The sequence below is a fragment of the Fringilla coelebs genome, assembly GCF_963513975.1.
Source record: "Fringilla coelebs genome assembly, chromosome: 6".
NCBI classification, from domain to species: Eukaryota; Metazoa; Chordata; class Aves; order Passeriformes; family Fringillidae; genus Fringilla; species Fringilla coelebs.
In genome coordinates, this window is record NC_140034.1 from 36,295,300 (window position 1) to 36,864,757 (window position 569,458).

The following is a 569,458-nucleotide window of genomic DNA, read 5'->3' on the forward strand; positions in this document are numbered from 1 at the left end:
AATTAAAAATAAGTGAATAGTATGAACAGAGACTCTGGATTCCTATGAATTTTTGTCAAGACCCATTTTCTGTGCAGACCTGATGTCTAAAAGTAAACTGGTCTGCTGTCCCTTCAGAACACTCCCAGTGTCTTTCCCTTCTACTTGTTGCCTGTATTTTTTAAAACAATTATAGTTATTTATTATTATTTGATTCCTGTGTTATGGTTAGGTTTGTGTTCAAAATTTGAATAAACAAGCATATGTACAGCCTTCTTTTTTTCTTTCCAGAAAACTTGCTTGTCTTGTTCCTAATTTGGGAACTCTCATTCGAGTGATTTTATATTGTAAAACTCTGTGTTATATAATTATACAGTAATTTAATTCCAGTAATACAATGGCATTTATAAACAGTAAAGTGTAATCCTATAAATCTGGGAAAATAGAGATGTATAAGCAGCATAATATTTTCTAAGTCAGTGGTTGCTATTACTGAATAAAACTTGTATCAGCTAAAACAGCATGAAAAACACCTGGAGACAGACAAGCTGTACAGAAGTAGGGCTGCACTGACCTGGTAAAGGATCCCCAGCTGCAGTGAAGCTTAGCATTGGGTAAAGAGATTGTTGCAGAGTGCAGTTTAAAAAGGTAATGGAATCCCAGTGTCTTAATGTGTTTACATCTGAAGGAATCAGTTCAGTTTGTACAGGCAAGGAATAGGGTGTGTGAGTCATTTTAGGATCTGGTTAAATATCTTCATACACTAACATTTTAAGGTCTGTGAGATCTCATTAATTCAAGTTGCATTTATTTACTCCTGCATTTACAGAGGAAACTAATTCCTTTCAAAGCTATTCAGTTCTGTCTATCTTTTGTACAATACAGAAAATAGTGCGCAAAATGCACAGTATTTTTCCTTACCAGTCTATTTCCAAAGGTATTGAGGCCAGCAGCTTTTTGAATTTAAAAAGAGGGTCCTAATTGTAATGATTGTTGATTATCGGTTATGATATTGATTGTGATCATATTGCGATAATCATATAAATGAATAGACACCTTAAAGAGATGTCCAGAGAACAGTAATTTATAAAATTACAACACTTCCTTCACACCATTCTTCTCCAGTATTGTTCAGACCTCATTTGAAGGAATCATGCTCTGGTGGTACAGAATTAAGCCTCCCTATGAATTCAGCTGACAGCCTGAATAAGCCTGCTAAGCCTGGAGACGGTATCTTTGATTGCTTCACCAGTTAAGCAGTTTGTGACTTGACCTTAAATAACTGTAAATGATGGCTGCTAATAGATTTATTTGCTCCTGATACTCAGGCCTCAGAGCTCACAACATCAAGAATCTGTTCTGAAATTTACTGATACACAGTTAATGTTCAATGGCCAGTGCACATGAATGCATCACTCACTGTTTGTTTCTGTGAAACACATGCACATATTTGAACAATGTTTAAAAATTGTTCGGCCCACATTTCGTTACAGTGTCACTGAAGACACTCTACTTGCCAGAAATATTTAGTTTTAACATTTGGACAAAAGTTGTAAATAGTTCTGCTCTACTTAAAATTAATCTACTCCAGAGGCATTGTTGATTTTGGAAGATAAAGATTTGAGACTTTGTCATATTCTAGCTGTAAAGAAATTTGAAGTTGAGTTCCATAAGCAGGGATACATTCCATCTCATGGAGCTATTCCATCCCCAATTTTCAGATGCCTGAAGTTTAAAAAAAGTAAAAAACTTCTGTGCAAGAAAAATTCTCCTAGTAATTCCTTGTCTCCAGAAATTCTCATGAGGTATTCTTAGCTTCTTGCAGCATAAGATTTCATGGAGTCCTAGTGCTAGAGAAAAGGGATGGAATGACTGGTTGTTGTAGTTCAAAGGCCACTTGTTGAGTGACCCTGGCTGTCATTGATATGCTTGGGATTGATCTTTGGGAGACACTGTACTTCTCATGAAACCTTGAGTGCATTGAGTCTGGGACAGAAGAGCAAGTTATCTATTCTGTTCCTTGTTCCTAGCCTTCTACGTGGATACTTAGGTTAAGATTTTCACCTCTGCTAACAGTTTACTGAATTTATTTCTGATAATAAGACTCTCTTCACATCAGGAAGAATTTTATAAATGCATCACAACATTATTCTTGTCCTGTTTAACAAAGTATTGAATACATTTATCAGTGTAAGATCTATTGTAACACATGCACAGCTGTGTAGTATAATTTTTTGAGCACCATGAAGAAAGTTTTTCCAGCTGAAAGAACTGAACTGCAATTATGAGCTAAAAATGTCAGTCTTGCTCTGCAATATGTGTCTGTTCTTCTCCAAGTGATATTTGGCAGTGGTTTACTGTAAAGCCACAAATGCTCCCAGCATTTCAGTGAAACTAAAGCCTTTGTCATAGTTCTTAGAAACCCTTGCATGTGAGAAACTCCAGAGTTATGAATCATATACACACAGACATACTTTCCCCAGCTATGGGACAGCAAACTGGATTTTATTCTATAAAGGGAGAAATACTTTCAACAAAAGAATACAAATAAATGTGGAAATCTCTCCCATACTATCAATACTGTTCTCAAGCTTTGTCTAATTAAAATTTATTTAACTTTAAACACAACTTCCATCACCATACAATTTGCCTCCAAGATGTCACCTAGCTATTCCTTTGCTATCAAATTCCCCTAACTATATTGAACAAGACATAGCACAGCTATTTTTTATAATATTTACTTATTAGATACAAATTGTTCAAAGAAATTTTGCAATTTTGTCATAAATAAGTCACATCTTCTCTTACTGATTTTGCTAAAATCTGCTAAACATAAATTGCCATTTGTAACATTATAAAAGAAACTACTAACCTGCTTCAGAGGACTGAACAGGATCTTGAAACTAGTAAATTGTTGAATTCAAGGGAGAAAATGCCTGAATTGGACATCCTGAGGATGACTGAAATACTGATTTCCTGATGTCTCTGTAGTTGCTCTGTCTTCACACTGACTCACTAATTGAGATGGAGAAAACCACTTCAACTCTCCTGCCTGTGCTAATCTCTCCTTTATCTCTAATCATAGCTAAGAGATTTATTTCAAGGTTCTTATGCCACCAGATTAAATCCTACAAAACAGGCCAATTAACTGAGTGTGAACTGAGATCTCACCAACAAAATGGTTTATACGACTTTCTTCTGCCTTTTGACCCTGCTGGAGATTTGGGCTAGTAAGCAACAGAAATATTTTTCAGTATCTGCCAATGTTTCAATAGCTCTTAACTTATTTTTAAAAATAAATATGCCTCCAAAGGAGGGAAGAATGAGAATAATGAAACTTTGTGATTCTGTGGGAAGGGAAAATCTATCTTAGGCAACTATAATTTATATCCACTATTATGTTCCTTACCCATCATTCCATATTTTGTTGCTTTGGGTGCAATTTTCTGTTCTCTGTGTATTGAATGTGATTGTCCTAGAAAATAATTCAGGTATCCAAGAGCAATTGGATCATCTGTATGAGTCATGGTAGGTTCTGGTTTGGGAAGTTTTCCAGGTTCAAGAACAGTCTAGTAGAAACCTTTGTCCTAATCTCTTGTCTAGCTCTATTCCAAGCCAGAAGCAAAAGCAGAAGTGTCACTGCAAGAGACCCTACACCAGGCATTGTAAATGTGTTGAAATATTCTCAGAAGCATAAGCTGTCATCTCCTGGCTTATGATAAGCAACAGACCAGTAGCCTGACATGGCTGTGATTCTGCCTCTGTGTTCTGACAGAACACTGGCTCTATCCTGCCTGTGTCCTAATGATTCAGAGCATATGTGGTACATGTGGGGCCTGTTGGACCTATTGCATATGGACCACACAAATACTTGCATACAATCAAATACACCCCAATGGCATTGAATTAATCCTGTGCACGAGTCACTCATGCTTTGGACTTGCAGCACTCATGCAGACCACAGGGAATATTTTAGATCTGTTCAAATGTCTGGGTTTGAGTACAGATTAACTCCACAGAAGCATATTCAAAAGGTATAATGTATTCATTTGGTACAGCACAAACACACAAATGTACACATTTTGAGCTAATTTCAGCTGGGATGTGATATATCAGAAATCCTGGACAAATGGCTGTAGTACTTTTCTATGCTAAAAAAAAAAGTTCACTCGTGAAAATTCTACCCATCTGCAGAACTACAAACGAGTTATCCCTGAGTGTTAGAACATGATACTGTCTCAGTTACCTCGTAGCAGAAAACTGCACCTTCACTGTGGCTGCTTTGCAACACAAACCTCATACTGGCATGCATGGAAGCAAGCGAGCAGGAGATGGCAGTGCTGCTGTATGAAGGCTTTTTCTACAATACAGAGCAAGAAGCTTTTTTTTTTTCAGTTTGCATTAGAGATTAGAGGTCATTCACACAGCTAATGGAAACTCAAGGATGCCCCGTTGTAAGAAATTATTTAAATCCAATTGTAATGCAATTAGAGGCCAGTGCTACCTGTATTTTTTTTTTTGTTCCATCTCATAGTTGGAAATGGCTTCAGCTGCAAATGTAATATGAAAAGTTGAATTATTCAGAAATTAGTTCTGTGTCATGGCAGTTTACAATTAACCATGATGCACTTCCTTGCAGACCTTTGGGATGTCTGGACATCATGACCACAGAATAGTATGTTGTAACTTGTAGGAGTGATTGTGCATGGGGGATTGCATCTATCACCCAGCGGTATAGAAAGAGATCACTCACTTTCCTGCTAACAGTGGAGATTGCTGTGGATCCAAAACAGGTAAATTTTAACAAATGGTTGCCCAATTACTTACCTATTTAGTACCATTTATATATAAGTCCCCAGGCAAGGACAGATGTGTTATGAATCAGTTTAATGAAATAACTAGTTGGGATGATGCAACATTTAATTTTACATCTAGTTTCCAAAAATTAATATTTTATTTTTTATTTTTGGATGGCTTTTCATTTCACCTTGTATTTAATGCAAATGACAACTAATGATACAAGATTTTGGAGTACTAGACTGAAACTGGAGGCACTTGGGGAGTCTGATGGAAGCAAGAGCTATACAGCCTTTCCTCCTGAGCTGGGGCAAGTCCATATTCAGGAAGAGATTCTCACTGATATATGATCGTGGAGGGAGGACATGAACAACAATTTGCTGTTTTTAGCTTTTGTAGACACTTAGAGAATTAAGTTATTAAACAAATAGAAGTAATTGAGTCTTTGATGAACATTAATTTCTCAATTACATTTTTGAACTTTTAGGAAGGAAGTATAGTGGTATTTAGATGATTATGGTTGTTGTAGTAGATAAAGATACCTAAGTTAAGTCACAACATCTGAAATTCATATGGAATTGCAGAGTTGGCAGAGGGAATGTCAACATTTAAAGGCAAGAAGTAATGGTAATAGTCAATAATTTAAAAGGACCTAGTTTGTACATTAAAATGACACAAAGCTTATTGAAAATTAAGTCAGTTATATTTTTTTACAACTACAGCTCTATGCTGTACTAGAGTTGTACCAGAAGATCCACTGTGCTACATTCCATGAAAAATGTGAATGCTATAACTGTAGCTCAACTAATTGCCTGAAGAACACCACAGATGAAACAAAACAGAAAAATAAGTACTGCATTTTTCAGATGTGTAAAGGTTATAACAATATGGATGTTAAATCAGTCTCAGGCAGAAAAGGAAATTACAGCAGACCTGCATGAACTGTACTGCATGTGTTCATCTTGTCATTCAGGGTCCTGTGCATTGCAGGAAAATCCATATCAGTACCTTTCAGGCTGGCTCTGATTTCAATCCATAGGAGCTGTAGTGTCCACATCTCTGAGTCATCCACTCATGACTCACAATGAGTCATTACAAATGAAAAACCAAGGCACAGAAATAGTGTATTCACCTTAAAATCAGACCAGCAGCCTATAGTGCAGTTGGAAGTGACCATGTATTTTATATTGCCTGGTAACCTAAAACTTCTGTCTTGGCTGTAACTTCTTTCTGAAGACTAGAATCCATTTTTACAAACTTAATAATGAGACATGCAGCAATCTTGCTTTTCACTTTTGTACCTTATTCACTATGGATCTTATCCTCACAAGCCAGGTATCAGGAAGCTTTTTGCAGAATGGAATTATACACATATTATGAGGCCTAGCAGCAGAATTCTCTTTACATAATGAGGTAGAATTTTCCTTTTTAGATTCCATATCTCATAGCATCAATACTTTGGTGCACTATACTACCAGCTGACCCTTCTTCTCCTAGCAAAGTAGGCAGACATACACTGTCACATTTCTCCTCAAAAGACCTCCTAAATTAATCAGTACCTATTCTCAGCTTACTATAAACCTGATGTTGATGCTATTTTTCACACTCCAGACATCATTTGAACTGAACAATATTACTCAGATTATATTGTAGGGAATTTGAGATTCTTTTGGAAAGAAAGGACAGTTACCAAGGGGAAAAAATAAAAGAAACTCATGGGAGTTTCTGAAGCTGTTAGATAGATAGAAGCCAGAACCCAGACACAGTGCTCTTAGAGCTTCTCCAAGATCCCTCTGTCCCTTGAGTAGTGACTTCATGCTTATTGACACTGTGTCAAGAAATCACAATTTGTGGAAAAAGACTGAAGTGTAGAGAAGACTGGTGGTGAGAGATGAAAATAGTGTTGAAATAATTTTATAGGTAGTTGCACAGAGGAAAGGAATAAATTCCTTTTAGGTGATAGGATATGAGGAGAATAATGGGTGAAATAATTCTTTTAGTGAGAATAGCAAAACAGCCCATAAGAAAATCCTTGACTTCCATCAAGAAAGTACTTTTACAACAGGTTGATGAACATTGGCCAGGAGTGTTGTAGGGACAGTTGGAAAAGGGGCTAAATGTCTCAAGGTCTGTGATTTGTCATTTGCTATTAACTAGATACCTGTTTAAACATCTACAAAACTTGGTAAGAGCTTTCTCATCTTTGGCTAATACTTCCTTTGCTCCTTGACTTTTGCCACAAATGTGAGCTTATGAAATGTTTTTACCTTTCTACTCAACTTACTGACTAACCAAACCTGTGAATTTTCCATCTCTAAGGTCTGGTCATCCTGCTATCCATATCCTCCTTTTTTTTTTTTCTTTCTTTCTCTCTTCTTTTTCCTGACATGTGACTCTCCAAAAATTTTTGTGGAGCTTTGTCTTCTGTAGTCAACTAAGCAGAAACATTATTCAGAACTTCTGACTCATACAGAAATAAATAAGTACCACCAAGACCCCAAAGTCCAGGCAAGGAAGTTCCAACAGAAGTGTTTGAATCCAATGAGTCTGGACTTTGCAAGATGAGTCATCTACTGCCATACATGTTGATTTGAAGAAAATAACAATAGAGTTCAGAAGTTCTTGCACATTGTTAATCATGTCACAGACCATCACTTCTCCATCACAGACCTATGTATATGTTTGTGTATAGGTGTAGATGTAAATATTTACAAGATTCCTTGAAGAAAATTTTGATCATTCATTTTAGACAAAAACTATTGATGAAAATTCTCACATCTCCCTTACTACACAAAAAAGAAGATTTCCAGGAAAGCAAACTTATTTTTCCATTGCTATACCTTATGAAGCCTAGAGAATCAGAAGCTGGAAGCATGAGAAAGTTTTGTTCCATCTATAGACATTCCTGGAAATTCTGATGTATTTCTTCAAACAAAAAAGCTATTAGAAGTGGGTACCCTGTTAGATATGTGACTATTTTCTCATCTCTGTTCTTTATTAAATAAAAAATAATGAAAGCCAAAGCTATGTCTTGTTGTGGCCAGAAATAGTTTGCTATTACCTTGGTCTTTACTGGCTTGTTTCTATCTTTTTTTAAATTCCGACCAATTCTATTTATTGCCTCATTACATGATTTAACATTTATTACATTTAATCTTAAATAATTATGTGTAATATTTTAATTATTAAATATTGAATATCCATATTAAGATGCAAGAATATCTTTACATGACTGGGGATTATTTTTCATATAGTAAAACTTATTAGGAAATCATATGCATTGCCATGCACATACCGGCACAATTAAAATTTTTTGTTCACATCTTTTCATAGCAACTATGTGGTTATAATAAAGTTTGGTCTGTCAAGCCTTTTGGGATTTGGAGTAATTTCTGTAATTAATCCTCCTGCTCTCTAACTTCAGCGTTTTGGTGTGCAGTGCTTTTCTTCTTGCAGTCCACAGCCAAGTGAGACATTCAGGATTGAATTAAGACAACACGCTGTGTTGTGGTTTAACCCCAGGTAGCAACTAAGTCCCAGCAGCTGCTCGTTCACTCCCCCACCCCTGCCTCAGTGAGGAAAAAAGTGGATAGAAAAGGCAAACCTCGTGGGCTGAGATACAAACAATTTAATAATTGAAACAAAATACAAAATACATTAACAATTAGACACTTACTACTACTAATTGTAATGGAGAGAGAAATAAAAGCCAAGAGAAACAAGAGACGCACAATACAATTGTTCACCACCCACTGCCTGATGCCCAGCCTGTCTCCCGGCAGCCATTGACACCTCATGGCCAACTCCTTCCCCATTAATATACTGGGCATGGTGTTCTGTGCATGAAATATCCCTTTGGACAGTCTGAGTCAGCTGTCCTGGCCATGATCCTCTCCATTCTTGTGCACCTCCTCCCTGGCAGAGCACAGGAAGCTAAAAAGTCCTTGATTTAGAGTAAGAACAACTCAAACCCAACTAAAACATCAGCCCATTGCCAACATTATTCCCATACTAAATCCAGCAATGTACCAGTTACTATAAAGAAAATTAACTCTATCCCATCTGAAACAGGACAATTTGCTTTACTGATTTATTTTGCACTACCTGGGATACTTAAACACCTCCAGAACAAACAGAGAGGTGCCCATTTGCTGTGGTTCATAGCTGCTGACTAACAGCTGCAAAAAGAGACATGTTTACATCGAGATAGCCAACTAGAACTAACAATGTAAGAGCTGAACAAAGGGCATAGGACAGGTTTTGGCTCAGGGTAACTTTTTCAAAGGGAAATCAACACAACACATCTGAGCTTAACTACATGAACTACCCAAAAAAAAAAAAAAAAGAAAGAAAAAAAAAGAAAGGAAAAAAAAAGAAACTAGAGTAGCTCAATTTCATATTCTTATTTACATAGAGATTTTAATGTGCTGGTGGTTTTTTGGGTTTGGTTGTTTGGGTTTTTTTGGTGTGTGGTAAAGATATTCTGCGAGTCTGCACTGACAGAGGAAACGCTGGTATCTGTTATACTTACCAACATCTCTGAACCTAAAATAGTAGAACAGAAAGCCTTGAAGAACTTCTTGGTCTATTTCTGGAGTAGTGACTTAAAAAAGATTAGATCTTTCCTTTAAGGACCTCCTTCACATAAGTGGAAACAGATTTTCCTTTTGAAAATATTCAGTTTTAGTTTATTTTTTCTCTGCTTGACTTTTATTTGAACCATCCAGGTTTTGTCTGCTTATGAAGAGCATGTGGTAATTTGGAAACTTACAGCTCACTGTACATCAAGTGATGATGAAGGAAAGGCTATTTGGTCTTTTAGAGCTTTCAGTGTGCAAAAAGACATGTACACCTGGTGTGATTCCCATGATAATGTGCATTTCAATTGTATTAGATAATGAATTAACTTGTGAAGTTCCAAAGTGATGCGAGAAACTATGCCCCCTGGATCTGAAACGATGAACAGGTAAACAGACAAACCAGATAAACAAGTTTGTTAAGGCCTTTCCATTCTCTTTCATTGAATCAGAAAATTCTCCTGAATAATTGTACACCGCAGGCAACATGTCAATTATTTGGGGAACAATAGAGTACTCTTCACAAATGGATTCATACTCATGAGCTCCTCATTACATCTAGCACGCAGCAAGCTTTGTTGGCAAAATGTATTACTTAAATTAAGAGGTGGTTAGGGTATTTGTCTGCCCTCAGTTATAATCTGGGAGGAAAAATAATGCCTACTTTAGAGTGAATGTGAAAAAATTATTTGTTTGGTGCATAAGAAGAACTGCTTATGCTAGAATAACTGTCACCTTTGCAATGCCTTTATGACAGATTTGAAGGAGTATGTAGTTCCAGTTGAATATTTTCCATTTGAGAAATTGTAAGTGCCTTTTAAAGCTAAGCAAAACCCATAACTCCTTTTTGTAACCCAGGAAAAGATGTACTATTGCATATAAAAAAAGCAACTCTCTCCACCTATTGCCATCAACATTGGTACATTTCCATTCACAAAAATGAACATTTCTTCACTCCATCAGCTTATCAGCTTTCTTATTGCCTGCTTCAATTGTTAGGACACATAATACACATATGTGTTGACTCCATATTAGAGAAATGTATGCTCATCACCAATGTTTATCCACACCACTATGACAGGTGGCCCGCTGGTTGAGGCAATTCCCTTTGTTAATGAAGAAGCATCTTTCTGAAACTGACACTGAGCAACTCGCAGTCACAAATCCAGTGTTTGTGTTCACTTCTAGGTTTGGTTCAAAGCTCCCACTCCTGGGTAACTCACTTGTAAACTACCAGAGCTAAAATCTTCCTTTTCATAAAACAGCAGAAAGAGATACTGTTTCCTAACCCTACTCTTTAACTATGATTTCCTTGTGATGAATGAAGAATGGGCTTAAATTATTCACACTATCTTCTTGTTCAGCTGGCAGTAGGGAAATAAAGGCACTTTTTTTTTCCCCATTTAAGGAAACCTCACATGAGAGAAACACTACGTTGTGTTTACTCATTTCATACAAGCTGCTGTGAGCACAGCAAATCTGTACTTCCTCCTTCCCGCAGCACGGGCCTCTCGTAGATGCCGGTCTGCCTGGCGGATGCAGCCTCCGGGCTGGCACAGTGGCCTACCAACGCGTCCTGTGGGCTGCTGTGCGATGACGGTACCCACCAAGGAGTGCCCGCTCCGCGGCCACAAAAGCCTCGAGAGTCTTGCCTGCAGCGAGGAGTCACCTGTGAGAGCGGGAAGCCTTCCTTTCGAACGCCGTACTCACCCAGGCACGGGACACATCACATCCACCGTTTCCTACTGTCACTGTGCGGAGCCCAGGGGCGACAGCCCTGCTGCGCCCCCGAAGGGGACAGAGGTCCTCGCGGAGACGCGCAGTCACCGCCTGCCCCGCCCCGGCCTCTCCTTCCTCAGCTCCACCCGCGGCCGGGCAGCGGCCTGCGCTCATCAGGCCCCGGGCAGCCCGCCCAGGTGCGGACAGCGCGGCCGAGCCCCGGCTGCTGAGGCGGAGGAGGCACCGCAACGAGGACCCAGCTGCCCGCCAGCAGCGGCCCTGCGGCTGCGAGCGCCCAGAGGCAGCGCCGACGCCCGCACGGGCGCTGCCCCTCGGAAGCTCGTCGGGAACGGGGACTCCGGTGCCCATCCCGCCGCTCAGCCCTGGCGCGGCGCGGGGGCGGCCGCGCTGTACCGGCGCTCGTCGGCTCAGCCAACCCGCACTGCAAAGCGCCGCGTCCAGGTGTGCCCGCCCCCGGCGCCCGGATTGACCGCGCTGAGAGCCAATCGCCCGTGAGGAATCTCGGCAGCTGCCCAATCACCGCTCCGGAAATAGGATGTGGGCGGTGCCCCGGGGGACAGCGGGCTCGGTGGCGCCGCGGCCGAGGAAGGGCGAGCGCGGGGGCGGCGGCGCGGGTGAGCGCGGCCGGGCTCCGGCCGGCACTGCCGCAGGGATGGCGGCGGCCGCGGCGAGGGGCTCAACCCCCGTGGGGACCGCTGCGAGCCGCCCCGTGACCCGCTGAGCGCCCTCCGCCTGCGCGCTGCCGTTACCCCTCCCCGCGGGCCGGCCCGGCTCTGCAGTCGCCATAGAGACCGCGCCGCACGCCATGGGGCGGAGGCTGGGCCGGGGGGCGCCGCTGTAGCCCCCGCCCCGCGCCGCGCACACCATCCCCTGTGGGGCCGGGGGCGCCGCCGGGACTCGCCGCGCCGCCCGGAGGAGCCGCCGCCTCGGCCCCGTTCCAGGTGAGGATTCGCGGTGCTGCGCCGCGGCCGCCGCCGTTACCCCGCGCCCCGTCCCCGCGGGCGCTCTGGCCGCCTCGGCGGGGCGCGGCCCGCGGGCTCCGGCGGCCGCTCGCCCGGCCCCAGCGGCTGCTGCGTGGGAGCCGCGCCGCGGTTTCTGTCCCCGCGGGAGAGGGAGTTTGCCGGGCGCGGGAGCTCCGGGGACCACGGCCCGCCCCGGGAAGGGCTTATTCCAGTGGGGCAGGACGGGGCGATCCCCTCCGTGGAGTTAAGGTCGGCAGGTCTGGCGGGCTCCAGCAGCAGTCACCGCTGCCCCGGCCTCTACGGAGAACTCAGATTTATAGGCACGAGATTTTTTTTTTTTTTTTTGTCCCTCCCACTTGCTGCAAGAAGGCAAATGGTACAGAAATTTACGTGTTCTGTCGGCGAAAGATCTCTGCTTTAAAATAGCTGCGTCTATATTTCCAGCTCTGGGTTGTGGCATGCGTGTGACGGCTGCTGTGTGGGCACGGCTGGATGGGAAGCGGGCTGTCTGTCGCCTGGCGCTCTAAGTGCTGGAGCCATTAGCGGCACTTGCATCGATCCGTGCATACAGATATGCCTGGCTAGGCCGCGGGTGCGCGCACCACGGCGCTCAGGGGAACACAAACTGCGTGTGGAACGGCGTTAAAAAGACGTTATTGCACGTACTTTTAGCTTGACAAAGAGGAAGTGGGAAAGCACCTGGTTCTCAAGTCTACAGATGATCCGTGGAGCTGCAGCAGCATCCTTAGGCTTCTGTTGTCACTCTAGAGCAAAAGCAATGAGAGGACAAAGCTTGCTACGAGGTTTGTAACCTCTGCTGTGAGCCAGAGCAGTTGGAAACAACTGCTAGTGTAAGTGGGGGTGGGAGTGCAAATAATGATAATATTGATGTATTGTCGTGGGGGCGGAGGGAGATGGACACAAAGGAATGACCCTGGAGCGTACCACAGCATTTTGAGAACCTTCTACTGTATTTATAATTAAGCTGGAAAGGCCTATAGAAAATGAGTTAGAAAATAGCCTGTAGTGACTTTCTTAGTTAGACTTTATGTGTAGAACCAGTGTAATTTCAGTTCAAATGTTCTGAATTAGTAAACTATATTGCAGGAATGTTGAGAGCATAAATCATACTCTATTTATTTAAGTATCTTGTTAGCCTTAAAGTGTATGGTTAGTTTCCGTGGTGTGGTTCTGGAAAAAATGAGTAGATTTTTAAAATGCATTCTGTGTAGTTAATGCCATGCCTCTGTTGAATACATGCTAGCTATGCTTTTAGGTATGTTAGATCATTTTAAAACCAGAAAGGTTGAGAAAACAAAAGGTTAGGATGTATTTTGCTGCTCTTGTTTGATTTTTGTAAGTCTTTTGGAAGTCTTTATTGTATGAATTCATGATAAAAAGATACCCAGCATTTTATTTTGTGTTAATATTATCCTGAATACTTTTTTGATGATGATTCATTTGCTTTACAGAGTTAATTATGTTTAACAAACTTTCTTAACTTGTTAAACCAGAGGTATACTTGTTAACATTTGTCTGGCCTGTCAATGAAATTATATATAGGAAAGTTTGACTGCAGTAGTATGATCATTTGTCAAAAGTTATTTTGAGAACAGTGCATCAAGATACAGTTAAAAAAACGTAAAGATGGAACCAATTATCCCTAAAAATACTTTGTTCTCTAATATAATCCTGATGCATCATTATTTACTTGAAGCTCAGCATCTTTTTAAACTTCCTGTTTGGGAAGGATGAGGTTAGAATGAGAAGAACAAATTGAGCGACTGGAATATTGTGACATTGCTTATGTTTAGTGTGGTCACTGTACTGCTGCTACATATTGCAGGCTCTGATACTTCTAACATCACAAGCTCCAGAGAGACTTTTCTTAATCTGGCTGATTATATGAAGAACATTTTTGAGTATGACAGATGAGATATGAGTGGGGTTTTCCTTGTTCAAAACTGGCGTCTAAACGATCAGTTTCTACCAGTGCTAGATATTTGTGTACAGAAGGTTAAGCATTTGTTTAGTGTGTGAAGTTGCAGTGTATGGTATGTTAATATACTACTGTGTTTTCTGTTTTAGTAAGGGCTTGTTTATCTAGTGGGAGTGAATTGGTCCTTTACAAAGGAGATTGACAGTTTCTGTGTATTCCTGTGTCTTGCCTTGTCTGTTTCTTTTTCTCTGGGGAAGCACTACACAAAGCCTTTGTGTTAGGCTGGAGGGGAGGAGAAACAGCTGCCTTTTCAGTAGGAGACCCCAGGATTCCGTCGTGGTCTCCCAGGGATGCGTTGTGGTACATGGACCAGCCACTGTCCTTCCTCCCTCCTGCAAAAACACTCTCACCTCAAGAAAGCTGAGCTTCCTTTGCCTGATCTCTCAGAGCAGCGAGTTGTGCCATGGATCTAGCAGATCAGTCTGAATTGTTAAAGCATTGGTGGGCAAGAATTAAAACGTGCAAAATTGCCAAAATGCAAGGTTTATCTTAAGGAATTCATGAGCTACAGGTCATGTGTGCTTAAAATTTTCTTCTTAAGAACTTGACTTCTTACTCAGGATTAGGGTGAAAGAAATTTTCTCAAATCTTTTACTTGGCTTTTTTTTCTGTTTAGGAGTATAGTATCTAGGGTACTTAAACATGTTAATTTTTAGAAGTGAAGATACAAGCTATTTCAGTTGGATAAGAGAGTACAGCTAAATGGAGCAGTTTAATTTTTCTGCTTTCCACACACAAATAGAGTGTTCTAATGCTTGTACTGTATTCTCTGTCATGCAGTGGCAGAATAAAAGAGGGAAGCTGGCTTCCCTCTTTTTGTTAGAAATACTGGGTACTATCTAATGTGGATTTTAGTAACTATGTCCTGTATGTTTTTTCATAATAACTTCTTTGAAAATATCATCCAGTCTTTACTTATGCTTTACAACTTTATTTATTTATTTAAATTTTAGAGTCAGAATACTCCCCTCTCCTTGCTTCAGTGCTAGGTGTTTAGTAGTGTTCTTTTGAAGGAATCTAGTAACTTGGATTTTTTTTTTTAAGCTGCTTGTGAAATTGAGATCCATTCTTAGCAATTTAAATTTTTAGTCTATCATTCTCTGTATGAGCTTATAGGTCACTAGTGTTGAAACCTAAGTAGCAGAAAATTCAAGCAATAAAATCTGGCCTTCTGACACTTCACGTCTTGATCTGGTTGAGAATTCTTTTTCCCATTTTTGAGATGTTGTACAAGTCATAACTTTTCAATTATTGGAGATGAATTCTGGAAAACTTGAGAAGGTTTTTTGGGGAGAAGGGAAAGATTTAATTTGAGAGGAGTCAGGAAAGGAGGACAAATTGAGAAAATGAAGTAGTCTTGGGTGTTTTTAACAAAATTATCTTTTAAAAAAATTAAAAATATTTTTATTGTTGTGTTCAGGCATGTGTTTCTGTAGTTCTTGTCCTGTGTGTTTGAGAACTTTTCATCACAGAATTGCATCACTCAAATGTTATTGCTTTTTGTCTGAAGAGATTAATCAATGATTGAGAATTGCACTGATGAGGAACTCTATCCACTAATTCTTCCTTTTGGAGAAATGTGTGTGTGTAGCTTAGTCTTGCATTTCAGTGCAAGTAGTAATTGGAAGAGTTGGAGGCCTCTTTCGTGGATGAAATTTGCCATATCAGTGGTGGTACTGATGAGGAGAATAATTTTTTTTCCAGTACAAAGCTGTCTGATGCATAAAGGAAGAGTAAAATAAGCTGAACTTGCTTTGAGAGCTTGTAGACGATGTCAAGTCTCTTTAATATGTAACCATATTCTTCTATCTGGATGTTGCAAAGGGACTTGTTACTTGTTGCAGAGACCGGTTACTAATGTGGAGCTCACATGCAGAAAAATGTAAAGAATCAGGTTTTGAGTCATCCTGGTCTGTTTATATAGAAAAAAAATTATTATGTTTTTGATACACTTCTCTCACAACTGAAGTTATACAAAATTTGTTCAACAAGACTCATCTTCAGTTAGGAGAGATCTTGCCTTTAAGAGCTTGTGTCTTTTTAGTAGTTGGGAATTGTCATCAGTCAACAGCTGCTTTTTGATTCTGAGAGGGGGTTTGTTCTGCTCTCTGTCACTTCCCAGATAATTCTTAGATATTATTTTTTGCTTCTGTCATGCTCTGTCTCAGAGTGCTAACGTTTTGTGAGGGTTTTAACAACACTTATTTGATACAATGTTGTTCAACATAGTAAGAATTAGATTGCACGGTTATGTGGTGTATCAGCAGGATGTGTCTTGTAGCTGTCAAATTTACTTGTTGCCATAGTAATGCTTCAAATGCCACTCGTGGCAAGCAGTGTGACTTTGAGCATATGAAGTATGACTCCAGCTTTGCAGTGTTGAAGAATTAAAAAAAAGGGAGGCAGTGATCTGTAAATAGAATATACTTTTCAGCATTAAACTGGTGACTTTTTAGAATGTATTTGTATTCTTGAGTTATAGGCTGCCTTAAAATAATTTTTTTCCTTGTCTTTCATTTATCAGCATCTTGAGCTTAATAGATCTAGAATGGGCATTATCAACTGATAGAAAATGTATCAGACGAAGAATGACTGTGCTATTCCTTAAGTTCGATTGAATTGAATGCCCTGTTCATATGTGATGCTTTGATTTTCCATCTGCAGTAGTCTATAAATAAAATCAAAGTATAATTCCCTGAGTCAAGTCAGCCTAGAACAAACTGTCATGTTGCACTCTGAGAGTTAAAGAGGAGGAATTGCCATTGGATCACTGTTCTTTTCCTGTGTGATGTTTTGTGCTTTTTCATTAAGATCTAGAGATTATTCTGATAATCATGGTGGTTATGGGTGAAATTACAGTTCTACAATTTTGAGCAAGACAGTGTATCCAGTGAGGAAGCTTGTTGAATAATTCATCTGGTTAGAGAAAAATCTTGAAAGAATCACAAGATAGATTAGTATGAAGAAAGGATTGACTGGTCTTGTGGAGCAACGTGCTAGCTAAGCCAGTCAGGTCTTGTCTTGACCAGCCAAGAACTGAGAAATTGATGCTGAAGCTGAGGAGCAAACCCCAGTAGAGGGTTACCCCTCCTACAGTAAAGGAGATTTTTGCACGAAAGAAGCTCTGTTATTGACTGTCTGGTGATACTTGTTATTTATTTAAGGATGTACATAGATATAAGAATATTTTTCACATGTTAGCTCCTGCAGATGAAAACGCACATCAGTCCATGCATCATCAGTCTAACAGTTGGCTACTGCTTTTAAATGGAAAATTATGTTCTCTGCCTGAGCCTTTTCTAGTGCCCATTGATCTTTCAGCTATACTGAGTTAACTCACTAACTTGGCAGAGAATGATTGTAAAAACAGAGTTGTTTCTATTGTTTTTTGGCTGATTACTGTTTTTAACTCTTGCTGGGTCCTGCTGTTATGTGCAACTTCACCCTGAATGCATAGCTGAGATAGTCATAACCAGATCCTTCATTTACTGAAGCCTGTGTGCTCAGCTGACCGGTTTTCCTGCCTATTGTCAGTTCAGGGAAGACACAAGAGAAAGAGGAACATTTTATGTGAAATGCTGCTTTGAGGTGATGGTGCACTTTCTTCTCTGTTAATTTGAAGGAGATATGGGCAGCATGCTAATTTCAGCTGGACATTTCTTCCTGTTGTTCTGATATATTTCATTAATTTTGAGCCCAGGATACCTCAGTCATGTGGTAGTGCTTCTGTATGTATCTTTCCTTGATCGGTCAATTTTCCTCTCGTAATCAGGGAGCAGCTGTACTTTGTCTGGCTTGTTGGAACTGGCAGTTAATACTTCAGTTCTATTGTTAGGCCCTGCTCACTGAAATATTTCTTTTTCCTGGAGTAAAGGTTTGGACAGATTTGATTTATGGTCTGAATCGGGACTGTGGCTGACTTATGAGTAGCCATGCAGTAGATATTGGTCATATTTGGTGTTGGCATATTATAAAGTGCTTTTATACTTCTTACTCTGAAACACATAAAAGCTGAATCTTGGTCTTAATAAATAAGAATGTACTTATTACAACTCTTAACTGTATTATTTCTATTCTAGCTTCTGGTATTACTAAAAAAAAACCCCAAAAACCCGACTGTACACAGATTTCACCCATACCATTGAATGTTTCCTCAGCAGAAATCTCATAACCCTGCTTGCCATATGACTGTGTATCTACATTATGCTCTTCTTGAGTTGAAATTAGTTGTTGTTTAAATAATAATTTTAAAATGCAGAAGTATCTCACCACAGTTTAAAACGGAATATGCTTCAAGCAAATGTAATGACTGTTGGTGTTTTAAAAAACCACCTTAGATAGAATTGTATTTCCTCTATGTAAATTCAAGAACTTAGAGAATACTGTTATCAATGTAGGGTTATTACACTTTGCCATAATGGTGTCATGTGTAACTGTTTCCATATCTACAAAGTTAAATCTCCTCTCAGTCAGTCTGAAGTAAAATTTCTAGTTTTAGACAAATTATTTGAATAGATCAAATGTTCAAACATTTAAAATATACAAATATGGCGGGTTATAGGTCAACAATACAATCAGGATTATTTTTGTAGCCCAGGCTTTAATTTGGAGAGATTTGGAATTTAATGTCTTTATTTACATACAGCCAATATTTCCTAAAACATGTAACACTGTTATTCAGTGCTTTTTATTATTTAAGTAAGGGATAAACTGAAAGCCTTTAAAGGTTTCTGAGAAAATTTGCTCTTTTTTTTTTAGGAATAATTGTACATTTGTTTGAAGATAGTTAAAATCTGATCTTGCACTCTTTTGATGTGTAGGAAATTCTTATAATTTTTGAGAGTCTCTTGAACCCCCATGTTTGTAATACATAAACTTACTGATTTTCATGCCTCATCATTCTGCCATGTTTTACTTTTTCAACTGATCCCTGGAATGTTTTTTCTGTACTTATGACAGTCCCAACAAATGAAATATGCCTAGGATAATTGTATTTTCATAATGAAATATGCTTGTACAATTAACTTTCAAAGACAAAAGCCTCATCACTTTACTCAATCTGACTGTGTGAAGAAAGACCAAAGGAATTGTTGTGGTTGAGGCTAACTTTATATGTAATACCAGCTTCCCTAGGACTTCTCTGAATTGTGTGCTAGCAGTAGTTGAATAAGAGAACATAGTGTAGAAAATCATTGTGCTGTCTTTTAAGAATTGTCAGTAATGAGGAATCCACTGAAAGAGTTAATGAGGTATTCTATTAGTAGAGTATCTTTATTAATGAAAACTAAAGATCTTGGAGATACTTTTATGTGTTTAACAAATCTAAAGATTTGACCTTTTACTTGTATGATTTGTGTGTCAGAATTAAGATATTTTGCAATTTCCTTGACTAAAGCAATTTCTATTAGATAATCTGAAGGAACTGAGCTTCATAATTTTGGACACCAGAACGGGATATAATATTGTAGCAGCAATCCTACAATGATGATGGAGAGGTATTATGATCTCTCTTAGTATTTATTTGCCTTTTAGTGCTCCAGCAAATACATATATCAGAAGTAATGGATTACTGCATTGTCTTAGGTGATGTTTCCATTTATTCTTTGGCCCTTGATGGATAATGTCTTCTTTTGTCTAAGTCAGCACGTGTGTAGTTTGATTGCCATCTGTGTAACCTGTTGATGCCATTTGTCCTTTGTCACTTCCTGATCTCAGTATCAACTACAGACTTCATAATTTTTTCTTGAGTAAAAAATGTTTTAGTATTAAGTAGGAAATTGATTCCTATGGGCATGATTAGAGAGATATTTGTTCAGTTCATTTATATTTTGGCACCTATTATTTAATGTATGATCTCTTGATTTTCTGGCAGAAAGAGACTGTACTGTGTGATATAAACTTAGATGTCTTACAGAAGTTCCATAATAACTATTGTCCTTATAGGCCAAACTTGTAATGCCATAGTAAAAAGTTAGTTTGATAGGAGGGGGAACTTAATTAAATGGCTGTAGCTATAGTGTCTTCCTTTAGTTCTTTATTAGTCAAGTCCCCTTATTTGTCTGGAATTGATGTTGAGCTGATGGCCCACGCTACCAAAGTAGTTTAATTTATCCAAACTTAAACATCAGTTATCTTCTGGAGTGTTCCATGTTTCAGGAACCTTTAAATCCGAGATCTCCTTGAAAATTCCTATTAAGATACAAGTTATTCAAATGTGTCCTTCTCAAGCTGTCTGACCTGGCAGCATGTCACTGATGCCTGCGGTGCGCCGGCAGGCGCCGCGGCGGGGCTCGGGGCGCCGTGCCGGCCCGGCCCCGCTCTCTGCCCGGCCGGAGCCGCCGGAGCTGGCCAGGGTGCTGAGCCGCCGGGCTGGGGTGCCCAGGCGGCCGGCAAGCCCCTAATGGCTTCGGTACTGAAAGGGGCTGCCGCTGCCAGGAGCGGCTCGTTTTCTCGTTTCACTCTATCCTGGGACTTGCACAGAAAACCTACATGCCTTTGCTGCATATATCAAAAAAACCCTCTACTGTGAAAGTTTTCCCTGAGCCACAGCTGCTGGCTTTTTAACATCTCCAGTCATGCTAAATTCATCATTGGGATCAGATTTTTGCTGTCCAAATTATACCAAATGCACCTGTACCACCCACAAGGAAGGCACTTCTGTAAGTGCATTGGCATTCGCTGTGCATTACGGTGAATTTTCAGACAGTGTATAAAAGGCAAAAAACATTATTCTGCCTGTAGTTAACAACTTTCACAAAGCACCTCAAGAGAATCCTATATAGAGCAGCCTCCAAAGATGAATCTGGAAAGTAACACTTAACATCTATAAACAACTTCCATCCATCTTATTGCAGATATTAGTTTAATTTTTTCCTCCATGACCCACAAAGTCCTGTGTTCCTGTCTTTTTGTCTGCACCACTTTAAAAAATTAAAAAAAAAAATTATAAAGATGATCAGTGATAGCACTGGTTTAAATTATTGTTGTTAAACATACCCCTCTCCCATTACTTTAGTAATTCACTTTTTAAAACATCATGCCAATTTGGTAAGTGTTAGGCCATATTAACTTGAATCTATATGTAGCTACATTGCCAAATTTGCTGCCATTTTTTGTAAGTAGTTATGGTTGAAGACATGAATCCTCATTGATACAAAGTTCTGTATTTCTGTAAGAAATAGATATAGTGTACATGGAATAAATATGTAAATAATGTAAGCATGTATGTGTATATAATAAAAACACATATATGTAATGTGTATATATAGATATGTATTAAAAAGTGTATTGTGTCATAGTCTTTATAAATATGTTAGCATAGCAGTATTATAAATAATACTATGTTTCTGATTCCCTGTACTAATTTTTGCTTTGATGCAGTTATACCTGAGAATCTTGAACAGAGAAGAAGCTCTTTGATGGCACCTCAGCAGTTATGAGGAAATATAAACAAGAAATGTGAGAGAAGCATGAAGGTGTTAGAACATGTAGCACCTTCCTCCTCCTCTCCCCTTTTCCCATTTAATTTCTTTTCCTCAGGCCCTTTCTGGTGAGAGGTTTGGATGCCCTTCTGTTGTGCTGCTTGGCTCTCAGGCAAGAACTGGGATTTCTTGACATGGCTGCTATTCTGTGTAATGTGGAGTCAAAAGGCTAGAGCAGAGTATTGGATCTGAAATGTAAGGGAACCTGAAGGAGGCAGCTGTAGATGTATTAAAGGCAAAACCAGAGGTTTTGTTTATTTATTTAGGCTTCATATGTGTGAATTGTATGTTACAGTCTAAACATGGTGATGGGAAGTAATTTCCGTGATTTTTTTTTTTAATCCATGGCATGTTTTGATAAATATGCTTTATTTCTTATGCATCACCATATGCATAGCAATTTTAGTTCACACATACAGAGGAAGAAATCTCTAGCTAGTTGATTGAACTATTTTAATATTTTGAGAATATGACTATTGCTCTAACCATGAGTGCTTTTTTCTCTTAGAAGTAAATGTAAGCCTCTCTCATACATTTTTTTTTAATTTTCAGCTTTAAAATTCTTACTGAGCAATTGTTAGTGGTTATTGAAATCTTTTTTACTAGCTGTCAGACTGAACAGACTGAAGCAAAGCTATTGGATGGAAGCAAATTAAAATCACTTTTTACAATTCAATACTGCAGCCATCAACACTTAAATAAAGCTTCTGAAAACACACCTGAAACCTGAATCTCTTCTCTTGTTCCCATCACCAGCTACCAGCTCAACAAAATTTCCAGGAACAGATTGTCCTTTTGTCAGCTTTGACAACTGATAGTGACCAACAAATGGATTAAAAAGCATAATTTTGCCCTGTTTTTTGCTGCATGATGTAGGGTCTTGTATGGTTTTAAATATTTAATGATGTGGTAAAAGCCTAATCTCCTTGGGGAAGGAAGTTCTATGTCACTAAAACTGTGTGATCACTTCTCTAGCAAACAATGTAGAAATCTTTGTGGACTTCTTTCTTGTATGCAAGTAGTGCCATGTCATAAATAGGTGTATATGCACTGAATGAAATGAGGGGAAAAGTGCCTTAATCCAAAACAAAGCAAGCTTCCATGGTATTTGATGTAGCCAGGATTTGCCTGTAATATGTTTTCTACCTTTCTATGGGAAAGGGAGAAAATATTAGAATTTAGTTAAAATTCAGAGATTCCTTAGGAAATTATGTTGAGGAATAGCGGACCAAAACCCTTCAGAAAAGTGAAACGAATATTAAGAGATGTGATTATTGTATCAGGTGACAGCAAAATTATGGAAATTCTTGTCCTTCTTTTCAACAATTTCACATAGTAACTTATTTGTGGAAAGAGAGTCATAAATCTTTCCAGTTCCTTTACAGCAATTGTTTATGGCTACTCATAAGAGATTTAATTTTTTTTTTTTTGTGAATTAAACAAAGTATTGAGAGTTCCCTGAAGTAACAAAGTAGATACAAAAATCACATTTGTTGTGGGTTTTTATATGTTTGTTTCTCTCAAAGCTCAGATATTTAGCAGTCTAAAATTTTTGTCCTTTTACCTATATAAAGATTGCTGTCATATGTTTTGCAGCTGCCAGAAGTCAACAGTTTTAGGGTGGTAGCTTCTTTCAAGTAACTGACAGAAAATTATGCACAATATTTTGAGTTGCATCTCATCAGTTCAAATAATTTGAATTTATGTTGTTTCAGGGAGCATAATTTCTCTGTCCTCTTTCCATCTTCCCAAACATAATGTATGAATGTAAAATTCTAGAGTAGAGTGAAGATCTGTATTCAGCAGTAGTCATATGTGGATGCCTAAGGAAAAGTACAAAACCACAGATAATATAGATTATACTTCCCTCTAGTTCTTTTCCATTTTTTTAGTAAGGGACTTCCTGCACTAAATATACCTAATACGTATTTTCAGTAGCCCACAGTAGTTTTCTCTTTCATGTAGTTGACTGTTGTTCACTCGAACCATTGTAAACTTTTAGTATTCACAGTATCCTTTTGCAAGAACTTGCACAGATTAGTTTTCTGAGTCTGGCTTCTGCTGACCTATTTTGATTTTTTTTTTTCTTCCTTTATTAAATGACAGCTGATTCCTAGCTAAACTCTGTATCTCCCTAATAATTTTGTAGACCTCTGTCAAGTACCTCTCTACTTCCCATCATCCCTTGAAAAAAATTGTAAGTCATTACTTCGTGTGGAAACTAGTCTGTATCCCTGGTTATCTTGTTCTATTTTCTTTTTATTTTTTCTATTTTTTTTTGAGAGATAGGAAGGGCTATTGTATACAATACTCAATATTTAGTGAACCATGGATATATACATGATTTTCATGTTGTTGTCTGCTTTGTCTGAATTCCTAAGATTTGATTTTTTTTTACTCCTATTTAGCGTTGAGTTGCCATCTTTTCTTACTGAATATTTACTTACAATATTTCATATAATAACAAGATCTTACTCTTGATTGCTAATGGTTTCTCATGTGTTTAGTGAACAGTTAGGATATGTTCATGTGTTTAATAAATAGCAGTTAGTTATTATTTTTCTAATATACATAATTTTATATATACACACATAGAACCTCATTTGCCTTTTTATCTCCTGATCATACATGAAGTACTTCAGTACTATGAAGTCACCCAGCAGTTTGTCTCAATTGTCCCTTTAATAGTTTGGATTGGAACATTAAAGATCATCTAGATCCAGCCCCTGCCAAGTTGTTCAAGGCCCCATCCTGTCTGTCTCCTTCTTTTGAGGGAGCACTGTGTTTAGGTGCCCAAGGAATCCATTCCAAATTTGAAAGCAGAGCTGTTAATGATCCAGATGGAAGATGATGAGTCAGGTTTTCTATATTGAACACCTTGTGCAAAAATATTTTTTAATGGAACCTGAGTGAAAATATTGATATTAGTAAATGATAACTCATCAGCATAAAAAGGGTAGCTCTCTGTGCTGTACTGTATATTTACAGATGATCTAGACAAGATGCAAATACTGAAATTACATCTTGTATCACTAAATGTGGTGATACAGGGGTATTAAAATTAGCAAAGAAGAAGACAAAGAACTGGACAAAGACCTTGCTACTCTGAGGTAATGATGAATGAAAATAATCATAAAGCAGTTGACATAGGATAAATAATTAAAAAATGTTCAGTGGTGAACTTCATTCTTTTGAATGTGGTTTTGCAGGTTCTGTGAAAATAACAGGTTAGTGCTTACTAACAATGCTGGTCTCCACATCTCCGAGGGGATGTAGTAGAACTGGAAAAAGCATGCAGGTGGTGATCAAAATCAGTTAAAGACCAGCTGAAGAGGCAAATGAGGGGGCGTATGGTAGGGGTGTATTCCCTGTGTAGGACTGAAAGGTGAACAGGGAGCACTGCCTTCCTGTACAAGGGTTCAAGAATCTCAAAATTAGCTAGCAGAAGACAAACTGGAAACAAAGGTGTGCTTCCCACAGCATGGAATTCAGTTACAATTTGCTATACGAGCGTTAAGGGTGGTAAAGTTTTCATGGTTCAGAAAAGTTCTGATGAACTTGGAGACAAAAAGAAATGTTAAATACCATCCTTGGAACTCTGTGTTTTGTGTCCCAACTTGCTATAACCCCAGAAAATATTCTGGCAAGGGTAATCACATGCTTTGTGTCTCTTTGTATTTTTCCCTAGACATCAGCTGCTGGCAATAGTCAGGGACAGAAGATTGGACTAGATGGATCTTTGCTCTGATGCAGCCTGTCTCCTCTTCTGATTAGCTGTCCATGCTATCTGTTTTTCTCCCGTCTGACCTAATTTTTTTCTGCTGCAAATTAAATTGATATTTTTGGATTTGTCCCAACTTTAAATACCTTTGCCAAAGTTCCACTTTGGTTCTTTAATACCTGTCTTCCATTTCAAACCTTGAAGGACCTTGGATTAGGAGCTCAAGTTTCAGTCACTGTTGCTTGAAGCCACCTTCAACTGCAGCTATAAAACAAGTGCGTACTCTGACCAAGCCACATTGTTGACTGAAGCTCCTGTACCTTTGTAATTTCCAGCACCAATATTTCTTTAGGGACAAACTGGTTAGGGAGTCTTAGATGAGATATAACCATCTCCTTTGTTGTGTGTTGTACTTGTAGATTTGATGTTGCCTGAGCTCATGTGATCATTGTGGAATATTCTGTTAACAAGAGAGACTTCCTGGCACTGTGCAGAACCTCTCTCTACAGCCATGCCAAACTGAAGATGAAATAGTAACTTGTGCTGCTCTGCTGGCAGTATATCATATGTTTATTCACCTGCCTTAGTGCCACCTTCCTTCACCAGAGCCAGGCACCAAGCCATTTCCCACCTCTCCTGTCATTTGTCAGTGCATAAAGACCCACTTATGTGGCTGTGTCCTACCCTCTGGTGCTAGGGGTGTTGACAGCAGTGTTGAATTGGTCTTGGCAAGAGTGCCACTGTGGTTTTTCATCTTCTCTTTGTGCCTGACTTTTCTGTGTTCTTGATCTGCTGCTAAAAAGTACAATGCTCCTTGAACAACTGAGGTGTTACTGCATAAACTGTAATGTGATGGTGTGTCTTTCCTCCTTAACTCTGTCAGGAATTGCTGTGTCGTGTGGCAGGATGGGTGTATGTTCCCCTCACTGGGGAGGCCTGTCAGAGTTTGGTAGATGTCCTGCACTGTGTGAACTCTCTCATGTTCCATCTTTCTGTCAGCTAGGCTCTTTTGGAGTCATCCTGCTTGGTGTAGTAGTTGCTGTCCTCATTTCACACTTTAGCAAAAAGCAGAGCTTTATTTAAGAGCTGTATTTAAGGAGATAGCACACCTATCTACTCACAGCCAGTGTCCTCTCTTTATCACAATACTGCAGCAGATTTAGTTACGTGCCCTAAAGATAAAGATGCTAAGAGATCAGACATTCCAGACTGAAAAAAGATCTTTTCCTCTCTTCTTTTTCCTGTTCTGCTTAGCAAGCAGTCAGGCTTCACTCACCATGTCTTTGTGATGTGCTTCATACACTGATATATCAAGAGAATACTCAGGTTTTGTTAGTGAGTCCGGGTCACTTCATGGCTGTTGCTGCAGGCTGAGCACAATGCTGTGAGAGCAGTCATGTGCCTGCCAGCTGGGCTGCTTCTGTGCCACTGGCAGCTCTGTTGGTCACTCGAATGCTGTCAGTGCAGACAACATTGTGCTATTCACATGCTGTCTATCGGAACGTCTCATCAAAGATTCTCTGCCAATTTTCTCGTATTTTCCAAAAAGTTAAGTGTTATTCCCATTTATAATTAGAGTTTGCCCTGAACTTTAGTTGTTTGGATTAGGCATTTAGCTATGTATATTCCCTTGCATCATTCTCACACAGTCCTTAGCAGCAGCTCTTTTCTGTAAATTGCTGTGTATCTACTCTGAAAAGTTTCATAGGCTTTGGAAGAAGTTCTTCAGAGCAGTGTATTGCTTGCCTTCTTGTGTCCTTCAGTTGTGTGTTGTATGCATGTGCTGGGAATTTATATTTTTCTTTTCTGACAAAATGGATTTATGAGATAATATATGGTACTAGTCAAAAGGTCAATAGTTTAGAGCATCTTAAAAAATCCATTTATGTTATTCCTTGGAATATAAATGGTGATCTATTAGTATTCTGAGTTTATCCTAAAAGGATGACTTACTATTCCAACATTTCAAAAAACTGGAAGCAAAGATTTTAATTTTGCTGATAAATCCAGACTATAATTTGTTTGATATTATAACACTGTGCCATGGTTTAAAATATCTTAATTGTTTGACTTCAAGCTGTCTTTGTTCAAAACCACACTTCACTACCACTTTTCTACAATGAAAATTTTCCTAGTATCTTAAAAAATTAATTTTGCAAAACCTTGTATAATTAGGGTAATTGCAGAACTGACTTTCTATTTTCAAGTTTCTTTGAAGAAGACTTGAGAAGTAAAACAAATTTTTATGGCAAAAGTCCATGGTTCTAGTTCTATTTAAGTTTGTTGTTAATACCACAACAATCTTTGAGAATCTAAGACACAGAAATACAGCTTTTTTTTTTTTTTAACAAATGACACTTTTAGGGTTTTAAAATTAATTTTTGAGTAAATAATAAGGTTTCACAATCCTCTTTTTGATTTGGAACTCACTTGGAGTGGTGGGAAAAAATTGAGAATGAGTTTCACTTCCCCAAGGGTTAGGTTTCCACAATAGTATTAAAGGCTTTGCACCTGAGATTGAAGTTCAACAACTGGTTTCAGTTGAAAGCAACACAGTTGTCCAGCCTTTTCCTGTTCCCTACAGCTAACTTCTATTCTGTCTCTTTTTCTGACATAAGCCTTTGTGCTCTAGGGGGACTGATCAAATTAGGAAATTAAATCAAGCATCTGAAAAATACCATGGTAATAATGTAATGGATTAAATAGAGTTTTTGATATATAACTCATTCTAATTCTCCCCTGACTGAATTTTTCTGTTTTTCTAAAGGTAATAACTTATCTTCTGTTTCTCTGATAGGTGTCACAACCATATAATTTCCCCCCGTCATGTGCATGCAGATGCTTTCCTTTCTCTATGGCAGGATATAGAGTACCCTTTATTTCAGTTGGTCTGAAGTTTACTTCAATGCAAATGCTTTTAAGTCCAATTTAATTTGCAAGTTGTAAATTCTATGTTGGACTTGAAGAGGGTTTTGTGTGCCTAAAACCTGTATGGTTTTGCTACATGAATTAGTTGGCTTAGTGAAAGATAATACACTCCTTTGATAAACATTGCCGTACTTGGGTTTTCATAATATTTTGGTACTGAATTCTCTTGCAAACTGAAAATAGCGTGGTAGCTTGAAATATATATATATATTTTAAAAATAAAACTTGAAACTAAATGTTATATTTTTAACTCTATCTTCCAACTGAGAAAATTTCACCGCCTTTGTAATAACAACTGCAGAAGTTGCCAGAAGGAAATACAGACTCTCTGGCAATTGCACACTAGGCAGTTGGGAGCTTTTCACACCTGGAATCTGCAAATGTTGACGAGTATTTTTGGCACCCAAGCACTTGAGAAAGGAAAACCTAAAATTACATTGGTTCTGTGTTGAATTTTTAAAAAGCTTTTCTTTACAACCAGTACAGTTGGAAATTTAAGTCAAGGTTTTAAATTCAGTTTTCTCATTGATGTGATGAAGGATGATTTTCAAAGCACCAGCTTTTAATGGATGTATTTAGAAAATATTCAGGTTTAAGTGTAGGATGTACATCTAGTTTGGATGTTCAAATAGACACATTTAAATAATTTCTATCCTTAGAATTAACAGTTTGAACATGTTCTTAGCCTTTCTAAGACAGTGGGCTTTACTGTAAATGTGGTGAAATTAGGACCTTTGAACATTTCCTGCCCTGATTTTCTCTTTATGCTGGCCTTTTAAAATGTTCTTTGTTCCTTAAGTTCTGCTTAAAAATAGAAAATACAGAAATGGAAATCATCTTAGGTAGATTCCAGGTTAATTTACTATCTTTTTGAATGAGCTGAAGGCAGGAAGGTAGAGCTCCTAGTATGCTCAGAGAGTTCCTAATAGCAAAAGGTTGATACTGTTTCACAGGGGAGGCAACAGGGCATGTATTTCTTTCTGTTGAACAGAAGTAATCTTCTGTGCTCCCTTGCTGTTCTGGAACTTACAGTACCTCCATTCAGCCAAAATTGTCTGTGCTACTTTCTCAGCCTTATGTCTGAATTTAAACATCTATAAAGGCTGGTAAGCAGAGGTTGGCTTCAGTTTAGGCTATCTCTAAGGGAATTATATACATGCACGCAAATTACATTAAAGGATTGCCTTTTTTTCTGGAAATTTTGCACTGTTATTTTCAAATACCATATAATCTCTTAGTGTACTTGGATGGGCTAAATTCATCTTTTGCAGGGCTAATGTGTAGTTAAAGTGAATAGAAGGGTTTTAAATAATGGATGTCTGTACAATATTCTGGACATTAACTCTAATGCTCCTTTACCTGTTCTTGTTTAATACTGTAATCAGTTCCCAGCAAAAGCTTATGTTATGGAACAGTCTATCCTCATTGTGTTGTCCTAGTTACTCCATGACCTCTCACCTGGAAATAAATTTGACAGTGGGCTAATTGTCTTTCATTGTAGTTGTGTTATCTTGAAAAGTGCCTCTGAAGTGACAAACTGATCTGGTAAGAAAACTGATGAGTTCATGAATACAGAATTTGATGATATATATCTCAATTAGAGTGGCTGTTATTTTTTTTGGAGAATTGTAAAGACATGTTTGTTTTGCTGAAAATAGCCTTACTGCCACCTAAAAAACTGCACTGCTAAAGGATTCATCTGCTGAATGAGTAAGGGAAAGCTTGCACCTTAACTGTGTGTCATTAATTATTCATCTGCTTCAGTAGAATACAGGACATGCTGGTGCTTTCTTAAATTGTTAACAATATTGTAGTCTGTTAAAGAGCTATGCTGAAAAAAATGTATTTCAGTAATACAAATGCAACTGTATTTACTTTTATGAGTCTTTAATTCATCTGTGAAATTTGGAATGGGCCAGTCAGTCTGAATTCAAATCCTTCCAAATTCAGAGAAGTTTCAGTTTCAATCTTGACCTGAGAACCACCTCCAAAGAATGCATATTTATATCTGTCCAAAAGTCCTTTAAATGTAGTCTTCTCTAGTAATGTCCTTTCCTTCTGTATAAATTTGGGCAAGGTGATTGTAATCTAAGTTGCACCTACTAGAATACATGTTATCTGTTACTAGGTGAGGAATATAAAGATATTTATCCACTGCAGTACATCAATAATTAACAGATTTGCAGATTATACAGTGTTAAGACCATTAGAGAACACATCAGAGCAATGAAACTCTGCCTAGATCAGATTGTGAATGTCTTTAAAAAACATATTCTTGTAGCAATGCCTGAGTGTAAGGATGGAGGTGAATAAACATCTGATAGTGATGTGGTTTAGCAAAAGTATAAAGCATTTTCAGACTTAAATTAGGGAAATAAGGCTTCCATCACAAAGCAGTAATAAGAAAAACTTTTCTCCATATTAGGAATTGGTATGATAGAGTCTAATTCAGTGTGGATGTCTAACTCAATGTTCCTGTCCATACCACAAGAAAAATGTAGAGCAAGGAGAGGGGTTTTGAAGGAGGACCATATAAAAGACCCACGGCTGTGAAGGAAGGTTTAAAGCTAAATGTATTAATTTAGTTAAAAAAAGTATGTTTAGATGTTTAAATGAAGTGAAATTACTGGAAATGGAATTTGGTTAATAAAGCGGTAACCAAGTTGTGTGGTAAAAAGTTAAAATTAAATGCATTAAACCTTGAAACAAAGCAAGTTATGTTTATTGTGAGGAAAGAAGCATACTGGAACATACTAGCGGTGAAGAACATTTGGAGTCTTACATTAGTGTGTGCTGAAAGGGGTTGAAGTTATGAAGTGGTCTGATCAGGTAAAGGTTTGGACCAATTTCAAGCCTTCTGGCCTTGAAATTTGTCACTGGATCCTCCTTCTGCTTTACTTGAAATCTTGAAGAAAAACAGGACTCTTCATTTTGACATCAACATGTTTGTAATGCTTGCAGGTAATTAGTAAGCTTCAGGAGGAGCTTAGCACCTTGTCTTCAGGGGCCCATGAGAGAACTTTTGCCTCCCATGCAGGACAGTTCAATGGGTCCTGGTGTTTTATAGCTTTGAATACCTGGTTTTGATGGTATAGAATAGATATGGTTGTTTGGTAATGATCTTTGATGACAAGAGATTTAACAAGGAATTAGTGTATTAGAATAGGACTGAGGAATTGTGTACAAATGAAGATTTTGTTACCCTGGCCATGCAGATATTACATACAGTAATAGAGTACTTCCACAACAATTCTTAAAATGCAGGGTGGTTCTTTGAATGTATGTGTTGAGCCTTTGCATTCTGGGCCAGTTGCTGATGCTCTATCAGTCTGCTCAAGAATCCACAAATGCATAGCTCTCAGAAGTACTTGTCAGAGTTGTGACTATAAATTGTAAATTTAAATGTATTAAAAAAAGAAAAAGTTAAGTATCAAATCAGGAATCAAGTCAATGCTGATAGCAGAAATAACAAAAAACTCTGAACTGTCATATCTTTGATTTAATAAAGCACTTTTCCTACAGGTGATTAATTTTGTTCATGTTTCAAAGCTTCAGCAAAAATCTTACTTGCAATTTTAGAATTTGCTCTGGTGAGATGAATAGTTTCACCATTACTTGTTTTAAGCAAATATCAGGAAAAAAACCCTTCTTGAAATTCCAGTGTAGAAGTGAACAATTTATTTGTCAAGACTAACCCATGCTTTGATGTAACCTGCAGATAGTAGAAAGAGAAGCAAACATTTGAGTTAAAATGGGGAAAAGGAGAAAAGCCACTGTATGTTCTTTAAGCATGCAATTTTGGAGATAGACCTTTTCCCCTTCATCAGTGGGTTTTTGTTTTGTCTTTGTTCCTGACTGTGTTATGATAATTCTGTTAGAAGGGACAGTGAGTGTGGTCAGTAGTTAGTAATGTTAAGTAGTTAGTAGTTAGTAATGTTAGTAATAAATGGCTCTAGTTCTTTTTAGAATTTTGACCTTATCTGCAGGGGAGAATTTACAATCACCAGTAGAATTTGAATTGGTTTAGTTCAACCTGCATAAATTGCAGGATGGATGCTGTTACTCACAATACACAATCTTAATTTGGTTTCCCTTCATTTGTTTGAATTAAACCAATTTGGGCTATGTATTCTGAATGAACACTCCTTTACAGGCACGTAATCCACTCTCATTGGGTCTAAATTTAGATCCTCAACTAATCCAGATTAATGGTTCTCCAGAGGGGTTTGTTTTATCTGGAGTTGGTTCAACTGTCATAATGTCCAATTGAAGCACAAAGGTGTAAATATAATGTGAGAAAAAAATATCAAAGAACATGAAAAAAGCCCACAGTTACTGTTGTGTCAAACAAATGTTTGTCTTAAAAAGCCAGGTTGTTCAAGCAGCGGAGTGTTTACTAAAAAAGCATAATTTAGTCCCAGTAGTAAGATTGGTAGTTAGCCACATGGAAGGCCATACTGCTGATTTAAATCAGAATGATTTTACCAATTTTGCATATCATTTGTGTGTTGATTCAGGGAGAGAAGCATTGTTCACTTGCAGTTATGCTATTCTGAAAGCCATAAATAACCTAAAGCAAATATACTTTTCAAAGAGTATAGTCTTTGGATAAGAGGGTTTATACAAAGAGTTACATTTGTATAATTACACCAGCGTAACAATAAGCAAAGTTCTAGAAAAGCTCAAAGAATTGAAATAAGCTTTTAATTGGTTGTAGTAGTTGCTGATGGTAGCCATTGCGGATATGATAATCTCCAAAGTACAATTTTTTATAATACTATCTATAATCTAAATCAGCAATGATTGCTAAAACCAGAAAATTAAAAAAAATAAACTGTCAAAATTACCAAAGACAGGGTTTTTTCCTTGCCAAAGACAGCTGTTTATAGCCTGACATAATTGTACTTTAGAAGTATTTAATCAGAAATAATCCTAGCTATGTGAAACACATTGTAAAATGTGAAGTAGACAGTATGCAGTGTAACTGAAATTTAAGTATCTATTTTTAACATTGTAGTTTTTGGTGAATATTATTTTAATGTTATATATTACTGTAAATTAATTAAACAATTATTTAATAAGTTATTAATTAGATTTTTAAGCGGATTATTAAAATTAAGTTTAAATGTAATTATACCTTGCAGCAATTTGAAACTGCTTGTGGAATATATCTCTGAAAATGTTTAAGTTCATTAGTTCTGTATTGAGATTGGTATTGGAGATTTGGGAGAGAGCAAGTTGGAAAATTAAGGAAAGCTATCCTTGAATTTCTTTTCTGTACTGGAAACTGACTAAAATTTCAATGTTAGTCACTGTGTGATACAAAAACTAGTTAAGGTGCTGGGTGAGAAACACAACTTTTGCTGTATTTCTCATTATTCTTTTAATCACTGAGTTCTGCTCTATTTCTGCAGTGACTGGTTAAATGGAAGCCATTCCTGGGATCTGGATGGTTTCTACTGACGCAGACTTTGCATAGCAGCTCCATCACCTCAAGGGGTTGCAATGAGTGGAGGAGGGGATCAGCCTGACATCCTCAGTGTGGGAATATTGGTCAAAGAAAGATGGAAGGTGGTGAGTATGCCTTCCTGCAATTCTGTATCTTCTTTGAAACATGTTTTTAGAAAGAAGTGGTTTGTGCTTTGAAATTGATTTGAAAATTCTTGTGAGATATATTTTGCTTAGTACTTCAATTAATTGTGAATGAGATTTAAAAGTACTTGTTTCTCTTACCCTACTTTAAAGAAAAGTGAGAGGATTTAAAGTGGGTTATTTTTTTTTTTCCTGATAAGAACCTAGGAGAGCTCTTAAATCCCAATGAAGTGCCTGATCCAAGCACAACTGGAAGAGTACTGCTAGTATATTGAACCCGATCAGCCAATGATTGTATCAGTCCATTTTGGAGATCAGTCAGATGCCCTCCCCTGAAGCTAGTAGGTTTGTGAGATAGATATGTTACTCCTTACAGGAAGATCTTTCAGGACCTTGCTGCTCTTCCTTTTGTTTGTGAACAAAGGATTTTATGGCATAGATTTATTCTCAGCTGATTTGTATTCATTTGATTGTGTGCCAGCATTGGCTTTGCCATTAATAGCTCTGTTCCCTTTTGCTGTTCATATCCTTGATTTGCATCTTGAGGGAAATAGTATCCAGTTGAAGCTATTTTTGCTGAGAAAAACAGGCTGAGTTCTTGTAGCTCCTTCTCCATTCCTCTGATCACTTTGGTTTTTTTTACTTAGAATTTAAAAAAAGGAAAAAAAAAAGCCAGTTCACAATAGAACATTTAGAGTATCTCTGTGTGTGTAGTAGGCTGTGAATGGATTCTGAATTGCTTATTTTATATTACTCCCCTATTTGAAGTTTTTTAGAACTGTAAGACTGAATGTAGAAGATACAAATTCATCATTAATTTTAATTCATAAGAGAGAATTATTTCAACTATCTTGTACTGTATCTTTCATTTAAATATACAGGGAGCTGATATTAACTTTGTGTAGGAAATCTTTGTATTTCCTTTTAGGTAAATAGAACCTGAATAGCTATCTCTGGAGTATAAGTATTTGTAAAATACCTTCTTATATTTAATCTCAATACAGCAGTGAAGTAAAAATAGAAAGCGTAGTTTTGAATCAGATCAAATAGTATAAAATACCATTTTTTATACAGTAATATACAAAATACAATAGATAATAACATACTAATATATCACTATCCACAAAACCACTTAGTTGTCTGATGTGTCTGAAGCAGCTATGCTTTCTTCAGATTTAATTTCTTTCCTGTGTAATGAAAACTGCTGATCATATGTGTCATCTGGAAAATTTTGAAAGTAGGCTGAAGTTCATTTAATGTAATTATACATTTTCACTTATGTTTTCCAGATCAAGTATTACAAGTAGATGAGTGCCAAGTATTTCCTGTGGGTAGCTCTTCAATTTCTTATCTTGTGTAGCAAACATTAAGGATTTCTTGATGGCATCTAAGGTGATAGACTTCCTGAATTTAGGATTTCATAGGATTGACTCCCAGCAGAAGAAACTGAAATGCAGTTTTTGGATTTTTTTGCTGTTGAGGACCTTGTTCATTGCAGTTGTGAAAACCATATGTAAAATTTTTAGACATGAACGCTTTAAAAAACCATGTTCAATTAAATTTAATTTTAACCTAGACGTTATTTAGGGTGATTCTATTTTGCAAAGTAAGCATTAAAAAATTATAAAATACTTTTTCCCCAGCGACACCCCCTGTCTCTAGCAGTGTCTGTTAGCATTTGCTTTTATCCTTTGTTGATGCCTTTCCTCATGCCTCTTTTTTGCCTTTGAAACATTCATTACAATCCCAACTTGGAGAGACTTGCTTGTAATGATAATTGATTTTAGATATGTTTAAAGATGCCATTCAATATGTAGTGTAAGCAAAGGTACCAAGTTAAAACTTGTTGGAAATTGTATGCTTTAGTCTGGAAGCATATAAAGGCACAGAAGTCAAAGAGAGAATGAAGAGAAAGAGTTTGGGTTGTGAGATGCTAAATGCAAAAAGAGAAGGCTGAAACTAATGAACAAAGTGGGATATTGTAATGCAGATGTAAACAAGGGCAATGTGGTCTTCATCAAGGTAAAAGATGTTGAGCAGCTGTGTCAGGAGGCCAGTATGGTTGAGTGGTCACTACCTGTGTGAACTGGAAAGCAAAATGCAAGTGAACAGAAGGTGGGAACAGGGATGGGCTGCCCAAGATTGCCGTGGAAATGTTTCCTCTGTGTGATGAATATATGGGAAAGCCAGAGCTCAGCTGGCAGTTGTGACTGATGAAGGATGTGGAAAGCAACAAGAAAAGCTTCTATAGGGATGTTGGCAGCAAAAAAGCAACCAAGGAAAACACGGACTCATTGTTGAATGTGTGTGACTTGGTGACAAAGGGTGTGGAAAGTATTTTTTTCTGCAATCAAAGAGAGATTAATTTGGGCCTGGAACTACTGAGTGGTGTAATTATTTGGTGTATGTTAATGATTCTGGTGTACTTTAGCTGAGGATATAAATTGATCTGTTTATTTGGTTACTGTAGTGGTAGTTTTGTTTGTTTTAAATTTCTTTTAAGCACGCATGCAGAGAAACAATGCTTTCAGAGGCAGTCTTTCATGGTCTGACCATTTCTCAAAGCTGGTAAATGAAGATAGATGATAAATGTATTTACATTTGTAAGGGGGCGAGGATGGCTGTGTCACCTCTTTTCCTCTCACCTTTTTCACCATGTACTTGTGCTATGTGTGCTTGTACTATGCTGAAAATTCATGTGTTTTCTGTTATCTTCTTCTGTATTCATAGACCCTAGGCTATTTTAAAAAATGTTTTTCCTGCTCAGTCAAATGTCTGATGGTGTTGATTAGGAGACATTAGATTACTTTTCAGAATCTGAAGATAGGTCAGCACAGCATATTGCTGCTCTCTAGAACCCTGGACAGTTTAGATGACATTTCATACAGTGTAGTCATATAATGTTAGCTACTGTATGTTTTCAGATGACATTTAGAAAACCATGTTACTCTTAAGGTAAGTTCTTTTTTGTCCCCTTTTCTCTTTTATCAGCTTTAGAATGTTAGCCAGGGTAGGCATTTTGTGAAACACCATTGACATTTTTAATATTGAAAACCAAACAAGTGCCTGTTCCCTGTGACCACTTAAAGCAGAGTGAAAAAAACACCTTTTAATATTTGCTCTGAAGGTAGTGCAACCTAATTAGTATGCCACGAGCATTCTTTTTACCTCTTTCTTGCACAGATGAAACTTCCAGTGCTGGAAATTTCTTGAGTCTGTCTGTTAATAAGAATGATATTGGTGAATTGGGAGTGAATTTGAGTAATATTTGAGAAGTATATTCAAAGATAATTTTAGCCATTTCTCATAATTTATGATTTAGCTGCTGTATGTAAGTCACTCCCTATAATAGAAAATACTATCTCTTTTCAGGAAGTCCAAAAACTTGTATGATTGTATACCATTATTATTCAGTGTGCATATTTCTGAAGAGAGAAAAAGATGGTATATTTAAAAAATGTCCCTGTGCATTTGTGTTTGGAGATCTCTGGGCTGTGTGTGACTATTTGAGGAAAGACTTCATTCAGCATGCTGACTTTGCCCAGATTCATGCTGGGAATACTACTGCACTCTTCTATTATGCTATATACAATGTGCAGATGGGGATCAGGTGTGTTCTCTTCCAAACTGTGGTTAGCCATACCTTGGTCAATTATTCAGTAGCTCTTTTATGTACTGAAGGATATAATTATTATTTTTAAATCTGTTTGTAATACAACAGGCAGAACAAAGAAGTATTGCTGGTTTATTTTCTTTCTTCTCCCCTCTTTAAAATATGTTTTTGTTCTTTCTTTTTCCCCAATACAGTTGAGGAAAATAGGAGGTGGAGGATTTGGAGAAATTTACGATGCACTGGACTTGCTTACTCGGGAAAATGTTGCACTGAAGGTCGAATCAGCTCAGCAGCCAAAGCAAGTGCTGAAAATGGAAGTAGCTGTGTTGAAGAAGCTGCAAGGTAGGGCAGCTTGAATATGTGAGAAGTACAATGTCAGTGTATCTTAAAAAATAATTGTAATTATAATAATATTTTTAGTAAATATTTCCTATATTCTGCACATTCTTGGTAAATGATTATTAAAAGTGGAATAGAAGTTCTTTCAGATTCTGAAAGTTTTGCTACAGTGAAGTTTTTGTTTGAAATGGGCTGAAATGAAAATAAAACGAACAATAAAAATAATTCAATTGCTGCAAAAATCTTGGTTCAGATTTACTTTATTCCGAATCCATATCTTCTCTTTGTTATTTGCTCTAGACTTTGTTATTCTTGTTTTTATTTTTTCTTCTAAGATTTTTTTTCTGTACTATGTAGCATTGAATATTTGAGGGTCCTTCACATAGCATATGCGTTAGGAATATTTGTTTTCTTTGCTTTGCAAAGAAACTGCTGAGGATTCTAATATTTGAATAGGAAACATACTTTAAAAAATCCCCATAAGCAAAAGCCCCAACTTTAAACTACTGTAATTTCTATGAGAAAACTACTGGCATGTAAAATCCTGAAATACTTCCAGGGTTCAATTCCTTGAACCAGAGTTTGGATAGTCACACTTTCTGTACCCTTAGATATTTAATGAAGCTATCAATAAAGAGAAATATGCAGTGACTTCTCTTCATTGCTTTTTACAACACAAGACAGTTTAAACAGTGAATTTTTCTTTTAAAAATATTGTTTCTAATCTGGAAGATTTTGAATAATACATGCATTTCTGTCAGCAGTCCAATTTTTCCAAACTCTTACTTTGAATAAAACAAAGTCTGCATGACATATGGTGCTGCCTAATGTGCTGTAAAGGTCACACTGCAGCAGGAATTGACAGCCTCTATAGATTTAAGAGGGCAAGCATGTCACATGTTATGATGGTAACAAACTGTTCTTACGCTTTTGTCTGTTTCAAGGATTTCACTAAAACATCTAATATTATATAACTGAGCAGGGAGATTTTCTTAGAATTTTAAAGTTTCTATTTCAGAGATGAATAGTAAATTTCAATATTGTCAGTTGAAAGTTTGGAAAACATTTGTCAGGTTTCTTGAGAGAAATTATTCTAAAGACAGTGAGTTCTGAAGAACAAAATACTCCATAACTCCTGGTATTTTTAAATGCTCAGAATTAATTTTTCCAAGAGTTTATGGGTCTTTTTCTCCACACATGAGCTTGATTCTATTTTACAAAACCCAGAGTCCTTAAAATGGTATAGATGAAACAACTAAATGATAAGGAAATTAGTAGACCTGAAAGAGAACACTGCAATTTGGTAGCACTACAATGCCAATGTATTTATGAAAACATGACCTTATATAGGACTTTGTAACTGGAGTGCATTTTAACTTTCCACTGTAAATTACAGTATAGTGGAGTTTCAGTTAAGATATTAGAAAAGGGATTTTTTTCTTAGTCAAAACTTTTTTGTCTTTTGAAATACTTGTGGAAAAAAATTGATGAAATAATAAAATATTTATGGGTGAAAAATTGCTATAGGGCCTTACAGAAGTTATACTCTCAGAGGAATAGTTAGGAAACTATTATTCCAAACAGCCCAAGTCTTCCTGCAGAAGAGTCTTTGGTTCTATTGAATCATGGGAAACATCTAGATAAAAAGAAAAGAAAAATGAAACATATGACCAACAGATCCACTGAGACAAATAATCCACAAAATATACAATCCAAATAAATATTTCTGTTATTTATTTTCTCAGTGTTATTTCTCTGAGCAAATAATAAATGGAAGCTTTTGTATAATTAAAAACCAGATTTTATACAAGATCTTTAGAAATTACACTTTTGACAATCTTTCTTATGAGAAAACAATCTAAATGTATTATTCCTTTTATATCTTGTTGCTCTCTTGCACCAAAAAAAAACCCCAAGAAGTTGGTGGTGATAGAAACACTAGAGGTGATTTCCAGTCATTGTTGTGGAAGTTTACACTTAACACTGTTACTGCTCTGTTTTTAGGCAGGGAATATTGTTGGTGATCAGTAAAGCAAACTTAGTGAAGAGATGGGTCAAATGAACCTTTTGCATATATTGTGATTTATAATTTGCACAGATACAGTACTTTAGTTTTACTTGCAGCTTTTTTTATCCATACTTGGAAGGTTTTTTTATTAAACAAGGTTATGGTAGAGACCATTTTATGTTTTACAGGAAATCTTTGCTCCTAGGAGCCATTTGCATTAATTTCTTTACCTTCACAAATTTCATTATGGAAGAGCTAAAAATTTGAAGCATAGGGAAAATGAAGAAAAGTGGATGAGAATGGGGAATAGAAAACAACTTTATAATTACTTCTTAAAGATTTTTATTTTTATTCCTAAATGAACAGAAACTAGAAATTAGTCTCATTTTTGACAATTTTTTTTTTTCTTTTAATGCAGATTCAGACTAGGTGAAATTGTAAACAGTTCTTTTAGGATATTTTGGTAACAGCTTTGTATTATCATATGTCCTCTGAGACCAACTTTTATCTTGTTCTTCTATCCCTTTTTGGTGTGTGTGTATGTATGTGTGTATGTGTATATATATTACTCTCCTTTTCTCAATGGGTTTAGGTTCTCTTCATGCAAGGTGTTCTAGTTACGCTGGACATAGAGAGGAAGGAATAGAATTGTCATGAAAATCCTTTTTATTTCAAATATTTGAAAAGTTTCCTCTATAATAAGAGACTTAATGAGCTTGCAGTGTTGGTGAAGATTTTCTTGATGTGTGGATCTGAATTTTAAAAAATATTGCAAAGTTTATGGGATATTATAAAGAAGCAGGCTTTTAGAAGAGAATAAATGAACAGGTGTGTTCTTCTAGTCTATAGTAGACCTAGGCACATTTTCAGGGTTATAAAGATGCATTTGAATGTATCTGTACTAGAAACTTACTTCACAGAAACTGTGAAACTGATATAAGAATAGATGTTGGCAGAAGTGTAGGGATGCACTATTTCTTACCATTCTTTACTTTCAGAAACTCTTGAAATTAAAACAGTGTGGTCATTATTGCGGGGGTAAAATGAGTAATAACTATGTGGTATAATGAAGCATATAAAAGTAGTAACTTTGTATATGGTACAGTGACTAATGAAAAACTTCAAAGAAGTTCTTTTTAAGACTCCAAGCTAGCAAAACATGCTGGAATATGTGAGTAATTGTATGACTTCTCTCTTAATTATGGAGGAGGACTAGGCTCACTGATACGGCCTTTTATTACAGCTTAGTCATCAATTACATCTTAATTTTTCTTCTCCCTGCTGTCTCCTAATTGTTGTTGCAGAATATTGTTTAACTCTTTAAGTTCTTTATTTTTGCTTTTTTTTAAAAAAAAGAAATCTGCTGCAACAGATGGTTGTTTTGTTTAACCATGTTGTGAGGCCATCTGTTCCCACAGTCAGATGGGAGAAGACAGATTTATCGCATCTCACTCAGTGAGAGTGAGACTCACTTGGTTTCTGTCTCACACAACCTTACAGACTTCTCCCTCACTCATTTACAGCTCTGGAGCATAATTTAGTGATGGGCTGCGTCTGGTGTGGGCTGTAAAGCTGCTGTAGTGCTACACTGCAGCAGCCTGAGGAATGGCACACAGGCTTTGCACCCTCCCCAGGAGATTTTTCAAGGGCAGAGTTATTCGCTGCAGCCTATTAACATCATCTTCTTGCCCTGTAGCTCAGCAGTGTAGCTCACAGGTGTAAGAAAATACTTTTTTCCTGCTGAGGAAAAGGCTGCACTAGGTGTGTATAGCCCCACTGGAGTGGTGGAGAATCATTCTATTTGAATAAGATATTTAAGTTCTTTCCTCAATTTTATATAAAGGTTTCTAGGAAATTTACCACACAAACTGAGTTGGTGCTCTAGTCAAAATGGGATTTCTCTGACTAAACTGAGTTTTAGACATTTACTGAATTTGTCAGATAAAATCTGACTAATATATGTTTCTCTGAAGGTGTGGCTCTAAAATTAACCATAAATATTTGAGATGAGATTTCATTAATGGAAACTACAGTAATGAATATACAAAATTTCATCTTGATAAATTTGCTACTAATCCTTTTTCTTCATAAAATTATACTGTCTGTAATATCGCCTGTCTTACTTGAACAAATGGGTGGAAGGAAAAAGTGGAAGAAAACCAGTGATGCCTAAAGTTTAGCAATTACAGTTTAGCACTTCCTTTTTTATGCAGAAATGTAGAGATATCTTTTAAAATAAATGATTTTGATGAATCATGTCAGATTTTCTTTGTTTAAAAGAGCCTACCAACCTGTTTTAATTTGATGTGGCAGGCAGCTTCCTGAGGAAGCAAGAAACGGGCAACCACTTTTCTGTCAAGAGAATTGAAAGCATTTAGAAGCTGTAGGGTCAAGTTTTAGGGTTTTGATGGAGCTACAAGTGCAGCAGTAGCAAAAAGTCTCCTCAGATCTGTAGTTAGGCATTATGGTGTTTTGAAAATAGTAATGAGTGGCGTGGGGGTTCCCTGATTATGGCATTCTCGTAATCCTAAGGGTAAAGAAATTCATGATACAAATATTTGGTGACAAATTTTACACATCTTTAGCAACCACTTGAGATCATCAGCTTTCTGTTGGCTGTAGCTTCCATTGGTGTGAGAAAGGAAGGTAAATGGCCTGATGAACTTTAATCCTACAGTTCCCTGTTCTGTCACAGAGTGGGGCAGAGTGGGATCATAAGGGGTCACAGCTTCTCTCCAAGTCAATGAACAGTGGTACCAAAATGACAAAAGGTTTGCATTCCCATTCTGTTTCCAGTTGAAGCCTTTTGCTTGCCTTTTTCTCTGTATTTGCCTGGAGAATCTTCTGCTTTGATTTACAACTGCAGGATAGCAAGGAGATTATTTTTGACCTGTCTTCTCTGCAGTTTGCTCCTAGGACAGGAGGAGGCTTTAAAGAAAATCGGCTTAAACAAAACTCTGATTTTTTTTTTTCCCTGTTTCAGTATACCTGAGCTGAATTTATCTTTTGTAGCTAAACAGCAAGGATTGTGTTATTGAGAAAGATATTAATAAATTGGATTAGTTGAATTACATTTTCTACAGTTTTTAAATATAAAACATAACTCACAAGTAGTACTACTGTTTTCCTCCATCATGGCATACGCAGCTTATAGAGAAGAGGAATATTGACTAGGAATATTGTCTATTACAAACCATTAGATTTGTTAAAAAATAACCTTTTCCAGTCCAAAATGCCTTCATTTGTGGACATTTAGGCATGTTGTCATGCATGTTTTCTAATGGAAGAGTGAGACCTGTGGTTATAGGAGAAAGCTTCTCTTTAATTGCAGGTAGAACTAACTTTGGTTTTATTGCTGTTGAACTGTGTGGGGCTTAATTTATTATTTTACATATTTTCCAGTAATTTCCTAGTTATTTACAGGAGTAAACCACAACATTTCATTATTATTGGCTAATTTCCTTCTTTTTCTCTTAGGAAAAGATCATGTCTGTAGATTCATAGGATGTGGACGGAATGACAGATTTAACTATGTGGTCATGCAGTTGCAGGTTAGTGTATCAAAGTGTTCAATATTTGCTTGTGTGTTTAGGTTTATTAGCCAAGTGTATATGAAAATACCAGTGAGATTTTAGGGGATGCCAAACAAGCAAACAAAGAACCCCCAAAGATCACAAATGTATTGTAGTAAGAGAATGTAAATTGAGCATATCCTTTTATCTTTTGCCTTTTATATCCTTTCCATAATTCTCTCAGAAAGGAGAAAGCTTCCATCCTGAAAAAGACCTGCCTTTTGGAAGAGTGAACTGTGATGTCTTCTGAGATATTTTACATTCCTTTTAAGTCTTCCCTTGAAGATAGTCTAAAATAGATTATATTTGTCTCTGTATTTTGTTGGCTTTTTTATAAAGATGAAAAATTATCCTATGCAAGAAAAAGAAAACACTTCATTTTACTAAAAGACTTGTTCATTTAAAAGGGATAAAATAGGTGCTTAGCACTTAGAGTTATGGGGTTAATGTCCTTTGTCATCCTGGTGAATATGAATACCGAACAAAGTGTGTTCTAGTTCCTACTGTTGTTCATCTGTTATTTTAGAAGAACAACAGTTCTATGATGTCATGAGGTTGCATTTCCTACATAATATATTTTTCATCTGTTTGATGTAATTTGTAATTAAATTATGTACTTTTCTTTAAAGAAGTGAGTGGGAAGAAGTCTTCATGAGCATTTTCTTAGTGGCCTTTTTTAGATGTGACAAAAATACCATTTTAAGTAATAGTGTTTGTACTGGTCTTCAAATAGGGATTAGTTTGTTCAAGGTTTTTAGGAATAGAAGGGTACTAAGTTCGTATTTTCAAAAACAAATTCCAAATTTAGTGTGGGAGATACAGTCATTACCTTTAGGTGAGATGTGTTACCTTTGAGTGTGAAAATAGGTATTGACAGTATTTCATGGTTAATCATGAGCAACTAAAGATGATGTAGGAAGCCTTTACAGCATCTGTGAATCCTGATATTAGTATTTTTTAATGAAAATGTCCTTTTAATTTTATCAGGGTCGGAACTTGGCAGACCTGCGTCGTAGCCAATCTCGAGGGACATTCACCATTAGTACCACTCTGCGGCTTGGGAAGCAGATTTTGGAATCTATTGAGAGCATTCATTCTGTGGGATTCCTGCACAGGGACATAAAACCAGTAAGTCTGTCCATTAAATCAAAACAGGCAAGTAAGATCTGGTCATTAGATGGCTGCATAAGTAAGAATAGCTTCTATACTAGATGCTAAAATGCAAAAATGAGAAGGGATGGAAAATTGAATGTTTAATCATCAGATAGGGCAGATTTTTTCCTATTAATTAATGTTGGATTGCAACAAGAGTAACTTAGGTATTTTTCAGTCTTTGTCTCCAGTTTAAGCCTCTATGCAATATGCTGTAGTTAAAACTTCCAACCCCTATCTTTAGCATCATGTAACCAAGAGTATTTTCCATGAGATATGACATAATGTGCTTGATTAATAGCAATTGATATTGTCATATAATAAATCTAAAAGGATATTAACTGTAGAGTGTATTTATAAGTCCTTCAATAGCAGTTTTCATGTATTTAATATATTTTCAACAAACAAGAAAATGAAAGACAAGACTGTATGAGAAAACTATTTTTTATTGTGGAATTCTTATTAGATCTACTGTTATTAGGTTAGTATGAGGGGAGTGCCTTTCTGATAGTATCACGCTTTTGTTCTTACTATTTTCTATTTTTCTTTGAATTTATTTCTGAAATTCAATCACCTATTTTTGATATTGCTCTATATGACAAATATCATTAGAACTCTGAACTTTCAGAATTTGTAAATGAGGAAAAAATAAGCAAATCTTTGTGTTTTCAATAGATGCAAATATGGTTTGTTATATCTGACATATATTGCTAAGTTTCCTGTCAGCTGAATGATGCTGACATAAAACTTCCAACAAGTGTCTGTATATTAAAAAAATTTCATTTGCATCACTTCTTCCTGGCAACTTTTAATAAAACTTGTATTGTCCCTGACCCATCCCCATTAAAGCCTTCATTTAGGAAAAGAGCATAGAGGCAGTGAATGTCAAGTGAAATTGGTGAGAAAAAATTAGCTGGAGCTAACTGTGCTTTGTGCTGAACTCAAATCTTGAAATCCTTGGTTGTTTGTTTTCCTTGTGACCAACTAGGCAATGCTGAAATTCTGTGAGTAGGTGACATGATTGGAAAATTCTTGCTAAAAATTAATATATTCTACATGATAAATTAAGAAGACAATCTCTTTGGACAATATAGGCCACTGTTCAGATATGCTAAGTTGGATGTCTGTTTTTCTTAACATTTTCTTCAAATTTATTGGGAGTTCAGTAGAAGTGAAAACTTGGAAGGAAAGATGGAGAAATAGAATATGAATTTTCTGGTTGTGTTATTGCATTAATATGTGAACATATTGACACTTGTCTGTATTCATCTATTATCTGTCTGTATTTCTTTTTCTTCCTAGTCAAACTTTGCAATGGGACGTTTTCCAAGCACCTGTAGGAAGTGTTTTATGCTGGATTTCGGCTTAGCACGGCAATTTACCAACTCATGTGGGGATGTCAGACCAGTAAGATTTTTTTCACAGTTGAAACCCAAATTCTTGAATGTGGTAGTATGCTGTCTTTTCTTCTGGAGGAGTGTGAGAGTTGCATTGAACTGGTAACTGTTGTAAGCTTGACAAACACCATCCCCAGTCAGGAATGCCATATGATTTATTAATTATGTTTTAAGATTGGCAGTAGGGAATGAGTCAAGTTTCTGGTTTTTGGTTTGAGACAGAGGTGTACATCTAAGATATTTTGGGATAATCTGTCATTTGGTTTGGAAAATCAAGTGATAAATAGGTCTTCATTAAATATCAGAGAAATATACCAGAGCTGAATTTCACTTGCTATATTATATTGGATTTTAAAAAATCCCAAAACCCAACAACAACAAAAAACTGAGGAGAAAATGTAAAATCAGACACTAAACTAAATACATGTAATCTGAAAGAGAAAGTCTGACTAACTAAAACTGTGAGAGGACACTATTTATATTATATAAAGGGACATAAATAAGTGTAGTTCTTTTATTTCCAATGCAATGCAATCTGAAGAAGCTTGTAGGTAAAAGCATACCAATGAAGAAATTACAATTTTAGGCAAGTAGAACCTCTCTAAGTCAAAGGTGGGCAGTTAGTTTTGTTAATTCCAAAGTTTGAAAATGAGCAAGTCAGTGCCATTGTACATGGTAATGTTTAAAAGAAACATTTTCTTTATTAAATTTACATTTTGATGGGAACACCAAATAATGTAGTAGTCAATACCGAGTAGCATATTTATAAATATGATGCAAATTGAGTGGTAGAAGCCATCTCGATTTCAGGATTTTCACTCTTATTTTGCCTAAGAAGTTGGAATGTGGCTGATTTTTGTGTGCAGATTATGAGGTGTGTAAATTAGTAAGGTAAATTAGTGGGGTTCTGCTGTACTCTATTCCTTCAGCTGTAATGCTGGACACTGCAATGAAATCAAAGAGCAGGGGAGACCAACAGAGTGCCTGCTGCTGTTGGAAAGGTGAGATAAACATTTTAAGTAGTTTTATTTATTTTTTTAATTTCTCTGCATTCTTGTCTTGTTCTGTATGTTTGGCTGCTTATAATGTTTTTTGAACTGACCTCTAATTTCAAAGAGAAAATAATTCCCAAGATTCTCTATATACACACCAAAGGTAATACTTCTAGAAAAAGTAAATGATAACAGAAAATTCACTATTTTTTATATTCTTTCTTTTGCAAAAACTACCTCACCTTTTGTTTTTCATTGCAGTGCCCTACAATGTAACTGAAGTAATTCTTCAATTGAAATTGTTTAGAAGTTTTTGACACTGTAATCAATATTTGTAGAGTGCAGTGATGGTAGGGAAAAAGATAGTGGTTTTGTTTGTATGCAAATGGTTAGTTAGTTAGAAATGGTTCTTGGATAGCGAGCAGCCAAAGTGCTGGCCTTGCTTACTAAGAGTATTTATTCATATTTTCACTAAATGTGCTATGTGCTTCTCCCTAAAGCTGTGCTTCTAAGCTTCATTAACTTTCTGCAGATACTGCATGTAACGCAGGACAATGTAAAAGCACGTTCTCCAAAAGCATAATACTCTCCTCATAAAAACATGTTCCATAGTTAAGGTTGGCTTGTTTGACTATTAGCTTTTTATAACCCTAGTTTTGTTTCCCTGTTTAATTGTCTTTATCTCAAACCAGGAGTTTCCTGGCTTTTACCCCCATCTTGCTGTTGGGGAGTGGGTGGCTGGCTGGGTGGGGCTTGGTTGCTAGCTGGGGTTAAACCATAACAGGCTGTTGTTGCCTGCTTGTTATAGACAGGTTTGGAGGGAGGATTTCTTGTTAGTCTGTTCTCTTCCTGAAGAGTTATGGATTCTCTTTAGACTTCTTAACTGAAAGAATGGTCAAGGCAGAGAACTTAGAACAAGAAATCCATTCTTGAAGATGACCCAAACTAATTCCATGCCATTTTTCTGTACTGAAGGATCCCCCAGAGCTGCCTGTAATTTCCTAGAACAGCTCAGTGTTGTCTTCAGAGATGTTGTTCATCTTTGTACCCATCTTAATGTCAGACTCTGTGGTGATTTAACAACATTAAAACCATTCTGCTAGGGAGTCCATTAGGCTGTACCTGCTTCTGTCTGACTACTGTTTTGAAAAATGCAGATTTAATGTAAAAAGCTTTCCGGAAAGTAATATTTAAAGAAAAAAAGATTTTCAACACTCATAGTGCTTACTGTGTTTTTCATTGCATTTTGGAGCAACACATATGGACTATTTGTATAAAGAACTGAAGGGCCAGCATTGTGAGCCCATTTCACTTTCTGTTCTTGGTGGGATTTGCATTAGCATAATTTTGCACCCTTGGATTAGGTTATCTACAATCACCTTTGGCTTGCAGCAGCCAGATGATGCTAAAACTGATTTTGAAAGGAAAAAAAAAGTCAAGGACATATATTGTAGTTTATCCACCAAGAATGAGATAGAATCTAAGTAATTGCTTCTCTAAGTGTTAAAGCTGCCTTTATTCTCACATTTTTCTATCCATCAGAGTCCCTTCTTCGTGAAAAGTTTAAGCTTTTGAAGCCAGTAAGCAGCAGCAGTCTTCATGTGAACTACTGCTGCAGGATGCACTGATTTTTACATAACTGACACAATTCAGAAGGGAAACAGATAGTTCTTGGGAATCAGCAGTTAGGTTTTCTTCATAGATTACCTTGGGAACCTAAACAATGATGTATTGTTTGGGTCATCCATTCTGTCTGACCCAAACTTTCAATACCAAGAATGGCATGGAATTAAAGAGTAAAGGAGTTCAATGAGCTTTTAAAAGTGGATATAAATTGCTGTAAAAATAGAAGCATGTTTTGTGTTTGTAAAACCTAGTATCAAATTTCTTCTTTATTCTTCCTGATTTCCCTGGTACTTCTGTCATTGCCTTTTTTGCTTTTTAACAGAATCTTTTCACACACCACAGCTGAAATAGCCTTTTATAGCCTCTCTCTAGAACTGCAGAATTTCCTCATCCAGTAATATCAGAACTCTTTTTCAGAAAAAAGTGAAATAATACATCTCCAGGATATTGTAGCTGTCTTTTTTCTCTTTTATCCTCTTCCCTACAAAGGGAATTCAGTGTTTTAAGCTTATTTTTACACAACCACTGTGTTGGTAGTAATCTGTTGTAAAGCTGGTGAAAAGGGATAAAATTGGTTATAAATGTAATACAACAACTGTTAGAAAACGACTAGTTCTTTTTGGTATTCTGTAATCATTATCGGGACTGTAATTTCAAATTTAACTTTTTCCTTACAGGAAAATATTGTCCCTCTTAATAAAGAGGGGTAAAAGGTCATTTCAGGAAATTACAGGAAGGAATATTTTGAGGGACAACTTTATGTAATGAAAATATGTTCAAGCTTTGTTAATCTGCCCCAGTGTCTGAGCATACTGTCAAAAGGAAATGCCTTTATTGCTCATCTGAAGGATCCAGGGGTTTTACATTCTCTTGGGTTTTTCAGTTAGCAGAGACAGTTTCCCACTTGTTCCAGATATTAGCCTTAAAATTAATTTGTCATAGCTGCAGTTTTCTTCTTGTAGTAGCATTTTACCATAGTGGTCTAGTGAATCTTCAAAACTGAAAGAAAAAAAAGCATAAAGCAAACACAAGGCTTTGCACACTTTTTCATGCTACAGACAGTTCTCTCTCAGAATTACTACTGTAAAATAAAACACTTTTAACTGCTAATTTTGACATTGATTCATTTTACTGAAGTTGCCTTGTCTTCCAGCTGTCTGAATGACTATGCTTGTGAGGAGCTGACTTCAAGGAGAGAGGGATATGTCTGTTGTATTCACTAATAAGATATTTGTAAAATGTATAAACATGCTGAAGAGAGTAGTGAAGAGTTGCAGTTAATTAAGTTGAATGATCTGACGCTATTACCTGGCTAAAACTTAAAAATCAGAAACAAACATTTATTGCATTTTGTATGTTTGTGAAAGATGAATGAAAGGTAACAGCTTCTGATACTAAATTCTACATGGTGGGAACAATACTAGGATGCAGGTATTTGGGGTACATGTAGAATTAAATTATAGAATGGAAGTTGATAAGGAACTACTGATTGGTAGGAGGAGCCTTCTCTGGGAATGGAAGGGATCAGAAGAGAGAAAATTGAGTGTGGGAGGAAGAAAAATTGCTGGGGATGATGTAGGCTGTTAAAAGAAGGAAGGATGAAGCACAGGCAAGCAAATAAATTGCTGGATAGAGGTAGCCAATAAATGAATTAATGGTGTAGATAAGAATTGATTACTGCAAAGCAGGGTAATTAAAATTTAATTGTAGGGATACTCTAATCATCAAGCAAATACATTTAGCAGGCTGCAAATTTAGTATATTTATGAGATTCATAGTCTGCTGTTTATTGCTTTTTGATGGTGTAGTACCTAACATTTTGTTTGCTATTGTCTTAGAGATAGCTGAATACTAGCATATTTTTGTTTTTTTAATGGAGGCAGAGAATAAATGATTCTTTTTGCATGTAAACCTAACTTCATACAGCCATCAATTTCCATGTCTCTGTTTACATGCTGAAAATGGAAAGTGAGGGTGTCAGCTGTGGTACAGAAATAGAAAACCTTGAGGGACAAAATGCGAAGGACATTTGCATTCTTAACATCATCAGTACTGCAGCCAGCTCTTAGGCAGTTGTCATCACTCCAGTTTTAAAGGGAACCTTAACCACAACTGTTTTCTGAGGTACTATTAAATTTAATGCAAAGAAAGCAAAATAAAATAAAATAATAAGCCGTTAGTCTTTGCTGTTAAAAAGATTAACCTTTAAAAAAGAATTTTAGGTCATAGTTCTTTAAAAATCCATAAATTCAACCATCATGTATTGTCACATGCCTGAGTTTTGTGGTCTTTTATTTATGTGGATTGCAAATTATAAATAAGTGAATTTTATTTGTTTTACAAAGAAGATAGTATAACATGTATGTAAGCTGAGGTGAAAAAGCTAGGGTTTAACAGAATTAAAACCCTATCCATAAGAAGGTGGCATTTAGATAAAACCTTTTCATCTGAAACATCAGTGGTTTTCTACTCAGTATACAGGTCTTACTGACTGGCAGCCTAAAGAATTGTTCAGATTAACAGCCAGTCTGCCGAATCTGATGATTTGGACTCAGCAAAGATAATTGAAGGAGAAAATTCCTTTTTGCTCAATTTGATGTTTAGTTTGGAATGTGAGATTCCTTTATTGAGAGTATCATGACTAGTGGGTTGAAATGTATTCAGAGGAGAATATATTGTTTGTGAAATTGTTGTATTTGTGATAAATAAGACTTTTTAGGTCAAGGGGAGAGCTACCCTATGACTGCATCCCCCCATCTCCCCACCTATCTCCTGCTCTTCCCAGTGACTATGTTTTAGATCATTCTTCAGTGGTTATTTAAATAAAATTAAGAGCTTCATCAGAGTTCTCATTGTCATAGGATATTTTAGCGTGACCTTAATTTCAAGTGTCTAAATTTGCCTATATTTATTTGAAAACAAGTAAAAAATCAAAATTACATTATTTAAAGTATTTTACAGTACTTACTCTCAACATTAACAGAAATATTCAAATCCAAAGGCAACAGAGCATCCACCAAAATTTTCTGAGGCACTACACGTGCTCTTTACTGGTGACCTGTCAGTGACAAAAATTGTCTTTGACTTCTGCTAAAGCAGGAGACACACCAGCTGCTGTACAGTCTGACCCTTAGAAAAATGCTGTGAAAGCAGTTGTGAATGCAAATGTCTAGATTTTTTATTGTCTAGGGAAGCAGTTACAAATCTGTTCACATCAAACAATGCACATGTTCTTCCATATCAGGTGGTTCAGTACAAATCAGCTAAGTGCTGCTTGCCTTTCATCAGTACCCTCAGGTTCTGAGGATTTTCCAGCAAATGAGGTTTTATCTTCAAGTTTCAGTTTAAGGTACGGGTGGTGTCCTAGAAATGTAGTATAAGAAGCTGAATACTTTAAAAAAACAAACAAACACAAAACCAACACAAAGAACCAATAAAATGATGGAACACACTCCCCCCAAGAAACAAATAAACAAGAAATAAGCAACCCAAAACAATCCTGCACAGAATACTTCACAAAAATGTATTGGTAGATAAAAAAGCATAGTGTTATATCCATTTTGAAAATTTGGAAGTGTGTTGTACTTCAGTTACATACAGGGACAGAAAGCATAAATTTCTTATATACTGGAATTTCCATTTGGCTTTTTACTTATGAAAATTTGGGAATGGTTATGCATTTGAATTGCATGGATGCTTCTTCTAGTAAGATTCTGGATTATCTAGATTGTTGAGGAAGTCTAGAGAATACTTCCATGTTATTCTGCCCTACCTCCTGTCATCTTGGCAGAAGAATTGCAGATTGTTAATTTCTGTATTTGGAAGAGAACATTGTTTTTATGATGCTGAAATAGTGGAAGCTATATCCATTAAATGCTTTTTATGATGAGGGAAAAGGAATGGGATAGTTTTGAGAACTAAAGGAGCAATGGTGAAACTACACTGTTGTAAACAAAACGGTCACTGCAAGTCTTTTGTCTTCTTTGAAGACCATTTGGACCCATGGATAGCTTTAAGTTCTCAATCTCCTTATCAAGTAAATGCTGTTATAGCAAACATTGATACAACTTTAAGAAATAGGACTCAGAAGTGGTCCACAGATAGTGTTGACTAAAACTGGTGCAGGTTTTTTTTCACCCTAGTGCTCTTCAGGATTCAGAATTTGTGCTGGTGACTACTGAATAATCCCTTGACTGTGTGAATTTATTATAAATAAGAATCTGTATACTGGAAGTTGTTCAAGAAGAGTTAGTGAACATGGCATGCCTAATAAAATTTGGAATAAAATGAGACCCACACATTAAATTTAAATGATTTGCAGCACCCCAATCATCTGCAGAAAAATGTGAAATTGATCTGGTTTTGGTTTTAGTTAAAGAGCACTATGATACTGTTTCTTCAGCAGTTCCTTGACACACCTCTGTTTTGAGTGACACAGGTTAAAGCAAAGTCTAAGGACAACTAGGATATGTTTATGAGTATTAAATGGCAGCAGATTTCATGGAAAATAATTAAATAGTACCTGAAAGTTCCAGGGAGCTGTTTGTTATTTTAGGGCACCGTATCATGAGTATAATAAATAATTGGCTGAAATATGTCCACTGTTCTAAACAGGCCTCTCTTCCATACCTGACTAAAATTGTTGAAAGCGCTGTGCTGCAGGGTAATGGTGCATGTCATTTTGTTAAATGCACTGTTCAGTCGCTCTTTCATCCTGTTGAGAAGCATTTTGTCGCTGGCATTTACCTTATGTTATCTCTTCTCAGTAATGGCCTCTCTCAGTGCTGAACAGTACATTACAGAGGAATATGATTAGCTGAGGATTACATGTGCACCCCTAAACAAGGAACAGAGTATTTATTTTTCCTCTTGAAATATTTTTCATTTTCCTCAGAGCTTTTTGAAATACATCTTTTAATAAGTTTCTGTGTAATAGTTCACTGAGGCTTTTACACATTGATATACTTCAAAGGTGACTTTTTATAAGTTGTCTCTTAAAGTGAATACACCGTTAGCTTGCAACATGATTGTTTGGAACAAGATAGTGACAAAAAGTTAGTTTTCCTCCTCAGCAATTGCATGGAAGCTATTCATGATGTATTGGACACCTCTGCACCAATGCTTACAAAGCAAAGACCTGAGTGTGCTGAAATTTGGCATTAGAAGTTCCCAGGATCAAATGTCTGGAACTGGGCCATCCTAAAATAATTTTTTTATTAGTTTCTTCATTTCTTGTCTAACAAAGGCATAAAGTAATGAGAAGAAGCACTGAACACATAGAATTGTTCAATGGTTTGGGTTGAAAGGGACCTTAAAACTCACACTGCTCCCATTTCCTTGCCTAGACCAGGTTGCTCAAGGCATATACAACCTGGGCTTGAGCACTTCCAGTGATGGGGCATCTACAGCCTCTCTGGACAACCAGTTGCTGTGCTTCACCACCCTCTGAGAAAAGAATTTCTTCCTAACAAAGCAAAATTATGTCCAGTTTTTCATTGTTACCAACTTTCTGCAGACATAGTTCAGGTATCTTAACCATGTATTTTGAGACCAGCCTTCTTAACAGCCTCTGCTTCTGCTCAGCACTTCATGTGAAGATGCAACAGTTGGGATTGTAAAGCATTAAAAATACGTAGTACATTTGTACTGAACTCTCTATAAATCAGCAGAAAGGTATAGAATGAAAAAGATTTCTAAACAAAAAAAATTTTTAAAAATTAACATGTACATCTTTGTATTTATTTAAATAATGTTGATTTATAAGCGGTATGCCTGAGTTGAAAGTTTTATGACAGTCATTTGAGGTTTCATTTCTGAATTAGGAATGCTTTTATAGGGAAGAGATAGGACTTAGTTTGGTGATGTTGGTGGAGACATTATTTTCAATCAAGAGATTAAAATAACTGTTAGACTGTTGGGTTTCAAAGGTTTTTTAAGTAATGCATAGCTGTAATAACACCTACCAGTGACAGGCCTGTGCAGCTGTAGTGATACAGCAGTGTTACACCTGCCAGTGTAACATTAGTTATTGTCTGCTAAAACCTCCTTCAAGGACACAGAGGGAGACTATTAAGGGCACAAGCTTATAGTGTATATATAGTAGCTATATATCTATATATAGTGTATTATAGTAGTGTATATAAGTAGCATTTTCAGCATCCCCTGAACCTGATCTTTGCAACTTTGGTTGTATTACTGACAAAGTAGTGAAGTAAATCAGTGTTAAGGAGACAGACAGCTGGTGTCTTGTGTGTGGTAGTGCAAGGTGAAAAATGCAAGTGGTGAATTAATGCAGAAGATGAAAAGAAGAGCATTTTCAATTGACTTGCTGCCAACAATAGAATGGATATATGAATTTCACGTTCGTGTGACGTTGTTTTGCATTGTTTTGTAACACCTCAGTGGAATAAACTTGGAATTAAAGAATTAAACCAAAAATGTAAGAAAATCATGTGTGGTTATATTTGAGAGGAAGATTCTTTATGACCTGGAGTCTGGGGTTTTGAGGTGAAAAATAAAACCAAATACATGATATCCTGCCTGAATAAACAGTTTGATTAATAGCTGAGATATGAAAAATTATGATAGTAGAATACTTGTTGGTATATTGGTTTTTTTTTCTCCTTTTCTGTTGTGTGCAGAACACTGGTATCATATTCAAACAGTCATTAAATAATTTAACTTAGAAATTTAAATTTGGCATTCTGAAGGTGCTTATAGCTGTTCTATATTCTGATTCTGCAGTTCCTTTATTTTCTGTAGAGCTAATTGATGCTCAGGGGAATGGGCTGTAGCAGCCATATTAAAAAAAAAATTTTTTTCTAGTGATATTTGACCTTTGATTTGAGTTTTGAAAGAAATTATTTTATGAATGGTGAAACTTACAGTTTTTCTATTGTTTTGTGTACTGCTTCCCTTATGCCCTCCAAATTTCGTAGTATTTTCAGCTTCATGCTACAACTTACTTTTTCTGATCAGTACCTAGTTGCACTTTTGGGATTAGGCTTGTATTTACATGCCATCTAAAACTTATGCTAGTTGACCAGTTGATTGGTGTCTCTTAAGATGGATGTGAGCCATTTTAATTGAGTTTTAACTATCTGTCCCTGTGTCAGTGTACTAATTTGGGTTCTGTCTTTAATCACCAATTTTCATTACATTTGTAGGATCTGAAAGTCTTTGGGAGGTGTCCTTTTTGTTTGAAATTAAAAGCTATTGTGGTGGAAAGACAGATGGTTTGGTCCAGTAAAATTTGTTTTCTGGTGAAGATAGAAGTAAATGAAAATCAAACCAGAAACTCTGGTTTCCAGTTCTTTCTGAGCTATAGGCTAAATTCTCTGCTGACTTATGAAAAAATACTTTTAATCATTTTAAAGAAGGAAAATGTGTTATTTCTTTGTGGTGGTTTAATCGCAGCTGGCAGCTAAGTACCACAGAGCCTCTTGCTCCTTTCCCCTACACCCCTCCTGCCTCTGTGGGATTGGGAAGAAAATTGGAAAGAAGGTACATGCATGTACATTATGTTCCTTGAGACTTTTTGCTTTCCATCCATAGTTGAAATAAGCCTACTACTGAAACAGTCTACTTCTGAAATTATGCAACTATTTAATACATTGTATTATCATTATAAATAATAAATTATGTACAAAACATAAAAAATAACTGCAAAACATAAAAAAATTAAGGTCTCCATTTTCCAGTCTGCTAAGGGCAGAACAACTGTAAAATTTTTATCTACAGAGATAAATAAAACAATATTCTGTTCCATGGGGAAATTATTTGCAACTGCATAGCTGGTTTATATAGATAGTCGTCTTACAGTAATCTCTGCTTCAGCTCCTGGAATAAGAGAAAGAAGAAAGATTGCAGGGAGCAGAGCAAACATGCACGTGGCAGACTTACCCTGTGTGATTTTTCACTGCAGTAAGTTTAGGTTTGTGACAGACATTAGTAGGTTGTTACCCTCTTCAGCCCACCAGACTTTTTGTCTGCTCATAAATGAGCTTTGGAACGACTATAGTCTTTAGCTCATGCACCATGTTGGCTGAGTACTCCAGACTGAAAGCTGAATAGCTCAGGAGACGTTTTGTGTATCAAATACTGCTGTCTTAGAGATGGTGTTGCTCTTTATAGCACATGAAGTGGGAGATAAATTTTCATTTGTCACATGTCTATTAGAACTCACAAAAGTGAAACTTAATTGTATTGTTAGCTGTTAACTTACCTTGATACTCAGCTTCTGCGGGAACTAGGTAGCATAGGTTCAGACAGCTGCAGTTTTTGGAAGTCACAACATTTGTTTAGGTATATCTGAGGCCAAGTAATGTGTTATACCAACAACTAGCAGGAGATGGGTTGACGAAAAGTTCTAAGTGCATGTACTCAGGTATTAGTGTCTGATGTGGATTTTATAGATAGAGCTGAAAGTGTGGGTTTGAAGAGCTTATATGCAGTGAAAATCAATTGAGAACTATAATATATTGTAATGGCAATTGTATTTCAACTGCTTGATTTTTCCTTACTCAAGTGATCCCTGAAATTTTCACTTGTTTTAAACTGGTTCTAACACGTGTTAGGCATTACATTAGACTGCAAAGTCTGTATGTTCAAAAAGGGGAGGATTGGAATATGAATTGTTGAAGCTATGAAAAAAAGTTTTCAAAGAATTGAAACTGTGTGTAGTTCCAATCATGGAAATAAATTTCTGGTGGAATTTGAACTAAGAAATTATCTTTTTCGAGGGAAAAGATAAAAAAGGAGAATTCTACCTTTAGCAAAGGAAGATAGGGGTAACGTAGGTGGCTGCTTCTCTACCCATCCCCTATGGCTTTTAAACCCTACTCTAGAGGCAGCACTGCTGGCTTCTTAGTGCAAAACATAGACACTTGGGCCTACTCAGTCATGGCCTGATTGATTGGGAGAAACATGGTGTGTCTCAAATATAATGTAAAGAACCAGTATTGATTTTTTTTCATGTTGATTTTTTAGTTTCTGCGACTGCAGTAATAAGTTAACTTTTTTGCTCTGTGTAACCTTTCCAATGTTGCTTTGAGCAGTAAACCCAGAGCATTTATCTAGAGACACTGAACTGAGCTAAGGAGAGTGAGTGATTTGCCTTCTCCACAGCCACTCCAAAAAAGCAACATTCATAGGTTTGTAAGCATAGTGTCTCCCAGGAGTCTGAAAGCTGTGTGCTTAGTGGAAATAGTTCACTTTGCTAGGAACTGCTAATTTCCTGCATGTAGATTATCTGAGACATTGCCAAGTGTTTCCAGGGCAGCGACATCTCCAAAGAAAATTGATATAACATTTAAAAAGTACCTTTATAAGTAGAAAAATTCATCATTATCTCTGGATCTGCTTAATTCATCTGCATGTATCTTCAAATTATTTTTTTTTTAACTTAAACTTGAAGGATTTAGTATTTTTCTTTGGCTGCATGAGATGTTGTGAGATGCATGAAAATTTCTGAAACAGTTTCAGAAGTTATGCAAATGCTCAGAAGTCTGTAAGTTCTGTTCTGAATTGGGCAAACTTGATTTGATCTACCGAACATCACTCATGTCCAGAGAGACATGGTAGATTATTTTATTATTGTTGTGTGGCGCTATAATACTGTTTTTGACCAGCTGCATTACTGAAGGTATTTAATTGCATTTTGAAATACAACAGAGCGACATATACTTTTACTTCCGATTATAGAAACTATACTTTAAGGCAAGAGACAGTGAAAGGCTTTAGATGTCCTTTCTGGAATAAAGAATTCAGAATTTACTTCATGATAAGCTCATAGATAGAAATAGTATTCATTCTTTTTTTTTTTTTTTTTTCCTTTCCCATCCAGGTGATTCTCAGATAATTGAAATCATGTTAGGGCAGATAAGGATGGCTGTGACTTTAACATTCAAAAACATTTGAATTGGTACACAATGAATTTCCTCATATGGACATTTCTTCCCCAGGACAGAAGTGGAATAGGTCAGATTTTTAGTTTTTGTAAACTGAGTGGGATAATTTAGTTATCTTATGAAATTTCTTAGTCTTTTTCTCTTGCTTTTTCCAGCAACTGAAGCATTTCTGTCTTAGTTATCAAATCGAAATTGACGTTGTGATGCTAGAAATGAAAGTGGCATTTCATCCTAGGTTTCGTATTTTCCATTATTCTCAGAACAGAAATATTTAACTAAGTAAAACTGAATATAGTCCTTCCTTTTTAACATTCATGCCAGAGGCAAAAGACAGCAAATATTTGGTTTCGTCTTCTGAAACTATATGCTCTTGAGATTTATGGAATTTGTATTTGCAACTATTTTAAAGTTAAGCTCTCAGTGCCCTCCTGAGAAAACACTATTTATTAAACTGCATATTTTAAAAAATTCATCTCTATTTTCATTGTCTTGGGAATGATGCTATATTACTCTTAGTTGGATGATTTACCAACCTGCAGAACTACTAAGGAGATTTAAGTACTTTTAAAAAAAATAGTTTCTCCTAAAATTTAGCAGTTCTAAAGCATTTTGAGCTATTTTTTTTCTAATTGCATGATACTGTGAAATTTCTGCAACTACAGTGTAATGTTTCATTTCAGGGTAATGTTCAGTGTGGAATATGATATAAAATTAAAGATAAGGCAGACAGTTGAGTCTGTCCTGCCTGAACATGAAATGTGTTCTGAGCACCATTTAAACTGTGTGATGATGTGCAAAGTCTAAGATCTGTGGAATATTGTCTGAGTTCCTCTTCACGTTAAGAACATCCTAGAAAATATTCTCTGACTTAACTAACGCTGGTTCAGCTCTCATTGTACTCCTCTAGCAGATACTGATTATCTGGGCTGTTGAATCCTTTTTTAAAGATGTTGCTGCATAATCCTGCTGGATTCAATAATTAGATTTATTGACAGTAATGGCAGCCCCTGATTTATTTAAATGATACCTCTGTATAGCATCTGTTGGTGGATAAGAAAAAATTATATGCATATATACATATACATATATAGGTAGAGAAAGGTGGAAGTGTTTTATCTTAATAAGGTATCAATTATGTATTGTGGTTATCTTTGTGTGTATATCAAACCAGACTTTTTAGTGTATTGTGCAAATTAAAAAAAAAAAATCTTAAGAATTGTCATGAGTGTTGGGAGAGCAGACAGATCACCAATACCTCTCTAAGTACAAGTCAGAGGTGAGCTAGATAATTAAAGCTTCTTATGTTCATTGTTAGAGGAAACAAAAAGAACTATTTATGGGGAAGATAAGACTGCATAAAAGAAAGTGAATTTAATAGTCCGGGCAGTTTTGTCTATATATAATGATTAATTAAGGGGGTAGCATGGATTGGATAGCTCTCTTAGGCAAAGTAATAATATCACCGTTTGATTAAAAAAAATTAAATATTACTAATTATGACTGTCATCAATTATATCATTCCTTCTGTAATACTTTTATTTGAATAAAAGAAGGATGGGAAAATTCATGCTCTGATTATGAAACATCAATTGACTTATGATCAGAAGATATCTAGAATATCAGGGAAGAAATGCTGGTTTTCAAAAACTGGAAGAGGAAGAAATATTTTAAATTAGTGTCTCCAGTGCAGCCTTTGCTATTTATTGGTCAGCGAGTTAGTGCCGACTTGAATTTCTGCTGAGAACTTGTAGCAGCACAGTAAACCGAATTAAAATCTCAAACGAGATATGTTGTGGCTCTGTACTCACTTTGTAGATGCCAAGTTCAGTAGTCAGAGGGATTATTTCTGACAATGAGTCTCTTTCCTGTTCTCTGACAGCCACGAGCTGTTGCTGGTTTCCGAGGAACGGTACGATACGCATCAATCAACGCGCATAGAAACAGAGTGAGTATCACAGTCTGGACCAAAACCATCTCATGCAGCTGGAAGCAGTCAGTATTCTGTTACTAATTACTGTTACAGTTACTATTCACTTCCTTTTTGTATTCTTATCTGTGCTTTTATTATGTAGAAGTTAGCAACTATAAATTTTGTGAAAGGATAATGTAATTTGCAGTAGTTGAGGATAAAAAAGTTATTGTACAAATAATAGTGATTCTAATACTTATCTTTGGTGTTCATTTGTATTGCAAGTTAATAAGTTAAAAAAATGAAGCTACTGAGTTTTATGAGGTACATAAGGCCCAGTATGTTATCTTAACATCATACTTTAAAGAAACCTGAATAAACAGAGATTTGCAATGTTATTTTAACACTCTTCAACTTTTATTGTATTTCTCTCTGTCTTCTGTGTAAATTTACTTATATCTTTCTCCTTAAAATAGCCACTGGATTTAATTAACTTGTTTTGCAGCATAGGTTATATTAAATTTTATATAATAATTTAAGTTTTGCGCAGTAAAGAACTTATTTTCTCATTTGTTTAGGTATTTGTAATATGCTTTAGAATAATATTTCCTTTTACAGGAAATGGGTCGGCATGATGACCTCTGGTCTCTCTTCTACATGTTGGTGGAATTTGTGGTTGGGCAGCTGCCTTGGAGAAAAATAAAGGATAAGGTAAAGCTAGAGGTGAAACCAGAGCATAAGGGAGGTTTACTTCTGGATTCCAGGGAAATGCTGTGATAAAAATTCCTCTTAGAATCATTAATTAATTTTAACATTACATTTTCCAGTGTTTTCTAGTGTTAGTTCTTGTGACTAGTGTCATGGTATAAAAAGCAATCAAATTTTACTAAATGGTCTAGGAAGAAAGGAGGTTGTACTTCTAGATTGAAATTATTGTAAAGGGCAGAAGTGTATATTTGCCACTTACTTCATTATTCCTGTTATCACTTGAGTACTTTATTTCAGCTATCACACTCTTAAAATATCTAATCTGTTTTGATTATTTGTGAAATAGATATTTCTTATTTGCTGGTGAACAAAAGTGAATTGGGCAATATGCAGTAGTGCATTTAGTCATATGTCATAGGTGATGTATGCAAAGAAACAATATCTAATCAGCCTGTTAATACTTCTTGCAACTTCTTTTGAAATCATACTGAAACCAGGTTACTCTCTGATGTGGTTTATTTATTGGTAGATAAGAGTGTGGTGTATTGGTAGCATCCCCTTTTTGGTTTTGATTTATGCATTTTACATGACTAAATATACACCAAAAAGTGACTGAACTTGACGTGATGCAACAAGACATTTAAATCTTTAAAATGTACTGTTAGAAAGGGTTGGAGCATTTTGTGACAGCTCTTTGTATCAGTCAGCATTCAAACACAAACAACACAAACACAGTAGAAAACTAAATGGCTTTTCATATTGAATTTGAAGTTTCTACATTATTTTTGCAAGTGTATTGAGGCCAAAACCAGAATCTTCTATGGTGCTATCTGGTGTAGAATGGCCTTTCTCACTACCATTCAGTGTAACGTAGTGACCTGTCTCTTTGGCTAGTAGTGTATTGAATGGCTGCAAGAGAGAACGTGAGTATGTTGTAACAGAGTATGTTGTAAAGATGTGCCAATGTTTGTTGTGTTACTTACTCCTAGGAGCAAGTGGGCTCCATTAAAGAAAGGTACGAACACAGACTTATGTTGAAACATCTTCCTCAAGAATTCAATGTCTTTCTGGATCACATTTCTAATTTGGATTACTTCACAAAGCCTGATTACCAGGTAAACACTTGTACTACTTTGTCTTTCTGTTTTATAAAGAAGAGAATTTTATGCTGTTTCATCTTCAATTAGCTTTGATTTCATTGTGTAATCTTTATTTTGGTTTGTGCCCCTACAAAGTTAATTTAATGACCATTTATTGCCATGGAAACTCTGTGGTTGAAACATGTTATTTTTTTCCATTTGGCAAGTGTAAGGCTTGCCTTAGTGTAAGTTAAGTTTCTAAAAACAATTGACACCTGTTTTTCAGTCAGTATTCTGTTAGGCTTGGGAGCTATCCTACTGTCACAACCTCCAGTACATGCTCCGTAAGTTAATTGATCAGATTGTTCTCTCAGAGATTGTCGTTCTGGCAGTTTTCCAAAGTCTGGAACTCAGCACCTACAGCTGGAGCACAATATACACTCATGGTGTGTTTTCAAAACTGAAGCGTTGTGTACAGAGATCACAGAAGTAATTTTTCTTTGTTTAAGAGAGTATTGCCTGCTGAAATGGGCAGCCTCTGCTCAGTGGTAAGGTGGTATGTGCTGAGAGGATATGCTGTAGAATGTGTCTTAACTCACTCAGTGTTGACCTATGATTAAACAATAAATAAATGTAGAACTTTTTGCCAGTTCGTGGAAAGCAGAAGAGGAGTCCTCAGGAAAAGCAGGGAGGGAGAGACTTGACAGTATTTTCAGCCTCACACACTGTGAGAAGTTGTATTGATCAAACTGCACACCATGACAAGCTGTCCCTGTGTGCCTTCTTTCTGGCTCCCAGAAACATGCATTCCTGCTTCCCACTTGCAGGACCTGTCTACCTCTGTACCTTTGTTCAACTCCCTAAATCAGTGAAATCAGAAGGAATGAGTTTCTGTTGGCATTCAAGTGTAATTGGTTCAACTGAATAAATAAATCTGACTAATTCTGGAATTGTTACTTTAATAAGAGCAACTCCTCTACTTTGCTTGGTAGAACAAAGAAATCAAGATGTATAAGAATTGAAATAAGAGCTGAAAACCTCAAGAAATAACTGATTTCCTGTTATAAGTGAATTTCTCTAAATATACTGGTATATGATTCTGCACATTTGCAGAACAAATCAATTTTTATGAAAAAATTTGAGTGTTATAAAAGACTTATTACAAATACAAAAAATGTTCAGTATTCCTGAAAACGAAATACTTTGATTTTTTTTCCTCTTCTCCATTACAAATTCCCATGAAATTTATCCTGTAGTTCACAATTAAATGAGGAAAAAGTTTTCAATGTTTTGCGTGCCTGGTTATGAAGATGTATCAGATTTTTTTTCCTATGGTAAAAAGTTTTATTGCAGAAATTTTGATGTTGCATAGAAAAACCTTGATTATAGACTGGTAAATAAATTTTGCATTACAGAATCTGAATGATAAAGCATATAGACATTCATATTTTTGCAAATCCTTTTCTGTGGTCTATTTGTATCTAACACAGCACATGCACTCAACAATTAACATGATACCAGGGCAGAATTTTTCCATGATAGACAAAGCCCAGTAATTTACAATCCTGTGGTTATTCATGGAACATTTAGAGTTGTGTAGCTCCAGCCTGAGCCTTACAACACAGCCTTGCTCATGTGCTTTAGACCAAAGCAAAGTGGTTTTATCTAGAGCAAAGAGAATGCTCTTTTAAAGTCTGGTCTCTCTGAACTTGTGTTTGCAGTGGTGTTATTCCTACCTGCTATATTCTTTGTATTTATGGGTGGGCACTGAACAAGAATGTATGTATATCCCTGCTTCGAAGAGTTTGTAGTCTAAAACGTTAATCACCTAGGCCAAGAAACCATGTTTGATTTGGCAATATCAGATTATTTTTTTTTTAGGTATTTGTGCATACATTGCCTCAGCCTCCTGGGATCAATAAGCATTTGAGTTTGCATTTGGCTTATAGCAGAAATTGTTGAAAAGATTTAAAAGAGAATGACTTTAAGAATTACTTCAGAGACACTGCTTAATATTTAGAGGAGGAGAAGAATTAAGCACAGTACATAAGGGACAGAATGAACTATGGCTTTGTGCACTTCAGTAGGATTACAGAAATGACTGGGACAGATGGCATGCAGAAAGTTCTTGGGAGTAAAAATTATATGGGTGAGACCACTCTATACAAGAGAAATTATCCAAACTTTCCATCTATTTCAAGTTGCCAAAGGGTATGCTGAAGGAGAGTGTGGAAAAATTTTCAGCATCGTGGATTGGAAAAAAACCCAGACTTTTAGCTTCTAGGGAGAAAAAACCTTAGAAATATTATAGAGTAAGAGAATGATATGGACACAGCCTTCCCATCAGCTACTAGAATGAGACAAAGTTTATTTCACAGAGAGACTAAAGTGATGCCATTTTTTTCTCTGTCATGGACACAAATTTACTAAAGGCTTTTTCATAGCATAAAATGGGGATTGAACACTTAGGCATTTGTATAGTATAAATGTCAGCATTATATGAAGTAAATGATACATGGTTCTTAATACAGAAAAGTCTGAATTAGAAGATCAGCATCCTTTCCTACATCTCATTCATTTCCTAGGTTTCATGGTGTTACCAAATGTATTATTTTCTCTTCCTCTGCTAGAGAGCCTTTTATAGTATTCTGCAGCAATGTAGTTATGCTTCTCTGTGGGTATTTCTGTCTTTTTGTTAAAGTCTATGGTGTATGTTTGCCTCATGCCTTATAAAAACACAGATGTGGGTGGATTTTTTTTCTGTTTTAATAAAATTTTGTATATTTTGGCCTCAAAATCTTGAAAAATTAGAATTGTTTCATATAATTATAAATAACATTTCTTTAATGTTGTTTTCAGTATTACAGGAGGATATTTCTTAATTACTTGGTCTCTTAGACAAAAGTCAAGCTTATTAACTTTTTTCTTCATTTTCAGCTTCTCATGTCTGTGTTTGACAACAGCATGAAAACGTTTGGGGTTGTTGAAAGCGACCCTTTTGACTGGGAGAAGAGTGGAACTGATGGCTCTCTGACAACAACAACAACTTCAACCACCCCTCAGTTGCACACTCGTCTTACGCCGGCTGCAATTGGGTATGCACGGTGTGGTCTCTTCAGTGGCAGCCACAGAGGGGCTTCCTACCAAAGGGAAATTATCTCCATAATTTAGGTGTTTTCTGCAGGAGTTTGAATGCATACAGGAGGGAGGTTTGGGAGCATTTGAAGTATTTCCCTTTTTAGGGTTCCAGTTTATACTATCCTGAAATATCAGCACTGCAGTCCTAAAATTACAGCAATAAAAATAGTACTCCAGGAAATTGCATGTAAATTTGTTCATCCATCCTTTGCTAAATTGTATTTTGTGGAACTAAATAATGTGTCCTGAGTTTAAGTGCCTGGAAATTTAACTGCCTGGAAATAAGCCCATTGTTTTCTGTAATCTTGAAATAAAATTCTAGCTTCAATTTCCTTTATAAGTTTGAAAAATGACTGGATCTTTATAAGAAATTTGGAAGTAGATTTTGATTGTGTTTGAAATAATATTTCCTTGTTGTATGAGACATTCTGTAATGAAGTAAATTGGACAAGATGTGATGTTCAATAATACCCATATTCATCTCAGAGGATTAAAGAATATAAAAGGTGTTTATGGATGAACATAAGAAGTGTTTATGGGTGCCATTAATTTTTTTGAATAGAAGAATACATAGAGAAGAATCAGGAAAGAAGCTGGGCCTGGACATGAACTCTAGCAAATTTTCTCAGAAGTGGCTTCAAAAACATTCAAAAAAACAACTTTTGTGTGATAGGGTTTTTTTATTTACATGTTTTGTTATGTACCTAAATTAAATAAATTGTGAAAGCCAGGAAGTAGGGGGTTTTATATTAAATCACATCCAAGATTTATTTTTCTGCAGAGATGTGATTTTCTTTGTAAGTTTTTGTTTGTTTCTTTCTTTTAAAATAGAAAATAATTTCTGTAAACACATGAAAGTATAATCATTTTTACTTCTCTGATTTTGTTTTTAAACTATTTTTGTAGAATTGCCAATGCCACTCCTATCCCAGGAGATTTGCTGCGGGAAAATACAGATGAAGTATTCCCTGATGAACAGCTCAGTGATGGAGAGAATGTTATTCCTGTTGGTGTGTCACCAGAGAAAATACCTGGATCCCCTGGACATCAGCGTCCTCAGGAAAAAGATGTTTGGGAAGAAATGGATGCAAACAGAAACAAAATAAAACTGGGGATCTGTAAGGTACTTTCAAATCTGCATTGTGAAGGCCATCTTTGAACAGCTTTGTGTTCTTGTTGTGCACATAAGATACAATTAATAAGGCAGTTGTACTGATACTGATTAGCCAGAATGATCTAAGAAAATTATTTATGGTAGAGATAACATATTTTATATACTGTAAAAAGCAGACAGGCTTTTGGGCCTTGTGTCACTTTATCAGGTCTTTATGATGAATAGCTTGCTGATAATTTGCAACTCTGTAGTTTACTCATATTCATTTTCTTCAGACATGATCTTCATTCTTGCTCACTGAGAGAAATCAAAGCAATTTTCCTGCATCTTGCATGCGTAGAAGCTAGATACTAAATGTGCAAAAGAAGATTTTAATGTTCTCCATTTGACAAATCATCAGTGTGAATGGCAGTATCCATTTAATTCACTTGGTGGTTTTGTCTCCATAAGATGTGATACCTTTGCACTGATTCAGAGGTTCGTTGGCTGGTCTTTACAAGAGAATGCAGCTTTATTTTCAAAAGTGGTTTCTGAAAATTGTCTCCTGTCTTCCTTACTCACAATCACAGTATTTCATACTTGGACAGATATTGCCTGTTTCTTAATAGAACAGTGTTTTTAACATGAAAACAGATTGGGTACTAAAATGTTCTTTATCTAGGAGATCTGTCTAGTTTTGAAGCTGTTACTCATTGTTTGCTAGGAAAAGAAATGTATTGTGGGAAAGACCAAGGCATGGTGCCTGCTTTCAAATGTGCTTATTTGTTTGTTTGTTTTTACCAAAGAGAGAGAAAGGAGATTGTTCTAGTTCAAACAAAGACACTTTCTGTTACACCTGTAGAAACCAAGGATGATCATTATTTCCCTGCTATAAATCATATTCAGTTATTATTCTAAACCATGTTCAGTCATTATTAAGCTAGAATGCAGTTGGGTTAAAACATTGGTTGAAATCACAGAAATATTTAGTAGATTTAGTGTATAACAGTGTTATATGCTCCAGAGAATCAAAAAGACAGCCTGGAAGCTAATTTCTCTTTTATAAGAGTCCTTGACTGTAAAGCAGACCAAAGATGCTACCAAATGCTAAGTTTCAGACTGTCATTAAAGAAAATTTCAGGGATGTGTGTGAAGTATCAGAGTAAATGTAACTGTATTACTGTGTCTTTGATACTGTTCTCAGACTTACCCAGAAACAATATATTGCCAATATTTTGTCTGCAGTAGGTGTGTGCTGAAGAGTGTATCTAAGCTACCTTAACTATGGCATGGACTTAAGGACCATTCCAAATACAAACTGGCTTTTCACATTCTAAAAACTTGGGGGGGGTCTTTACCATGTAGTACCTTGTTTTCCTCTTGTTTTGTCACTCCTAGTGAGTTACCTTTTTACTTTACATTTTGCACAGGCTGCGACAGAGGAAGAAAACAGCCATGGACCAGGGAATGGAATGCTAAATGCCCCGAGTCTTGGTTCTCCAATTCGAGTTCGCTCAGAGACCACCCAGTTAGACAGAGATGTTCCACTGGTGCGGAAGTTGCGTTCCATCCACAGCTTTGAACTGGAGAAGCGTATGACGTTGGAGTCTAAGCCTGACACTGATAAGTTTCTTGAGACCTGGTAAAGAAATTATGTTATCATTTTGCTAGGATCTTTTAAGGATATGGGATTAGGGTACTTTTATCTGTGCTGTGTGAAGAGCAGGAATGGAGCTGTTGAGTATGCTTATGCAAGCTACAGCAAAGTATTTTTCATAATATTGCTCAATTAATGGATTCCACAACTTGGCAGCTACTTTAGAAAATGATTACTGGTAGAATACTGTTGAAGTTGGACTCCACACTGGGGAATTTTGTATTTCAAGACATAGTGGTTGTAATCCTAGTATTTATTAAGTTTTTCTTCAGTGGCATACTCTTGACAGTCAGTACAACTCATCGTGAATAAGAAGGTTGACGTCAGGTGCTCAATAGGGGTTGCATGAGCTTAGGCTATATGACATGAGAAGGGAAGTGGAGTGAAGAAATCTACCTGCATGCAGCAGGCTTAGTTATGTCCAAAGGTTTTGCACCAACATAAAAATCTTGGTGGAAGACAGAGAACTTAAAATAGAATTTGAAGGTAGAGAAGAGACAGATGTATGGCAATGGATTCAGTTTGCCTGTGTCTAGAAAGAACAAGGGAGAGGCACACAGTGAAATCTGACTGAAAGGCAGAGGCTGAGTGGGGACAGTAGAAGAGAGCTGGGGTGATGACAGTGGCAAAATCCTTTTGAATACTTCATAGGAGAGCTAGGAATTTGAATTTGTTTGAAGCAAATTATACAAAGCATAAGTAAGGAATCAATCAAAGCAATAAATAACATTCTTCCTAAAAGCATATAATAACTGCTGCAGGAGACATCTGTTTCTTCTGTTCCTCTTTGAGTCTGTGTTTTGTAACAACTTAAGTACAATGGACATCTGTGGTAACCTCATAACTGAGGTTTTTTTCTCTCACAATTCTCCCTTCTGGTGATCATATTTCCAATACAATCTGATACATTACAACTAAAATTAAAAATGTGTACATTTCTAAGACCATCCGTATTTACTTGACATCTTACTTATTTGTCTCAAATTGTGGATCTTTGAACCGTTGTAGGCTGTTCTAGAATATGACAACAAATTTTTATATCAATCTAATTTTCTTCTGAAAATACTCAAATGTAACTTAAATGATTTAATTAATTATTAACTAATTCAGATATTAACTTCTTTTCTCTAAGTTTGGAGAAGAAGCAGAAAGACTTGAAAGTGGCAGAGACTCCTGTTGCTGCTGTTCCTCCTCTTTCGCAGAAAACCTCTCTTCCTGCTCCTGTGACTGCTCGCACAGACCATGTTTGGCACTATGATGAAGAGTATCTTCCAGATGCTTCAAAGCCTGTGTCAGCTAATTCTCCTGACCATGCTGATGGTGTTATGAGCAATGGATTTGTAGCTGTTAACCTAAGCTCCTGCAGGCAGGAGGTTGATTCTAAGGAATGGGTGATAATAGATAAGGAACGGGACTTGCAGGACTTCAGGACAAATGAGGCTTTAGGACACAAAATGACTGGAAGTCCCTCAGATGAAGAGCCAGAGGTACTACAAGTTCTAGAGGAGTCCCTTCCAGAAGAGCAGTCCAAAGAGGGCGGTTGGGCAGGAAACAATGTCCATGCCAAGAACCAAACTTCAGGTGTGGAGTTTGTTCTCGACATGGAATGTCATCCTGCTGCATCTGAACAGCTTACAGATAAATTGGAACTTCTGTCTGGAGCTGCAGGACAGCTTCTTGCAGCCACCCCTACAAGTCCTATGGAAGCTCAAGCAGAAGGAGCACTCACTCCGGTAAGAAAACCTCTTCTTCATTCAGAATTGTAAGAGGAAATGGTAAAGGTGGTGTAGCAGAAATTCCTAGTTTCACCAGGTATGGGACTTGATTCTTGAAGACTGATCTTCCATATTCTGTTACACAGCTTTTTACAGTCACCCATGGAAGTGCTAATTGTTCTGCAGGTGTGCTCCACAAAACTGGCCACATTTAACAAAGAGTTATCTATCTATAAATCTGTCTATCTAAAGAAGCTCCTTGTGCAGTGATTCCTAATCAGTGAGAGACACACATGGGAATACATTTTTATTATGTTTGCAGTACATAAACATAAAATTGCAATGAAATATGTAAAATACCGTGCTACAGTGTTTCATGTGCTCCATGAAAAATCCAAGTGGCTGAAATTAAAGAAACAGTTACTTGCTCTCACATCTCACTATGATTCCTGCAGTGTTTGCTTCTGGAATGAATTTTGTTTCTTCCTGTTACATCAGAAATTTCTAATGGTCCCTACACAAACAACTTGTTGCCTTTTATAAAGTGTTGATGCTTTTCACTTCTAAAATACTTTTGCAGCTCCTACTTTACTCCTATATTTTTTGCCAAAACAGATTGCTTTGCTTTCGTTGCATATCCTTGTTTTTCTTTTTCCATCTTTTATGAAGAATTCTCTGTTGCACAGTTTTTGAACATTTACTTTTTTTTCCTGTCACTATTTTTAAACAGAGACTTCTTTGCCTTTACTTAAGGAGTAAGTGAGATTAATGGTTAAGTGATTGGGAATCACCTCATGGTTTTATTTCTCCCCTTTCTAAAGTTGATATTGTGGTATCTATGATCTAAAAGTTAATTATTTTAAGTTCCCTTGAGCTAAGAAACCTGGTTATATTTTTTCTTCTTGTATCACCACTTTTTGTGAAAGTTACTGCCGGCTCATTAGAAAAAGAAACTTGTCACCAACTAGTCATTTATTATCAGGTGTGGGATATCCATTATAATGAAAATGAACTATAGCAGCGCAGTAAAATTTCAGCTATGCCTAGATTTTCAAGGAAAAGGCAAGATCATATCTTTCATATGACATTATATTTGGACATCATACTTTAAATTATGTAATTTATAGATTTGTTTTGTATAATAGAAAATACAGGACTGTGTTAAACAACAGATTTTTGAGATTTAGCTTGAAATATTAATTGCTTGAAAGAATTTTTGATGATTAGAAACCTTTAAAAGTGAAAAATTATTTTAAATTTTTAAGTTGTTCGGGTTTTGTATTTTAAGGTCAGTTTTAGTAAAACAAACAAGAAAGAGCAGCATTTGGTCCTGTAAAAAATACTAATTATCAAATGTCTTTATTTCAAAAGCCATTAAAAACAGCTTGTAATTTTCTATGCAAATGCACTATCCAAGTGTACACTTTATACAAATGTGGCTCTTTTGGGGGAAGTAGGTGTTTTACTTTAAACTAAAAGTAGAAGTGATACAAATATTACGTACCACAGTGCAAAAAATGGACAATATCATCGTCTGAAAAGGAAGAAGCTTCAGAACATAGGAGCAGAAATGGTTGCAAACAAAGTTAATTATTATAAATGCATTGGAAGAATTACTGGCTGAAGTAGAAACTCAAGGGAAATGATATTTTACTCTGGCTTTGCAGGGAGATAAGTAGCATTTGTCATTACCTCAAAAAAGGGGGAAATTAATATAGTTTGTTATGCTGGAAGGGCAAATAGTATTGTGAGTGCAAGATGAATGACAGGAAGGAACTTGGTGTTTCAAAGGTGAATGATGTACAGTAGAAAATATAAACTGACCTGGGAATAAAGCAAATAGAAATTACTTAGCCAGTTTAGTAGCTGGGAACAGAGTGTATCTATACAGTGTGTCTACTCCAGCTGTGATGGCAATTTGGGGTAATCTTCCATCTACTTCGTTAGCCCTTGAAAGCCACACAAAGCCTAAGAGGCTATTTCAGGGTAAGTTTTTCTTTTTGGCCTTCATTGATGTATTCCACTTTATAAAGTATACTTAAATACTCCCTATGATGGGTACTAGAACCTAGTTCTTATGGGTGAGTGTTCTTGTCATTTCACTGGGAGCAAGTGTGTGTATATGCCTCTTCTTCCTGCCATTCTCTCTGTTCAAAGGTCCTGGTGGCCTCAGGGAGCTGTTTGGTAGAGTCCTTTTCTTTCTTCCTCAGAGTACTTACCCTGAAACTGTTTTTTCAATGTGATCCTTGGTTGTGCATAAGATGTTCTTGTTCTTTAGTATTTTTTTTCTAGGTAGCATCTTCCTGGCAATACAAATAATAGGCAAAGGTCATACTTTACTTTTCTGCTGATTTAATTAGATTGTACCAGCTACTAAGAACAGGCTTGGATCCAAGAATGTTAATTTTAGGACTATCAATCAAATGTGTGTTACTAAAAGGGGTTAAAATAGATGTTGAAATTGTAGTAGTTTAGAAACTTATAATTACTGAAATAGTTCACTCATTTCAAAGAGCTCGAAACTCTAGGAGATGCCAGCATTCATGATCATCGTGCTTGTGAATATACCTCCTATATAGGTATATATATATTCTACTGACCTGCTTCACTGTCACTTAGTATGGTTTTGCTTTTTGGGCTTATTTTGATAGGTTTGTTAAATATGCAAGCAATTATTTCAGTGGTGAATGCATAAAATAGTTTTCCTATCATAAGTCAAGTTTTTTTTTTAATATTTCCTTTTTACTTTGGTGATTCTTCTTTGTTCATAATTTTGTTAAGAGCTTTATTGCTCACTATTTTAGTAACTACTAGCATGGATGTTTCTGTATGGAAAACTAATATTCCATACACTCACCCATAATTTTATTTTCTTCTGAAGATAAGAAATTTCTGGTCTACAGTCCTTCCATTTGTGGATAAATATTCTTCCTGCAACTGTTTGTGTATGTGGACTTCCTGTAATTGTTGATATCACTTCTCACCTGTTATACACAGCATCAGCATTCTATTAAAACTGTAAAGTTGCACCAGTTAAGAAAGGAAACTTGAACTCAAAAAATAAGAGAGAAAAATGTGTAAGTTATTGGTTTGGGGATGAGAAAGTCTCAGGCATAAAAAATTACATCAAATTATGCTATCTATTATGAAAAAAAGGCCTGCAGGTAAGAGAAGCATTTTTCATGTTATCAGACTTGGTTTTCCAGTTGCAATAGAGATTCTGTGTGCTACCAGCAAAGACCAGTTTAATCTGGCTTAGTTGTGGGCACATGATGACATTATCTGTTGAATACTCAGAGCATGCTAAGGGTATACGTGCTGACTTTATGCTTTAATGATAGCTGTATGGTGGCTTTGGCTGCAGGACAGACAGTGTGTGATCTGCTGTAATATCTACTGGTATGAAGCTAATTTGTCAAAAGAATTTGAGCTGATCTACACTAATAGTGAATTTATACTGGAGCAGCACTTTGCATCATACAGCTCTAGTTTTCTTTTCCTACACCTATCAGGCGTACTATCAGGCTAGAGCTGGACTTTGTATGTTATGGACCCACAGCCTCATTAATTTTCTGTGTTTGTACTGAATTGCAAAGAACTCCATGCAGTGCTTGCACAAATCCTTGCAACACATATTTATCAAGCAGAAATTTCAGTAAATAAGAAATAATGGATTTGAAGTAATTAAACATGCAACAGCTCTTTCCATCTTCATTTTCAGTTTAAATTAAATAACAGTTTGCTTTGATCCCACTTGGCTGAAAACACAAATTCGTGTAGATGTATATATGTGTGTGTGTTATAGAAGAGGGTTTACTGTGTGAATCTATTTTTTTTTTTATTTAGAAATATTGCTGAAACGGAAATTTTGTGTGTCAAGTTATGTTTTATCAAAAGCTTGCTCTTAAATATCTATTTATTTCTGAGTTTTAAGTAATTAAATTTTCATGTACCTTGTCTCCTCATTTGCTGCTTTTATGAGACACTGGAAATTCTTTTTTTTTCCAGTTGCAAGTCAGCTACCCGTTGTGGGAACTGAAGCTTTAGTATTGACACAATTAAAAGATACCTTTTCCTTAGAAACGGAAATGCTTGCTAGATGCTCTTGCTCTCCAAAGGATATAGGTTAGAATTGCAGTGGTATAAAACAAGAAGTCACCTTCATGAAGCATGAAGCTTGCAGAAAATTTCTTTATCTCTATTCTTCATGGTTTTCTCTAACTGCAATTGGAACAAAGAATTGCAAACTATGTATAGTAATCTCATTTACAGGTATTTAAGTGTGTCACCATCAGATATTTATTCAGTACTGGAAAAGGTCTTGAGAAAAAACAGTTGATTTTAGCTTTGTATATCAAAGCTATAGGTTTACTAGAATCATCAGTAAGCAATTTAAAAATGTACTTTGTCTAAAATTAATAGTTTGGAAGAGTATACAGTTCCTATTGTTTTTTCTTACCTCTTATCTAAATGCTTTAATTAATTTAGTTCAAGATGAAGCAATTGTTCCTTGATTCTCCAGGCCAGTGTATCCTCCTAGTTTGGTCCCATATTTGGGAAATTTCATCAGAATTGTTTAGTATTAACCTTACTGATTAATCCTGTCAGGGGCAGTTCTTAATGTATGCTGCTATTGGCACATCTGTAAAGCCTCCAAAGGGTGTATATGCTATAAATGTAGTAATCTCAGAAACACAGACACGATGTTGTGTGGATGTGCTGAGTGTTTGAAAGGATCAGTCAATGATCGACTAGCCAGTTATCAACTGATGTGCACAATGTCCTTGGAACAGACTTTGTTAGTTTATTAAATTTAAAGCCCTACAAGCCCTAGATTGTTACTGACCAGTTATTATGGTTGCAATGGTTGGACTTAAAGAATCTGATTTTATTTTCCAACCTAAATGATTCTGTGATTCTAAGACTGAGTGAATGAAGAGTCCAGCTAGAGAAATGATAGTTACTCTTGATTTTGATACTGAATTTTTGAAAATGGATGATGGAAAATGCAAAGGTTAGACTTAAGACACCTCTTAAATTATGAACTTTCAGCCTCTTAGGGAGTTGTGAATATGGTTTTTGAAGGAATGCATATAGGCCAGACATAAACAAGAATTATTAAAATATATTCAACCTTATTTTCTTCCCCGCCATGTTGTTCTCACAGCTCAACTCATGTCATATGCTGCATTTCTCCACTCCAAGAATTTCAAGTCCCATCCTCCGCACCATGAGCCCTGTAGCCTATCTATCCATCCACTCGGACCCTCTGAGGGAGGCTGCTTTACCAAGGAGTCAGTCAGCCGAGAGCCACTCCTCTTCCTCCCGCTCAACTGGCCGGAGGCAGCTTCCTGTCATTCCCTGTGGCAGCAAGTTCCCCCCTGTCATTCGCATCTCAAAAGCACAACTTGAGCAGGTGAATAAGCCTTGTCTTCATGGAAGTGACTGCATTGTAGCAGTCATCTGTAAAGTTGAACGTTTTCAGTTGCTCTGCACATTCTGGTGGTAGGCATATGCTAGTCATACTGCTATACACGGCATCCTAAAAATGTTTTGAAAGATCAAGCTGGGGAGTAAGAATGGGTCTTTTCCAGGAATAGAGTTGGGAATACTCGGTGAGGAAGATAATACTGTCCCACTTGGAAGAGGGGGATATTTAAGGAGCTGTAACGCAGGTTAAGATCTGGAGCACAAAGCATCTTTGGATGTTCTGGAAGACAGATTCACTTCCTCAGAGATTTTCTCTTGAAAAAGTATAGGATTATAAAATCTAGAAAAATATTTTTTTTTCTTATTTTGAAGCTAAGAATAATGGATACCTATAATTACAGTACCAGCTGAATTTCAAATTGGGAACACACATTAAAATTTTGACTAATCCTAAATGATTTTAATGTGACAAAAAGGGATCTAGAAATAGTCAGATGATTTCTTTGGAAATCAGCAAATAATAAAATTTTCCCTGCTTACAGTATATAAAATAAAGATGGCAGTTATCAGGGGTCACAGGTAATGAAAAATGCCACTAGAGAAAGGCGACTTTTTATAGTTTTGTATTTCCAGTTTCATTTCAATATGAAAGATGAAGGCTTGCAGTCATTATTGAAGTTAAGTGTAATTTTTGTATTACAAAAATTATTTTTGTTTCCCAAAAATATTGAGATCTGCTAAGTAGTGTGAGTTTGCGTTGTTGGGTAAAGCAGTATGACATAGCATTAATGCATAAGACTAACATATCATCATCATTTTACCATTAATATTTAATTTGGATTATATTTTGTGTTGCCTTTCATTTCCAATGTATTTTTCAGTATAAAAAGTTCTATATTACAAACAGTTTTTCTTTCCTCAGTGAAGAATGAACAGGAGTATTGATATTAAAAGTAATTCATTAAGCTTAGTTACTTTCAAAATCTGTAGGATCATTGGTATGTGATAACAAGGCAAAATCCTGACTGTTTTTTAGCTGAATAAAGAAAAAAAATTGTGTGCTTGATGTATAAAAACAAACAGTAGGTCCCCAGTGTTCAGGATTGTGAACTTGATGGGATACCAAAATACTACGTCTTCATGATGGCTGACATACTGAGTAGGGAAAGGGACCTGGGTGAAATTAACTCATTAGGAGTTAAGCTTCAGTATTTTTTGGCATTGGTTTGTATTCTGGGATGCAAGATGACCTTAATTTCTGGTTGTTGGATTTTTTGTTTTTTGGGGTTTTTTTTGGTCCCTATAGGTACGATTTAAGTTTTTCAATCAGAATCTATTGCAGGTGTAATTAGCAAACTTAGTAAAATGTGCACAATGCTCAGAAAATGCATTCTGGCTTCCTTAGTACCCCAAAAATAAGCACAGCTGCAATATTAATAAGGGTTGCAAAGTGATGTCCTTTGTCATGTGAAGAAGATCTGGCATTGTGCCAGGTGCTGCTGCTCAGTGGAGTGAACGTTAAGCTTCTTTTTTTTTACCTGGTAAGTGCTTGACTGCTGTGTTGCTTTTTGAGCTGTGATTTGAAAGTCATAACTGTGTTAAGAATTATCTGTTTGTCATTTTCTATGAAAACTACAAGCATGTGATTGTTTAGTTCATTCCAACAATGAAAGTCTAATATACTTTATGGCTCACTGAAGAATTTAAAAATTTTTGCAAGTCCTTCTCTTTTTGACATATTTAAAAGATTTTTAATGTCATTCATGTTAATCTCTACAATGATTTGATACTGAATATATTTTCATGTCTTTCCTGCTGTCTGCAGTTTGGTTCAGCATTCATAACTAATGAATTGCCGAGGTCAGGGATCTGTACTGTTGAATTTAGCTTCATGTATCAAAAAATAAGAAATGATACATTTGTTTCTGAAATCAAGCGAAGCAACTTTCTTTCCAGATTTTTGATCAATGAGGGTTCAGGAGCTCTAACCTATCTTCCAATACTTTGGTATCAGATAGAGTATCCTTCTCATCTGGAGCATGGTCAAATTGTACAGCAAATCCTCTTGAAACCTAACATTTTTCTTTCTTTCTGCAAATTTTCAAATCAGATGAGTTCTCTGCTCATTTAGAGAGCTGCATTGGGTGTTGTGTGAGGTCAATGGTAAAGGTGATTTGAGTGCAGCAACTACTGGCCAGGCTGTGTGTGAAGATGCTGCTTAAGTAGTTGTAGTGCTAAATGTGCAGCTGTGTCTTAAGAAACAATCAAAATTAGTGAGTGCAGATTTTTATCTCTGGTTTCTTAGCTCTAATTCTCCAATAAGATAGTGAACACCTCTTTTAGCTACGGCAGCAATCTAGAACACTTCTGAACTGGCTGCTCTCTAATATGATACAGCCCTTAACAAAGGTGGATTCCAGTTTTGTCTGTCATTCAGGTGTGTTTTCTTTTTTCAGTGTGCTTAATCAGGTATGTGCAGTGAGGCTAATTTAAGTTTAATTATTTTATGGTTATTCATTGTGTTAGGGAAAGCTAATCTGTGTCTCTCAGGTTAAGCAATTAGAATTAGTTGGCACTTATACAAATATTTTCTGTCTTAAAATTCTCAAATTTCTACCTTACTGTAACATTTAAAAAATATTTTGTAATTATATAGTGTATAATTGTAATTATATACTATATGATACTATATAATTAGTTACAAAATGCTCTGAAATCTTCCCACACAAGAAACTATAGAAATGCAAGCCATCACTTTCATATTCACATTCAAGATGAGAAATAATATACTGATCTGAGTTGAAAAGTTAAGTTTGTCTGTAGAAAAAAGGTTCCAATTTCAGATTTTACAGAATTGTTATGCCTCTTGTTACCTATCCTGATGGAAACTATATGGAGTCAGCATGACGTTTAAGTTAGGTTCTTCCCTGTTTCATTCAAGGCAGAAATTCAAGGAGTTAGTCCAGCTTGTAGCTATAAGAACTGTTTGATACACAGTAGATTTGATTTTGTTAAGTAGGGAAAATGTGCAGATGTTTACCATCTCATTCATGACAGGGTAATTGTTAATAATTGTTAATTTTTCAATAAATTTTACCCTGACTTACATTCTTTTAAGCAACTGGATTTTATATTAATAATGATGTTTCTAGAAGAATTTTCTTCTATACACTCTTTCTAATGCAAACCAGTAAAAAATTTTATTTTTTACTTTTGTCTAAGTGTCAGGAAATTGCTTGATACATAGAAATCTAAATGCTGCCTTTTCAGAGCAGTCTTTTGTTTGAAGGAAATTCTTCAGGCATACTTTTTTCTTATCTGACTTTGGTGTAAAGAAGAACTAAATAGTATAGCACCTTAAATTCTTCCAAGGAAACTTTCCAAGTTGTAAATTAAGTAATTAAGAGTCGAGGACAAGCAGTCAGCATGAACGACTTAATTTTTCCTGAATAGTGTGTTGCCGTAGAGAACATTTCCATTTGTAGTGACAGAACCATTTTGGCCATTCTGCTTCTGCAGGTTTCTCTACTAGAAGCAGCAGAAAAGTGATAAAGGTCTGGACCTAGCCGTGGTAATAGCATCCGCAGACTTTGAGTCAAAAAACCCAAACATACAAAAAGTTATTATTGTTTTACATGTTTGACTTCCTGGTATCAGCAGTGCTTTTATGATTCCCAAAATTTGTAATCACAACTTGCAGTTATTTTTGTCTGTCCTTGAAGTTATCTTTTTTTTTTTTAAATTATTCTTTTAAAATACCAACCCTATCCAAAGCTTGTGTGATTTACTACATCTTTCTAACAATATAATTTCATTAGCATAAAATTAGTAAAGATGTTTCAGGAAAGCTAAGCGGTCTGTGGGATTTCCCATGGAGAGCTGATTAACTCTGGGGTCAACAGTTGTATCCATGACAACGTTTCATACTATAATCATCTTGAAATAAATAGGTGGTTACAGTTCAGGACATAATGACTAATGATTGTTTCTCCTGTAATTGTGTTGTAATTGATGTAATTAATATAAGTAACATTGTGCCTGTAGATAAGTCTGCATACTGTCTACAGTACCATCCAGAAGATAATCTTTAATTTAGACTTATTTATTTCTTAAAATATTTGTCTTCTATTATTAAAATCACATATGATTCTAGTGCAACTGTAATTACAGGGAAAAAAAATCACACCTCTGAACTGTGCATTGAGGCAAATCAATGCTTTCTTTAAAAAGAATAATTTCTTTGGAACTCAAGAAAAACACAACAATACATACTGACCATTTTAATAGCAGTATCATAGGAGTATTATGTGAGTGTTATGAAATAATAGTCTGTAAGTGCTTCTGCTTTCAATTTCAGCAGTAAATTTCAAGAATATTCTTCAATTGGTTTATGCATTATATAGAAGTAGTTTCAAATTGAATGAGTACCTGTTTTAGTCATGTTAACAAATTATTTAGTCACTTATTAACAGTCACAGTCATTCTCTAAAAGGAATTGAAGATAGTATTTTTAGAGCAATCAGTATTTGCCCTCTATAGGATATAGCTTTATGTAAAAAAAAAAAAAATCTAATTTTGTCTGGTATAGTGGTGTAGGAATAACTGAAAAGGGAAGTTGTTTAAAGAATTCAAAAGTTAAGTCATGGCTAATAAGCCTTAGAGAAAGATTGTACACACAGATGTCTATGTTCTTTATCCTCAAAAGCTACCTATCACATTAGAGAATTTGGAAACACAGTTGTCCATTTATAGCTCTGCATCTTATTCCATCCTCTTCCCATTTCTCACATCCTCCATGTAAATCAATGCCAAAATTAACATTATAGAAGAAATTACATGCTTGCAGTAATATATATCTGGAGCTATTGATAAGGATTCAGTATCAAAATTTAGTCTAGTGTCCCATAACACTGAATTACAGCCATATGTTTCTCCTGTTTGTCCCCGTATTAGTCTATTTGTAGAAACAGCCAACATACTTTAGTAAACATATAGTTAATTATCTTTAACTTTCCTGCTATGAGCTTAATCTGGCATTGGAATGTAAGGGATACAAAGGATTACACTCTAGAAAGTCAGTAGGAGTGATAGTAGTAGGTAGGGAGGATTTTGGGAGGTGGGTCTTTTCTGAACAGGAAGCTGTGAGCTGTCTCCCAAAATGTGAGGTGTAGCAGTGGTTTACTTGAGTGAGAATGGCACTGGCAGTAAATTACAGGACATTATATAACCTTGGGTCTTTCATACAACCTGCAGTTGAAATTTCTTTGCAGAGGCATAATATTGTGCAAGGCAATAGAAAGTAAGTGATGTAAGTAAAGAAAAGCTCATGAAGTAGAGGAAGCTGGTGAACTGGAAAAATTTGGGAGATTTTTTTGGTCTTGCGAATCAGAGTTGCAGTTGCAGACTCATACTAACATTGGTTTTGTTCCTACTGGCTGTAGAGCTGACCATAGGTGAAAAAGAAGCAGGGAAAAGAGAAAAGATGTGGGGGGTTTATTCTCCTGGATACAAAAGCTTCAAGGTTTCCTAAGGTAGGAAAGATGTTCTGAAGAGTAAACTGATTAGGTGAAGAGTCTTCGGAATGTCCAGTAATATAATGATGATGTGTTAAAATGAAAAATTACAAATAATGAAAGAATTAGCAGAAGACAGATCTGCACACCATGTCTCTAAGAGGCCTGAAGTCTGGTAGCCCTTGACATGCAGAAGTATCAGACATCATGAGTGGAATGGAGAAGCTATTGCTGATATTGTAAAATAATCCATATTCACACCTTTATGTCTTTCAGATTTAGCAATTTTGCAGACTGAAAGTCAGTATTTCATTCCTCTGCAATTAGCTGTGTATTTACACAGAGGCATTCATGCAAGCATATCGCTTACTATTGCAGCCTGTCAAAGGTTTAAAAGGAGGAAAGTTTATCAGATGCCATAAAGGATGTCTGAGAGATATTTATGTTGTTGTTTTGTTCTTTCTCCTTCTTGACATCCCTCTCACTGTCTTGTAAAATTTCTTGAAGCAATGTAGGATAATTTCTTATCTTGGTTCAAGTGTGAATTTGAGCAAACAGAAAGGAATTAAGAAATTATTTAGGGAAGGCCAAAAGATTCAAGACTATGGTGAAAGTAATTTCATTCAAATATTTTGGAGTGAAAGAAGAACCTTGAAGTCATTGGTCCATATAGTGTCTCAGCCATTTTTAGTGATCTGTTGCATCACATAACTCCTGTTGAAATATGGGAATTGCAATAATCAGTGTTATAAACTAGCTATCATGTTGAGCTATAAGGTAGGATTTTAAGTTGTATTCCCCATATTTTACTTAGATGAATTGTAATCTTTGTTCCTCAGGTTCAGTGTTTTACATAATTGACATATTTAAACATAAAAATCTCATAGGATAAGAGTGTATTTAGTGGCACAAGAAATAAAAATATGAGGGTTATTTATGACTACCCATTTAAATTTATTGAACGTATAGGTGAAGTGTCAAGTCCAACAGGGATATAATCTAGTTCTTGTACTTTGAGAAGACAAATAAGAGGTTTATTGGCCATGTGAGAAAACAAATTTTTGTTAGTGAATAAAAATCAAGAAAGTGATATATGTGTCCAGAAAGCCTTTTCTGAAAGTTTGAGTTATTCAGTAGTACCAGTAATTGATACTTAGTCATCCAGTATCCTTTTCTCCATTTGTTCAATGTTTCTTTTTCACAAATAGCTCCTGTCTGTTTGATTGTAGGTGGTTCAACAAGCCTAGTCTCCTCTTTCTTGAATGTAAGGGTTAAATCTGTATGGCCAAGATGTGCTGGAAAGACTAGAAAATTCTCTCTCCAGATCTGGCAAAGGATATAAAGTCTATTGAAAAATGTAAATTAACTTCAAATCAGAGCTGCTTTCTTCTAGCAAAGAATTGACATATGAAAGAAGTGTTACAAGGAAAAGAGAGTTTTAATGTAAACATATTTGAGCAAAGGAGGGTTTAAATGCAGTTGCAGTTCTTCTGGAAATACAGCAAATAGATAAATACCCTTCTGAGAGCAAATGCCTAAGGTTGTCTCATCTCTGTAAGTTGAGAGGACGCCCTAATCATTCTATTCTGAGGGAAGTCATCCTTCAGGTATGTGGAAGATAACTCTGGTGTTTTAATCCTGAGTTATTTGGATTGGCAACTAGATTAGCTCATCCAGTGAAAAGTTTGAAAAAGGAAATATTTACACGTCCTTATTTTTGAGATGCGTCTGCAGCCCTGGAGAACAAGGTATTGAAACAAGCTTAAGACAGAGCTCAGTGGACATCAAATGCCCAAGTGATCACTCCAAAATTTGAACCTCCTCTTCCAAGGATAATATTGCATTAAAATTTCCTGAACCCACTTTTACTCAAACTATAGATCAGAATTTTTCAAGCAGCTGATGATTTTTGTCTGACAGGCCAAAATAAGTCCCTCTGTCTTATGAAAGCAAGTCCTTCAATGTAGGCTACCCTGAGCAGTGTTATTTTAGGGCAAATTCCTACGTATGTATGAAAATCTATGGGACAGCTCCCCTGTTTCATAGAACTTCTGTTGTTTTGGGGTTTTTTTTCCCTCCAGTTTTTTCTTTTTTCTTTTCTGTGCAGAGTTCTCTCTAAACTGTTTTTTAATACTCAAGATTTAGGCACTAAATGATCTCATCATGGAAGGGCGTTTTTAAAGACAATTCTATTTCCTATGTTCTTTCTGTAGCTGAACTGATGTTCTTGGATTCTCTCAGAAGAAGTCTTTTGCACTAAGAAACACTTCACTGACTCAGAAGGGATATAATGTTTCTTTCACATGAAAGAACCTGGACTGAGAGTAAGAGGAGATGAGGAGGACTGTTTTGCCCAAACTAAGTAACCTCAGATTTTTGCTCAATGTTCCATTTTTATTCAGCAAACATGGAGGACTGTATTGGCCCAAACTTGAAAACAAATTATAAAGGAGACAAAAAGTAGACTCTTACTGCAGGTCTCTGTGTGATTTTCTTTGGTTTGGTTTCTACTGCCACTAGTACCAATGTACTAGCTCTTGCACAAGCCTAGTAAGCTCAGCACTGTGTATAATTTCTCAAACAAAATCAAGTAAAATCTGTATTATGACATAGCAGAATCCTAGCAACGCTCCGGAGTTGTCTCTTCTACCAGTAGTGAATCAAGAAAGTGTTTTTAGCGAAACTCAGACTCCAGTTTCCACTTTCTGTTGAGTACAGATTGTGTCAGATTCATGCGGCTACAGAATAGAAAGAAACACAGAGCTGAACTCTCTGTCCATGTACAAAAAGATGTAATGGTATCCCCTTGATTTTTAAATTTTTTTTTTTTGGAGTTTAGACCAACTTACTCCAACCAAGTTCTATAAGCCAGAATGCTGGACTCCTCTTCATGTGAGAGTGCATTCCTCCCATGTCTCGAGACAAAACTTGTGTATGTGCTCTCTCTTGTATATGTATTCTGTCACCCTCTCACCTCATGATTCTTGCATTTGTGTCTGTATGGTTCCCTGTCTTCAATGGGGAAGGTGAGAAACAACTCCATTTGGGTTTTTTCCCTTTTTGATGGGAACTAGAGGAAGTGGGTTTATGCCCTTCAAGTAGGGAGAAATATGAATGCAGGTTTCTCATTTCCTGGACACGTACTCTAACAATTAAGCTGTGTGCCAAAGACAGCACTCATCATAACTAACTGTTTTTCAAAGGGTATCTGACTTAATGATATATACAGGTTTTAGGAGGGCTTTATGTGTATCTATTGGATCAGGCCTGTTAGGGGATTTAGATATGTAAGTATTTACTTTTTGAATGTCTTAATCACTGTAGGTAAGGAGATATCCTAACCAGGTTACTTAGTTAAAATGGGGCATAAGCTTCAGTAAGAAAAGTACAGGGTACACAGCAAAGTTCTTTTTTCAGACAAAAATATATTAAGACCATGGAATTTCTGAATCTAAATGTCACTGTGTTCTTTGTCTTCTGCATTTGTCTAAAAATATTGCTGAGTACTTGTTAAAAATGTTACATTTATATACAACTTATTCTAGGAGTATTCAAACTAAAGTAAAAAAAACAACCAAAAATTGCCCGTTAGGATCTCATTTCCGGGGAGTTTCTTGCTAACTGCAACATTTTTCACTGACATTGTGATTTTTTACCTGTTACGTATTTCTGTCTTGGGAGGATAGACTATTTTTTTTCTGATTATCTACGTGTACACTATGAAGTTAGGTATTATTTGAACATTGTGATTCATAGGAATCATTATATAATATATGTTGAAGACTTGGAACCAAAGCTGCTATTTCAAGGATGTTACTTGTATAACATTCCCAAGTTTCTCACCTTTTTCTTTAATTTTCCAATGCAGATGACAATACCCAGACCTTCAGTGGCATCCACACAGTCTGCTTCAGAGAGCTTTCACTATGGCCACCAGCTAGAGAGAAGAGAGCAGGATGGTCAGTCTGTGGAACACACCGTGGAACTTTCCTCTCCAAAGGAAGGTTTGCCAGGTTTGGTTGGGACAGAGGATGCACTTCCAGCTAGTGCCAGCAGACCAGATTTGATACTTAATATTAACCAAGAGGTGCTTGACAGGGGAGGACTTGTCAAAGAATCTGTCCTGGATTGTGACCAAAAGGACCTACCTGAACACAATGGGATACAGGAAGAGAAAGAGCTTGGAAATATTCCTGTAAAGGAGGCTGAGGAAGAAGGGCTCCCACTGGTTTCTGAGGATGCCATTGAAATGCAAAGCAAAGAACAGAATTCTTTGCCAGGAAACTCAAAATCTGCAGAGGAAGAACCTCTAACAAATACTGAAGCAGCTCAAGAATCAAAGTCAAGGCTTGTCTGTTTGGTGCCAAATCAAGATGAGGTTCTGAAGTCAATAGCACCTAAAACATCAGAATTGTCTCCCTCAAGACTTAATAACGCACATGTTAATAGACAGGCAAGCAAAATAGCAACCATTCAGGAAAATGGTTTTCATTCGGACAAGGAGGAAGTCCATAGCCAAGACCTGAAATGCCACCAAGTGGCCCTAACCACTATTTTGCAGCAGGAGAATAAAAAAGAGAAAAATGCTCCAAGAAATGGAGAGTTATTCCATTGCATTTCAGAAAATGAGAATTCTTATCGATCTAAGAAGGACTCTGTTAAATCTTCTTTTGTATTCAGGCAGAGTCGAATCCCAGTTTTAGCACAAGAGATAGACTCTATGTCAGATTCCTCTTCTGTTTCCGCAAAGGAAAAGCTTCTTCTAAAAAAGGCCCACCAGACAGACTTGGTCAAATTACTTATGGAAAAGAGACAGCTCAAATCTTTCCTTGGTGACCTCTCAAGTGCCTCTGATAAGTCACTGGAGGAAAAAATGGCTGCTGCTCCAGTACCATTTTCTGAGGATGATGTCTTAGCTTCGTTTTCTAGATTGACACTGGACTCTCATTTCAGCAAGCAGAATGAAGATAGCTCTTTATCTCCAAGCAGCCCTCAGTCCAGAAAAAGCAAGATTCCAAGACCAGTGTCTTGGGCAACCACTGATCAAGTTACCAGTTCAAGTTCAGCTCAGTTCTTTCCTCGGCCACCACCAGGAAAACCTCCTACTAGACCTGGGGTAGAAGCTAGGTAATGCAGAGAAAATAGAAATAGATTTTCAGATTGAAATAGACTTTCAGGAGCTAGAGTGCACTTACTGTGCAGGATGTAATGCTGTAGAAGTGTTACGCTCTAACTAATAAAAAAAAATGCTGGGCTTCAATTCTCTGAGAAACCTTACATTGCTGGAGAATGAATGAGGAGAAGCTGATACACAAAATGAGCCTGTTCACTGTTAAAACTAATACATCAATAGATTCGTATTCAATATTTTGAAACCTGACAATCTATAACTAAATTTTCACATATTTTGTTAAAGTGGGGTCACTTTTCCAGAACTGCTGGTTATTTACAAACCCACAGAAATTTTTAGGAGCTGTTGTATTCAGCTCCCTCAAAAATTAATTTGTTCTTAATGTAGACATTGTAAATATTTGGAGATTCCAGCCATCACCATTTAGTCAATTAGCTATGCTCAGATCATGCCTAAGTAAACCAACTAATTAAAGTAGGGCAGAGTGAATTTTAGAAGACCTCCTGTTTGCCACGTCTATATGCAGACAACACAATCTAGTTTTTCAGTGTCTACATTCCCAAGATAATGATTATTTTAATACAGTAGTGCAAAATCCTTTGAAGGAAGCTGCAGTGGGCCTTGTCATCCCTTAAAATTGTGTATGGGAGTGCACTGATGGGGTGCAGGAATGGATGTACCCCTCTGAAATGGCAATAAGGACTGCTCTTCTGTGTACTTCTTCCAACACCACCAGGAAATTCCCGTTATCCTGTAAACACTGAGGCTGCTTATGGGAGTGAGTTTATAGAAATATAAATACTGTGTTGAGCTGAACAACGCAGAAGCCAAAGCCTAGATCCAAACACCTCTACCTAATAGGAAAGTTGAGCTGCACGTATCTGTTCAGAAAGACAAGCTCCTCCTTAGTTTCTAGTGATACAGAGTTTCTATTTGAATTTTAGTGAATAGATGGAAATAAAAATAATCTTTCTTCATTTCTTCTTAAGGTTGCGCAGATACAGAGTCCTAGGCAGTAGCAGCTCGGACTCAGATCTTATCTCTCGCCTGGCTCAAATCCTGCAGAATGGATCTCAAAGACCAAGGAGTTCTACCCAGTGTAAGAGTCCGGGATCTCCTCACAGTCCAAAAACGCCACCCAAGAGCCCTGTCATCCCCCGCCGCAGTCCCAGTGCCTCCCCTCGGAGCTCTTCTTTACCCCGTACTGCCAGTTCTTCTCCGTCCCGGGCTGGGAGATCCCATCACGATCAGAGGAGCTCATCCCCACATTTCGGGAGGAGTAAATCACCTCCTAGCCATTCAGGCTCTTCATCTTCTAGGAGGTCCTGCCAACAAGAGCATTGCTGCAACAAAACGAGCAAAAATGGTCTGAAAGGATCTGGCAGTTCTTTCCACCATTCCCCAAACACTAAGACTTCCACAGGAAAGAGCAAATCAACTACTAAACTTAGCAGATAGGAACTGGGTCTTGACAGGTATAAAGTCTCCTCCTAAATCTGATGCATGTTGTGTCTGTGTACTGTGTATTTAAAAAAATAATCAAAAAAAAGTATATTAAAAAAAAGGTGTTGAATCTGCACATTTTAAAGAAAGTAGCCATTGTAAACTATTCATGAGAAAGCATTCTGTGTAAATAAGTGGCCAGGCTTTGCCTTAGAGCAGGCAGCAAGCAGATCCACAGGATGGGAAGTAGAGGCCAGGGTAAGAATGGCTGGGTAGTCAAAGAGGTGCAAGGTATTTAGAGTGAAAAAGTATCTGGAAGGTGAGTGTTTTAAAATGGTATTAATCTCGATGTGTTTAGTTTCCCTAGTTAGAAGATTTGGCCTAGTTATTTAAGGCCTTGCGTACTCAAGGAGTATGTAAGAAAGCCTGAAACAGTCATTCCCAAAATGATGTCACTACTTGGGAGATAAGTACTGCTCAAGCATTTCTTTGCAGTTTTAAAAAAGCACACACTTTAGAAGATGATATTTCTGCCTTATAAATTTCTTCAATTTTGAGCTGCACTCACCTCTGAGTCACTGAGTGCTTATTTTGTCCCCTATCATGGCACAGATTTCTTACCTAAGTATCATATACCTTACCCCTTCTTGACACTGATGAAATTTAAAAAATCAATATTTGACAAGATGTTTTTGTACCAATATTATTTAGAAGTTTGCTTAGCAGTAATTAGGATCCAAGAAGCTGATTCTCAGTTCTATATCACACAGTTTTCTGGGAGTCATAGTGGGGTTCCTCAAACCACATTTGGTAGGATTTGGAAAAGGATTCCCTCCTACGAAATAAGAGAAAGGAGTAGATGTATGCCCTTCACTGGATGTTGCAGATTTACAGTAAAATGCAATATAAGTTAGAAAATAAGAACCTTTCTTAACCCCCTTAATTCAACTGGAAAAAGAACCTTTGTTATTGCTGACTTTTGTTTTTCCATTAGTTGTGGATCACTTAAACCACAGATCTTACAATGCAGAGATGATTACCAATCAAGTTTTGGTTTTTTGGTCATTTGTTTTCTAAAATTATGAAGGATGAAACAGAGATGAGGAAATTGTCTACTTTATGAACTTGATAGGTTAGGGGTGACGGAAATATATTTAACACCCTTACAAAATCTGGGTCAAAATATTAATCATCAAATCAAAATATATGGAAAGAAATCTGAGAATTCTTGTAATTTGTGTTTTTGATAGTGAAGCTTTGTTGACTCTCAGTAAAGTCCATGGTGTTTAATTCCTCCAACTTTATTAGGTAACGTCTTGCACTCTGCAGGAACCCTGTAGGGAATGAAAGGTATGGCACCTTTTGCTGTGTTCAGAAAAGCACAGTGGGTCAGAATAGGGACGGACAAGAACACAAGCCTGAGAAAGATGCAGTCAGCTCTCCTCCCTAATGATTCCTGTTGTGGGGACTCTGGATGCATAAGAGATTAGATTGGTCAATTACTGATCTGCTTGCTGTAGTCATATGCCTCTCCAGCCAGCATCTGTGTTTTTTTATTTAACCTCTGCCAAATGAATACTTTTGGATTTAAAAGGGAATATTTTGTCTCTGAGCTAACACATTCTAATGCTGCATTAAAGCTGCCCTAGAGCTGCACTGAATTTCACTTGCTTTGTCAGACTATGTTGATTTTTTTCTTTTCTTACTATGTATATTGTTTCCCATATGTAATGTAGCACAGTGTGGAACCTTAATTTCATTCAGGTTTCAAGCACTACAGATGAATGCAATAGGTAGGGTATACCTGCTTTTTCTGAAGAAACTGTACCATTGCAAAGTCCTATTCCTTTGTATTATAATGTATAATAGGTGCTATACCGATAATTGCATGTCCTCATGGTAAATTATATAATATAAATATTTATATATACATATATGTATATGCTTATATAAACTCATTCTTTCTCATTTTTCATTTGTAATTTATGGACTACAAATAGTACAGTTCCTTTTCTGTTAGTTCCTGTATATTTACCTCTTCTATTCTTCCCTGCACCCCTGCCAAAAAAATCCGGAATGCACAAATTCTAATAGCCTTTATACCTTGGTACAAAATTGAAGGACTGCTGATTTCTCAACCAGCCAATGTTTTGTGTTGCAGCTTGTTTTTTTTTTTAATTTCTAATTTCATGTGCACATTTGCATATGGAACAAGAACAAAGACTAAAAAGGTATTTTTATTTTTAATTACAAATAGGTCTTGCTCATTTTTATTTCATTATATGAGTTCTAAATTGTGAATACTTGTCATATAGGAACAGTGACAGTCTATGAATACCTAATGGATGAATGTGACAACAACACATTCCATCTTTTCCTTCCTGTTTTCTACATGTTTCCTTATGGTATACCATAAAAAAGAATTTGGTCACATTGTGATGTTTTTGTCCTGGGCACTTGCTGAAATTATTTGTTAAGGTGGTGTGGCAGCCCATGATTATTTTTGCTTATTTCTGAGAAGCAGTTATTATCATCATGTTAGTTTATTCCTATGTTACACTGTCAGATTTCGTAAGTACTAACTTTATGTATCCTTGCCTGAAAATGCTGAAGTTGAGGTGTTTATATTTTCTCTCTAGTGTAACAGGATCCAGAAACGGTAACTGCTTTACAGGTGAGAAAGCATATAACACCTCAGTTAAGTTGTCTTCAAAGTGCAGGCTTGTCCATTGTTAGACATTACTATGTAAAATAAATCAATGCTGTAGAAATTCACTCGTACTTGAACTACTTGCCAATGTAAAAATAGTAAACTATGCCAAAAAGAAAAAGAGAAATCAGTCATGATTGGTGACACAGGCTTCTTTTGGTGACAAAAAGGTAGAAGGACTGTATACCCCCAGTTGCTTTTTTGCTGTAGATTTAACAGGATCTAAGGAGAAAATCATGAAGATGTGAATGGAGGAGCAATTGTGAATAACTTAGCTTGAACTACCTGCTCTTCTTGAATTTTTTGCTTCTTGAAACCTTTCTCCCAAAAGTTTACAGAAATGCTTACTGTAGTCTAACATAGCAATCTGTTAATGTTATTAAGTAATGGTCGATTGATCAACTCATACGTAAATATTAGCTTAATATTTCTAGAGGGCCTATATCATCATTAAGGACTCTGTAAGCCTCAGTATTTGAATGTGGAAATGACTCTGCAGAAAGCCACCGATCTACATGTGTGTGACCCTTGTGCAGAGTGTGTGTGAATAGTTTCTGGCAGGTTACCTGCAACACATTTTCAGGGACGGGGAAGATTTTTTCTCCATTGTACAAAATGGCTGCCATTACTCTGCATAGCACACAGCAGTTTATATAGGAATATTAGTGGGAAATAATAAAATTCAAGGAGCTGTTGCTTTGTCTTCTCCCTTTCTTTGGTGGGCAGTGCAATGGAGCCATGACATGTAGCAGGTGCAGATGCTGCACACTCATTTCCTCTTTATGGTGTATTCTGTGTTGTGGCCAGCACTTTGAAGCAATTTTTAGAGAAACTGAGGCATGAAGCCTTTAAACTAAAATAGAACTTGAAATCACCAAACATTTCACACAGACTTTTGTGTTACACTATTGCATGGTAAAAATCAATCTAAGTTACAATCTCAAAAATCAATATTAATTAACCTCTTTATTAATTACAAATGCCAATTACTACTTAGGTAAAACCCTGCTAGAATAATAAAAAGTGTGATACAGTAGAGCAACGTTGGCAAGTTGTATGATGCTAAGCACCTATCTACTGCTTGAGCAGGAATAATAAGCATAGAAAATTTCACTGCTCAAAGGCAGAAGCAAGATGAGGTCTTAACTGCTAGTTATATATAATCATACAGGAGGCAAAGCCCTGCAGAGTGACACAAGGCATTCATTACAGCCACCAGCCACATCCTGTCTTGGGAAATCTGGACATATTCTTACCTTGAAGTCTGCATGTTTGAGATCAAGCTTTCTTGCATACCTCATTAAACAGTCTTGATGTATAAGAAAGGATTTGGTCCTATAGATTTAAAAATAGCTTGAAATATTTTTCATCTGAAAAAGACTTGCTGGAGCTCTGTCATCTACGATTTGTAGTAATATGGTAATAACTATTGCTGGGAAAACACACAATTTTGATTTTATATATATATATATAAATACACATTTGTACCTAAGTGTATCTTCATATACACTTATATAGATACTGTATATTATATAGAAATATATATATACATACATGCATATGTGTGTATATACATATACATAGGAAGAGTCTCAGCTATTCCATCCTGTTCACTGGAATTCATTTGCCAGAGTGAACCAAGGCCTGTTTTGCTTTGATTTACTCTGGTCTCCTTTTCATCTGCTGCAATGTCCCTGTGCCCTAATTCTGATTTTGTGTCTTTTTCATATTACAAGGTTTCATCCTATAGTCCTACTTGGGCAAAACTCCTGTAAGTCCTTCTTATTGCAGTAATATTAATGCAATGGTTGACTGTAATGCTTCTAAAATGTTTTTTCTTTTTCTCTTTGATGAGAATGTAGATAAAGCCAGATTTACAGTACAGTCTTTTTCCTGTAAACAGAATTTTTCTGTAATGAATTGAACATTTTTATGGAACACTTAGAGGCATAAATTCTGGTAAGAAGAATGTAATTATTCAAATTTCTTTAAAAGGTCTAATGGAAAATGAATTATATGTGCCTCCAATTTTTATATATATCTTAAATGAGAGAGTAGTCTTCTGAAAAGGAATAGGAGAATAAAAGAGAGCTAAAAGCCAAACTCTTTCTCATGACAGGCCTAAAATACATGAATTTTTTCATGCAGGACTGATGCTGTGAGGTGACAAGAGCCATGTCTGTCTTGTCATTCTCAGTGAGTCAGGGTCTGCTTAGGTTAAAACCATGATTCCTCTGTATGCTTTTCCACTTTTAAGAATGGTCAGAGAACTGTTGACTGGATAAAGGCCTTGACTTTTATCCATGAGTACTCTCTTCAACTGGTGAAAGCTTTGGGTGCTCGTTGGATGGTGAACATGGCAGTGCTAGGTTAGCAGCTGAACTTGAATCTTGGGGGTGTTTTCCAACCTTGATGATTCTGTGATTCCTCTTTCTGAAATCTATAGAACAGGACATAATATTTTTATTCAACTTCTTTTAGCTAATCAAGTAGGCAGTGAACTGATTGGGTTTGTTTGCTGTTTTGCTTTTGGCTCAAATGTCTTTGGTTGTAATTAGTACCATTTTTGGTTACCAGGAATGCTGGTAAAAGGAAGTGAGGTACAATGTTTTGACTACATGCAATAGACAGGTGCAGGTCATACATTTCTTAGCTTATCAAATTGCATAAACATGCACATCACATAAGAATACCTCACCTGTCTGCTTAAAGCCAGTGTTCCTTTTCCCTACGCAACATTTGTGAAAGAGGAATTATATAAAATCAGCTTGGATTGTATAATAATTGTCTTATGATATTGTCAAATGCCAAAAAGCTTTTATCACTCATTTTCATATGGTTTAAATAATCAGGCTTTTAAACATATATCTGTAAGGAGGGGTTTTTGTTTGGTTGGGTTTTTAAAGGAAAAATGTACAGGAGTCCATTGTTTCAAAGACTGATGTATTAACTTTGCAATGACTCTTGCCATCCAGGTTTCAACAGGTGGGCTGATTTTACTCTCCCTTGATGATAACATATTCTCTCTCAGCAATGATAATGACAAACCCAAATGCTATGTTCCTGTTTTTCCTCTACATGAAGAGCTTGGACCCGTGGGAGTTCTTGCTGTTCTTGTGCAGGTGCAAATTCATTAAAATCGGTATAGGGTCCTGTTTTGTTAAGGCCCTTTCCCCTGATTAGGGACTGAAAAGATAAACTCACTCTATAAATATCAAATTTGCCCTTGCTGTGTTTTAAATTCGAAAATGCTGATTTCCTTATTGTTGTTATTATTATTACATGACATGCCTCTGGATCTCTCCTTTTCTGTCAGAATTACTGTTGAGAACCAGCTTTGGCCAGGAGTACAATGTGGTTTCTTTTAAAACAGTATCCCAAGTGGGCTACTCATGTGAGGCCCCCATCATCCACAAGTGTCTGTGGGAATTCAGCTGGAATTAATTTGATGTTTGTTTTGAGATCACTTGATCTTTGACCTTTTATGTTAAGGGCCTATGGTAACAGCAGAACAGCTTGCTCCAAAAGATGCAGTGTAATTAATTTGGCCTGCCTGGCTTCAGATCCTTTAAAACCAGTATCTGCTGCATGGCAGACATGGTCATAAAGCTTTGATGCAAAGTGAAGTAGGATTTTTTTGACAATTTCACATCTTTTTCTTCTGACTGGAGATCTGGATTTCTTGCCAAGCAGCCTTCTCTGCATCCTCTTTACTTTCATTGGCTAGAAAGCAAGATTGGAAATTCTTCCCCAGCTTTTAACTTTCTTTTCTATGGAGTCAGCCCAGACTCAGGTTGCAGTGCTTGTGTTAACAGATGCCAATTTTCAAATGCTTTCCTATGAACATCCAAACTAGTAAATTAAGGAAATCACCAGCAATGCCTTCAGACAAGTACTGACTTTTTGAAGTGGCCAACCAATGGCTGCTAATCTAAAATCTTTGGGCAATGCCACAAAGAATTAAATCTGTGTATTAATTAAAAATACAATGTTGTAAACCCCATAAGAAATCAAGTACTCAATAGTAAATTCTGCAGTGTGATTAAATTAAGTGGAAAGTAGTTCCGAGATTGTTTTTTACCATTGAGGAAGACAAATGTTGAGTCCTTCAAATCTCTTACTCAGTAATTGCAATTCTCTTCCCCTCCTTGGAAATCCTCTAAGCCATTCTTTTCATTTAAGTTTGCTCAGGCACCCAAGAGCATAAAGAGTTAATGCCCTTGTAATGGTCATTTGTACATAAAGTTGTAATTATTTATTTTCTCATTTGTACCATATCAAGGCTTTGTACAATGTTTAAGTTTTGTTTTCAAATTATTTTGTATTTTATTTTTATAAACTGGTTCTAAATAAAATATTCATTCAGCATGCAAAACTTCAGTTCTTGATTGTGTTTGTATAGTGATTCATTAACTTATAAAGCTTTAGCTGAAATATTTTTCAGTGTTTTTTACTACTGTAACCCTGTAATTTAAATGGATAAAGTGTTTCAGCAGTGATTATTTTTTTTTCTCTGTTTCAAGAAAGTAAAAAACAAGTGTGTGTTGGTACTACTACAACATGAATCATATGTTCATATTGCAAACTGAAATGATTGGATCAATGGAAGTTTAACTGATTTAGTAGATTCATGTGTTGTATATTAATAACTACAGAAAAATCCAAATAGGCCACCTCAGAAACCTGATTTTCTATTTGTTCTTATCCCTTCTGTCTTTGTTTATCTAAACAATAAACGATTGCTGCAGCCAGATCAGGTCAATTTTAGTAACAATACGGTGGTCCTGAAAAGCCAGCTGATGATGGCATTTTTCCCTTGAAAATTGTATTATTTTATTTAGTCAGAGGTCACTATATTTTGGAGATAATCAGCTGTCTGGATGTAGACATTAAGCTTTTACAGTCTCTTGAGGAGACTTGTCTCCCTCTGTACAATAAACTTAAGCAGCAGATAGCAGAGAAATGAATGAATGGAAGTTGTTACTGAATCTGAGTGCTATGGGGAAAATGCAGTGTTAAGCTACCGGCTGCTCTAGTTTCCTCCAAGACCCTTTTATTTCTCTTTCTAGTAACACTAAGCATAAGTAGAGTGTAAAATCATCACAATTTTTATTTGCGGTTTGTGTGCCTGAATGTCTTAATCCTACGCTACCAGAAAATAGTCTGCACTTTGCACAGCAGGACAAAATTTTTAGGGAAGTCGAGAATAATTGGAGAAAATTCCCTGGATCTCTTTCTCAGTATTACCACTGTTATGCCATACATTTGGGGAAAAGCCAGCTCCATCTTTGTTCAAATAAATGGCAATATTTTCATTAAGCTTCACGACCAGGTCATTAGCTCTTGTCATTTATACAAATAGCCTGGATAGCTTCACAGGAAACAAATTGGGAATTCATTTACTCAGTAACAGTCCAAGAAAATTATGTTTCACCTTCTGTTAAGAGCAGCCAGAAACTTAATGGCATGGCTTCTGGATGGTACATGTGATCACAGAAAGGGTGTGTAAAGAAATAGCAACCAACTGTATTAATTTGAAGATGAAAATAGCAATTTTTGCCCACTCTGTAGTGATGAGAAGTAGCTCAGTTTCCTTCTGTATTTAAAAGATGTAAATCTAGAATGTGTCAGAAGTGGAAGAGTGATATTGACAAGGCTCTGGTATATTTTAGCAGTACAACTAAAACACAGGGAAAGAAGCAAGATCAGAACAAACATGCTGTGGTACATTGATGTTGAGGTCTGGTTGTTGTCTGACCACCACAGTGTCTTTAAGCATTGCCTGGCTTGTCTTCATTCATACAAGAGATCCCATGTGCTCCTTCTGCTCACAGGATCTTGCTGCACTTTTCTACTCACACTGTAGCTGCCTCTCACGTAAACTGGTACTGGAACATGAGAAAGCAGACACAAGTCACCTCTCCCAAGAAATGCTGTAGTAGGCTGTTAATTCGAGAATTAACAGTTGCAAAAAGAATGGAAACATCAAGAGAAAGACAGGCAAGAACTGCCAGTTGCAACCTGGACAAGCTCAAACTGCTGCCCAGAAGGACCAGGTAGATCGCATTTGCTAATTAATCTACCTGGAATGTCATGGTAGCACGAATTACCTTCTGTGTCTGTGAAAACAAAATAGAGAAAACCCTGCTCAAGAGAGCCCATCTGTACTGATGGGGGACAAATAATGCTTCCAACAAGTTAATTTGGAAAGCTTTTAACAACATAGAAACAAAAATCTGATTTAGAAGGATGCTTAAACTCAGCAATTTCTTAATACCCGTCACCCATACCATCTTCTTTTGTTAAGGTAAACCTGGAAAAAAAGAACTTTCTCTTCTTTAAGGCATTAATCCCAATGAACATTGTGCTGTACACGTATACATCTTATTTTTGTGAGATATTTTCATATTTTACTCCATCTGTGATTCTAAAGAGAAACACTTGCTAACTGAGTACCCTGTTTTCACATTTTAGTAGGCAGCAGTGGCTGGTTTTTAAGTGCAGATGAGTTAATTCAGTACACCAAAATGGTGTAATGGTGGACATGAAGTACATTTTCATACGGTGGTGTTCAGTCAAAGCTGACTGCAAAAGTGGCATACCTTATGCTATGATTGCATATTCTTATGCTTCTAGTAGAGGGGCAGTTTAATTGTGATTCTCTATTTTATTTGTATTTGCTAAATTCCTAGAGCAGGAATGCTTGTGCAAACTGACTGTAACACTAGAAGCAGCTAGTCATTGCTATAGGCCGAATTTATCTGCAGAACCTTTTTAAATGTTGGTGATACATGCTTAAGAAGAACACCTGTATGATTTTTATGATTTTTCAAGTCATTGGACAAAATTTCAGGTTAGAGTGTTTTTGTTTGACCTCCGGTTCAGATGCCAGATATAAGAACATTGCACCTCTGCTACTTCTGAATTGTGCAAAGTAGAGTGGCTCAAATATATACGCCTGAAACACAAAATCATGCCAGTGACAATAATTTTCCCTGTCTAAATATGAAATGGCAATTTTTCTTTTTGGCATGAAGATAAAATGATTTTCGCTTGTCTCAGAGTTGACACCAGGTTACATTTTGCTCTAACTCATTTTCTTCTTCCTTGGCTGTATAGTTATGAGAAAGGAAATGAAAGCTTTCTAAACTATGCAGGAGCATTTGTCTAGAATGAAGTGAGCCCCTGCCTCCTGTAATTTAACAGCAAATCTGACTTCCATTTCACGTAAAACAATACAAAGCTTTCTGTTCTCTGTGTTTCAAACACTGTGGTATTGATTCCATAAGGCTTACAAAAGCAGATGAAGATACAGCCTACATAGAACCTATCTGTCAGAAACAGGCATCACTCATCCATTCCTCATTTTTCTGTATTTCTCTGTTTTAACCATGTGACTGGTTAAAAAGAGAGACTACCCTGCTAGTGCAGTAAAACACAACGTCTCTGAAGAGAAGGTGCATTTGACAAGCCAGGAGTGAACAAAAGCCAAGTGGAATAATGCTATATGACTTCTGAGGAGAACACTCATGAATGTCAGTGAATGCTCAGTGCTAAACCATTCCTAGAATAAGCAACTATCTCAAACTCTTCCTGTGGTGCCTTGCACAGCTCAGACTTCTAAAACCTCAACAACAACCAAGCAAACACCCCCAACATAACTATTAGAAAAGGGAAGCACTTAAAGTGCCAGCTACTTCTGAGGCTTGTTTAATTCAAGAACCAAGTAACTTCTGTAAGTTAGCTCCTGGTGGTAGTAACCATAATGTTACTTTTTTACCCCACTCTCATGCCTTTTATTTTTCACAAGGTGACATTAAACAAAGGACGATACAGACAAAAGTCTTACTCAAAATAAATGTGGGGTTTTTTTTTTAAGAGAAAAAGAGGATAAAGAAAAGAGAATAAATTTATTAGCCAACTGCAACAGAGTTAACTGGAGGCTGGTAATTAGTGTTTAATGCCACATATAGCAAAATGTTTCCCACTGGGAAAAACATGGGAGGCAAGTCCACTTCGCTCCTTCAAAGTCACAGGCCGGAGCAGAACATACATCAGCACCCAACAACACAGTCATTTTACATCTATTCAAGTTTTTACACATCTGCAAAGCAGAAGTAGTAGCAGCCATTTGGATGTTCCTTCTTTATGGCTCTCAGGGGGGGCCTAGGAAACTCAGAAGGACCTGGTTCTTGTGACATGGAGCTGGAGCTGCAGCTGCTGCTTCTGCTGCTGCTTCCAGCCACCTGTGCTCTAGCTCTGTCCTTAGCAGGGGAGAGCTGGGGGGATCCTGGGCTCAGGTACCCAGCTGTGGTCTGAGTAGATGCAGTGGCATGTGTGGTTGGGCCAGTGTTGTTTTTCACATAGACATTCTTGATAGCAACAAGCGTATGTGCCATGATGCTGATGCTGTTACTCAGATCTTGCATGCCTTGCTGCAGCAGCCGAAGATTGTGGTTGACACTGTCAAAGCCAGACTGGATCACCTGTATTTGGGTCTGCTGAATCTGCAGTAGGTCCTCTTCAGTCATTTCATTTTGGTCTGCCTGGCACCTGCCTTTTGTTTTGGCTTTTACTTTCCCAGAGGAACCACCGCCTGATGTCCCCAGAAAAGGCAGTTGTTCTTGACTAGGTGGAACCACTACCATGTCCTCAGAGCTTTCTTCTGGCTCCACCACCTTCACTACTATTTCTTCTTTGAGGTTCATCTGCTCAAGAGTGGATTGATGAGATGGGCCAGGACTGCCATTAAACCCTAGAAGAGGTGGGAGGGAGGGAAGAAAAGCAAAGCCCATGAGAAACTTCATAACTTCAGTGGTGACATATTTTCTCATCCACTAAGCACTAACATCAGTCCTTGAAACAAGACTCTCAAACTATGTTATCTTTGATGGTTTTAGAATACAAATTACTTCGACAGGTGGTAAGGAAACCATAAATACACATTCACCAGTTAACCATGTATCTGCATACTACAGCTTCCTTACCACCACAAAAGCCAAGCTTTAGGATCCCAAAGACAAATTCACTGCAAGCTCATTTCAGGCTCTATCGTGCATGCAGTAAACAGTAAGAGCACTGCTGAAACACTGAATTGCAAGAATCCCTTGGTATCCAGCATGCTAGGACAACATCGCTGGCACGTATGAAGTTATGTGCTCCCAGCACTTTGTACTGGCTGGACCTGCGTGCTGCCATGGCTTTTTGCATTTGCAAGAATAATTACGGCAATAGCGAAGATCGGTGGCCGGGTCTAACGCCTCGTGGATGGGCAGCATCTGATACGAGACGCTGTTTTTACTCTTGGCGCTGTTCTGAGGCACTTCTGTGACCTAGAGCGCGAAGCCTCACAGTTCTGTGTGCGTGCATATACGTTTTGCCTTTCCGAGGATGCGAACCAGCGCTTTCCTGCGCGGCCGGTCCCCGCGGCCCCTGCGCGCACGCCGCGGGCGGGCGGAGCCGCTCCCCGCACACCGGGGCTCCCGCGGCTGCGGCGGGGGACGCCGGGCGGAGGGTCCGTGGCGGCGCCGCGGGGGTCGCTCCCGCACTCACCCATGTCCCCCACGACGGCGCCGGGCAGCTCCAGCGTGTCGATGCCGCCCACGATGGGCACGGCCTCGGCGGGCAGCAGGGAGCCGTAGGGGCGGCGCTGGCGGCGGGCGGGCGGCGCGGCGGCGGGTGGCAGCTCCTCGGGGGCCAGGAGGAGGCCGAGGGCGGGGGGCGCCGGGGGCCCGCAGCCCTGCGAGAGGCGGCACAGCTTGCTGCGGTCGCGGCGCTTCAGGTCCCGCCAGCGCTTCTTCAGGTCCTCCACGTCGCGGGGGCAGGCGGCCACCGGGTTCACCTTGTGCCGGATCAGCTCCCACACCTTCCGCTTCTGGCCCGCGGAGGCGCGGCCGGGTCCCGCCGCGAAGAGCAGCTGCTCGTGCTTCAGCACCTGCTCGATCAGCACCTCCGTCTCCGCCTCGTTGAAGTTCGCCTTGCGCCGTTTGGGCGAGTCCTCGGCCATCCTCCGCCGCGGGTGTCGGCGGGCGGGCGGGCGAGCGAGGAGCCGCGGGGAGGGGGAGACACCGCTGCCCTTCTCTGCACCCCGGCCCGCGGGTGCCGCCGCCGCTAGGCCGGGCCCCGAGCTCTGCTGGGGAAGGAAATACCGCGCATGAGAGGAAAAGACGCGCACGGACCGGCGCAGGCGCCCCGTGCCCCGCGTGTTGACATGGGGAGGGGGCGCGGCCCCCGCCCGCCTCCCCGGCGGGAATCCCCGCTCGGCGCCGCCCCCGCGGGAAGGGGGGACACGGCGGGCCCGCCCCCGGCGCGGGTTGTGCGCGTGCTCGGCGGGAGCGGGGCCGGGAATGGCGGCGGTTTTGGAGCTGCTGCTGCAGGAGGAGGTGCCGGTCAGCGCCGTGGTGCGGTGGCTCCGGCACGGCCCCGGCCACCGCCCGGCTGAGGTAACGCGCGCTAGGTCGTCCGCCCGCAGCGCCCTGGCTCCGGCGGGGCCGGGCCCGCAGCCGCGCCACTCCCCCAGCGCCCTCCGCTGCCGCGGGCCGGGGCCGTGCGGGAAAGTTTGTCCGCCCCGCGCTGCTGTGAGACGTGAAGCCCCCGTGGGTCAGCCCGGGGTCCCGTCAGCTGTCGTTCCGCGGCCGCGGCCGAGCTTCTATCGAACACGCCGGCGGCACCGCCCCCGGCGCGGGCGGGCTCCGGGCACGGCGGCGGGAAGGCGAGGCCGCCGGCGGGAGCTGCGCCGGGAGCTGCCCGGCGGGCGTGTGAAACCGCTGGAATGCGCGGGGCTGAGCCCGCCGGAGCTCCGCGCCGCCGGCGCCGGGCGGTCTCTGGCGGGCGGTGGCGCCTCGCGGCTCCGGGGCGGGAGCGGGGAGGCCCCGCGGGCGCGGGAAGCGCCGGGAGCCCCGGGTGCCAGCGCAGAGCCCAGCGGGACGAGCGGGCGCAGCGCAGCACTGCTGGTGTCCCGAGGGAACGCGGTGACACTTCCCGCATCTTTGTAGGGGAAGGCGGCGGTGAAAGAAGGACGAGGCTGTCAGCGCCCGAGGCTTGGTGGTGGCTCTGTGCTGGCGCCAGCGCGCCTCCCGGCTGGATGTTCGTCCCGCCTGGACCTTGAGGAGGATCTTTGCGGGCTGGGAGAGGGCGCTTGATGGCCGAGTTTTGTAACGAATGATTTGGGTTCTTGTGGAAATAAAAACATTTGTAACTGTAGATAGACTAGGAGCGCTTATGTTTCATATAGAGAATAACACAGAGAAGCAATTGGTATTTAAAACATATTCTACCTGAGCCCCTTGCATAGTGCTACTTAATATTGAAATCAAAACTCACTGATGTTACCCCCATAAGTTAGTTGGGTATTGCTGTCATCCTAAACGGGTGGGAAGAATGGACCAGCACTTTTATGTTGTGTGGTGTTTCTTCAACTGTGACTTGCAGAAGCAGTGCTGTGGACATTATGAAGTTTGAGATCCTGGCAGCTCAACTAGCAACTGTGTGGGTGAGGGGTGGGGAGGTCAAAAAGTTTGCCCTTGCAAGGAAATTTCTTGCTGCCTTTTGCTGTTGGGAGCAGTGCAGTTACTTCAGCATGAGAAAGCAAGTGGGAGGTTTGCAGCTGGCAGGTGTTGACAGGCTGCTGTTATCCAGTTGTGGAGGAGCCAAACCTCAGTTAACTTGGACAGAGAAAGATGAGTGAAAATAGGTTGTGCTCTGAAAAGTTGGAGAAACTACCCAGCCGTAGTGTATAGTGTAGACCGTAATCATCTTTGTGCGCCAGGGAAGGAAATGCTAGGCCATGTCTTGCTCTAGCTCTCACGGCAGTTTTGGGCTGGAGATGGCCTTCTGACGCCTCGTGGGGGTTGTATTCTGAGCTGTGTCAGAATTTCACACTTCTCCAAGGAGCTGAATTGGCCTCACGCTTTCAAATATGAATTTTAGTATAGGTGTTGAAGATTGTGTGAGTCCGGTGTACAGGCATGTTAATTTTGCTTTCACTTTTTTCTTTCATGCAGAAACCACCTTCAGAAACAGTGTTTGCTTTCTTGACTTTTCATCTAGTTAGGGTTGTGAATACAACTTTACTGGAGTATGTATGCGATGCTTTCAGTATTAGTAAGGAAAAAGTTTTGAGACCTTCTTCTGTTCTTGCAAATGTTGCTGAATCCCATTGAGAGGAATCAGAAGCCTGATGGAGTGTTAGGAACAAAAGAATTTTTACCCAGGGTACAAAGCTTCAAACTGCACATGTAGTGTGAAGTTGTTTTTGTCTAGATTTCCCCTTGTAAGATCAATGCCACCTGTCTAGATTTCAAATCTCTTGAGTCAGTGGTGAGGTTTTTGTTAAAGTTTCTCAAGTATAAACTTCATATAACTTAAAGTTGCACAGTCTCTGTTTAGACCTCTGTGGGGTCTCGAGCAAAATTATTTAATTGAGAGGGAAGCGCAGCTTTGGTGTTGTATTTGGTGCTGCAGGACTCCAGGCGCCTCAGCGGTTGTTGTTATAGCACCCCTCTGTGGGAGCAGGCAGCATTCACAGAAAAACAGGGCACAGAGACCTTGCAGAGTGTACATTTTTCTGTTAGAATTAGATGCTTTCAGTATTGATGTTTTCAAAATGTTGAACTTAGGGGCGTCAGTTGCTCCAAGTCCTCCCTGGAGGACTGCCGAGAGTGTTACTGATGTTTCCACGAAACAGTTCCACTATTTTTCAATCAGAAACCAAAGTGAATGACTCCATCTTAAAACTTGTGCTGAAGTGGCTTGTGTGTAGGCTGATTTTCAGGTCTGTGACCAGCACTATTCAATTTCAGTTATGTACTTTGATAAGCCATGTTGGTTTTTATTGTGTATTGAAATCCCATAGTTACTACTTAAATGTGTCCGGGTACTTGGACAGAAAGAATCAGGTAGCATCTTTATATTAATTTTTTGTCTGCTTCTCTTGTAGGAGAACCACATCCATGACAAGCTGGTATCTCTTAGCTTGCTTCAGAAAGATTTTGTGCCTTTTCTGCTGAATTTTTTAAGGGAGCAGACCAGCCAGATCCTGACTAATGGACCCTCTACTCCTGCTAAAACTCCTAATTCCAAGGCTCATGGGAGCCAAAGGACAGGATCAGAAAGGAGGGCAGGCCATGCAACCAGCAGCCGAGTGCAGCTCTTTTCTCAGAGGACTTCAGTGACCACCTGCACCACAGATACCAGCTTTTCTCCCACTGCAGCATCCAGTGGTTCCTCTTCCTTCTCTGGGTCGAACCTGTCCAGCCCTTACGGCGAGTTCCCCAGCGCGGTCTCCAGCAGCAGCCCGAGCTTTGGGCACAGCCCTGTGCTGCCCCACGGCGAGAAGCGTTCCTCTCACAAGGCCAGCCTGGGGAGCTTCCTGACCGCCACGCCCGAGGCCCTGCCCGTCAGGCGGGGCCGCAGGAAAGGCGGCAGCTCGGCTGGGGCCTCTGGCCGGCAGGTAGCTCGGGATCTGGGGCGTTCCCTGGCTGAAGAGGAGGATGGAAAGAGTGACGGTGGATCGTGGAGTGGAGGGAGAAGGAAGCGGAGTGAAGTGCCTCTTGTTTCTGCCAGATCCCCGCCCAGCCAGCTAAACCTTAACAACTTGGAGGAGTTTCCACCCATGGGTGCTGCCTCTGGCTGGACAAAGTAAGAGCAAGTCTGCCTCGTTGTGTCACTGGGATCGTGCTGCAGGTTACATCCCCTTGACCAGCTGTTGTGGGTGTCCAGATGCAGAAGAGGCTGTAATACGCAATACCTTCTTCTGGAAAACGGGGTCACAACTGCTTTGTTCTGGTGGCCGTGTAGGGAGGGGAATATTGCCTTGACAGGGAGTCAGGTTTCCTCTCCGTGGACTCACCCAAGACACCTCTTGTGCCTCTCGCTTTTGATGCTGCCTGCAGCTTGCCAGTGCACAGCCCAGCTGGTTCAAAGCTGAGCACATCTTTGTCCTTGTGTGTTCTAACGAGTCAGTGTTATCTTGGCTCTTCACGTTTCTCATTTAACAGAATATCAGTCAGGAAGAGCTATCCTGGAAGGCTCTTCAGCGTTACTGATGCTAGCAACAAAGCTTTTGGATTGATCTTCTGTGGCTTCTGGTAGCAGATGCTAGCATGCAGCTTCATTTGTGCTGTGTAATTGTGGACAAAATAGCAGGCTGTGTTCTTGGTCTGCAGCAAGCCCCGGTCTCCTTGGTGACTTCGGCTAAGCTTTGGGACAGCTGTTTGTGTTGTGGTTGCCTCAGTCCTTTAATCTTTGTCTTTGCATTCTTTGAAATCCTCATTACCAAATAGAAAGCCTTTGTGTCAGCCTCTTTGCTCTGTATATCAGTCACTGGTCTCTGAAAGTGGGACTTTCTAGTTGGACATGCAAAATTCCAGCTAAAAGTTATAAAGTGAGTGAGTCTGTACAGCAAATCCAAATGCAGGGTCTGGGCCATGCTCTAGATGCTGCTTTGGCCAAGGGAGATAAGGCGTGTTTCCAGCACAGCCAGCAAGTCTCTCTTCCTCAATTGCATTAATGCTCAGCTAGGAAAGAGAAGGAGGAAAGAGATCACAAGCCTTTGGAAATCAATGTTACAGCTATTTTGAGAACACCTTAGCAGTTAATATGTAGCAACCAGCATTTCTGTGGTGCTTTATGTTTCTGTATCCATTTCCTTTTTTTTTAGTGGTTTGTTTTGCTACATAACCAAGCCTATTCCTGCAGGACAAATCCAAGTATTTTTTGCAGGAAGGATGAGTTTCCCTGAACTTAAACGCCCTGATGTAACTTGGGAGCCTGGACTCTCACTGGTAGACAATGGCAACTTGATTGATTTTGGTTTGTTGTTTTTTTTTTTTTCTCCTGATCATGTTAGAAATTAATTCACCAGCAGTTTCTTACTAAAATGGGGCATATCCTGTCCTGCAAATTAGAAACATTTGGAAGGATTGTGTGGCACCTGTTAGATGGCTTGCTATTTGATAATTAATTTTGCTGCAGGTTCAGCAGGTTCTTTGTAGCAGCCTATAGCTCTGTGAATTTTTTTTTTCAACGATAGAATAAAATGGATAGCTACAGGTACAGTTTAGAAATTCAATATCCCAGCTCAACATCCATTTTGTTTTAGCATTAGATTCCTCTGGAAGAGTTGATTGCACATCTGTCTTGAGACCGAAAATTTTTGTTGTTGTTGAGCTTGATTTTAGTGGAATTGGTTCTCTTCTTTTCAGCAAGAGCAAACCATCGAGGCGAATCAACCCGACTCCTGTGAGTGCTGAGCGGCCCCTCTCGAAACCAAAGACCTGTTTCACTTCTACTCCAGTCAGCCGCTCTCCAGCCTCGAGCCTGGAGGCCTTTGCTGCTGTCCAGGAAGGAAACCTCTCATCTGTGATGAGCAACAGCCTTCAAGAGGAGAGGGAGATGCTGAAGAAAGAACGGTACAGTCTGAGCAGGGGGCAGATTCTTAATGCCCTTGTGTCCTGGTTCCAGCCAGGACGGGGTTAATTTCTCAGTAGCTAGGAGGGGGCATGGCCAGGACAAAGTGAAAATGATGGAAGAATATCCAAACCAGATATTGGTGACCTTAAACTATAATTTGCCTAAAGCCAAGTGTGTCTGTGGTATCAGACTAGGATATTAATGCACCTAGCTCATGTTTGCTATTTTAGAGGTGTGCTGACTCTGGAACAATGACCCTCACTTCAAAAGTATAGTCAGTTCTCTCTACTTTGATGAGATTTCCTCTTTATGGAAATTAATATGTGGCTATCTCCTGTGCATCTTTCCTTAGATTGCATGGGCAAAGCAATTGGGTGTAAATAGACTGTGTTTGAAGATTGCACCAAAACACACTGGTTTGGAGAAAATGAGTTAGTGATGCAAATGTGTGGAAAGTGTTAATGGTCTTGCAAGGTAAACTAACAGAAGCTTGCAATCAGAGAAAACAGAATATGGGCACTTGGGATTCTGTTTTAAAGATTACTGCTGCAGTTATCTGTTGAAAATTGCTGTCAGATGAAGTGAATCTTCTAATTTTGTCTCTGCTGTTTGGTTAGTGTGACTTTCATTGCTTGTAAAATAGTATCACTGGTAGTCTCTGAAGATTGATACTTTGAAAAAAACCAAAGTGCAGTAGTTTGCACTTTTGTTTATAATTGCTGAGAGAACTGTTGCTGTTCTTTGTAGGGGAAACTCCTCAGGACACATGGGTGTAATTCTTTTCCTGCTAAGTTTTGCAGTTCACTTCAGTGGGACCAGAACTGGCTGGAGCATATCCAGTAGAGTCTAATGGATTACTGCTTGTACTGAACCTGCAGCAGAAATGCTCAGGATTCAAACCTGCCACTCTGCACTTAAGTCTAGCACCTATTCCAGTCTGAATTCTACCTGAAATGTCCCAGTAATGTGTATCAGCTGAAGTCAGTGAAATAGCAGTAGGTGGTTGGTTGGATCTTGCCCATGCAGTGATATTCTCATTTAACCCATCACACTTCAAAGCTGGGAGTTGCTGCTGTGTCCTCAGTTGTGGTGAAGTACAGAAGTAAGGCAGTCTTCAGCCAGCTGGATCACTTTGAGCAAGGGCAAAAGGTGAATTTCATCCTCAGGTAGAGGACACTGGGGCAGAAGTGAAGCGCAGTCTAACTGCATTATTGGAAACTTGCCATGGGTAAGGTCACAAAGTACTTGATAGGGCTCATCCCTTGGATGAGATCACAAAGTACTTAATGAATCATTTTCTTCAGTTCTGTCTATTACTCAATAATTTTCTTCAGTTGGGTGATTATGTTCATTGCAAGGAAGCTGCTGGTAATCTTTCTACTTCCATTTTGGGACCAGTTGTTCTTCATCAAAGCAGTTCTGCTAGAAATAGGCCAATAGGAAAGGTTCTTTGCTGCAGGTAAAAATTTTTCTGACTTCCCAGAGCCCTTAAAGTGGCTTAAATCTTTCCTTTTGATAGAGTGTGGCAAGAGGTAGTGTGATGTTCCAAGTGTAGATGTTCCATTGGAATCTTTGACAATCATTTGATATTGCTGTTACTGGCTTGTGTCCTGGGTCTCGTGTGTGTTATGTATGCCACTCTGGTGTTGCATTTTGGATGACCTCTCTAGATACAGTTTTGTACAATGTCTATGTATTTAACTGAGTGATCATTGTTGATTTAGAATCCAGCGGTCAAAGTAGTTTGTTCCTTCTATTGTTTAACTTGCCTGTCCAAGATTCCATCAGCTGTTGCATTGCCTTTCCACTTTAGTGGTGTTGGGTCTTCTCAGAGTGTCCTTACTTTACATCTCTACCAAAGGGATGGATGTGAGCCTTATTTTCATAGATGTTTTAAAATGTCTAGCTGCCAGAAACTACATGAAAAGAAGATTTTTAGGACCTGGTCTCTAACAGATTCCCTGTTCTTAGCAAGTACCAGTTCAGATAAGAGAAACAATAATATATGTTAGTTGGTTAATTTGGTCAAAGTGCTACACTATTTTAACAGAGTTGGAATTTGAATGGGATTCTTTAGTCTTTTGCTTGCTAACCCCAAGATCTGTTCTCTGTTAGATAAAGATGACTTAAGTTACTGTCATGCTAAAAGCTGCTTTAGACAGTGTAAATGACATGGTTTAGTTATTGCAGGATTTCCTTCATGCTACACTGGAAGAGAAAGACCCCTTCTGGCTGCATGGCTGCTCTAGATCATCCTCAGTCACATGGTTATGTTGCTGCTCTTGAATTTCAGATGCAAATTGCTGCACCAGGCGTCTTCTCCTGCAGGGGTATCTTTTGATCCTTGTACTCCAACTAAACCTAGCTACACTCGCAGTGCCAGCCTTCCTGCTGAAAGCCATTTGGTGACCTGTGCAAATCCTGCTAAGGTTTCCTGCAAGAAACAGTTGGAGTGTCTGGCACAGCTCTATTCATCGTGTATAGCAGGTGAGGGCACAGAAGATGTGAGACTGACCTTTCTTTGAGCTTTGAACTTGCCTGTGTGTTGTGAGAGGGAGATAGATGGGAAGTGGAAGCTGTGGGATAGTTATAGTGCACAAACAAATGACATCTGGAAAAAGAAAGTAAGACAATACAGTTATTTAAATAAATGAATCCTTGGCAAAAGTGTAGGGAAGGAGGTGAGCCTGATGCAGTACTCTGAGCTGCAGTTGTATGTCCCATCTGAAACCAGACTGTTCCCTAGCACATCTTTCTCATGCTGATCTACACTGTATCACAGTATCATGCTGTGGGGAGACAATTCTTGCTGACTACCAGAGGAAAGGAATCTATGTTTTTACCTTTGTGTATTAAAGCAGAAAAGTATCGAGTACTCCACCTTTAACATCTCAATTACTCTCTCCCAGAAAACCTGGTACCAAATATTTTTCTGGAACTGTTTTTCGTTCTGCAACTGTTGACATCTAAAGGCACTTCTACTGCAGAAGATGGGGATAGTGACCCTGAAATCAGTGAAAGAAGTAGAGGTAAGCAGTAGTAATGAAGAGGAAGAATCTTGCTTCCATAGAGTGAGAAAGTGTTGTAGAGTAGCTTGGACAGTTATTCTTAAATTACATAAAAATGCCTTATTACCACTGTGGGTCTCATCTGAGATGCTGACAAAAGCCATGCATGTATGGGAAGTGCTTCCACAGCATGATAGAGTGGGGTTGCTAGTTACTGTTTACATCTAGTTGTCTGCTATTGTGTGAGAATTGCTGTAGCTACTTCCTATCACTGACTTTTAGAGGGAAGGACAGATGTGCTCGAGTTGTTTCTCCACCCATCCTGCAACTCAAATGTGCTGTTGACCTGCTATGTGTTTATTAAGCTTCAGGTTTGGATCTGAGTGCACAGGATCCAGCTCTATTGTTGCATTTGGTTTTTGGCAAATTCAGCCTTAAGCTTGATGCAATGATTGCTTTGAAATGGATAGTACAACCAAAAGAGTGGCTTTAGGATGAGACCCACCACAGCCTCCTCCACCCCACATGCCTCAATTTGACTGACCTTTGTTTTGCTACTCTTTGATTCTTAGGGCTGAGATTGGGAACATGAACTCTTCAGCTATGGGAACACCATTTTATGATTGATTGTAGTTGTTCTACTTTTCTTGTCCTGTATCTGCTTACTGTTGTTCAGAACATTGAGAAAGAGTCTTTTCTTTCCCATACAGCATTAAACAATTCAATTACCTTTAGTATAGGAAGGATAGGGAATGGGAACTTCTGAAAATGGAATAGGAGTCTGGAAGATTATTTTTGTTTATGTCAGTTCCTACTTTCCTTAAAAGCTAAATGTTGGTCCTTTAGTTTTTAAATGGTGAAAGGTACTGCTGTCTCATGTTTCTTTTTTCCTCTTAGATGTGTCAGGAAGACAGCATTTTGAAAGTGTGCACAACTGTGTTTACTTTGCTGTTCGAGTCTTGGATTATCAATATGAGTGAGTTGAATTATTTTTTCATCTGCTTGTGTCTGCAGTTGTGTGTGGGATTAAGCAAGTGTGCTTGGGTTGTAGAACTTCACCAGTTACAGGCACAGAGTTGTTAATTTTTCTTCAAAACATACAACTTGACCTGGATTTGCATGTCTGTGGGTTTCCTTGCACTGATGTGTCCCCTGAACTTTGTTGTAATTGTGCAGGAATGGGAGAAGTCGTGAGATGAGAATGATAACAAATACAGATACCAGTAGGATTTCCTGCTGGTACATGTCCTTTAGAACTCTTGGCAGCATCCTAAAATGTAAACATAAGCATTTCTTTAGAGCTGCTCATGTGTTGTTTATGTCTGTCTGTCTCTCTGAGCTTTATCCCCATTATCTTGGCAGAATTATTTCCCATTTAGAAAAGGGGATGCTGAAGCTTTTGGCCGAAAATGAGCGGATTGCATTGTTTTCTCCCACCTTGCACAAGAGGCTCAAGCAGGCTTATGAAAGCAGCACAGCTAAGGTAAAAATTAGCAGACCCTAAGTGACATTGCTTCAAGCCTTTGTGTCATTGTTCCTTTTTTTGCAATGGCTTTGATGTTAAATCTCATTCCTTCTAATTAATGTTTTTGTGCTGTCTTTAGAAACTCTCTAAAAGCTACTTTTTTTTTCTTGTCACTGGGTGAGTGAGTTGCTGGGTCCAGTGATTGTTAGCTGTGAATCACTGCTGGCTAGCCTTAGGTTGTGCTCCAAGCCCTGGCCTCAGCCAGAAACTTTGATAGGGTCAAGTTTTGCTTTTGAAATTCTCACCTAATAAACATGGATCCCAGGAGAATGATTAGTTAGGTGCAATATCAGAAGGTAGTTTCAAAGATTTGGGTTTCTTTCATAGATATGGACTCTTTCTAGATGAACAACATTTCACAGGAGACAATCCAGACTGGGAAAAATGGTTCCCTTGTGTGATCAACTGGGTTAGAGAACCAGTTTGGTTGGTAGGAATTGGATGGTAGAAATGTGTTTTGTATCTCGTTTCATCCATCTTTTTAAAATGGAAATTACTCTTGGCAAAGAAAAGATGGTGTGCTGAGACTGGGACTCATCAGTAGCTGAACGTTAAAGTTGTTAAAGTTATAAATAAAGGTCTTGTTACTTGAAGAACAGTAAGGAGAAAGAGTAAGGTAACAGAAATTGACAGCCAGGATCCTGAATTTTCTCAAGCCCTATATTGAAGGTATAGTTCAACTGTTTGTGTCTTTCCACACTGTATCAATACTGGTTGCAATCTGGTCAGCAGAGATTTAAGGGGACCAGATACTTTCTCTCTTAATGTTGAGTGATTCTGCCTCTGTAGCCCAATGTCGATTGTAAAACTTGGTGTTTGCTAGTAGTCAGCAATTGGGAAGTAACGTGTCTGAACAATTCAGCTAGTGATACTTGTTTCCTAACCGTGCCTCTTCCCTGCTTTTTTCTTGGTCTCAGATTGTTTCAAGACTTCCATTAGCTTAATGGCTGCCTTTATATTTTTAACAGGTGTCTCTCCTGCTGCCATGCTCTGTACAGTCTGTTTCTTTTCAGCCAGAAACTGATAATCGCTCTAACTTTCCCAGTGACAGAGCATTTCACATATTTAAGAAACAAAGGTAAGTTTCTTCTACTGTTCCTGGATGCTCAAAGGTATAACCTTTGCATGATTGTGACTAAAAGATATTAAGAATGTCTCATGTATGCTACGTGTTGTAGAAAAAATCTTGAATTTTTTTCTCTAATTAAATGAAAAAAAGTCTTTGTCCATATTGACTGCAGGAACTAAATGGTTAATGTCTTTAGAGAAGAACAGCCTAATTCTTCAGGAGTTATTGACACTTCTGATAATGCCAGTACAGTGTGTCACCCTACTGGATTGCTTCTGCATATATATCTGGTATGCTTTTATTCTTCCTGCTGCCTCCCTCCGTGCTTGCAGCGACAGGGTGAGGGCAGAATGACAAGTTGTCTTGGTCCTTTTCTTTTTCTCATAGGTATTACTTCATGTGGCTTATTCTTTGCTGCCTCTCAGTCTTCACTATGTCTGTCTGGTAATGGCTCTTTTGGTCATTCCATCATAGATTGGGCATAACAAGCTTAAGCACTTGCTGTCAAAGACATGGAAAATGGAAACTCACTGAAGTACTGCTAACATTTATGAGTTTTTCAAAGGTATCTGAATGCTTGGAGGCTGGAGATACTTAATCTGAGGTAGATTCTTGCTGGGAAGCTTTGGAACAATTAATGCTCTGTTGTTGCTTCAAATTTTGAGGAGTGGGAATTCATTCCCTTAAATATCTTGATTTGCAGGGATATATTTTATGAACTTCTGCGTGAATGGGAGGATAACAATGAGAAGACTGGCTGGGACTTTGAAAGGGTTCTGGGCAACAAGATCAGGTAGGAGTCTTAAGCAACTTCAGCTAGCTCTTTATTGCAGCTGAGTTGCTGGTGAATCATGCTGCACTTGGCATCCTTAGTTCCATATCCTGCCTGGTCTTCTGCACTACTCTGCAGGGTGCTGTGTGCTGCTTGGAAGAGGCTGTCGTGTATGTTTGCTTCTGAATTTAAAAGCATCAACCTTTACCTTAAAGAAACAAGCCATAAGTGGCAGGGGCCTAATTTGATCAGTCCTGATGTTGATCTTTCCCTTTCATAATCACAGGAAGAGCTACTCTCAAAACCAGTGTATTGTTGCCTGAACATAGTTATAAACACTTGTGTGTGCCTGTCATGTTTTCCATGTCAGGCTCCTCTTAAGTGAGGAGAAGTCTGTTATATGTTCAGAAGCTGTTCACTCTTCTAATTATTTCAGGGGGTCTACTGTACTGGCTCTGAAAACAAGACAACTGTGTCTCTTTCTGTGGAAAGCAGACTGTTGTATTCATTTATTGCTCTATCAAAATGCAGTGTGTATAAAGAAACTATTATAGCATTGAAAGCAGTTGTCTTGTGGGTTTCTGTGTTAGTCTCAACCACCAGCCTACTTAAGTAACATGTATGTAGGTGGCATTTCACCACAAGAGCAAAACAAGGCTGAGGCTTAAACTGAGACATTTTGGAGCATCAGAAGTAGCATTATTGCTGTTTCCTTACTTCCATATGTGAACTTTCAACTCGCTGTTCTGGGCAGGGAAGAGTGGGAGCTGAATGAGTTTATGCTTTTTTCTAAATAACAACATTATTGAAGAAAAGGAAGAGATTCTTTTTATCTCTAGAGCTGTGTTTGCTCTGAAGCTGCTCAGGGCGAATTTTTGTTTCCATGTCAGCAGCAGGTGGGACTCAGTTCCATGGAAACTGGGTTAAAAAACATTGCTTTTTTTCAATGGTCTTTAGTGATTGCTTTCTTAAAAGTAGGTTTTTTATGCTTTTGGTATAGTTTGAGGTTAGAACACTTTTTTTTGTACCACAAAGTTCCATTGAGAATTTGATCATGTTTTCCTTCACAGGGCCATGATGGCTCACCTATCTGCAACCTGCAACCACAGCCATTTTGCCAGGCTCTTTCAGAAACAGCTTATCCAGGTAAACGACTTGGGTTGTTTAATGACTGTATACATCAAAGTGGATTTCATCCTTCCTTGGCCTGAGGAAACAAGCCAGGTCTTGTAAGCTTCTTTGAGATTTTCCTATTGAAACTTTTTTGGGGAGAGACAAGTTTTCAGGATGGGAATTTCTTTCCTTCTTCAGAAATAATCAGTGATAAATTACCAATGAAGTCTCTTTAAATCAGGAATTAGGCATTCATTCTTCATGGCTATTTACTTCGACCTTCTAATTTTAGTACAGTTATAGTTTCTGAAAGTTTTAGGGATGTATTTTGGCATTTGTCAAGTGCAGAGGTTCCCAGTTATGTTTGTTAGCAGCATGAGTGCAAAAAATCTTTGGTTCTTCTGTGTAACACTCAACAGGCTGGTTTTGGTACAGTATTGCTTAATTTGGGGGCGGGGGGGGCGGGTTGGCCAATTTTAAGCATCATCTGACTTCATTGTAAGTAGATAAATGAAGAAGAAGATTCACTGTATTCTCTGTAGATGTGTGGCTTATTGGTGGGCTCCTTTTGGAGAGCAAAACAGCCAGAGAACCTCACCTTGAGTGTTAGCTCACACACATTGCCAGGCAGTTGCAAGCTGTTGGAATGTTGTAAATTCCTCTAGTGTTGAGTCTAAGTTTGCATCAATGACCCGTCTGATTGTATGGGTGTGTTCATGGAAACTGTGGGAAAGAGGTAAGATTAACTTTGTTGCATCAATAGGGTTTAATTAGTCATAGTGTTTTTCCTTTGTATCTGTGCCTTCTTAATGAAGACTGCAGGATTTCACAAGGGTAGCCAAAGATCTAAACTGGTGTCTTCAATGGATCCAATGTATCTGTCTGGGAAGTGATTTGCAGAATCTTGTGTGTATTATGATACTCTTGCAGAAATGAACCCAGACTGAGGACTTGTGTCAAGGCCTGGTAATTTAAAGGTAGAGAAATGTAGCAAGGTGTTCCCTTGGGGAGGTGAGGATGCTCTGTTTGGAATAAATGGACCTAGTACTTGCTCACTTGATAGACATTCTTAAATGTTGCTTCTTTTTATTTTGATCTCTCTCATTAAAACTATCATGACTTAGATGTAGGGATATGCAGTCAACTTTTCCTGTTGCTGAGTATTTGCTAGGTTATGTCTGGAGTGCTGTGTCCAGTCTTGGGCTCACCAGCACAAGGAAAGAAAGATACAGACTTACTAGAGCAAGTCCAGCTCAGAGCTTTGTAAATGATTCAGGCACCAAGCATTTTTTGTATGAGAACAAATGCTGAGATCTGGGAGTGTTCAGCATGGAGAAGAGAAGGCTCCAGGTTGTCTTAGTGCTGTTATAAATACCTGCTGGGAGGGGAGGGAGAAGAGGGAGCGAGATTTTTCTCAGAAGTGTTCACTGGCAGGTCAGGAGGCTGAGCCTGACTGAACAAGAGGGTTGGATTAGATGATCCAAGAGGCCCCTTCTTAACAATTCTGTAATTCTTTGAGTTTTGAGTTGTATCTGTGTGTTTGAGGCAGCGGGACATTAATTTTTAAATTTTATTTAACTCTGTGGAAGTTCAGGAAAAGCTGCTCTGTGAATATGTAGTGCAGCATCGTGGGCCTTAGAGACTGAGTTACAGATCCTCTTGAGGGGTTCATGAAGATTGTGAGAGTGATAGGCATTCTTTCCACATATCCACATGTAGCCTGCTAGATATGCCCAAGTTAGATGTGTGGGATTGGAATTCCATCTCACAAGACCTCTAGGCTGTGTATGGCCAAGGTGGGTAGCATGTTTTGGCATGGGGAAGAGTTGTTCTGCATCTTCCTGGGCACCAGGAAAGACCATGCACGGATTACTCCAAAACCAGTCTTGTGAGGAAGGGATGATATGCTGGGTGAGAGATAGAGTGAAATGATGCCTTGTTACAAATATTCTACCTGGCTACTCTTTCTGTCTCCTAAAGATGTGCAAAGGTCCTGTTGGTGGTGGTGCAAGCTGGGGAGACACCCCAGACCAGGATGTCCTTAATATGCTGGGCTCTGATAATCTGAGCCGTCTGAAGAGGCTGCAGGAAAGATTTGTTGTTCCTCAGAGCATCAGAGGGCCTTGTCCACCCCCTTCATTCCCAGGGTGCCAACAATTCTTCAGGGACTTCATCCTCAGTGCTGGAAGGTGAGTGGCCTGGGCTTGCTGCTCCCTCTGAAATGTGTGGGCAGTGGAAGCACCAGCATATTTCTCTTGCAGTAGGGAGTGATCCAGAAAGTTTGGGATTAGATTATATGGTGATGATTTTTCTTCTATAAACCCATAATATTCTTTTGGAGTTGTCAGCATTTTCCAGTGCCAAGGCACCCAGTGCTATCTAGCAAGGACACTGGACTGGACAAATGCTTCTTGTGTGATAGTTCATGAAGCCAAGGTGTGCAGGATGAAGCCAGGTTCATGGTTTTGTTTAACAAGTTTTTCACAATTTACAGCATGGGGGAATTGTAATTTATGTGAGATTTTAATCTTAAATTCAGTCATTTTATATATTCCTCCTTTGGCAGATTGATTTTATTATCCTCATGCTGAGACTTGTTACACAGCATCTCTGAAAAAGTACAAAAGAAGAGTGGAAATGAAGGTGGTCAGCCAGTCCTACGTCTTCTTTCTTGCTTCCTTGTCTGTCATTGTGTTATGTTGTATGTCTGCTGATGCTTGTTACAACTCACAAGACAAGCTCAAAATTCTGCAGTGTGTTAGTTGAGGCTTTACTGCTGTTTTCAGCTCAGTCTGACTCATCATCATCTTTTGCTGAAGTTACCAGTTCAATCAGCACCTGATGGATAGTCTGTGCCTGAAGATCCTTGAACTGAATGGTCTTACTCTGGTGGAGCACGAGCACAGTGATGGGGAAGCAGATATGGAGGAGCAGGTAGGCTTGCTTTGTGCAAACACATCTGTCAGGAATTTCTCTGAGCTGTTCCAGTAGTCAAATAATTACTGGCTTGATTGTGAGTTGCTTGGAGCTTCCACCATGGTTTTTACAGGTTAAGAGCTTCTTAATTTGGTTTTGTCATAACTCTGCAATTTGCTTATTTGTCTGAACTCCTTGCCACTTACTTGCATGCTTCAGAGTGCTTCATAGAATTGTCATGAATGCAGAATAATTGTGAAAGTGAAAGCCTCCTCTTTAGGTCATTATAACCTGTGTTAGATCAATGAAATAACCACGTCCAGTTGTGGCACCCCATTGCAATAAGTTCCTTTTTACTTTTCTGCATAGAAAGATTTTAGTTACATTGAATTTGTGTATACCTCTTAATAGGTGCACAGGTGTTTCTTCACTCAAGTCTGCATATCAGAGGTGTCACAGCTTATAGTCTTTTAGCAAAGTAGCAGCCAAAGGTTGATGGAGACTTGCAGAATAGTAGTGCTATAAAGGAGGCAATGTGAGATCAGCTCTGCCTCTCATTGACTCCAAAGTTCTTTGTGCAAAGATATGACTGGGCAGCTGCTTGTTTTAGAAAGCTCTTGAATAATTCCTCCTTGTGAAGAGGTGCAGCAATGGAGACAGAAGCAATTTGAAATACTTGATAAATACGTATTTTGGAAACTTACCTCTATTAAAAGCAGTGATGGAGCCACGTGGCCCTTTTACACGAAGGGAGTGGAAGTTTAGTGTAGACATTTGCTTGGCCAGTGTAGGCTAGCATTGCTTCAGCTCACTTTGCTTCGTTTTAGGATGAAAAGAAGCGTTTCACCGTGGCCCTGTTGAGTCTCCGACTCCTCGCCAAGTTCCTGGGCTTCCTGGTTTTCCTGCCCTATCGCACTGCAGAGCAGCCGACCAGAGACCTGCAGGATTCCGCCCTGGCACTGAGAAACCAAGTAAGAAAGGGCACTGCCTTTGGCTGGACAGGCACTTCTGCTAGCCCAAGGGGCACTGTGGGTAGTCATGCACTCTCAGAGTGAGCCAGTGGTTCCTGGGAGCGTGTTGTGTGGTCCTGTGTCCCTGCTGCATATTCTGGGGTTGGGAACAAAGGAAAGAGGAATTTGGGTAACCTCGAAAAGAGGGAGCAATGCACCAGTGGTAAGGTACTCAGTCTTCTGTTATTTCTGCTAATCTGGGTCTGTCTGTCATACCAAAACTTTCTCCTAGCTAAGACAACTTGTATTTCTAGTGTCAAATCCAGCTACCAGGACTGGCTGTGTTAGTTTTGCACCCAACTCCCAGCAGTGTGTCACCGAATGGAAGCAACAGATCTTGACTCCACTTTGTACATAGTCTGGCTTTTAGCCTTTCTTTTGAAAGTTCCAGTGGGACATTTGGTTGCAGTCATAGTTTGGTTTTTACCTCTGGTCATGTGCAAAGAAATGTTGTCTTTAGCCAGAAGTCACCAGTACAGAAGATGAAATCCTAGAAAGGTCAAGATAAAGACAGAAGTTTTTCTATAAGTAGCAAAAGATAACTTCAAGCTGCTGGTTTAACTTTTCTTGTCCTTTAAGACCCTGCCTGTACTGGATATATTAAAGCTTCTGAGACAATCTATTCGGGATCAACGTTCTATCCTCACTATTCCTTGGATTGTGGAGTACCTTTCCCTTGTGGATCATGTTGCTCCTTTCCTTGATTATTACAGGAAAGTGTTTGGTCTCTTGCTGCAGGTATACAGGTAAGAGCCTGGGAAAATACTTCTCTAAAGAATGTTTCAGTGAATGTTTGATATATATATATATATATTTTTTTTTTGGTGCAAATCATGCATGCTTTTTATCTTACATAAAGCTGCAAAGAGAAGACAGCCTAAACTTGGGGATTAATACTTGATTCAAAAATATGTGTTTTTTATTATTAAGTAAACAAAATCTTTAAATCCCACTTGATCATTTTACCTCTGCAGCTGTGATTGACCTTCAAGCTACAGCTGGAATTTTGACCTTAAACCTACAAGGTTTCCAATGCCTAAATAATTTTCTAGTTTTCTTCCTTATGGACATGAGGAAAATTTGAAGCACATGCTAGAGAATGGATTGTCTAGAGTAAACATAAGACAGGATGTTATGCAGGTACATACAAAAAAAGTAGAGCTTGCCCTCTCTTTAGGCAGACATGCAAGGAATGTGTTCATGGTATATAGATAGTGTAATTGGGAAGTGAATGGTTTGGGAATGTTTTCCTTAATGAAAATTGAGCTGCTGAAAACTGACACTCTGTCTTGCTGCTTCTGCTGCCTGGCAGGTTAATGGTCCTTTCTGAAGACAAGGAGATGAGTTTCCTGAACAAGCTGCTGATCCTTGCAGTTCTGGGTTGGCTTTTTCAGGTAGAGTCTCCTCGGTGCATGTAACTCTTCTCTGAAGAAAAAGCAGGGCACAGAACTCAATACAAAATAGTAGAGAAATTAATTAAAACAATTCAATACACTAGTTTGTTGTTTTATCATGGGTTTTTTACACTGGTGTGGGGTTTAAAGAATAACGGTATTTTAGTGGAGAATTATTTTCCTTTAGTGGAATTGTGTGAAGCAACATTTTTTTTCCCAATAGGAATTGTAATTGCATCTGAAATACATTCTGTATTTACTAATCTGCAACCTTGCAAGAAAATTGACAGCTGATTCCTGTTAGACATGAAGCTCTTGTCACAAAGATGGTGTGCTAGCTGTCAGCCTTGAATTACTGAGGAATTTATTGGATAGAGGGATGGTGTATGATGAACTTTTAAAATTCTTTTGTGCCCCCAGTTGGAAGCAAGGTAATTACTTAGCAGGAACCTGTGAGAAATGTGGAAGATGCTGTATGGGGAGGATAAGAAAGGTGCCTTTTGTTACTGTGATTAAAATAACTCTTTAATTTTATGGAAAGTTCTCCTCGGGCCAAGAGGATCCTTAGTGCTAGGGGTCATCTTTTGTGGGTGGCAGGGTGGTGAGATTTTATTGTCCTGTTATCAGAAATGGTGGAAGTTGCTGGCTGCATTTTGAGTTGCAGCTGCTGGGTTTTCTGTTTCAGGTTCCATCAGTCCCTGAAGAGTTGTTTTTTACTGCTGACGACAGGCAGGAGAGATTTGTGATGGATACTGTGACATCTGCTCAGGCTCTGGTGAGTTGGTGCAGCAGCACCAGGGAAGATGGACTACCACTTCCTCAGGAGCTGTAAGATTTGATCAGGAGCTTGGCTTCAGGGCAGCTGCAGTGAGCATATGGAGGCCAATGGATGTGATTCCCAGTTTGTCCAAGTGCCTCAATTGCATCTGTGTTATGGGTTGTGAACTCTGTGTGTTGCAGCTCTGGGTTTTCTGTCAGGAAGGAGCCATCTCACCTGATGCAATAATTTGCAGAACAGGTGCCAAGTTATGCTGGAGGATCAGATGCTGTTTTTCTGCAAGGTGAGCTGGCAAAGCTGTAGCTCTTCCCAGAAATAAGCAAAAGTAATGGTGAACAGAAATAGAGAGATGGAACTGTAAGAGCAAGGTTGCCGTTTGTGAGATCACCTGTTTTCCAGTGTCATGATAAAGGGGGACTGAACTGAAAATGGTATGAGCAAGCAGGAAAGGAGGTGAGGGTATGGCATGTGTGGTGTTTCAGATAATTCCTAGACATGCAAGGGGATATATAGTATTCCATGGAAAAGTGATATGGACGCTAAGATGCATTTTCTTGGTGGATGGGATCTGAAATTCCCGTTCCTCCCGTGGCCCTGCACATGCTGGGTTAATACTGATGTGGCATTTCTCCATGGCATGGTGCTCCAGGGAGTCTGGATGAAGGCACCTGTGGAGGTGTAATGCATAGCAGATGTGCCTCATTTATTTTCCTCCATGGAAAGGTTTCTCTGTTAGGAGTAGAAGCTGTGGCAACAGTCCTGGTTCTCTTCTTTAATGCATCTTTCAGCTGGGCTTTGACAGTGATCAGGGGCAAAGGCTGAGCTACACTAAAAAATGAAGAGCAGCTCATCCTGTGTTGCAGGGACTGAACACTTGGGCTGCAAAGTTCATAATTTCACTGTGTATTTGGAATCCAGCTGTTGTTTTCATGGGAAGGTAGCCCTGAAACCTGCCTGTGACTGCATGTATGGGATTTCTGACTCAAAGGCTGTTTATTTTGTGCTGTATCCTTTCAGCATTTCCTTCATTTTCTCACCAGGACTTTGTACCGTTGGTGGATCAGCAATTACTTTATACTTGCTGTCCCTATCTTGGTGAGTATTTTACCTACTTTTACTACATATAAAAAATATATTAGTATGTATTTACTTTTATTTAGTCTGTTGTTTATACTTGTTGTTTGGTACTGTGAGTCCTTGGATCACCTTTCTTACTCCTCTTTACAACTTGAGGTCTCAGTTGTGTATGGAAGAACCTTGATGAGAAGCTGTGTTGCAGAAGCTCCTGCAGCTGTGGATAGTATCTGGTGAAGCTGGGGGAGGGAGGTTACCTAGTCAGGATAGTTGATTCACAGAGCTTGAATCCAGAGGAACAGGGGAAGCCACCCTTCACAAGCTGTATGGAAGCATTATAACAACACAGCTTTTCTATCCTAGCTATAGGAAGAGGTGCTTGTGCTGCAGGGAATGTCTTGATCCTTGAGCAGATTTCTGCTGCCAGGCAGAGGGGAAGAATCCTTTTGTGCCCTGATGTTTTGTCAGGTTGTTGTTTGAGATAACTTTTTCATGGGATCTGTGTGCCAATGGTAAAATTCCTCTCTGTGGGCAATAGAGTTCCAGGTGGGGAGATGATGTTCTTCTTCCTGAGACTTAGTAGGAAAACTGTATGTTAAACCTATATCACAAACTGTATGTTAAACCTGTGTCACAAAAGCTCCTAGGAGTGAATAAGTTGTCCAGGTTTTCCCCCAGGATTTGCTCCTGACTCTTAGAATTTTGTGTAACTGCTCCCGTTGTTGTCCTTGTAGACTTTACAGTTCTTGCTTGCCACGCCAAAAAGGAATGCACAAAAATAACTGCTCCTCATCCTTCTGAACAGGTCGCATCTGCCAGGGGGCTTTTCAAAAGCTTCCTCTTCAGAGCCTTGCTGTGCCCTGCCAGTTATATGTGTGGGATGCCCCCTCTGCTTCACTGAAGCTTCTGCTTTTGTAGAAGCTGAGAGAATCTGCTCTGGGCACAGGACTGGAAAAGTGAAAGTCTCTTTCTTGAGTTTTGGTATTAGTTTTTCTCCTTTTGCTGATGGGGTTGATGATTGCTTTTGCATGTTTTCCTGTACAGGTGAACTGCGTAAACTACTTGCCTCTTTTGTGGCTGGTAGTGGAGGGAAGAATGGTGGTTTTATGAGGAAAATCACTCCCACAGCTGCAGAGTCCTTAGCGCCCAAGGCTTCTGTCACGCAGCGGAAGCTGCAGGTAATGAAATTCGGGAGTCACAAGGGGGAAAGGGGCAGGAGAAGTTTGCTGTGTGAGTGCAGAGCTATACAGTGGTCTCTTAATGCCAGGGAAAGAATGGACCTGGACAGCAGGGGAGCATTGTCAGGTAGCTTTAGCCCCTGTTTTTCTGTTACAGCCATGTGGCTGGGATATGGTGTGGGTGCTGAAATCCAGATAACCTCAGTAAACATTCTTGCAGTTGGAACAACTAATCTTATTTAGCTGTTTCCCTCTTCTTTAACATAAAATGTTGGTATGTTTCTCATACTTTGTTTTGGTTAGACTGTAGCCATGCTTTCCACTGAAAGAAGGATGTGTGTAGGAGCATACAGGATTACCAGCCTGTAATTAATTTCTTCCCAAAGCAAGCCCTGTGTGGTGACTCATTGCTAGTAGACACTGTCAGAATTCTCCCATTCCCCTTTACAGGTCTTTTGTAGCTTCAGAAACCCTGATAATAATTTAAGTGATTAGAAGGGAATAGGGAGTAAAACTGGGATGATGAGTGCTACAGTAGCAGAAAGTTCTAGTGGATGCAAACTGTCTTTTAGTAGATCTCCAGAAGGTAGTTCTGTCCATTGCTGTACTGGGGAGAGGAGGATCTGGGTGGAGTGCTCTAATCAATTGTAGTGCTTTCTCTTGAACAGGTAGAATTGGAGCAGGCCTTCTTCCACAACCAGCCTCCTTCCCTACGGAGGACAGTGGAATTTGTGGCAGAGAGGGTGGGATCCAACTGTGTGAAGCACATCAAGTAAGTGCTGCTCACCTGTTCTGTGACTTAAGAAATAACTTTATAATTAGACAAAGAGTTGATCCTTTTAACTTGTGTGTATGGGGGAAAGAAGTTTCCCTGGGGGTGTGCTGTGTAGGACTGACCAGCAACATCTGGGGGAATTTGTGAAGGAATGTAGAGAGGAGGGAAGGAAACATCTTTGGGACACTTTGTATGTGAATGCAGTGCAGAATTGAGACTTTTTAGCCTGTTCAGAGCATTCTTGCTAATGATAGGAAAATCTCATCTCATCTCAGAAATGACCTCTGGAGGTCACTTGATCCAAACTCCTGCCCAAAGCAGGCCCAGCTTTCAAGTGAGTTTAGGTTTATTGGCACCTTTTCCTGTTGGAAAAGTTTCCATCTCTTAAGGAGGAGGATTCATCCACCTCTTTCTACCATGTTCCAATGCTTAATTTTCCCAGGCTTTGTGAAAAATGTTTCCTTGTATCCTGTCAGAATATCTATCCATTGTTCCAGCTTGTGGATATTCCTGTCAATCTTTAGCAGTGCTCTTCCTGGAAGTCTTGTTCTGTCTTCTCTGTAAATTTCTTTCTCCCTTCAGGTTTTTCTCGTCTCCAGGCTAGGTGAAACTGACTCCTCCTTGTAGATGTGTGCTCCAGCATCCCAGCTATTTTAATAATTTTTTTCTTTTCTCCTGCAGTTACTCAATTTGTCAATGGCTTTCTTGTCCTGAGATCCCAAAGCTGGACACACTACTCCAGATAGAGCCTCACAGTGATGAGGGAAGCAGTAACTTCCCTTGACTTGCTGGCACTATTGCTATTGTCAGCCCAGTATAAGGTTGGCTTTCTTTGGACACTCCTAACTCCCTTCCCTTGTTCTGGGAACCCCAGGTCCTTTCTGCAGAGCTGCTCTGTAGCCAGTAGACCCCAGCCTGTACAGATGCTCAGTCAGCCCACTTCTCCCTCTTGTCACAGCCCTCCTGTGTGGCAGCCCTGCCCTCCAGCTCATGAGCTCACTCAGTTTGCACTGTTCTGTTGTCCCTTGCTGAAGGCATTCAGTGTTGTCAGCCCCAAGGAATGGAGGTTGTAGTGGGCTGCTGCTGACATCTTTCAACTTCTGAGCAGTTGAGCATACAAGGGTATTGCTGCCAGAAAGGAGACCTGTAACCAAGAAAGATTTTAGTAAAACCTTAAGGCTTTTGACTCTTGAATCTTAGTACTGTTTTGATGTCTTCATTGCTGGTGTCTTCCATACACACAGAACAAGGAGATGATACAGCACAATTGATTGTTTTTAGCAGAGTGACTTATTGCATTTGAGATGGGTATCCCCCTAAACTGGGGGGAGAGCTGGGTACACTTAGTGTGCACTGTTTCTTGCATTGATTTCAATCTGCCTGATTGTTCTTTGTTTTGTTGCAGGGCAACACTGGTAGCAGAGCTAGTTCAAAGGGCTGAAGCCATGTTGCAAGATAAAGTGAAGGAGGAGGATGTTAATCATGACAAACTGCTTGAAGAGGTGTGCACTCATCTGTATGAGGAAGGGGCCCAGGCACTCATCAAAGGCAGAGAGTAAGGAGGAAAAGTTATTTAAATGTGTGCCTTCCTATCTCTTCTTACTGCAGAATCTATAAGCCTAATTTAGCTTGGCCTGTCATGCTCAGGTTTTGGTAATTATAAACCATGCCCTCTGCTCTTCTTATGGTGAGTGTTTGCTGTGCTCCAGCCAGTTAATACTGCATTTGTAGGAAGGAATAAAGGTGCTGTGTGTCCCTCTGCTCCAAACAGACATCCACCGCAGCTATTGTATTTCCCCTCTTTGGGAAATTGATATTGCAGCTTAGTTGCTTGTAATTACCCTTTCCTTGTCTTGTTCTTTTAGTCTGATTTATTGCATTGCTACATAATGAACCTCTGAGTGTTGTCCAAGAACCTAGACTAATCCCGTGGCACACTTTCTTCCTTTTGTAGATTTTGCAAAAAAAAAGGTCCTGAGGCAGTAAGAGTGTTGTTGCCAGAAGAGACATCTGCAGCAGTATGTATTTTCCCTAAAACTTATTAAAAGCCTTGACTTTAAGTCTGGATCATTACCATTTTTCCATTGCTGCTTCACTTATCCCTTAATAGCTCAGGTAAAGAAAATCTATTGGTGCCCTCCTGGGAGGACTGAGAGATAGCTAAGAAGAGTCACTTCTACTGAGCTGCCTTGCATATTCTGGGTAAAGTGATGCTCCAGCTCATAGCTGACTAATGAGGCTAGAATGTTAGAGAAATTGCATTTATCTTGCAATGATAATGCATTTGTTTTAGCATCAACTTCCACAAGAGGTGATGAGGTTTTTGGAAGATCAAGATGGGTCAGTTGTATTGCTCAAACCAGCTGTTTCCAGAGAGGTGGTGGTGTTCAGTTTAATTGTTGCATGCCAAAATTAAGGTTTTTCCTCTAGACTTCCTTCTGAATTTTCACTGACTGCAGTGCTGTGGCTGATGATAAATCTCCTATGATTTGTTATTGTCCCTGTAAAGGTTTTAAGTAGTGCAGAAAACATTGCGGTGGAGCTGGCTACCGAGAGAGCCTGTGGCTGGCTCTCTGCCAACATTGCAGGTGAGTCTTTTTACCTTGAACTGGAGCTTCTAACCTGTGCATTGTACTCTCTTTTTCTGAGATCAAGGGACAGACAGTATTATAAAATACTTGGTCCTACTCGTTTTTCTTTTAGTGGAAAGTATCCGATTGCTCTGTTCCTCCTTGTTTAGGAAGAATAGAAATTATTTCTAGCTCTAAGAACTTCTTTGGGGATCTTTTGAGCTTGGCCCATGGTAGTGATTTTTAGTTATGGAATCTTGTAGGATGGTGAGAGTAAATGCTGTGGAAATGCACTTCCAGTGTATACAGACAGCTGCTCTCTCAAATCATCTTATGGTTCACATGTAGGGAGTGCTTCTGAAATCTGTAAAACAAACACTTCTTGGACTGGGTGTGTTTTCTGCAGGCTGAAGGCAAATGTCCTTTAATTCTGTAATACTGCCCTGGGAACTCTTCAGAGTCTCTGAAAACCCATTTTTTCAAGAGGTTGTGCCAAAAGCCTGGGGAGGAATGTCCAAGTACCATTTGCAGCCACAGGAGTTTAGTGTTTTGGATGCTGATCAAAATGTATTTTGGTAGAAGACATATGGTTTTTATGGGCACGGTGGTTGAACTGGTATGATCACACTGAATCAGCTTTCTACTTTGGCATTGCCTTCTTGCTTAGCTACTGTGTTTGTTAAACCCATGGAAATATTTTTATGGGAAGTGAGATGAGTTGCCAGTTGTACCTGGCAGTGATGCGTGGCTGTCTTCTACAGCTGTGGATTAGTACACCCTCTCCACATTAAATAGAGTAGGAGGTCAGAGAGAGGAGGCTGAAAATGTAAACTGTCTTTTCTCCTTATTCACTGTGGACCTTGGAATGAGAGGCTTAGAGTGTTTGGAAATGATTCTCTGCTTCAGTGGAGACAAAAACTGAAGCAGACAGGATTTGTTCTTTGTTCTCTGTAGCACTCATCAAAAGGGAAGTGAAGACAACCTTGAACAGAATGCTGAAAGTCCCAGGATTTCCCTTGGCAGGCGAGGATGCTCTTGAGTTGAGAAGGGACTGTCCTCCAGGCTGTCAGCACTGTGCTCCATTTCCCTCCCAGATCATCAATGAGATTAAGGTACATGGTATTCACTTCCTGGCTTGCCTTTCTGTTTTTCACATTGGTTTGTTTTTATTGTTGTTTTGTGGGAGGTTGTTTGTTTGTTTGTGGGTTTTTGAAGAGAATGTTCTGGTTCTGAGGAGGTGGCTGTGGGGAGTGCTTAGGAAGCTTGATGAAAAGTTCTCTGGTGTTTTCCAACCCCTGCTTGCTGTGTCTAGATCAGAATTCCCTGTTAGGAGTGCTGTCTCAAACAGAGGATTTCTGGTAGCACGGCAGCGTGGCCTTTTTGATATGAGTAGGATGGAAACTGCAGTGCAGACCCCATGGTATTGTGTGCAATTTCACAATCATTTAACCTATGTACCCCAAAATGAACAGAATTCTGAACACCTCACCTTTTACCATTATGTGCTCTGACTGTGTTTTTTGCAGCCGCTTGTCTGCTTGACAGACCAGTAATGCTGGTTATCACTGTCGTTGTTTCCCAACAGCTGTGTTGGGAATGAGTTCACATCCTTTAATGCTTTCTTGCTTGTGCTAAAAAAAGGAGGGTAAGTTGTATGAGGAAACCCCTGGGTTGGCACTGAAGCTTCCCTGACAACGTAAGAGGGGTCTGGATTTCTGTAGCACTCCTACCCGGAACTGCTTGTTGTGCTGTGAAATTTATCTGGAGCTTTCAGTGCTAGTACTTTTAAGAAATATGAATTTGTGGCCATCACTGAATTTTACTTCATATCATTAGTGAGAACTGTGCTAGAAAAGGAGATCTTGGTAAGGTTGTGAAAAATCAGCTTTACTCTGTCTTATGAAATGTATATATCCTAACTTGGGTTGTGGTTTTAATGAGGACCCAAGAACTATTTGTGAACTGCTCTGTCACAGGTCCAAGGAGCTGTTTGTGGGAGAGCAGGATACTAATGTGTGTGTTCCTGCTGTCTTTCTCATCAAGGATGTTCTCTGTGTTGCTGTGGGCCCACGGGAGGAGGGTGAAGTGGTTGACTCTGTGTGGCTGGAGTGCTTGCTGGGAAGGTTGAGTCAGACACTCCGATGCAGAAAGGTAAAAGATGTAAAAAAGCAGCATAAACTCCCTTTGAATCACTTTGGGCTGTCTTGACACCTGTAAACTTTTAAATTTCTTTGCCTCGCAGCTGAGTTCAGTTGAGGGGTTTTTATTTGAGCTCAAATGTGGCAATGTTGCACTGCATTTTTTTATACTGTATAGATCTGCTTGTTCCTTCAGTTTGCCTTTGTGAATCCCCTTTTCATATATGACCTTTTTGTCTTTCAGTCTTTAGTGGCCTCCTCATTACAGCTCTGTGCTTCTTGATGTAAATTGCCTGCTCTTCTCAGATATTTTTTTCCCTTGTGAAGCCCTGTTTTGTCCAGTCTGCTTTATGGGGAAAATAATGTAACTTTTTTTTGTGTTTTCCAGTTCATATGTCCCACATCAGAACAGCAGCTGGCCAAGTGCACGGTTGAGTTGGCGTCTTTGCTGGGTAAGTAAGTTATGATAAGTATTTAAGACTGAAATCTGTTATTATAGTTCTCTTAGATCCTTGAGGTCAGAGATATAATAAGAGCTCATGGATATTTAATTCTCTTTGGTGTCACTGAGTCTGAAGATTTTTTCTGTCAATTTGAGTGGTTACTCTTATTGCCTCTTACATTCTGCAAAACAGAATTGTTCAGTGACTGACCATCCCTCTGATCTGTTTCACATCTGTTGTTTTTTATTTGCTGACACCTTCAGTTAAATATGGGATATGCTTTCCAGTATTTCTGCCTCTGAAAAATTGTGATGGAGTTTGGGCTTTTTCCCCCTAAAAGTAAGGGCCTTTTCCATTAAATTATGTTTTTATGGCTTTTTTGGGGAAAGAATGGAAGTAACTTTTTTTCTGTGAATTATGACTCCTGTGAAACATTTTCAGTCTGTTTTTTTCTCTTGTTCTGTTGTGTATATACAGTTTGAGCAGGAGCTTGTCATCTCAACACAGGTGTGTTCTTCATGGGCAACCTAATTTTGTGAGTTTAGAACCAGCTTTAGAAGTTTTATACATAATTTGTCTTTCCAGAAGGCAGTTCACATCTGAATATTGTGAAATTTATTCTGGGGGCAGCAGTGTCAGCCTGTCCTATTCCATTAGACTGTACCAAGGAAGAACTGATATCTTCCTTCTGTTGATGTTCATCTGCAGTTAAGCACTGTTCAGTTTTACTTTCACTTGTGTGAAGTCATGTGACTCTGCCTATAGATTAAACTATGGACAACTGTTCAGTCTGTCTGTAGAGTTAAATGTTTAACTGTGTTACTCTTCTCTCCTTTGCAGTAACACCTAGGTTCTCTTTGACTAAATATTAGGCTGACTTTCGGGACTTGGGGCTATATTCCAACCAATTGGTGTTCTTTGTCTGAGGAATAGAAATCTCTTCCCATGTCATACTCTCTGTATAGTTTCAAAGCTCATAATTTTGAAATATTGAGCTAATATTTCCGAACTCCAGTCCTCCTAGGTTCACTGGTTTGTACTCCCTAAGTGTGCTGCTGAACCAAGATGATGACTATAAAAGGAAATAATGCAGCTATAGGAATTCATTTTTCCTCCTCATCTTAGTTTCAGATCGTGTTCCTCTGAGTCTTGGGATCAAATCCCCAGAGAAGAGCCCTGTAAAGAACAATTCTACCCATGGCCTCCTAAAGCTGCTGTTCTCCATCTGGAAGGAGGACTTTGGGACCTCTGTGCCCGTGCAGCTGATCTTCAGCAAGAAGAACATGGGTTATCTGGCAGAAGCCCAGCAGCCAGAGGTAAAGCTCCTTCTGCTGTGTGGCAGTGGAGCAGGCTGGCACTTGCTGGGCGTTCTGCCAGCCCGCAGTGCTCACTGGTGGCTCCTGTGGCTCGGGCCAGCGGGGTCTGGCCACTGCTGGCTGGCCTTGTTTCTGAGGGGCAGTGAAAGGGAGGGATGTGTAGCTTCTCAGGGGTTGCTGCCTGCATGGGGGGCTCTCAGGAAGGCACAGATTTGGTTAGGAGCCAATGGCAAAACAGCCCCTTTGGCCTGGGATATTGCAAGGGCTGGACACGTGACTGTCGTTGGCTGCATTCTTTTGCCTTTTATCAGCTTGCACTTTTGCATGCATGTTGGTGTTAAAAGCACCCCAACAAAAGCTGAAAATCACCCTGTTTAATTGCAGGCTAAACCCAGCTTATTTCAGGGATCAAAGAAATAATTCTTCACGCTGTTCTTGGTCAGGCAGAAATTAAATTCTTGGTGTGTTTATAAACTGAGAATTTATAATACCATATACCTACTTTATGGTAGAAGAAAATCAACGTGTGAACTAAAGGAATTGTGCTCACTCATTCTGGACAGTGCTCTTGCCCTCATTGTCAGATAGAGGGCAAGATAGATAACGTGCTTCCTCCTTTTTTCCATGTTCTGATGCAAAAAGAAAAGTGTGAATTACAAATGGATAAAGAAACAAGCATTCAATCAGTTTCTTTTTGAGTTGTTGATATTTTCTTCTCTTGTGCAGTGGGATTTGTTCCTTTTCCTGCTTCGTGGTCTTATAGAACATGAGCTAATGAGAACTAGTGAAATCCAGAGTTGCCTGCATATCCTTGAAGAGCTCCCTTGGCCCTCAGTAAGTAATTAGATATGCACGAACAATAAATGAAATAAAAAGTAAAACTATGTAAACAGAAAATCCTTGTATTTCTATTTCATATAGATAAGGCCCATAACCTTCCCATCTGTTGTTCCTGCTTAATGCAGAGGAAGGACTAGTTTCCAGCAAGCTTGTTTCTGTTGCTAGTGTTTGTCTGAAAGCTGTACTTGTGTGAATCCAACATTGCCCATGCAGTGGAAACATTTCCAAGAAAATTGTAAACCAGTTTGGAAACCAGCTGGCTCAGTTACCAGTTCTCAGTTCTAGCCCGAGTGTGCTTGCTGCCTTCCAGCTGGGAATGACATGTTGGGAAGCATCTTAACTGACCAATCTTGCACTTATATCCCTGTGCCTCCAACCACCAGAGTGTGAGAGCAGTTAGAATGTTCTAGAGGAGTCTCACTATTCTGGCCACAATCAAAATGTAGGAATCCACCCAAAAGCCTTGCTAAAAATGGACAGTATTCCAAGGCTGGTGAGCACTTGCATGTTGGAGCTGCATTTTAACCATTTAAATTGTGGCAGCTGTCTTGTCTGAGAAGGGTGTGGGGATCAGAGGGGAGACTGAGCATGTCTGCAGGCATTCATCATTACAGTCAATTCTAGTAGTTTTCTAGGTTTTTGCACTGGAAAACCATCAGCATGTTTAACCTTGTAAAGTTCTTTATGGAAAAATTAAGTCAGCTTCTTTTGTTTCCGTTACTAAGGGTTCTGTGGTTTGTTCTGTTTGTTGCAGGATTTTGTAAAAGACCTGAAAAGGCTGTCCCAAGTATTTATAGCAGAACATCAGCTAGAGGAGCACAGGACTGACCCTTGTGAGCTGACCAGACAATCTCTAGCTACTGTGACCACACAAAGTTAGCAGAGGTAGACTCTGTGGAAGATGCAAATGGAATTTTCAGTGTGTCTGAAAGGATTGGGAGCTCTTTGCTGGGAGCATACTGAAGCTAAGAGGCCACTTTGTGCAAAACCTGCACTGGGCTTTCTGTCAAGGACATTTTGCCGTGGTGACTCTGCTGAAGGATTTACATCAGCAAATGGATCTCCAAGTCAAAAGTCTTTTAAGCACCTTGATTGTGTCTCAGAGCAGCTGCTCTTTGGACTCAGAGACATTTTTGTATTTGTGCAGCAACACGCTGTGACCAAACCCAGGAATCAACTCCAGTTACTTTGTGATCAGAGAGATGGTTTCTTGGTGGCTGTCTCTTAACTCAGTGTGACTGCTCATGTTGTCTTTTAACAAAGCCTCTACAGTCAGGGGAAGGAAGAGGTGAACCTCTATGACACAGAGATGTGCCTATATTTATTTTTCATTGTAAGCTCAGTGTTGAAGGTTTGATTTTAATTTTTAAGACTGATTTTAAAAGTTAAACCATATTAAATAAATCCACTAGACCATTGATGGCATTATTCCTAAAGGATGCTTAAGTGTTTTTCCATCTCTTGTTGGAAACAGAGCTTGCAATTCCCAGGGTTTTTCATAGAAATAAGGAATAAAATATCTGTTTATATTTTTTACTGAAGACAGTATTTTTAAGACACTTTTATAGTTGTGAACATAAAATCTGGCTGCTATTCACTGTTTTTTTATAATTTTTCTTGCCTTGAGTTTGGGTTTTATCAGTCAGGAAGTGCTGCAGCAAGAGAACAACAGCCTGGAAGAGCAAAGTGAAGAAGCACTGTGATGTTCCCTGGAGAGTGGGTTTGGAAAGGGGCCCATTTCTTGGAAGACAGTGGGCATGTTCTGCCCTTACAGACAGATGGTCTGACCTCCTGTTCATTTCCTTCTTCCCAACTTTTTGGTTGGACTAAGGTTTGGGGCAGGGACTGCTGGTGAGTAGCAGAATATGTTTAGGTGCTCATCAGCTGTCTCATGGGATTCCCTCCCCTGCCCCAAAGCAGTGAGGACAATATTTCCTTTTGTCTAGGAGTGTCCTATTTCTGTAGGTTTTTCCAGGAAGCAAGTTCTGTATTATTTAAGAACAGCCTCTGGATAAGGTGAAGCCCAGGGCTGTTTAGCTTGCTAATGAACTAACCTCTTCCCTGTACAAGGTGAGAAAAGGTAACATCTTGGAGTTAGTGATTGGAGCAAAACTACAGGCAGGACTGATTAGGCAGAACTGTGGCTTCTGTTAACATATGTGATACAGAAAGAGAAATCATAGAGGCACATAGTGTCTGATCTATATTGTAATTTTTCATGTCTTGTTTACTAAGCACTGTATTGAAAGATTTGGCAGGTTCCACCTGCATTCCTCTTTTTAGGGGCTTTCTGATGTGAATGAAGGAGTCCCCAAAAGTAGGTGTGCTGCAATACAAATACAAATGGAACAATTCAATACAAATTGAAGAGCAAGTACACCATATCATGCCATACCTGTTCCCTGAGGCTGAGTATTATGTGATGTTTTGCTGCAGATTTAATTTGAAATTGTTATCATAATAAACATTATTAAATGTCCTGTCTTGTGTTCAAGGTGTCAGTATAGAACTGCTTGGTATTAGGCTGAAGGACAATATGGGTACCTTGCCACAAAGCACAGGGCAAAGTGCAGCACAGGCCTCCTGTCTGGCCTGTTGAACTTCTGCTGAAACAGAAATCTACTTTACTACGTAAGGGAGGGCAGGGTGGTGAAAGGGGGAGAAGCTGGAATCCATAAGAGTTAAAAAAAAGGCGCTCTTTGTTCTGACACGGATTTTATTTGGGTCTTATAAAACTCTTTGCATAGCTGTTATGGCCACAGCCATTTTCATGAACTCAGCATACTGGAATTATCCTTCTCTAATAGAACATGTTTGGAAGTTTTTCTTTAAAAGGTGACCAAGCGCCAGGAGCACATTCCAGCAAGCAGAGGACACAGTTGTGCCCTATGGGGCTGGAGACACTCCTGCAGTGGGACCCAGCAGGTAAGAAACACCTCTGTTTCTGTGTTCTTATCACTTCATGCAGTGATGCTGGTTCTTGGGCATCCACAGCCCCAGGCCCCTTTGCTCTGTAAAACCAGACACCCCACTCTGTCCCCAGGGCACAGGGGCAGCTGTGGAGCTCAGGTTTCCTGCCTGTGGGCACCTGGCCGTGGGAGCACGCACTCAGACACGGCCCTGCAGCCCCCGGGCTGGGGCTCTGTCCCAGTGCGCGTCCCTGGGCATTGTCGCTCTGCCCTGGGCACTGCTGGCAGCAGGAGCTCGCTGAAAACCAGCTCTGAGTGTGTGGCCTTGCTTCTGCCAGTCTTCCCTATTGCAAACTCACAGGTCTCGATAGAGAATTAGGAGAAATGGTGTTATAGTAACTTCCCTCTGAATGTGCTGGTCTGGGGAGTTGGGTCACAGGACTCGGGAAGAAGCTTCACCCAATTTTTGTTTTTTTAAATAACCAAACAAATCCCCCTTTGCTTGGAGAAAGCACTGTCACAGAACCCCAATTTCAGCAGTGACTGGCTTTCTGATTCTTGTACCCAAAGTTCATATTCCATGCTCATTCCTCAGCAGGTAAGTAGGAGGCCTACGTCTGTTATCACAAACTTGCCTTTGTGTTGGTTTTCTATCCGGCAGAGTTCCATAGATGGGTATCGCAGCTGGAGCAAAATAAGGTGGGGCACATTTTCTTGTGTAGAAAATACCATTTATTGTGGATATGAAAATAGCAACCTCGATTTAGGAGCAGAGATGCAACCCTAGGTGGTACGACATAATTGGTTTGATCATCTGCTGCTCAGCAGTAACTTACAGGAAGTTGGTTTTTGCCTGTTGTAGATAAACAAATTTGATATCTGCTGGGCCTTTGTTTCTTCCTTCCAAACAAACCAATGCCATACATTAGCAAGTACCAAAAAATGTTGTATTTGCAAAAGAAAACATTCATATAAATAGGCTTTTTAGTATCAATTGAAGACTGTATTAAAAAAAAGTTACATTAATTCAATACTGATAAAAATAAAATTTAGCTTTGATAGCATATAAAAACGCTTCAAACCAAGCATATATAAATAACTTAATTTGTAAACATAGAAAAAAAATTTAAGTATATATAAAAATAAACATCTGATGCACTGTACAATAAGACACTATCCTTCATAGGCACTGGCATCATTGATCAACAGGGAGTCCCCCGAGATGTTTTTCCTACAAAACCTGCTTTATCACTAGTGCCATGTCCAAAATAAAAGGGAAAAAAAGCAAAGCACTGAGCAAATCTGTAGTGGGTTGTACGAAGATCTCCCCTCTCCCTTCTGGAAAGCTACAGGAGCAGCACTGGGGACAGAGCCAATATCCCATGCTGCTGGTTCTGCTCGTTTTTCCTGGGGCTTTACTGTACTGCCTTGTCTGCTCTTCCTTCTGGGTTTCCACTGAAGGGAGGATGTTGACACGTTACAAATCTGGAAATCTGTCACTTTGCTCAGTTGCAGAAAACTGTGACAGCTTACCCATTCTTCCTTGGGGGGCTGTGTAAGATGTGTGATGCTCAAAGTGAACCATGCCCTGACTCAGGCTTTTAGCAAAAGGCTGCACCTCTCCAAAAAAAGAACGCTAATATATTGGTGTTAAGATTGTAGCCATGACTATCCAAAGATGAAACAAAGCAAATTTGTAAGGGAAAGGTTTTGTTACCCTCCCTGATCTAGTCAGAGAGGGAAGCCTTGGGCGGGTGTGTATCAAAACTGCTCTATTCTTGAGTATCAGTTTAAAATAGCTATTGTCTTTTCATTTAAAACTCACTATATTAGTAACAGGAAGTAACATAGAAGCTGAGAGCCAAATTACACCTATGCAAAAATAAAGTAAAAGTAGATCTTGGCTCTTGAACTCAAAGGTGGGAAGTGCAGCTAACTTCACCACGTGCTGGGAAAATGCACCTTGTATTGAACATAACTGTGTTAAAGTAGCAGGCACTGGCTGCAGGAGGGTGGATGAGTACACATTGCTCACTTGACAAATTCAAAGTGCAAGAGCTTCTTGAACAATGTGGGCTTTTTTGAGCTAATGAAAGCATAACACAGCAGCTTTTATTGCTTAGATATATCTAAAGTGATTCTGTACTGTTGTGCTGAAGAATTAAATGAAGTTACGTGGATATTTGAGGTGGTTGTGGTTTTGCTTAAATTTAGGAACATGTGAACCAGCTGGGGATTGTGTTGAACAAACGTGTAAAGCCTGACAGCAGCATTGTTGGACTAAGTGCCACAGAAGTCCCATGAGGTAATTGAATGGGAAGAGTCTGTATTTGCTGCAGTGAGACAGCTGGTCACAGTGTGAACAAAGAAATGTGGTAAGACTATGACCAGGCTGTATTTTCAGATCCTAATGCGTTTGGGTGCAAGTGTAGAAGGGCTGATGGGAAAAGCCATTATGGAGGAATGTTGGAGCTACTCTTACTTGTAGGACTTAAATGCTAGGAACAAGCTGATTGCTGAGCACTAACCTTTTCATGACAGTGTCATTGTGTAGAACGGTTTGGTTTCTTTATTTCAAAGCACCTGATTCTGCAGTACAGTAAAACTGTGTCCTGAGGTATGGTGGTGTCCACTGATGCTGCATAGTGTAGTGGCAATCTGAAACACCTTACACTGGCTGCAAGCAGTCAGCAAATACATGAAAGATCTATCCAGGGTGCAGGATGACTAGTGAATATTGTGCTGCTCTGACTTCCCTCTTCAAGGGGAAGGGAACAGGCAGCCAGCTAAGATACATGAATTATCTACACAGTCAGGAATTCTGCATTTGGTACTTATCTCATCATTAGAATGTGGCTTTGCAGCTCTGCTCAAGAGCTTGTAAAAGGTCTCGAGCCATACAGATACTGCTTCCAGCCTAAACTTACTTAAAGAAAGAAGTTGATCTCTGAAGCTGCTTGGAAATAGGAGTTAAGTAATATGCACTGTGATTCTGGCTATTGTAAAGCAAGGTCTCTTCCTCTGCTCTTTATAGAGCAGTACGCCTTTCCTCTCTTCCATGGAGGTTTTCCACTGCTGTTTCCAGGAGGAGAGGTTCCCCACTAAACTTGCTGCATTTCTTGTAAGTGGTGTGGGCTAAAACAAATGATCCTTTTCTCTTGCTGCACTTCCATATAGTCCAGCAGTAGCAGCCAAGCTCCTGAAGCGAGGCTCGGTGGTGGCAGCATTTTCCACGACACTTGCTGACACCTGTGTGTCCCTGTGAGCTGTCAGGGGCTCTTCAGTGCCCGCTGGTGCAGCAGCACTAAGCAGTGAGCAGGTGAGCCAGCTGAGCGATCACCAGGGGCTGCCGCTTGGCCACGGAGCTCAGGAGCCTGGCGGGGATGGCCGGGGCACCAAGGTCCACCTGCAGGGGTTGGAGGAAAGGCTGCACGTTGGAGCTTGCACCTGCTTTGAACAGAACACTTCTCCAGTCTGGGACAGCTCTGATGTAACGAGTGTGTGATGGGCACAAAGGTAGTTAACAGCCAAATGCCATCATTACTGAGTGGTTTGTATCTTTTTCCTCCCAATGCCCCAGAGACTTTCAAAACTTTGCTATTTGGTGTTGCTTCTAGCAGGTGTGACACACATGGCTTTTGAGTTTGAGCTTGGATTAAAGTTTACTAGTTTGAGACACACAGTGTTACTGAAAATGTATATGCATACACTAAAGGGCAATATAAAATGCATGTGAAAATTTTAAATTAATATATCTTTTTCACCTATGCATTGTAAAATGCATGTGCTAATTAATGATATTTTAAAAAATATTTCCCTAAGTTTTAAAGGACTAATGGCACTTATCACTACATAACCATTGAAATAAATTTTACACATTAAAACATGCTCTTCTGGACATTTTAAAATACTTAGTACCCCTGTCTCAAAGTGAACCTACTTTTCAAATTAGTCTAAAAGATGGATTATGAGATTAGCATTTTCTTATTCTTGACTGGAATCCTAATCTTGACCTCTCTTTTGTATCTATTAAGTGTGAAGAATTAATGACTTTGGTTAGAAAAATGCACCAAATATTTTCAGGGATTTTGAAAATAGTATAACCCAAGGTCGACTTCCTGTGTCTACAGCAAGGGGAAAATGCAAACAAGACTCCCCATATTGGCTCTCCACAGGAGCACAACGTACACTAAAATTGCTAATAAACCTCTACAGAAGAGCTTGCTATCCAAGGAGGCAGCCTTGAACACGGTAAAAGCTTGGGAATGTGTTCTTAAACACAATCCTAGTGAGAGTCTCTGCCCTGAGAAGTGTGAAAGAGGTGACTTTGTGGTCATTTTGTAAGGTTCATGGAGCACAGCATAATGATTGTGTTTTTTGTCACTTACCAGCTCTTAAGTGTTCTGCTGTGTAAGAGCTTTTTGCATTTCAAGTTGGACATAAAGAAAAATCCTTACCTGTGCCATGTAAATAACTCTGGTGATCTCTCTTCCATTCACCATGTCAGGTTCCAGTATCCAAGCACTTGGCAAAATCTCCCCTCTCACTGCTTCTTTACAAGGCTGAGGCATGGATGCATCATAGACAGACTGAATAGCCAGGACAGACAAGTTCTCCTGCACATGACAAGGTGTAAAGATGACAGCTTGAAAATTTTCATTGCATATAGCAATGTTTTCTTTGTTTGCCATGAGCCATATTCCTCACATTGCTTACTTAACACGTAAAATTACTACTCTCTTATCTATTAAATATGTGTTTGTCAAAATCCTGTGTTTGCAACCAGAATATACTGTGTGACACTTGTGTGATGGGCCTTGGTTGGCAATTGTCATTCACAATTTTTTTTTACACATAAATCACTTGTGTGATACTGGCATGGCTTTCCTTTCTGCTACACTGGCACTCCTGCAGATATGAAGATTGACTTCTTTCTCTCCTTTATCCTTGAACCAGGATATCAGAACAACTCCTCTGTGCTGCAGACAGAATGTTCACTTTACCTCTTTGGCTTCTGCAGTAATGCAGCAGAAATCCCGGGGCTGCTTTAGGTAACATAGGGAGGTATCAGTCACTAAATATACTGGGGAAAAAAAATTAAGGAAGGGGAATTAGACTTTGACAACTTCAACTTGTCACAATTTTCCCCACCCCTTACATGGAGATACATATTTTATTTTGATTTACTGCCTGGGAGCAGAGCTCTACTTCATTTGCTGTAATATATATTTAAAATGCTTTTTCATGCCACTTCAGGTTTATCTTTACTTTCAAGCCACTGTCTGTAGTTACAATCACAGCAAGATGTGTTTAATTCAGCCTTGGAAAAGTCCTGCAAAGCTGAAGCTCCCATATTAAATAATGCAATTGTTTATTTACACCTGAAGAAATGGAACAAGATGCCTTTAACTTTCTTCCTGGCTGCCTGCATCCAGGTGGTGCTGGTGATTGTCATCTGCTAGTGTGAGGATACTCACCCAGGTGAATGTGGCTGGTTACCTTCTTGTGAATTCGAGCTGTGTTGATGGAGCTGTCATAGAGATGCCTCTTGCCAGGATCTCTCACCAGTCCCCACACATAGGGAAGAGGCCTTTCTATCACTCCTGCTCCCAGAAATCCATGCCTCGTTGCCGAAGGGAAGACTTTGTAGTACACCTGCACCTCTTTTTCTGTGCACTGATATCTGTCAAAGGCAAAGGAAAGGTGTTGTGTCACAGGAGGGCCAGGTACAGAGAGGGGCCTCCCCTTACACAGACCTGCCATAAACTTACTTCCACCCAGCTGCTGCTTGGCACGTGTAGAGGTTCCTCAGGTTGTGAGAGCATGCTGCCATTACCTTAGAAAACAATGACAAGTGACACCAGCTTCACTCCAACGTTCCAGCTAACACCCCACACTCCCTTCTGCACCCCACGGCTGCAGCCTGGCTCACTTTCACCCATCCTTCAAAATTCCCAGCGTGTGTGTCTGTACCTGACAAACGGGTAACTGTTTGTGATGCAGGACAAGACTTGTCCCACCCATTTTTGCTACAACTCTCAGAAGGAATAAGCAAAAACTGTTTTTACTTGCCTCAGTGGTGGCATTAGCCAAGATATGTTTGGATAAATCTTGGTATCCTTTTGTTGAAGAGGAGTTAACAGAAATAGTTAATCCATGAGTGAACCTACAGCTGGTGCCACTTGAAGGAAGAGGTGGCTGAATTCTGCTGGCTTCTGCGGGAAATAAAAAAGCTGGAGAGGGAATAAAAAAATTAAAATGTAACCCCATCCCTCTTCTTAAATTGTAGGGACTTAAACTCGCCAATCCAGCTGATCCTAATGAAGGAGTGATAACATCCCTTGCCTAGACATTCTCTGTGTTGGTAATTACACTGCAGTATGTTGCAGTACTGAAATTTTAACAGTTATTGCCACATGTAAGAAAATAAAATAAGGAAAAATAGATTGCTTAACTCCTGAGGCTAAAAATAAGAATTTGCTTGTACAATTCTATACTCATTACAGATTTGGGCCCCACACCCCTTGCTTCCTTCCTTCATTCAAAATATTATCCTCATATAATCTGAAAAAGCTGTACTTTGGTGTTACTACATCAAAAGACCAACTTCAGAGGAAGCAAATCACCATTTAATATTTCAAGAAATTCTAAGCAAGCTCTGGCTATTGGTTGGTGGTATTTTTCTGAAGTCATGTAAAGGTAGGGATGTCCTTGCAATATCCAGATTCAAACTGATTTTCATAAATGACAAATCTCATTACACTCTGGGATACAACTCAAAAGAAGCAGATGTATGTTTTACTTACCAAATGTTGAATCCTTATGCAACTGCTCTAATGTATAAAGCTGACTATTTCTAACAGCTGAGCGACCTCGTGTATCCCTTGTAACCAAAGTATTTCCAGAAGAAACCTGGTTTAAGAAAGTGAAGAAGTGAGAGTGTTTGTTTGAAGTGAGAAAAATAATTTGTGTTACACAGGCAGTGGAATATTAGTAGCAAATCTGCCTTACAAAGCTAGAAGCTTTTCTTTATCATGAGGTAACCCCTTTGCCTTTCCCCTAGTTATGAATTGATACTTTAACTTGGGAAATTTAGCAAAACAAGTGTAAGGAACTAGCATGGGTGCATACTGCAAAAGTGACTTCAGGAAAGTGCATTTTCACACATGGAAATTCAAGTCAATGCATGTATCATTGAGGGAGTCACTCAGAACATCAGATGCTACCAGATTTATCACAAGAAAAGGCCTGCTGTTTCTAAAACATTTGACAGATTCTCTGACAGTTACATAGGCAGTAGTAACTACCTGATTTTTCATCCATGAATTACAAAAAAACCTCCCTGAAAAATAAGTGTCCCTGTCCTTTGCAATTGCATTACAAAATGCTCCCTCACCCCATGTCACCCATCTGTGTACTGGTGATGCACACTTGTCCAGCTTCACAGCTGTGACAGAATTCAGACCATCTCAAAAGACATCTCTGTCCCTACACTGTGCCTCTGTGCTTGAAGCACCAGGGGACATCAGTCTCACACAGCAGTGGTTTCTCACCTGCCCTTCCTGGCTGCTGAAGTTACTCGCAGCGTACGTGGCAGTGTTACTGCTGTTGTAACCAGATGTTGGGCCAGAGGAGAGGCTGAGGCTGGAGTCTGTACATAAAGTGCTTGTACTTGCAAGAGTCTTCAGTCTTGCTTCTTCCTGTAATAGGAATCACAGTATTGCAAACAAACAAAAAAAACCCAAAACCAAACCAAAACAAACAAAAAAACCCACCAAAAAAACAAAACAACAACAACAAAAAAAAAACACCAAAAAAAACTCAACCAACCCAGCACTGAAAGTTGAAAGAGGAATCTAAAGAAATCCAGTTTCCCTCAAGAAGTGTTGACACAAACTAAATCCAGTTTCCTTCAAGTGTTGACACAAACTTCCGTACAGAAAGCAATAAATAAGCAGGTTTGTTTGAAAGCCTAGGATCATATAAACCATAGAGAGAATGACCCTGTAAAACTTGGCAGTCTGGGAAAATGCAGCTTTTGCTGTTTTCCTCACATGTAAGAGTTCAGGTTATCAAACTAATGCTAGGATGCTTTTAAGAAGAACAAGGTTTATAAAAGGATATCTTTTCAGTCCCATTTGCTGTGCTTTGTCTACTCCTCAAGCCCCTGACTTAACTTGCTGGTCAAATACAGTTGTTGAAGACTGAAGATTTTACTTTACCAGTGCAACTACTCGATGCTAGAAGACCAAGTAAAAATTACATACAAAATCCTGAGAACTTCAAGACTCTGTATACTTTCAATATGATGCTTACCTTCTGTAACTGGGAAAATATTTGTTCCCGTATCCGTTTTTTTTCTTGCTCTGCTCTCTCCCTAAGTTTGTCCCTAGCTCTTGCAATTTCAGTTTTGGTTTCCTCTCGTGCCCTCTGATAGTCTCGGAGCAGCAGTTCAATGTCTGAAGGGTGCTGAATGCTTCTTCTTTTTGGTTCTTGAACTCTGTAAGGATGGACAAGTAAGGGGAAAACACATAATTACTTGAAATACCATGAGTAAATCATATTTCAATTTAGAACAGGAAAACTGGCCAGAAAAGCAATTAAACCCCACCACATCAGCCTCCAAAAAGCTTTTCTTTGCTCACTAAAGGCTAAGTAGACATAAGCCTTGGAAAATTACTCAGATTGCAAGCCCAATTACTACTGAGATTACTACAGTGGTTTTTAAATCAGGTCTTCATACGAGATAAGGTTTTGGCTTTGGCAAATCACATACAAGATTTTTGTGTTGGGAAAATAACTGTCTCCTGACCACAAAGGAAGCAAAACATTTAGGGAATATGGTGGGGAACGAGAAACTGAAATTCTAAATAGTGAAGTGCTGCTGAGCTTTTCTGATATTTAAAATGAAACTGAACTCTGTGGCTTTTAAGTTAATGAAGGAGCGTTCTGGTTCCTGCCAGGACAGGGCTAATTTTGCTGGGAGGAGGCATGGCCAGGACACAGAGGTCGTTCTGTACTGCCTCCCATCATTGCTGTGCTGGGGGAAAGGCTCTCTTCTGGCAGAAGGGGTTCCTCCCAGCTGAGATGTGGCCGAGGGAGCCATCCCATATTGTCTACTGTCAAGGGGCTTTCAGTTTGAATAATTTCTTCTCACACACCTTTTGTTATTAATGCTGTTGCTGTTACTGCTCTTTTTCTTATCTCGTTGCTGTTTCCAGCAAATTGTTCTTATCTCAACCCATGATCTTTACCTTTCCTACCTCCAGCTGGAGGGGAAGGGGAAGCAGCACTGATTTTAGCAGGAGTACTAAACTGGAGAATACCATTCCTAAATCACAGCAAGATTGGTCTCTAATCAGTCCAGAGAGAATACTTGGCTGTCCCCATCCATCATACACATATAATAAATTAGACACCTGTTATGGACTGAAATAAAACTATACCCAAGATTTTAATGAATGTTTTCTAAAATCAGGCATGTATTTTTTTCCTGAAAGCATTTTCTATCCCAAAGGTGAATGCCCCCATGCTGAGAAGAATTCTGCCCCTGAAGTCTCAGCTGTCAGCAAGAACCATCAATGTGCACCCATTGTGAGTGCTGTTCATGAGCATCAGGACTAAAGAGAGGTTTCCAATGCCCTACCTGGTGTTTTCCACCACATCTCTTCTCAGCTGTTGCAGATATTCTCGGCGTCTGCTGGGGAGATCTGGATCCCTCTGACTTGCATCCAGAGTCTGGGACAGACTCAAATGCTTCTGGGGACTCAGGCTTCGGCTTCTTTGGTATCTTTGTAGCCTTTTTACTCTTTCCTTCCTCAGAGTTTCAATAGTTCTCATGTGTCTGTTAGGGAAACGTGAGTAGAGTGACAAAATGCATCCCTGCAAAGTTAAATTTTCTGATTTTTTAAGCACTAAAATATTAGGTAGATTTTTAATGTAAAATTTTTATAGGAATCTAATGCTATCTAATAAATCTTTGTCTACATGATGAGAGATGATGTAGAAATTCTAAAATGCCACTGCTTTTCTGACAGCAGGAAATGTAAGAGAGGGTTGTGATTACTGCTGGTAACTGCTGAGAGGAAAATTATGGATGGAGGCTGATATAGCTGCTTCAAAATTTTTGTTGTAACATTTTCCCAAACTCAGTTTTACCATCACAAGAATCAAGTATCTTGTTTTATTAAAAATTTATTTTGTATATTTATGGGGGGTTAAAAATTATTTTTGTTTATTCATACAGCATTTATTCACAGAAGCATGAATGGGATATTTCCATAAATAGGATGTATCAATTATTTTTACATTGCAATAAATCAATTAAATATATTCCTACATCACCAGGTACACATGATAACTCTTGTGGCTGCTAGAAATTTTAAGAGTGAAGTAACACTAGATTTGAGTTACACCAAATCACTTTCCCTGTTTTCTTGGAGTAACCCCAAAATTTTGTCCTAAATGCATTGCTTAATGGTTTTTAAAATAGGCCTGCTAGTGTATCTCTTCACATTCAGTGGGACTAAGCGATTGGCTCATTACTAAATGCTATTTAAGCCGCATGAAGTGTATTAAAAATACTCAAAACAACACTACATAAAGTAATTTACCTTTCATAAAGTTGCTGCTTCACTGGAATTGCTCCTGGCTCCTCTGCAGCTCCTCTCTGAAGGACCCTCAGCAGGGCATCTGTTTCCCCAATGCCATAATTGAGCTTTGCTTCCGTCAGTTCCACCGTGAGCGGATGCTGATGCAGATCCAGCTGAATGCTAGACATGATCTGGGCACGCTCTCTCTGCAGCCTCTTGATCTCTCTGCTCCTGCTGTCACCAGAGGGGTAATTCCCTTCCCCTTCTGTTGGCTGTGTGCTCCTGGGCTTCTTGTCTGCCTGGCCCCTTAAATCGGTCACGCTGCCGCTCAAGCCGAGGAGCAAAGGAGGAGGGCTGCTCTTAACGCCGCACCAGTTGCTGAATTTATTGTGTATGGGTAAGTCACGGAGGCTGTAGCTCCGAGGCCTGTAGGGCTTTGCAAAGGCAGGGTTCTTGCTGAGGGGGATTTCGGTGTCACATTCGCTGCCGGTGACAGAATCCGTACTGTCGTCTCGGAAGGACGTCTGCACGTCGCTCACATCAGAGAGGGGGGCAGGGCAGCTGTCCTCATTCCTCCAGAAGAAATCACGAAATTGTACAGAAGAGGCTTCTACCAGAGGTTCTGAGGATGTGCCAGCATTTGTCTTGCTTGAACAAGCGGCACTCATTTTTTGATTAAAAAGTAAGTCAGCGTTTGGAGAAGGGTAGTTATGAATCAAAGCAGGATCAGAATTCCCAGAGTACTTTTCGTGCCCGATGCCGCCTGAAGAAGCTCTTCCAGCCCTTGTGACATACGTACAACGAAGGGAATGTGCCACTGAACCCTGGTCTCTGACATCCCCCCTAACAACTTCGCTGTGGCCGGACACCTCCAGCATGCTGCTGGAGCGATACAGCCGCTCTGCACAAATGGTGGTGTGGGTGTCAACCCTCAGCCTGTGCTGCTGTTCCACGTCCTTTGAGCCATCCTGCCCTAAAATGTCTCTGGCTGCTTTTTTATCTGAGAAAGTTCCAGGTTTCTTTCTTATGCTCTTGTGTTCTCTGGAGGTGCTTGATTCGCTGTCTGTTTCTGTCTGTGAAAAGTTGTCCACACGATGCTGCATGCTGAACTGCGGACCTGCCCTCAGCTTCCTCTTGGTGTGAAGGGGACTTGAGGCAACACTGGAGCATCCAAGAGGATCCTTAGCAGGGCAGACAGACTTGCTGAAAGCACTCTGGCTGCTGGGACTGGCGCTAAGAGTAAGGATAGGGGAAGAGGCCCTGTCGACTAGCAGGGTATTTTTGTACCAAAATTTTCTTTCGGCTGGAGTCTCTGTTTCACTGACACTTCTTTTATCCTGAGTGTAAGACGTTGGGGATTGAGAGGTGCTATTAGTAGGGCTGCTAACTACAGTGCATGAAGAACCATCTTGCCCTGAACTTGGCAAAGATGGTGTGAGAGGTGAAACTCTAGTGCTAGCAAAAGCAACGTTCTGCTGTGCATTTAGTGATGTTTTTTGAAAATGTAAGATAGGGGTGGAAGTTTTGGATAAACAAGGCAGATGCATAAAGGAGTCTTCCAAAATGCTGTCAAGACTGTCATGGAAGTCAGAACTGCCCAGGCTTTTCATCCCTCTTTGTTCTTGTGCTCTTGCTTCAAGAGTGGGTGTTTCCTCTTTCCTTTTGGGAATCTCTCCTACTGGATCTGCACCAATTTCTTTCCAATCAACATTTACTGCCTGAGCTGCCCTCAATTCCTTTTCCATTTTTGCCTCCACTTGTTTTTCTTCATTTTTGCTTTGAGGTTTTTCCAAGATCTCAGTCTGAGTGCCTACATCTGCTGTAGTCTGAGTACAGCTATCTGATCTAAGAGCCTTTATAGCACCTTCAGTTCTTTTTTGGTTGATTTTGGCATTCTGCTCGCTGTCTATAATGCTCTGTTGGGAAAGGTTTCCCAGCAGCTGAGAAGTGTTCTGAAGAAGCTGTGACAGATGCATGGACAGGTTTTGCATGCTTGCCCAAGAAGAAGGTTGCTGGAATAAATCTCTGTTTGCTTCCTCCTGTTTTGCAGAAACATCTGTATAGCTTCTCTGATGTCTTCTCTGCCTTTTATACCTTCCTGCAGTTGCTGTTTGTGTTCCTTGCTCACATGTAATCCCTGGTGGTTTTTTGGAAGGCTTTTCAGACTCTGAAGGATACAACAGTACAATTTCATCAACCTGCATTGAGGAGTTACCAGGTTGTGTGGGAGGATTCTCAAGTTCAGCAGTGTTGTTTTCTGAGTGAGTCTCCAATGTTTCACTGGAGATGTTGCTGTACTGTTTGGTACTGTCACTCGAGTATGCTGACTGCAAGTCTTGTCTGACACTGTCCCATTCCTGAAGACATTCAATGCTACTCAAAGTGCTTGACAAAACTTTTGCTGTAGCATACGAACTTAGATGAGAACAAAAAGGAGAATTTTGAGAGTTCAATCCATTGTCTACACTGGAGCATCTCATAACTTTACGATTTTCCATATTCAAGGGAAATTGATTGCAAGAGACATCGCTTGCACTTCCAAAAGCATACTGTTTCCAGCCAATCTTGCAGGCTCCATCTTGTTGCCATGGGTGAATGTATGGGTTGATATCACTTGATCTAAAATGCATTGCACCTTTATTATCTTGCAAAAATAAATCCGTTTCTGGCTGGTATCCAGCTTCTTCTCCCACCCCTTCACTACACTGAGCTACAGAATTGCTCTTTGAATGGACCTTGGCTTCTGCACATACAGAACTGCGAGCTGTGGGCAGTAAGGATGATGGAGATTGACTAGTACCATCTTTCAAAGACTGGCTGCTTTGGCTTCTTGCTGCTAAATTTTGTAAGTTTTTGGAATCACAGTTTGCAAGCTTTTTAGTTTGTGCCATTTTTTGCTGAAATCTTGGTTTAGGTTTGACTTGTAATAAGTTCTTTGATTCCTGCTTTGAAAATCTTTCAATTCCATAAAGATCATCTTCAGTTGGTGATGGAGGCTCTACACTCATATTCAAATCTTGCAGTGATTTAGATGCAGAATAGAACAAAGGATCTACCTTAGATGAAGCTTCCAAAGTACATTCTGTGTCAGAGAAAACAGCAATAGCTGGAGCTGATACTCTGTGACTTCGTAAATAAGGTCTTGTTTCACTTTGTTTGCAGCCCTTTGTACTCCGTGTGGTAGAATATGATCTTTTGCTCCTGAATTGCACCAGTTTGGATTCTTGAGGAGTTAAATCATGGTTTTCTGACAAAAACTTCATGGAGGTTGTTTCATTATTTTTTACAGAATTGAGTCTTTCTGATTTCAGGGTATTATTCCTCATTGTAGTGTCTCCCATTGTTGAACAAGTGTTTGCCTCAGCAGCAGCAGCGCTATCAATGCTTGAACAGATATTATTTTTGCAAAGTAAAATCTCTTTTCTACCATCTGCATTCGTTCTACCTGGCACCTGTTCTATCTGTTCACCTGCAGGCACATACTGAGAGTTATCTTGCAGATCTGCAGGGTTTCTTTCAAAACCCAAGACAGTGTGATATGGTTGCCTGGGATCAGGGCTTCTGTACGTGGGATATGCTTGACCAAATGAATTGCAGGTGTATTCAGGATCCACTTGAACATCTCTTGGATATAGATTTTCCAGCATTGTAACTTGTGAGACTATTAATTCATTTGGAGAATTTGAAGATACATTAGTTTGCTTTTCAACAGGTTCTCTACTTAACGTTTTTCTCTGCTCTGTCTTTACTGCAAAATGTTCAGCTTCAATATTTGAATGCAGTTCTTCCTTACTTCTGTTTTGTGCATTTCTCATTTGTCCCTCTTTAATAAGAATTGCCCTTCTGGTGTCCCAAAACGGTAATGATGATAGTAAAAGAGCATTATCATTTGGTATTTTCTCTATGTGTTTGTTGCAAGTTTCTTGGGGTGGAACTTTATCCCAATGATGCTGATCAATTTCTGCATCACTGTCAGGCTTTTTACTATTACTTCTGCATGCAGGTTCCCCATCTATGGCAGAATTTTCATATGAAGTACAGTCTATGTCTGAGACTGGAAAATGCCTGTTTTGTTTTGCAAGAGAAAGTAAAATACTTCCTGAAGCACACATTGGCTCATCAAATACCACAGCTTTATCAGACTGAGTGTCTTGTACTTGCAAAACAGCAAATGGAGACTGTTTCAATACATTTGAATGTGAAGTATTGTATGTGCTAGTTTCACCATGGCCTATATCTGCAGTTGAAGGAAATTCTGAAAATGCTGTTAAGACAGGGTAATTGACTCTTGCTAATGATTGGGGAAAATCTCCTTCTTTTACAGAGCACACATCTGCAGAATTGCAGGACACTTTCTCAGTCGAACAGCTGTCCTGAAGTGAGTCCTCAAGCTGATTAAATACTAGAGATTTTGAGTCCCCAGGTGAAGAAGATGTGTTAAAAGCACTGAAGTTCTTGGAGCTTTGAAATGGTGTCTCAGGTGGAGTGTCTTGTGCAGGGTGTGATGGCAGAGACTTTGATTCATTGTGGCCAGTCTGTCCTTGGCTCTGGAAAGCGAGCAGCCCCGATTCTGGTACAGTCACACTATTAGTGTTACTGCAGTGTTCTGAGAAATCATGAATTTTATCTGCTTTTCTGTCACCACAGTTCTGCAAATAACCTTGAACAATTTTCTCCTTTTGCTCTGTTTCCACAACTTTTTCGGGGAGTTTGTTACTCTGAGCATATGTGGTCTCTGCAACCACGGAATTATTTTCCTTTTCATCTCCTTTTTGAGAAACACAAGGAAGAGTTACAGATACACTCAAATCTGTTGATTCACTTTCAAAGCACTTTGTTTCTTCAGGGAGAACAGTATCATTTTTACCTTTGTCTCCACTGCTGACAATTAAACTATCTGCAAATGTTGCTGGACAATTCAGAAGACCAGGAGAACATTCAGAAGTGCCCAAGTCCCTATTATAATTTAGAAAGTCTTTACTATAATGTGGATGCTCCTTTGGAGACTTTTTCAGGCCTTCTGAAAGGGCTGAAGTCTTCTCAGAAACAGCATTACCTGACTGGTCTACACAGCCCTCTTCAGAAGGCTGTTCCTGGTTTTCTGTGGACTCATGCTGATAACCAGCTGCACCAGGAAACTTGGCATTTTCACATTTACTGCCTGCTGTCAGATGGCTTGCACTTAAAAATGTCTTCTCATCAGGCAGTGATGTACCCCCCAAGCGAGGTACTTTCTGAGTTGTATCAATATTCTGAAATATTTTTTGGGTAGAGCTTTCTAGTAAAGAGTGGGGTTTTCCCACCCCTATACCTTCCATCACTTCTTTCTCTGAGGAAGACAGCAGATTTGAAGTATCCAACACTAGTGAATCTGGCACAATGGCATCCTTTACCTCCTGAGCTGTGTCTTCTATGGAATTAAGACAGTCTTTTAATAATTCATTAACCATTAAATCCATGCTGTGTTCTTCATCAGCATTATTAATATCCTGTAAGATCTCTTCAGAAGAATCTAATTTTTCCAAGAAAAACGAGCTTCCTTTGGCCCTTTGCTGAAGTACAACAGTTCCAGACTCAAGACCACCTGCACTGTAGGGAGTGAAAGAGCTGTTCTCATTGACAGGTTGTGCAGATATGTCATAATCAGGACCATTTTTAAATACAAAGGACTCTTCCTCCTGCCTCTGCTGCATGGTCCTGGTTTGCAGAAGAGCTGCACTCTTACTCGGTGTTTTAGCTGGAAGATGTTTGTCTTCTCCCATTTTGTTGGCTGTGACAGATGTACCAACACCAGTCTCACTCTCCATTAATGTTTCATAGTAAGGTAGAACAGCTCCAGTTCCCAGACTGCTGTTAGATGGTTTTGTACATCCTCTCAGTGCAGTGGGAACATCTTGAACAAGATGGGAATCATCACATCCTCCAAGACATGAGGGATGATTTACAGACTGGCATGGGGAGTCTTGAAGTTCTTGGTTTTTTTCTGTACACTTCTGTGATGCTGGTGGATTTTGTTGCTTGCTAATGTCTTCATTATTTCCAGAAAAACTGGTAGACACCCACTGGCTTTCTCTTAATATTTCATTTAATCTGCTGTCATCATGTGCCATTTGGTAGCTGCCTTTGTTTCCAGGGAAGAGTTCATCCAGGTTTTGTAAAAAGATCAGTTCCACCTCCTCCGTGTTTTCTACATATATCTGCTTTTGTCTGCCTGCTTTGGCCATTTCTACTAGCTTCATCAATTGCACTGTCTCTTCCTCAGCTCTGGAGCCTACTTGATCCAGTTCACAAATGTCAAAACTTTTTCTAACAAAACCTACATTCAAGTTTTCTGAAGTGCCATGCTCAGGAGATTGCACAGAGAAACTCATACACGTATGTCTGTCAGGACTGGTAAATTTTTGTTCTGTTCTGTATTGGTCAATATCAGCACTATCTTCAACTGAATATTCACATGCATTGGCTACATTTCCCATCTCTGTAGCAGAGTCCACAGAATCATCATCCTCACTCATCTGAGTGGAGTCTTGGTATCTTGAATTATCCTCTAACAGTATATTTGATTCTATTTCAGAAGCCATCAGGTACCTTTCAGGGATCTTAAACTGATCTAAAATTTCTTCCTTGTCACCTCTGTCACAATACATTTGATACAGAGCTGGAGACTGTTCATTAAAGTAAAAATTTTCATCTGTGCATAAGTCTTTTTGCCTCACAGTAACCAGCTCCTCACTGTTTGTCATGGTAATTTGTTCTTCGCTCCCAGTCACTTCACATTCATTAACCTTGTCTTCCTGGTGCAAACAGTTTGGTACACAATGCTCAATTATATTGCTAGTATTTATTTGTCCTTCATTTTCAAGTTTTGCTGAAATATTTCCTTGCCTCCTTGGGATTAGTACTGTTTCAGCTACATTCTCTGTTGTTCCATTCATCTGTAAAGGCCCTTTGCAAGTATCAAGGAATCCCAAAGTATTCTGAATAATATCTGTTGTGTGGGAACACAAAGATGAAGGAGTGGTTTTGGGAGCAACAGAAAGCTCTGTTGAATCAATACCTATTTCTATTTTCTCACTTATTTCTTTTTGGCAAAAGCTGCTTGTTTTGTGTTGGCTGCCAGAATGCACAAAAGCTTTTGATTCCTGAGTATGTTCTGACCCTGTGCTGGCTTCCTGCAGTTCAGCTTTGTGCACCTCTTCATGTGTCAGGCACAGGTTTGTGTTAAACTCACAGTGAACTTCACAAGCTGTGATATCAGCATGTTTCTTTGGATTCTGAGTTAGACCAGTGTCTTTGAAATCCCTCTTACTGTCTTCAGGTACACTTTGGACTTGGGCTACTGGTCTGTCAGGTAAACTTTCAGTGTGTCTGGATTTAATTTCCAATGCACTTTTTTCTAAGTTGCTCACCTTATTGATTGATTTTGTTATTTCCTCACCTGTGTCTGTCCCTGTATTCTGATAAGGAGCCATGGCTTCTTCTGTATCTGTTTCTTTGTCTCTGAAAAATCTGGATTCTTTATTTCTACAGGAACTCTCCTCTTGAGAAATGGCAGCTGATGCATTTGTGTTGCATTCAAATACCCTTCCCAACTCTGAATTTGCATTGTATTCAGCATGAAAGTCCACTGGGCAATCACTTTCAAAAAATGCTTCTTCCTCTCCTCTAGATTCAGGTAAAGATTTGTTCTGTGTTTCTGTTTCCAATGGAACAGAGGCATCAAATTCTGCAGGAATGTCAGTTGTCTTGTGTGCAGTGTTTTTCTGTCCTGTTGACTTTGAAGAACATGTTGGGCAGAGGCAGCCAGAATGTACAGAATGTCCATCAGAACAAATTTTTGTGACACTGACTTCCACAGTAAGATTAGATGTAGCATCACAATCTCCTTTCACTAGTGTGACCTGTTCCAATAGTTTATCATAATTTTCAGTCTCACATGCACTTTGAAAAAGATTAGCTTTTGTTGAAACTTTGTAAAATAGGCTTGAATTAGATTCTGGGAGAAAATAATTTGTATTCTCACAAATAGCAGCAGGAAAGGATTTGGTGTTTTTCCCATTTACATTCAGTAGGAAATAACTTCCTTCGTTTACCACTAGGTTTTCGTATTTGGATGAAAATTCTTTCTGAACTACAGCCTGAGAATTCAATACATTGTGTTCTTTGCTTTCACTGCTTTCTTCTCTTATGTTATCAGTGCATAATGTAGAATTTTCTGAAATTTGCTGGGATGAGCAACTCGCCTGACTGTCTGCTAGAGCACATTCAGGGGAATAATCCTTTGAATCAGGTTTGTGTTTGAATTCATAATGATTTAGTGAAGACAAGTCTTCCTCCTTTGATATGTATTCATCATGATCTCTGAACAATGGCACTTCTGGCACAATGTCTGCCAAGCTATCTGTGCTTATTTCCATACAGGTTCTCTCTTTTTGAGACACCTCTATTGGTGTTGCAGACTGGTCATAACTTGTGCTGGCAGCAACAACTAAAGGGTGACATTGATATGTTGTCTTCTGGGAGGAAAAGTCTGTCTCTGCTGTTACTCCTGCAGGTATTTGCTCATGATCTGTTTCTTGCATTGTTTCCAGATTACTCTCCCCAGACCTGGGGGGTTCTTCTGCATCAGCTGACTCTGCTCCTTGTCCAGCCAGCATCTGGAGCTTGTAACTGCTCACTAGAGAGCAGCTCTTGTTTGTTAAGTCACTGAGGAAGAAACCTTCATCACAACATGTGGGTATTTTTTGTGCTGGAAAAAGCTGCCCACAGTTTCCAAATTGCATGTGTTTTACTGCAGATGTCTGTGTTGAGGTCAGATTATGAGCAAGTCCTATAGAACACACAGCAGCAGGTTCACTGACAGGTGCATTTCCACTGCCTGAATCTGCCACACCTGACTCTGTCATCAAGTTATTGTAGTCATTGTCAAGCTCATCTTTTGAAAAAGTTTGGAGTAAGTCATCTTCTAAATCTGTGTCTACACAGCCATTCCTCTGCTCCACAATTTGCACAGGCAACACAGAGATAAAAGGTGTTTTTTTCAGAGTGTGATCTTTTGGCAACTCTGGGTGAGTTGTGGTGACAGAATTCTCCTCTTCCTTAGATACCAGTGACAAGCAGTCTGCAGTGGAGGTGCTTTCCAAACAGCTGAATGTTTGTGCACATTCAGTAGCAGACCTGTAAGTAGACAATTCACCCAGTTGTTCTTGTTCAGGACAGTGTGACCTTGGATGTTCATAATAATCGTGCTCTGCTGAAGTAGGAACAAAAGAGGAACTTGGTCCTACTGAGCTAGCAAACGAGGATTTGACATTTGGAGGTTCCAAGGAAGAATTTTCATTAGAGTTTGTCCATCCCTTTAAAATCTTATTAAATGATCTGCTCTCAGAAGTCCTGCTTGCAGTTGTTGTTTCAGGTAAAGGTACTTCCAACGTGTCAGAGGAGAAAACTGAGTTTATTTGGATTACATGATGTGGACTGTGAGTAATGCTGTGAATCTGCTTAGAGCCAGAAACAAAAGAAACCTCAGCAGCTGACTGCTTTAGATCATCTTTCTTTAGCCAAAGTTCTGGTTTGCTTGAAGAGCACAGATGAGCATCTTGAAATTCCAAGTTTTCATGGGAAGAAGATGCTGTTATTCTGGGGCTGCTGATGTCAACCTTTGAGCCACAGGAAGACCAGGTATCATTAGCAAGCAAAGGATTTCCACTTGCATAATACCGTCCTCTTTCAGGAGACCTTTCTTGCTCTACAAAGGAGACTTTTGTTCCCTTCAGCAACTGCTTGCAAGCATTACTGGAAGCAGCCTGCGTATTGGTGTTCAAATAAAAGGAACTGCTCAGCCTCAGATCATAACTTGTCCCTTCTGGACCTCTGTTGCAGGTCTTGGACTCATGGTTTTCCTCAATCTGTATGGCTGGTAATTTAGGAGTTTGTAACTTCCAGAAAATCTCTGCTGGCATTTCATCAGATGAGTCAGATTTGGATTCTTCTACCAGATCTTCTGCTGGCATCTCTTCTCCATCAGCTAAGCTATCCAGAGAAAAGCTTCTTTCAGCCTTTCCCAGTCTCCTACGGGATGCATATGATGTCACCAAAGATGAAATATGGTTCTCGGTTCTGCTTTTGTAAAGCTTAGCTGGCTCATGATGGGCCTTTAACTTGTGAAATTGGCTTGTATTTTGCTTTTTGGCTTTATTTTCCTTTTCTATCAGAGAGTCCTGTGACATTTGACTGTCATCGCTCTCAGAATCCTCTGGGTTGGCAAGACATTTATTTCTGTCAAAATCTTCCAGTTTCAGTTTCTCTGGGAAAGCTTTTGCATAAGCACAGGAGAGCGAATCTACAGAATAGGAACTGTCAGTATCAGAAATCTCATTTTCATCATCCTCTTGCCAGTTCCCCAGCGTATCTGTGGCTGTCTTGGGCACTCCAGCACTTAGCATCTCAGCACTGTGCCACTTTTTTTCAACATAACAGAGTGGTGTCTGTGAGTTCATCTTAGTGAGATTTCCTACTGATGTCGCTGCCATCAGAAATTCTTTCGCTTCCACTGATGATTTCTCATGACTTGGCAAGGCTGAGTTTGCCTCTCTCCTCCAGTTCTTGACTGTTTGGTTTAGATGCATTGATGGTGGGTTTCCATACACTGTTTCCTTAATGTGTTTAGGAAAGTTTTCTGGAGAAGACCTATGGCCTTTTCCATTGATATCCATTCTAATCTTTTTATTGGATACCTGAGCTTTATTTTGTGCTACATTGCTGCTGGCAGGCTGACTTAAATCTCCTAGCACCTTTGATTTTGTCATTCTTCTCCCTGTAATAAAGGTTTTAGGCTCATCTTTCTCCTTAAAAAGATCAGGAGAGGAACCTTTAGAGGTTTGGTTTTGAGATCCATCTTGCCCTGGACTGTCATCCAACTTTTCCATTTTTTCATAATTTTTATTGACATAAGCCATGATAGCTGAATCATTAGAGTACTTCTCTCCTCCTTTTTTATTTTCAGTTGAAGATGTTTTTTGTTTTTCAGTTAGCTGCCTCTGGACTGAAAAGGAGATCCCCTTTTCATCGTTAAGGTCATCACTCCCAGAAATGTCTTTATCACTTCTGTAAAGATATTCTACAGGTGACAACCTCTCTCTTGTACTACCTTTACAGTATTGATCGATATTTGGTGAGGTAGATAACTTGGACACAGACTCCCTCTTCGAAAAAGAGCTGTGGAAATAAAGAAGAAATAAAGTCCAATCCTTACTTGAATAATATAGGGATATTTTCACCACAGTAACATCTTGCAAATAAGAATAACAATTCATGAAGCAACAATCTTAACACCTCTCAAAATTCAATTCTAGCAGGGAATCAAGACATAAAATTCTGTGACTAATTATAAAATCCCCTTGCTATCTGCTTTCCAGATATGCCCTGCACACAAAGAAATAGCTCAATGCTACGAGGTATAGCTTCATATTGAATCTCTGTAGGCTCAAGTAGCTGTAAATGTTAATTAAAAATAAAAGATAGCTCCAAGTCACAGAAATCCACTTAGCAGAGTTTAGCTATTTCCTGCTGTGGAGGTAGCTAAGGACCATGCTGTGATGGACACTGTAGCATCCCAACATTGTAGCTTTGCATGGTGATGTTTATTTAGCGTGAGAAAGGCTGACCAATATAACAGTCCTTTCCATAATCACCCCACAGATACCAATATTCTGAAGAAGGGTTTGATGATAATCAAGATAAAATTGTGCAGAAGTTAGTATTTACCAACAGTTTGAACAAGGCAACAAACACAGCTAAGCCACTTCTCAAAAGCCTTCTCAAAGAGGTAAAAAGTGCAAAAAGGCTTGAGAAAATAGTGATAAAGTCCATGTCAGACAGATGAGTAGGGAATGCACTGTACAAACCCAAAGGAAATGGACAAACAGCTCCAGCTTGATGTACAATAAAGTGGGCTGATATTGCAGATTTGGGGATTTTCTTCAATACATTGAAAGGCACTGAAAATACCTTGAATTTACATTACTTTTGAAAGTGGAGAGGATTTGGCAGATGTTAGCTTACCTGGGTACCTGGGGCGGGTACGAGTCACAGAACAAATGCCTGCGCTGCAAGGAACTCGAACCCAACAATTTCTGCCTCTTTTGCAAGTGGTGATCCAAAGAGGACTGTACAGCAATATTATCACTTGGGGCTTGGGATTGTTTCACACACTCTTCACTGAGCCAGCAGCTAGCTTCCAGCTGCTCCAGGTTTTGCTTGGCTTCCAACAGCTTCTGCTTCTTGACTATCCTTTCCAGCCGGAACTTGACCTTCTTCCTCCTTATGTTTCTTTCTGCCTTCTTCAAGGAGCACCTTTGCAAGAGCTCCAGCTGCACCAGTCTCTTCTTGTTCTGCTGTAGCAGGGACAGGCAGGTTTCCAGCCCAGAGCTGCTCTGCACCTCAGCCCCTGCGCACAGCGTAGGCTCTGTTTGCACTGCAAACTCCCTCTGCTGTTGCTGAAGAGCAGCCAGACGTTTGTTCTCATTTATAAGCCACTGCTGGTCTGTAAACAAAACAATGATTGAAAGAAAGTAAAAATCATAGGAAAAACACTACTTGTTACTATCGTGTTTCTTAATTTAATCAGCCTTTAGAGGTTATTTGAGAACAGAATTTTTATGCATGTAGAGTAGAGACTCGATAAACTATTTAAAGAAAAATGTACTGTTGCTCTACTTCATTGATAACTAAAAGCCTCTTCATTGGGTTAAGGACTCAGTTAGCAACTGCAGAATTATAATGCAACTGCATGTAATTATAAAATTAAAGAATCATTAAATGGCTTGGGTTGGAAGGGACCTTTAAGTTCAACCGGTTAAATGTGCACCAAAAAAAACAAATATTGTCACGGCAAAAATGCAGGTGAAGCCAACACAACCTTTAGCTATTATGGCAAACAGTTCAAAAAACACAAGCTCATAGCACCAGTCAGTGTGTATTTTTCACAGAATTACCACTCTACTCCACAAAAAGAATTACATTCTCTGCTTCCGTTAATGACCCCTCCAGTTCATAAATGCCAAATTTGTTCACAAACCAAGTGATTAACCTAATTTGATAACAAAATATTGTTACCCCTGCTTATACACTAAGTCATCTCTAAATATTCAGAGCCTGATCTTTGCAGTCAGTGAGGATGCAGTAGAGAACAGAACAAGGCTGATTTGTTTTAAACCCTAGATGCAAGAATACTTTCATTTCATGCAAGGGTGGGATGTGCTTAGAGGTGTTTCAGAGCACACCAGCTTCAATCTGAGCTATGATGAACTGTAACAAAGGAAGAGATTATTGAGATCACCATGATGAGGTTGTATCTGATGACTTGAACCTGTTCCCTTAATGAAGCAGATTTTTTATGCTGCTGTAAAAATATACATATTCAGCTCTCAAAGCAAACAAAAAAAAATCCATTGCTTGTTCAGCAAATGTAAAACTCTCAGGCCAGGTTCCTTTACAAGTGGAGCACCTGTGAAAGAACCAAAGTTTCCAAAAGCACTGCTGTCTTACTAGCAGCAATTTTTTTTGGCTGAGCTTACTTTCAATGTGCAGTCCTTTACTAAATAAGCAATGTCTCCTTGCTTGTTCAGGGATGTAGGAATTAAGAGGTATTTTAGTTTGATGTGATGAATGAGGGCTTCCTGCAGCTTTTCACAGCTGAGCTGCAGGAGAGGAATCTGGGGGCTCTGGAAGTTTCCCTAGTGCAAGAAATCATTAGTGCAGAGACATTGTAGGTATCACTTGCTTGATGAATACCAGTCTTGTTAAACACACTTCATTAGTGATCCCCACCACAATGAGTCTCCTGTCCTGCTTATATTGGCAGCTCTGCAAAGAGCACATGCACAGAGGTAGAACTCTAACTCTATGGTAACTTTGTGGATAAAAGGGAAGCGTTTTTGTCATTATGTTAGTTAATTTTCCTAAATAATATTTTTAGTTTTGATATACAAAGCTTTTTTTCTCAGCTTTGTTTCCAGACGTGTTCTCTTTAGCATGATTTTAGCAAGCAGAATATTTGGCAGATCAGTTTCCCTGCAAAAGAGCTGCAAGCTTAAGATGCTAATTAATCTCTGCTCAAAAACTTGCCTCTGTCAGGAGCTGAGCCACAGAGGGCACAGAAAAGGTGAAGAACTTTGGTGGATTGCCAAGTAAAGAATTGTATTTGGCTGGCAAAAACTACCTGCCTGGCTAAGCTTTGCATGAGCACAGTGAAAACAGCAGAACTGGAGGGAAGCAGAGAACAAGTCTACAGAGCTGCAAAATAAAGATATTTTGGGAAAACTCTCCAGATTTTCTGTACTATCTACATATCCTTCTGCTACATCTCATCAAAACAATTTCCTTTTAATCTCTTCACTGTGGCTGGCATAATTAAAAGATAGCTGGCTGCATAAGTTTTGATCTGAGACACTGCCAAAAATTCATGAAGTTTTCTTCTTCCAGGCTCAAACAGCAGATTTTGCCAGGTGGCAATGACGCCTCTGTATAGGCACCCTTTGCTTATCAAGAAACCCAGATCAAATAGATCAGAAGACAAGCTGGAGAACGTCAGAACCATGGCTGTAGGGAGGCAGGATTGGGATCGGGCCGGGAGAGGAGGCTCAGAGCCACAGGGGAGCAGCTGGTGCTGTCCCTCCCAGCAGTGCTAATGACCTGCAGTGCCAATTAAACAGTGCTGCTGGAGCACTGCAAAGGAGGCCCTATAGCTCTGTTAATCAAAGCTCAGTAACTGTTCTCAAGGGAAAGGCAATTGGAGAAGAAATCCAGTAATTAGTCATAATAAAAGTTCCACTCATTTAAAAAAAAGCATCACTAGCGCAAAAAATGTTGGGAGGATGAAAGTATGCAGTAATGGAAGGGAGCTGAAGCAGGGGAAGAGGCAGGTACCCACTCTCTTGGATTTGCTGGTTGATGAGTGCTTGGTCATTTTCTAGTTCCTGCTCTGCTTTGATCTGTCCTCGCAGAATCTGCTGCTTTAAATCCTCAACATAGAGCTGCTGTCGTTGAATTTGTTTTCTGTGGAAAGCTTCCTGGTCTCTCAGTTTCTGCTTGTACTCTTCATGCACAGCATCTATTTCACTGCTGTTAGAAATGTTGACAGTGAATTTAAACCAGAAACAAATATTATTTGTAATAAAACCAGTCATCTTACTAAAGAAAGACAGACGACATTCAAGGTGTTGCTTAGTTCAATAAGGGTGCATTTATGACAAAAACTCATAATTGTGTATATGCACGTCACAGCAGGCTGCAACCCTGTGAGTGTCATAAATGCCAGAAAACAGGAAAGCTCTAGCAGTGAAGCAGGTAATTCCATTGCCAGAAAGATAACAGCAAAAAGAATTTTTCAAAATATTGACACTTTTCATTCTGCTGTATTCTTCCATAAATGAAACTGGGGAGGGGGGAATTTTCAAATTATAAAATATTATTACCACTGTATAAGATACTTGTCATCTAAGTACTTCAAAGTGCTTTACAGAAATGACCAACATTCTTTGTTTTCAGACCAAAACCTCCACCTAGAAATATTTACAGGCATTGTCAAGATTACACCAACGAAAGACCTTGATCACCCAAATCTCTGTTGGATGTAAGAACTATATCAGGTTACTGCTTCTATATTTGGAGCAGAATCGGGATCAGAAAAGCGAATAGCCTGTGAAAAACTGCTTTATAATCTTCTCCAAGATGTTTGGCTTCTGACTGTGGGCCAAAATTTTACACACACAGAAGAACAATCAAAAATCTCTCAGAAGTACCAGAACAACAACAGGACAACAATCAGAAGTACCCCTTCTTACCATAATGCATTATAATACTCAAGATGCCTTTGCCCTCTGAAACGAATATATATTCTGCTTCTCCACATGCTACCATCAAGAAATTATTAACATTCAAGTTAGATTATATCTAAAGGTGATATATGATCTTTGCTTGCTAAACACTGCATTAGTATATATAACCTCAGAAAAGTAAACTTTTGAGTATTGAAAAAATGTTTCAATTACCTTTTAATAAGAAATTAAATAATGTATTCATTATACTTCTAAAACAATAAAAGACACCAAAATTCTAAAGAGTCCATAAAGGTCAAAAAAACCTCAAAAAATATAATTTCAAAGGAAATATCATGTAGTTTGAAAAATCACTACCAATACAAGGTCAACTGTTTGAAAAGAGTGTTTGACCTTTGCTACACAGAAATAATTTACCATCTCAGTTTAGAACTGTAAGCATGTGTTCAAAGCAACCATTTCTACAGCAAAAACTCGATTTTGTGTGATAGTTTAGCAGAAAGAACAGATGAAATAATTGAGCAGGGAAAATCTCCAAATCCCCTGGAGTACCTTAACATAAGGCACTGCACTTCGGTCTCAGTACACAAAAGCTTTAAGATTTTCAATAATTTTCAATATTACTATGAATCTTGCTCACACGAGAAAAACAGTATTCTGTTTTGTTTTAATGTTTATGCAAATGTAATGCTGAGAGTAACTGAGAGAGAATATCTTCTGTTCAGTTGTCTGTCATGGTGAAAACACAGCACAAACTTTGCTGCTGCCATCTGCTACGTGGTTTGTGTCTATTTGTCACCCACACAAACAAATTGTAAGAATATGCAGGTCCAAAATCTCTTTGTCCTTGGCTGGTCTCCAAAGACACCAGTACCCTGTGATTTGTAATTCTTTTGCTCTCAGATAAACTTTAGTTGATCCCCAGGAAATAGAGGTGGGATGCCTCATTTCTGATTCAGCTGAAGGAGGTTTGAGTTGACCCCTCCCTGCAGCACCAAAACGCTCCTATGGAGATTACAAACCTCCAGCTGCTCAGGTGTTTGCAACACCACCAGCCACGGGGGGACAAACTCAGAGGCTAAAGAGAGACTGGTTCACTAAAGAAGAACCACTTTCCAAGCACAGTGTTTAATCTAAAGTATCTTGTTAGGCAAATCTCCCATGGTTTCAATGGTAACTCTCAGGGAGCCTTGCCCTAAATGCAGCTTTGAGGTTGCCTTCCATATTTTCTAATGGAGCAGCCGTATAATCTGGAGGTTAAAGTACTGATCCGGGACAAAACACTTTGATTTTGGAGCAGTTACATGGCCTCTGTGCTTCCACATCCTTGGCCTGCAAGGTCTTCAGGATGAGGAGTGCCTCTGGATCCTTATGCACCAAACCTAACAGCCTCTCTGCAGAATCTGGTGATGAGGTAGTCCTTAACCTGTTCTACTAACAGACACATGAAAGCTCTGGTTCCTCTGGTGGTATGAAAGTTGAAAAGTATGAATCTAAATTTGTCACTGGTCTCACATGACCTTGGGCAAGTTGCTTAGTCTGAGACACGTGCGAAAGAAACAAAGTGGATTCATCCAAGAGAAGTGGTGGGGATCCATTACCATTATCAAACATCAGAAAGTCAAATATCAGAAGAGCTGATTTTTATCAATTTATCATTGTTAGCACCATTCTGCAAGAAACTGAGGAAAAGGAGTTAGTCATTGCCAGCAGGCTGAAAAGAAGCATGATTCTAAAACAGTAGTGAAAGAAGTTTTGTTCTGCAACTGTTTACTAAAACCAGGTAAAATTCCTCTGATGTAATGTCTCTCATTCTTCCTAACCATGACTTCTAGCTCTCAGTCAATCTTCCCATAAAATTGACTTACTAGATTTCAAACTTCTTACCTTTGAAACCCAGAGCATTTAAGTAAATGAAACAACTCAGTGCTGCGTTTCAGTCCAAAGCCCTAACCATGCCCACGGGGTGGTTAGGTAACATCTGTTTACAGTTGTGAGAGGGTCACAAGCTTTTCCTAGACTTTCCAACCTTGCTGAAACCACACCCCACCCCCACATCATAAAGGAGCAGAGAATAAGCAACACAAACAATGCACGTGGCAGAGTGCTGTTTGTTCTCAGCAGCACTAGCATATTCCCTCACGTGTGTAGCAATGGCTTTTTGCTGAACCAACACAAAATTGTGAGATCCTTTCCAAGAGCTGTGTGTGTTTGCACACAGAGCAGAACACGAGGCAGGCCAAACTGATGGTATTAATCACAGCTCCACGTTATGAACACACCCCAGAAAGGCAGAGCCCAGAGGAACAGCCATACTCCACTTTAAACCTTGGAAAAACTAACACAGCACTGCAACCACTGCAGCATTCCTTCTGCTTTTGTTCAGATGATGCAGCTAGCTGGTACAACTCTCCCTCTGTAGGGTTAAAGTCTCTGTAAAAAGCACTCTTGTTCCAGGTATATATATAACTTGCAGTTCTGCTGTTCTTTCAGTGTTTCTGCTAATTTCCTAATTTCTAACACAAAACAAAATCAGGCAGAGCAGTAAAGCCAGGTCTGAATACAGAGGCTGAACATTAAACAGCTTTTTATGAAGCTGCCTCTTACAGACAGTTTTCTGAAGTGGAACAAAAAGATAATGAAGATCCATGCAGAGCCACTTACATAATACACGAATGCAAGAGGATGTTTTCCCTCTGGCTGTGAAATACTGGCTGTGAGAGCAGGATTACTGGCTAGTTTGGAATACAGATCTGTCTCTCACAGAAACTGCTGAAACCAAGAACATGAAGTCAGAATGCTCCCTTTCTATCTTTGAACATGCTATGTCATGTCAGCACACTTCTGCTGGTTTGTGGAAATAACATGATAAACTAAACCAAAAAATGATATGACAATGGCCCAGAAGAAAATATTATTCACGCACACTTCATAGCTAAATCATCTAATAAGCAATTCAAAGAACAGCAGTCAGTTTGTGTCATATATGTTTGGATGACTAAACTAAAACCAAGTATCAATCCAGTTAACATAGGAATTTAGCCAAATTTTGTCATAAGTAGGAGAGATCACTAATTTATTTTCATCTAAAACATCTTACATCACATATACTGTTAAATTTAGACATGAAACACTGGAATGCTATGAGATACAGGAATAAAACCCAGCATGCTGTTGCTCATATTCCTGCTTTTCCACACAAGCAATCTGCACTCAGTACAATTCTAGCAGGAAATAAAACAGCCTCAGGAGAAACATAAGACAAACAGCTTCATTTCTGTAGGTGTCAAGACGTGCATGAAGTCTTGCTTTCACAGGACCAGCATACTCTAGCATACAGCATATTAAAAAAAGCAATTCTGAAGAGAATTTCATAAAAGCATGCAGATTTCTGGGTGTATCAAATGCAGCAAGAAGTGTCAACAGTTACCCCCTCCTCCGAGTAAACCATTAAAAGCTGCAAGTAAAATGACAACAAAAAGACACCAACCCTAAACTAAAGTAAACCACAAATTACTGAGAAAACATTAACATGATACCGATTCTGCTGGATTGCTTTTCCATCTCATCTTTCTCTCCAAAGTTTGCACGATGCACGCTAAACAAGCCATCTGTAAATCCACATTTTTTCCAGCCGGTTTTGTTGTCAGCTCTCTGGGATCCTATTGTGCAATTCTCCTCCCCTCTTCCCCAAACACTTCTGCTGCTGATGCAGAGGCTGGCGGCTGCTACAGCATAATGCAGCTTCCAGTAACTATGGCAGCAATAGCTCTGAATACCTGCTGCAACAAAATCCTAAGGCTCAAATAGAGAAACTACAGTGAAAAATAATTACTCGTGGTAAAAGCTGAAATTTGCCAATTTTCTCGAAGAAAACATCGGTCAAGTTAGCATCCCCATCTTTTTGACTGCCTAGTATTCAAGTCCTATTTGTCTTTTACAAATTATTTTTCCCAAGGGAAAAGGAGTTAAAAATAAAGCAGAAAAAAAGATGTTGGCAAGGCATTTTGTGCCCTTGCAAACCCCACACTGAGAGCAGTCACAAGTTAGAGCTACAAGCCTATCCACTAATGCACAGCTACAACTGCTCCCACCTTCTCCAGCTCTATCCTCCCCCTCTTGCCGGGTCCAATCCGGGGCCCTTCCCGCAGGGCTCCGAGCAGCAGCAGCAGCAGCAGCAGGCACCACGCAGCTGCACAGGATCTACATCTGCTGCTGCCTCACACGGGGGCCCAAACCTCTCCCTCCTTTTCCCTAAAGCACAGGGATGAGCGAGGAAGGGGATACAAAGACCTTGTGCTGTCACCTCCTCCAGCCTCCTGAAGGAATGCCACTCACAAAATTTGAACCAGAAGTTGGGGAGCGGTGGGCAGGAGGTGGGAGCCAGAAATCAGTCAAAACAGCCAGCAGAGTCAGAAACCTTTAGAAATAAGGGGTCTTTGGAAACCTACACACATAGCAATCCCCTTCACAGAAGCTACCATCAAGTGAGGTATCATTTAGATTTCTGATTAACTGGTTTGCTTAGAGAAAAAGCAGTGTTTGGTTTCATATGTGGGTTTTTTAGCCTTTCTATGCAAAACTTCTTTTTCTTTGCCAAAGCCCCCAAAATAAAAGTAAAGCAGGGGTGCCTTATTTAAGGCACCCCTTTAAATGCATCTCTAAAACAGACCTCTTTTTGGCCAAGAGTCACAGGCACAAGACACAGCCACATTCTCCAATAAAGGCCAATGCTGCCTCTTTAAATTCCAGTTCAGCTAACACAGGTTTTCCCTTCACAATGTCAGTTATAAATAGAATTAGTTAGTTACCCTGCTAACCCACTACACATGATTCTGCTGTAATTGTAGAGTTGCTGTAACTGACACAGTGCATTTCTCTGTGAAACAGAATACTTGAGGTATCATTTAAGAGATGCAAAAAGGTTCCTTTAACCTTTTTTGTTTTGGTTTTTTTTTTGGTAGAGCATTTGGAAATTCTCAAATGAAAGCTGCTAGTGAGAACTCAGAGTATTTTGCAGATAGTAGTTGGACAAGTTAACTATGCCACATTAAAATAATAAATATGTTTGTTATGCTGTATCGAATTCTTCCCCTCCCCCCCCAGTTTAACAATGCTAGTATTTTCAAGGAAAGGGAGTTTAAGCATGTTCCAAGCACCTAAATAATTCAGTGTACTGCTATACCACTGAACTTTAATGGAAAAACTCCTATGGGTTTTTTTCTGAAACCAGCAAGACAATAAAATCAGAGTTTCTATTTGTATGCTGTATGGTAGTAAGGCAATGGCAGGAGAAAGACCTTTATTATCTACTTATTTGTGGTGATGCTGTAATATGACTGATGCCATTCACAAGCCTTCTGTGTGTTTGCTGGCTGACAGCAAACGTCAGAAACGTGCAGTGCTGGGGCTATTAAGAGTAGGGTGTATGAGCAAGCAACCAAATTAGAGTATAATGACTCACAATGCCTGAAGTTTTAATATTTGTGCACAGTGGTAGAAAATAAATTTTCCTCTCATTTCTCAAAATATTTTAATGTACAATTAAAAGTTGAATGGTAATTCAACCCATAAAAGGCAGATGAGAAAAATGTCATCGTGGTGACAGCATGGGAGATAAGACTCCTGTCATTAATAATCATTACTGTAATACATACATATATTAATATGGTCTGAAATAAAAAAAATACAGAAGAAAGCAATGTACCATTAGTTTCTGATGAAAAAGGTACTTAAACCCATGGAAACTCAACAATTTCTGAATTACTTCTGTTTGCAGCTGCTGTGCTCCTTTGCATGAATGAACCACATTCTATGCCAGGAATTCTTTCTCTTTTTTTACTTTTCCCTAAAGCAATTTTATTCTCACCAGAAGAGAACCCAATTTACCCAAGCAATTTTCAAAATACTAATGAGTATTCCCAGTACCTACTATTGGCACAAAATCTAACACATTTAGGGTTCTTATATGCTGGAAATTGGTGGCAACTTCAGAGTAAACCTCACTCTAGTTATGGCTTTTAAATGCATTCTACACATGCAACAAAGATGCAAACCATTTGCACAAGATCACATGATTAAAGACCACGGCTGCATAGCCTTGCCTGTAATTCAGCTTCATGTAGAGATTCTTGTTCCAATACAATAAAACAGTTTGAATTAAAGCCTAAAGCGTTAGCTTCCATCCCTTCTGGAGGAAATCAGTGCAGCACAGGGGAAAGGCAAAGCGAAAGGTGCCAAAAATTTCAGCATGATTTAGATGCATTATTAACCTTACCTTGGTTCAAGAGAACATTTGATTTCTTCACAGTTTCTACATTTTTTACTGCAAAAATAAAAATAGAAAATCATAAATATTTGGGGAAAAAAGCAAGAAAACTTCACTGAAGCCTATTGCACACAATGTTACTGTAATTTTCAGTAGAGGAAGATGCAGATTTCTAGCAGCTGGGAGAGCACCAAGAAATTTCAAGTGAGAGGGGGACAGAGAAAAAGGCACACACACAGAGCTTTACCTGGTCTTCTACTTTCCTCTAAGCATCTCCTTCTGACAGAGACAAGACTCTGCATTAGGGTAGACTTTTCTACTGGTGATCAAACAAACACTCCCTGTAGTCCACTTAGTCCTGTATTATGGTTTGCAAAGTATCTCACACACACCTCTCAGTACTTGACATTTATTCTTATAATACCAATCTTAGGCTGGACGTCTCAACCATAACCCCCTCCATGAGCAAAACTTCTTGTCTGTACAGAAACACAGGCTCACAGGATACTGCAAAGCAAGGCTGAGTGGATCAATTCAGTTTACCTGTGCCAAATAACTATTCAAAAGGATATTTAACTGGATTACTTAAAGTGAAAAACCAGCTCTTAAAAGACAGTTTACAGATCATTCCTGTAAGAGATGGACATTGATAAAACCTAAGCAAATCAATACCATTACATTTTTCATCTTTACTGAAGTAACCATCTGAAATTCTCTAGGTAAGCATAAGGGCAAAGTTAAGCAATGTAATATGCTTGTAATATCCTGTTCAAGGGATTAAAGAATTGCTCAACACAAACAAGTCTTCTTCTATTTGAACATGGTCAGGGAAAAAAAAATCAATCAGAACTGTTCTGCAGTTTTGTCAGGTTAAAAAGGGAAAACCAAGTATAATTTTGTGATAAACTGGTCATAATGCTTCTGGATTTCTTCAGTTTTTTCTAGATTCATCAAAAAAACTTGTGACAAGATCTCCACAACTAATGTTTTAGCAATATAAAGAGCACCTTGGTGTGTACATTTGAAGGTCATTAGACAAACCCTTATTTTTAAAATTATTTCTAATTTTTCCTAAGAAAAGAATAACAATGATGTGCAAAATGTTCTTCAGTAAAAAAGCAAAATGAAGTAATGTTTTGTATGGGCAGGTATCAGTGCAGAAAATGAAGAACAAAAGCAGAGATTAGATACCTTAAAGAGAACATATAAAACCACACTATCTAAGGTGGAAAGCAAGCCATTGGATTAGAAGCATGAAGAATATTTAAAACAGAGATAACATTTTATGCTCATAAAAATGAGATTAAATACTTCCTCTAGAAAGAGGTAAAAGATTCCCAGTATGTTACCACACCAAAAACACTCTGGCAAGAAGCAGAACCACCAGCAGATATGAATGAGAAGATGGCTGGTTCTTGCCTTTAACAGATTAATTGAATGTGCCAGGCTGAGAGGAATTTAAAAAGAAAAAAGAACCCAGCTATATATATATTTAATTCAGTAATATTCTATTTTCAATGTTATGAACTGAAACACAGAACATAATTCATTTTCCTGATACATATTAATCACTGTCTTCATCACACCAATTCTTTCCATTTCATAAAGCCTCTGCTACAAGAGCATACACTAAACACTGAGTATGAGCAGCCCTTCAACTTTGAAAGCAGTATATGCCTTATTTACTGCTCAGTTAAAATAAAAACAAATAAGGAATTACATTGGCTTTTTGAGATGAAGGGCTCAATGAGGACTTGAACTAAAGGGAATTTATGAGCAAACCTTCTGATTTCCTCAACAAATTAGCAGTGAAAATCAATTGGAAATAATTGCCTTGGCTAAATCATATCCTGAAAATCCATTCTGTGCATTGAAGCAATAATACTGTAAAAATTATAGACTAGCTGTAAAGCAGATATCCAGGCGAACTGAAATAAGGCTGATAGTTTCATCTGAGGTACTTTCTTAATTGAGCATCAATAAATGATTTTGTAGTTTTGTTGCTTGTATATCTTAATGCTCTTTATTAGTCAGCTGGCCAATGAATTTTCTCTGACATTTTTATTTGACTACCTAAAAACATGATGGGACTTACTCTGTATACAGCTTTCTTTTGTCTGAACCAAGTCCCTTATTTCAGATGTCATCCCAAAAGAGAAATTGTTTGTCCAGTTGCTTTTTTCTTAGTTTTAAACTTACTTGTAGAGAGAAGAAAGGATATAGTGTGGAGAACTGATGCAACTTCCATCCAAATCGAGCCAGTCCAAAGCTCCATAACTCATAATGGGTGGGGTTTCATTAATCTACAGAAAGCACACCACATAGGACAGGAATTTGAAAAAAATCACAGCAACCCAGGAAGTTCCAAGGTATCATTGGTACTGTCATTGTTAACTATTGTGTGCAAGGCTGCATGGCACCTCCCATGTGAGCCTATAATCTCACACTGCTGCTTAGTCCTTGATAATTAGCAAAATTACTAAGTGTTTTTTACTGAGTACATCTCTATTTGCAGCTCTATTTGAATGTGCTCCATGTTTCATTAGTCAAGAAATTAAGAATGAAAACAAACAGAAGTTAAGCTCCTTATCTCGAAATGACTACAGAAGGACGAAAGAGTGGAAAGTAGAAAACAGTAACAAATGAAAATCCATTTTAAAAGGCAGACTCAAAAGGCAGTTGATAATATGGCAAATTTCTAAATGAGAAAACTTATATTTTTTTAAGTTAGGTTTTCAGTTACATTTTTCAGTCATTTTAAGAATTACCTCATTTCTTAAACATTATTGAACTAGCCAACCAAGTAATATCTTACAGTAATTAGTTCCTGAGTTTAACATCCCAAGAAATATTTTGTCTATTCCTGATGTATTTAATAATTAACTGCTTTCAGAGTCAACTACACTTAAATACTTAATCCCACAAATTTTCCATTTCTTCTAGTGTACTTCATTCAAGACAGTGAAATGACAAAGAAGGAAGATAACTCAGAAGATTATCAAATGTGAAAAGATTCTTAACTGGTTGTTTCACTGCAGCATTCTGCCTTTTTGTTTCAATCCTACTGTAGTCATGACTAGAAATAGGAAACACTAAATTATTCAAGGGATCTGCATCATCTTTTGCTAAGCACATCTGAAGGAAGTGCTAGTGTCCTCCCACAAGAGGTTTAGTGTCATTACAGGCCATTAGATGGAGGAAATGAAGCGAGCGAACATGATGATGAGATGAAATATTATCTTTATCAAGCTGGCTTTTAAGGGGAAAAAAAAAGAAAAAATAGTAGAGAAAAACAGTTTTAGAACTTACTGATCTTCTTAGTCTTAAGATGGCAGCTTCTGCTGGGTGATTGAATCTAAATTTATGAGATTTGCCAAGGACAACAAGGGCCCCTGTGAAAATAAAATAATTAGACATTTATAGAGACATAATTTATCAAACTACAATAGAATAGTAGGTTAAAAAAAAATCTGACCAACTGCTTTCTGTAAATCACAGAACAGAGAACTATTTTTAAAATTGTCACTATGGAATGGCAGAGTTATCAAGCTGTAATGATAGCATCCAAGCAAACTAATCTTGGAGATCTCTGCAGAGTAAACATAACTGTAAATTCCCCGCTCGTTTTAAAAGCCAGCATGACTTCATGCCAAAACCATGACCAACCCACTGCTGAAAACTTGTTTTTTGCACTATATCTTTAAGACTCTTTACACTATATCTTTGAGAGCACTGCAACTTCCCAGGAGCCAGACTGTTACTTTAAAGAACCTGAAAGTGTGGAAGCCTGATCCATGGAATCTGAATTCATTCATTATAGCCTGTGACTTAGTGGCTACCAGCTTCCACCTAAAAACACTGTGAAAAAGCTGAAGGCTATTTCAACCATATTATATAATTGCCAGAGAACCCTTTCAGTGACCAGCTGATTTAGTCAGTCTCTGTTATTTTCCACAATAAAGTCTCTGACTGCATGTCTTCCCTTTCCACAAACCTACACACTACTGTTGCCAAAAGGAGGCAGAATATTGTCGCCAGTGTTTTTATTTTACTTCTGCCGGGTAATTTATTTAGTGATGGACCAAACCTTGCGGAGCTGGCAGCAGACCGAGAGACATCTTTCTTTGATCTGCTCAAGCTCCACAAATTCTGGCTCTAAACTGCAGCGACAAGGTGACCCCAGTGCAGGGTTCCTTTCCCACCAATCTTGCCTTGGGACAGCCGGCAGGACCCGGCCACCTCACAGCCGTTGACGGAGCAGCGCGCGCCCGGGCTCGGCCGCAGGGTCACGATCCCGCCGCGGTTGTCGATCCAGCAGTGGTTCCTCTCAATCCACTGCCCCTGCAAAACTGCAACGCAGAGATCACCTCGCCTGGGGAAGGGCTTGGGTTGGCCCTGCTGTCCCCAGACTGCCACAAGCTGTTTGGCACTACGCATACTTCATACCGCAGAGAAACACGTCACGTGCAGAGCAAGGAGATTAAATACTGCTAGTAAATACTTAACCACAGAAAAAACTTACTATTGAAACCCACTATTGAAAACAGCAAGATGGTTCCTGTATTTCTGGTACTGGAAAACTGCACATCACTTTCTGGTCTGTGAGCTGATTTGCAAATTCTTCTGTTATGCTGAATTTTCTTAATGCCGTTATGGCATTTATTGTTTATAATTTACTAATCTTTTGGCAGAAAATAATCAAACATAACCAAGCTTAGCGGAACATCCAAAGCTGAAACCTGCAAATTTTCCAATTTCAGTAGGAAATTTCAGTTCTCTATTTTAGTATCTAGCTCCTGAGATTGACTGCAAAAATTAAGAGCAGAAATTAAATTAAGTAAGACATATTCTAAATAATTTGGACTTTATATCTAAAATATTCTGTACAAGTAGAGTTGAAAAGCATTTTCCATGTCTCATGATTACTTGTGCCCCTAGCTTAGGACAGAACATCTGAGAATTTGGATGTAAGATGTAGGTAATTTTAAACTCTAGTGTAGCATCTCAATGCTACACTAGAAGAAAGTTTTGAAGAGATCTCAGTTTGGTCAAATCCAGTGACTTTTTGGCCTCTTAAAGAAAAAATAATGACATTTTTTAGCAAACATTAATAATGAGTCTCTTCTACTTAACTTCTTCAACAAAGAAAACTGATAAAAAGAAACACTGCCTAGATGTTACACATGACAAATGCACACCTCCTGGTCTGACCTGAGCACATGACAAAATAAGTTGCAATAACATTCTCTTACCAATGTCTTGATCTTGGTCTGAGTCACTTCTTCCAATTTTGGTTGTTCCTTCCTAAAACAAGAAAAGGACTAATTTAAAAGTTGGTTACAGGAAAAAAAATACTATATATGCTACTTAAAAAAGCTTTGGTACATCATTTTAGCAAACATTTAAAATTAATTGCCTCTGAATGATAGAAGTGAATGCTGTGTACTGGTAATATTTCAGCCCTCTGTTCCCCTTAGCATTGCAATTACTCTTCATCCTGCAGCTATGTCAGCTTCTATGACTCCAGTAGATAAAGTAACCTCAGTGGATGACATTTGGACTGTGCTTGAGACCAATATTTTGAATATGAACATGTGTCCTGATGCTTTGCACTTTCACAGTGAGACTAGGTGTTTGCAGATATGAGATAATTATTTTGATAAATATCCATGCAGAAAGAAAGAAGCTGCAAAATGGTGATTGAATTAACCAGGTTTTCAAATTTAAAAGTAACAGAATTCCTAATTTGTAAGGGCACTTTGTCACAGAATATGAACTCTTCAATATAACTACTGAAGAATAACTTTTCTTCTGAAACTTAAATGACCTCTATGAAGTCTTCCTGGTGCTTGTGGTATATGGGAAAATTCCCAAACCTGAAGATTCAGTAACTTCAAAAAAAGAACTGCCTAGAAACAAAAGTCTCCAGAAGAAGATTCGAGCTACATTATGGGTCAGAGATGGTAGTGAGACAGTAGTTTTATGGTTGCCTGCAAATACCAGTAAAAAAGAGTTGTTAAAACAACAACAGAAGGAAAAAAAAAACTGCCAAAAAAGGCAACTAAATAAATTAATTTACCATCTGTCTATTACTTTCCAGTTCTGTATTTTTCCTTAGGAAAAAAAAGCAAGATAATTTCCTAATTCTAAAGAGACGCTGTAATTGGTTTTGGTAAAGTGATTGGTAACTGCACTGTAAAATTACTTTGGTGGCAAGACTTTCAGTTTTATTATAATTAATTATGGACAGTAAACAATGTGATTTTTAAATTCAAATTAGAACAAATTAAATATATTCTCTGTGTATTGTAAAGCCTGGATTTAAAGATCAAGCACAAGTAGTAATTGGAAGCCTGAAGACTGGGAAAGCTGTGCCCTACGTCAAGGTGCCCCAGCTCTGGGTAAGTATGGGTAAATCACAGTGGGTTTGTGCACTGGGCAGAAAGGGAATGGTTATCAGCAGCTGCTCACAGAGCTCAGCTGTCTGACCCAGCTCACAGATCCCCCAGGTGTGAGCCCTGCTGAGGTTTCCTTTGCTGCTGAGGCTGAAGGTGCACTGTGCCTCTGCTCCGAGGCAATGGCCAAGTTACGCGGCAGTTTAACGTCCAGCAGACTCAAAATATCCACCCGGGTTGGCTGCAGCTTCTAGAAAACTTGTGGTCCAATGGCCCCTGGATCATGTCACCCAATCAAGTGAATTAGCAACATGTATTTTACACAGAGATAAGTAAAGCAACTCCTCAAAGTTCTCTTTATCAATTATCTTCTTCACTATCAATTATGTTCTTCCTTGGCAATGAAATAATTATTGTAATCCCCAAAGAAACTTTTTCCGAGTTGCTGAACTAACTCTCTGGTAATACAATTTAATCAAGAAAAGTGTATTACAGCAGTACTGGCTCAGGAAATTCACAACAGCATCCCAGTCAGTGGAGTGATTCTGGGTAAGTTTAAATCCAACTAAAAATTGCAGGGGATACCAAGGGTACAGATACGATACGAGCAGACCAACTCAACTTGAGAAAACAAAAAAATAACTATATCCCAGGACCATGCTGATTTTCTTTTAAAAATGCTATTATTGAGCTAATAATTGTAATATTTATTCTCTTTCCTAATTTAATATTGAGTATTCCACCTGAAAAAGGGAAAGATGTTTCAGATGAAACAGCTGCACAGCCTGACCTGAGCACGCCACAGCGCATCTTCACACCCCTTGAAGGGAGATTTTACATTGTTACCTCTTCTGGCCATTTCTCATGACTAGGGGTGGAATTCCTAAGGTACATTACAGAACCATAAAGAGTAGGAGTGCTTTGCTTCACTTCTGGAAGCACTCCAACTTTCAAAAAAAGGTTATGAAGTCCACCTTTTACTGAAACAATAAACAAATTGCATATTTTTAGGCTATGCAAAGAAGGTCAGCTAAATCACAGAAAAGCATACATCTTTTATTAATGAAAGCCACAAAATTAGGCATAGGCACAGCATCACTTAGTGCAATTAATACTATGAGATATCAGGGGATTAAAAGAGTATCATAATTATTTTGCATGATCTGGAAACAGCTGCTGTGACCTCTCTCTGGAAGTATAATGTAAAGAATTGTTATATGGTGAAGGCTTAATTTGTAAGGAACTGCTAATGTTTTACCTTCTTGCTGTTCAGATGAAGGTAACAGACACCAGAGACTAAAAGATGTAAAGTACAAAGAAAAGAAAAGGCAGCATCTAGAAGCAAAGAAAGAAGGGACAAAGAGGTTAGTGTGACAGTGTCATGAATGACTTCAGAAGGTGACCCTTCAAACCATGTTATGCCATTAAAATGAATTTATTTAAATTAGGTGTGGTCAAAATTAGTGTGGAAAAGTATTTGCTCTTTCCCCAATGGCACATAACAGAAAAACATTTAAGTGGTAGCAGTTGCTTCAATAAATATTTCTTACTAATGCAGCGTTGAGTGGTTGAGGTTGCATGTTGATCAGCTCTGCACAAAAATTCTTGGTCCCTAATAATTACCTAGTACAGTTTCTTTGTGTTGGCATGAGAAAAATTAGTGAAGTTTCTCTTTCAACATGATAGAAGAACAGCAAGATTTCTGTTTTAACTATTTGTTGCCATTTTTACGAGGAATAAAAAAACCCTGTGTCCTTAAACTGCTAATTAGCATAAAATCCAGATAAAGATTTATTTATTAGTAGACAGATACATGATTTTTAGCTGTATTTAACATATATTTTGGCAATGAGTGCACCCCTGTAGAAGTGCCCATCCAACATTCCTTTCACATTAAGCAGCATCAATATTTCAGTAATTTCCATTCATTTAAACAACATTAAAAATGTTGAAGTCTGGCCTAGCACTTGCTGTATGAAAAACCAAAAACTCCCTAAAACCATCTGACCCAGCCATGCATGTCATATGCCATAATGTTCAGTAATACACATACTATGTTATAAAAGTTTCCTAGCAGAAAACTTGCCTTAAATTAGCAGCCACACAACAAAAGAGTATCTATGAGGCCAGGATTTCTACATGATCCTCAAAAATAGCCACTCCAGCAGTATCATGAGTAATTAACCTTCATGCTACATACCTGGTATCTACATGGCAGATCTCTCATAGGGTAAAAGCAACGTATAGTCATTGTCAAAGTGAGCTTTTCTTTCTTAAACCTTACTTTTATCTATACAAATATTCCAGTCTTAAGTATACAAATGTGTAATAAAATTTGGACCAGTGTGTCTGGAATACTTTAAGCACCATCCTTTTCCATATATACAGACACATAACTGCCCTCATGCTCTGTGGACTAATTTAAATGTTTTGCTTTGCTTGTAATACAATATCAAATACTTTGCACATGCATTCATAAGGGATCAAATTATATTCATGTATGAATTCCACTCCATTTCCAATTATTTTCTGCTTTTCCCCCCATTATGTCTTGTGATCTTGGTTGATATGCAACCTTCATATTTTGATAGCTGTTGTTGTAATGTCACTGTCACAACTCTCCATTCCAAACAAAACAAATATTTTCAAATTAACGGGTAAAATAAGCCAAGTGACCATATCTCACCCTGAGATGGTATAGCACCACTCCTGTGCTGAGGATATCATCATCCATGGCCATTAGATGAGGTAAACTAGAATCTATTGTTACTCCAGCTTTTTCTTTGTTGATGTCCACACTGTATTCTTCCATGATGGCTTTCCTGTCTGTCCACTTACTTGTCCAGTCTTTGGTCAATTGCTCGATCTTAAAGAACAGGAGAGAGAACAGTTTCACTTACTGTGAAATTAGCAGGATAATTTTTCTTTCTGATCATGCTAGCAAATTATTTTACCTGTCTTTGGGCAAAACTTAAAGTCTGCAAAACCTTTCTGGGTTAGCAGTGGTCAAATCTTCTCAGTAATTTTGGTAGAGTGTAAAATATTTTCGTTTGAATAAATTGGAGTTTATGTTAGAAGGGAGAGACTGTGTATAACGAATTGCTGGGATATATTGAGACAGCTTTCAAACAAGAGGCAGATTGTGCAGGCTTAGTGATGCACAATGGACTGTGTCCCATTAAGGACACGAGACTTTTGTCACAAACTGGTAGAGCACACTCAGCATGAATTAAGGACGGCAGTTTCCTGCATCTGCAGAGCAAAAAGGAAATGATAAAGACAAAACAGCTTTCACTGTAGTTTCACGAGTACAGCAATGCAATCCCCCTGGCCTAGTGGAGCAGGACAGAGCACCAAGTAAATCATACACACCTTCATTTCATTCTGAAGGACCAGCTCGGTCAGATTGCCATCCTTGTCGTCACTCCAAGAGGGACTGGAATTTCTCTGTACAAACAACAGCCACCAAGATCTGCACGTTAGTTTTCTTATTCACAGCTGGCAGGCATCTTCTTTCCCTCTCCAGCATTTCAAGGAGATGAAGTCAAGAGAAGGAAAGACGAAAGACATGCGGCCTTCTAGCATCTAGCCTACATCTCTCTAGCTATTGCATGCAATTTTTTGGTATAAAGAACTGGTAAAAGCAATAACTGAGAGATAGTTCTGTGTAACTACATCCTGAATTGTAAGATCTGTCTTTCTCAGTAAAACATTCTCTCCATGGCTTGGAAAACCAAGACACTATTATTATTCCAACAGGGAAAAACACCAGGGATGTCAGCTGTATTGTGAGAGCTCACAGATGTTCACAACTCCTTTTTGGGGAGAGAGCATGCAGGGAGTGTGAAACATCAATTAATCTCTTGAAGCTTCCATACCCTTAAATATAAAATATCCTATTTCATAGTATTTTTGGACAGGTAAACCATCCAACTCTATGAAAGACAGGCAAGGAAATCCTTTAGAATCATTACATGACTACTTATACTCCAGGTTCATCAGTACAGTGACAGAAAGAGGAGAAATGACAGAAAAGCGGTTAACCTTATAATAATTACAAAATCACCCAGTGAACAGTTTGCAAAGATAAAAAGGTGAGATGAAAGTAAACTACCCAAAGTAACACAAAAGCTCCAGTAGAGAAATGTTGCTACATACCAGTTCAAAGCTCATCAGCATAGTTTTCAACCTATCAATTTCTTCTCTCAGTTCTCTGATCAGTTTCACATTTGCATCCTGAAACATTGAGACACAGACTGTTGGAAAAATCAGTATTAAACTGTATCTTAAGAAATCAATGTGGAGATATTCCAACAGCCTGGAAGAGAGGAGAATAGGCAAACTCACAGCAGTACTCCTTGCTTCACTCTGCCAGGCCCTTGAACGCACTGCCTAGGGACAGCTGGTTTTTATCCTTGATAGATTCTCTTTTACTATGAACTTTTTTCCATCTCTCTTCTGAACACAGACCTACCATAGCATTTGTTCCCATCATGACCAGGTGGATACATCACTGCTTCTAAGGATTTACCTTCAAAATAGCTACATTAGAAAGATGCTTTTACTTAATGCTGGTATATAAAACCCAATTAGAGGAGACAAAGCCAGAATGTCATCCAGGATGGTATTAAAAGCCCCTGCATACATATATAAAGATGCATACATAAAGATGATACATATAGAACTTCCTGTCTGCTTGGTGTGAGGCACTTTCAGAGTAAGCGTTTCTGCACTGGCAATTTCTGGAAAACAGCTTTTACAGACATTTCAGACAAACTCTTGAGTCCAGAATCAGCTTTCTCTGGGCTGCCAGGTCAATTTGCAGTGAGGGGAAGAAGACTGAAGGGCTGGGGTCAAGGGTCTACTGTGGGCTGTGCAAGAGAGTGATGGGTACACAAGCTGGGAGCTGAGAGGCTGTGTGTGACAAGTGACTTACCCAGGAGTGTTTATGCAACTTTAGCCTGTCACAGAGCTGGGAACTGCTGCTGGCAAAACCAAGCATACAATTGCTGCTATTGATGTCTGAAAACGACTTAAAGGCACTGCTAATTAAAATGCAAATTAAATTTGGGAAACCTAGGATTAGAAGGGTTTCCTTCTGCCCAAATTTAACATAGTATTGTTAGGAAAGCAAATAGTGAAGTACAACTCTAAGATTCTATCCTTTCATCTACAGTATAAAATCTTGATACACTCATGCCAAATCACAAAAGAGTACTACTAAATCTCTAAAGTCAATGGATTAAATATTAGGAAATGGCTGGAATCAAGACTTTTTTTGAAAGCTAAATTCACTGAATATTCCTTAAATGGATGCACTGTGATTCAGTCCTTAAGTTATGCAATCATGTGTAAAGGCAGCCTCATGCAGAATTCCAGGTCAAGAATGATCAGTTACAGAACAGCAATTCTTGAGTTTTATTTTTCTAGCACACGTGACTGTAGATTTGGATCAGTATGTGCTGCTTGAATTTTGCTGTAAAGACAGACAGAATTATGCACTTCCCTATGAATTATTTTTAATGCTGGTTCTTATGACTATAGTATCTAAAACCTCCAATCTGTTTTAACACTATGTCTTTGATTGAGGATTTATGTTTTTCACATTTGATAAATGTGGGCTGAGTGTAAGGATGGAAAATGAGAAAAAAGCACACACTGAAAATTTGCCCAATCATCTGAACATCTAGGATTGAACAAGAATGGGACAGTAGGGGCAGCAATAGAATTCAGGCCTCCGATGCAGCACCTGACTCTCTCCTAAATACTCTGCCATCTTTTAACTTGTGCAGCCTGTGAAGGACCTCTACATAAACAAATGAATCTGTCATAAAATCAGAGCTCATTCCTGGAACAGGCATTGAATGAAGCTTGGGTTCTGTGGCCAAAATTATTCCCATGTATTTAAAGGCTTCATTATTTTGTGTACTGAGAAGACAAATTGTGACTGCATAGGCTACCTTAGGCAGAAATCAAGGCCTCACCTCATTTACTCTGGGCTTGTTAATAATATTTTTGGCATTTGCAGCATATCTCAAGGTACTCATGGTCTCGTTGTAGCTGGAGCTGGCAGGTGAGATAGCTACAGACAGAAAACAAATTATAAATTTTAAAAAGCATTCAGCTTAACCCATCGTTTTTCAAAAAGGTTTTTTTTTCAGTCTTGCTTCTTTAAAAGATAAAAAAACCCCCCTAGGGTTATTTCATTCAGCTCACAGAGAATGTCTGCTCCAGATTGTATTTATAACTGAATGAATCACCTAAAATCGAAGCTATCACCTTGGTAAGACGCTTAAACATAATTTCATGCACAATCAGTGTGCATTTTCATTTCCTTGAGTATTCTGTGAAGTATTTACGAAAATCTTTACAAGGACAGATTCTAAGTGTTATAGCTGTCTTCTCACTGCAGTAGAGGCTTTTATTAAAGGCACAGTGTAGTGCAAAATGTTAAACAATTCACAGGAACCGAACTCACTGGCAATCATGATGGTCTTGGAGTTGCCCCCCAGGCTGTCCTTGAGCAGCCAGGTGAGGATGGAGTCGCGGTAGGGGATGTAAGCCAGCCGTCTGGTCCCGCTGCTGCCGCCGGACGGAGGGCTCTCCGCATGGCTGCTCTCCCCTTCACTCGTGAGGCTGTTAATGCTCTGGCAGCTGCTGAACATCTGAGAATTTTGTGCTGAGGGAGAAGCACCACAGAGCTCAGGGAAAGAGTTATTTCCTTCTGTCATGGCTACTTAATTTTCTTAGATGCCAGTACAGTTTATGAAGACACCACACAGCTGCTCTGTTGAGCTTTTTGATGTAAATGCAAATAACATACTCAACACACAGTGAGTGAGCCATATGCTTTTATCACTACCCTTCAATATAAAGAACTAATGTGCTTACCTAAAGTGGATATGACAATTCCAAGTGTAACTAATGACTTGTTAATATTGGCACCTTCGGTAATTCTATCTTTACAGTAACTGGGATCAGCTCTTTCACTGTAGCAAGCCAGCGTGAAAAAGACAATGCAAAATAAACAAAAATGCTTAATTATTAACATACAGTCAATAAGAAAACATTATGTATTTTCAAGCACTACAAGAAAACAGAAATTATGAGCTTTGCAATTAAAAAAACCATATTCTTCAAGTATTTCGTATTGCCCTCTATTTCAGAAAATTCAAAAAACCATGAGCAAAGGCAGTTGGTGCAAGATACTGTTAAAGACCCACTAAAACATAAATTCAAGTCTGAACCGGGCAACCCAATCACAGTGGTTCTGAGTTTAAAAGAACAACATACATTTCACATCTCCAAAAGGGTAGCCTGGCTCAGTACAAGAGTCTGTATATTCCCTCAATGCCACTTTCTCTGACCATACATGCATGGTAATTTATGTTCTTGAGACAACAAAAGTCCTTTTCTCTAACTCTTTATAATTCTTCCGCTCAACTTCCATCTTTCTGTTTTCTGTCCCATCCAGCACAACCACATGTACCTCACTGAAATGCACAACAAAGACCAGAGACTTGGGAACTTTTGGAATATGAACATCATAGACAGTAGGATATAACTATGTTCTACTGCCCATGCTAGGCAGTCATGTGGAACACATTCCTTTTTGCCCCTTTCTTCAAGGACAGATTTAGTAATTCCAACAACAGCTACTGGAAAAGCAAGTTAATAAGAATATGGAGCTGAATGGAATTACCTTAAATGTATGCAACAACATAGTATTGGTTTTGAGAACCCAGGAATTCCCCTCCCCAATGAAAACCAACGCCCAGTACAGAAGAACTATTGACAAAGACAATACTAGCTTAATACTAGCTTAATACTACCTTATAAGAAAGTCAGGCTTTCTGTTCAATGAAATTTTAAAATATTAAACTTCATCTTTTAAGACAGTACTGCCAGCATCTTCAGAGAAAATTACCTCTCTGCCTTTCAGCATATTATTACCTGCCTGCAAGGTCCACTAAGTTGATCTTGCTTGCAATTTCAGAGGGAAGATTGTTCTCCAATATAGCCTGAAGGAAAAAAAAAACATTAATAGGGAAGATTATTCCCCTTAATTAATTAATGAAAATAAAATTGATGTGCTCTTTTGTTTGAAGCTGAGTTGTACATATGACTGTCTCACTGCCTTTGTTTGTGACCTCGACCCTCAGACTATGTTCAAACCACTAACTCAACAGTTTTCTCACCCCACAGAGAAACTACCCCCTTATGCCAATTTCCTCTCAAAAAAAACTTTACTGCCTAGAGACTGTGAAAGGCTTTCTTGTAGACCTTGCAGAGTTATTTTCCACTAATGTATTCCAAAGGTCTTTTGTGAAACTAAGGAAAAATATCCCAAAATGTTCTGTGATTACAGGATGTTAGGAGTGTGAGATAGAAAAGGTCTATTGGATCACTGAACGACTTCCCTGCCAGGGAAGGATGTAATTCCTCCAGAGAAAGGCTGCATTGTCTCAGGGAGAGTACTGGATGCCAAATACTAAAAAGATGAGCACATCTAAAAAGCTGGACAGATACAAAATTTTGGTATAAACTAATGCTGCACTTCACTTAAGAATCCTAAACAAGTGTGATAAAACATAACCTCAAACATATTCACATGCAATTTTCACAGCATCTGAGTGGTTATTGCACTTCAAAGGGCCAATTGAAACTGAAAACATTTCTTTTAAAAGTGAGGTTTTGGCATCACTTCTGACTATAAGCTCGCACAAAGGAGCAGAATGCTTCAACAAACACTCAACACATCTGCAGTGTGATCCAAAGGAAATAAGTAACAGTTTCCACCATTACTACAAACAGCACAAAATAGTGACAAGTAAACAATGCACAGCACAGTGAACAATGCTTCTGAAAGTGAAGAGGAAGTTGGGTTATTTTTAGCTAACCTGAGTGTAGTGGATGGTGAAGATAGCATGGGATCTGCTGCTGGCATTGTGAATATGTGTAGCTGCTGTGATTCTAGAAAGAAGAACAAACCATTCAATTACAAAGGGTTGCTCCCCTGTATTCAGGGAAATCAAAATCAACAAATACAGCAGATAAATGAAAAAATGTGAAACTTGGAGAATATGGCAGGCTGCATTCTTGGATCCGATCCCTGAGCATTTGGCAGAGAGCATGGAAAGGTGGAAACGGAGGATCAGTTTGAGGTGGTTTTTTTCCACCATCAGCACTCTGAGGAGATACCTTAAAGCAGCCTTACAGCACAGGTATAAGGTGTGGCATAAGCAGGGAACACAGCAGAGAAGTACAGCTAGCAACAGCACCAAACATCCTCAACACAGAGTGCACAAGCCCAGCACATCTCCATTTGTCTCCATTTTTATCCCTTGGCATTTCCAAAGGGTTCAAAAACCCTCATACACAACTTCTGGGGTTACTTCACCCTGGTACAGCTCTTTTACACTGCCAGAGGAGTCCAATGAGACTAAGCAGTCCAGCCATGTGGGTGCTAAACGAGTACTGTAATTCCATGACTCTGACACGGACAGATGGCTCTCATGCTCTGAGCCAGTGCACTCTGGCAAGGAGGAACTGCTCAAAGAAGGAGCAGTAAAATTCTCCCACTGCCTCTGTAAAGCAAACTTTTGGAAATTCTACTTTCTTTATTGTTGTTTTAATTAGAAAAACCCAAAGAAATTAGCATTTTGTCCAGGGCAAAAGCAAGGACATGGGTTTTTCTCCTTTGATATTGCTTTGAGTATCAGCCATACATGCAGCCATTATCATCAGTTTTGCCAAGCCTGCTCTCAACAGCAGTAGGTAATTTTAGTAGGGCGGAAAAGGACTGTGGTACCACGTTTTGTTAGCAGCCCAGCTGTCAGAGCACTGCAGACAGCAGAGAACTGCAGCTGTGTGTATGCTGCTGAGTGCCCAGGGCACCAGGGCAGAGCCAGGACTCTCCTCCCCGTTGTTCTCTGCTTCCAACACCTCCTCCACAGCCCTGTGAGTGGCCACTGCCAAAAGCCACAGGCAGCTGAGCACAACATGATTGTAAGCAAGCCAAAGCTGAGGCAGCAGGAGAACATGAACTAGTCTCCAGATGCTGGAGGAGGAAGACGAACAATTAGGTAAAGGGCAGAAGACAGAAAACAGCCCTACAATGGGCAGAGAATGTAAGGGCACAGCACTAAAGTTAATAAAGTAAAAGAGAAAAAGATAGTGCTGCAAGATTTGGAGGAGGAACGTTTAGTACTCCTCGCCTTCAACAATATACAAAGTAGTCATAGAGCAAGTTCACATCTCAATTTCTTATAACCCATGTAAACCATGCATTCACCTGGAATTTTGTTGTGCTAAACCAGTATTTTTTACCATAAAGCTGCATCTATTGATTGCTACAAGCAGAAACAGCAAAACTTAATCCTGATGGGTTGTTCTATGGGGTTTTTTGTGATGATGTAGCTTAGTTTTTACTTACTTCCCAGCATCGCTGCTATTCTAAAACCTTGACTACTCTTATGATAAGACTTAATATCAGTTTTGGAACTGTGATTAGGATTTGGACAAGCCTTCCAAATATAACTCTTTTCCATTATTGCAATGGCACCTGTAAAGCTATTCAAGGTTTCTTGTCAAAAAGTGTCTTAATTAATGAGAGCCAAAATCATTGGTTTCACCAGTGTCCCAAACCCCACAGTTCACTGACAGCAAACACACAATCTGGAGCAGGAAGTTCTAGAAATAAAACCAAATAATTGTAAACATAGTACTTCTAGAAAATAAAGAAGTATATATTATATTTTCAGTGGTTTTAAATCACTGAATTATACGACAAAGTGAGTTGAAAGCCATCCAGTCTAAAGTATTATGAGCAAGTGAAGGGGAAGAAACAGATGTCTGTTTACAGCAAAATGTTTTCTTGGCTTGCATTTTTTGTCGCTGACAGATGGTGGAATTTTGTGGGTAAGTCAGCACGGGGTCAGTGTTGAAGAAAGAACTTCATGAGTGCTTGTAGCTCTTGCTCTGGACAATATGATGGTAGGTAAGGTCTCATGTGTGCCTCATATGCAGGATCACCAAATCTGACATCCTGTCACCACAAAGCACTGCCAACCCAGTCAGTACAAGAAACATCAGTGAAATAAACACAGAGTGAAAGAAGAGTTAAATACGGATGGAGCTGGTTTGTTATGTGAAATACCTTTTAGCTATTCCTTCTTCTAGAAGTTTTACAACTTGCTTGTAGTCTGTAACTAAATGCTGAGTCAGACCTGCCAAAGATTCAAAAAGAGTTAAAAACTTAGCTTTCTCAGGAAATTTCATTCAGTTTATCCAAAAATTTACCCAACATCAGGAGAATAAGAATGTTCTGCTGAGATGACAGTCTGTTATACAAGTAGTCTCTGGACTAGAGTAAATTTTATAAAAAACCCACAGCTATTTAATTTAAAAAAATTATACAAAAAATTCTAGTTCATCTTTTGGATGCAGTGACATTAGTATAAAAAAATGCCTCATGCCTTCAAAGGTACTTTTCCATCTGCACAGCAATGGTACTTAAAAAATAGTATAAATCCATAATGAATTTTCAGCTATGTCACTGCTTCTCTTTGGGGACAGATCCTATAAAAAAGATTTTGGCCATTGCCTCTGGATGATGGCTCTGCTCATGCAACTAACTAAACTAGAAACCAATCCTTCTGAATATTCACCTCTCAGTTAAATAGGCTTTAGCCTGCACTTGGGAATCTTCATGCACTTTTCTCCTCAGAGGGCTTTTTGAAGGATCTCCCTGAATAATGACATGAATCATCTGGCCTTCTTTCCTCCTTTCAATTTGTTTTTGGTTGGTTTTTACTTGTGTTTGTTTTTTAAAACTGATTCTGATTTTAAGGAGAGGAAAGCCCCCTAAAGAAAAGAAAGGACTCTGTCATTCAGAGCCTGCTGAGCGGGAGGGGTGTCCAAGAGGGGCCCAGAGGAGGGCGGTGTGCTGCTGTGCTCCGGCACTGCCAGCTCCTGGCAGAACCCGAATTCCTGCGCACGCACATGATCATCCTCAGCGGGCTTGGATTTCCCATAAATCCAGCTTAATGTGCCTTGTCACCAAGGATTATTTATCATTTGTACTGCAGTGACTCCTTAAAAAACACCTGAGCTGCGAAGCAAGTCCTTGTCATACCACAGCTAGCAAAACATGCCTGTGCAGAATGTTTTATCTCACAGCTGGAATCCAGGGCAACTTCCTCCTCCTCCTCCACAGATTTAGGTTTGTTTTACTACAGACCACAAAAGTGTGGGTGAAGGGAAAGTACTGAAAAAAATATTGATTTGTTTGGATCAAATAATTTGCCTACTGTTAGGATGTAAGTCAAGATTAATATGAAATTCAACCAGACTGAAATAGGTACTTTTGATACTGTTTGAGTCTATCCTTTCATAATAACAGCTTGCTTAATTCTAAATGAAAGTAAAACCTAAGACAAAGAAGGGATTTACCTTTAGTCCTTTAATAGCTGATACATATACAGAAAAAAAAAGATTTTTGGATCACCCACACTTAAAAAAAAGTCCCAACTGCAGTGTGCGTGCATGAACATTTGCACACACACAAAGTATAGGATGATTTTCAAACAAAAGAATTTCCTCTGCTCTCTAGTGTCTCTTTACAACACATTAACTCCAGAAGTCATCACATTTTCCATTCGAGAAAGAGGCCCATTATTTTTCCAGCCGCACTGGGATCTTCAAAGCTCAAAATATGGAAACTATCATACATTGTTTTCCCAGACCCCTTTTCAGGGTTTTATTTAACTGAATAAAAATACTGTTATAAAAAAGAGGCATGGAATAAATTCTTACCTGCCTACATTTCCCTAAGCACTGGAATTGTGAATCTTGCTGAGAGTTTAAAACAATTAGCTTTTTAATAAGGTTAATGAAATATTTTAGATGCTGCTTGAAAAGAAATTATGGAGTGTTCCGTTGGCTGCCAGAAAAAGAAAGGTCATTTTCAAGTCCCATAGAAAGATCAAAACCACTTTCTTGTCTAGAAATCTGCCTTGGAGTAAGAAAGGATCTCCCCCAGAAATCTGTCTCAGAGTAATAAAATAGATTGCATCATTTCCTGATTTAAGAGGGGCTGATTCCTTAACAGTGCAACCATCTGTGAGGGAGAAGTTTGAAACGATTCCAATCCGAAGCACTGAAACACTTTCAGCATTTTAAAGGCTACAATCTCTCAGCCTTTACATGAAAAAACGATGGGTTGGAAAACATTTAAAATACTTAATGCTCAGAGCTGGGACTTTTTGACTGGACTTTGCAAATGGAAAATGCATTGCCCAGGGCATCTAAGTGTCCTTAAAGGGATTAAGTTTTCTGATTTTCCCCTCTCTCTACTCTTCATCCACAGCTGTACTCTGGATGTCATTGACACCAAACACCCAACTAAAAGTAATGTACACTGAGGAGTTCCTCATAAGAGTCAGCAAACCTTAAAATTGCTGATAGCTTGCAAGAAGTATGATGCAAATACAGATTCTAGTCCTTAACTTGCTTGATCTGTGGAAAACAATGGGAAATTTCTGAGCTTTGTTGATGTTCACCAATTTAATTTCTCCCATACAGTAAATTGCCTGGAAGTAAAACACAAACCAAGCTCTCCTAGTAAGAGGCTTTCTTGAATTCAATCTTATTAAAATCAAGCTGCCTGTATTTCAAACTTGCATTTGAGTCACTGCTGCTTATTTTTGATGTGAGCTAATGAATGCAGTTCTATCACCCTTTATTAGTCCCTCTCCTCAACAGACACTAGGGCAGTATCAGGCAAAGCAAACTGTCACAGTTCTCAATTGCATAAACTCCATAGGCAAATTCATTAGTATATATTTGTATACAAATGTCTAAAATAAAAGAACTCTCCTCTGTTGCCCTAAGCCACTGACTCATCAGCCTGAAATTACTTCAGTTCACATGGTCTCACCACAGCATCCAATTGCACCCCATGGTGTCTTCAGCAGAGAAATTATTTCACTTTTCATGATGTAATCATTTAAAAAAAAAAAAGTGAACCACAATTACCATTGAAAATAAATTTTTTTCTTACAGGCATTAACACAATTATTTTTTGAGGTTGTTATAATATACAGAGGGAGAGAATGATTTAAAATAAATTTACAACCATAGTCAAAAGCGACAAATATTATTTAGGCTAATCTTTTGCCATTATCTCTTCTCTTAGTTTACAAAATCTAATCAACTGGGAACTTTATTGGCATATTTCAGAACTCTAGCATAAAATTTTTCCAGTCAAAAATTTCAGTTGCGTCCAAGAATAAAATCCTTATTCAAAATGGGTAAATAAAAAAAGCACAATAGAAAAAAACAAACAACTCCCCCAACAAACCCCACAAGAACAACAACAAAAAAAGCCACAATAGAACTGAAAAAAAAGTGACAGAATTGGCCTGGAAGATTCCAGATGAAGACAAAACAGTGACAAAAGGCAAGCCAGCCCACTGGCAGAAGTTATAACTATTTTCTTTTAAATCAGGGAAACTCCATTATATGCAGCCAAGGAATCACTGGAGATATAAGGCCTGAGAAAAGAGATGGAAATTGCCAAGGAAGGAAGCAGTTTAAAGACCCTTTCTTGTGTGGTGAATGAGCAGCTGCTAAAAGAAAATAATTAGTCTTGGAACTCCATCAACAATGAAGCTCTCTGATAACAAGCAGGTAGAAAGAGAATCTTGGAAAGTCCTCAATAAAAGCCAAATTTCTATGAATTTACATTTCAAAGAATTATGTTTGCCATACTTATGAGACCATCTATTATTTTCCAAGTCTCCTTAAAACAGGAGGCTGATGTGCTGGGAAAGCACAGCTGAAACAACCAGAATGTCTGATAGACCCTTGTGCACGGGATGATGAAAGTTCAACACTTTGCAAGTGCTGATTTCAAATTTGGAGAGGAGGAATTGGTAACAACCATGGATTGTTAGATGGTGTCCAAGGAATCAGAGCTGGGCTCCATTCAATCAGGCTCCATCCAATCACACAGTCAAGTCACTCTATCTGCTGTCAGGTCTTCCCTTAATCTCCGAAGAAAGGATAACCTTATGATGTGTAATGCCATAATAAAGAAACACAGGGAGAAAAACCAACCAGGGAGAGCAAGAGAAATCCACTAAACTGACTCAAGGACTCTATTTAGGAGCCAGGACAAATCAGTATTTGCTCTGATGTGACAGGATCTATAACATCCTATGTGATATGCATTTTGTGTGCTACCCTAGGTATTACTGCTCACTCCATGGCCAGCCAAGCAGTTGCAGAGGCAGTGATACCAGAGGCTACTCTGGAATTCTTCCCACTGGATATCAGGCAAGAAGAAAAGGAAGTGTACACATTTACTTTCTAAACAAACCACTAGCTTGGAAAACACTCTTCCTTCTGATGTCCACTGTAAATCTACTTTGTATGGTTTTGCACTGATTTTGAGATGTGATTTTTGTCAGCTGTTGGTCAGATATACAGAAATGTAGCTGGCAAACTGTACACCAGGAGCGAATCAATTAATGAAATGCCAAAGGCCAAACTGCAATTTAAAGCTGTAGGAGACCTTGAGGTAAAAGCACCAATCAAAACTGGAAATAAAATGGAAGTAGGAAAAAAATGAGAGAGAAGACAAGAACTAAAGTAAGAAAGACAACTGAAAAAGCTCACAATTGGAAATCAAGCTTATTAGGTTTTCACTGGGTGAGATTTTCCTTGCTTCTCACGGCCTGCCCTGCAACATCAAACAGTTACATTTATCTACTTTTTTTTTTTTTAATGTACACTCTGCTGCCAAGGTATGAAACAGGTATGATTAAGTTAATATTTCTCCTTGATTAAGTTAATATTTCTTTAAATAAAAGGAAGAAAAATAATATGTCTGGAAAGGCAGACAGTGCAGGATATCCAGCCAGCAGGATAACAGAGGCAAAGCTTTCAGTGTACTACAGGTGATCATACAATAAGAAAAACCTTTGAGAAAAGCAACCCTTGAAGGGGAGAGGCAGTAATGATCATTGCAGGAGTACATGCAAAGACACAAACACCCTGGCACACATCCACCTGCAGCTGTGATGCTGGCTGAGAAGGCCACTCTCACCTTGGACATAGGGTCCTGTTTCGGGGTGCTCTCGCACTCGGAGGGTGTAGGGTTTCTTTCGGTCTGACTGCTTTAGCAAGTCTCGGACACGCTCATTGTAGATTTCGAGAAAACTGAAAAGAAAAAAAAAGAGGAAAGCTAAATTCACGCAGCTAAAAACAAAACAAAAGGAGTAACTGTGTATTTAGACTCTGTAACTGACTCTTACATGGATTTTTTGCACTGGTGGGCTCAAATCCCCAGATTTCCAAACACAGAGCTTTATTAGATCCAAGGGAACGATAAATAAGACCGGAATGTAGGATTATGGCTCAATTTAGGAGTTTAACAAAGCAAGTAAATTTTCACTGCATTCCTATTTCAGTTGTTTATACAAAAGTGAACAGACAGCATCCAAAGAGCTATACTTAGATGGAAAACTAAACCAAATACTTTCTCATCATTCTTCTGTGTTTTCCCCCTAGTTCCAAAACTACTATAATCTAAGAAAACAAAAACCAAAATGAACTAGTCTTTACTTTGTTCGATCGGAGGAGTATGTGAAAAGCCTTCATATTGTTGTCCAAAAGAGTAACACACTTACCTGACCTTTACCCTGCACGATGCCATCTGGTCTGAGTAATCATCCTTCCTAGAAAAGAGGCCCTTCACAAACAAGAAGTTTATGTAAATTTAAAATACATTAAGAAAATCTAACTGCTTAAACAAATTCAAGGGAAGAAAAAAATATACCTCACATATACGAGGTGTCAGCCCAATGGATGCCTTAAAATAGTAAACAGAAAAAATATTAGATAATATATTTCCTAACACTCATGCAAAATCTATTTTTAAACAAAAGCCAAGTTTTAAGAAAAGGACAGAATCGTAGTGCAGTAATGACTATGGTGGATTACAACACAAACAGCCATGCAGTGTAGTTCAGAACAGCATCACCAACTACACCAAAAGTAATTTTAGAGCAATGTCCACAGCATTGATGAGAAGTTTAGGGGCTTGGGTTAATCCAAAAGCTGTTTGATGTAATGATATTGGACATGTCTATGTCAGAGGTGTTGCAAACTAGATGAAGACAGGCCAACACTGAAACTAGCTTGATTGCTCATGAATATTTCTGGGTTTTCTTATCCTAGTTCTATTTCTTCATGGCATCACCGAGGAGCCTTGGAACAGTTTTATATTTTAGATTTACAAATTTTGTGTCTCAGAGAGAGCAGGATATGGGGCTGCTAACAATACCCAGACTAGGTGATGTGAATTTTGCCCAAACAGTCTACACAGCACTGCAGTAACAGCGTGGTTTTGTGTGATGAACTCTCCTCATGATATGATTGCTCATACTTTAGCAGTGCCAACACACCCTGGAAAGACACCAGGGCTTAGGTGGATTCTGCCTGCTGAATGGCATGAAAGGCTTTTTCCAGAAAGCACACTTGGAGCTGTGTTAAAAGAAGAAAGTCCCAGGTCCACCAAGTGGACCACCATGGACAAAAGTTCTGTTTATACCAAACGCTGGAATGCTGTTTCACAGTGAATACATGTTGTTAAAGATCGGCCCAAAGCAGTATTGCATTGGAGAGAGAAATTAGTTTTAAAGCAAGGAATCTCTTAGAAACACAAGATCCAGAAATTTCTTTGAAAAAATGTGGTAATAATGTAACTAAATCCTATTGCTGATGTCTATTGAAAAAAAAATTTAAAAATCCAAACTCTCATTAAAAGAACAAACTATGTTAGAACAGGCCTCTTATCTTTGGGGTTTAAACACATTTTGCCCTTACTTCACTTTAAAAATTGAATCCCATGGATGCAGAAAATACTGGTCCACTTATGTAAACTATTTTTTTTTTCTTTTTAGCAGTATGTTTCACCAACAGCTAAGAATATTCATGGATGAAAATTGAATTTCCTTCTGTTGTGGGAAAACACAGGAAATCATCAACTGACTCCATTAATCTGAGTAGCAAGATTAAAATGCACTTCAGGTGATGCCTGGTAGACAATCTTAGAATTTAGCACTTTCTGTAAATTCCATTCAAATGTGTGTCAAAACTGGAAGTGAAGCACTACTTTCCACAGGTCAATATTACAAGTAATAATCAAGCCTGTTACAAAACCATTACTGCGAATTGTATACAGTTTTATTTGTGAAAGCAGTTTAATCTCAGTATAGGCCAGATTGCCAAAATATCACATAGAAATGAATACTTTGTATTATCTTGGGTTACAGTTTCTAAAATCCAGAACTATTCCAGGGTATCAAGGGTTTTTTTTTTTTTGTCCTCTAAATCTGTGATAAGATTCATATGTAGTAAGAAGAAGATTGTCTAATAATAAATATTTAAATCACACCACACTTTCTAATATTTTTACCAGATATTCTGTTTTTTACCTAAATGTAAAGGCTCATGTTTTATGAATTTAAAAGTGGATAAAACATGTATAAGCATTCTGCTCATCAAGCACCACAACCACCATTTTAAAATAAAGCAATATTTCTGCTAGACATCCTGCCCTCAGCCCCAAGTTTAAAATGAATGGTGTAACTCACAGGTGTTCCCATCATTGTGTAAGTTTTTCCTGAACCTGTCTGTCCATATGCCAAGAGGCAGATGTTGTATCCTCTAAATGCACCAGACAACACAGAAGTGCCAAGGTCCTGGAACACCTGGAAAGACCAAGAGAAATAAAACAGTGCATTGCACAATACATCTCCCTGCAAACACTCTTCATTACTTGCAGATCTTGCTCCTTTAATAACTCCATGGAAACAAGGATCTTCACACATTTGTCTGTTTTATCAGACTCAATGTTGAGTGCTCAGCATTCACTTGTTAGATCCTCCTCAAGGTACTGGCATGCCAAGCATAGTGCTGACAAGGAGCCGTAGTGTCTAAGTGCTTTCCTGCCTGCTATCTCTTATTTTATGATCAGACTATGTGAATTCTTGAGGATCTTTCCTACCCCAAGTGTTTACAGTCCTCATCATAAATGTGACTGAAAGGCATGATCAAGGCTCTTCTATGCAATTAGATAAACTCAGCATCAAAATTACAGATCAGAAGCAAAGTCAAACCTGCACGCAGATTTCAGCCAAGAAATATTTCTCTCTGGTCCATCTGGTCAGTAAGTGACACCACCAGAGGCCACATGCTTTATCTTCTCTTCCCACCAAACACACAGTGACGTGTCTTTTTCTGCTCACTGTTTACAGAGCCAGGACCTGTTACCACCAAACCCTTGTCAGCCTCTCGGGACTTCTAAAGCTGGCACTGGTCCTGCTGTTGCTTCTAGAGTTGGGCCAACACTGCCAAACTACCCACAGAGGAAGATCTGACCACTTAGTCCTCCTACTTTCCCTGCTCCTTTTTTCTTTTTTTTGATCCCCAGGTGACTCACTTTGTGATCAGGTTCTCAGGACAGCAAAGCCTTGCCCTAGACCGGCTGAAATGACGCCTAGTAAGGTTTGCCAGGAAGTGCATTGTGCATCAAAAGGTTCCAGCAGGCAGGCTGCCAATCCCTCTGTGCACTTTGGCCTTGCAAAAGAGATGCTACAAGCATTAATGGTTTTGCTGTTCACATAGAAAGCTGGTTAGTATCTATAGAGAGATATATAGGATTTCAGTGTTTCACTGCTGTGAAATTTCATCCACTGCCAGGTCATTTGCTTCTCCAAAGGGCAGATAAATGTACTAAAACTAATACAAAAATCAATTGAAAAAAAATTCATAGATATCACCACTTTACCTAAACTACCCAGAAAGCAGATTGAAAATCCTCTCCTAAGACTTCAGTTTTCAGATCATATTTCAACACAAACTAGGACAAGATGCTAATTTCCAGCTGAAGAATCAATAACATTCCTATTTGGCAAAATTTGACTACCTCTACTTCTATTTGTAAAGGTATGTGGCATGTCAGAGCATCTGCTTCACTAGGATTATCAGCTCAAGAAACTTTCCCATTCAAAGCATTCAGAGAAAGCCATGACAAAACACAGGGATACAAATATAATAGACAAAGGATAAAAAAAACAACCAAACAAACAAACAAACTCTCCAGTCACTGCTGGAGGCCTTTAAGAAAATGAAGCAGAGCTCTGGAGGGGGCCAACCTGGACTTCACAGACAACAATCTGGAGGGAAAAAAAGAAACAGGAGAATTTGGGATGTGTAAGTGGGGTCTGCAGGGCTGTGTAAAACTCACCAAGGAATATTAAAGTAAGGAATATTAATTAGGAGTAGAGTCTAAGCTGATGCTCAAGGGATTCAGGGCAGGAGTTCTTCTGAGCACACACACACATTTGCTTGTGAGCAGCAGATTGGGCTGTCTGGCAAGTTGAAGCCCTGCAGAGAGCCTAAAAGGGCTCAGGGTCCAGGGAATGTTTTTCTCATGCCAATTCTCCAGTGAACACTGAACTTTCCCTTAGTAGAAGCCACACTAGGATCTCTTCCCTACCTTGTTGGCATGTAAAACTTGCAGGACATCTCTAAGACAGGACACTTAAGTTCAAAGTTCCTCCTGTGTGAGCGCCTCAATGAATTCAGTAGCTGGGAATGTGAATATCAGGGACAGGAGGAAAGAGTCTGATCTAAATTCAAGATGGGAAGACCTAGTTTTGAAGACTGACAGAGGAGTGGAGTCAAGCAGTATAAAGGACCAAGAAATTACAGGATTAATTATCTTGAAGTAAGGAGAAAAAGGCAATACTGTGCCCATTCAGGGATTTTGCATGGCTCATTGTACTAAAAGGAGCTGAAGGACTCCATACAAATTTAGAAACCTACACCTCACATGGTAGAACCACTCATAACAGGGATAAATGCAGCCTAGAAAAGTATCTTGATTCTGTGATAGTTTCCTCATTAAGTGCTGTCCTCCTTTCTGAAGGTTCACAATGGATCTTTGAGAGTTAGTAACTGAGCTGAGTATAATAAAATTAAATCTTCACAGGTGGCAAGCTTTCAGGATAGCAACACTAATCAATGTCATCTGGACATTAAAGCTGGTATTTTAGAACAACAGCATTTTACTTCTTACTCTGTTGTTGAAACTTTTGTACGACATTGTGCAACTCATTTAACATTTCCATGGTTCAGTTTTCCTATAGATAAAGTAGGAATAATGCTATCCATTGGTAGAAGATTGTGGGATGTTCTCACTAGTGTTCATAACATTCCTTGTGATTCTAGAACATCCATAGCAATTTAAGCCAAGTGTGCAAATTTTTGGGCGTGCTCTCTCTCCAGGAGTACCTTGGATGTTCTGAAAGAAAAGCCTCTGACACCACAGTCTCAGTTAAAGCTGTTACAGTTACTCTGTGTCAAATACACATGGTTACTCAGATGCTTTAATTCAAATATGTTCCAAATCAGACATTTTTAATTAGGTCTTGAGAGAAGACATATAATACAAGCAAAACTAGATATTCTGAAAACAGCGACATAACCCTAGGGTGGTGATGCATCAGAATTTCAAAAAAATTATTTGCTGAACTTCTATTAAAAGCTGATTTGTACTGTTTTGTTTTCATTTTTTCTAGTTAATTACTCTCTCCTTTTGTGAGGATAAATTACAACTAATGTAATTGAATAAAGCTTCAATTTAGTTAGAAAAGCCTCTTTGTTTTAGTATTCTGCAGAAAAAATGGAGAAGTGAAGCACAGCAATGAATTTATTACTTATATAAAAAGGAAGGAGAGTAATTGAAATCAAAAAATTTCTAATATCAGAGGCATTAGTCCAAATACCCATTAGCAATAACAGCTGCAGATTGTACAAAAAACCCTCTAATTAATCATTCTGGGCATATGTACTAACATATTTCATGATACAATAGATTGAATCACAGATTTTGCTGATCACGAGGTGGGGGTGGCAGGGAAATGAAGGTTCTTCTGGGAGCCTTCCAAGCCTCACATTTGAAATGAAACTTGAGGAAGATGAGGCTTTTCAAGGAACACGAGTTGGATATGGTTTCCTGCAGAGAACACACCACTTGGCTGAGATAGCTCTGTCTTCCCTGCATGGCTGCTCTGTGTGACTGGCAGTGTTCACTTTGTTCCAGGCAAGAATGAGCCCTTCAGCAAAGCCCTGACTGCCTTTGCCATGTCTGCTGCACTTGCCCAGCTGTATGTGGTCCATATCCCACAGTGATCTGTGAAATATTCTACAATTTATCACCTGTCAACAGTCCTAACAGTGGAAAAAAACCCTGCCTTTCTGAAAAAGTTATGAGAAGGCATTAAGACAACTGTTGAATTATCACCATTGAGTTAATCCTATTTAAAACTGAAGACAAAAAATACCATTTGATTATTTTGAAATACAAATGTATTAGAGGTTAAATGAATGTGCCACTCTGCAAACGACCTCTTTTGGAAATTAAAAATTATGAAGTATAAACTGAAGTCTGCATGGAACACGAAGTAAATCCACACCAAAAATCTGCAGTTAGTATCAAGTCACCCCTGACAAGAACATCAGGTTTTATTATTCAATTAAAAGAAAATAAAATTTGGTAGAACAAACTGAGATATGGTTTTGGGTTGCTTCTTCAAGAATGCTTGAGAATTTTAACCTTTCCACAAAGTCATTTTTAAAATTATATACGAGGAATAACAATTGGAAATGCACCTTGTCTTACCAAAAGATTAAAAAACTGAGGGAGTTTGGGAGATTCAAGGAAGGATACCACCTGTCCTAAGAAACGGTGATGACCAAGTGACAAAAGATATTTCTTCTCCCCTTTGCATGAACCTTTATAAAGTGAGTTTCATAAATGTGAGTTTCATAATACTGAAGTAGTAAAACTCTTCCTTTTTAGAAATTGCAAATATGTTTTGCAATTAGATTTGTGAGTAGTAAGCATAACAATCTTTTTCACTGCCAGGAGATTTATAAGAGCAATAATCTCTTCTGATTCTTTGCAATTTGGACAGCAGAATCAGAAATCTTCTCCCAGCTTTCCTTTGCTAGCTTAAGAGCCAGAATTTATAGTGGGTTTTTTATGTCTTTCTTAAATAATGAATTTTCAAGACACTTAAAGATACCTTATTTATTATCCTAAGATTATATCACATTTTATCACACTAGACCTGCATGTCTCTGTATAAGTATGCATTAGTAGACAGATGACTATATTTTTTTTTCTGAAATATATTTTGTTCTACTGCTAAGAAGTAAAATATGGCATGGAGTTACTCACCAAAAGTGAAAGAATTTTCAGATTTCTTTTACTAACAGTAATGATTTGGGACTCTAGTTTACCTTGAATTTTTTGCTCAGATATTAAAAGTGTGATGCCTTTTGTTTTTAAATTCTTCTTTTTAAAAAGGCCTATTTATTTTTGAAAAAAAGTTTAAGCATGTTCTATTTCTCCCAACTGCCTGTGCATATTATAAAGAGTTTTTTTCTTTTATGTTCTTTGACTCCTTAGTTATTATCAGACCAGTGGCCTGTGGATAATCCCTTGAATCTATAACCTCTCTGGGACACACACTAAGACAGACACAAGTTTGTTGACTGTCAGTTTTTCTTTTGTTCTTCCAAAAGGTTGGAGCCAATTAAACTGTTCTCTAATGCATGAGATTCAAATTAATGCTACTGACTTTGTGGCAAAAGGCTCAGTTAATGTCAGTACCTTTGACTTTTGTTTGAATTAGTATGCATTGAATAGATACACACCTAGCACAGCTGATGATAGCAAATAGGTATTTTACATTGTAAGTGGAAGGGGCTCTCTTTATTCTCTGATAGCATCTTGCTTAGACTAATAGATGCTTTAATTTTGAAGATAATGGGGTTATTCTATCAGAAATGAAGGTTTGGCAATATGAATTTCCTGAGCATAAGACTTCCCTTTCTTAATCCAACCAGATTGCAAGAAGGGGGGAAAAAGGCAATTGTTTTAAATGACAATAAATTGACTGTTATGCTTTGGGGTTTAATAATTTGAGAAATTGAATGTCAAGTCACTCAAGCCAAGTCTCAGAGTCACGTGAAAAAAAAATCCAGTAAACTTTCAGATACAGCATATAATGCCAAGTTTGCAAATGTAAGGGATCAATATTGATAAATAAGCATTTTCTGGCACTCAGGGCTTTTTTCCCCTAAGTAACTTCTGGAAAATAAGACCTGCATTATAAGACTCTGCTTTGAGAACAATGAGCAAGCAAGGGCCAACTTTGACTGAAGCAGAGCAAAAAGGAGGGGAATGCAGAAGGAGGAAGCAACAAGTTAATAGAATAGTTTATCAAGTCTTATATGGACAGTAACTGTTTTCTTATTTGCCAATGCCTGAAATGGTCAATGTGTAATGGTAATATTAGGACACTAAACCTAACTTGGAAATCTCAGAAATTTCAAGACAGTTTATTTGGTAAAGGCAAAAAAAGGAATATAAAAGGATTTCTGAGTAAATAAAATTGCTACTTATTACAGGCATAGTCCACAAGCATCAACATTGACAAGTCAACAAAAGCACTTTTCAGTTTTACTAAAAAACATTAGACTAAAGTTAAAATACTAAGATAAATTACCACAGCTAAGGACCAGGATCAAAATCAAAAGACAATTATCTTCTTTCACAGCACAATTTAAAAATTGCTTTTAAAATACCCCAGTTTAATGAAAGTGGAAAAGACTCAACTGAAGCAAGACACACAGCCAAAAGCTACTTTTGACCACAGAACCAACAAGTGACTTTACAAAGGTTGAAAAAACCCCAGAGTCTGATTTCCATTTAAGATTTGCCATGCAAGGAAGATGAGGGAAAACTTCCTCATCAGTAGACAGAAAGCTTCAGAGTATCAACACAACTGCAGCAGACACAGCTACAAAATGAATTAAGTATTAAAGAGGTGCTCTTATTTACTACACCCACAAAATCCCACTCAGCCAATAGGGCAGGGCAGTTTGGGTAACTGTGTGAAGTCTAGGAGGCTCAGTCCTGCAGTATCTGTTTGCCACAGCCTCCACTACGAACTACAGATGTGCTGCAGCTCATATTTGGTGTGCTTTTCCTCCAGAGTCTTGCCCACCTCAAGTTGTTCCTGTTTGGCTTACAACTAAATTAGGTACAATTCAATTGCTGCTACATCTCAAATGTAGCCTCCAAGACTCGGATTTAAGGTGAAAAAACATTTCATTAAATAGAACTCCACAGAACTAAGCAATCCTGCCAAAATAACGAAAGCCTTCATCGCACAATCTTTACAAACCCGTCAAGATGAATTTAAATAAAAAGGCAGAAAGAGAATGCAAGGAAGGAGGTTGTTCCAATAACACAAATCCAGGAGGTTGTTCCAATAACACAAGGCTTTTTCTGCACGTGTTTTGTCTTAACAGATATTACACAAATGTCAGCCCAAGGGCTTTCTGTGCATGGGCAGAGAAGGCACAAGCAAGGGGAAGCACATTATGCTGATCAGTTGCACAGAACCCTGCACTGTGACATTTGGATTACTTCAGCAACATTACTCCTCGCTTTGAATGGGATACAGCGGAAGGGGGGAAGGCATCGGTTGGTTAGTTTGGGAACCTTTTTTCTCTCTTAACAAGAGGCCACAGCTTCACAACCGGGATTATTTCTTTTCCCTCTCTCTATCCTGCCTTTTCAGTTTCTTTTTCCCAGTCCAACCGGAAGCAGGGCTGTGAAAGGGACGGCTTCTCTCCAGCTCAAGCAGCTTGGCCCCTGGCAGAGGCATTTGCAGCAGAACTTAAGAGACAGTTCTGTTCTTGGCGCTGCCAACAGACTTCCTGTGTGTCCTGAAATCCCTTTGTGCTTTAATTCTCCCTGTGAGAGACAACAATGATTTCTTTGTTCTTCTTATCAGGTGTAATTTTTTTTTAGTGGAAAAACTGTCTGCTCTCTGTTGTAATGTACAGACACACACTAAATTTAACAGCATGAAAGTTCAAGCTTGATTAAGGTATTTAGGAGAAACCATAGAATAAAAATACTAGAGAAAGTCACAGAGAATATTTGACAAATCTATTGTTCTTTTGGGGGGAGCAGGAGGGAGAACATTAGATTCTGAATAGGCTGAGTGGCAGCTTTACATTCCTGCCATTTTATTGCTGAATTATATATTCATGAAAACACACCTTATTCATTCATTAAAAAAAAATCTCTCCTTTTAAAAAAAGGAAAAAAATCTCTGCTTACCACATCAATCCAATTTATAAATGTTCTGATAGGACCTGAACTTTTAGAAGTTCTAAACTGCTTCATCACCAAGGACACAACTCCACTCTCTACTTCTTTTATTGTTTTCATTTTTATAAAATTGCTGGCATTCTGCTGCAAACATCAACTTGTGTATTTTCATCTATGCGTACAAAAGCACATACCTCTCATCTCTTTTCCTTTCCAACAGGGATTCCTGTTGGGTTATTGCTGATTTATAGAAGAGCAATTTTAATGTAACAGCCACATAATCCAAACTCTACAGCATTTGACACTACATCAATATTGATTTAGCTCAGCCCAGCTATATTTGTAATAATAAAGCTTTCTACTCTGAAAAACACCTGACAATTTTTGGCTTTATTAATGACTACTTTAGGATTCACACATAGCATTTTGTGGTTTTGGGGTCTTTAAAACTAGATAAAAACTACAGAAAGCATCCTTAGGGAAAGGAAGAAGATTGGAAGCAAATGGTGAGCTACACACAACTTGCAACACTGTCTACAAACCACTTAATGAGCAGATGAGAAATGAAGTGTTTTCATTTTTCTGACCCAAGAACCTGGCACTACAGGTTTGAGCACTGGGTTGGGTGTTAGAGGTACAGATTTAATTTCAGGGCTGTGCATGTCCAACCCTAGAACAGTAACACTGTGACTTAATCAGTGCCAGCAATATCACAGGAAGGAAAATTTTTCCTGAGTGAATTCTGGGCCAGACCATTCAATAATGGAACCATGAGGGAACTGAAATCTTCAGCTTTTCAAAAGGTCTAGCAAAGGTTAATTCACAGCTGGAAGAAGCAACACAATATTCTCTACAGTCACACTGTTTTACTCCATGGCCAGATGTTTTAGACATCTCATTCCCCTGCCCCAGTTATTTCTTCATGGCAGAAAAATAATGTAAGCTGTCACTTTAAATGTTGTGATACCATTGTTAGCTGTGCCTGAATGAACACTGAAAAGAAACAAGAATTTAAAAAAAAGGCAGAGCATTTAATTTTACTGACACTCTTAAAATGAGCAAAATAAATACTGTGAGAGTTAACTGGGTCTTTTTATACTGAATGATACCTCCCTTGCAATGAAGAGAGCAAGGAATAAATGATGGATTATAATGAAGTTATAAATAACCTGCATTTTCTCCCACTGCCTCTAGCTCTTGGCTACGATCCCAGGTCATTAGTGGATGTCTGTGATTCCATGTGAAAGGAAAGTAAAGAAAAACAACATGAAATTACCAAAATTTTTTTTGTACAAGACAGCAGAGATAAATACCCATTCTCATCTGTGTCTCTGAAAATAACTGCCCCTTAATTTTGTGAAAAGACTGAGGCTAGAGATGGAAAAATGATTGTCCCTTGACTTTATTACCAGGAGGTAGAAGGAAAAAGTAGTGATTTAAATTTTTCAGTAATTTGGTAAGGGCTAACAACTGTTTGCAATACTCAGACAATAGCACAATGACATTATCAAGACAGATTTCTGCTTTTTTTCCCTTCAGCTGGAAATGGCTATTCTCTTTTCATATGTCACCTAGCTCAATTTGATATTTTGATATTAAATCACCAGCTCCTAAAATTACAACACTGGAATACAATTCTTAAGCCTATAAAATATACTTTCCTAGCAATCAGCTCATTTTTTCACCTTCATACAAGAGACCAAAAGAAAGTAAAAATTAAACAAAAGAGATGAAAAGACATTGAAAATAGTCATTTTTATCAATAATTCTTTTAAAATGCCAGCAGAAATTCTACAAAGTATATTCTGTTTGTAAAGCTATCAGCAATGGCTGCATTTCAATGGTACTCAAACCCAGTATTCTTCACATCATGCTTCTAGAAGTAAATTTTCTGTACTTGGCATTATTTAATCTGGGGGGAACTTTGCAAGTGCTCAGGGAATTCACTGGTGCTTGTTCTTAGCTGTACCTCAGTTGTCAGTTTTTCACAATTGCAATGATGGGATTTGTTGGAACCAACCTGTAAGCTGGTTCTACACTACAAAACAGATGTACATTCTGTTTATAAATTGGGATGCTAAACAAGGTGTAGCAGTGTATTTTGTTAATAAAGCAACGCTCATTAGCTATTAAAAAAAATTATGCTGTTACTGCACAAACCAGAAGCATTGGCACTTCACTGCAACAGTTTCTTGCTTAAAAGAAATTACACCTCCATAACTGGGGAGATGAGAAAGTTTAAAGGACACTTACTGTAACACACAACAGTTGTCTCTACTTCTATTTCACAGGAATAAAAAAAAAAATCCTCCTAGTTTCAGGCAACAGATTTAGAACTATATCTGTTTTAATCACTAGAGATATTTTTATTTCTGTTGCTTGCTTACTTAAAATAAAGGCACAGAATGGACAGTTTTTAGGATATTTGCAGGGCTTATGGGTGCACCATAAGTGGGGTAGAAAACTGGCAGGATGGCTATGCCAAGAGAGTGGTGGTCACTGGAGTTACATCCAGTGGTGTTTTCCAGGGCTCAGTACTGGGACCAGTCCTGTTTAATATCTTTGGTGACCTGGATGAGGGACTGAGCACCCTCAGCCAGTTTACAGATGATGCTAATTTGGGTGGGAGTGTTGATCTGCTGGAGGGCAGGAAGGCTCTGCAGAGGGCTCTGGACAGGCTGGATCAATAGACCAGGCCAGTTGTGTGAGGTTCAACAAAGCAAAGTGCCAGATCCTGTACAACCCACCCACCCAGCACTGCAGGCTTGGGAAGAGTGGCTGGAAATCTTGTGATCTAAAGAACTACACAAAAGGAGGTGGTGGTGAGGTGTGGGGGAACCTCTTCTCCCAGGTAGCAATTGACAGGATGAGAGGAAACAGCCTCAAGATGTGCCAGGGAAGGTTGGGATTGGATACCAGGAAAATTTTCTTCACTGGAAAGGTTGCCCAGGGAAGTCATGGAGTCACCATCCCTGGAAGTGTTCAAAAGATTTGTGGATGTGGCAGCTGGGGACATGGCTTAGTGATGAACAAGGTGGTGCTATTTTAACAGTTGGACTTAATGCTTTTAGAGGCTTTTTCCAACCCTAATAATTCTGTGGAATAGCTTGGACTTTCAAAGGTCATCTACCCAGCCCATTCTGCAATAAGCAGGGAATGGTGACATTTCCACTGAGTAAACTCAGTTACAGCAGTGGGACTAATTTTATGCCTGTCTCTTGAAACACCTACTGACAGGTCTGAACTAAAAGTGCAGCTGATGTCCACAAAAAGGATGTGAAGGAAAAATCTACACACTTTTATGAGTTCAGATATGACTTCTCAATGCACATTGAGAAGATCAAGAATCACCAGTCAAATCCTCAAAAGCAAGTTTCTTGACTGTGATTCAGCTTTTCAAACATTCTTGCAATATTAAAGACTTATGTTTAGTTTCTTCTAGTGCAAAAAAAAAAAAGAGAATTTTTCCATGGTATGCCCCACAACTTTAAAATGAAATTTTAAAAAATGGTTTGGAGCTGTACAAAATCCTATGGAAAAAAGAGTCCTCTAGATTTGTATGGTTTTTGGCAGTTTCCAGGAGGATCCAAACAATGGGAGGTAATTTAAGGTGATTCATGAATTCATAGAGAGAGGTTTTGGCATCTTATTCTCAACAATATATTAAGAATGAAGTTTGACAGGGCTAGTGGTTCAGTAAATTGTTATTTCTGCTCTTTTGCAAGGTCATTGGAGCTCTGTTCACTTCCAATTTACAAGGTCTGCATATTAACAGCCAAAGCTGCCACGAACAGCCACAGCTCACCTAACTAGAAATGTTACATTTAAAAAAGATGCAGAGTATCAGTTTCTTTTATTTCAGCTCTCCTAGGGGCAGAAATTACTCAGACTGGACAGAACTACTGCTTTATACTGTCATTCTCTTCCCTGATCACTTCATACTACACCAGCCTCAAGACTGGGCAAAGCATACTATGAAGGTGGTTCAATAGTTCATACTACACTTTGTTTAACTATCATAAAGCAAAAACCAAGATGGTTCACATCACCTGTAAAGCTTCTAAAAAGTGTTTGTAAAATATAGAAGAACCCAGCTATCCCAGTACTCCCACACAGCAAAGGATAACACCATATATTTTCAAAAATTAAAACATGCAGATCTTGTAAAAAATCAGTAAAAGATCCCAGGCATTAGAACCAAGGAATCTCCATGTCCCAATTAAGGTCACATACTTGTGTGTCACTACAAGCCTAGTAATAACCAAATCCGTGGTGTTACCAAGATGAACAAAGACCCTTTGGCAAGTTGTCAAAAAGAAAAAAAATCATAGTATCATGGCAAGGCACTGCCTGCAAAGAAAATACTGGAGTTTCCCTCTCAGACATGATGTTTTCTGGGGAAAAAAAAAAAACCCAAACTTAAAATATTCAGAGGAACATATCTGATTAGATAAGAAAACCAGAAATTTTTCCCCAACTAATAAAACACATGAAAAGGGGTGATACAGGAAAATGAGACAGAATGAAGAAATTTCATCACCATTGAAAGCTCTTGAAGGTGCATTAAATATTGTTCATTTAGAAATTAGGATTTTATGCTACACAGCACACTCAAATGGGCAAGAAATGAACAAGCAGAGGCAGATAGCTGGGTGTTCAGAAAACCTATTTACAAAGGAATGAAATGCAGGAAGTCAATGCATTTGCAGGATTTAAGTAACTAGACAGCCTTCTACATATTCTGTTCACCTTATTGGTACAATAGCCCATAATGAGGTATAAATTTGGTCATTTATGGTTGCAACTTAGTTGTTGGTTCTATCCCAATATATGTTTATTGTATTGAGCATATGCTAAATCCATACCTTTTAAATACATGTCTCAACTCTTTTTTAATACAAGTGTCTTATTACAATAAATTGATTCAGAAAAAGACAGATTCACATAAAACCTAAGGATTATCTCAAATATGCCAACCTATTAATCTATACTTCTACTTGCACTATTTTCTCTTTTTAGGTAGAGAACAGTTGCATCATTGATTCAGCTAGAAATTCAGATACTAGAGAATATTGTTACTGTTTCAAAAGGCTATAGAATATAATGACGCCATGTGGAAGTCAGTAGGTGATTTCCAATCTGCTGTGCTGTTTAAGATGACCATCCATCTCCCTGGGAACTGGGGGCAGATTTCCCTCTTTCCAGGGTAATGACTTCAGCAGAAGCATTGGGTGTGTCTTACATTTGAGATCTGTGCGCTCTGCTCTCACAGCAAAAGAAGGACACAGCATCTGCTAATTCTTTAAAAATGGCTCCCTGCTTTGATCAAAGCTGCCCAAACAGGTCAAAATAGCACACAGCACAGCGATTTAAAACTTTTCACTTCTAACATTTCTTTTTTTTATTAGTCCCTCAAAACACTTTGAAAAGGTCAAACCCTGACTTGAAAAGCATACTTTTATAATATTATTCTATGTGTAAGATTGTTTCCTTTATTTCTGTTATCAAATAATTTCTCTCCCCAAGTCGTTTTCCTAATTTTTAGAAATTAATCTGTTAACCAGAGTCTGACTGCAAGAAAGGAAAGAATCTCAGAGTCTGCCTAACTGTATCAGCCCCAGAAAAACATTACAATGTGCATGCTGCTGGTTATCTTGTGGACCACTTATTTTAAAAAAAAGTTCTTGATTTCTTGATACTCACTATGAAGCATAGCTATGCACAAAAGGTGCCAAACTGCATGCAGCAAACTTCAGCCCCCATAATTAACTTTCCACCCCTGACTCGCAGCCCACAGCTCTTCAGCCAGCTCCCATCAGCAGCAATTTAAACATGCCCAGCCCAAATGGCACAGAAGAGCCCATGCTCAGACCATCAAGAACTCTCAGCCTCCAAGGCAGGGTGGCCACGTGGAAGCTTCTTGTCCCTGCCAGTTCCAGGGCTGTGCCTACAAACCATGACAAGGAGTTCCAGCTACCAAAGAGCACCAGGAACCACGCTGGCAGTTGAGCACCATGGATAACCCAGCTGCATGGAATATTCCCTGGCCTCAAGGAGGGCCTCTACAGATACAGCTTCACTTTGCTATAAGGAAAAAAAATTAAAATCAACTCTTAGCTGATAAAATGAGGGGCAAAAGATGGCCTTCTAATTCAGATGAACTCCTAATCTCTTTTGCTTTCTCTTTCAACTTAACATGTCAAGGAAATTCGGTTGCAGAAAGCCTCATGCATTCATAATAAATGGAATAGAAAAAAATTACATGCCATATATTTAATAAGCAACAAATTTATGCAAATGACACGCAGTAGGAAGCGAGACAATAAAAGCATTGTGATGTACTGAGCACAGTGAAACACACAGAAATGATGTAAAGGAAAACATGAATAGCTGAAAGCAAGTTTCTCCAATCCTCCAAAATCTTTATGTTTTCAGACTGTCTGTTGACAGACTAAACATTGACAGTACTTTTGAGTTTCTGCTGAATTTGAGTTTAAGTTAAAAATATAAAAGCTACCTGAGCTGAGGCTTTAAATTATCTTATTTTCCACTCACAAAAATCAAAACAGTTGCTAATTTTCTGAATATGAATTGGAAATTCAGTTTCAATTTCTTGGTTTAGAGCTATAAGACACATTAAAAATAGCAAAGAGATATAACAGTGTTAGGTCCAAAAAAAACCCCAAACAAACCACTCAAACAATCAAAAAAGAACAAGTAACAGCCTCAAGTTGTGGACTAGAACATTTCACAATCATTACAGAAATGAGATTAATTTTGGCTTTAAAATTATAACTGGCTCCAACAAACCGTTTTACTTGATTGGAATTTGAATGTGCTGGAACACAAAAAAACCACCATTGCTTCAATGATAAATTCCTATCAACTCTCTCTCTAGACCTTTAACATGATTCAATCTTTCCTTCTACTTCAAAACAGCTATGAGAAATGCTCTTCCTTGTAATAAAAAAATTATTAAAAAAACAAAAAGAAAAATCATAAAAAAGACAAAAGCAAGTAAGTTTCAGACCTTGCTTAGGTAATGAAAAGGAGAGTAAATGCAGAGAGCCATACATTGCAAAGAAGAACTTGTGTTCTGTTTGCAAACAGGTTACAACATGCCTCAATAAGAAATATGTATTTGTCACTCATGAACTACACTGGCCATTACTTCCAGTCACTGAGAAACAGGATGCAACTAAGAGCATCAAGATAGGAAAGACTGGGGGGAAAAATAGCCTTAGAGCAGTTACTAAAGCAGTATGATGCCTTCATTCATGGCATGCGTGTTGTAGGGTTACCCCAGCGATGCCCCATCACCAACAGCACTGCCCCTGCACAGGCAGGTGCTGGAGATGGCAAGTGACAGGCAGGTACAGCCCCAAAGCCCCAGCAGGTGCACCACAATGCCAACAGCTAAAGGAGCCCCTTCCTCCTCTGCAGTGGAACTCACACAGGTGCACCTCTCCTTCCCCAAAAGGACAGGGAGACACCACAGCTTTCAGGGACATTATGCAAGCAAGCTTTTGGATCATTCTTTCAAGGACTCAGGTTACTCATTGGCCATGTGGCAGAGTGTTTATTGTGGTCTTTACTGTCCTGGTCATAGACTGTCCCAACAGGACTCACTTCAAAAGACTGTGAAATTGCTCAGAGGTTCTCGACTTCCAAAATCCATCTGCAAATCTCATTTTTTCACAGTGAGGATTACAACATGCATTACCCATGAAACTTTCAACATTGATGCTCCAGCAAAAAAAGTTTATTTACTTCTAAATCTACAAGCAGTTACTCAAATTCATTTTCTGCTATCAGAAAAAGACACAGTCAGCAAAATCCAACACAAGATAAGACATGTCTCCCTTTGTTCTGTTCCTCTCCAAAGTAATTGTTTTTTTCATGGGTGATGCAACACTGAAGACCAGTTTAAGTGTTCTGTGAGAGATATTTTGCTAAAATCAAGATCTAGACAAAATTTCCAGAATATTTATGGATTTGGAAAATTTGAGCTACCAAAACAAAAAGTGTAAAGCAGTCTTGCACCAGTAATTTGGGCTCTCCCACTTAGTCATATTTCAAATGAAAGAAATCCAGAGATGTAGGCAGTTCCTCAAAATGACACACGAAACTGACAAATATAAACTTCCCTGAAAGTATGCCTACTTTACATTGAATAAAAAAATTCCCTACCATTTTCTCTTTCCAGTTTTCCAATGCTAACTAGAGATGGCTACCCTTAACCACCTTTATCTATGAAATCCTAATAAAATAAAAATAAAAAAATATAAAAAAAATAGACAACTTTAATTAATTCTGGTCTGGATCCTCACACTTTGTTAGATTAATTTTTCAGACCTGGTGTTTTATTTGTAGGTCTATCCCATGGGGTGGGAAGAGGTGTATACTCTTTAGAGAGGCTTGACTCTTTGTAAGAAAACCTGCCAACAATACCATAAAACCATTAACTGCTGATGATACAATCCATGCACACACTCTTAAGCACGTGTGTGTGGAGGAAAGGGGTGGCTGAAAATGGAAAACACTCACAATAACAGTAGAACAGAAGCTGAGATCCATTTTAACATTATTAGGTGTAATTTTGAAAGCAATCAATCCTTACAGGCACACATTAAAAAACTCCAATCAACTGAGGAAAGAATTTGTTGCCATTCAGCAACCCAGGAATAAGACCTATCCAGCAAGGACTGATACATATGGTTCACTCCAAACTTTATTAATCAACTATTTCATATGACAGTGATGTAGTTTGGTAGACGTCCCTCAAAATATATTAGCAAATCTAAAATACAGAACATCATCTCCCCTGCTTCAGGTGAGAATGTCCTAACACTGTAACACTGAAGAGAGAGAAGTTACCAGTACTGGTGTGTACATCTGGGGGTAAGGAAACCTAAACTGACACTCAGAATTTCAATTTTTGATGTGCTGGGGCTATTTGAAAGCGTTTCTAGGCTGAATTATTTTCAGTAATCTTCCTTCTGTCTTACACAACAAAAAGGAACTGCCCTCAGAAACTACTTTGTCAGAAAAACCACAAGTGAATGGAAATGTTAATTTTGCTTTTCACATAGAAGTTCTCAAGGGCAGTGTCGTGGTTTGAGAGGAAGTAGGTTTTTTGGGATGCTGTGCTTTTTCATTGATTAAAAATGAGCTGAATAGGGAGTCAACATGCAGGTGCTCAGATACAGCCAAAATGATGATTCATTCCATTTGTGTTCAAGGCCACACACACACATCTCCCTTAGTTAACTGAAAATATAAAAGTCAGCTACTATTGAAGATAAAGTGAGCACAAATTTACAAAAAAGGGAAGGGTTGCCTTTTGCTATAATATAAAGGATTGACTGCTGATCATACCAGACACTTTAATAAACAGTGAAACTGGACACATGCATATTGTTTAGGTTTATCAGACTTCAGCTACTTATGCATGCAAGTCCAATCTCATGCCCCCAACATGTCAGAAACATGGCTCATTTTCAGAGATGAACAAATAGGCTGTGTGGAACTCGATCACAGCTGTTGCAATAACATATCTCACTATTCAGTCCTAGCATAGGCCTGCCCAAAAATCTTTCAGAAGGAGGCTGCTCACTAAAAGAAAATAAAACCTCACAACCAGAGAATAACAATCTCCAAACCTGGACCAGTCTCCCTGCCAAAGTCTATCAACATCCTTCTATCCAGTGACTACAGAACTCACAGACCTACATGATCTTGGAGACTTACCTGAAGCACAGACTAACTTTTCAGTAATTTCAGCCACCAAAAGACAAGTCTAACTAAAGTTATTCACATAGCATTGGTAAGATTGGAGAAAAACCACTCCAAGTTAAAGACTAATCTTGGATCAATTTGCAGCTTTGGAAGTACCATGAATATGACCTTCCCTTCTGTGAGTAGCCATGCTGTGGAAATTCTTACAGATGAACAAGGGAACCTGCTTGCAAAACAGAAAGAGTATGGAATAGTCCTTATATGAGATTAAAACAAGGGGAAAAAAGCCACTATTTTATGAACATAGAGGAAAAACGGTGGTGTGATTACACTGAAGAATTTAACTGTGTGTCAATCTGCAAGTAAGAAAGAACCATCAACAACCACATTCAGCTTATCTATATAGAAGATTTTTTTTCTTAAAAACATCTGTATCTCACATCTTAACCACAGTTAATCTTAAAAGAAAAAAAAAATCATCTATCCAAATAAGTATATTTTGCAGGTGACTTCAGAGAATTTGCAGATCATTAAACAAGTTCTTGGTTTTACTTGTAACACACGCAAGAATCACAAGATTTGTAGAAATAATGGAGACTGTGAATGTGAAGGCTCGCTGCAAAAATGCACAACACCTGACCACCCAAAGAATTTGATTCTTTTTTTTTTTTTAAGTTGCTGAAGGCACCTACAGATCCTTTCAATATTATTTAGTGAGCTATACTGGGTGCCTATTGTAAAGAATGTCCTCTGTGTATCTAGTAAGCAATGGTCAGTGCCTGGCAGGGAAACAACCAGTGAGCAGGAGCATTAGCAGATGGAACAGTCAGAAAATCTCTCATTTCATTGTTTGTTCAGCAGTCTTCTGTTTTCCCTCAACTTAATTCTTTCTTGTGTACTCCTGTTTTGGCATCATATTTGAAGTGTGTCTGCATTAGGTCACAGTTGTCTATGAATGCATGCAACTATTTCTATCAATCAATTCAATGCCTCAATAAATTGAAAATCAGCTTGATTCTTTTTGTCTTCCAACAAAGCCTGCTATGAAGTTTGCAGTTATTCCCAATAGTTCCCAGAGAAGTTTTCAGCAAAGAGGCCTTGGTATAGTCAGAAAGAATGACCTTATTTGATCACAAACTGAACGCAGCAGCTGTGCTGCTGGCAGAAGATCTATAACGTGCACTCATGGTGGCTTCCCTGCCTCCATCATAATCTGCTATATACTGATCCAATTATTGCACAAAAAGCCTTTATCTTATAGCACACTCTCCTTTTCACTTCTGTCTCACTCTGGATTGAAGAAAAAAAAATCTCGTGGATGGAATGCTTACTGCTTTTCAACTATTTCGTGCGAAAATGCCATTTACACCCACAGCTGCTGCTGCCTTCTCTTTCTCCCTTCTTTTACAAGACAAGGAGGGGGAGAGAACAGAGAGAGAGAAAAAAACCAGAATAATTTTTCAAGATATTTAAATTAGAAGTTCATTGTATTATGTTTTTTATAATTAGTCTCATGTGGCAGATAACAGATTTTGATTTTGTCCTGATAATTAACAAGACAATTTAAAACTTGAATCTTGCACAGAGGCAAGAAATGCACAGAGGCATGGAAGTGTCACAAACTCAGCTAAGCAAGGAATGGTCTCTCAGGTAAAGGTGTTCAGCACATGACTTCATTTGCACTTTAGAAAAAAAAGGAAGGAATACAGTGACTTAGTTTGATGCAGAGTTGGAAAGTATGTTGCAATATTTTCCTTCTGAACAATACTATTGTGTAACTTTCCTAAGCTTTTGCAGTACATGTAAAACAAGTAAACAAATCTCTAGGGAAAAAAAAGCCAAAACCCCTAGTGCCATATTGGAAACCTTGCATCCTAAACATCTGTTTCTTTATTCACTTTTCAGTCATGCCCTGACAAGCAACTATAAAAAAGCCTGTCAGCCCCTTTCCCCAACTACTTTTTGTAGCTGGAAATAGTATAAAATCCGGCTATGTTGCGAAGCCAGACATGATAGAAAGCACTTAGGATACTTTTTAAACAGATAAGAAATGAAAGAATCTGTATGAGCCCTGTGAAGAGTTTATCACATGAGCCATCAGTAACCCCCATTTCTGTCTTCAGAGCAAAGAATAATTTCTCCAATTAATATATTTATAAACAAAGACAGGAATAATTAGATAAGATGTTTGAAGAGAAAGGAGCTCTTCCTAGCTACAAATGTGGAATGGACAGACAGAGAAAGAGAGCCTGTGTTACTTGCTATATAAAGTTTAGAAATAAACGACCTTTAATTGAACATGTCTTGCTTTAGAACAATCTTGTAAAATTCTCAGTGGTTCAAATGCACAGTGGAAATGCACCAAAAAAAGGATCATAGTTATTCTTTCACTTACATTAGAAAACCACTGCTGAAGAATAGAAAGGTGTAGGGTGAGAAGGTCAAGAAATTATGAGCAGTTACTAGATTTGCAATAAGATTTGGTTTTATGCTCTTACTGCTTTCTTACTGTAAAACCATCCTGATTTATTAAGGTAATACTCTTCACATGTGACACATCACAAAGCAATCCCTACATACAGGGAAATCCATAAGAAAATCTTGAAAAAAATACTTTTTTTTTTCTTTGATAGGCAGATACTTCTCTTCAAAAAAGACAATGTATTCCTTCAGGGGAAAATATCCAAGAGTATCACTCTTGTAATCACTCAGCTATTTCACCTTTGTGCACTCTTATGTTTCTTAGATTTACCCCAAAGACAGTTATCTTTTTTTTGGCCACAGCCCTTTTGGTCAAGGTCTTTTATGGTTATATCTTAGAAGGGCCATTGAGAGTCACAGAATTACTGAGAATGATAATATCCAGAGAGACACTGAAGGAATATTCACACCAGCATAAACCTAATACACTGTGTCAAACCAAAATAACACGCATATCAGGTCAAGCCCAGAAGTGTAAAATTCTTTGACCAATATGAATATAACTTATTTAATTCTTTAGGAAGCCTGAGGAAAAAGTCCTGAAATCTAAATTATCATTTCCCTTATAAACACCATAATCTCCATCAAACTATTGCACTAAGGTACAAAAAACTAAGCTGCAGAAAGTGTTTCAAGAAAACCCAGTTGGAGTTTTGGATCCCACTGAAGTCAGTGCTGGCTGGGAACTTACACACTTTTCTGGATTGCATTGCATCTATCACTCAAAGCCTCCTGGCCATGGAACACACTGCTGCTATCAAAGGGAACAGATTGCCCCACACCAGCTCTCCGTGGCAGCTCTGTGTGCCAATACCTGCTGGCACATCCTGTGGCTCAGCCTGCCCAGCACACACAATACCCGGATGGGAAGCGTGGCTGCAGGGAAGCTGAGGACTGAAGCTACAAGAATACTTAATGCTTGCATGTGTTCCTGTGTTTCTTGCTCTTCTGCAAAATACCCTTATGATTTTGCTTAATTGTGCTTGCTGAAACATTTTTTTTCCCCAAGCTGAAATACATTTTTTCATCAGTAGGATTTAAATGAGCAGTTATGTAAGTTTTGCAACATTTTTAAATGTTCTCCTCTGTTTAGTGGAGCTAAACAGATTTGGGGAAACATTTACTAAGAGCTATTTTAGGTTTTACAAGGGGAGATCAAAAGATTGAAACACATTGTTCTATGCCAGACAAAAATTTGAGTAAGTCTAAACTTAGAAGTTTGTTTCTGAGACAACTATAAATGTCTCACAGCACTTATATAATAACTATCACATTCAACTAGCAGAAAGAATCAGCAAGCCTGAGTCTACCTGTAAGAATAAAAATTATAACCTTAAATAGCACTAAAATAACATAATCACACTGCAAAATATTTTCATTTTTACTGCAAAATGAAAATATGTCATGAATCTCTAGGAAAGGATAGTTCCATAATTATATAATGGCCAAGGAGTGACGGATTTCCAACATTGTCTTTGGAAAACAATCCTGAACTACACACAGGTTCCTGAAGACATCTGGGGAGGAAGGGATGGGAAGGAAGCAATAATCACACAAAATGCCTCACTTTACTAAAGAAGATTTTGTACCAAATCAAAATCACTTCTCAAAACAACCTTAGTACAAGGATACGGGGAGACACGAGGGAACAACTTCATTGTTTGCAAGTGGTACAGCCCAGGTGCAGACAATCAGCATTTTCCCTCTGTGAGACTGAACTAAGTCTGCACCAACCTGTGACAGAGGAAATCTATGCTCTGTCTCAAAAATGGCAGGGAAAGGAACATCACCTCAAGTATTACACTTTTTTGTGGGTTTGGTTTTTTTTGTTGGTTTTGTTTGTTTTGTTTAATAGCACTTCTTTCAGTGCTATTAAAAAAATTAAAGTAAAGGCATATAATCTGTCACATGAACATTACAGATTTTACTGCATGGGTCTCCAGCTCCTCCTCAGTTCACTGTATTGCAAGGTCTGCTTTTCCCAAATTAAAATGATAAAATACTTTCCCTACTTAAAAAAAAAATACTGACATGAATGTATTGGGAAGAACATACAAGATGGGCAACATATAGTCCACTTTTGGAAAATAAAGTACAGGAGGCAGGGAAAGAACAGTCTTCATAAACAGAAGAATAAATCCAAGCTCATCTTTCAAACATTTGACAGTACTTACATGCATGTGGCTTAAGCCTTTTTACAAGTGCCTTTGAAGTATTTGATCAAAGTATATAGGGAATAAAATGTGTTGTGTGTACACACCTCTGAAATGCAGGAGACAGGAACCTGAAGTGTACAATGCTAACATCTGGAAGAAACTGTAAGAAGTGTTCAGAGAAGCAGAGTTGTATCTTTAAAATACTACTTAAAGCACTACAATTTGCAGCCCTCACACTATTGTTACACTGTCACAGAGTCCTTAGCTGAAGAAACTGTTAGAATTGTTATTTATACATCCATCTACAGGAGGAAAAAAAATAGACAGTTTACTAAAAGACAGCATTCTATAAAAACTAATCTCAAGACAGATATTTTTATCTACTTTTCATCCTCAAGCAATACACCAATCGCATGTGATAACAGTTGGCAGCACATCTTCAAGGGAAAAGTAATCCAAGGCCAGCTTGTAAAAGAAATCTTTTACAGGATGGCAGAGGTACTGAGCCTCCTTTGGCTGCTGATAACATCGCTGTTGTCAGCTCAGCACCGAGGCAGTGATGCCAAACATGGCATTGGTACAATAAATTCGTTCATGCAGTGTAAGAGGGAAGGAAAATGCCCAAAAGCATGGTAAGATTGCAGCCTCTTCTCAAGGACATTTGAAGTACATTTTACTGGTTCTACAATCACAAAGACAGGCAAAAAGCCCAAGCAATTCTCTCATGGCTCCAGGCCTTTCAAAACACTGGTCCATCTTTTGACTTTCCTTATCTCATGCAAGGCATCTGTCTCAGTAACCCAGCAGTTCCAGAACAGCCTTGGATGTCCTTTCAGCCAGCATCAGGCACAAGTAAAGAAACCACTGCCCATTTCCCCATTTTCTATGGCCCAGGATTTCATGTTTCCCCCTCGCTGTTTCTGTCAGATAAAACTGTATTGCAGGATAATTCAGAGTTCTCCACAGAGTCTGAAACAGCTACTCAACCCCAGCAAGGAAGCTGTACTGTTTATATTGCATTTTGCATTCTTCTTCAGTCACACTTATATTTAATAACAACAAGAACAAAAAATTTACATTTGTAGCCAATATTTGTATTTTCCATTTGGCAGTTCTGATAATTTCTCTCGTAGAGTAGAGCTAAAACTGACTTGGCAGGCAGGATTTATCAGCATTTCATCTGCTAAACCATTCCAGCTAGAAAGCCAACTATATTATCAACAGCTTTAAGAAGTAACCTTCTACTTGTATTATGTGACAAACTCACAACAAACACAAAATCAAAACAAACAAGAAAATATAAGCGGGGCTGGGGGGAACCCAAACAGATCAACATTTAAAGATTTGGTTTTTGTAATCCCTAAAACAGTTGTTTCTATCTAGTGCCAACTACTTCAAAAAGACCATTTTCTTTTTTAAGCACTAAAACACTTCCCAAGCTCTCAAAGCATCTTCCACACTACTGTACCAGGAAGGAAATAAAGCACAGTCAAGAATTTCACCTACAGTTATGGTAATTTCCAAATTTGACAGTTTTTCAAATATTGACTCCCAAAAGTTAAAACAGTCCTCTGCTCATCCCTACCAGAAATACAAATTTTACAGGACTAACTTGGTCTTAAATGGTAATTTCTGTGAAAAACAACACAACTATAAAGGTCAACATTTCAGCCTCAGTTGTACTGACAACGGAGAGAAATTAAATTTGTATAATTTGGAAGACAAAACAGCAGTAAAACCTGGTTTTAATGCCAAAACACGTTTATTTATATAATGACATATTTGGATAGCTTTGCTCTGTGCTGTATTTATTTGTAGATTTAATAATTCCTTGTTTATTAACAGAGTTGTAATAACATCATATTTCAATACCAAATCCTTCAATCTTCTTTTTTATCAATTAACCAAAGCTTGGTTCTGAAAACAGAAGGAGCTTCCATTAGTTACAAGAAATTTCTGATGGTTTATCAAGGAAAATATCTCTGAACAATACAGTGTAAGTAAAGTTTTCTACCATTAAAGATGTGATTGCTTCACTGTTGATGTTCTCAGAAGAATCACCTCAACACTCTTACTTTTTTTCAGAGCTTTCTCCCTCTAGGTCATGACACCTGCTCCTGAAAAAAATCTCATTTCTAAGCTGGAGTCCCTCAGATCATCACCATTAATGATCACTGCCAAATGTAACATATCTGAGGAAAGCGTGCATTGGTTGACAAACAAGGGCATCGCATTCCTACTGCACCTTCTTCTGAGAGAAGGACTGAGCACTGAGGTATTGCAAACAAAATAAGAAAAAGATGGGGGCAGAATAAAAAAGGAGATCTTTCATGTTAGCTATATCTCAGTATCTTCCTGAAGATGTGGTTATGAAGGACAAAATGGGATGGGAATGTGGACATGAAGCATCACTCACCATTTCCTGAGATGCATACTTTGGATCTTCAGGATCGACTGACCAGTAGCAGTAGTCAAAGCTGAAGGCCACAGTTTTTTCTCTCGAGTCCCAGCTGCCATCAAGCCTACTGTCAACCTGACAATGAAAGGAAAAGGACAGATAGGCCAAGTCACTCTGAAGCTGGCCCCTAAAAAAAGCATTTTCCAAGTTAATGGGAAGTTTATCTAGGATCCATCTTGTGGAAAAGGAATGGCAAAGAGTTAAACCTCTTTATTCAATTTTCTTTGGTGCTTAGGGTGAGGTGGAGACACCCATGACAAACCTGTTAGAGCATTTTTACTGAAGGATTAATTTACTACAGCTAAGGTTCCCCAGAACATACAATAGACATAATTCAGGTAATCTTCATAAATTCTATGTATTGGCAGAAAAGCTTTATAAACCTTTTGATATTTCTCTGAAATTCTTCTGCTTCACAGGTAACTACAGGACAGAAATGAGGCCCCAAGCAATAAGAAGAAAACAATTTTACCACTGCATAATTAAATATGCAGATCTCTTCCCCAGTTTCCCCTTTGCTTTGTCATGGTTGCAAGATAATGCTTCTGTCACTGTGCAAATCAGTTGCACTCAGAGGGGAAATATGAAAGGAGGAGAGATACAGGAAAGAAATTATCCAGATGTTAGTAACAGCAAGATATGCAAAAATCCTAAACAATTTACCAAGAGCTTTGAATGATGGCATGCAACAGGATTGCAGAAGCTTTGGTAAATATAATATACAGACAAGACAACTACCTGTTATATCGCTTCTCAATCCGCCCCCCAAAATAAAAACCCCACACAAACTAACCCCAAACCAAACCAATCCTTCCCCACACTTTTGCTGCAATAATTCTAAGACTGTGCCAGGTTAAACCTCTCCCTTAATATCTATTTTAAAATGATCCTATAGCCCAATAGCCAAGCAAACAGAAAATTATCAGGATATCAGGATTCTTATATGGGAAAGGGAAGACCACAAAAAGCATACCTTTATATTTCTGACTTTTGCCACCTTGTCATCAACTTCTACAATCACTCTTCCTCCTTCTGCTCTCTCTCTGGAAACAGAACACATTTTAAAAATCCATTCAAAATATAAAGAAACTGAAAGATGCACATCAAATTTCTAAACTTCAGAAATTTATGTTTACTTTAGTAAACTGCAAATCAGAGCTATAAAACAGAAACTTCAGGTATACACAGATAAGACTCTGTGACATACAACAGCATTTGCAGACCTGCATTCAGGTATCTCAAAAGTAAGAGGCTAAAAAAACCCCAATACAGTGGTGTTTAAAGAGCTTTAAAGTATTTTTCCTAAATACATTGTTGGAATTTTATTTCTATTCATTTCTATTTTAAGGAATTATTAAAATTCCTTAAAATTTAAGGAATTTTATTTCCATTTTATTTCTCTTTCTAGTTAAGAGTTGTTGCTTTTACAAGAAAGTGGAGTGGAGCACTGGCAGACTGGCTGTGCTTTGTGGGGTAGGGATTCATGTCACAGACTTGTGAGCCACAAGAGTTGTCAGATTTCTCCCTCTTAATCCAAAGTGTTTTCTGTAGTCTTCAAAAAAGTACTCTTTAGGGGGAAAAAGTGCCAAACAAACAAAAAAACCAAAAAAACTGTCCCGAAATGTAAACGGACAGGATTGTTCCTCAAGTGCAAAGGACCCTACACTCATACATATTGTCTAAATTTGTCATTGGAATCAGCTATGGCTGGTTACTACAGGCAACATCCAGGTCCAAGATTAGTCATGTTGGAAAAGAATGAGAAAAGGATGTGGAAAAAGCAAAAAAAAACCCAACAAACACCCCAAAACAAAAAACAAAACAAGCAAACAAAAAACCCCCACAAACTAAATTAATCCTATTTTTAGGCTGACAGCAGGACAGCTATGTGAAGCAAAGGATGCTCTTATTTCTCCCTCTCAATAATTAGAATGGATTTTTTAATACATAGTAGGATAGAACAGAGTAAGAAGAGGAGGTCATTGTCTTATTTCTCCAATTTTGGTTCTGAGAAGCTAAGAGCAGGACAAAGATGCTTTATATTTCCTCTATACTTTGCTTTGTGGTCTGATACTGACAAATCCTGTAAGGTGCATCTTTCTGATAAAGTTTTGATGAAGGCTAATATCTTTGTAAAGCTGTAAGAAATTGGTATAGAAATAAAACCAATTTTGTCCTCAGCACAGTTTTGTTGAATTTTATTAAAATCAAGGTGAAGACACACTGTCATTTGGGGTTAGATGCATATATATCTCCTGATAATAGCTGGATCAGTATCATGAGGTCAGTTAAAATGAGGTCAGATGAAACAAGAGTTAGAAAATTGAAACCCAGCTGACAGCTGCTGTTTCCTGGCCCTAGACCTTTAACAGATTCCTTTCTATGTGTGCAGAAGTATTTAGTTCCCCACCAATTACAATCTGCCTTCACAGAGGGCTCTGACTTCCAGGTGGCCAAAGGCACATCATCCCCTGCCTTTGGGTCTCTCCATTTCTCAGCTTTTACCACATGCTTTCTGCTCCAAAACAAGATTCAAAACAATGCCTTAGGACTCTTAAGGCTTCCATGGAGACAATTACTGTAGCATTTGAGTTTTCCAAGCATAAGGAAGTTTTAAGCACATTTCTGACTGTAGCTGTTCCCATTTTGCAGATAGAAATAATGTTTTACATTAAAGCCTCTGGGTTCACATCGCTGATTTTTGAGGTACCCTCCTTCAGAACTTGGCATTTGCTGTAGTACATATTTACACTCTTCACATTGAAAATACAAAGACAGCTCCCAGAGATTTTGGTTAAACTGTGAGTGTTCAGCTGTTCAACACATCATTCACCAGAGCCCCAAGTCAGACCCCAGGAGAAAGGGAAACACTACATACAGCTGGGTACCAAATGCTGCATTGCATACACCTGAGCATAGAACCAAGGTCTCATAAGGCTCCCTAAAGAGCAAATGAACAAGGAACAGTGCCTAAGGATACAGGCTGTGAGCACCTCAGCTAGAAATGTGCAACTGATGTGTTTAACCTGGACGTGTGTAACTTTATAGATGTTTTGACAAGCAAATGCTTTCCAATGTAAATTACTCAGGGGACTTTGATATCCATGTGCACATCTCTGCCAGGTGAGCTAATGGACAAAGCTGACAATTACTCTGGGCAGTCGATCTGATTTAAGAGGTAATGGGACTTTTTGACAGAATTTCACAATATTTTAAGAGCAGCAGCAGACAGCGAAAACCAGAGGGATTGTTTAGAAGAGAGCTTGCTTTGGTTACACATTCTCCTTCCTTCATTGCCCAAGTATGATTTTGGCTCTATCCTGCTTCCCAATCCCATAAGCATTCCTAATTTTCAGTTCTTAATGTTCCATTCTTCCTAGCCTAAAGAGTTCACTGAGTTCCTATCCTTCAGCTTTGTGTTCTCACTGGCATCATGTCCATCTTGGCCAGGGCAGTCTTCAATTGCTCTGCATGTCTTGTGTCCCTTCTCCTGCTGCATGGTAGCTAGTCACAGGCTGATGTCTCTGCTCCAAAGATACATAATCCTGCTCTTCTTGTCAGTTCTTCCAGTGCTAACCCAAGTTCAGCTGTCTACTCCACGAGTAAACCAGTGTTTCTTCCTGGACATGTGCTGAGGTCAGCAAACAAATTACTGACAATAAATCAGAGAGAAGACCTTGTTCTCAGGTCCCATTCCTGGGCTTCAGTTGTGACTTGTACAACACTGAGCTCAACTTCTTGAAATAGTGCTCGAACAATGAGGTTTTTTTACTTAAGGGGATGATGCAAACATGATTCGGTCAACACTAGAGAATTCAAGCTGAGAGAAAGTAGATCCCTTAAAATTCTTAGCTGCTACACTATTACAAGTCTTCACTGAGCATGTTAAAGATTTTTAATGATTTAGAACTTGGGCAGAAATGTGTAGACAGAGATGAGAATCACATCGGATTTCAAATTTTAAAATCAGTTGGGGAATTCAAATAAAAGGTCCTCCTAAGCAGTTTTTATATGTTTTAGAACATAATTCCCCCATAACCTTATCTCCTGCAGCAGCTGAACTGTTCTGGGTGCAGCTTAAAAATAATTTTAAGCAACCTAGTCTGAAACAGGCATTAATGAATAGATCATTTGTGCTGAAATGGGTGAAATCTGGAAAAGCTTTTAATCGTTTTAAATGCCAGGGTATTCTAGTTGCAGAAGTAAGGCAACCTCAACAACAGTGGTCTCAGGTCAAGCTATAATAGCTGTATGAAACTCACTGCCTTCAGTCCACAAATGTTACACACAACCCTATGAAAAAATGACTTTATTCTGTGAGGTCTTACAGACTGATGCTTTCACAGGCTACAGTCATCACTAAAGATAAAGAAGAAATTCCAAACATAAAACCTTTGAGATACAAAAAAATTATGGATTAAAAAAATTTATACCCGTATTTAATATCTACTTATATTAAAATAAACATAAACCAAATAAAATACAAACAACACAAAATGAACTTGCCACCTTTTGTGAGAAGGTATCAAAGATTCCACACTATGCAGCCATAAAGCTTAATGCAGCAATCAAGTACCTTTGTTTGAGTCTCACAAAACAAGAAAACCACCAGAAAACAGGGACAGAACTAAAATCTCCCCTAGCTCTAGGTGCATATTCACAGCACCCAGACTTTTATCTTAACTCCAGACTCTTGCTGAAACATGCAATTTCTCTTTCCTGCTCCAGCCTCCCACATGTGTTTCTACTTTCTAGCGATCACACACCCATGCAATGACTCAGATCAGCTGTGATCAGGACAACAACCCCCACACCAAAATAAATAATCAAGGTGTCACAGGACTCTCAAACCCTTCCAGAGCAATGAGCCCAGCAGTCTCACAAGCTGCTGAGCAAAAGCAAGAGACAGGGCAGGGACACATGGTGGTGGGAACGGAGACCCTTCCCTTCTGCTGCAGCTTACAGCCAGAGACCAGGGAGCACAAAGCAAGCAACCTTGCCTGAGGTAGCTGCCAGCCCTGCAGACCATACATTTGCACTCTCTGTAAACATGTGTTTATATTGTGCTTCATTTGGGTACAACACAGAGAACCTGGGGAAAGAAAGCCCAGGATGAAAAACAGACTCACAGCTGTTCTAGATATTTTGACCTTAACTCCAAATTGCAACCACTACAAAAGCTCTCTCAGCAAAAACCTGTTTTTGTCAGTACAGTCTTACACACAAGTGCAACAGCTTACATTTGAATGATGAAGCACTCCATCATCCTTAGGAATGGATGCCCAGCTCCACAAGTATGCAACTGTGGTTTTTGTACCAATAAAATCAACTACACTTCTCTAGTAACGTGTTTGACTTCTGCTGCTCAGAAGTCACTGTAGTCCTAACATTTATTTTCCCCATCCACTCCTCTCCCCCACTTCTTGAAAAACGCATCCTGTGTTTGGGAAATGCCTCTAATAAATTATTTTCCAGGAAAACAAATTACCTGTACAAAGATAAAGCTGTAGAAACACCGTTTAATGGTGCCCGTCTCAGGAAAGACCTGCATCTTCTCAGGTTCAGAAAGCTTCAGAGAAATGCAGACCCAGCAATAGAACAGTGACATAAATACAGAATGGAGTGGCAGGGCTGTAATAGGGAGCTACAAGGGAGACCTGGCAGAAACAAAGCTGCTACAACAGTCCAGAAAATATGGGCAGCCCAAAGGGAATCTCACATCATTTGCTGTTGCAATGAAAAATCATTTTTGCAGAGAGGATGTAAAGGTAATGCAACCCTCCAGGGACAAAGACCCTGCAAGGATGAGCGGGTAGCAAAGTCATGGGAGGATCAAGACCCCAGAGAGGGACACTTCCACAGCTTGCTGAATCTCAGTGAGTGAGTTCAGACACAGCACAGAAGTGCAAGGAGGTATGCAGAGCTGGAGGAAGCAGTGGGTGGAAAGAGAGGGGGAAGTTGTTTTTTTCTATACATTCTAAAATTTGCCACACTTCTCCTCCACCCTCTCAAATAACAGGCACTTGGAGAACAAAGGAAGCTGACTTTTAAAAAGTTGCCTGTTTGTTTTAGGAACATGTACATGTGATAAAGCAAAAATACTGTAGTCATTAGTGGTAGACACGTCACGCAACAAAACAGCTTCTACAAATACAGGCCAGCAAAGTACTCACCAAATTAATCAAACATACCAAAGCCAATATATACAACTCAAGTGCAAGAAAAGTCTTAAGTGGTTTTTTAAAGAAGCATCAAAAATAACCCTGCAACGCAATCATTGTAATAATGCTTAATGCTTTTCTGCCAGTTCCCACCACTCAAAACCCTAATTTCAAACTCAATCTCAACCTGTACTGAAACATAGTCTCTCAAAAGTAGTGTGTCCAGAACATCAATCCCTCCCCTCTTGCAGAGGCTCTTCCAGCAAAAGAAGTAGCCTTCTGTGGCAGGATGTGTACCAGCAGTTACTCCTGCTGGCTCTTGGACTGTCACTTCCTAGGACATACAGACATTTACACTTGTACCTGGGGACACTTTGTGCCATCTAATGACCCACCTAAGCAAGCACCATGCCTGCAGCTTATACAGAATCCTGAAGTCTAGCCCAACTATTCCCTTGGTCATGAAGATTTTATGGGGGAAACTTTAGTTACTCAGATTTCTCTTTTCTTTCCATTAACAGTATGTTGTATGGTGTCCCTGACTTGTTTATTGGCAGCCTTGGCAGAAGTATCAAGAAACTCTGCATGGTTTATTCTTTTCTTTGCTAGTCTCCAGAGAACACTATCACAGGAAAATGGATTGAAGATATACTGTTGAGACTCCATGCTGCTCCATCAAAAATGGTAAAAAATGTCAAAGCTTTCAGTCATTAGCACTTCTGTACCCTACTGACAAGTTGAGGTACCTCCAACCACAATTTCCCAAACACAGCATCCCTCCACAGCATCAGCCTAATATGTATCCTTATACCTGCTGCTGCTGTAACCCACCAAAGCTGAGGTGCTAATCAACATCCTCACTTTGGCCAATGCAGGATTTTTTTAATATGTAAAAATAAAGTATCCATAATCAGGTACATTTGTCTAAGACTAATTTTCAGTGTTTCTCATTATTCAATACCATTTTGGTTATTTCTCTTTAAAGTCAAAACTGTTTCACTGTGTCTTGCAAATGGGAGTGCACAGCTGGTCAGCAATCCTACCAAATTCAGAACAGATGTTTATAAATAATTCTAAACTCTCTACTGAAGCCAAGTACACAGAGTTCACCAATGCTGCTATATGAGCCAGGCTGCTCAAGTAATTTTTTGAGGCTCCTCCCAGCTGCATGGAGCTTTCCTTGGCTCTCAAAATGCCTAACAAATCTGAAAGTCGAAAATCACCCATCCTAGTGATTACTATTTTCTTGTGTGGTTTCCCTCATTCTCCTGTGCAAATACTGTATAGCAATAAAAATATGAACATTTGGTGCAAATATAAACATGAGGCATCTTCCTTGATAAATCCAAGAAATACTCCTGCTGATACAGCAGTGCTTTGAATTGTGGAATAGTGATGTTTTCTTTTCATGCAGAGACATGGATGGGAGGAGGGAAGAGGAGAGGAAAAGACTTTTTCATCTGTCATACCGTCAGCCTTAAAAAAAAGCATGAAACAAGGAGGATTTAAAACAAAGCTACAGTCCAGTTGGTGCAGTTTCATCCACCCTTGATTTCACAGCTGTTTACTGAGCAATGTCATAGTATAATTCAGAGTTTTGCATCAAAGGAATCCTGTACAAATGCCATGTTTTCCATGCAAACCAGAATGTGGGTACAGAAGTCAGTTCTCATTCCTTGAAACCAACTGTAACATGAATGGCCCATATAGGGATCAAACCTACAACCCCAGTGTTACCAGCACCGCGCTCTGACCAGCTGATCTCATCTCAGGGTCATGCAGAGTTCTGCTCTTTTTGGAAGCTAGAAAGTCTGCCCTTTATCAAACTCTGAAAACCTGGTTTATGCAACTTCAAGAAAAGTACACCTGGGAAAAGCTGCCGACGGCATTCCCTTTATAAAATAACAGATGTGGCTTATGGAAACCACCTGCTAATGCCAAGTACAGATGCGAAGAAAAAAAAGCGCAGCCACCTCAATGACAGCTTACATGAAAATTTTAATAATAGACTAAGTAAAGAAAATAACTAATTTAAGAGAGGAAGGAAAATATGTCAATATAACCTTAACAGGATATACAAATGTTAAGATACATTTGTTTGGAGAGGGACTTTCTTTATAAAACCAAAATTAATCTCAAGTTTTCTGTTAAAAATCCTAGCTCTGCTGTGGAAAAGAAGCTTGAAAACATGAGCACAAACAATGCATTCATAGAGATTTTCAAACAGTAAAAGACTCTTGGAGGCCTGAGACATCTCTCTCCCACCATCAAGTAACAATCTCAAAATGCATGTTTAACAGAGGGAGAGAGAGGAACAACACTTAATTACCACAGCACATGAAAGTAGATAAAAGTCTACCATTTCTCTGTGTATGAGAGGGCAACAGCCCCAAAGTCACAGGGAATATACAAATGAAAATAAATAAGAAAGAGAACAACAAGCTCCAACCTGCTGTTGCTTTAATTTTATTTTGATAAACCATATAACATCTGTTATGCATGAGATTCAAGGAATGTTTTCTACAAAATTTACAACAAGTTATCACTCTTGTCAGCAGTAAACCACATTGCTGTATCTAAGTTCTTGTGGTTACACATGGACATGAAAAACAGCTGATAGCACACTCTATAAAACAGCAATAATTCTTCCTTGCAAAATAATCCTTCCTTTGTTTACTATAATGGGATTATAAAGAACAAAGGAGATAGAGCACAGCAGAGACTAGTTAACAAAGTAAAAACCAATAGCGATTCACTTTGTGTCATTTCTAAAATGATCTGAAATTAATTTTATTTTTCCACATAGCTTTCCTTTTAAATAGAATTGGATTTAAAATACTCACATCATGATGCACCCATGAACTGAGCTCCTTTCTCTGCTATTCAGTGAAGCTGTGGTCAGCATACTGCTCAGGTCAGCCTCCCACACCAAGCCATTTTCTGGAAACTCTCAGTGAGGAGCCTTCCCTAAAATTCCCTCCCAGGCACGGGCTTGCTCACCTGAGCTCTTAGGACCTCAAACTTAACTCCTCCTTCCCATCCTGTCCTCAAGCCTCATTAGCTGCTGCATTCCAGGAAGGCAATTAGAGGAATATGTCATGCAGAGCAGCAGCAATGAGGAAAACAACTGTTGCAGCTCAGACTGTGATAGTAAACACCTGCACAGCTGGAAGTGTGGCTCAGCTTTGCCACCTGGGAGTATCCAGACACTTCATTTCAGAGTGTGAAGGACAAGGTCAAGAACTCCTGAGGGGACTGGGGAATACATAACTGGCCAGGAGGCTTCAGGTTACAGCTTAGAAACAATGTAAAGCAGAAAAAAGCCCAAGGGCAGCTTCTGGATCGATTAATCTGTTTAGCAGCTCTTTCAGGTGACATGGCTGTGAGGGTCATAGAGGATGGGAAAGTTCATTTGTGAGTCAGTAAAGACACCAGGAAAGCCTCTCTCAAATAAGACCTTTCTCCTTTTCTGGGCCAGAGAAGCAGCTGAAAAGTGATGATATTTTCAACAGCAGAATATATTTTATGTTTTGCTCTGTCCTGCATAAGTAAGGTACTATCCCTGAAGCAAAGTACTTTAAAGTTTCAAAAAGCCTCAGAAGGCAACTTGGATGTCCCAGTGTCAAGTTTTTAACTAACAACACAGTAACTTTACAAGTGAACCAAACAAATCTGCTGTGAATGATTTTACCCAGGTCTCAATCCACAATCCATGAAGAAATGCAATGTCTTCTCGTCACTGGCGCATGCTAAGAAAAGAATCCTATAGAAATACATGAGACTCTGCATTGTGGTATATGTTTTTAAAAAATTCTTCTTTTCTATCTCTGACCTATGTATGAGTTCTCAAACTGCACTGTGATAAAGGACTGAATCCTGGGTACACACAAATGAGCTGAGACCAACTGGATGGAGGGCACAAGATGTAGTGGATCAGGGAAGGAAAGGCAGGAGGGAGCTGTGCTCCATCCTGGTCCCAACGTGATTCTGCCCTGACCATGTGGCTCACCCCTCCCAGAGGGATCCCACACACAAACAGCCCTCCTTCTTTCTTACCATATAACACAGGGCTGAGATTCTCAGTAAGAGCAATCAGCAGCCCCAAGCAGGTACTAGAATTGTGATGGGTTATCACAGCCAAGGGACAAACATGTTTGAACCTAGCAGCACATAAAAACAAGCAGTTGTTTCTGCTGGCCTGCATAAAAAAGTAAAAGGATGTGTCCAACACTGCAGGGGTTTCTGTATCACACCAACACCCAACTCAGTATTAAGTGAGCTGCTCAAGCGCAAGAGAGCCCTGGACACAGTACTGAAATACTTGAATACTTTCTCAGTCAGTCACACCCTTTCCAAGTCTGGAGGATAAGGTTTCCTATCACAGCACCACACTGCAGACTGCAGCGTTTGCATCCTCCACAGAGCAATCAAAAAAGAAAGAGGAACAACATTCCTCTTTCACATAGTTACATGCTAGCATTCAAAGTGTTTCCATCAACAGCTTCTGACTGACAGCCAAAAATAACATTACACGTTCCTTACAACAGTCTGACATCCAATAGAACAAGCATTAAGATGTCCAGAAATAAACCACATAGAGATTTCATCAGTTCCCAGCTCCTATTTAATACCTGATTATTACCTATGGCTATAGACAATTTAGTGCATCCATTCAGGCTTCCATATTTCATTCTAATGGGGAAACATATTTACACAGAGCAAGTATCCATGTAACCACAAACAAATCTTTGTTAGCATGTAGAATAGTAAATGTGTAATAAAGACTTTAAAATGTTACTCCGGGGAAAATATTTGACTGAATTTACACCCAATACTATATTTCGGTGATAAAAAAATCATTTAGTCTGTTACAGAATGACTGATAGCATTATGAAGAAAACTGGCTACAGGCTGTTTAATCTTTAGGCAATGGAAAGCCTGCATTTTGTGTAACCATGCTTGCTCTGTACCTGTGATGGATTATTTGGCCACAGGAGTTGACTGTTAAAGAATGCACTGTGATGGGTGCCACACAGATGTAGAACAAAAAAACTGCTCTTTGCCTTGTGCTAAATAACGAAAATTTTGACAGTTCCTGCATTAACATTTTTTTAACATCTGAATTTTCAGTAATTTTTCAGATGCAAAACCAACGTTTATCTCCTGTTGTAAATTAAACGAAGAGCAGCAATGAGGAAGTTTGCATGGTAGTCTAGAAACAACCAACTGATCCATGAGTTCTAGCCTTTGCCTGCAGCTTTCCAATTTCTGGTACTCTTAAAAGCCAGGTTTAGCATCTTTTGGCTGGAACAGAGAGTGTACAAATTACAGTACTTCAATCCAGTGGAACTGAAATTTTTACTGTGGGAAGTCTCCCTTTTTAAAACACCTAAAATATTATAGAAGCTGTGGCAATATGGGTACCCTGTTAGGGCAATTGCAGAGGGTGTGCGTAGAGATAGCAAGAGGTTTGTGTGAGGACATTATAAAAACAGGGTAAGAAGCTGGAAGAGGGCAGACCTTTAAGCCCACTGAGAATTTTTTTCCATGTCTATCAGGGTTTCTCAAAGCCTTCATACATTTGGTATTTGCCTCTAATTCATTACATTTGAACCATTTTTTTCAAGGCTAGAAAGCAAGTTCTCATGCCAGAGCCTTCACAGAGAATATACAGCCACTTCCTCTTCTCATTTATAAAATGTAAAAATCCATCTTAAAATGCCTTTGCTGACCTCAGCTGAAGCAGCACAGTAGGAGGAGCAGCTGGCCTACTGCCTTTGGGGTCAAACGCCATGAGACTGGTCTCTGCCTCCCTTCCCATCCCATCTGCTACACCAACACGAGTTGAGTAGATGGATTTACTTAACAGCTTCTCTCTCCGTTATCCCCTGAGTTTCCACTCTCACCTTCACACAAACATTTCTGTTTCAACCTCAGATTAATTCCTCCCATGTGCAGGAAGCTGCCCACCTCTCTGATCCTACCCTCCTCACCAAACAGCTGGCCCACAGTGACTACATCAAAGGTTTTCCTGTTTATCACACCTTATCTGACAGTTACAGGTGCTGTTTATTGCTACAATGACATATTCACTATTATGTACTATTTAAAGCAATCCACTCTGGAAAAACCTTAAGACAGATGTGGTACAACATCCCTCACTAAGCAGGATCTAGTGAGAGGGAATGTAATGATAAAAATCAAATAATATATCCACAACTAAAGAAACACCAAGCAATAAAAGGTTAAACTTAGCTTGCTTTAATGCTGCAGATCTTCTTAAAATAGGCCAGTATCTATTAAAATCTGTTCTGTTCACTGCTGTACAACAAATCAGAGCTGTATAACCCGAGCATGATTTTAAACAAAATAATGGACAGAGTATTTTTAAAATCAGTTAGCTTTGACTTAAAGGCAAAATGTGTTGAAAACCTGTAAATTAGTTTGCACATTTCCCTTTTCTACTAATACTTGCAGGCTTGTTTTGGGTAGGATTTTAAAATTTATTCAAAACTCTCTGGTGTCCTTTCTTGAAAATAAAATAAAAAATCCATAGCCAAATAAGAACAAAGACTCCAAAATATGCTAGTGTACTGCTGGCTAAATGACTAGGCTAGTTTTCTGGCTGGGCAACTCTTCAAGAATCAGTTTCTCTACTGCATGAAAGAGTTATTTATCACAAAAATCCATGCAGTCAGAAGACAACGTGAGGAACTCGTGCCAAAAAGAAAGGCAGCATCAAATCAAAGACTGGCCCTCAGAGCTTGTACCGCTTTTCAAACCATTCCTATTTGGAGTGCTTTAACAGGGGGAGTAAATCACCAGCCACTGACATTGGGGGTGCTCGCTTTTTCTCTTTGTTTTCTGCTCCGAATTTCCACAGTCCGCAAGGTTTTAAGCATGTATTATATGCAAATAACACCAGAGCACTGTGCTACGGCATCTTCTTGTTTGTGGGAGTTGTCTTCCAGCTGTAACATGTAACTTTTGGGATTTCCATTGGAGCCAAGCAAGCCGGGGAGGGAGCGGAGCTGAGCGACAATGGGAATATCCGGCTCTGCCTCTCGCTGGAAAAAACAGCAACAACAGAAGGGGAAGGGAAGACTCCCGGACACTGTATGACAATTGTCCTGTTGCGGGCAGCTCAGGAAGAGGGAAGTCAGCCTAACAGCTCCACTGGTGATTTTTCTAAGAAAACTTTCCAAGCTATTTAGCGAGGCGGCGAGAGGCTGCCACCCCTCCTGCCGCGCCTCCCTCAGCCGCGGCTGAGCGGCTCCAGGGCGGCGATCCCGCCCCGCTGACCGGACCCGCGGCACCCGATCTCCCCCCGCTGCCGCGGCCCCCAGAACCCCCCGTGCCCCTCCGCGTCCCTCCGCACCTTTTGCTCAGAGGCCGGACCCGCACGGCTACCTTGACGTTGGCCATGGCTCGGCTCACGCCCCGCGGCTGCGGCCGCCCGCGCCCCGGCCCCGCATCCCGGGCGGGCCGGGGAGGAGCGGAGGAGCGGAGCCGCCCGGCCCGGCCCGGCCCGGCCCGCCCCGCCGGGGAGGGGAGGGCAGGGCAGGAGAGAGCCCGGCCCAGGCAGCCCCGGCGGAGGGAATGCACGGGAACTTCCCCGGGCAGAGAGCAGGCGTGTCGGGGAAAGCCTACCCAGAGCAGCCGAGTGCAGCCTCTCCAGCATCCAAAGGGCGCTTTTCCGCCTGAGACAGGTCTGCCCGGGAGAGCCGCACCCCCGGAGAAAGAGACGGTGGCTCCGCGCTCCTCCTCAAATTCTCTTCTGCAGCAGCAAACCAGCGTGGGTTTTACCCAAGAGTTAAACCGGCCCGATTAAGGGGGACGCCCTTAAAGCATCACTAGGGACGGGCACTGTAAGCCCTCCACATGGATTTGACAGGAATTTAGGGAAGGCAAGTATCCCTTCCTTATTGATGCTAAAGGAAAGGTCCCAAGTGTTTTAGATTCCTTTGAAAACATCCCGTCTTCATGTGGGTCGTACTTAGGATCTAAAAGAAAATTTTGAAACTTCCAAAGAACTTCAATTGAAATAAAAACCTAGTTGTTGCATTGACTAAAAATCTCGGAAAGTTTTAAAAATTTTTATTTTAGAATGCTGATTCTGTCAGCTACTTATGTTACAGGAAGATGCAAGAGGAAGTAGCATTGGCATAAAGAAGATATCAGGCTCAATAGGCCAGTCCTGTTTGATTTTGACAATTCCATTTGCTAGTGTTTTTAAATGGACTTCTAGTATTGCATTTCAAAATATGATAAACTGAGCTGTATGTGAATATCATATATGAGAGTTTTAGAGTCCTATGTTGTTTTTATATTTAAACAACTTCTGTTTTAACTGATTTTTAACTGCTTTTTTGTACTTTACCTACAGTTCTTCTCATGAGACAGTTTGCCTTAAACTCCAGAAATGTTATATCTAAATGAAAAAGATACCACATTTCAGAAGTTTTCCTAAGGGAAGACTCGCACAGACCCTTGGGACCCAATACTCCATTCACTGCAGAAATGCTAAAAATCCATTGAATTATATACATTCAAGCTGTGAATCTACAAGCTGTGAATCACTGTATACTTCAATAGATTTATCCCTTTAAATCAAACGAAACAATTAGTTGACACATGTGTCAATTAATTATCAATTATCAATTAGCTAAACTCTACCAACTCTAGTCAACTCTCCAAAAGTAGATACAGTAAAAGAAGAAAATATGCTCAACTCTTTGGGAAATGGCAAAACCGCATATTTCAGAGTTACAATGAACAAATTGACTACAATGTTTTCGTTGTGCTCTGAAATTATTAAATTACAACAGCTTTAGTGTGCCTGATCTAAATCATCACTATAAGACATAGAGAGTGAGAGGCTAAGCCTAGAATAGATGTAGAGGACATTGATTGACAAAAATCACAGAATCAACGAGGTTGGAAAAGACTCAGCTAATTGAGTCCAACCTATGATCACCTATTGTTCAGTTTTCTCCCGTGTCACAGAATGTGCAAAGCATTTTCATTAAAAATGTCAGGTTCTCTGCAGTTGTGTGGAAGAAGACCTCGATTTCCACATCTGAAAAAACAGTAACATGGGACTTCGGACTCAGATCCTGTAACGATGTATAGCAAGTGTTGACACGAAGACCCCATTCATGCTTGGGGGACTCAAACACCAGTTTATATTCTTAGATTCTATCTAGTGACATTCTGCTTAAACCTAATTAAAATAATTTCTATTCTCTTTTCTCAGCAGCAGCAGAGAAACATCAGCTATAGCTTAAACAGTATGCTAGAGAATTGTTAAATTGGATGTCTTGCATTCACACTCTGCAGAATGGTTACAAACATTAAAATGAGATTCTCAGAAAAGTTCAAATATCAAATAGACCAAATTCAAGTCATAAGAAAGTGTGCTCAACAAGGAGCCAAAGATTTCTTCCTTAATTCTGCTTTAAGTTTATATGCAATAATCAGATAAACTTGTGAACTTTGTGGTACTGAGCCACCCAGTGGTTACTTTGTGAAAGCAAAATGCTCTTATTTCAGCAACAGAAATCAACAGGTGGATGTTCACATAACAGACGGTACAACGGTAGAGAGGAATGCATCTGCACCACTTCCATCTACTCCGTATCCTGAACACAAAACTGGGCACCCTCCAACTATCCTGGATTACAGATGTCCTGCCAGTGACATTGTACCAACCCGTCTCTTCCTGAGGGCTACAAACTGGGACAATCAATGGTTTTGATAAACTGTCAATCTTACTCATGGAACAAGAGACACATGGGACACATAAAATCGGGCAAACAACAAAAAAAGAGGATCTGAAGAATACATTTATCACTACCAATGAAGTATGGTTTGCAAATTAGTAGATCTGCCATATATTAGCAAGTCCATTTCCTGCTTTCTCACAAAACCATATCAGTCATAATAAACTGTAATTTAAAACTAATTTAACTTCTTGATTGGAACTCCTATAGAAGCATAAGCTTGGACCTACGACTTTTCTCTGAAATTTTAATTATAGGATTTTGTAACAAAATTAAAAGCAATAAACTGACCTTTTGAAATCGAAGGCTTTTATTGAAGTTTTATGGCAACATACAAAATACAGTGTTTTATCAAGATACTTACAAAAATGAATAAAGATACTATAGCAAGTGCAAAAAAAAAATTGAAACAATTTTCCATTGAAGATACAGGTTCCAAGAGACTCCTATCCAACTATTTCAGAAAGGAACCCTTTAACTCTTTAACTCTTTTAAGGTTTCTCAGTATCCTGTCTTCCTGTGAGCATTGTCCTTTTTTTTAGTAAATAGTTGGAGAACTGTTACTTAATAACAGAAATATAACTACCTACAAAGTCTCTGTTGGATTAAAAGAGACCTATGTTGCAGTTTTCACAGAAGACCCTAAGAATGTAGTTCTCTGAGTAATCATCTATTTGAGGAAAAGGATTTGTTAGGTTAAAGATAAGCCAAAGTCCAAGTCAGCAGTATTGCATACATTGTTAGAATACACTTCCTTTTGCAGTTTTTCCCACTTCAGTATTTGCTCTGTCAGCTCCTCCAATTCTGACATGAGCACCTCTGTTTTTGACAAAGTGGTGTCCTGAAACAGAAAAGGGTTGGATTTAGTCTCTACATCCTGTCAGTCTATCAGCACATAGAAGTAACCTAAACAATCAAACAGCATTGTATTTTCATGCTGGAGAAGACAGCTGGCTCAATTCTTTTACTACTCACCATATTGCTCATCATATGTGGTATCTGAGGGATACTTCTCACAGACTGCAAATGGCTTTCAAGCTTCTCAATGAAAGTCACAGCCTCAGTCAACAACTCTACTATAGACCTGTAACCAAAAATGAACTCAAAAATTGTGCTAAACAACAAGAATTTAATACTTAAAAGTTCTTTTTCATTCTTAGTCCCCTTTTACAGCTTTATGCAAATTCCTAAACATCTGATTAATTTTTCTGCAATTACACTTGTATGACTCTTAGCAACAAGGAGGGCAGAAATTACAGAAGTGAACTCCTTCAGTACCTGGGCTAGAATTTTAGACTGAAAGAAGAAGGACTACTTCTAAAACATGCACTATGCATGTCTGGGAATCAGTCACGTTTAGTTCCAAGCATGCAACAGTGGAACAACGACACCCAGTGCCAAAGTAACAACTCCTGCTGGGGAAAAGCATAACAAACCCAGCATGTAGCAGATTTGTTTAAAACAATACATCACAACTTATTCTGCAGACTTCTAAAGACAAGACCAATAACCTAAGTAAATATTCATAAAATATGTATCACTACTTTGCTATGAATTTATCAATGAGTAAACTACCTGCTTTTAGCTGAGGTTTTGCTACCATTTTTTATGTCTATTTTTATCAGTGGAAAATTATTGAAAACATATTATTTTTACTGTCTGTTAGTTCATATTAATTGGGCCTTCTGCAAACAAGAAGAATTGTTTTCTGTGTACCTACTTGTGGTAAGTAGCCTCAATAGGCAGGCTTTCTTGACATCTGTCTTTGGTCAACCTCTTTCTGAGATTCCTCTTCTCTTTCAGTATGGCTTCCAGGTGTCTGTTCATATCTTGCAAAATCTCACACTTTTTCCCTATAAAATAAAATTGCAATGTTGAACCTATTGTCCTGATAAAACAAGAGCAAAATTTCTCCTGAAGACAGAAAGGAAAATACTGACCTATTGCAGTGTACAGCTTACATTCAAGAGACATTAATCAGAATGGCTTTTGTTGGAGCATATATGATTTAGTATCAGCATGTACTCAAAGTCACAATATCTACTTTTTAGAGATGTAATTGCTTTACATTATCTACAGTTTTAAGTAAATTCTCTTTAAGATAAAGTCAACTATACCATTGCACTGAAGTATCACAACAGATTTCACTGGTCTAGCACAACAGAAGCAAGCTAGAATGTTTTTAAGCACAGACAAAATCATAGTGGACAGAGTGTACAATAATAAAGAAATCAATGCACGTACACTCCAGTTGTTAAATTTAAAATGTACTAAGTTTGGGGGGATAGAGATGCAACAGAAATACACCAAACTTCTGGAAAAGAAACAGAGTAGCACATGGTTAGCAGGTCAATGGTTACTGATCTCAGAACTGATGATGCACTGACCCTGGGGAGCTGACCACACCTCCCACACTGTTTTGGAGAATGAGTTATACACAGACCTTCTATGAGAAGGCAGAGTGCAAGCTCAACTAGTATGGAAACATGCTTTAGGTGTTAATAAAACACCTACCACCTCTAACAAGTTATTCAGAGATGACTGTTGCAAAAACTTCTAGAAGTGTCATGTACTCAGACAAAACATTAACCTGCTGCTAATTTAAGACTCTTGGTTTTTCTATGGTACAGCTGCACTTACCTAAGTAAAAATGGTGAGTAATGTCTGCTGTCTCATTCTCCAACTGCATCATTTCAGTTTTCAGTTTTATCTACAACAGCAATAACATCAAATGAAAATGCATTTTAACATACTTATCCAGACCCTGTTGAGTCTCCTGGGGTGGAGGAGGAAGTAAAAAGGGAGAAAGTGGCAGCATAGGGAGAGCATGTGTGTGACAGAGGGCGAGCATTAGCACAAGAACATGTTGCCCTGCTCTCTGGAGAATTTCTACTACTAGGTGGGACTTTCATGGTCAATAAGAAAAACACAGTTGAAAAAGACCAACCTAAATAATCTGGAGATTTGTGCTGGAAAAGACAGATCCTGCAATTCATTCCTAAGCCACAGAATGTATGATAGAATGGCTTGGGTTGAAAGGGCCCTAAAAAATCATCTAGTTCCAAGCCCCTGCCAAGGGGCAGGGATATCACCCACCAGACCAAGTTGCTCAGACCCTTCTAACCTAGCCCTGAACACCTTCAGGGATGGGGCACCCACAGTTTCTCTAGGCAACCTGTCCCAGTGTCTCACCACCCTCACAGTAAAGAATTTTTTCCTAAAATCTAATCTAATCTGATCTAATCTCTTTTATTTTAGTTTAAACCAATTCTCCCTTGTCCTAGCATTTTCTGCTTGTGGAAAAAGTCACTCTCGCTCTCTCTTTTCTTAAGCCCCCTTTAAGTACCAGATGGCTGCTGAACAATCCCTGCTCCCTGAGTCTGTTTTTGTAGGAGAGGTGTTCCAGCCCTTGGATCATCTTCATAGCTCTCCTCTGGAACTGCTCCAACAGTTTCACTTCTTTCCTGTCCTGAGGATCCCAGACCTGGACACAGCACTCCAGGTGGGGTCTCACAAGGGCAGAAGAGGAGAATCCTCTCCCTGGCCCTGTTGGCCACACTGCTTTTGATGCAGCCTAGGATGTGGTTGGCTTTCTGGGCTGTGACTGCACATTGCCAGGTCAGGTCCATCTTTTCAACCATAAGAAACCCCAAGTCCTTTCTCCACAGTGCTGGTCCCAATAAGTTCATCTCCCAGCCTGTACTCATGTACAGGCTGGGATTGCCCTGACCCAGGTGCAGGACCCCACATTAATTCTTGTTGAGCCTCATGAGGTTCTTGTAAGCCTGCTTCTCAAGCTTCCCAGTCCCTCTGGATGGCATACCATCCTTCTGCTGTGCCCACTGCTCTTCTTCTGCCAATTCCTCAATCACTGAATAGTCTACACTTCAAACCCATGTCTCTCCTACTTATATCTCTTACAAAGCAGTTTCATAGTCTGTGTAGTATCTAAACCAATATTACAAAATACAAGGCAATGGCCTAAAGCTAGTCTTGATTAAACCTGTACGAAATGTCTGAGGTTACTGCCAACAAAATTGCCTATAAATAGACACATTTTTGAGTACTGAAGTAAACTAAATTATCCTTCATTGTTCAGTTTCTTGAAAAAAATTCAGGTAACACTTTAGTCAAAGGCGCAGCCCAAACTGTTAACAGATCCCTCAAAACATGAAACAACGTGGCATATGGCAATCTGATATTTCATCGGGGAACTCTATTACCTCCAGATATTGAGGTGTTGAGTGTACACTGACAATAGTAAAGGCTGTACCTCATTAATTTCAGCTTCCATGTTTACCATTTCTTCCATCTCTGCGAATTTTGCAAAGCATGGCGCTCTTCTGCAAGTTAAATCCAGGGTCTCCTTTGAAAGTAAGACAAGAGGAAAACTGCGATCAGCTGCAAGAACGTACCGGGCAAATGCTCCGGAATGGCTCGTAGTGGTTTAAAGCTGTTGCTCTCCCGCGCTCGGCAGCACGGCCCAGCTCGGGAGGAGAGGACAGCGCTGTGCTATGTCCCGCTGTCCCGGCGGTACCTGGCTGACGGCGCCCGCCGCCACGCAGCGCTCCAGCAGCGCGGCCACCGCCGAGCGCTCCTGGGGCCGGGGCGCGCTGCCGCCCTGCTCCTCATCGCTCTCCACGCTGAGCCACGAGCTGCCCTCCAGCTCCAGCTCGGCATCGCTACCCAGCGATAGCGATGAATCGGAATAATCGGAGCTGAGCTCGGGCTCGGCGGCCCCGAGGGGCCGGGGGCTGGGGCTGGGGGCCGCCACGGACGGAGTCCCGGTGCGCCGGGGGCACGGGGAGCGCCTGGGGGCCGCCATGGCGGGCGTGGCAGGAACGGCGCTGACACGCGTCCGGTTCCGGGCGGGCGCTGCGGGAGCGGCGGTTCTGGAAGGGCGGAGCGCGGGGGACGGGCCGGGGCTCCGTCGCCGCGGAGCGTCTGCCAGCGGCGCCCGGACAGGTTGGTTGGGCCGGGCCGGGCCGAGCCCGGCGGCTCTCGGTGCTGCGGGGGTCGGGGCCGGAGCAGCCGGGCGGGGTTGAGGCGGAGGGACCGCGGCCTGCTGCGGGTCACGGCGGGCCTCGCCCCTTGCCAGGGGGCCCGCGGCGGCGGGGAGCGCGTCTGCTGTCGCCGCTGCTTCCGTGCTGTCCGCCAGGCTGCATTCCCCACCGCCCGGTGCGAACCGGCACTAATGCCGGCCTGTGACCCGCGCCCTGGGATTAAACCCCGCTGGGGTTACGGAGGTGGGTGTCGTGTCTCTGCGGATAGGCGCGGCAGAGGAGTCCGCTCTCTAAACAGAGTAAAGGTCTCAAAAAACCCCAGATAAAACAGTAGCTGTGTCGGCAGGCCAGCGCTGGTGGATGCCACAGAAATCACAGCCCGTCTCCGTGGAGAATCTCCTTATGCTGCGGGGCCTCGAAAGAGGGAAAATACAGAAATGCGCAGTTTTCTCACTTAGTTTTAACTGTGCTTGTTGCGTAGCTTCAGTAATCAAACTGCTGTAAGGAAGACACCTTAATCTAGGTAAACCTAGGTAAACCTTTATACTTCCAGGTTTTAGTTATGAGGGAGATGAAAACGCAGCAGTGAAATGGTTCGTTGTGTCAGAATGCTTGTAGTGTTGGGGACAGTGCACATAAAATGACTTTTTAATTTGCTTTATCACAGAGACTTTGGATTGCAGTTCTGTAGCACAGAGTAAAACTGGCTGACACCATCACTTGAACTCCCTGTGTTTGACAGAGGACTGTTAGGATGGGAAATAGTGCACTAAAAGCCCACCTGGAGACAGCACAGAAAACTGGTGTGTTTCAGCTAACAGGAAAGGGACTTTCTGAGGTAATGTACTGGGAGGGGAAACATGGCTGTTTGCGTGTATGATTGACACATTTGGAGAGAAATTCACACTTGTGGTTGTAATGCATGCTTGCATGTATTTCTTATAAGCAGTCATGAAAAGTATTTCAAGTTTGTTTTTTTTTTTCCCCATTTTTGCTTGCCTTGTCTTCTGATTGTCCATATATCTGTCAGGGCACTTGTATGAGCCTATGCTTTACAGTGCACATATGTTCAAGAAATATTAGCCAAGATGTTGTGCTTTTAGAAAATGGCTGTAAACTTGAGGGGGGAAACAGGAATATTATAACCATATTGTAACTTAGATACTCCACAATTTGTCACATTTAGGTACTTATGCTGTATTTAGTTGTAGCCATATGAATAGTCTGTTCATTGGGCTGGCAGCAAGCATTCTGAGAGTTTATTATGTTGGAAATTATCTTAACTTAGACACAACTGCAGAAAAAACTAGAATGTCCTGGAACCATAAGTCAAGCAACAATTCACAGGATAGCCAAAAAATAACTCTATATTATAGTAACTTTCCAAGCCTTTTCTAACATATCTTCTGCTACTGTCCTACCTCCTCTCTGCACTTTTTTTCTGTCAAAGGAGCATCAAAACCACTGGCTTATTCACTAGGACTCCTTGATGGTGATTGTCAGGTTTTCATTTTATTCACCTGAGTGCCAAGATTCAGTACCAAAGTGGTACAGGATGTAAATAAGAATAAGGGAAAGGGTATACATAATTATTTAAAAAGGAAAGCAGGAGAAAAATTTTCACATCACACTCTGCTAAAATATAGAGTTATTAGCTGGCTATAGAGTATTTTAATGATAGGCATTTTTAAGAGAAACACATAAGAGGACAAAAATGTAATGTTTTAAATTTTACTTTTTTGGATGAAAAACTACTGCTTCTAGATGTTAGTGTTTTCTTCATACCACCTTTCCCCTCCGCAGATGAAAAAAATATTTTAAAAAATATGTGTTAAACAAATTTGCTAATCACACTGTGGTGATTGGACATTGTGATAGATCTGACAGTATGTAACAGTTAGACAATTAAAATTTTAACTGTACAACTTGAACATTCAAATTTGTATCAACTCTTTAAATACTGTATCTTTTTCCCCCAATAGTTTCCTGAAGATCTGCAGAAGCTAACAAGCAACTTAAGGACAATAGACTTGTCGAACAACAAAATAGAGTTCTTGCCACCTCTCATTGGAAAATTTTCCTTTTTGAAGAGCCTTGCTCTAAACAACAACAAACTGAGTATGCCTGCTAATTAATATCTCCACTGATTTTTAAAATAATAACTAATTTTCTCTATCAAAAACTAAATTTAATTATTTAACTCTCACAAGATGTAAATGGGGAGTTTAGTCACCTAAACTGAAATCTTTGGAATTCGTGTACAGGATAAAAACCCCTAAATCATAAATTCTACAAAACGAATAATGCTGCTTAGTATATTATCAATTTTACAATGACACATGAGTACTTAAACCCATAGAGGTTTTGTGCTGTGACTTAATCTGACTTGAGGATTTAACAGTGCCAGATGGTTTAGTACTTGCCTGGAGAACAGGTAATGAAGATGACACGTAGACAGTGTTGCTGGCCATTCAGCTGTTGTTACTGTTTCTGTTAAACAAACATCCATCATTATGGAAAAACCACAATGAGGAAACTAGGGGTTTTATGCATTAATTATGTATATCTGCCTTTTTGAAAAAACAAACATAATTTACACACCTGTTTGACTCTGTAGTGCAGCTCAGGAGTGTTAGAGGTTATACACATGTGTAGGTGTAAAGAGGGATGAATGGATGTCAGCAGACCTTACCTGGTGGTGTTTGTATGCTGGTATGACACTCCTAACTTACTTCTATAGGTTGAGTAATACCTTTCAAGGGCAGAGGTGTAAATTTTGTGGTATTTCAAGGGTCAAAGAATGCACTGGCAGAAGTAAGGACTAACATAAGTTAGTAAGGACTGTAACTGACAGGCTAAAATCTTCAGAACAGTGATTTCAGACTGTGATTTGAAGGTCTGCCTTGTCTGCAGATTATTTTTAATACATTTATGGATGATGGTTAAAAAGCACATGTTGTCTGTGGGCTTAAGTTTCTATGCAGGGATCTGTGCCTTCACTGGAAATCGGGGAGGAATTCAGTAGTGAGAAATTGCTTAATATAGCACTGTTCTTCCTGCAGAAGCTTATTTGAATTAAATGGGTATGAAAGTTTATTGCTCTTGGGGTCATACGTTTTTCTGTCATTTTTCTCTAGCTGCTTTACCTGAGGAGCTGTGTAAACTGAAAAAACTGGAAACACTACACTTGAATGGCAATCACTTGAGGCAGCTACCAGCTGCATTTGGACAACTTGCAGCCCTCAAAACCCTGAGCCTTTCTGGAAACCAGCTTCGGACTGTGCCCACACAACTCTCTGGTCTTCGCCATTTGGATGTGGTAGATCTTTCAAAAAACCAGATCCAAAATGTCCCTGACACTGTGGGAGAACTGCAGGCTATTGAACTCAATTTGAATCAGAATCAGGTCTGGTAACTAAGATGTTGTGGGAATGTAGATTTAGGACTTAGTACAGCCATGGAACATAAGATGAGACCATCAAAACTTTATAATTAAAAGACATCTCCTGGACACAACCCAAATGAGGAATCATAACTAGATTTTGTGTACCAATACATCCAACTGCCTAATTTGATGAACAAAAAAATCCTGAATTTAGTCATGCAGAAAAATATTTGAACAGTTCTTGAGTAGGAATGTGATAAAGAGATGCGTAGGTTGCTTGTCATGATGGAAAAAAAAAGTTATTTTGATTTTTTGATAATTTGTTACTTATGCATTGCTTTTAAGTACTTGCTATTAATGTCATTTATATTTACAATATGGAAGTTGTTCTGTGTAAGTCAGAAACAGATCACTTAATAATTATTGATCACTACCATTTTAATCCCATTTCTCTTTTCTTTTTATTTCCACAAGATTTCCCAGATCTCAATGCAGATCTCCCACTGTCCACGCCTCAAAGTCTTACGTTTAGAAGAAAATTGTCTAGAACTCAGCATGCTGCCGCAGAGTATCCTCAGTGATTCCCAGATCTCACTGCTTGCAGTAGAAGGCAACCTCTTTGAAATCAAGAAACTCAGAGAACTGGAAGGTTATGACAAGGTTTGTGTTTTGTTTTGGGGTATTTTGTCTTTTTTTAAGAAACTCCTGGTGAAGTCCTTACTCAGAATACTAAGCATTTATGCTGGTGAATAAAAGCACCAAATAGTCCGTTGGTGGTGTCATTGCTACTGGATTAATAACTAACCTCTGAAAACATCTTTAGGAGTTCTTCAGAGATAACTTCCTTGTAGAATTCAGGGCCAGTGTTCTTTTATTAGCCTCTTTTGAAGGGTAGCTAATAATGACAAGCATGTCTTCACTTTGATGTGACAAAAAATAAAGGATGCTTTGAATTATACAGCATTTGTAAAGTATTTAATATTAGTTCATCCTTAACACTGGAGATCTGACCATTAATCTGAATTGCAGCAAATGCCAGAAATGTTTTGGGGTGTCTTTGTTTGAAATTAAAGCTGTAATAGCTATGCCCAGCATATAAAAAATTGCTTTAGATGCAGACTGTTTTTGAGTCTGAGAGCAGAAGCTCAGTTGCTTTTAGTAGTAATGAATCCTCTATTAATTTCTGAAAAAATCAAAGATTTTTTGTTTGTTTTCTTTGTAGTACATGGAACGATTTACAGCTACAAAGAAGAAATTTGCATGATCACTATTCTGACCCTTATATTACTAATAAGAAGACTTAGACTAGAAGCATCTGCTTCACTGACTTGAACCAAGACCGATGAAGGAAATGATCAGAGTACTCCTCTTCTAGTAGTCTGAAAGAGCCTGTTAAGACCACATTGAATAAACTTGAACTAGAGAATATAGGTATTGAACTGATGAACCTGCCCAGGGGCCAGTTTTGATTTTTGTGCCACAATAGCTTTTAACACACTACATGTTCTCCTTTGTCAGGGCTTGTTCTTTCACAGAGAAAGGGAACAAGCATTTCAAAGTTGCCAGTTCCCTTTTGTCAGGAGCTGGCTGTTGATTTCTAAGAGGATTATTTCTTCCAGAAAGATTTCCATGATAGCACATGGAAGTTCTACCACCAAAGCACTGTATGTCTTGCATTAAGCACTGTTCTGCAGAGAACTTTATTACAGATAAGGTTTTAGTTTATAACCTAAGTTGTTTTTGTTTTTTTTTAATGAAGCACAAATAGTTGTGGTTAAGTTAAATGTTTTATTAACAGCTTCCAGTAAACAAATTGTGGTTTGAGCATCCTTAATTTATATTTTCCTCTACAGGCTTTCTTCTCCCATAAGCAAGAATTGCACTACAGTCCACTTTTGCTTGAGCTGTATCAAATAAAAATTAGGTTCATCTTCAGTGTATTCAGTAAAAATGTATATTGCTAGAAAATATATCCTTGCACTGACTCCTTGTGTACAGAGCAATGCTGAAGGTTTTAGTCATCAGCCCACTGCTGCTGCCTTATTACCAAAAGCACCTAGAAAGAGCTAAAACTGTATGCAATTATGTAACTTATACTGAAAAGGAAAATGTACTTGTATATTTTAGTAAATTATTTTCAAAAAATCAGTTCAAATTTATTTGGTGTAACTTGTCATTTTATTTAGTAGTACTAAGATGTCACTGAAAGCCCTCACTTAGCTACTTGAGTCTGTCAGTTGTTGGTAACAGCTACACTTCAACATTACACCCATAATTATGATTAGCAATAAGTGTTTCTTGTGTGAGACGCACAGAGAGGTATTTGTTTCCCTGACCCTGTTGCCACTTTATTTCAGTTCTTGCGTAGTAATATCTAGAAGAAAAGTGTTCTAGGGGACATCAGCTCCTTATTCAAAGGATGGATGCAATTCATCATTTAACAGGGAACCAGTTGTACTAAAGATTCCCCATTCCAGCTATTATTTAATAAAAAAACCTACTAGCTTCTTGGCAGAAGTAGCTGACAGCTGACCATGTTTATGAGACTACTTTGTTTTGGAAGGCATAACTAGGGAAGTGCTTTAAGAACACTTATGTCTTACTATGATGCAAGACCCTGTATAGTTAGAAATCTATTCAACTTCATACTAATAGATTCCACAGATTAGGACATGCAAATTGACTAGTGAATAAAGCCTCCACACTTGTTCTAAATTTTAGCTCCTTCTACTTGATACCTAAATCCCATTTGAAGTACTAGCTTTTTTTTCCTAGAGCTTTGCTGTGCATGAGACATCAAGAAAACAAATTAGCAGTTAGCAGATTCCCCCTTCACCTTCAACAAAGGAGTAGTGTCATCAATATGTACGAACTTGACAATACTGTGCTGCAGTGGCATTTTGGTTTTACATTTTTACGTCTTTGCTCAGAGATGCTGCTTCTCTCATTTAAACGTGTTTATCAGGGGTCTTCTTTTCTACTCACAACAATGTGCAAGAAGAGATGGTAAACCAGAACTGTTGAAAATTATGGAGTTAGCAGTGCTATAAAAAAAATAATCTTAAAATTGTGGGAAGAATTTCAGTAAATCGATATTTCTTTTTTGTGATCGCTAGAACATTTAGAAACCTTTCAATTGCTCATTGGTAGTCTCCTTTGCTGCCTTGGAGTTATGACAACTATCAAGCTTTTTTTAGAGCAAAACAGAGAAAGCACTACATAAAATACTGACTGGAACCAAGTTAGTCCTAATTACCTAAACTTGTTCCAGAACAGAGGAAGACATATTTCTGCTGCAAGGAAAAAATAACTGGCTGATGCCTTGCCTGTTTTAACTCACAGCAATGAACTGTGACTAAGTCACATAGTAAAATGCTGTTCTAGGCATTTCAGCACTGTAACCTATTAGTAGTTTTAAATTGGAACTTCGTGTTTTCCCTTCTCATCACCCCACGCTGCAACAAGTGAAGCTATAAACCAATTTTATTTCTGTGCACAACTTTGCTTGTAGCTTTTTAATTTTGGAATTACTGAGATAGAACATTACCCTAGTTAACAATATAAACAATTTGTATATTTTGTTTCAAACCTACATCCCTTGCTCTTTAATTTTCCATTGCAGTAAGACACATTTCATCCATCTACTCCACCAGCATTTGGACACTGCATTGCTTTGAGTGCAGCAAAGGTGAATTAGCAACTGCAGGTCATTGTATGGTGTGAACAGTGAGTTGTTTCACCATATAGCCTTCACAGAGGTGAGTTCTGCAAGGAGCTGTACAAGCAGCATGTGCTGCAGTTCATAGTACAGTTACTGCTCTGCTAAAAAGCTGTCTTTCATCAAGGAGTAGGCTAGCTTGAATTTACCAATTATTGTCTTTAAAGTGTGGACAGGGAATGAAATCTTGAAATCAGAGGACAAAGCTGAACAAACACTCCAGAAAGGGGATATGGTCAATCAAAACTGAAATTGAAACATCCAGAAAATTTGAAATGGAGTGACTACAACCAATTGTACTGAGATGAAATTGAGTGTAGGGAAAGAGACCAAAAGTTGCAAAAATTATTCCCTCTGAAATCCCTAAAATCAGGAAAGAAAGGGAAACAAAAAGAAGAGAAGCAGAAGAATTGAAATTGCAGGGGAAAAAAACAAACCTGACACCCATGGGATATGTACTGCGTCCTCATAATAGTTATGTAAGCAGGCTATCCCTAGCCTCTTTTCCCAGTTACTGGTAGATATTAGATAGTATATTAGAAGTACTTCTTTCAAGCTCTTCCCAGGTATGCTAGTCTCTCTTGCAGCATAGAACTGTTGCAAGTCAACAAAAGTCTCTACTTCCCCCCATACCTCTTCCTCCTTAAGAGTGTTTTGGGAATCTGAGGCTGTGGTACTAGAGAAAATACAATTTAAATTGCCTCACAAATGAAATTGCATTTGAAGTAGGTTAAATCACATAATTTCATCTACTGGACTAATTATTTGCTGCATATCTGTTACCAATACTTAACTAGAAAGTTTTAAGTTATTTTACTTTGTTCCTTTATCATCCCATGTATGTCACAGTCTTTCAAAAAAGAGATGGACACAGTTCATAGTCTGCATTTAGGAGATGATTATGCAGGGATCAAAACCAGAGTGTTAAAGACCACAATATTCCTCTCCTCCCAACCACACCTATCCTTTTTTAACACTGGGAGTTCTGTGAAATAAAAATAGATGATGAACTTCCTAGTTGCATAATAGCAAATAGTTCTGCCAAGTTTTTCAAGGACAGGAAACTAAACAAAGACATTTCTAGAGAAAATAGTTTTAAAACACATTCAGTTATAAAAGTATGTATTTTTTGTGCACAATATATAGTTTAACAATCAAAAGCAGAAATTGTAAACCTTCATTCTTAATAGCATTTAGACATACAAAGATGTACAAGTGTTCATTTCATGCCATAGATATGCAAATTAAGCATCTATTCTAGAGACAACAGTAAGACATCCAAGAAGCAAACTGGTTTTGACTAACATAAAGGCACCAACTCCCTCACAGATGCGGCTCTTGCTGCATCAGAAAATAGTATTGATACTCAGATAATACTCAAGAGTCTCAGAAATTATTTTGTGTGGTATTCGCTGCAATATTACAGTTTTGATATACCAATCACAGCATTTTATCAGCCAACATGCTCATTTTTTGGCAGAGATTAGACAAATCAAGGACAAGAACTTGCAACAGCAAGGGAGAAAAACATTCCGATGTTTGGAACGTCCAAGTGCTACAGAGCAGGCTCGCATTGCGTAAGCAGAATAAGGTAACCACTTCAGTCTTCTGTTCCAGGAGACAATCATAATTAAATAACATATACTTTTGCTTTCACAACTAGCAGCAAATATTGCTTAAATTAATTGGAAGTTTTTAAGAAGCAAAAAAGGGCATACAAAGTCTCTATGCAGGTGGCTGTTCAAAGTTTATTATGCAATGTTCTTAAAAGTACTTCCCTGCTACCTGCATTTTTAAGCATACTATCTTAATTTACTGACTGGGTAGCTAGTGAGCTTTTGAAATTCAGTAGCATTCCAACACTTACAGGAAGCTAGAAAGGAGCCAACCCACACTACTCAAGTATCTAGTCCCCTAAAATGACTTTACCATATCCACATAAGGCAAACTGCCACTGGCCCATTTTTACATGCAGCTGCCCCATCCTTTGGTTGGTTGGTTGGGTTTTTTTGTTTGGTTGGGTTTTTGTTTGGTGGGTTGTTGTGGGTTTTGTGCGTGTGCTTGTTGGTTTTGGTTCTTTTTTCTTTAAATATCAAGCTGTCCTGGGACCCAACTGAAAAAATACTGGTAACACTGACTTATTTCTACTAAAAAGAAAATAGAACACTTAACAAACACTGTCCTGCATTTTTGTGGATTAGTGTCATCTCTGACTCTGGGAGTCAATATTAGTGGCCACAGAGCATTTGTGTACTGTCCTTCAAAAAAGCACCACATAATGCTATTAAGTTTTAATTATTTGTCCAATCAATTTGGTTTGAAGATTTTTGCCATCCAACACTGAGTATCACAGGTTAGTCCAAAGCATCATTTTCAACTTTAAAACAGGCATAATATATTGCTGGGTGGAGTAAAAATAATCTAAGTCACTTAGAATTTAATTATTTCAATTTCAAGAAAATCTTTTTATATTACAGTAAAACCAAAGTACTTTTCTTCACAGGAGAGTGGTTTACCTCACCTGGTCAGAAACTCCTCTATTCTGCAACAGAGTAAGAACATTTTATTTGCAAGCAACTTGGATATGTAATATTTCCAATTGCCAGTCCCAATGTCTTCAATAATAAACCAGTCAGGATTCTATTTAGAACTAGTTTATTTAGAACTAGCATACAGTTCATAAATAGCTACTACTTCCTCCAGACTTGTCACAAAGAAGTTTCACAATAAGCTTTTCTGATTTTGGTAGGTTTTAGAAACTCCCCTAAAGTCACTGCTGAGAGCAAACTCTGAACCAAATCTAAATCATTATTTTGCACTGGAGAAAGGCATAAGCTGAACTCCAGTGAAAACTGGCCAAAAGAGAGTAAGATATAGGATGCAAGCAAACTGCATGCTTTTCTACTCAGTTTCTTCCAGTTCAGATGCCTCATGCAAACACTTCAAAGTTAGCTTTTAGATGAGAGGTGTAAAATTTTCCATCAAATAAATACCTTAGGGAGATAGTTTTTTCTTCTTCTACTTGTGTGCATGGGGCTTAGATCAGATATGTATACACACACAACAAATATTATCAGAACAGTGCAGCATGATTAGTCATGGCCTCCAAACTGATGTCAATTTACAGTAAAGAAATGGAAACCTGTATATCCCTCTGGCTACCATTACCTTAAAGTTCATGTGGTTGGGAAGTGTTTTAAAGCCCTAAACCCACAAGTTGTAAGTAATGGGCCTCTTCAATTCTGTGATCCACAAATTCAACTCCAAAGCAATCATGTGGTTTGGATTGTAAAACTATGGTTAGACACTAGAGATACAAATCAGACAACATTCACCTAGTCCCTATTTTAGTGAAGACACTCAACTTATGAGGTATTTCAAACAGTGCAAAGTGCCCTCTCCAACTTTCCACAACTGTGAGTTTAGGTTACCCTGCTTGTTCAACTTAAATAAAGGACTGAATTTCCGGTGCAGGGAAAAAAAAAAAAACAAAAAACAAACTGGGAAGAGGAATCAAACATGCAAGAAGATTCTCAAAGCCCTAACACTTTTAGCCCTGAGCAGTTTAAAGAAAGTGAAGGCAGATGAGTAGAAGGAAGTTGGCTGCTTTCTTGGAGTCAAGGCCATGTTTACATGAAGCAATAAAAGAAAACTAATCCCTACAGAAAGGGTACTGCTTCATTTGTCCCAGCCCCTCTTATTTCAGAATAGAAGTTTCACAGATCCATGAATACGGTGGCTTGCAGCTGGAGAGGCTGTCATTGAACAATGACAGCAGGCTTTAATTTTCAATTAGTTTCTTGGCTCTGATGTTAGCTTGCTCAATGCGTTCCCTGTTTGTATCGGCCTGAAAGAAAAATTCATAGGTCATTTACAGACTCGATGCAAAACAAATTCAAACTGACATCAACTTCTGAATCGCACGGTATCATCATTGTGGTAGAGAGAAGGGGAGCAATGTCTGTATGCTGGAAGTAATTTTTTTACCCTAGAGAGCATATGCTGTCAATTTTGGCAGAAACAACCAAGAGAAAAAGGTTTTACTCTTTCTCTGACTTTCAAAACACAGCAGCCTGCCTCAGCTGGTCAGGAAGCATGTTAACAAAACAAAGGAATAAAAATTCTCTCCCAGTGTTTAGACATCTTATGAACCTCTACAGAGCAACAAGGTTGCTCTGAACTAGAAGTAATAGTCGGGCCTATGGGTATGAAGTCAGATTTATTTTGCTTAGTGCAAATCCATATGGTATTTTAAGAACAAGCTTTAGATTTTATTATTGCTTAAAGCATCAAAAGTTAGGTCACGTTATTTTAGTTGAACAAGTGCCAAAATATAGTTTTACTGAAAGCTATGATAAGGAGTTTATAAGTAATTCCCCAATTATGCAGTGTGCTGGGGGAAAGCACAGTGATAGGCACAAAACCAGCCTCTGCCCTCACCGTGAGTGGAACTCCTAAGAAGCTCAAGCTGTGCCAAGTATTAGCACAGGTTGATGTGCCAAGTATTAGCCATTTCACACCTTTGACTTGAAATCGGCTGGGCAGAGCACACGTGCAGTTCAAGTCCTTCCCTCCCATTCCCTCCTTCCTGCCTTTCAGGTCCATGGGAGGGGAGGGACAAAAATCTACTACGGAAAAGGGAGACTCTAATCTGTTAACAACACTTTGGAAACACTAATCTAGTTACTAGATCTTCTAAGAAAAATCCAGTAATTTAAGTTTCATTATGGGTTTCTTCAGACTAGGAGTCCTGCATAATACTACCAAAAGTCACCCAGTCAAGCCTGTTTCCCAGGTGAGTCACAATTCTTAAAAAAATAGAAGTATCAATTCTAGTCTGAAGTTAAACTCTTTTTGTTTCTTTACATGATACTGTTGTTTGGAGATTTACAGACAACATTTGGTTTGGTTTCCCTACTGTTCACTACATTCAAGAACTTATCAGCATAGAAGGATTAATTTAAATATCTTGAGACAAGCTGCCAGTCTCCAAGCCAGGAATTGCACTTTCATTTTTATTCTGGTCTGCAAAGCATTTCTAACTTGTATACACCACATTTCAATAATTAGTAAGACTTGATCAGCAAGATTTATTCAAATCACTAAACCAAAAGAGCATCGGGACAAAAAAGATGCTTGAATCTACTAGAAACACTATAACTAAAACCAGTAATTCCCACTGGCAGTTTATTTGACCAGGCAGTTTTCAGTCTGCTTTATAAGAATTTCACACCTCATTTTAAACTCCAAGAAATTTTCTAGTGTACTTCAAACTGTCTGACTTTTTTAATATGGTAATCAGATGTACAGTTTCAGGGAACAACTAAGGCATCCTTTATGTAATCATGTTGATTTGCCTTATCAATACTAAATTACTAGACAAAATTGAGCTGCTGACACAGGCACGGCCAGCATTTCTGTCAAACCAGAGGAATTCCATTCCTCTTGCTTTTAACCCTACTGCAACACTTCAGTGAGATTTTTAAAATCCCATTTTGTCTTAATGTTATAATTTCATAGTAATCAGTGTTCACTTTTACTTTTTGAAATATTTAATATACACTATTCATTAAAGGTTTTTCTTCCTTTCTCAACCAGGATGCCTACAAAATAACTTCTACTCTTTTCAGAATATGGACATTTCTAAAATAGACTTGGCATTCTCAATAACCTTCCCTTTGAGAGAAACCTTCCCCAAGGTTATGGTTATATACCCCAAGGTATATGGTTAATCTGTTTGGAGAAGCTAACACTTAAGTAATAAAATTATATATAAAAACAGAAGTTACTATAACTAACTAAATGTGCAGACCATTTCCCCCTGCACCTACAAACTCCATTATTCCAAAGTCTCCCCAGGTCCAATATTAATTCATCCACAAGAATTAGGGCAATGAATAACTTGTATTTGTTTTACTTTACATTCATTATAGTGACTCTCCAGGAATTCCAGAAGAACCTTGCTATTGTAAAAAAATACCTATTCCCTACCACAAGAAAAAAAATGTCCTGTGAGCAACACTACCCCAGGTGTACCTCCAGTAAATGTGTGTACTTTTGATCCCATGAAATTTATTAGACTTCAGAGTAAGTAGTAATCTGTGCTGTATATTTAGGTTTCCTGGCACTCAAGCATTTGAATTTTAAGCTATATACCCTGTATGTATCAAGGTGTATCTCTTGTTCAAATCACTGCAGCCTAAAGGATAGCATAACCTTACCACATATTTGCTGCAAATACAGTGAGCACATTCCTAATAACCTCTGAGTTACAACCTCTGAACTGAGAGAAGAGAACACCTTTGACATTTACCTTTATATTTATCCGGTCTATTTGCTTATTCTGGGCATCAATCTCATTGCCCATATCCAAAGCCATGTTTTTCAAATTCCCAAGAATGTTTCCAACTTGAGCAAGATTTTCATCCATTTCATCTTCTCTGGCATCATTGGTTATCCTGTTCAAATAATTAAGACAATGTTTCAAGAATCAAGAACTTGCTTTCATCAAGTGTAGATTTACTCTAGTAAAACTTGACTGTTGGTTGCACTATGCATTCAAACCAAGGTATTTTTTCCCCTTTTAAAACCCTGTATTTCAAGCAAGCATTCACCAAAAAAGAGTGCTAAGCAAGCCACTACTACAAAGATAGCCTTAAAAATTAAAATAGTTACCTGAAATTTAAGACATGAGTTTGTCTCAAATATACTTTATGACAGTAATAGACCTTGATATTTTTAACAGTCCCCTCAAGAACTGAATACTAAGCCTTATAGTTCTCACATCCAGAAACAGACTGACCATACCACCGCTACATCAAAAAAAAAAAAAAAAAAAAAAAAAGAAGCGTAGGATGAGCGCTACAATATTGAAGGTGTAGGTGTCTGCCACCACCTCTCCAAGATACAACAATTTCTCCAAACAATAGTAACATTTTCTATTTAGCAACTTGACCTAAAATGCATATGAAAGAAGCTGACAACTAGAAACAGGATTTGTGTATTTGAGACTGAGGAATACAAACTAGCAAACCTTGTAATATATCCACCACTTGGTCCTGCAGAAGTCTGAGGCTGCCGCTGATTTATACTTCTTGGTTGCATGGATATCACATGGTCTGCTGAGTTCTCCGTTCCATCTCCCCAGGTTGCTCTGTATGCTTTGCTGGCCTCAAAGTTCTTTGTCCTAGTCCATAAAAATAAAAAACCTGAACCACTACATCAGAAATATAGCTTCCTGACTGAAATTCAGTATTAATCTAGAATTTTCATAAACATCTGTCTTGTGCCCAAAAGAGGTGAAATTTTGTACAGATAAAACTTTGTCTATATAATACAAGTTCTTGTATCTTGATAGTACAAACACAACTGAGTTACTCTAAGGACAGTGATTACTTTGGTCTTAAGCTTTAATAAATGAACAGTAATTTGCTTAAAGCAATACTTTATCAGAGGACAGAAGCTCATGACAGTCACAGGAAAGCTTATCCTGTCATAAAATAGAATTGCACTTATAACAGGAAATGATCTAGAGACAAGATTAGTTACCTTTCAGGAAGAAATGAGGATGAATGCAAAAACTCCCTCAAACAAATACCTATATTATGCAAGAAAACCATTAATTCCTACTATTTTTTTTAATCAAACATTAAAAAAATACTTGGTTAATGTTTTTCATGTTAATTTTGATTATGAACTAACTGTAATCATATTTAAGTAGTTCTCATTCTGCAATTCAATTGTACTAACTCCATTAAATCAATAAGCCAACTTGCCATTATACTTTTTTCATGTAAATCATAGGAGAAAAAAAAAATAAAGAAAGCACACTGACACAAAGCAGTCGCAAGAATCACAGAGCCACAAAAGCACGAGGAGAAGAAAACCTAGCAAAATAAATTTATCTAAATTGACGTCTGTTTTCATTAGTTCTGAAGAATTTATTTTGAGAATATTCTCATGTTCACCTTGTTTTGTGGCATTTTCAGATTTAAGCTAGACAATCCAGACACTGCCATTTTTCTGCTTCTTTCCAGTGAAGGGAAATCTGTAGTGTCTCAATACACCTAACTTTGCAATCACGGGCACTTTCTAGAGATATGGTGCCTTTCAGTAACCTGGATGTTCCATGTTTGAAGCGTTGTGAAATTAGCTGTAATGAACAAATATTCCCCCTCACTCTACTGATGTTTATGTATTCAATATGAGAAATTATATCTCATAGGTCAGATCCTACAAGACGTAATCTAAAGTGAGTTATTGAGGGGAAAAAATAGAATAATTTCTCTGTTCATAATGGAAATATCGCACCCAACAAAACTCTAAAGAAACCTAAACTAGTCAATTCTAGCTCCTTGTACATACACAGGCCTAAAGATCTCTAAGTTTACTGCAACTAGATTGAGTGCTATATTTTAATCTCATTTATACTAAAGCCATAACAGGAAGAGATCTTTGTATGATTTGCTTCAGGAGGAGCAAAGTCTTATGTGCTGGAGGCAATTGTGAGGATTTTATTAACAAAGAAACAAGTGACCTGAGGACTAGTTGCGCCTGTGAAGTAGACAGCCAGAAAAAGAATTACTGTCCAAAGTAAGCACAGTTAAGAAGAAAACTTCTCATCACCTGCTTTTAAGAGCTGTTTTTCTAATTACTATACATTCACATTTCTCAGGTTTCATTTCTGCAAAACTTAGGCAATTCACACAACCTGTCAAACCAGCAATGGCTCAAGCAGTTGCTCACCATTTCCACAGCTAAGAACACCCTCTGCAGTAATGGACGTTTTCCATTCACGCCAGTATTACAAAACAGCACAGTCACAAGGAGAACCACATGCAGACAGACACCATGCACATGCAAGCACAAATGCAATAGAAACATCACTTCAGACAGCTGGTTAAATATGCATCTGCACTACTAACACTGACCTTGTCCTAAAATCCACTTTCACCAGTTTAAGTGAATACAGCTTCTTATCCTAGTCTTCATTTTTAGAAAGCAAGCATCAGTGTTAGGAGAGAACGGAGAAGAAAGTAGTAAAGATGAACAAAAAGGTAAATTGTTAATAGTACATAGATTGTATAACAGAACTGCCAGTATTTTTTTATTTTCACAAAGCTCTTATAAATAATCTAAACCTAGGAGAAATATAAAAAAACCCAATAACTCAGCAAGTGTTCTGATTTAGCTTATCTAGCTTTATGCTTTTATGAAAAATATGAAAAGCTGTGGAGGTAACTGGCTGAGAAATAAATCTGACATTGAAAAAAGGGTTGGCATACCAGTAGATATATGAAAGACACTCTCTCTTCTTTGCTGCCCTCTACTTACCTATTTTTTTCTATACATTACTGTCCAGTTTGGTACACAACTACTTCTGTTCTTGGAGTGCCACAAGAGTTCACAAATTCTGAGCTTGCTAAGTGTCAATAACTTGCTTAGCTTCAATGAAATATGACTATCAACTACAGAAAACAAAGACTGAGTGTGTCAAAATGCTCAAAGTCCACCAGCTTGAGCCAACTAATATATACAGTAAGCACACCAATCCAGAAATCAGGACATCTGCATTTTAGAGGGACTAAAGCACTAAGACTTTCAGCCTTAGAAGTCACATTCATATCTATCCTAAATGACCCTTAAAATATTATTCTCTTGGTTAAGCAGACTAAGCTACTCCAAGGAATTTTTACCTAAACTTCTGCTACTTCTCCATTCAATGATAATTGATTTTGCTCATGCTAAAGAGCAAAAACCAACAAATGCACACACTATTCACTTCAGTCACCATACTCAATTTATGCCTCCTTCATTTGGAAGGGCTATGATCACATCCAATTAACACAAACAATTTAGTACTTTACTACTTAAAGCTAGAGCTAGGACACCATCAAAAATAATTCTGATATTGTTCAGGCTGTTTACTTGTTTAAAAGTACAAATCAAGTGTCATACTAAAGATTAAATTACTCAACTGACTTTGAAAAGGCAGCCATAACATTGATGTTATAAAAGTAATGTGAAGCAGGTCTGCAGGAATTTACATACTCACTAGTGAAAAGATTAAAGCTTTAACACCAGTGCCTGCACTGTTCTCCCCTACTCTCACCCTCCCTAAAGCATGAATAAGTTGTCTTGTTTTTAAATTAATACAAAAGTATTGTTGTGAAAAAATTATTTTGGGAATCAAATTTCTAACAGACAGGCACTTACATATAGCTATTTGCAGTCCAATTTGGTCTCATCTGCATGGATATTGATAGTCTTCTACTAAATAGAAGCCTTAAAGGGATTAGGACACAACTGTGCAGGATGCTATATAGCACCTATAGTTACATTAAAAGGGGCACAATGTATGGTTAGATACAAGTAAGCTTCAGTTACTCTCAAACAATTTTAAAAGGATGCAGCTCTACAAACCAAAACAATCAACTTTGGTAAAGATTCAGCATTTTTTAATTAGCTCTTTAATTAGTTAATATTTCCTGGTACAGTAGATAGGGAATATTCTAGAACTCTAGGCACAAGTACCAATATAACTGACCTGTTGCAGGGACAGACACAGAGCCCACAACATTTGTTCAGCTCTGTCAGTGTCTTCTCAGCTTCTCTCATGTCCTTGTTTATCTGGTCCATGCCTTCTTCTATACGATTTAGTTGTTCTAGAAGAGAAACAAGTAACCTGACTAAACATAGACTGGGAAAAAGTGGGTAAAATTAACATTTCTTTATAACAGGAACACGTTTCAGTTCTATCTTTATATGAAGACTATTGACTTTTTTTCTTTCCTGCCTTCTAGGATTTTTTTTTAATTTTTACGAAAGATATTCAGTGAGAGGTTTTGGTTTCTACTTTGCAAATATCTTCCCCATCCTTAGAGCAACATTTCTGTTGCTACTTTTAGAATAAATGCAGCTTGTTACATTCAGGCCATAGTGGAAGAAAGCAGCTTCTGTAGCAGAGCTGTATTACATTGTAACTATCATTAGCTCTCAACTACATTAAAACATATTTTAAATACTACAAGTACCTAGGAATAACCAACTAGGAAATATTTTTACCTAAATAGTCTTTAATAATAAGCCTTTAGCTTCAGCAACAACTCTTCTATGATAGTTCTTTTTTTACACTCATTGCATTCTAATATTGATTTTTAGTGTTAGGGAAGAACTTACCTCCTTGTTCATCCAGCATGGTAATAGTTTTGATGCCAACATCTTGGGACTGCAGAAAGAAATTTAGTTGCAGATATAAAATGAGACTGCAGTGCAAAATCAGAAGGTCTGGATAGTAAATTTGATAATCCAACAAAGATTATAATAAAACACTGTACGTAATATAACTTCTGCAGTAAAGCTATTAGAAGCCTCAAATTACAAGCTATGTTAATGTAACAGGTAAGGTGCTTTTCAGCCTACCTCAATTAGTGGGATTTTTATGGTGGTTTTGTGAGGCTTTTCTTACATAACAAGAAGATTATAAAATTTATTGTAATACTCAGATTGAACTGTGACAACATCTAGCTAGAGAAGCAAACCTAGCTGTGCTTCATTTTGAGAACTAGCAATTGGTTCATTCATCCCTACATCCTTCAAAAGGGCTTACAAGGCTTTTAGTCCTGGGAGCCAGAATGAAAGCAAGCAAAACAAAGCCTGCAAAATAATTTCTAAGAATTTAGCAGTGAGGAATATACTACAGCAGAGAGCTCTTTGCTGGCTCAGAGTCTTGGATCTAGCATGCAAGTTGCACCCATGCTTTAATGTAAACTGGCATCACAGAATGAATCAGCAAACTATGATACCAAGAGAAATTACGTTGGCTCATGACACGTACTTAACACTTGTGTATGAAGTATTCATCAGGCTACCGCGATTCAAATGCCTCACTGCTAACAGCTGCATCTTCAGCAAGCCAGAACTGTGCAGAGGAGTAGATTCCTCATACAACTTCACTTTGATAAACACAAAATACGGCTTTGTTTCAAATAATGTAAAAGGGTGTTGAGTTTCCTTATCAGTTAAAACTGATGAGCAGATTGTAAGATGCATGTAGAATTACTTGTTTGAACCAAGAGCAGTCGCACTCTACCACCCCACCCAGCTGAGCCCTACTGTCCTCAGAAGTGAAACATTTCTACATTGTTCACAGACAAAGTGAGCTGAAACACAGATGAAAGATGTTATGAAAAGAAAATTTTGCAGCAGCCAAAGACATAACTGACCATCAGAAGACTTTTTACAACTAATCTGTACCATTTGGAGATCAGATCCTTTTGCTTAAAACAGGTAAAAAGGATATTGATTCTTCTGTAATCTGATAGATTGTGTAAATCATGCAGGTTTTGTCATTCTAACGACACTACTGAATTAAAGCACCAACTTCTAATGATGAAGTGTGTGTGTCTCCAGAAATACAAAGAAACTGTTTAAAATTACAGTTAGCATGATGCTTTTTATACTTAATAAATCCAGAGAATTCAAAAGCTTTTTCTTACCTCAATGGCCAAGCCAAGAATCCTCCTTGTGCTTTCCAAAGACTAGAAAGAGAATTTTTAATTGAGTGCATTAATTACTTATACACACATCAGTATCTGAAAGTCTTCTCTGTCAGTTCATTGTAGTAAGGCAATAGTATACGCCTTGTACACCAATAGATCATCTCCTTGTCTAGATTTAATACATGCTACAACATGCTCATATTGGCAGCACATTAATTTTTCTTTGTTTTAGTCCTTGCTACTATTTTTCTTATCCCATTGGAAAGTCTTAAAAAAGACTATACGTTGAAATTAATAAAAGCCATGAAGTATCAATACAATTAACAATGCTGTAGGTAACCAAATTCTATCATATCAGTAATCAGGACTGGTTGATCAGTACTCAGTTAAGTAAGTGACTTCAAAATTCAGCAGTTAAAACTCATTCTTATTTTTAGGAGTAGTCTTCACTCCAGTATTCACCAACTAAAGTGAAAACTCAAAACATTCAGCTATAACCTTGCAGAATCATTATCCTGGTCTGTCTTTGCTTTTAAAAGATATTCTAATCTTGTCAGACAAATACTGTAATCCCAGATGTCTTCCTATAATATTTACCTCATCAGTGACCTGGTTCGCTCTCAGCTGAATTTCTTCAGGTGACAGCTCATCCATGATGAGGAAATACTACTTGTAAGGAATCACTTTAAAGAGAACCTTCCCCCTGTAATAACAGACACCAAGTAAGCATCAGAATTCTCCTTTCACCAGTACTTTGAGTTGAAAGTAGAAGATAGTTCAAAGAATGAGAGCCTATACATTTCATTCTGCATAGTAAAACATCTCATTAGGACTAGAAGACACTAAAATAATTATTCAGGTGATACAACCTGAGGACCTAAAAGAAATATAGGAACAATCAGTATATGAAGCAGGTTTTTTTCCAAGATTTGGCTTCTTAAACATTTTTTTAAAAATTCCATGGTTAGTAAGAAAAAAACCAGGAAATAAGGTCTTAAAATAAACTTCTCCATGCTGGAAAAACACATTAGTTTGCCCAGTAATCTAGAAATAAATTTATTAAGACATTTAAGTTATTAGTATAAAATTTAAGTGTTCTTTCCATTTCCATTGAAGAATTTAAATATCCGAAAAAAGGAAAACATTTTTACAGACGAAACACCACCTAAAATGATCCCAAGGAAGACTCTAGAAATGTTTTTATTGTATAGTGAATGTCTTAAATGCAAAAGGATCCACAAAGGTTTTAACTGGTACATCTGAAACTGCAGCAAAGGTTTTCTAATCTACCTTTCTCATAATAAGCACAGGGTCATAACTGAAGTCCCAAGACACCATGATTTACCTTTTGCTAAAAACAGAAGATATATATTTTGCCTATAATACAAGATGAATTAGCAATCCCATCAATAAGTGTATTCCTATCAGAGATGGGTTTTTCAGAGTTAAGAATCTGCATTTTTCTTGGAGGAATGGTAATAAAGCCATCACTCCTAGCAATGGGAAAACAAAGCTCACAGGCTATACAAGAATTTAATGAGATAGCACATAAACTGAGAAATAAGAGGCTATATTCCCCCCAAAATTTTCCCTCTTAATTTTAAACTACTCCTTGATCTTTCACATGAGTAGCTTGCAATTAAGTTCACATTACTCATGGATATAATTCCAAACATGCTGCTTAACTTGACTAATTTTCCCCTACAAGATCAATATTTTAGAATATCTAACATAAGTAATTCATCCTAGGAGGGTAAATTTATGCAGATTTGCCCAGCTGTTACCCCACAGCTCTTCACAGGAAGTGTGCATTACTCTGATGGTGAACTGAAATCAAGACACCTAAATCCCTTACAGCTGAAGTACTTCAAGATTTAAAGAATATTTCAGCAGGTTTGGTCTTTAGCACCTAGCATAGCCTGAGACTATGGCTCTAGGAGACTTCTCTAAAGTAGATGTCAATGTAAGTTAGTTTTTGCTATCACTTAAAAAAACCCAAAACAACAAGATATTCTCACCCAAGGCCTCTAAATAACTCTGTTTTCAGTAGTCAAATTTCAGTGTATAATCAATGAATTATCTTTTCATTCACAGGCTTAAGCTCCTTTCATAAGGTTTATTGGAGGCAGTGCCAGCTTTGAATTTGAGAATGCCCTTCAAGCTGATTTGCACACCTAAGGACCAGTAAACCTGGGACAGGGAGGAAAGTACCTATTTTCACTGAATAAGATTAAGCAACATCTCTGGGCAACCTGTTCTGGTGCTCAGTCACTTGCACAGCAAAGCAGCTTTTCCTCATATTCAGGTGGAACTTCCTGTGCATTAGTTTCTGCCCTTTGCCTCTTGTTCTGTTGCTTGACACCACTGCAGAGCCTCCAAAAACCCATAGTTTTATTCTTGTTAGTTTGCAGCATTGCTTTTGTAAGCACAGACACAACCTACACAGCAGCTCTGCAGAGGCAATTAGTGCCATACGGCAAAACAGAAAACCACATTCTCTAGGCGATAAAAACGTCATCATATAGCAGTTACAAACATTTTAAAAAGCACACAACACTAATTTAAAACAAACAAAACACTTCCAAAATAGGCTGTTTCCAAAGATGTGAATATACACTGAATAGCTGGAGGCCTAACTGGAATAGCTGAACATAGCAGGTGCCCTTCATGCAAGATACCTCAAAAGAAATTTTAACAGCCAAGATGAGGCCATTTGTATTGAAGTAACTCAGCTGTTCCAACAGAACTCAGTATACATACATACAGAGAGGATACTCATTTACCCATCTTTCTGCCTAGGAATCAGAAAACATCCTTGGAGGTATCTCCAAGGTATATGGTATATGACACAATTTATAAGGCATTAAGATTACTCAATAAAGACAAAATACACAGAGAGAAAAAACTTGATATGGCTATGATAACATTTGTTACAATAAAATTTGCTAAGGCAAGCATTTATTTTAACATTGATGCTCAATGTCTATTTTCTTCACCTTCCCTCTCCTACCATTTACAAAATCCTAGCCACAACATAACCAAAGTAAAAAAAAAGACAACAGCCTACAAAGATATTTCATAATTACAACAATATTCAGCTATTTTTAATTTTCTTTCTAGACAGGCAAGCTTTAATCAAGACTCTAAAGTGCCTTAAGACAAAGCAGTACTCCTTTAAGGAAGGATATGATGTCAGCTTTGTTTACCTTCTTTTATCAGTTTTCTGCAGTATTTGCTCAGTTAAAGACATTTCAGTACAACTCCCCTTCTGCCCCTTTCATAGGAAGGCCCAATACCTGCAGAGTATGCAAAACTAAACTCATTACAAAAATGCATTTTCTTAAGGTAACTGGGTTCATTAAACTTTTCTACTAGGAAACAGATTACAACACATTCATTACCTTAACTATCACTGCCTTATAAAAAGGAAGATTGATTGAGAAACCAGAGCAGCAAGGAAATAAATGCATGGCCAGCAAATTTTTACTCCCATGCTATATTTGGGATATTGTACAAGTAAGAAAGAGTTTTTTGAAATTCCGATTCCAACCTTAAGCTTTAGATCTCTTCACAAGACTACTCTTATTGGGCTAAGTTCATCACTATAATACATATCATAACTACGTCATTGCTACCCAAGCTAGTTGAAGATGGATTAAGCTTAAGTTACTTCTATCTCCTGACCAAGAGGAAACAAACTTTTTTCTGACTTACTACCCATTTAGTCATGGTTCCAAAAACCCTGAAAAACTTTTAATTCACTCTCCTATGTGAAGCTGTTAGGTTGGAGAGGACTGAAAGACAAAAGAAAGGTTATTGCAAAATGACGAGGGACACAAGAAGCACTTTTGGGGGGGATTTTATCATGGTCCATTCAAAGCATCACTGGCTTAGAGGTCTTAATTTTGTTAATCAACACTCACAGAGGAGCTGAAGCATTTTAGTGGGTTCTTTGTCTACCTTGAAAAAGCTGGAAGGTGACTAATGTGAGCTCTGGCTAGGTCTCAATTAGCAGGAGGATGATCCCGTGAGACTACAGTGCAAATTTTTGCTTGGGAAAAGCACTGCTCACACTGCCACATTTGCAGTGGATCAGTCCCAAGCACTGAGTTCCGTCCCCAGCTACTGAACTGGGAGCTAACATCTGCCAAGAGAGAACTTTCATAGTGTGAGAGGAGCAAATTCAGTGTGAGGAACACCCTTGGTGACCTGTCTGACCATGTCCCCAGGTTTAAGTACCCGCTTGTGATAAGAAAGCTATGGGAGTATCATTCATCCAACAGCAGTTCACTGGCTGCTTTCCTGACAATAGGCGCATTAAAAACTTTGGGGGGAGGTAATAAAGCATTTCAATGGAAAGACACTCAAGATTGAAAGCATTGCTGTACGCAGCCAGCAACAACATAATCATCTCTTCCACTCACCTTCCCAGAGCAAAGTGTAAAAAATTCACGTGAAATCTTTTTTTGTTGTCTCTCTCATTGGCCTAAAATACTCCACTGCACCACTAAGGGTTTTTCTTGCAAGTGTTTTCATTTTCATTCAGAATTACTTGCCAACTGGAAGCCAGCTATTTATACCAACACACTCAGCTTCCAAGGCAGACAAGTTTCAAAACCCGTTACAACAGTGACTTTGCGCAGCATTTTTAAGGTTTTTTTCAATACCAGTAATCTTCTGGGATTTATAAGACACTTTCATGGTAAGGACAGCTATAGCAGACAAGTTACATGACCTAAATATGCTCTTCTTCAGCACTTAGCTGAGAAGCAATTCTAACGCTTATTGTCTCTAGGAAAAAAGAAAACTTAAGTCCTTGCTTTATGACAGTCACAGCACATTAAGACTGTGCTGTCCAAAGAACTCAAAAGCCTTACTGGCCTTTATGAATTTAAATTAACTGCAGGGTACCACAAGGCCTGATAAAGTGCTTGTTCAACTCCAATTACACTGTTCACACCTGGACAGGGAGAGGCTGACAAAAGTGACCAGTTTCCTAAAGCCAGACAGGTCTACTTGCACCAGATCAATATTGTTTTGATTGCTGGCACTTTCACAAACCCACCCTGAATAAGATTTTTGTTCTGCATCTCTGGCTGACAAGCAGTAGTTTTGTACCTCTGACAGGCTGAATGCCTTTCAGAATTCTGAAACCAATTTAGCAACGGATATATCCATTACATTTGCTACATATCATAAACTACTTCCTTACCCACCATCTGAAGGCCCTCTATTTGCATATACCCCTTTTCCTGTGAAGTTATGCTTTTAATCAACATCACAAACTTCTCTTCCTCCTTCACTGATAACTTGTAAACTGAGGGGGAGAAGGAAATACCCTATCCAGTGCATCTACAAGTATAATTGAGAAATACAGCCTATGCCTTCCTACCACAAAGATAGGAACTAGCTGGTGACACAACCCGGCTGTTGCAGCAACTGAGTAGAAGCCAGTATCTCATGAGCTGTATTTTTAGCTGTCAGTGAATTGGTACAGCCTCAGGTGATTGCAGATGCTCTCAGTTCTTTCTCTTGTAAAGGGAGCTGTTGCCTTCCCCCCAAAAGATGGAAAAATTAATGAAACAATATTCTTAGATATATGAATGTTAAGTATGAATTTCCTCTGTATGCTTACGAAGACCAAAATTAGACAGCTTTGTGTTTAGTGATGGAGGCTTTGTGTTCTCTCAAATTCTTCATATAACTAATATGGAAAAGTTGTTTTTTTAAAACCCTTCCTTAACACAAACAGCTATCCTACTTGTTGCTAGTTAGCTGAAATTCAGCCCAGCTAATGCAGGGTGGCACAAGGTATCAGCACCAGAATGTACTCCTCCAGATGATTATGTCTACAAGATAAATGAATAAAGCATCTGTGGCCCTGGAGGAAGAGGCCAGGCCCCAGGACCAAGACACTACTCTGCATGCTTCCTGCTTTCCCTTATCAGCTTCCTGAACACACTGCACAGAGGCGATAGCACAAAGAATAGGCGCTACCAATGCCACCTCCTCTGTGCACTGTGCTCAGTTCTACTCTCACCTCAACAACTCATTTTTGCCCCTGAAAAAGCCTCATGAAACCTCCTCCAAATCACATACTGGCCAATACAAATTCACAGTCCAACTTTGATCCATTTACTGAGTTACAGATTCCATTTCTCCAAAATACACAAACTGTGCTATATATCTGCGCCCCTACTTCAAAAACTGCAGAGCAGAGGAGGTCAGGCCTATAGACTGCCAGTAAGCAATAAAGTGCTCAATCAGATCAATCAACCAAGCAGTTGATATCACAAGTGACTTTTCCTTTGTCCCTAAGCACCTTACTACATAGCTGTTCCCTCTACAGCACAGAATCACCTTTGTTTATGAAGGGGAAGTAAAGTAACACCCCAAGTTCTAAAAACTGAGTATCTAGTACCCTCTTTCAGGGAACTAAAGAAAAAAAAAAAAGTTAGGCAAATAGTTAGAGAAGTTGCATAAAGAAAATTCCAAAGTTCCTTTAGATCGTTTACTTAGAGCGTGAAGTCATGTGCTGACTTCACGTTAAGTGAAACAGAAAGAGAAAAAAGGGAAAAAAGCGAAAAATAAAGCTGACTCGTTAGCAGCTTCCCAGAAGGACCAACGGCATCCAGACATACAAGTGAAAGAAGCCCAAGGAGCACTTCGATTCTTATTGTTCCTACATTAACTAGAGCATTTCACAGATTAGTCTAAAGGCAGCAGGATACAACACACAAGCTTAATAAGAAGCTACAAGAGGTGGGTTTTCTCCTGGACCCTACTAAAGCGCAATTCACGGGCTCTCACCAAGCAAACAAAAACCACCTGGACATGGCATTACCGCCCCCGGTAGGGGCGGGCCACGAGGCCTCCCGGCACACGGGGGGCGGGCACAGCCCACAGCTGAGGCGGGGGCTCGGAGGAGCTGGGCCCGGCGCCCCATTACTCGATACAGGACGGCACCCGCAGCGGGCCAGGCCCGCCTCGCCCCACACAGGCCCCCGGCAGCCACGGCCCGCCCCGCACAGGGCGCTACGCGGCACGGAGGAGGACGCGGACCGGATCAGACAGCCTGCCGCCTTACCCGGGGCGCTACAAGCCGCCAAAGCCCAACCCGCCACACACCTACCGGCGCCGCCACAGCCGCCGCCGCTCCCTCACGCCGGGCCGGGCCACCCCTTTAAGCTCCCATGTCCCGCCCGTCCCCGCTGCCCAGCGCCACCCGCGCGCGTCACCGCCGGCCCGGAAGCGAGGCCGGCCCGCCCCCTCCTCCGGCACTCCCAATGTGGCGGCGGCAAGGAGCCGCCCCCGGCGCCCTCGCACGGCTGAGGGCCGGAACGCCGGCCTGTGTACACCCGGCACGGCGCCAGGCGAGGGCTGCTGCTCCTCCTTCCCTACCGCTTGAACTGTGCGGTGTGCGGGGTCTCAGAGCCGGGTGCGGGCACTTGATGGCATCCCATGCATTTGGATGGCTTTCACTTAAATAACGAATTTTTTTTTTTTTCACTCTCCATGGCGTGTCTCTCATATCTTCCCCTCCAAGTTGTGTCTTCCTCCTTGACATTTTTCCTGATTTTGCAGCATCTGTGAGCTCAGGATTGCATATTTTGGTCCTTTGTGCTGCACCTCATTTCCTCCCAGAGCATTTTCTGCTACTCACTAAATGTCCCCATTTTTGGATTTTTGGGTTTTTTTTGGCTTGCACTTCATTTGATCCTATCTCCTTTGCAGAGTGTTTGTCAGCCTTTCTTTTGAGGTTCGCAAGATTCCGTTTCCCTTCCCGAAAGGAAATTTCATTTCATTTCATTTCATTTCATTTCATTTCATTTCATTTCATTTCATTTCGGGAAGGGAAACGGAATCTTGCGATTTCAATGGGGACCAGTTGAGGAATCTTTGGTCCATGTCCCTGCACCTGATGGCATCCCATGCCTTTTGATGCCTTTCACTTTGGCCACCAATTTTTTCATTTTTTCTGATGTTTTTTCAGTATCCCTGCCATGTCTGTCATATCTTCCCCTCAAAGCTGTGTCTTCTTCCATGTTTTTTTCTCCTGATTTTGCAGCATCACTGAGCTTAGTTTTGGCATCCTTTGTCCTTTTTTACTGCACGGCATGTCATCCTGGTCCTTTTGGTTGCAGTCACAAAATTTACCAATTTTCTCTTTTTTTTTTTGAATTGCATTTCTTTGGATGATTGCTCCATTCCAGAGCGTTTGTAAGTCCTTCTTTTTTGTTTCCAGGCTTTCAATGGGGTCCAATTTTGGCAAGCCGTGCTCCATGTCCCTGCGCATGTGGTGGCCCGCGGTCCGGCCGTGCTGGCCGGAGCTGCGGCAGCAAAGAACGCATTTCAGAAGTGGCCCTATTTGTATCGGTGGGGTTTTTCTCCCAGTTTAATCTCTACTAGGACGATGAGTGTCAGCCCCCATTCTGCCACCAGCGGCCAGAAGGAGGGCAGAAAGGGAAAGCTGCTCCTCGCAATCACCGACCTTATCCTTTGCAGTTGAACTGCGCAGCCTTTCCTGAGGTATATTCCTTCTTGGGTGTGCATGAGTTCTTCCTTGTGGCTGCCGTCAGGCTGTAAGCACCGAAATCACAGCCGGTAGCTTTCACAGCATCAGGGCCTGCATCAACTTACGTGGCTCCTCTTCCAGTGGAACTGCTGCTACGCTACGATCTCAGCGCCGGGTCTTGGTTTCCCTCGCCTCACTCAGCATCTCGGGATGCTCCAAGTCCCTGTGGACTTTGGCCTCGTGAGAGATCCCAGTGGAGAAATGCGTATTGCACACTGCACAGCCCGCGCCCTTCTCCCCCGCCTTAAAAATCCCCCCGGAGCAATCTCCCTGGCGCAGCCACCCTGGCAGGCAAGATGTCCACGGCGTCTGCAACATCTGATTTTTAGAGCAGTAACACGTAGCACTATGCGTGTTTAAAGCGCTATATTTGCACATAACAACAATAACTTCTGTTATCATTATCTGTGTAAATGCCCCCGGCTGGCCGGTGCTGGTGGCCTTGCCATTAAGTTCGTTCGCCTGTCGGCCGTCCCCGGCGGTCCCGCCGCCGCCAGGACTGCATTTCCCGGCAGGCCCCGCGGCACGCAGGCGTGCCGTCCAGCGTGCAGCGCGGCCGCCCTCCCGCCGGCCCATTGGTGGGCTGCGCTGTGCCCCCGCCAAACCGCGCGCGGTCTTGCGGGGTGGGCCCGGTGCGGGCGCCGTGCGGGCGGCCGGTCCCGGGGCGGTGCTGGCCGGGCCTCCTCGGTCCCACAGGGGAATGGGCTGCCGGGCCGCTGGCCTGGAGAGGGGTGCGATCCGTGAGTACCGGGGCTGTACGGAGCTGAGGGCTTGGGGAGGGCGGGGGCGATGGGGGCTGCTCCGGCTCTGGCGGAGTGGGCGGCCTGCGGAGGGCAGCAGGGCGAGCCCGGCCGAGAGGGGCTGCGGCAGCGGGCATGTCGCCTTGGGGCGGGCATGCGCTTTGCTTTGCCTTGTGAGCATCCCCTATTGCTGTAGTGGTCCCTGGACTTTGATGCCCTGCTGTAGAACAGCTTAGGGCGGAGGACTCTCTGTCCCAGGTGTGTAGCTACCATGCTACCTCTTCATGCTGGCCAGGAGTGTTTCCGGGGATGAAGTGTGACTGAGTGCAGAGTTGTTTAGTTGCCTTCCTCATAAGTAAATATCTAAAAAGGTGTTGTAGTGAAAGCATCTACGAGTTTAGCCATAAATATCTGCTAACTTAAAAGGAATGGGACTGACAGCGTGAAACGAGTCATAGTAGTATGATGAAATATGAGGTGTTTGAAAGTAATAATTCACCATTGCACACAGGGTAGTTCAAATCCAAACATATTAAGAACTGCTCGGGGATGCGTACGAATGTCAATTCGTGAAAGTTTATGAAACATTGGGTACAAGTAGCATTGATGAATAAAGTTCATGCTTCAGTATACTTTGTTGATGGAGGTTTGGTAGCAATCTTCTCATGCAAGTATAAACCTTTTCACCTTCCCTTCTACACCTTATGAAGTGCAGCTTTAAAGAACAGATAGGTTCTGAGGTTGTGTGTCCTGAGAGAGAAGCGAATTGGGAATTTGTGGACTTTGTTTTCAACATGAGTTTCCAGGCTTGCATGTCCTATATCTCTGTTACCTATTGATAATCTTCAGTTGTTTGCTACTTCTTTCAGTTAAACCTCAATTACTGCATTTAACAAATTGGCTGTTTTGCTGAACTGACAGATCCTGGCCTAAAAAAAACCCCCAAACACTTAAGCCTTCCAAAAATTTGATTAACAGCTTTACAGAAATTTAGAGCTTATTCCCATTAGCACTGCTGTATTTGGGATTAATACTGCAGGCTCTAAGGGCCAATGCAATGTGTCTCTGTAACTTTTTACCTTGGAAAATAGATTTCTATCTGGAAGTATCTCCTGTTAAAAGCAACTGAATTATGTTTTGGGGCTTTTTTTAAGTCCTTGCTTGACTTCGGCTGAACTTGCAGTAAAAGTCAGCTACACTTGCACTACTTTGTGTGTTCCATTAATGACTGATTTTTGTACGTAAAGTTAGCTAAATAGGTGCTAAACCCTGGCATTTTCAGTTGGTTTTACCCAAATTATGTTTGCATGTTACCTAAGTCCGTTTGGTCACTGTGACCAAACTTCATGTGGCTTCTAATCTCTATGTTCAAATATGTCACATATTTGAAGAGATGTCAGCTAAAGACCTTAATTCCTGCAGGATTGTGAATCCAGTACAGAGTAACAGCAGACACTATCATCTAAATACATACCTAAACTGTGTACAGAGATACAACTTGTAGTATCTAGGTAAAATCAAAGTATTTTTCTATCAATGTTCTTTTCACCTTATCTTGTAAAGAAAATATTTGTAAGATATCCAGGATAAAATTTCAATTTTTTCAGAATCAAATTTAAATTGTTAAAGCTCTTTTTAACATCTGGTAATTCTCTTCTGTGAACTCTGCCACCAGATGGTGTCATAAGATTTGAGGTGTTATCTGACTCAAGCTGATTCTAGCAAAGTAAGAGGATACTGTATTTTACAAGTAACTTCTTTTTTTATATATAACTATGTTTTATATTTGTAATGTAAGGTTTTTGAGTTTCTTTCATCAAGTCCTAGACTATTTTACATTTGGACCCTACTGTGGTAGAGCTGCTGGTGTTCAGCCCTGGGACACACTACATTAGAGAGATACGATAATTTAGGCAGAGCCCTGTATTTCTATTACCTGATCATTAATGACTACTGTCTTAATGTTTGAGATCCTTAACTTGAATTTTTCTTGGCATGAAAGCTCTTTATATTGAAGAGTGACTTTAGTACCTTGGTTTGATGCTTCAAATCATCCTCCAATGATTCTTCATACTCTGTAATGACACTATAAATAGAAGAAGCCCAGTTACTTACTGAATGCTCTCCCTGTTTGTTCTCTTGTGTCTATACAGATCTTTCTTAGGGAGTCTGAGTTATTTTGACAAGGCCAGATACCTGTTTCTGTGGAACTGCAATAGATAGGATGTATAATCTGTTTTGATGTGGCTTTTGAGTCCTTGTTCTTAACTTATCAGCGAAAGAGACATCATATGAGTACCCGGGAAGGATATGATGAGCTTAAATAGCCTAGGAAGGGAAAAAAAAAAAAGATGCAACTTAATGTTACAGAAATAACTGTAAAATTAAGTGTAGGGTATTTCTGTCATTCTTATAAGGGTCTGTAAAGTGAAGACCCTTTATAAAATGACTCAAGCTCACCAGAATAAGCTGATGTGAATTCTTTTGTGAGTCACAGTAATATTTAAATTATTAGATTTAAATATTTAAACCTAAAATTTAATTGGATTGTTTTGCCCACATCTTCTGGATCACTCTGTTTCTTCTTAGTAAGACTTTGTCTCAGTCATGCTCAATTGTGTTTGAGGCTGTAATAGTAGTAGGGATACACAGACAGCTCCCTTCTCCTAAGGGTCCTAATACGGGTGTTAACTGAAGTACTACGTCTGGTTTTGAACAATCCTTTTAAAGCGCTTTGGGCAGCTTGGAAAGGAGAATGGCTATTTTAATAAGCCCAGGAAATGTGATGTTTGAGGAGAACATCTGAAGAAAACAAAATTTGCATATGCCTTAAACCAAATAAGGAGTATGGGAGAAAACAGAAGCTTTCCAGGTATGTGGATTTTAGGTGTTCTAAGTGACAGCATACAGCAATAATGCTGAACAGTTCTCCATTCCAGTTTGGACAGAATATATTCCTGAATTTTCAGGTGTGTGAAAAGCTCTCATTAATAAGAAAAAAATAAGGCATGTAGTTTTACTAGAGAAAAATTATCATCTTGATTTACAGTAAGGAAAACTTACTTTGTATGTTAGGAAATTATTACCATTGCTTATGTGTAGGAGTTGGAAAGATGCAATTTGGTTGTGGCTTAAAGTGTATATGTTCTTCTTGTCTGTGCCCTGTTCTTAGACTTACATGAAATAAAAATAGAAGTCAGTGAAAACTCTGTGTTCCTGCCAGATGTTCTGTGCCTGTGCCAGTGTGTTTAAGATATTTCTCTGTGGTCTTGTTATCTCCAGCAGACTTTCCCTGTATGTTGTAAAAAGCCAACCATACTTATGAGATAGCACTCAGTTTCTGCTAGATGTTTTCTGGGCGAGGTACTGAAGTAAATTTTATTGCTTTTAACAGGAGCTTAAAGAACTTTGATCTGTGAAATATCTCTTCTTTCCTGGTTTGATATCAAACAGTCAAGCACTTGTCTGCTCAAATATACCATTTGCTGTGTAGTGGTGCTGCTTCAGTGCTCAGGGGTCTAGACTACCCTTAGATTGTCACATGGATAAAATCAAATCTTGGAAAGCAGGGAGAAATTTACCTTAAAAGTTTTACTTCTGGTACAAGTATTTTAACTTCTGGAGTGTAATGTAGTTTTCTCCTTTGCCCTGTAAAAATAAGAAACCATCTACAAAGTAGTTAGTGCCTGACAGTGTGATGTTAGTCATGACTTAACTTTAGTAAGTCCTTAAGTTTTTGTTTGTTGCCTGGGTTAGGTTGCACAGATCAGCATCTCAGAAGGAAAGTTAGTGCCTCACATGTGCCCAGACAGAGGTAATTAGTAGAAGTTATGGTCTGGCAGGGGTACGTGGTAAATTCAGATGCTTGAGGGGCAATGAATCTCGGAAGGGAAGATAATTTGTGAATGATGGTGCTTTATTCCATGTAAATTGTGCTGGAGGTGATGAAATTGGAGCACAGAGCTCAGTATTTTTACTATTACTATTCTACAGTTCAGCTGGTGTGTGTGCAATTGGTTGCTGCAGGAGAAAAGTCACTGAAGCACTAGGAATGACATCTCTGCAAGGAGCTGAGCATGTGCTGAGCATGTTGCTGCAGAACATTCTGCACAGTGAATTTGTAGCCTCCTGTTCTTCTCGAGTGTTGAGTTTCCACTGCTCCCTGTAGGGACATGCAGCACTTAGGCAGGCCTTTGCACAGGCCAGCACTGCTGATCTCTTTGAAGCCTCCTGAGGATTTCTAGGCAGCTGGAATGCCAGGCTGCACAGTCCACTCCATGGCACTTGTGGCTTTATATAGTCAGAGTGTTCAGCCAATAATCTGTAGCAGATTTAATCTTGATGTACATTTTTAATGTATGTTATCCGGTAAGGTTGAATCACTGTGGACAAATGGATGTTGTAGCAGGAAGTACTCTAATGCCTAATTTTCTTTGTAGACTATTTTTATTTGTGAGAAGGGTTCTCTAAAATCTCTGTAGCAGTTTATCTTAATTTAATTAAAGTTCTGTGGTATTTCTAAGCTCTGTACAGGTGCAGACTATGAGCAAGTTGTGTTTACATCACCTAGTTGTAAAACACATCCCTTCCCTTTAAAACAAACAAATAAAAAATGACCCATTGAACAGCTACATTCCCTCAAAGTAGAAAGTTGTTGTAATATCTAATTTGTTTCAAAGGCTTTGCATTCTGCTCTTAACATGTGTTCTTTTTATATGATGGTGGGGTCTTTTTTGCAAAACCTTATCTTTGCTTGCAGTTCACTCATTTTTTAGAGTAGCTCATCTTCCTACGCAAGTCCCATAAAAAGTAATTTTCTATTTTATACAGAAAGTTGATGATTTCAAAACCACAAGTTGTTAAAGCTGATAAAAGCTTGAAGGTTAAGTTTAAAGTATGTGGAGTTTTTTTTTTAAGAGTTCAAAAGTGCCTGCATTTATCTAGAGAGGGGTCTGTTTCTGAAGTTTCTTGATGAAGAATGGAAGTTTTGAGATTGAACAGACCAGTATATGATGAGATGAAATGCACTGACTGCTGGCTCAAAAGCTGTCTGATTCTTGCTGATTTTGCATAGTGACTGAGAAAATGCCTTTGATTTATTATGTTACTCAAAATACTTCATAGAAGTTCTTTTACAGTAAAATTGAGGTACTTAATTAAAATGAACTGCTGTGTTTATAGGTTTAGCAGCTTTTGGGAGAAAGCTAAGGATGATGGGAAGTGGTTTATATCTATGTAAGACAGTAAGTCAAGAGGTGATCTGGAAATAGAATGTGTATCTGTGTTCTCCCAGTCCCTGTAACATCTACTGAATCTCTTTATTTCTGAGTCCATGCCACAAACAAGAGAAAGTTTCCCTTTTCATAGTGACATCCAATAGCATTTGAATTCTATTAGTATTTTTAGTACTCTCTCAGTAAGTAATGCCCAGCTGATTGGGCACTTTGCCGAAAACTCTTCCTGTAATCGTGTATAGTTACTATATGTTTTAATTAGCCAAAACAGGTGTAATGTTAGCTCTGCTGGTGGGAGCTTTTTAATGTTCCGTGCTAACTGCCCTGCTTTTCCTGATTTAAGTCCCATGCTGCTTTCAGCCCAGTGCAGAGCGAATTCTGTAAATACTTGGGTAATCTTGAAGGAGATATTGAGCACATGTAGGGTATTACTCCGCTGAACTACAAAGTAGTGCCCACGAAGAATGTTGGGGGTGTACAGAATATTTTAATGCAAAAGGAAGTGTCTGAAATTGGTGCAAGGATTAGCAGCCTCTCTTTCCATGAGTACTTCCATATTAATTGCATTAAACCAGCTGTACTATGTTGGATAGGCATCTAGACATTTGTCACTTGTGTATGATCACTAATAATTCCTTTAGATCTGTGTCAGCTGCACAGATCTGTGTATAAACAGTATATTGATGATGTGCTACTCTACTCACCTAGTAACTCTCTGGAGAATCAGGAGTCTGCAATATCTCATTTTCTGTCTCTACTTGTATTATCTTAAACTTTCCTTAACTTCTGTCTCAGTTGAAATATGTTTAAAAACAAGTTATGATCTTTATAAATGCTTTCAAAATAATTTGTTGCGAAAGATAGCATTTCTGAATCCTGACCTTCCCTGAAGGCAGGTGCTTTTGCATGGATATTACTGATATCATATGAATTTATATGCAGGCTAGTTCAAAGTTTTGAATAATCTTAAATCTTTCTTGGGGCTTACATGTCAAAATAAACAGCTGCCACTAATTCTTCAAATATATCAGGTGCCCCTGTGATCAAGCTAAAAAATGCATATTTAAACACTGTCAGGTATCTCAGGGAGATCAAAAATGGTGGTTAGGGAACACGAGATGACTGAATCTCCTGTTGTGTTTTAAATGTGTTTGTTTTATTATGATGATGTGGATTTTTTTTTAGGGAGAAAACTCTTTCTCTCTTGTCTAATGGTGCAAGTGCTATTGCAGCTCTCAGTTTCCTCCCCTTTAACCCAGACAGGTGCTGGTACCTTATGTGTAAATGGACATGGAAATCTGTAGGGAAAGAGTTACTTGTGAAAGAACTATGTTTTGGACTTAAAGGGTCGTGCTTTTACTTGCTGATTTTTGTTTACAGCTGGACAGAACAGCTGAGTACCAGAGCTGCTTTAACTCTAGGTAATCTGGATTTGGTAAAAATCCTCTTCCTGTCCTTTGCTCACAGCTTCTAGTCAGTACCAGATTTGGAGATTTTGATGCCACTGATAAAGAAGGTTGATGTTGAATAACTAGAATTAACTTTATAGGGTCAGTTGTGAAGAAGAGTTCTTGAAGAAGGCTCTTGCAGGTTAAGTTTGACGCTATTAGCTAAGTTAGCTCTGAATTTGCCTAATGAAAGATAGCAAAACTTGAAAGGATTTGTGTTTTTCTGTGCAGATACAAAAATGCTGAGTATTGAAAAAACATATTTGTTTCCAATTTAGGGTGAGGAACTGCCTCTGCCAAATCAATAAAAAATGACAATAATGCTTTAATCATTATGTATTTTGATGTATTTTAAGAGAAAGAAAAGTGCAAAGATAGTGCCCTGTTATTTAAACAGACATATCTGTTTTTGCATTATAACCTAGACTCTCTAATTTCATTGCACTCCTTAGGAGTTAAACATGATAAAAACATATGACATTTTATTTGACCTGCTGCTGCTTTTTTTGCATATATGCAAGTCTTCAGTAGATCAGTGTTAAAATGCTGTCTAAATTGAATATTTAAGTACATGAATATGTGCACTTCTTGAAGAGGCTAGTGAGAAAAATACTGAATTTAAATTACTTCAGGTTTTATTTTATGGTGAGTAAATGGATCAATAAAGCTGGAAGACTAGTGGTCTTTGATATCATAACTTGCCTCTGTTTCATTTTCCTAGGGCCTTAAATATCTTCCTTGAGTGGCCACTCAAGGAAAAGATATGAGTTTGCCCTGCTTGGTTTTCCTAATTCCTTATCTCCCTGTCATCATCCTAGTTGAAAAGTGTTTTGTAAATCTGATTTGAGTAGCTAAGAGGATTCCTTCAGATCTCTGACTGTTGAATGAGTACCATGTCTTGGATGACAAGGAACAAAATGAAAGAAAGGGAAAGCTACTTTTTATTATAGGTGTTTTAGATGACTCTTCAGACTACCTTACCTTTTTTTGAAGAGTATCGACTATGCATGAGAGGCATGTATTCTCTTTAACTTAGCACAATAGTTTTCATGAACAGTAACTTTGCTTACTTTATTTAGTAAAATAGATTAATGAAACAAATAATCCTGAATGTTGTGTATTTTTAAATTGTTTTTATTTGCAGGTATGGGATAAGATATTTCCAGAGTAATAAGCATGGTTCAGCAACGAAAATGTGCATTATGTCACATTGTGTACAACTCAAAAAAGGTAAATAATTAATGCTTGACATGCATCAGTAGATATTCATATGAAATGTGAATGAGAAATGCTTTCATTTTAAAATTATGCAAAGTGCAATTTCCCTTTACCAGGAATATAGTGCCCTAACTCTATCTCAAATCAAAGAATATATTTGTTTGTGCTTTGGAGTATCTTTCTTGAAGTGAGCTGTGCAGTATGCTTGATTCTGAATGTTAAAAATAGTGAGGTCTTTGAGGATTTTTATATTATTTCGTAAAGATACTAAAGTGAAAAGCACTCGCACGTATTTGGCTGTAAATTGTGATACGGGATGAATACTGTAATACATGATTTTATAGATTCCTTTTGGAAGGTCTGTGTTTCCATATGGAAGAACACATGGAATTGTGTAACACAGCATGTGTTTTCATTAATGTGTCAGTTTGGTGTCCATCTTCTGTGTGCTGTGTATATATGCAGAGTCTGCATTGGAACTGAGAGTTTCTTAATGGACCTTCATGTATTTTTTAGCCACATGGCATGTGGAGATTTGGCAAATGCCAGTGTTTTAATTCACACAACTCTTCAAGGTGGAAGATGTTCCTTTTCCTTTACAGATGGGATTTCAAGGGCTAAAGAGGATAGTTATTAGTATCTGGTCTTTGAAGATTTCTGAACAATTTGTCTTAAACACCAAAGGAAAGTTAAATCATCTGGACTGCTTCCTTTTGCTGAGTGATAAATGTTCTTTCTCTTCTGGCAGATCCCTTTCAATAGTAAATAATTATAACAGTACTGCAGTTCATGGATCAGGGTTGCTGTAAACAACAAACTGACAGGTACATCTCAGTTTCTGAAGTGTCTAGCCAAGTAAAAAATAGTATATGATGATGAATTTACAGCTGTCTTACAATACAAATGCAGAGAAACTGCTCAGATTGCACAGGGAAACTGTTTTAAGTACTGTGATTCTGAAGAGTGGTATTAATGAGACTTTTAATTAAAATTATTTTCAACAGTGATGTGTCAAAAATCAGTCTTATAAACTTTGCTACATAGACTGTTATTTAAGTTTCTCCTGAAATTCTGCTTCCATTGTGTTGAGTTTTAATAACTCGTGTGTTGTTCTTGAGAAAGGTAACATAACTTCCTGCAGGTGTGCCTATTTGTGCTTTCATAGTCACAGAAACAGGAATGGCAACTACTACAGTCCTGCAGGAGTAGAGTACACCCTTGTGCAAGGCAGGAGAATTTACAAAAATGAGCTTTTCAGACATGATACAGCATTTTTTGTTTTGACCAATTTTTTTTTCTGCATGTTGAAGGAGATGGAAGAGCACAAGAGAAGCATGCTTCACCACAGAGAACTGGAAAACCTGAAGGGAAGGTATGAGAACAATCCTGCGTCATTCCTCCCTGTGCCATTTTGTATGTCACTTTTTGGAAGGACTCCTGACCTATTTCTCATGCAAGCTGAATTGCACAATCTATTTTTACACTTCACTTTAGAAACGTGCCTTGTCATACAGCTGGCAATGAACGTGTTCTCATGATGTCAGAAACTCAGGAGGTAAACAGTGATGTGGAAGAAATCTCACCTACATTGCTTTGACTGCAGTGAAATAAAGTTACTTCATTCTTGGCAGTTTCATGTTTGTGGGTTGTTTTTTTTTTTTGCAAGCACTAGATTTCTGCCTTTTACAGAATAATCAGAAATTAGAATTAGGAACAGTGGTATTTTTCTTTTAAAATTTTTTTTGGTTTTTTGTTAGTTTTCAATTATGTAAAAACAATTGGTCTTTTAAAGCACTGTGAGAATATCTGTTTGAGTGATTGTCATTGGCCACTGTGGTCCAGTTGCTTAATTAGGAGACCTTACCTTGCTGTATGTTGTTTCCTTTAAGGTTTCCTTGTTTTACTTGAAACATTTGGAAAGTAGAAGGAGGGAGTTGAGGGATATTCAAATATGATCCTAATAATAGGGAGTTAGGTCGCAACCAGAGTACACTTTAAAGTGATTTCAGTTGTATGGATTTTGAGGTAGCCACAGAGATCAGATACTGTCAAATATTTGAATATTTGATCTACAAATTAATTTTTAATTATCTTGCAGCAGAAACTTTAACAAATGACAAGTCTGTTTTAAACACCTCCTAAAGAACTAAAAGTATTCCTCTTTCTACTCTTTGAGGTGTGGGGGATTCATTTTGTTGAGACATCTGTCTCATATCCAGGGAAAAAAAACAGAATGCTCTCTGCCCTAGAAACTAACTTTTGGCTTCTGGTCAACTAACTTGTGGAGCATTTCTGTTCTGGACTGTCTTCTTCTGATAAGGATTCTGAGATTTCACTTACTTTGACATCTTATTTTGGGCCTTCTACCTTTTTTTGTTTTGTTTTTAGTTTAGTTATGGCTCTGTAACACTAATTTCTAGAAGTTATGTATTGTGTCTGCAGTGGCTTGCAAATGATTGGACAATTTTTGGATTTCCATTTCCATAGGAGTGATGTTAAATTTCTTTCATTATCATTACACTTTTTATTGCTAATGTAGCTATCTGTCTTCATTACTCTTTCAGAAGAATGCATGGAAGATGCTTGTTCTCAAAATAATGAACTTAATTTTTCGCTGTGCAGCAGCAGCCTTGTTCTCTCACTTGTGTTCTCTCACTTCTTCCATTTAAACTTGATTAGAAGGTTTTTAGAAGTCTTTTACAGCCATGTACTTCAGGAAGAAAATGTGAAGCACAAGCAGCAGCCTCGTGAGTGTGGCTGAATTGTGTTACGGATGATAATACCATTAAAGTATGTGGACTATCAACATCTTACTACCTTGAAATTTAGTATCTGACTAGAAGTCACTTTTCAGACTTTCTTTATGGAAGAGGTAAAGGAAATGCACACATTAAAATGAAAAAAGTATGAATGAAAGTTATCTTAGTAATCTCAAGGTCTAGAATAATTTTCTGAAATGTTTTAAGACTCATCTCATTTCCTTGAAGTCTTATTCTGTGTGACGTATAAGGAGAATTGGATGCCAAGTACAAAGCTGTAGCATATTTGGGTTTTGCTTGTTTTTAGTTGCACGTGAAATAGTGCTCTTGTTGCATGGGACATTGAGTCTACAGTCTGAAGTACACATGCAGTAAATAAAGATCTTGGATGCTTTCATACTGAGAATACTTTTGTTGTGTTTACCTCAAACTTCTTTTGGCCTCCTTGTTTAACAACTAAGATTGTGCAGTGTTCCTGTATGGCAGGGGAATGTGTAGACATGATCGCTGCGTGCCATGGACAGTGCTAGTTCTGGATGGCATTAATGGGTGTAGGAAAAGTATAGAACTGAAGGAAATATAAATTCCCCTAAGTGTAGCTATCTGAACTCCTAGCCAGTTTATCTTCAATTAAAGCAGTTGTTCATAAAGAAAAAAAAGTGTTGTGTTTTTATTTAGGCTGGTATAGATTAACAGCAGGTCAAAGAAGTCTTGTCTTTTCAGGCTGTCAGTTGGTACAAGAACCACAGCTTTGTAATTAGTAACTTGCAAGTTAGAAGTGATAGAAACAAGTTCTTTGTCCTCAGTCCAGCTATTAACTCACCAGCTTTGTCCAAAATAAATAAAACTTTGCATTTAGTTAGTCAGTCTATAAATGAGGATGGTAAAAGTTTTATGAAATACTTGAAACATGGATCTTAAGAAGGATGTGGATTGCTCTTTAAAACCTAATTACTACCACATTAAAACCACTGGGATGTGCCTCTCACTGAGAGTCCTTATGAGTGAAGTGGAACGTTATGTAAAAAGAACATCTTTTTCGGTGAGAAGCCAGCTTTCTATTTGCAGTTTGCCTTGTGTGATGACCTAAGTTAAAAATAAGTCTTATTAGTTATGCACAGCTGTGCCATTTATGAGTGTGAAGAGGATTCTTCCAATGACATTAGTAAAATACACTGGTTTGGTTACCTTCAATAAGATAGCCCAAAGTACGATATATAGAATATGGGCTTTGAATATTTATTAGTCAGTGTGAAGTGTATGAAATTAAGTACACTTTGTTCTCGAAAATACAGGCTAAATTTGGAAGCTACTGACATCATAAATGAAATATACCTTAATGTTTAATCTGAAATTAATTACATACAGAATAATTAAACAAAAACATTCTGATTTTTAATACTTAGGTTGTTTAAGATAAAGCTGTCTCTAGGTGTGTCTGAATGACTGCATTGATTAAATATCTTAAGTATCTTAGTAGGGAAAACCACAGATATCCAGGATAAATAAAACATAGCTGCTGACACTTGATTAACCACTCAGATGAGGATGTTGCCTTCATACCTTGAGTGACTGCACATCTTTTGATCTTTTAATCTCTTATTTTTTAACTGTTCACTAAAAAAACAAGGATTCACATTTGTCTTTTTCTTTTATGGATCCCATTTTCTTGACACTAGTAATGAACTGTGTGTTGTATTATGATGCTTCTGTTCTAAGACCTTTGTGTCAAGTGCTCCATGGGGACATACATATCTGCTTTTATGAATTAACTGACAGAATTGAAAGAAGCACTGTGGAGGCAGTCAGTGAATCCTGTCTTGGTCCTGCTGAGTGGACTATGCTCTAATGTTTTCTGTGTGGCTTTGTTTTTAATCTGGTGAACATATTTTCCTTGTTTAGGAAATTAATAATGTACTTCTTTAATACTGAATTATTGGAAGCCTTTGTCAGAAGAACGAACGTTGAGGTTTTAGAAATCTGAATTTCTTAAAAAAATGTTCAAGTCTTGTAGTCTTAATCCAGTAATATGAGTAAAGCCATTTGTCTGATACAGCTGTCAACTTTCTCCAGTTGAAATTATTTCTATATTTTTTGAGATAAGTCCTCTAAAGTAGAAAGCAGACCTCATGCACACTTGAACCAAATAAAGTACAGTGAACTGAAGACACCCTCCCATCACTCACTGTGCTGTGGAGTCTTTGGATTCCAGGCAGCAGTCTCAGCTGTCCCAGTTTAGGTTATGTTGTATCAGGATTGGCTGTATCCATGTACTGCCTCCTCCCTTTTCTAAATTTCACTGGGGGAAGGCTCAAGGCGAGGATTAAATGTAGAAGCTGTCGCCAGGCTTCCCCAGTGCAGCTGGCAGCATGGATGGGTTTCAGAGCTCCTGCTAGCTCTGGAAGCCTTTCATTCTGCCTCCTCGCTCACTATGTTTCCTCTGAATAGATTTTGAGTACAACAATTCAAGAAGAATTCCTCCTCCCGCTTAATGTAGCCTTATTACCAAGTCTTTTACCTCTTGATTGTTGGAAAAAAATCTTGTAAAAACTGAACATCAAAAAACAAAACCTTGAAAGAAAAAACCAGAGAATTCAAATAAATATACTGAGCAAAGCCTAGTTGCCTTGAACTCAGACACATTCAGAGGAAACAAAGTAAGACCAGAGCTACCTGCCATGCCAGTTGGCAGAGTTGAAAGTCCACCCTCTGCCTCTCTTCCTAGGGATAGCAGCCATGAATGCCGGGTGTGCAGGGTGACGCTGGTGGGTTTGTCAGCATATGCCAAGCACATCTCCAGTCAGCTGCACAAAGACAACGTTAATGCCCATGACAGAAAAGAGGAAGAGAAAGAAGAGGCAGAAGAAGAAGACCTTGACAAAGAACTCATTCAACTAATCAAGCAAAAGAAGGAGAGGAACCGGTGAGTTTTCCTTTCTCCACTTAAATCATAGAACTGCTTTTAACACAATGAAGATGCACTCCTGAGGCTTGGGTGCTCACAAAATGTAAACTGCCTGTAGCCAGTGTACTTGTGAGAGCAATCCAAGAGACCTGTGTGGATATCATAGTTTCAACATGTGAACGGGACTCTGCTGAATGTTTTTGTCCTGTTCCTCTACTACTAGAATGGAAATAGAATTCTCCATTATGGATAAGAACAGTCTTGAGTTTTGAGAACCCTGATGTTTTTATTTTAATATTTTATACCTTTTTAAATGAAGGCTTAATAAATGGACAGTAGTGCTAGTATTGTTTATGGTGGAGACTGTCTGTAGGAACCTGACCTTTAAGAAACTGCTGATGAACATGTTTTTTTAATAAAATGAATTGGATTATTCTGTAAATGTCACAGTGAAATCCCCTAGTCCTTGAATGAAATTTCTTACCTGTTGTATCTTGCTGCTTACCATTAGCTAAACATAGTTCCAGTGGCTCACTGTAAAAAAGAAGGCTGCAGAAAGTAATAAGTATTGTCTTTTATTTTACAATAAAATCTGCGCATGTGCATTGCTTGTGTGATGTTCCAGTTGGGAATATATTATTTGAATAGATCTATGTCATGGTCATGGTACTAAAGGGACATATCATTTTTAAAAGAAGCTCTTGCGTTCTGTGGCTAGAAATTTGAATTAATGTTTCCAGATGTTGAAATCTGTGGTGACTGTTAGGCTTTGGCATCACTCTGCCATGCTAGTGTGTCCCTGCACTGCACCATGGTAATGTTTTCATGGTTAATGAAGGTAGCAAAATTGTCGCTTTTTGTTTTATGGAAAAGGAGTAATACTGTCAGTGCAGTGTTGTTCTGAGGCAACTAAAATTGAAGAAAATCTCTGTCTGCTGGATGCTGGGTTGGAGAGGTGAAAAAACAGAAGGTTTAAATTAACAAGGATTAAGTTACTAATTCAGCAAAATTATTTCCATTAGATCATAATCTGGTTGAGTCAGCTCTTAGAAATTACTGTATCACTTATATATTGTTGTTTTGAATTCTTGTCTTAGAGCTCAGATTATTTTGTACAGTAGACTGTTTTCCATGAGAGAGTAGTTATTAGTGAATCTTTAAGCAGAATTGGAATGTATCAAAAAATAAAGGGTAATACAATATAAATGTTCAGTTTACTCAAATCAATTGTTTTTTTAGTAGTAGTGTGAAAGTTTACTGTCTTTCTTGTCCAGGGATCTAGAATGGATGTATTTCTGTGATCAGTTCCTGGAAAAAACTTTTAATGAAAACTCCTCCTTTGGTGGGATAAATATTTAGAATGTTTAGATTGCTAACCCTGGGAATAGCTGTAGCTGTGAAGGGAGCATTTATCTTTAAATGTACATGTGATAGTTTGCCACGTGTCTGGGATAAGTTGCCAAGCAGAAGTGCTATCCAAAGGGCAGTCGATAGTGCTGCTGGGAGGCTCATACAGACTCAGGATTGCATGCTATGCACTGTTCCATTCTCTTGATTAAAAGAAAACAAATTACTTTCATATCTGAGGTGCATCTTCTGTGGATGTTTTACATCTGTGTTTTAACTTACCCTTTATAAATGGAGCCCTCATGTCAATTGTTCCCTCCAGTAAGGATAATAATGGGGTTTTTAGCTTAACTTTTCTCTGTTTTCTATCAGTTCACTCTAGTTCCACCAACAGAATAGTCTTCAGAAAAAATAATTATCTCACTATTGAGTTTTCTATCTAAGATAGATCAAATTACAAAAATTCTATAACATTAAGAAGCTGTATTTCTATTAGTTTCTTATTAGTCCAATAGTAAAAATAAAGGAATATTATCTTTCAGGTTAGAGAAAAGTATTTGAGAATCAGTCTATTGAACTGTCCCTACACCAATCCTTTGTTCTTCTGAGAGAAATTTTGAAATTATCATGTTTAAGTAAAGGTACAACGTTAGTTTTGAAAGTAAAACATTAGTGAAGCTTGAAGAGCAAAGCTGCTAAAAAAGTATCCGTTTCTTTTTATAATAAATAATTTTTAAAAAAATTTTCTTCCCAGTGCAAATAAAATTCATGAAGCTTGAGGACTGTTGGATTTTAGTAGAATAGCATCAGAATTTAGGATTTTCTTAATTCTTTTGTAGGCAAACTGAACCAAGTTGTGCAAACCAAGAATTAGAATGTGATGATAGGAGATCACAGAGAAGGCGAGAAGAAAGAGCTGCTTACAAAGAAAGAGAAGCTTATGATCAGTCATCGTGGCATCATCATAATGCATCACAAAGGGACTGGAAATGGGAAAAGGATGATTATGTTAGTCCTAGACAAGGCAAATTTTCACACTCTCAGAGGAATCTTAATATAAACAGACATTCAGGTGGTGCAAAGGGGCACTCTGGGTGGCACCAGAATGTTTCAGGAAACCCTTCAAATCGACATAACTATGGGAATTCTGGAAATGCTTGGCATCTAAGTGGGCGGAGAGGAGGAGCATCAAATTGGCATTATGGTCCTTGGGAAAGAAATTCTACTTGGCACTCAGAAGAAACGGGTCATTTTTCTAGCCGGAATTCCAAGAGTTATGGAGGAAACTGGAAACCAAGTCCTCATGGTGCAAATGTCTGGAATTTTGGGAGCTCAGGTGATTCATATTCATCAGAGCCAAGTATATACAGTCAGGAACGGTCTGCATGGCAGCGGCGAGAGAAAGGCAATGTTCTGCCACATAGGAATCGGAGAAATAGGGGCGACCGTCTGGATTTTACTAGAGATGACCTTGCTGCTGAGGGGGTGTTGGAATTTAGTACATCAAAACAACCAGAAAGCAAAACTTCAAGAGCCAGTGGAAAAAGTGTCAGTCCTTCCAGAGATAAAACATATCGCTGGACTCCCTACCCATCCCAGAAAACTGCAGAGCAGCAACCGCGGTCTGAAGATAATGTTTCAAAAACTCCAGATAAAATGGGTTCTGTACATACACCTCTTACTGATTCATCAATGAAAGGAGAAACTTGTGAAGCCAATGTTAATCTTCCAAAACTTAAAAACCATGAAGCATCTTCCCCTTCTAATGGAACTTCGGATCACCTTGATTCTTGCAAGGTTATGAAAGAGCCTTCCAGTGATGAAAAGCCTGACAGAGATGATGGCAGAAGTAATAGGATGCCATCACTGAAATCCCCTCTTCTCAATATCACAGATATGAAATTATCCTTGATAAAGCAAGATGCGAACTCTCTCTTAAAAAATGTCAGGCTTCTGTTATCATCAACTAGTGGTGAAGAGCAGAATAATTTGAATGCGGTGAACTTGGAAACAAACAGTTTCTCCTCTTATTCATCGAAGCTGCATGGTGCTTGTGTTGGTAACTTGCAAGACAACAAAGATGTGCTTGGTAGCAATCTTGGAGAGCCTATTAATAACTTAAGTGAAGCAGAACAAAATCCCAAAGGTGTTCAGTCCAACCATTCCTTGCAAAATGCTCCCTTAAGCGCTTGCGAAGATACAAGTGACCAAAATAGGGAAGAAACTGGGAAAGCATTGCCAAAGAAGGAGTTCAGACTAGATTCATTAGAAGATGTGAGTGGGGATGATTTAATGGGAAGTGAGAAGTCAGAAGCAAAAGTTGAAAAGTTGGATTCTTCTTTACCCTGTGACACTCCTGAAGGTAAAACTACCACCTCTGAAAGGGAAGCTGATAAAGAGCCGTCTGCTTCAAATATTGCTTCTGCTGAGCTAAAAAATTTGACATTTCGGATAGAACCCACAGCTTCTCCGTCAAGCAGTGAGGACCGTTTGCATGTGGATTTGAAAACCTCACAGGACAGGGAAGGGAATGAAGAGTGTGTCAAGTCACGTGATCAATTTGAAATTGAAGGTTTTGAAAATCCTTCAGATAATGAGCTTCAAAAAGGAGGAAGCCAGTCAGTAGGCCTCCTTCTTCCAGATTTAAGCAAACTTGGCCTGCCTGCTTCTCTGCAAAGAGACCTGACACGGCACATCAGTCTGAAGAGCAAAGTTGGGACGCATCTCCCAGAGCCCAATCTCAATAACGCCCGTCGCATTCGGAATGTGAATTGCCTTCGGAGAAGTGAGACAGAGAAGGAGTCGGGGCTTAAACCTACCCTCAGGCAGATTCTTAGTGCTTCCCGGCGAAATGTTAACTGGGATCAGGTCATCCAGCAGGTAACCAAGAAGAAACAGGAACTTGGCAAAGGTTTACCAAGGTTGGTACCTTTCAGATCTAACCATGTCTCTCAGGGCATGCTGAGGGAGGAGGGTTGTTTTTTCCCATATCTGAAATGAATTCCAAAATCCTTAAACTAAGAGTTCATAACGAGGCTTGCTATGCCACGATCTTTTGCAGTTTTTGAAAATGCAGTTTTTTTGCAAATAATGCAGATTTTTTCTTGTTTGATGCTATGAATGAATGTCTTTCCATAGATAAGTAAAAGTAATCCGCTCAGAAAAAATTCTGATCCGTTCATAATGGTTGATTTAATATCTGAATGTGGATGGTAACAATGTAGTTTCTTTTGAAGTTCTAGTAATGGAAGAATGTGAAAATGCAATCAGGATAGGAACAATGCTATGACAGTTGCCTATTTCCTCATTTTTTTAGGACTACAAGAAATGCTTGCAGTGCTGCAAGCAGTGTAAATGCTCACTCTTCATTTGTTAATCTTTTATTCTGGTACACAGTTTGCTTTTGTATTTAAGGAAGCAATTATATAATACTGCATTTTTGAAACTTGCTTTAAACCTGAAGAATTTGAAGTGTCTTGAACAAATGTCGCATTTGATTATTCCAACTTTACTTGGGAATAATTTATAATAACATGATTTCTCACTTGAAAATCATGCTGCCAGTTCTTAGCCACTAAGTCTGGTTATGTGATACACAGGAGATGTTCCATTGCCAGATGAGGTAGAAAGCACAGAATACCAGTGTAATGGGATTAAACCTACTGCTTAAAGCAGTTATGTTCATTTGGGGAAGGGGGAGGCTTTTCTCTATGTGTAGCTTGTAACATGTTTGTTTATTTTTCTTTTTATCTTGTTAAAGGTTTGGCATAGAAATGGTGCCTCTTGTTCAAAATGAGCAAGAGGGTCTAGAACTCAGTGAAGAATCTGATCCGACTGCTCTAGAAGGATTCCAGTGGGATGAGATTTCCTTAGTGTCTGGCTCAGCCAGAAAACGTAGCTTTTCTGAAAGCAGTGTCATAGCAGACAGAAATCCTTCTGCTTATAGCTTTTTCAGTGAACAAGCCAAAATTAAAGAAAGTGGGCAAAGGCAAGTGGTTGCAGCCAGCCACCCACGTCATATAACATCTGGATATGAGGCAAGCACTGACATTGAGGCTGATCAGAAAGAGGGGACACCATCTCTTGCTTTGTCACCTTTTATGTCTGAAAGAACTGAGGCTAGCAGAAGAAGTCACAGCCTACAGGCCACCTCGGAGATCACAGGCCACGCAGAACAAGACCAGGAGAGCCCAGAAAAGAGAACACCTCTTCTTGAAAAACAAAATGTATTAGAGAACTCAGAAGAAAATCGTCCAGCTTCAAATAGTGCTTCGCTTTTCGCAGTGTCTAATAACATAGATGCAGCTACAGACAGTAGCTGCACATCTGGGACTGAACAGAATGACAGCCAAGGAATTGGAAAGAAGCGAAGAGCAACTGGAGTAAGTGTGCAGTTCTGTCCAGCTTTGATGTGCTGAAAAGGTTCTTTCCCTGTCAATGGTCATTCAGCTTTGGAATGATCTGTGCTGGTAGGACTTTCTCCATCTGATAGTCTTGTACATTGATAACATTGAGTTCATTTTTTGTTTGATCTAATTTTCTTTAAATTTCTGCTTTCATAGTGCAGGACTTTTGATAGTTTTTTTAATTAGTAGGAATGACAAATGCTCTTTATTTGATTTGGTACCTGGCATACTCTGTTGATAAACAAGAGCTGTTAAAATATTTTTTATTTATAAGTACTAGGTTTTGTAGCAACAATCTTGGTGTTTCACAGCACAGTTTAAATGGAAGGTAGCCTGTAGTAGAAATTTGTTTTCCTTAGATGTTTCTGGTTTTATGGTTAAGTAAGGAAATAAAAACATTTTGAAAAAATTACACACCTAAAATTACACTCTTTAATCTGAATTTGTTTCAAATTCTGGCTTATCCAAAGGTTCAAAAAAATCTTGTCTATCAGTTTCACAAAAAGGTTTTGCAAAAAGCAATAATTCTAATTCCTCAATGTTTAATCCTCTACACCTTCAACTAAAACTGTAGAGCAGAAACTCTGATTCAACTGCAGTCTTAAACATATGAGCAAGAAGAAGGCTGTTGGCTTATTTAATATTTATTTTTAGTTGAGATGAAAACATGGCACTCTGTTGTCCTCACTCTTTTGAGAGCAGAGTAAATGATGAGTTATGCAAGAATGTGCAAGCAAATGATTCATTCTTCTCTGTGCCTACAATAATGATTGAAAAGATTACAGATGTTCGGCTTCTTGATTTAGGCAAAATTATTCTTGTTACTTTTTAATAGATGATTTTACTTGCAGGAGGGATCTTCTCCTGAAATCCCTAGTCTAGAAAGAAATAATAAAAGAAGAAAAATCAAAGGTAAAAAAGGTAGGTGAATATCATACATGTGTGCATGTGGCATAGAGGCTATAAACACCCAGTAGTATTTTGACTTGGCTGAAGTAGTAGCTCCTTAATGTTACTCTGCTGCTTCTTGGGCTTTTACTGAAGTTTGTAGTGTGGACTGCTCACTAATCTGCAACACATTCTTCTCCGAAGACCTTTATCTTAATTTGTCGTAAGTTATTTCTAAGAGAAGGGTATGTGCATCCTTTCTGCCTGCAGTTTGTATTCCTGATTGTACAGATGGGACCTTTGCTTTCCCCTCTACAGGGTAGTGAGGTTTGCCTCTGTGGATGGAGGTTCTTAAGGGGGAAGTCCCCGGTTAACTTCCTTCTAATTCACCATGCAGCTTTCCCTTTCTAATTCTGGGTGGTCTCACTAGAAAAATTGTACTCTGTTTAATTTGGTCTCTGTTCTGTTTTTGACATCTCTGACAATACTTTTTACTTTTTTAATGTCCTTAGTGGAAATGAGTGTGGGATGCCTCTCTTTTTCATGCTCCTTACCCAAAGAAAACTCTTGTTCTGGTATTAGACAGATATTTCTCAAACATGCCTAATACATCCTTTTCACCATGTCTCAAAATGAATCATCCAACCATCATGTTTTAGGCAGAATATTTTCTTTGGTAACTAAACTGTTGTTAGGAGCTTTGGGCTCTGAAGATGACTTTCATACCATTTAGCTTTTTTTTCCATTATTTATTTATATGAACAGCTGTTTGTAACATAGGGCAATAATATGACTCTTCTGTGGCAATGAATATTTCACTACTTGAGAAGGTGGGGGTTTTATTTGCCTCTTTCTTCAATGACTAGTGTCTGTTACAGAGACTAATAACACATTCTACTTAGTAAAAATCTATTCCGCATTACTTTGTTTTAATGTGATTGTTATTGTAGTAAATTTGCTGAGCAAACTATAACCTGAGCACAGTTAAGCGGTGCCCAAATGGAAATTTCTTTGGACAATCTCTGTAATGCCAGAAGTCTCTAGGAGGTATAGGAGGATCTTTTACTGAGTACAGTGGTCAGAGACTCTTTCTCAAGAGATGGCAAACACCAGTCTCATGGCCCAAAATCATCTTGAGTAGTTAACTGGTTTTTTAATCATTGGGTTCCTTTTCTCCTAAACAGCTTTTCCTTGGCTTTTGAATTCACTGAATAATTTAAATTTTGTTTAGCTTAAATTTGCCTTTACCTTTTTGATTACATTAATGGCAGGTGTGTATTTGTACTTCTTGTACACATGTTCTTCAAGAAAAGGTCTTTGTGGAAGATAATTACTTCATTTATTTAACTAAATCCATGCTGGCAAAGCTGTGATGGAATTAATTACTAGAGTCAAGGTTGAGATTCCTTAAAGAAGAATACTTCACTTTCCCCTTCATCCATGTAGATGTAGCTAGTCCTGTCTATAAATACTCCTTTTTAGCTTGTATAATTATTGATGCTTGAATGCTTGACCTGATTTATGGGATTTTTCCATTCTGAGGTGGTACTGTTTGTTGTCATAGCACATGTAAGGTATCTTAATGTATTGTCCAGTGCAATTAGGCTCTGTATTTTGTTTCTTTTTCAGAACGTTCTCAGGTAGACCAGTTGTTGGCTATTTCTCTGAGGGAAGAAGAGTTAAGCAGGTCCCTGCAGAATGTGGACAGCAGCCTCTTGCAGGCAAGGGCTGCCCTGAGGGCTGCCTATCTTGAGGTTCAACGGCTCCTTGTGTTAAAGCAACAGGTAACAGTGGGCTTTGCAAACTGTCTGAGCTAGAACTTAGCAGCATGAAGAACTGCCTGTTAGATCAGCGGGACTGATATGTCACAATTGTTTTGCAGATAACTATGGAAATGAGTACACTGAGAAGTCAGAGAATCCAGATCTTGCAGGGGCTACAAGGTACAGGATGCCATAGAGCTACAACAGTGGAATGCTTACTCTCATATTCTTTGAACTCTGAATCTTTTAAAAACTGTGTTTAACTTGAATCTGCTCATTTAAGCTACAATAAAATTGTAGAGCTTTTTTTTTCACAATGAGGCCTTTGTTGTCAAGTGTGAGCTGTCAATTTTGATAGTTCCCTCTTGTGCCTTTTTTTTGAAAGTTTTCTCTTCCTTTACTCTGTGTCCTCAAGAAATGAGCTCCTGGCACCACTAAATTTTATTGTAAAATAAAATTTTAATTTTTTTTTAATTTAAAATTTTTTGTTCTGTTATTTATTTATTTATTTGTTTCTTTAATGTATCTCTTTTGCCATTAGAAACATATGAACCTTCTGAACTCTCAGAGCAACTTTCCTGCGGTGCCCTAACTGAGAGACAAGACAGCAAATCTCAGATAGCAGCTGACTCAGTTCCTTCAGGCTCTCTCCTGCCCATTTTGGACACGTTGTCTTCCTCTGTACCTCCTCGAGGAGCTGCTGTTCCTGTAACCGTGCCATCACCATTCCAGTCTTCTGGCAGTACACCTTCCAATACTCCTGACTCCTCAGTGCAAATTAAACGAGAACCTGTGTCTCCAAAAGGCACAGAACCAAATGTGAATTCTGTACTCCAGAGCTCTCCATGTCCTCCTCAAACAGAAGAGGTGGAACAGAACGATGGTAATTGTAGTTTTGCTTTAAGATAATTAGCTTGAAGAAAATCAGGAAATTATTTTTTTCCCAAAAAGAATGTAAATTATGCCTCAACCTGCAGTCTGTCAGGCAGGGGTGAACTCTCATTAACTTGTGTAGGACTTTCTAGTTCTGCTTTGAAAACAGAATAAACATGAATTTGAAGGTATGTCCTACATTTAAAATGAGTTTGCCTTCAGATAAATTTAGTAGTTTGGGGGGAACTAAACATTTGCCTTGACGTAAATTCTGTAATTTGAGGAAGAGGAATTCACTCTGGGGTAGACTGTTTACTTTTTGAGGTTGAATATTTAGCTTGTAAGCCACCCATTGAGGTTAGCTCAGCCTTGCTTTGAGGGAGCTGATTGCATTTGTATTCCCCTAAATGCCAGCAATGTGTCCCACCTGTGATACTGAGTGATTCTGTTTTCTTTCATTGTCATGGTGGTTTCCTACCTCTTTTTCTAATACCCACAACACTCCAAGTGCTGAGAATAGATAACTTCTGGGTTTATAAATTTCAGTTTAAGTGGCTGGTTGCTATTATTTTCTTGTTATAAAGTGACCAAGTTACTTCCTTCCCCTTTACAGTGAGAAATGAGTGGCACATGATATTAGAGGCGTATTCAGAATTTAAGGTTTTGTGTGCCTTCTTCCCGGTATAATTCAACACTGTAACTTGTTCAAACTTCATCTGATTATTCATTTTTCCATACAGAGGTTTTTCTGTCAGGTTTTGCAGTTGTGCATGGCAGTTACATGTTCAGGGAAAAATTCTCTCTATTGATTTACTTTAAAGGCAACATGTCCTATGCTGTCAGCAAGTTCTACTTTTGTCTTGGAATTCCCTGTCTGAGGAAGGGGTGGGTGAGAGATTTCTCATTTTAGCTGTTTCTAGTTGGATGCGTAATTCCAAAGCATCAAATTTGTCCTGTGATGTGTAATGTGCTTTTGGCCAAGCATTAGTGTAGGTTTAATTTGCTGGCTTCTGAGAGGCTGGAAGAGGGAAATGTTTCAGATACTGCCAACTTCCCATTTGCGTTTTATGATCCCGCCCCAGAAATGCAGTGAACTTGAAACATCCTGTTCTGGATGGTAGTTATTGCAACTGTAACTGGGGAGTTTTGGGGTGTGGGAAACAGCTGTGAGACGCTGCCCTTAGTCTGTCTCAGCTGAGAGCTTGGATCATTTTGTTCATACTAATTCAGTCACAATTAAATGATAGGGAGAGTGTGTTGACCCCATTGCATAGTCCACCACAGATGAGCTAACCAACTAACTAAAGCTTACCCTCATGGCTCACAGTGCTGCTATTCCCAGGATAAAGATACAGTGCTGCAGAGTGGGTTGTGCATAACTGTCTACTTGAATTAGGTCCAAGTAACTTGGTAGAAATAACTGTATATATTAGCTGTAATAATTCAGATGGGTTGAGCACGAGATTTTCAAGCTGTCACTGAATAGCTGAGTTGTACTTGGCACGCATTGATTAATATAATGTCTACAGAAGTCATGACAGCTGGTGAGGGAGCACACAGAGAGGGGTGGTAGCATCTGAAGTCAACAATGTAGGATTCACCAAAGATTGTCAGAACTTTAAAAGCATATAGCAAACAGCCCGCCAGCAGCTTAAATGATTGCCCCATTCCTTTATTTGTATATACATGGATGAACATTTTATTCCCCCATTATTTTTTTTAAAGGCTGTGAATAGCTAACTGAATTGATCAGTCAGCAATGATCTACATTTGCACATAGTTTTCAACATGTAGGAGTATGTACTTTATGTGCACAACTAAGTGTAAACAGAAATCACAGGGAGAGACACTTTGTATAAATAGTTACTGCTGTACAGATTGAATGTAACACTAGGCTGTTTTCTTTAGAAGAGACCAACCAGAAAACTTCAGTGTATCCGGTTATCACTGCAACCATATCCTTAGCAGGGCTGGCAGCTTGTTTCCAACACACTGATCAAGATGTCCACGAGCCTGCTGCAGATGAGGGACAGTCTGGACTTCCTGAGAACTCTTCTCCTCATTCAGTGTCTGTTTTCAGCAAGAGAGAAGCAAATGATACAGCTGCTGAAAGATTTTTACTGGATCAGTGTAGCACTCCTCTTTCAAAGCATTCGGTCCCTCTAGAAGTGCCAATGGATAAAGCTCCCAAATTGTCAGCAGAAATGTCTGAGCAACACTTGACAATGGCTGCAGTCCCAGCAGAGAAAGGGAATAGAAGGAGGAGAAAGTTGAGGAAGAAGAAAACTCTGAGGGCAGCCCATGTGCCGGACAACAGCGATACAGAGCAGGATATGATTGACTTCAAGCCGGTCCGGAAAGTCAAGGGTGGAAAAGTTCCGAAAGGAGAAAAAGTTACTCCTCCAAGAGAGGAGGGTGGAGTTACTGCTCAAGCAGCAAGAAACAAAGATGAAAATGACAGTGATGCTTCTCTGGAACTAGTGGAAGTTTCAGCACCTCAGTGTGAGGTGGTTGATGTTGGTTCATCAGCGTCAGGAGATGAGAAACCAGACAGTCCATCAAAGAGGGATTCATGCAACTCTGTGGATCAAGCAGTCCTAGAGGCATCTTGTTCTGGGTATGATGAAGTGACCTCCACCAGTGAGATTGACACAAATCATGGGAATGATGGGAAAAAAAGGTGAGATTATTGTAGACCTCTGAAAAGTAAAATTATTAATATTACATGGTATTCATAAGAGGCCTCTCTTTTTTCTTTTTTTTTTTTCCCTTTTCTTTTTCCATTCACAAAATCTTACATTAGTGACTTCAGGAGTGAAATAAAAGGGAAAATAAAAATGGACTTGGCTTACCTATTAATTTCACTTAATACAAGGACTGGGCTGCCCTCTTTGGTTTCTAAACCAGTCACAGCATGTTTTCTACTAAGCGCAGAGTCTTGTGTTTTGGAGTATTACTTACCCCAGTATTTTGTCTGAAAATGAACATGCAAAGTCCAATTTTGCTACTGTTTATTTGTGTCTTACAGTGTGGCTGAGACACAGACTTCCTTATCATTCCTAAGAGGATCAAAGAACTCCTCAGGTATATCTTTTAAGCTTTCCTTCCAATGCTTTGTATGTAGGTATCTTGCAGGACTTTAAGTCTTGATCAAACTGCTTCCATAGAAGAATTTTGCCCTGAAGATAAAAGCTTGCACTCGAAACTGAAGTGGGAAGTGACACACACTCACTTCATCTTGCATTGAATGCTTTGTGTCTTGACTCCTCCACATCCTCCTTCCCCTCCCATGTGAAAACTATTGTTCCACAGTCTCTGTAGATCTCTAGGACAAATAATAATACAATCTCTTTTTAATTTTAAAGATAGTTCTCAACTCAGTCATATGAAGGTCTTTTTAGCACTTTATATTGCCCTCTGTCCCATTCACAGTCCTGCTAGAATCCACAATGAAATTTGACTTAAAGGTGCTGAACCCATGAAATAGTTCTGCTGATTGGTAGTACAAACCACAGCAGTGTTTAACTGTGTTCCCATAGTCAAAAGTACGTCTCTGTCCTACAGAAGTGTCTTCGGAGCCAGGTGAGGATGAAGAACCCACTGAGGGAGCCTTTGAGGGACACTTGGCTGCAGTGAATGCTATTCAGATTTTTGGGAATTTGTTGTATACCTGCTCAGCAGACAAAACAGTTTGTGCCTACAATCTCGTTGTAAGTAAGGTTGTGGGAGTGGTGTTACATTAATTGCAATCACAATATTGTCTTTTGTAATGCCTACTACTGTGTAGTAAAGGAAGCAGCTGCTTTTTCAAGCCCCTGATTTATTTTATACTATTCTTTTCTTCAAACCTTTCTCCACCTCTCCAACCCCTTCTCCCTGTGAGAGGGACAAGGGGAAATTGCCACGTATATCCTGGTTTTTTTTAGCAGTCCTACCCTTTTCTGTTAGGTACATATTCCAAGAGGTATTATGGCCCTTTATGCTGACAGACTCTATACTTTCCTTTTTAGAGCAGGAAGTGTGTGGCTGTCTTTGAAGGACATACTTCAAAAGTGAACTGCCTTCTGGTCACTCAGACAAATGGGAAGAATGCTGCCCTCTACACTGGCTCAAGTGACCACACTATCAACTGTTACAATATCAAGGTATTCAAACTCTGTGTTGATTTATTTACATATGCTGCTTTTTATACAAGCGTGTCTTTGCAAATAAAAATTTAGAGACCCTTTTAAATCATAAGATCTGGACATGAACACCAGTTCATATCTCTTTAGAATAGAGCAGGGAAAAAAAACCTCACAAATAAAACAGCAAACCATTAAGTGATTTACTACCCTAGTCTTTTGACTAGCTTGTCCAGTAGAGTTTTTGCCGGAACAGCATGGCATAATCCCAAACGTTGGGAACACCAAAGTGCAGGATAGCTGTTTGGCCATGAATCTTACTTTTCTTCCTGTATTTTGGACTTAATTTCTTATGGAAAGCACTGCTCTCTGGTGTGTCTTTAGAGCGCCCATATAGAGAACAGGTATCTGTTATGCTGAGGGTATGTGAAAGAGCAGACTGAGGCTTCCTGAAGCTGGATATTTGAGGCTAAATGATAAAAAGACTTGCCCAACCTGTTACTTTAAGGACTACAAAGCAAGTATCTGCTTCAGGAAGCCAACTGCCAGAGGTTTTAAACCATTAAGTTCCCTGTGGGGAACTTAATAGGGAATCATCAACCATGTAACAGATTTTCATATGTGTGTGTGTGTATATATATAGATATATATATATAGACTCAGTAGTCTAATTTTCTATACACATTAATGATTGTGACTAGAACAAAATGTTTGGGATTATAACTGGTTGCTGAACTACAGTCAAGCCTTACAGATGGTCCTGATTAAGGTTAAGGTGAGGCTCAAATTGCCGTGTGACACCAGACTCTCAGATGCTTTTCTCCAGTTCTGTTGGTTTAAAAAGTGAAAATCATCATTCATTTCAGTTTTTTTTTCTTGAATTGTTATCAGTTAATGAAAATCTTTAAGTACTTCTTTCCATTGCTAGACCAAAGAGTTCATGGAACAGTTTAAATTGGAAGATCGAGTGCTCTGTTTACACAGTAGATGGCGGATCCTTTATGCAGGTCTTGCAAATGGCACAGTGGTTACTTTCAGCATAAAGGTAAGTTTGTTTAAATATTGGCACCTGAATGCCTGCTGTGATGCTGCTTCTTTCCTCTGTGTTTCTTTCCATTCTTTATCTACAATAGTAAATGTATTTGTAATGAACACATTTAGGTATAAATGGTCACTGTTGGCCCCTTTTGGTTGTTTGTTTTGTCCATGCATGAAGCTGTCCTATCTGCCTGTCTCTTTGTTTACCTTTCTTTTAGGTGCTGTATTGTTGCATTTTTCCTTAAGGTTCCTCCTGGTCTACATAACATAAGGAGCTTTTTCTTTGATTTGGAAACTTAATTTTTAAGATGCAATTCTTACCACTGCTATTTTGTCTGTTACTAAACTGAAATCAGATCCCATAACAAGCACAACACAAAAAGGACTCAATGGTCTAGTCAGTGTCACAGCAAAATTTTAATTCTTTATATTTCTTTCTTCCCCCACCAGAATAATAGACAGGTTGATACCTTTGAATGCCATGGCCCTAGAGCAGTGAGCTGTTTAGCCACAGCTCAGGAAGGAGCACGCAAGTTGTTGGTAGTGGGCTCCTATGACTGCACCATCAGCGTGCGAGACGCGCGGAATGGGCTGCTTCTCAGAACCCTGGAAGGTCACAGCAAGACTATTCTCTGCATGAAGGCAAGTGTCTCTGAAAATACATTTTGGACAAGGAATGCTTAAAATCATGAGCATATTGTGATAGGAAATGGAAGATTTATCTATTTTAAATTATAAAACCTGAGCAATTTGGCAGTGAAATTGTCTCTGTTTGCCTGCCATATCTCATGTCCCCAGCTGCCACATCCATGTTTGTGTTTTGAACACTTCAGGAATTGTGATTCCATCACCTCCTTGGGCAGCCTGTTCCAAGAAGGATGATCAATACCTGATCATCCTTTCAGTGAAGAAACTTTTCCTAATGCCTATTCTAAATTTCCCCTGGTGCAAGTTGAGGCTGTTTCCTCTTGTCTTGTCACTTGTTAGTGGTTAGGAGCATCATTTTTCTTATATGAGCAGCATATAAGTATGCAGCGTGTCCAAACATTGGGCTTTACTGTGTGCGTGCTTGCTTTTTCCTTCATACTCTTGGTTGATTTTAAGTCTCTCAAATTGAGGACATATTACAGTATAACTTTAAACTGAACAGTGTCTTAATATTTTGCTTGCTCATTTCCATAACTTTTACAAAATATAAAAAATATAAACTTTTTTTTTTTTTTGGTAAGGTTGTGAATGATCTGGTATTCAGTGGCTCCAGCGATCAGTCTGTCCATGCCCACAACATTCATGTAAGTCTCATATAGAATGATGGAATGACTTTTGCTACTAAGGCACTGAATTCCTATGCTATATTTCCAGAATATTTGACTGATTGGTGGGGCTGATTGCTTCCAGCAAAGGAAGTCTCTTCATTTTGTGACTACGACTAAGCACTATAAGTATCTCTGGAGGCATGAAGAGGCTACATAAACCGGCTGTTTCTTGTCACATGATATGCAATGCCTTTTTATCTGGCCATCTTGCTTTTGCAAATATAACTACAAGCATGCTGATAATATGGAAAGGGTTCAAAGAAAAGCCATGCAAGATAGTCTGGTGGGGAAAGAGTTTGTTTATAAGTGGAAGAACTTGAGGAATACTGTGTTCCAAGCTAGATTGTTCAAAAGCATCATGAATGCTTTGTCTTTCCCTCTTTTACACCATCTTCCCTTAGTCCTAGCAGAAGCATTCATGTAGCTATGCAATAAGTTTGATTAAGAAACTTATCAGAGGGAAATTTTGGTTTCCATAAAAAGAGTATATTTCTGTGTGTTTAGCTGAATTTGCTAATTGATCCTTGTGGTTGCATAAATACTGCTAATACTAATAGCATGGTAGTAGTTTCAGGATGGATGGGAATATGTAACTAATGATGGAAACAGAATCAATTAGGTTGGAAAAGACCTCTGAGATCATAGAGAACAGCCTGTGACCAAACACCGCCATATCAGCTATACCATGGCATTGTCAGCATCCAATCTTTCCCTAAACGCTTCCAGGGATAGTGATTCCAACACCTCCCAGGGCAGCCCATTTGAAAATATAATCACCCTTTTTGTGAAGAATTTCTTACTTGTGTCCAACCTCCCTGGTGCAATTTGAGGCCATTTCCTCTTGTTCTTTTGCTGGTTGCATGGGAGAAGGAGCTGACCCCTCTCTGGCTACGTTCTCCTTTCAGGGAGTTGTAGAGAGTGGTAAGGTCCCCCTGAGCCTCCTCCTCTCCAGGTTAAACAACCCCAGCTCCTTCAGCTGCTTCTCATTACACTTGTGCCCCAGGACCCTTCACCAGCTTCTTTCCCTTCTTTGGGAAGCACATCAATGTCCTTCCTGAACTGAGGGGCCCAAAACTGCACACGCTGCTCGAGACGTGGCCTCACCAGTGCCGAGTACCGGGGAAGAATCCCTTCCCTGGTCCTGCTGGCCATGCTATTCTTGGTACAGGCTGGGATACCATTGGCTTTTTGGCCACCTGGGCACACTGGTGGCTCATGTTCAGAAGCAGAAGAAGAGAAGAAAGAGAACTTTACACAGACCCATGCATTTCTGTTGTACTGGAATGGCTCTTTGTTAGGATGGGCAAGCAAAAGGAAAAGTAGTATTTGATCACAATCTATAAGTGCCTTCACAGGGAATAGAATTCTAATAAAGGGTGTTTCCATTTTTGAGTAGTGAGCATTGAAGCTAGCTACCCTATACAGGTTAGGTAAAACTATTTTGTACTTTTATTTAAGAACAACCAAACCAAACACCGATTTACCTTTGCTTTTTCTTGATGCAGACTGGAGAGCTGGTACGGATCTATAAGGGCCATAACCATGCAGTAACAGTTGTGAACATTCTTGGGAAAGTCATGGTGACAGCATGTCTGGATAAATTTGTTCGTGTTTATGAACTACAGGTAAGAAAATAGGGGGTTACTAATGACATTTATCTAATGTGTGTTAATTAATGATTTTGAAGTCAAACAGAAGTCATCTTTGTACTTTCTGGTCTCTAGCCCATCTCTTTTTCCTGTCACTCAGTATATGTTGTCTCACCAGTCAAAATACAGTGGTTTTAAAGAACATAACCTAAAACATTTTTTAGAACTTGGGTTATTCTAAGACAATGACAGCTCAGAAAAGTGGGAAAATGTTTGTCTGCTGAAAGAACAAGTGCTTAGTTGGACAAAAAGACTCCCAGAAGCAATATAAGCAAAAGTGAGCTTTCAAGGTGGCTATAAAGTTTGGAATCCACCATAGCAGTTAAGTTGCTACTAAGGAAACTGCTCTTGGAAGTATTATCATTTACATGTCTGTAAAAAATGGCTCTTGAAAAATGTCATGCTATTAAATGTCTGTTTCTGTTTCTTTCAAGTCACACGACCGCTTGCAAGTCTATGGAGGCCACACAGATATGATCATGTGTATGACCATCCATAAGAGCATGGTAACTCCCTTCTTTTCACTGTTCTTAAAGAGAAGGTTGTAATTGCCACAGGTACATACAAGACAGTTTCATTTCTTCAGATAAAGAAATCAGCCAGCTGCTTGGCTGCATTTCCAAGTTGTTCTCAGTCCAAAAAGTCAAGTGGCTATAACAGCTTTCTATTTATGTAATATTATTGTCTGGGGAAAAATCACTGTTCAGCTTACTGCAGTCTTAAAACAATAGTTCTTTTTGCTGTTATGATTACAGTGAAGACACTAGAAATAGTAAAATATTTCTGCTTTTTCAAGTGTCAATCCTGTTTGACTTTTACTCAAGGGAATCTCAGATACTGGAGGAAAAACATCACACACAGCCAAACCTCTCGCAACCTTTGGCAGAACGTAAACAAAGGTGTGAAGTTGATTCAGATGTACAGGTTTCTTCATGCATCTGCCCTGCAAGATAAATTTCAGAAGCACTTCTGGATAAATATTTCCTAAAGTAGTCTTTAAAAGCACTTATTTGTCTACATGTCTAGAAATTTGTTTGCAAAGTTTCTTTGAGACTGTAAAATGAAAGGTATAGTAGTGATCTGTAATAACAGAAAAGTTAAATCCAAAGGAACAGATTTCCTACTAAATGGAATACATTCTGCCCAAGCATCACATCTCATGTGAGTCCAGCCTGAGGCTTGAACTATGGCCCAGCATGGTCTGTTGTGGGCATTCTCAAATCAAAGAAGGGTTCAGATGAGTAGTTAAGTGACGAGTGAAAGGATTTGAATCAGTCTTTCTGAAATTCTGATGTTCTTTCACACACTGCCTCTCCATCCTTTTTCGATTTACATAGAACCGGTTAGGTCCTGGAAATACATTCAATTTGACATTTACACCTACATATTTTTTAACTTTAGTGGATAGCACTGTAATTTAAACTTTTGTGAACTGTTATACACATGACACTATCAACAATAGAGGTTATGGAAACATTTTTTATTCATGTGTAGAGTTTTGTGAACTGTGAATGCAAAAATTAGAAGAATTTGGTTATACCTATTTTTTAAATATAGAAGCCTTGCATGCTGATATTTCATTGTTTTTATCTACACTGAAGTCTCCTTCAAAATTTTACTTTTTTATTTATTTTATTCCCATAAATGTGTATCCATAAATGTTTCTTTTACAGATTTACACTGGGTGCTATGATGGCAGTGTCAGAGCTGTGAGGCTTAATCTGATGCAAAATTATCGATGCTGGGTAATTAGCAAATTGTTTTTAGCATTCATTATTGAATTTTCTGGGGGTGGTCTCTAGTCATTTAGTCTTGGGTAGCTTGACCTTAGATTATTCATAATTTTTTTTAAAATGTGTATGTACTTTTAAAGTATAAATCACTTAGGTATTTATCGCTAGTTTCATTTTTTTATTATCTTTGCTGTGTGTATGTGTGTATATATATATATGTGTGTGTGTATATGTGCTTTGGGGCAAGCTGATAGTGTGAATTACTGTTCTTTCTGGCTGTTTTTAGATGTGTAACTGTTTAATACCAAAAACTTTGGCTGAGTGACACAGAAAAGCTGATTTACTGTGCTAAATAAGTTTAATTAAATTTCAAATGACTTTGTCACAGGTAAGCTTAAATCTTGTAAAGGCTTATTTCCTCTCTTCCTCCTGCCATTCCTGGTGATGGTTTAGGTTTGGCTAAAGGCAGGAAAAATTTCTGCAAAGCTGTAATTAAAAGAATAGAGACCATGGAAAATGGAAATGTAAGAAGATGAAAAACTTACAGGAGTTGGCAGGCGTGCTTACAGTCTTGGAAGAATATTGGGAAATTGCTGGAAGAAAAGCATTAGCAAAAATTGCATTTCCCTGGCTTATTCCGGTATGTTGTTTTTTCTCCCAGTGGCATGGATGTTCACTGATCTTTGGAGTTGTGGACCATCTGAAACAACACCTGCTAACTGACCACACAAATCCAAATTTTCAGACCCTGAAATGTCGTTGGAAGAACTGTGATGCTTTCTTTACTTCCAGGAAAGGTTCCAAGCAGGTATGTGGTTGAAATAACATGATTGTATTTGGTAATATAAAGTACTTTATATCACCACAATGGTGGGACTTGATCCTAGTTCTCTTAAAAAATTTTTCTAGCCTCGGCAGGCTTAACTGCATGTGGTTACAGTCATTCGAGGCTAACAGGGTTCAGTTCAGCCTGTGGCAGTTGAACAGTGCAGCTATAGTAATTTGACATATGGTCAATTTAAAACAGTTTGATCCTAAATTATTACATGGAAAGGGTAGAATTCTTAAAATATTAAAGAAATTCTCAAGATATTAGGAAGTTTTTGAAGGAAAAATGTCTTTATAAGATGAACAAACAGCTGCCTTGAAAACAGATTTTTATCCTTTTAATTTTTATCCATTGCTATCTCTTTCATTGTTATTTTTCACATGAGAATGTTAACAAAACCAGTCTTTAAATAAGTAGTGCATAAACTTCTGGATAAATGTTACCACAGAAAGGGGAAAAAATGAAGAAGGCATAAGAATTGGATGAAGTAATGTGGAAAGGATTGGAGGGTGGGTGTAAGGAGGGCAGTTACCTGTAGACTGATCGGTAAAATCTACATTTTAGTCCTTGGCAATATAAACTGCCTTCCTTTGAATGCTTTCCAACATATGGGAAGGATGGAGGTTTCTTCAAGAATTAATGAACAGTAGAATCCTTTTTTTCTTTTTAAGTTCTGGCTTTGGATATGATGTGCTTATTTAATTTGCTCTTCTAATCAAAAAGGAAACTGGTTTTTATTTGCCTTTAATGTTATGGTATGTGGAACACTTTATATATGTGATTTTATAGCTTGACAATGATAATACTTATCTTTTTAGAAGCTTTAAGCCAAGCAAATATATGTTATCTAGAATGTAACTTTCACTGACACTCCTAAAATATTTTGCAGTTTTTTGTGCTGGTTTTTTTTTGTGATCATAATGATTTTTTTTAAAACTGACTTCTCTGGTTTCCTAGGATGCTGTAGGACACATTGAAAGACATGCTGAGGATGACAGCAGGATTGACTCATGAAGCTTTTCACCTCCCACATTGGGAAGTAATTTTATATGTCAGAATTATTCCAAATAACATCAGTTTCTTACTCCAGTCTTTCCTCTTTCTTTTCCCACTTGGAATGCAAAAACTGAGTGGGGCTGAAATGTATTGCTGTGGAGACTGCAGGTTGTGTTGCACTCTGCAGAAATAAGGCTGGTAATTAAGACTTAGCCCAAGTTCTTGCGAGTTTTTAGTTCATTTGTGAACAAGAATATTCCTTCCTCTTGTCTGCCTTGTTTCTTTGTTGTTTGTCTTTTTTCAGGCGGTTTTATTTGTTTTTTTAAGAAGCATAGTCTTTGGGAAGCCCAAAGAGGTGTTGAAAACTTAGATTACAACAGGTGCTGCTGTTTGCAAACTCAGCTGGAATCCTGTTGTGTGTCTAAGACATGTCTGGTTTTGTTGTATCCAGTTTTATAGCTGATTTTAATAAAATTCTGCAAACCAGAATATCACAAATTCTAACAATGTAACCTGAATATCCAGTGTACGTTTTTACTTTCTTCATAAAAAGAAAAGTTATTTTATGAGGACTGGAATAAACTAATTTTTTAATGTTAATTGTAACTTATTTTTTATTCCTTGTGTAAAAAAATTGCTATAACTGGCACAATATATACAGTGATAGATATACCATACCTCTTGAGGTATTTTGTTTATTTTGAGGAAAGCGGTTATTTCTTGAGAGAGATGCCAGTAGCAGCAAAACAGCCAGAACAGTGGCTCTACTCACAGGCTTTACAATCTTAGTCTTTTTCAGTATAGGTCCTAATGTATGGGAAAGAAATAAGTGGTATTTGTTCTTCTTTTAGTTAAAGAACAGCGTAACCACCACTGCTGTCTTGATAAAACACCATAATGGGATTGCTGATTTTATGTAATCTTAGTGACTGAGCTTTGCAGTCCCATACTCTCTAGGCATAACAAACCAACAGAAATGCAAAGGCTGTGTCTGAGTGTGTCCACTTTGGTAGTGTTTTGTTTCTGTTGTGAGCTGGCTTAATTGACTTGGGCTATTTGAGGTTCACAAAAACTCAGCTGGAAAGAATGGAGCAGGATTTTAAAGTCTAAATTTCTCAAGCAGAAGCTGAGGATATGAAATGCATATCACATGTAAAAGTCTTATTTCTCCTAATGCACAGAAAGTACCACAGAGAGGCCAGTGCAGAAGGGGAGACTGTTTCAGCTTGTCAGGGTTCCCCTGCAAGTGTCCCCTTGGGCAGGATGGCTTCACCTTGTGAAGTTCAGTGAAATGCCCTTCTGGCACTAGCCATCCTCTCTCCCTTAATGACACTAATTTAGCAAAGAGCCCTCTCAACATTGAGACTAATCTAGCAAGGAGCTTTGTGTTCACTTTTGCCTAGCTTGCTGCTCAGGATAAAATAAGCAGAGATTTTCCTAAGCTGTAAGCGAAGGTGAAGACAGTTGAACTGAGCTGCCTATACGCGAATCAGTACTTTTCAAAAAAAACCTCAGCGGACTTTTAGTGGGTATCTTTTTCACAACCTCTTTCAGACTTCTCAATCACAGACCAAATAAGTTTTATAGCCTCATTCTTTGACTGTAAAGAAGCCTTTTTAGGCCAAGAAAGTGAATGATTCAGGAAATCCCATGGAGGTTCCACTGCCATCAAATCAAAGAACTTCAGGGCCTTTTCTGGAGCACACTGGTTTTGTATTATCTTAGCAGACAAGCAGAATTGCTCTGACACTGATGAATATTTTTTGTGAGACAGGAGTAAAATATGAATGAGGTGCAGTAGCATCTTCTTTCAAAGCCATGGGAATCTCTGAGATTCCAGTGCTTTTGTGGTGATTGATTTTGTTTGTTTATTTTTTATTAAGCTGTTTGTGGATAGCAAAAAGCCCAATATGTGGCTCAGACCTCAGGCTGTTCTGAGGGTGGTGTTGTTTTGATTTTGGGGGGATGTGTGTTTGTGGTTTTGGTGTTGGATTTTTTTAATCTTTTTTTCTGTGGGCTGTGGATGGAGCAATTCAATAGAGAATCAAGTTTGGGGAAGTCTTTAAGCGGTGTAGGTGTTTTATGAGGGACAGTGTAATGCTCTGAAGTCTGAGAGCATTTGTTTGGGTTTTTTCATGACCTAAAAGCAGAAGACTGCATAATACTTAAACCATTTCCAAAGGTGTTGATATTCAGGAGTTCTTCTGGGAGTTTTTTGAACCACAGTGAGGAAGCATGTAAGTGTGGCATAAACAGGGTGGGTGTCCTAAGCTGTCCTTCATGGACTGTGCTGCAAGTGAAGGTGTGGAGCTGTGCCTGGAGGACAAGCCTGTGGGGCAATAGTGGCATTCTGAAAAATGTGTGTGAGAGTAGATTTTGATACTTCTCCCTTGTGATTCTTTCCGCTGTTTTCAGGAACATATAAAGATCCTTTTCACTAGATGTTGCAACATACAGAGTTACTACACTTTATTTGCATTCCCGTTTGCTTGTTGGGTTTATCTTTTCTTGTTGGTGGAAGCAGTCTTTTTTTTTTTTGGTGTGGTCCGTGATACTTCCTTTACGGTTTTGAAAACAATCCTCCTGAAAAGTCTGGGCTTCTGAAGTCCAGCTTTAGCAGTGGTGTCTTTTGCTATTTTGTTGGTAATTTCAGATACATTGTAAGAATCCTAAAATGGGATGGAGGTGGGAAAATAGTAGAGCTGCAAGCTGCATGAGTGAAAAATTTTGCTTTATAAATCAGAAACAATTTTTTTAAATTCTCAGGGGTTCAGAGGAAAATGCTGTATTGTTTTGTCTTGAGGGTATCTTAAAAGGAATTGCTATAAAGTTGTGTAGATGTGGAAATCCCCCAGCTTCTCTGGAGTTCTGTGGAGAGGTTTCCTATTTGTTCAGTTGGAATTTGGTGCAGATTTCACAACTGGCCATTTACTTCTTCTGGAGGCAATTGGAGAAGAGAGATGCCAAACTCATGTTTGTTTGTTGGTATTCATTAATGAATTGGTATTCAGTAAAGATCCTCTCCGGTCTTGCAACTTAGGGGTTTGACTCCTGATATACTTCTAGTTGAAGAATGTAGTAACCTTGGGAAGGTGGGCTGTTTGTGACATTTAACACAGTAATATTTGCATGAAAAGCAGTACTGCACATCTGATGCCACTTTCAAGACTATTTATTTTTGATTTTGGTTTGGTTTTCTAATGCAAGTAAAAAGTTGTGAGTGGAAGAGTGAGTAGAGTGAGGATTTATTTTGTGGTTAGCTGTGGATTTTTTTATTAGTCAAGTGCTTGAGAACAAGTTCTGGACTTGCTGTATGGCTAATTACATATGGCAGCCCTTTAGGGGCCTTTTGGGATTGGTCTAGATTAGTTTCTCCTTTCTCTTTCAAATTTCAGAGAAAAATAACAGCTATCTGGCAGTGCAAAACACTCTGGCCTAATGCTGCTGCTGCTTCTGTATGTGGAAGGGGATGGAGGGAAAACTTCTGTATCTCTTGGTACAAAGATGCATTAAATATCCAGGCTTCTGCTTATGTTGTGTCACTTACATGTGAATTACAGACTTTAAATATATTGCCAGCACATAAGTTGGCTTCTGCAAAGTAGCAGGAGCTTGGCTGTGTGGAGTGTTTGAAGTAGTGCAGTTCTTAATGCACCTTTTCAAACAATACAATCAAACAGTACAATCAGCTGGATCAAGGTAAATGATAACTGCAAACTTGCAATAAATGGCAGGGGAAATGTTTTTGTTGGAAAAATACTTTTCCCTTAAGCTGGATTAAAACATAGGTACAGTTGAATCTTGGTTTTCAGGTTTGTATGGTACAATAATTCAAGCAGTGTAAGTTGTCCAGAGTTGCAGAATATGTGAGGAAGGACAAGGAAATGGTTTCAGCTACTGTTTGTAAAATAATTAATCCTGAAGGAGCAAACTGTGTAGGTATATATTCTATGTGCCTGCCAGCTTCTCAGATTTCATTTTGCTGTAATGTTAAACAGTCTTTTGAAAGAATGGAAGTGGAATAAAACAACTTGATTGAATATTTAGTAATTTAAGCTGTGTAGAACATGTGCACAGATTGATCATTGTTTTCTTCTCTCACTTTGGTACAAAGCTGTGAGTGTAATAATGAAACTTTACATGGCAAAAGAAGAAATTAAAAAAAATAAAGTTCTTTATATTGTTATTGTTTGTCTGTTTCTTCTTTGTTTTAAATGGAATAATTTTCATAGGATTTGGTAGAACTTGAATTTGTTCTGGATTTTTTCCTTTTCTGTGAGTGCTGGATAAAGTCAGACAGGCCACTTTGAAGCTCCAGCACTGGCAGGAATGTTACAGGAGTGCAGGAAACCTCAGGCCTAGTCATTTGGCAAAGAAATGAAACTGTCCACCCAACCGATGCCTCCAAGCTAATGTACTGCCTGTACTTGCTTTGTGGCCCATTGCATGGGAAGTTCTCTAGAGTTTGTTAGTAGTTCACTCTCCAGAACTGTAAGGACCAGGTTTGAGTTGCCAATTAAAAATCCTGATTTTGATCTTTTGACTGATAGGTTTTGTTTTGTTTCCGAACATCCCAACTCAGAGCATCCCTGCCATACTTGTATGGAAAATAATAGCTTTGTGGAGGTAAGGCATGGCTGGAAGCCAGGGCTCCAAGCATTGCAGTCATCCTAAAATTTATTTTGGTTAAAATAAATCCAGTTGAATTAAGAAGGAGAGTAACTTTTCTTAAGATAAATTATAGGATTTTCTTCCTCTCTCAGAGTAAGTTACAGTGCAAGACAACACTAAGCACTTTATAGTCAGAAGGTTTTCTGCTTCTTAGTGTCCTTTCAGTTAAATGTACTACTCACTGGAATAACTTTCAGTCAATGCTAAATTTGTTTTTAAATTTTTACATTAGTGTGTGACTTTGCTATTTTTTGGACACTAGACAGCTAAGTAAAAGGTTCTCCTGACAAACTCTGGTCTTCCTTGCATGTTTTGTTTGCCCTTCCAGTTTTTGTATTGTACCTGTCGTCCTTTAAGCTGGTAGCAAGGGAACCTCTCAAGTGCTTTTTTTTTTTTTAATGTATTCAAGGAGTAAACTGACAAATATTTGAGATATTAAGCTAATTTCACACTTGCCATAAACTCCAAAAGCTGCTGTATATTCAGGAGAATAATGGAAGAGTGCACAATATTTCATCTTCATCTGTTCTTTCAGAATAAGAACAAAAAGCCTAGGCCAAAATCCAATTGATTTTATTTTTGGTTCCATTAAACTAATTGTACTTGCCCATTAGAATAATATTCCCAAAGTGGTCATGCTGACATAGATTCTGCTACAAATCACCTCTTGCAATAAAGAAATGCAGGCTAGTGTTGGGAAATAAGAGCTGAGGTGGGGGAAATATGTGTGTGTAGATATATAAATCTGTATGTGTAAGAGGGTGTCTGCCTCAAATGGCAAATAAGTTTCTCAATATTATGGGGAATACAGTTACAATGAAAAACACTTAAAAAGTCCACATTTATAATCAGGATGGGTACTAAAAATGAGAGCAAATTACTCAGTTCTGGTACTTCTGCTGAGACATTAGATCAAGCTGTACTCAGGTATTGCAGTCTGTTGTGCCCTACTCTCCCATTTCTACATAGCAGAAATCTAATCTGCACAGCCAAATCTGTAACTGAGTTATTGGGTTGCATGATATTAATGCAATTAGCACAGTCTCATGTGAAATGTTCACTAAACATTACAAAGAGATGAAGGGATAATACCAAGAGCAGGACAAAGAGTTAATGACCAATTACAAGGTGGCAGTAAACACCTCTGACTTTCACAGTTAGATACAGTCCCAGTTTCACCTGACTTGAGGGAAGACCTTTCCAGTTGTCAGCACAAGCAGAACAATTTTGTATTCTCCATGTCTTCACCATGCAGAGAAAGCTTAATTCAGTCATCAATAAATTAATACTTGTTGCCCTAAGGAAAAATGTCAGGATGTTATAAAAGTAGTTACAAAATATGCGTACTGCGCTGTCCACTAGAGTATGGTTGTCTCTTTTTCCAAGGGCTTCTTCCCATGTGCTGTTCATCTTGAGGAGTGAATGACATAATTAGGAATTGCTCCTGTTTGCCCTTGGGATGAATGGTGCTAGCTCCTTGGAATCTTCAATGTGTTCTTGATGGAGGTGGCCGCTGGCTCCAGTGTTACGCGTACAGCGTGAGCTGCAGCCACTGAAAGAAGAGTTAAAGGGTGGATGAGTTGTTGGTGTCCTCTCACAAATTGTGTGAAGACACCACCACCTCTAGCTGGAAGGCAGCTGCTTGCTGTCAGTTAGCATGGAGTGGCAGCAGGGAATTTTCTTGAGTCTCTTGCTCCTATATCTCATCTCCTTCCCTTGCAAAAAGTGAAGAGTGTTTTTAATGGTCTCCCTAACAGAGGACATGAAATTGAAACTTTCTAATTCTTCTTAACAAGATTTTTTAATGATCAAGAACTATGCTAAGCCCATTATCATTTAATACCATATCACTCTGTTTGATCTAAATAGCCTCATAAAAAAAATCTCAAAGGTTTTTTGATGGACTTGAAAGATAATATGAAGAGGCTGCAGCCGTGCCATTCAGCACCAACTGGAATTTACAGAGCAGCTGTTACTGGCAGATCATGGATGTTTTCTGTGCAAAATTGGTCACAAAATTTTAGGAGGTTTTGGGGTTTCTTATCAATTGGGTGGTAATTTCAGATGAGCTCTATTCATAGAGTTCTCCCTTGAAAACATGTGCAATGATTAATACAATTAAAATTTAGGCTTGTGATGTTGTGTTAGACATACTCTCATAAAGAAGTTTACCTCCAGGACATTGAGCTTAATGATGCCGTCTCCGTCTTTGTCAAAGGCGTGGAATGCCCCTAAAGTAAGGAAACAAAAATACAGAGAGTAGATTAGGTTCCTGTGCGAGTAAAGATGATTCCCAGACAGGAAATCAAATGGCGCTCCCGTTGTAAAATGCCAACTTGCACAGGTCTTCACTTGTGGCGTCACTTTCTGCTGTGTTTTTCCTTAGTTAATTCAAGGAGAAACACAGCGGTTTCTTCTGTGTTTGAATGAGACAACTTGTCATCTTAGATTCCCTAAGCCCATATCTGTAATAATTAACACCCAGCGTAGGGGCAGTAGTGCTGTGAACAAACTTTGCGGTGAGTACGGTGGGGCTCTGAGCAATCCGGTCCAGGGCAAGGTGTCCCTGCCCACAGCAGGGGGTTGGACCCAGGTCATCCTTGAGGTCCTTTCCAGCCCAGCCGGTTCCATGGATCACGGATGTGTGTGGGGGCGGGAGGGGAGGCAGCGCCTGGGACCGGGGCAGCCACTCACGGAACATGGCGTCCAGGCGCACGAAGCAGCAGATAAAGCTGTCAAAGTCGATGTTCATGTTCTTGTCGGCGTAGCGCATGGTGATGATGTCGTAGAGCTGGTTGTTCAGCCGGAACCCTGCAGGGAAGCAAAACCAGGGCACAGCTGGGCCTCGGGTGGGGAAGGCGCCGCTCCATGAGGGGGTGGGCCACAGGCGCTCCCCTGGCCCAGCCGAGGCTCAGGCCGGAGTGCCCTGCTGCAAGCGCTAAACAAAATGAAGTAAAGCTGTGAGGAGCTTCACTGTGACCAGCTGCCTTCCTAAACCAGGAGCAATGCTGTGAGAGGGCCCTTAGCAGGTGAGTTACCTCGGGCTGTGAGTGTGAAGAGGAGAGCTGCAGCCCCAGGCGGCCTGCAGGGCCTTCTGGCTCAGCTGGGCCTGCCGAGAGCAAATCAGCTAAAACTGGGGGACAGAAGTGCAGGAGGAAGTTGCTATAAAACCACAATTAAACAGTGGTCAGAAAATAGACAAGGAGGCAACTTCTTGGTGTGGTGGGACTGAACTTTGGCACTGAATGCTGCAGCCTGTGCTGTGCCTTGAAAGGGTCTGTCACGGGTTGGGTACAGCTCTTTGTTGGCTAAATACAAGGTCATGCACAGCCTATGTGCTGTAAGACTGAAATGTTCTCAGTTCTAAAGTCAGGGCAGGAGGTATTTAAGTATTTTCTGTCTTTACAGTGACAACTTCCCTGGTGAGAGCAGAAACCCGGAAAATAAAAATTACCCATATTTCTACCACAGCAGGTGTCTAAATCCAGGTGTAGTTTTGTCTTTGGCAAAGACTTCTAGAATCACTGAGGTTTTGTAAAGTACAAAGGTAGCCATTTGTTTCTGTTCATTGATGTGCCAAAATACTACTGAAAACAAAGTGTCACTGAAATCATCCCATCTCGGTTTATAGTGATACTGCAGATTTTCTCATCCAAGAGGTCATCTTGCTCCCTTAGAGACCTGGTAAAGACATTTGTGGGGGAAGGCCTGCTCCCCAGGGGAAGAAGCATACTGGTGTGTCTGAGACAAGCAGGAAAAGTCCAAAGTCTCTCTTATCAGAATGAATTTCATGAACTGTAAGTTTTGCAAAAATACTTTCTTATTGTGCAGATAGAAGAGACTCAACCCACAGGGCTCAGTACTGAAGAAACATTAACATGACTCAAGAAATGTCCACCCAGTTGCGTGTGATGCACACTTGGACATAGACCTGCTCCATCCTGGTTTCAGTGCCTGTACACTTAGCTTGAAGGTTTTCCACTGTTCTTTGTTTGTTACTTAGACAAATGTATAGAATCATTCAGCTGTGGACCCTGCACAGGGGACAGTACCTGCATCATTGACTGCATTGCGCATCTCGTAGCTGTTAATGGTTCCTGAATGATCCGTGTCATAGCGCTTGAAAATTTTCTGGAAGAAGAAAAAACAGACAACAGTAATAAAAACTTGTACTGCTCTTGAACACACTCATTGAGGGGATATGGGGTGCAGACCTCAGGCACTTGGAGGCTTTGCCACGTGCCTTATATTGCCACTGCTGAGCACTCTGGGTTGTTAGCACAGAGTTACTCTCAGCTGCAAAGTAAAATAATTTAGATCCAATTTCTGGGAAGCAAAAAAACTCTCCCCTTGAGACTCTCCTTGTTTGACTTGAGTTTATGCTGGTAATCCTCCCTCTTGATTGCCCTAATTAAGCTATTATTGAGGCCTGATTCTAGTTCCCATCATTCTCCTCCTTTAATTTGTATGCCTCTCTGCTGCTCCCATGGGGGAAGGCTGTACATGGGATATTCAGGCTATTTGCTTAGGCTGTGAAGTAGGATGAGGAGAGACTTTTTGTTACTTCTCATTTTTGAAGCTAATTCACGTATTTCTTAGCCTTTCTTTTGATGGAGCATATGTGGAGAGTTCTAGTTTTCCTGTAGAACACTTGCACTGCAGAAGCTGTGAAGAGGAGCTGTGAAGATACCAGAATACCTGCCAGCTTTTAATCTTGTCCCAGAGATGTCGAAATTCATCAAAGTTTATCTTCCCTGAGCCATCTGTCTGTGATGCAAACATTCAGGTAAAAAAAACACAATACTTTTAGGATAAAATTAATTAAGTCTGCAACTACTGGTGAAGGGATGAATGTAAAACTGGGTTGGGGATCTCCTTGGCATAGAGTTGACTCAGCTGTGCAGTAAAATATTTGTGAACATTTTGGTTATTGTGCATAGCTTAGTGCTTCAGGAGTGTGAAGTACTACTTCTGCTTTGTGCAGAAGACAACCTCTGCTACAGGACACAGCTTTGCCTCTGGAACTATTCTAAAAGTGCATGACTAGAATGTTTTAGTGGGCCCTTCTGAAATACCTCCAAATGTGAAGCTCACCCAGTGCTTTTTAAGACAACTGAGCTTTACTCTGGAGCAAAGCTCTTTCTGCCTTGCTTAAAATGAATTGAGAAATCAGCAAAATGTTGACTAAAGCTCTTTTCAAAAATATGTTTAGGCTCCAACCATTATGGCTGTGGGTTGTTGTTATACTTCTGTTCTGGTTATATTTGAATGCACTTACATTTTCTCAAAACTGTGTTATTTCAGACTGGAAAGCCTAGGGTGGTTGTGGCAGAGGTAACCACGTGGCATCTTATTGTGTGTTTTATTGCACTTGTTACAAACAAGTTCTGCCTGCATTGCAAGCTAAGCATACAGTAGAATATGTGATACATTATAAACTTAGAGAGATAAATATAGTAAGTTTTTTGGCAAGACCTATAGTTATGTTGAATTTCTTTTAAATATAATAATGAAAAAAATCATGCTTTACTACATAATGTGGCCAGTCTCTGATACTTAAAGAAGAGTGTCATACTAACTGCTTTGTTCTGTAGCTTTCTTTTTGGGGATATTTTTCTCTGCCAATTATGTTAACATTGAGATGACTGGAATTAAGATGGGCCAAACCAGGAGTGCTTTTTTTATCTGACTACAGAGTACAATTTGCTGTTTTGTTTCCTTGGCTTACTGAGTTGTGCATGTGTGTGTGTGGTTTCAAGCAGTCCCTTTTCACCAGGAAAGGATACATCCATTAAAGCAATCATGCTGCGGCAGGATTCCAATTCAAACCCTTCTGACCTTAGGTCCTTATCTGAAACAAATGATCCCAGGTGAATACAAATCATGCAAATCAGCAAGTGATTTTTCTCTCAGGTGTAACTCTAATCACAGTAAAAGCCAAACCTACTTCCTTCATCCAGTAAGAAGTGAGTGGCAGAGAAATCTGGAAAGACTCTCAGTAATGTTATTGTCTGTGAATTAGATGTTAATTTTCTTGACTTGTTATATACAATAAAAAACTCTGGAAAACTCTAAACGAACTTCTAGGTTACTAAGCAAGTCCAGGGTCTGTAGGTTAAAGTTTGCTAAACAGGGAGAAAGGTTTGCCTCTCCACTAGAAATTTTTTAAAGGTCATTTGCAGAGTGAGAGTTGCATTATTGTCCCAGTGGTAATTCCAATGAATGCATCTGCTCATTTCTACATTATCAGTACTAACAGCCTGTAGAGATCATCTCTGTGAAAAGTTCAGCTTGTGAAAGTCTCAGATGCATTGTCCATGGAAATGTAACTAGGAAATTTCTGCGTTTGAAAACATCAATAATTTTTAAAAACTCGGGGTGGGGAGTTTTGTTCTGTCACAGATTTCTTTGCCCAGGGTTAGTAAAAAACACACTCAAACTCACGTTTTTTTACAACATTATTGAGAACATTCCTAAGTTCCTCAGCATTGATCTCCATGTCCTGATGGAAATGTGGTGAAAATATAATTAGTTAAAGCATTCTTTATGAAAAACAATTTTATTAATGGATAGGCTAAAAGTCTTTGGTCATTTTTCAATAAGACATATACATGTTTCAAACCAGAGGGCATTCTACTTCATGTGAACATTAGTCCAACCCTCTCCTGAGGCTTCAGTACGAGGTAGACCTGAAGTTACCATACAGTGCTCCTTAAACTACAACTCGAAGAATGACTGATAATTTCAAGCCAGGGTATAAGTCAAATAGCAAAATCAGAAAATTTCTGTGTCCCATATGCAGCCACTTGATTTATGCAGTTCTTTGATCTGTTTTTATCTTTAACTTCCCTTGTCAAGCATATACCAGAGGGCACTGCATTTCTAACTTGTTTATACTTGCTGTGCAAAACAACATCTTGTAGAAGAGATAGGAGAAAAAAGCTGAATTTAAGTAAGACTCCCTCAGACACAGTTAGAATAGTTTATACATACATATGAAGATAGCTGTATACTTAAAGGGGTTTTTATTTGATTTTACTTATCTCAAAATCACAAAGAGAATTTGATGGGAGGAAATTCAAAGGAAATTTGAATATTCAGTGTTTTGAATCCATGGAATAGTTGATTTAGGAGCTGTTGTGGCCAGGCTGCTTTGAGGGCAGAGACAGGGATCGATTGCATACTCACATCCCCTGCAATCTGTCGGAAAATATTCCTGAACTGTTTTTGCTCTTCACTCTCCTCACGAGCTTTCGTTGAAGAACGCTGAAAAGAGACAAGCAAAGAAGAGATAGATCCTGAGCCCAGTGGAAAAGAGAAAGGGCCTGGATGGCTCACTTACCCTTCTGTGAGGGATCATCTTAGTGAATCTGGAGGCCTTTGGAGAAATGGGTTGTCCTCCCACTCCTTTTACTTTGTTTTTGTTAATTCTCTTCCTTAAAACAGCCAAGTATTTAACTTCATCCCATTGTTTTCTCTTTTATTTGAAGGAGCCTAAATAACTACTTCCACTGGTAGCTATCTTTTAATTTTTTGTCCAAAATATTGCCTAAGAGAAGTTTGGAGAAGAAGAGGCTTATCAGAGAATCAAAGAATGGTTTTGGTTGAAAGGGACCTTAAAGATTATCTTGTTCAAGCCCCCCTGCCATAGGCAGGGACACAGTATCTGCCTCACAGCTGCCCTGTAGGCTATAAATGACCATATGAGAACTCTTTGTGATGTGGAGGGCCTCTTGCTGAAGACAAATGACATATTGAAACAGAGGAAAACGAGGAACATGAAGCTTTCTCAGACACATGGAAAATGCAACCCTGAACTCTGAAGCTGATACTGAAAAGGGAAATTAAAGTTATAGGTAACAAAATTAATTTCTTGGCTTATTTCTTGTTTTCCTTTGTCTAAATGCAGAGGAAAGTTTTCACTTCACCCCCTGCAGGCTCTAGCAGTCATACAGCACCCTCCCTGTAAGGAGATGCTCCAGCCATGCCCCCAGATGCCACAAGCCTGGATGTGGGATCTGGCTGTTAGATGTGTTGGGTCTCACCCACCTGCAGGAAGAAACTCTGAATTTGCTACTCTGTTTTCCCTCTCTGGTGGTGAGGGAGAAGAGGGAGGGTGCTGGAGCTCCTCAGTCTACCTCTCCTTTATCCTCTGGCCAACAAGGACTAGGATAGAGGCATGTATTTATAACAGGAGGGGCTGCAGTCAGCTCCTTGTGTGCAGTTTGTGCATGTGCCCTCTGTAAAGCGGCACTGCCTCAGGGGGCCAAGCGGGGGTGACCTGAATGTGGGGAAGGAATCTCTCACAACCAGGATTCTTGTGTGAGAGAGCAACCAGGAGATGTTTTCAAGTACCTAAATCCTCCAGCAGGGTTGTTAAATAACCGAAGGGAGAGTCTCTCTATGCTCATGCTCATTAGATCAACATAAACCAGATGAGAGTCACATAAAGATTTGATGAGAAGCTGTTTAGTATCTCAGGACACTTCCTTGCCCCATTCCTGCTCAGCCACTCTTTCATGCTAGCCATTCCAAGCCCTATTTCCCCCTCTGCCACTTGCTGCAGAAACCTTTTTCTCATCTGCTTGGGTTTTGTCACCATCTTTGCCAGCATTTTCATCTGCTGTCAGCTCCTTATTGCTGTTTGCTCTGTCAGAAACGAAGATGATAGGCTAGAAGAAGAAGAGAGAAAAAGAGAAGTGGAAATTACAGGAGAATTAGTGAAAAGGAAAATATTTGGTTACAAGCATTCTGTGGAAAGTACATGCAGCAACAACTCCTGCTCTTGAAAGTATGATGAGAGAAGCCATTTCTTGGAATGAAAGAAGAGAAAGGATTAAATAAAAAGGTGAAAAAACTTCTGCAGTTACTGCTCTACTCATGCTAAAAAAGCTGCAGAAGTATTTTTGCAAAATAGTGCAATTTCTGGGTTCTAGTTGTCCTTGTCAGAAAGACAGTCATTGAATCTGTTTGGTTTGTTGTTGTTTTGTTTTGGTATTTTAGTTGGTTTTTGGTTTGGTTTTTTTTTTTTTTTTGGGGGGGGGGTTCTTCCCCTGTTTTTAAGCAAAATAAGCCTCCCAGATTCTCATCACTTAAACTGATGAACTTGCCCCTCAAGGACAGTAGCACTGAAAACAAACCAAATGTGAATAGTACCCAGAAAAGGAGTTATTTGTGTAGGAGCTTGTTAGTTATGTGAAGCATATGTTCTTTATCTTGACTCTTGAAGCACTCAGCTATAAGCAGCCATTTGCAATTGTTCTGCTTTGCTGCATTTAAAACAAGGAAAAAACTGCAACATGATGTGAATGTATTACTCTAGAGTATTAATTGCAATCACCCTCTCTTGGGATTAAAATATCTGATTACATTTTCAAAGTCCAAAATGTGTTGTGTTGAATTAGAAATAGAACCCAGGACTTTGGTGAGCAGAAACTTCAGGAAAGAGGAGTGGCTGCTGCACTAGCTGGTGGAAAGCAAGTGTGAGGGCACATGTCTGGAGAAGGGGTGCTTTTCACTAGCAAGATGTCAGGTTGCCTGTGGAGGGGCAGGGAGGAAGAACAGTTTGAGCAACCCAGAGGACTGAGCTGATAAAGCTGAATAGTTTGTTACCCTTTCACCACCCCTTTGAGTGAGAGGGGTATATGATGCTAATGCTATTTCATTAGAATCTCAAGTAGGAAGACAAAATCTTTGTTGCATGCAAATGGCCTCATATCCAGCACCCTTCATTAACTGGGTCAGTATCCAGACACAGAGAAAATTATAATAGCAAGGAACTCTGTCCCTGCTCAGGCATTGCACATGCTCTTTGCCTTGCTGGCACTTAGTACATTGCGCAGGTACCTACCTTGCCCTTTTTCTTCTGTGTGAAGAGAAAAAATTAAAAAGTGCTCGATCAGATTATGCAGAGCAGAGGCCAACTTTTTTTTCCCCCTCATGTTTATTTTTCCAGTTCCTCTACTCATACACATTTTCCCATTTCCTATATTTATAGAGCTTTCAAATCACTAAAAATGAGGGAACAAGCACCCACCAAGAAATGGCATACTGAAGGAAACACACTGCAGAAACCACAGTAAAACTGTGTCTCATCTCATATGGGGCTTTGTCTGCTTGAATAAAATCTCTTTAGTTCAGAGTATTCCTTTTCTTTTTCCCAGCCTGCCAGTGTAGGGGAGATTGAATTTCTATGCCCATAGATCAATGATATCTAAAGTGACAATTTAATTCTTCTCACATCTGGACAGTTGTTTTTCACTTTGACAGCAAACAAAAGGGGAATATTTCTGAGCAAGGTTTGATGGAGCTCAATTCTGTACAACAGCATTTCCTCTGATTTTTTTTCAAGACTTAGTGTATTGTTTGCTTTAGTATATTCCCACAAAGATGTGTAAAAAACTCTGGGGGAAGAGTTAGAATTTGCCATGGATGCTATTTTGAATCAGAGTGCTATTAGGATCCCTTTTCAGAAAGCAGGTACTTCAAAATAAGGTCATTTTTTCTTTATTAGATGAGACACCAATTTCACAAAGTATCTCAGGGCACAGAGCTAGGCCTCCCTTGGTAAATGGATAATCTCGCTTGAGGGAGGCAAAAACAATGGTTAGCATCCAGTTTCTTTATGCCAGGACCAGATTTCAAATCTGCAAAAGGGTTTGGGTCTGAATCAAGTTCAGAAAGTAGCATATATAAATCAAGTGTCAACAGAAGTATCTTAATGAGAAAAAAGATGAGAATTTGATAAAGATGCTGTCATGCAGCTGCAAATTATTTCCTGCTATAGGTTTCCTAGGTATCATGTTCCTCTCCTCTCTACCCCGTACACAAAAGAGGACCAGGACAGTACTTACCAACGGACGTTCTGCCTCAATCATGTTTTCAACCTCCCTAAGTAGGAAGCAGAAAACAAATAAATCAGAAAAGTGACTGTTCCCAAAGTTGCTAGTTTCTTTAGGCGGTTTTTAAGCAGCCACTCAAACTTTCCAAGCAGACAGTGGTGTGGGCTGGCTTCCAGCATTACAGCTGCAGGTTTTAGGAGTGGCTTTTTCCCAGTTTGAGCTGAACATCCCAAGTACCATTTCCAGGACAGCTGCCACCTGGCTTGGCCTTAGTAAATGCCTAATGGTTTGTTTGCAAAGGATATCCTGCAAGCAGTAAGCTTCTCCAAAGACAATTCAAAGCAGGTTCTTGTTAATCTATAAAGTAAGCTTGTAGAAATGAGTTTGCAGCTTGGAGTTTCTAATGATGTTAAGAAAATAAAAAGCAGGGTGTAGCAAACTGATAACATGACTTTAGCAGACTAGTGAGGTCACTCCACCTATATGGCCACATAAATGGCTCTGCAACTTACTCTGAAAGACTTCTTTTCTCTGAGAAGACCCTGAGGATGAATTCTCCCTCCTGGTGGGGCTCATATGTCGATGGGATGATGACGTACTCGCTGGGAGGTAACCGGAAGCGCTCAGAGATTTCTCGCATGTTTATGTAGGTCTTACTTCTAGCTTTGGAGGCATTGTAGAGGAAAAAATCCTTCTGCAAGTGGTGCTTAGTACCATGCATCTGCAGAACAAATGAGTCCATTTGTCTTCAAGGAAGTCTTGCCCATTGCCCAGGTGGGTTGCCATGCGGTCAGTGCACGGCTGGGACAGAAAACACAGGAAGCAGCAGCTTAGCAAGCAGGGAGCTGAGGACTGGTGTAGCTGGTGGCAGGTACAGAGTCTGTCACCTTTAAGTTGCCACTGACTGAGTCTAGTTGGCTTCTGAGGCCTGCTCCAGGGCCCACCAGCAGATTGTGTGGCTGACTTCTGCTGTGTAGGTACTTGTATGTGACTCTTTTGCTAGATGCTGGGTTGTGTGTAACGAAAGATCAGACACTTTCCTTGGAGGGTGCATGGCAAGGAATGGTGTAAGCAAACTCCTACATGCAGAGTAGTAAAGTGAAGGTGCTTTCAGCGTAAACATGTCCTTGTCTAGACAAAACATGAGTTCTGTATCTGCTAAACAAATGTGATAATCAAACATTACATTAGTTCAAATATGAAAACTAAGCCAAGAATTGTGGAGTAAACATGCTTGCAGGCTGTTTTTTTGCAGAAATTACCACCTGTAAGATAGTTGGCAAAGACAAAATTCAGACTGTCATCCTCATGCTTTCCAGGTAACAGCCTTCAGGTGAGCTTGTTAGCAAAACTTGTGATGCCAATGATTCAGCTACTGTCAGGCTCAGAAAAAAATGTAATCGGTGTACTTTTGATAAGCTTTCTTCAATGTCTGAAAAAAAACATTAATTTTCTAAACCATTCTAAGACTACAGAGAAAACTCTGTGACTGCAGAATGTAGGCCATTTGTATTATTTTTAGGAGGAAATGCAAGTGGCTTAGGGTGGTTTTGCATGGAGTGCAGAGGCTAAGCCCTCACAGGCACTGCTTCCTGGATCTCTGACCAACTGCACAAGTGATGGCCAGGCCACCACAGAAGAGAAAAGAAGCACTGATAAAAAGGTTCAATTGAAAATGGGAGCTAAAAATTACTCACAAGGTATTACTAATAAACACTCAAAGCAAAAAAGGTTAGCAGTTCTACTGCTGCTACATCCCTGAAAGCAAACTTGACTGGACAGTCTCCTGCTGACTTACTGCCAGGCACTACAGTAACACCAGCTGTGGGTATACACCAAGATGTCAATCTGGCTCCGTTCTGCACGTACCTCTTTGGGCACCTTCGGGAGAAACAGAGAGAAGAAACAGTCAGAGCTGCAAGGGGAGACTCCATGTTTATAGGTCATAGACAAGGACATTCAACTAAAGTTCTGGGGACATAGAAATTAAAATGCCCTTAGATAAGCACTTTCCCTCTTCCTTTCTAAGTTTCTTGGCTTCTACATGAAATCAGCTAAAATCGTAACCAAATATGTTTGTGCAAGGGACTGTGTAAATCAACTTTTTCATCAAGTCAATAGCAGGGACAGAGGTTAATTGCTATGTATGAGCCTTGGATGTCTGTTTCCTTTTTCACACTCTTCTGCCAATGAAATGCTTAGTTTCAGAAAGGACAAAAGGGAGCTGGAAGAATATATGGGAAAGAATATGCTAAAATCTGGCATTAGGTCACTATAAAGGCTAAAAAGTGTTTTGCTTAGTAGATGGGTAAACCCTGACATTGCTGTTGTACAAGGAGTTAGGAAGACTTGAATTTCCTTCCTCTCTTCCAGATTTTCTGACTCCCTTGCAAAGCAAAAATTGCAATTGATGCAATCAGCTTGAATGATTCAGTGACTCTTTTGGTAAATACATAATATCAGGATTTGCACCCACAGTGCAAATAGCAAAATCTAGAGCTGTTACCTCATAGATGGCAAAGCCAATAGTGTACAGGTTGGCTCCCAGCTTCCGCTCTTTCCTTCTGTTTTTCTGCATCAGTGCAACAAGGAAGCTGCAGATAACCTCTTCATCCTCAGGATCATCATCTTCCTCCAGGAGCTTCAAGCGATACTGGGGATTGGTCCAAAATGTATCTGTGAAATTCCACCAGCAGCCCAAAGAAAACATGTAAAGCTTCAGTCTCCTAATGATGCTCATGATCAAAGAGAACTTTTAAGCTCCCTGCCTATGGCTCCTGAGGGAAAGGTTAAAATTGGGCTAAGACATACATGGTTTTTTTTACATATTATGGCTGTTACTTAATTCTAAAAACTGCAATGCAAAAGAGGATATATGGAGAACTGTCATCTGATAAACTTCCAAAGTCCCTAAAGCTATCAGTAATCCACAAAAGTGAATTTCCCAAGTGAAATCTAACTGTTAGGGTGAAATTCATCCCTTTTACTTGGGGCACTGTGAAGTACTTGAACAAGGATTTATCTTTGCCAGGGCTGCCTTTTGGGCTTACCATGTTCTGTTACAGCATAATGACAGATTTCCAGCAATCAATTGCATGCCTTGCCCACTGAGGAAGCAAGGCTTTTGCTATGGCTGAGCACTAACCAGGCTGTGGTAGGAATTAGCCTTTGGGATCTAACCTAGTCCCCATCAAAGAGGCCATATCTCTACAGACCCTTTGCTCACCTGGATAATTGCGGCAACCTCCAGCTGAGCAGCCTCTCACCCAGCGTCCTTCATTGACTGACACGGTCCAGGTCTGGAATTTATCCACTTCCAGAGCATCAGGTGTGAGATTACAAATCTCAAGCTTTGTGAAGTGCCTCATGAAATCTGGAAATGATATCCTGGAGGAATTGAGGGGAAATTGAACCCAAATGCATTTACATGGTTGGCAACTGTCTGAAAGACCCTGGGGAGGTGGAGGACAGTGACCAACAGCACTGTTAGTACTGGGATGAGTTTGCAGTGGGAGTGCCATGTTTTCCAAATGCTCTTGGTCTGCTGGTTGGTAAGTTACCACAGGTACAGCTCCAAACTCAGGGAAACTGAGAGGATGGTAAGTAGGAATGGTGATGGAGAGCTTGTGGAAATGTAGCATAATTAGAAAAACTGTGCTGATGGCACTGAATAATCTCTGGTGGGAGAATGAGAGGATCACAGAGCAGGGCTTACTAGCTATATGAAGGGGAGCAGAAATCACTGCAATGGTAGTAGTGCAATGGCATTCATTTTTGCTATGATTCCATATTTCCTAGAGAAACTGATGCTCTCACCAGAACTCCCCATCCTCCACGACCTTGTGCTGCAGGCGGATTTTCTCTGCTTCGTTAACAGAGTCCCACTCCTCTGACCTTCAAAGGAGTAAACAAGTTAGCTTAGGATTTGCAATATAGTTTTCATTAAAGTTTCCACACTTTAGCCTCATAGAATGAGAAATCAAGAGTCATCTTGCTACCTCCACATAATTTTTCCTTTGTAAGCCTTGCAACTATTTGTTCTCAATGCTATCATCTTCTCCACATGACCAAATAAAAGAAGCAATTGTCCTACTTCTCTCAGCCTTCCTCTTAGAATTCCTCTTAGTAGCTCTCAAACATCTGCTGAACTGTATTAATTTTACTTAGCTTGAAGAAAAAGGTGTTTGCAGATTATAATTGCGGGTGCACCCATTGAAATTCATTTAAGGAAAACACTGACATCTTGCTTCATTCAGTTCTTTCAAAACGTAAAAGATTTTTCTACTGTCATATCTTGTTTTGAAAATAGACAGTAAAATCAGATTTAATGCATCATTAGACTGGGCTCTGTCTTAATTTCCATTTATTAAAGCCTCCTTTAACATCTTATTAGGTACTCTTTACTTTTTTACAGCTTCAGCTAAGCACTCAATCAACTTCAAAATTACAACAAAGACAATTCAGATACCTCATCACTTAATATTAGGATTATGCAAAAGCTGTGTAAAAGCAAATAAAGCTGCAACTTCTTTTTCAAATTATGTGAAGCTCTGATTACTCACTTGTCACTCCAGGCTCCATTCCATTCCACCTGGCCCCAGGGGTTTCTCAGCCTTACCAGACGTATTTTTTCCCCTTTAAATACTGTCTAATGGAAAAAAGAAGGCAACAAGAATAGAGTGAGAGTAGGTTCAAAGAGAAATGTTCTGCCTGCCACCATCCCTTCAGTGATGATGCTTTTCTGGGCCATACCCCAGCCTGATCTTCTTGGGGTGGCTGTGGGAAGGCTGTAAAGCCACCACAGGAGGTGGCTGCCACCTTTGTGGCCACCTTTTCCCAAGCGGGTGTTTCTCAAGTGAGCCTAAACTTGGATAGGTTTCTTTGTCCACAAGATTTTAACTTATTTGAATATAATTTTGTTTCCTTAGCTCATAATTTCTTTCACTTTTCATGCCTCTCATGGCTTTGTTGCCGTGCGTGAGGCCAGGCCAGCGGGGGCGGCAGCTGCGCACAGCTGGAGGGGAGCGGGGCACGTACCTCTTCCACGGCCGTCACGGAGTAGGCGTGCCCTTTGACGAGCCCGCAGGACATCCGTGTCTCGTACTGCATCGGCACTATGGTCTGTTCGACAGAGAGAAACACACGTGGGACTCACACAAAGCTCAGCTGCCACCCAGGGCTTTCACAGGGAGGGTGGCACCGTTTTGCTGACAGGATTTTTTGTCTTGTTCTCCTCTTTGTGTTTGTCAAAGTGGTCAAGCTAAGCACTCACAGAATGCATGCTGATGGTTAGAAAGGAGTGAAGTATGAAGTAAAAACGGAAAAAGTTGATAATACCAATTAGAAAGGACGTTTTCTGGTGTCTTTCCCCCTTTTTTGTAGGCTATTGCTTTTTGCATTTGGAACATGGCAGGTTATCACATGCTTAATCAAATAATTAGCTTTTTGTATTAGAAGGACTGTTCAGACTTTTCTAAGATGGTATGTTCTTATATAGCTCTGTAAGGGTATTACACATGAACTGGTTAAAAATCAGAGTGAATCAACACCTAGAATACTTTCATCTTTCCATGTGGCTGCTATCTTATCACAATGACATTTAAACACCCTATTTAATACACTGTTCCTGCTAACTGACACTATCTTATTGCATCTAACTTTCAGGAAGGGCATAGCTGTTTTGCTCAGGTGTAAATATATTTGCTGTCTTAGTCATCAGCTTTCAGTGTGTCTGACGGATTTTTACTTGTCTATCTGTGAGATCTGGAATTGGGAGCAGGATGGCAGATGCACACAGCTTGCTCTACTTGTACGAGAGATGTCCAGTATCAGTGAGAGGGGCAGACCCTGCCACATGCATGTGGACCACGAGCAAAACTTCCCCTCCTTTGTGTCTGTTGCTGGGAGATGCCTGCAAGGTCCTGTCAGTAACTCTGCCACCCCTTCTTGATACATCCAATGGCATGAAAAAGGCAGGGCTGGATCTTGGGGGAGAATTAGTAAGGTCACACAGAAATGTTCTCAGCTTGCACAGGGAGGATCTCATCCAAATATTTCCTGGATGTTGCAGTTGTTTTCCATTATTTCACTTCAGCATCTATTTGGTTTCTTTTCCCTTGATTCTGTTTTCCTACTATAACCTCACACCTATTTCCCTTTTTCTTAATTTCTTCTCTAGTTGTTGCCATCATCACTTGTCAGAACCCCTTTGTCTTCTTTCTGGTCTGGTGACCTGGACAACTTCCCAAAGTCCAGGTTTTGGAAACGTTTCATCTGCCTCTTTCAATTGAGAGTCCTGATTTTTTTCTGGTGATGGTTCAGGAATATGCAATAACCAGCAGTAAAACAGCTGCTGGGGCAAGTATAGAAAGAGTTTTGCAATCTTCTTTTAGTAGACAGTCACGGAGGAGGAAATTCTCCCCCCAGACATGGGAAGTTTGGACAGCCATGCTTGCAAAACAAGATTGTCATACTGGTCTTTCCCAAAGAATGACACCATTTCAGTCTTTTAGGAAGAACTAAATATGGATGTCAGAAGAGAAAAAAATTGGCTATTTCAGCTGCAAATGTAGAAGAAAGTTTGCACAACCAAAAGTTTTGAGTGATGTAATTGTGTAGGATTTTTCTTTCGTTTGATTTGGTTTGGTTTTGTTTTTCTCCCACCCTTCCCTACACCCCTGTAAAACAAGAGATGTAATTGCATTGTCATGGAAATGCAGCTCCCTAAAGGGCAAGGTATGACAGCTGCCTGACACAGAGAAGGCAGCCCTCTGTCCCTCTACAGATTTGAAAGCTTCTAAGTTGTCCAGTATGGGATTTTTTCTTAGAGGGTTTTAACATCTCTCTATTTTGCTAGATACTTATGTGGATATGCTGGAGTTACTTTGTATTTCATCACACATATAAAACTCCATGTTTTTCCTTTTCCTTTTTAGGCATTTTTAATGAGGACTTTGTTTGCAGTAATCGAAAAAAAAAAGTGTCCCTAGAGTATACTGTCCTCTATTAATGGGTAGCGCACTCTGTCTCAAAATACATTCACTAAGAGCTTTTTTGCCTGGAGTGAGAGCTATGCAGAGCTTGCTTTTTCTTTCTTTGACATTCCATGCTCACTCAAGGATCTCGTTCTATTCTAGTATTTTATTTTTTTCATTCTCTCCACCCTATTCAAGCAAGAGACTTGATAAAATCCACTAATAAATTTCTTATTCTGCAAATTATAAACCTGTGTCACAAGCCAACAGCCCTTTAATGCCTCAGTATCAGTGAAGCCCTCTAGTATCAGTCACTGTGCTGGAAAGCACTGAAGTCTTTCAACACACACATCAAACAGCATCCAAAAGAACATTTCATTAGTGTTATTCTGTGAAACCAAATAAGGATTTGAAAGCATAGGTGATATGTTTCTCTAACAGTTTGTAGATAAAAGCATTCTGAAGTCAACTGCTTAGGAGACATACCCAGGCTGGTCTCTCCTCGATGCCCTGGTAGTCTACAGTGGACTGAGTCATCTGTGCGTTTTCTTGATTCTTCACCATGCGAGCAATCAGTTCCCCAATGTTGCTCCGAGGAGCTGATCCATAGGAAAAGCCTAGGTCATCCTGGCACAGAGAATGGGAGAAGAGTATCATGGAGGAAGATGAGTGGTAAAAGATAGCCCAGATTACTTCTCTTTTCCCTCATTATCTCCACACTTATCTACAGTGGTCAATAGCACTGTTCTCCTACCTTTACTGAAATATGGTACTCCACCAAGTATTAATTTTTTAACTTTTAAATTCACCACAATAAGTGAAGACAGTCTGAAGCCATGTGGACAATACAATGTTAATCTGCACACTTGACATCTTTGACATGAAGATTTGTGTCTTAAGAGAGTTGCAGCATCCTCATACTAACCTTTCATTAGGCTAGGGTCTTGAGGGGGAAGGGGTACTGGCTTTGCTGATTGCACCTGTTCTTTCCATCTCCATGTTCTGCTTCTATTTCCCTTTTGGTACTCACTGTTTGCTAATGGCTGGTCTCTAGGGGGAATTACTCCATCTCCTAGAAATGGATGTTTTCTGTGTGGTCTAAACCAAGCAGTTCCAAAGGTGGTATATATTTGGTTATGAATGGAGAGGTCCCTCTCCTCTGTCATTTCTTATCTGCAAAGTTCATACGAACTCACATCAATGGAACTGGCCATGAGGGATCCTCTGTCAATGGCATGTTTCATGATTTTATAGATATCTTTAGGGGCATCCTTTATCTCGTAGAACTCCGTGACTCCCCCGGTGAAGTCCTCCATGGCTTCAGTGGTGTTGCCTCCCTTCAAAGCTTCATATGACCCATGGAGTCTTGAAAAGAGATAAAAAGAGATCTTTTACACAGGTATAGATACCTACCTGTATATTTATATCTATCTTGTGTGTATAACTACAGCTATGTAAACACACATACTAAAATCCCACAACCCATCTGTCTGGTAACTCACAAGTTAAAAGTTTTAAAACATACCACCTGCACATAATTAAAAAAAAAGAAAGAAATGCTGAAAATCAAATGTAGATTTCTGAATGAGTATCAAAACTTCCTAGAAAATACACTGTAACCCATGCCCAACTCCAAGGCACAGGAAGAGGCATTGGTGTATTCAGGCACATTCTCTGTGTGCTTCTAAACGCTGTATGCAGTGGTGCAAGCGCCGCCCCAGCACAGGGAGCGGTGCTGGGGAGGCCGGCACAGCCCGCCGTTCGCTTTACTTTGCATAGGCCTTTTCCAGGAGGGCGCTCCAGAACTCGTTGCGCTGGGAGGACTTGGTAAAGACCAGCTGGTTGTTGTAGGTGGGTAAGCAGTCATCGATGACGACATCCACCCAGTCTCCATAGCGCCAGAACTGCTCAAAGGCAAACAGAAAAAAAACCACAACTGGATTGACTTGGTGCAGGGAGAGGAAGCCTGATTGAAAAGTCAGGCTGAGAGAGCAGAAATGTGGAAATACTCTTCATAATGTGGCCAAAACTTATGGCTACTATGAGAGAGGCAGCTGTACTGAATTCCCCTGGGCAAAAAGTTCCGTAAGAGAACCAAAGGAAATGTGGAAAGCAGTCAGTCTTTTTGGAATAAGTTCTTCGAGAACTTGTTTTGACAGACCGGCTATTTGTGGGCCTAAAAGCAGCTGCTCTTGCCAAGTGCCCGCGTGTCTGTGCTGGCTGCAGTGCTGCATCTCAGCAGTGAGGCAGGACCAGGCACCTGTTGTTACTCCTTACACCCAGGACACTGCAATCTGCAAATGCTTCCTCGCTGGGTTAATGCTCCCTGATTGCTTTTATTGGCTGGCCCTGCTGAGACTGCCCTGATGGAAGAGTTTGGGGTGAGGCAATTCAGTCCCTTTTCCTCCCTGTTGCTTCCAAAGGGTGGGGGAAGACAGAAGAGCATGCCAAGAGCTGAGCCTTGGGTAAATGCATATGCTCGCCACTAGACGGAGCGACTCACCTGGAAGTGAAAGATGCCAGCATAGTTTTGTATAAAGGACTGGTCATGAGGAATGACTCTACAGAGCAGTTTTTTATTCAGTGTCAGGCAAGCAATGGCAGCCAGAAACCAGCAGTTACCTGTAAACGAGCAGAAGCAGCAGACAAAATGAAGGGAGAGAGCAATTAGAATCAAAAGGGAAAGCTGAGATACTGCAAAGTGGCATGTTAATTCTCACTAGAGTATGATTCTCCATGTGTTCTGAAGTACTTTAGCACTTCATCTGTTTGTGCTCTAGAAATGCTCATGGGCATTGTTCATGGCTGGGTACACACAGGCTAAACAGATGATATTCCCTGTACTTTGGAAAAAGTCTAAAATCTGATGAGCACTGTTACCCGCATTAAGAATTCCCTGTTTTATGCGAATCTTTCACTAAAAGTTCTTGCCTACATTGCTACTAAGCAGATGTCAACAATTTGCTACAAAGCAAAGGAATCACTGAGACAGAGGATATCACCTTGGAAATGAAAGAAAATTAAGTGAGAGCTAAACCATGATGTAGACTTTATAAAGTGCAGAGTTGAAGTCAGACTTTCATACCTAATTCTCCTTGGCAGATATCTGTTCTGTTGGCTCCACCAATAATAAACCGTGGATTCTCACAGATTTCCTGCAAAACAGAAACAGATGGATGAGCAGGAAAAGTGTCCATGATGATGCCTGTTTAGCACAGAAGTAAAGGCTGTTTTGGAACATTTTCCTATAGAATAGCTTGTGGTATCAAAACCTTTGTCACAGTTTTCATCTGCAGAGTTTCACTATGAAAATGTTTTGGAATCTGGGTGTTCCAGACTCCAGTCAGAGTTTTCCCCATGCACCTACAGGGTCTAATATTGAGCCTGGGGTGCTCCCTCTCTACTGTAATGTGAAAACTCACTGAAAGGAGAAGAATTGGGGAAAATATTTTTTCTGCACAGTTATGAAAAAAACAAAACTTTGGAGGAGGCATGACAGAAAGTAGATGAAAAAAAACATCAGGGGACCAGACTAAATTATTTTAAAATGATCTAATGTCCAATTTGCAGTAACTGGCATGTTGGGGCATTAAAAGGGTTGAAGAATGCATTTCATAGGGAATGAGCCCTGACATTACTCCTTCTTTAAATTAAAAGATCAGATGTTTAATTACCAGAAATAATCAGTTGCTGGTTAAGCGATTTTATTATTTTCCTCATGTCGTAGTATTTAATTGACAAGGCTGCATTCAAAAATTTGTACAGATGTAATCTGTCTCTAAGGACAGGGAGGTCTCCTTTCATCCTGCACATTGCACAATGTATTGGGTTTGTCTGTATTTATACTAGAGTGGAGTGGGTACAAGATGCTATACATGTATAAATAATAAAGACATTTCTGCAGGGAGGGAAGGCAAAATGCAGCAAGTGAGGTGGGGCAATTGCAGGCTTACATAGCCCTTTTCTGTAATGGACAAAGACTGGAAAACCAGACAGAGGAAACCCAAGGAAAGTAGTGGCTATAACCTGTCCTACAGAGTGAAAAATGTCCCTGCTTTATCCCATTTGTCATACTCAAATCATCGGAATGGAGAAAAATAAGAAGACGCAACTTCTGGACCCATCTCTTATGAGGGTAAGGAAATAAAGATATTGCAACCTGAGGAGCACCGTCCTGAGCAGCTGCAAATTGGGAAGAAGACAAAGTATAGTCCAAGACCCCAATCTTTTGAAAGATGTTGGGACTAAGTGTGGGAAGGAGACAGAACAAACAACTGACAATTGCTTGTATGGCAGCATACACGGGCAGCTGATCTCTATAGTCTAAAGCTATCTCTATAGTCTAAAGCTTTTTATTCATATCATCAGGGTGACCCTCGACTTTCCCAGATTCATGTTTCAGGTCTAGTAGTTTTCCTTGGCTCAAATCTGCTTCTTTTCTCCTTCACAGTTATCAGAAGAGTTGCTGTGATGTAAGTATTTGGATTAGTCATATAGCCAGACAGAGAGACCAACTTCTGCCATCCTCCCTACCACCAGCCCCTGTAGGCACTTTACTTTCCTTGAGGGAAGGAATGGTGGGATATTCCTCTTATTTTGGGCCTTGGTCAGCTGTTGGGGTCGAGTTCTGTCAAAGCAGATGTTTGAGATGCCTTCATGCTTTTCTCCACTCACTCGCCTTTTGAAAATATTCTTTGTTACATTGCTGTGGTGCTCTGCTGAAAACCAGTCTGAGATGCCAGGTTTTTGGTTTGTGTTTTTTCCACCTCTATTTTGGTTTGATCTTGCTCTTATTGTAACTAGCTTTGAAATCCAGCATGCTGTGTTTTAGTTGAAAGTAGTCAGGTGCCACCTAGTTGTTTCCAAATAGTAAATGTACAGCGATGTGTTACTCAGAGCCATTTATTGCATCTTGGGGTCATTTATTTTGTAGGATGCTTGGTAAAGGAATGCAAAGGAAAGAATCATGCAATTGTCATGTGGCGTGATTTAGCTATGACAGAAATACTTTTCTTGCATTTCTTTATGCTGGCCAGGTGTGTATAGTGCACTGTGGATATGATTTTGATTTATCTTTCTTTAGTTCATCTCCAGCTGCACTAGTTTGCTGAATACAGCTGAAGTTGCAGAGAAAGGAATCAAGGTCTTCCAAGGCTGAAGTACTCAGTCAGCAGACTGAAATGACCAGGTGTCCAAGATGCAGGTGGCAGATCTGTCCTTCCAGTCTTCCGGTCTGAGCAAGGGATTGCTCTTCATCTCCTAGGTCAAGTTATCACAGAGAATCCCAACAGGCTGCACTTCATTGAGGCAATGATTCATCTTTTAAAAGAGCCTCCTCTGATCTGAGTGCCTCAGACTGCCTTGGTACTATCCAAAGGAGCTTTGTGTTGCACTGGGTTGATCCAGTTTAGACTGTAATTTCATTACAAAGAGTCAGTTACAGCAAAGAAAACAAAGAATCCCAGGAAAAACCTAGTATTGGTGCATGCTGCATTCTGGGAAGAGATTACTTATGAGTCAGTTGGAAGGAAGCACTGGAAAATGCAAAGGCAGCATGCAACTAAAAATGGCATTTGACCTTTGTTACATTTTCATTGGCTTTTCTTCTGTATCAGGAAATATAAGCCAGTCAGCTTATACTGCTGCAGCAAAAGGCATTAACTCCTTTAAAAACTGCCATTAATAAACTATGGCATTCTAAGTAAATTCTCTAAACTGATCCTATCAAACAGAGGAAGGATCTTGTTCAGCCTAAGACAATTTGTAGCCTCATTGTTGTTTGGTCTCTTGTGGTCTAGACCATGGTTTTAAATGTCTGTGCTGCACACTTCAAGGCACAGCTCAATATCAGACACCAAGCTGCTTTTAGAGCTTCTGAGTTGGATTATCTTCTGAAAGTTCTATCTTGGTGGCACTAACTTCCATCTTTGTTTTGTGGTATGACCTGCGAAGTCGCACATTTTGTGATTACTAAATTCAAACAGCTTCACATGTGTGCAGTACATATCTGACTGATTAATTTTCATTCCAAGCAAAATCCAGTAATTTGTTGTCTTGATTTTATTTGTATTCATTATGATAAAACCCCCTCCTCCTGGTGATTTTCTGGCTATGGAGAGGATCACCACAGGGAAGTCGTTGAATGTGGTGGTTATGTTGTGACTTGGCTGTGAGCAAGGACATGATGCATTTGAAAGCACAGTGTCACAGTAGAGCCTTCCTGTCAATACCCTGGTGTCATTAGATCCAAACAGGACTGCAGCAGAACCTCTCAATATTCTGTGTTATAACATAACACAGACTTTTCCTCAGCTCTCAAAGATCAGTAGCCTCATCCTTGCTCTCAGCTGTGAGAAATTCCCACCAGCAGCAAAGTTGTGAGAGGCACAAGCAGTCAAAGAGCTGGATATAACCTGTTGTAGGTGTAAACAGCTCTTTGGGCTTCTCTTACCTGCTGTGGGTGAGTGAATAATTTAATATTTTGCATTAACTGAGGGGGATTTAATTTTCTCTCTACATATCTCAATGGTCCTGCATACTCTGAACAGAAACACTGGAGGGATGGATCCTGCAGACTTTACTCAGGGGAACTTTCAGGGCTCTCACTTGGCTTTGTCTGAATTGAGGATTAGGAGATCTTCTCTGTGCATTCATGTCATGGCATGGCAGTCAGTAGCTGGGTAGAATTACAAATACCTTTTTGCTGCCTCCTTGCTAGGGCTGCCAGCTGCCCTGCACAGCACCTGTCCTTCTGTGGGTAAGGGACAAGGCCAGTCCTCATGCATTTGCTGCCCTCGCTGCAGCAGAGGACAAGCATTTTGGGAGGTGGCAGAGGAGGACCTGACCTCTGGGTAGAGGGGCTTTGATACAAATTGATGAGGTGACATGACTAAGGTGACTCAGGAAGCCAGAGAGTCAGGAATAGGTTGTGTATTTCCCAGTCCTCTGTTTTAAGTGGGATCATAGAGCACATTGATCACTTGTTTATTTGCTGTGTCTGGAGGTATGTGGCACATAAAATGGCACAGGGAAAGGATCTAGACTGGTCACATTAGGATATTCTCTCAGGAATTCTCAGCTGTGAGCTTTGGTTTTTTTTTCTTTTAGACTACATGATCAAGTTTTATTCAACTATTGACCTGAATTTCAAAGTGATTAAAATTAATTACCACTTTATAAGCTTTATAAGAGTATATTTTATGCTAAAGTATTTTCTTTCTTTGGGGGGGGGGGGGGGGGCAAAGCTATTGCAATTTAACAAGAACAGAAATTCTCCATATCTTTACAGACTATTACAAAACACAGCCTGTGCAATTGAGTATATGTCGTGCTCCAATGATTGCTTTAGCCTCTTAGCAAAATACTCTTTAGCCCAGTATTACTCCTTCATATTCATTTGACTTCATAAAGTCTTGGCTTGTGTCAAAAAAACCCAGATAGCTTTGGGTTTTAAGTTTATATTGTATTTTAAGTCTTACATGGTCCCAGCCTGTGGCTGCTACATGAATAGTAAGTCCAAAGTTACATATTCATGGGTGACTTAAAGAATTGTCTTTGGAATTAAGACCCTGGTCTGAATCTTTCCAATAACAAAGGCTTGATCTGTGCCTGCACAGTTATATAAGACAAGTCTGAGGTTACCTTGTGCATTTCTTTTGTTTTGAGGCTTTCTAATTTGACACTTGCAGTCTGCTGCAGGACATCCACAGTGCTGCTGTACTGCTTCCCTCTGCAGGGAAAGGGAAGAAAGGGAAATCCCCTCCCTTTACCTGACTGACTTGGGGCTGCGTTTAAGTAATTCACACACATTTCTAGAGGCTGATGCAGCCGTGGTGATGATGAAGGAGTGACAGGGGCACAAGTGCACAAAGCACAGCAGATGGGAGGGATCATTTTGATCCCTCCACATTCTCAAGTTGTTGTTGTGACAGAAGCACGTGGCCTTCCTCCACGTCTGTAAGAACCACCCACAAGAGCTCCTGGTCTTTTGCTATTCAGTTACACTCCTGTGGTCAGTTTTGTCTATCACCACTGACTTTGCCACTGACTGGGCACAGGGGAAGTATGGCAAATTTAAAGAGGCGGTGAAAAACTGCCTAAGAGATGGAGCTGTGGAGGCTCCTCAGAACAAGACCCCCACTGTCAGACAGGGGATGACAGGGGCCAAGACACTGTCCCAGGGGCTGCCTTGCTGCAGGGGAGCAGCTGCCCAGCAGATACGACAGGGAAAATGTGTAGCTCCTCCTGAAACAGGAGGGAGAATCAACTGGGAGCTAAGGTGATACTCCTCTGCCAGTGAGAGAGACTGGGGAAAAGAAAATGAAAAAGACTAGGAGGGCTGGCTGGGGTATACCCACGAAATAGGAAAATGCATGGGATTAGTAGCCAAGAGTGAGTCTTCATAGTGATTACCCACGTTCATTGGTAAGTGGGATAAGCAATGCAGGGAAAAACTCTGCATGTTTTAAGACATGTTTTAAAACATAACCCATCCTTTTATTTTCACACATGAGAAAAATGGTGGAATACCAAAATAAAGGTTTAAGTGAAACAAAGTAGTGTTAAAAAAATTAAGCCTCAGCAAACCCAGTAACTTGTTGCAGAAGGAGGAGAGTTTTTCTTTGATACTTTCAGACAAGAAAATCCCAGGCAAACCATGCAAGAAGAAAATTAAATTCCCCATATCTCCTTCTAAATATTTCATTCCATCTCTTTTGTTGCTGCTGTTTTATTGTATTTTAGTCATTATATACACATTGCCTAAGCTTTCACAGCCTTAGCTAATTATCTCCCAGGAGAACTCTAAGGAAATATATTTCCGGTTAATCCACCTGCCTCTCCAACACAAAATTTCTGCAAAAAAGTAAGCTCAGGGTGTATACTTCAATTTACAGAAAAAGGAAATCAGCAAACATGTTACTTACACGTGGTCTTTTCCATTCGAACTTGACGGGGCTTTTCTGGCTGTAGAAAAGCGACGACTCATTTGGGGGGAAATCAGGATCTTCGTAGAGAATGTTTTTCTCCAGGCACTTCTTGTGAAGCTCTTCATAGGTCTTCTCCTTTATGTGGATAATGGGCTGATTGCGACTTATAATGGCAGAATAAATGCCCCCTGTGCCCCCTCCTGCCCCCTCTGTAGTGCCAGCAGTGGCGCTGGGGACTGACCCAGCAGCCGTTTGCTGAGCCACCGCTGCATTTATGGCGGTCGGCATGGGAGTCAGGCTGACAACAAATGCTGAAAGACAGCAGGATTTTGCAAACTGGAAGGAAATTTCAGAAAAGAAGAAGTTACTGTGCAAACCGTCTTTTCTGTCCGTTGAAAGCCTTCTAGTCAAATTTGCAACCCAGAAAATTCCATGTGGTTTTGCATCCTCCTGAAGGACAGTATTTTGACATCAGAAATTGGAACTTGTTGCTTGATGTGGGACTAGATGATCAGTTGGCTCACTCCTCTATCTGAGTTGTATCTACAGCGTGTGTGTGTGCTGTCCTGTGTGTGTAAGCGTCCAGAAGGGACAAGCTTTAACCGTGAAATCTAAAAATAACTACAGGCAAAGAGAGAGGGAAAATGAGAGGGGGGACATTAGTGAGATGGTGTCAGTCCTCTGGGCAGCTTGTGCTGAGGCCAGGCATGTTCCTGGGACGGGCTCTGTGTGTGGGCTGACTCTGGTGCAAGCAGTTCATCTTTTCCTTAGGTAGAGGGAACAGTGAAACTGGAAGCTAAACTCCTGCTGCCTTGGGAACGTTATGTACAAAGTACTGCCAGGCAATGGCACTGACACTACTGAAAGAACTGTTGGACTTGACTTCTTTCTACCCTTTGTGGCAGAAAAGATAGAGACAATTTTTTGCTACTAGAGAAGATGATCGGCAGACACTTCTAATGGTGAAAAAGGAGCTATTTGATGCTGCTGAGGTCAGGTCACTTTCCAGCTAGGTTTGGTTCCTCTGGAGAGCAGCTTGGCAACACTAAGATTCACCTTGCAATAGCTAACTTTAAAAAAAACCAACTTTTTGGGTAAACTTTGAAAAGTTTATAGAGCCTAGTGTGGAAGCTGGGCTATTCTCTGTGTGTTAGGATATATACCAAAGTTAAAGGAAACATCTGAACTCTACACATGTATTTTTCATACAACAGTGGGATAAGGGACAAATTCACAGCCTCTGTGAGCAAAAATCTAAACACATATTGCTTTTCTCTGTAACCCAGTTCTTTAAAAGGTGACAATATTTATATGTCAAGAAAAGCACCGTAATACTTTGATTTTTCTTTATTGGGAAGTCTTCAATCACAGGTTGACATCAGTTTTATTTTTGCCTAATGATACTTATTTCTGGCTCACATATACATTGCTGACCTTCTGGCCTAGGGCTATGGCATTTTCCAAAGCACTGATGGGGTTTTTTTCTCAGCTATTTGCTCAGTTTACACATTTAAAATCAACAATATAGTGGACAAACTCTACAGGTCATTAAAGAAAAGTCCCCTGGAAAAACTTTTAAAGGCGGTAATATAAAGTTGGCAAGCTTGACTAACCTCTAGAAATATTAATCATCAGTGTTTTAGGCCATTTAAGTGGCCTAAATATTTTTCTTTTTATCATGACTACAAGCCTTCTTGCACCAACAGGGCAATTGAAAAAGACAGATTCAAGCATTTGTGAAAATAGGAATGCAATTGCTTTAAGGTAGATTCTTCAGATGCAGAATTGATGACTTCCTCCTTACATTTAGATGCTAGGATTGCAGTCTCATACTTGACACTACATTGCAGGACAGCTTGTCAGTCACTCTTTGCAAGACAGGCAAATAGACGCAAGGGCCTTTCACTGCACAGCTCAGTAAAGTGCTCATTTTGCAGCCAGTGCATGTGTTTTTTTCTTTCCCATTCTCCCTCCCTGCCCAGTGCACCTTTTATATACAGAGCTCTGTTTCTGGAAGAATTGTAGGGGTATGACATTTGAGAAATTCTTTGTGGGCTGCTGGGGAGGATCATGTGAATGATTAGCAGTGGTTTGTTTTTTTTTAAATTGAGATTGTCAGCAAGTGCCAGAGTATGACCTGCTGCTACTGCTAGAGCTAACAGATCAGCCAGTGCTTGCACACGGAATGGCAGGTGGACATGCACTTCTCACTTCTACACCAATGTTGCTCTTTAGGCATGTTCAGGAGTTACATCTGTTTAAAATACAATTTGTGCTCTTCTTATTTCTTACTGGACAGATGGGTTTGTTATGTAGGCATTTGGTCTTTTTTACAGGAGCTGCTAGTAAAAGACAAATGGCATCTTTAAATAAACACAATTTTCCATAGAGGAGAATGGATGTGCTGTCTAATACTAAAAGCAAAACAAATACTCAGGAATTAAATCCTGTGTGTGATGGAATTTTCTGCAAGCAGAAGTACTCAAATAGCTGACCTGTTCAACAGTAACAATGAACTAATCTTTAGTGAATTAATCTAAAATGTTAATATTGCTATTTAATTTGTATGAAATTTTCTCTCCAGTTTTCACTAATTGAACTAAATTATTTCTTTTATAAAGATATACTAAAAATTTATTTCTTCATTTATGGCATAAATATGTGAAAAAAAATGTGAGTTACTACAGACAGCAATGTAAATCATATTCTTTGAAATTTATCAGATCTTAAGACCCAGTTGCTAAGGTTTTCAGTAACTAATTGCTACTGAAATCCACAGACGCTGGGAACTTCATACCACTGAAAATCTGACCCATGAGTACTTACTATGGTGCAGATATCTTACTGAGGGCCAGAGAATAAAGGCAAGTCATTCACATTAACCAGGTACCCTTGGAAGAATACTCACTAGTGATTCTTAGCAGTAGAAAGAAGGCTGGAAGGAAAAAGGCATGTAACTTGCTTCATTAATACTTTATTTCACTTTCCAATTTGAGAAATAGCAGTTAAAATATTTTATTAAATTACCCAAGACAATAACTATATCCTGTCAGAAGCATTGCTATGCTTAAACATTGTAAGAAATCATCAGTCAAAGCTTAGAAGTTGATAGAAAAATAGGGTCTGTCTCTCTTTTCACAGTTGCAAAAGATCTGTTTGCTGCTGTTCTACCTGGATTAACACATTTGCATTAAGCACAACAGTATTCATGCTGCTGGTTCCTGGAGTGGAGGCTCACACTGTTCCTGGAAGGTGCTGACAAATAGCTCTGCAGAATAAAAAGAAGGAAGCTAAGGCTCTGGTGGGGAACAAACTACACTTTAAGTAGTCAAAAGCACTCACTTTGCTCTCATGCTTGCTGTTCCCAGAAATCTACCGTGCAGAGGACAAACAGCAGCAGGTGGGAATGACAGGGGGATTAGTAATGTTATGTTGCCTTTAGCTGGCAAAAATGGTGACCATCCTTCTCTGTTTCCTACGAGTTAATTTACTGATGTTTTTAGAAAATACTTCCTTATCTTACTAAAAGGAATTAAATAAACTAGAAATCCAGAAAAACCAGAAACCCAACTGACGGCATGTTCAGATTTGACTCAAAGCAGAACTGGTTTGAAAATAATATAGCTGACAAGTTTAGCAAATGGAAAGGGTAAACAAACCCTGTGGAGCAATGGCAGCCTGAGAAGAAAGATGCCTAAGATGGAAAAGCCTGAGGGAACAGGCAGGATGTAATGGATGTGAGACTCAGGATGTCTCTGTTTTGCAAGCAAAGCAAGCATCAAAACACACCAGTTCTGTTTGCAGAGAGAGTGGGAAAAGAAGGCAAGGGAACATTTGGCTGAGTTGTAACCGAAAGTGGGATGCCTGCATGCAGAATTAATCCCATTAAAATTAAATTCTGCTTCATAAATGCCCAGCTCAAATCTCAGCCAGATACTAAAAAATGACATGACTAAAACTTTTCTAAAGGAAGCCAAAACTTGGCAGGACTTTGAAGATCTGGAATAACATAGCTCCTTCACTGGGCTGGCTTTAACCAATGACAATCAATCATCAATGCCAATTCTTTCCTAACAGAAAACTTTTTTTTTTAAGTAGTACTTGCAGATAAAGGGGAGCAGGAACATGGAAAAGCTTTTTGTGTGAGTATAGCTGCTATCCTACACCAGTGGAAGACCCGTGCCTTTTTGAAATCCAAGTTTCAAAGCTGGCTGTTAGGGAGCCTTCTGCACCACCACATTACTGTCTTCTACTCTTGCACAACTGACTGGCAGAAGCTACCCAACCCTCTCCTCCAGTGCCTGAGCTGTTTGCCCAGCCTGCTGTTTACTTTCCTGTGCAGACCAGCTAATTTTCCATTGCCATAAGGACTGGAAAGCAGAAGTGTCTGTGATCACACTGGGTGGCTCCTTCTGTGTTTTTTTTCAGAAGGCAGCTGGCAGGCAGAACTCGGGTGATAACCTCTGTGTGTCATACCTGCTGATGCTGCTTGCTGAACCGGCCCAGATCTCCTCAAGTGCTCCAGCTTCTGAATAGTGTGATTTTCAAATACTTACATTGAGGCCTGTGCCAACAAGCCACAATCTCACCCCATCAACTCATAATTCCTTATTGCAAGTGAAGGCAGAACTGAAGTTTAATGCCTAACTGAAGCAAGCCTAATGCAAATAGTACTTAGCTTATTTCCCCAAAGGTACAATTCTAGTGCTGTTACTTTTGCTGAACAGAAAATCTATCCAAGTCCAAATTAGTGCTTTAAAAGAAAAACTGTAAGAAATGTTAGTTTGGATGTGTAGGTGGAAAATATGTTTGTTGATTTAATTGGATTCAAGTGAACGTCTGAAGTCCTCCCAGTTTATTTCTTCTCAGCCTGCCAATGGACAGTTTCTCTGAAGAAGTTGTGTCTTCTTTCAGCTGATACAGATCTCCCAGTCAGCATCAATACTCAGGGCTAAGTTTTCCAGGGTCAGTGCAGAGGTCTTCGTATCGTATGTGAAAACCACTTCTTTTTTTTTCCCATCTGAACAGGACAAGAGAGTTTTCTATTTAATTTAAGAAGAATTCTTCTGAAACACAGCTACATGTGACTCTCTACAGTTTTTATTTCTAACTGTCCCTGCCACTGATGGAAAGGATTGATTTAAAAACAAAAGTCAAATCTTCCCAGCACACATATAAGAATGCAGTGGAATAAGAAAGTAAATCTTTCTTTTAATCTGATCTTTCAAACTATGGTACATCAGACTATGGAACTACTCAAGAATTTTTCTGAAAAAAAATCACCCTGGTTATTGCACAGGTGTTCCTCCAGGCATCCTTGACAGGTGGAGGCAGAAAGTCCATTTCTCCATGACTCTCAAAGTGAAGGGACATGCTTGGAAAGCAACCAGAAATTGTAAGCCCTTTCTGTAGCTGCTATTGCCTATCCCTATGGGATACCTCACAACTTCTAGAGATCTCCATATAGTCAGGAACTCCAGACCTTTTGGATGAGCCTGGAAACAGAAGAGTAAATCTGTGTTTGTCTGCAAGTTTCCTGTTCTAGACTAGGCAGCTTAACAGACCCGAGCAAATGGGCTTTCATTTGAAGTGCCATCTCTGCTCATGCTCTGTGCAGGACAATGCTGTCTGAATGTGTTCATTCCAAACCACATTTACTGATGTATTTATCACCTTTCAAAGTCAGTGTTCTTCAGTATTAGTGGGAAATAGCTCCTGGCTCCTTTCACTAAATTCTGTCCTCGATATAAAAAAGTAACAAAGAAAGCTAAACAAAGAGGCTTCCTTAGCTGTAACACTTCTGCAGACCTGTCAGTCTGACACCTCTAGTGAATGGCAGCAGAGCAACAGAATTTGAAAAAAAATGTAGTAAAGTAGAAGTCAACTCATTACCCTTGGCACTGGCTGTCACAAAAGTGGGTTGCTTTCCAAATCCCAGAATTATCACCCGTTCAACTACACATGTAGTGTGGTATTGTCCGCTTTCATCTACGCAGCTGAAAAAAGAAAATAATTTCATATACATCACTTTCTTTCCATTAGTATAAATTCAGTATCACACAAATATTATTACTTCAGTCTCATCCTGAAAGCTCCCTATACTGGTTTCCTTTCTTCTATTTACCTTTCTCTTAAAAACAAGTAAAACTTTCCCCCATTGTCAGCTGATTTTTTCACTGCATATCAGATTTCACAGTCAGAAGAAAAACAGTTTGAGAAGCTATTTTATGGCAAAAAGCATGGCTTTGAGAACCAGAAAAGTTCAGGTGGAAAAACCAGTGGATTTTCAGAAAACAGTAGTCAAAACTCCTAAATATAAATGTAAAGCTAAATTTTAACATTTTTTTCAAGTGAGATATTTCAATCTGAGACAAAATTATGTTTAATTTTGTAACTAATTCATTTCTTATTAAAAAGCTCTAGAAAACCTCAAATCAAATCAAAATGTACCTATTTTTAAATGAACAGGATGTTATTCATCTCAAAATGACTTTTTTTCTAACATCTAGATTTGCTCGCAATTTAGCAACATTTTTCTTTCCCATCCTGAATTTTTAAGCTTTTCAGATTTCATATTCCAGATAAAGAGATCTGAAGTATACTTTTAACCACATTATACAAGCCAAGCTAGTTTTGCTCTGTTTTAAATTTTGTAGCTTTAGGATCAACTCCTGCATATTTCTGAAGCCTGAAAGACTAAAAAATGCCTGTAGAATCAGCATTTATGCACTACATAGCCCTCTGTGCAATATACCTCAACAGTAAAAGTGTTATAGTGACATATTTGGCATCTCTTTGGCTTTTAGGTTTTGTCACTGAGCCTTTGCAGGTGCTATTCCCTTGTGCCTCCCTTCAAGTGCTTTTCTTTGTGCTAATATATATCGTGAATTGGTTGATTACTTTGGGAGACTGCAGTGGTGTGATTTTGGCTCCCAGACAGAAGCACTGAGTATCTCAGGTTGGAAGTGACACATAAGAATCAAGCCAACTCCCTGCTCCTTGCAGGACTACCTAAACCTAAACCATGTGGCTCGCATCATCATCCAGATGTGCTTTGAACTAGGAAAGGCTTCATGCCTTGACCACTTCCCTGGGGAACGTGTTCCAGTGACTGACCACCCTCTCAGTAAAGATTACGTTAGAAAACAAATCTTAGAAAATACAAACACTCCAGGTTTTGCCTACTTGCAAATCTCCTGATGTATCTTTTTTGTCTCTCAGATAGGCTGTACTCTTTCTAATGACTGACCTTATATTTGTGTCAATCTGCAGAATCCTGAGTTTGACTAGACTGAAACAATATGAGACAGCTCAGTATTTCATGTGTCACTGCCTTCAGACTTATGTAGAACACTGTTTACCTCTGCAGTTTTATGACAGATTGTGCTCACTTTCAGACTTCACTAAGCAATAGATGAGACTAATACTGCTACATTTGTAAGAAGGCCTCATGAACTAGAACAGGCATTTCCAGTGTCAGTGTGTTGGTGGCTTTTGTCCATAATTGCTGTTACCTGGAAGAGAGAATGTTCTTGTGGAAAGTGAATTTCCGAAACAGGAACTGCTTCTTGTGGAGATATTGAAATGAATGCCCATCATCTACGTAGAGCTCACCTATGGCACAGGCCTGTGAAACACACCAGATAGAGCACAAATTAACAGCAGCTTCTACTATTGAATAATTAAACTGTCTCACTATATGTTATGCTTCATATTGAAGATGTGTGTTTATTTTTCTTTAGCAGCTTGTATCCCTGGAAGGCTCAAGCAATCTAGCTGTGAGAGTGCTGGACATCCTGGTTTTGTAAATTGACGCAGATGCCATGTGTCACCTCTTTATTAGCACAGTTGTAGGAAGTTCCCTCTCTGTGTCCAAAAGGAAGTTTGTGGCCTGCTCATTCTCTGCTCCTTCCTCCAAGGGACTAGACAAGGGCTGAAAAAAGTCAGAAAACTATTCTGGCTCTGCTGTGCTCAGATAGTCATGCTTAGAGGGGATGGTTGGGAAGAGGTCTGAGTCCCCTCAAACAGCACAAGTGGAGAAGAGCCATTGTGCTGATCAAACAGGCAGCAGGGGCCTACAAAGGACAGATGGAGTAGAAAACATCCTTGTAAAAAGGGAACACTATCCCAGCGTACCTCTGCATCTAAGGCCACGTGGAGCTCATAAGAAATATCTATCATCCATTCAGTGGATTTTCCAGCTGAGGTCTTCAGAGGTATCACAGTACCCCCCCGCTGGAATACAGGAATCTGCAAAAACACAAAGCCAGGGCAAAAAGGTTCCCACACTCCAATAATGGAATTTTAACAAGGATCAGAGATAACAGAAGTTTGCTCAACTTAGAAATGAACTTTTACCACAAATATATAAAGAAAATAATTCAACTAACAATGGTAATAGAATAAAACTTCTGTATGTATATAAGCAAAATAATTTTTGCATGGAAAAGTAACCGTTATATCACCTCATTTTATCACCAGGACACAGAAGGGTTTAATCTAACAACAGAGGAGGTGGGAGTTTTATACAAAAGCTATTTTGGATTACATTTCTACAAGGAAATTGAACTGTAACTTTTCTGATTCTGAATATTGACAAAACAAAAGCTTGGGGTTTTTCTTCTGCTCCATGAAAGTAGAATTTTAAAGCAAAAACATACATTCTCCAGTGTTACTGGGATCTTCACTGTGCCTGCATCTTCCACTCGCTTAAATTTTCTGAAATCATACCAAATCTAGAAAAAATGAAATAACAATGAGCATGACACATACGCCAAAATCTGTTCCCTCTGTAGATGCAGTTATTCTCCTTAATTTGTCAGTATTCCTAACACCCTATCTGATAGGCAAGAAAAAGCATTTGTCCCTCTTGCGCTGAGAATGGCACAGGAACAGGCGAGAGGCAGTACTGTAGAAAGAGCAAAGAAGGCTTTATTCCAGAGAACCCCGCCGTTTATATAGAGTGATACGATACACTCTGTTTGATTGGCTACTTAACAAAAACACCTTTCTCATACACTGTCCTCGAGAGGAACAGAAAAATGAAGTAGTAAAACACCACCTGCAGATTGTTTATACTTAAAGAGTTATCACATCCTTACAACTCCCTAAAAGGTCTCACAAGCCACTGCGAGAAACGCTTGCTGCTTCTCTCTCTCTGTCCCATAGCATCCACAGGCATTTACTTTTCAAATTAAATAACCTTCTGGATGAAAAGAATAAATAGTAATTTTTGAAGCACAAAAATAATCTGACCTTTTCTACAGTTTGCATAATGTCTTGTATGTCTTAAAGCATCTGGAAGCACAAAACAATGAAACAGTTTGAAATTTTTTTTTAACTCTCATTCTGGAAAAAGCATGTTTATATTGAAGTGCAAATTAACAACAAAGTTGCTAATAACAGGTGATAAAAGAGAGCTGCAGGTGAATCTCCCATGCACCACACTTAGTAGCAGGTTTAAGTACTTTAAGTGTGCCAAACACTCAATTGCCACAGAGATCTTGATAAAAGTATTTTCCTTAACTTGTCTGGAGAGCCTAGTCTGTTTTTCTCCTTAAACTGAGAAGAATTCTAACTGTTCTCAGTTAGTGGAGTCACAAGGCTCTGCATGGTCTCATACACTCCCTTTTTCTGCTTACTCTACAGAGTCTCAAGTTTTCCCTTAGCAACTATTTTCCTCAAATCATTTCCCTTCCTCCACTTCAGCTGCTGTAGCCAAATGCCCTTTGTAGGAGTGAACCACTGTGCCATCCTGTGGATAAATACCTTTACTTCAGAGAGGAACTACTCTCTGTGTGAGTCAGTGTTTGATATACATGTCCCAGGCTACTGAAGCTTGTCTTGTTAAAATTTCCCTCCCCACAGTATCCTTCCGATTTCCTTTTGACCTTTCTTCAAAGTTCCCTTTTTTTTCTACATAAAATGAGAAGTTTTACCCCAAGAGAAATACATGTAAAAAGAAAATTGACAATGCAGGGAAGCTATTTCATGGTGATTGATAAGCAAGCTTTGAAGGGAGATTTAAACTGTAGGTGACTTGAAATTTGTGCAGCAGGTTGTGGAAAAGCAAGAAAGCAAATTAACTATGAGCCAAGCAAGCAAGGCATCAAGATGGAAGGAAGGGCTCAGAGTGGCACAGCATGGCCAGCCAAGACTTGCCCCAGCAGTAGTGCTCAGCAGTTATTAGAAAGGGAGCTGGAAGATTTCTGCATAAAATACTTCTTTGAGCTGAACAGTTGAGCAATTCATATACATCCTTACCTCCTCTGACCCTGGAAACAGAACTGTCACTGTCTTGGCCTCTTTCTCTGTGACTGGATGCACCAACAAAGCATTTCCTGGAGAAAAACATAAACACAGCTATGGTCCTCAAGGCTGCCTCTCCCCAGAGCAGAACCTGTGTGCTCCAGGGTTGTCAACCTCCCACAGCCATTCCAGGAGCTTGCTTGGGCATGTCATATGCTTAGGTTCACTTTCTGCTGAAGAAAATGGCTTGTGTATTGGGCTGATGGCTGACTGACTTCAGCAGTCAGCCATAGCACAGTACAAACCAATCATGTTTGGGTGGCAGTTGTTTACTAGTGCCATTTTTGAAGCAGACTGTGATCTTAGCTGCTCCACTGAACTTGATGTTTCAGGTCAAAACCAATCATGTTTTTTAAAAGTGACAAGTGAGATACAACTGAGTTTTTGCATCTCCTGTGTCCTCTGTTTTCAAAGTGCTGTTAAAAGTAGGTCCCTTAAAGAGGTCTCAAGTTCTATATTCAATTATAATTTTTTTTAAGTCCTGGGCAGCGTTTTCATGTTTTCTTTTTCGCATGCAACACCTGAAAAATATTTAACTCAAATTTCAGGGATTAAGTACATGCTTACCCAGCATGTATTCATTTTCCACATCAAAAGTTTCCATTTTCCCTGGAAACTCTATCCAGAGAGACCTGTAGAACAGAAAGATAATGGAATTCAGTTACATTTTTCCTCTCCAATCAACCTGTTCAAGTCTTTCTGGCATTTTCAGGCTCCATTTTCTCCCTCTCTTTACAAGGCACAGTTATGACGAACTGAAGATAGGGCAAGGTTCTCTTTTGTGTCAGTGACTCAAAGTGCCACTTTGCCCCTGCTGAGAGTCCCCAGTACAGTATGGGTTAAGACACTCCAGTATACCTATCTTTACATCTGTGGCATTGATTTCTTCCCTCCTGCCTTCTTCCTTACAACCTTGCACTACATCAACCTTCCTTCTATCAAAGGAGAGATGAACGAGCCTTTGTGTCCCAGTCTACCAGAAATGCTGGCCCCTGATGAGCTAGTCCCTGCAGCACAGTCATTCCTGTTCTCAACAGCTCCCTGCTGCTTATAGAAGATCTTGCCCTGGCCAAACCTGAAAAACTTGCACCAGAAGCTCATTTTTAGTGTTTCTCAAAAAAGGGTAGTGTGATAACCATCTGGTTATGGAACAGATGGTGTATATTTAAAGTTTGAGAGATTATGACAACAATAGCTTGTTAAGAGACAGTCTGGGTTTCTTTACACAAAAGCCTGGCTCACCTGCTCACTCACAGGCATCCACTTGTTCACTACAGTCCTGCTGCTAGTGTGTTTGCTCATGAGACACACTTTCGATTCTGCTTTTCTCAGTGAGGAAAAATACACTTCCCCTCTAATTCTGTACCTACTGCAGCAAACTTACCACAATGGAGTGTGATTTAATACTGTGGGCAGTTCACATGCCAACAAAAGCTTCATTTCAAGAAAGACAGAAACTTACTGTCTCTGTCAGGGCATAAAACAGGTGCATTTACACCTACATACGTGCAGACAAACACTCACACTACTATGTCTGTAATGCAAATTATCTTCAAAACTCAAACCACTCAACCCTTGTCAAAAAGACCTATATGTTTTTAAAACTTATGAGATGTATCTGCATAACAAAATATAAAGGCAAGTGTGAGCAAAAGAACAGTTCTAGGGCAACCGCAAACACACAGATTATACTACAAACAAACACAGATAGATTATAATCTATACCAGGGAGATTAATGACATTAATCTCTTCCCAAAAGAAATGCTGCATTCAGTTCCACAGAGGTACATTTTTAAGAGGTTAGCGAGCAACAGAACAAATATTTTATTTTGTAATTTCATTTCTGTTCTAGATTACTAAGCAATACTGCAGAAAAACGTGATCAAACTATTAATATGAAATAAGATTTTAGAACAATAGCAGTTAAGCAGTAACAAATATTTTCATGAGAGGCAAAACAGCATTTACATTTCTAGGTCAACAAGTTCACAGTCCATTAAGTACTGTTTTATGTACTGGTTGGACTACTATGTGATGGTCTTTCTCATGATGAAAAGTTTGAAGCCCAGACTACTCTAAAAAGTTCAAAGACTGCAATGTGTTTGTTGAATGAGTGTGTTCCAGGTGTCATTTGGGAAAAAACTCAGAATATAATCTTCCTCTGAGAGCCTAACAAAGCTCTCAGAATGCATGAAAAGAGAATTCAGTATTAGAACTTTTGTCCCTTTTAATAGTCAAATAAGTAACTACAAAACTAAGAGGTGGTAATTGAACCTCCCTTCTCCAAGTAAGCTCCTGCAGATACCCTCTCGGCCCGCTGGCTCATGCTCTTACCTCATGACCGGTTCAGCCGCCGTGTGTGCCCGATAGAACAGAGTGTATAAGTAGGGCAGGAGGACGTAGCGCTCTCTAATGGCTCTCCTGATGATCTGGGTGTTCTTCTCCCCAAAGAGCCACGGTTCGCGCCGTTTGCTCTCCATGTTAGAGTGACCTCTGAAGAAGGGCTGGTAGGCTCCCGCCTGATACCAGCGAACAAGTAACTCTGGCTCTGGATCTCCAATAAACCCTCCCACATCAGCTAGATATTGCGCAGACAAATAAAAATACACAGTTTTGGAGATTGCTCGGAAAATGGGATGCTCTCCTCTAACAAACATTCCAAGTGTATAAATCCATGCATTTCACAGTTTGCTCACTGTTCTGTTCAGCTGTTGGGCAGCTGCTTGTCCAAATAAGAGTAAAACACCAGTGCAACATGTTATGCTTTGGAAAAAAAACCAAAACTTCAAGACAGGTTTTGAAGGCTAAGTGAGGGATTTTCCCAGGGACAGAGCACTGTCACAGTGACCCTGTAAACAGAACACAACCCGAGGACTGCTGCTCCAGATGAGACAGAAACACTGCACAAAACTTAGTGGAGACATGATGGTGAGAGCCAGGTTTCAGGCTTCTGAAACCAGACTAATCTGCGAAACCACCTGGAAGTGCAGATGGCTGTTGAGCTTTCCGCCATCTGTGTTGAAGCCTACCTTGGGAATACAAGCTTGGTGACACCATTTATGCACAGTGAGAAACACATTACCTCCACAGAAGGAAATCCCCGCCATGTTGATGGTGAGAAGCATTGGAATGGATATTTTCAAGTAACTCCACTCTGCTGTGTTGTCTCCAGTCCACACTGCCCCTGCAAATACCCAGTTTCAGGATTATGCAGGAAAATTGAATGTATATCTCTGTTTATGCTTGCAGTTAAGGGAAGAAGACAAGAATAATCATGAACTACTTTGGAATTCCTGTACATTGCACCTTTTTTTTTTTCTTTATACATGCGTGCTCCTGAAATAGGCAATAAAAACAGGTATTGATTTATCACAGGACACAGGTTGCTGTTCTACCTTTGACTCATACACACCTTGCCAGCCTCTCCTGATTTTTTTAATACTTCTACTCTTACAAGCTTACCACATCAGTATTTCTAAGACAGCTTCTGTCCTCTCTAGACTACTATCTATCAAACTTAAAAGAATAAAGCAGCAAGGAAGGCATCCAGCTAATCCTTACTAACCATACTTCTGTGATCCAGCAAAGAAAGATCTTGTGAGGACAAACGGTCTCTCTTTTCCTGAAGAACGTCTGATGAGTCCTTCTGCAGTTGCCATTTGCTGAAAATCATGAATAGAAAAGTCAGGAAGACAAACTCTTTAATTAGGGTACTTTCTACATTGCTTTTTTAGCCCTTCTAAGGCAGAAAAACTAAGACAATTCTGTTCCCAGAAATAATACCTATTATTAAAAAACATGTTCTTATTAGAAAATATGTGAACAAAAAGATTCAATAGTCACAGCCAATGTAATTTACACCACTATGGTAGTAAGGCACAGATGATGTCACATTTTCTTGTGACCAACCACAGTTTATTTCAAATACTGCAATATCCAGCCGAGTTTCAGGCCTTGATGAAGGTCATAGAATACCTACTACTGTGTGAAGTACCACATCACACATACTCCTGAGAATAACTGCAGTTTGTGTCTCCAGATACTCTACCTGGTAGAATCCGTAGAGGTTGTGTACGTCCCGATGCTCCCAGTTGTTGTAGTGCACAGCATCTTTCTGCATTGTTAGTTCTGCCCCCTTGAAGACTGAAGGCTCATTCATATCATTCCATACAAAGAGGATATTGGTTGATGCCTGTGACACAGGGCTTCAATTAGGTCATGACAGAGTCAATCCTGTGATTTTGAGTGTTTATCTCAAGTGGGTGTCAGGCCAGTCTGGGGTATGAGTAGAAACAGCAGCACAAAAGCAAGACTTGGTAATTACACTTCTCAGGTCACTTGAAAGCCCCCAGTCATTCATCTCATCCCTCTCAGAGGCCCTTCTAGTCAGGGTAGCAGCCTACAAGCCCACTTGACCTTTGCAATTCTTAGAATTGCACTAGGCAATTATAGCAGTAGGCACTTGCTATTCCTGCTTTCTGGTGAGGGAAAGAGGCAGGGAAAAGAGAAGTATAAAACAGCCATAAGGAAAAATCAGGGAAGGCCAGAGGTAAAAGCTGGAGAGAAGAAGCAGCATGGGAAATATCTACTATGTATGCCTACTAGGGAAGTGATTTCAACAACTCTACCGCAAACCAGAACTTTGAAGCAGGGTGAGGGGAACTGGAGGTGTGCATCAATGGTCAGCCAGCACAAGGCAGGAAGGTCAGGATGAAGTGACTAAGCTGTGAGAGTGCACTCTTACAATCAATCCTTGTGTGCTATCATGGTAGTGAAGGCTAGAATAGCAGCAGCTGTTTTAGATTATGGGTTCTTAAAATGCCTGCAGTTTGTCCCTTATACTGCTGCAACTAAGAGTGCATGTTCGCTGGTGGCATATGGCTTCCAACTAGCTCAGTGTAGAAAAGTCCATGGAGAAAATCCTTCTATGGCACTTCAGCTATCAAGGTATTTTCCTATACACAATAATAGAGCTACAAAGGCCAACAACTTGCTTAGACAGTATCTTCTCTCTTCTACCTTTTCAGGCTTTCTGGGATATGGAGATCAGAGCAAATAAATACAAACCTTGTATGTTTTGAAGGCAAATTGATCTGCGTACCATTTTCGCACTTCAGGATTGGTGAAATCCGGATAACAAGAGGAACCTGTGGATGTTGGAGATCCCAATTATTTATCTGATTTTAAAAATATTGTCTTTGCCCCTAAATACAATGGCCTAAAGCTACAATGGTTTCCACAGGCAGCAATAATGTAGTTGCCATTTTTTCTGAAATTAAAGGTCAAGACCAAATTACAGGCTGACTTGGAATTCAGTACACCCCTTGCCACGTTGTGAAGGTCAACACACTTAGACTCAGGGTAGGTCTGAAGCTCAGCACCATTTAAGGATGTCTGCTAGTAGTTTCAAATGCGTTCACATGTGAACAAGTAGTCAGGGAAAGACAACATCACTGGTATTCTGAGCTCAACCAGAAAAGTGTCACTGAGAAGCTGAATAACTACATCCTACTATGCTAGCAGAAGTTGTAATATGTCCTTGATTTTTCCTATAACCACTCCTTTGCCAGGACTGTGGGCTTCCTGTCTGTAAAGAATGGCGACAACCTCCTTTGTCTCCCTGCAATGAAATCTCATGAATCATAGTATGTCAAATCTCTGTGTTACTCTTCAATCAAAGTCTTCTGGATCAGGGTTCACTAAATTTCATCCAGCCTACATAAACTGTGCTCACTGCAATGGATCAGACTGCATTTCTGTGTCCAAGACAAGTTGGGAAGAGGAATGGCTGTTCTCATCAATAAATCCAACTCTTTTAGTTCTAGGCACTGGGACTAGCAGCAGATCCAATAGATATAACAGAGGCAATCTATACAGCTAAGGCAATCAGGACATGCTTATACCAACCCTCCCCCATTATTATAAATTATATTAATTTTAAATTTTTATTAAAATTATTAATATTTACAACAAATGCAAGGAATTTGAAAGGAATATAAGAATTCAATTCTGCTTCCATGAATTCCAATTAAATTATTCTGCAAAAATTTTAAAATAAACAGCTTAAAATATAAAGACACAGTGTTTTTTACCTGGCCAACAGATGCCCTCAAAATCTTGCCCATTTCTGTCTTTCACAAAATATCCCTTTTCTTTTGCCTGTGCATACAGGGTATACGAGGGATCAACCTTAATATGAGGATCTACAATGACCACAAGCTGCCAGGGTAAGAAAATAAAACACATAATTAACATCAGCTATGCTTAATAAAACAGTAAGAGTTCACTTTTGCTAAAAGGCAGAGAATGACTTCATCTCAGGTAAAGAAGAGAGCTGTATCCCTAGTTTTAAAAAGCAGATACCAGGTTTTTTATATACTGTGTTAGACATATGTACAGGACCTAAATTTACAAGGAATACATGAACTCACCCTTCTGAAATAAATTACAAAAGCCATTGTTTCAGATAAAAGCAAGTACCCCAACTCCTAAAACATTCTGTTTAATTCACTGCTGTATTCTGTGAAAGGGAAAATATCTGAGTTGTGTGTTTACATGCCTGCTTAAAATCATACTCCTTAAGACAGTTAAATTCATTTTAGTTTGTGCATCATACAACAGCAACAGGTATTGTGTTTTGCAGTTACATTCTGCTGCTTTACTGCAGAGCTCAGAAGCTATAGCTTCAATTGAGAGACTATAAAACTTGAATGCTGTTTCAGCAATCTCCTGTTCATTGACTTTTGGCAAAGATCAAGCATTAAGCAATCCTACAACTCAGTAATTAATTCCAAGGAAAATATTTTAGCTGCAAAACCAGAAATACATAAACACAAAGAAAAGCTGAAACAACCACAGAAACTATCAATGGTGAAAGCTCATGTTAGGAAGAAAGATTTTTTGCTGTGTTCATCAATGACAGCACTGAGCTGCTTCTGTAAGATGGAGTTTCACGTGGGGCAGATTTAGCTGGATTGCCAGGATACAGAACAAACTACTAAATAATAAAAGGGTATGAGGAAATGAATTAAACAAGATAGCTTGCATGCTGGAAGTATCACCAGATGGCAACACAGTCCAATTTATTCTGTTGTAGTTCACCTGTTTCCAGTATCTGAAGTACCATGCTTAAAGCTAGATTGGGTAGATTCACATTACTGAGAAATCTTTTCTTTCTTCCTGCAATATTATTTACCTTGCGTTTTTTCTTCCTGAGGTGTTCTTGCATCTTTCTGGGATTCTGGAATTTCTTTTTGTCCCAAGTAAAATACCTCTTGCCATCTGTGTGCTCTATATCCAGCCATATGACATCATAAGGAATGTCATGTGCATCAAAGCCAGCATCCACTGCCTTGACATCTTGTTCATCCTCATAATTCCACCTGCACTGATGGTAGCCCAGAGAAAAAAGTGGGGGCAAGGCTTGAGTGCCTAGAAAGAGTATATGAATGAAGATAAAACTCTCAATAAATTCAGTCTTTCCACATTATAAGGTGGTATGTCTTGATAGCGACTGACAGTTCTAGCCCCCTGTGTTTCACCTCTTCCTCTAAGGGTGCAGTTTCAGATAGCAGTGATTATGCTGGCTTCTCAATTAGAGGCAAGTTTGACCAGCTGTGAATGCTAGGGAAAACAAGGATAGAGGGCTGTCTTCACAAAGCAGGAGCCTTTGATCTACACACTGCAGTTTGGGAACAACTGGCCTCCTGCACACAATGGGCTAGGTAAATATTGACCCACTCTTGGGTACAGCGTGTTCCTCAGACAATCTCCTGGTGAAGTGTGCCATTCTGACTCCAATTATGTGAGTTAGTACCTGTCAGTTGTGCAAACTGCTTGAAGATATCAAATGAAGTGGGTCCCATCAGCAGGAAAACATCAATGATGCCACTTTCCGACATCCAGCGTACATCAGTTAGAGGCACTGCTCTCTGCTTAGCAGTCTCTGCAGCAGATCTGGATGGAGTGTGCTTAGAAGGAAAATAAGGTAAACCTGAATCTCTCTCTCTATCAAACTTTTATTCAATGAAGGAGCAAATAGGGAAACACACAAAATTCACCAGCACATACCTGGCAGGTATTAGGAATACACACTGAATGTTTCTTATATAGCCTTTACAAATTCTTTACCTTGCATACCACTTACACAAAGTAGAGTAACAGGTAATGAGAAAAAATGGGTAATGATTGGCAAAATATTAAAGCATTTCCTTAATTAAGGACTGTGAATTTTCTGTAGGATCTTTGAGTATATCTATATCATAAATAAAAAAAATAAAATTAGCGACATAATGCAGTGCTTGTCATTGTTTCAATTTTAACAGAATTCATATATCTGTGTTTCAAGAGTGAGTTCCTTTCCTTAACATTTTTTGTTTCTTCATGGTCAATTACATTCCACAGAAGAATGAGCCTGCTAAGCAGAAATCTCTGGTAATTCCAAGAATTTAAACACTCATAAAAATTTCTCAAATCCAAGTGAATGTCAAGATTTTTGTCCACCATTTCTTCTGCCTTCTACATCTGTGTAGATTTTTTCTACGTATTTTCTCTCTGTCTCCTCCTGAGACCTGTTAAGATACAAAATCTATAACTTGGCTCTTGAAAGGAGTGATCTCTTTGTTCTTTTAGTTTAATACAACAAATTTAGCAATAGGGAGGACAGGAGGAAGAGACTGACAATTCTTCATTAGTGAGAAAAGGATAAATCTCCAATAGTGTTAAATTCCTATTGGCCTTGTCCTGAAGTGTTTTCTTTTGTAATTTAACTCTGAGGAAAGTGAATAACTCTCACCTCAGCTACCGCCTTTGTACTAATATCCACCAGTGTTTCTGAAGAGTTCAGCCAGAAGATCCCTGAAGTTCTGTTAGGCTTGTGTGCTAAGAGAAGGGGTACTGAACCATAAATACCTATTTTGTCATGTATCTTGTGGCCGAAAATATCCAAATTATAAAGCCGGTAGGCATCACCATCACTAGGACAAACAAACAGATGTGTTTGTTACACGCAAGCATCTTGCACTAGGCTAGTTTTAATTCTATTGCTGTCTCACTAAACCTGGTGAACACCCAGTGAGTGCTGTGTTCTGGTCTTTTGTTTAGCATCCAGAGCTGAAAAAAGGACTGCCTAGATTACTGCTTCTTTGCTTTGGTCCTCACTATCTGAAGCAAACAAGAGTTTTGGTGCCAGGGGGACTACTGTGGGTTTGCTTGAAATCCTAAAATATTATTTCTGAACTCTCCCATCCTCCTATAGAATTGCTCTTTTATGAATTCTGCTGAAACATGACCAATCCTGGAAGTCAGAAAAAAACTGCATGGAATATAGGGAGAGAACAGAAAGGGCCATTCATGAAACTGCACACCAGGGAAAGCAGAATGCCTTACTCCACCTGGATAGGGGCTACAATTCAACTAACTAAAATATTAAGCTAAAATATACGTTATATGATACACATATCTCAAGCTCTTGTCTGGATTAAATTATTAATACAATGTTATAGCTCTCTCTTACAAAACAAACAAAAAAAAGACACTGCATTCACTAGCAACCTGATGCCTTGACACCTTTACCTGGTGTTTTTGAGAAGAAGTGTTTCTGTGTGTTGTGGTATTCCATAAACATGGTCATATCCATGTAAAGAGAAGTCCATGCCTACAGAAGTAGGACCTGTGGAAATAATATTAAATGATGAGAATGCAGAGTTCTTAGGATTATCTGAAAGGAATAAAGCAGAGCAACCTAACTGGATAAACCGAAAGAAAATAGCTTTTAATGTTTCAATAATTAAGTCTTTCATGCTTCCTTTCAACTTCACTTCCATTATTACTTCTCTTTTACAGAGGTAATGTTTGAAACAGATTTTATTATATTTCTTTTGATTTTGAACTTCTTAATAAGATAAAATTAATCACTTTAACAGAAAAAAATCTTAAATCCATGTAATCATGGGTCACTTCTTTATTCAGTAGTGAAACTGCTTAAAATTATCTCCTGTTTCTATCCCAGTACCTAAAAGCCAAACTTTGCAGCACAGTGGACTTCAGGATCTGAATTGTCTGTTTCCCACTGGTCTTCTCTTCAGCCTCAGCCAGGGGAGTAGCATGCACAAGAGTCCCAACCAGTGATATCATCCTGTCACACTACTGAATCCAGAGCAACTTTTGGCAGGCAACCAGAGATCCTTCAGACTGACAAGCACCGGGTTCAGGATCAGAATCTGACCATATGGACTTTATTCCTCTGACACAGAAAACACAAAAACATGATGCTGGCCTAAGACATGAGAAATAGCATGAACAACAAGGGTAACAGCTTCTTGCCCTCTGTGTCTTGACTGTGAACTGAGGAAGTTTCTGCCACCAAAAGAAATTGCTTTCAGACTTCCCTCTTCTTACTGCAGCCGGTGGTCACTATAAAAGTCTGCATGATAGGGGTAATGGACAAAGCCAACCGACTTAATTAATTAAAAATACAATGGGATGGACAGCTGATCATCATCTATTTTGGTAATTTATTATTTAAATTGTATTTGAGCTACTGCTGTCATGTGTCTATAACCTTTGTCTTTATCACTTCAGATTGCTCATTATTCCCCTTTTTATTCCACACTTCAAAAAGTTTCTTTGTGACAATTATTAATGCTTAGATATCATGATTTCTGATATGTCATGAGAATAAACTATAGGTGAGGTCAATGTTATGTATTAACACTAAAAAATAAAAGAAAAGGAAATAATGTATAAGATACATATATATATATAAATATATGAAAAGTCAGACAGTGCAGACAGTGTTATTGCTGTCTCAGAAATGGCATACAGTGAGTTGATGCAATGCATTACATTTAATGTGCTCCCTCTTACACAGAGACCAAATGAATATTTGCAGAGTTTTTGTCAAATTGTTACCCATCACTGAGTTCTGATTAAAACAAAGTTAAGGCAACTGAAAAGCAGGAGCAAGTGGGACATTGATAAACATTAAGCAGCTAAACAGAAAGCAGACAAAAATATGAATTAACATGGCTATATACAAAACAGTAAAGCTGTTTTCAGAACTAGACTGAGACTTACCATGAGCTTTGATGTCCAAGAAACTGCCAAATTTCTCTTGCCAGAGACCTAGATCCTCTTGTTTTTCCTGTACAAATAGAAATAGCTAAGTCTAGCAAATGAAACTGTGTACATCCTGTAGTTTTAAGACAAATATGTTTATTCACATGAGAGTTATACTGCTTTTTTTTTTTGTTTGTTTGCCACATATGGCTAATATAAATAAATCAAAACCACAAATCAGATTCAGATCTATGAATTTACACTGAAGAACTGATGTGCATATGTTGTACACAAGCAGTCTGCTACAGCATAAAAGTAATATCTGAGGTCTTAGATAGAATCACAGAATGATAGAATAGCCCAGTTTGAAAGGGACCTGAAAAGATCATGTGGTCCACCCTTTAATGGTAAAGGGAGCCTTGATGAGATTATCCAGCAGCCTGTCCAAACAAATCTTGAAAACCTTCCATGATGGGATTATGCCACATCCCTGGGAAGGTTGTTCCAGTGAGTGATTATTTTCACTGTGAAAAATGTGTTTCTCCTTGGTGTTGAATAAATTTATGAAATGCATGGGTAGACCCAAACAGAAAAAAAACACAGAATAGAAACCAACTCACTCCCCCAAACAGTAAAGGTCAGACAACAGAAAAAGCTCTGCAGACACTCCGGAGTGTCTGTAACTGATACTTTTAACCTCCTTGTGTCCTGTGATTCATTGTCGTAGAATTGATACTTCTTGCAGTGCCTTCCCTAGTTTTCTTTTCTACATTCATCTCACAATAAGTGGATGCAGCTTTGTGCTTTCCCTGGCAGAAATCAGAGCTCAAACATAAGTATGCTGAAGGCAGCACAGCTCCTGCCATTTATAACAGGATGGCAGAGTAAGCAGTCATCTGCTCTGCAGGGGGCTAAAATTATATCCCAGACACAGCTCAGCCTCCTGGGAAAACTGCTATGTGCCTCTATGCACTGCCAGGACCTGGTCTATTTTAAGAGAGAATTTTATTTCTGTATTAAGCCTGAATGTATGTGGAGACATATTTTTTGACGGTTATAAAAAAGGTCTTGTTCTTTTGAAACTCTCTTTGCAATGAACAGGGAATTTGAAAATTACAAATACCACCACAAAGCTCCCTTTTACACATCTACTCCAGATCAAATAAACGAACAAAAGAGAAATAAATTAGTACTAAAAAGGCTAAAAAAACCCATTTTTGTGCTAAATCTACCTGACTGATGCCTTTTAAAACATGGTAAAACATATAAACCTTCCTTCAACTATGAATTTGTAAAATATCTCAAAGTGTTATACCATGTGCTTTTTGAAAATGGTTGGACTGCATTTGTAAACATACTATAGGGCAAAATGAACATGTAATTTAATTTTCTTTTACAAAATAATCCTGCTGGAATTGCAGTAAGTGTGGTTTACCTTAGAGGAATCACTTGCTGCCTCCTCATTTTGTGCTGTAGGTTTTCTAATGGAAACAAATACATAGAAATAATCAGTTTACTGTTAACGTAAGCAAGGATTTCAAACAGAAACTTATGATAGCACCATGCATGGCTTTAAACATTATGTAAGACTTTTGGTGCAAACTTGGAAATCATTTTAATATTCAATGCCTTAAAATAACCTTCACTCAATACTTGAGTTAGGTTGACTTGGCCTTTCATGTTTATTTCTATCTGCATCAACCTTTTACTTGCCCAGAAGATCCTCACTTTATCATTCTGCTAAGGGCTCTCTGTTGATTTCAATGTTTAAAATGATGCTCTACAAGAAATTCATTTGCTCTCCCTGTTTTCTATTCATATGTCCTGCATGCATTGAGGTTTCTCATCCTTCCAGCACTTTGTAGTGTGATTAACCTATGACATCTTACAACTATATGGCACATTGCAAGTTGGACAAAACTTGACTTCTAGTGAGTAACACTTAAAGAGTAAATTAAGTGGGAAAAAATATGAAACTAATAACCTCATCATACTAGCATCACTCATTCCCAAGAAAGACAAGGGGTACCAGGATACTTTAGTGTTTTGCAGAATTGGCTATTAAATGAGGTTAGCATTTTGCACATGGCTGCTGCAAGGGATTTAAGGAGTCTGCAGCTAATTGATCTAGAATTTGTTTGTTAAAATTTCTCCTTGTATTTACTGTACTTATGAAGTAAAAGAGAAGTCATGTTTCAGTGCATAAGGGCTTTCAGAAATTGCAATTCCATACTTTATTTTCAGCTACAGCACAACCAGTATATAAATGATGTGATAGACAAATGCTGTACCTGTCACTGGGAGGTGGTTGTAGGTGCTCAAAATACAACAAACCATTGGAATTCACACTCATAACAGTCTCACCCTTGGACTGCAGCTCAACTTGGAAGGGGTTTGCTGTGATTTGAAGTTTGTAGTCCTCATTAACACTTGACAGTACCAAAATACCTGCCTCCTCGTGGGATATGAACAGTCTGGCAAATGAAAAGCAAAAAGAGCTTTATATGAAATCCACTGTAAATAAGTAACAATTGATACAGAAGATGGGCTAAGAATATCTGCATACATTACACAAACCTCAAGGCTAATGTTGAGCCAAAGAAGGCCAAAAATACATGCTGTGCTCAGGGTTCACTGCATAGTGCAAAAAGTGGCTACAGAACAGCCATGAAAACTATCCAGAGCTTGCACTCCTTTCACATTAACAGGTAATGCCTTAAGTAAAAACTTTGCATTGTAACAAGTAGGCTATTTTCTGATTGGGTCAAACAGGCTGAGGTTTCTTATGTGTATGATAAAACTTTCTCTATTTTTTAAATACTTTCTTAAGTATTTAACATAATTTTTTGAAAGTAAATAAACCACATGCATTTTTGTTTTCTCTTCCTGCAGGAACTTTATATTGTAGAGGGACAACTGTACTGTAATATAAAGGAGGAAGCTGTGTAAAATACTGAGGTGCTAAATCATCATCAGTTAAATCACCCATCACTTACCTCCGGGTAGTAGGTTCCTTTATAAGAACATCAGGAACTTTGTATCTTGCTCTGAGTGGAGATGCCTCATCGATTTTAAGCCTGAAAATATTGCCTTCTATTTCATAAATTTCTACTTGTAGAAGAACCTGTGAGCAAACAAACAGATAAACTCATAAGGATAAAAAATACTTTTTTAACACAGCATCATCAACATCAATATTTTTAACACAGCATCATCAAACACTTACTGTCTGGAAAAAAACGAAACATGCCTGCTTACTGATTTATTGCTCTTTAGCATTGTTAGAGTAAAATTTATCATCCATAGGAATTTACACCAGCTAACTATACTTCACCCCTTTGAAGAAGCAATTCCTTTTAAGTGAACTCTTTATCTTCAAGCATCTGATATCTAGCGTTAAAAAAAAGAACTTACTATTTTGAAATAGTGGCAAAAACTCTGAATTAAAAATATTTTTCAGGAAAATAGTATTCTATTCAGAACTCTCTTTTTTCATATAGCCATTAAGTTTTTAAAAGTTAAATGCTGATTAGTAAGGACATATTTAGGCTGATACTTTGCATTACCTCTCAAATATCTATCACTGAAGAACCTCAAAACCTGTAAATATTATTGGTCATGTTGACAATATTCACTGCTCTTTCTGTAAGCACCCTCTTATATTGTGTGGTATCTCACCTTATTCTCCTCATGAATGATTTGGAATTTGACATTCTCATCACTTAATGTGACTGAATCCAGTAAAACTCGATACAAGGATTTTCCAGGACGTAGAAGTTTCTGACGCCTGTCAAGACAGAAAATTATTTTTGGTCTCCCTAGCTTTTATAGCTTATATCATACAGAGGGACATCATACTGTTAGAAATGTTCACTTAATCATTTTTTATTGAGCTTTTTCAAATACAATTATTAGCACTTTAAGTCAAGAGGAAAAAGAAGGAATATAGTTCTGAGCATACCTAAATGCTCACAAATGAGATGTTAGAGGGGTTGAGGGGTTCACCCATCACCACTCTATATGGTTTTTTCTAACAATAATAGTCTCAAGTGTCCAGTTCTTAGAGTACAATTCCATTATTGTTTTCATTTATCCCTGAAATTTCAGTTGAATATTCTGTTTTTCATTATCTGTCATATATCCCTGTAATGTCCAAAGAACACCTTCTACATTCTGGGGTGATGAAATACTGTGTGTTTGTAATTTGTAACCTTCAAATGTGCACCAAGCAAATTGTTTCTCGATAAATTTGATGACTACAGAGTTTTAACTACAGCTTTTGGCCCTGATAATGTTTTTAGGTCAGAGACCCTGAAATAAAGGCTCATTCAACTGTTTGTAGAATTCTCTGTGCCAACACCCGGTTTTATGAAGTATTTGAAGAGAAGTGTCTTGGATGCTACCTTAAAGACAAACTTCTTCATTAATAAACCAAATATGTCAGCGACTAATTGGTGTAACAATAGGCAATCATTTCTTTCGGTCAGCACAGGAAAGAACACAACGGAGGGAAGAAAAAGGTCGAGAGCACAGTTAGAAATGAGATGAGAAATATGACTTAGCATTAGGTTAACTTTAAGGGACTAGTGAGCTAGAATTTAGATTTGACACTGAATTCTGACCAAGGTACTTGCTCAACAGAACTGTAATCCCACGTGCTATTTTCACAGACGAATGATTTCTACTGAGTGTTCTGCTGCTTTGAACTGCAGATAGTCAAGAAACATCCATGTCAAGAGAACAACCTGCATCTGAGTGCACTTAAATTACAGTATTGCTGGGGCTTTGTCAGATGAGAGGACTGATCCTTTTGAACTTTAACGGAAGACATTCTGGGTGTAAGACTACACCTTTTAAAGTCCCCTGATTATTGTTTGCTGATAGGTAAGTGGAATGCTCACCTTTGGAAGATAAATTCTGAAAGTAGCAGACTTGCTGTGATTAAAAGTCGATGTGTAACTACACTACAATTCTCCATACCTGTAAAAAGCAATCTGGTTGCATTTCTTAAAGTTGCTTTTGTCCACAGCCTCATCTTGCACACTAGAAAGAGCAGATAAAGGAAGTGTTTAGATGTGTCAATCACACACCTGCTGAATGATCAGATGATGGAGGTCCTTTTCAAGAGCGGTCAGGATTAAAAACAGTGCAGAAAATTCTGGTCCAACATAAAATGTGATGGACCTTGAACTACTGTGTTTAGATATGGGAAGAGTTTCTTATACATTTAGTTTCATGCTGAACCATTGCCTTTTGAACCCTGAAATTTTGAGAAATTATTGAATCTATGAGTAACAGAGATGGATTTCAGCATAGCTGAATTCTTATGCATTTTGAAGCCAGACCTCCCTCTGCAGTCATTACAGTTAATTATTATTTTCCAGTAATATGAATGGAGAAATGGGGAGGACTGGCAGAAAAGAAGAAATACTGCACCTTCAGTGGGACCGACAAAGGAGGGAGGCTTCCAATGGTCCTGCTGACAGCTCTATGTTATCTTAGGCTTGAAGTAACTTTTAGATTTATTAGATAACAGCAAATTTTTTACTTGCCCGAAAGAAAATGGGCTGCCAGTAGTGTCTATCATCAAAGTATTTCCCAGATTATGCTGCGCTCAAACACAGATGGAAGGGAATAAGGTACTAGTTCTGGCAAATGAAGCGCTGATGCTTATGGAATACTCATTACACACATGCAATATAGGAAATGCAGACGGCACCCACCGAGGCTCAGTCACAATTACAAGTCCTCGATGATTATTTGAGATCTCACAGTGACCGTATATTTATATCACTCAGCCCTTCCCATTTTTGATTGAAGACACGTATGTCCTTTCGGGTTTTGCTCCAAGTTCGTGCGCCTCTGTTGGCGCACTGAACGCGGCGCAGCCCGAACCACCCCAGGCGCTGCGGATCCGCTCGCTGCCGCGCTCCGCCTCGGGAAGGCTGTGCCCGGGCAGGGCGGCGAGGACAGCATGGCACGGCCCCGCACGCCCGCCCCCGAGCCCCGACCCGCTGCATGGGGCCGGCTCCGCACCCCGCCGCTCCCCGCGGAAACTGGTGGAGCCTCCACAGCAACTGCGGGAGCGAGGAGAGGGCCGGCCGAGAAGCGCCTCCCAGGCTGCGTTACCTGACTCCCCCCGGCGTCCCCGCCTCCATGGCGGAGCTGCCCCGAGGGACCCCCGCCGAGAGAAGGGGTGGCGACCCGCCGCGCCAGCCGGGGAACACCACGGGCTCCCGGCGCGACCGGGCCGGCGAGTGACACCCGGGGGCGGTGACAGCCCGGGCCAAGCAGAGAGCGGCTCCGCCCAGCGCCGCTCTCGCCGGCCCACGACGGCCGAGTCCCTCCGCGGGGAGCGGAAGAGGCGCGGCCAGCGCGGCGGCCTCCGTACGGCGGGATGGCGGCGGCGCCGCGTTCCGGGGGGCGGCGGCGGCCCGGAGCCGTCCTGCTGCGGCTGTTGGCGGTGCTGCTGCTGGCGGGCACGGCGGGCGCCGGACAGCGCTCCAAATGGCGGCTGCCGGTGCTCCTGGTGAGTGCGGGGAGCGGGGCCGGACCCGCAGCTGCCGGGCCGGCCGGTGTGGCGACGGTCAGAGCGAACGTGTGCGGGCGGGAGGCCGTGGCCGCTCCGCGCGTCCTCCTCGGGCGGGACGGCTGCGGTTGAGGGTGTCTCTGCCCAGGCCGCGCCTCTGTGGAGCCTGACCCGGAGCTGGCGCGGGGGCTCGGGGCCGTGGCTGCCTCCTGCCTTGCTGCCGGGCTTCAGCCCTCTCGGCGGGTCGGCGGTGGCGGCAGGGAAGAGGAGGCTTGTGCGGGAAATAGTCCGATGGGCGGCGGAGGGAGAGCCGCCCGTGAGAGGCCGGTGGGGAGGGAGGGAGGGTCTTGCCCGGCTGGTGCCCGGCCTCGGTGGGCCCGGTGCGGGGGAGGCCGCCCCGTGCGGCCAGACCGGCGGCCCGCAGCGCCGGGCAGCGCCGTGGCCTGGCCTCGGGAAAGCTGGGCCGCTGCAGCGCTGGACCGAGAGAGGTATGGGCCTTAGGGCAGATGAAGGGGTTTCGGCACTTCTGATAAGCCCTGCCTGCTTGAATTGGCGTGGAGGAAAGCTGTTGTGCCTCAAATTCGGTCGGACTTTACCAGGCAGTGAGAGTAATATGCACTTTATGTGAGGCTTTTGAGCCTCAAGAACAAAACTGAAGGATCACGGCGAATGCTCCTGTTGGTTCTTAGAAAAGAATTTTTTTTTTGTTGGATGGTCCAGACCATCCCATCAGTAAGTAAATCGTAATAATTTCAACAGATGTTAAGGTGAAGTTGATTCCGCTTGCAGATCAAAAAACCCCAAGCCTCGTAAACCATCTTTAAGAGTATGTTGGAGGGTGGTGAAGCATGACTGGAAAGTCCAGTAAGACTGGCTCCAAATTTGACATTTGCTTTCATTACTATATTGACTTAAACTCAGAATGGAAGATTATGTTTACTTAAGCTCAGTGACATTAAGTCTGATGCCAAAAGATTTTTGCATTTTATGTATTTTTCATCTATTAGTAGCTCTATAGACTATTATTGTATACTTATTAAATCTATTAGCTAACTTCAGTACTTCTCTCACGCTGTTAGGTTAGACAAACACATCCCTGGAATCCTACTATAATCTCGCTTCTTCAGTGAACTGAGGACATTTCACTTTTGCATGTATTTATACATAAGTAGTGTGGGGCTGGAAGCAAGGGGGTGGCTTTAGTAGGGGGTTGAACCAAGAGGGGATTTACTTCATTGACTGTACTTCTAATTGGGGATTCTTGTCAATTATGCTAATTTGCTAAACTTAGAAAAGTGTTGAAGCCCTAGATCACATGTGCACTCCACCGTAAGTGCACCTGGAGCACCGTCAATAACGGGTAACTGCTTTTTATAATTTCTGACTTGTTTGGCTTGTGATTTTAGGGCTGATAAGGCATCAAACCCACTAATACTGCTTCCTTTTTTGTGTCTTTGCAGGGGAAGAAGTTTAGCTTTGGGAAGATTCTCTTCAGCAACACCACAATTTTCCTGAGATGTAAGTGGTTACAAGGGATTAACCTGCTCTCTCTGCTTTTTGATGCCCCTCCTATTTTTAACATTTGGATCTCAAAACACTGTGAAGTGTTTAACTGCACTGGATTCAGAGGCAGCTAATCTAGCACTGCATGAAAGCCACAGCTCTGATATGGTTGAGTCTGTTAACAGCCTTGGGGCTGTTAACAGTTGTGATCTGCTTAGGTTGTAGCAGAAATGAATGGCTCTATTCATGCTCTTTGTGGAGAGGGCAAGATGGGCAGTGGGAGCACCACTTTATTTCCTGTAGTGGGTAATCATGTGTGGGGTGTGCTGCACTCTGCTGTGAGGTGTGCTTTTCCTGTCTAAGATTGTTAAATTCCCCTGTCTGGGAGATCTGGTGCCAGCTGGAGAGGGGCTGTTTCTGTACTGACAGGAATACAGAGGGCAATGTTTTTTGAAGCCTTGTTCCTTTTTAGCTGAGTGCTTCTGGGTGTTGTAAGAGAATGTTGCATATTGCAGCAGAGCTCCTGAGAGGTGTTTTCTCCTGCTCGCAGTGTGTGAGTGGGATCATCAAGTTTGTTCTGTCGGGCAAACATGTTGGCAGCCTTCTCATTTCTTCTGTGTATTGCTCTTTGCTGATCTGGCCAGGCCTATGGGTAATGTAGGTTTCTGGTCCAAGGCAAGTTTCTGTGAAATACCTTCTTACCTGTGAACATGAGGACAGCATCTAGATGGCACTGAGATGTTATAGAACTGACTAGTTGATTTAGAAAGGTGTGAAATCTTTTTTGAACACTTCAGGTGGTTGTTTACACCAGTTTTTACCATGAGGGAAGGTAGTTTAGTCTCTCTACTTACCTTGTTGGTTTTCAGGTTTAGTTTCCAATACATGCCCTTCTTGGGACATTGTTTCAAGGAGAGTTTGTTGAAGTGCCTCTCTTGATCCCACATGAATCTGAAACAGGAGGGTAGAATTTGGTTATTAGAGAAAGTCCATCACCTCAGAGTTAGGGCTTTCCCACTTGACAAGTGTAACTGAGACACTGAGGTTTGCATCTTGCAGTGAGACAATTGCAAGTGTACAGCTGCAGGATCAAAATTAGAAACCTGCTGCTTGGGAAGAGGAGGGGGGTTGAAAGGGCATTTTGGTGCTTTGCTAGGTTTTAGGCTTTCTTGTCTAAAGATTAATAGAAATAGTATACTTATAGAGACATGGCATCTAAGATGCATCTCTGAAGTGATGCGTGTGGTAAATCTGCTTGTGACGAAATAACTGAGAGAAGTAGCTAAGTCATGGGAAAAAAAATTTATTTGTTGTAGGGCAGATCTGTCAGTAAGAATTCAACCCTCTGCCTCCTGATCTGGAATTGAATTACACTGTACTGTCAACCTTTAAACAGACATTAAGCCTTAAAATTATTTAGTGAAGACACCTGTTTTACATGCTGGTGTGATTAGAAGACTTACATGAATTCGGAAAATGAATTGCTGAAAGAGGAAGGAACAAAGGCTGGGAACTTACTAATTTTCTCAGCCTAGATGAAACTTAAACTGCATCTGATGCTGGGAAGCGTCAGCTTTGTGGTTTTTCTTTTCTGCACATGGCTGTGTGGAAACTAGCCTCTTTTTGGTTCCTGTCTGTTGCCTCTTACATCTGCTGTCTGATGTTTGTGGGGACAAAATGACCATTCTTGCCAAATATGATTGCTCAGGACTTGTTCATGGTTTTTCTGAGCACCTGCATCTCTCTATCTCCTTTTTTTCTCCTCTGCTTGATTTTTGGTTTTTTTTTTTTTTTTTTTTTTTTATCTGTATGGCACCTTGGTGTCTGATGCTTTCTGCTTCTGACTGGGAAGATTGCTGCTGGCATGTAGTGTTGTCAATAATGAATTTATTTTTATCTACTTTTTTGAAGTGCTGTTCTGGAAGGCATTTAGTTTCTTGTATAGGATCGTGATAGAAATCCTGCTTTCTGTAAATGAATACAAAGACTGCATTCAAGTTGAATATTACTGGCTTTTTTTTGAAGGCTGAGGAACTTAAATTTCCATATTGCTGAATTCAGTAAATGCCATGGGTACTTTTTCTGACTTTTGAAGTACTTCCTTTTCAAAGTTTCTGTAATTTTGATGTTTGCGGATATTGCGGATTGTTCTAGTGACCTCTTTTACCTCTGTGAGTGCTACCACTGAATATGTAGTTGCCTATTTGTTTTTCACAGAGAAAAAGGTATTTAAAAGGCAGATTTGAATCTTTTTTTTTGCTAGCACTTTTTTTTGAGATACTTCTCATTTGGTCAGTTTTATCAGAAGAGCCTCTGTCATCAAAGAGTTTGGCATCTGCCCATGTCACTGCAGTCTTTGTGCTGCCTTTTAGTTTCCTTGTTTTGCCCTCTGCAACATCTAGGGCATTGTGGAACGTGTATGCCTTGTTTTCATGCTTACCAGAAGAAACTCCTTTTTTTCAGTGATTTTGCTTAATTTTTAGCTGTTAGAAACTCAGCTGTTGAGTTTTTAGCTGTATGTGTTTTAGTACTCATGAGGTATAAAGTGGGATTAGTCAATTAATACCTGGTGGCAGGGTTTTCCTTCTAATTGCTTTTTCTACCTGCAGTGGTCACTATGGAAACCTTCCTTAGAAGCATACATGTACGAAAGTTGTGGGTGCATCCTCTGATATGAATGTTGCCTGTAGAGTTGTAGGAACTGCTTAGCCACTGCAAGTATTCTGTTAACTCAGAAGAGTTTTGCCATTTGCTGACTGGGGAAACAAAAATGTAATCGTCTAAAATGGCTCTTCCAAGACTCTGAATAGTCACTGCTCGTTTTATGTAAGGGTTGAGCTTGCCTTCTTGATGTCAAATTCTCTTCATCAGATTTTAGTTTAAGAATGAGATTTGAAACACAAAAACCCACACAACCTTTCCTGACTAGGGAGAAAGTCTTGTGTTTCACTTTTCATGCATGTTGTTACTAAAGTAAATCAAAGAGTAAAGTCGTCTTATTGCTGTTTTAGGTAGCATTGCAGCTTTGACTGCAGGGGCTAGTGTATAGATACCTTGTTTGTCTTTTGGGAGGCTGGATGTTGACTGGCACAATCTTACCTTCATTTCCTTGGTGATGGCATTGATATATTTCAATTATATGTGGAAATGGCTTAGTATTATCGTGTTGCTAGCTTTCTCTGCCTGCTACGTGTGCCCCTGTCTCTGAAAGGGAGGCCCTTTTTGTGTATTGGAGTCACTGCCGTTCTCCTCATTTGGTATTTGCAGTTGCTGAAACATCCTTGATTGTCTTCAGAGCAAAAAGTTTCCAAATGATCTTCAGCTCTTTAATAGAATTGTATAATGCTGTAATGGAATTCTGTTCATATGCTTCTTTCTTTCATTGAACAGTAATCAATTAATTTAGGAATATTTAATATTTTTATATTGTTTTGCTTTCAGTTTCATGTTTAAGATTTAATTATGGTGGTTTTGCACAGAATGGGAGGAAAAACCTGGAAGGTAGATGGTGTCTTAGATATCTTATGTTTGATTTTTTTTTTTTGTTCGTTTGTTTTCTTAGTTGAAGGAGATGAAAAAGCTTGTGAACCCTCCCAGGGTTTCAATGTTACTTGGTACTTAAGATACTCCGACTGCTACAATGAAGTCTTCAACTTTGGGGTAAGAATTCCATGGGAAAACATAGATTATGATTTTTAGAGGTAAGCAGGTTTTGGAATGAGGGGGTTAGAGATATCTCTCTTGCATCCACATTGTGATTTGGGCCTGAAAGACACATTCTTCCGTTGGAAGATTACAAATTTCTGGAATAGAATTGAAATGTTCCACAGCTTGCTGCAATTGCTGATTTTTTTTGGGTTTTGGATCAGGTGGAAGTGTATGTCAAAATTGTTTTAAACCCAGGAACTTAAATGAATACATGGACTCTAAAATGAGTGAGTTTATGGTATTTGAAAATATTTGCAGGAATGCTTAATGACAGTGAATAGACCAGTTAGAATATTTGATATGTTAATATTTATTATGTTAATATTCAATATTAATATGTTTAGTATTGAATATTATAAGTCTAAATTCTGTTCTTTATGGATGCATGTGGCAAGCATTAGCAACTTGTGCAAAATGTATAATGTTTCTGTCTAATGTGGTAGAACATAGCTGTGCTTTCTATGGTTAATATTTTTCCATGTTTACATAAGTTATTAATGATGACAGTTGTAACTACTAATCTAATACAGGACTGAGTCTTCACTCTTTAAAATGATAATGTGGAGTTTGTTTGTGTAGACTGAAGTTTATATTTTCTGCTGCATCTCTACATTTAATTCTTACTCAAAGCCTGTATACCATCATTTCTATAGTCTTGTGTGGTTTTGATGCCTTTATTCTACTAAATTTGATTCGAGAGTGTGTGCAGAGCGAAACTATGGAGCTTTCCAGGTCTTGTAGCTGTGTACTGAGATAAACCATTTGAAGTACTTGATGCTAACCTAAGTTCTACTCTGCTTGGCAGGATGAACAAGCAGATAACTATTTTGGGACTACAGCTGAAGAGCATCCGGGTTGGTCAGGATACTATGCCACTGCTTCTCTACTCTTTCCAAACTGCTCTGAGCTCTTCAGGCCTCAGGTATGGGTAGAAACCTCAGAGTTTGCTCTGTGTCTTATACAATATATAGAGAAGGTAATTCCTGATAGATCAATTGGCATGCTATGTAAGTACCACTGCAGGTTAGTAGGTACTTCTTTTTATCTGTTTATGACAATCAAGCTGTGATGATGATTTCTTAGTTTTCCTTCACTTCTAGGTTGCTATTCAATGTTTTGCTCAAGGGTGAGATAACCCCAACCAAATCACTGTAAAAGTGATGTACAGTTCAATGCTTCTTTTAGTTTGTGGTTTTGTATTTTGAATGTGTTTCATTTACAGGAGGCTGCTAGTTGATTAGAAGTGGCAGCAGAGTAAAAATCCCACTAAAATTGAATCAATAAAGGACTGGCATTTATGAGTCAAATAAAGTTTATTTAGAATAATGAAAATGAGTGTTGAAAAACGAATTACTTAAGTATTCATGGAGTAGGAGTGCTAGAATATGTTGGAAAAAAATCAAGTAGAAGCAAGAAGACAATGCAAAATTAGCATAGGGAAGTAATATGCATACATCAGTTCTAGACCAGCTGTATATGAGCAGGCTGCTGATAATACCAGTATAATTTGCTGTCTTTATTTAATGGTATACTTAAGAATTGAAGGCACGTTATGGAATGTTCCATCTGTGTCCAGCCATTCCTCACACAGACAAAAGATTATGGATTGAAAATACTGGGAATGTCTCATAATTATTGAACCTAGTGTTGTGGGTTGCTTTTTGGTATTTTTGGTTGTTTGGGTTTTTTGATTAAGAAAAAAGACTAATGCCTAAATATGGCTTTTAATCCATTTGCATGCCTGCTAATTCCTTTGATGTGTGAAGGTGGCTTGAAAGGTTTTCAAAATGAAAGAAAAAAATTGATGATGCGTGCTTTTACTGTTTTTACTTGGTTTTGTAGAAGAGCTTTTGTGAGTTTACCTGTGTAATGTGGATTTGGGCATCCTAACTAAACATGCTTGTGAAAGTCTTTAGGGTTTTAAAAGTCTTTAAGTTTTCGTCCAATGTCTCTGGAAAGTCTGTGGAGTTCTTAGCAATATATTCTTGTCAGATACTGATTTCTGAAGTTTCACAGCAATTTCTTCTCGAAATGGTTGAGCTTTGTCCTTGTGGCATAGCAGTTTCGCTAGATTTTGAGTCACCATAGTTCAGGAGAGTAGGAAAAGTTTTGATCTGTAATAGGCACTCACTCATCCAGGGACGTTTGCATAGATTAAGGCAGGAATCTCAAAACCCTGTATCTGTTTGTGGTGAATTAATCATGTGCTGGGGAAACACAACTGATTCATGTTTCAAAAAGAAAATTAACTTCACTACTATCATGTCTGGTTTCTAAAAATAGATACCTGTTATTTGAGGGGAGGAAAAGTAACTCTCAAATTACAAAACATTAAGCATTCAAGACTTCTTGTGTAGGTGGACAATGGTTTGATTTAGAAAAATGAAAGCTCTCCAGTACAGCTGTTTAAAGAATAATGAAGTTTATTGGAAGCTGTTCTGGTAATGTCATGTTAATGTGTGAAGTGCCTATAAAGTATCTATAAATTATTTACCTTTCTTTTATTTTGCAGATTTTCTATAAAGAATTTGTTCATCCAGAGCCTCTCTCACCTGAGAAACAAGAGGTAATTTTCCTTTCCTTCTAATGAGGCAGTGTAATCATGGAAATGTAGTTTTGGCATATTTACTTATTCATTTTTCTGTGTTTTTTATTTTCCCCCTAAGGGCTTAAAAGATAAGAAGGAGAGTGCAGGAAATCACACGATGGTGACAGATAAAACTGTATGTATACTGAATTTAGGCATGGCTTGTAATTCAGCAGTCTTATTTTGTTTTGGTTTGCTTTTTTAAAATTTATATTTCTTTGTGTAAGAACTTGATGGTTCTTACATAGCAAAGAAACATAGCATTTCTATGATTTTTTTTAACACCTGGAATTTTTTAGCTTGAAACTAGGTAGTGCTGGAAAAACAGAAAACAGAGTAACTGCTTCTTCTGTAAATCAAATATAGAATTAATACCATTCAAACCAATGATATAAATTAAAAAATAAATTTCTTTTCCCATTGTACTTTAAAATAGAAATTTAAATTATCTGCTTTAAACGATGACTGAGTCTTGCAGAATATGTTTGGTTTTGTCTTCAATCAGTTTTTTGAGATGTTATACTTAAAAAGTTGACTGATCACTTTTGATTTTAAGTCCCATAGTATTTTTATTATATAGTATATAACTAGGAACACTTTTCAAAATAACTTTAAATTGAATGTCCTGGATGCTGAGAAAGAAAATGTATTTTAGTCCTTGTGTACATAAGGGGCCATTTATTATAAACCTAAAGCATGAGCAGATGTGTGCAATTAAGAAGTAAAGAATCAATGCAGCAAGAAAAGGTACTATTTTAAAAGCAAAATTTGTGTAAATTTATTCATTTTCTTTCAAATTTACTGTGTTTCTAAGCTTTATTTTAAGTGAATATTAGCATAAACTCTTTTTTTAAATATATATAATATTCTACTTGCTTTGCATCTTGTAGTCAAGAGGTTTCCTAAAAGAAATGCATGCTCTTAATACTGAATTTCTCTTGGAGAGGCCTTTATGAGGAGAAAAGTCTTTGTCGCAGTTCTGCAGTAGTCATGGGAGTGGCATACATGTAGATGGTCTAAGTTTTAACTTTAAAGCTGTTAGTAAATACTGCAGTTTCTGAGAGGTCTAGAGCTTCTTCAGTTGTGGAATTAACAGTTTTGTATGCCAGAACTCAAGGATACCTCTGATTTGATATATGGTGAGAATATTTATCTGGAAAAGGTTCCTCTGCTAGTTCCCACAGGTATGAGAGCCATTGCAGGGACTTTAGTAGTAGCATCCATAGGAAATGGCTACTATGGAAATCTTTTACAGCTAAGCTACTTCTGTATTATGCTGTAGGATTCAGCCTTCACCAGGGAGATGAGTTCTGTAGCTGTGCAGTTCCCAAGCAGCAGGAATCTGTGGTGGTCCTAATGCTTCTGTAGTGAAAAAAAGTTGATGCTTTCTTGAATTTTTGGTAGCTTTTGTAGTACCTTTGAGTACCATTGCAGTAAGGCAGCATTAAATTTGCAAAAAAAGTCCTGATTACCTCCCAGGTCTTTGAGAATTCTTCTGGAATCAAACAACTAAATTTTAAGTGTTATGTCTAAAAATTATCTTTAAAATTTCCATATCAGATATTTATTAACAAGTTTTAGGTCTTGGAAGAGATGAAATTTATATTTACATGAAGCTACCACCCATGTATGGCAAGTCTGCTTCTGTCTTGTCTTCTTGACTGTGCACTGTTTATGTGGGGCTGTTTTATTTTCAGGCAATGAATGCTGTTATCAAAACTTGGCGAGATGGGCCGTATATATTTATTGTGCAAATTGCACTTACAACTACAAAGGATTCTACTGCCAGAGTTAAAAGAGCTGAGAGAACAACACCTTCCTCATATCAGAACAAGCTCTTTACAAGTAAGATAGCTCTTTATAGAGTAAACTGAAAATACAGCACTATTTTATGTATTCCAGTCAAAGTATTGTAAGGTACTCTTAGCATTTACTATATGGTTCAGTTTCATAAGACACTGTCTTTCACTTCACATAGGTAGAATATTACTACAGCTCATTTAAGAAAAGAGATGATTGCTTCTGTCTTGAAGATCCTAAGACTGTTCTGTCAGTTTACTGATAGAAATCAAGAAGCATCAATCTCAAGCATTTCAATTTTGAGGCTTGGTGTTCTGTTTCGAAATGTGCAGACCAATACAGTGGTCTATACCAATAAGTCAAAACTTAGAGTACAAAGATCATAATTATCACCTTGATCTTATATTTAACAGTGCATTGATAACCTTTCCAAACTTTACAGAAGTTTAAAAATCCCCTTAAAAAGCGAGCTTACATGTGTTTCTGAATTTTTTCTGTTATACATGAATCTCCAGCGAAAATTACTTTTAAATACTGCCAAGGGTTACTTAGTAATGGGGGATGTAATTTTAAACTGCATGATTTTGGCTGAGTATGTTGAGTCTTAGCTTTCTTTGTTAAAGTGCAAGTTTGATTTAAAGGCCATGTGAAGATGTGGAATTTCTTTACACTTAAGTGAAAGTCAGTTAAGTCCTGGCTTCTTCCTTTTGGTTCTTGTTTGATTTTGTAATTGGATTGTCTTTTGACAGTGACAGTAGAACTGAAGGGGCCGTATGAGTATCTTTCACTTGCAGACTACCCTCTGATGATTGTAAGTAAACCAGCTTTTCTTTGATCTATTAAATTGTCAGTTGATTTAAATGTCAATTAAATACTTTGCTGTCATACTTCAGGAAACACAGAGCCAAGTGTCTCAGGAGCAAAAGTTACTTAGCCAAGGGTGTTTTTTGGTTTGACAGACTATTTTTGTTTTGTTGGGTTTTTTGGGGGGTTTTTTGTTTGTTTGTGGTTTTTTTGGGGGTTTTTTTGTGTGTGTGTGTTTTTGGTGGGTTTTTTGTTTTTTTTTTTTTTGGGCGGGGGTTTTGTACTGAGTACAGGTTAGGGAAAACAGACAGAGATTTCAGTTCCTTGCATGTGCTGCCAGTGTTGTCCTTCTCTGGATTGTCTGAATTAATGTTTGTTAATTTGTAGTTCCTGAAGTTATCAGTATTATTAGCTCTAAAATGACACGTTTTGCTTGTGCTGTTTTTCTCCTTAGCTCATGTTTTAGAAAATCTGCTATTCTGTGCTTTTGTTTGCAGCTACCCTTTCATTTGTCACTGCTTTCTTTGTTCTTTTATAGCTTAATCTCGCTTCCTCCACCAGCTGTCTTACACCCCATGAGGAGGTCTTTAATACTGCCTAGCAGTGAAAGCATAATTGAGCTACAAAGAGCTAATCCCCTTTTCATTCAATGGAGTTATTGACTTGGTTTCTAGTTTCTTCTGTTGAGAAGGCTAAACAATAAAGGAACTTAAAGTGTTTATGTAGTGAAGACAGACTTTACCTGGGGATCAATAGCAAGTAAGGTCTCTAGCTTGACTCTATTGGCGAGAGCAGCCTGTCAATAATGGAGCCTGGCAGCATTTCTGAAACACACATTTTACTTCCTGGAGGGCAAAAAGCCTCCAGCAGTTCTGTTGAAATGTAATTCATCAGTGAAAATATCCCATGTGACAGAAAAGAATCTGTATCTCTAAATGTTTTCTCAGCGGAGCATCTGCATGTGAGCTGTCTCGCCTAGGTTCTTAGCACTTGAATTGCGTGAGTTGGTCAGGTGAAAATGTGTAAGGATCAGTAAGCTACTCTCCTAAGGAAGGTGTTCTCTGTTTGCAAAAGTTTTGATGGATTGTGCAGCTAAGAAATTGCTTGGTTTTCTAAAAAAAATCTTCCTTCTGAAAGAGGATACTGCTTGATTATTAAGCACTGTCCTATGCTTTGGCTAATTACTTCCTGCTATTCACTTAATGTCTTATTCTCTCCTAATTCCTCTTTTTGCCTTGCTTTGGTATGATTAGAAAATTCATCATTGAGTAACATTGTCAAGCTTACTGTTTGCTGTATGAGACATACCATGAAAGGTTCTTCTGAAGCAAGTAACACTGAAGCCAAGAAAAATCAAAAAATGTTAATATTTAAATGAGTAGCTGGATTTCTTTGTCAGCTGCAAATTTTATGCTGGCCTAAAACTTGGTCAAAAGTTCAGTTTGCTGGAAATTAACTTTTGAGAAAAGTTGTCAAATTATTTGAACAGGGCATACAAACATTAGTTGCTTGTCTCTGTTCTGTGGAAGGGTGTCTAAAAGTGGTCTGTGAGTTTATTTGCAGAGTACTGTAAATGTATGATGAAGTTATTAATAGAACAATACATGAGAATGAATGGAGTTTCAGTGATTTGCTTGAATTCTTCCCTTTTTGGAATGTAGTAGCATGTAGCTTCCTTAGCAAAAATTGCCTGTGAATAAATTAGCAGACTATTCTTAAAGGGAAAAATTGCGCAGAAATTCAGTTACTCTCATTCTCTTTGTTGGTAGTGAGAAATTAGACTCTCACTGTTAAAGAGTCCAGAGAAGACACATGAAACAATGCTTGTCTATTTGAAAACTTCCAAAGTTGTTATACTGGGGGAGAAAATAAAGTTGTCTTACAGCTGTGGAATGGAAACAAGGAAATTATTTTTCTGAGTCTAAAGTTCCTATGTATTTCTTCTTTTTGTGCAATAGTTTTTCATGGTGATGTGTATTGTGTATGTATTCTTCGGGGTTCTGTGGCTTGCGTGGTCAGCCTGTTACTGGCGGGATCTCCTGAGGATCCAGTTCTGGATTGGTGCTGTTATCTTCCTGGGAATGCTCGAGAAAGCCGTTTTCTATGCCGAGTTCCAAAACATCCGCTACACAGGCGAATCTGGTAGGTGGCAGCTGCGTTGTGCCGGATAATTGAGGGGGCATAACTCTAATGGTTTATGCTAAATTGGGGTGGCAGATACCTGTTAACTGTATGATTACTTGAGGATTGTTCCAAAACAAAGAACAGCATATTAAAGTTTCTGTATTTTTATATGTTGTAAACATGGTGCTCTGTGTTCTTCTAAAGCTAAAATGCTGTTGCTTTCTCTGACTCCTGAGAGAAGTGTCCTAGGTGTATAGAATGCTACATTCTGTGCCGCAGTGCTGGTTTTAATTTTAAAATAGGACTTGCTCAGTGTAGCTTGTAATTAATTTCTTACAATTGTTAATGCCCTTGGAAAGATACTTTGAAACTCCTTGTTCGACATGACGGCATTGTGGATAACTCTTAGTATTCAACCCATAGCTTCATAATCCATTTTATCCAGATTTCCTTTGTGTAAAACGCTTGTATTCTGGTTTTGAGTTTTCAGGCTGGATACATACAAATCAAACACTGCAAGTAAAATGTCATTATGACTTTGCTAATTGGCCATACCCATAGTGCAGAAAGTTTTGTTGGTTGACTTGTTTGGAAGAGTATCCAGCTGGATGTGCAATTTCTCTGTAGCTTTTCTTTAATGCCAAGTGACCTGTCTTTTCTGAAAGCTAATTCCAGATGTAGATAATAAAAAGATTATGCACTTCAGTAGCCTACTTTTATGTCTGCTCTCATACTATAATTGCATGCAGTAATTAATAAAACAGAAATTACGTTTTAATGGCCTAACTTTGTGCTCTTTGCTTTTGGTAGTTCAAGGAGCAGTAATACTGGCAGAACTTCTTTCTGCTGTGAAGCGCTCGTTGGCTCGAACTCTGGTCATCATAGTCAGCCTGGGATATGGGATAGTCAAGTGAGTAATTCTGTTACAGGCTTTTTGTGTTCTGTTTAAAGGGTTTTCACTATTGGTTTTTAAGAATTTAGGGCAGTATTCATCTCCCTGTACTTTGCTTGTTTAAAAGTAAGTGCTTTATTTAAGTGCTCTGAAGGTATAAACTTCTTCTCTAGTAAACAGAGACAGTTCCATACTGTGATTACTCTTCTTTCCATCTACTTCTGTGTGCAACTGTAGGGTGGGTTTCTGAGTCATATTGAGATGCTTCACTGACTGGAATGGGAAATTTATGCCTTCTGAGTGAGGGGAAGCTTATATAAATGGGGTAGGTCAAGAACCCCTGATAGGAGAGGGGATCTGCTTCACTAAGACTGTGACTCATTTGTCTGTCCACAGCTGTATTCAATAGTAAAAACACATGCTAGGTGGCAGCAGGAATTTTTGGCACTTTGGGTTTGCTGGGGACACTGGTGAAGAACTGGGGTGAGACTAATTGAAATGATCATAAAAAGGGAAACAGGTTAACTAAGAAACAGGACTGTTGCCTGTCTTCTCCCTTAGACACATCATACCTAAGACAAAATGAATAGTAAGTTTCAAGCATCATAATATTTCTGGATCTAGATGTGGCTTGTCACAAGGTCCTTTTATTCTTATGCTTCATACCTTATGTTTAGATTCAAGTTGACATGATTTTACTTTTTGATTTCCACTTAATCTGAATTTCCATTTGTTTCCTACAGACCTCGCCTTGGAGTGACTCTTCACAAAGTAGTTATGGCTGGAGCCCTTTATCTGTTATTTTCTGGCATGGAAGGTGTTCTTAGAGTCACAGGGGTCAGTAATAACTGCTTGAATTTTCCCATATGCCACAGACATATTGGCTGTATGTACTTGTGTGAACAGCTACTTTCCCTCCCCAACAACAACTAAACCAAATTCCCACTGCTCCAATTTTGGAGGCTGTGCCTGGGGAAGTTTGTGTGAGTGATGAAGCTGCTGGATTCATTGAGTGCATATTGGGATGTAGATTTCTGTTACTCTGTTTTTGGGATAAAGTATTTAACTTGTCATATATTTGATACTTTTCCAGTTTTTCTATAACACTGTGGCTCTGATAGCAAACTTGGCCCTGTCCATGATTGATGCCTGTATTATTTTGTGGATATCCTTTTAAAAGCTGCAGAATATATGATCTTGTTCATAGCTTATTATCTCTGTCTTGTACTTGAAAGGAATAACAGGTGTTTTGTTTGTTTCTGTTAGGACTTTGATAAGTTTATGATGTACACACAAAGGCAAGTTTTGCCTTTTTAGTCAAACTCATGGTTGCCAGTGGAGCTTTCAGTTCATCCATGGATAGTGTGAAAGATTTAATTAATACGTCTCTAACAAGCTAGTTGCTAGTTTTCTGTAATGGAAGTGGCCAGAGCAATTAATCACAGCATTTGCCTCAGCAGAGACTCCTTTTAACAGTGCTAGATTGACTTAATCTGGCAGACTGCTTCTTGCCTTGCTGGTGGAGAACTGACAATGTGGTATTGTCAGTTCCTCTCTGTACATTGGACTAAACTCTTGGTTCAAGCCCTCTGTTTCTGTAGCAAAACTTGGAAGTGTTGTGGTGGCATATTGGTGGTTTCTCATAAAACAGCCTGACCCTTCTTACTTCTCTACTTTGTTTTCTTTTCAGTTTGTTCTTATTGGCTCTCTCTTTGTCTCCAGGCCCAGAATGATCTTGCCTCCTTGGCTTTTATTCCGCTGGCTTTCCTAGATACTGCCCTGTGCTGGTGGATATCCTTCACTGTTTTACTTGATGGGTTGTGTTTTCTTTTGAATTTGTTTTTTTGAGTCTTTTCTTGGCTGAACTTTTTTTAAAAATAAGATCCAAGTGTATATTTTTTTGTACTTCTGGTAAAGGTTATAGAAGTTCTGTAATTGAGTGTTCAGGTAAGCCTCTGCTGCCTGCTGCTTACCTAGTTTCTGCTGAATTGGATGTGCCTGTGTAAAGCTGCTCCAAAATACAGTCTGTCTGTTATTGGTCTCTCATTGTTGAGTAGGAAAGTATTTTGTTCTAGTGTAGCATGTCATGGCACCACAGCAGTAGCCTTTGAAGAAATGAATCAGTTTATGTTTTGAGGAGAAGGTTGCTTAGCAACATCAAACCTAAAAGTCTCTGTAAAATTCGAACTAGTCTTGAAGTAAGTGACAAAATAAGGCAGTGTTTATTTTTTGGTGTCTTGACATATTCATTTCAACCAACCATAATCTTGTGTGACTTTAGCAACTGACATCAAATGCTGAACTTGTGTGTGGCAAAATTCCTCTAAAGTGTTCTTAGCTGAAGTCAATCACAAAAACTGTTTAAAATGTGAATAGCTGGCTGCCCAGCTGTGACAACCACAGTTCTCCCCTATCATGATGTCTCTCCTAACCACTTGTTTTGTCACTGTGGAAATAAAACAAAAGAAAATGTGAAGGCACCCATATGCATTAAATAGATTTTAACTAATTTCTAGTTCAGATTTTACTTTTCATTTATCAAAAGCGCATCCAACTCTTTCCTGAGGGAATGGGTCATAGTCCAAAATAGAGGCTTGGATACCATGTTTGTGTGACAAGAGTTATAGGTGTAGATGACTAAATAACAGGAAAAGGACAGATTGAGCTCTCTGGTACCTTTGTCATAGGATGGATCTTCTACTGAGAATGGTCTAATTTTTTGGAGGGTAAAATGTGTGATTGAGGGAGTTGTTAATCATAAGGTCTGTGTCCTCCTAAGTTTGTGACTAGCTTGTCCCTTCAGAGACTTTTCCTTGACTTTCCATACATATTCATCAGCTTAACTCAAACAATGAAGCTGCTGAAACTTCGCAGGAATGTTGTGAAACTCTCTTTATATCGGCACTTCACCAACACACTAATCTTGGCAGTAGCAGGTAAGTAGAAAATTTTTCCAGTTAAATAAAACCACTTTTCCTTTCCATATAAGGCTTGATTTGCAAATTTTAAGTTTGGTGACCTTTCTGTAAGTACAGTCAAAATTGTTGGTATTTCTAACACTTGACCCATTTCTAAAAGTGGGTCTTCGCCAAGTGTTATGTCAATATTTCAGAGATTGTAGATTATTAGTCCTGATGTTAACAAGATCAGTAGTTCTATCCAGCTCCTCTAACAGAGCACTGTTTGTCCCACTTCAAGCTGCCAGGGGCAAAAGTTTATTATCTTATGCTGTTAACTTCACAGAGATATTTTTGCCAAAATCACAGTATCACTGTATGCTGTGGGGCTTTTAAGATGTCTGAAGATCAGAGTGATTCTTAGAAAAACTGTATTCTAGTTTTGTGACATAAAGCCCTCTCTATTCAGGAGGAATACAGATTGAGTTTCTTTTTCCATTTATATGTGATGAACTGAATTTCAAGAATAAATTTGTCAACGCTTCCAGGTTCTCTGCTATCAATACAATGAGCAGAAAACTTCTAAAGACTGTGCTTTTTTATTTAAACAAAAAAGTACATTCCTTTTGAAAATTGGCTCTGATGAAATTCCTTTCAGCGCCTGGTTCTTGGTCATCTTAAAATACTTTAGTGGAGGGAAGTCTCTTCTAAAACTGTGGTAAGAGTATGGTTTGAGCATTGGAACTGATGTGGGTCAGGATCTGGATGCTTAAGGCATTCAGGCAGATCAGATTGTTCAGTTACTTCACGGGTAAGGTCAGCTTTACTTGTCAAGTGATAATGAAACCATGGTTTGAATGCTAGATAAAAGTGATACAAGAATAGTGAATAGTAGTTAGGAGTTGGTTAAATACTCCGTATTTGATTTATGCCTTGTGTCTGTAAAAAAACATGAGTTAAATATACTGGTCTATGCCTAAATTTCTGTCTGAGGTCAGTGCAGTAGATCCATCTCTTGTTTTCCAAAACTATTAAATTGAATTTCAAGACTTCAGTATTCAGGTCTTTGATCTTTCTTTGGGAAACACAGTCCTGTTAGCTGGGTATTTGAATTGACATATTTTTTAGTAATAAGCAGCTTGTTTGTTTGAATATTGCAGCATCTATTGTATTCATCATCTGGACGACCATGAAGTTCAGGCTGGTGGACTGTCAGTCGGTGAGTTTATAGTAAATGTTTTCTACAATTGCTGCCTCTTGATAAGTTTATATTTGGCAGTGAGATTGCCACAAAGCACCACAGGCTAGAATTATTACTGTTGTGGGTAATGAGCCTCTTTGACAGATGCCTATAGTTCAGCCTTGGAAGGGGGTTAGGACATGAAATTTCTTGCTTCACAACGTCTTTCATTTGTGCTGGTTTTCTTGACAGGACTGGCAAGAGCTATGGGTGGATGATGCCATCTGGCGTTTATTGTTTTCAATGATCCTTTTTGTCATCATGATTCTGTGGAGACCATCTGCTAACAACCAAAGGTTCAGCTTTTCTTACCTCTTTCTCAAAATGCTGGGTTGTAGGAATGCTTGTTTATTCAAAGAGTGGGATTATTCACTGGTGGGTAATTTTTAGTCGCTGTACACTGATCAGTAAGGATACTAAGCAGTGTTTGTAGGGAAAGGTAAACCTAGAGAACTTACATACATAAAATCCAGTCTGTTCCTGGAGCTCAGCTTATTTAAAAAGAAGTAACTTAAATGTTGTTTTTAAGGCCGATATTAAACATAATTAATGAGATTCACAGAATAATCAAGCCATGTATGTGTTGGAGTAGTGGATCTCTTGGGAGACAGGAGATAGAATACTTCTTTCACTATTCTTTCACATAGGTTTGCTTTCTCACCACTGTCAGAAGAGGATGATGATGATGAGCAGAAAGAGCCAATGTTAAAGGAAAGCTTTGGTAAGAGAAGAAAATTTTCCACTCAAATCAGTGTTGAAGACAGTTCTTTGGAGAAAGGTGTCTTGCTCTCTGACAAAAACTACCATTGATACACAGAGTTCTAGAGGAAACACTGGCTTTATGTTTAGTATTTACATTGCCTGTTTAGTTCTGTGGTTTTCTGTTGATACTGAAAACACTGCTACTGCCGTGGTTGCTTTGCCATGTCCAGTGGACTTTGTTTGATTAAATATGTCGTGTCTTAGGTTTAAATCCAGTCATGATGACAAGGATCTCTTGGATACTGTTGCTAGGCAGTGGTTTAATGTGCAGTTCTCTTTTAAAATCCCACTTAAGAATTTTCATTTCTGTTCTCTCAACTCTGAAATCTTCCTTATTTTCTGCATTAGGGTTTAGCATGGGAATGTCCAGTGTAAAGATAGGAGTGAATATGTTTATTAATGAAATTGTCTATTGCAACACCTCTCTTTACAAGCTGTGTAGAAGGTGGGGCTACATGCCTGCTGCTGTCTGTCCACAAATCAGCTATGCTGGGATGTATCAGTGCTGTTTGACTTGTTTAGGAGCTGAGAAGAAGTGTGTAATCCATTAGGTGCATTTGGCAAACCAGCACTGTCTGGCTGCCTGCCAGGCAATGTTGCTTCTCAGCTTTTAAGGAGCTAAGTGGCTGGTGAGCAGTCAGTAGGTAGAATAAACTTCAGGAGTTGCCTGTCAGAATGGTTGAGGCTGTAAGGGACCTCTGGAGGTCATTGTGTCCAAGCCCCCTGCTCAAGCAGGGTCACCCAGAACACATTGCCCTGGACCTCCAGATGGCTTTTGAGTATCTTCTAGGATGGAGATTCCACAACCTCTCTGGGAACTATGTCTGAGTTCTATGCTGCTGATGTCTGGCTTAAATAAAAGGAATTTATATTTCCTAGGTAAAATTGTAAAATTCAGGAAAAACTGCATACTCCACCTATCAGGAAAAAGTACTGCAAACCTTTCAAAGGGGAAGCAGTCAAAATCATTAGCTTGTCTAATTCTGTCTCTTTGACTCGGATGAAATATCCTGAATGAACACTCAACACTTTCATGTACACTCTATGAACAATTATAATTCAGTTACCCCGATCTTTTTTCTTCTTTTGGCTTCAGAGGGAATGAAAATGAGAAGTACAAAGCAAGAACCAAATGGGAATGTAAAAGCAAACAAAGTTGTGAGTATGACCTCTGTACTTTGAAGACTATAAGATTCACCTCTTCTTTGCTTACTTTTTGGTTTGCCTTGGAGTGTGAGTGAGCCAAAGTATCATAAGTTAACACAGTACTGCTGAAAAGAAAGTAAATACAGGTTTCTCATGAGATTTCCTGTAAATACGGTGGGAACTTAAGAATTCAGTCTGTTTTTAGAAATGTTTCCACAATTCAGTGTAGATAGAACTGTATAATAATATATTCTGATAGTGATTAATATATTATTTTAACAAATCTGTCAGTCTGAGAGGGAGGCTGAGCCATATTTTAAATAAATTGCCCTCTGATTTTGAGATTGGTAATTCATTACATGAATGGGGTGATGTGTACATTTTTATGCACCTATGTAAATACTTTGGGGGGCATGCATTTTTTCTTTGTGGCTTATAACAAGCATTCATCTAGGAGGCCTAAAATATGTCTTGGAATCTTTTCATAGAATTCATACATAAATTTAAAAGAAGAAAGCACCTCTAGGAATTCATTATAATAGCAATCATATTTTTGTCATTAGCATTGTTTTCTAGAGAGTTGGTTGCAGCTGTATACTACTTACCTGAGGATAGATAAGATGAAAATTAAACTTTCCTATTTTGCAAGGAGGTGGTGGTGAGGACTGTTACAGAGTTCACAGCAAGTGGGTGGGTTTTTCTTTACTTTTTTTTTTCCCTTGAAACATGTTTTCTGTAAGCCAGAAATCAAACTGAGTTTTTTTGTTCGTGTTTGTATTTAATTTTTTTGTATTTAATTTTTTAACTGACATTATAAATACCTTTTTTTTTTTTTTTTTTGTCAAGTAGGTTGAGAAGCAAAAGGCTTGCATATGACAGCATTGTGGAAAACTGACTTGTTTTCTGTTTAATTTCTGTACTTGTAGCAAGAGGATGACCTGAAATGGGTAGAGGAGAACGTTCCTTCATCAGTCACAGATGTGTGAGTATTTCTATAGTCTCAATGAAGGCAGGTTCCTTTCCCACAGGAATACATTAGAATGCCATATCACTTGTATGCTGCACTTCCATGGGCAGAGGTTGGGTTCAGCCTGGCACTGGCTCTGATCCTTTGTGTGGAGGCTGCTGGGGTTGCACACAGGCTGACTTAAGGAACAGTCTCTTGGAATGTGAAATCATAGACTGGTCTGCATTTTGCTAAAGTTAAAACAATATACATAAATCCAGAAAACAAAGAACAAAAAAAAAAAACCCTTTCTAGTGCTCTGAGAAGACCTTTGAGTATCTTGCTGAATGTAAACCATGGAATAATGTAATGCAGTTTTCAGCTTTATCTGGAACATGTGATGTCATTTTTGTGCTTGTGGTAATATAGTCAGCTGTGTACACTGTCTATATCTTTTCTGCTTTTAATAACTTTTACATGCTAGAACTGTCAGTGCCAGTGTCTACATTTTTCATAACAAAATCGAAGTTCATAGATGAGTGTATTCACAATTTTGAACAGGTAATTTTGGCAGAGGATCTGGATTGAAGTACTAAACTTAGCTTGAACTTAATTAAAGAAAATAAATTAGGTTAAGTTTTAAGAGGAAGAAAAGTGCATTTTCGCAACTGAATTTGGTTTTCCCACTTCTAGTACTTATTTTTTGAAGACTGATAGGATTCCTTAAGCAAAAAAGGTCTAGACTGGTATAAACTAGGAGAGGACACTTTCAGGTAATCTGTTGCAGGTTTTTTTGTTTCTGAGAGTGTGATCAGGGTTGCGAAGAGCCAAGATCCCAAGAAATGGGAGATCTGTTGTAGCTGGAAAGGCTGAAGTACCAGTGGAACTTGTTTGACTTCTGGGACATGTTTTTATAACATGGTCTCCCATATTGTAAATGTCTTCAGTGCAGTTCAGCAGTGTTCATGTATGAGTGAAACAGCTTATTTCATGGCAACTTGAAAATTGTTCACTTGGTAATGAGAAGCATAATAAAAAAGAATAAAAACTGTGAAGGTCATTGAGGATACACCTTGGGCTCTTCCTTTTTTGTGTGTCTTTCTCTAATTTCTTTTAAATTGAAAGGTCTGTCTTCATTGTTTCTTTTCTGTGCCCTAAAAACAGAAGGTTGAAAATGATTGTCAGTATGCTTTTAGTATGTGCTCTAATTATTTTAACTTCTTTTTCCCCCCTGCAGGGCTCTTCCAGCTCTTCTGGATTCAGATGAGGTCAGTAAAGAAATCTTCAGTTCAGATTAGTCTTCTCACATGCCAGGGGAGTCATGAGTCAGTTGATAAGGTCTTGGCTTGTCAGAACTGGACTCTGCTCATGTCAGCACAACAGTAAAATACTACAAGAGGGGAAGGATAGTGGGAACAACCACGATACAACTTTTTAAAGTACAAATGTGTTCTAAAATAAGTAGTATATCTGCTATGTAAGTTGGACTCCTGACTTAAAATGCATATGAGTGTTGTTTGTTGTAAATGTGCATGTTCTGAATAATGTAAATCTACTAGGGAAAATTACAAGATTGGGTATTTTATTTTCTAGGAAAGAATGATTACCCACTTTGAAAGGTCCAAAATGGAATGAAGGAGTAGCTTTTTGCTGTTGGAAGTGGAGACACCTCTTAAAGTTGCTTGGTGGAGCAAGTGCATCCTGCTGATTTGTCTCTTGATCTCAGCCTTGAAAGTTTGATGCTTTAATGTCATGGAGGGGGTGTCTTGCTGTGGAAGAAGTTCACAAGGACATTATAAACCTTTTGGAAATTTGAATTTAAAGTTGCTGCAAGTTTGGATTTTTAAGCAATTGACATGTGTACTATTCCAGCACCTTCTGTAACTTTTCAAATATTTAATCTGTGAAACTAAAATTCCTAATGTCTGCTTGAGGAGTTTATATTTCGATGTTACAATTGACACTTAGAGGTGAACTGCCTGTACCTTTTTGGGGGGAGGGTGGGGAGAGAGAGAAATAAGCACTGAAGAAAGAACAGACCCATTTTCTGGTAGATAACAGCTGCTGTTGTATGTCTTGTGTTCAACATGCTTGAAAGAGTTTTAGAGAGAAGCTCCTGTTGATGAAGAAAATGAAGATACCAGAAAAGAAATATTTGGAAAAGTTACAGTGATATGAGTTTTTAACAAAATCAAGTGCAATTTTATTCATAACACTGTGTATGAGAGATTTTCTATTTTAAATGCCATTGACCTGTAGGTAAGCTGCCTAGAGCTAACACTCGCTGTTGTGGCACATCTCATTGCCGGCAATGTGGTGGATGCCTGGAAAAACGATTTGCCCCTACCTTTCATGTGTTGCATGATTTAATATTAACAAAATACCCCAACAAATAAAACAACAAAAGCAGACATCACCAGAACCACTCCTGCAGTGCTCCACAAGTGCTTGACTACATGTTAAGCAGATATTAACTGGATGTTTCAGCAGAACTCTTCTCCCTTTACATGTAACATCTCCCACCAAGAAGTTGGCACTCCTCTATGAGAAGATGGCGAGCACTGCCTGCCTTACTTGAAAGAGAATTTATGGGGAGTCCACAGCGCTGGGATAGTTCTGTTCCCAGAGTCTGTTTAGAATTGCTTCCTATGTAAGTGATTTGATACTGGGCTTTCCTGTCCCAACTGGTCCCTGTGGCCAGGAGGTACTCTGAGATCACTGTGTTTCAGTCCAAGTTGCAGGTTTCTGTTCTATATAATTGCATTTTGTTTCTCCTTTTAAAATGAAGAAGAGCTTTTGGACGATGTTCCGGTTTTTGCTTGGCTGCAACAGCTGAAGTTGCAATAACTTCCTCATGGAAACCTGTTGTGGACTGTATGACAAAAGCTCTAATTTGGGTTCATAACCTTTAAAACTGATGATTAGGAGGCAAGCAGCAGCTGGATATCTAGGAAGCAGATGTGGCTGCTGCTCAATGGCGTAGAGCATCAGTTTTTCTGGTTCTTCTCATAGCTATGTCAGCAGAAGTGAACGTGTGCCTGTACTTCATTCATTCCACTGTAAGGTGTGGTAGCTTAGCTGTAGCTCCTCTTTATCAGCAATTCAAACTGAACATGGCACTTTACAGTACAGTAGCTGAGGCACAAGGATATAGCATCTTCTGCTAGCTGTGTTATGGGAAGGGCAGATGGGCAGAGAGAAAAATGGTGTGGCTGTAGCACCTCACTGCTTCTGCGAGAGTTGCTGGAGGTCTTCTGCCATCCTCTTCAGGCCACAGATAGAATCTTTAATTAGAAAACACTTCTAATTTGCTATGCTTAATTGATATAGATGAAAAAAATATTACCTCCATGTCCTTTTGGGGAGAGGAAATTTTTGTGAAATAAAGCTACACAAAGCTTGCTATTTAATTTTTTTTGTTTTGTTTTCATTTTTAAAGAAATCCTAATTGTTTGGGTTGTTTGGGTTTTTTGAAACAAATAGGTAAAAATGTTCTCTACTGGAAGCACAAAAGTTTGTATGTACTATTTAATAAAGGCTAGGCAAAGAGTAGAAAGGCTCACATTGTGTCCTTCCAGTTTCTTACTCCCTCTTCTCTCACATGAAGTGCTACCACCTTCACAAAGCTGCCTGATTTTAGCTCTTGAGTCCATGGTATACATAATGCAGTTATTCTCAACAGTTCTTTTTAAGATTGAAAATGAAGTTTGTCATTTGAAAAGCTAATGGAGATAGGGAAAATCATGATTTTCTGGAAAAAAAGTAAAAGAACCAATGAGTTTCCCTAATTCTATTAATAGTTCAATTATTAATTTAAATGCTAAAGTAAACATAGTAGCAGTGTGGTGCTTTCAGCCTTTGACTTCAGGGGTCTTGGGCAGTCCTTGCAGCCTTCTACCCTTCCATTCTTCTATTCACTCCCAGCAGTATTTCAAGTTGTCCTGAATTCCACAGGGAGCTTGTTGACCCTGTCGTTAGCAATTTTTTGGTTTTTCACTTGTTCAGCAGAGTTTCTGTGTTGTTGGAATGTAGCATCTGCTTCCAAGCCTACAGCAGGCGTGTGCTGGGACCTTACTGCAGTCTTTGGGAGCGGCTGTGTGAGAGCCCCTCTCCCGCAGCATTGTGTGGCTGTGGCACTGTCCTTGCAGGAGAGGTGGCAGCGGCTGAGCTGTGGGTGAGGAGCGAAGGGTGTGTGTGCAGGCTGCAGCCACGTGGCCTCTCCCTCAGTAGCGTGTTTGGTCAGGTATGCTGGTTGTCCTTAGGGATCTTTGCCTCTTCTGAAACCTAATCTTGCTCCTAAAGACATGTTGGCTCCCTGACTTGGAAAAACTCGGGAAAGCTTCAGTGAGCTAGCTTGCTAGAATACTTGAAACCAGAAATCCTGCAGGTTGTTACCTTTAATTATGTAGTCAGGGAAGACAATTCAAATTTATACTCCTTCTTTCAAAAACAAACCATGCAAGCTTTTTTGAAGACTTGGTTAGCTGGAGGGAGAAATTATCTTTTATCTGAGATCTTCAAAAAGCTGTTAAGAAAAAGTAAATATCTGACAGGAGTATTTTAGAGTTCTTGTTCCTGATTAGTTCTGCATGGATTTATTTGTGAGAAGTAGCTGTTGGAATCGTAGCATATATCTGTAGCATGTACCATACACAAAACTGGAAACATAGTGAAGAAGATGATATTGACCAGCTTTTTGTTAGGGTGACAAGATGTCCCTGTTAGGAACTCCAGAGGAGACACTGAGTAAGAGATCACATGCCCTGGTAAAGAAATGCAAGAGGCTTGATAGGCACAGACTGAGTCAGGATCATAAGACCTAGGGAAGGTTATGTTTATCTTATTCTGCAGATGTAGGGGTGTGTGAGTTTGTGGGCTTTATTTATCCTCGTGTCCACTTTATATGGCATTTTATGTTGTATGCTACATTGTAAAGTCTGGAGAGGGTGATGCTTCACAAATCATTTGCTCGCTGGGCTATGAATTTGTGAAGTCATTATTACCCCGTGTTACTGAAACATTTCCTTTCATTAATCAGTGCCATGTCCCTTTTCCTTTTGTAGGGATCCTTGGTTAAAAAAGCTATATGCCTGAGCCATAACACCTTTGGAAATTTGGAGTTTTGCTACATGTGAGGAGGGATCTGACTTAGCACAGTTTTGTGCTTTAGCACAAACAAAATGTTCATTCCTGAGCAGGAAAGAAGTTGGATGCAAGAATGCCATACTTGTTCTCCCATTCCTGTGCTTTGATCTTCCAGCACAGAGCATCCTCAGTCCCTGTTTTCTAAAAGTGGTCTCTGTTGGTAAAGATGTTTGGAGAATTTAGTACCATGTGCTTTTTGAGTTTGGCTTAGTTAGTTTAGTTTCTAGGTCAGCTATTGCACCTCTCCGTGACAAATATAAAATGCAACCGTGGCTGATTCTGGAAGGGGCAAACTAACAAGAAAGATTTCTTCCTGGAGACCGAAACTCACTGGCCAAGTTCGTAGGATAAGTTCATTAGAGCAAAACTTACGACCTCAAAAAATAGACATGTGCTTACAAGATATGCCTCGCTGCTCTCCTCTGGTTATGCAGCTCACTTTTTGCCGTTGCATCCCAGGTGACTTTCCTATTTTCTATGGTTTATGGTAGCCAAGAGCAACCGGACACCTCTTGTAGTGATGTTTTGGTAGTGTTTCCTACAGCCTGTCCCCTTTTCGGGCTGTATGAAGATGCACAAGAGTTATGTCAGGGTCCCCTCGGTGCCGTGCCGACCCGCGTTTCCCGTTCGCGGCCGAGCCCCCGGGCGGGCTGTTTAATGCCGGCGCGGAGCCCCGTTTTTGGGCCTGGGACAGGGCGCTGTTCCTGGTAGAACGCCCCGGACAGTGCCAGCACCTTTGAGGAGTCCGCGGGGCGCCCGAGGGACAATCTGGGCGAGCTGAGCTGGGCGGGCGGAGCGGTGCCGGGACAAGCGGGGCGGTGCCGGGACAAGCGGGGCGGTGCTGTGCCGGGACAACAGGGGCGGGGTGCCGGAACAATCGGGGCGGTGCTGTGCCGGGATAATCGGGGCGGTGCCGGCGCGGGCGGAGCCGCGGTGCGGAAGCGGCGCCGGGCGGGCGCTGCCGGAAGAGGCGGGAGCCGTGGGCTCGGGGGCGCTTCCGTCGGGGCCGTTCCCGCCGGGGCCGCCTGTGCCTGGGCCGGGCGGCAGCTGGGGCCGGAGGAGCAGCCGCCATGCATGACGCCTTCGAGCATGTGCCGATCCTGGAGAAGCTGCCGCTGCAGATCGACTGCCTGGCGGCCTGGGGTGAGCCGGAGGGGCCGCGCCGCAGCCCGAGCCGCTCCGCTCCTCCAGCCCGGGCAGCGTTCGTGCGGCTGCCCTGCCCTGCCCCGCCCTGCCCTGCCCCGGGCTGGGGGTGCCTGCGTGCCCGGCCCGGCGGCGGTGTCCTGAGTGGCCGCGGCCCTGCCGCCCCCGGGCCGGGCCTGGCGGGCCGGGCCGCCGGAGCCTCTGTCCGGGTCCCGGCAGAGCCGAGCTCCGCTCCCAGGAGCGCCGGCGGTCGCGGCCCCGCTGCCCTGCCCTGCCCTGCCCTGCCCGCCCGGCCGCAGCCCGGCTTTGGGGAGGCTGCCGGGACTGCTGGGGCTGTAACCCGGGGCTGCCCACTTTATTGCTAAAAAAGCATTCTCTGTGTTGTGACTTGAACTTGATTTGGAGGGCTGGTGGTGTGTTGAAGTCTTAGATTTCGAATACGTTTGCACGTGTTAGTGATATATAATTGTGGGGTTTATTTTTGGGCGTACTTGACAGTCAAGATTTTCGTCAGGTGACTGCACCAGCTGTCCTAATGATTAGCCTTGATAAGGCTTTTCAAAGCTGTGACCAGGTGCCATCGGATGTAAAATCGGCACCATCATGCAAAATCAGCAATTTAAAAAGCTCCACGCCCTATGGAATTGTGACCCCAGTGAATTGTTTTAAGAGCCATATTCTGAATGATAATATTCCTGATATACATGGATTGTTTAGGATGGAGTTATGTACTGGAGAGGATGTGAAGGTAGTTTATTCTTGCATTGCAGCTTTTATCTTTTTCTCTCTTTGAAAGCATTTATTTTGCTGAACTAGGGAAAACCTAAACACACAGACTTATACCAGTATGGTTTTGTAAAAAAGATGTGAAACTCTGTCCTTACAAAGTTCCTATCAAATAGTAGAAGAAAGGTCGTGCAAGAAATAAGATTTTATTAAAATGCAAATTCCTTTGGTGATGAGGAAGTACTAGATGTAGAAGGAAATAGTAATGTATTCTGCTTTCCTGGATGATATTCAGTGAGGAAGAAATTCTGTCATGTTTCATGAGCCTTTAAAGATCTTATGCTTTTTGTATGGTGTAAATGCTGTAAAGAGGATGAGTCTGAAACTGTGCCTTAGAGTTTGTATATAAAGGCCCTCTTTTATAAGTCTTGAGTGATTCTTTGTTGTCCAACCTAAGCAAAGCTGCCACACTCTCCTTCCAAACATAGCTGACTATTTCAGAGAGACATTTTAAAAACCTGACTTAAAAAACTTAACAGTCAAACCCATGTAAACTCGTCGTTTTTCTTTCTGACAGTACTTCCCATTATGTGGCACAGTTCCTCTCTGAGAGGCAATGATGTCTGAAGTTATTGCCTCTTTTGATGGCACACAAGATGCAATGGCTTGTTCATTTACTTGTGTATGAGCCAGTGGGTTGTGATGGCCAGGCTGTTCATGCTGTTTTACTGCCTGCTCTTTGGCTATCCTCTCCTGAGAGTTGAAGCTACTTCTGTGCCCTGGAGAGATGACCTGTGCAGTCACTACAGAAAGTTCTTTTTGGTGTTTGAAGCAAGTTTCTGATTGTTCTGATAAATGTAATGTAGCCCCGTACCAGGCACTGTGAAGAAAACCCTACCCCAGGAAAACCAGCAGAGCTGTGAAGGGCAGTATTTGTTGAACTAATTAGACTGTTTTTCTCCTGTCTTTGTAGAGGAATGGCTCCTTGTTGGTACAAAACAAGGGCATCTTCTGCTTTACAGGATCAAGAAAGATGTCGGTAAGTTGATTTCAAGAATGGCACAAAAAAGTTGAATGTTATTTTTATTTCCTGCGTTTTTAGAGCTGTAGTCATTTTAACACAAGTGTGGTTAATTGCAGATTTTTTTCCTAAATAGAATTTCATGTATGTAAAGTATGTTTTGTTTCAGGTTTCTCTGTGTTTAAATTTATAGTAAGTGACTGTAATTTTTATGAATACAATGTACAAATATTTGTAAAAGCGGTGCAGTGTGCGAGTGCCAGCGTTTTGATGTGTGTCATCTTTTAATGGCAGACTGGATTAGTGTGAGAGCAAATACATTCAGTGGGTCCATGAGCATCATGGATGGGGAAGAGGGATAAACACTAACTAGTTTTGTCAGGTGTTTACCCTTTCCCTGCCTCTTTGACAGTCCTAAGTGCTCATAGTCTGTTCTAGGAGTGCCACAAATAGAACTGTTCTATTTTTGGCTTTGTTAAAATTGATTTTCTCTAAAGACATTTGTATTTCACATTACCTGCTATTATGTAGAAACGGATGTTTTTGAATGTGGTAATATTTTGTAGAATGGCACAGGAAAGTAAACACCAGATGTAAGTTTCCAAGTTCATCAGCTCTTGGAAAGATATGAATTTGTAGTTACTTAGATTCTAGAGACTGAATTCAGCTTGATTTTTCTGAAACTTGTAGGTTGTCTGTCCAATTGGAACGTGCTAGTCTTGAGTTACTAGTGTCTTATCTCACATGGTAAATTTCTCCCCCTTTTTTGCATCAATGCCAGGAGAGGTTATGTCATCAGAAAGTGTCTGTAAGTCTTTCTCCCTAAAACTCCTTTTAAACCCTTGTGGTGTAGTGTTTATTCCTTGTCTATTTTGCAGTGATGTGCACCTTAGCAATTTAAGTTACTGGTATTTGATTAGTGTGGATAAATTCTTTATGGGTATCTTTCCATCTCTGGGTTTCAAATTACTTAAATAAAATGCTTGTAATGTAAAACTTGGGCAAGGCAGAAATGTAACTACTGTTGAGGCCCTCCTGTAAGAAGTGTAATTTACATTTTCACCTGACTGTGTAGAAGACCCTCTGATGCATTTAAACACAGACATGTTTAAGTGTCATTCTTCCAGTGTTAAGTGGCCAAGTTTGCTTTCATAATTATTTGTAATTTACTTAGTGTAAGGTGCACACAGCCATGAGCAACTTCAGTTTACATACCCTCTTCAATCTTTCTGATAGGTTGCAACAGGTTTGAAGTGACGCTAGAGAAATCCAACAAGAACTTCTCAAAGAAGATTCAGCAGGTAGGAAATACCGTATTCTTGGTGTGGGACAGTTTTCGGCTAGTAAATGAAATACCAAATGTACATCTGCAATCTCTGCTGTGCTTAACAAAAAAATTGCCCAAAGGTAACAGCCAGATGTTTTTTCCCACTCTTCCCATAACAGAATAAGCTTGGTTTGATTGCTAAAGCAGAAATCAAAGAATTGGAACTTGCAGGTTTTTTTTTTTTTTTGGCTTTTGTAAGCAATAGTTGTTCTGACTGAGAATATTTGTAAAAATGATGGTAATACATCAACAGACTGTAATGTATGATTTGACTCTCAGATGATAGATATCCTGTTGGAATGTGAAGGTAATTCCACTTACTTAAAGTGTAGAAATAAAGTAACTGCCAGTCTTGCTGCCTTTTTTTTTTTTTTGAGAATTTGCACTCGATGATTATATTGATTCCAGGAAAAACATCTTAAAGATTATGGATCCTCTTTCAGGATGCAACACTGTATGCTTTGGAAGTATTTTTGTACCAGTTGCATAACAATGTTACAGCTTTTTCGACCACTTTAGGTTGCAAATGCTGTGTGCCAGCTTGTGAGAAGTTACACTGAAAACCTTTTTCTGTGTAACTGAAAAGAGTTGCAATAGCTGAAGGAAGCTTGCTCATGGAAAACTGCCTTTCTCATTATTTTGAGATTTTTCTTAGACTTCTATAATCAAACCTTATTGAGAGTTTTAGTTAATGAATGGAGTCACTAACAGCATTCTCCCTTTCAGATCCATGTTGTTTCTCAATTTAAAATTTTGGTCAGTCTATTAGGTAAGTGAAGAAAAGTGTTTTGCATTTAATAAGTTCTTCTAGATGCAATGAATGTGGCACCCTTTCACACACCAACATAGTCTGGTTGTTGAGAAGGCATTGTGTAGAGCTTAGCTTTGCATTTTGCAGAGGAAGCATTAAGCAGCATAGATTGAGCAGCAGCTTTGCCAGCTGGGAGAACAAAGCATTAATGCTGACTTGTGATGAGGAATGAAGAAGTATGCATGCTCTCAAGTGTCTGTGTGAAATACAGTTTGTGTTGGCCCCTTATCTACACGTATATCCATGCATGTGAGTCTGTGTGCACTGTAGGATAGGCACTGAAACTTCTGACTAAATTTGCTGGGTCTATCAAACTTATTGTTGATGTCTTGCACCAAATTCACTTTATATGCAGATGTGATCTTTTAGTGTCTTGTGAAAGATTTAAGTTTGCTTGGCTCTGGCTTTCTTTAACTTAGCATCTTCTAATGTCTTTTTTTGCTTATATTACTACTCATTTTTTTAATGATCTCCAAGTCCCAACTCTTCCAGCTCCAGTATTTGTAGATTTCTGCTGCTTGCATCCTTGTGCATACAAAAACAATACCCTGCATTTTCAGCTGTTCATTTTCCACTAATTTCAGGAGCCACTTGAAAATTATCTTTGTTCATGCAGTCTTCCATCTTGAACTTGCTCTCTTCTGGCCTGCTTGCTGTCCCTTGCACTCTGCCTTCCCCTGCTTGGTTAGCAGTACCTTTCCTGTAGTTTTACCAATGCTGGTGTTAGTCTTCTTTGCTGCATTTATTGTATTGTATTTGCCTTAGCATTTTTAAACTTTGGGGAAAACACTTCTTTTCCTTTCTTGCCCCTCTTAATTTCACAAGTTCTTTTTTATATAAACATAAAATATAGTAACTTATATTAAATAATAATTGGAATTTTATTTTAAACAGAAAATAACATTTACGTCCATGACCTGTTGACATTTCAACAAATCACCACAATTTCAAAGGCAAAAGGTGCATCTCTTTTCACTTGTGATCTCCAGGTAAGGGGAGGAATACAGCTGCACAGATGTCCTTGCTGTTTGTAATAAAGATTCCTTTTTCATGTTGCTGTATGGATTAGGTTTGTTATTTTGTGTTGGAAATTTCTTGGGTCCTAGTGCTTTTTGAAGTTAGTAGCTACTGCATTTGCTTAAGGCAACAGTTTTTAATTTTTCTTACTCTGCTTCACAAGGTATTTTCCTGTGCCTGTTGTGATTGCAGCTTTTGATACAAAACATTTGATACAAGACTTCAAAGCATTTTTGTCCTATGCTAACTTTGACTCTTCTTTTTTGAAAGGTCCCCTTAGTATAAAAGCCATTTCCTTTCCTTGCATTGCCAGTGTACTAGCTCATTGTGATTTCCTTCTGCAAGCAATTCTATGACTGGGTTTTTTAAAAATTTTTGTTTCTCTTTATTGGCCCAAGGAGTCCTAGAGCAGCTGTGGTAGATTTGAGCCCTAAAATGGTTCTGTGGGGTGTAGCAGTCCTCTGTTCATATGCTCTGGTTCATTAAGTGAGTCATTTCTGTCCAGGTGAGTTTCTCTGCCTGCCCATGTCGTTCAGACACCTTTTTCCTAATCAGAAGAGATAGTTTAGTGCTCTTCATCATTTTTTATCTTTTTGCTCCGTGGGAGCTTAGTGCAAAATATTTTCAGGGAAGTACTTCGGGTTTTCTAGAAATGAAGATGAATGTCTTTCAAAACACCTTTACATCTGGTCATTGCAAAGTGGCTTGTTGTTTGTGTGTGCAGGCACTTAGCTTTCTTAGTATTTCTTGTCAAGAAATTTTTCCAAAAGGTTAGAATATTAGATTAATAATGGTTTTATCTGTTGTATTACACATTCTTTGTGGTGTTCCATTTCCTCACCTCTCCTATACTGCATAGAGTTCCAGCAATTTATCCTAGTTTCAGGGTTGGACTGATAGCTTTCTACTTATCTTCTCTTTGTGTGTGTGTATGCCTTTTGTGCTCTCTTAGTTTTTTGGATGTCACAATCCCTGTCAAAGTTAGTTTTTGAGTATCCTGCCATTTCCCTCGCCTTCTTCCTCCCCCTCCCATGCTTCCTTTTTCAGGGAGCGGTCTTCTGGCATGGATGAACAAAGCTGCTCTTCAGCTTTGCTTCTAGCAGAGGCTTCTTTTGGCCTTGTCTTACCTTCCTTGGCTCTCTGTGAGTGCCTCTGAGTGAGGTGTGTCTGTTTTCACAGCAGTCAGACACAGGGGAGGAGGTGCTGAGGATGTGCGTGGCTGTGCGTAAGAAGCTCCAGCTTTATTTCTGGAAGGACAGGGAGTTCCACGAGCTACAGGTGAGTTGTGTTCTCTCTGCAGCCAGCATGTCTCAGCAGGGAGGGTCATTGCTCTTCACTGCTGCCATGTTACTCTTGCCATTGCTCTTCACTGCTTGCCCCTGTTACTCAGAGGCACTGCTGACTTTCAGAACATTGACAGTTGGTTCTGCAGAGATTTAGCAATGGAACAGCAGAGAGAAGTGAAAACACGTGTTTGAAATCACAGTTAACGGCGTTAATACATTTCATTAGTTAAAGTAAGGGCTGTGTCCTGTATTTTAATGTTCTGGTTGTAGTACACTTTTAAATACTTGACTTTTCAGTCAGTGAAATGTATAAGCATGTATACCTTGCAAAAACATAGAAGTGGGTGCACTTCTACTCTGAGTATGTCACTTCTACTCTAAGTATGTCACTTAGAAGATAGTTTCTGACAAGTGTACAGAGCTGCAGTTGTGAATACTGGAATCAGAAAAAATAACTAATTGAAATGGGCAGAGGCTTTTTCAGCTACAATGCTTTGCTAGAAAATTTTCTACTAAAAATGATCAGTTAACTCAGAGCACACCTCTTTACTGTACATGAGTCTAGCCTTTTTGCTGAATATTGCCATTCCTTGAGCAGTAGATGCTGGGCACAGGGGGTGGGGAATATGCTGTCGACAAGAGAGCAGCCTGTTACACTCTGTGTTGCCAGATTTGACTTTTGCTTTTCTTTCATAACATCCAGTTTAACCTGTTTTCCTCAGGGGGACTTCAGTGTACCTGATGTACCCAAGTCTATGGCCTGGTGTGAAAACTCCATCTGCGTAGGCTTCAAGAGGGACTATTACCTGATACGGGTGAGACGGGGCTGTGTAATGTGTTTTTAGAAGATTTGGGTAGCAGCAGACACTATGGAGGCTGCTCCTGTGCTCAGGAATTCAGCTAACAGATTTATTAGAAACAGCATCTGGTACTTCTGCTGTTTGTGGCTTTGGAAAGGGCCATCTGAGCCTGTCCTTCTAAATGGCTATTTGTCAGGAAGTGATCTTCTGTTTGTTGCTGTTGAGACCAGCGTTTGCAGCCCTTGCAGAAAAAAGGAATTGGAGAGATACATTTTGTTTTGGCAACAGTCTCTGTAAGCTCAGTTTTAATTTTATTTAATGTATTAAGAAATGAGATGAGCTCTAAAAGGACAAAGAGACCAAGAATAACTCATCCGGCACGCAGTGAAGCTTACCCATTCTTTCATTTTTCATTCTCTAGCCAAACTGTAATTGTTTGAAAACCTCTGAACTTACTGTTAATCTATTATTACAGTTTCACCTTAGACTTCATTTACAGCTATGGTTTATTCTTTTTTCTGCCCTTACAATTAGCTTCTGCAGGTATTATAGGAAAATAGAATGAAGATGTATGTACATGGGTGGCAACAGTGATCTGCAGTCAAAAGGAAAACCACACATAATTTTAACAGTCATTTGAAACTGATGCTGCTCACAAAAGAAGGGGTGCCTTTCTGCAGTGCTCTCCTAGATGTTGATTCCTGCCATTCTAGTGATAGGAGTAGTTGTGCAGCTGCTCAGGCAACCAGGGTGGAGACCAACTGTCCAAGTGTTTGCTGTGGGTTGGCTCTGGTGCTCCGCTAACCTGTCCTGGAATAGCTTCATTTCACTCAATAGGCAGGAAAAGGCCACAGGTGTTTTCTGGTGGCTAGCTGTTGATTTATCAAATACTTGAGCTGTAATGCAAGGGAAGCAGCAGGAATGTGTGGCTAAAGTTGAAGAAGGATTCTCTGTTTTGGTTGTTGTATCAGCTCATGAATTTTTTGTGAATTCAATTCCTACTATAGCATGTGGCCAAAATAATGAGTGGTTAGGGCAGGGGAAAATGTTGAGGCAGGTTTCTAGGCTTTTAGTTAGTTGGGTTTTTTATGTGGCAGTGCTCACTCATGCCAGAATAAAACAATGTTAAAAGTTTTGGCCTAAATGAAGGGTTTGGACACTTTTAGCTGATTTTGCTGCTGTGCTATAATGGATTTGATAAACTGGTGTGAATGATGTGCACAGCTACTATCATCACCTCAGACATAAAAGTAATCATTTTTTATTTCAGGATGACATATAAGCAGGATGAGTTATGATATGCAGAAACTCTTTAAATTTACACTTGTCCTGTTAGTGATTAGCCTGGCTTGCAAAACCCCTCTAGGAGTTTTTGCTTTAGTCTTATATAGGTTTGAAGAAAAGGTTGTTATGCAAAACACTTTTTTTTCTTTTTATGTTCTTTATTATCCTAGGTGGATGGAAAAGGATCCATCAAAGAACTGTTTCCCACAGGGAAGCAGCTGGAACCATTGGTAGCTCCTGTAGCAGATGGAAAAGTTGCAGTTGGCCAAGATGATCTAACAGTTGTGCTTAATGAAGAAGGGGTCTGTACTCAGAAGTGTGCCTTGAATTGGACAGATATTCCTATAGCCATGGGTGAGAAGTAGCAGTTTGGTTTTGGTTTTGTTTAAATTTAATTATTTACTCTTGTGTATGTGATAAAATCATTGTTTGCTGTACTGTGAAACCAGTGGATTTGGAGTGTGCCAGTTTCTACAGTATTCTAAGTTGTACTCTGGGGAAGGTTTCATGTGTTGGTTTTTGCTTCTTAGCCTTCTTTGCTTGTGGTCTGTGGGCCTCCCCTCATAAAATATTTTTCATATCTTTTATACAGGGACAAGGTCTGAAATGGAAGGTAGTGTGTTAAAGCACTGTAGATGTGGGTGCTTCAGAATTACCTTATAGTGGAGGATGAGCAAATTTCCATCAGTGTCAGGCACTGAGTTTTGTTTTGAATATGTAAAAGGGGCACATTTCAGGGGGATGAAAAATGGAAGAGAAGCCTTAAGTCATAGCTTGTTTCAAGGAATGCTTGAGAACATCAGCTGAAAAGTGTCCCTTGTTTCATGAACAGAACACCAGCCTCCCTACATCATTGCTGTTCTGCCAAGGTACGTGGAGATCCGCACTTTCGAACCCCGGCTGCTGGTGCAGAGCATCGAGCTGCAGAGGCCACGCTTCATCACCTCTGGAGGGTACTGGTACAACTCACTGTCACTGTTGGCAGGCTGGCTGGCTGCATGTAGCACACTGAAAAACTGGGAGAAGAGCAGCTTGCCTAACTCACCTTAAGATGTAGCACTGAAGCAATCTGCTGGGTTTTTATGGAGATTGGTGGAGGCCATACCTCGAGGAGGAAGGGATAGAATTGAGGGTCTTTAAGAATTCGTGACACCGGAGATACAATCTTCTTTCTGCTTCGCAATAATGCTCCAGTTGCTCTTTTATTGATCCATGTTTGTATTATTGGATTGGGATTCTTTTAAGATAGGGTATTGCTTCTTTCTGAGCACTGAAATTTAATAATTGACATTTTTTGTCTTGTTTACAGCACAAACATTATATATGTGGCAAGTAATCACTTTGTTTGGAGGCTCATTCCAGTGTCCATAGCCACACAGATCCAGCAGCTTCTGCAGGACAAGCAGTTTGAGTTGGCTTTGCAGTTGGCAGTAAGTACTCAAAAACTTGAGTTTGCAGTGGATGCAATTGTGCAAAAATACCCAAAGGGATGTTTGCCATCTGCTAAACTGTAGTGAGTTCAGTAATCAGTCAGTATAACCTCCCAACTGTCCGCTTTGCACAAACTGGTAAACTCTAGACTTTTTAGCTGAGGTTTTAGTTTTGTGCTGCCATTATTCCATATTGGGCTATGGTGGTGTAGGTTTTGAGAGATTATCTTGTATATGAAAGATTATCTCTTAGCTTTTTTATTGGTTACCTTCTTTTTAGAATTTGAAATCATTAGGGCTTCAGAATCTTCAGACTGCTTGTGAACAGCTTATCTTGGAGTTGTGAGTTTTGTCACATGACCTTTTTTTGCATAATATTACTCCTGAAACGATCATTTGTTAGACATGCTGATACAGTATGTTTAATTATACTGCTCTTACTGTGTTAGGATTGTTTTGTTTCTGGAAACTCCCCTTAATTGCATTTCGAGTTGCTGACTTGAAAAAAAAATTGAAAAAACAGATGAGTGAAGAGACGTTTGCTGTGACAGAGCAGGCACAGAGGTGGCCAGAGGTACCAGAGGTAGTTTCAGACCTTGCAGGTTATCTCAGTGACACAATAAGCACAGACAGGCACCAGCTGTGTTCACTTTGAGAGATGATGTTTTTTCTTCCTACTCTCTCCCCGCGATAATGCTCCTGTTAATTCTCTAGGGTGTTTCTCTCTCCTGTGAACTCTGGGAGTTTTCAATGTTTGTTAATTTGTATGCAGGAGATGAAAGATGATTCAGATAGTGAGAAGCGACAACAAATCCACCACATAAAGAATCTCTTTGCCTTCAACCTGTTCTGCCAGAAGCGCTTTGATGAATCCATGCAAGTTTTTGCCAAGCTTGGTACAGGTAAATGCTTAGGTTGGCATTGAATCACTAAAGTTAGGAGGAATGTAGTCAAGATCACTGGCTATTTTATGGGATTTTTTTTGTTTTCTGTTTTGTTTTAGTTCAAAGCAGTGCTATGTTGTGCAGATCAGTCCCTGTGAACAGCAAATAGCCTGGGCAGCTATTTAGTTATTTTTTTGGTGGAGGTGGTGATTAATTACTTAATAACTTAATTAACTACACAATTAAGTACAACTAAATATTTAATAAACTACACTTAGTCAATTAAATCAGGAGTTTGTCCTTTTTACAGAATATCTTTGTATTCTAGGGTATTTAAAGCATGCACAGCATGGGCACAGACCATTTAAAGCTGAATGTTTCAGCAGCTGCTAAAAGCCTACCTGTCGCTTGGAATGAAAAATAAGGAACATCTGTAGATTTGCAAAATCATTGGACTCAGATGAGGACCCCTAACCCTTGGTTTAGGCAAGGTGCTGAGACCAGGAGGCTTTCCTGTGCTTTTGGAAGTCACAGTAGTCTCTGATGCTAGGTCATACTAGGGCTATTGGAAGAATGCTTGAAGACTGAACTGTACCATAGCACAGTGCTTAAGGCTGAGAGTCTCTTTACTGGAGACAGGATTCTCATGTGCATTTAAACCTATAGATTATTTTTATGACACATAATTTTTACTTTGGAAAACTACAGTGAAAGACAAGGGCTGAGAGCTCAAGGTATTTTGAGCTTGAATTAGAGGATAGTCATTTTGAATTTGCTTAAACTCTGTGAAAATGGGTGTGCATTAGTTACAGATGGTACTATTTAGTTCTTGTTTCAAAAGTGCAGTAAATCTTCTCTTAAAACATTGCTTGTTCCTGGAAATCCTGCCTTACTGTCAGAGAGGTTAATGCTAGGAATCTGCAAGAAGAGCAGTGAGATTGTAATAATGGCTTGTCCTCCAAGTGTGCCAGGTGCACAGGTTCGAAGCTCCTGTGCTTGGACTTTGAAACATATTTTGCTTTTGCTTTTTTTGTGTTGTTTTAGCTTCTTTTCTGTAATGAGCAAATTTTATTTAGGCTCTAGAACTTTGTGAATGTACAAGTAGACTACAGACTGCTCTGTTAGAAAGATAAGCTTACTCTAAGTTTGCAAAAATAATATGAATGGTTACTAATACCAGTTATTTTTTGCATAGATCCCACTCATGTGATGGGTCTGTATCCTGACCTCCTGCCCACAGATTACAGGAAACAGCTACAGTATCCCAACCCCCTGCCAGGGCTCTCTGGGGCAGAGCTGGAGAAGGCACATTTAGCTCTGATAGACTACCTAACTCAAGTGAGTGCTCCTCTACCTGGTTTTAGAGCAGGATTATTCAGTTCTAGCATGCTTTGTTAGCTTTGATGTGCTGGAAGAAGTGCACCTAGTCCAGCTCTGCCATGCTAGCCTTAATGGGCTGTCTTCATGTCTGGAAAATATGGCAGCAGCTCCTGAGTGAGCAGGGGAAGTGGAACACATGAGATACCCCACAGATATGTGGAAAACATCCTGTGTGTTGGGACAGAATTTCCTTAAGGAGTGGATCTGACCATGAGTCCAGTATTTTATTTCTAGTATCCTGCTGAAGAGAACTTGAGCGCTTCATTTTTTTGTTTTTGTTCAGTGATTATTATTTAGGTCACTCTGTCCAGGAGATAGGTTGAGGGCATGCAGTAAAAGGTGGAAGGGGAATTAATGGGCCTTGTAAGTTCCTGCCCTCTTTATTTTGTCTTAACTGGAACCTCAATTGTTTGGTTGCCATCCTTAGTAGAGTAAAAGGAAGCTTGTGCCTGAAGGGGGACAGGTTTTATGCCTAGCAGTGCAAAATCTGAATTATTTTCCAAATGTTTCCTGACTTCTCTAAAATGTCTGTTCAGGTTAACAGAATTTCCTTCTGACAATTTTCTCAAGACTCTGGACATTTTGCAAAACTATAAATATGCAAAACAAATATATACACCTTAATATGGTTGTAAAGTTTGTGTTGAAGAGTTAGTGACAATAAAATTTTTTGGGGAACAATTGATTAAAACAAGTTATTAAATTGGCTTAATTTAGCCTTTGTAGTTGGTGGGTTATATATGCTGAGGTGAGATGTAGAAATCCATGGCCTTTTCCTGTTAAAATTTCATTTGATGTCCTGCAGAAAAGGAGTCAGCTAGTGAAGAAGCTGAATGATTCTGATCATCAGTCCAGTACCTCACCCCTCATGGAAGGAACGCCCACGATCAAATCCAAAAAGAAGCTGCTCCAAATCATTGATACCACCCTGCTGAAGTGTTACCTGCATGTGAGTTTGTCTGACCCTGGGGCTTTGCCACGGGAGCTCTGATGGAATTTCAGACTGAAGCATTGAGGAGGATAAGGAGCTACTTCAGAAATGCTCTCTGTCTTTGATCTAAAAATAATGTGTAAAATCTGAGCATTAACTAGTTTCCTCTCTGCTCAGGAAGCAGTTTCAGGGAATGAGGCAGATGTGTCTGTTCCTGGTTGCTGCCTCTGTCAAAAGAAAGTGGCTGTGGCTGTGTGTTTTGAAGGTCTAAGGAATGCTTTTATTGCCTTATACTGGTAAATGCAGGAAAGTAGGATCTTGGCTGTTCTGATGTTTTTCAAAGCCTGACCTCTGTTGTTGAAGGGGAGTAGCTTTGGTTTGTTGTTTTCTTTCTGTTCTCAAAATTATAGAAATTAACATGGACCTTACTTGTAAGATGTCAAACTGCCATTTCTCATTTTTCTTATGCTGTGAGTCTTCGTCCTCCCCTGCCCCCATTTCCAGCTTGTGCTTTGTACTGTACACTTAGAAGGTGCGCTTCCAATGAAGTTTGAGTGCTCCCTTTTTTCTTGCAGACAAATGTAGCACTGGTGGCACCACTGCTACGGCTGGAGAACAATCACTGCCATATTGAGGAGAGTGAGCATGTGCTAAAGAAGGCACACAAGTACAGTGAGCTGATAATACTGTATGAGAAAAAAGGTCTGCATGAGAAAGGTAATTTTCAAGTTGGGAGAGGAGGAGGAGTAGAAGCATGTGTTCTTTGTATTATGTTTTGACTTCAGTAAGTAGGCAGTATTCTGAAGAGGCTGTTTAATTGCTATCTTGTGATTAAATCCTGTTACAGTTTGGTCTCTATGTTAAAAACAAAACTTTGTTTTGTCTTCAGTAGCGTAACAGGAAAAATGCCCTTTTTTGTGCTTCATGTTGGAACTAGCAGTTACAGAGGGATTGACTTCTTTTCTTTTGAAAGCATTACAGGTACTGGTGGATCAGTCAAAGAAAGCCAACTCACCTTTGAAGGGTCATGAGAGGACAGTGCAATATTTGCAGCATTTGGGTGAGTGTAAGAAGAGCAGTGTTTTTGTGAGTTTTTATTCTCGTTTGGCTTAGTGGTTATTCTACTGTTTGGCAGCTTTCTGGAGGCTATCAAGCTGAAAGGGTATCTTTGTTATCTTGTTTGGTTTCTTGCATAATGCAACCTTCAAATATTAGCTCAAGGGATTCAAGTTTCGATGAAAATTAAATATCTTTTTGGAAAACATTCCTTATTTCTGATTAAAATATCCACTGGGAGAAAATGGGCAATAGTAATTTGAATGTTCTTCCAGTAATGAAGAGTGAAGGAGAAAATAATTCTGAGTGAAGTAGAAATTGTTCTTTAATCTACTCTTTTCTGTCAGTTTCTGGGCATTTAATGCAATACTCTTAGGTAGTTCTCAAGTAATTGCAAATTCCTCCAGGCTTGTAGCTATGGTCTTTTAAGTTATCAAGTGTGTATTACTGATGGGTATGTAATACTTGCCTTGTGTCAATAGAGTAAGCACTTGTTTATTGCATCAAAGCAAATATTAACTGTGTGATTGACCATCAACAATATGCTTTATCAGTGGGCAGGAGAATTATTTATTTACTGGGGAGGTAGATAGTTGCCTGTGTTGCATTCTTTTTTTATGTTTTAAAATAGTGTTATGCGGCACCTTTTCCTATTATGGCTCGTGTTTAAATTACGGATTTGTAACTGAGGAAGCTGAGAAATTCCCTGCCTGTGGGAATCCCCATGCAGATGAATGTTATGTTATGTGCTGAGGGAGCTAGCTGTTCTGCGGGGCAGTCTGGTGTTTTCCTTTTAGTATACTGAACAATAAGCTTTGGTAGTTATTTAATGAGCTTCTCTCCTCCTGATGTTCTCCCTGTTTTCAGTAGGTTTTAACTTCATGTTGGATTTGCTTGGGATTTCAGCAAAGACAGCTTGATCAGTGTTTTGGCAGGGAGCTATTCTAATTAATGTCACACTTCTTCATAAGGAGTTAGACTCTCCGTTTTACATGAAAACTTAATTCCATGACTTGTCCAGTCTTTTTTTTTAATTTTCTCTGTGAGGCTAATGTGCCCTGTAAATTCAGAAAGTTAATAGAGTTCAGCAAAATTTAGACCCACAAGTTTATTGCCATTTGCCAAGTCACACTTTTGTTACTGAAACTTTGAGACTGGCTCTTCTGGGAACTATTTCAGTTGTTTAACTTCACAGTGCACATCATCTGCATTTTTAAATTTATTTTTAAAATTCTGCTAATATGAAGATGCTGCTTGTTTTAAATATTGTGGGATGGAGAAATGCAAACAATGACCACCTTTTTATAGGGTTGCTTTAAGTTTCTGTTTCTTGTATGGTTGTGTTGTGTTGTTCGGGCAGCAAATGCCTCAATGATTCTGAGCAGGAGGGTGAGGGGAAAGTGATGTTTTCCTAACATGTTTTATTAGTATTGTGAACCAAATTGTGCAAACTATAGTATTCTTTTTAAAGGGGCAAGTCCTACATTTTGCTAAAAGCTGAGAAGCTGTTACCTGTCATGTAGTTTCTATGGCAGTTACTTCAGTCCTATGAGGCTTTACTATTTGTTATAAAGTATTTGACCCTTTGCTGTAGAAGTCATTAGACTGACAGGCTGGAAATGGACTGAAGGAAGTTACACAAGTGACAAATTCACTGCTTCTGTACCCTAATTAATACAAGTTGGAAGGGAAGACTTTTGGAATGTGATTAAAGCAACTGGTCTTGGTTTTGGGCTGAATTCTTTACATTTGGTGATGCTTAGTATTTGAGTTAATTTTTGTTTCTGTTTGAAATCATGTTTGTGAAGCAATGAAATTGTAGCTTTGGAACGAGTGATTTGCTTGACTTGAGCAACAACTGGATTCTTCATGTAAATTAAGCTTTGCTGGTTGTGAAAGCATCTGCTTGTGTTGTGAATAGATAGATACTCAGGATTTTAACATCAAGCACTGCTGCTTTTTGTATTCCAGGCACAGAGAACTTGCACTTGGTATTTTCCTACTCTGTGTGGGTGCTAAGAGATTTTCCTGAAGATGGACTGAAGGTTAGTGTGGTTGAAAGAGGTACCTTGTTTTTGACATTCTCAGTGCAGTGTATGGAATGGGGATAACTCATTGTAAGAAGCTCATTAATGCTAAACCAAATTAAATACATAATTTGTATTTTCTGGGTTCAGTACTAATGTTAGCAGTAGATAAAGCAGGTCAGTCTTTCACTTTTTCTTATGCTTTTCAATTCTTAGAAGACCTTATAATAAATTGCTAGGAACCTTTGATAGAGAATTTCATGTTATTGATGCCACACTTTAGCACAAGAGCCTGAGTATTTAAATGTCAGGTGTTGATTTGCCTATAAAATTGACTCCCTGTATTTGGGAGGTTTTGAACTCTGTAAGAGAACTGTGTTCACTAGGGCAGAAGTGGGGATGTGTGTTAGTCTTTTCAGATGTGAAGTGTCTTCTCAGTGCCTAAATAAGCTGCTCAGTTCTTGTTTTTATACTTCTTCTTTACTCTTTGGACACGTGATGAAATGCTGGACTTACAGTGCCTCAGAGAAAAATATACGTGGCACTTAAAAAAAGAAAATCACCAATCTGAATAAAATTTTATTTAACAGATATTTACAGAAGACCTCCCTGAAGTGGAAGCTTTGCCACGAGACAAAGTGCTCAGTTTCTTGATAGAAAATTTTAAAAGCTTGACTATTCCTTACCTGGTAAGAACTCAATCTCTACTAGTGCATTTTGCCTTCAGTACAAAATATTACCTGTAAGATCTTAGCTCTCCAGGAGCTGGAGCCTGTTGGGCAAAGAAAACATAATTAAAATACATGAAATAGTGAAGTCAAGCTTGGTAAAAGCAAGCATGGAACTGTTCCTTATAAAGAATTATTTCCCAGAGGAAGTGTCTACAGCTGAGCCTTAACATGTATTTACAGGAGCACATCATTCATGTCTGGGAAGAAACTGGTGCGGATTTCCACAACTGTCTGATCCAGCTGTACTGTGAGAAAGTGCAGGGCTTAATGAAAGAATATCTCAGTTCTTTCCCTGCAGGTATGTCTAGCGTTTTCTGGTGGCAGGAGTATGGGAGAGCACAGGGGAGCCTTCATATTCCATGTTGTAATCCTTCCCTGTTGATATCCAGCATAAGATACCTTAGTGGTGCAAAGAACTGGAAAACAGAAGTTGTGGGTTTGTGGGACAATCCAGCTTGTTGCCTCTCAAGAGATCTTTTAAGGGACCAAGTAACACTCTGTTCATAATTAAGTCGAATGGCAGCTACTGCTCCCTGACTTCTGCATGTTCAGGGTAGGGAAGGGTTTTGAATAGCTTGAGCATTGCTTTAACCAGCCACATGATGTGTTTTTAGGAGCTGAAGTTAGTTTGGCAGGTACATGACAGCCCCAGCCCATGTAACAGTTCTATCATCATGTAGTTCCTCTTCATAAGGATTTATATGTCTTCTAGTACAGACTAGAGTAGTGAGATAGTTGTAATAATTTAATGTTGTTTTCTTTCATGTAGATAGAGCGCCAGTGCCTGCTGGGGAGGAAGGAGGAGACTTGGGGGATTACAGGAAAAAGCTGCTGCTTTTCCTGGAGAAGTCTAGCTGCTATGAGCCTAGTCGACTTATTAGTGACTTCCCCTTTGATGGTGAGTTCTGTTTCTGTAGGTTAACTAAACCCTAGCTTATTGCATTGGACAGCAAAACTTCTCACTTATCATAGAGGCATGGTAACTGGAAATAGAGAATATGACTCTGTCTGTAGCTGAAGGCTGCTGGTGTGTATCCTAACTCTGTTTCTGCTGGCACAATTGAATTTACCAGTTTCTGCAGGATTCCTCTAACTGTTGACCTCAGACCCTGTGGCATCTCCCAGCCATTTAGCCTAACTTTGTAATGACTCTGAATTGCTCAGTAGATCTGAAGGTTGTTGTTTCTTGAGGTGACTGAAGAATTCATAAAAAGTTTCTGAGACTAGTGTGAAATGTAGACTTACAGTGTCACTACAATTTATACTGTGTCCTGAGCACAGATTAATACTTCCTTCTGTTAGTCTGGGCACTAATTTTGTCATTTCTCTGTGTGGCTGTTGATTTAATCCTTCATGCTGTCACTAGGTCTCCTGGAAGAACGTGCTCTGCTCTTGGGTCGAATGGGGAAGCACGAGCAAGCTCTGTTTATTTATGTTCATGTTTTGAAGGACACCAACATGGCTGAAAAGTAAGGATTTCTTTATTTTATATTTTTTGCATTTTTGCAAGACTTGTTTTGCTGACTGCTGTGTGGATAGGATGTGTAATGAAATGTTGCTCTATGTGGAGCACGAACATTGTAAGTCTTCAGGATCTTCTGTGTTTTCACATTTTATTGGCCTTGAAGCTCTTCTGGGTGTCTGTTTATTACAGATGATGCTGCTGCTGTCCCCTTGAGGTTTGCTTTTTCATGCTCTTCTCTCATTGTGCATTATGACCATCATCAATGAGTTACTACTTAACACCTGTCCTCAGTCTGTGATTTGTGTGTTGTTTTGCTTCCTTTCTGTTTGTAGAGATGTTCACTAGCCCATGTTAAAAAGAATCCTTGTTAGTGAAGATACAGCATTTTTCTATGTGTTTTGTGCCAGGGAACCTCCTGAGTGAATCAGAAGTACTCAGGTAAAAATAGAATTACCCAACACTGGCAGGTGTATCTGAACACTGGGACCTGTTCAACATAGTTGCTTATAAAGCTGTTTTCAGCAAATGCTTGTTAGAAGGCGTTCATCCCCGGTATGCAGCAGCTTGGTTTTGTGATTCAGATACCCCAATTAGATATATATATACACACAGGTTTTTATGCTATGAGGTGTTAATTTTGGATATCTTTCCCCCCCTTTTTCTTACACAGCTAAGTTCAATTTGGCTTCTGCATTAAGGCTTTTTAAGTTGATTGAGAGTGGGAGGCTTGCACAAAACTTTGCTTCTCTCAGCATTGTGATGCAGAGTAAATGGTGTAAGCCTGCTGTGCAGTTTGGTGAATTTGATCTGAGTCAGATGTACAGTCACTTAACTTGGATGACTTCAGGAGTAATTAAATGTTAATTTCTGTAAACTGTTTCTTTGGGTCCTGTAACTGTTTCTCTATTTGTCATAATTCTTCTCTGTTGGTTCTTCTAGCTACTGCCATAAGCATTATGACAGAAACAAAGATGGCAACAAAGATGTAAGTAGCTTCTTGTTCAGTAAGGAAGTAGAAGGCTATTCATACCTTGTTCAAGACTTGAAAGTTCTTGCTCTGTATAGACTTTTTCAGGGTTTCTGTAGTGTATGGGAACCTATGTATAATCTCTTGTAATTTAGGAATTCCTAGATGATTGTGGGGTGTTTTTTGTTGAGAATGTTACTGTATCATTGGATTTGAGCCCACATTAAGAGCTGTTTAAAGGAGCAGTGCAGAATTTTGGATGGCATGGGTATAACTTAGTACCATTGCTGGGTTTTACCTGCACTGTCAGCTGTGGATAGGTGCAGCAGTTTTAGAACTTCCCTCGTGTGTGCTACAGGTGTATCTGTCCCTGCTGCGGATGTATCTCTCCCCACCCAGTGTTCATTGCCTGGGACCCATCAAGATGGAGGTGCTGGAGCCTCAAGCCAATCTGCAGGCTGCTCTGCAGGTTTTGGAACTGCACCACAGCAAACTGGATACCACTAAGGTAAGTGAGACCTTTAAGTACTCTGTGCTGTTGGCAGGACACTACAGAAGGTACTGGAGTAGGCAAGTGAATGGAATGTGTCAATTTAAATGTGTCAATTTCTATTCTATTTTGGTCTCTATTCCTCCTTAACTTTTTCTAACTTTGTTCCAGGCAATAAACCTACTCCCAGCAAATACACAGATTAGTGAGATTCGTATCTTCTTAGAGAAAGTACTTGAAGAAAATGCTCAGAAGAAAAGATTTAATCAAGTGCTCAAGAACCTTCTCCATGCAGAGTTTCTGAGGGTAGGCATCCACCACCTGTTATGTATTGGAATAATGTTTTAAAATATGTTCAATATTGAAATTTACTGTTTCTTATAGGGGATGGGTGTCCTCTAGATGGTGCTGTAATGCACCTGAAATTAAATGGGAACCATGTACCTTGAACATTCTTTTTGCAGGAGATGGTGTGTACATTCATTTTAGTTTGGGTGAGGTGTTTGTCTTTGCTCACTGTGCTGTGGTGTGCACTGCAGAATCATCTCAAACAGCTTGGACTGGATTTCTTTCAAATGAAGTGAGCCAGGGGAGGCAGTTCCAATGTTCACCTTAACACCCCTTTAGTGGTTGAATTCCTTACACTGTGGACCAAGGTGAAAGTAAAACCCTGTGATTCCTATAGTGTGGGGTTTGGGTGTTCAGTACCACCTGCTCTGCTCCACAGAGCAGCTTCTTCTGTGCTGCACAAGTTGGTAATGTAGATACAGCCACTGACAGTTAAACGTTGTGATGCTTTGCAGCTTCATCAGACCAAGGTGTGGCATTGCTTTTTGAGCAGCTTGGGTTTTTCTCCTTCTTTAGGTCCAGGAGGAACGGATCTTGCATCAGCAAGTAAAGTGCATAATTACAGAGGAGAAGGTGTGCACAGTTTGTAAAAAGAAGATAGGTAACAGGTGAGAGAGCTGGGTAAACTGAATCAAATATTAACCTGTTGTAAAACTGAATGGATGTATAGCCAGAGAGAACAACAGTATGAGGGACCCATTTGAAGAGTATTTGAATTACAAATTACATTAATTAGCTGAATGGTTAGGAATACTTTAAAGCTTTGGTCAATGAATTTGCTGCAGGAGTTTAATCCTCCTTTCAACAAAGGAGTATAAAACACCTTCAGAAACTCCCAAGAGTTCTTACTTCACAACTCTAGAAGGCATGAAATTTGTCTTCATACTGAATTTTGTAAACTTTGTAAGAATATTGCCTTTCTAACAACCTGCTTCTTAACTGGAATTGAGGAGGATGATATGAAGAATTTTAAGCTAAGATACATGTCTAGTTTTGTATATCTGATGGCTTTATGGCTCCCTGACTGATTTATGTTTTGTGGTCTACATGCAATAGGATGTTTAAAAGTAGAACTAATTTGCTTGATGATTTGGATGCCTGTGACCCTGAGATGAGCTCAGTTTGTTAGAGCATGGTGCTGATAACACCAGGGTTGTGAGTTCAATCACTGTACTGACCATTTACTTAAGAGTTGGACTCTTATCCTTGTGGGTCCCTTTCAATTCAGAATAATCTGTAAATCTGTGAAATTTTCTTCTGTCATTCCTAGTAGCTAATTTTGTGTTTCTTTCAACTGGAGGGAAATGCTACATGACTCAGTCATTATTTTCTTCTTGATGGGAGCCCTTCTGAGATACCAGTAGCATTAACAATGATAGGGAAAGGTTCTTTTCCCAAAACATTTAAATAAACAGTCTAAGTAATCAGTCTAAATATTGCTAAGCATATTAAATTTTTCCTCCTAACATGCAGCATGTAGCTTCAGCATTGAAATTTGCATATGCAATATTGTTTTGGTTGTCTAGAAGTTTCCTAGTGCTGTTAAGTTCAGCAAGATTTTGCAGGGCAAGCATGTCCCCCAGTCTTTACATGTTACCAGTGACTTCCAAGTAAATTGTGCCTGCAGAAATGAAAATAGATTTTAAAAACCTCCAAGCAAACTTCTTACAATATCCATTGAATTCTTTTGTCTGCTTTCTCTTTAATATGTTCAGGCTATAGTTTAAAAAAGTGTCACTATCATGTGTCCCTCTCTGATTCTGCCCAACTTGGATGCTCTTGTTTGAATATGGAAAACAATGTTTGTCTTGACAGCTGATGCTTGTGTTTTGTTCTCTTTACAGTGCATTTGCTCGATACCCTAATGCAATAGTTGTGCATTATTTCTGCTCCAAAGAAGTCAACACACTGGACACCTGACCTTGTCATGGTCAATAATCCCAACATGCACACGGAGTTCAGTACTGATGACTAAACAAGTTGACGTGTCTGAGATTTTTGAGGCCTGTTGCCAGGTTCTCTTATGCTGGGTAGAAATCCTTTGTATCTGTGGACTGACTGTACCTACCCAGCAATATTGATTTACTAGAAAATTACTTTAACCATGTTGTTACAATGCTGGCAACTACACCGAACCTCTCAGTCCTCAGATGAAGAGTAGAAACTGATTTTTGTAGTGACTTTTGTAACACACTCCAGCCTTGCAAATGAACTGTTAGACAGCTGTTGGACGTTCACCACAAATCAAGTTTTACAATAAAATGTGCTTTCTTAGGGTGGCAATGTTGTGATTTGGCCTTGTATGTAAGTATTTATTCAAAAAAAGAAAATTCCTTGAAAGTCTTTGCAGCCATATCAGCATTGCATGAAGATCACCAGGTGTTTGTCATAGAGGAGGCTTCTGTGTCTGTTTCTAGACTTAGGAAGTGTGACTTTTATCTCAGCAACAGAAATGGTTTAAATGCTGGCCAAAGGACTCTCTATTGATATTCAGTGGTTTTGTCTGACCTTCTGGTAAGTTGCTTCACAGGAGATAGACAAATGGTAGATGCCACGAAGAAGCTTTTTTTATTTTTCTTTTAGTTTTAGTTTGAGAGCTATAAATTGAATTAATTTGTGTGTTGTTTGCACTGACTGTTCACTCTTAGTGTGAGTGGAAGCTCAGAGACTGTTGGAAGTTCACATCTGCACTCAAAGGAAAAAGCAAAGAACACCCTGTAAAGCAGTTTCTGGAAGGAGTGAACTCTAGTTACTGCTTGAGCTTCTGGACTATGCTCAAGACTTTTGTATATAAATTCTTTAGTATCTGGTTCACTTTTCAACATTGAAGCAAAATCCAGACTGTTTCAACATCTGTGTATTTGAAATGCTCTAGAACTGCATTCTGTTCAGATTGGTACTGTTCTTAAATTACTCTTGGGCCAGAAGTCTTAACACAAGAACTAAATTGTACCATACTCACTCTAGACTGTAATATTTTTGTCTAACTTATTTTTTCAGAAACATTAATCGGTAGCAGATTGGTATGAGGGACAAAATGTTTGTTGCAGAAAGAATCTGTGGAATGGTAATGAAAAGGCAGCAGTAGGAAATAACCCAACAGAGGGACTGTTTGACTCCCAACATCCTGGCCTAGCAATACTTATAAATAAATCATTATTAAGTGGTATGGAGCATGACATGTAACTAGCAGATATCACATCTTAAAGAGCAAGCTGATAATGAATCTGGTCTGCCTAAAGTGTAGTGGAACCACAGTTAGCATCATAAGTTTACTTAAATCATGTGAGTTATTTTTTAGGAACAGATCTGCTGTAGGCTGAAAAGGGTCCTAATTCACTTTCATTTGCCAGTGTTAAGAGTTTCCCTTGGTAACTGTTTCTTCCTTGTTCATATGTGTTTGTATTTATTGTTCATGCATTCTTCTGGGTTTCTTAGTCCAGTGTTTTGCTTGGATGTCTTGGGCAGTATTGCTACTGAATACTTTCTGCAGAAGCTGGATAGAGGGAATCTGTGGTGTTAATGTTTTTAAACTTGTATTTCTTCTGTTTGAAGAAGAGAGCCTAAAAATACTTACACTAGGTTTGCACATGCTGTATAGATCTTTGTATACTAGTTCAGGTACAGAGGGAAGATGGTTTGGGAGAATTGTGTTTACAGGTCATAGAGAATGAAGAGAGGGTGTTTAAAAAGACCCTGCATTCTTTGTATACAGATATAACAATGCTACTCTGATTTTTACCTTATGTTTAGTACTGGTAGTATGATTTTTATTTGCTTTCATTATCTGTTACCAGGATCTTCACTGTGCTCTTACTTACAAGACTAAAGTTGTGCCTCTGTTCATCTCACTGCATACCTTTTATAGAGATGTGGTCTGTGCTGTACTTTTTTTTTTTTTGTTGGTTCATACAATGTGCTTTGGGTTTCCTAACCGTACAGCAGGTTTATCTAAAGCAATAGGTTGTAATAAATATCGTGAACCAGTGTGTGTTTCAGTCATTGTGCAGTTAAACTTCTCTGGGCTGATGTAGATTTTATTTTTATTTGTACATTAGGCCTCACTTTCTCCTGGAAGGCAGACCCAGTGCAGTATCTCAGTATCCCCCTTGCTTCAGTATGTGTAAATCAAGTGTGGCAATTCTCAATGTAGGTTTTTAAATCTACAGGTTTATACATGCTTGTGAATGTTCTCAAAATCCTACTAAAACCACTTTTGAATTATCTCTTTGAATAATGTTTTTGCAAGTCTTAAACCATTATACCATTAAATATGTACTTACTAGAGAACACTGAAATTACTGACAAATTCTTTTGAGCGGTGATGCGCTGCTCTCTGCTGGGGAGGGATGTTGAGCTCTGTGTGACCAAATCAGGAAATGTTTAGATTCACAGATTTGCACTTGCTTGGGCTGTAGGTCATAGAGCAGTCTGGTGTTGGAAGTAGAACATAGATCCTCAGTTTTCCCATTCTGTGGCCATGGGAAGCACCAGCACAGAGGAAGTCTCTTGTCTCCATGTTCACAGAATCACAGGATGGGTCAGGTTGGGAGGAGCTGCAGTGGGGTTCAGTGCAAGCTCCCTGCTCAGGCAGGGGCAACTCCAGCAGGTCGGTCCCCAGCCTGTGCTGGTGCCTGGAATTATTCTTCCCAGGAGCAGGACCCTGCATTTACCTTTGCTGCTCAGCTATTCCCTCCCCATCTCTCCAGCCTGTCAAGGTCCTTCTCAGGGGCTGCACAGCCCTCTGGGGTATCAGCCACTCCTCCCAGCTTTGTGTCATCAGTGAACTTTCTGAGGAGGCATCTGCTCCTTCATCCAAGTCACTGATGAATAAATTGAACAATTAAGTATATTGGTGTTTCTGGAGAAAACGAAAAAAAAATCTCCAACCAACACAAATCCTATCCCTGCTGGCATCCTTTCAAATTTTCATCTCTTCTAGTTGTATACTGCATCTCAGCTCTCCTCTCAGTGCTGCTGGTGGGACCAAAAGGGGTCCCTTGTGATATCTACACACATTTGAAATATTATCTAATATAGTCGGTGATGATGTCATTTAATGCTTTCTGATAAAAAAACCCCAAAACTGCAATGTAGATATCCATCTACCTTTACCCCTGTGGGCATGCTAATCAAAGCAGAAGTAAAATCACCAGCTTTGTGGGAGGCTTTCTCTGCCTCATCTTCTGATGCTATTGTGCTTGCTTGTTTTCTTAGTCTGATGGGAAATAACAAAACCAAGTAGTTTATCTTTGGATATTAAGTTTGCTGACAGCAGTGTCTGTGGATGGCTGAAACTGCATACAGACACTGCTAATGGGTGATCTTGTTGTTGACTATGAAACAATTCTCAAGCATATGTTCTAAAGAGCTTTCAGTTTTTCTTGAGAGATTCAAGAGAAAATCTGTAAATGTGAGATCCCTGTGCTGAGTGAGATTTCATTGGAAGAGGAGAGAGACAGAAGGCAGGTAAGCTGAATTTATGTGCTGTTGGGCACTCAGGACAAAGTAGAGGGTTTATCCACTGCTTGTAATAAACTAGAATAAGTGTGATTTCTCCCTGCTACTGTACTGTGAGGTCACCTCAAATTTCTTGTAATTTATAGTCAAACTGTATTAGATTAAATGCAAAAAAAATCCCACACTTATGGTTCTACAATATTTTTGAAGATAGATAAAACCTAATATGATAGTCATAGAATGATTTGGGTTGAAAGGAACCCTAAAGGTATTTTAGATTCAACCCCCCAGGACCCCAGCCTGGCATTGAACACATCTAGGGATGAGGCATCCGCAACTGCACTAGGCAACCTGTTCCAGTGCCTCACCATCTTCTAAGTAAGGAGTTTTTTCCTAATATCTAATCTAAGTCTACCCTCTTTAAAACCATTCCCCCTTGTCCTATCACTATCTGGTGGTGTAAAAAGTCACCCTCTCTCTTCAAAAGCCCACTTTAAATTCTGGAAGGCTTCTAGCAGTATCCCTGGAGCCTTCTGTTACCCAGTCTGAGCAGGCTCAGCTCCCAGCCTTTCACCCTAGGAGTGCTCCAGTCCTTCGCTGTCAGTGCAGTGCTTAGAAAAGCAAAGAGAAGCTTTTTCAGCCCAGTAGCACACGAGGGCTTTAGAGCAGTTGCTGGCTGTTTCACAATGTCATTATGTTTGCTTTTTGCCTGTGTGTTGACTCTTCATTCTGTGAATTCCCCACCTTGTGCTGACTTGTTTGTGTTTGAAATGTCAGTGCTTGTGCTTTTATTAATTTTCTTAAATTCTAGCCTGGTGACTGACGCTAATGACAGGAAATGATTAATGAATGGGACCTTGCTGAGAATGTGTCACATTCTCATGTTTGCATGGAGCTAATGACATGCTGCATTACTGGCTTTCATGCATTTTCTGCCACTTTAATTGTTGTAACGCTGAAGTTTGGTACTCGATCTGCAGTTACAGTTTGTAAATTTCAGCTCTTTGATGAAATGCTCCAGTGAGAACTGTCAGCAGCTGCTAATATGCTAATTGCTTTTGGAAAACTTTTTCCTTCACTACTTAATTATTTTTTTAAGATGTGATAGAACCTTAAAAAAATCTGTCCTGTCTTGTAAAGTTTTTTGAGAACCTTTGGTGGAAGAATTAAGACTGTATTACATGGAAAGGAAGAAAAAGGGGAGACTTCTGCAGGTTGCTCAGAGAAGGGAGATGTGGTGGGGAGTTGATGTTCCCTGAGGCATCTGAAGGCTGACCAAACTGTGGTGTCTCTGCTCTGGCCCCCCTTAAACTGCTCTGAACAGCTACAGTCAGTGACAAATTTTGCTTTACTTCAGGCTTGTAAGATGGGAAAGTTTTTCTATTTAAAAATACTGGTAGTTTGTGCTGAAGCTCTGAAGAGGATTTGAAATGGCCATAGTTGTACATCAGGTTGCTGGAGCTCTCAAAGAAAATCTGGACTGGGGTTTAGGTGTCACGGCTGGATCACAAAGTGGTGCTTCCTCCGGCCCAGGGCTTCCCTGTTTGATGCTGCTTTGCTGCCCCTATCTTGTAGCAATATTGGAAAAACCTGCCAGTGAGGTTTTGAGCCGACTCGTTTGGCAAGTGTGGGCCACACCTCCGCTCCTCGCAGCTGGAGCACAGCCCAGTCCTGCGCAAAGCTTGGATGAGCCCGTGGCAAACGGCGCTTGGCAGAGCGCGTCCGGGCACTCACCTTGCTCTGGGCTTCCCCACAAACAAGGTTTTCAGATTTTTCTGCAGGGACTGCAGGACATTCTCCCCATGTTCCATGAGGTGCTGCGGGGCCCATTTCCATCCAGAGTGCTGCCTTTTCTGGCTGCAGTGCTTTTCCAGAGGAAGGAGAGGAAGGACACTGGCTTCTATCACTGGCGGGTAAGAGGAGTCGTGGTGCTGGCTCTGAGATGGCATTCCTTGGCTGATGTGCTCAGCAGTGACTTCCTGTTGCTGCACGTATGGAAAACCTGTCCTGCATTCTGCAGGAATGAAAAAGTTTATTGCTATCCACCCTTTTCCCTTAATGATCGTGTTAATGGCTTTTATTAAATTTAGGGTCTGCCTGAGGAAATCCAGAGCAGATCTGTGTTTCCTTAGGTTTTGGGGAGCAGAATTGAGCTGATGTCAAGTACTTTTTTGGGGGGAGAGTCCAGAATACTGCACTTTTTATCAGTAGAGACAAAATCATGCTTATGTGGTTTCTTGCAAAATAGCCTTGACACAGTTGCCTTCTGTTCTGCTTTCTGTCTTACCTTCCAGGGATTAATGGTCCCAGGTAGACAAAGACTAATGATGGCTTCAGCTCCTGCTCATAATGCAGTGCAACCACAACAGATAAAGTGGTTTTGAGGTGTTTGTCCTTTAACTGGAGTGAAATAATTTCATTGTATAAGATGGTCAGGCTAATAACCTTAATTTTGAATTAAGTTAAATGTTTGTGAAGGAGCTTTTGACTGGAGATTTGATCTGTAAGCTGATCACCCTTGTCTTCTCCCATCACACCAGCCCCTCAATATATAATTTAAAATTGAGGTGACCCATTAATTGTCTCAAGACAACTTTCTGCTTGTATAGCTTTCTGCACTTCTGCTTGCTGTGTGATAGAAATAAACTTGTTGACCTTTTAATATTATTGTTTAGTACTTAGGAGATCAGGTTAGAAGAGGCTCATGTTAACCTCCTTTAACCTGTAAACCACTGAATATATTTTCCCTCGGGCACTCACTATTTAAATTTAAAAAAAAAAAAAAAACAACAACATTGCTTAACAAAATTTTGCTGGCTGTAGGGAGAGATTTTTGTATTGACTAATTGATAGCAATTGAGCGTGGGGTGGGGCAGCAGATCACCCTTTTGGCTTTGTAGGTAAATTTAACACAACAGACTGCTTTAATTTTCCAGAGGTTAGCATCAGATTCATTTCTAAGAGCAAACAACAATAGACTGACAGTGAACCCAGTGTTTGCCACTGCTGTTGTGTCACTGAGCTCCTGGCACTGCTCATGTCCTGGCTGGCTGTAAGTCCTGCCTGCCAGAAGAACATGGCTCTCAGGCTGGGTCTGTGAGTCTCCTGAGAGTTCCCAGGAAAGGCAGGGATTTGCTTTGGGGTTTAAAAGCAGACTTGTGACACTCTGGCCACAAAGAAGGGAATGGTGTGCAGCAGTGTTTCTTTGGGAGCAGGAGCAAGACTGGAGAAACTGCTCCTTTGGTAAGCTGAACATTTCTTTGAGCTGCCTAATTTTCCCAATAGCTGTGAACACAAAATGTGTCTGAGAAGTTGAGTTTCTATTTGGTATGGCAGCACTTTTGTAATGAATCTGGCAGGCTTATGGTGAGTCCTCTGCCTGCACTGAGACCTGTGGGGGTGGATCCCAGCACTCACTGCCCACTGTTTAAAGGCAGGTATCTTGGACGATGTGAAAGTAAAGATTCCTGGGTCCTGTAGCTGGGATGACTTGTTCCACAGTCACTTCCAGCTGCATCAGCATCTTCAGTTTAGACAAAAGGTACAGACAGTTGTTTGCATAGTTAAATATGTGAAAATTCAGCCTTGTACCCTCATTTTAGCATTTAAAGGGGACTTTTTTTTTTTTTTTTTTTTTTTTGCTTCAGGTGCACTCCTGAGCTCTGGAAAAGCAGTGATTCTGAAAAACCATTAAAATGCAAAGCAGAAGTTAGCTGCTTCTGTCAGTCACATATATTGGTCTGCTGCCATGCAGAGTGCTGCGGGCAGAGCTGCCATCAGTATTTGTTGCCCTTATGGATTTTTTTGCCTGATCATTCAGATAGGGCATATCTGATACTCCCATGCTTCATTACTCTGCAAGCTCACCTGGCAGCACGCTGTGACCTTGCTGTGCCTTTGCTAAAAGATAAGTAAAAAAGGCATATGAGGAAGTTCTGGCATAACTGATCACAAAGGCTTGGAAGCACAGTGACATTTCTGTTGAGCTGTGTGCCCTTAAATTATGATTTGGATGTGATAAATGTATCCTCATCTGTGTAAGGACTGGCTGCAAATCAAAGTGTTAGAGACCTTTGGAAAGGACATTCTTTTGAGCATGTAAGTAGATAATTGACAGATGGTGTGCAATAAAAGAAGGATAGGCTATCTTCATGGTGCTCTGCACTTGCTCTGATAGTGTCTGACTTCCAGGCAACAGCCATGAGATGTGAATGAAGATTGCTTTCACAGCCATGGGGGTATGATTATGTAGCTTCATGTCTCAACAAACAGAACAGTTGCAGGAACTTTAGGTAGTTGCTGTGAATAACAATTCACAATATTGAATTTCTATCCATAATCTATTCCCCAGCTTGATGAAGTAGAAAGATGGTCAGCCTTTGCCTGAGAAACTTCTGTCAGGAATTGAATAAAAGAAAGGTGTTTAGGAAAGGTTTAAAGATGTCAGAAACTAGCATCTGAAGGGTGGAAGTCACGGTGAAATTCCCTGTGAAGACGTCTTGTTCACAGAAAGAAATAAAGGAATGAATATCTTCAACATGTAATTTCTGCAAATAAGTCTCTTTAAGATTAGTAACGGTATAACTGGAGTTTATTTGCACAAATTTCATTTAGTACCTCCATGTCAGAAATCTTTGGTGACTTGTAGTTTTTGCTCTTTGCTTCTTGGTCAGGATGGATGGCACTTAATACAAAAATGTTCAGTATACTGTGTGTGCCTTGGTTTTATTGTGTTGTTCAAACCCTATTTTGCAACAGCTGGCAAGTATCTCCAAAAGATGAACAATAAGGAAGATTCACCAAGAATGTGGCTGCTTAACAAACATAGTATAATTTATCAGATGAGGAACATTCGAGAAGAGTTTAACAGTTCAGGATTCACTGGTTTCTGTCAGATCCCACTCAGTGATATGAAGGCTCTACATTTTTATATAATATTTCAAGAATCATAGAATTGAAGAGTGGTTTGGGTTGGAGGGGACCTTAAAGGTCATCTTGTTCCAACCCTCCTGTCATGGGGGAACACCTTCCACTAGACCACGTTTCTCAAAGCTCCTGCCTGGCCTTGAACACTTCCAGGACAGGAATGGTCAGTCACAGCTTCTCTGGGCAACCTCTTCCAGTGCCTCATTTGTCAATCTGCAGTATTTTGTTGTAAGTAAAGACTTTGTTTAATTCATTTGTAAGTGAATACTTAGCATATCTAAATTTAGCTATGGTCTCAGGCCAACCTAGTTGTAAATTGTGAACGTGAAGTAATGACTGTTTGTGAAAAGCATTTTAAAAATGTGATTTAACAATAGGAAAAGTTCTTAGCTGGCCAGGATTGTGTCATAACTGATGAAAATGAGGCAATATCCCATTCTGTTCCTGAGCCTTACACGATTACTTCTGTGCAGTCTCTGTACTAAATAATTTCAACCTGTTCTCTCTTGTCCCCTGCCCTCCTCCCACTTCTCCTTCATGATATTCTAGTCAGACTTTTTTTCCCACTTCACATCCTGGCACTACTATTACTTTCCAAAAATAGTGTCCCAGGAGCTTTCAAGAGTAAGGATTACATTTTTATCTGTGCTGGTAAAGTGTTGTGCATGTTTAGAATGCTGATACCAGTTAACACTCCAGAAAGAAAATGAATTTAAGTTTTGTCTTATCCAACTCAAACTGCCATGAGGTGTTTTGGCAAGCATTTTGGGTTTTTTTCTCATTGTAAACAGCATGTGCCTTTTATGACTTTAGACCCTGCTCTTAAGATTCTGGCCACACCTGCTTTTACTCAAGCATTCATGTGTCCTTTTCCAGTAGTCTTGAACGAGCTGTCATAAATGTGTTTGCGCAGCTTTAGCACTCAGCAAGAATGTACTAACAAAGCAATTAAAAACTGATCCATAATTAGAGGAGTCCCTAAATAGGGGACTTACTTTCTGAAGTCTGTGAGGAGTTACCCTGACATGGTTCTTGCATTGCCAAAAGGGAATTGAGTTTCCTTCTAGGTGCCTTTAGTCGTCCTCCAGGACACTGAAAATGCTCTGTGTGTTCCCAAACTGATTCAGTAATAGCTCATTTTGGGCTGGCTACTTCTGATCCATTTCTCTGGTCTAATCCTGGTGTGGTTACAGAGCAGGCATTGCGGTTGAACTAAAAGCTGAGCTTGTTTCTCTCTTTTCAGTGGGAAAAGCATCCTTACTACAACCTAACAGTAAAAGTCCTCCGAGCCAGAAACATCAAGGGCACAGATGTGTGTAAGTATTTACTCAAGGCACTATGAAAACATGTTGGTTCCTTGGTGCATACCTCTAGCCCAGAGAGCATTGTTAAGGGAGCCTCTTATCTACACATATTGCATTGCCTTTACATCTCAACAAAAGCTTCTCATGTAAAGCATTATATATATAGTATTAAGTATATTATCTGTATTTCAAAAGCTTTATGTGAGGCCAGTCTGCAGATTCAGCAGCTGCAGCTGTTCTTACTTTGCAGGATCAAGATCAAGTAAGTCCTGGGAATGTTTTGCTTCCGTGCTCCTTTACCTGTTCTACTGTGGCCCATTCTGTATTCCTTTCTCTGGATTCAGCCTTCTGGGTATGGCAAGTTTCACCCTTGATCCTGCTGAACAGTCTTCCTGAAACTGGAAGCAGAAATGTTCAATTCTAGCATTCAAATAGTAGTGCTATATTTCATGTACCTGCTTTGTTTGTCATTGCAGACTTTAAAGGAAGTAGGTGGTTGATTGATTCCAAGATAAACTGCTTTTTATCTGTTCCTGGTTTTGATAGTATGGTATATATTCCCTCCCATTTACACGCCTGTGTAAAGATCTCAGGGCTGTTTGGGGCATTTGGATCTTTAAAACTCATTTATATTAAATTACTTCAGAATAAATCAAGTAAGATAGTCTGCCTTAAGTTTATATCTGGCATCCAGCAGTGAACTCCTTGGAATGCCAAGTAGCTGTTCAGGGAAGAGAAGAGCCTCCTGAGAGGCTGAGGGCTGGAATCATGCTGTGAAGAGTTCTTTTCTATTCAGCTGTCTGTTCAGCTGAAGAATGGTCCCCATACTTGCATTGTTGGGGGGGCCCTAAATGGAAGAAAGAAGGGCTCTCAGACAATCATTTGTTTTCAGGGAATGGCAACAGCCCAGCTCCTGGCCTGACTAAACAAGGGTGCAGCAGTAGTGGATGTTGTGTCCCTGGACTTTAGTAGGCTCAGGCTCTTTCAGTGGTGCCCAGGGATAGGAGAGGGGGCAATAAGCCTGGTATCAGCAGTAATCTTTTTCTTAAAGTTGATCTTCCTCATTTTAAATACTAGTCTTTTTTATTAAGGGCTTTATGATTTTGATGAACCAGAAAAAAGAAGTATAGGCACCTAGTATTCAATTTGCTTCTGTTTAAAGACATTTGCTTCATTAAAGGCTTTTGCTTTAGAAGTCCAGCCTTAAATTGCACTTTTCTATGGTGCAGTGAGATCTAGAAAATCAGGAGCTCAGGGGAAAGAGTATGTTTGAATAAAGCTTTTCTGGTGCTTTTCTGTCTTGCTCTCTGCTGCAGTGTCCAAGGCAGACTGCTATGTGGAACTGAAGCTGCCCACTGCGTCTCCCCGTGTCTCCCAAACTCGGGTTGTTGACAACTCTGAGAACCCAGAATGGAATGAGAGTTTCCAGTATCGGATCCACAGCGCTGTCAAGGTAAGGACACTCTGTGGAGTGAGTTGGACTGCTTGTCTTTTTGTGCTGGCTTGCTTTTGATACTTCATTCAAAACCAAGGGCTCTTTATCACCCTCAAAACTGGTGTTGCTTGTGAGGTGTCAGTTGTCTTCAGCGGTACAAAGAGCTGTACCATGTATGTCCACTAATCCAAACTACTGTGGTAAACTGCTCTCTCAAGTAAATTGCAGCTAGAATTTCCCATAAACATCCTTGTGATGCATCTCAGGAAAGGGAAGTTATGGCGCTGCCTGGTGGAATTCAAGGAAATTCCTCGATTAGGCAAGCTTCTGTTTGATGTTTCCTTCTTCTTTCACAGGAACTAAATTTCTACTCACTGCCACGTAGTTCCTTCAGTCAAGTTTTGCCATCAGTTCTGATGATTGAGAAAACCAAATTCAAACTCTTGGGTAGAGACTGTGCATCTAATATCTGTGTAGGACTTAATACAGTATTTAACAAAGTCTTCAGATTGTCAGCATTCATTCTCAAAGCTGACACTAATGGTAGGGGGAAGGAAACTGTACTTTAAAAGATCAGTTTTAGTGGGTCACTTTTGCTTTGAATGGCATCCCTGGCTTTGGAATAAGGTGTCTATTAACAAGAAACTATCCTCCTCACCTTTCCACAATGGTTGGTGACAAATGTGGAATGGTAATTGACTTGACTGGTAAGAAAATTGAAAGCTAAACTTTAGGGTCTGGGATCTTTTTCTTTCCCTCCAGGCTCATGGGACCTCAGCTTGGTTACTGCTGGAGACTGCCAGCAAAATTCCAAGTTCAGTCTTGTCTCCTTGAGAACCAGTTGCTGCAAGGCTATTATTTGGGGGCCATATGTCCTCCCTGTATCTACTGCAGTTTCTCTTGAATTTACCATCTCTGAGACAGTGCTGAGCAGGAAGTGATTGGTCCCTATAATCCCTATAACATCCTGGACTAAATCATCATGAAAGAGTGGAAATTGCTGTTTCTTCCTCGGGCAAATCTGTGCCTGGAGCTGGTGCCCCATGAGTTCACCTGGGGTCTCGCTCTAGGTGGGAAGCTGAGAAAATGCTTTAGCTAAATGGTGTCAACTAGAAGAGTTTTTTGCTTAAATTTTTGCTTAACTTTTTTGTGCTGTAAGCCCTGCTGAAAATACTGAATTTTCCTTAGGATTGGGGAAGGGTATTGATCAATGCACAAAGTGTCCATCGTGTGCAGCTCCCCAGGTTTGTCAGTGTTTCTGCCCCTTCATCTCAGGCTGTGTGTTTCCTTCTGCCTTTAGAACATCCTGGAGCTGACCCTCTATGACAAGGATGTCCTTGTCAGTGACGAGCTCACCTCTGTTGTGTTTGATGTGGGCGGCATGAGGCCGGGGGAGCCCGTGCTGCACACCTTCAGCCTGGACGCCGAGGTGAGACCCTGCTCAGCTCATCCTGCACAGACCTGGCACTGCTGCTGCCTGGTTCATCCGTGTGGGAGCAGCCAGAATGTTTTAACAGTTTTTCATGAGACTTAGAGGAACATAAACTGGTTTTAAAATGAAAGAAAGGCATTTGCAGTCAGTAATCATTGTAGGGACTTATTTAGTTTGTCATCATCTGTTTGCAAAAAACAAGTTTATTGCTGCAAAGGTTACCTCTGTATCTGATAAATCAAAAGCCTAAGAGAAGCTTATTCTCCCTGGATTATGTACAGACCATTTAACCTCTGCTTCATGTAGATGGTATTGGTGATCAGCTGCTCTCAAGCCCTGTTCACCTGTTCATGGGCTTACAAGACAGCTTGTTTTACGTCAGTAAAAGCCACATCGCCAGACTGATCTATTTTGTAATGCCCCAAACACATTCCTACAATTTGTCTGGATTAAAGGTGAGCTCATGATGTGTTTTCTTGAGAAACTGGGCTGCAGTGCTGTTGGTGTGGTTAGAGGCAGACTAACTGGTGTGCGGTTCACAGGGAGGTGTTGGGCAGTGCCACAGGCACCCCGAATCACTTGTGATCATGGAAAGAATCTTGGTAATTCCATTGCTCCCAGTAGCTCTATCCATTTGCTGAATGCTTAAGTCATCTTGATCTGTAATTAAGAGACTGGAAATTTCAACTTCAGCAAAGAAAATTATCAAAAGAGCTTCTAGTTTGTTACCAGACCTAACATAGTTTTTAAAGTATCAAATATTTGCTGTATGCTATGGGAGGAGAAAAGACTCTGGCTAGAACAAAGTCTGTAGAGGACAAAGATAGCAAGGAGCTGCTGAAATAAGAAATGGGAAGAAGCCCAAAGCCTCGTGTAGAAGCTGCTTGCACAGATGATGTTGCAGTGGTTCTTGAGCCAGAGGAGGTTTTTTTTTCTTTCATTAGCAGAGTAATGGATCTAAGAGACAACTCTCACTTCTGTGCCCTTTTGTCTTCAAATGTAGATGTGTCTGGTCATGCAGGACCTGTCCAGCACAAGAGGAGTATTGAAAGGTTAAAGGCTACATTTAGCCATTTCAAAATTTAGCTAGAGCTTTTATAAGAGGAACAAACCCATTTATTTTAACAGGAGGTTACTGTTACTATGTAACAGGAGAAAAGCTTAATCTCTTGGAAAAATGTCTCTTAATTATATATTCAGCATCACCAATATCCAACTTTTGTTTTCAAAGGCTAATGAAGAGCTGGATGTAGAGTTTTTCTTGGAGAAATGGTGAGTCTTACCTGAAGAGCTGATTGCACTTGTGCTCTGCAGATATGTTGTCAGCTGTTTTTTCTGTGTGGGGATAGACTTGCTCATAAAAAGGATAATACTTTATAGTTCTCTGTGGTGATTGAGTTGATTCACTGATGGCTGACCAAAATTATCCTTAATTACTCCAGTCACCAAAATTTTTGGGGTAAAAAAGAAATAAAATTTTGCTGGACTTCATGGGACGTAAGTGAACGCTCTCTGGATTAGTTATTTGGGAGTGGAAAGTTTTCAGTTAACCTTGCAAAATACACAAAGGTATGCTTTATCTATCTGGTAGTCTATCTTCAGCTTTCTCGAGGTTATCAAAATTACTGGGATGGGGAGATCTTATAGCACATGCTTATATTTGCAGACAATTTTCCCCCCATTTTTCCAAGCCCCCATTGTTTTGTGAAGGGAAATACACTTGCTGTTTCTCTGGATCTCCCACACTGAGGATGTTTTCATCCCACTGCTTGTTCAGCCAATTAGTAAAGTAGGATGAAGCAAAATTAAAACCAGTTGTCATTTGCAACAAACCTCTTGCTTTCACAGCTCAGATGCCCCTGCAGAAGTATTGACCAACGGGGTCCTTGTGGTGAGTACATGGAAGCCAGAATCATGTGTGTTGTGATTTACTCCTCAAGATGAGTTTTTAGTAGAAAGAGGAGAAGGATTTTTGAGTATTATGGTCCTACTTCCAAATAGCTCCTCTTCTCTCCAAGGTCTGCCTCTCTCTTTTTCATTTGTTGATTTAAAAATCTTCCTCAATTTTTAACCTTGATGCCAACTTACAGAAAGCTGCGGTTTTTTGTTTGGAGGTGTTTGTTTGCTTTTCCCTGTAAGGTTGCCATCAAATTTGTAAAATATGTCTTTAGCAGGCAAATGAGTCTTAAAGATTGTACTGTGCTTTCCAGACTAGATGCTGTCTGGGAAGAGTCCCTCTTCTTGTTTTAACACATATTATTTCTAAGCTTTTATCAATGCCATTATTAAGTAGGGGACCACTCCCTGTTTTTTTGTTAATCAATCTAAGAAAATCAGTGTGCTGTACATTAAAAATAAGTGTTACTGCCTTTTTTCTCCCTTGGAAGAAAAGGGACTGGAGTAATGTTTTTTTGTAAGGAGAGAAGGATTATGGTTGAAATTATGGTTGAAATGTAGAGTTTTAACTTTTATTCCCCTGAAATACTGGTGGCATTTAACAGCACAGTTCTGAAAACTATTTCATAGGAAGGAACCTTTTGTGTTCCAGTTTCCCTTAGCAAGTCAGTCTTAATTCAAGCAGTGGACCAGTTTCTTATCTCTTAGGGCAATGGTGTCAAAATCAATCTCTCATCTACTGTCCTAGAGGGTAAGCTGATGGCTGAATGGTGGGAGAGACTAAATTTCATGAGGACATAGACAAGCTGGGACAGAAATTTATGAAGTGCTTTCTTGGATCTAGACAGGTTCTGAGTAGATACTCATACATACATTTGAAAAAGGTAAAAAAACCAGAAAAACCCCAGGTGTTCATAACCTGTATCTGTGAAGTACTGCTTGTAAAAAACCCCAGTTCTTGGAATAGAAAGGATGGTTTTTATTTTGAAACAAAAGCTAATAATCCTGTCCTACTGAAACAAAATTTGGTTTTTATTTGAAATAACAAAACAATGCCTGATTTTTTTTTTGACAGTTTGCAACTGTAAACCTACAGCTAATATAGTAATTGAATTGAACTTCAAACAAAGAGGTGAACTAAAAATTGTGTGACCAGAGCTAGTTTCTTTTTTTCACAGGTTCATCCTTGCTTGTGTCTGCAAGGCACTGTCAACAAAGAGGAAAATGCAAAAGAAAAACAGCAAGGTAGGGGTGCCTGGAGAGTTTAAGTCAGGACTACTCTTCAACATGTTTGCTCCTTGAGAGAGAGGGGAGACCTGATTCTCTGTCTATACAGTGCATTTTAATTTACTGACTGCAAAATTGGCTTTTAAAGTAAATTTTTCTTTTACTTTCAATAATTAATAAGATTGGGTATTTTCTACTGGTTACCACAATAGAATCTTTGCTTGTGTACTGATGGTCTCAGCTGCACTTGATAAGTACTTGATTTTCAACAAATGGCCCCTGTGGTCTAAACTTCTTTTTCTAATGCACAGGATGCTGTGAGGTCACGGTGTCTGTCCCAGGGGCATATCAAAAGCAGCTGTCTATTCCTTGGACACCAGACAATGAGAAGGATTATGGAACCTCATTTGTCTTCCATGTGGATAAAGAAATGTGTTCAGAATTGCAAGTGGAGCTGCAGCAAACCATATCTGTCCTTCAGGTAAGCATCCATGCTGATTCCACAAGGCTTACAGAGAGATAAGTTTTTCTTGATTGTTGTTTTTTACACACTTTTTTTTGTTTTAAAAGTGTCAGGCTGTGCATTGGATCTTTGACATTGTGTAAGGAGCTACTGGACAGAAATCCCAACTATTTCCTGACAAGCTTTAATTTGCTCTGCTTTTAAAGTTTTGTTAAAATTACATACTTTCTTATTTCATATTTTGTTTTATGTGTAATGCTACTGCCTTTTTTTGGTATCTTTTCCAAATCTTGCTTGGAAGATGGAAATGCAAGTTGGTTTGTAAGTTTTGTGACACATGCCAAAACAAAACTATTTGTGGGGGAAATTTTGTACTTGAAGATTTTTAAATTATGGCAGACAGGTATATTAAAAAAAAACCCCAATAGCAATAAACAAAACACCCTAAAACTAAACCAAACAACAACAACAACGAAACTATTTGAGTGAAAGAAATACCTCTGCAAAGACCTGCCAAACTGAAAGCAGAATGCCCTCAAAATCCTTGGACATTTGATAAATATTTAGCTATAGTTATATTAAGACTTGTTTGCTGTTTCAATGTATGAAAGTCCTATTTTATTAAACTTTTTTTCTGTGAATCTCACGTAAGATTTTGTTTTTATTAGGATGGCGTGAACCCTGATATCGAAAAGCACACTACAGTTCTGGGACTGGGGGCTGTACCAGTTAATTCCCTTCCTATTGGAGAAAGAGTTGATAGAATAATTTCTTTGGGAGAGGTAATGTCAATATTTTGCTCTTGCTTTAACGTGCATGAGATAACCTTTTCCTCCATTGCCTCTAGGTGTTTGGAAAGTTAGGCAACATGAGATTGATTCTCAGGAGTGCTGTTTTCTTGGATGTCTTAGAATGAAGTAATGAGATTACTCAGTGCAATTCTTCTTAATGTGTTTTCATGGTCGGGTCTTGCAAAATGAAGTATAAAGTTCATCACTTTCTGAAGCAAAAAGTCTTTTCAGGGTGTGGAAGAAAAGTATCAGGAGGAGGAAAAGGGCAAGACACATGGGGAAGAAAGAATTCATAACTTCTGTTTTGCAGTTCCACCTGTGTAATTGCTGTCAACTTCAAGATGTGTTCTCTCTTTTCACAGGGAAAAAGTTTGGATATGAGTTTGAAAACTGAAGAGAGGTGAGTGGGAACCTCACTTGAAAACCAGGAAAGGTCTTTATTCTCATATAAAGGAACTGAGTGACTCTCCTTGCTGCTCTGGGGAGCTGTGTTCAGTCCATTGATCTCTTGGGATAGATTAAAGAAAAATATATTTGATAGGCTTTTTTGATCATTTTTGGAAGGCTGTGACTCTTTACTTTGCAGATATTACCTATTGGACTGGTGGCAATCCTGCTGACACGTGTACAAATTTTGTGTAACTAAGACTTAAATGTAAAATAGCTGTTGATGTACATATTAAGTAATTTTGTCATGCACAGGTATGCCAGAATATATGAAGTGATGTAATGACAGATAGGAAAGGACATATGTGTGTGAAGAACTTGAACTATAAAATAGATGAAGGCTGCAAGAAAGGAGTAAAAAGAGAAAAAAAACCCATAAAACCAAGAAGTTGACTTGTAAGTTGATAGGGTCATTTGGTATCCAGTCATCAGCTGAAGATCCTGCTCCTGTCTTACAGCCTCATAACAAGTTCATTGGTATTCTGTTGCCTCCTCCTGCTTCTTAAGTTCAGAATCTTCTGTTTTAAAATCCCCCTTCCCCTCATTTCGTGTTCACATGTTGATACAGTGATGTCAGTTGCTCCTCTTACAGTCTTCTTCACTTACAAAGAATCTTTTCTTCTTTTGTGAAATTCCTGAAGCTTAATCTGAGTACTGTTTGACAGAAGCTTCAAAATTAAACATTAAAGGAGAAATACAATACAGAGAATTTAGTTTTTAATTCCAAGAGGTGTTATACAAAATAGCTGATGTATGCACTAAAATTTCATCTGATCCAGTTCAGTCCTGCACCTAGATTGTATGTTCACAAAAATTGCATTTCCATACTGATTGCAAATCCTCCAAAATTTCAAAGCTTTTTTTCCTTAACTTCTATTTCAGCACTTGGGATCTTGATATACGTCTGGGTTTTGATCTCTGTAAAGAGGAGAGAGAATTTTTGGACAGAAGGAAGAAAATAGTTTCTGAGGCACTGAGGAAGACTCTTTGCTTAAAAGGATCCCCTCCAAAAGATGAGGTATTGAGCACAGTCCTGTAGTGAGATTGGTGAAATTCTTTAGGCTTGGTTGATAATTAGGCAATGTAGGAATCCTTGTTTGTAACCAACAAGAAACACAATTTGCATTCACTATGGTGTGAGACAGATCTCTGGTGCGTTTCACTTCTGAAGTCTAAATGTTTTTATATTTCTTTAATTTTGAGGGGGGGGGTATGTGTATTTTGGAGCACAAATGTTGAAGTTTCAGCCTGCATGTACTTTGCTTTGGGCTTGGAATTGTGATGAGAAATTTTGTTTCAGAATGTTTAAAGTGAAACTCACTTTTTTAATTGCTTATTTGAGGAAACTTACATCTACATATTCTAATACCTTGCTTAGTGGTATTTGGCTGCTGTTACAAGACTAATTGCCTCTTACATGTGAATTATATGAAAGTAAATGTGTGATAACATACATAACAATTTTGGTAAGTGACTGTCCCTAAGATGACCCTGCTATGCTTTATAGTAAGCAATATATTTCAATCACAAAATGGAGAAGGAAGTTCAGCTTGAAATCAAACCCAAAATTACTTGTAATGTAGATAGAAATAAAGGTTTACATCTCTGTTTTTTGTTAGTTTATATCTCTATTTTGTGTCTCTGTTAGAGTTTATATCTCTATTTTTTATCTTCTATTTTTTGTCCAAATGAGACTGGAATGGGGTTAGCTCTGTAATTTGTTGGCCATCACAAGCCTGTGACTCCTGAGTGTGCTGTCTGCAGGTTCCAGTTGTAGCAGTGCTGGGCTCTGGAGGTGGGATGAGAGCACTGACCTCCTTCTATGGCAGCCTTGCTGGGCTGCAGCAGCTGGGCCTTCTGGATGCTGCCATGTACCTCTGTGGGATTTCTGGCTCCACCTGGTAAGCTACGTGCAGTTTTGATTCAGAAACTAAGGGGTGAAATGGTAGTGTTGATGCAAAATAAGGCCAAAATTACATTTGTGCCATCTGTAGGCAGACAGCAAATCAAGTGTTTTACCAGTTTTCACCTGTGAGTTCTGCTGGGGATCCTGAACAGTCCAAGACACCCAGTATCATGTCCAACCCATACAGCTACTGGCTAAAATTATGAATCTGCTGCTTGTGACAGTCTGACAGTTGAATATTACAATGTTTTTTATGAATAAAACTGCTGAGTAGTAACTCAGACCACTGACTTAAAGCCCTCCTCATTCCCCTACTCTTGCCAAGAAGATAACTGAGGTGGTGCAAGTCACTGGAAGCACATCCATGCAGGCCACCACGTCATCCCCTTCCAAAATGGCATAGAGGCAGAAGAGAGGCATAGCCCTGTCTTGCCCTTTGGGGGACTGGAGCAATGTGCTGAAATATCAGATGTGGCTAGAATGTTTCAGTCGCTCAGTTCTTGGAGTTTGTGGTGAAGTCATCCCTTGTTTTTGTGGAATTATTTCACAGAGGAGTTGTGCAACCTGACAGTGTGATCCTTCCTTCCAAGCTTCGTGTGCTGAATTAACTCCTCTGTACCTAGTTCTCCTGCCCCTTCTGATTCAGAGACACTTCCAAACAAATGTAGGCATCTGTTTGCACAGATAGCCAATGGTCCAAACTAGCTTCTCCTTCCATCAGACCTGTGTTCTGGTAAAGGCCACAGCCTCTATTGCTCCCTTGCCATCAGCCAGCACATGGTGCTTGTTTTGTTGGGAGTTAACAAATGTGTATGGGCTAGTTCATGGGTGCTGGCAGAGGATGCTTGGAACATCTTTGCAAGGCAGCTAGCAGTCAGAGTAAAGATGTCCTATAGGTGTCAGGGTTTTCAGTGCAATTCAGAGCTCAGAGATCTTTTATTTATGTAATCTTCACTCTTTTAGCTAGACTTCTCAAGTGCTGCAGCAGTAATTATAACTAGCTAAAACTGTTGTTTATACAAAGGTCTTTATTACTGGTGACATTAATAAAAGCATTTTCAGGTGTTTATCAACACTGTATCGAGATCCTGACTGGTCACAGAAGGACCTTCAAGATGCAATCAGAAGAGCTCAGGACTCTGTGTCCAGCAGCAAAGCAGGGGCATTTTCCCCAGAAAAACTGAAAAACTATTTCCAGGAGCTGAACGCAATGGAGATCACGGGACGGAAGGTTTCCTTTACAGATTTGTGGGGCCTCATTGTGGAATATTTCCTACAACAAGAGGTAAAAGAATTCATGTTTGGATGGGTACTGCTGTTTGTCCTTCAAGTGGGAACTCTACCGACCCACGTGTTTAGTGTCAAGAAACCAATTACTCTCCATCTTTGTATAGGCAGTGCTGTGGAATAAACATAGTGTCTTCTTTAGTAAAGAATTTCTAACTCATATGGATCAGTGGTACAGAAAAATGCAGTGTTTATTTGGAATGACTGTTGTTAAAATAATAGCTTTTGTACTGGGCAGGTTAAGCCTGGCAGAATGGAGTTATTGTGCAGTATTTTCTATGTAATTGAGATTGAAAATCAGAGGAATTGCTAGTTTATTATTAACATTAAATATTCTAAATACACAGCTACAGAAATATTTTGGACAAATCTGACCATATACCTGGACAGTGGAGAGGAAAAAGGACTTTGAATTAGTAGTGTTAGAATAGTAGTGTTGTTAATCAGAAATGCTAAGCAACAGCTACCAATTATCAAGCTATGGGTACAGAATTTACCTGACTTAAGTGGGCTCCTCCTTCCTTGCTTGTGACCAGGAAGATCCATCAAAGCTATCTGATCAGCAAGAAGCAGTGAGATGGGCCCAGAACCCTTATCCTATCTATGCAGCTGTCAATGTGAGACCCAATATGAGCAGTGGTGACTTTGCAGGTATGAACATGGAAATTTGTTTTTCTTTGCTGAAGTCCATACATTTATTTCATTTATCCAGTTGCTTGGGTAGTGAGCAGATGATAACAGGAAATATGGCTCAAGCAGCAGCTGGTAGTGCAAGAGGCAGTAGGAAACCAATTGACAAAGCATTATCATCCTCATAGCAAATGTCTTCTTCGTGGCTAAAATGGAGAAATGAGATTCAGAACTGTTGGCCACTCCACACGTTGTGCTAGAAACTGCCTGAAATTTTCAGGAGCTGAGAATATTCCTGTAATACATGTGTCTCTGTCTGAATCAAAGAATTAGAGGCCTTGGTGATAAGGAAACCACTTTCTTCCATAGTCTTAGATAAAAAATATGTATAGGAATCATGTAAAATGATGGACTGGCCACCTTATAATATGCATCATCAAAATTGTATGTTTTGGTGGTCTGAGTTCTTACAGTAAAAATATGAAAAGTAGTCTCTCATTGAAACTTTAAATATGATGCAACAGGTGGGGATAGATGAGTGAGACAGGAACACAAATGTTTGTGTCCACCTGTGTACCACAAGGGGACTTGTTTGCTTTATTCTGAGGAGTGTCTGTGTATAGCAGTGAATTCAATTTAATCCAACCTGCCAGAGCTCAAGAAGGATTTGGATAATGCTTGCAGATGCATGCTGAGTTTTGTCAGGTTGATCTATGCAGGCCCAGGAGTTGGACTGGATGACCCTTATTTTTCAAGTCTTTGTGGAAATCTTCCAAGCATGAGGAGGCACTTGGCTAAGCAAACAGTGAAGTCTGACGCAGCGGGGCAATCGGGTTTTCAAGCCAGTACTGTAGTGGTTCCTGGGAGATGATTCGTAGTGCAGAGAAAAGCTGGAAAAAATAATGTGGCTTCCATTTGGTTGGAAAAGGGAGCCATCAAAGTGGTTTAAATTAAAAGTAAAATAGGCAGGTTGTTCCCATAGTAACAAAAGTCAAGATGGAGCGAGATGGAATGGAAGCCCTCACAAGAGTTTTTGTTAATAATATGTACATAGGAACTAGAGTAGAGGGGCAGAGAAATCCATAGTGATTGTGAAAAGTGGGGGGAGAGTCCCTTCTGTCTCCCCTGTGTGAACAGATATCAGATAAATATTTTCCCTCATGTTTACTCTGAGATGAGTCAATATCCTGTTGGCTTGTTCTTAGAATGGTGTGAGTTCACTCCCTATGAAGTTGGATTTCGCAAATACGGAGCTTTTGTTCGAACAGAGAATTTTGACAGCGAGTTCTTCATGGGACGGCTTGTCCAGAAACATCCAGAGCCCAGGATTTGTTTTCTACAAGGTATGATCTTATGATAATGATTAAATTATCACATAAGGAGATGGAAAAGAACTTTGCTGCTTTGGGGACTTATGAACTGAAGTCCATGCCTTTTTTCCCTTCCAAAAGGGCTTGAAGAAGTGAAGCATGTCAATGTTTCCCCAGAGCTTTAGGTTCATAGTTGGTTCACACTGTTATATTCTGATGTCCTGAAGTCTGCAAGATTATATAGCTGCCTGTCAAAAATTGCTTGTCTACTGTTGGTCTTCCTGTTCTCTTACTGCCTTTTCCATGCTTTTCTCTGGGAAAATGTTCTGCATTATATTGTAACATCAGAATTTGCCACATGATTAAATCCAAGGTTTTAACTCAAACTGTTAGAATTGTAAGGAATCAAGTGACAGCCCTCTGCCATGAAAAATGTCAGGTGAATTATAGGCCTTTTGGTTCCATTACAAACCTTTTGAGTGTTAAATTCTTCTGCATTTTTCCTGCAGGAATGTGGGGCAGTGCCTTTGCTGCAAGCTTGGATGATATCTGCCTGAAGGTGGTTGGTATAGGACTGAGCTTTCTAGATTCTTTCAAAGATGTTATCAAAGTTGTAGGTAAGAACATACATAAAAATACTTGGATTTTTCAAAAGATGGCTGATTTTCTAGTGATCACAAATAATATGATGCAAAAATGTGCTGTTTGTAGTTCTCAAGATTAGCACAAAGGGTGGATTGGGACAGATCTCTTTTATTGTGTTTTATTCCCTTTGGTCACTCTTATAGCGAAGATAAATTGTTTCTTTAGTACACTTCCTCTTCTTTTAAAAAGAATTGGTATCTGACTTAGACTAAATTTGGGCTAGTTCTGAGAGCTGTCTTAAACACATATTAAAGTGCAGGCATCATAATCCTGAGAAGAGGAAGGATAGAAGCTGGATTGCTAAGCAGGAGATGGAAAAAAAGAGACTTTCAGTTTCCCCCACAGTCTGCTTTTTGTAGTATCAGATAAGCTGGTTGTGTGCTTATTCATTGATCTCCATTTGCTCATTACAGAGAAAAGTGTTTTAGAGGCTGGGACTTGTTCATGTGCAGAGTTAGGGCCTTATAGTAACTAGTGGATGAAGAGATTTTTTTTTCTCTGCCTTTCCAGCCCCGGTTGCCCCAGAACACCCCAACCTTTTTGTTTTGTGTAGTTACAAATGCCACTGTGTGTGGTTGACTGGTGTCTTGTGTGACAGAAATGGTTGTCACTTGGTAGCAAGGGTTTCTTTGTGTGGGTTTGAAATTAATATGGGCAATGCTTTATGAGTAATGCTTTCCCTGTTAAACGGGCTAGGAAATCACCCACATGTGGAATATGCATCTCATTTAAATTTCATTACAATACCCTTATTAGGGGACAAATTCAGCCTTAGGACAACTGGTTAAATATTGTACAAAAAGGCCTGAATGAAATGTTGTAGCTGGCATTTTCTGCATCCTTCTGTGCCTTCTGCAGATGACTGCCAAAGATTGCATCTCCGAGACCCAGCACGGCTGAAGACTCGCTTGGTTATACCTGGGGGCCCCTTGTTACAGATTTTTCAGGATTTCTTCATGTCCCGGGTCACATGTGGAGAAACCTTCAACTTCATGAAGGGATTGTATCTTCATAAAGATTATGTTAACATCAAGAAATTTGTGACTTGGAGAGGTAAAGGAGTTTATGTGTCTCTGACTATCAAAAATATTAACACACTATATAATATCCAATGTCATGGAACATTAGTGAGCTTGACTTTGTTCTGCTGAAGCCAGGGCATATGTCCCTTCTTACACCATAGCAAAAATTTTGATCCACTGTATTTGTTCTGTCATATAAGGCAAGCTGATCATCCGATCTTATAGGTCTGTCTCAGATGAAAGTGCATGTTGGAATGTCTTTTTTCTTCTTGTAACAATAATATGAGCTTTGTCTAATTCTTCTGCCAATGCAGGTGTACTGAGTCAATCTAGTCACTTGTGTTACTTGGAGTGTCTTACAGGGACTCACCTGGATGCATTTCCCAACCAGCTGACTCCCATGGAAGAGAGCTTGTATTTGGTGGATGGTGGCTTTTCCATCAACTCTCCCTTTCCTTTGGTACTTCAGCCAGAGAGGGATGTGGATGTTATCCTGTCATTCAATTTTTCCTGGGAAGCTCCATTTGAGGTGAGAGATGTAGCTGAGCATCATTACATGAACATAAAAGCATAGAATCATACTCGGTGGTAGCAGATCAGTTGAACCTGAATACAAACACTAAACAAATGAAAATAAATCCTTATGCCTTTCATGGAATCACAGAATGGTTTGGGTTGGAAGGCACATTAGGATAATCTCATTTCAACCCTGCTGTCATGGGTGGGGACACTTTCCATGAGATAAGTTTGCTTAAAGTCCTATCTCCCCTGGCCTTGAACACTTCCAGGTGTGGGGAGTCCACAGCTTCTCTGGGCAACCTGTGCCAGTGTCTCACCACCTTCACAGTGAAGGGTTTCTTCCAAATATCTAATCTACACCTACCCTCCTTCAGATTAGGGCTGTTTCCCCCTTGTCCTATCACTACATGCCCTGGAGAAAAGTCACTCCCCAGCTCCTGTAAGCCTCCTGTGGTACTGGAAGGTGTAGCAAGGTCTCCCTGGTGCCTTCTCCTCTCCATGCTGAACAGCCCCACCTCTCTTGGCCTGTCTTCCTGTGGAAAGACATTTCAAAGGTTATTTTGCTATGCTTTTTTTTTTCCTGTGAAGGTCATGAGAAAATAGGAAGTTGACAACTGTAAGATGATTAAAACATTTTCAGAAACCTAAACAGATTAAATAAAATAAGACTATTTGTTTGGCCCGTAAGTTCATTGTTACTTAGATATGTGCTTCTAAAGAAAGAGTGGCTATTGGTGATTTTCTTCACACAAACAAGTTATTTTCTGTACATACAAGTGTTTATTATTAACTGCAGAAAAGTCAAGGTGAATAGATTTAGAGTAGGAAAGCATAAAAAGTTTCAGCTGCAATCTGTTGATATTTGTTGCAGTTCTGCTCTTCATTCTTCTGTATTACCAGCTAGAGAAATTGTGTCTGCTGATTTGAAGCTGAGTTTCTGTCACTTCCTTTTTTTTTTTAATGAATGTCTCTTTCCCTTGGAGGATTGTGGTTAGACGACCTTAGAAGTGCTGCTGGTGTTCTATTGCAATTATCTTTTTCCTCTGATTACAGGTTCTAGAGCTGACTCAGAAATACTGTGAGGAGCGGGAAATTCCTTTTCCTAAAATCAAATTTAGTGAGGAAGATGAAAAGAAGCCAAAAGAGTGTTACATGTTTGTGGATGATGATAATCCAAAGGCTCCAATTGTACTCCATTTCCCACTGGTGAATGACACCTTCCAGAAATACAAAGCTCCAGGTAAGCAAGCTGCATCTTAAAGCACTCTTTAACAATTCTTTGGGTGTGCTGATGGGGAAAATTCAGTGAATCAATGTATTCTTTTTAATATTACTCTGTAATTGTCAAATTGTTATTTACATTTAAAGCAGAATCAGTTTCCACTAGTTTTTTGAAGGGCAGGATGAGAGAAGATGCTCACAACACCCCTTCCCCCACAAAAGTGTTTGCAGTAAACTACTTTGATGTTCATCTTTTAAGACTGGTATTTAAATTTAAGGGGCAAGATGCTCCCAGGGCCAGTGGAACTTGAGGGTTGTCTTTCATTTTAGTGCAGAGCAGCACTTCCAGGGAAAATTGAGCTTTATATTCCTTATTTTGAGCATAATAATCAAAGATGAACTTAACAATTTATCACAATGGAAATGTATTTTAATACTGTATTTTGGAGCCAAGTGGAAATAGAAAAAGAATACTTTGCCCCTTTAGCTTTCAAATATTTTGGAAGGAGCTGATATCTCTGAGGAGGAACTTTGGGGAAAAGTTAAGTTTCAACAGAATTATCTCTGATATCCTCCTGGAAGAATTCAACTGAAATGATTCTACCACAGCAGAGGGTTTTTTTGTGATTTTTTTTCTTTTCTTTCCTTTCTTGCTGCAGGAGTTGAACGTGAGTCAGAAGAGGAGAAGTCCTTTGGTGACTTTATCATTGAGTCGAGCGATTCCCCTTACCGTACCCTGAACTTCACCTTTGAGCCCTATGATTTCAGCAGGCTGGTGGAAGTGAATCGCTACAACGTTCTGAACAACAAGGACACTCTCCTCAAGACCCTGAGCTTGGCTCTGCAGAGGAGGAAGTTGAAGAAAGCCACCAATAAGTCCAATACCTGAGCTGTTTCCCAGGCTGAGGGTGCAGAGAGGCTGCAGTGTACCAAAGCCATGAGGTCCAAGGCAGAATAGTGATGGTGAATGGCTGGGAATTCTCTTCCTGAGAAGGGAATAGTGCATCTGACACTGGAAACTCCTTCCAGGCTGTGTGCTCTGATGAAAACCCAAGGGATTTACAGTACAACGTGGATGTTGCATCCTTGTGTTGGGAAGAGTGAGGAATGCCCAGCTCAGTATCTCAAATCCCAGTGGCTGATTCCAGATGATTTGAGAGGTCTGTACAAACCATTTGAGCATCTGGAGAGAAAGCTTTCAGACTTCACTGGGTAATGCACCTCTTTTTTTGTCAAAGGTGTGCTGGTGTTTGAGGAAACAAGAGGAAACAGATTCCTTCTGTACTTTTATCTCTTGCTTCTGAACCTCCCTTCATGAACTTTTACAACTTATGTCATCATAAGAACTCCACACATAAAAAATGACACACTGAGAGAGGAAATGGCTCCTCTGGCTTTCACCTTGCTGCTGGCTGATGCCCATGTGCTTTCAAGACTAAACAGTCATTACCTGCTTCCCAATTTGCCATTCATAGTTTCAATTTCCTTCCTACCCTTCTCAAGGATTTTAATGGCTTTTAGTCTCCCAGAAATTCTATACAGAGTATCTTATATTGGTAAAAAATTTGTTTGGTAAACAAGGAAATAAATGGTTTTTTATAATTAACAATAAAAACACATTGTGGGATTTTGTTACTCCTTCCTATAGTTTGATCATCATGAGATGGTGAAACTATGATGAAAATGCCATAAATCTCTGCTTTCTTTTTCTGTGTAAGAGGAAGGAAGGCTCCTTTGAAAGGTTTGAATTAGATATTTTTTCCTTTCTCTTCAGCTTGTAATTCACCCAAGCCTTTGTTGAAGGAATTTTTGCATCTATATATTTTAGAAGCATCAGTAATCGAGGTAGGCACACCTTATGAATGTGAATTAATAGAATAATGTAAAATGCTGCTGTGCCGTGGGATGGGATTCACCTCACTTTGCATAAAGCCCAGAGAAAAGCATTGAATGATGCAGCTGGAAAATACATAATGCAGAACAGTGGCAAACGAGCACTGTTACTTTTGTGGCTTTTACATTGAGCTGAATGTACCAATTCTGAAATTAAAACTGAGGACAGGAGGTTTGTCTAATGAAGGCCTTATCTATAAGTTTGGTCCTTAATACATTTTTATGTGTTTCTCTTTCAATAAATATTAGTTTTGCTCACATGCTCTTCACAGTTTTTCTTAAGTACACTTGTCAGAGACAACTAGGTTGATAGCTTGCAGATGAAAATCAGGGGCTGAGCCAAGAAAGAAAACCTTGTATTTACTGTTTACTGCAGACCACCTAATCGAGGGGAGGATGAGAAAGATAATACCAGTTACTTCCTAAAGAATCTTAAAAATGTGGAAAATCCGTTTCAACTGAGAAATTGCGAGTGGCCAAGTTTTCAAGGTCAAGAAGTGTGTTTTTTTGCTGTATTAGATGGAAGTTGTGCTGGTCAATTCAACTGACTCAGGATGAAATCACCTTGCTTCAGTTGTCCCTACAGCGGGATAATTTTAAAGAGTGTTTCTAAGAAGTTCTTGGTTTTCAGTTGGACTAAGTGAATTCACCAGGTACTACTTCAGCCTCTGATCTGATCAACAATGATTACAATGGAAAAGAGCACACTGCTTGCATCTGCAAGACCACCTGCTCCCATCAGCAGGTGTTACAGGTAAGGCAGTCCTCCTTTTGTGGGGTTGCTGGATTGCCATGCACAAGGATCATTCTGCATTCACAATAATATGGGTTTCTTTTCCTCTGCAGATGCACTGACACACACACCTGAGTGCTTTTTCATACCTGTCACATTTTTCAAACCCTTTAAAGGGAGTAGGGCACTCTTAGGTGACACTGCAATGACACTCCTCGACAAGGCATCGCCTGCTGCATTTATAATCTTAAAACATCACAAGATGTTATACCTTGAGCTGGAATAGACTGCTGCATTTAGCAGGCCTGCTGTAAAATGGTATTTGGTACGAGCTTATGTCCTCCAAATGTGTCTGACAGAAGGACTTCTCAATTTCAGGGCAAAATATGTCAGTTAGAATTGGGGTTAGTAATAAGGGAGGCATTTGGGAACACATTCTGTTACAAACTATAGGCTTCGTAAATGATTATCATTACTATATGAATATAAACATTATATAAATGTTATTGATAAAACAGGAACTATTAATTATTTTTCATGTACCCCATCTTCTGTAATTTGGTGGGTTTGTAATCATGCCAATGTTTTTGACTTTTTAATCCATGGTTTCAGTGAAGCTCAACAGCACATGCAGGTGGTGGACTTTTTGGTCCTGGTTGTTTTTTGTTTGTTTTCTGAACTAGTTATATCATTGCTGACCATCACAATAAGGGTCAAGTTAAGAGTTGAATAATGTCACACAAACCAGAACTTCTGTTGAGAATTCCACAGAGGCTATGATTCATACCTTATGTGCTACCTTATGTGCTTTCAGCCCAAGGGTGTTGATGTAAATATCAGGCTGAGTTTACCTTAGGGGTAAACACAGAGAGCTGTAAAGCTTGATTAGCGAGGTGTGGTAAAAAAATGCTGCTCAGAAAATTATAGACAAAAATTCAAATTGTTTTCAGTTTAAAAAAAGTCCCACAATATCATAAAGCTAATTAAATTTTACATGAGACCTTCAGCTATAAAACAAATCTTTACACATCCTCAGTGGGGGAAAAGTATCTTTATAAAAAGAAATTATGGCTACTGTCCCTGCCCAATTTGACCATCACAAGTGACGTTAACCAGGCTCTGTATCTTTGCAATGCATTCTTTAACATCTCTGCTGCTGAAGGTCCTTTTTGGAAAGCAACTATAAACCTCAAAATCTAAAGTGTGCTGTGACCACTGCCCAACCACAGCAGTGTCAAGCCCAAGTCAGAATTAGAAGACTCATTGCAGGCACATCCACGATTTAAGTGTAGGGTGTGGGGATATTTTTCCTTCAACATTCCACCACAGTGCCAGCCACCAATGTGGCAGAGCAATGGAAGTTCCCTGCTGCTAAGATTATTTCCCAATTCACTTTGGTTTTTTTCTTAAGGGTGTGTTTTGGTTTTGTTTTTTTGCACTTTTTTGGGATTTTTTTTTGCGTGTGTTTGACTTTTTCCTGTTAGGAAATTGTGGCAATTGAAAAGCAGAGCTGGAACGGAGGAGCTTGACAGGGATCAGAGTAGATGGGACTGTATTTTTCAAGGGCTTTGTGAATGCTTTGCTTGCAGAAGTTAGCCCCTGTTTTGTAATGAGGTGTGCTGGAAAATGGCATCTGGACAGCTGCATTCATGAGTCCATTGTGAAACATGGCAAGTTTAAGCAAGTTTTATCTGCAAATTTCACCTTGGGCTTTACTGTGGAGCCATTGCTGGAATCTGCATAATGATGCATATGATGTTTTAAGGACAGTATTACACCAGAAGTTAATTTATAATGTGTCAACAGTGTTAAAGCAATATGTCAGGAAGAAATGTGGATGAGAAAAGTCAGAAAAACGTGTGTTCTGGTTGAACTCAAGTCATTTATGATTTTATGATACTTGGGGTTGTGGAGTTCACAGTATGCAGCAGGAAATGGAAGTCAGCTCCCCTCAATTTATAGCTATTTTGAGTTTTCTCTCTTTTTGGTGATTTCTAGCTGAGTCTCATAGAGTGTTTGTAATTTGGTCAGGCATTGAGGGCAAAACCCCCTGCTTCTCTTAACTGTCAGAGAATCAGGTATTGGCTGCTAATTGAAAGGCAACTGTTGTAGAGGTGTAATTGTCTCAGTATTCCATGAAACCTTCTTTTGTGAACTCTGTCTTCTTTAGGAAAACAGCTAGGATTATTTTAAAATAATAATAAAAATATTTATTAAATACTTTTAATAAATAAATTTCCAAGGAACTGTAATTTTTCTGCTCTTCTTTTTTTCATGGCTTTTTTTTTTTAAGGATTCAAGATTTAGGAGACCTTATTCTCTATGCATGTATATATATCCTACTCTAATATTTTTTAACCTGTCACTAATCCCAGGAGAATTTGACTAATTTATCAAAGAAATATTCTTAGAAGTCTGTAAAACCAGATAGCTGCATAGACAGTTGAGGTTTTTATTAGTGTCCCCCTCACTGACAGTGACACAGATCCGAGGAGACCACCCTGGTCTTTGCACCACTCTGAAATACTTGCGGTGGATCTGCTGATTATCAATTTATTTTTTTCCAGCCCAAAGAAATTGCTTCATTAATTATTTAGGTAATTCAGCAGGATCTCTGAGGCCCGTGGAAACCCTTGTTTCTGTGTGCTCCTTCTCTTCCTGCAGTGAGCCCTCAGGGGGCAGTGGCACTCTGTCGTGGAGAGCTCTGGGTGCCTGAGCCTCACCTCCACCCCACCCTGGCTTCTCCCTGGAGGGCTGACACACCTGCTTGTCCACAGCACCTCATCCAGATGCTTGTCCACAGCACCTCATCCAGATGCTTGTCCACAGCACCTCATCCAGATGCTTGTCCACAGCACCTCATCCAGATGCTCCTCCTCTGACAAGCACAGGCTGCACCTTCCTTTGGTTCTGCAAAGCTGAGGTATCTGGGGATCAAGGGGGCAGAGGTTTGCACCTCCCAAGAATTACTGAAGAGAAAAGTGAAGTTAATGAGATGTTACACTGTGACTTCATTAAGCAAGCTGTGGTTGATCTGGGGCTCAAGTGTGGTGATTCTTTAGCAAATAAGGAAAACACGCTTCTGTAATTGGATGAGCTCATTAGTTTGATGCATCGCTATAAATTACATCAAAAAGGTAAAATGTCATTATCTGTGATGATCCCATAGGAACTTAGGAATATTTTAAACACTTATTGTTTAATGGAATCATGGGAAAAACTGGTATTTTGGAAATTCTCCGTGGCTTTTGTTTTTTTTTTTTTAAGGTGGAATTGTAGGACTACTGAAGTTTATCTGAATAGCTGATTTTTCTCTTTAAGTCCCACTATTGTGGCCCCTATTCCACTGTGGGAAAATCTCAATTGGTCAAAAGCTCTGTTTTACTCTAAGGAATTATACTAGGGTGGGGTAAAGGAATGGGGATGGAGACAGATGTTCATGGCTCCCTGTATCTGGAGGGCTGAGATCTCTCATTTTCCTTGCACAAAGAAAATAAGAACCAACCAACCTTCTGAATACTCTGCTAGTGAGTGTCTGCTCTCCTGGCTGGCAACTGGACTTGCTCCCTGACCAAGTGATAGCACAGGAAGGCAGCTCTGCCTTGCTGATGCTGTACATTTCATCAAACATCACTCACTACTCCTGAGGGAGACAAGCATGAGAATCTTCTTGTTCTTTTGATGAGCACAACTTGGGAGGTTACTGCTTTTAAAGCATCTTTCCACTCAGCATTCCTTTTACAAAGCACTGCCTGTAACAGTCACAGGCAGAGGGGCTGTCAAGGCTGATGCCAGTTATGCAACCACTTTGACATCTGAAAGTCTGCTAACAGGAATGCTTCCTTTTCCCTTTTGCAGGAGCAGAGCACAGTCCTGAAGGAGTGGGCAGAAGGAGTGGTCCTCACTGACAGCTGCTCTTTGTCTAAGGAAATGAATATGATCCACTGTAAGGATTATTTTGACAAGCTACTTCTTATAAGTACAATACCCAGACTAGCAGGCCAGGTACTCCAGTCTTTTTGTTTGGCATTTGAATGGAAGAAATATGCCATTAACTGAAATCAGTACTGCAAAACATGAATCTTCCTGAGTGAAAGATTCTGATTTTCTTTATTGTGACCTAAAGCAGAAGGTTAAAATGTTTTCAAGTTCTAATTCCCTCCGCTCAAGACCATGACCAAACAAATTGAAGTTGGAGCATCAGGCCCACCTGAGTGCTGCTATGAGATTCAGTCTCACTTGCAAGCTGTCTGAAGACCATGTATATTGGTGTAATACACTACAACACATGCAGAATCACAGAACAATTTAGGCTGGAAGCGACATTTAAGATCCTGTAGTCCAGCTGTTAACATAGTCCAAGTCCACCACTAAACCATCTCCTTAAGGGTCACATCTGCATGTCTTAGACACCTCCAGGGATGGTGACTCAACCCTTGCAGGGAAAATTTTTCCTAATAGCTAATCTAAACCTGCCCTGGGGCAACCTGAAGCCATTTCCCATTGTTTTGTTGTGTGTTACTTGGGAGAAAAGTCCAATGCCCACCTCGCTACAACCCTGCAGAGAGTGCCAAGGTCCTTCCTGAGCCTCCTTTCCTCCAGCCTAAACAATCCCACTCCCTCAGCTGCTCTTCATAGGACTTTTCCTCCAGACCCTTCACTACCTCTGTTGCCCTTCTCTGGACCTGCTCCAGAAACCTGATGTCCTTTTTGTAGTGAGGGGCCCAAAACTCAAGGTTTGGCTGCACCAGAGCCCAGTACAAGGAGACAGGAGCTGCCCTGGTCCTGAAGGAGACAGGAGCAGCCCTGGTCCTGAAGGAGACAGGAGCTGCCCTGGTCCTGAAGGAGGCAGGGGCTGCCCTGGTCCTGCTGGCCACACTGTTTCTGATATAAGCCAGAAAGCCTCTGGCCTTCTTTGGCCACCAGGGCACACTGCCAATCATATAAAAGAGTCCAGGTGAAGTGTGTGAGTAGCTAGAACATTGTTAATGGGCATTTTTACCCATTTTTACCCACTGTGTTCAAGTGCTTAAAAAAAAAAAAAAAAAAAAAATTGGGCAAAGGAATAGCACTTCTAACTGTGGGTAAATACCTCAGGGATGTCAGTGGTGTCAGATGATAACCATACTCACTGGAGAGATCTGGGCCTTCCCAAAGAATAGTTCACCCCTTGGGTGCTACCAGCAGAATTTTTAGCCTGTTTCTTTTCATTAACTAGCGATGGTGATTCAGCTACAGTTACAGACTCATACTCAATACTTACCTCTATGTTCCCATATCTTTGTAGGAAAAGCCCACAGCTGTAATTTAAAAAGAGTAGTAACAGGGAGTGCCACTAAAGAAAAAGCACTGGAGATGTCTTGAGGACTTTTCTTCTTTTGCTTTAGGAGCATGATAAATTGCATTGTCAGGAGGCTGCTAGCCCATGCACACCATCACCTCCTTGACTGGTGTGTGGATCTAACTTTAGAGCCTCTGATATTGAACCAACTTGTCTCCTGTGGGTCAGTGATAAAGAGGTGATATCTTCTGGTCTGAGCTGAAGATGAAAGTGTATTCTGGGTGCTGTGATTGGAACTCCATTGGTGGGGACTGGGGTCACCCCAGAGCATCCTTTGAGGGGAAGGTGCCTTTGGGTAATTCAGTGCCTTGGAGTTGTCTCCTGAGCAGTAACACAAAGCAGCTTGTTCATTTGCTGTTGTCACTTGTGTCAACTGACCTCAGATTGTGTTGATGTGCTTATGAAATAACCTGAGAAAATTGATGCAATTGCTTTGTAAATAAGGCCTAGATTTGCAATGCGAATGGGAATATTTTTTATATTTATATTTATTGAATAATGTATTAGAACAAAACTTTAACAGAATATTGTACAATTGTGCAACTCCTGTGCAGCAGACAATAGAAAGTCAGTTTACTTGTTATCATCTCACAAGAAAGATGTTTCCTGTGGAATTTTCTCTGTTATCAAAGCAGGAAATGCAGCTTAATGCCACTGTTCTTCATTTTACCCAAATGCTTTATAATGATAAGTGCATGAAGATTTAACTTCCTAAGGATTTAATTTGCTGTCACTTCTGATTTTGGCAGAATCTAGGTCAAAAAGGATTATTATTAAGTTTTGGGATGGCTTATTGGGGTCATGTAAATGAAGTCTGATATCTACAGATGGTGCCCAACAGCTTTGCTCTAGCAGGTTAAGAAGAACAAAGCACAAGTGTTTTTAGAAATGAGGTTGGACCCTGTGTCTGCATAGGTGTATCAGAGCTCAGAGCAGGAGGTCTGTCTCCTTGCCATGGCAGTTTCCTCCCAGAAGCTGCTGGTCTTGGGAAGCTTGTGAGCCAGACTCTGAAGGCTCTTTCCCCCTTCACTTTGTCTTAAATGTTTGATGTCAAATATATGTAGAGATCCTGTGAGAATGTGGAGAAATGATTACCAGCCTCTGTTTTCTGTGAGAGAGAAGTGATTGCGAGCCTGTGTCAAAATTGATCTGAGATCTTGTTAGCAAATGGGCATTTCCAGCTCTTGCAGCTGCCTTCTGTGCTGGTTGTGCTGCAAGCTCTGTGCTCCTCTGCACCCTGTTGCAAGTGATGTGTCCCGTTCCTGTGTGACTCCAGACCTCGTATCGCCGCTGCTGGGATGGTACTGGTGAAATAGCACCTTGTCCTCTAGCCTGTGGCTTCCTGACTGTGACTCACCTGCACTGTGGTTTGTGATGCACAGTGTTATCAAGTCATTTAATATTATTGCTGGGCTACATCTGCTCCTGGGTGGGAGAGTTGTTTAGTTGGGCTCTTTTCTGTTATTATGTGCGGAGTAAGCAGGGGCAGTGTAATGACATAGCAGCTTCAGCAGTTAATATTGCTTAATTTGATTTATGAAATCCACAAAAGGCCCAAATGTGGACCTTCTGGAAAGGGTGGAAGTTAAGTGGGAAGCATGGCGTGTTATCTAAGTGGATGGCTAACTTTTGTCCCGCAAGAATGAGGAGAATCCACTGCCATCAAACTGAGACACAAAATGACTTCAGAGCTGAAGTTCAGTGATGAAATGGCTGTGGGGTTTGGCCCCTTGTAACCCTGTGAGCTGAATCTCTTGGTTCAATTCAGAGTGTTACTGCAAAAGTGTTATTGTATTAAAAAAGTGAAATAATTCTCTATTGTAATGCCTGTTCCACAATAAAACCAAACAACCCAACAAAAGCCTTTAGGTGGGAAGTCATCTGGCTTTTATTTGTGTAAGGGGCAGTACAGCCTAAAGCAGAAACATTCATTCATTGAATGCTTGAATCTATTAAAAGGAAAAACTAATAATAATAATAATAATAATTTGAAACTTTATCTAAGATAGGTCTCATCTAAGGTAGCTCTTTGTAGGACAGTTTTAATACTCAAATACTTTCATTAGAAATGGTTGAAAAATCAGATTTTTATTTTTTCCTAAGAAGTCCTGCTGCTTTTAAAGAGTGTTTTCATTCTGACTTAGAATTTTGAGAATTCTAAAAAATGAAGAATTTAAAAAAACTTTTTTCAACTGCAATTTCTTACTATTGAAAAACACCTATTTTTAGTGATTTTAATAATGTTTAGTGCAATAGACAGCTTCTGTCCTATTTTTGTATTTTCATAATAGTACTAGGTCCTTTTGGTTTTATATGTTGAGTGCTGTTACAGAAAAGTAATGGGAAATTGCTATAAAATTAAAAAGATACCAGACCTGAAAATTTTAATGGGGATGCTTAAAGAGTTTTGAAAAAATGGGGAGTAGTTATTTTTGTTAAAGTTGATGAGATTCTAACATTGTTTAATTGAAAGCAGCCCTTAAGCTAAAAAATGTTTCCATAGTAAAAGCTCCTGCTGGCTCTGCTGACCCCTTAACTTCCTCTATGCAATGAAATAAGAGAGAAGAAAAGCTACAAGGTGTTTTCTTTAACTATCTGCCAGTGCCTGTGAGATCCAGCCTCCGCTTCAGGACTGTAATTTGTAGTGAACTTGGTGAAAATCCTGGCTGTTGTGCATCTGACTGGAGAAGCTGGTGGGGGCTGGAACTGCCCCAGAAGATCCCTCTGTGTGCAGTTATTCAGACCTTATGGTGGTGGATAATGACTCTGGAATTACCCTGGGATAAAATGTTTGACCCATCTCCTTTTTTCTCTAAATCACTGTGGTGTTAAAAAAAAAAAAAAGAAAAAAAAAGTAAGTCTTTGTGTGGCACAGAACCAGTGCATCATTTGTGCTTTTGAAATCAGTAGGAGGTGGAGCCGTGAGTCAATCTACACTACTCTTCTTCCCGGCCACAGCTGTGGTCCAGGAGCACCTACCAGCTGGGAGACACACAGACTGGAGCCTCAGAGTGCTGCCTTTTATGAAACAAAGATACCCATGGGGTCATCAGCCTATTCACCTTTGGTAAGAGAAAATCGCTGGTGGGGCAGAAGAATCTTCTTGGTGGTCTTGGTTGAGACTGATCAAAAGCAAATGCTTGGGGAATTTTGATCCTCGAATGTCAAATGTATTTGCAGTAGGCAGATAGATTAGTAAAAGCAGCAGGTAGATGGTCCTGGGGAGATGGATATATCCCATCATGAAGAGGAGAAATGGGAGACATGCTAGGGTCTCCTTCCATAGTGGATCTGAGCAGAAATTGAAAATTACTGTCTGCTGGTTTTCATCACTGGCCCTCTTCTGGCTCTTTGTCTCCAGGACCGGTTTATCCGCGCAAATCCGCACAGGAAGGTTGGAATCAGGAGGAGGAATCATGAAAGACCATGCAGTGCTGAAAATGAGGTACTGTATGGAAGAAGGCAGCTTCTGGAGTGCAAGGAGAGAGCTGCAGAGCATAAGGGATAGTGCATGGCCGTGATACCTGCAGTTCTTCTGTCAGCCTTTCCAGTCTCTCCCCAAGGTTAACTGTTTTTGTGAGAGGTGACATTTATTAACAGATAGTTAAGGGAACACTTGCTTCTTGTGTGAGTGTGCTGTCTAGAGTGCAAAGCATTCACTGGGACTTAGGGGTTGGGAAGATGATGAACTTGTGGTTTAAATGCCAGGCGAGGAACTGGGAGAGCTGGATTTTAGTCTTGGTTTACTGTGGTATGATTACATGATGGTAGTCATACCTCATAACATCCAAGGCTTAGCCCTTAAATTGTTTTTCCTTTACTTTATGGAGGCAGATCAGCAAATAAAATGGCTTACTCCTATGTCAGACACTTTTCTGAACACTGATTTTTATGAAGATGAATTGGTTCTGGAAAGTACTGAATATGGTGCATACTAGATATGTTACACATTATTCTGTTCTATGCCTAATGGTTAGTTGAAAATCTATTTAATAACTTGAAAAATGAAAATAGTATGATATATTTTTCTGCCCCTGAGTTTTCTCAATCTGTTCCTTAGGTGTATTCAGTACAAAGGAATGAAGTTAACTCTTTCTTAGATCTGGGAGTGCAGTCAATTCACTAACTGCTAGTACTATGGAATAATAAATGGGTTTATATCAGTATAGTTGCTTAGTATTTAAGGCATCTCATGAATAAGTTTTCTCCAAACTCATGGATATGGATGGTACTAAAGCTGAGGATGAAATACTAATCCTCTGTATTTGGATGAAATGTTGAGCATTCAGCAATTTGGATCATGTACTTTCATCCTCCATCTCCAGAAATGCTGCTGCCAAAAATTATGCTGATTTGATTATGTTGATGGGCTTCTTTCAGACGTTCTGGTTTTGTTCAAATGACACTTTCTGAGAGAAAAGTGTTGAGAATTATTCCAGTAGGCTGTAAATAACATTTGGCTTGGTGACTTATTGCTTTCTAGATGTTTAGTCTGCTTCTGTCAGGAGAGGGAGTATCAAAATAAGAGGTGCACAAGGAGATTTTAAGCAGGCAGTTTCTCAGAAATCATGATTCTTTGGATATTTAAGTGCTGCTTTTAATTTAATTAATGGAGCTATTGCTTCTGCATGTAGTGTTTTACTCTTGATGTTCTTCAAACCTGTCTTGTTTTTCCAGTAACCGAGTGTAGGGTTGTGTAGCTGTGATAGGGAGCGGAGGGAGAACAGAAAAATTGGGGACAGTTGTAGAGCCTTCTTCCCCTGTAGAACACTACACTACAGGTTGTCAGTATTGCTGTGCCTCAGGGCTTCTCCTTGGCAGATCAATCAGGTCAGCCCAGGTTTGTCCTGATTAAGCCAAGACATTCCAAATTGTCTGTTTGTCCTTTTGTGCTGCCTTTTTTTTTTTTTTTTTTTTTTGTGTATGTGCATTTACCTGCAATTATAGCTTTTCTTTGCTTATTTGTGTTTAATTGCATACTCTAACACACTGCCAATTTTACAACACAATTTTTTTGTGTTCTCAGCTTTCCATTTAGTGATCCCTGCTTTAGAGCTTTAGTGATCCCTGCTTTCTTCAGTTCTGGTTCTTTAAAAGCCCCCTGGTTTATATTCATGTATCAGTTCTGCTTGTTGTATTAATGAGGTTTCACTTGGATTAATGTAGATCCTAGCTACAAATGACAGGCTGTCTTTACTCCATGTCAAATCACAAGGAAGTATTTCTTCTCAGAAAATGTCTCAAATAGTTAAAATCAAATTCACTGCATTATAATGGTAGGTTGGCCTTTCTGGTGTTAGAGGATAAGTGATGTTGCTTATATCTGAGTTAATTGCTAATAATTAAGGTATCTTTCTCATTGTTCTGCAGCCAGAAGTGCCTCAGTTGTGCTGGCTTTCTGTAAAAATTATCGGCATGAGAAATCTCCGCAGAGCAGATCTGTGTAAGTATCACTGATGGCACTTTTATAGCTTAGCAAGAAAACTACTGTCACCTGATTTTAATGCTCTTGTACACCTGTTGCTGGGATGCAGTAATATTTCAGGGGAGTTTGGGTGTAGAAGTTGTATTTATTTTCATTTAAATTCAAAATAATTTAGAAAACACTTAAAACCAGAAAGGAAATAGGAAATAGACTAGAATTCTGTGTCGAAGAAGTCGTCCTTTCCTTTATCAGCTGCTCTGTGATATTTCCCTTTCTTCTAACTCCTCAGTGCCCCTTTTTCCAGGCTGCCCAATTCCCTTTTGGAAGGAACATCTTTGTGAAAGACACAGGAAAAATCAAACCAGTCGCTTTGGATGTTGCTGTGTTTGTGGCTTGACTGTTCTGTCAGTGTTGGATGACTTTTGCATTGCAAATAAATGAAAACCTCCCAAACTAAAATTTCCATTTAATTTAAAAAGTGCCATTTGAAGAAGTGAAGTTGTACATGGGTTTTTTTGGAAAGTGGCAACTATTTGAAAAGAAGAGTTAAAAAATCACAAGAGCCAGATTACTTAGTTCAGCACTGTTGAAATAAAATGCTTTGGCTCTTGTTATAATATAGAATTTGTGGTTTAAAATTGACTTTTTTGAAACTGATATAAATCTAAATAGAAAAGTTAAATAACTCTAAACCCAGAATATTTTCTTTTGGTCTAATGAAATATCTAGGACTCCTCACAGGTTAATATTTTCTTTCCCTGACTGGGCAAATAAAGTAATAACAAAGTACTGCTGTACTAATTTTGCAACTTGTTGTTCACACAGGGAGCCAAACTGATTGCTATGTCAAGCTGTGGCTGCCAACAGCTTCATGTCAGGAGGCTCAGACAAGAACTGTACACAACTGCAGGAACCCAGTCTGGAATGAAACTTTCCACTTCGTGGTACAGAGTGCAGTAAAGGTGGGCTCTGACAGTGAGCAGGTGCTCTCTAAAGGGGGCATCTTCACCTGCTGTGGGCAAACTCCTTTTGAAAGGCTTGAGACTCACATAGATCTTGAACTCAACCCGGCTGAAAGAAGTAGTTTAAGCTCACAAGGTTGTGGAATATCTGGAATAATGTTGAATGCTTCTTTGTGTCCCAGAACAGCCCTAAAAGACTGTTAAAATGTTTATAGAGTTAGCAGAAATAGGTGACCAGTCAGAGTGAAAGTGATACCAAGTCCAAAGTGGATCAGTTTCTCATCGTTTACTAGAGCTGCATCTTGTCATGGTAACCTGAGCCCTGAGGAGCTGTCAAGGGATCAAATCCTGTTGAGAGCTTAGTTGCTTTAACTTTCATTTTTAAGGATGTCCCCTTTATTATTACTTTCTGACAAAATGCCCAGATTTCTCAAGGCAGTGATTTTGAATCCACAAACAACCTGAGGAATAGTGGATGTAACCTCTGCTCTGTCTGGTGTATGTTACCATCATATATGTCACTTATGTTTCCTCTTCTTTTGGAGCTCTTTTTGGCTGCCAAATCTGATGATTTACCTCTTCTAGGGCTAGTCCCTGACTCTGCTGTCTGAGCCTGTGGGCTGTGAGCGGAGCTCTGTGCTGTCACAGGAGTCTGTGCACACACGGCCATCAGGGCTGAGCGCTGGCTCTTGCTGGACCTTCCTTTTGCTCCCAGAATATGTGATCTGCATCCTTCTCTGCTCTTTCCTCAGAACATCCTGGAGCTGGCAGTCTGTGATGAGGACACTTTGACACCTGATGACCATCTGATGACTGTCCGCTTTGATGTGGCTAAAATCCAACCTGGAGAAAAAGTTCACCTGAGTTTTGAGTTGAACCCAGAGGTGAGGGGCTAGAGAAAATAATACTCTTGATTAGAATTTTGTCTCAGGTTGCTGCCTCTGTTGAACATTAAATTGGTTCTCATGCACAAAGGCTTTGTTAAAAAGGATGTTACTAAAAAAGGTTGAATGTTGAGTTTTAGGAGAGGAGTCACAAACAAACACCCCCTGTTGTGACTGGAATGAGATGCAAAATACTTTTAGTATTCCTATTTCTTGTTTTTTTTTTTTTTTTTTTTAATTTCAAAACTATATTTTGAATGATCAGTGAGAAAAAGAGTAAAAAAATGAATTAGCTGATGGTTAGGAGGTCTCATTTCTGTTGTAGGAGACTGGCAGAGCAGGGGTGGGAACAACCCTGCCCCCGTTTCCAGGCAGTTGCCCTTACCCTTTGGCCAGTAGCTCACCAGGGCTATCCCCTCTCAGCTTCACTGGAGATTTTGGCCAGTTCTTTCAGATAATGTGCTCTCTAAATGAAGCATTTAATTCTTGTGATAATACTTTTGGGGTTTTTTCCTCTCCTAAACAACTTAAAAAAAAAAATCTCAGCAAGTCTGCTTATGCTCCTTTGCTACAAATTTATTTTAGAGGGACAGAGCCAGCACAGAAGAGGCAGGCCTTCATGAATAAGAATATTATCAGTGTTTTATTTTTTCTTCTTAGGGAGTGTATGATTGTGTTTTATTTGCTGCACGTGTCTCAAAAATACAGTGTTTAGTTGTGTAAACAACCAAAATAAAGATACTGAGTTTTTTTACACTGTAAAGAAACACTGAGTGGATGAAGTTGCTGAGAAGAGAGGTGGAGAAACCACACTCATCCTCAAAGAGAGCAGAATACGTAGTCAGATTGCTTTCTGCACAATGTAACACCTTCTCTGGAGGGTGCAGTAACAACTTCAGGGCTTTTTCACCCTTTGCCAAGGGCTTCAGTTTACGGTTCCCAGGAACTGGTGTGCTCCATTTATTTCTAAACCACTGTGTCAATCAGGCTCTTTGGAAAACACTCTTGCCTGTTTTTCATGTTGCTATTGCTTTGAAGAGGTTTATTAACTACTCTTTTAGAAGACAAATCCTTACTAAGTGCTGCTTATTAAACCTGTTCCAGCTGGCTACAGCCTTCCTCAGAAAATCCCTCATGTGACTGAGATAATTCCAGGAGTGATTCAAGCCCTGAATTTGCTCTGAGGCATGTGCAGAGCTGTCTTAGCCCATTAGCAAGGTGGAAGTGGTGGGGGTCAGGCCAGGTGAGCTGTCTCAGGAGCATCCTGGTCAAGCTGCCCTCCTTCAGTTTCTGATGAATCAGGCCCCCGTGAGACATCACAAATTATGATCTGTATAGGGATTTTCAGAAGACTTTGGGTTATTTTATTTTTTTGAAAGTGTCTTAGTAATGCAATAGGCTGGGCAATCTTAATAACAGGCTGCAGTGCCCCTTCTGCCCATAATGATTTCTTTAATCTGCCAAGGTATCTCAGGAGGAGGGCTGAAGAGGTCAGAAGGGTGATGTCAGAGCAGCAGGGTTGCTTTGCTGTGCCTCCTGCCCTCTGTGGCCTAACAAGTATTTCCATTGCCATGCTCTGGAATTTTCACCCACAAATATGGAGTGGGACTTACTAGAAATGCAACTTGTGTGAGTGTAAAACAGCATAAGCAGGATAGGAGCATAAGGCAAGCAGGATTAGGCAGATGGTGTGAGCCAGCTTCTTCTGAACCTTGTTTCTGCTGCTCTTTGGACAAAGTTGTGACAGACCATCAGTTAGTTTGGATAGTACAGTCTGGGCACAATGAAATATTTGATACAGTCTGTCTTGCATCTGTGTAAGGTGACTGCTGTCTAAAATCTGTGCCCCAGCCTTCTATTACAACGTTGCAACCACTGTAATTTTCATGAGACTTTGGGAGAAATGAGCAAGCACAGCTGCCTGCTTCTGCATTACACCACACAGATGCAGCTATCAGAGAAGTTTCATTTACTGATGTGAACTACTAAATACAAAATTGCTCTACACTTTTACTGTAAAGATGATTTCCCCATGGCAGCTGCCAGTGACATTTGGCATGTTTTTCATGGTCAATTCACAATGTTAAAATATGATGTGCAGCTGGACAGAAGGGATATTCATCAGTAAATGTGAGCCATTCTGAATATAAATTAAAAAGTGCTGCTACCACTTGCCAGAAATAGATTTACATCACTGTTAACTAGTGTTTTCCTCCCCATGGGTGATCCTGAAGATCCTGATATACTTTAGTCTGGTACTTCCTGGATTGGCTGTATCCCATAGCAAGTGGCTGAAGTAATGCAGTTATTCAGTCTCTTTTATACTGTTGGTGTGCCATTCTGTTGCTGCTTCATTCTTACACTTTTCCTGTCTCTTTTCCTCTTGATTTGTCTCCCCTCAGCTCTTTCCCTGATTCCCCATCACAGCTTCAGTCTTCTCTCTTCTCCCCTCTCCCCTTCCCCCTTGCATTTTTTATTTTCCAAGTTGGTCCGTTTTCCCACTCTTTTTTTAAACTCTGCGAATTCTTTTTGTTTTAACCAAGGCATACTGCCTATCTATTCACTGCACTAAGTCCATTAATTCTTAATTATGTTCTCCTACATCATTCACCTGCTAGTCTTCTCTTCCTCAGCATTGATTGACCCATGTCTTATCCTACTAATGAATTACTAATAGGACCCTTGCTCCCTATTCAATGATACTCAATCTTTTCTTTCTCTTGGTGGTACAGCTGGTTTGTAAGCAGTAGAGCAGTGGAGAGGTGAAATCAAAGTATGGCCACAGAAATTTGTATCCATTCAGAGTATGATGTAGAGGCCATGGGAACAGAGAGAGAGTTATAAATAAATTGTCAGAGTTGTATCAGAGGAAAACATTTCTTCATTCATAAATTAAAAAAAAAATCCTATTTTCAGAATCAGGAAGAACTAGAAGTGGAATTTCTACTGCATAACATGTAAGTAAATTTCTACTGGAAAACATGTAAGTAAAACATAAATGTTGTAGAGTTTGTCATCAGAAAACTGCATTTTAGAGAGAGTGGTAATGCAGCACTGGGGAAGTGGCTCCATGTACCTGTGATCAGACACCTCATCTCAGCACCTTCCCCATTGTTGCTTTTCTGTCCTAAATCTGAGTGACAGTCTCAGTATTTATAGCTGAGAATGGATGATTATTTTGTGATTTAGCCTAGGGAGAGATGATGCTCATCAGCAGAAATAAGGAGGAAGAAGCATCCTTGGGGAGGTATGGGATGGGATCTGGCAGAGGCTGCAAGACAGAGGGGAAGGATGGAAATGCGGGTGGTACTTGCCAGCTAGAAAAACTGAGCTCAGAGAACTATGTGCTTTTGAAATTTTATTGCTTAAATACACACTTTTAAATAAAACTTTTTGGTTTTGCTTTTCAGACCAGGTGTATCTGAGAAGATCATTACTAATGGTGTACTAGTGGTAATTTTTTTTTTTTTTGTTTATATGCTAATCTTATGGTGGGGCAGAACTGAAGGATGTGGTTGGAAGATAGGGAGAAAAATTTCTTGTGTTAACTGGTGGGGACTGAATGGTATTTAAGTGTAATGACAGATCCCCAGTTATTTTGGCTTCCTTAACCACAGTGCACGATTTATTCAAGATACTCAATTTCTGCAAATCCTTCACATCCACAGACCATCATGGCCAAGCATTGTGTTTCTACAGGACCCCCAGAACCTCAGTGAGAATCCTGCACTGTTTCTGTGAACAATGGTTTTATTGCTTCTCTCTTCCAGTCTCGTGAAATCTCCTGTTTGGAAGTACATGTGAATGAAACAAAAATGAAGAGTTCTTACAAAAGTGAGGTTGCTGATTTAAATTGTTTGTCGCTGCTTTTTGTGCTATAGGAAATGCAGATAGATAAATATAGATAAATATTTGGTTTGTTTTAGTCTCTGTTTGCATCAGGGCTGCTTGGGTATTTCCTGAATTACCTACTTGCTAATAGTGAGAGTCCTCAGAAGAAGACAGGACTCTGTAGCTTAAGAGAAACTGTGGAGGTGGCTGGGAGATTTGGAAGCATCACTGTGGGTGTGGATGGAACTGGAATACCTTTACCTCTGTTTTCTGGTGAAAACAGAAATTAAAAGAAGGGAGACACAACTCTCAGGAGGACAAAGACTTCAGTGAAAGCTCAGGGGATGTGAATGCTGCTAGAGGCATCCACAAGTGTAACACATCCTCTCTGTCACTTGGCAGGGTGTCACAAATGGTTTAGGTCACTTAATCACTGGCAAAAGTATCAGCAAGCTTAGTGTAATATAAATTTGTAAAAGTGTGGCAAAGTTTGATGGCAAGGTTCACTCTATCACTACATACATGAAGCAAGCAAAGAAAAATCAGATTAGAATAAATCTAGAATTATTTATGCAGAGACCAGGGATGCAAAAGGATAAAGAGGGAAAAGGAAAGGGTGCCAGGAGTGAAGATCCTCACACTGAGTTGTGAGTTTCAGAGTGGGCCCTCTTGCCAAACTTAGCCCCAGACTTGATTGTTTGTCTAAAGGATTCAGCAGCACTTAGTCATCCCATAGTTTAGCATTTACAAAGCAATTCAATGGGATTTACAATGAGCAGGACAATAAATAACTTATGAATATAGGATGGTAACATTCATACTACACCTGCTCTAAATCAATTCACACGCAATTCCACACAAAGAATTATGGACAAAGTGCCTGCTAAAAATTCCCCTCAGGGTTGGTGAAATACTCAGAACAGATGCCTTTGCATTCTCAGTGGATGAAGGGTTAGGCCTTGAGGAGTCAGGGATGTCAGCCCTGACTTTGCCATCAAATTTTGGGATCAGCTCTCTGAGTGTTGCAGACCTGGGAGCTGCTCAGTTCTGAGCCCTGGCAGTCCAGGGTAACTCGAGGGCTGCACGCTGGTCCCAGGGGAAGCAAACATTGTGCTCCAAATGAACTTGAGTTAAGCCTCAGCACTAAGGCTGAAATGTCACGTGGGGCACTTGTATTTGCTCATTTCAGGACCAGGCACAGTTCACATCTCCCTGCGGTTTGCTTCTTGCTCTTAGGGAGAGATTTCACCTTCACAATGAAAGGATCCTATGAAGAAACCCAGGCTATTTCCATGGGTCCTGCCTGCAGACCAGGAAGCAGTGGAACCACCAGGTTCCACTACATCAAGCACAGCCAGCCCAGACTGCTCGTGACCCTGCCGAAGGAGCGTTTCCTCTGTGGCGTACGTTTCGCTTGTGGATGGTGATAACACCTAACCTAAATTTTGGGAGAAGAATCATGAGTTAACCCTCATCTGGTATTTCTGTGCCTAGGGTCTATAAATAATATTCCTCTTATAACTTTTTTTCCCTTCTTTAAATCAGCCTGGCTTAGGTAGGAGGGCAGTGGATGTAAGTAGTCCCCTGGCTGTGCCTCTCCATTCTCTGGACTTGGGACAGAAAGTGACAGTGATGAGGGTGAGTATCCTTTGACAGTATTTGGAATTCTTTCAACAAGGTGAACTCTATATATGTGATATCTGGTCATGTAATAATTTTGTTGCTAAAAATGCATTAGCGAGTTATTTGTATGCCTAGCTCTGCATACACTTAGAAATATTACTATGATTTGGGGGGGAAATAGGGTATTCAGAATTTCTGGCTGCTTTAAAAGTACCTTAAAAGATTGTGTGCTGAATGCCTGAGAGAAGGCCAAAAATTTATCATTAGACTATATATGTGAATAATTGCTAATACTGTAAAACCTACTTCTACAAAATTACAATTCTATTTAAAGTTTATGGTGCTTTCATTATTGATTTTCAGGGGGATTCTTATGAGGTGTCTGTGAATGAGGAAAATAGGTAAATCTTTTATTGCTTTTGAATGATTACTTAGGCCATCTCCTACTTCGGCCTCTCCTTTCATAATATGATTCTTAGATGAAAGGAAGCTGTCTTAAAGTAGCTAATTTCAAAACAGGAAATAAAGATGACTGAAATATGAGGAATGGTTAATGAAATGCTTTAAAGCTTTTAAAGCTTTTAAATTAGTAAGAATTTAGAATAGCATAGGGGGTAGATAGTTATGGGGTATAAACCATCCCAATGTATTTCCGAATGCTGATGCTTTGTAACCTAAACATACCTCTGTTTTTTAACCTTTATCTATAAGTGCATATTTAGGTATACCAGATTTCTAACATGTCTAACACCTTTATGCATTTACAAGACCTCTATAGGTAATTTTTCAATGAAACACATGGACAGTAATTTATTTATTGACTGGCTTGCTGATCTGAAGGGCAACATTACCCCCTGTTGATAAGTTAGCTCCATTGCAGGCCTTAGTCGCAGGTGAATGATAAATCAGAGGGTTTTATTGAATAACATTTAGAGAAGATATAGAGAGGTTTTTGTTTTGGTTTGTTTTTTTCCTGAAAAAAACCTCTGAAACTGGAATCCTGTGAAAATAGAGGTTATAGAATGAATCATGTACAGAAGGGATAAATTTAAGAGACATCTCCTGACTCAAATAAAGCACAAATTCTTTGTAGAGATAAACCTAACTAGGTATTAGGGTTCTTTTAACTAGAGTGTGTTAAGTTTAAATAACTACTTAGGCCCCCTTTGTACTTCAGGAAACACAAGCAGGAGAATAAGAAGAGGTGTCCAAATACCAGAGTTCAACATGATATAACTTGATTTTATTTATTTAACTTCCTTATGATAGTGTGAAATTGTTCAGGACATGATTCTGGTCCAAAATCTCCGCAGGAAGGCACAAATGTAGGACCCAGGATATCCATATACCTGCGTTCTTGTACGCAGGGGGACTTTCATGTAGATGGAAGTACAAATTCTTCAGACTGGTTCCTTGTTGTTGGTTTTGCTGAGTGTCTCCAGCTGCACTGGCTGCAGGTAATGCCCTGTGCTGTTCCTGTGCTGCAGCTGCAAGGATTTGGATTTGCGGCTGGGGTTTGCTCTCTGCGCGGAGGAGCGGGATTTCATCCGTAAAAGGAAGAAGGTGGTTGCTGCTGCTCTGAAAAGTGTTCTTCATCTAGAGGAGGACCTGCAGGAGGATGAGGTAGGTGGGACAGCATCTTGGGAACTTGAAGTAGCATGACCCACTTTGAGAGAAGTGGATGTGATGTGCTTGCATGACCACCCGTACAGCTCTTCCACATATTCTACACTAAATACTATCAGCCAGATTGTCACTTGCACCTAAGACCATACCCAAATTTTAGGCAGAGAGGATGAAAGAGGAACTTTTAGGAGGCCAGCTATAGCTCCTTTATTCTCTGCCAGCCTCTGTCCTCCCTCAGGGGCAGCCAAAGGCTGTGTTTGCTGACATGCTGGGTGTATAACCAAGCCTGGTGAAACTTGATTGCTTAAACTGAGACCATTTCTCCTCTTTGGCACCTCTTCTCTGCTGCCACAAGGTTCACAGGGAAGGCTGCAACTCTCCCATAGCACACTGGTACAGTAGCATCTGTCTTGTGTGTTTTTTGGGGTTACCTCTTGCTTGCTTCTCTCCTGGGGATCCCTGAACTCAGAGGTAGCAGCTCTGTTACTGGAAGACAATGATCTGTTATGGGGCTGTGGTGCTGGGACAATGTGCCTGTGGGGTATTTCTTTCACTGCTCTGCTCAGCTCCCAGCACACCCAACCCTTTATCATGTGTGCAGGACAGCATTTTTTTACCAGGTCAAAGTGCTCATGAGCTTAAGTAACAGGTAGAATAGGACTTGTTGTTATTAAATGAGAATAAAAGGGGGTTTGAGCCAAATTATTAAAAAAAACCCAAAAAACAAACCCACAAGCAGATGGCAAAATACAGTGAAGACAAGTTAAAGGTAATGGCATCATATGTTCCTAAAACTGAATGCCTGTTGTATCAGTTTTTGCTATACAGAAAAGTGAGGAAGGATAACAGGATTGAGGCATTCCTGAGGAAAGTAAATTACATATAGCACTGATATCAGGGAAGGTAGAGGTAATGTGGGTTGGAAAGAGGGTGTTAAAATAAACCTATAGAGCTGGGCACTATCTGCCTGGAGGACAGCAAATGTTGTACATATACTTAGGGCAGGTTATGTGCTTATGCAGGCAGGTTGCTGCTCTTCTGACCTTAGCTATACTCAGAGCTCTAAGAGGTGTTTTGAGGGAAAGACATGAGGAAAACTTAAATACATTGAGAAAATCTGAAAATCTATTTCCCCACACAAGGACTGTGCTTACAGCTCCCGGCTTTCCAAAGCATCACTGATCAGGAGAATGCTTTCAGCGTACACTAAATTCCCCCATAGTTTACACAGCTCAAACACACAGCTAGGCACTGCCCTGAAGAGGGTGAATTTATCAAAGCCCACCTGAACCAGGTGGTGCAGTTGCCTTTTTCTGCATGGCCATCATTGCTGTGTTTCCTCAGGTGATGAGTGGCTCTGTGCTCCCTCCCTCTGTGTGTTGAGCAGGTGCCCGTGGTGGCCGTGGTGACGGCAGCAGGGGGAGTGCGGTCCATGACAGCAATGCTTGGCAGCCTCCTGGCTCTTCAGGAGCTGGGGGTTTTGGACTGTGTGTCCTACATCAGTGGATTATCTGCCACAACATGGTAAGGAGAGCTGGGCTTGTACTCGTGTTTGTGTTAGCAGAGTGATAACCTGGTGAACAATTTTGCCTTAGCGATGAGTTTACTCAGCTTGAGGTGGGCACTCGGCTTCCTTCTGGATTTGTTTCATGGGACCACTCAGTGCTGCCCTCCTACAAGGAACAAATCTAATGAGAATGACAGTATTTCTGTGACTGCACTGAAGTGTTTACAGAAACCAAAAGAAAAGAGCACAAGCCAGGGTGGTTTGCCTGTAACTCGTTATCTTGTTGCATGCTGCACCTCAAAAGTCCTTTTGTAATATTTGTCTGGTTCACCTCTTACATGTCCCCAAAAAGCAGACTTTTAAAGAACAGCCCTGAGAAACACAGAGTGCCACTCATGCACTCAGTGGTGACTGCCTTGCACAAACTAGGAGGGGTTGAGGGGATTTAAAACATTTTGACTCTGAAGGGCTGCTCTGAAAGTGTGTGAGACTGAATTAGAACAAGTGGGATGGGGATGAGAGGGGATGACTGGAATCTGCCTGAGCCCTGGGTGCTGGCAGCTCAAGCCTGCCCTTATGTGTGCCAGGAGCCCCAGGTGCCCACCTCCTGCACACCCAGGGAAGGCTCTCACACTTGCCACTGGTGCTAAACTCCAGCCTGACATTTCACACGGGGTCTGACCCACCTGAGGACACTGGCTCAGGTGGCTTGGACAATCAAAGGGTAATTCTAGCAAAAGCTTGAGTTAATTTATCAGTGTTGCTTTATTACTCTTTTGATTCTTAAATACAAACAAGCTAGGATGATTTAAAATGTATTTGTGCAGGGAAAAAAAAAATCATTACACAGTCTAAATTCTGCCTCAGCTTTGAAATGCTCTTCCAAGTAAAAGTTGGAGGGCAAGAACCTCGTGTAGCCTCAAAAAACCACTTATGTGTGTTATAGACTAATGAATTGTCATGTGCCCTGTGATGAACCACAGTACCTTTCTTTTATCCAGGACCATGTCAAAGCTATATGAAGATGCAAACTGGTCACAAAAGGATCTCAGAGGGCCAGTTGATGATTTCAGGAAACATGTGACCAAGAGCAAGCTGCACTGTTTCTCTTTGGATCATATGAAATACTACGAAAATGAGCTTTGTGAGAGGAAGCAAGAGGGGCACAAGGTGTCCTTTACAGATTTATGGGGACTCTTCATTGATTGTATGCTACATCACCAGGTATTTTATATTCTTTCTCTCCCTCTTATTTCACAGGATTTCTGACTTCCCATGTCTAAGGTGGTGGATTCAGTTAGAGAAAAAGCTGTGAAAACACCTGAAGGACTTAATATTTGGCTTTTTAGAATGGAAGTAACAAAATGACCCTAAAGTGTGAGCATCTGGGAGAGATGTCTGAGCATGCAAAAATTCAAGATGTTAAGGAAACTGATTTTCTATCTTTAAGTTTGGGGTTTGGGTCAGGTGATCATTCTAGTGACACACAGAGGAGAGAAGGCTCTGGCAGAGCAAAGTTCTGGCACAGCAATGTATATCCATAAACTGTATTGAAGGAAATGGGTCCAGGCTGACTAAATATCTTTCTTTCCTTAAAGCAAGTCATATCCCAGTGACTGTACAGATTTTTGCATGTTTGCCCTGTCCCCCTTGCCAAAACTCCCATAAGCACAATGCCTTGGTGAAAGTTCATGGCAGATAACACATGCACACCCTTGTGTGGCCAAACAGCTAAAGAACACAGAACAAAACCTGCTGAGGTTCAGCAGATGCTTCATTGATAGTTCCTGCTTAGGTACTGTAGTAAGTCCATGCATCATGCTCACCTTTTTACAATGAATTTTGCTCTTTGTAAACAGGGAAGTACTCACAAACTCTCGGACCAACAACTAGCAGTCAATCAGGGGCAGAATCCACTCCCCATATACCTATCCCTCAATGTCAAGGATGACTTTAGCACTTTGGATTTTAAAGGTAGAGATTATCATCTTATAACCCTCTTATAACTCTGAAGAGTTTCCTTTTAAGTGTGGTTGCCAAAACTTTTTCCTGTAAGTCCAAGCTAAAAAGTCTTTTAAATAATTTCTTTTCCTCTGTCTTCTGTGGTAGGGAGATACCTGTGCTGTAGACACTGCTCAGTGGGGTGATGGAGATGCTTTTTCCCAGCAGCCTTGAGAGCCACAACTGCTGCTCTTTTCTCTCTCATCCCCACCTATGCCCCACAGCCCCTTTCAGCTGCTGGCTCTTCTGCTGGGGCAGCACTAGTCCAGGAGAGCTGTGAAGAATGGGGGAGAGGGGGAGGCAGAGAGGAGAAAGGAGAAGGTGGAGAGGGGTGAGAGCAGGAGAAAGGAGAAGGTGGAGAGGGGTGAGAGCAGGAGAAAGGAGAAGGTGGAGAGGGGTGAGAGCAGGAGAAAGGAGAAGGTGGAGAGGGGTGAGAGCAGGAGTCAGCTCCCAGCAGGCAGAGAAGGATCTGAGGAGGGGCAGGGCTCTGTGCCCTGATCTGTGATCCTGATCACTGTTCCCAGTGTTTCCAGCACAAATGGAGGTGGTACTGCAGCTGAACCTGGTCATCTGCTCCCAGGCACAGTTGGAGTCCCAGTGCACCCAGCCAAGGTTTCTGTGTGGGGAGGGGATTTGGTCAGAGCTTTTTATCCTCAAGGCAGTGATTATGAGAGTGTCTAGAAGGAACGGTAGCTGGTGTCATTGCTGACTCAGAGGAACTCAAAATGCCACACTGTGTGCAGGGCCTTAGCAATCAGTGGACTTTAAGCACCAGGTCTTGCTTCTTAGTGCAGCAATGGACCTGAATCTCAAGCTGAATGGATTTTGGCAGAGGAGATGATTTTAGGTTTTGCATTCATGTACGTTGAAGGGCACCTGTTTATTTCAAAACACGGTGGTTTGAACTGTCTGTCACCACCATGGTGAAGCTATAGGCCTTGTTCTTCCAGCTTCTGACTCTCTCAGCTGATTTTTACATGTGGCTGCAATAAATCCAGCTTGATGCCTTACTTGCAGAGTGGGTGGAGTTCACACCCTACGAGGTGGGTCTCCTGAAATATGGGGCCTTCGTTCGTTCCGAGGATTTCGGTAGCGAGTTCTTCATGGGTCACCGGATGAAGAAGATCCCCGAATCCCACATCTGTTTCTTGGAAGGTAATGTACTATCTCAAGAAAACATCGCCTTAGGAGCTGGCTACACAGAGGGGGTCTGCAGGTTGCAGTATTAGTACACCAGAGAATGTATCTGATGCAATTTCAACCTCAAATGAACCGGCCAAAAGTGACCAAAGAGGAAACCAATTTTTGAGACAAATGTGACTAATTTGATGAATGTCTTGCCAGATGACCTAACGAGAACACATGCACGCACACACACAAACTGATCATCTGAGGTGTTTAAACTCACAGCCTGACTTTTATAGGCAGCCAAGTTTCGAAAATGGCCTGGTTGTAAGCCAGACATTGTGTGGAATGGCGTGGCATTTGATATTTATAGGAAAATTCATGGTATTTCACAACTAGAACAGAAAGTGGATTCATGTCTGTTGCCATAGCTGTGCTCTAAATATTCAAGCTAATATTAAGTCTGGTCCCTTATATTTTTTGTTTTTAACTTTCAAGGCACTTGGAGCAATATATTTTCCCAGAGTTTTATGGATGCTGTCTACCTCTCGGGTCACTCAGAACACTTCTGGCACAGATGGACTCGAGACACTGAGCATGACATTGGTTAGTTCTTCAGATTGCTTTTCTCGTGCATCTGCGTTTTCTTCACACCTCTCTGAAATGTGACACCTGACATTTGGTAAAGGGTTTGTTTTTCTGTCCTATTTCTGGCTTATGGGACACCAACCCCTCGAGAATGAAGGAAAAGCAGGAGACCAACAGTTGTGCTGTAAAACAGGAAAAAACATTGTGCTGCTTTTTGTGCTGCTCACTGTGCAACATCCCTGGGGAGCTTTGTTAGTCACGAGAGGGTTGCCAAAGCCTTCTGGGGAGGGAGAGGCCAGACAGGGAAGAACAAGGTGGTGGTGTGACCCTGAAACCCCCTGCCCAGAACACTCTGCGTGTCCATGTGTGCAGCCAGTCACAGATGGGGCTGGGATCCAGGGTGCTTTGGCTGTTGTTATCATCAGAGAAACGTCCTGAACAAATGCAGACACATACCCTCTTCTTGTTCTTCCTGCAGAGAGCCACCCTGCTCTGCCCAAGAAGCCTCATGAGCAGACAACCTGCTTATCCATCCCCAAAGGTTACCTTTCCAAAACTCTTCGGGAAATGATGACTGGGCGGCCAGTGGTTTCAACTTACCACAATTTCCTCAAGGGCTTGCAGCTACATAACAGATATTTGGAGAATGAGAGCTTTTGCATGTGGAAAGGTAATTGGAAATTGTTTTGGTTATATCTTTGAGGGAGATTTGAGGGCTGATACTTGCTGAGGACAAATATTTGATAAGTTTTATCGTAGAGGTAAATTTTGATTAATATTATTTGATTAACATGTTTGTAGGATGGGTTTTGCCAAGCCCTAGATGATTTACTCCTGGTCTTGTTCCTGTCTTGGAGGAAGCACAGCAGCTTTGCTTGAATTCTCATTTTCCTAGGAAAAGCTATCGAAGAGTGACTTGAAGCTTCCAAGGAAGTTAAATAGCCACAAATGTACACATATTGAGAAAGAAGAGTGATTTATCACTTTGGATGAAGCTGAGTCTCAGAACTGCTCCATCTTGCTGATCTCAGAGTTCAGCTATTTATTTAGTAAATAAGTACTAAAATTGTGTCAAAGACCAATATACTTAACTGTGGGCTTTGTGTCAAAGATGAATAGACATCAATTGTATTTTCTTTCTCCTCTTTTATGCTAATTTGGAAAAAAAGAGAGTTGACCCTGCAGATAATAATAATAATAATAATAATAATAATAATAATAATAATAATAATAATAATAATAATAATAATAATAATAATAATAATAATAATAATAGAAGTTTTGGCCTTTCAGACACAGTGCTGGATTCTTCTCCCAACCAGCTGAATGAAATGAGTGACTACCTCAAGCTTATAGATACAGCTTTCTTCATCAACACCAGCTGCCCACCCATTCTGAGGCCAGAGAGAGAAGTGGATGTCATTATCCACTTAAATTACAGCGGAGGATCACAGACTCTGGTGATGTTATGAAGCAGTGATTCTTTATCTGTATGACCATGAATGAATGAATTACCATTGCAGCTTTCTCTCTCTCTCTCTCTCTTTTTTTTCCTTCCAGAAAGTGGTCTGTTTTTTATTAAATTAAATGATCATATCAGTGGTACTATTCTCTACTGTGACCATAATGTCACTGCCTTTATCAGGGCTGTTTTCAATGTCTTTCTGGGACAAGCATATGAACACAGACATACAGAAGATGTTCTATTCTATGTATCTGTTTTCTTGGCAATAAGTTCCTCAACAGTGAAATGACTTCTACAATGTAATTAACACACAATACATAATTATGTATATTTTTTTGAATGAAAAGTTTTGCTTTTACGTTTGACTCTTGGTGTCAGCATGAGTTTCAGTCAGGTTTTTTTTTTTTCTGCATTTGAAGAAACCTTGACGGGCTTATATGATTTAAATTAATGTAATTTATTTGTAAGAGGACATAAAGACATAATTAGATACACTGAATGCAAATGTTTAAGAACCTGTGATCTGAGAAGCCACATATAATTAAAGTTTCCCTATCCAAATCCTCTATGTGCTCATTAAATCACAAAAATTGACCTGAATGTCATATACATTTCAGTAAATAGTAACCCTCCTTTAAAAATATAAAGTGCTAGCAAATCAATCAAATTTCTGTTACCCAGTACATATTACAATTAAAATGGTATGTTTGTTGCAGCGCACAGTTAGCATTATTTATAGACACATGAATCAACCTCAGATTGTCTATTGCAGCAAAATGTTATGGGGTTTGGTGGTCTTACTTCAAGCTCTCTTTGTGTTGCCATCTCTCCTCTCTGTTGAGGCAGCCACTGGACCTATTCTCAGAGTACTGTTTGGAGCATGGGATCCCATTCCCCAGCACGGAGCTGAGCCAGGAAGACCGGGAGCACCTGAAGGAGTGCTACGTGTTTGAGGACAGCTTAGAGGCACCAATCCTGGCCTATTTTCCACTGGTGTGTGATACCTTCCAAAAGTACAAGGCACCGAGTAAGTTGACAGCAGTAATTGTTTTTTGAGATTGTCTCATCCAGTTGATCCATTGAGTTTGTTCCTCTTCCAAAACAAGACACTGGCAAGCTTCTGAGTTGGCCAAGTTGTTATAGTCTCAGTCCAGCTGTGATGCACACAGTATTGGCCAGCTAATCAGGGATTGGAATGAAGAGGTTTAAAAATAACAGCATGAGAAGCTGTACCTTGATTATCTGAATGTCATGTTGAGGGAAACCCCCTCTGGCACTTGAAACAAGGCATGTAACTTTGATAATAAAGAAGGGGACACAGCTAGTAAGTTATATCCACTGGTAGCTTAGGCTGTCACCTAACAGCCTCATGAAGAGATGTCATGTTTACTTGGTTAACAAAGCTAGAATTCTCCTATTATATTTTTTTACATGAAAAAATGAGAATAGAAGGTGCTGAAAACATGTAATGAAGCAAAGCTTTGCCAGGGTAACAAGCTGCTTTGATATCTATAATTTTTGAAGTTTCTAGATTGTTTCCTTTAGTTCAGCAATAGAAGAAAGGTTTGATTCACTAGAAAAAAAAGAACCTACTTGGCAAATTCAGTGTCAGTTTACAAATACTTTTACATGCATCAACTCCAATTTTAATATTTCTAATTGTCTATGATCCAGGAAACTTTCCTCAAAAAATGAAGAAAAATCCATAAACCAGCTTATTGAAAAAGACCTTGTGCCATTCATTATCTTACTTGTCCTGCTGCATGTGCTTAAAATCTCAGCCACGTGAGAGGGAAGATTCCCAATTCAGGAACCCTCTGCTGTAATTTTCTACCAGCTGGTAGATAAAGAGCTGTCAACTCAGAACTTAAGTGAAAAGCTAAACATACAAAATTCCAAATCTTAAAAAGATTATATATTCTGATGCAAAACCTTAATTTAGAGAGGAAAGCATTTTGAATGGAAATTTTTTCTGCTGGTCAGGTCTGGACTGTAGCCAAGCAGTGGACCAGTGGATTTTATTGTCTGTTACTGTGTATTTTGCACTGCCTGGTAGCAGTTTCCCACCTCAACACCTTTGCTGTGGCTGTTCTGGTTTCAGATGTGGAGCGCAGTCCCGCAGAGATGGAGCAGGGAAGAGTGGACGTGTCCAACTGCGCTGCTCCCTATGGCACCGGCCTGCTCACATACACCGAGGAGAATTTCAACAAGCTGCTTAACCTCTGCAGCTACAACATCCTGAATAACAAACACTTAATTCTCCAGGCTCTGCAAACTGCAGTGCAACGAAGGAAGCAACTTAAAAACTGTTCACCACCTAATTCGAGTAAACGCTCTTAAAGTGTATTTAGGGAAAAAACAAAATCATCAGAAGGAGATGCACAAATGTTTTGGTACTGGACTAATAAATATTCACCTGCTGCAGGCTCACAGATGTTTGTGATGGCAGCAGAATTTGTGATACTAACTCCTTTGACTTCTGCAACAGTGAGATGGTTGGTGTGTAGCGGCTGCTACAGTTTTATTCCTACTGCCATCCAAATATCAGGGTACTTGTCTTAAAAAATGGTTTCTTAAAAAGTGTATTTAACTGGTCTTTCTTAGAACTTGTTTTCTGATTGTTGTATGCAAGAATATACATGCAGAGTAATAGCTACTGTTCAAATACTAAGTAGCCATGCATAATCTTATTAAAAATAAGAATTTTATAGTTGAAATCATTAAAGTTTGGGGGTTTTATTAAGTTCTATGGACTCAGCTCAGCTAGTGAGTTGTTCTGGGAAAAAGTTACTCTTGCTTTTGATACCAAGAAATCAAATATTGAGTGAACAATGAGCTTAGTGAATAACCTTTGAGGAAAGATGAAAGAAAAGCTGTCACTTCAACTGTGGAAAATGAAAAATGTAAGGAAACTGCTTTCAAGGGTGCAGGTGACTGGAATGATAACTCAGGAGATAACGTTATGGTGTTACCTCTAAGCCAGGCCTTTTCTGTGCATCAGTTCATTTAACAGGATATAACACCAGCAGTGTCTGTCAAGCTTTGCTGCAATATGAATCAAACCAGTAAGTCTCCTTTGATAAGAGGAAGCTGTTGGCAGTGACCTTCCTGTCTCCTTTTCATAGATCTAAAGCAGTAAAGTCCAATGACTTTCCTTTTCCTCAGTTACTGATAGATCTTTCTGTTTCACTAGCCCTCTTTTGCAGAAATCCAGTTTTTCACCTTCTTTCCTTGTCCCTGGTTAGGATAATTTGATGTTATGTGTCACTAGTAAGACTGCAATAGGTTTCTGTGAGTAAAGAAGAAAAGGAAGCATCACTCTGACAGCTCAGTTATGGCCATGAATTTATTTTTAAACAATAATGAAATGGAGGTTTAAAAATGTGATTATTTTCTATTGTAAAGTGTATCTTCAGTATTTTTAAGATTTTCAAGTTTCACTACTAGAGCTCCAGGAAGAATGAACATAAGCAGTTCAGTGTGTGCCTGGTGTATTCCACCCACTGGTTTTTGGTGGCTGCAATACTTGGCGCTGGGCCTTCAGCTTTACTCACCCAAGGTGGGGTGATGATGTGTGCTTTTGGCAGCTGATGTGGGAAATTAGGATGGCTTAGAATGAGCTGGGGAAAGGGAGTCTCTTTTTAGAAGTCTGGGCCTATTTAGCAAGCCACTGAAAAATCTTAGGTTGCCTACATGGCCTAGCTTAGCAGCTCAGTATTTTGACTAAAGTCAGACAGGTGCTGGTGCTTGTGTTGGGGTCTGGCTCCAGGCGTCTCACACTGCATGAGATGAATGTTTTAGCTGGGAGAGCCAGGCTTAAAGGTCTTGCTTTGATGGCTTGTGAGTTTTCTCCAAAGTGGACTGATTTTGTTTCTTGTTTGGAGAAGGAAAGGCTGCTTCTTGTTAAAGACCATTGATGATGCTCACATTACAGAGACACTTCAGAATCTTGCCTGTGATGTGACGGTGAAAGGCAGCATGAAAGGACAGGGGGAGAGATATCTGTTTGAATGGCTTGTCAGCTATTAATCAAAAAAATAACGAAGGAGACACATTCATTATTACTGGTGGCATTTTTTGAGGATGGATCTGAGGCTTAGGCTCAGTGACATATCGGCTGGATTTTTCAAAATGATTCAGCATTGATGTAATTGTTCTATTTACGATCCAGGTAGGTCAGCAGTAATTTTTTTTTTTCTTTTGGTCAACACCTGTTTGTGACCTGTCACACAAGCTCTGCTGAATGTAATGTCATGATCCTGGAAACAATTAGCTGTGAATCTTTGCAGTCTCTCTTAGGGCTCAAACATCTCAGGATGACTGCAGATGAAGTTACCCCCTTAATTAGCTTATAGCTATACCTGTAATATGAGGTGGCTTCTTGATATTCTGAGAATTGGTTCAGATTGAAATTGGCTCTAGATTTCCCTGTAAAGGTCCTGGGCTATGTGTCTTGCCTAATTATTGGGTAATTAGCTGACACAGGCTGGTGCTGGTATTCCTCACCCCTGTGGTCTGTTGGGGTGAGGGCAGTGAAATAGCTGCTTGTGCCTGAAGTGTTGAATGAACCTGGAAAGGTCAGGCAACCTCTGAGTGCTCCTGCAAAGGTAAAGAGAGGTGCTGTTGGATGCTCAGATCTACAGAGCACAGGGAGGGGCATAGATAAAGGTTTTGAGCTACTGGTTTTTGAGATGAGGATTGCATTTGAAATTCTGTTGCAACAAATCTGAAGGCAGGGTTGCATATATTAACAGATGGGCGAACACTTTAGTGATGATTTTTGGATGGAAAAGCAGCCCAATTACTTCATGTGAGTGAGTAGGAGGAGTGAGATTTTATCTCTCCAAAACATATCAAGGGCATGTGGAGTTGTTTTAATGCAGTTTCTCAATAGTCTTTTGAAAGCACAAGCCCTCCTTCATATATGTCATAATCAGAATAGTGTCTCAAGCAAAAATGTAGTTCCCCCACCTCTCCACCTAGCATGATCTCTCTCTCCAATGACTAAAAGAATATTGTAGAGTTTTGAAGAAAGGTGGTTTGAAGGCATGGTACATAGAAACATGAAAATAAAATGCCAACATATTAATTGTATTAATGTGAATGTTTTATATATATATATATATATATATGGGGGGATGTTTTTTTTGGGTGTTTCTATTTGTTCTTTTAATACCAAAGAGTTCCTAAAAATTAGTGTCATGCAAAAAATTAATTACCAAGTCAAAGTTAAGTTTTTCAGAGTTGGAAATCCAGCACCTTGGATAGGAAAGTGGTGCTTGTCATCCGTGGTGGACCTTGTCTTTGGAGATTGAGTTCAAGTCCTTTGTGTAACTGGAGCTGGACTTGAGCTGCTTGCTCTTCTTTGACTGGCAGGATGAAGTTTTTGTAGATTTTGTAGCCTGTGGAAGCATTATACAAAAAAGAAGGAAAACAAAGTGAAAGCCCAGGGAAAATCCCAAGCTACAGATCTGACACTACATTTGTTAAATTGCCTAATTTGTTAATACTGAATAATTATTTTCTAATGTGACATCTGGCTATGGTTTTTTAACACCTCTAGCATGTGCTTTGAATGTTTACCCTTGTTGTTATGTTCAGGGTGTGTAAATGATGACCGCTCCCATTGTCATCCCAAGGATTGTACAAGGATTCTCTTCTCTTGCAGTAAGATGAGGTCCCCCATTAGTCATCCATTTCTGTAGTCCTGGGTTATCAGAAGGTGACAAAGTGGTACATAAAGCAATTGTGGAGTATTGAAAGAAGCTCTTTCTCCTCCCTGTGACCCATTGCAGTCAGATTTACAATTATCTGAATGTCATGTTGGGGAACCTAGTGTTTGCAGCTGGCCACTTTAGAGCAGAATGATGTATTTTCTCCTCCTTGCCATAATTAATACATAGATGCAAAATCATGTGCATGTAAATGTGCACTTGAAAGTGCATGATAGCAGAGCAAATGACATCTTCCTTTTTACTCTCCTTGTTACTGTTCAGAGCTTTAAAGAGACTGTTGAGTGTTCTGTCATCAGTTACACAGTCTCTCTAATCTTCAAAAATCCAAGTAAGAGTGAAAGTAGTATATATATGATGATCTCTGGCAATTTAAAATTATTGTGTGGAAATGTGATTGCTAAAAAGAGCTCTTTAGACTTTGGATAAATTCAGACACGAATTTGCTTAATGTATGCTTTATGATTGTCTTTGAAATTGTCCTTGAATTGCGGTAGGTCTAATGAAAAATGCAAAAAACCCAACATAAGACATGACCTTGGAAATTGTAATATTTTTGAAATTATAATCCTAGGGACACATTTCTACTTCTAAAAGTCTAGTGGGACAAACTGCAAATTCATGATTTTTTTATTTTAGGCAGGTGGTGTAGTAGACATCAGTGAATAAGCCATCAAGTTTTCTCAGTGCCGACAAGGACTTACTGTCAGAGGTGTTGTGAGCATTCAGAGCTTAGTTCTATCAGGTATTCACTGCATGGATGAGAAACTGTTGAGATTGCTATTCTTGCCTGCCATAAAGATGCCAGGTCTTTAAAACATAGTGTATTCCAAAGCCTTCTTGTGTGATGTGGACAGATAGGGGTTAAGGGAGAAAATGCCAGTCAAAAACCCGGTGGTTGTCATGAGCAGGAGAGGGAGAAATATTTAGGAACATGTTTTGGGAATGGCAATGATGACATTGTTTTGAGATGAGGAAAGCAGTCTGAACATTCAGGAAACCATTTAGTGGGTAAGATGCACTGACTCTGGAACAATTGTATAAATTGTGAAGTGCTGCCTCATGTATGATCTTAAAAACACTGTGGGTAAGAGAATGTAGTGCCAGGGAGTCTTATATTGGCTGTGAAACAGCTGGGGTGATATAAATGTGTATAGGTGTATATATCTGCAGGGACAACTTGGGCCAGGTGAGCTGGACATCCTACCCTCCTTCCTTTAATAGAAGAAGTTTTGCAGATGTTTTTAATGGAAATGGATTCCTACTTTAAATTTTAATACTGGAATATTTCCAGGGAACATTCTTTCAGAAGCTGGAAAGAACTAGTTGTGTGAGGGGGCAAGCAAGAGATTCTCAGCTGTGACTGCTCCACCTGAATTTGTTCCTAAGTATTAAACACAGATATAAGGACAGAAGTTGCAGGAGGTATTTTGTCTTTGGGGTAGAGATGCACATACATGTTCATTGGAAGTATCTTTTGGTCATTCCTTTAAGGAGCATTTCAGAAGCTGTAGATTCACATTTATGAGCATTTCCTTCTGAGAAGACAGTATAAAGTGTCCCTATGGAGCAAGAGCTAGCCATTAAATACCTCAGATGGAAACCACCAGAGAGTACCACTGCATATTTTGAATAAGATCTTCTGAAGAGACATCACATATGTTTATCACACATCAACATAGAAGGAAACCACTTGTTTCTGAAAAGAGGATTTTGCTCCAGCAACATTCCTTGGACACCTCCTCTCTTCCTCTGTGCAGAATTATTTTGATACCAGCCTCCATAGCACAGGGGAGTGCACTTAAGTAACATCCACTGCAGTTTACAAGGTTGCTTTCTTTGCCTGCATCAAGTGAATTAAACGCCAATACAAGGAAGATTGATTTAAAATAATCACTTCAACTTCATGATGCGAGACTGAGTACTTGCTGTCATCAGTCAGAGAGGCCAGAGAGAGTCTGGCAGAGGTGGAGTCTGCTCTTGCATGCTCCAAAATCTACCAGCCTGCACATGCATGCTGGTTTAGGGCTACTCTGATTCGCTTTACAAGGCAGTGAGTCACTGTACTCCGGGCTGTAGAGCGCTCAGGGAGGGTTTTGTGCCCTGCAGTTTCTCACAGGGTGTCTGCTGGGCTTGCTGTGAGAGCCAGCACACACAGACCCCTTGGAAGTAAGCTCTGAGGATGGGTCAGCTGCTGTGCTCCCCAGGCCCCTGCAGCAGAGCACAGCCCTCTCTCCTGCCTCACCCTTCCGCTCCCAAGTTTCACCTGCTGCTGATAGCTCCTCCCTTCCCTCTTGTTTGATTCAATATCAAACTGCAAGATTTCTGAACGTGGATTACCTTTTTTTTTTTCCTGTATATACAATAAATATCCAGGCAAAGAATACTCAGCATGTGTTGAGGTTGCTAAATGTAGCACAGAGATGCCCAAATGCTGCAGTTGTGGCATCACAACTGAGTCACCTTGCTGAACTGCAGGACTTACCTGCCCAAATGGTGCTGCTGTGGGAAGACTGCTACAGGCATTGGAGTTCATGGTTTGGAAAGAAGCTGCTGACATCTCTACTACCCTGCAGCATGATGGTGGCAATGTAGAGATGCTTCAAGAGCTGTGATTTAATTAGTCAGAAGCACTTTACCTGGGGGTTAGATCTGTTGCATAAATGCAAAACTTTTCGTTACCAGTAGCCAGTACCATCTCAAGAGAGCAATAGCTGGGCAGAAAGGGGCTTCAGCATCCTCCCTGAACATCGCAGTGGGGAGAAAAGAAATTGCTCCTCATTCTGCTGACTCAGTTGAGGTGCTCTAATAGGCTGCAGGAAGCAGGGAGGTGACTGCCTAATGACTGGAAATAATCAGGGGGTGGGGCAGGAGAGTCTCGTCATAAAATCCCTATTCCTCCTCCCCTAACCTGCATGAGGAGCTCCTGCCAGCCGTACAACTCAGTAACCTTTAACACTGGACTTACATGCAACTGGGGCTGCAATGGGATCAAATTTAAGTACAAGTGAGGTAAGCAAAACAAAGTGATAGAAGGAGTAAAGTGGGTAAAATTGTCTGGTGTTCTGTGAAGTTGATCGCAGAGGAGAGCGAGTGGCAATCAAGGGAAATCGAGTTTGCCGTTCCTCAGATCTTGTTGCAAGGATGGCTTTCCTAGTCTAGGCTTTTGCAGAGCCTCATGGCACACTTGTGTTTTCAAGCCACATTTTAGGGCTAGAAACGTTGCTTATTGTGCTTCTGCTTCCCTGTAAAAAAGGAAATAAGCTGGAAGGGAGTTGTGATGGTGGTCGGTAAGGCACCTAATGATGTAGTTAAAAAGCATAGCTCTAAAGGTATCCTTGAACGTGGGATGTTTTGACATGTCAGCCTACAGTAAGCCTTTAACATGCAGTTTAGTTTTCTTAACTTTGCCTTGTGTTGTTTTTCCTAGACTTTTACGAGCACCTCAGCACCAGCGGTGAGAACGGTAGGTAGCAATTAGCTGGCCCTTCATTAAATGCTGTCCAGTGCTGAATGCTGATCACCAGAAAAAATTTTAGGAATTCAATGGCTCCGGGGAAAACTGTGTTGCAAAGTTTACTGAGCATTGAAAAGCTGAGCTGCAACTTCAGCTCTGTAGATGGAGTATTGCCATGGCTTTCCATAAGTTAAAATAGCCTGGCTGCTGTTGGTGTCTGATGGTTATGTGCTGCACTTTATCTGGGCTGCTTTGTGCTTCAACTATACCAAATTTTTAATTACTCCCTTCTTTTGTGTTTTGATTTCTTTGGATGAAATATTCCCGTTTTCTTACAGTTTATTCCTTTATAAGGAGAGCTTTTATGTGGGTCTTCCAGTTGTTCCTAGTGTTCTGGTATTCCTTGTAGCCTTTCCTTGCAGTGTAATGGTCTGTCCCAGAGCTTGCCATTCTCTGTGCAGCACAGCATTCACAGGTAAAGCGTTGGAATAAATGTGGTGAGTTCAGTCTCCTGACAAGCTTGATCTTATCTGGCTAGTAGGAGTGGGAGGAGTGCCCAAACTTCTCTGAAGGCTAAAAAAGAGCAAAAGGTGTTTTGTAAGGGCTGAATTGAGGATGAATTCTTTGCACAGGCAAATTAAAAATTACTGGGCAATTAGCAGACATTTATGTTAAGAGGTATTAGCATAAAGGAAAATGTATCAGATAAGCTCCTATGAGCCAGTGAATGGGAGCAAAGGCACTGGCAGCAGGATGAGGCTGTCCTCTGGAGCTTGCAGTGGCTTTGGGACTGCCAGTATCAGCTGAAACTCTCTGGGGATCTGTCTGCAAGATGGGCTTTTGCCCCTCCTTCAGTGATGTGGGCACTTCCCAGCTTTGCATCCACATAGGGAAACCAGAGTGATATAGACAATCTTTTAAATGGTGGTAAATTCTCGGGGAGGTTTGCTGGTTTTGGTAGTATCTGATGCCTGGTTGTGCCTGAGAGTCATTTATTTTCTCTGTTCAAAGTGAAATGCTGTGGCAAAGACTTTGCAGAATTTCTTCAAAAACTGGCTTCTAAAATGATGTTTAGGTGCCTGTATATAGTCTTGCAGCCCTAAGAGGGCTAGAACAATAATAAAAATTCGTATTTTAGTTCTAGCCTGTGTTTTGAAGATCCATCTGGCTTTTTTGTCTGTAGTGCTTTTTACATTGTTAGTAGGTCCCTAGGTGTGAGACCTGTACAATTGCATGGCTTCAGATTGTTCCTGTTATCTTCAAGGTATTTAGGGTGGCAGAACTGACATGAATGCCATACCTACAATTTAGAGCAGGACCCAGAGCCCCTTCTTTCTGCCCTGAATCTCCAAGGACCACAGAGGTAAAATTCAGGAAGGGCTTGAACTTTATTCCTTTTTTTTTTTTTTTTCACGAAAGTTGGTATTTATGATAAGTACATAAGCCTAGCATACCTGAGTTGCTTTTTGTTACTCAGTGGCTCAGTCAAGGAAATGAGTTTTCATTGTCAGAGTGAGCTTCAGGGGCAACTGGTAGGATGTGTGGGTTTTCAATTTGAGCAACTATATACATTAGAAAGAATATGTAAAATAGCTGGTGAGAAAAATTTGTTAGTGTCCTCATGCTGGCAGTCAAAAGAATAACACTTTTTAGATGACATAAATTACTGATAGAGACTGGTGTGGTCTTGAGGGAACTAAATACATTGAACTGTGGGAATCCTGGTTTCTCAGACTGGGATCCATTCTAACACACGTCCAGCTGTGGAGCTGCAAACAGGAAGAGGGAAAAAAAACAACACATGAAAATTGCAGTCTGGAACCACAGAGGTTTTGCATAGCTCTTGGAAAGAAGCAGCCATTGACTCAGTGCTGCTCCATTTGTTTTTATCCTGAAACAAACCTGGGGACTTCTGCTGACTTGGTAAGACCCAGCTACAGGATATTTTAGAATGGGTGAAATACATACAAAACAGCAGTACAAGGAAAAGTGTTTCTTATGAATTTTACTTTGCCTGAGGTGAAATCCTGCCTGCCTATGAGGCTCCAAAATGCTTTGAAGTTCAAAGGTGCTACATACCTGACCGGGGTCAGAAGCAGGGCAGTGATCTGTGTTTTAAAGTTTTGCTACTCTTTCTGACAGGGTGAGTGATTTCTTTGTTGCTTTTCATACCTTTTTAAATACTGATGAGATTTATATTCCTCTTTGATGAGAAAGTGAAGGGAAGAGTGCTTTCCCCCAAATACATACACGCTTTGATAACTGCCTTATCTCCTAACGTGACTTAGGAATATCGTTTGAGTTTCACTTTTTTTTTTTCCCACTCTTCTTAAGAAAAAAATTTTGTGAAAGACTTTTAAGCTTAGAACCTTACTAAAGTAGAGCAATTTTAGAGACCAGTTATATAATTCATTCATATGGATGAGCACTCACGTATGTGAACACTCCTATATGACTTCCCTCGGACTAGATACGTGAGGATTGCACAAGTGTGCCACAGGCCTTAATTGAATTTTTATCTGACGTAGGACAGTGTGACCAAGTCTTGCATTTGCAACCTCATATATTTAAGTCATTTCAAAAGTGATCATTAAAATGCCTGGCTTGTGTTTCCGGTTTATGAGGTAAGATTCATGTCTCAGATGAAATAAATATAGAAGCCGAAAGTTGAAGTGTGTGTAATGACTGACTGTAATAACTGGCCTCAGAACTTACCCAGTCTGTGATATGGTCATCATCACATAAAAGGCAAGGATGTGGAAATCTTTGCCAATTGCTAGGAGATTATCCAGTTTAGGACAAGTTTTTCTGTGTGACTTTGAGTTAAGTGGCTGATAGCTAGACTTGGTAATGCATTCAGACACCTAAAAGTTAGGAGCTGTAAGGTTGGACTTCCAGGACTCTGGTATGGGAAGGCACTCCACAACCCAAAGCTGAGCACTGAGAATCATTTCCATAAGTTTGGAGAGTAAGATACATCAGAGTGGAATTGTAATAGCTGTGCAGAAAATTGCGTAAATGGCCAGGTAACCTGGGTAGCTGGGAACAACTTTCACAGCTCCTATCTGCACGTGGCTGCAGGGAGATATCATTATCCACTTGAGATTCACAAAGTAAAGGGTGCCTGGTGCTTGTTTTCCAACAGCTGAGCCAAGGTCATTCTCTTAAAATGGTGTTAAGCCCAGTAACTAATAGAATTTCCATGGAATGGGGAACTTCTGCCCAAGTCAATTTTTCTGTAATCAAGGAATGCACGTCTTCTTCTTTCTGGATAAGAGAGATGTTCCACATCTTCTGAAATAATATTCCTGAGGTCAAAACCACTTACAATTTATTGGATAGGGAAAGCAGGGACAAAACATAAATGTAAAATTCATGTCAGTAGATGTCAGGGATAGACAAGCCTTGGATGCTGGTCCCTGTGTCTAGGAGGGCTTCTCGCTTTTACCCACTACTATTTTATTCATATAGAAAATTAGTTGTAACACTTCAGCTGTACAGTCTGGGCTGATATCTTTTGGTTGCCTTGGATTGGAGACTGGAATCCTTTTTTGTTTGTTTGCTTGTTTTTTTCCCCCAAAGAACTTTCCTCTTTCGAGTCTATCCAAGTTATCCTTTGTGGGCATGTTTAGAACAATGGAGCAGATAGGAGATGTGGTACAGTCTTTGCAACAACTGAAATGTCCCACACCTGACAGTCCCAGGGCTTGCAAACTGTGCTCTGTAGAACTGCCCTGTGTGAGGGACTGGACAGGGCAGATAACAAATGTGCCCCATCAGTGACTGCTCTGACCCTCCTGCTGCTGTCTCACTGCTCCTCAGCCCTGCATCTTCAGGCCCCTTTGTCAACTCAAAGGGAAGTGCAAGATGATATTCTGGGGATCACTCAGGTTATTTCTCAGAGACAGTTCGTGTTCTCTGCTGACTTTTCAGAGGTGCTGAGGTTTTTGTTGATGAGGACTAGGACCTCTTTCATTACACTGGCTTATTGCCCAACGTCATGTCATAGTCCCAGTTACTTTAGCCTGGCAAAGCATTGTGAGGCACTTCAGGATAAGTCCTGTGATACTGCTGAAAAGATGTAATTCGGCAATATGTGTAGCCTGTATGAAGGAAATAATAGCAAGGTACATTTTATTAGTTAACATCACTGTAAAATTGTTGCTTTTGCTGCTCTATTATTAATACGGGCACTTCTCATGCCTGCATTAGACAATAAAGGCAAAAATTTTAGGCAATAAAGCCCATGTGTTTGTATTAGGACACTGTATTAGCTTTGTGAGGTTATAATATGTCTATGAAAATAAGAGGGAGGGCTTTGGGGGGAGGTAGAATCATAGAATATTCTGAGTACAAAGGGACCCACAAGGACCACAGTGTCCCAGACCTGCACAGCACCATCCCCAAGAATCACACCTTGTGCCTGAGAGCATTGTCCAAACTTTTCTTGAACTCTGTCAGGCTGGTGCTGTGACCCCTTCCCTGGGGAGCCTGTTCCAGTGCCCACTCACCCTCTGGGTGAAAATCCCTTTCCTAATATGCAACCTAAACCTCCCCTGACCCAATTCATTCCATTCCCATGGGTTCTGTCACTGGGTATCACAGAGGAGAGCTTGGTGCCTGCCCCTCCTGCCATGCTGTGTCTGATGCCCCCCGGGACACGCTTGGCCTTCCTGGCTGCCAGGGCACTGCAGACTCACACCCAGCTTGCCACAGCCCAGGACCCTTTCCACAGCACTGCTCTCCAGCATCTTGTTCCCCAGAGTGTATTTTGTTCTCACCAACTGGTACAGATAGAAAGATTATATAAATTTTTGGGCACATTAAAACCTGTTTCTGTTCTAAAACAGAATCAGTAAGTGGAAAGCTAAATATCCGTTTGAGCAAGTGTTGAGAAAAAGAGTATCTGCACATAAATTGTTTTTAAAATGAAAGATGGTATATATGAAAGAGGAGATATTAGTATGTGTGAGAGAGTAAGAAGTTAAGCAGGTATCTCACAGGTGAAATGGGGAAGGGGTTAATTTATAGCCTGAGGAATATGAAGATTCATTAGTATGAGCCATGGAGGTTATGAATTATTATAGACTTAATATCTCTGAGCTCAAGCTTTCTGATATCTAGTGGGGTTGTGAGTTAATTCCCAAGATCAACTCTGGGATGATTTTTGTAGCTTTCTGCTGGGGGTCAGAGCTGATGATCAGAGGTTCACCAGTCTTCAAGAGAAGTATCTCATCACTGTCAGCTGCATTTCTATTTTTGGCTGTGTGCAGAAGTTTGTGCTGGTGTGGGCACTTGTGCTGGTGCATGGTAGACAGTCCTACTTTCAAGCTCCTGTGACAACATTTGGTGTCCCAGAGACAGCCTGTTCCACGGCAGGCAGTGCTGTGTGAGAGGGGAGGATGCCCACGAGTGTGCTCCAGGGGTGTTTGTTGTGATAATAAGGGGGCAGTGATGGGAAGACGTGATCTTTATCAAATCAAACTCTTGGCACCTATCATTAACTGGAGTGATTTTGAAATATATTACTTCTGTTTCAGACCTGAAGAGAGTTCTGTGTCAAAAATTTGTACAGATTTTTCACTGCTCTACTTGGTTTGATGAATTGTATTGTCTCAGCCTTGAAAACTGTTCTGTCTACGTTGCCAGAATTTCAGGGTTACAGTAGTCTGTGTCCACAGGCTCAAATAATAATGTCATCTTTTTTTTTCCTTTTTTCCTCTCCTGAATTTTTGTGCAGGCACCAGTATCTCCCTTCAACTTGCTCACTGTAAAAATACTAAGAGTGAGGAATGCCCGGAAGGCAGACTTGCGTGAGTACTTCTACTATTGTTGGATGGTTTTTATAACTTATCAAGGAAAATATTTGTACAATGTTATTGTTCTCAAGTTGTGCAGGAATAAAAGCATGTATTGCTGTATGTTTGAAAGAATCATTCATAATACTGAAGCATTGCTTTCTCCTTTTAAATTTAAATTTAAAGGGACTGACTCAAGCAAGGTGATGCATTTTATTTCCTTTTTTCATACCTTACTATGAGATATATTTCCTACCCTTCTGACATCAGACTTAAATGCTGTTCTGAGATCTGCTCTGGAAACCATGACAATCCTTGTATCTTAAAGCAGGAAACCTGAGTATTTCCTACAGAATTTCTGGATGGAAGAAAGGAGAGAACTGGCAATGCAGATGTAAAACCAGCAGTGGCAAGAAAGCCTATGAAAAGAAAATATTTACAAGCAAAAACATTCTATTACTTCTGCAGAATTTGTACATATCCAGAAAGTGATAATAAAATCCAGTGTGTCTTGGAATTTGTTTAACCTACAGAATGGAGCTGTTTAAAAGTCAGAAAAAAACTAACAGAGCAATTCTCAGAGCACTTGACAGGCATTTAAGTGAGGGGAAGTGAAAAAAGGATATCTAGAATTGAGACTTCAAAAGATAAAGGTGAAATAAATACAAAGGGAATTAGAAAATTCCCGTCTAGAGACCACATGAATAAATCTGAAAGATATATTAAAAAAAAGTCCACACTCTGTTTCCTTAAATCTTGCTGAACATGGCCAAAATCAATTTTCTTTTGGTATGCTCTGAATTTCATGCAGCACATCATAGTTTGTAAGAAAATTTTAGTTAATGTAATCTATATTTTGATCTAGATTTTAATTTGTGTGATGGGTCAAGAGTAGAGGAAAAAACTTACCAGAGGTAGGATTTGGTGTTTTCTGGCAGGAGGGAAGAGGTTAAATCACATGGAAGTTGTGCCTAACAACACTATTTTTGAATGACTGATCACTATCAGGGAAGAAATCTCTGCAGCACTTATATATGGCATTCTGGGTTAGTTAAGCATCTTCCACAATGTAATACCATTACATGTATTACATTACATGTATTACTGCTTATTTCTCTTTTTCCTTTGGTTCATTAGACAAAGTGAGAACACTTTATAAGGTGTAAAGTCAGGGGTTTCTTAAAGTTCTATTTTTGTGCATGGAAGCACACATTCCATGACCTTATAGTTTTATGCATAACTTTTTATTTTCCAAAATCCAAATTTTGAAATGCCTCAATGGTGTTCTGCACCAACCAAATATGTGATCTGACTAGGCCACCCCTGGAATTGCATCTACACACCCACATGAACAACTGAGTGTGCATTTCTGTATTCCTGTATGTCTGCACTGCCTGCTGGTGTTTCATTTCCTTGTGGCTGTCTTTCTCAGAGCAACTTGCTCACTCCTTATCACTGTGAATCATCAGGGTCTATTTTGGCTAAACCTGTTGGTATGTCTGCCACACCATCTGGCTTTCTTGCTTGGTGCTCTGGTCTCAAGAGCAGATGAATATCATGTCTTGATCCCCTTGAGATGCCCCAAATTCAGAACTCAGGCACTCCAAAGAGTTGTTTAAAGTGTATCTGGCAGAGAGATTTGTAAGCTTTTCATTAAGAATATTTTCTTAACAGAAAATTTATTGTCTGAAAAAACTGTATTATTGGGAAAAAGAATTGTCCATTTCTTTGTCTGCAGTGAGAAGGGTATTTCAGGTAGTGTTTACATTTTCTGAGACATCAATAAGGCAAACATTTCAGCTAGTTTCCCTTGAAACTTCAGTATTTTCAGCTGTGGGAAAATGTCCCTTTCCTACCTGTGTCTACTGGTATAACTGTGATGCTTGTTACATTTCTGAGTTAGCATTTATTTTCTCCACTTTAGCTTTCCAATTTTGCTGGTTAAATCTTGGTGTTCCCTGTGACTATTTATTTCTTTTACATATATTTTCTCATGATTGTAGTGTTTGTGCTTTATTTATTGAAGCAAATATTTCTTCTTGTTCATTGACTCTCATGTTCCTATTTACTTTACTAGTGAAAAATAAAATGCTTTAAAAGTACACCTCCCTACTTATGTTTCAGAACAAGATAATTTGTATAGATTTGAGTAGAAAGTCTAGACTATGTTTTGGACCCTGACATTGACTGCATTATGGGGTCTTGGGCAAAGCATAGCATCATGGAATGGTTTGAGTTGGAAGGGGCCTTAAAACGACCCCCCTGCCATGAGCAGGGACACCTTCCACTAGATCAGGTTGATCAAACTCTATCCAGGGTGGGGGATGGTCTTGAACAGAAATTCAAGTTTTCTCAGTGTACTTATTTGCCTAATCCTTATATTGCTACTGTGAAGTAATCAGAGTGTCTCATCCTCTTTGAAAATGGAAATTGTAGCATATAATCATCATTCAGCACTTGCTTTTTCATCTGCTTGCATTTGTGTCCCTGCTGAACATCTGATCAGTCACAGTCTTCTGATCAGGTGTGGCTTAGCTCTCTTTCTGGAAATCCTTTCCTTCCCACAGTCACAATCTGGATTTTGCTGATTGTGATAGCATGGTTAACAACACAATAAAGGCATGGCTTGGCTCATAGGAAAACCTAAATCTGTGATTGTTATGGAGAGATAAAGAGGAAATACATGAAGTAATTGCTCCTAATATAATGTAATAACACTGTTACACGTCTTGAGCATGATGCAGGGGTTGACTATGAGCTGAATTATTTGGCCTCCTCTGACTCACAGGGTTGCTGTAAGAACCAGGTGACTGGTTGAGCATTGCTAATGTGGAATAGGGAGATTACAGGTGTGAGAGAAAGGCCATTGGCACCTGTATCATGCTTCTGTAAAGTCTCACTCCCTGGAGTTCTCCCTCCAATTTGAGGACTCAGAATATGGGAGAAGCTGATGTCTTCATTAGGACTCATGGCTACCTTGCCCAAACATGGGTGGTGGCAGCATCTTTCCAGTCTGCAGACAGAGCAGTAGGAAGGAATTGAACACACAGTATTTTAATTATGGTGATTAAATGGATTTTGTTTTCTGAAAGAACTGCTGAGGAGCACACAACTTCTAAAAACTTTGTCAAATATATGAATGAATAAGGAATAGGCACGTTCTGATTTGTGATAAATCAAATTTTTCAGATTTGATGCAAGAACACCTCTCATCAAAAAAAATCAGTTTTTCAGTTAAGCTAGCATGTTAATAAAGGCTTTCATTAAGCTAAGGTACAGACCTTGGGGAAGAAATTATAGAAAACAAGTCCCTCTATAGCCCAGATGGAAGGTTGTGAGGTGTGCTGCCTGTCCCAGCCATTTGAATAATCATGAAGATAAAACTAAATGCATCTACAGTCTGTGGGGGATGGTGCAATTTCAAGTATAACGTAACATTAAAATAAAAAAAAAAAGTAGGTCTAACTAAGAGTGACAAGGTGGAAATGGGTATTGCAATTGTCTGTTCTCCTGTTGGTGCTGCATTGTATTTTTTACACCTAATCCTGTATGTTTTAGGAAGAAAGCCCCAGCTGTGCTATCTTTGTCTTATTAGGGTTAAAAGGGGACTGTGCAGTAATTCTTTCTCCGGACACATTCTAACTGTGCTCATCTTCTCCCTGCACAGTCACCCTTTCAGATTGCTATGTGACACTGTGGCTGCCCACTGCCTCAGCGGAGAAGGTTCGGACCAGGACCATCAGGAACAGCAAAAACCCCGTTTGGAATGAAGCTTTCTGCTACAAGATTGACCGCCGTGTCAAGGTAGCTGACATCAATTCTTTGCACCATTTGGTGTCTGCAGTTAGTCATTGGATTACACAGAACTATACTAAACCAATACACACATAGCTAGCTCCAAACACAGATGATGTTAAAGATTCCTCAGGAAAAAAAAAACCACCCTGTTGCTAGCACCCTCCTTAGTGTTGTTCTATTCCCCTTATTTGTTACTTAAACATTTACTATACTGCAATAAGAAGGAATTAAATGCTCTTCAGAATACAGCTTTACTATCCTATCCCCAATCTTGGCATAAACAAGCAAACCCAAGAAAAAATCACATAAAAATAATAGCAAAATCACTCAGTTCTAGATATTGTGAAAATCCTTTAAGCCATCTTTATGTACCTGTGACTGTTTTATATACTTAGAACCAAAGGCCATAAAATAAATATAGAGACATTTAATGCAGTTATTTATCACAAACTCATGAATGTTCTGCATGGCCTGTTTGTCTTGTGTGCCTGGGGAAATGAAACAAGCTTGCTTCTTTTTTGTGTGAAGAGCTATCAATAATCTCACATCTAATAAACCCAAGTCTCTTCCCTTTTTCTCCTTCCCATAAAACTGGAGGAACGAGGAAATAAGACGTAGTCTAGAGATCTCCCTGCCTTACAGAGCTCTTGGCTGCAGCAGTAACCCCACTCTGCTCTTGACCCCTTTGTGCAGAACGTGCTGGAGCTGAAGGTGTGTGATGAAGACACGGTCACCAGGGACGATGAACTCTGCACCGTTCTCTTTGACATAGACAAGCTCACTGTGGGACGCACCGTCCGCGTGAAGTTCCAGCTGAATCCACAGGTGAGCAGTGGAACTGGTGAGAACAAAAGTAAATTCTCTCCTTCCATCCCAACAGATCCTTTTACAGTGTTTCATTTTAGAAAACATCTATTTAAACTGCATTTTGCTGCAATTCTAGGAAATTGTGCTTTTTGCTAGCTTTTGTTTAGAACAAACGTCTAGCTGAAAATACAGGATGGAACCACCTGCAGCTAGTTATCCAGTCTTCACTCTGAATATTTCTGGGATGTTTGTTAGCTCTTGGTATAAATTCTGAATTTTCAACTCCTTTTAACTGTAATGGTATTAAAGAAGCTAATTCTTTTTGTTTAAGGAATTAAAATCTGAACAAATAGCTGTTTCAGCAGAATAGCAGTTCTTAAGCATGCAGATGTGCTTATAAAGCATTTAGATTAAAAAAATTCATTTTAGCAACTGCTTTTTCAATATCTAAAAATTCAATATCTTCAGTCAAAACTATGGTTTTCTTACATTCTGGGAATTTTCCTAAATTCTATTTTAAATGCATATTTAAAAAATTATATGTAACTGGTATGATGAAAGCTGTGAAGAAAAATAAGTAATCAGTCTTTCTTTTTTTAATCTCCTCTCTTCAGGCACGTGAGGAGCTGGAGGTGGAGTTCACATTGCAGAACACGTGAGTAGAGTCCTAAATTCTTAATAAAGTGTTATATTCAGTATAAAAATAGTCTGAAAATCTGGTTCATATGTGATGGTGCTCCTTAAACCTGCAGTAGCTAGGTCTTTTCATTCAAGTATAGTAAAATGGAATTTTAGAATACATACTTTTAGATTTCAAATATCTGAAATGTGATTTTTTTTTTCCCTGTTTGAATTCTGCCTCTTGGGCAGCAACTTCCTCCTGTTCTCTTTTTTCTCATTGAGTCAATGAGATGCACAAGGAAGTATGAGGACAATGACAATATTCAGGAAGTTTTGACCCTTAGGAGTGCCAAGCCTAAATGCCCTAATTACCCCCTTCTTGGGGAATCTGGTTTTTCAAATTCATTATAAAATGCACTTCCATAAGTTTATCTGCTCAATTCATCTGGCTACACATGGGGAGCTGTGGTAGAGAAAGGAACCAAATATTCTGCATCAAGTAAGGTCCAAAGACCACTGTGGGAGTCTGAGGACTGAGGAACCAGGAAGGCTGGAGGGACAGCAGTAGCTTCACTTGGTAGGCTTGAGAGAGGTTGGTGGAGTTTTACTATTTAGAGGATGTTCTTAGAGAAGGTACTGCTCCTAGATGGTACTGCTGGAACCTTCTCAAGGCATTTGGGGCACTTCAGGAGGCCTGGCAGGATAATACTTGGGTGGATACTTTGAATTCCTTGCAGCAGGGGAAATAAGAACTTGCTGGTGTAAGGACAGTAGCCCAGTGTTAAGAACTGGAGAAGGAAACATCTCAGTGTTCACACACAAAAAAAGAGTCTCAGTATCTCTTTTTACAACTCATGGAGACTCACCAGGGTGGATTGTTTGTTGTTTACTGTGCACCAGGACTGGCAAAAGGCCCAGCAATACCAAGACAAACAGTGCCTGTCACGTAGCAGGAGTGTCACAACATCAGTAATGGCCATGGGGAAGCTCCAGAAGGCATCACAGATCTCCTGTCTAGGGTCCTCCTCCTCTGGCAAGTTACAGGATGGGTTATGGAGTTGGTACAGAGAATCACACTCTTGATAATCCTGTCTTTAGTGGGGGAGGTCCAAGCAGGTTGTCTGGCTTGGATGTTGTGCACTAGTGGGTTTCTGCATGGGAACAGAGGCTGGAACTTGTCTTGGAGCACGTATACCACCAGCTCTGTGCCAGACTCTTCTGTCTGACCTTGCAGCCCATTGCCTTTTCCTGGAGTTGTATTCAACAAAGTCAGAAAGGGGACAATTTTTGCAAGTGATGCCTGAGTAGGAATTCTACTGGTTGGAAGAGGATGGTTGGAGCTGTACCAATAAAAATAATCCTTTGCAGTCTCAAGGGAGAGGTTTTAAAAAGTGTGACAGTCAGTTGCTCCAGCAAGAAGGCATCTGATCTACTATTTTTCATTCCTAGTGTGGTTCCTGAGTGATTAGTGTAATAGTCACTCATGTGGACTTCTTGTGGCCTGAAGAACTCCACGTGCAAAGGCAAGAAGGTGCTGCATTATAAGGGAGAGAATGTCCCTGTGAGCTCAGAGTAGGACTGAGAAAATGGGATTGATGCCAGAAGGCAGACAGACCTTTCCCCTCCTATCCCTCATGCACATTTCTTGCATTTGTGTGGTGGTCAATGCTGTTCTCCCCATCAGCTGAGTCTGGAATAAGGGTCTAAGCACATTTGGATTGATTAAATATGTGGTCTTGGTAGGACATTGAGAGGGTGTTTTTTTTTCCCTCGCTTTGGAATGTGTGATGTCAGGAGTAATTAATGAAAGGATTTGTCCACTAAAACTGTAGACAATGGATTGCATAGATAAACTAGAGAGCCTTGGAAAGGTGTGAACAACTGAAGTAGTTGAGATGGGTCACCAGAAAGCTATGGACCCACACCAGCCTCTTCTGGTGAGCTTGTGTTGAACAAGCTCAGCAGGTTTTGGTAAGATTTTTTTGTCAGCGCTGGATGGGAGAAGTGTTGACAGAGATTAGAGATAATTTTCAGTGGGAGAGAGCCCTCTGATAACAAGGAGTACAGATAAGCATGTGGGATAGTTTCTAGAAATCCTGTGTTGGGATGGGAACAATGAGAACATACTTTTGTGGGGGGTGATATGGCAGTTTATTTCTGAAATTAATAACTATTTCCACCAGCAATTTTTCCTGATGCTCTTTATCAACAGTTTTTAATTTCTTCCCCATCTTCATTCTAGATTTTATTAATTGCAAGGTTTGTTACATTAGCCTTGTTCTTTCTTTCCAGCATTTCAGATGAATAATACCACACATGAAGTGTAACCCCAGGACAAAAATGTTTCCAGGGTTGCACCTATGATAGTGGCTTTGCTGCTCCTATTTTTGTTTGCCTATACCCTCACTGCAAAGGTTGTGTTTTGCGTTACCTCCACCAAAAAGAACATTTTAACAATTACCTCATGTTACATTGGAAGGCTGTATGATAATTTGTTCCTGCATCCATTCCTGTTACATTTTATTTAAAACTGAAAAAACCCCTCCACTTTGTTAGTGGGCTTCCACCACAGCAAGACCAACACCCTCTCTAGTTTTGCCTCGCCCTTTTGCCCCTGCTGCAGTACCAGCAATGCTCACCTCTGCTGGAGAGTGGCAGGCACTGGGGGCCAGATGTTTGATCCCAGCGACACAGAGAGGAAGGCATGCTCCTTCCTCCGAGTGCCTTTTCACCAGCAACCAAGCCAAGGGATTGCAAATGCCTGCCCACTGTTTTCTGGGCCCATTTCAGGAGCCCAGCTGGTGTGAGAGCCGCTGTGCTGGGGCAGCAGCGACAGAAAAGGTAAGGCTGCCGTGCGCAGGCTGCCGGTTCGTGCGCTTCTGTGCTTTTTGAGCTGTGCTCTGGGGATTATCAGTGCTAACCTGGGCTTTCTCCCGTGTCCCCACTGGCAGGGTGCAGCACCAGAACGAGCCCATCCGCGTGGCTACGGGGACGGGGTCCCGCTGGAGCCGCTGGCTGCGCTCGCTCAACATCCCCCTGCCCTCCGACTTCTACTGAGGCCACGCCAGGGACACCGAGGGGCCACAAAGAGGCTTCTGGGGAACTGCAAGGTGATTCCAGCTTCCAAGGAAAGGTCTGAGAGCCCCTGGGTATTTGCTGTACCTGCTGATCTTCTTTTTGGCCTCTTTTGTCTTTCAGATGTCTCAAGCTGAGGAAGTGCATCTCTAACAACTCTTAGAAGAATGAAGGACCACTCTTACACAACCTTTCATCTCCGCTCCCTCTCCCTTTTTTTTCAAATGTGAAAGACTATGTTTAAAACAAAGCCCAATTAACAGAAATAAATGTAAATAGGTGTACAAAAAGCTGTATAAAAGTTAAATATTAATTATTGAAATATGGCAAAAGCAGGATTTTTAGAAAATAAAAGTCTTTCTTTTTCTTTCTGTAGTTCTGCTGTGTTATTTTGAGAAATCCTCCTCGTGTGAAGGGGGAGCCAGCAGATCATGCCAGCCATTTGGCTTGGGCACTGCTGAGAAACCCTCAGGCTGAGTCTCCATCAGTTGGGAGCCAAATCTACTGTTTGTATTTATGTGTGGAGGAGCACTGAAGCCAAAAGTTTTAAGAAAGAATCTTTGAGGTGAAAACAACTTTCTTTACTGAAACAGTACCATCCCCCATGCTTCTCTTGGGTTGTCAGAAAGCTCAGAAAAGTAGCCTGCATTATTATGGAAGCTACTAAAGGAAGGAAAAGCTGGATCTGACATGAAAGAATTCAAAACTTTTAGATAGGTATCAAAAATCCAGAGTCTCTGGTGAAACGGAGCATAGTAGCCTAAATGAGAACTGCAATATAAGAATCTGTGTGACTGTAAGTTCCTATTCAAAATTACCCATTCCATTATGTCAGCCATAATCCAAAAAGGAGAAGGCAGAAGTTTGGTGTATACCAGGTGATGGGAAATGTTCCCTGGATTCATAGAGTACACTGCGGCCTTAGGCATTCCTGCAACAGACTTTTGGTGAGGAAGGATGCCCAGAGTCTCTGTTTTTGTCTTTCCCTGCTACAGGTCATAATACGCTCCCAGTTCTCCTAGTGAAACTGAGGTCTGCAATAAAAAAAGCCCACAGACCACAAACTGTGATGGAGAAGAGAACGGGAGCATAGCTCTGTGTGCTGAGAGCTGTCTAAGAGCAGGTCGGTTGTCAGAGAAATTACCAGCTAATCCAACTAGTGGAACTTATTCAGTGCTGCAAAGGTAGGCAAAACATTCAAAGATTCCTGCCAGCCTGAGCTCTTCTGCACCCAGCTCAGCTATGTTTCTAGCCACAGCTGATTTCCTAAGATTCAGAGAAAGATGAGTGCCCTTGCTCTTGTTAAAACAAAGGTATGGACCACCAGGTCCGCAGTACTGACAAGTAACAGCAGCTGGACCTCCTTACAGGGGTGGCAGAAGAGGTGACAACCCAGTAGAGACATCTCAGCCATTGGTCCTTCATGACAAAGGTGTCCTGGCTCTTCCCAGGGGTCTTCCAAGCTCTGCTCTGTGCAACAATGCAGGGTCTCACAGCGTGTTTGAAAGTCATGCCTTGGACCTCCTAACTTTGAACCTAACTTTACACTTGGCTGATGCCAGCAACTCAAATAATACTACACTTCACTAGATGTTTGCCTCCATGAACAGATATCTTTACTTGTCTTTGCACTTTCATTTCACCAGGCTATGCAGACTGAGGTCTTCTAATACCTATCATGCTGTTTCTTGCTTTCCTTGATTTTTTAATGAGTTATTTGAGGATGGTGACACCATATGTCATGTAATGTTACAACTATTTGACTACAAAATAGTAATTAAGAACCAAAATTTTTGTCTGAAACAAAACTGGAGTGGTGCTTACACACATTTACTTCTATGCAGATGGAAACACTGAGTATATTTTCACCAGTTCCTGACCAATGTTCTTTGAACTCTTAAGAAATATATTTCCAAAAAAATTTACAAAATTTTAAAGTTTATGACTGGGGGTTTTTGACCAGAGGTGTTTGTTTGAGTTTGTTGTTGATGTTTTCTTATAATTGAAAGGTTTTCCTGAATTTTCTGCAGTGTATTTAGCCAGTTCATATTTTTCTCTTAAAGGAAATATTAATATTCTCTTAAAGAAAATACTGACTTGGAAACAAAACTTTAAACTGTTTGTGAGCTTTTAGGAGCTTTTCAATTTTGAGTGAATGCTATCGTGTATGTTTATATCTAAATCTAATTGTTGTAGTAAATTTTCATTTTAAGTGGATAAAAACAATGTCATTCATGTAATTTTAAAGGAATTGTATTGTTTGGTTTCAGCTGAGATAAAATACATACATCAAGTACAGAACTATGTGAGAACTCAAATGTGTAATCCATGGCTTGCAAAGTCTGGATAAACAGCTCATACAGCAGGTTGGGGAGTCAGTGCTCAGTCCTTGTCAATAGTCCATACATATGTGTGCATTCCCTTTGGGAAAATCTCACTTCTTGAGAGATTATACGAATCTACATTTGTAATTTAATGAAATTGGAAATTATGAGATATCCTTCATCAGACACTGCCTGATTTTTCTGATGGGAAAATATTTCAGAATGTAAAAATTGTTGGCTGCAGTATATGAATACACCCCTGCCCCTAGATGTGGAAACACCTCTATACATACAGTGATCTATTACAATCTCATGTGAGATTTGCAGGTCAAATCTGAGAGGTAAGCACAATTTTTCCAGCCATTAGGGAATTTTTTTTATAAATTGTGGAAAGCTAGGCAGTTGTATTAGGCAGAAACCTGGGTAAAACTGTGTAATGCTCAAAAGAATCAAGATGGATTTAACAGCTGCAGCTGTCCTCAAAATCAGTATGTCTCATACCAGTATTTATTGCATGGTTTTCTGAAACAAATGTGTAAGACCACAGGAGTATAAATCCAGCTTCATATTCCCTTATGTATGGATGGAAAAAACTGCAACTCAGCTCATCATCTAATCCTAAGCTTTAAAGTATTTTTGAGTGAGAATGTCAAAGCCAGAAATGTCAAAGGTCATGTAAGAACTAATGTGTTAACCACAGTCTGAGTTTTCCCACCCGTGACATTATTTTCCTTTTTCTTTTTTTTTTTCCAGTCTGGACTATCCTGATGGCATTATTACAAATGGAGTACTAGTGGTAAAGTATATATTTATTATGATCTTTCTTGTGTCTGAATAACAAGTGTTCATGCTTCTAACTCTGGAAACGTTGAGCTGTGCCCCAAACCCAGTACTGCTACCTACTTTCTTCTATAAATGATAGGCTCAGAACTATCAGGAGTTAATGAAGAAAGTGTTACAATGCTCATAAAAATAGTTCCATATGTTAATACACTCATTATTTTGAATAGGGTTCATCTTCTTTACTTAATTGTCTCTCCAAGTTCAAGCAGCTCATGAGTTGTTCCTCTTTATTTCAGTTTTGGAAAGGAATACCATATCATTATTGTCCTCGTGTTATCTGAAAACATAGTAATAGATAATAATTGTCTTGCTCATTGATCAACCAGAGGGGTTGGTTGGGAACAGTATGAATCACTTGCAATGACATTTACACTTCTCTCAATCACCATTCATCCTCTCTTGCTGCAGGCACGTGAGGTTTCCTGTTTGGAGGTTAGAGTGGATACAGGGAAGCTGAAGCAGCAATCCACAAGTGAGGTTATTGCTTCATTAGCCTATTGTTCTTGTGTTGTGATTCAGCCATTATACCAGATGTTGAAAAAAATTAATAATCTGTTGTGCACATTGCTCTATCTGTGTCATATAATACTTAGTTTTGCCATGCCCCACCTTGCAGAAAGATTGTATCTGTCAAAATTCACGTTCATCAAGTGCTTAGTTATGCAGCAAATTTTAAACTGATGCAAAAATAGAGCCACATATACTAGACTGAGAAACTTGGAAAAATGAGGTCAGTTCTCTTTGTCTATTGTTTGTTCAAAACAATTTTTTTCAAGTGGGATCTTTAAAAATTATCTTATAACTAATATGTAGAAATCTTATCCCTTGTGTTTGATTTGGGTTTGAGTATGAACAAAGTTTGTGCATATCTAGGGTTCTGAAGGAGACTTTTTTTTTGGTTCCTTAATAAAAATAATAAACCTAAGTTTAAATGCAAAGTTGCATCAAAGGGGTCTTTGCAAATTGCAGGGGAGCCCTCTGCTACCACAGAATCACCAAAACAGTACTTTGTCTATAAAATATAGCTCTAAAAAATACATCAGGATTCTTCTCTAGTTTTTAAGTTGATTTAAATGAACAGTAGCTTGTGTGTAATGAACAGTAGCTCCGGGGGCAAATCTCAAAACCTCATGACTGTTCTGAGTGAATTCATGAATGGAAAATAGACTTCTATGAAGAAAATGGTAGCAATGACCGAGCTGCATTATAGAAAGTTTCAGACTAAGATGTAGCATGGGAAGGAAAGGTTAGTGACCTAAAATTAACTGTCTCTCAGCCCTGATCTTGCAGGAGAACAACATATGATCTCTCTGTAAAGGCTTTTCTGTACATGCAACACAGCCAACACAGCCTGCAGGTTGTTTCAGTTTTGGTGACGTGGAGGCACGTGCCATGCCAAGTAGTCTGATTGAATTTTGGGTGTATAGAATTATTTGTTAGTCCTAATATTATAAAATGTGAACCAGAACAGACTGGCATAAAATAACTGACTTTTATGCAACATAAATAGTCCAAAATGCCTGTAAACTGACACTCCTTTAAATACAAATTTTGGTTTAATTATTCATGGAAAGCATCTAACAAATAGCAAGCGATAGTATTTTAAAAATCTGTGAATTCTGTACATTGATTATTTATATAGATTCACCCAGATATTTTAGATCAGTTTTCAGCCTGTTTTTGCCATGTGAAGTCTACTTAGTCATCGTGGTGTAAGAAAAATTCAACAAAAAGTGAAGGTTAGGTTTTTTAATTAGTTATGTGTGTTTGCTTGTAATAGTTAAAATTCTGCTTGTTCCTTGCCTCTCTGTTTAGACCCAGAGCTTACATTTACAGTGAAAGGATCACATGAAGGAAGCCAGAAGATTTTGCTGGACTCTGGCCCCAGCCTTCATATAATCATATTCCACTGCATCATAAATGACCAGACAAGACTGGATATCATATTACCAGAAGAGGTAAGTTCTCCTTCTGTCTGTTATTATTATTCAAATTAAATTAGAACAAGAAATTAATAGAACCAGTAAACTGAACGAGCCTTCTGAGTGGAGAAGTTCTAGAGATGATAAACCTTTCATGTGTTCATACCCAATACCTCTTTTACATTTTTTCAGCTGACTGGTGGAAATGAAACAGAGAAATCTGGGGTCCTGTCTTTCCCCCTGAATTCACTCCCTTTGCAGAAAGAAATATTACTAGAAGAGGTGAGTGCTGTGGACCTTTTGAAATATGTATTTTAAAATGACCTTAATACTGTCCTGCTAGAAATAAAGTTACCAAGTAAACAAAATCGCTGTATAAAATTGTACAGCTATTCCTTAGAAATGTTAAAAAAATTTGGTTGCCATATTCAACTTTAAGGAAGAATATGTTAACAATAATTTTCATAATACAACAGTCATTGCAAACCTGCATCTACAGTTAGAATTAAATGGTTTCAAGGAACAAAACATGACTGTAAAATGCACATCCATTCAAAACCACATTGGTTTTCTTTTTATATACTAGCTAAGAACTGAAAAAACACCCATCCAGATTATGGGCTTCATTCGATTTTAGTTTGTCTAAATATTGATATTGGGGGTGCTTTTGTGTGTATTAAAAAAAAAAAAATAATTTGACAAGGTAACTTTTCTCACTCTTGTTGCCCCTTCTAAATGTGCAAACTGGGAAGTGATGTAAACACGCAAGCTTGTGGCACGCTATCTGCCCCAAACACACAGGCTTATTAGAGAAGAGAAAATTTGATTCCAGGGAGGGGAGTGAGGCTTTGGTTAATTGTATAAAAATAATGTCCTTAGCCATGTGATTTATTATTTGAAAACCACCTCTCTTAGTCTGAGCATTGCCCGAGCTTGAAGGAAAGAAATGCTTTAAAATTCGGTAGTAATTACCTTTACCTCTCTCATTTTCCAGGATAATTCATTTCACTTGTGCTTGACAGCGAGAAAATGGTAAGATAGCCTCTTTTAGTCCTGTCACCCAGGACTGCTGTAAACTAGTTATGTAGGCTTTTTCTGTGGTAGGTGCAGAGATGAGCACGTACTGCGTGAGCGCTGTGCTCGCGTGGTGCCTGAGGTAAGTGTAAGTCTGCTGCACCTACAGCAGTGTGCAGCTCAGCAGGAGCCTGTGAGCCCTCCTTCAGAGGAAATTAGTTGGCTTTATGCCTGTTCTCATACATGGATTAAACTGTACTAGTCATATATTATTTTATTCCCCATTTATGCCAGTTGTCAGATCTGCACAAGGACTGAAATAACCTCTGTCAGCCTTTAACTTTGCCAAATCACCAAAACAAACCTAGGGTAGCCTGGCTTCCGCCCCTTCTGCTTCACTGAGCAGAATGGGAGCTGGGACCTGACAAGGTGCACCTCTGCCAGCCCACTTGCAGGGACAGAATTGCACCAGTAATAGGTAAAATTGAAGACAGTGACATTTTATGGTAGAGTTGAAAACTCCCTGTGGTTCACAGCACCCTCACTATGGGAGGATATACAGAAGGAAAGCGAGGTGGGTTTTCACAGCACGAGAAAACTTTGTGTAAATGGAGAGCTACCTGTACAACCTCAGCCCATAACAAAATATACTGACATGTATATTTAGCAGACACACATATAGAAAGAGAGCAAGAAGAATGTTAATCTACTGCTAAAAGAGTTGGTTTTTTTGTAAGGTATTCTGTTTTCAAAATTACACTGTGGGATAAATCAAATTTGCTGGAGAAGAAAGGTTAGTAGCATTAATCCTTGAAACATTCATATTTGTGAAATATTGGTGAAAATTATTTTCAGGACAGAGTTTGCAGCCACCAGAGGGTGATGTGATCCAGTAGATTTGGTCAATATTTAGTGTTATTCTCAGTAATAAGGTATTTATGTTGCTGTAGGCACATAATATTAGCTGCAATTTTCTTGGGTTTGCACTTTTTTTCTGGATTTTCTTTTGCTTGTGCTTCACATTACTCAAGGGACAAAATTTCATGTGTCTGCACATGTGAAAAAAAAATGATGGATATTCTTGTGTATTGCAGGACAAAGCTTGCGAATACTTATCTAGGAATATGTTCAGGACACAGGTGAAAGGCTGGAATTCCCAAGAGACTGAGCAGGGGGTGATGCTTGCCCTGCAGTTCAAGCTTCATCACAAAACTCATTAGAACCCTCACTTTAAATGCTGTTAGTAGATTGTCAAAACCTGAGAACAAGTGATAATGCCATCACTTGAATTTTCCAGGGTGTCATAGTGATAAACAGGAACGGGTACAGAAAAAAATACTTCTGAAATTACTCCTTTTGGTGATCTCTCCCTGACTTGTGTGTCTTGTTGTTTTGTCCATGTTCACAAGAGATCTAAAGTACCTTGGAAGCACCTCTTCATCCCCACTGCTATTTCTTGCTGGCAGAAAACCCAGGGTGTTTTTGTTTTTCTTTCCTTTATCAATATACAGACTTGGAAATAACTTGTTTTGCAGTTATTTTTTTATTACCTGCCCTACAGATCTTGAAATCAGCTATAAATGATGTGTGCATTGATTTGTCCCATTGTCTGTTCCAGCTCAGGAGATCTGGATGTGCGCTTGGGGTTTAGCCTGTGCATGGACGAGCAGAACTTCCTGCGGAAAAGGAAGAAATATGTTGCTGCTGCTCTGAAAAAGATTCTTAATTTGGAAGAGGATCTGAAAGAGCATGAGGCAAGCCAATATAGTCCCTGGTAGCAACTGCTCTCAGGGGAGCAGGGCCTGGCTTACAAATTCAGGCAACAAATTAATCCCAGCCTAATTAGTCCCGCTGGTGTGGGCCAGGCGTGGTCACCTAGGGCAAGGCATGAGAAAGAGAAGCAGTGGCCTGTTAATGTGGGGGAGGCAGGATAATGTCCTTATGGAGCCAAAACCTTCTCAACAGCCTCTCAAACAGTTCATTCCTGTTTATTCTGGGTATTGCCCATGGGTCTCAGGAGAAAAATTTGTAGTGGGCAGACATGGAAAAGCTGGGCAATGCTGCCTGCAAAACAGAGAGCCTTAACACAGAGACAGGGTGGTGGCCATGGCACTTGTGTAAAGGCTGTTGAGGAAGAAAGAAAAATTTTCACAGATGTCTGAATAAAAATTCTTGGAGTGGTTTCTGCAGCAAAACAGCTGTATTTTTGGGAAAAATGAGGGATAAAACTATCAATTGGGCAAAGAAGAGTGGATCTTACAGCATCACTGAGTTGTAGATGAAATAGCTGTTCGTACGTTTAGCTGTATCGCTATAGACCACGTTCCTGCCTCTGTAATTGAATTATAAGCTTTGCAACTGCTGATGCCTAACTGGTTGCTGACAATCAGAAAAGTACAAACATACCAACAGCAAGAACACTCTTTAGCTGGCAGTTAAAATAAAAGAATGCTGTGGAAAATATGATTCATAAATATTAATTTGTATTCAGAGCAGAGAATACAGGAAACAAAGTTTTCAACAATGCTGGAAAGAACATTTTTAACCATTTTTACAAGCTGTCTGAGAGTTTCCTCACACATAGAAAACTGTTTTCTGAAAGGTCTAATTACTGTGGCTCTCCTATTCATGTGTTTAACTTCAGAAATATGGGAAAATATCCCCTCTACTTTATTAACTGACTTACATTTGAACTGAAAAAAAAAATCATTCGTGTTTTAACTTATTAAAAAAAAGGTTAGGAAATTGTAAACCCCAGAATATAATTTTTGGAGCTTATTCTGACTTTAGCTAAGATGATAAGATTTTCCTCATTATTATTTTATAAAATTTCCTAGATTTAAGATCTTAAGGAGTTTAAGTACGAAGAACATCTGTTTTCTCATTTTTCTGAGCTTTTGTTTTTTTCATAGAGGAGGAGAATTATTTCCTTCATGCTCTATTCATTGACTTTGGAACACAGATTCCTTTATGAAATTAGAAGCTAATACTTGAAAGGTATAAATAGACATTTTCCATGGGGCGTGGAAGCATCCACACTCTGGTTGCTAACGGAAGCAGAGGGTGTACTAGATCAGGAAAAGATAAGGAGAAGAATAGTCTCTCTCTTCAATTACACTTGGATCATGGAGGGGGAAGCCCTATCAATGACTGTGCTTCAGGACATAAAGTAATTAATGGCCTGGGGCCAGGAAGACTTTGGCTATTGTGTGGTCTGGCTGATTACGGGGTGCTGTTGCATTCCTGTGTGACACTGGTCATTGTTAGAGGCAGAATCACGGATCCCTAACCTGCTCCAGCGTGGTAAATCCTGTATTTTTTCTGTGACAAGCTTCTAATAATACACTTTGAGAAAAATTCCAGGGTGATGAGATTGATTTCCAGTTGTATGTTAAGTAAACACCTTCCCACCCCATCCGAGAGGGTAAGACATAAGCCTTCCTTCTCACAGCAGTCAGGTGGTGGCAAACAAGCCTTCTGCAGCAATCACATCCTTTCCATCCCAAGCAGCATCCCTGCTGGTATCAATGCCTGTGACTGTTATCTGGTTTCTGCAGTAAGGGCTGTTTGTGTCCAATTCATGCCCAGCTTTTGCTCCTTCTGCCTTGCTGTGTTGACAGGTGCCAGTGGTGGCCATTACGACGACCGGGGGAGGGACGAGGTCACTCACAGCCATGTACGGCAGCCTGCTGGGCCTCCAGAAACTCAACCTCCTCGATTGCATCTCCTACATCGGGGGGTTATCGGGTACCACATGGTGAGAGTGACCCCAACAACATTTATGTGCTCTCTGCTCAATACTGTTGACTCTGTACAATGCTATTAGCTCATATGGCACTTAGCAAAGCAAAAGCATTTCTATTCTGCCCACAGTCTACTCTCTGTCCACCTGGAGCAAAGAAACAAAACATACTGAGTAAGAGATCAATCACCACACTCATCAACTGCTTTTGTCAGCACACTGACTCAGTCTATGCCTGATATGCATCTTCATCTAAATGCTCTATTCCCTTTTCATATTGTGTCAGTTATACCTTAGACTAAATACAATGAATTTGTCTTTAGACTGGAAATTGAAGAAAGATGGGAAGAAGAATTTATGCCTGCCATTTGCTGGTTATTCTCACTTCCATTTTGGATTTACAGTGCATCTCCCTCTGGTAAAAGATGTATTTGGGGCTAGAGGAATTAATATTGTCACAAGAGGCCAACAAATGATATCAAGTTACTGACCTTGGAGAGACTGCAGATATGGTGGCTTGTTGTGAAGTGCTCTCTTCTCCCAGTGGGCATAGAGCAGATGATGTCATACTTGAAATAACTGAAGTATTTAATCAAGTAGGTTCTAGGTACCTCCACTCCTCTACACCTGTTTGGAAGTGGAGAATTTTTTTTCACTGAGTTGTGGGTCACTTTATGTAAGTCCAAACTTCAATGGTAGGTTTTTCATTCAACTTCCCTGTATGTACGTGGTGATCTGAATGTACCTGTCTGTGTTATGATTTCAAGGGGACAAATAAGAATGGTCATATGAGGACATGCCCAAAACCTCCCAGTTTTCTTGCTGGCCCAAGCCATTAGCAGATATATGGGAACAAATGCAGGACCAGAGCAGAGTAGAAGTGACTGCTCCCTAGAATACTCCCTACCTTCCAAAAATAGATTTAATGAAGGCTTGTGGAACCTTAGAATTTTGTAGCCTTGGGTCTTGGTTTCTTTTCTCCCTTGAATTTCAAGGTAATTTTTGAGCCCATTTTACCACATCCAAACCAGGAAAGCTTGGAGGTTTTGTTTGCTCCTGAAATGAGAGTATTTTAAGTGTGAACCCCATAAGAATTAAGAAACAGGCAAATAGGTTGCATGTCTGTTTTCTGAAAACAAACCACAGCATTATGCCTCTTTCATTATTTTCTACTAACATTTCTTCAGGACCATGGCAAACTTATATGAAGATGCTAATTGGTCACAAAAATATCTGGAGGATGCAATCAAGGAAGCTCGCAAGCAAGTAACCAAATCCAAGATCTGCTGTTTTTCTTTGGATTGTCTGAAGTACTATTACAATGACCTGATGGAGAGGACTAAAGAAGGACATAACACTTCTTTCATAGACCTTTGGGGTCTTGTCATTGAATCCATGCTACACGATAAGGTATTGCTCCTTTCTTCCACATAACTGCTGAGCTTCTATAGCTCCAGTAGAGAACAAAATAAATCCTGGATGCCATTCACTAATACTGAAGCAAATAATTAGTTTAGCAGTTGATTAAATATTTTATATTCAGATCCATTATTAAAACACTACTCTAGATTTAAAGAGAGGTTGACCTTGAACTGAAGGAGTCATGTCATACCAGTTAAAGGTATTCTTTCTCCTTAAAGAGAGAAGTATCCTGCAAAAAAATATTTTGAATTGTAAATAAATAATTTTTGGACATGACCTATTCTGACTCGAAGAGGCACTTAAAAATTCGAATTAATTTTTTTCTCTAACATAAATGAAAATATGCATTTATAAAGTGACCTAGGTATAGACTGCGTATGGTTCACATAGTGAGAAAGACCATTTTTGAAATATGGCACCAAGTTTTAAGAAATTTTGTTAATTTCAAAAGAGTGTATCTTAAACAGTTTCCTTCTGGTTTTAGTTTATACAATGAAGTTTTAAATTGTCATGTGCAATAGAATATATTATTGAATATGTATATATTTGCAAAATAGCTTAAAACATGATCAATTCTTTGTTAAGACCCAGCCAAGGAAAGAACTTAACCTTTCACTTAGCTGCATGATTTTTCCTGGAACTGTGGGTTGGTGGTTTTTTTTTGTTTTTTGATTGTTTGGGTTTTTGTTTGTTTGTTTGTTTTGGTTTGGTGGGATTTTGTTTGTTTGTTTGTTTTGGTTTTTTTTCTGTTTTGTTTTGTTTTTTTTTCTGACTGAATCTACAATAAACTTCTCTGCATATCTCAAAATCTGAGAACCCATATGGGGTGTAGCTGCTTCTTATGGGATGCTTGCCAAGTTTGGAATATCCCATGGCAGATATTTTGAAACAGTCCAGTTACCTGGGAATGGAAAGGAGAACTTGGATAAGGCTGGATAGGGCTGATAAGTCACATTATATTATTTGAAGTGCAAGTTGTTTTTCACCTCGTTCCATTAACCCTTTTTATTCAAAACCAGAAAGACGAGCACAGACTCTCGGACCAGCGTCAGGCAGTGGATAACGGCCAGAACCCACTGCCCATCTATGTGGCCATCAACCTCAAGTCCAACTACAGTGCCCAGGCATTCAGAGGTAATGGTTATGATTTAGATTTCTTAACAAATTTATAATTTAAATTATCTAAACTAAGATGATATAGATATAAACAGCTTTATCAATGCAACAGTCTTTTCATTCTAATTGCAAATAAAACCCCCAGTAAGTCATTAAATTACCAGATAATAGTGACCAAAACTAAAAAAAAAAAACAACCCAAAAAAAACCCTAAAAAAAAATTCCAAATGTGTTTCATGTTTAGAATTTGAGTTCTTTATTTTGCTAAGAGTGGAAACTTAATTATACCACAGAAGATGTCAAAGTCACAATTTATCCTGTCACAAAAGCATTGGAGTTAAACAAATTCTTCTATGGTTCCATGTGGTCTTATTTTGAGCAATTAAAGAAAAAAATTTAATTTCTGGGTCTAATGTCAGGAAAATCACTATTTCCTCTACTATTAGTTTTCACAGTATTTGTTTAAGATGAGCAGCTTGGTGCATGACACAAGTGAATGCTAAGCGCTCTGTCGCTAGAGCCCTAAAGGAAACAAGTTATGTATGAGCAACACATACTTTGGGATAATTTTAAGTCAATTAAGGGAATGCCTGTGGTTTCATTCAGACCAGGCTTTTTTGCTGGAGGTTGCTCTTTCACAGCCTGGAACTGTCCTGCCACAGTGTGGAAGGACCTCATGGTATCAGTACTGCTGGCAATACAGATACAGCCATGGCTGGTGAACAGCACGCTGTGAACAAGCCAGTGTCTTTCTCATTGGGTTTGCTTCCTGCAACTCTTCTCTTTAATGTCACCTAGCATGCTGTCTAACATACTGCTTTTTCATGGTCTGGCTGCTGTTGCCATAGAGTGGCTGGAGTTCACTCCTTATGAAGTTGGCCTGCTGAAATACGGAGCGTCTATTCGCGCAGAACACTTTGGAAGTCAATTCTTTATGGGAAGGATGGTGAAGAAGCTCTCAGAGACTCGGATCTGCTATATGCAAGGTGACTGTCACCTTGGGGAAAGGTGGTCTGCTGGAGAGACAGCTGGTATGGGCCAGCACATGGTCTGTGATGGACACCACTGGGAAGACACTGGCAGACAGGTTGAGCAGGTGTGAGTTTACACTGGCAAGGATGTACTCATGAAGTATGCCCACAAAGGCATCTGTACAAACAGAAAGGAAGTATCCAATGGGGACAGCTGAAGGTATGTATCAATTAAGATTCTTCTGAGGCCACTCCATCAATCAGCTTCTATTCCTCTTTCATGTTATAGGCATGTGGAGTAGTATATTTTCCATAGATGTGATGTATGTCTGGAATTTGGCTGCTGATTCAGAAGATTTCTGGTGCAGATGGACCAGAGACAGAGTAAAAGATATAGGTGAGATTTTAAGTTGTTTTGCACCACCCTGTATTATTTATATTTTGAGAAGATGTCTAATGCATAAAGAAATGCTGTCAAAATCAGAGAGTAAAAGATGAGGAAGGAAAAGCAGAGATGCCAACTAAGAATTTTTTCTGCCTGATTTAAAACTAAATTGCGCTTCTTTGGAAAAGCTGTGTAAAACTGTACCTTTTCCTGAAGGCCATACAGACACAAAACCAGTCTCTATCAGACATATAAAAATAATTTTGTATCAAAAACACACCTTGAGATTGTTAAATTAGGATATGGTCTTCCTTGGCCGGTAATAACATGGGTAGAGAAAATGGCTCTTGCAGAGAGCTGATTTCTCCTCTGAACTACCCTTGAGGAAGGCTTGGTCTTGCTTTTAACTGCACAGGGAACCTGTAGTGACTGGTCTCCTAACTTACTTGATGCTGACCCTGGGTGACACTGACATGCATTCTGAAAGTGTCCTATTGACAGGTCTCCTGTATATTTTGGGACTGCTCTCTCCCCTCCACCACATGCTACACTAGAGGTGGGCATCATTTGAGGAAGCTTAGAGTGGAAGGTGATCCTTACTGCCTGGCAGCCTGCTGCCTGCAGGTAGCTGGTCATTTAATTCACTGTCTAATGCTGAATTTTATTTGGTGGCATAGACCTTAAGGGCTTATAACTATGTTTGATTAACTTTGGAGTGGGGGTTGATGATACCTGTTATTATCAGTCACTCAATTTTTCAAAATATTGGTCATTTCAGAAAACTATCCTAAACTTACAATTTCTTCTTTCCATCTTGCAGCAGAAGAACCCTTTCTGTCTGTGAATCCCTATGAAGTAGACACGTGTCTGTTCACTCCCTCAAGTGTCTTCTCCTCCACTCTGCGAGATGTCTTAACAGGACGTCCAACCATTGCACAGTATCCCAATTTTATCAGAGGCTTCCAGCTGCATAACAAGTACCTGGAGAGTGAAGGATTTTCTACCTGGAAAGGCACAGTAAACCAGCATGTTTTTCAGCAATATTCTAAGAAGGTTTAATTTTCAAAATTCACTTAGGATTTCCAACAGAGAGGAAGAGATGAGACTGTTTTCTGAAATGCCACTTCTCCCTTTAAAAATGAAAGCCAGATTTGAACAGCATTTCAGTTTTGGTGGGGGGTGTTGAAGAGTGAAATTGTATCTGGCTGTCTGGAGATTATGTTCCTGTGGACAAAGTGAGCTCGGCCTAAGGCAGGAGGAGAGATTCCCCTCCAGGGGTAAAGCAGCATGAGGTGCTCAGGAAGGGGGAAGGAAAAAGCAATAGCATGTCACTCCTGCAAAAAAGTACAGCTAGAGTAAGGGCAAAATTCTTGATTCTTTATTCTTTACCTTCTTTCAGAGCAGAAATCAATTCTTGTGTTTTATTTGTTGTAATGAGAAATAATTACGTTTCAGACACAGTGATAGACTCCTTCCCAAATAAACTGATGGAAACAGCAGACGATGAGCTCTCCCTGGTTGATACTGGCTTTTTCATTAATACCAGCTACCCACCTCTTTTGAGATCGAAGAGAGAGGTCGATGTCATCCTCCATTTGAATTACAGCGGAGGGTCCCAAACACTGGTAAGAAAAGCCATGGTATCTAGATCTTTTTCCTTCATGGCCTTTTGGTGTCTTCCATTTGTCAGGTAAAACACCTAACTTTTCAGTACTGGAATGTGAACTAGATTGTTATTATTATTATTATTATTATTATTATTATTAGTAGTAGTAGTAGTAGTAGTAGTAGTATTTAGATCCCTAGGCAATTGATTTCTCAGTAACTAAGAAGGATATTAGAAGATGATGATGAATATAGGCATTTCAAAATCATCAAGGTCTTCACTGCAGTGGATCCAATAGTTTTTAAAAATTGATGGATTATATTCTGGATTATATTATAAACTGATGGAGTAGTTTGAAATTCTGCTGCTGATTTTATTTATCCTGGTACTGAACAAATTACAAAGGCAATGGAATGTCCTGAAAACGCTTTAACAGACTAAATGAGAAAACCTGTCTTGGCCTTTATATCTCAAACCACTCCTATGGAAACGTAGGGCTAATGCCAGATTGATTAGTAATTTAAAACAGTATGTTAGTGTTGCATATATAATGACAATAATACAAAAATAAGCATAGGTTTATAATAAATATAGCTGTTAATGGTTTTTTTATGAGGTCACAAGATATGATGGTAAGTGTGATTATTAAAGAGGAGTCATTATCAAGGAACACCAACTATGTAGAGGACAGACTGGGAAAGTGGTAAATAATGAAGAAGACAATGATGCAGAGTAATCTGGACTGATGTGTTCCTTCTCCATTCTTGCAGTTTCTTTGCCTTTCCCTTCTGAACCTCTTTCAATGGAATCATTAAATCAGACCTGTGGGTTTTGGATTAATTTTCAAGTTCAGAGAAAACGACTGTTTTCTTCTTTTGCCTAAAGCAATGTGGAAAATAAGATAAGCTGGTGTGGTTATGATTGTCTCCATCTGAAATTTAATATCTTGAAAGAGGAAGATTCAAACCTTGGGATATTAGCTGCTGCAGTTTAAAATATCCAGGTCTCTCTATCAGTTTTGATTGTTTGTAATAATTTTATATATATATTTTTCCTTTCATCCAGCCTCTGGATCAGATTGCGAAGTACTTTACGGAGCAAGAAATTCCGTTTCCCAAAATTGAGATAAGTGAGGAGGACAGGGAAAACTTGAAGGAGTGCTATGTGTTTGAAGAAGCTGACAGTCCACAAGCTCCAACAGTACTTTTCTTTCCCCTAGTAAATGACACCTTCAAGAAATATAAAGCTCCTGGTGAGTCATCTGTGATAGCAAATTTAATAAATGTTTTCCTAGTGAATTATTTCAATTTCATACCTAATGTGTCTGTCACTGTCATCTCTGACCTTTCCAATGCCAGCATGAGTCTCATCACTGAAAAAAATAACTGCTCTGTCTCAGGACATCTGAACTATATGAACTCCAGAATCTTTCTGAAAGCACTTGACATAATTAAAGCAAGGCAATTATTTCACAAAAACTACTAGAGGTAGTATGAAAGCAAAAAATTCAGACACTTCTACACTTTGAGGGTTAGATTCTCAACACAAGACGTTTTACTCTACAGACATGGACTTGTCATGCACTGCTGCTTGCAAACAAAGACAAGGAAAAACCTTCTGCTGGTTTTGGTGTGAAACCCATTAATTCAAGTTTTTTTCACATATTTAAAAGTTATCTCCTAGACTGGGGTTTGAGTGGGCAGAGATCTTTGGTGTTAATTGAATTATGAGTGCATTATTAATTGAATTATGCACTCATAATTCAATTAATTTAATTAATTGGATTATGAGTGCAATTATTTCTCCTGAACTTTCAGGGAGGTGTCTGTTATTTTATCTAGAACAAGAGTATCTGGTTTTCTTTTTGCTTGTGCTTTTCTAGTTGGGTGAAAAAGACTATGTAATCCCAGCAGTGGTCTAGCATTGCTGCTGCTAATGTTCTTCTAACTTCAAGCTAGAACTCAACACAACTTTGAGTGATGTTAATGTCAAATGATGTAAAATCATATTTGGACAGAGGCTTGATCCAGATGCTGAAGAATATAGTGCTACTAGCGCACAGTATTTTTACTTGCCTCTGGCAAATTATATCTTTCCTTCCAAGTCTCCCTTTTCTACCTGTAATTATGTAAATGCTGATAGGAGCCACATACTGCAATAAAACCTTATTGGTGCATCTTCTTGTGGTTTGTCGCCTTAGGTGTGGAAAGGAGTCCTGAAGAGATGGCTGAAGGCAAAGTTGATGTCTCCAGCATCCTCTCCCCATTTACAACAAGAGAGGTGTGTTTCAGTGAAGAGAATTTTGACAAACTGGTGAAACTGACAGATTACAACGTCCTGAACAATGAGAAGTTAATCATTCAGGCCTTGCGCTTGGCAGTGGCACGGAGGAAGCAGAGGAATTATTAGCCACCACACACTATCTTCAGTCTTTCACGTGGTATTTCTTGGGTTGTCTATGGTTTGCTGAGGTCAAGATGTTTGATTCTTATCAGTGATACTTGCAGTGAAAATCACATCATCCTAAGGACATTCTGGACTCCACCCTATTTACATGGCTCTTCAGACAAACAGATTGGAATTTACAGTGGTTTAATCCAAAATAAACTTTAAAGCAGTAAATTTGTTTTTAGTTTTGTTACCAAGTTACTTTACTAATTGTTATATATATTCAATATAAATTATTACAATGTTGTGGAAGATAATAATGAATTATGTGGCACATTAAAATTTGTATCAAAAATAGTATTTATATGGTGTGTTTTCTGTGTGGCAGAACAACAATCCCTTGAACTGGAATTTTTTTGGTAAATAACTAATTCATTGTGCTGGTCTTCCTTATTTAATTATTGAAGCTTGCCATCTATGATTTGATTTTCTGTCCACTATGAGATTTTTATTTAACTGTCTTCACAAGTCTTTGAAAATAAGTTTCTGAAGTTAGTATCAGCGTTGTTAAAGTTTATACACTTTTCACCATCAATAAAAAGTTACCCCTCAATTAGATCATCTTTGTTTCAGGAGATCAAACATGTCCTCTCTGAGCTGCTGTTCCCAGAAACACTTACATTCAGCCTAAGCAGTAGATGTGTTGCCCAACTTTCCTTCACTTTTCTCTTGGAGTTTCTGCTGACTGTCCTGTCTCGCTCATCTTAACCTGCGTTTACTGTTCCTGAAGGATGACCTTGTGACTTCTCCCAGTGTTTCATAAGATGGGAAGTGGCTCCTAGCTGTTTGTGCAGAACAGGGCAATACATGAGACCCTTTACAGACATATTTTTCACACCTGTTCAACACTTACAGGAAAAAGGTCTTTGCAGGGATTGTTCTGGGATACTGGTTTCTCATTATCAAAAATCCTAGAGGTCTTCTGGGGGACAGTAGTTGCCAAGACTCCTCTCACAACTCTCTAACAGGCAGATCACAAGTTCAGTCTTTCACAACATCAGCCTTGCACTGTGGAGCTGTGATTCATGAAGAGATTAGTCACAGGAGCTCAGAAAATGTTTTGTATTATCTTCCTTTTGTTAATAAAAGATTTCTACTGTTGCGAGGAAATTCAGACGGTGAGCAGGGCAGAGTTAGTGTTGAGATCAGGATAGTCTTGATTATCATCAGAAATGACAATTTTTTTGTATGGAATGAAGTCCTAGGTAATGGATGGTAGAAAAGGGTTATTTGATTTATTCCTAAAGAAATAACCAGCTGATGGGGCATCTTAGGAGCATTTTGGGTGGAGGAGGAGAAGGAGAGGGCAATGTTTTTCACTTATGAGCATGTTCATTGTGTTCATATACCTGGAACTCTTGAAAGAGCACAGCTTTCAGGTACAATATTGTATGTTTAAATCTAGATTATTGTCCCTCCATTTGTGAGGCAGCTGTAATCATGGTTCTGCTTCAATACACTAGAATAGCTAGTTCATGGGATGCTTCTGGGTCCTTTCTAGAGATATCTTTGTGTTTACTGTCATGGTTTCCTAGACCTTTTTGCTGGAAATGGAACAAAGTAGGATGGAGGATGTTGCAGTCTGTTTTACAGGGGAAACTTGCTCAACAATAGGATGGGAAAAAGCCAGGTAGGTGCAATATGAAGCCTGAGAGTGATTAATGCTGCTTTACTCTGTGTCCTGCTGCCTTTCCCTATCTGAGGGTTCCTACTACTATCAAGCTCTTCAGTTTCCTGTGTTTCAATATGGTCTTTTTGAAATAGAGTACCAATAGTGATTGTTTTATATATATATATGTATATATATATATATGTGTATATATATATATATATATATATATATAAAAAAAATATAAATAAATAAATAAAAAAAATATATATATATATAAATGATTTTAAATTTTAAGATATTCAGGATGATTGATAAAAGCATGCAGACTTGTAACTGAGTTTTTGCCATCTCTCTAGGAATATTTTCCTCTCGGGTTAACTTCCTTTTCCTGCTGCTTCTGTGATCTGTTAGTTACCCATCCTTAATGTGTTCAAAATTTATCTGGATGACATTTGTTGGATCTAGTTCTTAGGTTAGAATGTCTTAAAGTGCCAAATATTTTAGGAAATTAAATTATATCATGTCATTGAAGTTACCTTTATCAATGGGTTCTCAATTCATTGCAAAGTGAAATGAGATTTTTTTGAAACAGATTGCTCTGTTAATTTTTACAATAGCAAGGATGATTTTAGAAAGACAAAACTAAAACCCAAACTCTCATTTTTTTTACTTCTTGTGTACTAATTCTGTCTACTCCCTCAATAAGGTAGGGACCACCTCACATGCTGTGTAGTGTCCTGTGCAGCGAAGTCTTATAAATGTGAAGACATAAAGAGTATGTGAGAACATAAGGAGTAATTAACATTGATTTCAACATTTATTTCATCCTCCCAAATATATCCTCTTAGAGGTCGCTCACTGAAGCATCTTAATTCAGGTGCACAAAGCAACAAAATTTCTGAGAAAGTAAGTGAGCTTTTAAAGCTTTTCCTTACTAGGGAAACTCTTTCACAGGTTCCACAGGTGATTTGGGAATTGTTTCATGCAATATTTGTCACTGCAATATCTGCTTGGCTGAAAGACAATTTACTGCCTGAACAGAGCAAAACGGAAGGTAAGATGGAGATGACAAAATTTCTTTTAGATGTGTCTTTAAGCAAAGAATACAGACTCTCTAGAAGCAATGAAAGCTATAAAAAGGCTTTTGCATGCACATTGGTCTGTTTGGATGCCCTTGGCCAAAGTCTTGGTCCCTGGTGCTGCCAGTCACTTGCCCACAAGGGACTGCAGGTTGACAGCTCACCTGTGGGCAGGAGCATTGTGGCCTCCTCAAAAAAGTGATGAGATGCTTAGAAGTGTAAAGCATTTGTTCAGTGCCTATAACCTTGAAGGGAAAAATCACTTTTCAGTCTTCGTTTCCCTGGAACAATAAGTGCAGAGACCCTCCTTCTGCAGTGCCAGAGGCAGGGGTGCGCAGCCCGTGCTCTGCTCCGGGCGGAGAAGGGGAGGAAGAGGAGGAGGAGCTGGGATTGCTCAGGTGGTGGTGGCGGGGTGAGGCTGCGCTGAGTCAGGCACTCACACACCTGCCTGCCGGCTCCTGGCTGCTTAAAGCACAGCAGGTGCCTGCCTGAGACTCCTTCGGACTCATCCCCCAGCACGTTTCACTCCTGGCTCGGACGGGGAAGGGACCGCCATGGGGCTGTTCTACAGCAAGAGCCAGGTAAGAAAAGGGGAGAGGAGGCTCTGCAAGGGGCTGAGGAGGCAGAGGGGACCTGTCCAGGAGGGGGTGCTTCACCTCTTGTATCTTCAGCTCTGAGAATTATCCTGAGCAAAGCAGGGTTTCCTTCTGACTGGGTTTTGTGACTACTTTGTGCTTTGGCCTTCAGGAATGCAAAAGCTTCATTGATTTAGTAATTTACTATTTTGAAGATTCCCAATTAATAAAAAAAGATACCATTTTGCTTCCACCAAACTGGGCTAGGCAAAACAAGACACCGAGGAAAAATAAGGAGTTATCACTAATGTCAATGGATGCATAGGGAAAGTAAGGAAACTAATACTATGTGAGATGTTAAATATATCTCTCTTAAAAATGTGGCAGTTTTTGGGCATAAGGGAATGAATGGTAATGTACTGTTATATACTGATCTATGTATTTGTTGCAGTGATACTCCCTGTTCTGTAGGTAGTGTGCTGTTTCTTTGCAGGTTTTTCAAGTGTCTTTTGGTAACCACTTTTAGGTTTAGGTGGCTTCCCAAAATAATAAAAAGGCTTGGGTTGGAAGGAATCTTAAAAATCATCTAGCTCCAACCTCAGCCCCAGGGGGAGGGATATCACCCATTATGCCAGGTTGCTCAAGGCCCCATCCAACCTGGCCTTGAACACTTCCAGGGATGGGGCACCCACAACTCCTCTGGGCAAAGTGTTCCAGTGCCTCAGCACCCTCTGAGTAAAGAATTTCTTTCTAATATCTGATCAAAATATCTTTTTTGGTTTAAAACCATTCCTTCTCATCCTATAACTAGCTGTGTAAAAAGCCACTCTCCCTCTTGTTTATGAGCTTTAAGCACTGAAAGCTGCAAATATTTCATTTGATACATTCCTCAGAGCTTTGCTTAAGGGAAGATTGAGTGAGCTGAATTATTCACAGAGAAGTAATTAACTACAGAGTTGTGCCTTTCACTCACTCCTCCTGAGAAGTTTGGGATAGGTCTCTGGAAGGCCCTTTCCAGGCCCTCATTTTTTAAAAGCCAGCACTTATGTCTCTATATCAGACATAAGAATGTAATTACGTAGCTATAAATCAAGTGATGAGCAGCGTCATTACACCCTGATATCGTTACTAATTCCTGCCCTGCTAGATTGTTTGCTGTTTGTTGTGAAATATAATGGATATATATGACATCCTGTGAATTTTCTCAGACCAAGATGTGTGTCAGCTGTATTAATAACACAGCAAGGTTCTTTATCACGCCTTTCTCCGAGACTGGGCTGTAAGAGTCAGATACCTCGAGCTGAAGGTTTACCACAAGTGCGCTCAGAAGGGACAATGGAGGATGTCAGAGGTCTGGTCTGTGTAGCCAGGTGTGACCACTGACATCTCCATCCAATGGAGGATGTCAGTGGTCACACCTGGCTACAAGCCTTCTGGGAAGAAGTCAATGCAAAATAAAGAACCTCAGTTCAGAAATGTTTTTGTTGTTTGGAACTGAAACACTAATTCAATCCTATCTCAGGCTATACTTCTGTTTTTCTTTTTTGCATTCTCATCCCATGCATTTTGTGTGCTTTTCAACAGACAGAACCATCTCCATGCAACTTGCTCACCGTAAAAATCATACAGATGAAAAATGCTAGGAAAGCAGACTTGTGTGAGTATCATGGCTATACCCCTGGAGCATCCTCATGCTTGTAAAACTACTCTGAATAGATCAAGTGTCACAGACACTAGAGAGACTATGTTTAAAAGGAGAGAGATAGAAGATGTGTGATCCTGGTATGCTGAAAATGGGGCAGCACAATTAGAAGACATTGTTTTTCCTATATCTTTGTCTATATAACACCAAAGTCTAGCCACCAGTTGTAATGCAGAACATGTTTGCACAGATTGCATAAAATATTTCACATCTGAATCTGCAAATAAATGTTCTTTTATTCACAGGAAAGATTGCAATAAGAACTTTCTTTCCCTGGTTCCTTCTCAACAGAAATGTCCACCCTGTATAACCCTGGGCCTGTCAAAGAATATTTGATGTGAGCTCAGAACTGCACACTTGGCACCTCTTATGGATTATCAAATTTCATTCAGCAATAGGCACGGCTCACAGTTAGCTTCTTCTATTCCTAAAAACTCTTACAAACTGCCTAGGAATTATAGTTATGCAAATATTTATTAATGGTCCATATATATCTGAACTGCGAAACATTAGAAAAAATGGCTTGAATGACAACCACCTCCTCCTGTCTGAGAAGAGGGCTGATTGTCTTGCATCTGTTCATCTATACACATAGAAAGGTCTGAATGCAGAAAGTGTCTATATGAGCAGGACCAAGCTAAAGTTGTTCACTTAAAAAGATCCAGGACAAGAGGTTTTTGCACCTGTCCAACGTTATTTGCTTCAAGTTCTGCAGCAGTTTGTATAGAGACCAAAGGTATGTGAAGAAAAGTTTTTCACTCTGATTTTTAGTGAAGAGCAATAAGATGCTTTGTTGTTGATGAATGCAGGAGGAAGAAGAATTCATATGAACCTTCTCACTAGACTACTTCTCCAGCATGGAAAGCATAGTTGTAGCTTATTTATAGTCTAAGAGAGAAATCCCTTCCTACAGCTCAAACCTATTTAAATGTACAAACACGCACACTGAGCTGAAAGAGGAGGTGTGGAAAAATTGCAACCCTCAGATATCTCCCTTAGATAATTATGTTCTATTAAAAGGTCTGCATGACAATGAGCTTACCAAAATTCCTCTCAACCTTTTCCTCATCTAGATCAATGCTTTTCATTTTCATCTTTAGGCTGTTTTTCTTCTGAATGGAGTTGATTTTGTTTTGATGCCGTCCTATTCAATATTAGAAAGTTTCTAGGGCACGGGACAGCTAGTGAAATGCTCAGCCTTTTCTGCTTACCAGTCCAAGCCCACAGAGCTTTCCAAAGGAGCAGTTTGTGTGACAGAGGTGATTTTGGAGGGGAAAAATTTTGCACAAAAAACCCACGACACACCCTTGCGAAAGGTGAATGCTTTGTTTGTTGTGGATGTTCATTGTGTAGGAAAAGAAAATCATACCAGTCAGGGAGCAATGCCTTGCTTGTATATTTAAATGTTGAATCTAGTTTTGACTGACAGCTGCTTATTTCCATTAACATTTATTTTACCGAGTGTGAAAATTTTCAGCTGTATTTATCAGAAAGATTTACATTGAAACTGTTTGAGGACATATTTTTCTATGCAGCCAGACTTAGAGAAATCACAGAATTCAATGACAGGCTCTTTATAATATAAAATAAACCTATATTTCAAAAGTTTAAATGAATTAATTTAACCTCTGCTTAGCTTTTCTGACAATGTAAAAGCTAATGCAAATTGAATGTCCATAACATTATAGGACTTCCACTGAGAAGCAGCAAAATGGGAGTCTTGAGATAAAAAAATGCAAACAAAATTCTGCTGGTTTGTGTAAACCAGGGGAGTATTTTTGAGTTGATTCAGTCATCTTTACAGTTCTCTAGAGATTAACTTGACACAGGCTTACAAACTCAGAGGCACATGTCCTCCATCACCAGCAAAGTGGACTCTGTATAGGACTAACATTTTACTAACACTTTCTCATTCTTCCTTTTTTCAGCCTTGTTTTTTACTTTCTCTTTCTTGCAAAATTTTATATATAGAGCAAGACTGCAAGTGCCACCTACTTTTGATTCACCTTACTGATTTTGGACATTTAAATTGGCTGCTTCTATCTTTTGCCAATTGTGCCTCACTTTGCACTAGGTTTCTGTAGAGATCACTTTGTTTAATACTCATCTGGTGCTTAAAAGGTCTCCCAACCTGGTGCTGCAGGTTAATTTTATTATTGGCCTATCTGCTCTGTTTTCCAGGTAGCAGAGATGGGAAAATTGATCCATAACAAGAGAATCTCAAAACCTGACTACCATCTCTTATGGGATAGATAGTAAAAGACCTTTAATAGGAGTTCAGTGCATCAGAGAGTATTTTTAACTAAGACAATTTAAAGGGTTTCTTTCTGCTTTTTAAACCCCGAATCTCACTGATCCCTCAGTGTGTAATTTATTACACAAATTTCCACTTGTGTATTAATGCATATCTGATATCATTAATAACACATGTGAATTTAGTGCCTTGTTTGTGTTCTTCACATTCCCCTTTCTCACTGAGCACACCCACAAGCTCATCATTGGGCCTCTTGATATTCCTGGACCTGTGATTGCTTGCCAATTCCCAGATTTGGGTGTGTCCTCCACAAGCATCCTGATTCCCTAATGGGGTAAGGCTTGGATGTGCATCAATCCAACCCACCCTTAAATACACAGCTTTGTCTCCTGAGATTTTGCAAATTTCAAGATCAGCTGCTCACCTTGGGCAACCACCATAGCTCTGGGACAAACAGAAGGACACGGCTTTTACAGCATCTGGTTCAGCTTGGGAGCTCCCCGTGGCAGGAGATCATGAATGCCAAAGCTTAGGCAGGTTGCAGGCAGAATCTGGGCAAGTTTATAGAAAAAAAAAACCCCATCCAGTTAAAGTAGGCTCAGGAAGTCTCTGTATCTTAAATTGTAAGGACTGAGAAAGCGGTAAATGATGTTTTCCTTCTTATACTCTCTTTAGACCCCCATTTATAAATGTGAGGCATGATGCCCATCCTTGATAAGATCGAAGGTCCTTCCAAAAAAAAAGTGGGCAAGGGGGCTAAAAACAAAGATGCTGCAGAGAAATTAAGTTTTTAAGTGGAGTTAACAAATGGAAAAGCAGGGAAACAAAGTGTTAAGGGTTAAACAACGTGAAAGTAGGCTACTGCATGGGGATACTAAGTTCAGCAACTTTAAGCCATCATCCTCTGCTTCCTGGAAATGCCCAAGACCCCTGAGTAGACATTGAATGTGGGGCCTTGGCTAAATGGACCTTGACCAGTATAGAGTTAAAAATAGTCTTCATTATTTTCTTAGTAAGAAAATGATATTTTTCTAAGCTTTTATAGTTTTTTATTTTAACTATGCTGTTTAATTTTGGAAACTTCAAGTTTTGGATTTCTTTTATAGAAGACAAATTTGGGTACTATATTTTATAAAACAACTAAGTATATTTTATATTTTCAACAAAACTTTTTTACAGAATTGAAGTAGCAATTCTGCCACATACGAGATCAACTCATGTGAAAGTCTCCTGTGATCCAGGAAAAAATATAGTCAGTGAAATACATTATTGTTTGAGGAACTGTGTTCAACCATGATATTTATTGCAGGAACATGGAGACTTCCTCTGGTGCTCTGTTCCTGCACTGTTGTTATTGTTTCATTGTTATTTATTACTTACTACACCGTTTAAGCAGTTGCAGCTACACACCAGCAGCCTATTGTTCTAGGTGCTTCATGAAATATGATTATAAAATCAGAGGATGTGGACTGATAAAGGCAAACAAGGAAGGTTATTTAGCAACATCTCAACAAAGGAGTGTTATAAGTAGGGATGTAAATGAGATTACATAAATACAGTTTTAGGGATACTTGTAGGGTGCTCCACCCAGAGTTAAGGGGAGGGTGGGAGAAAGTGTGAAAGCTTTTTCTTGAAGTTTACCTATTAGAAGATGAATACTGAATGCTCCCTGGGGACAGGAACTGATCTCAGAACGAATTCTGATAGTCTGCCTGTAAATTGCCTTCTGGAAGGCCATAGAAGTAGCCCATGCTCTTATTTAAAATATAGTATTAAAAGTTTCAATGCCATAAATTATCTGGTATTTTGCCCTCTAGAATACAGCAATGCTGACTTGTCCCCCTGCCCTCAGCCAGATATCTACTAAGCTATGAAGTGGGAGAAAAAGAAGAAAAATGCTCCTCTCAACTGGTGTTGATATTTTGTGACCTGGTTGGATCCAAGTGCAGGGAGACCAGGTCAAGGAGATGCTCTGGGCAAACAGGGTTTGAGACCACATTCTTGGTTCAGGTCCTTTCAGCACAATCAGGAAAAACAATCAGAAAACCTTAAGTATCATGAAAAAATCTACCTCCCAGAAACAGTGAGGAGCTAAAGGCAGTCCATAAGGAGAAGGATGCTTGAGGCTTCTGCCCAGATTACAAGTGGGCTGAAGCTTGCAGCTGTTAACATCAAAAATGGAGATGTAATTAAAATGAAAACGTTTGGTTAGCCCTGCTTAAATCTGAGATTTCAGCTCGAGCCAGATGTGTGGGTGTCCTGCTGTTTGGGATGCAGCATGGGGCTGTGGCTATGGTGTTTTTTAGCATGGGTCATGCTGTTGTAATGCTTCCTACACACAATTAAGATCCAGTCCTGCCTGCTATTATCCTGGAAGATAATTAGACACTTAGTGTAATAACTGGATGAGGAGACCATGCTTTCATAAATACCTGCTGCCACACCTGCTTTTGGCCGGATATTGCCCCACAGGAATACCAGGGCTGCCATCCCGAGCATGTTTGACAGCTGTTAATGTGTCATGGGGGAGGGGAGGGACCCAGGAGGTCGCTGGTGTGATGCTGTGCTGTGTGCATCCTGTGAGAGCCTACCTGCTGTAGTTATGTGTTGGGTGGTGGGGGTTTGCTCACACGTGGCTGGCAGTGTCAGCCTTGTATGTGTGCACACAAAGGCAGAGAGATATTGCAGGGAGACCACCAGGCAGGGCACAGGGTAGGCTGTGGAGAGCCATTTCTCACACACCTGCTTATACCTGGAGGTGGTCAGGCAGAGCACCAGCCTAAGATGTCCACGATTTGTAAAAAAGGTTTCTGGGTGTTGTAGATGCCTCCCTCTTAACAGCTGGAAAATAATTTACAAACAAGAGGTAATTAGATTACAGAGGACACTTCTGAAGTGCAAAGGGCATCACCAAATGCATTTTGCAGATGGGAAGAGGGAAGCACACTTGTTTAGTGGCTGTCAGAAATCTCCCAGAGAAAGTCAGAGATTAAATGAGAAGTCAGAGCTCTGCTGTCTGACAGGTGGTTATTGCTCAAAGGTGGATAATACAGCGCGGTAGCAGACAGTGACCACTTACAAACAAAAAATAATTGATGGAGTTTCAAAATACTGCTGCATTCTTTGCAACAGATGCAGTCAGAGCATGGGTTACTAATTGGGAAATGTCAATGAAATAAACTTTGGTTCACCCACAGACTTACTCATTTGGATCCTTCTGATCCTTCTCCTAGTGGTGACAACAATCTGTGCTAATATGGGTTGGGGCTTCCCAAGAGCCAAGAAGGATTTTTGTAGGGACATTTCCTTATGCACACAGAATTTTGGGAGCAGTTAGAAGCTCAGCTGATTTCTAAGTGTTTTGATGGGTTTTTTTAGGAATCATATATCTTAATGTATATGAAAACTATTTCATCAGCCAGAGTTACTCTTCTTTCATTCAGAGTTTCTCAGAAAGGATGACTTAAGCCTCAGAGAAATCAGGGGCAAAAAAAAGGCTGATTTTATTAATTCTTGAATTACATATGGGGAGTCTATAATGGGTCAATTATTTTGCGTTTCCCAAAATCAAGTCTGCCAGTAAAACGAAGTGTGATAAGAGTTAGGCCTGTTCAGATGAAGATATGTCTGCTATGTGATGGCAGGAATGCTTGAGTATCACAAAAAAAGGAAATATAATTCTACTAATGGGATTGGCATTTATGGCAACGCTCCCCATGCTGTCTGTGGCACTTGTGTAGGTTGCCATCCCTAACTAAGAAATCATGTTCTGTAGGGTGACCATCCCTGACTTTTGAGTGTGGATCCACAAGATCGTTAATCTAATGATTCATGCTTGCTTTTTTATTTCCTAATAATGATGACAAATATATTTGCCAGTAGATTATTCTGACCTCTGAATGAAAGTGCTTGCTGATGATGCAAGCCCTGCAGACTGCTGCTAACCACTCCTTCCTACTAAGAGCTCCTATGTGGAGTTCAGGTGGGAAGCCACACTTTACAATTGGCCACTTCAGCTGAGAAAGGAAAATAAAAAAGCTAGAGCCGCCCTCCCTACATCTGGAAACATTAAAATAAATAGGTGAACTTTATGACCTGTACACATCTCGAGTGGAAACAGCAGAGCAATGCATTTTTGTGCAAAGAAGCTATGTCAGCTTGCTCTGGGTTAGGAAAAACAGACAAGCTTGCTTCCACCTGTACATGAAGTGTTGCAAATACCTTTGCCACTCTGGCTGAGGCACAGAGATGCAGGTGAAAATAGTGACTTAAGCAATACCTTTTTTAATACAGCTTTATTGCTGAAAACTCTGCTCCAGTACAGTTGCTTCTCAAAGCAAATGTCACCCATCAAACTGTTCAACATTTCAATGCTTTTTTTCTAATCTTCTTCACAGAAGATTAAATTCAATAATTTCATCCCCAGAGGTGATTAATCTTCTTTTCTTGAATTTTTTTTCTTTATATTTTCTTGAAAAACCATTGCTGAATGTTTCCTTTTTTAACTTCTATAAGGGAAGAAAGCAGACTGAAATCAGCTGCCTTGGTAGAAGATGTTCCTTCTGTGATTGAAATTTGGCTTCATGAGAACCTTGAATGCTTGCTTTTGCCTCCTTTGCATTGGCAGCCAGAGGTCCTAAAGGAAAGAAAGGATGGTCAGAAAGTAGACAAGACAGAGCTTACAGCCAGACCTACTCTAACATATAAAGGCATGTTCATGCTTACCTGTGGCAGTCCAGTGTGTAGGAGCTGGGCTCTGTCCATGTGCAGTCCCTGTCACAGCTGCTAATGTCCACAGTGGCCAGTCCTGTGAGGCTCTTCTCTGTGTGCCTCTATGTCTATGGATGGCTCTTCAGCCACACAACTGAGTATTTTGAATGTTTATTTTTTTTTCCCCCAGGGCTTGTAAAAAAGTAGTTCTCAAGAAGAACACACTGGCAGGCTTTCCCAATAGTAAAGCAAGCTGGTTGTCTGGCAGCAGCTTGATGGTACCTTAGCTAGTGCCAGGCCTGAATTCTATGCATTGCTTTGTGCACAGAGCTTAAAAATGCCCACCTTATCGGGGACTGGATTGTTGCATTGGACCTTTGCTTTCCTGCTTTCCCTCTCTTCAACAGTAAGTCAGTCTGACTGCTATGTGAGCCTGAGCCTGCCAACAGCTTCAGTGCAGCATTTCCGCACCAAGACCGTCCAGAACAGCAAGAACCCAACATGGAACGAGACCTTCCACTTCACAATTCAGAGCCAGGTTAAGGTAAGACTGCAGACACCTCCAACAGCTATCCTTAAGAGATATCAAGCATACCATATAGTCCTTCAGCTCTGCAGGTCTTCCTGAGATCCCTCGTTAAGTATTCGCATTCTCTTTCTGTACTTCTTTAGATTTTGATGGTTTGATAAGACTGTGTCTGCCTGCGTAGTTAATAGAGTACACAGAGAGCAACTGCAATATTTCTATTTTTTCATTCTTTCCCAAGGTTCTTCTGCTAAAATGAAATACCTGTAGCATGTTATATTTGTTAAACCTTTCATATTTATTTACTTTTTTCCCCAGAACATTCTGGAGCTTAAAGTTTGTGACGAGGACAAAGTAACTGAAGATGACCATCTCCTCACTGTTTTCTTTGATGTCTCCAAAATCCAGCTTGGAGAAAACATTCAGCTAAGTTTCCAGCTGAATCCACAGGTATGGATAACATTCAAGGACAAAGAAAAGAGGGTGTGGTCAGGTGAGAATATGCTTGTGTGGAGAACATGCCAAGAGGGAGCAGGGGGGAGCAGTCATCAAGAGGCCCTGAAGTATGGATTCCATTTGTCCTGCAAGGCCTACACTAGGAGTCTGCTAAATTAGTGGATAAGATGCTAGGAGTATATCATACTAGAAGTATAACAGATACAACATGAAGAATATTAGGTCTGTGGCATGTGAAGCAACAAAAGGTTTATAGAGACCCCTGAAGGGCACATATTCCTGTAAGGTATCTCTCTCCACAGGAGACCAAGCTGTGGTGACTGCCTTAATTTTCTTTTGCAGGGAAAAGAGGAGCTGGAGGTTGAATTCACAATGGAGAGCAGGTGTGTAAAATGAAATAGCTGGCGGTGTAAGATGGAAACAAAGGGTACTGATACAAATTAGTTCACACTTGCAGCCCTGTAACACTGCCAGCATTTGAATAGAACAGAAGGTAACTTTGGGTAGAGTGTTTAATGAAGAAACAATCCATGATGGTGCAGGGTAGGCGTGCATCTACGCTGGGCATACAGACACAGAGAGAAGCAGGCACAGGTGCTAGTGGGAGCATAGAGATATCCCTGATGGCAGCTGCTCATCAAGCTGAAAGGCACATTCAACATAGGAGGAAGTTTTAAGTTTCCCATCTTGTTCTTTACTGTGGGATCCCTGATGTTTGCTGTGTCATAAAAAGTTTTTTTTTCTGTGTTTCTTTGCTGACTGTACAGTTAATGGAGAGAATAAACATGTAGATCAGCCCTTGTGCTGCTGATTTTTAAGGCAAATGGTAATTTCCCCCTTTTTATGGCATGTTAGATGAATTCGGCAACTCTTTAGCTCTGATTCTACAGTTTGAACCGAACAATTTTGGGCACAGTGTGATTATGCCATCCCTGTGTAAGTTGTCTTCAGTGTGTCAGAAAATGATCCTCTCTAATACAGCTAGGAACTTTTCTGTTAGGTGGATGTCCACAAATGTTGCAAAATTCAGAGTCTAATCTGTGAGAGGCAAACTGGATTGAATATGCATGTGGAATTTCTGATTCTGTTTGTCTGTGCTGCCTGTCCAAAGATGGACTTTATCTTTAAAAGATAATTAAATAATGCTTAAAGAAGAGTCAGAAAAAGAGAAAAATAGGAATGTGCTGTTTTGAATTGATTGTTTTCCATTTTGTCTTTCAGTCCAGATCCTCCTGAAAACATTATTACTAATGGAGTTCTAGTGGTAATTTTTATTTCATAATCCTTTTCCTTTCTGTATAGGAATGCTTGTTGCAAAGCTGGTGTTAAAGGTACCAGACCATTGTGGTGGCATGGAGGCATTGACCAGGACCAGCACACACAGCCTAAAGCTGGTGTTGGCATTGGCTGTCCCATGTGGTCCGAGCTAGTGACTTGTGCTGGGAGTGGTTCAAGTGATAAAGACTGAGCTGCTGCCAGTGCTCACTTCTGCCTAAACTGAGCTGGGCTCAGGGGTATGATATCCCTCCCTCTGCCCAGGGAGAGCGGAGCACTCTGTTTGGAGAGCCTTCTCCCGTGACTGATCCTCCCCCAGGCCCTTGCAGGGCTGCTCCTGCAGGCAGAGTGAGCATCTCTGTGCATTATTTCCCATGGGGAAGTGCAATCCCACCTCCCTAGACCTGGTAGTGGGTTTACAGGCTGGCACCACCTCTCCCTTGAGGCATATCCCCCAAGGCCTGGTGAGCATGTGCCAGTGGTCTGGATGAGGTCGAGCTCTGCTGACACTGAACGCCTTTGTCTCTTGCCCCGTTGTCTCTTACAGTCCCGTGAGGTTTCCTGTTTGGATGTGCAGGTGAATGATGGGAGGCTGAGGAATGACACTATGGGTGAGTCTTTCACTGACTTACAGAGCAAATCAGGTTGCCACTTAATGGCAGAAGCGCTCAGCGTTTCACACTTGAGCATGCTGGTTTTAAAACTACTTAGGATGCAAGACAAAATCTCACTGATGCCAGTGGCCTGTGGAGGTGGTTGTAGTTGATCAAAAATATACAGATTATTCCTGAATTTGGTGACATGAGCATGTGGTCTAATTCCCCCACAAAACATTTTCCTCTGCAATGACATCTTGCCAGATATTTACAATTTTCCAAAGCAGTTGTGCAAGGAATTGAGGATTTTTGGGTCCTAAACTTGAAGCTAACTCCTGTTGTCTCTGGATTCTGGGACAAAGTAATGGACAGAATGAGAATTTGGCCTCTTTTGCCACCTAACTTCATAGAATATCTTTAGGTATAACAATATAAGACATGCCACTGGGTGAAACACAAGACACAGTATATTAACAAAGACATTTACTGAACACTTAAAGCAGTGTATCACTGCTATGTCAAGCCCATACTCGTGGAACTGTGTGCCTCCTACGCAATTTTTAAAGTATCTTCTGACATCTCACGATGACATCAATCCAGCACACTGCTTAAGCACCTGGATGATCCAGTTGAGCTCAGAGAAAGAGTTTGCTTAGAGAAAAAGATGTGACTGAAAATGTTTAAGTGAGGCAATTCTTTTGAAGGCTGACTATATACTGTGGAGTGTGTAGCTTTACAGAATGTATTTCACCTTGAACCTTGTGGGTTGATATCTTTCTACATAAAGACCATTTTTTATTACTTCAACAGACATATCAGATGCTTTTTGCATGAAAGGAAAAAACCACCAGACATTATTTAAGTGCTAGAAATATTTCAAAAGAAATATTACAGGTTGAAGGAAAGAGAAACATGATAGAGGGACTGACATTTAACTGATACCAAAGAGAACTGTGGTCCAATAAAAAAAAAACATGTTTCTTGCAAAAGTCCAAAATTTTCAAAGTATCTCAGCAGTAAGACAGTATGTAATACTCAAACAGTAGTCTGGTGAAATAATGAGGTATTTTGCACATTTCAGACTTTCAGAAGAGAGTGTCCCCCCGAACCATTATTGGCTGTGAATCATTACCTATTGAACAGAGCCATAGTCTCTGCTATCATGTATATATCAAAGTGCAGTGGTGCTATAGCAACAGTCACTATATGACACGTTCTGTACACCATCTCTAAAACTGAAACCCTGAGATAAATCAGTCTATTAATTCTTCCTATAATTTGGGGGTCAAATTGATGTTGTTACTTTAGGAAAACATATATTACATTACTGTGCAAACAAATTATCCACTATTTTTGAAGAGCTTAAGTTTGAACACCTTTGCTTCAGAGAGAAAGTTTGCATTGACTGTGGACGGGTCGTATGAAGGAACGCGGATGCACACGCTGAGCTCCTGCCTGTGCCCGACGTCCCCGGCCAGGTTCCACTACATCAAGTACAACCAGTCGGCGCTCACTGTGGCTCTGCCGCGGCGCAGACGGCTCAGCAGGGTACGTGAGCACCACTAACATGCAGCTCTTTCATCGGGGACCTCCAAGACCCGAGTGTGTGAGCTGGGATTGGTTAGTGAGTGTATGTGAGACAGGGGAGACTGCTTTCACCTTGTTTCTCTTATTTGGTTTTTTTTTTTTGGTAGAATTGGTAACTTGTTCATTTTTTGTTTTACCCTTTTTTTCAGTCTATATCAAGTCAAAATGAAAGGGATATGAATGAATCTGTGACTCTACCTCTGAACTTACTTCCTATACAAGAGAAGATAGCAATAGGAGAGGTGAGAACAAGTCTTTCTTAACAGAAAACAGCCCAACACCATTCAGTTTGGAGGATGATTAGTCTCAGAGCTCAGTGATTCTGTTCCTGCCCAACACAAAGCATGTTATGGTATAAGTTGTGAATGACAGTCACTCTGCAACTATGCAGTAGTTACTTTTTCTTCTGTTTTGTAGGGGATCAGGCATGCCCTGTGAAACCCTGTTCTGAGTTTAAACTCACTTCCTCAGGACATGTCTAATATGTATGTTTATTAATGTACACCCTAACAGTATGGCAATTAGTTCTTATATTTGCAAAGCGAATGCCTGAAGTAGAAGATAAAATAGAGATCATCCATATGTGCATGGTTCAGATGCCCAACTTTCAACAACCTTCCCAAATAATGAATGTTAAACTATGAGAAGCTGAAGGGCCCTAAGCCCACCTAGCTTGGGTGAACGGCTTACTTTTATTCAACCCAGACTGTGCTGGAACTTGTGAAGGTCTCTCACAGTCCAGACCATTGCTGACCAGATTCTCCAGCCATGTTGTTGAATTCAAAGACAGTGAAAGTCAGGCCCTAGAATGGAGTGGGGGAGGGAGGGAGGTACAGGAGTAACAACCTGAGCATGCTTACACTGTTTGTATTGTGATTTGCAGGACAGGACAATTGACTTGTACACAAAGGCAAGTGAATGGTAAGTCAGTCTCCAGCAAGACCTGATTCTGTAACTGGGGGCATCTGCTCCTACACAAAGCTCATTTGAAATCAGCAGGGGTCGATGCAGGCTCAGATGGCCCAGATGTGTGAGTTCATCATGGGTTGTAGGCTTTTATTTGTGAGGTTCTCCTTTTTAATTGATGGCAAATTAAATCATGGGTCCCCTGTCCTCCAAATTTTCAAGCTGCTAGTGCATCTCAGCAATAGGTCATGATTTGTGTGCACTGTTATGCCCAGAGATGGAGAAAGTAGCTCCACAAAGAAATCACATTTCTGAATTACACAAACAAAATAACTTCAAGGCATGGTAGCGGTTTCTCTAATATCACAGCTGCGGTGCCTGTTTACAGTGGTTATCTAGGTACAGGATGCATGGCAGCACTACTGAAACTTGAAAAATTAATTATATGAGCAAATAAAACCAGAAGTCTGTAGTGGGTACCATAATGGACAGTGTGTCATGATTTGCTCTGCCTTCCTATTTGCATTGACATTTTCTGCTACAGCAATTAGCAGAGACCTGTCTGTGATGGTGTTTTTTCCCATCTATGATATTATACTGTCCACAAACTGGTCTGTAAACATACACAAGCACTGCTGGAGTTGTCATAGTGACTAATAATACAATACTTGTGCCCTGGTCTCAGGACTCAGGGTCTGTGTTTCAGACCAAGAAACCTTGATGCCCGCCTGGGGTTTGACCTCTGCACAGATGAACAGAATTTCCTGCAAAACCGAAAGAAGGTAGTTGCTGCTGCGCTAAAGGATGTTCTTCATTTAGAGGAAGATCTGCAAGAGCATGAGGTAACTAGTTAAAATGACATTTGGGGGATTTTTCTCTCTCCTTTCCCTCAAGCCTGGAGATGAGGGAGGATTTTTTAACCTCCATCTGAATAAGAAGTGAGGATTGTTAATATCAGCTCATCCTCCAGGGCACTTTGCCACTAGCGTGATCTCAGCTGGAGAGTTCAACTGTCTGTTTAGATGAGCAAAATCTGTGCTTCCACTTAGCTTACAAGTGAATTATTTGAAGGCATTTCAAACCAATAGTTTCTTAAAAATCCTCTCTGAAGCACCAAGGCCTAGTTTATTCCACAGGGATGTACAGCATAGAGAAATGTTGCTTTTTGTCTTAATTTATGTGTTTTATCTTACTAGTGTCTGGATGCTTTTGCATTTCTGTAATCTTTTGACATTATTTGCGCCTTAATGCCACTCTTTCATCTATGCTTTCTGCTCTTTTTTTTTTTTTGTGTCAAACAGGTGCCTATAGTGGCTGTGACCACAGCAGGGTGTGGTATAAGAGCACTCACTGCCATGTATGGCAGCATTTTGGGTCTCCAAAAGTTGCGTGTTCTGGATTGTGTTTCATACATCAGTGGTTCATCTGGCACAACATGGTGAGGAGTCATTTTGATACTGTTGTTTGGATCTTGCTGGGTTAAGAAAAGCCCATGTTCTGTCTCGGTTTCAGAAAGGGTAAAGGTGATGAAGTTATTGCTTCCATCTTTGGGCTATGAGTGTCAAGGTCACCTGTAAAGGATTATTGTGCATCGTGACCTAGCCCTAACCAAAAGAGGAGACTTTATTGGAAGTGTAACCATCCTTAATCCTATGGAAAATGATCTTTTATTATTATTTACTGTTTGACAGAAACAGCATTGACAGCTGTTTTGTTGTGTCTCAGATTAAGTGATTTTTGACTGGTTGCCTTTAGACTTTCATTTCTCCTCAAAGTAAACTCAAAGAGAAGAGTAACCAAAAGATAAAATGATAAGCATCCAAAACTCTACAGGGTGTATTCTCTGAGTTTCTTGTAAATTTCTTCCTGCATTCCATTGTGTTTCCTGTCTGCAGGACGATGACAAAGCTATATGAAGATGCTGAATGGTCACGAAAGGATCTTGGGGAAGTAATTATTGAAGCACGGAAGCAAGCAGCCAAGTGCAAGATGGGAGCTTTTTGCTTGAAAAGTCTGAGGAATTATTACAGAGAGCTGAGCCAAAGGACCCAAGCGGGACATAAAACATCTTTTATTGATCTCTGGGGGCTCATGATTGAAGCCATGTTAAATGATGGGGTAATGTCTATACATCTTTCTTCTCATAAAGTTGTTGACTTAATTTTTCCAACCATTGCAAGAAACTAGAGCCCTAGAAAGGGACACCTGGTGAATAACACTGTACTTGGTGCATAGGCAGAACACCACTTATTTACATTAATAACTTGGAGACAGAGTGTATGTCTACACTGGAGCCTGAAGGGTGATTAAATGTACCAGACTCGCTCTAAAGTGAGCAGAATGCTGATTAACACTACTGCTGTGCAAGAAATTTTTGAGGTTCTTAGGTGTTTTTTATGGCTCTATGCTTTTATCCCTCCACTGCTGCAATATTTGCACAAGCTCACAAGCTGCACTCTTAACTTGAAGGTACTGCAGATATACCCATTATGTCCAGCAGTTTGTGACTTAGTGATAAAAGAGTGAGACCCAGAGCTAGTGAGCTATATTAGCTACAGTGGGTGCCTTTCAGCTATTTTGAATTTGATCTCCCAGGATTTTCAACTTCTAATTTTATTGTAATGACACGAGCAAAAGATTTCCAAACTTTCTTCAGACTGATGATAGCTGGGAAAAAAGCTATTTTATTTCAAAATTCTGTAAACATATTCACACGTTTACTTTTTGTCTAGATGAAACAGATAAAATTAAATATTCTCATTTCATATCGTATTCAATACAGTGTTTCCACCCTCAGTGCTACATAGCAAAATTTGCTAGAATTTAATTTGGCTGAAGTATACTCAAAACCTCCATTTCCTGTATAAGCTGTTAGTATTGGACAGCTCAAGGACTTTTCCTCGGTGCATTTTAACCTTCAATATAGTATTTTAAAAAAGAAATCTTGATTAGAAGGGTCATTAACATGCTGTCTTGAAGAACTCTTATCATTAACAGATGAAGTATATGAAAACAGCTGAATTACCCAGATATGCAATATATTCTGACTTACACTAATCATACAAAGCTAGAACAGAATGAGAAGTGATTCACTGCTGTCATTGTATACTGAAAGCTGAACATGGTCAGTTATCTTGACAGAAATTGTTCCTGCTTTCTTATCCTCTGTTATTCAAGAACATGGAAGTAACTTTGGGAGCAAACTCACAAAAATGATGTCTTTGTCTTTATAAGCTGATGTTTTTAAGGACCTGAGTATAAGCTAATTCTTTGGGCATTTTTTTTTTTCAAATCCAGAAAAGCCACCACAGACTTTCTGATCAACGTCAGGCAGTGAACCAAGGTCAGAACCCACTGCCCATCTACCTTGCCCTTAATGTCAAGGACAAAGTTGCCACCAAAGATTTCAGAGGTAATGTTTCAATTGTGAAAAAGAGCTATATTTTCATCCAGGGAGATACACTGTAGGGATATAGTAAATAATGATGAATTGTTTTAAATTCTCACTCCAAGCCCAGAGAAGCAGTGTTAAGTGTAAAGAGTAACTGGGCAGGCACATGATACGTGTCAAGAGTTCAGTATTTTGTAAGATCTCTTGGCACGTGACTGTGTATTTTCAGGTATTAACTTCAGACTAATGAGACAATATAATTCTGTGACAAGGTCTCAGAAATTATATGAATTCTTCAAGAAAGTGACTCACTAGAGCTTTAAGTTTGCTGAGTATATGTTCTGGTCCATGGTGGGAACTGTATGATCTTTAAAGTCCCTTCCCATCCAAACTATTCTGTTACTCTGTTTCTCATAGCTGGCTAAAGGCAATAGAAGTCAATGTGAGTTCTAGTCCATCTTCCATGAGAAAACTTTGTACTCACTAAATAAAAAGAAGGATCTGAATTTTCTCCAGCCCTGACATAGTTCTTTCACAAACCTGGGGACAGTGTGATAGCTGGTTCAGCAGTGGCTGTTGGCAGGGTTTGCTCAGGACGCATGCTGAGTCAGATTTCTTGTGTGAGCCAACGTCTGAGAGGCTTATTCCAAACCTGGCAGCGGGGCTGTTTTCTATAGTGGAGCTAACCTTGGTGCATGTGTTGGCAGAGTGGGTGGAGTTCACGCCCTACGAGGTGGGCTTCCTGAAATATGGCGCCTTCATTCGTGCGGAGGATTTTGGCAGCGAGTTCTTCATGGGCCGCTTGATGAAGAAAATCCCTGAGTCACGAATCTGCTTCATGCAAGGTAACTCACCAACCTGGGGGAGTGACAAGAATTTAATAGAAATATCAATGATTCAGGAGCTTGTCCCCAGAAAGCTGCTGTTGGCATGAGGCAGCAGAGGCACTGGGTGAGCCAGCTGACAGGCTCCCCAGGGAAGTGGTCACAGCGCCAGGCCTGCCTGAACTCAAAAAGAGTTTGGAAAATGTTCTCAGGCACAGGGTGTGATTCTTGGTTTGTCCTAGGCAGGGCCAGGATGATCCTTGCAGATCTCTTCCAACTCAGGGTATTCTATGATTCTATATTTCCTGAGACTCATTCAATTGTCCTTCCCAGCAAATGTGGTTTTATCATTTGGTCTAAGAGAAAAATAAGCTAAAATGGCAAAAAAGTTGTCATGTAACTTTGTGAGTGCTTTTGAGGCATCATCATTTCCTGTAGCTTGCAAAAAAGTTGAAAATCTATGATACTCTCTGGAAGCCAAATAAAATGTTGAAAAGAAATCAGTGGGGTGAGAAAGAGGAGACTCAGAGAAGGAGCTGTCTAAAAAATATCTCTTTATGAAAGGAAAAAGGAAATGACAATAGAAACATGAAAATTGAATTTAAAAAAATTTCCAGGTAAAACATGGTGAGAGGGAAAAGACTTGGACTTCTTTTCTGAAATAAGTTTGCCTAAATAAGTTTGCATTTGGAGTCTACCACTGAAACAGATGTCTGAACTTTTGCAAAAATTGGATAGAAATAAGAACAAGTTAGAGAAGAGCTGGGAAAGGAGCAGAAGGCAGTTTTAAAAGAACTTGTGTTTACATCTGCATTGCTTATTACACCTCTCCCACTTTCTAGGAATGTGGAGTAGTATCTTCTCCAAAAATCTCTTGGATGCCTGGCATACAGCTGACAATTCAGAAGACTTCTGGCGCAGGTGGACCCAAGACAAAGTGACCGAAATAGGTAAACCAAAATACTTTCCTCCAGACTCTTCTGATAGGGTAACTGCACTCACATTTCCCATTTTTTGAGCTTCTGTGCCATTCTGTTTCTCTCAGTTGCTGGGTATGAGACATACCAGAAAAATAAGTTATTTGATTTTACTGAATAGTCAGTGCTTTGCTTAAATAGTGAGATTGTGGCAAGAAGGAAAGGCACCATCAAACCGGCCTTGATATAAAGGAGATAGGGATGGACATGTATGGTGGTCTCTAAAGTGTTGTCCTTAAAAGGCTGGGAAAGAAATACTTGTGTCAAAGCCTCATGCCATCCTATTTGTTAGCCAGAAAGAAGCTTGATTGTTTGTTTCAATGTCTCCTTGCCCTGCACAGCACATCCCTCCCTCAAAATCTGACTTAATTGAAAGACTTAGTAGACATCAAACAAGGTCAATGTGGTGGAGCTCTTACAGCAGCTGAGAGAAGCAGCTCCGTGCTGAAAGACCATTCCTTGGAAATGCTCATGAGCATCTTCATAACAAAATTCAAGCAAAGTGAATAGACTTGGGCCACATGGACTATGTTTTCATAAAAACCCCAAAGTCTTATGTTTGAGTTTATATAAATAATTTGCAAATTTTGTTGAATTCAGGTGTCCACAACTGAACCAAATAGAACAATCTAGCTTTTTAAAAGTAAAAATATTTAGTTTGAAAGTAAAATGCTAAAATTTTTCTATGCTTTTCAAAATAAGCTTTACATTTAATATTTAACCTACATGGAATCTAAAAGCAGCAATCCCTTAAAATGTATTAATAAAAGTATTTTCCCTCTTTGTTGTTTGCTTGGAAAAGTGAATTACTTCAGGGTATACCAATATCGTACTGTTTAATGAGAAAAATATTTTTTTTGTCATTTGTAACCAACCAGAGTTTAGAAAACACAAGTTTATGTTTTTGTCACGAAATTAACTGGAACTCACAGCAGATCACAGGGAAAATAATGCAATGCTGAGCTGTGAACACACGATTACAGAAGACCCACTGACCCTTTTTGCTCTTTGTGTCTTGCCTCTGCTTAGTTATGGTTATAATTGAATTCTATGCCATTTATGCTGTGTATCTCCAGAGGAACAGCCAGACCTGCCTGAGAAGCCGTATGAGATGGCCACGTGCGTTTTCACTCCTACGAGCGGCCTCTCCACGACGCTCCGGGACATGCTGACGGATCGCCCTGCTGTCTCCAAGTACCACAACTTCCTAAGGGGCTTCCAGATGCACAACGAGTACATCCAGAATGAACATTTCACCAAATGGAAAGGTGTGGATGGCTCTCCTGCCTGCATATCTCACTGGGGCAGCCACAGGGGCTGGGAATTAGTGAGGGATGTTTGCATGTCCTGAAGAGAACTGAGTGGGTTTTGTGGTTGCCTGTTAGTGCTCCCTGAGAGGAGGGAGAATGAAGGAACTACTCACACCTCTCACTTTAAGTAACATAGATGTTCAATTGTTTAGTCGTTGGGTACTCGAAGTCCTTACAGGAATAAACATTCCTAGGATGGGGCTCTGCATATAAGGCAACATCTGTGTAGGTTTCAGTGCAGTTCATGGGTTTAGAAACACAACAAAATGTGAGTGCAGAGGCTGAAGGAGCTTTAGGATTGCTACCTACTCTAAAGCAAAGGGAAAATACTGGATGGGAGGGAAGCTCACCTTCCTTTTGCCTTCTAACTTGACAGATGTCTTTTTGCAGTTTGCTAATAGCTCTGAATCTTCTGCTCTTTAGACACTTTGCTAGACACCTCTCCCAATGACCTGAGAGGCAACTCGGAACACCTGGAGCTGGTGGATGCAGCTTTCTTTTTTGAAACCAGTTACCCACCCCTCATGAGACCAGAGCGGAAAGTGGATGTCATCATACACTTAAATTACACAGGTGGATCACAGATACTGGTGAGAAGTCTCAAAACTGATTTTCTTTCACAACAGCTTTTGCTTTGCTTTCCACTACTTTCAAACAGGTATCTGTGAAACATGGAACTTAATGGAGTTTAGTAACAGGCTGTTTTCAAACCTTAGAAAAAGAACGGAAATTTCTAGAGAGGAAAATATGTTTATTTTTCTCAAATTACTTTTGAAATATTACTAAGTTCTTCACCAGTGAAATACCAACAGGGAAAGTGAAGTTAAGAAAGTCTAGCTGCAATGTTTATTATAGCCTTATATATAATATTTAACATCACAAATATAGCTGAGAAACTATTGCTGTGGTTCAAGTGCTGAATTTAATCTGCATTTTGTTTATAAATGCACTAGGTTTTTTTCCCCTTTTTTATTTTAATGTTGATTTTCTAGCAAGAACAGCCTAGTGAGTAATGGGTTTCTTCATCTCTATTTTTATCTTTTAATAAATACATTTTTTCTTCCTAAATAGTGGACTTGAAGTGAGGTATCAATTGCATTTACTGCTCTTGCAGGTATCTAATTTGGTTAAGATAGTTATATACATTTTGAAAGCAGTATTTAGTATTTAACCACAAAGTTCAATGGTTAATGTTCTGTCAGTTTTTCAAGTGGAAGACATTTCAATGGTGCAATTACACATGAAAAATACTTGTCTTTGTACTGCAGTGGAAATGATAATATCTTCAACTATATTTATTTATTGTAGTCTGAAATCTTTTGAAAATACTTAATTCAAAATGAAGTGGTACTTTTTTGTTAGACATTTTAACCAAGTTGGTAACCACAAATTTGCTTTCTGATGAATGTTTTTAGTGCTATATTTTGAGGTCTAGAGCATGTTATTTAAAAATCTCATGTTATTTCTAAAATTGAAAGTTATAGATATGGGTAGATTGGTCTTAAAACCCTGCTGAAGTTTACTGAGGTCAACTCACAAGTTATCCTGCCATATAAACAGATAATGGGACTGGGAATCCTACTGTCCTAGACTGCAGATTTAATTTTGCTTAGAGCCACATTTTTTCCTCACTCAGTTCTCATTTAATTAATGGCCTATAAAGTGATTTGAATTTATCTGTTCTGTTTCTACATCATATTCTCATTTTAGAGATGTGCCTTACTACAGGTTTAAACTCTCTTTGCCATCTTGATATTAGGTGTTTTCCTGGAAGACTATTTCCAAATGATTTTTCAGGCAACTGAAAAGCTGTCCTTGGGGCTGCAGGTGTCCATGTTAATTCTGCTGTCTGACTCTCAGTCTGTTTTGTGCAACTTTGCATGAACTGCTGGGCTTTGGCAGCAGTCTGATCCTTGCTATTTTTTCTGTTCCTTGTGCTGCTGCTGTTGACCAGCCTCTGGAGCAGGCTTGCAAATACTTTGCAGAGCAGGAAATTCCATTTCCCTGCATTGGACTGACGGATGATGAGAAGAACCTGAAAGAGTGCTACATGTTCGATGGTGCAGACACCCCAGGAGCTCCTCTGCTGCTTTATTTTCCATTAGTGAATGACACTTTTCAAAAATATGTAGCACCTGGTAAGTTAACAGTACCCAGGTAACTTTATTGACTCAAGGAACATTCCCACTCCCTGGGTGTTTTTCCCTCAACCCAATAGAGCCTCCCTCTCTTTGCTTGTTCAAACTAGTGAACAGATTGCAAAATGGGATGATTCAAATTCTTTGCAAAATCTGGTGAAGTCTTGTGCATGTTTTTATTTATGTCTTGGTGCAATTCAGGGAATAGAAGAAATGCATTCCTCAATTAGAGGAATGGAAACTAATCTCCTCCTGTAATGTCCAAGAGTTTACTTTAATTAATAGAACAAAGTATATTTTTCAAATTATGTGTGTTTTTATGACACTCAGATCTAGGTGAGAATCACAGTATAGAATGGTTCTGTGAAGGGCCACTGTGCCTTCTATTTAGGCCATTTAATACGCTGATTTAATATGCTGGAATATCAAAGCAATAGTACATCAAGTGTCCTTCTGGATTAGTATTTGAGATGGAGACTTTGCTTTTATGATGATTTCCAAGCCAACGAATATTCTGCTTCCTCTTGTCCCGTATATCTCTGTTCCTTTTAGTTTCTGTTGAACCAAAGAACCTGTCTGGCAAGCCTTGAGCAGTGGTGACCTCACAAAATAATCTGCCATGAGCTGCCCAGTAGATGGTGCTGATTGCAATGGAAATGACATTTGTTTTATTCCAATAGGTTTTGTTCAGAAGCAGACTTCTCAGAGATCATAGCACTGCACTTATCTTCATAATAATTGCATCTATGATCTCTCCAAATTATTATTGACCTATCAAAGTATGGTATTTCTGTGGGACTATACAAACACATTCCTTTTTTTTCCCTTGACAGGCATGGCACGTACTGCTGCTGAAATGGAACAGGGCAAGGTTGATATCTCCAGTTTCTCCTCTCCATACTCAACCAGGGAGGTCTCTCTGAAAGCAGAAGATTTCAACAAGCTTCTGAAGCTGGCTAATTACAACATAATGAACAACGAGAACATGATTCTTCAGGCCTTGCGCATGGCTGTGGCACGGAAGAAGCAAGCCCCAGGCCAGCAAGCATCCCAGGCACAGCCCTCTGCTTGAACAGCATTTCCCTGTCCCTTGCTAAGCATTTACCAAGACAGCATACGTGGGATAAATACTTCACCATTCTTGACAGGGGCCATAGCTTTCTAAGTAACCTTCTCCATCTTATCCAGAATTGTGGTATTAAACTCAGCGGTTGCTGTTGTTAATACCATCTCACTGGGATGTTCAAAAGATGAAGATTCTGCTGTGTGTGAGAGGGAAATAGCATTAGCTCTCCTTGTCTGCAATCTCTTTTGCTCTTGGTGGCGAGTTGCTAATATTTTTTCAAATGCAAAATATTTTGGCATTTCATTGGGACTATTGGTAGCAAAACTATAAAGCCCTCTTCAGACACCAAAGGTGGTTAACATGCAGTATCAATTTAATAGATTTTACTTAGTTTTAATAACCTGAATGAAATGGGCTTCTACCTTTAAAGAGTTTTGTTTGCCAGGTGCTTCTTTTTGGCCATGAATTGTCATGAAATATGACAAGGAAGGATGTTTGATTTTTCAAATTTGTGTTGGACAACAGAGATATGGATCAGTGGTCATTTAGGTCTTTGATCATCTATTCTTATCAATTAAATCAAACTTAGAAATGTTATTTGAAGGACTATTGCTATTTCCTCTCACAACCAACTGTGTCCTGTCCCAGATCACATATATGTTCTGCAGTTATCTCCCTATAGTGCAATTTTGCTTTAGCATCATCTGGAACTTGTTTAGTATAGTGTATTGAACTATTATGAAATCAGCATGTGAAGGGGATAGCAGGATGTATGGTAATTGAACACTGGAGATATGCAGTAAGATGCCAATTTTCTGTTCACTGCATCACAGTGTATCCCATACTCAAACACACTTAAGGCCAAGAAAGGTCCAGCAGAGAGAGATGTGAAGCTTCTGTTTCTGGTGAATTCTTCCTTAGAGGTTATTGGAGAGAGAGAGGTTTTCTTTTCTGGATCTGGAGCTGGTTAAGAAGTTGGTTTTTACTGGCTTTACATAAAGAAGCATTGTGAAAGAAAGGCAGATGCTGGCATCTAGGAGTTTGTCAAGAGTCAGCCAAGATGAGCCTTACAGGAGTCCCTCAGAGCCTAAAGCAGTAGGCAAGAGCTATAGAATAGTATCTTCTTTCCACAAATTTTCCAACAAGGTACATAGATAATGTCTGCCTTATATTCTAAAATCCTGCTCACTGTTTTATTTGAGCAGCCACTCATGAGCTCAAACTAATGTACCTGAACTGTCAAAATGGGTATCATGACTGACTCCTTAATGCCTGCCAGGGAGGATATCATTATATTTGTCAAAGTCCTCCCATGACTGCAAAGGGCAGCTTTGTAAGTTCTGCAGGTTCCGAGGAACTCTGGTGCAGTTTCAATTCTCACCTGTTGTTCCTTGTTGGAAATGTTTTTATCAGGATTAGATACTCTGTTTGATTTTGCCTCTGAACTTTTTCAGTGGTGAGCACCTGCTCCTTCCTGTTTTTACCAGCCTCATACTGTTTGGAAGACACACATTCCTGAGACCATGGAAACAGCTCTCTGTAGATGTCTTGTACAGCCTGCTTTACCTTTTGTATGTCCCATCTCAGAATCTGTGATGCACCCTAAAATCTCAGATGATCTGAAGGAAACCAGAAAAGGTGGCTTCTCAGCCCCTGGTATGGTGTCTCATATGTTCACACTTGTTTTGTCCCAAGTGCCAGTTCTGGCACTACTACTAGATTTTCTTCAAGCAGAAGAACTTGACAGCCAATGTCTGGGATGGGTTCTCTCCAGCTCCATGCCCTGCAGCATTTCCTGAGGAGGAAATTCCTGCAGAGAGAACCCTTGGGTAGGAAAGCTGACAGAGGCCTGGAGGTTGGCCCATCGTTTCCCTTCCTTGTACTAAGCTGAGCTAGTGAACACATTTTTTGTGGGTAAAACACCTCTTTTTGTATACTTTTGTTATTAATTTTTCTGCTGTTACTGTGTGTTTCTTATGGCACTGTTTTTTGCTTTCAGTAAATTGTTATCTCAACCCATAAATCTCTCCTTTTGTCCCTCCCTTACAGGATGGGAGGGAGGAAAGGGGTGCTTTATTTGGGGTTTAGTTTCTGGCTGGTGTTGCACCACCACGGGGCGGTCATTGCCTCCCTCAGCTGGACCGTGCTGTGTTGGCTCTGCTGGGCCCGGTTCCTGCAGCAGAGGCCTACAGGGGTGGCCTACAAGCTTCCAGAAGCTTCCCCCATCTCCAGCAGAGTCAGTGCCAGCTGGCTCCAAGACTCACCCACCTCTGGCCCGGGCTGAGCCCATCAGCAGCAGCTGTGCTGCCTCCAGGATAATGTGTTTAAAACCGGGGAAAAGCCCGGTGCAACATCAGTTGCAGTGGGAGAGAGGAGCAAGAACATGGGAGAAACAGGCCTGCAGATACAAAGGTCAGCGGAGGAGGAGGAGCTCTAGACTTGGGAGCCGAGATTCCCCTGCTGCCTGTGCCAAACAATAGTTAAATAACGATTTAAGTGGCTGTTCAATGCCATGGTGAGGCAGGCTGTCCCTCTCAGCCCTTGGTGGCTCATGGTGGAGCAGATATTCACCTGCAATCCCTGGAGAGCCCCACATGGAACAAGCGGATGCCTGAAGGAGGATGTGACACTGTGGGAAGCCTGTGAAGGAGCAAGGCCTGGCAGGTCCTGTGGGCCTGTGGAGAAAGGAGTCCACAGTGGAGCAGGTTTGCTGTGGGACTGCATCCCAATGGAAAGGACCCACACTGGAGCAGTTTGTGATGAATTGCTGCCTCTGGGAAGGACTCAGGTTGCACAAGCTCATGGAGGACTGTTTTCTGTGGAAGGGACCCCACACTGGAGAAAGTGAAGCTGCTGGGGTGGAGGAGGTACCGAATATCAGGAGTAAAATAAAACCCGAGAAGAAGGGAGGGGTGGGGAAAAGGTGTCTTATGATTTAAGTTTTATTTCTGATTATCCTATTCTGATTTGATTTGTAATAAATTAGGCTGACTTCCCCATGTTGAGTCTGTTTTGCCTTGATGATAATTGTTGAGGATCTCTCCCTGCCCTAAACTCAATCCATTTGCCTTTCATTTAGTTTTCCCTCCCCTGTCCAGCTGAAAAGCATGGGGTGCATGATGAAGTGACTTTGGTGGGCACCTGCTATCCAGCCAAGATCTAACCACCACAGCTTCTCAGTGTTGCTTGGTTGTGTTTTACTGAGTGTTTGGAGTTTTTTTTTGTAGTGGCATTTTTGGGGTTTTTTGGTGTGCTTTTTTTTGTTTTTGTATTTTTTTTGGGGGGGGTGGGGGGGTGGAGGGGAATTGTTTACCTAAGGGGAAAACATATTTTTCCATGGTCTGGGTATTAACAGGTGTTCCTGCCCTCTCATTATCTTCATGTCCTTCCTCTGGACTTTTTTCAACCAGTCCATCTTTTTCCAGTGCTGGGGCTCCAGAGCTGGGCACAGCACTTTAGGTGGGGTCTCACAAGAGCAGAGTGGAGGGGCAGAATCCCCTCCTTCAACCTGTTGGCTACGCTTCTTTTGCATCTCTTTAATTGACAGGTTATTGAGGGTAGATTCCTAATCCTAAAATGGTTGCTTACTTAAGTAATTTTCATTCAGAGAAAAGCTGTAAGGTCAGAAATTACTTTATTGTGTATTTTCCTGGTGTGTGGGGGTGGAAGGGGAAGACAGGCTGTGGCTGCTCTGAGCAAATATTATCACCTCCTGCAGCTCTGAAGAGGTGGTTTCATATCAGACGTCTGGGCATGTTGGTAGCTGGACTCATACAATGGCTATTATTCTGCTCCTGCACAATTTTCTGCCAGAAATTTGAAGACTTTGGCGTCATTTTTACATCACAATTGGATGACACTGCATTGTTTAAAATATCAAGATGTTAACATTTAAGATGAATCAATGTGTGCCTTGAAGTTTTGCATTTGTGCAAGTCTTCTGAAAGCAGGAAAATTTTTATCCTGCTAACAAATATACAAATTAAATAGGGAAAACATCTACCAATAAGCAACTTCAGTCCCTCTATCTCCAAGAAAAGGAAAATAAATACAATTTGGTTGAAGAAAAGGCCTTCTAAAGTTTTTCATTTATGATACTTTTGTTTGCTGATTGGGGTGCTGTGTGCCTACATACAGCTACTGTTATCTTCTCTGGTTTGTTAATTGCTGAGGCTCCTAAAACACAGATATCCATGCATAAGTGCAGCGTGTTATCACACCCTTATCTTGAATTGCTGATAACTCTTGGCACCTTGGTGTGTACAGCCTTCCCCAAACACACACCTCTGGTATTTAGCTATCAAATAAACCCAGCAAACTCCCTCCCCTTTTCTTCTCATACTTTCCCTTCCATGCAATGAGGAAGGTGGGGCTTGGATATACCACTTGCTCCTCAGCAGGTGCCTCCTTAAATTTTGCAGAGGTAGTTTGTGAATCACAGCTGTTGCCTCTGACAGTGAAGTGACAATCCATCTCTGACTTGTAAGCAGATGGGAGCAGGATGGGCTCATACTGGAGTGCTCGTGAGGTAAGGGTGTGAAAGCTCTAGGAGCTGAAGATGGCCTGGGGTGTGTTTGTGGCTGGAATTCTGCTCAGGAGAAGAGGACTTTGAGAGCTTTTATTTCTAATTTCATGCATGTATTTACTTATTTATGTAAGGATGACTTATACCTTTGCTGGTATTAGTTGACTTGTGGAGGAAGTCTTGGTAGCGAAGTTCAGCCACAGTGGCTGATTGACATGGAGGCTGGGAACCTTCTGAAGTGCCACACAGGAACTTTCTGTGAATTTGGGATGAATCTGTGGTTTGACCCAAGCATTATGTAAGCTGTGCTCTTTCCCAGTGCAGCATCTGCCAGCTGTGGCTATAAAAATGTATGGTGTTCAGTTAGCTGTGCTAGCAGCCACCTGGTAGCGATGCACACAGCGAGGTCACTGCCTAAAACCAGTGATTAATAGTGATGGTCTTAGTTTTGTATTTGTCCATGGCATATGCACAAAAAAATCTTGATCCATCTCAGAAGTTGGGGGGGGGGGGGGGGTTGTCTTTTTTTGCTTTTGTTTTGTTTGTTTATTTGTTTGATGAAACATAAGTGGGAGGGAAAGCCCTAAAACTGACTGTTGGGTTCCAGTGAATGAACACACTCTGTCTCCATCTCAGTTCTGAAATTAGCCTTCAGTTTGCTATGAACAAGTTATGATTATTCTGTGCCCTGCTTCCCTGGTTGTATAATGGAGATTATAGATCTTCTCTCCATATACAAAGATATGTGTTGAGATAAATGTGTATTGATGCTTGCAGATCTCAAATGGGGCATTCCCCATGGCTTAAGAAATACCACACATGAATGTCTAACCAATCTAGTCAAAGAAACACTAATCATCTACAAATTCATCTTTCTAAACAGAACCTGGCAAAGCTCTTTGTGTGGAAAGTATGCATAGAAAGCAAGGAAAGAGACTGTCCTCTCTGCTCTTCCCCTTTCCCTTAATCACTGAAACCAGCATCAAGAGTAAAAGTAGAGACTTGTTAGAGATAGGGGGGTGAGGGGAGACTTTTTCCACCCAGAACCTAAACCCAGACAGATTACATTAAAACATGCCCTTTTCTTTTGGAGTTAGACATAAAAAGATACCAAGGTCAGCTTATCATAATTTGAGAGTGATGGGAGAATTTGTAACTTCTCACCTGGATCGATTCCTAACTGGACAAAAGGAGAGAAGTGACATAACTCCCTTAAGGAATTTGGTGGAGTCATTTTCCTAGTAGAGAATGGGAGAGGAACTAGGTAATGCTTTCAGTGAAGCAATAGCTAAAGTCTCAGGTACTAAAATCTGCAAGAATTTATAATTGTTTTGAGTCAGGTCTGTTATTTGCCTTTCCTTCTGCACTTGACATTTCAGCTAATGATCCTTCTGCAAATATCCATCATCTGGTTTGATTGGGGAAGTCTTGTTAACATCTCTTCCAAAGCTGTTTTCTTGCATCTTCTTTTTTCATGCTGTGCTGTATTGTGCTGATAGTGCCTCACTCACTAAACAGTGCTACAAAAAAAATTATTTTTTCTGTCAATGACATATACACACAGTGGAATATTCCTTCAAAATTTTTCCATTTTTTAAACTCTATGTAGATGTGATTTTAACTTTCAAAATAGTGCAAGCAGTTCATCTTCCAATTTTGCTGCATGGCTTTGAAAATTGCATCAGGAATTTGTGGGAGAGCATGTTTTATGAAGCATAAACAATTTAACGTTAATGCAGGTAATAAACTTTTTCATTTTTCTGCAGAGTGATGAATGCCCCTGCTGTTCATTCTTTGTGAAAATCATAAGAATGAAAAATCTGAGAAAGGCAGATGTGTGTGAGTATCCCAGTCTTTCTTTGCACTTTTTAGTAGTTTGGTTCTGAAAGCAAAGAATGTGTGCTCGCTACTGGCATTGTAACTGGTATCAGTGTATGAAGTGACACCGTGGCTTCAAATATTGATTAATATTTAAATTTGGACTATGCTTTGAATACATTTTTATATGTGCAGTGCATTTTGGTTTATAGCATGTTGCTATTATTAGTGGAAATAGAAAATGTCTACTGTGGTGTACTCTAAACTACCTTAACTGCTAAAAAGGTTCAGAGCTAGATTAATGAACAAATTCCAGTGTTAATTCTCAGCTGCCATTTTTAAATTTCTTTTTGCTTTAAAGAAAATAAAAGGTAGAAAGAGCACTATGTATCTTATTGTCAAACAACTTTTTTTTCTGTCAAAATTTCACTGAAATGTATTTGAAGTAGACTTTTCAGGATAAACAAGTACCACTGAAATTTTTCTGAGGACTTGGAATGGGTAAAAGTGGGAGTGAAAGAGAAAAATATCAGCTGTTACTCAGGTAGGAGAAAGAAAGCTCAGTATCTCAAATATCTGACTCAGAAAGAACAAATCAAGAACAAAATTGAAAGGAAGTGAACATAAACCTTTGTGTATCAAATAAGACCAAGTGAACACAGCAAGTATATTTGCCTCCATGGATATTGTTATGGTTTTCTTGGTTTTCTGCCATTGTGTCTAGCACAGGGATATTGCCTTTTCTTGAAAACAGCCAATCTTTAGAAAAAAGTGAAAGGATGTTTCAATTTCCTCTTTGTCATTTCTATCTCAGCTGAACAGTTTTCTGGCATGTTACCACCCCAAGGGATTTCTAAGCTGCCCTGATAGGCAATAGCATCAAGACAACCCCCCGCGGAGCTGATAACCAAATGTGTGCCTCTGGCTTTAAAATTAGGGATGTTTCTCTCTCTCTCAGCCCTTTATTATGTTTGGAAATGATGATCTTTACATTCTTACAGACAATAGAACTTCCAGAAATCTGTAGCTATTTGTCTTAGCTGCTTATCTTTTATTAGTCTTTATCCTGGATCTTCATTTTGAGCAGGTGATTGATTACCTGACTTCAGGTTTGAAGCTATAACACTGGAGATTTGCCTCCAAAGCCAGATGTGGAAGAAGGTCTTTGATAGAAAGAGGCAGAAGAAGCAGTGCTAGGTGACAGGGTCTTAGAGGAGCTGCTTCACCCACTCCCCATCCCAGTTGCCTTTCTTTATTGTGTGCAAGAGAGCACCACATTTTGTTTACCCTCTGAGAATCTGGACCAAGTTACCAATGTCATAGCAGAGAGTCAGTGAGTTTTTATCTCCCCTATGCATGTACACTCTCTCACAGCAAATAATTTTGTTAGTAAAGCCATGCCACATGGTGTCATACACACTGCACAAGAAACAAGACTGTTAAAAAGCGTTATATGAATGACAAAACCTGTGTGAGAGTGTAGCACACTTCTTTATGTGGCTCACATTTATTTGTTTTAATTACTATTTCTTTACAACTTAAAGTTAAGAGTGACAGAGATGAAGACAGAGAGTTGAAAGATGGCACAGAAAGAATTCCAGCTGCAAAGAGCCCTTGGTGCTCTGTTGGAGTCAGAATCTGGTCTTGGAAGACTGTCTATCAAGCATGAGCAACTTTGCTTTCCTTCAGCTGTGGCACTGCTCACCTAATGGACCCTCTTTGTGCAGAGGGACTGCTACCTGCAGAGTTCATGTCATGCACATGGACATATAACATAGGACTTATTTTTTATTATGGGTTAGCTATGGCAATCACCTTTAATCATGCTATTGACCTTTTCCCTGTCTATCAGACAAAAGGCTGTGTTTGTACATGGTGTAAGTGTAACAACAAAGATTAGGCTACTAATATGCGTTAAAGTCTGTTAGGAATAAGGCTTACTTATGAACCAGAAGGAATGGCTTGCTAATTATGAAAGTTATCAGGTAACTATAATCTAAGTAGTACATATAATGAAGACATAGCTGTTGCAACTTCTAGGCATGTTTGAGTTCGGCTAAATTTTCCTAGTGAAAATTCAGAAGAATAGTGGTACCAGACCAGTCCAAAATCTTATTTGAATTGAGAACATGTCCCCAGAACTGGCTTATAATAAATGCTTTGGGGTATGACAAGCACTGAATCATGCTTGTCCCTGCCCCACTTTTCCAAGAGGTCTGTGGTTCTTGAGGTCTGTGGCTGAGGATCTGGCTTCTGAGTCAACAGTAGTGTTTGCATTTAATTGTCATACCCCAAATTATTTGCTTCTGGAGGCCATTAGGGCATCTTATTTTGATACTTGTCATCTCACTTTGCTCTGGACAGGAACCAAGATACTCATTTTCAGTTTCACAGGAAAACACCATTCCCAGTTTCAGGATGTTATTCTTTGGGGAGGTCTATATGGTTAAATTGCTAACTAAATAGTTACAGACATTTCTTTTTTCTCTTTGCCTTGCATGGGCAGCAGAAACGCCTGCATGAGACCTGGTCCTTTTCAGGCTGGTGGGAAAAGGCTTTTTTGCATATTAGATATGTCAGCTCTTACACCAACACAACCGCCCCCTTGTATTTATCTCAAGAATTGCAAAATGCTAATCATTATATGACTGCCTCTACCTCTGGCTTTAAAACTGAGACAGCTTTGTGGCTGCCACAAATCTTCATAAATACATCCAGCATTTCTGCAAAATCTGCCTGGAGGATGCAATTTATTTGCAACTGTCCAACAGGGCTTACCTGTGGCACCAACAAAATGGGGAGTCACTGATAGCATCAGGAGCAAAAGTCACAAGCGGAGGTGCCTGGGCTCTCCATGTTCTTGTTTTCCAAAAGCTTGCCCACCAGAGAAGATCACTGGAAGAGGGCATAGTTTTTCTGTTCATGTCCCACAGTTATTTCACAGAAGCCAGCTTTATGCGGGGCTCTGCATTTCCACCATTTAAACATGGCACAATTACTTTCTGGGGAGACTTATCTGCCAGCCAAGTACCACTGCATTTCACCCCATATGCTGCTTATAACAAGAGATGGATATGTGTTGTTTAAATTCTCCAGAGCACACCTCGTTTTCAGTGTGGCTGCCCAGACCTGCCTTGTTGTGTACAGTCCTGCTGGAGCACACCCAGCACTCACTGATCCCAGAGGCTGCTGCTGCAGTCACAGCAGGCCATGGGCTGGCACAGCTGGCAAATCTGGTTTTGCGTGGCCCTTTTCTCAGTGGCTGGGTTCACTGATCTTCCAGGAGATAAAATATCTTCTACACTGCAAATTGGAAGAGAAAACTGCTTGCTTCACAGGCTACAAGTGAAATATAAACTTAACATTTTCTACATACCTGTATTTAACAGAAATACTCCATTCAGAAAACAAAAAATGTCTTTAGAATTGGTGCCACATCCTAATTAGTATTTTGAAAAGTCCAAGGCTACAAACAGTTTTTCCTGGAATAGTCTACAGCTACTTTTTTTTGTTTTTTTTCTTTAGTATGTAAATATAATCTCAATCAGCATTCTCAATCAATAAAGCTTTAGGGTCCTCTGTAGCTATAGTACTAAATCTGGCTGAGCCTGTTGCTATGTAATTTCATAGCAAGCTCACAATGCTACACTACCTATTGATTTTAAAAGTTGGAAGGTAGTAGTACCAGTGTTATCACCTAAACCCTGTGTAGCACCATCAAAATAACAAAACCCCTTTCAATGCCTTGTTCTCCAGAGGAAACTAGTGTGTGTGGAAAGGACTGATGGAAGATATGCTCACAACGTGCCGTGTATATTTCCTTTTACTTTACCTCTGACTGTACCACTGCTCTGAGAGGGTAGCAGCAGTCTGTGCAAAGAGAGCAGTCAGGCAATGTGGTCAGTGCCAACAGGCAGCTGCCTGGGCTGGCCAGTGCTAATGGCACACTCACTTTAGGGTGAAATTGCTTCCCATGGTCATTGATGTTTGCAGCGGTTAAGAATAATCCTGGGATGTGGTCCTTTTAAAAAGAGCGTTAGTGTCTTTTCAAGGCACCTCATTCAGGTTTCTGATGTCACTGCCTCCTCAGACAGGCTGCTTTTGCATCAATGGAGAGGAAAGCCTAAAAGAGCCCAAAATAAATGCTTGGCAAGAAGGATCTGCACAAGGACAGAGAAGTCGTTATGTGGATAACTGCCAGGTTGCAACAAATCCTGTAAACAGGGATTTCCTAACTGGTTAAGAAACTGAAACAGGTACAAAACCAGCCAGTAATAACAAGAAGATCCTCCCTGTGATGTCATATCCCGGAGCAGGGCTTTTTTACTGTAATTGTAAGCTGATTAGATCAAGTTCAAGAACTAATTGCACAACTACTGAGGTACCTGTTGAAATGGAGGCCTGGTCTTGATTATGTTTGTAAGAAAGTCATAACCACAGTTAATAATAGGAGTAACAACTGAATGGATAATCTCAGTGAGTATTATATGAATCAGTTTCATAGCTGCATTTCTTTATGTTCCTTTCTATTCAGTCTTCTTCTTGGTTTCATCAACTCATGTGACCAAAAGCCTGCTCATGCTCTTGCTGAGTTCGTTGTTACCAAACACATATATAAACCTAGTTTCCCTCAGGTTACCTGTTTTGTATTCTCTAATCTAGAAGATTAATTCTTTTTTTTTTTCCTTTTTTCAAGTATTTGATGGCCATGATGGAGCGTAGTGTATATTGTACTATATACAATTTACTGTATTGTATTAATGGTAAATAGTGTAGAGACAAAAAGCCTTCTCTGTGCCTTGATAGCAGCCAGCATAAGCTGCCACTAAAAAGGACAATGCTATTTACAATCAAAGAGACCCTTACTTGCTCTGCACATCTCCTTACAGCTGTGGAAATAATTGCATCTCTTCTGCTAGGTATCAATGTGTTGTGTGTAGGTGTACATGCATCTTCTTGCAGCCATGCTGGCTTCTGTGTGTTTCTGTGTGCAAGAACAGAAAGCAGTCCTGGTGGTCAAAGGTATTGTGTGTGTGATGCTCCTTCATGGCTTCCTTTAGATTCTTGATGTAGTCTTAAAGCAGAAGAGTTTCTCAAAACCAGGGCTCATTTCCAAAGCCAGGGCTTCAGCAAGGACACCAGGAGCCTCATAGAGGCATGAGGAAGTTGAATTGATTTACTGACTGAGAGACTGGTGAAAGTAAAGAAAGTTAGGTAAATAGTATGCTCATCTCTGTCTCAAAAGGAAAGGTGAGATCAGCTACTGTGCTTTAATTCCGTGCCAGTGCAGGTGGCATTGCATCTCCTGTCCTTCCTTGAACAGGTATGACCTTTAAGGGCTGTGATGGTTCTATGTGTTCCTAGTAGGCTTCATCATCATCTTGTTTAGTGGGGGCTTCTAGTTAACAAGTGGATAAAACAGCTTTCAAAATATTTAAAAATATTTTAAAAATCAAAACCAGTTTTAGAACAGGTTTGAAAAGGGTGGAGGCAATGGAAATGAACAAGGGAGAAGCTTAGGTGGAGAAGAGAGGCTGGAATGAGTAGGTGGTGATGGCAGCAATGTAGAACCACATGCTTTGGGAGGACACAGGTCCATGTAGTGATTCTAGATCCTTCATTCTTCCGCCGCCATTTGGCTTTCAAAGTTAAAAGGCAGTGGCAGACTCTGCTCAGGAAGTACCTTTCTAGTTTGTACTCAGAAAACAGATAATTATAAAGTGTGTTCTTTGATTTCTGAATAGGATTTCTGTTTACACATTTCCTTGGGCTGAACTGAGTAACGCCTTCTCACCATTTAAGAAAATGAGCTGAGCATTGCCTTTTCCCATGCTTACAGTTTCCCACATCTTCTTTGAAATTATTGTACCTTGGAATTTTTGATCATCCTTGATAAGGACCATATTTTACTCTATGTCCTGCTTACTGTTGCACAATTGTGTGTTGAGTTTAGGACCAAAGTATGCTTAGCTTGACACTAAACATTAACCACAAATTGAATATCAATAAACCTGTGCTGACAGTACTATTACTTGCTATTTGGACATTCAAGGAATTCATAAATAACAGATATTGATAATTCAATTATTATAACTATTGATAATTCATAAATAACAGAAGATTGAGAACAAAGGTTTACTCATTATAGTAATTGCTTCAGGTTATTTTGAGGTATTTGATAGGCTGTTGTGGTTTAGAAATGGTACTTCCCAATTTAGTGCTCCCACTAAGACTCTCCCAACAAAGTGCCACTTGCTTCTCCCTCTGGGTGGGCTGGAGAGGAGACTTGGAGTCAAAAAAAGGTAAAGATTATGGGTTGAGATAAGAACAATTTACTGGAAACAGCAATGAGATAACAAAGGAAGCAGTAACAGCAACAATATTAATGAAGAGACTCCCTTCCCCCATCTCTGGGCAATAGCCTCTGGGTCCTGGCCATACCCCCTCTTGGCTGCTGCAAAAATTAACCCTGCTCTGGCTGGAACCAGGACATGGGGCAAAGGTACAGCTTCTCATGTTTGATATTTTGTTATGAAAAATATACTTAAATACATTTTTGTTCATTGAATCCAAATAGATTTTTTCCACCTCAGTACCTGTCTTGGTTGTTCCGGTTTCAACAAAAACAGCAGCATCTGCAGTTCATCCAGTTATGCATTATGCAGTGTGACTGATATCTGTCATTAGGGATTCATTCTTTGCCCTCTGAGCAGAGACATGTTTTGTTTTGTGCATCTGTCTCTCAGCCTCCCTACCAATGGACGTAGATGAACGCCACTGAGGTGATTGGTACAATAAAAGCACAATGCAATAAGGCCTGTGGTATGCCTTGGTCACTGTGGAGGTTTTGAACACCTGGAGCAGTGCCAGGAAAAGCCCTGCCCATAGGCAAGATTCTCAGAGCTTGAGGTCCTTCATCAGTGATGCTCTCTGGAACTCTGGGCAACCTTTTTGCTGAATGGAGGACACTGATAACCTTGTAGATAAGGACCAAGAGCCCAGATGTGATTTGCTATTATGTGGGAGGCCAATGCAAAGTAGAAAGGCTAGATTTGACATGGCTGTGATAGTTTGCACTGCTGAGAAGATACATGAGAATGTCCCCATGGGACTATGGCTCCTCTCTTGGGCACTTTCTATGACTGTACTCTCAGCAGGAGACAATAAAGTAGTGCTGCAGTAAGTAGCCAGTGAAGGTTAAAAGCAAGATTCACTTCCAAATTTTGGTGCTATTGTTTGCATCGTATTCTGCAGTTAAATTGACAATAGTTCTGAATATTTTCCTGACAAAGGTGCTCATCTTTTCTTACTTGTTTAGGACCAATCTTGACCAAAAAAGCCTTATCAGAGGCATTTCTGAGTCAAAATAATGATGCTTAAGGAAACAAAAAGTTTTAGCTATACTTTTAAAACAATTTTGTTTCTATTCCCTTATTGGGTGAGCAACATTATTGTGAACATTTTCTCAAGAAAGAAAATTTGTGAGTGTTGATTTGGTGGTTCAGCTCTTTCTGGTATTTGTTCCCACTCCTGTTTTCTTTGAAATCCAAAGCATTTGTGTGTATGCTTGCAGCCTGTTTCCAAATCTGTTTCTATGATGTTTTCTTCTGATATTGGTTTCTTTAGATGCTCTAACTACCCTCTGTATCTGCATCAACAGCGTTGATGTCTGACCAAGACTTAGTTTTGGCTAGTTTATTTTTAAAAGGAAATGAAAGAACCTTCTTAAAAATCTTAGCTGGCGATAGAGCTGAGATTGCACCACATTATCACCCCAAGATGGTCTAAGGTGGAACAAGGAAAATCTGTTTGGTAATACCTCTTTTCCAAAAATATACAACATTTTGGGTCTTACTGGCTGATTATCTGAGGGTGGAAAAAGTGAAAGTGTGGCAATGCTTTTAAGAAGTCTAAAAAGGGTATGCCTACAGAAATGCATGATTTGTACTTAAGCTGCGCATAGGTTTCTCTTCTTTACATTGTGTTGCTTTTTGTGTTGCTTAATTTTGATGATTGTATTGTGATGGTACCTGGAGAATCTATGTAAGGATTTAGGACTTATTCCTCAGACACTGTACCTTTTTAGAGTGAGAAGGGAGTAATTCTTCCAAGGAACTTACAGTCTTATTTCATAGGTGTCAAAGAAGGAGGTTTGGAGTTGTTCTGGCGACAGCAACCAGCTATCTGGTAATTGATCCCTTGGGCTGGTGTCCCATATAAAGTTGTCCTATCGCTTCTTTCCCTGATAGTCAACCCTGGCAGGGAAATGGCTTAGTTGTTTTCCGTGGACTATAATTGGCCTGACATGATTATCCTGTTTTCTGCCTTACAGCATAAACATGGAAATTACATAGCAGCATTTCCATAGGACACCTTACAGGTTCACCTGGGCTGGTACTCATCTCTTGAAGCAGGATGAAATTTAGCTTGTCTGTCGTGGTTTCATACATGTCTGAGTACTAGAACAGTCTGAAGTGAGTTACCAGAAAAAATTTATAAAATCTCTCTTGCTAGAGCTAATCCTCTAAGAGCTAGAGCAGTCTTCTAATTTTTGCCTCTATTCACACAGAGACACAGATCATTATCCTCTTTGTGTCAATCATTTGGACATTACAGAACTGATTATTTGACAACATTTTTCTTGCTGTGTAATTAGCAAACTCAAGTCTTTCAGCTCTTTCTTGTATGCCAGGCTGCCTAACGCAATCCTCTTCAATTTAGGTATGTTTAATAGCTGGTAAGAGTTAAAGCAGTTTATGGTGGAGGGAGGAAAAGAGTGGAAGAGAATACAACATGGAAGACACTGAGTGAGCATCCACATGTTCTTCTCCAGGGCTAAAAGTGTATGCAAAGGCATCTCAGTGCTAAATCTCATCACCTGCACCTACATTTAACATTGTGTATTTGGGATCTGGTCCAAAATGTAATTAAATTTTTGTTGTTTATGTAACTTGCCAGATGCATCCTGCAACATTTTAGTTCTGGGGTATAATTTGTTATTCTTTGTGCGGTGTCCTGCCTTTGATTGCTTGTTTTCAGAGTCAAATATCTTTGTCTCCATCTACATTCTTGTCTTAGGCTATGTTGAGATTGAGACCTCGCTGGTTGCTAACCTAGTTGGTGTTAAATGTGGATCATCAGATTTTGGGACTCTGTTTTTGCTCTTATTAAGGCTGAGCAACCTTGCTAAAGAGTTAGCAACCTTGCTAACCTCTTAAATTGGTATAGGTCTGTTGTGTTCAGAGAGAATGAAGAACTGAACCTACCACAGCTCTATCTAGATACAAGAGTGTAAGTCACAAGTTTATTGCTTCTTTGATACTCTGAAAATAATGAATGCCTTTCTTCTAAACCAGGAGTCATAGCTCATGTGTACAACAAAGAGATATCCTAGACCATAAATGAATGAATTCTCTAAAACACACATACATCATTAGTGCATAACTTGCATTTGCTGAAGAAACAGCCTGCTCCTCTGGTACCACTAACTGTGCAAAGTTCTTTTTGAAATCTCTTTTTCAAATGTTAAAAATCAATGAAAGAGTTTTCAAAAATAGTGTGCGGGAGACAGGTAAATAAATAGTTTCATCACCAATAAATTGTTATCAACAGATGTATTGCATACATTCTGCATTTGCATTTTAAAATTACAAATGCAGATGTCTTATTAGTGTGTGTATTATTAGGATATTTTTAAACCTTATTGCAAAGTTAAAGTAACTTCTTACCTACTATGGGCAGTAAGGGTGAAACAATCAAGTGTGTGCTGAAAAACTCAAAGATGTTTCATGTTCAGACAGTATCAGAAGACCTGAAAGATAAATCATACATACCCTGATTGCACAAGTTGCTTTAAGAAACACCTATTCATTGCAGCATGGCTTACCCCACAAGTTAAAAGAAAATATGGAAGGAGACCCAAGAGACTGGTAGAGAAAGAATAATATAATTACTGATCAGACTCTTTTCCTGGGTCACATCCAAGCAGGTTACAAAATAGGAAAGGATAGTTATCACTGTGTTATTGGTGGGGAAATGCAGATGGAGAAGCAAGATAAATTTAAATGAAACCAATTGCCCAGAGTGACTTAGCAGTCTGTGACAGGGCTGGGAATGGGACTAACCTGTAATGAGACCTTTTCCAGCAGGTTACCCAATTGGTCATGCTGCCTCTCAGTATGTATCTATGTACAGTACCAAACTGCCTGTTATTAAACCCAAATCTGAGCTATACTGTGAATACACAAGTTTTTAGAGCTGGAGACATTGGAGACAGCTGTAGTTGCCCAGAAAACAAAGGAAATGTTAATTCCCTTTAAAGGACAGCAGATATGCTCAAAATGGGAGGGCTGGAAAGGGTTGATGACAGTGTAGAGAGCCCCGGCATTCTTCACTACATTGTCACGGTCTCAGTTCATTACCACCAGTTCACGAGGCAGCAACTGTTTTACACTCTTAGGAGCAAATACCCTGCATTGCTCCCTCATAAAAATCAATTATCTCCTTAGCAGTATCAGAGAGATGCCTGAGCACCACCAAACTCCCACATATATCAGACTAACACACAAAGGGAACATTAGTTGCACAGATATCCGAGTACCCCAGGTGAGTACCTCTCACCTGAGAACTCTGGCAACCCACAGGAGAGAATTCATGCGCACCATGTGGCAGTGCCCAGCACACAGAGCAGCCTCATCTAGTGGGAGGTACCCCTGCCACAGCAGGGGGGTTGGAGCCAGATAGTCTTAAAGATCCCTGCCAACCCAGGCCACTCTATGATGCTGTGATAGCTGTGCCCACCCAGACAGGTCGGGAGACAAAACAAACCCAAAGCCACTGCTGTGTATTAAGATTTAATGCCTTACTTGTAGCTCACTGTGCAATCTTCTGTGACATTACTACCTTTGTCAGAAATTAGAATTTTCTTCTCTATCAGAACTCAGAGTTTAAATCACAGTAAGATAAAAGTGCGCTGCTATTTTTGCATATTGTTTTTCATGGTGAAGGTATGTGATCACACGTTGGGTGAGACAGCTCATTACATGGACTGGATTACAGATATGTGGGGGCAGCAGACCAGATGGAGAAGGTGGTTAAAAAAGTATTTTACTCTTGAAAAAAGGTCCTCTTAAAATGTATAGGCATTTTTCTTCTCCATCACAGAAATCTCTTCATTTACAACCAATAGGGCACGTACCCAATAATGGGTTTGTTAAGTCAAACTAGCTCTGTGTACTCTTTTCTTGCCAGTTGCCTTTATTGCAGCAGTTCCTTTGAATCTCCATTCATTACCTGAGCTCCCACTTGCAGGAGGTGACAAATAGCAGTGAATAGTTTTGAATAAAGAGCTGTCAGAAAAATTATTGAAATGCCTTCTTTTTGCAATTTGCTGTATACATGCAGTGCTATAAGGCTATGCTTTAAGATATTTGTAGTAATTTGTTAGTTACAACATATCTTTTCAAACACAGTTAGCCAAACCGATTGCTACATAAGCCTGTCCTTGCCCACTGCCTCCCCGGAGACTGTCCGGACCAAAACCATTAAGAACTGCAAAGATCCAGTGTGGAATGAAACATTTTGCTTCAGGATCCAGAGCCAAGTAAAGGTAAGAAGCAGAGTGCATTTGTTTTTCTTTCAGAGCAGAGATATCATGGTGTGATCAATATGTATGGCAAAATAAAACCAGAAATAAATATGTACGAAGGACTATAAGGATGCTGGTAAGGGGATTTGGAATAAAATGTAGCAGTAAAATTAAATTTAATTTTCTGATATATAAATATTAACCGAGATATTTCATAACAATTCCTATGGTGTTCTATCACTTTTCACTTTTCCTTTTTTAATCACAACTTTTCACTAATAAATGTGAAAATTTCAGAGTAAATTGAATAGTGTAAAAGATATGTATGAGCTAGGTAGTGAAAGCATCACAGGGCTGTACTTTTTTATTACTCCTTTGTAATGACCAGAAATAAAAAAAATTCACAAAGCAACAGTTGAAGTTTGCAAAAGAGAACTTGATGTACTTTTATCATAATGATAGATGTTAAAGCTTGAGAAGATTTGCAAGTCCCACTATCTTCTCCCTCTAAAAGGCACCATCAACATCAGGGTCTTGGAGTCCACAAAGATCAGTGGCAGGCTAAGTAAACCAAGCTTACTTCCCATCAGGGGCAATCAATCTCTGCTTTACAGCTTGCACTGTTCATTTCCTAGCGCTGGGACCAGATCAGGACTCTAGAGAGACACTAGAGAGTCAGCAGGCCAGTCCCCTGGTTGTCTCAAGAATTGATAAACTCCTTCAAAAGAACATTTGGAATAGCTCAATGTATTCCTACACCACAGGATCGCCAGTGAACAATCCCTCTTGCCTTAGACTGCAGAAGTTGCCCATGATACGTGTTCTCAGGCTTTCTTCCACAGTTAGGTGGTACTGGCCCTGTTAGGTGGCTTTCAGCTTTCACATCTGCCCATCTGTGGCCTACAGCCAGTGCTTTCCCTGCAAACCTAAAAGAAATCCAACTTCTTCCAAAATGCCAGTGAGGTACAATTTCATGAAGCCCTGCAGGGTTATCAGAGAGGTGAAAGGCAAGGGACAAACATTGCAGCATGGGAACAAACACCCACTGATCTGCACTTCTTGCACAGGAGCACCTGCTCTTCCTGAAAAATTTTTCAAAACTGCAATACCACACAGAACAGCTAAAAAAATACCTTGGCCATGGAAGCTGCTTGAACTAGTTCTTCAGAAGTAGTGTTTGGGAAGACCTTATGTTTACTTTCAGTAAATTTGTAGCAGGAGACAAGACATGCGGCATTAGCTGGAGTAGTTTTCAGTGTGTGGCAACAACAGCATGGTGGTGGTGGCTGTTGTTTGAGTGTAGGCTGCAAAAATGTATCTAGGACAACCAAAGCTCAGCAGTTAGGATAAAGCTCTTGCAGGTTTCTCTGTACATGCTGCAATTCCTGTGCTCATTACCCTCTGAGCAGAGTTTGCTGATCTGGTTGTTTTTTCTTTCCTGTCTTGTGTTTTGCTGAGGTATTCATCTTCCCAAATTATGGTAGCCAGAACTCAGAAAAAACATATAATACACTGTCACTGTGGAAGAAAAGTGACAGGGCATGTTTGGGCATGTTTGTGCTGGTTTTTCCCAAGAACAACAGTGTTTACTGATGGGCATCTGTTTTGATGAGTGTCTGAAAAACAGTTGGCTAGAAAGTGTTTCCCAGGCTTGTGCTGCAAGAGCAATTCCCACAGCTCCAGGAGAGTGACCCTTCCCAGAGCTGGTGGCACACAGCCCTGCCAAGGACTGTCTCTGTTCATTACCTGGCTCCCAGTGATGCTGCCCTTATATTCTCTGTCAGGAGAATTAGGAACAGTGAACTGCCCAGACACCCTGGCTGCTTCCCACACAGCATGCCAGGGGCACAGCCAGAGATCTCCCTTGGCTAACCAGAACCCTGTGCATGCCTCTCCTGGCCAGCTGGGAGTAGCTGGGCTGCGAATCTGTTGGGTCACTCAGAAAATAAGTCAGTCATTTAAGCCAGATAAGGATATCCCATTGCAGTATCACAGCTAGGAAAACTGATCTGCTCTTCAGTGCAAGCCTGCCTTCTATTAACTGCAGACTATTGCTTTTTAAGCATATCATCTCCACCACCTTCCATTATCCTTTACAGGCTATTTATGGCTGGCCTATAAATCAGGGTGCTGTGGCTGCTTGTCTCTGCCTCTTGACTGTGTATTTCTATTAGCAAGTGTCATGGACAGGGCTGACCTCAGGGCAATACTTTTATAGAGGTGGCCTTAAAGGTCAACAGCATTTCTGTCTTCTGACAGTAAATTGCAAACTCGAGGTTATTTGCCATCTCTCCCTTGGTGTTTTCTTGCAGGACGATAGATGTCAAAATTGAATGCTTGGATTCTGGAGTGGCTTCCTTTCAGTGTATTTGTCTAGTCAATCACTTATCACATTTAGGAATGGACCATTCTGAGATAAATTATGAACTTCTAAGACAACAAAGTTCACATGCTCACTCTTTTCTCCGTCTGTTTGTGTGTGAGACCATGAACCTAACTGTGTGTCTTTAATTAATAAACATCAAGCCTCTTAGCAAGTAAAATCTGATGCATAAGTAAGAATCTGAGATAAGCGCTCCCTGTAATTTGCATGAAAATGAGCTGCTGAATGTATTGAGGGAGGCCTGAGTTATTGCCCCACCGACTTAACACTCACTGGCTCAGCATCACCCAGGAGGCATCTCTGAGCCAGCCCATGTCAAGCTACTAATCAGGCACAGGAGGGGCTGTTACCCTCTCCTGCATATCCAAACAGGCTGATCAGTGACAGAGGAGGGAGAGGAGGAGATTTATACAGTGGTATTTGTGCAATTTAACAAAAGCATATCGCTTTCTGTAGATTCCATGGTAATTATTCACATGTGATCTGTTTAATAATTTACAGGATAAAATTATGCAACTATGAAGTAATTATACGGTACATCCTTAATATATTTTAATTGCTGCTTATATCCAATGATTTTTATTCTACCAATAGTAACAAAGTCTGACAACTAGTTGGTTTCCGACAATTCAGGAAAAAGTGGTGACCTCAAACCAAATTGGAGGCCAAACATGGCTTTCAATATTCAGTGGTTCTACTAGTTTTTGTCATTTAAATTACTCTGCAGGAAAACTAAGCAACAAACCCGACTCTGTGTTAGGTTCAGAATATCTTTCTTCATCTCTGTGTGGATGTAAAGGTTCTGCATGCTCTCTCACTTCTCCCCATGCTTTATCTGTTTTCCTTAACATGCTGAGTACATCAGCATCATTTTGTGTCTCTGTAAGGTCTCAACATAGGATTGTAATTATGAACCTCTGTCCACAGAATATTCTTGAGATGAAAGTCTACGATGAAAATGCAGTCACTAAAGATGACCTCCTCTTCACTGTTCTTTTTGATGTTGCTAAAATCCAGCTTGGAGAAACTGTTCACTTGACATTTCAGCTAAATCCAAAGGTGAGTGATAAAACTGCCTTGGTCACAGGAAGAAAATACATTTTTTAAATATTACCTCATAAATAAGTTCTTTTAAAGTAATTGTAGGTAGAAGAGTTTATTTCCTCTTGGTATGCACTTCATATACCCTGTGAAGAACCTTCCAAACTTTTATCAGCAAAGTAGACAAGGACATGATCCTGAAGGCTTTTGCTAGCTCATCCAACCACTTAGCAGGTGGTTTTTTCTGACACCAGAGTTGCCTTTTTTTCCTCTTTCTTGAATCTGCTGCTCAAATAGGTTTTGTTGGAAATACAAAACTTCATCACCATTGCACAAAGATTCTTTGTTAGAATTTCTTTTCCTGGCAAAAGCAATTATGAGTTTGGGCATACTCTGGCACAGATATTGCAGTATCCCTTAAAAACTGGTTCCTTGCCCTGTTATTTTTTTGATATACCCAAAAATAATCCAAAGATCCACACTGAGCTGCTAAAATCAGCTGATGTAAGTGTGCCTGAACACTTACATGATGACTTCAACATGGGATGGGGGTATTCAACTTAGATACTTCCATAGATTTGCTATTTCACTGACTTTTCTTATACGGTACATATGGGTATTCAGCTGCACAGTGATTTGGGCTGGCAGTCTGCCTTAACTTCTCTAGGCACTGGTCAGTGTGCTGTCTGTTATAGGAGTCCTTTTGATCAGAATTGCAAATGCCCTCTTCTATTCAGCAGTATCCCTCTTCAGATAACATTACACAGTAAAAAGTCAAGAGTTTTAAGAGTTTGTAGAGGTTTAAGCCAACAGTTACTTCTGCAGGACCTCAGATGCTTATAATAAATTAATTTCTTACAGACGCAGGAGATGCTAGAGGTTGAGTTTACATCGGAGACCATGTGAGTAACATCCACAGGGAAGTGCCCCTTTGTAAGCAGTCAAACGTATGTTGGCATTTAGTATAATAAAGTTTAAAATACTCAGCATGGCTGGTGTTGATGAAGTTAGTTGCATATTGGCTAAAATTCTGTATTCCTCATCTAGCAAGAATCATCCTAGTTATTAATTTATCCTATTACTTGCTGAAGGAGGGAGGATAATAAGAATTGCAGTCATCATACTTATTACAACTATTCTTTACCATTATGGTTAAAAAAAAGGAAAATCACCTTTGTGTCCCTAAATTAAAAATCAGTTACATGTTTGAGACCATGCTGGACAAGACAAACTTCATGGAAGGTATTATTCCTTGATGTTCATTTAAGGATGTATTTAGGTGATACTACTTCTGATTGCATTTTTTTCTCTTTCAGTCCAGTCCCTCCTGAAAAGCTTGTGACTAATGGTGTATTAGTGGTAATTTTAAACTATTGCTCCTCTGTCTTTGTTTTCATAAAAGTGATAGGAATGGTGAATCTGGTAGGTGCCCCAACACCTCACTGCAGGCAAGGCTGAAGGGGAGGGAGATGGGAGTCAAACATTGGTAGCCATCCTGTCGTGCTGCTCCTTGCAGGAGATGTGTTAGGAAAGAATGTGCACACTCATTTGGGATACTCAGAGACCTGTTAACCACCACAGGCTGATGTCAAGCCTATTGACAAAGCCTGAAGTGGTCTTTCACTGACTCACTGCTGCTCTGTCATTCCTTTGGGGAACTTCTTTTGTGGCTCCCTCATGGCCATCCTATTCTCCCCACTTCCACAGGATGATATGGAAGTTGCTTTCTCAGCTGCCCTTAAGTCATTACTTAGAGGAGGTAGCACATGACTGTCCAGCTTCACCAAAGCAGGGAAGCAAGGACATCCCTGTGATTTGGCCAACCCATCAGTTTACCCTCAAGAGGTCTCAGGACACTCCCATTTGCCCCCCTGTTATTTCCTTTTTCTTCCCAGTCCTGTCCAAAACCACCACACCAATTTTTCTTTCAGTTGAAACCTGTCACATTTTCACAGTGACAAAGTCTTTCTCCTATCAGCCTAACAAACAGGGGGTGGACTGTTTTCCAGACCCCAGGGACCCAGATGACCAAAGAGAGATAGCAATGAAATGACCCAGATATGGCATGTTTTATATACTTTAACCTCTCCTTTTTTATCCCTGCTACAGTCTCGTGAAATTTCCTGCTTGGAAGTCCTAGTGGACAGCAAATGGACAAAAAAAGAACCTTCAGGTTAGACTTCAGACTAGAAGGAAAACCCCCTTATTTTAGGTTAATTGACTTTTCTTGGTTGGTTGGTTGCTTTGGGGGCTTTTGTTTGTTTGGTTTTGGTTTTTTGGTTTTTGTTTTTCCTTTTAATTATTTTTTTGTTTTCATTTGTTTAGTTTGTTTTGGGATTTTTTCGTTTAAATTTTTGTCTGTGTGTATTGGGGTTTTTTGGTTGTTCGCTGTTTGTTTTGTCATTTTCTTATCTGGTAATTTTTCTACATTGTTCTTACAATTAGAGCACAGGAACTGGACAGTTAGGAGTGTATATGCATGTTCACGGATCCAACAGTTACAGTCTGTGTTAACTAACTATAAGAACTGGACTTTGAAATTAAATGAATGAATCTTATAAATGCTGTAAAGTAGAAGAAAATACATATTTCTATTTCAACTTAGATTTTGTCCAATTTGACTGTATGTCTGAGTTTTTAAAACATCTACTGCAGCTTTATAAGCTTTTTGGTGTTTTGTGGTTTGTTTTTGATTTGCTTGTTTGCTTTTCTTCTCTTATTTCTTGTACTGTTTCCTTGCTGGATAAATAGAGTTTGGAAGCTTTTAAGCATTGTTGAAGGATTTATATATAAACTTCTGAAAGACCATTTAACGTTCTATTTCTGGGATCATAGTCATTAACTTCTCTGTATATTTTTCATGTTTGGATTTTTTTTCAGAAAAAGACTTCTTGTTTTCAGTGAAGGGATCATATGAGAAGAGCCAGACCCTGTCACTGGGCTCTTTCTGGCAACCTCTGAAGCCCCTGAACTTCCATTACATCAAGTACAGCCTGTCAGAGCTGGGCATGGCCCTAGCAGAGAAGATACCCCATTTCTGCTCGGTATGTGATCATTAGCTTGAGCAAGCACAGTAAAATCATGGTTTTCTACACTTGACTGAGGCAAATGGAAAGAGTCTGTATATTTAATAAAGAGCTATCTCTGAAACAGCGTTGTAACCCCTAAGACATACAAATATTAAATGCCAACTTGAAAACTGCTGGACAGGGACCCCATTTGAAAAAAGTGGTTTTGTATGGTTTATACATTAAATATTTCTCTACATTATTATTTATTTTTCAGTGTACTTCAGGTGAAGACAAAAAAGACTGCCATGCATCCCTCACTATTCCTCTGGATTCACTTCCATTCCGTGAGAAAGTGACAGTAGCAAAGGTGAGTGATACCAACTTCTTAAAATAAATATTAAGCTATAGACCATGAGTTAATTAGATCAGTGTGAAGTAGGGATTTAGATATATAACTGTTAGTGCCCTTAGCTTCCTAATAGTTCCTAACACCATGGACCTGTACATTTTTATATGAACCTAGCAGAACAAAAAAATTACAGCCAAACACATGACAAAGGGATTTCTGTGACCACCTCAGGGACAAATGCAGATCAGAGCAAATGCAAATGATGAGGTAGGATGGAGCACACTGGCAGAGCTGTGTTGGTTTTTACTGTATACTGCTCTCTTTATCTTTAGTGTAAAACAATATAAAAAAAATAAAGTGGAGTTGGAAAAGTTTTAAGATTTTGATGGATTTTCTGATTGTTATGGCTTTCTGGCTCAATGTGGCTTTTAGAAAAAGAGAAGGGCTCCAGTGCTGATGGTAAAGAATGTAAAATTATCTCCAGTGTTTATATGGTGTTTTTATTCCTAGGATGAGACAATCAATTTACATGTGAAGTCAAATGACTGGTAAGCAATTCTGTCCTAGGGTTTTGCGGCTGTGAAAAATAATACACTTTTTTGCCTTCTAGCCTATTTCTGTAACTAAGGGAGAAAGTATTTAGTCAATGATTATATTTACCTATTCACCTATGTTCACTACCCATGTCCAGAAGGTAGTTAACTATGCTACGTGAAATTTCCTGTTATGCTGCTCTACAGAAGTTCAGATTAGATGGGGAGAATAATGTTTTCTCGTTGCAACATACGTAGAGCTATATATTTAGAAAAAGATATCTTTCTTTATTTGTAAAAAATACAGAGTATTTCTATTTCTAAAATCTGGCAGTCCTGAGGCAAGAAATTCTAAATATTTCACTGTTTATAGTATCCAGATATGGATTGCAGTATTCATGTTAGACACTTCCTGAAAAACAGTGTAGTAATAAAGAATATTTCTTTCTGTAAGATTTTGCTACTTTGCAGTTCATCAGCCTTTTCTCTGCCTTATCTGTACTATCTGTAGTGTGCTTTTGTGGGGCCAGGGTAGCAGCTTTTCTAAGCCTCATAATAAAGTTGCAAATCGTAAGCAAGCATCCAGGTATTAATTTTAAGTGATTGTGCACAACCTGTTTAACCCGGGACTTTGTTTGAGGTCCAGAAACTTGGATGTTCGCTTGGAGTTTGATCTATGTACAGAGGAGAAAAATTTCCTACCGAAAAGGAAGAAGTTTGTGGCTTCTGCTCTGAAAAAAGCACTACAATTAGAGCAAGACCTAGAAGATCATGAGGTATGGGGAGCACCAGGTACTGTAACATGGTGTGTAACAGGAATATATTATGCTCATAGCCTTTTGCATATAGTTCTTTAGCTAGCCCTGGTACATTCACCACACCATGTAAATCATTGAGGAATGCTTTTCTACATTTTCTATTTTAGATGAAAAGCTAGTATCAAACCCTCCTGATACACTTTTTTCCTGAAAACATAATGTCATAAATCAGAATTTTTTCTCAATTTCTTTTTCATCTGTGCATTATAGACCTGGATAGTCTGACTGTTTTAGCTGATCATTCAGTTACTAAGACTTCATAAGGTATTTTATCAGATTTTTGGAGGGAGAAAATCTACCAGTTAAAGTGATACATAATACTGGCTGATGAGGTGTCTTATTTTAGACTCTCCTCTAGTGCTCATAATTTCAGCTGTAGTTCCTCAAATAGAACAAAGACATTCAGCATTGTTTCTCTAATCTGCTTGTCAGAGCTGGGGTTTGTATTTGTTAATGTCCATGCTAGCATGGGGATGGTTGGTGCTTTAGGGAAGGAGCATGATGTGTGATCAGGAACTTGAGAAATGAAGAACCAACTTGAGAGCTGGTAAACTTTTTCCACCTGTGTTTTCTCCTTTGTCCAGGACAGGTGGACCAAAGGCATATTAGGTAATATATGACAGCATGGTTTTAGACATTATGAATTATGCCCCTGCTCAAAAATTAATCTTACTACCGCATTGTTTCTCATTGGCACAATAGTTTCAGTGAGAAAACCCCACCAATTTCTTAAGTATAAGAATTTTCAGAAGAAGTACTTCCAACTATTATTTTCAGATTTTCCAGCAAGGGAATATTTCCTTATAGTCAGGTAAATCTAAATCAGAATATTTTGTTTTGACCTGAAATGTTTGATTTGAATCAGGAAACAGTTGAGTATTTCTTTGATGCAATTGCCTGGAAATGTGTGTGAAAATGTCAATGGGCTCCTCTTCTCTCACTATGCTTCTTAGAGAAATTTGTCTTCCTGCAACACAATTTCCATACAATTAGGCTTCATCACTGCAATTATATTCTCTAGGTTCTTTGTAGGAAATGTAATCTAGCTATTATGCTTGACTTACAGAGAGGATGAGCTCTGCTTGTTATCAAAATAAACCTCTCAAGAGAAGACGTTTTTCTAAGGAAAATGCAGTCTAATATTGAAATGCTTTGAAACAATAAGTTTTGATAAGCAAGTGTGCAAAAATTTGCAATCAAAAATGATTGATTTTGATCAAAATCCTCAAAAATCTGTTTTGTTTTGGTTTGGTTTTTTTCCCTGTGCAAAATACATAGTTTTCTTTTTTTTTTATCCCTGCTTGGGGAAATGATGAAATGTTGGAATTTTTTGTGGGACTGGCATGCTACATTTCACTCAGCTCTGATCACTCGTGCTGATAAACAAAGTGTTGCTTAGCACTGCTGTGTTGATGATTAAACAGGTACCAGTTGTAGCAGTGATGACAACAGGAGGTGGCACCCGGGCACTGACATCTCTGTTAGGCAACCTGTTGGGTCTTCAAAAGCTGGGTCTCTTGGATGCTATTTCATACATCACTGGGTCATCTGGTTCAACATGGTAAGGAGATCCTGAACAAAGGCATCACTCCTCACCTCTCTAGTCTGCTGTGAGATATTTATTCTCTTAATTTTTTTGTAAAGAAAGGTATAAGCTTCAGTCTCGAGCTTTTTTTTTTGCTGCATTAAGAGCACATTGCCCAAGCCAATGAATGGCCTGGGTGCTGCTTTGTTTCAGCTCTAGGATCTTTCCTACTGAGCCACCGGGATGCAAATCACAGCCTGGTGCATAAACTTTTGTAGCAAGGAGGAGCTTTTTTTTCCAAGTCCTCAAGTTTCACTAGTGAATTGGGGAACTCCTCTAAATCAAAAAGTCTTTTCAATAGTATGCTAAGCCCAAAAGATGCTTTTAAAGAAACTCAGCTAGTTCTTTTGGTGTGGACCGTAAATCTAAGCCTAAAAAGTGAAAGTTTCTCAGCATATGACAATGCACTTCCTTTCTTTTTCCCAGGACTTTGTCACATTTGTATCAGAGCGCTGACTGGTCACAGAAGGATCTATCAAGACCAATTGGTGAAATCCGCAGACATATGACCAAGTGCAAGCTAAGCTGCTTTTCCCTGGAGAGCCTGAAATACTATGCAAAGGAGCTAAAACTGCGGAAGCAAGAGGGATACCAGATCTCTAGTGTTGATTTTTGGGGGCTTCTGCTGGAAAAAGCATTAGACGATGGGGTAGTGTTTTTCCTATGCTTTGTCTAACAGCTACTGAATCCTATTGTATGGAAAATGAAGCTCCAGGGACAGATGCCTGAGAGCATGACAGCATTATCCAGCAGATGATTTCTGCCGATTAACAAAGGGGTTTTAGAATTGTTAAGGTTGGAAAGACCTCTGTGTCCAACCATTAGCCTATCATTTTCATGTTCACCACTAACCCATGTCCCCAGGTGCCACATCTACACGAGTTTCAAACACTTTCATGGATGGTCATTCCACCAGCTCCTTGGGGAACCTGTTCCAATGCTGACTAGCTTTCCAGTGAAGAAATTTTTCCTAATATTCAATTTAAACCTCTTCAGGCACAACTTAAGTCTATTTCCTCTTGTCTTATCACTTGTTAATTGGAAGAAGAGACCAATCCCCACTTATCTACTACTTCCTTTCAGGAAGTTGTAAAGAGTGACAAGGTTTCCCCTGAGCCTTCTTTTCTCCAGGCTACACAGTGCCAGCTCCTTCAGTTGCTCCTTGTAAGACTTTTTCTCTGGACACTTTCCCAGCTCTATTGCCTTTGCTCCATGTCCTTCTCTGGACACACTCCAGCACCTCAATGTCTTTCTTATAGTGAGGGGCCCAAAACTGGACAGAGCACGTGAGGTGTGGCCTCACCAGTGTTGAGTACAGGGGGACAGTCACTGCCCTGGTCCTACGACTGCTGCTGGCACAGGCCAGGATGCCACTGGCCTTCTGGGCCACCTGGACACACACACACTTATGCTGGATCATGTTCAGCTGCTGTCAGCCAGCACCCCCAGGTCCTTTTCTGCTGCGCAGCTTTCCACACCCCCTTCTCCCAGCCTGCAGTGCTGCCTGGGGTTGTTGTGATCCAAGTGCAGGACCTGGCACTTGGCCTTGTTGAATCTCATATGATTGGCCTTGGCCCATTGATCCAGCCTGGCCCCATCCCCCTGCAGAGCCTTCCTGCTCTCCAGCGGATCAACAACTCCCTCCCAGCTTGGTGTGTCTGCAAACTTATTGAGAGCTTTGTCCCCAATGTATCTCTTAATGCATAACTAGCAGGCCAAGGGGCTTCTGTAGAGAAGAAAACCGATGTCTCCTTCTACAAGCATGAGTATCTAAGTACCTAACCAAGTACCTTGGTTTATTTTCCTCTGTTCATCCCTGTGAGAGCAAATTTCCATGTAAAGTGGATGTATTTACTAAAAAGAATGGGAGACCATTTTTTTAAAAAGTGTTCTACAACTCTACCTGTAATTAAATAAGCCTATGTGGATGTGTAAATGTTTAGATCACTCCTTGGTTAAAAAAAATGTTTGGACACAAAATTAGTTGAGAGAATAGCAAAATTAGGAGGGAAACAGTTATGTATTTTGCTGTACTCTTGGAAGCCCATGAACTATGCCAAGAAGGTCCTTTGATTTTGCTCTTTGTCTTTCATCAATTTACAGAAAAATAACCACAAACTCTCAGATGAGCAAGAGGCATTGAGTCAGGGTCAAAATCCCCTACCTATCTACATGATCCTCAACATGAAAGAAGATTACAGCCTTTCAGAGTTCAAAGGTAATGACAAAAATGGGCTCATTTGGTGTTTGAGCTATCTCCATTATCAGTACTTCAACCTTTTCTACAGCTGACCCATAGCATTTATAAACAGTTTCTTTTCCTCCTTAACTTCCTTTTACATTTCCAGACTTTATGCCTAGTCTATGGGAGGAACTTATCTTCTGCAGGGCAGGAGAAATCTTGGGGAGGTGTTTAAGGACAAATACAAGCCTTAGCTCCATGTGTGGGGTAACTCAGACTGACCCCTCTTGGTGGAAACTTCCTTTATGTTCTCTCTGGAGAGGGTCATTGGAAAGTTCTGAATGAAGAACACTGGAAAAGGTTACTGAGTGAGTGGCTGACACCAGTTGAATGATAACTCTTTACCCTAAGGAAGGCCAGTCTGTGGTCACTCCACAGAAAGGGTTTATTCTGCAGCTGCCTTTTTGCCTTTTCATAACCCTTCCAGCAGGGAAGTAGGGATAAGATTAAGATTTAAAATTTTCTTTTATGTCTCTGCAGAATGGGTGGAGTTCACCCCTTATGAGGTTGGATTCTTAAAATATGGTGCCTTCATTGGTGCTGAGGATTTTGGCAGTGAGTTCTTCATGGGTCGCCTGATGAAGAAGCTTCCTGAGTCCCGAATCTGCTTCATGAAAGGTGATGTGGTCCATTGCAAAAATTTGAATTGCATAAATATTTTCTTTATTTTTAATATAATGTAAACCCTGCATATTACAACCAGTGCCCTGCATCATGCAGGACTGAAACCAAATGTACACTATGTTGTTCTCACCTCTGACTGAATTCCTTAGACAATGGAGATGGGCTAAAAGTACTGAGAGGAAATTTCAAACCGCACTCTTCACTGTTGCTCTTGTCTTGAATAGTGATGCTCATGCCTGAAGTTTCAGGACTCCTTGAAGAGGCTTAGTTCATTTTGAACCAACCGGCAGCAGAGTTCCACATGAAAAACATTTGTACTTTGAAACTAAAATCTTAAAGGCAAATTTGTCTATGGCATGATCTGACATGTCAAAGCAATGTTGTTACTGGGTTTATTATAAAATGCAGCAATTTAGAGTAGTTTTGTGGACTGCTACTGATACTTTTGCAAGTTTAATAGTATTCTAAATCCTCTGTAACTTTGCTACCATTATAAATAATTGAAATTTATCATTCTTAATTCAGTAAATTAGGTAGCACCCAGTAATATATGAAAAACAGTTTTGCAGGTTTTATGCAATTCTTAATTTTGCCTACTACGCCCCTTTATTCATTGGTTCTCTGGGGTAAAGCTATCTGCAGACAAGTCCATCTGCTCTTAAACAGATATTTTACACGTAAATAAGCACAAGACACAACAGGACACCAAGGATACAGGTAAAAAATGGTTAACTTACAAAGTGAAAAATCCATACAACCAGCAACATCACATGGTATTCCTTATTTGGTATTCAGAGAAGCTGTGAATGTCTGCATTGTGCAGGAGGAGTCCAGAATCATATTATTCTAAACATGAGAAAATAGTTGGCCATAAGAAAGAAAAGATTGTGCTCAGTCATACAAGCACTAAATCTTACATCTTTATTACCTATGTTAAGAGCTTTCAGTGATGTCATGAATTAAGAAGAGTTGTTTGAGGAAAAAGACTCAGAAGAAAACACAGGATCCAAGAGTATGAATAGATCTGAAAAGGGCAGGAGAAATTAATGCATAGTAAATCCCACTGGTGGCTCTGAAGTCCAGTTGTTCAGATGCAGCCACCAGTACTAGAAATCCTAAATCCAGGAGCTTGAGATGCTGGAGAGCACCTGGAGAAATCCCTTCATTCTTCCCTTTTTTCTTTTACTCTTCCATTAAGGATTCTGTGCTGACTGTTAGAGGCAGGAGGTGGGTCACAGAGCTAGGTGGACCCTACAGAGACTCCACAGAGCCTTCTTCTGAGCATGTTGTGCCTCCATTGCAGTTCCTCAATAGCAGTGTAGTAGTGTGCTCATACCCAACGTGGCCAGGTAGCAAGCACACCCAGCACATCCAGCCTGGGCTGAGCTCTGCTCTCAGTCTGAGCACCTGAGCCTGGTGATCCCTCAGCCACTTCTGTATCTTTATAAAGGCCAAGGTGGAGAGTTAAAGCAAGGTTGCCATCTAGTGATACCACATGCAGTGCCCTCTTGGGTTACTATAAAAATGTGCTATTAGTTACAGCTTGACAGTTTAAAGATAAAAGCAAGGTGTCATTTGCAGGGAGAGGAAAGGCCTTTTCTAAGAGCAGTGGCTAGAGCTGGAAAGACTGGATGAGCTTACAGGGATACAAGACCCTCATGTTTCCAGAAGAAAGGCTGGGGTGCAAAAGAACTTGTTTACGCTCTTCAACTCTGTTGGCCTAGTAAAAGATACCATCCCTTTTCACAGCTCTTACTTCAGCCAATATAGGTACAAAGAAAATTCAGTGCAAGAGGTTAGGGCAACGTTGCCATGTAATTATAAACAAGTTCTGAGGAGAAAACAATGTTTGAAAGTCATTAATATGCAGGAACAGTGTGTAACTACAAGGGTAAGGGAACCGGAAGAGTTAGAGAGTGCGAAGACACCAAGACAGGAGAAACCAGAGATGTCCTCTCATAGCCAGGTCGGACAGAAGCTTCTCAAGCTCCTGGGAATGAGGTTGTCTTGACAGAAACTGGCCAGTCATTATGTGCAAATGAACTCTGCTAGACAGCTAAGTGTAGATCCAGAGAGCCCCAATCTGATTTCTCGATAATGCATTTCTAATATTTCCTAAGTAAGTCTATTCTTCCAAGGACTTCCTCTAAAAAAGAAGGCTCTTGGGTTTCTGTCTCACTCTAGAAACAAGCCATGTTTTAAGGGAATTGTATTTCTGTTAATAATTTATGGGATGAATAATTATTTTATAGTGCAATTCAAGTTATTGCATCCCGTACAATGTATGGCTTTTGCAAAGCTTTCACTGGTAGAGATTTTCAAGGCAGAGCACAGCCCTGCCTTCTCTGCTGGAGTTCCTCTTGGGGCCTAGGACAGCCCTGTGGAGGAAGAGATGCTTTTCAAAATCCAAGAGACTTTTGAAAATTTCTGCATTGTGAAGACACTTTTAGATGTTCTTTTACATGGCAAAAGTGGGAGAAGCACTATGGGAATGAGAATAACAAATGGAAGGAGAAGGGTCTCCCTCAAAAGACTTTGTACAGAGAGAAATTTTAGAGAGACAGCAAAGGTGTCTTTCATTTAGACGACTTCTCTGCAGACTGTCCCAGACTGTACTCTAACCAATTGATTCTTGACTGTCCAGAAGCAGCTTCCAAACCTTTAACTGATTATCCACTTGTATATGGCTTTTTTTGTAGACCAGACCCTTATTTTATAGGAAATGGCATGGTTTTGCTCACTTATGACAGTTGCTTATAGGATGCAAAATGTTGGTTTGTACGCAGCAAGGAATTACAGTGGCTGAAGGCCTCACACGATGTTTTAAACTATTCAGGCCCCTCTTTGACAACAGAATGCTAATTGCTGAAAAGAACTTCATATAGTTTTTGGTGATAATTTGGAAACCTTGAGGCTTTCCAATACTCCTTGCAAAGCTGAGAGGTTATTTTTTTAAAGGGTTGTTTTCCATTAGAATGTTTCTGAAGAAGCTTCCCTGTTCTCTACCATTGCACAGGCCTATGGAGCAATGTCTTTTCCTACAACCTCTTGGATGCCTGGCATTCGTCGAATCCTACACAGAGGCGCTCACTGAGGTGCACCCAACACAGCACTGTTGATACTGGTTAGTTATGTTTCTGTTTCTGTTTTACCTGGTGCCTCATAAATCCAGAGGCTTCATGTTGTCAGCTGTATCTAACTAGGTTTCCTCTCTGAATTTATTCATAGCAATATTATTTCCATTAGTCTCTCTTGTACTGAATTTACACAAATATAAAACTACTGAAGGTTTTAAACAGATTGTCTTTGCCAGGGGCCCTTTGGTGAACCTCCACATTGTAACAAACACCTCTGTGCTGCGCTCTCTGTCTGCCTCAGCAGCTGCTGCTTTTCATACATTGCTGTTGATGACTTCAATTGCATGTAACACCACTTCAATGTTCTTTGATCTTGATATAAACCTGTGTTTTTCCAAGAGGCCTTGGTTGTCCTTCCTGTGTTTAAAGGCAGTTAGTGAGTTTGGTTTATGGATTTCTATCACTTTCTCAGTGGAAGTGTTGCAAAATCCTAAACTCAATAAATCAATAAATGCATTTGATAGAAAGTGCATTGTCTCTCTTCCCAATCTCCTGAGGTACTGTTTAGCACAATCCCATTTCTTTGGTCTTTTGTGGATGTCTTAGTCTCCTGACAGCTTTTTTTTTCCTTGCAAAGCTGATTTTTATTAATTTTGAAAGGAATAGGTCCAGATTCTGAACCTACCCTACCCTTCACACAGGGAATCTATCTGTGAATTCTATCAAAGAATGGATCACTTTTTCCAGTTTTAGCAAGTTTGTTGCCACTTTGTTTTTCATGGAATAGGCTTTACTGAAGACCGATTTTCTTCTTATTCCTATTTTGACATTGATTTATTTGTATGTTGCAATGTCTTATTAGGATCTTTTCCCTAGCTAATATGAGGTGCCTTCTATTGTTTTAAGTATAGAAAAGAACGGTATCAAAGCAACATTTTGTTCATCTCCTCTGTCTTTCAGGAGAAGAGCCTTCTCCATCAGACAGGAGACATGAGTTGGAGACTTACTTGGTCACCCCTGAATGTGGCATCATGGGCATCATTCGGCGGATCCTGACAGAGCGGGTGATGGTTTCAAAGTTCTACAACTTCCTGAAGGGATTCCAGCTGCACAATGAATACCTTCAGAACAAAAACTTCTGTATATGGAAAGGTAAACATTCTTGAATATAAATTTTTTACCTTAGATGGTTGGTGTTTTCATCAGTGAAGAGAAGGCAGATGATGAACATATGGAAATTAATATTTCAAGATAACTATTTAAATTTCATACAGTCAAATCAGCTTCAGGAATTTACTTGACTTCAGGGAAAGAAAATTACTGCTCATCTGGGATGGAAGAATAGCAACATGAGAAGTGAAAGAACTCTTTACCTTGAACAGGCCTTTCTTTCATGTGTGAAGGCTCAACATCTGTAGCGTTTAAGGATCTTTTGGAAAAAATAAATGTAATGGATAGCCAAGAGACATTTTCCCCAATTTTTCCTTATTAGTCAAACAACAGATATACTGTTTCTTCAGTGAATCACTCATCCTAACAAATATTTCCTTTTAGATACTGTACTAGAGCATTTCCCCAACCAGCTGACAGAAACAGCAGAGTTCATGTGCCTGGCAGACACGGCGGGATACATCGACATTAGCTACCCACCACTCATGAGGCCAGAGAGGAAAGTGGATGTTGTCCTGCACTTAAACTATTCTTCTGGATCACAGACCTTGGTGTGAAAAACACTCTCTTTTCTTTGATAAACAATTGCTGCCTTCTAGCCCTCCTTAACTCCTAAAGAGTCAGAATAATTTATGTAGAGTAAACTGATTCTGGGAGAAAAGGATCCTTGGTCTACAGCTCCCTGTGCAGATGCTTAGGTCTTGCAAGTGATGCTGGTAAATCCCCTGAGTACAGAAGTAATATCAGATTTCTAAATATTTTATTTGAATTAATCCTCTAATAGCTAAATGCTATTTCCTAGACCTGTGTGCTCCTGTGATCTCCATTTTTTCATGTAGATTTCACTCACATGGATTGTTTATCTGGTTCTAGTCACCACCACCAATGAACTCATTACGGTTGGGTTGTGATGTTCACATAAAGTTACCCACATGCAGTATAATTAGAAATATTTTGTCCAGTTGTTTTTAGAACCACAACTGGATTTTTTGTTGTTGTTGTTCGAAATTGTGAAAAAGATTTGTCCTTTGACAACATTTGCTCTTTAAAATACCATCTAATAACCTGGTCTATAATTCCTGTTACTAGATATGGATAAGACAGGAATTCTTGAAGAATAAAATTTTCATACATGCCAACCAGACTCAGGAAGCAAAATCCTACTTTCAAAAACTGCTAACACACCTACAAGATTAATGTTTTAGTTAAGATGCTATTTGCTCCCAGATCACTGTTTGCTTACATCAGTTTTCAGAACCATCCTAAGGCACCTAAGACAGAGGCTTTTAAATACTTTATGCCAAGTTAAAAAAAAACCCTAAAAATTGTGATTTTGCATTTAAAAACTGTACTACTTCAGATTCCTGCCCATTCTACTTGTTTCAGGATCTTCTCCAGAAGAGGCATCTTTCTGTACTCTAAGCTGCTAGGCCACCCTTCCCATAGTCATGGACATTTTACCTGTCCTGTAGAGATAAAGGCTAGCGAGGAGAAGGAGAAGGTAGAACATCAATCAGGAATGCAAGGTGGAGGCTGAGTATTGAATTGTTCTGTTAATAGTACTTAAGAGTACTGTCATGTAAGAGACAAGGACAGAAAAAATATTGACAGCCAACCCTGCTCCTAAATCTTTGTGAAGGTCTTTTGATGGATGCATTAGGAAAAGTGGTAGAGTGTGGCAGAACTTCTGACCTTTTCTTCTTTTCTGCCTGAATTCAGCCTTTAGAAGAAGCCTCCAAATACTTTCAAAAGCAGGGAATCCCATTTCCCAAAATCCAAATGAGTGAAGAAGAGAAGAAAAATCTAAAGGAGTGCTACATCTTTGAAGATACAGAGACCCCAGAGGCACCGACTGTGGTATTTTTCCCGCTGGTGAATGACTCCTTCAGAAAATACAAAGAGCCTGGTAAGCCACGGGATAGCTCTCCCACCACCTGGCAGCCCTTTGGCTGTGGAATGGGAGACATGGTGTAGCATGGTCTCCTCCCTCCCCTGCTGTGCCTCCCTCCCCTGGGAGGGAAATGCAGATTCTAGGGGAGCGAGGAGTAACCTTGTGACCCACTGGAAAGTGGGAGGTGGAACCACATCTCTACCCCACTGGTGATGTTTCTTTATTTGTCAGGTGTGGAGCGCAGCCCTGCTGAGATGGCTCAGGGCAACGTGGATGTTTCTACCATTTTTTCACCCTACTGCTTAAACAGCTTTACCTACACAGGGGAGGAGTTTGACAAGCTGATAGAACTGACCAGCTACAACATTCAGAACAACCAACATCTGATCCTTCAGGCTTTGAATTCAGCCATACAGCAGAAACGACAGCACAGAAAATAAACACTCACCTGAGTTTCAGAAAGATATCTGCATGATTTTGGGTTTTATTTTTCTTCTCTGGTGAAGAATCAAGAGCTGTCTTCAAATGAGCATAGCAGACTTTGGAAAGTAAAGACTTGTCTCAGGCTGTGGTTCCTCTCTACCACATGGTGATCTTAGATTAACCAATCAAATGATTAGGCTTGTGCTTTATTTATGTTGGATTTCCCAGCTGGTGAACTTTTTTTCATGCATATACGTGTATATGCAGTAAATTGAAGGTGAGAAAACATTGGGTTTATTGAAAAAGTTTTTGAAATGCATGAATCTGGGATAGCAGCACAAATTCTTTCAAAATTTGTTATACTAATGGAAATTGTATTTGAAATGAAGACAAATGAGCTATGGATATTGAATTTACTCCAAATCTAGTGCAACAGAAAAAGATGTGATAAATGGGACAATTTCAAAGAACATCAAACTGTATTTTCCTATAATGTCAGCAAGGAATTTTTACTAGAAATAACATGCCAAGCTAAACATAATAGATAACCTGGGACTTCATGTGAAAAATACACATTTTCTATACTTTTGAATTTAAAAGTTTTATTACACCAGCAGTACTTAGCTTTTTAAAATCTCTTGGAAAGTACTGTTTCTAGCCATAATGTGAGTCAGGATCAGCTCTTCCAGGGCGGGTATAACTATCTAATCCATGGCTCTTTCCACTGACCTTTCATGGTATTTAGATGATCCAGCTCAGTATCCACATCCTGTTAATTTCAGCGGTTTTCACAGTATTTCTTGTTGTTATAAGATGGGATGCTGTGAGAATTAAAACATTGAAAACTGAGAGACAGGTTTTGTGGTCAAAAGGCAAGCTAAGTACTTTACACTGATATCCATGGGTAACCCATGGGAAATCACATGACTTTGTCAGTCCCTACCTGTCTAAAAGCAAGTTAGGATATATGTAACTACTATAGATTGCACAAGGTAATTTGTTGAAACTGCTTATTTTTCAGATGAAGATCAAAATAATTGCTTTAGGAAGAATTTGAATAAGACAAGTACAATGTAAACCTGTTTAATTACAACAAAGATACAAATCTAAAATAAAAAGATATAATGCTTCAGTCAGTATTGGTTGCCCTTAATTACTTAAAATTTAAATAAAATACAGCAGCTTGTCTTTGTTGAAGTAGTATTGGCAAACACAGAGCTCTGAATAATGTATCATAGCAAAACTAGAAGATAATTTTTAATTCAAAATGAAATACGAACGTCTAAAAGGCTGAAAAAATCTCTTCCTTCTTGCTATCATGATCTCTCTTCCTTCAGTCATTCCTTTATGCCTTGTCCTCCTCTTATCTTTTCCTTTCTTTAGTCTCCCATGCTCACCTCTGATGACCTCAGCCCCCTTAGGGGTGCTGTGTCCTTACCCCAGCTGCTTTTCCAGGCTCTCACACCTTCATTCAATTTGCATCCTGGGTTCAAACCTCCGGTGCTGAAATGGCTGTTTACTTGTTGGTGCTCATCAAGGGCTCCCCTCTTTGTGATCTCTGTTGCTGAGTCATCTGGTCCCTCTCGGCATTGCCTCTCCTCTGTCCCAAGCTTCCCTGGTTATCATTATGACAACCCCATTTGGTGTGACACATGTGTTTGCTACTTCTCCCAACTGCTCATCTTACAGCTGAGGTTTCAGGCACCTTCAAGAGCTGCAAATAGAGTACCTACCCCTGCCATCCAAAGTCTTTGATGACACCAAATTTCAAGAAGCCTGCTTCTCTCTTCCCATTGCTGCCTTTAGCTATACCCCATTGCTTCCCTTGATGTTCTCTTGTTTGCTGGTTTAACAATGTTTACTGAGAGTAAACCCCATTTACTCTCAGTGTGCCACTGAGGTGTTCTCTGCTGCACCTGCCAGGGTGTTTGTTCCACCTCCCAGGAGAACACCTGCAGAAGATCCTTGTCATTTCTCCTTCCAGGCCAGCAGGGAAGTTTTGTGTGGCTTTGTCTGCTGGCATTGTTTTGTTCTGGTTCAGCATTTAATGGGGTATGTTTCCTATGCTCTGACTCTGGCCTGTACTGAAGCATTACAGGAATGTAGGTAACAGTTGCAGATGTGGGCATTTAAAAACGCTTTTTGGTTTTACAGGTTGGGAGTGTCCCTTTGTACAGGAAAGAGGAGTGACTTCATGGAATTATCCCTTTGAGAAAGAAAACTAACTAGGGAGGAGGAAGCACTGCAAAAATCTAGGCTCATGCTGTATCATGATGTTAATACCAGCAAGCAGTTAACTTGATTTTTCCTAAATGTTTTAATAGATAGAGCTCTTGGTTTATGTGGTAATAGGAGCTACAAACACTAACATGATGACCTCCTTAGTTGTAATTAATATGTTTTGAATCTTTTCTGTGTCTGTCTTTTCATTCTTACCTACTCATTATCTATAGTAAGTGAAGGGATTAGCATGCAATTGCAGCTGTGCCCCAGCCCTTCTGATTATCACAAAGGTGCATGAAGAACTGGGCAGCTCAGTGAGGTGACTCAGACCACAGGAACCTAAGGAAAGCAGCAGTGGGATCCTTTAACTCCTCACAAGGCAGGTGAGAACTTGGGTAGTCCTACTGGGTGAGTGCCACTGAAGAAATAGGAGCTAATGGGATGGTT

At 39.6% G+C, this 569,458-nt stretch overlaps 17 protein-coding genes across 24 annotated transcripts; 11 read left to right on the forward strand and 6 right to left on the reverse strand.

Moving 5' to 3' along the window:
* Positions 1 to 11,937: 11,937 nt before the first annotated feature.
* On the forward strand, positions 11,938 to 87,701 carry TTBK2 (tau tubulin kinase 2). The gene is made up of 15 exons (XM_084207079.1): positions 11,938 to 12,034; positions 33,599 to 33,758; positions 37,584 to 37,731; positions 43,214 to 43,287; positions 44,296 to 44,436; positions 45,763 to 45,867; positions 60,263 to 60,328; positions 60,911 to 61,003; positions 61,990 to 62,115; positions 65,017 to 65,174; positions 66,124 to 66,340; positions 67,741 to 67,952; positions 69,100 to 69,700; positions 84,494 to 85,752; positions 86,746 to 87,701. Exons 2-15 carry the CDS (start codon positions 33,690 to 33,692, stop codon positions 87,212 to 87,214), a joined length of 3,738 nt encoding a protein of 1,245 aa, XP_084063205.1. The 5' UTR covers positions 11,938 to 12,034; positions 33,599 to 33,689; the 3' UTR covers positions 87,215 to 87,701.
* Positions 87,702 to 97,916: 10,215 nt separating this feature from the next.
* LOC311155027 (uncharacterized protein) lies at positions 97,917 to 100,151 on the reverse strand. Its single transcript, XM_084207927.1, has 2 exons — positions 99,462 to 100,151; positions 97,917 to 98,664 (listed from the first exon to the last, which is right to left on the reverse strand). Exons 1-2 carry the CDS (start codon positions 99,913 to 99,915, stop codon positions 98,006 to 98,008), a joined length of 1,113 nt encoding a protein of 370 aa, XP_084064053.1. The 5' UTR covers positions 99,916 to 100,151; the 3' UTR covers positions 97,917 to 98,005.
* Positions 100,136 to 131,668, forward strand: CDAN1 (codanin 1). 2 transcript variants are annotated; one of them, XM_084207142.1, is made up of 28 exons: positions 100,136 to 100,351; positions 102,847 to 103,547; positions 105,113 to 105,319; positions 107,614 to 107,807; positions 108,230 to 108,349; positions 109,226 to 109,304; positions 109,691 to 109,811; positions 110,822 to 110,931; positions 111,626 to 111,715; positions 112,765 to 112,840; positions 114,788 to 114,996; positions 115,627 to 115,741; positions 116,551 to 116,694; positions 117,313 to 117,479; positions 118,046 to 118,127; positions 118,813 to 118,902; positions 119,946 to 120,000; positions 121,024 to 121,157; positions 121,826 to 121,929; positions 123,338 to 123,487; positions 123,887 to 123,950; positions 124,442 to 124,520; positions 125,457 to 125,614; positions 126,546 to 126,653; positions 127,029 to 127,092; positions 128,209 to 128,399; positions 129,126 to 129,233; positions 129,994 to 131,668. In XM_084207142.1, the coding sequence occupies exons 1-28, from the start codon at positions 100,256 to 100,258 to the stop codon at positions 130,117 to 130,119; spliced, it is 3,942 nt and encodes a 1,313-aa protein (XP_084063268.1). In that variant the 5' UTR covers positions 100,136 to 100,255; the 3' UTR covers positions 130,120 to 131,668. The 2 variants fall into 2 exon arrangements, with proteins under 2 accessions (XP_084063268.1, XP_084063269.1); XM_084207143.1 differs by lacking the exon at positions 126,546 to 126,653.
* Positions 131,669 to 132,906: 1,238 nt separating this feature from the next.
* Positions 132,907 to 227,930, reverse strand: STARD9 (StAR related lipid transfer domain containing 9; the record flags this gene model as incomplete). The annotated part of the gene is made up of 34 exons (XM_084208681.1): positions 132,907 to 135,554; positions 136,606 to 136,764; positions 137,152 to 137,231; positions 137,626 to 137,831; positions 137,920 to 137,984; positions 138,221 to 138,363; positions 138,955 to 139,060; positions 139,702 to 139,848; positions 140,465 to 140,648; positions 141,795 to 141,992; positions 142,762 to 153,957; positions 154,804 to 155,284; positions 157,673 to 157,863; positions 164,857 to 164,904; positions 167,047 to 167,150; positions 168,157 to 168,239; positions 169,050 to 169,196; positions 170,100 to 170,151; positions 173,929 to 174,108; positions 174,615 to 174,689; positions 175,401 to 175,478; positions 177,227 to 177,324; positions 177,721 to 177,921; positions 178,134 to 178,231; positions 179,196 to 179,263; positions 180,143 to 180,215; positions 182,401 to 182,470; positions 187,354 to 187,466; positions 187,937 to 187,998; positions 188,086 to 188,118; positions 189,905 to 190,021; positions 214,303 to 214,419; positions 215,318 to 215,387; positions 227,884 to 227,930. The coding sequence occupies 34 exons, from the start codon at positions 227,928 to 227,930 to the stop codon at positions 135,453 to 135,455; spliced, it is 15,192 nt and encodes a 5,063-aa protein (XP_084064807.1). The 3' UTR covers positions 132,907 to 135,452.
* Positions 227,931 to 230,574: 2,644 nt separating this feature from the next.
* On the reverse strand, positions 230,575 to 235,114 carry HAUS2 (HAUS augmin like complex subunit 2). Its single transcript, XM_084207104.1, has 6 exons — positions 234,825 to 235,114; positions 234,561 to 234,653; positions 232,928 to 232,997; positions 232,008 to 232,140; positions 231,263 to 231,371; positions 230,575 to 231,128 (listed from the first exon to the last, which is right to left on the reverse strand). The coding sequence occupies exons 1-6, from the start codon at positions 235,110 to 235,112 to the stop codon at positions 230,979 to 230,981; spliced, it is 843 nt and encodes a 280-aa protein (XP_084063230.1). The 5' UTR covers positions 235,113 to 235,114; the 3' UTR covers positions 230,575 to 230,978.
* Positions 235,115 to 235,164: 50 nt separating this feature from the next.
* Positions 235,165 to 240,830, forward strand: LRRC57 (leucine rich repeat containing 57). Of its 2 annotated transcripts, none has more exons than XM_084207626.1 (6): positions 235,165 to 235,252; positions 235,958 to 236,128; positions 237,273 to 237,408; positions 238,428 to 238,696; positions 239,150 to 239,335; positions 239,898 to 240,830. In XM_084207626.1, exons 2-6 carry the CDS (start codon positions 236,045 to 236,047, stop codon positions 239,937 to 239,939), a joined length of 717 nt encoding a protein of 238 aa, XP_084063752.1. In that variant the 5' UTR covers positions 235,165 to 235,252; positions 235,958 to 236,044; the 3' UTR covers positions 239,940 to 240,830. The 2 variants fall into 2 exon arrangements, with proteins under 2 accessions (XP_084063752.1, XP_084063753.1); XM_084207627.1 differs by lacking the exon at positions 235,165 to 235,252 and adding an exon at positions 235,491 to 235,533.
* Positions 240,831 to 243,506: 2,676 nt separating this feature from the next.
* On the reverse strand, positions 243,507 to 262,137 carry SNAP23 (synaptosome associated protein 23). The gene is made up of 8 exons (XM_084207481.1): positions 262,026 to 262,137; positions 255,491 to 255,596; positions 254,891 to 254,932; positions 253,572 to 253,620; positions 252,940 to 253,057; positions 249,427 to 249,579; positions 248,707 to 248,851; positions 243,507 to 246,240 (listed from the first exon to the last, which is right to left on the reverse strand). The coding sequence occupies exons 2-8, from the start codon at positions 255,545 to 255,547 to the stop codon at positions 246,175 to 246,177; spliced, it is 630 nt and encodes a 209-aa protein (XP_084063607.1). The 5' UTR covers positions 255,548 to 255,596; positions 262,026 to 262,137; the 3' UTR covers positions 243,507 to 246,174.
* A 1,943-nt stretch (positions 262,138 to 264,080) lies between these two features.
* Positions 264,081 to 302,914, forward strand: ZNF106 (zinc finger protein 106). Of its 3 annotated transcripts, XM_084207232.1 has the most exons (23): positions 264,185 to 264,208; positions 272,035 to 272,120; positions 272,857 to 272,932; positions 273,419 to 273,480; positions 277,593 to 277,790; positions 279,959 to 282,040; positions 282,880 to 283,501; positions 284,377 to 284,446; positions 286,043 to 286,197; positions 286,296 to 286,356; positions 286,718 to 287,059; positions 288,958 to 289,729; positions 290,078 to 290,133; positions 290,614 to 290,759; positions 291,060 to 291,194; positions 292,102 to 292,218; positions 292,662 to 292,853; positions 293,441 to 293,503; positions 295,033 to 295,152; positions 295,611 to 295,682; positions 296,850 to 296,921; positions 297,571 to 297,717; positions 298,696 to 302,914. In XM_084207232.1, the coding sequence occupies exons 4-23, from the start codon at positions 273,422 to 273,424 to the stop codon at positions 298,750 to 298,752; spliced, it is 5,538 nt and encodes a 1,845-aa protein (XP_084063358.1). In that variant the 5' UTR covers positions 264,185 to 264,208; positions 272,035 to 272,120; positions 272,857 to 272,932; positions 273,419 to 273,421; the 3' UTR covers positions 298,753 to 302,914. The 3 variants fall into 3 exon arrangements, with proteins under 3 accessions (XP_084063356.1, XP_084063357.1, XP_084063358.1); XM_084207230.1 differs by lacking the exon at positions 272,857 to 272,932 and having other exon boundaries at positions 264,081 to 264,208; XM_084207231.1 differs by lacking the exon at positions 272,857 to 272,932 and having other exon boundaries at positions 264,081 to 264,208; positions 288,961 to 289,729.
* Positions 302,915 to 304,930: 2,016 nt separating this feature from the next.
* CAPN3 (calpain 3) lies at positions 304,931 to 330,435 on the reverse strand (the record flags this gene model as incomplete). The annotated part of the gene is made up of 23 exons (XM_084207077.1): positions 304,931 to 304,957; positions 305,578 to 305,636; positions 306,100 to 306,216; positions 307,458 to 307,536; positions 308,104 to 308,172; positions 309,192 to 309,256; positions 309,850 to 309,907; positions 310,594 to 310,671; positions 311,976 to 312,077; positions 313,256 to 313,270; positions 314,259 to 314,295; positions 314,759 to 314,967; positions 316,753 to 316,922; positions 317,473 to 317,633; positions 318,063 to 318,140; positions 318,809 to 318,894; positions 319,284 to 319,367; positions 321,707 to 321,847; positions 322,417 to 322,585; positions 322,991 to 323,124; positions 323,724 to 323,842; positions 324,306 to 324,375; positions 330,145 to 330,435. The coding sequence occupies 23 exons, from the start codon at positions 330,433 to 330,435 to the stop codon at positions 304,931 to 304,933; spliced, it is 2,418 nt and encodes an 805-aa protein (XP_084063203.1).
* A 2,764-nt stretch (positions 330,436 to 333,199) lies between these two features.
* On the reverse strand, positions 333,200 to 357,771 carry GANC (glucosidase alpha, neutral C). Of its 2 annotated transcripts, none has more exons than XM_084208041.1 (24): positions 357,644 to 357,771; positions 356,495 to 356,557; positions 355,193 to 355,301; positions 354,511 to 354,638; positions 353,806 to 353,988; positions 352,950 to 352,995; positions 351,533 to 351,599; positions 350,030 to 350,126; positions 349,251 to 349,431; positions 348,273 to 348,426; positions 347,652 to 347,887; positions 346,549 to 346,675; positions 345,524 to 345,603; positions 344,505 to 344,648; positions 344,022 to 344,118; positions 343,539 to 343,640; positions 342,791 to 343,034; positions 341,023 to 341,087; positions 340,411 to 340,487; positions 338,808 to 338,882; positions 338,284 to 338,382; positions 337,662 to 337,774; positions 336,040 to 336,143; positions 333,200 to 335,167 (listed from the first exon to the last, which is right to left on the reverse strand). In XM_084208041.1, the coding sequence occupies exons 1-24, from the start codon at positions 357,670 to 357,672 to the stop codon at positions 335,058 to 335,060; spliced, it is 2,730 nt and encodes a 909-aa protein (XP_084064167.1). In that variant the 5' UTR covers positions 357,673 to 357,771; the 3' UTR covers positions 333,200 to 335,057. The 2 variants fall into 2 exon arrangements, with proteins under 2 accessions (XP_084064167.1, XP_084064166.1); XM_084208040.1 differs by having other exon boundaries at positions 338,284 to 338,397.
* A 95-nt stretch (positions 357,772 to 357,866) lies between these two features.
* Positions 357,867 to 380,380, forward strand: TMEM87A (transmembrane protein 87A). Of its 2 annotated transcripts, none has more exons than XM_084208166.1 (20): positions 357,867 to 358,043; positions 359,504 to 359,561; positions 363,109 to 363,206; positions 364,060 to 364,176; positions 365,767 to 365,820; positions 365,921 to 365,977; positions 367,539 to 367,686; positions 368,391 to 368,452; positions 370,404 to 370,587; positions 371,380 to 371,479; positions 372,205 to 372,298; positions 372,555 to 372,626; positions 374,289 to 374,397; positions 375,519 to 375,577; positions 375,791 to 375,894; positions 376,246 to 376,319; positions 377,457 to 377,518; positions 378,433 to 378,488; positions 379,690 to 379,720; positions 380,046 to 380,380. In XM_084208166.1, the coding sequence occupies exons 1-20, from the start codon at positions 357,912 to 357,914 to the stop codon at positions 380,085 to 380,087; spliced, it is 1,713 nt and encodes a 570-aa protein (XP_084064292.1). In that variant the 5' UTR covers positions 357,867 to 357,911; the 3' UTR covers positions 380,088 to 380,380. The 2 variants fall into 2 exon arrangements, with proteins under 2 accessions (XP_084064292.1, XP_084064293.1); XM_084208167.1 differs by lacking the exon at positions 372,555 to 372,626 and adding an exon at positions 373,184 to 373,252.
* A 4,178-nt stretch (positions 380,381 to 384,558) lies between these two features.
* Positions 384,559 to 408,893, forward strand: VPS39 (VPS39 subunit of HOPS complex). 2 transcript variants are annotated; one of them, XM_084208488.1, is made up of 25 exons: positions 384,559 to 384,740; positions 386,440 to 386,505; positions 387,724 to 387,788; positions 388,541 to 388,583; positions 389,520 to 389,614; positions 390,825 to 390,920; positions 391,651 to 391,743; positions 393,183 to 393,366; positions 393,845 to 393,965; positions 394,322 to 394,442; positions 395,215 to 395,344; positions 396,522 to 396,664; positions 397,512 to 397,655; positions 398,213 to 398,354; positions 398,611 to 398,697; positions 400,665 to 400,738; positions 401,311 to 401,409; positions 401,632 to 401,749; positions 402,221 to 402,349; positions 402,818 to 402,920; positions 403,856 to 403,901; positions 404,242 to 404,391; positions 404,545 to 404,679; positions 405,238 to 405,329; positions 406,566 to 408,893. In XM_084208488.1, the coding sequence occupies exons 1-25, from the start codon at positions 384,668 to 384,670 to the stop codon at positions 406,639 to 406,641; spliced, it is 2,625 nt and encodes an 874-aa protein (XP_084064614.1). In that variant the 5' UTR covers positions 384,559 to 384,667; the 3' UTR covers positions 406,642 to 408,893. The 2 variants fall into 2 exon arrangements, with proteins under 2 accessions (XP_084064614.1, XP_084064613.1); XM_084208487.1 differs by having other exon boundaries at positions 390,822 to 390,920; positions 406,566 to 408,878.
* Positions 408,894 to 411,983: 3,090 nt separating this feature from the next.
* On the forward strand, positions 411,984 to 434,132 carry PLA2G4F (phospholipase A2 group IVF; the record flags this gene model as incomplete). Its single annotated transcript, XM_084207222.1, has 20 exons — positions 411,984 to 412,094; positions 416,351 to 416,423; positions 417,728 to 417,864; positions 419,147 to 419,275; positions 420,510 to 420,550; positions 421,127 to 421,169; positions 422,353 to 422,419; positions 422,713 to 422,882; positions 423,533 to 423,646; positions 424,018 to 424,055; positions 424,985 to 425,120; positions 425,867 to 426,003; positions 427,071 to 427,293; positions 427,832 to 427,946; positions 429,131 to 429,268; positions 429,745 to 429,852; positions 430,739 to 430,933; positions 431,265 to 431,431; positions 432,475 to 432,661; positions 433,302 to 434,132. 20 exons carry the CDS (start codon positions 411,984 to 411,986, stop codon positions 433,529 to 433,531), a joined length of 2,559 nt encoding a protein of 852 aa, XP_084063348.1. The 3' UTR covers positions 433,532 to 434,132.
* A 9,517-nt stretch (positions 434,133 to 443,649) lies between these two features.
* LOC311154589 (cytosolic phospholipase A2 epsilon-like) lies at positions 443,650 to 463,986 on the forward strand (the record flags this gene model as incomplete). Its single annotated transcript, XM_084207223.1, has 21 exons — positions 443,650 to 443,676; positions 443,971 to 444,054; positions 445,980 to 446,052; positions 446,860 to 446,996; positions 447,749 to 447,880; positions 450,797 to 450,837; positions 451,291 to 451,333; positions 451,651 to 451,714; positions 452,948 to 453,114; positions 453,257 to 453,349; positions 453,698 to 453,735; positions 454,822 to 454,957; positions 456,345 to 456,484; positions 457,469 to 457,691; positions 458,327 to 458,441; positions 459,486 to 459,623; positions 460,092 to 460,199; positions 460,660 to 460,851; positions 461,475 to 461,641; positions 462,493 to 462,673; positions 463,748 to 463,986. 21 exons carry the CDS (start codon positions 443,650 to 443,652, stop codon positions 463,984 to 463,986), a joined length of 2,538 nt encoding a protein of 845 aa, XP_084063349.1.
* A 6,377-nt stretch (positions 463,987 to 470,363) lies between these two features.
* Positions 470,364 to 502,688, forward strand: LOC311154591 (cytosolic phospholipase A2 epsilon-like; the record flags this gene model as incomplete). The annotated part of the gene is made up of 21 exons (XM_084207225.1): positions 470,364 to 470,390; positions 470,809 to 470,844; positions 476,576 to 476,648; positions 480,301 to 480,437; positions 481,125 to 481,256; positions 481,853 to 481,893; positions 488,012 to 488,054; positions 488,510 to 488,573; positions 489,917 to 490,059; positions 490,216 to 490,305; positions 491,018 to 491,055; positions 492,656 to 492,791; positions 494,658 to 494,794; positions 495,967 to 496,189; positions 497,221 to 497,335; positions 498,166 to 498,303; positions 498,578 to 498,685; positions 499,494 to 499,685; positions 500,129 to 500,298; positions 501,345 to 501,531; positions 502,480 to 502,688. The coding sequence occupies 21 exons, from the start codon at positions 470,364 to 470,366 to the stop codon at positions 502,686 to 502,688; spliced, it is 2,439 nt and encodes an 812-aa protein (XP_084063351.1).
* A 3,284-nt stretch (positions 502,689 to 505,972) lies between these two features.
* LOC311154590 (cytosolic phospholipase A2 epsilon-like) lies at positions 505,973 to 529,717 on the forward strand (the record flags this gene model as incomplete). Its single annotated transcript, XM_084207224.1, has 20 exons — positions 505,973 to 505,999; positions 507,578 to 507,650; positions 515,067 to 515,203; positions 515,504 to 515,635; positions 515,984 to 516,024; positions 516,863 to 516,905; positions 517,464 to 517,527; positions 518,900 to 519,060; positions 519,249 to 519,341; positions 519,983 to 520,020; positions 520,691 to 520,847; positions 521,307 to 521,443; positions 521,901 to 522,123; positions 523,303 to 523,417; positions 524,104 to 524,241; positions 525,063 to 525,170; positions 526,274 to 526,465; positions 526,931 to 527,097; positions 528,462 to 528,645; positions 529,479 to 529,717. 20 exons carry the CDS (start codon positions 505,973 to 505,975, stop codon positions 529,715 to 529,717), a joined length of 2,469 nt encoding a protein of 822 aa, XP_084063350.1.
* Positions 529,718 to 534,212: 4,495 nt separating this feature from the next.
* LOC311154592 (cytosolic phospholipase A2 epsilon-like) lies at positions 534,213 to 566,805 on the forward strand (the record flags this gene model as incomplete). Its single annotated transcript, XM_084207226.1, has 20 exons — positions 534,213 to 534,239; positions 536,003 to 536,075; positions 547,526 to 547,662; positions 550,952 to 551,083; positions 551,927 to 551,967; positions 552,382 to 552,424; positions 553,175 to 553,238; positions 553,946 to 554,109; positions 554,351 to 554,443; positions 554,936 to 554,973; positions 555,599 to 555,734; positions 557,201 to 557,337; positions 557,788 to 558,010; positions 559,465 to 559,579; positions 560,084 to 560,221; positions 563,244 to 563,351; positions 564,265 to 564,456; positions 564,859 to 565,025; positions 566,194 to 566,380; positions 566,597 to 566,805. The coding sequence occupies 20 exons, from the start codon at positions 534,213 to 534,215 to the stop codon at positions 566,803 to 566,805; spliced, it is 2,424 nt and encodes an 807-aa protein (XP_084063352.1).
* Positions 566,806 to 569,458: the final 2,653 nt, after the last annotated feature.

Excerpts from the sequence above, each read along its gene's own strand:
- TTBK2 (XM_084207079.1), top strand. The coding sequence starts at position 33,690 with ATGAGTGGAGGAGGGGATCAGCCTGACATCCTCAGTGTGGGAATATTG. Across the intron at positions 33,759-37,583 it reads TCAAAGAAAGATGGAAGGTG|TTGAGGAAAATAGGAGGTGG; the intron begins GTGAGTATGCCT and ends TCCCCAATACAG. Across the intron at positions 85,753-86,745 it reads AGACCTGGGGTAGAAGCTAG|GTTGCGCAGATACAGAGTCC; the intron begins GTAATGCAGAGA and ends TTTCTTCTTAAG.
- LOC311155027 (XM_084207927.1), bottom strand. The coding sequence starts at position 99,915 with ATGGCCGAGGACTCGCCCAAACGGCGCAAGGCGAACTTCAACGAGGCG. Across the intron at positions 98,665-99,461 it reads CGCCGTCGTGGGGGACATGG|GGTTTAATGGCAGTCCTGGC; the intron begins GTGAGTGCGGGA and ends CACCTCTTCTAG.
- CDAN1 (XM_084207142.1), top strand. The coding sequence starts at position 100,256 with ATGGCGGCGGTTTTGGAGCTGCTGCTGCAGGAGGAGGTGCCGGTCAGC. Across the intron at positions 109,305-109,690 it reads GTCTTGGATTATCAATATGA|AATTATTTCCCATTTAGAAA; the intron begins GTGAGTTGAATT and ends TTATCTTGGCAG. Across the intron at positions 109,812-110,821 it reads ATGAAAGCAGCACAGCTAAG|GTGTCTCTCCTGCTGCCATG; the intron begins GTAAAAATTAGC and ends TATTTTTAACAG.
- HAUS2 (XM_084207104.1), bottom strand. The coding sequence starts at position 235,112 with ATGGCGGCCCCCAGGCGCTCCCCGTGCCCCCGGCGCACCGGGACTCCG. Across the intron at positions 234,654-234,824 it reads CGGCGGGCGCCGTCAGCCAG|GAGACCCTGGATTTAACTTG; the intron begins GTACCGCCGGGA and ends TTACTTTCAAAG. Across the intron at positions 231,129-231,262 it reads CACATATGATGAGCAATATG|GACACCACTTTGTCAAAAAC; the intron begins GTGAGTAGTAAA and ends TTTCTGTTTCAG.
- LRRC57 (XM_084207626.1), top strand. The coding sequence starts at position 236,045 with ATGGGAAATAGTGCACTAAAAGCCCACCTGGAGACAGCACAGAAAACT. Across the intron at positions 237,409-238,427 it reads TCTAAACAACAACAAACTGA|CTGCTTTACCTGAGGAGCTG; the intron begins GTATGCCTGCTA and ends ATTTTTCTCTAG. Across the intron at positions 238,697-239,149 it reads TCAATTTGAATCAGAATCAG|ATTTCCCAGATCTCAATGCA; the intron begins GTCTGGTAACTA and ends TATTTCCACAAG.
- SNAP23 (XM_084207481.1), bottom strand. The coding sequence starts at position 255,547 with ATGGATGAGCTGTCACCTGAAGAAATTCAGCTGAGAGCGAACCAGGTC. Across the intron at positions 254,933-255,490 it reads CGAACCAGGTCACTGATGAG|TCTTTGGAAAGCACAAGGAG; the intron begins GTAAATATTATA and ends TTCTCTTTCTAG. Across the intron at positions 246,241-248,706 it reads TAGACCGGATAAATATAAAG|GCCGATACAAACAGGGAACG; the intron begins GTAAATGTCAAA and ends TTTTTCTTTCAG.
- ZNF106 (XM_084207230.1), top strand. The coding sequence starts at position 272,067 with ATGGTTCAGCAACGAAAATGTGCATTATGTCACATTGTGTACAACTCA. Across the intron at positions 284,447-286,042 it reads AAAAATCAAAGGTAAAAAAG|AACGTTCTCAGGTAGACCAG; the intron begins GTAGGTGAATAT and ends TTTCTTTTTCAG. Across the intron at positions 296,922-297,570 it reads TGCAAAATTATCGATGCTGG|TGGCATGGATGTTCACTGAT; the intron begins GTAATTAGCAAA and ends TTTTTCTCCCAG.
- GANC (XM_084208040.1), bottom strand. The coding sequence starts at position 357,672 with ATGGAGGCGGGGACGCCGGGGGGAGTCAG. Across the intron at positions 351,600-352,949 it reads CAGCAAGTGATTCCTCTAAG|GAAAAACAAGAGGATCTAGG; the intron begins GTAAACCACACT and ends CTATTTGTACAG. Across the intron at positions 338,883-340,410 it reads TGTTTCCAGGGTCAGAGGAG|ATTTGGTATGATTTCAGAAA; the intron begins GTAAGGATGTAT and ends CATTTTTTCTAG.
- TMEM87A (XM_084208166.1), top strand. The coding sequence starts at position 357,912 with ATGGCGGCGGCGCCGCGTTCCGGGGGGCGGCGGCGGCCCGGAGCCGTC. Across the intron at positions 363,207-364,059 it reads ATGAAGTCTTCAACTTTGGG|GATGAACAAGCAGATAACTA; the intron begins GTAAGAATTCCA and ends TCTGCTTGGCAG. Across the intron at positions 375,578-375,790 it reads GGCTGGTGGACTGTCAGTCG|GACTGGCAAGAGCTATGGGT; the intron begins GTGAGTTTATAG and ends TTTTCTTGACAG.
- VPS39 (XM_084208487.1), top strand. The coding sequence starts at position 384,668 with ATGCATGACGCCTTCGAGCATGTGCCGATCCTGGAGAAGCTGCCGCTG. Across the intron at positions 386,506-387,723 it reads CAGGATCAAGAAAGATGTCG|GTTGCAACAGGTTTGAAGTG; the intron begins GTAAGTTGATTT and ends TCTTTCTGATAG. Across the intron at positions 398,355-398,610 it reads AAAAGGTCTGCATGAGAAAG|CATTACAGGTACTGGTGGAT; the intron begins GTAATTTTCAAG and ends TTCTTTTGAAAG.